Source organism: Rattus norvegicus, chromosome 14, assembly GCF_036323735.1.
Source record: "Rattus norvegicus strain BN/NHsdMcwi chromosome 14, GRCr8, whole genome shotgun sequence".
NCBI classification, from domain to species: Eukaryota; Metazoa; Chordata; class Mammalia; order Rodentia; family Muridae; genus Rattus; species Rattus norvegicus.
Genome location: NC_086032.1, coordinates 78,545,695 through 78,967,569, shown reverse-complemented (window position 1 = coordinate 78,967,569; position 421,875 = coordinate 78,545,695). Strand labels below are relative to the sequence as shown.

General features: G+C 51.0%; 2 protein-coding genes and 3 long non-coding RNA genes across 9 annotated transcripts; 3 read left to right on the top strand and 2 right to left on the bottom strand.

Moving 5' to 3' along the window:
* Positions 1-6,987: 6,987 nt before the first annotated feature.
* On the bottom strand, positions 6,988-375,280 carry Sorcs2 (sortilin-related VPS10 domain containing receptor 2). 5 transcript variants are annotated; one of them, NM_001107225.2, is made up of 27 exons: positions 370,910-371,483; positions 220,061-220,128; positions 145,017-145,116; positions 69,003-69,167; positions 62,387-62,460; positions 59,888-59,952; positions 57,166-57,284; positions 54,007-54,096; positions 47,092-47,271; positions 41,695-41,841; positions 38,874-38,976; positions 37,496-37,572; positions 35,363-35,454; positions 34,331-34,438; positions 31,640-31,760; positions 30,525-30,658; positions 29,810-29,938; positions 27,118-27,289; positions 21,328-21,514; positions 18,990-19,123; positions 17,775-17,898; positions 16,596-16,708; positions 15,757-15,882; positions 14,459-14,558; positions 13,866-13,968; positions 11,129-11,232; positions 6,988-9,192 (listed from the first exon to the last, which is right to left on the bottom strand). In NM_001107225.2, exons 1-27 carry the CDS (start codon positions 371,387-371,389, stop codon positions 9,128-9,130), a joined length of 3,480 nt encoding a protein of 1,159 aa, NP_001100695.2. In that variant the 5' UTR covers positions 371,390-371,483; the 3' UTR covers positions 6,988-9,127. The 5 variants fall into 5 exon arrangements, with proteins under 5 accessions (NP_001100695.2, XP_038947882.1, XP_038947885.1 ...); XM_039091954.2 differs by having other exon boundaries at positions 7,001-9,192; positions 11,129-11,235; positions 370,910-375,275; XM_039091957.2 differs by lacking the exon at positions 370,910-371,483 and adding an exon at positions 369,371-370,880 and having other exon boundaries at positions 7,001-9,192; positions 11,129-11,235.
* Psapl1 (prosaposin-like 1) lies at positions 195,706-198,266 on the top strand. Its single transcript, NM_001144850.1, is given in 1 exon segment — positions 195,706-198,266. A coding segment is annotated over 1 exon segment (1,584 nt). The 5' UTR covers positions 195,706-195,720; the 3' UTR covers positions 197,305-198,266.
* On the top strand, positions 304,422-306,016 carry LOC134481778 (uncharacterized). The gene is made up of 2 exons (XR_010057580.1): positions 304,422-304,928; positions 305,116-306,016. It is a non-coding gene; the product is annotated as an uncharacterized LOC134481778 (long non-coding RNA).
* Positions 375,281-383,016: 7,736 nt separating the features above from the next.
* Positions 383,017-389,559, bottom strand: LOC134481853 (uncharacterized). Its single transcript, XR_010057714.1, has 3 exons — positions 389,394-389,559; positions 383,650-383,724; positions 383,017-383,117 (listed from the first exon to the last, which is right to left on the bottom strand). It is a non-coding gene; the product is annotated as an uncharacterized LOC134481853 (long non-coding RNA).
* On the top strand, positions 389,541-391,424 carry LOC134481854 (uncharacterized). The gene is made up of 2 exons (XR_010057715.1): positions 389,541-390,120; positions 391,009-391,424. It is a non-coding gene; the product is annotated as an uncharacterized LOC134481854 (long non-coding RNA).
* Positions 391,425-421,875: the final 30,451 nt, after the last annotated feature.

Sequence of the window (421,875 nt, the reverse complement as noted above, 5' to 3'; positions counted from 1 at the left end):
CCATTCATGGCTTTGGACAGCAGGCAAAGCCCAGACGTTTATCACAGGTGATGGAGGAGCTTACTGTGTTGAATCTGGAGATGGGACCCAGGCTTCCGGGTGACTGGGAGGCCGCAGAGCTATTCATCAGAGAAATTCCATTTGTGGGGGGCCCTGGAGCTCTTCATGAGAAGGAAGAACCCACCCTCGCTTGCCCAGGGTTGTCCATTGAATCCTAAGCACTGGTTAAGTGTCACTGAGCTTGTTTTTAAGCGATGCCTTTGGTTTTGGAGTCCTGGTGGGCTGTCAGGGAATGAAGGGGTCTCCTCAGTGTCATTTAAAGCAGAGGATGACTGAGTGCTTGGCCACAGAGAGCCCCAGGATGCTCAAGTTGTGGGTTATGGTCTGTAACCCAGTGTCATGGAGCCTATTAGGTGCACAGCAGGAACCTCCATGGGAAATGTCAGATGTCTGTAACTCGGGAAGAGACGGGTTTTATGAAGCTGTTAAAAAAAAATGCCTCTCTCCTCATGAGAAGTTAGCCAAGAGCTCAGGTGGGAAAGACTCCATGGGAGGAGACAGGTATGCATTCCTCCTGAGCTAAAGGTGGGAGCCCAAGCAGTACAGGAGCATGCAAAATGCCCACAAAAGGACCCTTCATAAGTTTTCTTAAGCCCCAGGCCGCACAGAGCTGGCTGCTTCCTTCCTGGGGTGCCAGCCTCCCCTAGGAGTCTAGCTGGCTTGCAGTATGCCTCTCTTCAGGCCCATGTGTCTCTAGAAATGCCAAGTGAATGTTCCTGTGCAGACTGGCCAGTCCAGAGCCTGTGCCCTCTCTCCTGCCTCTAGGGGATGTTTGTCTGAGCATTCTGCCACATGTGATGCCAACTGCTACACACAGGACACACTGCCGGTTGGGTCACCAAGGAGCAAGGTGGGAGGTCTAATAAGACCATGATGTCCAATTCTGGTGCTGTGTCAGAAAAGATTAAAATGGGAGACTAAGGGATCATGGAGCCACCTCAATGGCTGACAGAGCACAGCTCAGGAAACTGCCCCCAAATCTATACATATGAGAGAGGGTCCTCTCCCCTTTGCTATACACCTTAGGCTTGCCTTAGACTGTCTCTGGAACAAGCTCTTATCACACCTTGTAGGGGACCTACGGAAGCGATGTCTAATGCCCTACCCACTATTCTCGTGCCCACCAGCCTTGAGATCAGTATGTCCCTGCTGCGGGCTTACAGAGTGCACAGATAGTTGCAGGGATGTCCTGCTCCTAAGATGGCAGGACAAGAACGCCTGGCACACCAGGAGGGCAAAGAACTTACCCACTCAGCCTGAAAACCCTCAGTTCATTATCCCAGCCCACCGCATCTCTGGTTGTCCCTTGCTAGCTCTTGTCTATGGGTGCTCTGGCTATCCTTGCCCTCTTATTTCTATATTTGGATTCACTTCTCCTGCTTTATAGCTGACAGGAGGTACAGGAGAGACCAAAACAAACCAAAGGGCTTCCTTCTGTGCTGGTCATGTGTTCTGATCAAACCTCTAGACCTCACTGGAGGAAGATGTGGAGTCTGGAGGTATTGCAGCCTTTCAGTAGCTGAGAACAGACAGACAGACAGACAGACAGACAGACAGACAGACACACACACACACACACACACACACCACTACATCCCCTCAGAAGACCATAGCTGGTCTCCACTAGGCTCTGTGGTCCAAATCTGGTGAGGCCCTCCTCCTCTTTGAGGACTTTCTTGCTTGCCCCACCTCTGTGACCATTTTCTCTCTTTCCCAGATAATTTCCCGTCTTCTCTTGCTTCCTCGTATCCCCACCTCACTTCTGACTTTTCATAAGAATACAGCACTCCCAGCACATCTGGCTGTGTTCCCCAGTCTTGGGGGTGGGCACCTCTGCTCCCAGGTTCCACTCCTCTGCCCTGAGCTCCACCACACTTGATCCCTGTGGCCTGGCTGTGGTGTGACTGGATGCTGTCCCATCCCAGCCTCCTCTCCCCAGGAGCAGCACATGGGGCCAGTAGGCATTGGTGGGGTTCTAGCATTTTCTATTCTTCCATACTGTCTGTTCTCTTGAGCTTGACTCTTGCCTATCTCTCACTCAGCTCCCTAGGCAGGCCTGCCATTAGGATGCCAGGCCTCAAACCAGGCACTAAGGGACATCTTTCTTCAGCCAGAAGTGAGTCCCAATGGTTTTCTCTTGCAAAGCACACTCTCACTGCAGCCACAAGGTGGCCAGCCTCCGTTCCTAGCTTCCTAGCTTGACCTGAGGCCTGTGGGACCATGCCCTTTACCTGATCTCATTCTCTCCCAGGGCTCCCTCTCCCTTCTCATCTCTTACAGCTCCTGGCTTCACCAATGTAAGGAACAAATCCGTATGGCCCACTTTAAGAATGAGGTGCATTTAGAGCACAATATGGAGTTACAGTAACAGGAGGTGCTGGGCACAGTCTTCCTTAGTTTGAAGCTGGTGCCTTCTTGCCTGGGTCTGCTCTCAGTTTACCCAAGGTTGGAAAGGTACAGGCAGCTATGGGATGGAACAGAAACAAGGGAATCTTGGGATTCAGGAGGATGGGGAGTTTGGGATAAGGATTATGTTAGATCATTGAAGACTGTACCTCTCTGAAGAACTCAGCTAATGAATTCATAGTGGCAGGGAAATGTGACAAGGAACATAAAAATCTGTGCGCCAGTCGTTCTAGCCTTTCCTCTATGCTGACCCACAACTCTGTAAGGTCATAAAATTAACTGCATCACCTTCACTCCTCGGAACCTCAGGTGCTCTTACTAAGAAGCAAGGACTTGTTTCTCGCGCTGGTCCCTGCTGTGACCATGCCGCATAGGCACTTGCTGTGGTCACGGTGATCTGAGCATTCCCAGATCTGGCTGGCCCTGTGACTCAGGGTCCTCCTCCACTGTGGAGTGGCTTCCACATCTGCTTCAGGGCCGCTGCCAGAATGGCCCTCGGAGCTGGGGGAAGTGCCATGTGCTGGAATCGATGCATGGCCAAGACTGAAGCCGTCATTGTGGCTGGTTTGTCATTGCTGTCCTGCTGGCAGGTGCGGCTCAATACTGCCAAAAGCTGGGTAAGTCATTAACAGAGCTGAACGTGTGACACCGGCTGGAGGCTGCCAATGCTGCCGTTAGCCCAGTGGTAAGCCAGCAAGTCCTGGACTGGGCCAAGTACCACAGGCGTGCTGAGTCTGGGCATGCTAGGCCTGGGATGCCTGTGATAAACAGTCATCCATACTGTGACAAGGAAATATCGCCACCAAGATCCACTGAGCATAAGTATGCTTGGCTGCTGTCCCTGGACCCTGAGGAACCGCCATGGTTAGTGATGCTGATATGAGGCAGAGCAATCATGAACGCCTCTCGGTGGAGATGAGCACCTCACAGCTCTCACAGAAGGAGCTCAGCAGCACAGGTCTCCATGTGCTGCCCTACTGAGTGCCTCCAGATGCCCTCACTCAAAATCTCCCTTCCCTGTGAATCCTGTCCCTCAGCAAGTCACCAGGCCCCATCTAGACCCGGGAGCACAGTTAGAGCTGGGCAGGAGGCCCTGTGTGTGCTTCGTGAGCCCTGGACACCTAGGCTAGAGGTGTGAGGGCCTGGATGAGGGTGGCCATGGGGGAGCTAGAAGAGCTGTGAGAGGCCAAGTGGCCAAGGGGTGTGTGGCCAAGGGAGGTGGTCACCTGCAATAAATCTTCATCTCATACCCAGGAGAAAGGCCAGAAGGTGACAGTAGGTGTCAGGGCTGATAAGTAGCAGGCTCCTACTCTCAGACCGGACTAGGCCATCCAGTGGGTCTGAACACTGATCACGACAGTTGTATTTCGTTTCTGCCTGTCATGCTCACAGTGACTTTGTCCTGTGCTGGTGGCTGTTAACAGCAAGGCTGCATGGTACAGGTGTTTATAGACACTGCTCTCTCATGCTGGAAGAAGGACCATGTGCCTGGCTTTCCACAGTCTTGGAGGCAGGTGCTGGTACCATCTGCCTTATAAGTGTGCCCATACGTGTGCCTTCACACCCCTAGATCTGGCACTAGCATCTTCTGGAGGCCTGGCGGCATGAGGTGTAGAAACAATGGCTCTGGGACCAAGACTAGGTACTTCGTGGGCATCTGACAAACCTTCAAATGGTCTTGAACCCCTTCCAGACAGTCCCTGATGGTCAACTCGCCTTCTGGAAGGAAGCCAGCAGCCCTTGAGTGCAGCCTGTGTTACTACCGGGCAAACTTGCCTGACTTGTTAGTGCCTGGTCCAAGAGCCAAGGACAGGCTTCAGCCCTAGTACAATCTGTCCAGGACACTGCAAGGTTCTGTCTTTCCATTACCTATGTGGTTTTGATACCAAACTGGAGGATCTCACATTCAGGACTTAGTGATGCTTGACGTGCTAATTCAGCAAAAACAAGCAAACGCTCTGTCAACAGATCTGTCCACATGTTGCTGCCTCTTCCGGGAGCTCTGAATGTACCTCAAAAAGACTGTGAGGGAATGACTGAGGCAGTGAAACATCCTGCCACAGCATTGGTTCTCAGGGAGCAATGTCTCCCAGGGGACCATACCTGTGGAATACCTGTAGCATACCCTGAGCCATGGTACACCTTCAGGAAGGACCTTATCTGTTTGTAGCCAGGGGCTGTGACTGTGGTCCAGGAGGGAGAGAATGTGGTGTCACTGTGCTCTCTCCAAAGCATCCACTTTATAGCACCTACACTGTACCCAAGCCTCTCTGGCCTCTGTATGGCCTCTACATAGGTACCCACTGGGGGAACACATTGCCTCAGGGGCCACGATTTTAGAGGGATTTGGGGTGTGTGTGTGTGTGTGTGTGTGTGTGTGTGTGTGTGTTGTACGTGCAGTGTAGTGTGGGGTGGTGTGTAGTGTGCTTGGTGTTATATGTACAGTGTGGAATGTGTCTTATGGTGTGTGTGGTGTGCCTGTTATGTTTGGTGTGATGTGTATGTTGTAGAATGGTGTGGATGTGTTACAGGATGTGTGTGTTGTGTTGTAGCATGAGTGTGTTGTATTTTGATGTGTAGTGTTTGGTGTGATTGTTTGTGTATGCTTGTCCTAGGGCATGACACTATTAGGAGGTGTGATCTTGTTGGAGGAAGTGTGTCACTGTGGGGGTGGGCTTAGAGATCTTCCTCCTAGCAGCCTTCAGATGAAGATGTTGAACCCTCAGCTCTGCCTGCACCATGCCTGCCTGGATGCCGCCATGTTCCTATCTTAATGATAATGAACTGAACCTCTGAACCTGTAATTAAATGAACCCCAATTAAATGTTTTCCTTATAGGAGTTGCCTTAGTCTTGGTGTCTATTCACAGCAATAAAACCCTAAAACAGTATGTATGTTTCAGTATGGTGTGTGTGTGTGTGTGTGTGTGTGTGTGTGTGTGTGTGTGTGTGTATAGTATTTTGGAACGGGGTGTTCGGTGTGGTTGTTTGTGTGGTGTGTGGTGTTTGTGATGGTGTATCTGGTGTGTGCAGTGCGGCTGTGGTGTAATGTGTGGTATGTTATAAGGTGAGGTAAAGAATGGATCAGCCCACTGAAGACAAGGGCTTCCCTGGTCTTCATGCCTCCCTCTCTGAGAGCCCAGAGTCTCCAAGTCTGTTCCCCTCTCCTCTGTCCTCCTTCCTACTTGCTTTGGTTTCTGCCCCAGCATGCACTGGGTGCTTGCCGATGTTTTCACTTTCCAGTTGCTACGACATAAACAGGCTGAGGGAAAAGAGCATTCTGTCTTCTCTAGACTATCAAAATGAATGTGATTGAGTTAGTGACCTCTGGAAATGTCTTCACCATGGGCGACAAGATCAGCTAAGCAGCTGCTTGGTGGGCATGGTAGGTGGAGCTTCTGGGCCCCTAGCTGCTTGGGTGGTTTATGGGAGATCAACAAAATTATACGTCTAATCCAAGCTTATTTAAATGTTAAGTTTTTGCTGAAGTTTTGTCCAAATGTTTCACAGGACCAGACTGGTATGATGACACAGATGTTTGATAACCATCCTGGCTATGGTAATGTTGTGGTCAGAGGAATTAAAGGGGAGAGGACCCCCTAATCTCCACCCAAGGCCAGCTAGGTCTCAGGGGACTGTAAGTCATATCTGTGGGGGGTCAGTGACCTGTTCTCTTGTTCAGGGAGACCATTAATCCTGTGTCCCTTGGACTGACACCCCCCTAGGCTGCCTCCTCTCAGCAGGAAGCAGGTAGAGCAGTCATTGCTCTCCCACCATGCCAACATGTGGTGAGCCTCTCTGGGAGGCAGGGAATGAAAGAGTTAGAGGTCTGTAGGTAAACTAATAAATCAAAAGCAGGCTCTTTGGGATGGCAGTTTCTTGTTCCCAGAAGTCATTGTGAGAAGAAACATCAGGAAGGTGCAGGAGGCAGGTTTCTAGTCGGGATCAATAGGTAAAGGGGAGAACCCAAGGGTCCTAGAAAATTCCCACTCAGTGTTTGTTTAGGAACTGCCGGCCTTAGGCCTTTCCCCTCACAGGGGAATACACTCCCTCGCTCCACAGCGTGCTCTTCTGTCTTTCTGAGGTGTTCAGTTATCTGTGCCAAGGGATGAACCCCGAAATCCCCTAGGCTGACAATATCCCTGGTGCCTGGCGCATGGTGTGTGGTATTGTATGTATGCACTGAGATTGTGGTACATGTGGTACGGAGAAGCACTAAAGACATCTTCACACTGAGGTAGATGTGTGTTCTGTTGTGGTATGTGGGGTGGTATGTATGTGATATCATATGTGAGAGGCTGATGTATGTGTGTGTGTGTGTGTGTGTGTGTGTGTGTGTGTGTGTGTGTGTGGTTTGTGTAACTACAGGACTACAGGTGAGCATGAATCAGATCTTGATGCTAACGTCGAACAGAACCTATTTGTTTGTGCATGTGAGATGTATGTTTTAATGTGTGTGGTGTGAGACACACGTACACGTAAAGCATAAAGCAAATCTTCGCACTAAGGCAGAGACCGACCCTGTCGATTTAACCTTTGTTAAAACCATCACAAATGATTTATTGGTTTTTTTTTTTTTAGAAAGGAAAAAACAAAGAATTTATCACCTCAGCTATGCCCACATGCCAGGTATGCACAGGTCCCAGTGGAGAGTGCTTGTGAGCCCCTGAGCTGGTGGCATCTGGGCTGTCCGTGGGGCTTTTGCCCCTGACTATACAATGCATGGCACCTCGGCTGAGAAGCAGGGAAACTCTGTGCCTGCATAGCTGTCTGCAGTTACAGAGATGAGAACAGGGAGGCTCCTGGGTCTATGCACTCCAAATGTTCTTAATAGAAATAGTAACACAAAACCTGAACATCAAGGGAAAGCCTACCCAAGTGTCCTTGAGGGTAACACAGTGCTCCAGGAAGGCAAAGACCTACAGTTGGTACCCCAGGCACTGGTGGGCTAAAGTGATGGGCTACATCCAGGGGTTCTGTGCTGACCGTGGACCTAGTGGAGACTATGGTGTGTGAGCATCTCCTTCTGTGTGGGACTGGATGATACAGTGTTGTGGGGACATGGATGGGGGAAAGGTCTCTGCTTAGGTTTCTTTTGAGATAGCAAGAAGCCATGTGGGGCAAATGCCTTAGAGTGTCACAGCCTTCCCTGGCACTAGGGTCCCATTGGTAGCCCCTCACAGGGAGGACAGCCTGCAGTTACCTCTGGAGGGACCCCTGAGCCCCAGAGAGTGGCAGAAAGTGAGAGATATTGGGGTACAGTTGAGATCCTCCCACAGACCGGCTTTGTGCCCACATAGCTGCCCTGGTCTGTGACATGAGTGTCTGGAGTGCTGAGCTGTCCTGTGTGAGGGTCTGTCCTAGACCTCTCCTCCTATATAGACCACAGCTCTTCCCCAGGGAGAACTGGTGGGTGCTGGTGGGTGTGCAGCAGCAGCAGCAGCGGGTGGGGAGACACCTAGGCCTGGCACCAGGCCAGCCTGGGCTTTCTGGTGGGGCAGCAAGAGTCTGAGGTGGGAGGAGGGAAGAGGAGGGGAAGGGAAGGGAATACTGACTTCAGTTCAAGGCAAAAGGTGAATTGTGCCAGCTCACAGTGTCAACCTGTGCTGGGTCCCTGACTTGGCAGTGGGAGCAGACAGCAGGTGACTCTAGGGCTACCTCTGCTGCTTTTCTTTCTACGACCTTGAAAGGGCCACAAGTCCCTGGATCCTCTAGTTCATTTCACCAGGAGACGCTGCCCTCCCACACCTCTCCTGGTTGGTTCCACAAGGGTCCCTCAAACCATAGGGCATCAGAGCCTGATGTATTCAGCTAATGTGCCTTTCTGGGGCCTGTAGACATTTCTAGAGCCCAGCCCTGACCAGAAAGCAGTCATCAGCCTAGAAGCTGTGGAAGGGTGCATCCTGCTGGACATAGCTGGAATTGCATGTAAGGGTTCCTCCCTTTCTTGCCTCCAACCCCATAGCCCTGAGGGAAAATCAGAGAGATTATTTGCCCCTCTAGGCCCAGCTCTGGGCATTCTGAAAGAGGGGTTCTGAGAATGGGATTCTGATAGAACGTAGATGGATTCTATTGCCTGGCCTTGAAAACAGAAAGCTAAAAGAAAGAGCCCCCCAAACTCAAATAGCTCTACCCGGGCAGGTATTTACACTGCAGTGAAGAGTGGCTGCCTGGAAGGTGGTGTTAGACAGGTCTGGCCCATAGACTTCCTGGCTCTGGGGTCCCCTGCAGGGACAGGGACTGTGGGGCCAGGGCTGAGCAGGTCTACAAGTCTGGAGTGTGTGGGGTGGGGTGGCTGCAGGCTCACCCCAGAAATAGGCTGGTCCAGCCCCAGGCAGGAGAAGCCAGTCCTGGGCTGCAGTGGCAAGTTGGAGCAGCCAGGGCAGCATGCTCAGGTCTAAGGACTGTGATGCCTCAGAGTCAAGGGTGGGGACTTTGTGTGGCACCACAGGCCCATGTCCAGGTGGGTCATGAGTCGGCTGTCCCAGGATCCCATGGGCCAGCTGGGGCTGACAGGGAGAGGTGTCTGTCCTCTGAGTGGGGACAGCTAGAGGAGTTGGCCTTTCCACAGGTCTCAGAGGGTGTGTCGTTCCAGCTGTACTTGCGGTCCTGCGCCCTCTATGAAGGAAGCAGGAGGAGCGTGTCCTGGCCAGCTGATGCCATCAGCCCACCAGGTAGCTATGCATCTCTCGAGAGTTGATGCTCAGGACCACACCTGAGTGGTTGCCTAGGGAACAGAAAAATGCAGCCCTTTAGCGAGGTTGGTGGGAAACGGACCACACAGGTGACCTCAGCAGCACATGGGGCCATCATGCAGTGAGGTTCCCTGGGCGCGTGCTAGGTGCAGATGGAGACGGGGTCTCCAGGGTCCTACGTGGTGACAGGAGGGAAGTGCCAGGTGCCACCACAAGCAGTGGTCCAGAGGACTGTGTAGTGAGGCACCCACTGACCTGCGTGAGGGCTACCCCTGGCATCGGCAGCAAGGGGGCACAGGAAGGGCTGAGGCTTGGCCCCCTCTTGGTAAAGAACACTGTAAATGGGGGATGAACCAGGAGGCAGGAAGGGAGATAAGGGACATGAGGAGGAGAGAGGGGAACACAATGTTTGTTAATAAATGTCCCTGTGCGAGCTTCATTATGAGACCAAGGAACATTCTCCATAGAGTCTGTCTCACTCACTGTCCTACTGTGTGCACAAAATGGAAGGCACTTGTTGGGGGAGGGGGGCAGTGCTACCCAGGCTGTGGAAGCCTGTAATTGACTACTGGTCCTACCTGACTAGTCATGTGACTCTCTACCAGGGCCTTCACCTCCACCTCACAGGCCCTGGTCAATCTCAGTCACCAGGGCACCATGGAGAAGGACCATCACAAGCAGTGCCTAGTCCATGCCATGGTCCCCATTAACAGTGTCCTGGTACTGTTACTAGGAACTTTACAGCAGGAGGCTGTGGGGTAGCGGGTGCCTGTCTACCTGAGACCTCCACACCCTCCAGGTGGAGGCTATGATTTCCTTGCATGAGAGTAGGGCCCAGCTATCTGGGCAGTGCTCAGGACTGCAAGGCACAGGGCTATGAGCACAGGACTGGCTCCCTTCTGTTCCCTCTTATGAATGGTTCAAAGGTGAGGTTCCAGTCACGTGTCTGCAAGCACAGCGCCAGGTGCTTCCAGGGTCACATGATGACCGAAGTTCTGAGGTCTGGGACCTCCTGCATGCTCAGTAAGTTACTGATGGCATGACAGTCCCAGAGGCTGTAATGTGTCCTTTGAGAAATACTCCTGGGCTGGCAGATGTAGGAGTGGCTGGAAGGGGTGGGTAAAGCTGCCCCTAGCCTGGAGGGTGCAGGCTTTGAGCTCACGCTGACTTGGTTGGGATCCAAGGTCAGCTACTGACATCTAGCTGTGCCACCCTGGGTGACAGAAGACCCTGCTGGGTCACTAATTCTCAAGGTAGGAGCTATCATGGCTCCAGGACCAACCGACTGGGATACATGTGGTATTTAAGGAGGATGCTGTAACATGGCAGCTAACCTTGACAAAGCCTTGCTGTGTGTCACACTCTGCCTAGACACCCCAGCAGAATGCCACTGAAGAGGCCATGGTGTCTACCATCACCAAAGGGGAATGGATAGGGCCTGTGTAGGACAGAGATTCAGGGCAGTAGGGCTCTGATGAGTCCTGGACACTGTTCCAGCTAAGAAGCCATGGCATTGAGGAAATAACAGAGGTGTGCCACAGCCTAGGTGACAGGTCTGGGCTTCTCCTTCCGGGCATGACAGGAACGAAAAGTCACCTTAGGGAAAATCCTGTGTAAACTGTGAAGTGCTGTCCGGAGGGTCCATGAAGAGATGCTTATGAGCTCTGCATGTGCAATAAGCAGTCGTGTGAGGTGTGTGGAGGATGAGGTAGTGTGAGGGAGGATGGGGGTGGGAGGTGTGAGCTTCCTGTCTCTACGGCAGCTGTGTAAGCGGGTCACCCATGGCGAGGAGCAGCAGCCTGCAGCCTCTGGCTACATCCTGTAGAGCCCTGGGGAACTATCTTTCCTGCGCCAGGACGCATGGCCTGGAGAGACTATCTAGCAGGGCTGGACTGGCCTGTGTCCCCTGGGCTCTCATGGAGCTCTCTATGGTGGGAGCACACAGGGTCACCATGCCCCAGTTCTTACCTTGCATGGCGCTCTGGGCGTCCTCACTGTGGCTCACGGGACTTGTCATCTCCTGTTCCTTCTCATTGTGCATCTGGGCGTACACCGTCCTGCCTGGGCGCTTCCTGCTGGCCAGAGGTATAGCTCAGCTCTGAATGAGCTCATGGCCCCAAGCCTCTTGTGGGGACACAGTATAGACAATGCCACACAAGACCATTCCCCTGGGAGCCTACCCTCCAGCACGCTCCCCAAGCCCATGTTCCGGTGCCCACAGCGAGTTGCAACCAACCCGTTCTCTTTTTCTTTTGATTTATTTATTTATTTTATGTACGTGGACGAGTATGATGTAGCTGTCTTCAGACACACAGAAGAGGGCATCAATCCCCTTACAGATGGCTGTGAGCCACCATGTGGGTACTGGGAATTGAACTCAGGACCTCTGGGAGAGCAGTCAGTGCTTTTAACCATTGAGCCATCTCTCCAGACCAGCAACCTACTCATTTTTTATCCAGGCATGCTATAACTGCGGAAGCACTGTCATCATTGTCTCACAGTGTCTAGCAACTAGGACAGTAACACCATGCACGTGCACGCGCACACACACAGGGCTGACCCAGTCCTGAGGGACACTTGTTGGACTCTGTCTACAGGGATTTCCTGAGACTTTGCTTTCTAGTCTCGGGCCCAGGGGAAGGAGAGAGGGTGACAGAGTACACTCTGCTCCACCAGGATGGGGCACATTGCCACAGGCCCTGTATTGAGAATAGCCCCACTAACTTCAGCCAACCAGAAAGGTTTAGGCCTGTTCAGAGACAAGAGCTACAACCAGAAATAGGCCCATTTAGAGACAAGAAGACTGAGGCCCAGGGCGTGGTGGTGGCTGGTGCTTGTGGAGGCATGTGGAGATAGGCACATTCAGCCCCTTGAGGAGGAGAGGGCTACTAGCTCTACCAAGAGTGTGTATGGGCCATGTCCCCTTCAGAAGGGACACTCACATGATGGACTTTTATTGGGGGAGGGTGGCCCTACCTGTCATTATAGATGTGTCAGGGAGAAACAGACCTTTCGTGGCTGTGAGACTGGAGATGGCTGAGTGGCTTAGCATCTCAGGGCTGGGGACAGTGTCAGTTAGAGCACAGTCAGCCCCCCAGAGTCCATGGCTTGGGCAGAACTTAAGCCCAGGTGGATGAAAGGACAGATGAACAGAGAGGAAGAACCCAGCACTTTCCACTGCCCCGCTCTGCCTTTTTCCCCTGGGGGTGTCCCGGAGCTTATGAGAAGGGGTGTTTGGCCCCTGCCTGAGCTCTCTGTTTCTATGACAACATATCCTTCCCCTCCAACCTCAAAGCCTTAGCTGTTTTAGAAAGATAGCCTTGGGCCTGGGGATGTTGGGCTAGCCTCACACTGGCAGTGTTTTGTCATTTGGGCCACAGGAAGCACGCTGAGGGGAAGGTTATAGAAGCAGCACTGGGGAATCTGAAGGACGGGTCTGAAACATCACCCACAAGGACCAGCTTCTTCTACCCCAGGCAAGCATGCTGCCCTCTGAGTGACCACCCATGGTCCTGAATATCCCACAGAGGATGGGACAAAGTCCAGAGGAGCATCCACACTCACCCTGACATCCACACACCCAGATGGATCTGGAAGCATCCCTCTGTCTGTCGTGAGGATCACACCCAGACCCAGGGCTCTGTCCTCCACTTGCCCATCTACCCAGGGCTCATATGCCACCATCCTGGAGCCATGCAAGGCAGGAATACTGCCCAGCCGGCTTCTCCCTCCCCACCCCCCACCTCAGTCTCTTCCATTGCATGTCCTCTGTTGAACAATGTCACTATGGCTCACGGGGGTTGGGGGGGGGGGAAAGCCTTTATCTGAGGCAAGCCTGTGGCAGGGCAGCATGTTGGCGGATCTCTGAGATATACTCAGTGCTAGCTACCTGAAGGGCTGCCTGCTGGTTAGCTAGGTCCTGCCCTGCGGTATGAAGGCTGCTGGGGACAGAGGTGTCTGAGGTCATGTCACATTGCCCTGTAGCAGAGTGCTCCAAGGGTGTGTCTGCCGGAGGGTGAAAAATAGCAGGCCTTGAATCAGATGGGTTGCACAAGGGGGTGTTGCTGGCTGGCTGGCTCTCAGCAGCACCACTGTGTTTAGCGCCAACCACCTTGCACTTGTGTCTGTAGAATGGACTCGTACCTTCCCAATGGTCATCACTCCAGGGCTGCCTCCAAGTGGAGCCCATAGGAGGACTGCCAGCACTCAGCCCCACGCTGCACACTGGCACAGCAGAAGAGGGACATGGCTGGCCTCCATCACCCCTGGAGCTATCCCGTGTTCACTGTGAGGACAGGCCACAGAGGGAAGAGGGCACTGAACTCTAGATAGGAGACACATGGTCTCCCAACATTCCTTGGAGTCAGTTTCAGGTGCCCTCAGGATCACCGGGGGCCCCTGTGGCAGCCATAGTTAAGGTGGGGGAAGCCAGGAGGCAGAAGTTCAGCTGGCAAATCCTGCCCCACTGGCCTTGGACTTGAACTGTGCCTCCTTGGACCTTGCATCCTTATCTGTGGGGCAAACAGTATCCCCTCCATGGAAAGCGATTGAAGGTGAAGATGCCCTGAGCCTGTGCAGAGGACCAGGCTGAGCAGAAGGGAGCCTGAGAGTTTTCCTTGGGAGAACTCACACCACCTTCCTCCATGGCCACTACCCCTGGGGCCAAGAGCTACTTACCATGGGTCAATGCTACAATGGGCCTTACCTTTTGAACTTGTAGAGGATGAATGCTCCTACTGCAAAGAGCCCGATGACAAAGAGGACCACCACAGCCCAGTAGCCACCACTGCCACCCGGCCTCTGAGGACCTACAATGGAGAGGAACGAGAGGAGCAGCTATGGGTTGGTTGTCCCCAGCCTGGGCCTGGATGTGCCTACTTCGTGTTGTCCAGCAGGCCTTGCCCATGCGTCTGAGTGTACGGTAGGTTATGAAGGATAACAACATGACACCAGGCCTTGGAGGACTGGCCTCCCTTTCTGGCACAGTCCTACTATAACCCACTTTGACTGGGTTTCCTTTAGAGGGGAACCCCCCCTACCCACTTCTTCTACACTGGTTTTGAGTGAATCAGCAGGTTCCTGATGGCTATGGTGGCTGTTTCCGTACAGGTCATACCAGATGGCGAGGCCCAGAGCTGGCTGTGTAGGGGTTCGTGCATCTAGCCAGAGATGTCCCAGCCAGAAGGGACACTGGCAGTTAGATAAAAGCCCGTTCGAATCCTACAGTCACACTTAGCATCTGTGGGCCTGGGCCCATGCCCACCCTGCCCTAGGGAGGACCCAAGCCAGGTCTGTCACCTGCATCTGTGTCCCTCAGCTCCACCAGGACACGAAGCCCTCCTCGAAGGATGAAGCTGATCCTGTGGGAGTTCAGTGCCTGCTGCACAGCTGCCAGCCTCTGAAAGCAAAGGAGGTGGGAGAGTTCCAGGGCCTAGAGTACTGGAGTCTCTCGGGGCTGGGAAGGGATGCTGCCTGATGTCAGTGTTCTGGGAATGGCACGAGAGCCCACCAGCCGGGGTCACAGGAAGCCCTGCCGCTGGGGTCACAGGAAGCCCTGCCATCAGCAAGCTCTCATTTCAGTGCAGAACAGAGAGAAGACACGAGTCTCAGTGTGTTGGGCTGGAAGACTTGGAGTGCTCCAGAAGTCTCCACCCTGGTCAAGGAGGTCAGCGAAGCTTCCAGGAAGTGGAATTTTACAAAGATGAGACAGGGCAGGGCATCTTGCCTATGAGGGGACTCAGGAGGGACAGATGGCTTAGGGGATTCTGGGGGAGCACAATGCCCTGTTTAAGACCCCTGTAACATGACCAGTAGGTGAGGCTCATGGCACCCGTCAGAGCTCGCCTAGGTCTCACCATCCTTATGTTACCACCTATTGGGCCCAGTATGGAGACCTAGCTGTGCCCTCTGACACTCATTTCCATGTGGCTATGCCTCTGGGATTCTGACCTTAGGTAAATCCACTGTGGCAGAGCCAGAAGCTATGACAGTCATAGAATCCCAGCTTTTGGAGGAGAGAAAGTTTTGCATCCATCTGAACACTTACTACAGGCTCACACTGAACGTACTCTGGCATACCAACACCAGGCGGTCAGCCTAGCGCCTAGCTAACTACCACTGTGGAGCAAGTTGTCCCAAAGGCTACTTGACACTCAGCATTTGGGGACCTCTCTGATGACAGTTCCCGAGGAGCTCCCTGTCAAAGCACCTCATGGAGGTTGTACTAGGTTTCCTGTGCTGAATTCTGTTTTGCCTGTAGCCTGAGGCCAGAGTCTCCCATAGTGCTTAGCCAAGAGTCTCAGTGTTCCTGGCAGTGAAGCTGAGGTTACTTGGCAGCTCCAGAAAGTGATGCGAGAGACTGGAGACCATCCCCACAATCCCAGTCTAGCCTCTTCCCCCTGAAAGCTACCTATCTCACTGACCTCGGATGCTGTCCAGTGTGGAGCCACAGGCAGAGGGTGGTAACCCAGATCAGAGAGCATTATAGTAAGAACTAAACCTTTACGTGATGCCCCACAGAGATGTGGTTGTCAGGAGTGACCCCAGCCCCCCACCCCAGACCTCAGCCATGAAGCCCTGCCACATCATGGTCATACCTTGTCACTTGTGAGGCTCCTCTTCCTTGTGGGCCTGGGAGGAGGCAGAAGCACATACAGATCCGCTATGGTGGGCAGCCCTGGCTTGACCACAGTCACTAGTAGCTCCTCTGGGATGCTGGTCTCCTGTGAGGATAGGAAGGACACTTGGGTCCTCTTCTGTTCTTCATCTCTTGTCACAAACTAAATTTCCAGCCTGATCTGCTCTCCCTTTCTGGCTTAGATATATCCTGCTCACCTGTCCTGATCCACACTCCTGACCCTCAGCCCCTCATGAGTTCAGGCTGTGGCTCTAATGGTTCCTCCCCTGCCCAGGCAAGCCTTCTCAACCATATTCTCATCCTGAGGCCGGAGCAGGCTAGTGCACCCTGTTCTTGAGATGACAAGAGGCCCAGCTGACTCCTTCTGTCTGCCCCTGTGCCCCAGCCTAACCATGTACCTGTACAGCCCCATGCTTGCCAGATTCAGCTCCTTAGCATCTTCTGGGAGCCCCACTCCACATACCATGGGCTAAACCCTACTCATCCTTTAACCCAGTACAGTTTCACCAGCACTATTCACGGGATGAAGGAAGTTGGGGTCAGGGTGGATCTCTGCCTGTGGTAATCTTAGGTACAGCTAGAGAGCTTTAAGAGTGCTGGCCCACTGGAGGAGAGGAACTTACAGTGTTTTTGCTGTGAATGACAATGTCCCTCCCTTGGAGATGTCTAGCTGCGAGCGGCTGATCCAAGTCACCAACCCATCATTTCCCAGCAGCGCCTCAGCCTTGTCCTACCCTCACTCAGCCCACAAACCACACCGTGGCTCAGGATAGGATTGAAACCCAAGCCACAGGGCACCTTGGAGAGAAGTCGGGTGACCACCAATCCCACGTCCTCCCTCCATTCAGGCGTGTTGGGGTTAAAGGTGTCCAGGTCCCTGGAGAACTGCAGAGGCACCACCTGGAACTGATCTGGAAGAGGACAGAGTGGCACCTGTGAGGTCGGGGCTGGGATCCTACTCAAGGTAGCACATGCCAGAGGGTCCAGATGCCCCACCTCTATCCCTGAGGTCCCTGTTTGTGTTGGAGGACAAGGGCCCTCCTCTTGTGTACCTCAGTGCCTGATGTGTACTGATGATGACACTATCAACCTGTGAGGGGGCATGGTACTGTACACACGTGCTCCATGATATCTGCTCTTCAACTCACGGGGATACATAGCCTCTGATGTCATCTACTTCCTCAAGGACCCATGACTTGTCACCCCAGGTCAAGAGTCCCATGAGATTAGAGGCCCACGTACGTTTCATTTCCCAAGGAGCATAGCTCTGCTCTAGAGTCACAGGAGCCCTAGCCCTGCACTCTCAGCTGCACTGGCTTCCTTCTCCTTTCTCTCTTACAGAGTGGGAAACAGCTCTGCCGGGTGGAGGGCTCAGGGGATAGTGTTTTGTGAACTGTGACCCAACGTCTTATGGTGTGGGAAGTCCCAGGTCCACGTAAAGGGAGAACCAGCCCAGGGCAGCCTCATCCCTCAGCCTGTAGGCCCCTAATGTGACTGATGGCTGCGGTCCATAGCAGAGGACATTTCTAAGACAAATGGGTTTCAAGTGTGTTGAAGGAGTAATGTGTATTGGAAGATCCCGCCGCTAGACACATTATTTTATGAAGGGGCTCACAGCCCCAGGGAGCCCAAATAAATGATCGCCATCCCTAGGTCCTCTTCTGGACCATCCTTAGAGTGGTGGGTGCAAGTGGAGAGGTCCATGGAGGTTCTAACATGAAACTCACTTGTTCTTGCTGTTAAATCACTGTGCAACAGACAGACTCACTAGCCTCAAGAGACACTTTACTTTATAGAGGGGGTTGGAGGTGGGGACCAGAGCCAGAGTCTGGAACTCTTCAATAAGGCCACATAGCCAGTCACGGAACCTGAATCCACCTGGACTCTGCAACCCAGGGCCCTCCAGGAGTGAACAGGCCCTCTTCAGCCATGTACCCACTCACACCGGCCTGTGTAGGGAGTCAGGGGACAGCTCACCGAGCACACGGACGAGCCTGGAGTCCTGGAGCACCGAGTTCCCACAGGCAGCTTGCACTGTCACACGCACATCCCCAGCATCTGTAAACCTTGTTGTCACGGAGTTGTCCAAGGAAAGCAGAGGCTGTAGGCACAAGCAGGGTCAGGCCTGTCTTGCAGGATGCATGACCATGGGGACACTGGCCCTTGGTCTACTGTCAGAGCCACACTGGGACTGGGCTGGACCTGGTTCTCAACAAGGAGGCTTCCACTTTGGCACTGTCTGAGAGGTGTGGGAGGAGGGCCTAGAACACCTGAGCTCTACGCTGGACTAGGAACTTGTCCTGCCTTTATAGCATGGCACATCCTTCTAGACTCTAGACTCTAGAGGCACCTGTGGCCTCCTATAGAGCCTTTGGGTTGTCTGCTAGGCAGTCACAGGTCAGGCTTCAACCCAGTTCCATTCACTGTTTCACCCACTCCTGCCCCAGCTGAAGCCCAGGTCCTGCTCAGTGACCAGAGGCAGCCATCCTGGGTGACATCTCCTGAGTTACAGGTCAGGCTGTGCCCTTATAGAAACAAGGCTATGGGAGGTGAGATGGGGCTTGGGGCACTCAGGTAGCAAGGCTACACAGAGCTTCAAACCCAGAGCCCCTGGTTGTTCTAGAAGCCTCCCACCTGAAGAGGCATGACTGTATTCGAAGCCCCTCCCTTCTTTTAGCCCTCTGTGTCAGGGGCTTCTGTGGGGGTTTAGGACTATTGTATCTTGGGTGAGGAAACAGATCCCCTCCATTGGTCCTAACCCTGAACTTTGGGGGACTCTTCAGCTCCCCTGCATCAGGGGATGGACTGTCCTCTGAATGGACATCACATGCCCTACTACCTTATTGTGTCTCCTGCTCAAGAACTGTCCATGACTCCCTGTGGATCATAGACCTAGAAGGTTTCTCTGACCACTCCACTAAAGAGAGCCTCCCCTGACCCTTCTATAACATATCCAGTCAACTGCTCTATCCCATGTCATTCACAGGACTATCTAGGGGCTTTCCAGGTAGACCCCCAAACAGATGCTTAGGGTGGCCAATCAGTGAAGGAAGGTCAGAGCCCGCTCCTTTCAATGGTCAAACACTGTGTGCCTAGGTGCCAGGATTCAAGAGCAGCACCCTGCCCCCACCTCCGCCCCCGCCCCAGATAGCAATCTATGGGCGGGAGGACTGAGAAGGTCATAGGGTGTACCTGCAAGCTGTGGCCGATCCACCAGTAGAAGACAGTGAGATTGGGGTTCAGCGGTAACAGCACAGCTGTGAGGTTCACCTCTTGGTTGATGCCAATGACAGGGACTACTTCGAGGTAGAGGGCCTGCAGGGGAGCTGAAGAGTCCCCCAAAGTTCAGGGTTAGGAGACAGTGAGGCACAGAACTTTTCAGTGGCTACATGATCTCCACCATCACCACCACCACCACCACCACCACCACCACCACCACCACCACCATCATCATCACCACCACCTCCATCATCATCACCACCATCACCATCATCATCATCATCACTACCACCACCACCATCACCACTCTTGACAACCATCACAGTCATCACTCTTTGCCCTCCCCATCCCCACCATCCCCACCAATGTTAAGGTTGGAATCTAAACTGTCCACAGTTCACATTCCAAATGCTTGATCCCTAGCCTGCGGTCCCATTTGCTCACTAATGGAGACCTCAGCCTCCGCTCCCTTTGTTACTATGGTATGAGCAGCCTCTGGCTGCCACATACTCTTCACTGTGCACTCCATGGTTCCTCCTCACCATGATGGAATGAACCATCTGAGACTGCAACAAGGTAGACCTTCCCTCCCTCCATTCTTTCCCGGTAGGTCACAGAGAAGCAAAAATCACGAATACTGGAAATGGGTAGACGGCATGAGCGGTTGCTGCTTTCACTTAATCTGGCCATGCAGGTTTAAGTCTTAGGTATTGTTTTATGAAAAGAACTTGGGAAAGTGGCACTGGATTTTTCAGGCACACAGGAGGCAAGGGTTACAGGGTCCTAGACACGTGGACTCAGATTTGAAAGGAAAGTTTCTTGAGCTAGGCACTGTGTGCGTTGCAGGAAGACCTGGCTGGGCAGTTCATGAAGCTTCAAGGGTGAGGCTTAAGATTCACTGGAGACCTCGGCGTGGGATGCAGGGACATGGAGGCCTGTAGAGACAACCTGCATGTAGTAAATGGAGCCTGTGCAAGCATGCTCAAATGGGATGGTGTGAGCCCATGCCCACGCTGCCACCGCATGCTGCAGGTGCTACACAGAGGGTGGACGGGACACCATGGGACTCAGTGTTCCCTTGCTGTGCTTCAGGGTTGTTTTGATCAAATCTTTTCTTGCTGTCCCTTTTCTTCTGTGTTCGGAGGTGGGAGCAATGCTCACTGCAGAGAGGAAGTGCAGAATCGCCTTTTACGAGGACTGCTAGGAGATTTCATTGGTTGGATGGAGTCTCTGGGCTTAGACTTTTGAACAGCATTGGAACTGTTAAGACCATGGTGATTCATGAAGTTGCACTAAATACATTTTGCATTAGAGGTGTATACTGCGAGCCTCTAGGGGCAGAGGTAGAATGTTACGGGTTAAACCTAAAACGTCTCCCTCAGGTTCATGTTTTAGTTTGCATTTCCTATCTAGAGACACTCTTGATGGAGGTTGTGGAGCCTTCCGAGGTAGGTCTAGCTAGCGGAAGTAGACCACCAGAAGCAGACCTTTGGGGGTTATAGTCCAGCCTCTCATCCCAGCCCCATTCTCTGCTTCCTGAACCACTGCGATGTGAGAAGGCCCAGAGTCCTACATGCTGCTAGTGCTGTGAATGATGCCATGCCTTCCTTGCTTGGACAGACACAAGCTCTATGAAACTGTGAGCCACAATAAATATTTCTTATGATGTTTCTGTCAGGCATTACAATCAAAGCCGTGCAAAAGCAATCACTACCCCTATCCATCCTATAGTCATCGCCATCACCACAGTCATTACCACTATGATTACATCACACCATCACCATTACATCACCCTCATCCCCACCATCACCATTATACCATCACCACCATCACTATCATGATCATTGGTAATATCACTGTCATCACCACCCTTACCAACACCATCAACACTACCCATCATCATTATCCTACCATCGTCATCAACACCACAATCATCACCAACAACATCACCAATATCATCACCACCGTAACCATTACCATCATCAACACAACTATAGCATCACTACCACCATTATCACCGATATCACCATCACCGCCATTGCCATCACCACTCTCACTATCACCCCACTGTCATCATCATTGGTATCACCATTACCAACATCATCAGCATCCCTTGTGTCACCATGACCACCACCATTACCACTCTCACCATTACTTCATGAAGACCATTGGGACCAGGTCTGAGCCCAGACCTTTCTGTCCTTGACCTCCCTATCATGTAACAACCCTACATGATTCCTTGTGCTTCCCCAAAGCTCTGGCTCTCCGTTTCACAGGGAGCCATGCAGCCTAAAAGGAGCAGTGGACTTACAGTTGACCTGGACAAAGAGCACAGCCTCATCGTGGCCTGCCATGTTCTCAGCCCTGACAGACACACGGTAGATGCCAGGACTCTCGTAGTGGTGCCGAATGGGCTCGCCTGTCAGAGTGAGGTTCACGTACATGGCCTTGAAGCCGTCCCCAAGATCCACCTGATACTTAGTGGTCAGGACATCACCCTGTAGAGAAATACCACAGGGTCACTTATGAGTGACTCTGGAAGAGGGGTTCCGGCATTAGATGCCCAGGCCTCTCTCCTTTTCCTCAGATGTAGGTTCTCTGAGGCTAGAGAGTAGGTCGTCTCTGCTTTCAGGGCTTCAGCCTGCAGCGGGCTGAGCTGGGGGACAGCTCATGGGACCAAGACTTGGCTCTCCTTTAGAACAGACCACCCACGGGTGATCTCGGGGTGGTATGTTGAAGGCTGTGTGGGGCCCAGGAGAAACCCTTGAGCCTGAGCCAGGCACGGGACTGGGAAAGGAAGTGGGAGTGTCACATGAAAGCGGGAGAAGGTTTTGGTAGCTACCATGAGGTCTCCTCAGGGAACCACAACAAAGAAAACACAATTGTCTCTCTACGATAAAATGGCTTCCCGTCTCTCATCTCATCCCACGCCATGTCAGGAATGAGGTTTGCTTGTTTGGAGTAGGCAAGGAGGGCTGCTGTGACCTTGTCTCATAGTGGCACTGAACTCCCCACACAAGCTGCTGACTGACCCAGACTTTTAGAGTCAAGGCAGGATGGAGTTCCTGTGTCCACCTTGGAGCTCCCCTCCCCCTTCTTCCTGCCTCTCTCCTCCTTCCCTCCCTGCTCTCGTCCCCTCCAGCCTGGTCACCTCAGACTTCCCAGTTCACACTCTCCAGCCTTCAGAAGCTGAGGACACTTGTATGTAAATGATGTCTATTTAACTTTGCCCCATTTGCTTGTTTGGTCTGGTTTGCTTGTTTGTCTGGTTTTGAGATGGGGTTTCTCTGTGTAGCCCCAGCTGTCCTGGAACTCACTCTGTAGACCAGGCTGGCTTCGAACTTACAGAGATCTGCTTGCTTCTGCCCCCCTTCCAAGAGCTGGAATTAAAGGTGTGCACCCTCCACCACTGGGTTTGTTTAACTTTCTCTATGAATATGCTACACTGGGTTGGATAGAATCACCCCAAATCCACATCTGTGGGGACCGTCTGAAATGGACATTTAAAATAAGCCTGCAGATGCAGATCATTAAGAGGTCACCATGGGGCATGAGTTCCAGAAACCCAAGGGTACATTAGAAGAGAACACAGTGATTTGGGTATCAGGAATGACTGGGTGGACACAGAGGCAGACCCTGGGAAATCCAGCCATGGGCCAAGGAGTTTCCAAAATGCCCTGTAGCTGGTTAAGTCTTTGATGGGGCATTCCCAGGAACCAACATATATGGTGTTTTACGTGTCCATTTTATAGGTTACAATACTGAGGCTTTTAAACATCTAGGCTGTGGAGGCCGGCTCTTGGCCTATTGCTTTCCTGGCAGGGTTCGGCAAGGAGAATATCTATACCTGTCCTGGCTGGTTTTGTGTGTCAACTTGACACAACCTGGAGTTGTCAGAAAGGATTTGCCTCCCTTGAGGAAATGCCTCCCTGAGATCCAGCTGTAAGGCATTTTCCCAATTAGTGATCAAGGGTGGGGGGAGTGTGGAAGGACTTTGGATCTTTGGGATAGAAGAGCCATTGGGTGTTAAGATCTCTGTGGGGAGCTTGGAAGATAATGTTGAGAACAGTGCAGAAGATGGAGGCCTGGCTTGTGAAATTTCAGAGGGAAGATTACAGACTTTTATCACGGATGTTACTATTTGGTTTGGGAAGATTCTGTGGTTTTGGTTAGCTGGGGCTGAAGAATCAGCTGTGATTAACAAGATACCAGAACTACTAAAGCGAAACCTTTGCATTACTGGGACTATTGATGCTGGTCAGCTGGAACTAAGAAATTAGTGGTGATTAGGAAGAAACCAGCATCACTGAGGTGAAATCTTCTGGGAAGTGTTTTCTGAGAGCACAAAGAGGCTGTGTTCTAGAGATAGCCAAGGTTATACCTCAAGCTACAACTGGACTTGGTGATGTGTAAGAGTCACCCGGGTGGTACTGATTTTGAAGGCACGAAGGGGTCATGAAGAGCAGCTAAGGCTGGGCACTGAGAGGCCATGGAAGGCCATTGGTGAAGGTGCAGCCTCAGGTGCAATCGATGGCCCAGGACTGAAGGGGTCATTGCAAAGGAGTTGAGGCTTGGCACCATGAAGAGAGACTATGAGAGGCTATTGGTGAAGCCTCGTTGCAGTGGAAGACAGCAGTGTTTTGGAGATGCCAGTACCATGGGATGATCACCAAGAACAGCAGCAGCAGTGGAGTACAGGCAGCTGGAACGTAGAAGACAAGGTGTGTGCTACAAAGGGCAGAGCTGGAGAAGTGACCCAAGCCCTTGGACGAGCCCAGAAAATTGTGAGTGGATCTCAGACATCGGATGGTTAGAGTTTGATTTTGCTTTTCATTGTGACTATGCCCTGATATTTTTCCCTCTTGAAGGAATAAGGATTTTAGTGGAGCCCACAGTTGAGAGACTTTGAATTGTAAAAAGACTTTGAATTTCAAAAGAGATTGGATATTTTGAAGGGATTGAAGTTTTAATATGTAAGAATTTGTAAAGACTGTGGGACTTTTAAAGTTATTTAGATCTTGGGGATGAATAAGAAAGTACGGATTGAGGCTTTATAGTGATGTGTTTGTGTGTCAACTTGACACAAGCTGGAGTTATCACAGAGAAAGGAGCCTCCCTTGAGGAAATGCCTCCATGAAATCCAGCTGTAAAACATTTTCTCAATCAGTGAACAAGGGTGGGAGGGCCCATTATGGGTGGTGCCATCCCTGGGCTGGTGGTCCTGCGTTCTATAAGAAAGCAAGCTGAGCAAGCCAGGGGAAGCAATCTAATAAGCAGCCCTTCTTCATAGTCTCTGCATCAGCTCCTGCCTCCAAGTTCCTTCTCTGTGTGAGTTTCAGTCCTGACTTCCTTTGGTGAGGAACAGCAATGTGGAAGTGTAAGCTGAATAAACCCTTTCCTCCCCAGCTTGCTTCTTGGTCATGATGTTTGTGCAGGAATACAAACCTTGACTAAGACAACACTCAATTCTTTGCTATGAGGGGAGGGGTTCTTGGTAGCATTTAAGAAGTGGGTGTCTGGCTGTGGTTTTAGAATCCCCACCCTTCAGAGTGCCTGCCTTTGCTTACTCCTTTCAGCCTGCTGTGCCCACTGTCTCCTCATGTCTCTTGCCCATTTCATGCTGCAGAGCTAGGGAGTCCTTTGTATGGTCCAGCTCTGCTGCCCACTGGGCTGTGCCCACAAATGCCCCCCTGTCTGCAGCTGCCTTTATTTTCTCAACAGTTTCCCTGCAGTTTCAAATCTAGACTTCACTTCATTGTGTGGTCTGGAGCCCCATTCGTGTACAGCCTGTGCTTCTGGGCAGGCTTTGGTGTGGGTCCTAAAAGTTTACTCCTTCCTGCACCCGATGCAGGTGTGTGATCTATTTTAGGTTCATGTCTGAGGTCTGGCTGGGGAAGTGCTGGATGGGGGGATGCTGTTTCAGGGCAGAGAGACGCTACCCTCCCCAGTCTGTTCTGCACCTGTCAGCTATAGACAGGAGGGCTCTATGGGTCTGGTCTCCATCCCCCAACACTGTGAATTCTTAGATACTAAGGATACTCAGGCTCCTGACACCAAGTCCTGTGTTCAAGCTCAGTTGTGTGTAGGAGTAGGGGTTTGTGTAGTGGGAAAGTAGTGGAGGAGAGCACACTATGCCTATAAAGTGTGTATGAGTGTATAAGGGAGTTAGTGTCACAGTGTAATTGTGCATAAGCTTATCCTCAGTCCCATGTTTCTATCCCCTTCCCTCCCAGGCCACAGTGGCCTAGGAACCCCTCTTTCAAGGCATCTTTGTGTTGTTCCCCTCAACTCTGCCCACTCCAATCTGAGCCTGACAAGCAGTCTGGCAAGGGTTCCGAAGATGCTCTGTCCTCTTGTCCTGGGGACCCAGTGGAGGTGCCTAATGCTGTAGTTACTAGCTTCAACCTCTAGGGGGCAGCAGATGGCCATGTTTCCAGGATGTCTGGACAGGAATTTGAGAGCCTCCTCTGGGTCTGTCTGAGGATCCAGGAAATCCTAGGCTGACCAGGGGCTCTGCACTCCTGTGATCCCAACACAAATGGAGATACAAAGCCCTGAGGCAGAGCTGCCTGATGGCTCAAGTGAACCTTAGGACTGTCTCAGTCAGTGAGAGGACCTGGGAGGTGATGTGTGTGTGTGTTGGGATGGGAAGAGGGAGAGTTGTATAGCTTGGGCATGGGGGCTACAGACTTAGCCACTGTCTGCTTGAAGTCCTGAGACCTCCAGAGGACACAATGTCATCTTTTCCTCTTTTTACCTTGAGAGAATGGCTTCACTGTCCACACCTCAGCTTCTTCATCTATAACATACATTTATTGGGTGCACAGTGCAAGATTGTACTTCCGACAGGAAGCGGCTGTCACAGTGCCTGATGCACACACAGGTGCTTAGTGTGGTTGGTCTGTTTTCCATAGGCTCGGTTTCCCTGTTTTCAGGAGACTAGGCCTGTGCTTCCAAAGTCAGACACCTTGTGAAGGATGTTTGTACACAGCATGTGTGATCCTGGATTCATCTACATTAGCCTTGACATCCCTCAGCTGAAGATGTGGAATCCTGTTGACCTGTGAATGGAGACTGTCCAGAACCTAGGGGGAAAGGGGCTCTCTCTCTCTGCCTCTGTGAGTGGGCATTAGTCGAATCTGGAGGCCAAGGGGGACCCCCCCTCTGCCTTTGGGTTTCTAGATGTTCATGCTTTCCTAATGGTCATTTTATAATTTTCTTGCAGGGATCATTAGCTGCTTCTATTAGCCGAGACACAGGGATGGTGTTACACAAACTATTACGTTTTACAGGAGCCAGAAAAGTTAATAGTCCCCTCGGGGAACAGGATTTTGGGTGATATTTATGTCTGTGATGGGTCTTTTTTATATAAATATGTTTCCTAAATATACTACAATGAGCATACATTATTTTTAAAATCAGAAGAAAAAGTAACACTTGTTCTGAGGTAAAAATAGAATGAGTGGGAGACTGGGTGGAGGGAAAAATATGTATATATGTATATATTTGTGTGTGCATATATATAAACTTGTATTTATATCTATCCCCATACATGTACAGAAGGCATTATTTCTGGATTGTGATTATAAGTCATTTTCTTGACAAAAAAAAAACCTTTATGCTTTTGTTGGGATTCCAGATCAACTAAATCAATATAATTAGATGTTTAAAATTGCTTCAGTGCTGGGCGGGGGTGTGGCTCAGTAGAGGAGAACTTCTCTACTTGCAAAGGGTCCTGGGTTCCATCCTCATCACTAGAAGAAAAGAGATCAATAAAATAAATTCTATGCCACCGATGGGGAGGAATCGATTTTGTGTCAATGTTTGATAAACACAAGGTTTCACACACATGCACATATACACATCCATACACTCACGTGTACATACATGTGTGATGCGGAGTCCGTTTCCTGCTGACTGACATATACTTGCTCTTGTATCTGCTTCATCGCAAACACTGGTCTGAACCAAGAGGCCAACTTTGGTTCTGTGGCCTCGGGGTCAGGCTGGCCTCTGTGGCCATGCTCCTAACTGTTCAGAGCCACCCTTGGGTGCCTGGCTGGAACTGCCCTGCCGGTGACAACCCAGGGCGGATGCTCACCTGTTCCTGTCGCACCACAAACAGCACATCTTCTCTAGGTCGCACAGCCACTGCCTCTCCTCGGATGCTCACCTGCAGGCCCCGCGGTGCTTGTAGGGGGCACTGCAGCTGCACTGGGCTCTGCTGCAGGTCCACACCACCTTCGCACACATTGGACACCACCTTCCGGTACCTGGGTGGATGGGGGGGTGTTAGGTCCAGAGCAGACAGTGGTTTGATGGGTAGAGATGGTCTCTTCTCCTGAGGTAAATCATGGCACCAACCTCTCCAGCCCCCTTGCTGCCTGCTCCCCATGGTATCTCATGGCTGCTTCTGTCCACTTTATATCTGAGAGCATCAGGATTGAGGGTGGGCTGTGCTGGTCTGCTTTAGAGAGCTGAAGCACCCACGGCCTGATCATGTTGCTCACAGTAATAATAACTGGGTTTTGTTTATGTTTATTTTTTGTTGTTTGTTTGCTAAGGGTGACAGAAGGAGACAGTACAAACTTAAGGTCTTGCTGGGAACTGGGGAGATCAGAGTGGCTGAAATGGACTGGGCCTTGGCTTCCTGGGTGGCCATAAGCAAGTGTTGCTCTTCTTGGGATGGCTGTACCCATCCACTACCCATATATCTACCCACTCAGCCAGCGGTGGCACAATGGCCTCTTTGGCAGCCACCAGGGCTTGGTAAGCATGATTCTTTATCTGAAGCGTCAGCCAAGACCTATACCAAGAGTAGACGGGTATAGAAAGATGGGTATTTGTGGGGGCATAAGAATATGTAGATTGGGGGTAAGAATATGTAGATTGGTGGGAGGATGGGTGGGAGAGTGGATAACTGGGTAAATTAATGGAATAAACAGATGGATAGATGAAGTGAATGATAAGTAGGTGGTATAAGGATAGATGGGTAGATTGATGGGTGAATGGATGGGTGGGTGAATGGGTGGATGGATGGGTGGATGGGTGGGTGGTGGGTGGTTGGGTGGAGGGTGGATGGATGGATGGGTGGATGGATGGGTGGATGGGTGGATGGGTGGGTGGATGGGTGGGTGGGTGGTGGGTGGTTGGGTGGATGGGTGGGTGGAGGGTGGGTGGGTGGATGGGTGGGTGGATGGGTGGGTGGAGGGTGGGTGGATGGATGGATGGATGGGTGGATGGGTGGGTGGATGGGTGGATAAATGGATGGAGGAGGATTGTTGGGTAGATGGATGATAGATGATGGATGATAGATAGTATTTAGCCAAATACTGCCAAGGCTAAAGCATTTAATTCCTGCTCCTGCCTCTGTTTCTTCCAGCTCTCCATGGTAAGTAATAAAGAATCTCCCACAAAGGATGAGGAAATGGGCCCATCACATGGAGCCTGTGGACCCTGCTGAAACTGGAGGCTCACAGACGTTATGTACTTGGTATTTCTACATGAAGTTGATTCTGTATAAGCAGTTTGTTCATCCCCACCGCTCGGTGGGGTGAAAGGCCTGGCTGCCATTCCCCACTCCTACAGAGCTTTTAGCCAGCACAGCACAGACTGTAGGTCTCATTGTATGTCATGGGCTTAGGCCCATGGTTTCAGCTATAATGGAGGAAAACCTGGTGTGGTGGTTTGAATATGTGTGTCTCAGAAAGTGGCACTATTTGGTGGTGTGGCCTTGTTGGAGTAGGTGTGGCTTTGTAGGAGTAGGTGTGTCACTGTGAGCATGGGCTTCAAGACCCTTGTCTTAGCTGCCTGGAAGCCAGTCCCCTCCTAGCAGCCTTTAGATAAAGATGTTGATTTCAGCTCCTCCTGCGCCATGCCTGCCTAGACACTGCCATGTTCCTGCTTTAATGATAATGGACTGAACCTCTGAACCTGTAAGCCAGCCCCAATTAAACGTTATCCTTAAGAGTTGCCTTGGTCATGGTGTCTGCTCATAGCAGTAAAACCCTAACTAAGTCACCTGGGGATAGAGGTTGAGAAAGTGATATACCTAGGCTTCTCCCTGGAAGTTTGTTTTAAGAAGGGTGCCCCAGGCTTTGGGGGAGTGCCTCTGGTACCATCACAGCACGGGTGTGAAAGGTTCAGGAAGACCAGAAGGGTGAAGCTGCTTTGGGGTCTCAGTCCCATTAGTTGGAGGCCTTGGGGCCTCTTCTGTCTCTCTGTTCTCAATCCTGTGCCAACTCAAGGTAGCTCTCTCATGATACTAGCCCCCAAGAGTTTAAATGGGACCTGTGTCAGTCTGATGACTTGCTGAGCCCTGTACACTCAAGTCAAGCACCAGGACCATGGCCTTTCCTTCTAAGCTGTGTGCTCTGAGTATAGAGCATCCCTGGGCTCTGCTTCTGGAGCTGGTTGGCTGATGGGTGAGGTATGGATGTGTGGGTGGATAGATAGATGGATGGGTGAGTGAGTGAATAGATGTGGAGGTGGGTAGATAGGTAGATGGATGGGTGGGTGGATGGGTGGGTGGATGGGTGGGTGGATGGGTGGGTGGATGGGTGAGAAAGGGGGTGGATGGGTAGATGGGTGGATAGGTGGATAGGTGGATGGGTAGGTGGGTGAATGGATGGGTGGATGGATGGATGGATGGATGGATGGATGGGTGAATGAGTAGATGTGGGGGTGGATGGATGGATGGATGGATGGATGGATGGATGGATGGATGAGAAAGGGGGTGGGTAGATGGGTGAATGGATGGGTGGCTGACTGGCTAGGTGACTAAGTGTACTCACCCAAGGCTACTGGTATAGGTCTGTCCTAGGACACAGTCTTCAGGAGGAGACAGGGGGTTGAACCAGAAGTTGGCAGAGCACTTGTTGACAGTAGACTCTGAGGAAGATGAGCGCTCAAACCCGTAGTCACTGGGAAGGGAAAGCTAGGTTAAAAGGTAAGATTAGAGGTATAGCAGCTGGGGTGGAGAGCCTTAGGCCACAGGTCTAGATGTGTCCATCCGTGGGGATATGGATTAATGCACAAGTTTGTTCCAGAGGAGAACAGATCGAACATACTAACTCCATTCCAGACCAAGGAGGATGAAAATGAATGGGAGCTGGAAGGCTTCCTGGGGCAGGTGAATGACTCTCAAAGGATGACAGGGAGAGAGAGGAAAGCAAGGAATGGCTGTGAAGTCAGGGTCAGCTGCCCGAGAAAGGACACAGAAGACCTGAATGTGGGGTGCTGGGTAGAGAGTGTAAGGCAAGTTGGGGGTGGAGGTTTTGTAAACTACATTGTCACAGGACAGTGGGCCTTTGAATAGACTGAATTCCTAGAGGGAGGAGAGGGGCTAGAAGAGGGTAGCTTGTTCCCATGATGCCCTAAGGTAGAGGTGGCAGTGTGTGTCTGAAGACTAGGCCCTGTAGGACACTGTGACCTGTGCTCTGGTTCTGGGGACAAGGTCATCCTGAAATAAAGGTGCTGGAGCAGTCAGGAGGGAGGGGCAGTGCCCACCAGAGGAAGTCAGAGTCCCGGCACTTGCACACACGGGATGTGAGTGCTGACGTGAAGCTCCTCCCCTTGACACACCAGGACGTGGACTTTCTCTTCCGGTAACTTCTCTGCTGGCCCATGATACAGTGGTCACCCTGTAGCAAGAACACTGGGATGAGGAATCAACAGAGGATGGTGACAGCTGTCACTGGCTTGTCCTGTGGCTCCTACCCTGGTGGCAGCTGGGGTTGGGGGCATTTGCCTCTTGACAAACAGGGAAACTGAGACACGATATGTCAGTCAACTGGCTTTGCTTCCCTTATCTCAAGCATTATGATTGGCCCTTGGTGGTCACAGAACAGCTGGGCCAACAGGGGCCAGGTTTGTGAACAACTGGAGATGACACACAGGAGATTCTTAGGCTATGCTTGGAGCAACACTGCCCTGGTCCCAATAACAGGGCACCCTGGTAATGATGGGGCAGGGCTGGCAGGGACTCTGGAACCTTCTCAAAGCCCATCTGAGCACTTTCTTGTAAACCAGTTTCTGCAGAGATTTGTTGAGTCACTAGCCAGACCATCCTCCATGTGTGAACTCCCGATGCTGGATCTCTACCTACAGAGCTACCAGGCCCCTGGCTGACTTCAGTTATTATCCCAGCTGGCAACTCAGCCAGAGTTCCTGACTCCAAGTATTTCCTCTTAGGAATTTTCCATCTTGGCTACAAGTCTCCACTTGCTATTTTGTTTTTCTGGTCTTTAATAAAGTCCTCCAGTCTGACCACAGCTTCAGCAGGTACCACTAAATCACACCCACTCACAGGCCCCAGGTACCCACTGAAGTGTGAGCTTCTTTCGTACCACCTTCCAGGAGCTGACATGGGGGTCTCATGTTCAAACCAAAATGTGAGGGCTAGACATTGATGATGGATTATGACATAGGACAGTCTCAGACCCTGATGTCATATAGTATTTGTCCATGTCCCCATAAGCAAAAGAGTCCCAAATTGTGTCATGGAGACCTCCTGGCTGAGGGTGGAGCTCAGGCCCTGCAGGTGCTGGGGTCAGAAAGAGCTGCAGATCAGAGCAGCTACAGGGACAAGGAAAGGGCCCTGTGGCTGCAGGTACATGGCCCACCTGGAGGTCAGTGAGGTCCCAGGAGCTATAGTCATCCTCAACACATGGCCTGGGGAAGGAGGGCCGGAAGTCCACCTTGACCAGCTCCCAGTCAGAGCGGAAGCTGATGTGACCAAAGACCCTGAGGGGAGAAAGGAGGAAAGTCACTTTAGACTGACCCTTTCCCGATGACCAGAAACTCAGGTTCCCTGTACCACCACCTGTGATGCCTCTCCTGCTCAGAAGGATTCAAGGATGTGATATGCTGTCCACTGGCCTTGGCCAGATGTTACCACCCTCAGAGCGATTGCTGTCTATGGCATGCTGATTGTTTTAGAGCAGGTTATCCATCCGACCTCTGCAATCCCCTTTCTGCCAGGAGTAGGCTCTCAGGTGAGCAGGTTCCCTGACTTCTTGGCTGCCACAGACTCTTCCATAGCCTACCTACCAGGCTTGCACTTGTTTTGCGTGAGCAGGAGACATGTCCCATAATACCTGGTGTTTCCTTGCCTTTCTGCTGGCCTGCCTCTGCCTACCATGTGGGATTGGCTCCAGGCTGTTTACCCTGGGCTGGCACTCCAAAGAGAGAAGTCATTGTAAGGCTTGGACAGTGGATTTTGGGTCATGGGACAGTGCAATGCATCCCACTGAGCAGAGGGAGGCCAGCCACAGAGGAAGCACCACAATGCATGGAGGCTAAGCGTGCTCAACTTGGTCATCTGGTCAGCATCCCACACTGACTTCGACTCCTCCCATCAACTGCTCTGCAGACCTGCCGTTCCTCTTGTCTGGGCCCCATTGTCACCGTGACAGACAGCTGGAAAGGGGGTTCCCACATTTCTGTCCATCTCTTTAGGACTCACCGCATCCTGTGAGGAATGCCTGCAGATGATCCCAGATTTCAGAAGGGGAGCAGACTAAGGAAGGTCCCCACCCAGGGTGGTCCCTGGGGCTGGCAGCTCACATCTGTGAGGCTTGGTTTGGGACATAACCAATTAGCCTGAGTGTGATAGCCTAGCATCTCCTGGATGGGAACACCCTATACTCTGTGTTCTGAGCTCAAGCAGAGAAGCAGGCTGGTCCAGCTAACCCCCTCTCTGTATGTCAGGTCCCATCTGTAAAGAAAGCCCAGACCTCAGCTCCTACTGTGAGCATCTCTCATCTAGTTCAATGGTCCTAGCAGGAGAGGCCAAAGGGCCACTACTTGGCAGAGAGCAGGAAATGTGGGCCACGCCTTAGAGTGTATTGCTGGCTCCGCCCTAGGGATGGCTTGCAGCCCTGCTAGGCTGAAAGCCCTCATAGTACAGCCCAGGGCTAGGACCCTCTGTCCTGTGCTGTGCTGGGGGAGAGAACTGTGGGCAGCGCTGTGAACAATGTCCTGACAAGGTGACTAGTCAGCTTAGATGTGACCTTTGGGTGGATGAAGACAAAGGTACCGTATGGGTGGGGCTCTGTCCTAGGCTCAGACAGAAAAGTTTTTCATTCTGCCAGCCTCTGTCCCTTCTGAGGCACGTGGCTGATCTCCATGTCCACTGAAATTGGAAGCTGTTTGAAGATGCAGCTTTGTGAAAGGCTCCGTAGGAACCTTGTGGCGCTGTTTAAAAACTTGAAACATGAATGCACGCCTGCCTGTGAACTTTGTAGCTTTCTCTGGATGAAAGGGATGCATTTGGGACCAGACCCGGATCTGAAGACTTTGGCTGCACAAAGCACTGATGTCCCAAAGCAGCTACAAAATGCAGACTACAAGATGAAGTGAGGCGGAGGAGGGGAGGGGACGTGCTCAGGGCAGAAAGAGCCCCCATGGTGGGGCCTGGCTGGGGAACCTGAGGCTTGGGAACCCTGCCAGCTTGCTGGAGCTCTGAGAGCCCTATCAAGGCTGTCACCTTTGTTGCTAGTCCTTGCTTTGCAGGTTCAGCCATGCAAACTGTTCAACCTACTTGCAAAGAGGCCAAGGGACCAGGCTGAGTGTGCCTTAGCTCAGGTTGTAGTCAGACCAGGGGCGCCAGACTTCCTCACCTGCTTCTCTTGACAAGTACCAAGCATCATATCCCTGACCTGCTGTCTCAAAACACAGCCTTCATGCCAACAGTCCACATGCCTCCCCGGGGTCTTGGGAGGTCACAGCATCATTGAAGGACCTGACCAGAGGGAGACTGGGACCAGCTCACTCTTCCATGCTGGAGCTCAGCTCTTCTGGGATACCCATACTACCTATGTCCTGCAATAGGGCTTGCTCTGGCTTTCTGCTAGCCACCGAGGAAGGAGGCTGTGAGCCCAGCACCACCGTGGGCTTTCTCACTACAGCCTGGCTGTGCGGGAAGAACTCCATCTGCTCCTGGGGGATCGTGGGCATTCTGTACAGATTCCAGGGGGCTGTGGATACTCTGTGGGGCACTGAGATGCTCTGTGGGGGCTCTGTACGGGTCATGGATGCTCCATGAGACTCTGAAAGCTCCCTGGGGCCCAAGTGGGGAGAGACATGCAGGCCACATCACCTCCCCAGCTTTCTTCCTGGCAATCACTGGCCAGTGCAGGCAGCAGATGCACCTGCTGGCCAGGGTGAGAGGAGCAGCCACTGGCCTGGTAGCAGGAAGGAGAGGCCCAGTCTGAGCCCACCTCAGAGACCAGGCACAGCCATCCTTGGGGGTGGCTCTAACCTGGGTCTTCCTCACACCTGCCCGTTTCACCCATGTCCCGGCACACACTCACGTCATGACCAGCGTTTCATCCCCTGGTTCGCTCAGCAGCCCATCCACGAACACTGAGGTGCTGGTGAAGTTGTGTGTACTCCAAGTGTGGCCCTCGTCCACGCTGAACCTGGGAAAGGCCACCAGTGTCCACAGAGTGGCATGGTCTTACCCCCAGGCCTGACTCCTATCACCAGAGACCAGCTCTAGGACATCCCAACACCTAGGCCACAGCTGAACCACAGTCTCTCACCTTTCTCTCTCTCCCTCTCCCTCACCCTCTCCCTCACCCTCTCCCTCTCTGTCTCTCTCTGTCTCTCTCTGCCTCTCTCTGTCTCTCTGTCTCTGTCTCTGTCTCTGTCTCTCTCTCTCTCTCTCTCTCTCTCTCTCTCTCTCTCTCTCTCGTGAGACCACAGCAGATACCTACCAACCAGGTGTCATCCCTGACTAGCAATGTGGTGGACTGTTACCCTAGACATACTGTTGTACCACACAGGCACTGTGCCCGATGAATAGCAGGGACAGCCGAGCCTTAGAAATATCCAGTAATAGCATGCAAGGCTTGATCCCAGCTCAGGGTTCCTCTGTCGGTGACACGTTAACATTACAGTGATACCACCTCCCAGGACACACAGCTCTTTTTCAGACTAAAGCAACACCACCTGCCTAGAAGTTTCCTAGCTTTGTCTCCTAAAGACCAGTGTCATCCTGCCCTCGATCTGTCGATGGGTCCTTCAGCTATCTGAAGCTTCAGTTGAGCCATCTCTTATCTGGGCATCCACTGGCTTCCTTGTCTGTACTCCTGGTTCCATCCCTCTACTAACAGCTTCTTGCTGATACTTAGGGTGTCTCTCTGGACTCCTGAGCCCCCAGCCCTCCTCCAAGTTACCCTGACTAGGCTATGTACTCCTTTTTTCATCCTGAGGGCAGCATGGTCCATCTTTGGGCATCTCAGAGGTCTGGGAGGCCACCCCAGTGTTAGGCTCCCAGGGAACTGTCATGGTTTACTGTGTGCCCTGGGCCCCCATGTCCACCCTCTGGCCCATGCTCTCACTTGAGGGTCTTCAGGGGGATGGAGGTGTCCTTGATGGCAGCAATGACACCACCGTGGTCCAGGTACAGGACATGGTGCTCTTCCTCAAAGACCTGTGGGGTGACATACACTCTCAGGCAAGACCCTGACAAGGCTGGGGAGCCTGGTCAGGGAGAGATACTAGCTCTCTAACACCCCCATGTCCACTCCTGACTTAGCACATGAGGAATGAGTGGGGTTTGGCCGAGAGTGGCAATTTCTCCACCCCGAGGGACGAAGGAAATGGTGATGTGTACACGCCCCGAACTGCCATAGAGATCCAGGTCAGCAAATGGTGCAGAGTGGAAGACGTCCTGACTCTAAGAAACTAGGCCCAACAGTAAGCTGGTTGGAGGCAATGTCTGAGAAACTGCCAAGAAAGTCTCTGACTGGGTCCACTTTGTGGTTCTCAGCACCTTAAGCATTCCCTGGGGTGCTGGGCTGAGGGGACACAAACCTATCCCTGGCTCAGCTTTTCTGTTACTTCAGAGTCCTAGCGGGGTTTTAGAATTCTGTTGGTGAGATCCTTGGCCATTCCAGGAAGCCCAGGGTCTTTTGTTATCTAGGTTTTGAGACGGATCTTGAACTTGTATAAGAATCTCCTTTTCCTGCTTCCCAGAAGCTGGTGTTACAGATGAGCATCACCAGGCCTGCCTTAAAGCTTGTGTCACTCACTCTGCAGGAAAATGTATGTCACTCTACACTCTGACCCACCTCCGTCTATCAACGCCTCTTTGGCCAGGTAGGAAACACCACAGCAGCCCCAGAGGCCCCACTGGTCTGGAGCTGTTGATAACTCAGTCCTCCAGCAGCACAGTCTTCCTCCCCCACCATAGCTGCCTACAACCACAATATGCATCTGTTTCTTTCTGATACACACATGCATGTACACACATGCATGTGCATGCACACACATGCACACAGGTGATGCCCTTCAGGCATCTCACCTGTGAGTCTGGCTGTCCCTGGCAGGGAACCTTGCCCTCTAACACTGATCCTGAGGTCTCCAAGGTAAGCCTAAGCAGGCTGCTTCACAAAAGTGGTCCCTTAAATGTCTATAAAATGAGGAAGCCCTTCGGTACTGCCATCAGTGAAGGTGGACAGACGGTGACCTTTAAGAACCTCAGAGAGGCTTCACTGACTTCGGTGAAATAGAAATATTTAATGCAATAAATCTCTTCTGCCCTTTGCAGATGCCTTGCTCGTTGCACCTTATTAAGGGAGCAGCAGCCTTACACCTTGACGCAGGTGAGCTCAGTGTACAGGGATGAGTGTTTGGTGCCTCCCATGACCAGGCATTGCGGAGATGTCCTGGGAACAGGACTGGTCTGCAAGACACCTGGCTCAGGTTATCTTCTCAAGTGTCAGATCACCCCTAGACCAACTGAGCTAGGACCCCACTCCTCCCAGAGAGGTAGTCAGTGTCTGTTTCACAGGGCAGGGCCATCTTGAGCGATGCATGGGGTAGAAGCCTGCAATGTCTATGTGTCATGGGCTCTGTGGGGCCTGCCAGACCTGTCAGTGTCCCCACTCTTCTTGTGCTACAGGCTGATGACAGCCAGCATTCTTCTAACCGGCAGCTCTGACATCCATGTGCAGCTGTGAGTGGGAGTGGCCCAGGGTCCAGCTGTTGAGGGCATGGCTCCCACAGGAAGTCTTTCCTCGATTCCTTTCCCTCCTTTGTCATCTTGGGCCACATTTCTTCCTTGCAGCAACACACGGGATGTCCCCCCAGGATCCTAAACCTGCCCTCTCACATCCTCTTCTTTATTTGTGTGTTCACCATCACTCTCTCTCTTGGCCTGAAGGAGCTCAAAGTCAAGGAGGAAGTAGCCATGTGGCCTTCAGTTCCTTTTCTCAGGTATCCTGAGACACACGTGGCTATGAGGTGCAATGCCCAGCAGAAGGCACAAAGCTTTGGGCAGATGGCTCCACCCCCAACTGGCCCCACCTCCTGGACAGGCTCTAGCCCTCAGCAGAGGCCTGAAGTGATAAGGCTGATTGCCAGGTGCACACATCTGGTTCAGGCATCTAGGGAGCCCCTGTGAAAGAAGGGGTACAGAACAGATGGAGTCCTGGGGGGCTGAAGAACTCCAGGTACCTTTGTCACCTTACCTGTCTCCAGGTGTGCCCGCAGTCAGATGTGATGTACATTTCCTCTTTATACTCCACCAACTGTGAGCCCAGGTTACCTGACCAATAGAAAAGGCTGTGTTGCTCTAAGGCCAGGCAGATCCCCCAACCAAGGGCTGAAAGTTCCCAGAAAAGGAAACTGTGTCGAGGCCTATATTTTTACTATAGTCACCTACAGCAGGCCCCTGTCTGCCTTCCTTTTCAGACAGTGGCCTGGTGTGGCTGTGGGGCTTGAGCTGGTCCCCTCTGGGAAGAAAGAGCTCAACCCAGATGAGCCCAGTGCAGGGCTCCGGCCTCAGCTACAAGGTGGACAGACTCAGGTGCTACTTGAGAGTAAAATATGTGAAGATGAACCAGGTTCAGGACTAAGGCTATGAGCTATCTGGGGCAGCATGGGGTTGTGGTCCCTGAGACATGTGAGGGCTGCATGTATGTTTGGGGACTAAGTGCCCCAGAGGCCAAAGAGCAGGGGAAGGCCAGGGTATATCTGGGCAAAAGGTAAGCACAGAGTGGGTGCACATTCAGTTCCTATGGAGGGCATAGTCACCATGTGAGAAAGGTGAAACAGGTATCAGGGGATAAACCCTAGCCTGGGTCATCTCTAGGCAGACAGTATCCCATCCAAGATGTAGGCCAGTGCAGCCCAGCCCAGAGAAGCTACCCCATGTAAGATCTACAGAAGGGATGGAGACTTCCAGTAAGGAGCATAGCCATGTAGGCTCACAAGATGAGGCACATATGGCTTCGCCAACTGGACCTGGTTTCCCCAGAATCCCACCATGGCCTATAGCACAGAAGCTTCCTGATGAGTCAGCTGGTTGCCATCAGGATGGTTGCATTGGGTTAAACTGTCATCTACCTGCTTGCCTCCTTCTCCATCCATCTATCCTTTCAACTTCCCATCTACCTACAAATCCATCCATCCATCCATCCATCCTCCCACCCACCATTTTACCCATCACCACCTCCATCCATTTATCCACCCCTCCATTTGCCCATTCACCCACCAACTCACCCACCCTCCCACACACTCATCCATCTATTTGCCTATCTACCCACTCATTCTCCCACACATTTATGCATCTACCCACTCACCCTCCCACATACTCATGCATCCACTCACTCATTTATCTACTCACTCATCTGCCCTCCCATCTATCTGCCCATCCATCCATGTACTTATCTACCCACCTATTTAGCCCCTCCCTCCACCAATGTCACTTTCACCCTTAAGATTTCCAAGGGAGTCACACCTCCTTAGAGTAGATGACATTACCTCTAACGGACACAGCATGGCCCCAGTTCCCACCCATGAGATAGTAGATTCCCTCAGGCTGTAAAAGCTACTGTAGCCACCCACCTGCACCCATGATGAGGCCAGGGGCAGTGTCCTTGGTGTGTACCGTGCCTGACACATAGGGGTTGTCTGCCCAGCGCAGGTGCAGGTGCAGGTGGCAGTCCGGCTGGGGAGGAAAGAAGGAAGAATGGTCGGCATGTGAGAGTGACTGAGGAAAACCAGTTCTGTGGCCACACATGTCCCCTAGCCTTTGTCAGTGAAAGCTGGGTAGGAATGACTTGGAAGAATGAACAGACAGTGGGAAGCTGTGTTCAACTGGCTGCTGGATTATGGGGACATAGGGTGAAGATGACTTCAGCAGGAACTCCCTGGGATCTAGGGAACAGAGGAGTGGAGTGTAAACAAGCCAGGTACTGTTTGCTGGAGAACAGAGACCAGAGATCTAAGAGAGGGCTTCGGGGGGGGGGGGGGGGGCTGCATCTTCTTCTACAAGGGAGGGACTTGTGACCTGGATTCTCCTCAGGATGGGCTTACCTACATGGATACCACATGGATAGCTGGGTCAAAGAATGTGTGTGATCCCTGGGGTCTGTGCAACCCCAGCTCTAATTCATTTATCCATCCATTGATTCATTCCCTTATCCAGAATCTTTACTGGGCACTTTGGCTTGAGGCCCCATTTCTTGGCTTCCAATAGTCCTGGCCTGTCAGGCCAGCCTACGCTCTGCATTGGTCAGAGGTACAAGCCCTCTGAAACTGCCCAGAGTGAGATCAGGCCATAGAGGTAAACAGGACCCCAAGGATCTTATACAGCAAGTCCAGGTAAGGTGTCTCGCAGATGAGTTATCCATTTCTGCTCCTCCCATATGTGGGAGCTGGCAGATCCTCTGCAGAACTGTCAAGCAAAATAAATCTTGCATCATTGGGTAGACATCAGGCAGCAGCTGAACCAACCTCAGCTCTGTCTAGAGGTACTACTGACATACTGGTCCTTCTGAATACATATGTTTCTGGGGGCTTTCATTAAGAATCCCAGACACTGGGATTGGGGATTTAGCTCAGTGGTAGAACGCTTGCCTAGCAAGCGCAAGGCCCTGGGTTCAGTCCCCAGCTCCTAAAAAAAGAAAAGAAAAGAAAAAAAAAAAAGAATCCCAGACACTAACATATTTAAATCCATTTCCCATTCATTCTGTTGGAAGAGATCTGATTAGGGCTGAAGAGATGGTGCATTGGGTAAAGTGCTTGGCATGGAGACTGGAGTTCAGTCCCTGGCATATGCATGGAAGGTATGCACGGTTGCATATATCTGAAGCCCTAGGGCTAGGGGTTGGGGGTGGAGGCAGGAAGATCCTAGGGCTTTGCTGGCTAGTCAGCCTAACCAACTGTTGACCCTCCAGGTTTAGTGAAGGGGCCCTGTCTCAAAAATAACGCTGAGAACAATAGAGGGAGACAGCCCATTAGCCTCCGTTTTTGGCATGTGCTCATATAAATGTGCACTCATTTGTTATACAGAGGGAGGGGAGAGGGGAGAGAGAGGAGAGAGAGAGAGAGAGAGAGAGAGAGAGAGAGAGAGAGAGAGAGAGAGAGAGATCCAATTAAATGTTCCATTGTATAAGAGTATCTATGAGTATCTATTTCCCCATGGCTAGAGGGAGACATCCCCAGCCAAGCCAGTCAGAGAACTGAGAGCCAATCATGACAGCAGAGAAGTCCCACCAGTCTGTCCCTGGCTCAGGGACAATGTCAATACATGCATCAAGACCATGACAAAGACCCCAGATGTTCCTGGGTGGCGTGGCTCCAGGCAGACCTTACATCCCTGAATTCCCAGGAACCTTGCCACTACCATCTGAACCCTGAGTCACACATGGTTGAGAGAATTACACTGTAGGCTCTGAGGGCCTAGACTTGGTCACCTGTCAGTCTGTGTTGTTTTACCCTGAATGGAGGCCACAGCTGCTCAGGTGGGAGCCAGGGCTTTGCACTGTTGTTTGTTGCATCAATGGCCTACTGGCTCCCAGGTACTTTGCTTTGGTCTCCAGTGGACTCTCTGCCTGCCTGGGCCACTTGGCAGCTTTCTCATCTTTTGGGTCACGTGGACAGAAATCTCACGGAGGCTGCCTCCTTACTGAGCTGCGTCATTTCAGACAAGAACTTTCTCTTAGCTGAAAGTTGCTTTGGCAGATGAATGTGACTTCACGTCCCCAAAGATGATACAAAAACTAGCCTTTCATAGCAGCTCTGGACCCGAGAGGGTTTCTTTACAAATGGTGAGTGATTCATGCTTCATGCAGGTGGGCAGAGGTTGTGGGCCTTCCATATACAGTGGGGTCTGACGAGGAGGCCTGAGAATGAAGTGAAACAGAGAGCTTGGGACAGACAGACTCCATCCCTGCCCAGGGGAAGCTGTTCCTTGGGGCAGCTCATATTCAGTGGCCACCTAATGACTGTGGAAAATGCTGTCTTTGGTGGCACCTGTCACTCTTCCTCTGTCACTTGGCAGCCCTAAATGGCGTTCATCAATATACTGAAGTAGGCTTGGAAGTCCCTCTGCTCCTGCTACCCCTTGGTTCTCTGCTAGCAGCATGGGGTCACACCAGTACTAGTCTGGTGGTGAACACAGAGTGAAGGACAGATACCAACTTAAGTCAGTGAGTCTCTGGCCTGGGGTCGTCTGGACAAGGGCCGTGGAGCTGAGAGTAAGTGAGGGACTAGGGTTTGGGGTAGTTTCTCACAGTTGTCCATGGACAAGAATGATGTCATGTTTCCCTGTGTATGTATCCCTATGCCTAGCAGAAACTGGCAGCTTGTGTGTCTCAAATGTATCCTGGCAGTGGCATCTGTGCCACTCTCTTGGAGGCATGTGACAGAGTAGATTACTTACTGGCTGGCAGTTGGTAGGTTTCCCATTCATGTCAGTGCTGGGTGGCCTCAGGTAATCCCAGTCACGGCCCTTGTTGTAGGTTATGACTGTTGTCACCTTGCCATCCACTTTCTGGTTTGCCAAGAAGACTCCCTTCACCCCTCTGACCTGAGGAGACACAAGAAAAACTGTAAACTTTGACATAGATCGCCGAGAGCAACAGTGGCCTGGCATTGCCCCCTACTGAGAACATGCATATGGCTCACCCTGGTTGCAGCCTGAAACATGGAGACTGACCCCAGGCTTAAATGGGAAAAGTTCTGTCTACTCCAGGGTATGGGTGATCTGTAGGACACTGAATTGTTTACCCAGGACCTTTGATCCTCAGATGCCAGGGAGGGTCCTGGTCCCCTGACTAGCCAGTGTATTAATGATGGAATTCCCCCTACACCACCCCTACTCTGGAGCCCAGGATCCCCTCAATTGCTGTGACTATTAGACCTTTTCGGGGAGGTCCTTTACCACAGCAAATACTTCTGGATTTTCTTAGGGCCCCATAGCTCAATCCCCCAATTAGACAATTCAAAGGTTCCTGTTTGTCCTGGCATGGATTGACAGGGTTCCTCTGACTTCTTTTCTTTCACAAGGGGTCTTACAAGGTCTCCAGCTGAGGCTGTAGCCTCTAAGGGTACCCACAGAGTTGATTCATAAGAAAATACAAAAGCCAGCCATGTTATCACCTTAAACCCAGTTCCTCCCAGGAACACTCTGTTCTTTGAGCCCTTATTGACAAAGACTTAAAGTCACATTCGTTGAGTGCCTCTAGGGGGGTATGACAGGTACAGAAATGTTCCCTTTCATCCAAGCCCCACAGCAGAGGGACATCTGCTATACACGTCTTGTATAGTATGCTGTTGCTGCCGAGCCTCCAGGGACTGGGGCTCAGACAACTGTGTATTTTACTCAGAACTCTAGAGCCAAGGATTATAATTAGACCGAAACAGTTAATAAGGACATCAGTGCTCTCTACACTGAGCTTAGCATGTACCATCTCATTTGAGTCTGAAAAGTCAGTTCAGTTAATCTCCATGTGCACGACTGCAGTGCAGGTGGACAGCCCACCAGAGATGTGCTGCTATGGATGTAGGGATAGAGCGAGGAATAGGTACGTAGTTGAATGGTGGTCTGGACGAACCATAGATGGAGAGATCTCCGTGGATGAATGAGTGAATGATGGATGGTTGGGTGGGTAGTAGGTTAGATGAACAGTTGGATGTGTGGATGGATGGTGGATGAGTGGATGGATGGTTGGGTGGACAGGTAGATGAATGGGTAGATGGACTAATATGTAGATGGGTGGGTGGATCATGGATGAATGGATGAATAAATTATAGATGGTTGGATAGGTAGATGAGGATGAGTAGATGAATAAGTGGATGGGTGGAGGGTTGAATTGTGAATGAAAGGATGCGTTAAGGGATGAGTGAATAGATAGATGGGTGCCTGGGTAGATGAATGGGATTGATGGGTGGGTTATGGATGAACTGAATGGATAGATGAATGGGTAGATGGCAGGATAAGTAGGTGAATGGTGGACAGATGAATGAGTAGGTAAATGAGTGGATGAGTATATGGGGATAGGTGGTTAGTTGGGTAGATGAGAAGATGGATGATTGGATGGATGGATAGATGGATAGATGGATTAGTAGATAGAGCAATGGTATTTCTACTATCTATACATCACAAACACGGCTTCAAACAACACACTTCTCATCTACCACTGTGGTGTCCAGAGCTCTGACCCAAGTCTCTGACCTGTTGTCAGGAGTGCATCCTTATCTGGAGGCTGTCGGGAGAAATCTGATCCTCCGGTACAGGCTTTGGCTCCTGACTACCACCATAGCTTTCCTTTGTTTGGCTATAACTGCCTCCTGGTTCCACTTTCAAGGACCCTATAACTACCAGGGCTCTGTAGAGATGGTGCAACACTATCTCTGGAGCAGCAGCCTCAAGCCTGCCTGTAGCCTTGACTCCCCTTTACCAGGCAGTGTGACACACAGAGGTGTGGGCTCTGGGGCTCAAGGAGATGATGGCTGGCTGGGTGGGCATATTCTGTTCAGCAAGTGCACCCTCTGACCTCCACAGACACACGTGGGTCTGTCATAAGGAACACATTCGCCTATCTGAAGGTCCCCGAAGTTCTCCTTTTATATACATCAGTATAAGTTAAAGAAAAAAATCTCAATTTCACCAACTCAAAGGCTGCAACTTGTATTAAATAGGTATAAATATAGAAACGGGCCTGTGAACTGAGAGAGTAAGAGCATCCTGAACCAACCTGGGGCCAAGTGTAGGTGTTGTGTAGGGCACTCCAGTAGAAAATGGAGAACAAGAAGGAAAAAAATGGAAGCCCCTCTGCCAAGTGACTTCATCATCCAGCAGAGAGCAGCCCCTGGTACCACAGACTGAAATGGCTGCTTGTGGTCAGGGGTCTGCTCTCTGACTGCCTTTCTCCTTCAGAATGAGTTCTGTAGAACCTGGGTCCACACCCTTCGGCTCTGCTTCCCTCTGTCTCTGCAGTCCACGCTGCTGTGTTTCTGCTGTTAGCACATTTTCAGGGACCTCGGTGAAGACAACAGCATTTGGCACATGACACCTCAGGACCAAGTTCTCAGCACAAAGAAGATTTATTTGCCCCAGAGGGATAAAGGGGAGAGAATAAGAGACAGAGACTGGAGATAGAAGATGAAGGAAGGGGAAGGAAGGAGATGGGGGAAGGGATATTTGTCCCAGAGAACAAAGAACTGCCTGTGGATAGAATGGAGACAGACGTGGCTACAGGAAAATGGCGGTCTGTAAAGGTAAAAGGGGAAGTCCCATGTTAGGATGAGATGTTTAATTTTAATTGGGCATGCTAATTAGGGCAGCCAAAGGGGGCTTTTGATTGCTAGACTTCAATATTCCCATACCTGGACCTTGGTAGTCAACCTCAGGAGGAGGAAGCAGTCAAATAAGGGACCTTGGTGACTAGCTTTAGGAATGTCATCTAACAGTGTCTAGCAAGGCAGAGAGAATGGGGGAGAAGGGCAAGGCTGCCAGAGCCATTTTGCCATGCTTGGGCCTCCTAGAGTCCCTTCATTCGGTGTCTCTCCTACCAACGTCATCAGGATTCGCTGCAATGGACTCTGCTCCCCACAGTTAGCTTGGCAGACACATCTCCACAAGCACTTCACGTGCCTCTTGTGCCACACAGTGTGACCACAGGATCCATGCAGTGAGGTGATCTGGCCTCTGATACCCTGTGACACCCTGAGCCCACTCCCTAACTCTAACAAAGCAACTCAGAAAAGATCTGTCAAAATCTAATAGGCCCGGAGGAAGCAACACAACCAGGGGCCTCACGGACCAAGCGGACCACCCTGCAACTCAACTGCAGAGAATCTGGACCTGCTGCTGGCTTCCCAGTGACCATGTGCAAGGGATTCATGTACCATCTGCCAAGACAAGCCCTTTCCACCCACCATCCCTAGTGCCAGAGGAGGTGGCACTGGATGCTTTGCTGGACTGGGCCTTATTTCCTAGAAAAGACATCTTCGAATCCTAAGAGGGCATTGCTATGGATGCCTCTTCATAGCCCAGAAACCAAGCCCAGAGAGGTTAAGTAACCTCCCAAAGACAACATAGCACAGCACAGCAAAGATACCTGAGCCTAGAGAAGAGCCCAGGTGATGGAGAACCAGAGCTGAGCCTGTTGCTACTTCCCATTTGAGGAACTCAAAGAGGATGAGTCACTTTGGAGGCAATGGATGCTGTCTTTGCACCTGGTTGTGTGAACCTCTTTTGTGCCCTTGAGGCTCTCTCCCTGGTGGTCTCTGTGTGTGCCTGGCTCAGCTCACGGCTTCCTCACCTGGCTGACTCTTGCTCAGCTTCCCCTCAACGCTGCACCCCTCCTCCAGGAAGCCTACCCTGACTCCACCTAGACTTGTCAAAGGCATTGCACTGCGTTCCAGAGACAGTGTGGGGCTTAAGGACATTGCTGAGAATCATCTTCTTCATGGGGGAGCTGAGAGTGGTCAGCATGTGTGCCAGTGTGAAACCCAAAATGTGGCAGGCAGCATGCGTGTGACACATCTGTGGAGAGGGTAGACAGTGCCCCCTCCTGTCAGACCTGTCCATGACACACTCCCATCTATCACTGCTCACCCTAACTTGGAGCGACAGCCCCAGCGCTGAGCACTCTGGCGCTCAGATGTTGCCAGAAATATCTGGAGGGCCAGAGGAGTGCTGCAGGATGGCGCTGTCCCTTGGCAGCCCCAGCGGGGAGGGAACACTGACAAATGGGCTCTCCTCACAAACAAACGATTACATTCATCATTCCGCTGGGGATAATGGCCCCACACTGCCGCTGACAGCTGGAGACACATTGAGGCTCCCCCCACCTGGAAGGTCCCCTCCCTCTCTCAGGGGCGAAGCCCATTGTCTGCCAAGGGCTACCCTCTGAGCCAGACTCACCATCCAACAGAAAGCACCAGTGGGCCTCCTGTGGCTCCCCTCACTGGCCTGAGGGCCCCAAGAGCAGATGTGAGGGAAGATGTTGGGAGATAGTGTGGCTGGCTCTGCTCTGCTCTGCTCTGTCCTGAAAGGTTGGTCGGGGGGAGTGGTTGAGGGTGGTGGTTTTGTTGAGCCTGCAGCCTGAGTTTCCTGACCTGCACATGGGCTAAATATTACTGAGAGGATTGTGAGGAACCTGTCCAGACCAGGCTCTTGTCAGGTGAACTTTGCTGAGGATGAGGGCACTCTCACCAGTGGAGAGCTTGGGTGTGAATTCCAGAAGCTTGGGTCAGTGCTTTAGTGTGAGTGGGACCCCCAAGAAGACTTGTGTGGAGCCAGGTAAGGTCAGGACCCCTGCAGGAGCAGGGCAGGGGCCGTCATCTCAGGCAGGTAGCAGGAGAGGCCATGTCACAGCAGGTAAGGCTGGACAATGTATGTGGAGGGGTGAGGACTGGTAGGAGAGATATATAGAGGCGAGAGATTCCAGTTCCCAGGACAGGGAGAGGAAAGAGAAGTCATGGGACGGGAGGAGAGAAACAGAAGCGAGCCTCTCCCAGCTCCAGGATAGCTCAAACCATATGTGGCTGTGGCTGCCTTTGCACAGGGAAAACCTTGCATGCTAAAGACTGATCTCAGTTCTGCAAGATGTCACCCACCAGGAATCTCCTCCTCATTAGCAAACACTGTTTCAATGAACCTCATTAGGAAACCAGCTTCCCTCTCTGTCTTTAACTCCCTATGCTCACCTCTGGCCCTTAAGCCTGAAACATCTGGTGCTTTGCAGGTACCAGTATTCCCTAGGCAAGGGAGGTGGAAGACAGGTGGGGGTGGGGAGCTCGAGCTGTTCCTACCCTGCCTGGTGCCTACCTCAAGGATGTCGATGACCACATTCTCCTCAGCCTGCCTCGAGCTGCGCACGTTCTCCAGCACCAGCGAATAGCGCACTCCACGCAGGTCCGACTGGTACAGGTTGTAGGTGTCCACCTGGTTCCACTCCTGGACGGCCACGAACACCTGCTGCTCATCTGTGCTGATGATCTGTAGGTCCTGGGGACAGAAGAGCTGTCAGAGAGGGTAGCCCGGGGTACAGTGACATCTCCTGCTGCCCTGGAGAGCAGCTGATCAAGGAGGGTGATCAAGGTTGGGAACCTGATGAGCCACACTCAGCTTTGTGGACAAGTGGCTTCACCTCCATAGACCTCCGTGCCATAGCTTTAAAACTAGATTGAGGGATAGTGTGAGGATGTGTCCTCTTCCTCACCCCCACTGGACTTTGTCCAACTCCCTACAATGAGGAAGGGCTGCCTCAAGTACCCCACATGGTCAGAATGAGTAGCAGGTACCCAGCTGGGCTCCCCCACCCCCATGCTGGGAGTCAATCATCTCTTTGTTTGTCCAGCACACATGTTTAGGAAGCACTTGCATCAGGACCTGTTGCCAGCGCTACCTCTGCCCTGAACTTCAGAAAGGAAGAGCTTGCTTTAACAGTCAGAGCGTGGTATCCACACAGCACCCTGCAAACAAGTTCTACTTGTCCGCCATCCTGTGCACCTGGCCCTGGGCCCCATGGGACAAAAACTGCTGGGAGAACCGCAGTCCAGGCAATGGCTCCAGGACTCAGTTTCCCCTTGTGTGTCAGGTAGCTCTGTGGGAATCAGCTGAACAACTGTACAATTCAGAAAAAGAGCCCTATCCTGTGCAAAGCAAAGCTGGGCTGACCTAGGCTCCTTGTTCTCCCTTTGTGCAGACCTGTGTGGACTGAATGACCAGAGAAGCTGCAGCTGGGACCACTGAACCTGGGTATCAAAACATTCCCATCTCCCAGCTAAACAACTTTGCCCTGTATCCTCCAAGCCTTGTCTTCTGCCCTTTGGAACTCCTCAGTCCTCTGACAGGGGTTGCTAGGCTATGGGAGCTGAAGATGGATGCGGGGGGGGACCCTCACATGAAGACACCCCTTTACCCTCATGCCCTTTGGGGTGTGCTCACTTTGAGGAAGTGATTTTTGTGTCTCTTCAGTGAGGGACTCATTGGACTCTTGAGAGTTGGCACCTGGTCCTTCCCCTCCCTGCCAGACTGTACCCTATGCTATGTGTTCAAAAGGCATTTCTGAGCTGGGCATGGTAGTACATTTCTGGAACCCAGCACCCAGGAGGCTGAGGTAGGAAAATAATGAGACTGAGGCTAGCTTGGGCTATATAACAAGACCCTTAAAAATGAAGTGGTGATAGCCTAGTAAGAGCACCAGTGGAAGGGGAAGCCCTCAGTCCTGCCAAGACTGAACCCCCAGTGAATGTGATTGTTGGGGGGAGGGCGGTAATGGGGGGAGGATGGGGAGGAGAACACCAATATAGAAGGGGAGGGGGAGGGGCTGGGGGATGTTGGCCCGGAAACCAGGAAAGGGAATAATAATTGAAATGTAAATAAGAAATGCCCAAGTTAATAAAGATGAAAAAAAAAAAGTGGATAACAGCTGAAAAAAATGGAGTGGTGGGCTTTGCAAAAAGGGGTTCAATGTGCGAAGCATCTATCATATACCTCCACAGCTGGAGGACCCTACAGGAAAGGATCTGGACCCTGTGTCTACAGACATAAACTTGACACACAGAAAGGATGAACTGGGGCTGGAGAGATGGCTCAGCCGTTAAAGGCTAGGCTCACAACCAAAAATATAAGAAAGGATGAACTAAGAGGGGCGTGACTCAGGAAGAAGTATGTGGTCCCATATATGAGATTAGACAGAAGGGTGATGGAAGGCTCTGGAGTGCCTGTGGGAACATGCTGGCCAACACCCATGTACCCACCCCCAGTCCCTGAGCTGTGGGCAGGAGGCAGGACGTTTTGCTTTTGGCTGGGGGCCATTTTGCTGTCCACCAGGGAGGTCATGCCCATGGGTTTGGTAGATAAGCAGATCCACCAGAACTGGGTGAAAGTAAAGACTTTCCCACAAGAAGGCTTGGCAGGGTCAAGCTTATAGGAGGACGGAGCAAAGGGAACTTGCACGGTGGGGTGCAGTAATTCAGCAACAGCCCTGATCGAACACCACTTACATAAACTGGTTAGAGGCCCTGCACGGCGCTTCCTGTAAGCACTGAAGCAGCTTGGGGCCATCCACAGCGCCCCTCTAGAGAGACCTGGAATTAACACTTCAACATGTTTATGTTCGGGCTCTCTCCAAAGCATGATTCATACACTCTCCACGTCTGCTTTATAGCTTGCTCTGCACACTGTGTGGGTGTCTTCTTCCTCTGCCATGAATGTTATTTATAAACACCACTTTTAATGACTGCATGATACGTATTTGTGGCCCAGCCGTATTTCACTGAGCCACGTATGTCCCTGCTGCAGAGGACAGAGGGGATGTTTCTAGATCCGAGTCCCTCCCTGCCTCTCTGCTTATTTCCTTCCCATGAATTCTAAGAAGGGAGATGGCCACATCAGAGACAGGAAATGTCTCTAGAATGCTTGTTGCATGCTGTTAGCCTGCTATCATGAAGTTCAGATCGGTTCCCTCCCCAACAGGCTGTTCGTGTCCCTTCTTCTGGGCCAGTACTGAGAAAGGTCATGCAGAAGACTTGCTGACCAGTGCAACAAATCCTTTGCACTTTCATAGAAACTCCATTTATTTCCCTCACTTTTTGTTTTTAGAGAAGCAAGCAAAACCACTCCTTAACTCCATTGTTAATAGATGCCCAGAACCTTCACATGTGGTTGGCACATGTGACCCGGAAAGATCTGCAGACAGGAAACATTAGTTTGTTAATATTTCTTATTGGCGGACACAGGAGTCTTTAAGAGACAGCCTCCTGCCTATGAGAAGAGCCCAGTGGTGGGCAGGCTACCGTGGAGGACCAGCAAAGTCACCAGGGGTGGGGCTCCTGCCGGGTCATCATTCTACTGACCCAGGACATGGTGCTTGCCTTCAGGGCCCTAGATGGGTGTTTGGGTAGAGTCCCAGCATCACACTGAATGGAAGGCAGCAGGAATCGGGGGCGTGGGGAGAGGGGCGGACCTCCATATGGTGCTCTCAGAAGCGGCACAAGAAAACTTCATTAATTTCTCACTGGCGGATCGTAAACGCATGACCACATGCAGAGGAAGATGGCTTCCCTGTGCAGCTGAGCAGCAGCTAGACTGTAAGTTTGGCTAAACTAAGATGAAGGGCAGAATGAATCCGGAGAACTGTCCCAGATTTCCTCCAGATCCTTACTTTGAGACAAAGATGAAACATGGAGGAAGGAATGGGCCAGCAGGCAGAAGCGATATATGTGTGAGTCACATCATTTCTATGTTTGTGCATATGCTCATACGCAAACCAAAACTCGTAAGTTATAATCATAAACTGTGTATAAATTATAGCATACTATACATATACAGAAAAGGTTTTAGAACATTTTAATAAGCATGATGACAGAAATTTCTCATGGACCTTCATATGGAACCCCAATGAAATATTCCATAGATATTTTTTCTTTAAAAAAAATTTTTTTATGTGTCTGTGTGTCTGTGTGAATGTCTGTCATGTGCATGGATGCCCACAGAGGTCAGAAGAGGGCGCCAGGTTCCCCAGAGCTAGAGTTACTGGAGGTTGTGAGATGCCCAACAGCTGGGAATCAAACACTGGTCCTCTGCAAAAGCAACAAGGGCTCTTACCTGCTGAGCCATCTCTCTAGCCCCAGCACAGATCTTTTTATGAAATTCACAAAGGATTCCTGCAAGCCAGCACCTTCCTCCTGTTTTGTCAGTGCTTTGGCTACTCGGTCCCCTAGCCTTCTGGTAAGAAATCTGCAGGTCATCTAGGCAGGGAATCCCTCCTCTGTGACAAGTGGCTTCTCTTGTGCTGCTTTCTAGACTCCTCCTTCACCTTTCTGGCTTAATCTCTTGATCAAAATGTACATTTGCACGTGCCTTCGTATATTCCAACCTTTGAGACATTCACATTCATGCATTTCATGATTTTGGGGGGTGAGTAAAAAGTCACTGTTCTTAAATCAATCTCTGTGTCCCTTGCTCTCATGTCCCTTTAGGATTCTCAGTGTATAAGCACTGATTTGATGATGGTGTCAAAAGGTCATAATATTTGGCTTCTTCTACTGTCTTGTCCTCAAGTTTTCGATTCTTCCTCTGCCTGCCCAGATCTACTTCTGAGTCTTTAGGTGGACATTCTTTGCTTATTACTTTTCTCATTTCTTTCTAATTATGGTGTCAGGGTTTCTTTTTATGGCACACTTCACATTTCCTATTTCTTTGCAGACTTTTCTTTTGTGCATAGTGTCCTCTTGCAGTTCTCTGAGCATCTTGAGACAATTCTATTGAAGTCTGCCCAGCAGGTCAACCAGCTGGCTTTTCTGAGGCATTGTTTCAGTTCTGAGGAGAGCATGCTCTCCTGTCTCTCTGTGATTGTTGCCTTGTGTTGTCTGTTGCCTTTTGATCTTTGATGACTTGATGACTAAAACTGGAAAGTGTGTGTGTGTGTGTGTGTGTGTGTGTGTGTGTGTGTGTGTGTGCGCGCGCGCGTGCTCTGAATTTTTTAAGGTCTTACCCTTCAGCTTATGTTAGCCTCAAATTCATGATCCCCCTGCCTCAGCCTCCCAATGGTTAGGATTATAGGCATGTTCCATCCTGTCCACTGAAAACAGGATGTTTGATACAGTAACTTCGAGTTCAACTCTCTGTTCCCTGTGAGGCTGCCTTATTGCTTTTGCCTCTGATCACTAAAGGCTTTGTCTACTCTGAGCACCAGACTGACACGTGTGAGGTATGGTGACATTGGGCCCCTTTCCTATACATTTAGATATGCTGGTCCTTAAAAAACCTGTCCTCCAAAGAAGAAAAGAGGTAAAGAAAAGCAGGTGGATGTGCTCTACCCTTCTTCAGCTGACTTTGACGGTTGATGTCAGAGTACAGGCCTGTGTCTGGAGGGAAAGGTCTAAAGTACCCACCCCTGGCCACATGCTAGCTGCTCCAGGAAAGCACACACATTTGCCCTTGTGAGGCAAGGGCAGGTATGGATACTGTTCCTAGGTCAAAAGCTTAAACTGTCAAAATCTGGCCTATACCAGTTGGCCTGGGCGCTGGAGCCTTATAACAGACCGCAGAGTCCCAGCGGCCATGAGCTATACTCTGCAGTGTGGCTGCTGCCAAGGGGAAGCAGGGAGAAGGCCCTGGAGCTTGAATTCACCCATCCTTTCCAACACCACTCTCCTCTATTCTGTGCGATATGAATTTCATTTTACTTTAAATAAATTTATTACAAACACAGGATGGTTTTTTTTTCTTTCAAGTAAATTTGCCTTTGCCTTATCCCTGTGAGAGCTTTTTATATAATTTGTGGTTCTGTAGATTCTTTGCATGAACATTTTTCTCTGCCAGGGAACTGCAGGACTTTAAAAACAGTCATTACAAGTCAACAATTCAAACCAAGGATGCTGACTTCTCCTAACAGCTGGCTACCCTTCCAAGCATCCAGGAGTGAGTAGACCAAAATGGCAGAAAAGTATTGTTTACCCACCCCCTTAGACATGGAGCAGGGAAGGCATGGCTCAACTTAGAACCAGACCACTGGGCCAAGCCTGATCTAGTTCCACAGGATGACTTCTGTGTGTGTTCAGTCCACTTCCTGAAACTCTCACCAGTGAAGCCCCACAGTGTAGCGGGTGCACTTAGAGGGACACCCACATATCTGGACAATGGCTGGGCTGAGCAGGGTGCTGACTCCCGAGCTTGAAGCTCTGCAGCCAGTCACTTACTGTAGGACCATGCATTCTTTTATAAAAGCTGCCAGGTACACTGTAATGCTAAGCAAGGTGCTGGTGAAGTAACTCCTGAGTTAGCCACACCAAAGTCACTTTGGTATGTGACTAGGGAGGACCAGGACAGGGCGGGAATGGGGGAAGGAACTCTTAGCTGAGGTTCCTTTTAGGCTGAGGCAGCCACTTCCACTTTCTTGACATTATTCACGTAACTTTAAAAAAGCAAAAAATGGACAGCTTGTTGAGAGGAAGCGGGCAAGAGTTGCAAACTCTCCGTAAAGCAACAAAATCTGATTAGGAAATGCAGTTAGCAGACCTATAGGTTGCTGAGGGTATGCTCTTCAGCATTTTGCAGAGCTGGGTGAGCAGGAGGGAGCAGGTCACAGGCCCCGGGTAGAGGGCTCGGGTGCTGGGAGTCCCCAGGGAGTTGGGCTCAAGGTCACAGAAACCATGACTTGTGGACATGTTTGTTAGAATCTTCTTCTCCACACCAGGACCAGGGCTGTAACCCTAACAGGCCCAGCAGAGCCCCTCAGCTCCAAGACATTTGTCTTTGCCGAAAGGAAAAACATGAGCTTTAAATTTGCTTACTCAGCCAGGTCAATAACCTAGTGAGCTTGTTACTTTCTGTCCCTTCTTCTCTGTTTCTGAAGAGATGTTGAAGGAAGGCCTACTTGGCTTTTCCCTTTGGTTCAGGAAAGTCTGAGGTACCTAGCTCCATAGCTCACAAATGAGGACTTTAAGATATATAGCCTTTGGTCATAGAGGTCCTGAGAGGCTGTCTCCCTGCCACTCCACACTACCCTTGGCTGTGCCCCCTGCCCCAGGTCCTTTGCACATGCTCTGCCTTCTAATTCTTTCTTTTTGCTCTTTCCAAAGATACTTTATTACAATGGACAGGCAGGGGCTGAGAAAGTGTGGCCACATCCATTCTTTGTTCCTGCCTCACTTGACCTTGGGATTCCCAAACCCCAGTGAATGAGATCTCACAGTTTCTGCATTTGGCATAGGACATGGAAGGCCACCTCACCTTGGGCAGGGCATACTTGGGCAGCTTCATCAGGACAAAGTCGCTGCGGCGATAAGAGACATAGTATTTGGTTCGGTTTGTTGATGTCGCCTAGGGAAGAAACACAGTGTCAAGTGACAGAACCCCCAGTCAAACTCCACTCTCAGTTTGAAAGCGGACAGTTTGGCCTGTCTGCTCATAGCCGTGGTGGTTCGGAGCTTTGCTAGACTCAGGGTCGTCACCTAGGTGATGGTGACGCCCACCTCACATCGTGTCTATGAGAGCATTTTCAGAAGGGATATCAAAGCGGAGAAGATCTACCCTAAGTTGGAATAGAAGCAGGTAGCAAGGCACAGATGTCTCCCTCTGTATCCCAGCTGCCATGGGGTAAGCTGCTTGGCTTTGCCAGGCCCTCCTCACCAGGGTAAATGGCAATGTCCCAAACTGTGAGCAAAGTAACTCTCCCTTCCTTCCAGTTGTCTCTGGCAGCTTCTCTGTCATAGTCACAAGAAATCTAACATGTCTTGTTCTGCCCAAAATTGCAGGCTCCTCTCTCAAAACCCCTTGTCGAGTGCTGCAACTCTAGGGACTTCCCACATCTTTCCAGCAACCAGAACCTGCCTCTCATCTCATCTCTCAGCATCCCGTCTCCTTGTAGCCTAGTCACGGGACAAGGTGGAGAACGTTCCATTTCCAAACGTTCTCAGAGAGAGCACTTCAGTGAGCCCCTGGGTGGAGGTATAGACGGGCCGAAAATATGTGTGTCTCCAAAAGTGATCATCCAGCCTTCTAGGCAAGGGAACCAAAATAAGTCACATTCTCCAGGGCCCATCTACATGGCCAGCATCCCCCTTGGTACTCCCCTGGGGCAGTGCCTCTGACTGCAAAGCAAACAGCCCCATGAGTTTGGTCATCTGCACCAAACAGATGAGGAAACGGAGGCCCAGAGATTACACAGTTTATTTCCTCCATTGAAGAGGAGACTGGAGAGGAGGCCTTTGCTCCCTTGGGTGGTCAAGGTTAAGCTCATGAGAGATCGAAAGGACTTGGTTGTGGTGGATTCTCTGAGGCAGCTCCCTGTTCTCAGTGTGTGCACATGGGTAGGTGTGGAACCTAATGAATCTCCAGGCGGTGGGTCTCTCTGTATGCACATGCCTGTATGTATGTCTGTATGTGCACTGTGTATGTGAACTATGTGAATATCTGTGTATGAGAGTGTAAATGTGAACATGTACATGCGGGAGTGTGTATGTGTGTATGTGAGCATGTATGTGTATGAATGTTTTGTATGAGCATGTGTTTGTGTGTGAACATACATAAGTGCACTCTGTGTGTGTGTGTGCACACGTGCGTGTGCTCACGAGATGCATTTATAGGGTTTCCATATGGGTGTGAGCATAAGTCAGGTGTGAGTCCCACTGTATGCAGGTTTCCATATGTGGGGCTGTCTAGTGTGGAGCTGGCTCACGGGCACACCACTTCAAATCCCAGCTCTAAGAAGGGCTCAGGGCCTTCTGAGGATACAGTAGCTTCCTAAGCTCAGTTTCTCTGAAAGGGGATGGTACTCTCAGAATCCCAATGGAGCACTCCCAGGGGACTGTCCTTTCACCACTGCAAAGACCCATCTGTGAAGGAAGGGACTCTTTGGTCTGGAGGTGTCCAGGCCTCAGTAGAATGGCTATGACCTGGACACACTGGTTCTAGGAACTTGGAGAAAGGGCCCCAGAGGTGGGAAGGCCTGGTATCCTTCCCAACACAGTAGCAGCTATTCCAGGAGACAGAAGACCTCTAACAGGTGAGGGATGCTGTGACTGACAGTGTCCTGAAGAAGCTGATGCGCCCATTCCCCAAGCCCGTCAGGTAGATGAGCTCAGCGTCAGAAGCAGAGCCAGGCTTCACCTGTTCTCATTCCCTGGGGAAGCCACTTGGTGGAGGTTTAGTGCACAAGGACATGACCACCATGACTGTGAAGGCAGTGGGTCTTCCATGAAGCATGGTAGCTTGGTTTTCTCCCTGGCAACAGAAACCTCTTCAGAGCAGGAATGGGAACCAACTGGTCGCTACCAAAGGAGGTACGTATAAGACCTATAGGTGCAAATGCAGAGGTCTTGAGCATGACCAGTGACACAGTGAGGTCCGTGGGGCCCAGGACTTCCTGCCAGGTTGAGAGAGAGGCCAGCACTGCTGTGATGGCTCATACTCAGGAAGGAGCAGCATGGAGACTGGGCAGGGAAGAAGGACGGAACCTGGAGGACCCTCTGGTGACAGGACTCAGGGCTGCTCTTTGGAGTTCTCTTGCAGGAGGCTCTGAGCTTGTCTCCCAAGGTTCTATAGGGCAGAGCAAGGACCAGCAGTGAAACCCAAGGAAATGGCCTGTCTCTGTAGATGAACTTGGAGATGGTGATGGTCAGTCGTCAACTTGCTGGGATTTAGAGTCACCATGGAAACCAGTCCCTGGACTTGTCTGTGAAAGATTGTCTAGGTTTACTGAGGTGGGAAGTCACCCTAAATGTAGGCAGTGCATTCCATAAGCTGGGGTCAGTGACTGGCTAAGAAGGAGGAAGTGGGCTGAGTACCAGCATCCTCTCTGCTCTCCAACCGTGTGCGACTGAACAGCTGCCTCTCACTCCCTCTACCACACCTTCCCTGACGTATGGGCTGTATTGCTGGAATTATAGAGAAGGAAAAAAAAATCACCCTTAGGGTGCTCTTGTCAGGTACTTTGGCACAACAATGAGAAAAAACAAGCACAAACAATGTGAGGGCTAGCAAGTCTAGCAGGGTCCAGGGTTCCCATTCTAGAAATGGCCAAGACGCTTCCCAGCAGGGTTCACTAGCATTTCCCAGTTGGCCTGAGATATATACTGGGGGCCTGCGGCAGTGTCCTGGTCACACACAGGTCTTCAATAACCAGAGCACCCAGGATAAAACCCAAATCACGGAAGGAACCGAGTGAAATGTATATACTTGGATTTGTGGGTCCCAGATGGTGGGCAGATGCGCGGTGGACAGAGAAAATCAGGACAAACCTTGAACTGAGGTTCTGGTACCTGGGCACCTCTATAAAGACGCAGAGACTCAGTCCTGCTAAGCGGCATTTGGAAATGAAGTGTTGTTCTATTGACTCTTATGATGGCAAAAGGTCATGCATTGTCCTCTCCCAGCACCTGGAACACTCACCTTCAAAAAGATGTACTCATCCTGCACGGTCAGGGACCCTCGGTCAGTGGGGCCAGGGAAGGGTGCTGTGTGTGGCTGGGCTGAGCAGTTGTGGATCAGACACGTGTAGTACCGATAGCCTGCAGGTGACAAGAGCAGCCAGGAGGTACAGACCCTGCTGAGGCTCAGGAGCAGCGAGGACTTCTGGGCTCCCACCACTCGGTAACACCAGCACCTGGCTTGGTCTGAAGTTTCATTTTTCAGAGAGCCTCACACACCATGAGGCCGTCCCAGTAGGGACAGGCACCATTCGGGGCTTCTTTAGCAACAAGCCAGAAATTGCTGGTGTGTGGGAGAACCATCATCCAATGGAAGTGACACTCTAGGCCCCACCCAGCCCAAGCCCCAGCCCCTTACAGACCTGGGCACCTTTCTGGGCAGGAGTAGGTGTCTAGGCACACATTCCCTCTAACTCAGAGCCCAAACTCTCATCTTTCCTCACAAGTTCCAGTGCATCACACTGAACTTGGTTCTGCTGGGAAGCTGCTGTCTCCCACTTGAGAGGCATTTCCAGGGCTGGTTGAAACAGCCAGACTGCAGACATCCACTCATGCAAGCCCTGAACCGGTCACTCACTGGCTCAGTTATCTTCTTACTCAGCCACTCACTCTCTCATTCATTTGCTCACCCACCCACCCATTCATCCACTCACTCAATTCATACAACCGCTTATATGCTCATTCATTCATTCATTCACTCAGCCACTCATTCATTCATTCACTCAGCCACTCACTCATTCATTCACTTATCTACCCACTGACTCATTCATTTATTCATCTACTCACTCACTCAGCTACTCACTCACTCATTCATTAACTCAGTCACTCATGAGCTCACTCATTCATTCATTCACTTATCTACTCACTCACTCATCCACTCACTCATTCATTCAATCACCTACTCACTCACTCATCCACTCACTCATTCTTTCATTCACTCATCTACTCAGTCACTCATCCACTCACTCATTCATTCACTCATCTACTCACTCACTCATCCACTCACTCACTATTTACTTGTTACTCATTCATTCATTCATTCACCCACCCTTACTCATTTGCATACTTGTCATTCATTCATTAAACCACCCTCACTCATTTGCATACTTGTCATTCATTCATTAACCCACTCTCACTCATTCACATACTTGCCATTCATTCATTAACCCACTCTCACTCATTCACATACTTGTCGTTCATTCATTAACCCACTCCCACTCCCATTCCTGCACAATTCATGAGGAAACTGCCCAAGGAAGGTCCTGAGCTGTGGATGACTGCCAGAGAGGACTGGCTCTTGGGAGCAGTGAGAACTGCTGCTGTGGCGAGGGGCAGACAGACAATGAGGCTGCTCTGGTAGGGTGAGGGCAGTGAGTATCATTCTGTCCTGCACGAGGCTGTACACAGGGGGCCTGGCGGATGTAACACCTCTGCTGGGAGACTAAGAACCAGTCAGCATTCAAACTCAAGAAGCCCTCAGGCCAGGGGAATGCACAGAAAGCTGAGTGCTAGGGCACTGTGGAGTCCTAAGAGTGGTTGGCTGAGGTGACCTGGAGGTGATGGGGAAAAGCCCACAATATATAAACAGGGCCAGGCAGTCCCAGCCAGGTAACAGGAGTGTGGTGATCTTGGAACAGTGTCCCCTGGAGGATAACAGGGACAACAGGTTAGGAGATGGGACCTCAGGATTTTAAGTGATCTTCTGCCAATCTCTGAACACTGTTCCAGCAGGGCTCTAGGCTGGGTGCTGGTGAATTAGGATGTGATGTCTTCAGGAGCTAGGCAGGGCCCCATTCACGAGCCAAGTTGGTCCAGCGGCTCTTGATGCAGAGAAGCCTGCTGCACACAAACTCCGCTTCCTCCAAAATGGAGGCTGTGTGAAGGATGTAAACCACCCTGATCCAGGACTCAGCCTATCTTTTCTCCTAGAGCATGGCATGTTCTGAGTCTCAGCCAGACATGCTGTCACATGGAGCCTGCTGGGCGTCACCTCTATACGTCACTGCATGGGACGTGTGTCCTAAGACTTGGCATCCCAACACCCCCCCTCTGAGCTTTGCTCCCTGCTTACCAAGACAGCAGTTGGGGTAACATTTGGCCCCACCCTTTGAGGTATGGAGCCCTGTCTGAGAACTTGGAAATGGCACAGGTCATCACCTGGCGACAGCTGCCTACACAGAGAACTAACCTGTGTGGATCCATTGTTGGCCACGTGCGTCAACCCACTTAAGGAGGACCAAATTTTCCTGCCCAGGACCCCCAGGGCTCCACCTAGCTAGTGCCTGGGGACTGCAGAGGGCTGACAGGACCTCTGTCACTTCCCCAACATGAGACTTGCTCAGTGTGATGGCCCCAAAGTTGCTTGTGGAAGGGGAGCCACAGAGAGACCCAGAGCCATCTCGGTCTTCAGCCAGGCTGGGTGGGGCCATGTAGTAGGAAAGACTCAGTGCTCAGGAGCTGGAACAAATTGCCCTTTTAATAGACTTCCCACAGAGCAAGGTTCCTCCACTTCAATCCATCCCCAGCGGGGAGACAAGTGTGCTTCAAATTACAGCACAGCAGAACACAGTGAGGTCGGTGCACAGGGCTGACCACTGAGGATACACCAGTAAACAAGAGCCAAGCGGAGCAGCACCGCTGGGCAAGGAAGCTCAGGGACCCCGCGGCGCACAGCACCTGCTTACCTCCACTGAGGTCCCGTGCTTCCATGTGGACCAGGTTGGGGTCGTCATCCACCCCAGACACAGCCCTGGAAAAGGAGAGGTTGAAGATGGCATCCGCGAATGGAGAGCTACAACCACCCCCTGGGCTTTCACTGACCACATAGCCTCTTTAGCTCTGGGGTTACTCTCGTGAGTCCAGAAGATATAGCCCTCCCTCCCCCCCCCCCAGACCTTCAAGGTCCAACGGGAGCCTTGACGAAGCTGGATAAATCTGGCTCAAGTTTGAGGAAGCCAGCACCCACTTGTTCATAGCATTGTTTATATGATTCACTTCTTCATCTGGGTCTCACAGCCCAGCTAAGACACACAGGCTGGTACTCCTATGGTCACACACACCTAACAGGATCACTGGGATTCCAACTAGGATCGGGACCTGAGTGACTGCCCTCTCCTTCACCTGGCAGACGACCGGTCAAGTTGCCCACCACAGGTTGCAGGGAAAAATCCCTTCCGAGTTTATCCCAAGCCTCTGTGCTGGCAGAGGTTCTGTGAGAGCAGTTTTCTCCCGTATCACCCTTATAAACATACTAGACTACCTTAAGCCATGGGTAAGCCTTGCATCATTAACAGGCTATGGGCTATGTGACTTGCTCAAGGACACGGTTAGTTGCTGGCCAGGGTGACCTGAAGCTCCCACCAGGTCTGTTTGACCCAGAATTCATACTCCTTTCAGAGTTCCCCTGCAGGCGAGGTTTGTGTCCTGGGACCCTATTAAGAAGCCTGTGCTATGCCTCCAGAGAAGTACTATAGCATCTCTAGGAGCCAGTGGGATAGAGATTGATAAGACAAGGGCTGAGAGCTAAGGGGTCAGGAAACTCAGGCTGGGACCTTCCCCAGCTGGCACACCCCCTCTTCCAAACTCCCAGAGAGATGGGGAAAAGAGCTAAGAATGAAGGGAGTGGGGTAGGGAAGGGGAAGGAGATCGAAGTTGGCAGAGGAATGGGAGACGGGGAGGGGGAAGGGGATGGGAGGATGGAGGGGGAGGGGGAGGGAGAGGGAGATGGGGATGGGAGGAGGATAAGGGAGAGGGGGAGGGAGGAAGATAGAAAGGGAGGGGGAGGAGGAGGGAGGGGGAGGGGGAGAGGAAGAGAGAATGGGAGAGAGAAAATGAGAATATTCAGGGAAGCTCCCTTCTTGGAGCAGAGGCCTGAGCAGCCCAGGTAATAGCTACACACACTGATAGATCCAGGGGGCAGGGACATTCTAGGTGCTCTGGAGGCCCTTTAAAGGCTCATCCACCTGCTTACTCAGTCACTCATTCGTCTGCACCTCATTCACTCACCCACCCATTCACTTGCTCACTCATAACAAGGCATCAGCCAGCGCCTACTTTCCTGGCTTAACTCCAGGGCTGCTGACCGCTGAGGGGAGGTGACAGTCCAGAATTGGCGCTTTGCTCCGCGCCCCTCAGGATCTCCTTAATGAGCCAGTGTGTGGTGTAGCTTCAACACTGCTAATGAGCCAGGCCTGAGATAAAGCAGAGGTCCTGGTGCTTTCTGCTGCAGATCCAAGGACAAAGCTGTCACAACAGCATTATCTATTGCTCACAACAGGGGCCGTCCCTTGTCTGTCACCACATTCCAGAAAGGATCCAACCAGCTGTGCTGCCAAGCATCCTATAACTCTCCCACATAACAGGCACAGCCCCAAGCCACAGGCGAAACTTGTGGGCAGAGCCAGTCTGAATTGTCCAAGATAATAGCAGCCTGAATGTTCGTCCTTCCTTCCCCATATCCCAGGGTTGGCTTCCCTCTAGCTAGAGAGTATCCAAGAGCCAGTCTGGGACTCCCTTAGCCTCGCTTGAGACAGGTGACAATGCTACAGTCTCCCTGAGGCCTTCATGTTGGCAGAACTGGAGAAATCACACTTCTGGCCTTAGTCCCCACTTCCTGGCCTTAGCCCCCACTTCTGGGGAGTGACTCAAAGGACAGTCTGCTTCTCTCAGAGTGCATCAGTGTTGGGCCTGTGACTGACAGCAGCCCTCTGGTTTCAGGAAGGGTACTCCAGTGGGTCACTACAGAGGAGCAATCATCATTTCCTCCCAGGAGCAGAAGGCACAGACATCAGGAGTCAGTGTTCAAAACCAACATGGGAAGTGGACCCTTGCAAGCACAAGCATGGCCTTACGAGGAGGTGGGATGGGAAGGAGGTGTCTGTACTGTATGCACACAGAACACCTCTCAGGAGCAGGTGGGAGGTGAGTTGGCAAGGAGTTGGGAGGAGGGCAGCCAGGTGCATTAAGCTACCCTGAGGTGTATTGTGCTGGGGTCCCTGTGTTTCCCAGTAGATGGACACAGAGGACAAGGTGGGGCCTGAACAACACAAAGTCACATAGCCTGGCCATGAGGGAATAAGGTCTGAGGGATGGTGGGCCCTGGACATTCCAGGAATACACAGAGGACCCTAAAGATCCCCTGGAGTGAGGAGGGGAGTAAAGGCTCCCATGGAAAGAACTCTCACCAGAACACGTGGTCCTTGGTCACCTGTTCCTGCAGCAGTGTCCACTTCTTCCCCAGGTCGGACGACACATACAGCTGCAGGGCAGACAAAAGAGACAGAGCTTTGGCAGAGAGGTCTGAGAGACAGTGAGCTGCTACAGGGCTCCGCCAAGGGAAGCCACTCTTGTCCTACAGGCACACTGGAGCTAACACACAGGGTAACCACCAAGGGCTGAAGCCAAAGAGAGGGCTCCACATGGAGGTCTTCTCACCCAGACAGCCTGGCAGGTAAGTTCTTAGGAATGGACAAACAACCAAATCCAGAGGGTCGCCAGGGGTGAGTTCCCTCTCCCAGTCTAGCCTGGGGTGGTGCATGCAGTCCGGCAGATTCACATGGGACCCTGTATCTTCTTTCCCTCCGCTAGCCCGTCTCAGGACTTCCCCAGTCCAACTCCTTCTGTGGGACATTTTTGCCCAGGACTGGTGACCTCACTGGACAGGGAATTCTACTCTTTGTCCTCAGCTGCAGGTGGCTGACGAAGAGGCTATTTGTTGGGGGTGACAGAGAGTAGCCGATGTGGCTGTGGCTTCATCTCTCAGGCAGGGTCAGAGACACATTTTGAGTAGAGTGGCCTTGGCTTCCTGCTGGGCAGGCCCTCTGTCTGCTTTGATGGGAGTAGGGCAGTGGGAAGACCGATGGAGGCAGACTGACTTCTCCCCAGACGGTCAGTCAGGATTTGCAGCTGGTCAGTCTCAGAGCCCAGTTGTAGAGCAGTTAACCCAGGCATGCATTTGCTACAGGACAGACACAGTAAATCCCAACACCCACCTCCCTCTTTCTCTTATGTCCCTACATTCTCATGGTTCTCATGCCAACAGTAACATACTGAGATAGCAGGCATGGATGTGGTGACTCTGTCACTACTGTCCCAAGGCGTCTTTCACTTGCATTATCTCATGGTGTCACCTCCAGTGCTGGCTTACTATGACAACTATGCCCTTCATCTCTTTCTGGAGACATGTGGGCACTGGAGACCCCTTTGGTCCCACGGGGTTCTGTTCATTGAAGTCTGTCTTCACTGGAACTAGGTTCAGAGCTGTGTGACACTGTCTGTTACTTGTAACTGACTTCAGAGGGTGGACGGGAAAGAAATTCCTGCCTATGGCTCTGCCCCTGTTCTCTTGCCTGTTTGGCATTTAGTTTCCTCACCCACCAAGCATCCATCATCCTTGGCAGTGGCATTCTGAAGGGGCGAGCCTTTGACTCCAGCAGGCATAGCTTCTGCCATAGCCTTTCATCCACAGATGCGTGACCACGCATATGTTCTGGGTTCTTCTAAGCCTCAGTTTCCCATGTTAGGTCTCCACATTCCACCCTTAAGGGAGTGTTGTAGGATATCTCAATCACCACAGAAAATGCCAGGCATCTGGGTAATGTACAGTGGAGCTCCTCAGCTCAGAACAGTGCACAGGGAATTGGCACTGGATGTGGAGCCCCCAGCTTCAGGCTCACTTCCTTCCACCCCATTTCCAATCTCTGTGTACCCTTGACTGCCTGGGGCACTCACCCGCCTTGCTCACCTTCTGCACCATTGCTGAATGGATCCTTGTCTACCAGGTACACCAGTGAGTTTTCTGAATGAATGAACACATTTGGCCGTGGGGCAAGGGCTAGCTAGAAAGGGCAGGAGAGTAAGTATTTCTGGCTTGGTGGACTGAGTGGTCTCTATGGGAACCCTCACCTCTGCCCTATGAGCAGAAGCTGAGAGAGTTGAGAGTCCCAGATAGATATATAAGCATAAGCATGGCTGGATGCCCCCCCCCCACACACCGAAGCCTAACAGGAAGTTGGATATTCTGTGTGGACACCTTCTCTGGATCACATGGATAAGAAAACAGCATCTTCCATTTGTAAAGGAGCTTTAAACAAGGAAGTTTCCCTCTTTTGGATGACTGCCGACAGGCAAGGTTCTCCTGTGCTCTATGAAGTCCATGGACTTATGCCTGGCATGACCCAAAGCTCAATAACTATGAAGGCGCGTGGATCAGCTTGGCTGTGATCTATATCAAATGCTGTCTCATTGAAAACCTGCCCACATAGAAACACACACTCAAACCTACCTAGACACCCACACTCATACACCTACAGACTCTCATGCTCATGCACGTACACTATCATAGACACAAACACTAGAAGGATACTTTTTCTCCTTTGACAAGATGAGGGAACTAAGGTCCAGAAATGTAATACATCACTCATCATAACATAGCATTTGCATATAGCAGCGATTCCCATCTCATAGACCTAAGTTCATAGTACTATGTCAGTGGTAAAACAGCGTTCCCAGGTTGGGGATTTAGCTCAGTGGTAGAGTGCTTGCCTAGCAAGCTCAAGGCCCTGGGTTCGGTCCCCAGCTCCGAAAAAAAAAGAAGAAGAAGAAAAAGAATCGGGAAAAAACAGCGTCCCCAGAAGAATGGCTGACCCTCTCTGGCCCTCTCTCTGGGCCATCTGAATGATGGAGGCGAAGTTCCTTTCCATCTCATGAATCAGTTTTTACATCTGCAAATTGGTAGAGCATTGCTCACACACCCACAGCCAGTCAAGAAGAAAAGCATTTAGGGGTCCAGTGACAACATTCCTGCATTAATGGGGCATTATCACTGTTATCCCCACCAATGTGCTGGTGTTTATGACGCCCATCCCAGAGCTTTATGTTGCCTTTCCCGTTCATGCTCATGGGGGTGGTGAGTTTACTGTCTGTCATCAATTGCTGCAGAAACAGAACACTTCTGCTCCATAAAAGGTAAACATAGAAAACAAACAAGAACCAACATTGGAGGGATACCTAGTAGTTAAAATCTTCATAGAGGTAGCCTGTGGCAGGGTGGTACAGGCTGGAGGGTGTATCCCAGGAGACTGAGGGAGTATACTTTAAGGCATTGCTTCCCTGAGAAAGGGTAAGGTGAGAAAGTGCAGCCAAGTCTAGGAGAAGGTGACAAGAGAAAGTGCACCCTAGGAGTGCACATAAGTGACCCTCATATGGGACCAGAAGACCAGCAGCTTTGCTCTGAGCTCTGGTAGCATCACTACTGAAGGTCCTCAGCTTTCATTATCCCTTGCTCAGAATACCTTGTTGTCTTCATAGGTGGAACATGGATGTCTGCCATTGTGCTGACTCTCTTGCAGCTAGACTATTGGATCAGAGAAGAAATGTGTTCACGGGGTTTGGAAAGCCAAATTGAAATGAAGGGTTTTCCTTCTTGCCTTGGGGTATACTCTCATATCTTAGGGAGCATGCTTAACTTTGGAGTGCAGGGGGAAATATGTATTCTGTTTTTTACATAGGTGCTAGGGATCTGAACTCAGGCCCTTATGCTTGTGCAAAAAGCTCTTTGCAGACCGAGCAATATCCCCAGCCCCTCAGAAGAGTATCTTGACTGGAATAGGAGGGAAGAAGGAAAGAAAGCAAAACAAAGTGAATCTGACCTTATCTTAGAAATCAGTGCCTTAGCCAGAAAGCAGGTCCACAGTTCAACCCCAGGGAGATAAGGCTGTATAGGTAATGAGACAGTATTCCCAAAGGAGCTGAGTAGAAGGGGCAAACCAGTCCTGGGAGCCTTAGGACTTTGCTAAGACATGTGAGGAACACATATGGAGTATCACCCAAGAGGCCTGGCCAGATTACAGTAAGATACCTCAGATTGTGTCCTAAGTCATGACATAGTGAGGAAGGAACAGAGGGAGGTAGGATAATACTCCCAAGTAAGGCAGAGCCTTTGTCAGAGCAAGGGCAGGCATCTGGGAAGAGGAAGGAGAGGTGGGGGAATGGCAGATCAGGGGAAAGGAGTCTGGGTCTTAGTGAACAGCTTAGTCCTGTTCATAGAGTGTTTGTGCCAACCTGGTTGCTTGGGACCCGGTGTATGACTCGGGTCAAAATTGAAGCTGGCCAAGTTTCTGTTTTGTTTCACCCATGTGATGAAACCAGCATACTCCCCAGATGAAAACCACATGGAATCCTGGACCCTAGTAGCCAAGAACCACACCTAGAACATTCCAGAAAAGCCTGGCACAGTCCCAGCTACCTACAGACCCAGGACCAATGCCCAACACACTGCTCTGAACCAGAGTGCTTCGCAGTGTGTGCCTCTCAGCAGTGTCCAGACGCCTGGCTAACAGCAAATTTGTAGATTTGTAAGGTCAAAGCTGGCCTGATCCACTACAGACCCAGCTTCTTGGGCATCTAAACATTGACAGACCACCAAGCACCCACAAAACTCAAGCCGGCCATCACTTACTAATTTCCCCAAATCCCTCAGTCCTTTTATAACAGCAATTAAACCTTTTTTCCCTCTCCTTTCTTCCCTTGTCATCACAGAAAAGAGCCAAGGAAAATAACCAAGGTTTCAGCTCCATTAATTTTTCAGGGCACCATAAATTAAGGAGCAATTGCAACACAGTCAATTTCTTCAGGAAAATAACTCGCCATGGCTGTGCTTTGGTCTAATTACATGGAAGGCTAAGTACTGCTATTAATACCCATAAGGATGTGCAGCCCTGAGGGAAAAAGATAGGAACAGGCAGGCAGCCATAGGCAAGGGACACTAGAACTTGGCAAGAAGGCTGGGCTCTGGGGAAAGCTGGCCTTGGCCATCACCAAGGACTCCACTTAGGGTTCTCTTACCTGGCTGATCCCCATTAATAGGAATTTGTCATTGGTCCATATGTTCATTCATTTAACCAACTTCTATCCATCCACTCATCCATCTACCCATTTATTTACCATCTAACTCCTGCCCACATATCCATCCACCATCCTACTTACCCAGGTATCTCTCCACTACCCCATATTCCTATGTATTCAACCCTGGAACCCATCCATCTATTCATAATACACACACACACACACACACACACACACACACACACACACACACACAATCAGTTTATCCAAATCTATTCATCCATCCATAATCTACCTATGGTGGATTAAATAGGTTTGACCACCAAAGACTCATGCGTTTAAATGCTTGACCATAAATAATGGCATTACTAGGAGGCGTGGCTTTGTTGGAGGAACTGTGCTACCGTGCAGGTAGGCTTTGAGGTTTCCTATGCTCAAACTCTGCACACAGTATGGCACAGTCTCCTTCTGTTGCCTCAGATCAAGATGTAGAACTCTCAGCTCCTCCATCGCCATGTCTGCCTGTACACTGCTATGCTTCCCTCCATGATGATAATAAACTGAACTTCTAAAACTGTAAGCCAGTCCCAATGAAATAGTTTCCTTAATAAGAGTTGCCTTGGTCATGGTGTCTCTTCACAGCAATAAAATCCAAACTAAGACACTATACATCTACGTAAAATCTATTCATCCAGCCATTTTTCCATCATCTGCTCATCTATCTATCCCTATATTCATACATAATCTATCCAGTCGTGCACCTTTCCATCCATCCATCCATCCATCCATCCATCCATCCATCCATCCATCCATTCATCCATCCTTGCCTATGTCCATCTATAATATATCCACCCAGCATATATTTTCAGAGAACACTTGATTTTATAATGGTAAAATATAAATCCAACATGGCTACCTTCCAAGAGCTCAGTCCTAGTGTGTGTGTGTGTGTGTGTGTGTGTGTGTGTGTGTGTGTGTGTGTGCGTGCGCGCGCGCACTACAGATTGTGATCAAACACTAACAGAAACACACAACTGCATGTTAGTACTAGGGAAGGGGCACAGGAGCAGGAAGAACATGGAACATGTGTTCATGTTTATTGCATTTCAGGTACAGAGGTCTGACAGAATGGATACATGCCGGCCGTCACACCTGTCCCTCTCCCAGGGGCTGATGAACAGCAGTTTCCAGTGGTTGCTGCACAGGCCGTCGGGAGGGTTCAGATACAGTCATAGACATAAGTACACCAAGCACGTCCATGTGTGCATGTAGTGGGCTTCCTAAGGATGGGCAGAGACTTAACCATGAAGATAAATCAATGCTACTTTAACCCAAAGCACATAGAGGCCACCAGGTCTGGGAAAGGGGGACCATTTCTCCCCAGAGACCCAAAGACATTCAATTTTAGCCCAGAGACATTAATTTTACACTTCTGGCATCTAGATCTGTGATAAGACACATTTTTGGCATTTAAATCCTTAAATCTGTGGTCCCTGCTCATCATGGCTGCAGGAAATGAAACAGTAGCCCTCCACCTGAGCATGTTCTAGCCTAAGGTAGAGGGAGAGAGGCAGAGGGCAAGGACTCAGTATTACCTAAGACCTCCTGACTCAGCTCATAGGCCTCTGTGTACCAAGGGCAGCTCACTTGATAGACACAGTGTGGCAGGTACTGCATGTCTGTCACCAGGGCTAGAGACCCCTTCTGGGACCTTTCTCTTGCCTTTTATATGGTATGGTGGCACCTCTAGTCATTGTAACACACACCATTGATGTGAGACTCCCCATGCTGATACACGGCCACACGAGTGTCTCAATGAGAGCAACATTGAGGTTCACACCTCCCAGCTCCAGCAAGGCTCTTCCTCATCAGTTGGGGGTTCCTGACAGGAACGCTGCTTCTGTCTTAATGTTCATCTGATTGGGACATAGGACCTCACATCCCATGTCCTCTTACCTTGCTGTCCTTGGTGTAGGCAAGAACCTTGTCCTCCTCCTTTGGGTGAAAGAGGAGAGTCTCCACAAGGAAGGGGACAGGATACTTCTGGAATGTGGTGCCCTCGTCAGTGCTGAGGAAGAGGCTCTGTTCCCTGTCACCGAGGGATGAGCTCACCAGGATGATCTGAAACACAGAATGTGAGACTGAAATCAGGGTCACTATTAGGAGGTGCGTGCCCCATCAATGCCACTCCCCACCTCACCCCCACTCTTGAAGGTCCTCTGCAGGAACTGTGGCAGAGAGCTGAGGCTTGACCTGGAATCCTGAAGTTCAAGGTCTCTACCATAAAGAGTAGGATAAGAGGAGAGCTGAGATGGGTATGAGTATCACTCAGGACGTCTGAATGAGAACTGTGTAATACAGGTGATGTGAGGGACATGGGTGATGGGAGTGGAGGTGCCTGTCTGCAGAAGAGAATGCTGCTAGGTGGGTAGTAGCCTAGATTTCAAAGGGTGATGAGGGGCTGACAGAGATGGAAAGGCTACTGCAAGGTCACTGCAGCCAATGGATTAGTGTCCCCTGAAAACATGTACCCATATACTAAGCCCCTGGGAAGATGAGAGTTGAGAATATATCATGTCCTAAGACCTCCATGTTGTGTTAGCTGTAGGTTTGGGGCTGTTCCTTGCCCTCAAAAAGTTCATTTTAGCAGCAGCATTTGTCTCCATTTTGGGCACAAACTTGGGGGGCAGGGTGACTGTACCATGGTGGGCATGTAAACAAGACCACCTGGCCAGCAAAATGACTTATTTCTAAAGGCAGAAAGAGAGGGGGGGAAAGAGAGTCATTGTAGAGATACACTAAAGTAAACTGGACCCTCTGAGTAAATGATATATTAAACCATAGCAGAAAAAACAGGCCTGTGATTTATCACACACACACCAGACAGAGGAAAGGCAGCAACACCCCTACCTGGATGCTGTAAAGAAGAGGTTGCCTGGTTTGTTTGGGGAGAGACAGGAGATAGGGCAAGAGGACTGAAAGAATGAATAGAAATTGGTAACTGGCAGGGGTGGGGGTGAGGGCATCTCTAAGATGTGCCAGAGACCTGGGATGGGGAAGGCTCCCAGGAGTCTATGGGAGTGACATTAGCAGAGACCCCTAGCAGTGGGGATAACCTGAAGTGGGCACTTCCTGTAGCCAGACAGGACCTCCAGTGGAGGGATATGAACACCAACCCACCCATAAAACGTTCAACCCAAAATTCGTCCGGTCTACAAGAAATACAGGGACAAAGATGGAGGAGCGATTGAGGGAATGGCCCAACAATAACTGGCCCAACTTGAGACCCATCGGAAGGGCAAGTACCAGTCCCTGACACTATTAATGATACTTTGTTATGCTTATAGACAGGAGCCTTGCATAGCTGTCCTCTGAGAGGCTCCACGCAGCTGCTGACAGGAGATGCAAAGACCCACAGCCAAATGTTGGATGGAGCTTGGGAAGTCTTATGGGACCCAAAGGGGATAGAGACTCCTCAAGAAGACCAACAAACAGAGTCAACTAACATGGCCCTTGGAGGCTCTCAGAGACTGAACCACCAATTAAAGAACTGAACCACACACACACACACACACACACACACACACACACACACACACACACACACACACAGAGCAGATGAGCAGAGCTTGGTCTTCATTCACATCCCCCAAAACTAGAGTGGGAGCTGTTGCCTGACTCTGGGAATCCATTCTCCTAACTGGGCTGCCTTGTCTGGCTGTGGAGGTACAGGATGCACCAGCCCTGAAGAGACTTGATGTGCCAGGATTGGGGATACCCAGGGGGGCCTACACCCTCTTAAAGGAGAAGGGGAGGAGGGATAGAGGGAGGGGTTGTGTGATGGGGGAGACTGGGAGGAGCAGGGTAGCAATCAGGTGGTGAATCGAATGAATGAATAAATCAGTGGGGAAAATAAAGAAGACATTACCTCGCCGTGAGAACATGCGCCACAGAATCAACTAAGGGCTCAAGGGGCTCACAGAGACCGAAGTGACAATCACAGACCTCTGTGGATCTGAGCTAGGGCCTCTGCATATACCTTATAGTTGCATAGTTGGTGTACTTATGGGACACCTAACAGTGGGAGTTGTGTGACTCTCTTGCCTATGCTTGGGACCCTTTGCTTTCTAACGGGTCACCTTATGCAGCCTCCATAGGAGGGTTTGTGCCTAGACTTATTCTAACTTGCTATACCTAGAGAAACAGAAGAGGAGTGGATATAGGGGAGAGAGGAGGTAGTAGGGGGATTGAGAGGAGGGAGGAAGGAAAACTGAGTTTGGGATGTAATATATGTAAAGAATTATTAAAACTAAAAAACAAAAAATAAGAAGTCACCTGACACCATGACGGTCATCTGTCAGCTGACACATATTGGCATCAAGGGACAGGAAGCTGAGAACTCCTAACGGCCCCAAGGGCTTAGGCCTAACTCAGTCCCCAGGTTGATATGGTGTCTTAGTCAGGATTTCTGTCGCTGTAATGAGACACTGTGACCAAAAAGCAAGTTGGGAAGGAAAGAGTTTGTTCAGCCTACACTTCCACATTGCTATTCCTCACCAAAGGAAGTCAGGACAGGAACTCAATCAGGGATGGAACCACTGCAATGGTATTTGCTAGAAGATTCCAGAGGGAGGCACTGTCTTTAGGACACTGGCTGGTGGGTGACCCTCAGGCCCCTGTGCTGTGGCTTGCTCTGCTGTCCTCTTTGTAGTGGGATTGTATCCTGCCTCTCCTAGGGTGAAGCAGCTCGGTAGTGATGGAATTCTGCCCTAGAACAGGCCTCTCCTCCCCTGCTATTTACTTAAGCATTCAGTTATATCACTAGGGAGTCATGAATATTTATTTTATACTTTGCATTGTAATTCATAAACTGTTTTGCTCAGAGCATCCAGCTGCAGCTCTCTGGAACTTTTGGCTCCCTTGTTCTTCCTTAGACAGTTCAAACTATGTGTCCATACCTTGACAAGAAGAAAAAAAGACATAACCCACCCAGAAATCCTGTGTTTGGCTCATCAGCCTGCTTAACATCCCTTTCTCCACCCCAGTCCCGAGATGCACAACTGGTTTGGCCAATCTTGTGCCTAGAGCCCACATGCTTCTCATTAAACTCTTTCCCATGGTGCGTTTGACGCGGCAACTGCTTGCCCTGGGCCTCCAGGTTGAACTTCATGCTCTGAGCAACTCCTATGACCGCCGGCATAGGAGTGGGTGGGCTTGGCAATTGGTCCATCCTGGGTGCACGGGGAATAGAATGTATGCATGAATGAGGAGATGGCTGGCCCCAACTCCACCTGCACTCCCATAGGATCCTGTTTGTTTTTCTCTTTGGGAGAACATTCTCATGAATATTCAAGTAGCCTGGAGGCCAACAACCAGAGAGTCTCATTTACTTCCTCCTCGCTGCTCCCAGTAGCAGACAGCACACATTAGTGAAGGCTTGTTCATTCATTCATTCATTCATTCATTCATTCATTCATTCTTCTATGACTGCTCACCCATGAGCAAGAAGGGGGCCTTCTTTGAGGAGGGGCACATAGGTAGCTATGCCTTGAATTGGTAGACTTCATTGGCAAACCAGGGTAGTGACGTGATGAACAGGGTTTCTAAGAGCAGGGTCCCTGGCCCAGCTCCCCTTTCCACCCCAGGCTCCTGTATCAGCCACCTCAACTCTGTGTTTCTGTGGTAGACTGAGGCAGTAGGTACCTTGCGTTTCTGGGTGTGTGCTGCTCCCTACATGGATGCACAGGAGGATGGGGATAGCCCAGCTCAGTCACTGGTGACTTCAAATGTTCTGAGTGCAAACTCCCAGACAACAAAACCCTACCTGCAGGTGGCCCCACACCAGTCAACCTGTGGGTGGGGTCATGGCCTTCCTCCTATATCTGCTTATCAAACAGCGTCCTGTCCACAAAGGCTCCCATTGCATAGGCTGCCTCTTCCAGGATACCCGTCTCCTACCACGCACCCCCATCCTGGTACAGAGTCAGTGCAGCCTCTTTACCCTCACCCAGAGTGGCTTGCACCATGAGCCTTGTGGCTGGTTATGCTCTCTGGGGAAGCCTCCCCACAGCCTGGCAAAGCTGGGTCTGTGTATCTACTGTAGCCATGTCCCAGCCTAGACAACTCCAACTGACCCAGAGTAGGTGCTGTGACTTCATTCCTGATTAAGAGCTCTGGGCTCAGGCCACCATACCCTGAGGTGGGTCCAGGCCTCTGTCTATGTGATCCTGAGGTGAATGCCAAGAACCCAGCAAGCTCGCTGAGGTCTATTTTCAGCCTTAAAACTGGGAGAATGAGGCAGAAAAGAAGAAAGTGCTGACAGGGATGAGAGTCCTGGGGCAAAAAGCAAATCAATTAGCAGCTTGGGGGTGGAGGCGGGCAGATTGCACTTCCAAATTGGGAGGCAGACTCTATTTCTAACAGGGTATTTTTACTACTTACTATTCTGGGGGAGACATATGGTACCTGAGCTAGGTCCTGGGGCCCGTGAGGCTGGGCTTCCTGAAATCAGAGGCAACGTGTTCAAACATGCTGTGGAAATACCTTGACACATTCGTTTGACTGATGGCTGGGCCTGAGCTCTAGGAAAGGCTAGTGAGCTACAGGGCCCAGCACAGGGTCAGACCCATAGGATAGGGAATGGTATACAGAGCACTCACAGCATAGCTACCAAGGAAGTGTGATTGCTTTCATTTCTCCAAGGTTATGCTGAGGCCAGTGAGGCCAAGGTCCTGGTGAATGGCATTCGCTTGGGCTGCACCCACTTCTTTCCCTTCATGTTTCCCTGCACCACCCAACTAAGGCCAATGCCAATGTCAAGGGCACAATTGCATCTGGAAGGCAACTAGCAAGCACCGGGGGTCTTGATACGGCAGAACATTCTACAAAGGCCTTCCTCCCTACCCCAAGGACCAGAAATGGCTCCCAGAAGTCTACAAGCCATCAACACGCTGGGGATGGATTTCTGACTGCATGAAGCTCCCTGGACCTTTCTCCACCCTGGTCACTGTCAGTGCACACACATGTCCAGAGCCCCTATTGCAGCAAGCCCTTCCTCCAAAGTACCTCTGTTCACAAGGCCCACAGGGACAGAGAGAGGACCTCTGTGTTTGGGAGCACAGCCCGTGAATGCTCCAGCTGCCCTACTGCAGCAGACAGATAACTTCTATGGAAGGTCAGTGCAGCCACATATGAAGGGTTTGGGGGCAGCTCCTGGCAGAAGTGGGGCATGCTGGGTGGGACCTGTGCTCTATTCTTGTTCCCTTGGCTGTATCAGGAATCCTGACTGCTTTGAGGTCTTCTTCTGGCCTCCAGATTTAGTCCAGTCTCCTTCCTGTCTGCTGTGGTCCATGGGATACTAGTTAGAGCCTCCTAGTCCGATGTGCCCCTGTGACCCCTTCCCTCCGAGGCTTCGTGTGGCTTTTCTGCTCACCAGGTGCTGGATGTCACTTCCCTGGTCCGAATCCTGCCATAAAGCTTTCAACTCACTTCTTCCAAAAGCTAATGCTAACTCCCAGCCAACCCCAGTGACACACATCAGACTTCAACCACTTACACGGGGCTTACAGAAAACAAAAGAAAGTAAATGTCATCTTTGCTTGCCAGAGCCTTGCTGGGCAGCCCCACGGACCTTCCTTCCTGTCTCTCCATTATGTATGTGTGTGCGATTGTGGGGTGTACTGCCAGCCTAAGCCTCAAGACTAGTATCACCTGTTTGCTTAGCTCCCCACCCCCACATGTTCCCGGCCAGCCAGATAGACCCAGCTGGGAATCCAGGAAGCTTGGTTTTGACTGCTGGAGAGGCAGACAGTGGAGGCAAACACAGAGGCGCCACCCCCAGATCTGAAATTAGAACCTGCCTGAATCTCATCTGGAGGTGAGTCATGAGGAATGAGAATTCTCTAGCCCAGTGCCTCGAGACTTGCAAATGGGGGCTCGGCACCCTCTGGTGAGATCTCTGGAGAGGCAGGAGTGGTCATCTGTTTGGCCATCTCCAGGGCACAGTGATAGGTATACTAGAGGAATGGGAGGCGGGAGCTGAAGGAGCCAGATGGGTTAGTTAAATGAGACCTCAGACAAAGGCAGCACAGACAGGGGGTGGATGGGTGCTAACAGTGCTTGCAGTTGGGGTTCGGTGGCTTGGGTAGGGAATGAGTGACATGGGTCACACATGCTGCTGGCACAGGCAAATATAGACAGAAGGACAGTCATCCTAACATGTGACCATCACCTCAGCCCATCTAGGCCTTCACTCTAGCTGGCCTGTGTACCATGTACAGAACCCTCTGGGTCCCAACGTTAAAGTCCCTTTCCCATGCCTGCTGTAGTTTCTGATGATGAAAAGATCTAGAACTATATTAGCAGCCAAAGGCCAGGATTTAGTCCATTCCCTTTGTGCCTGCTGAACAATGCACACTTCACCCAGACCTTTCCCTGTAGAGCCTCTTTGGCCTTGATGTCTCCGATTTCTCGTCTTTGGCCTACAAGATCTAGGACTTGGCTGCCTCAAGACAATCAGCTCTTTCAGCAGCGTGAGCTTGCTGTGAGCTAGGAACTGCATTCCTGCATCAAGGTGACAAGATGGAAATATGTGTTGGGACAGGATGCAGATGACACCTGTTCACAGCATGATTCCCCAGAGATTTGAGCTCCCATTGTGCAGAATACATCAGAGCGTCCTCATGCCCCAGCTGGGAGCTGCTGTAGTTTCTTAGAAATTTACCAGGAATGCTGTGAGAGGACAGTACACAGAGCATAAAAGCACTTGGCACACAGACCTAATGGCCTGAGTTCTGTCCCTGGAACCACAGTGGAAGGAAAGAACCAACCAAGTTGTCCTGTAACCTCTACATGTGCACCGTGGCATCCGTGTGCCCACCCCGTCACCCTAGTACTAAACAAACAAATTCATCGGGAGCCAGCAGACCACAGCAAGACTGTCTGAATAGACACAGGTGTTCTTGGCAGGGCACCCCAACTCTCCTTATTTGATATAATAGTTCCTTCTCTATTGCTATAATCAAAACTGTCACCAAGGCAACTTGGAGAAGAAAGTTTATGGTTTTCCAGAGTCCATGATGGCAGAGTGCAGGCATGGCTGCAAGAGCAGGCAGTTGAGGGCCCACATTTGGAACCACAAAGCAGAGAAAGTAAACCAGAAACGCCACAAGTCATTGAACCCCGAAGCACACTCCGCTGACACACTTCCTTCCACAAGCTCATACCGCCTAAGCCTTCTCAAACAGTGTCATCCACAGAGAACAAAGTATTCAAATGCCAGAGACTGTGCAGGACAGGGGCTCGGGGGTGGGGGGGTGGGGGGTAGGGGTGGAGTCTCATTGAAGCCATCGAATCTGGAGAGGGGTTACTTCAGAGCTTATGAAGGACTGGAGGGTGAGAACTGGGCCCACAGGTAGTGATTGACAGGATGTATGGTACTGGGGTTGTAGAGACACCATACACAGGATTCCTGTTATTTATCTACACCAATGCCCTGTGGGACCATCACAATGACCAGGAGGGCAACCTCCCACCCCCCTTACCTGTCTCAGTTCTGGGCAGGATGCATTCATAAACACAAGCTTTATTCTTACATAACACCCTGGGTGGGAGAATGCTCTTGTCTCTCTTCCAGACAGAGAAGCAGGAGCCTGGAGGAGGAAATGACTTGCCCAGGGTCATGTAGCCATATGCTCTCCCACAGACACATGGATGGCTCGGCTCGTGTGGCAGCCACCCTGCCTCTGTGCTCACATTTTGGGCTGATGAACACTCAGCGCTGATTTAGTAAAGCAGCCACTCAAACACAATCACAGAATTGATTGTCAGCTAAGGGCTGGTTCAGCTTTAATTACTGACTTGACAATTGCTGAAACGCCAAGAAATGTCCCCCGGGCACACTTGTAAATTGAAAGGAAGAGGCACGCCTTTCCCTTGGCCAGGGGCTGCCTTGAAACGTGGCACCTGATCGATAGTCATCGGAGAAGGAAGGCATATTTTGGGAGACATAAAAACAACTCACCACCCACGTTCTACAACCTTGATTTATGGCTAATCTTGTCAATAACATGGAACTCGAGGCTGGGGTATTGTTGAGACCTCTGTTCTCTGAGGGGCTGTGCGTGGAGGCCCTGGAGGGGATGTGGTTTAATTGCGTTTGTTTGCCTGTCTGAAGGCATTTCGCCGACAATGCAAAGAAACCTACTCGCCTGGGCAGTGTGTGGAGGACGGTGAATTCTCTGGAGTGACTGTGTTGGCAAGATTGTCTTTTATCGGGACCGTTGTGTTAACTACGTAAGATTAGATCAGTGAACAATTTGTTCATTCATCTGCCCTAATTGAACAGCAGGAGGCGAGGGACCGCCTGGCAGCACCCTTAGTGTTCTGGCTTTGCAGGGCTGCCTGCGCCTGGGTAATGGTGGCACTGTGGGAATGACAGGGTTCCCTAAGACGTTCTCATGAAATAGTCACAAGCCAGAGACTAAGGTGTCATTGTCACCACTAGACCAGAAGTAAGGTGGTGCAAAGGTACTTCTCAGCTTGGCCATTCTGGTCATTGTCCCTGGAGAAGGATGATGGAGGCCTCAGAGCCAGTTGGCCTGCATGCCCACTTAGGGACTATTGATAATCTGGTCAGAGAACCCAGTGAGGATAGAGCTGAATGGCCCACACTGAGGCTTCCTGTTTGGCCCTCACTGCAGTTTCCTGTTGCCCCTCACTGCAGCTTCCTGTTGTCCCTCACTGCAGCTTCCTGTTGTCCCTCACTGCAGCTTCCTGTTGCCCCTCACCGCAGCTTCCTGTTGTCCCTCACTGCAGCTTCCTGTTGTCCCTCATTGCAGTTTCCTGATGTCCCTCACTGCAGCTTCCTGTTGTCCCTCACTGCAGCTTCCTGTTGTCCCTCACTGCAGCTTCCTGTTGTCCCTCACTGCAGCTTCCTGTTGTCCCTCACTGCAGCTTCCTGTTGTCCCTCACTGCAGCTTCCTGTTGTCCCTCACTGCAGCTTCCTGTTGTCCCTCATTGCAGTTTCCTGTTGTCCCTCACTGCAGCTTCCTGTTGTCCCTCACTGCAGCTTCCTGTTGTCCCTCACCACAGTTTCCTGTTGCCCCTCACCGCAGCTTCCTGTTGTCCCTCACTGCAGCTTCCTGTTGTCCCTCATTGCAGTTTCCTGTTGTCCCTCACTGCAGCTTCCTGTTGTCCCTCACTGCAGCTTCCTGTTGTCCCTCACTGCAGCTTCCTGTTGTCCCTCACTGCAGCTTCCTGTTGTCCCTCACTGCAGCTTCCTGTTTTGCCCTTTCCTTGGCTTCCTGTTAGGCCCTGACTACAGCTTCCTCATGTCTCTCACTGCAGCTTCCTGTTTTGCCTTTTCCTTGGCTTCCTGTTAGGCCCTGACTACAGCTTCCTGTAGCTCCTTACTACTCTGTTGGCCCTCACCGCACTTTCCTTTCCAACTGGCTGCTACAATTTCTGTTTGGTTCTTACCGCAACTTCCTCAAATACCCCCAGTCCCTGTGGCTTCCTGTTTGGTCCTTACAGCAGCAGTGTTGTGTAGAGCAGAGAAGAACCTTACACAGGAAACCACAGTGTCCAGCCATAGCCAACACCTGAGTGACACGGCAGTGGCACATTGATTACTCAGCATGGACAACATGGGTGACAAGATAACCAGACTTGGATTAACACTGTGTGTTAGGTCCCAAAGAAATCTAGGATCAATGACTAACTGGGGTGACCATTGACATCAAATCTGGCCACCAGTGTCTCTCAGCATAACAAGTTCTTGTTATAGAATCCTAGTTCCTTTCAGCTCCTCACTCCTACCCCCCACCTTAAATCTCTCAGCCCCTGAGCTTCATTTTCCTTCCACAGCTTCTGATTTCTATATAACTCAGCCATTTTGGCCATGTGCTTTCTTTTTTCTGCTCTTGGCTTCTTTCTTGGTCCTCTGCTTGGTCCAGGCTCCGGGTTCCGCCTCTTGACCCTCTCTTGTCTTTTCCTCTCTTGCTCCCTCCCTGATCTCATGGTCATGTTCAATCTGGACTCTACCAGATGCCTCAGGCTGTTCTCTCCCTCATATCTACACTAAATCCCTTCTCATCAACAACACCTAGGACAGCCCTGTCCTCAGGTTCATTCACTGGGTACCAGGACTAGACAGAATGCTTTCTGTGTTTTTTAAATGGCCCTTTGCTGAAGTAAGCCAGGCCTTGCAGGCACTCAGGTGAGTGTCTCTAAGGTCTATGTGATGAAGGCTTGGTCCCTATCCTGTGTAGAAGTGATGGAACCTGAGGGGAGGCCAGTGGAAGCAAGGTCACTTGGGGGTGTGACCTTGAAGGGGACATGACTCAGGCCCCTTCCTTGACATTTTCTCTCTACTTCCTGGCCATCGTGGGGTCAAGAGGTCACCTCTGTCACAAGCCCCTACAATGGTACTCTGAGTCAGGTGCAACAGCAGAGGCAGTGGGGCGTGGACTGTGAGCCACACAAACTTTCCTTAATAAAACAATAATTTCACGTAGTAGCTCAACTTTTGGATACTTTGTGAGTTCTATTTTCTTTCCTTTTCCAACCCTCTTCTTCCACCCTTTCAACCTCCTAACACTAGGTGGGAGAGAAAATAAAAGGACAGAGGAGAAAGGGGTGGCATCATCGTAGACTACTTCCTGCTGACTAGAGGCATCGAGTTCCTTGGGGAAAGTTTGGCCTTCACCATCAGGATATCTAATTTCGTCTTTTGTTCTCTTCACACACGACTACGTGACAAACTACAGCCAACAGCATCTAGCCACCAGCCAGCCTACCAGCCCCTTCCATGGGGGCTCTAGTACTTAACACCTGCTGAAAAGTGCCCAGAATCCCAAACATCACACGATTGCAGGAACTATCTGCATCTGGCAAAACAAAAACACCACACCAAACAACAACAACAACAAAAACACACCTCTGCTTGAGCACGCGGCAAACCACAGTCAGCTGCTGTGGGCAGCCTGAAGCAGCCACACATCCCCCCACCTGGGACTGACTAAAACGAAAACTTATTCCTATAACATTTCTGTGTTTTTAAAAAGAAACCAAAATTCTTACTACATCAAGTCTCTCAAGACAGCAATACCCAGGTCCCAGAGACAGCGGCTCTAATCCCGGCCACACAGTACCTGGTCATGTGGCTCCATGAGGCAGTAGCGCTAACATCCATGCTGCAGAGGGTGACCCTCAGCCCTTTGTGTCCAACCTTACCTGAGCTGGAGAGTACATTCAGCCCAAATCCTTGGCTTCACAAGGCACAGGCTGGCTTATGATAGGCACTGACAAGGCAGGCAGAAACAAGCAACCGTGAACTCAAAGGAGGGCTTAGCCCCACACTGTCAGGCAGTACCTTAGCAAAACCTAAAGAGTGTGGGTGGGCCAGGAGATCCATCCAGCAGGGCGATGGGGAGGACAAGGCCTCACAAGCTACAGAGAGGATGGGAAAGGCAGCCCTGAGTCTAGAGGGGGAACTGTGGGGAGGTTCCAGGATGCAGCTGTGTGACAGAGAAGCACCAAGCCACAGTGGCCTGGTGTTCTCTATGGCAAAGACAGGGAAAGAGGCAGAGAGATGGTGGACAGAGTTGGGACAGGGACAGAAACGGACAATGCTACATACCAGTCAGATCAGAACATGGCAGTACCACAGGAAGCTCAAATATGGTGAGGATGGACTGAGTTTCTGCATGTACCATATGCCCAAGCCTTATCAGTGGTGGGGTGTGGTCTCTCTGAGCTCTGTTGTCAGTGGTGGAGTGTGGTGTCTCTGGGTCTACTGATTATTAATGATAGGCTACTGATGTCTCGAGGCATTAGTCAGTCGTGACAAATTCATGTCTGTAGATTAATACCCAGTGATGGGGTCTTAGTAACATCAATCATGGGGTTGCTGATGTCTCTGATCTCCAGTGGTTATAACTGATGTTCATGGAAAGAGATGGTGAGGCCTCTAATGTTATCCTATAGTCCTTGAATGTGGCCGTGGCAGTGGCCATGAGTTTTATCAGTTCCTTCTAATCCTTCTTATTGGGAGGTGAGTGGTGACATCATTCACATTTTCAAGGAGAGAGACCTGGAGGTGATTTTCCCAGGGCATTCAGCCACTGCAGGGGAGTGCAAGACAGAGCTAACTGAAGAGGTGGCATGTCCCAATAAAAAGGACACTTTTTGTCCTGTACCCAGAGCCCTCCCTGTGGTAGCCTGGTCATGGCTTCTCCCACAGGCAACAAACAGAGGGTGAGGCAGGGTTCGGGTGGGAAACAGGTAAGGTAAGATGGTTCTGGCCTCCCACAAAGCCCAGTGACACCTGAAGCTAGCTCACAGCTGAGTTGCAGAGCTGAAGCCAGCCCAGGACAAGCTGGACCACATATTTTATGATGCTGAAATCATCATCCCTATCCCCGAGCTTTGCTTGAATGCTCCTGGTGATGGGAGGCTTCCTACCTCTTCCTGAAAGTGTTCCCATAGCAGTCTCATTCCAGCAGGGAATAATAAATAATAATAATAATAATAATAATAATAATAATAATAATAATAATTCCAGCTTTGCAGCCAGCAGACCTGAGCTGAACTCTGGCTATGTTTGAACATGTAGCCTGGAACCAGTTCAGTGACCCATGGGAGCCTCAACCTAACCCTTGGAAAGCAAAAAGACACCGGGCGGCCTCTCTTTTGTCTCTTCTACCTCTTGAGCTTCAGGTTTGCAGCCTGGTAAGGAATACACTGCTTCCTTCCTAATTGAGGCTGCTCTGGGCACCTCTCCCTCTGGAGGACCCCAGGCTTCAGGGCAGGGTGTGCTACTCTTGACCAGATGCCATTTGAGTCCATCCCAAACATGCTAATTACAACTCACAGGATTGCTATGACATCGGGAAGATGTTTGTGAATCTCAGATGAACACACTGACGACAGGGTGGCAGGTGTAATTCACGTTACCCGATGCCTGACCACTTCACCACATCCATTCTTGGTTCCTCCCCAAACGCAGCAACTTATGATCCCCATTGTCCAGAAGGGTAGTACTCTTTCCTGGGGGTGTCCAGCTCCACAACAGTGGCTGAGCAGGGGACAGAGATGCCCAGAAAGCAGCATTTCCGGTTCCAAGCCCTGCCACAGCCCTGTTGCTTGCCTTTGATCTGATTTATTGATCATGTGCCTCTGTAAGATTTTGTTCAGCAAAAGATCTTTTTGCAATTTAGGAAAAACATCTTCTGCACATTTGAATTCATCATTACTGCTCTAGTGCATGTACACACACACACACACACACACACACACACACGTGCGCAAGGGCATGGGCACAAACAGGGAAAGAGATAGGGGTACAAATACAGGCAAGAGTGATAGGCACTGGAGGACCTGTGAATGGTGCTTTTAGTCAGTTCCACACATGACCCTTCCCTGGCCAGGCTCTATCTAGTGTTTTGTTGGCATCACACAGGGCCTGGTCACAGCAAAACCTCCATCAACTGCTTAGGAGTCCCCTCCTTACGGATAGCAGTGGATGGTGTCACAGCCGATGGGGACAGATTCATGCCTCTGATTTACCATGTGGGTGCCAGCTCTCACTTATGGTGGCTTCTCACTGAATTCAGGGGCAACAGGAAGGGGAAGGGTACTCAGGGAGGCATGGAATCCCTGACACAGGAGATTGACCTGGCTGTCTGCCCGTTTGGGAGATAGGAACGTTTATGTCATGGACCTGGCTCTTCACTTACTAACTCCGAGCCCTGGCCTCAGCTTAGATTCTGAACGAGGCAAAGAACTCCCATTGCTACCCCACAGGCCTGTAGCAAGAGCCACCGATGTCAGGGTCACTCACAGTGCCAACGTGTATAGCTACACACAGGCCCAGGTGACGACAGATACCTGCCACCCGATGGGGACGATGTGAGCAGAACACAGCACACGTGCGGGGACAGGGATAAGGACAACACCAGCCTTTGAATGAGAGCATGTGGCACAGCTTTCTGCATTGCCTCTGGGAAGTGGTCACAGAAGCAGACAATAATGTCACAAGACGGAGACCCCAAGATGTCAGCAGGCCACCAGATGAAGTGCCATGCATGCGGCAGTTTGGAATCTGAGGGGCACAGGGACTGGGCAGCCCTGGCATGCTATATGGTGTATGAAGTGGTGATGGTGAGATAGAAAAGGAGAGAGGGAAAGTGGGGGATCAGGAGCTCCCCTGTTCACCCTCCAGGAATCCCTGGGGGCGGGGGAAGCAAGAGTGAGAAGGTGAGGCACAGCTGAGGAGGTTGCTGGGTAACATTGAGGAAACCCAGTCTCTGCCTTCACAGCCAAGGAAACTTCTAAAGACATGGAAACCACATGGGAGCTGGAGCCTGAGTTTAGTGGACCTCAGTTTCAGAGCAAATGTCCTCTTCTTTGACACTCTCAGCTCCCATACATCCATCAGTGGCCAATTCAAATGGACCTCCTCCATGGTCCCTTCTCACTCCTGCTTGTGTCCAGTCCCTGTCATGGCTCCTCCAGCAGTTCTCGTTCCTCAACTTCAGAACTCTTTCTTCTTCTGGACATTGGTTTCAGAGGCTCCCTGGTCTGATGGGTCTGGGTCTAGAGAACAGATGGTACTCACTCCACTGCTGCTTGCCTAGAAACTAGGTATAGGAGGAGTTTTCTAAAGGCTGAAGATTGTGGATGAAGGGATGCACATGTACGTGTGAGTGGAGGGATAGATAGATAATAGATAGATAGATGATGGGTATGTGATAGATAGATGATAGATAGATAGATAGATAGATAGATAGACAGACAGACAGACATAAGTGAGTAGATGAATGCATATATGGATGGCACATGGCATGCACATGATAATGGATATACATACATATACACATGCATATATATATACATACATACATACATACATACATACATACATACATACCTATGTATGTGGTGTGCGTTGGGGGATGTGGACAAGTAAATACTCATATGAGTGAATAGGAACACAGATAGATAAGACAGTCAACTGGCTTTGGGAGCTAAGTGATGAGTAGATGGACAGGTAGATGGATGGATGGATGGATGGATGGATGGATGGATGGATGGATGGATGGATGGGTGGAGAGATGGGTGGATGGATGGATGAGTAGATAAATGAACAATGGGTAGATGGGTGGGTGGATTGTGGATAGGTGGAAAGGTAAAAGGCAGGTGGATAGAAGGGTGATGGATGAGTGGATAAATAAGTGTTCAGGTAAAGAGTGGATGGGGAGATGGGTGGGTAGGTGGAGGACAGAGGGTGGTCAGTTGGGTGGACGGATATGAGCATGGACAGCCAGTTGGGAAAGTAACTGGGTGCAAAGGTGGATGGATGGGTGGATGAGTCCATGGGATGGTGAGTGGAAGAATAGATGAGCAGATAAGTCTGTAAGTGAATGTGTGTGTGTGTGTGTGTGAGTGTGAGTGTGTGAGTGCGTGTGTGAGTGTGTGTGTGAGTGTGTGTGAGTGTGTGAGTGTGTGTTTATGTGTGTGAGTGTGTGAGTGTGTGAGTGTGTGTGTGAGTGTGTGAGTGTGTGTGAGTGTGTGTGTGTGAGTGTGTGTGTGTTTATGTGTGTGTGTTTGTGTGTGTGAGTGTGTTTATGTGTGTGTGAGTGTGTGTGTTTATGTGTGTGTGAGTGTGTGTGAGCGTGTGTGTTTATGTGTGTGTGAGTGTGTGTGTGAGTGTGAGTGTGTGTGTGAGTGTGTATGTGTGTGTGTGTAAAATAGAAGGAAGGATGGATAAGTGGATGAATGGGCAGAACATAAGGTTTATCATCAAGTATTCCACGTTTCGTTGTGGCCCCTGCTCCCTAGCTGCCATTCCAAGCACTGCTGGTCCTTGTCACTGGACCCTGGCTCCTCACCTTTGCTGAGAGGTTCATTGGGTCAAACAAGGGCCCCAGGGAAGGCACACGGAGGGTGTTTTGGGGGAGCCTGGAGTGCTGTGAACCACTGTGGAGTACACTTGCCAGAAATCACATCCAAAATGCACATTGAAGAAACATAATTTCCACGTGGCTGGTTTTAAAACCAAGCAATTAAATGGTTTTACAGTCGGTTTTTAAAACAAGCTCATTGAGTTATGAGCATAAAGCATGTCTCCATCATGTCCAAGTTGCTCTGCCTTGAGATTTCCAGCGCGGTGGGTTTTATAATTAGGTTGCACGGCAGCTCCATCATGATTGAGGCCACTTTGCAGAACTCACTTTGTGGCCCGATGTGACATAATTAGACAAAGAAGCTCCCAATGAAGGGTTTACCTGGGGTCGTCTGAGAGGGCAGTTGGAGGGAGGCCAGAGCTGGGGCTGTGAAGGAGGAAAGTGAGGGAGGGCACCTGGGGAGGCATCACTCTCAGCCTGGAAAGGGAAAGCCTAGGATGCTTCTGGATGGAAGCCATTCTCTCCCTGTGTAAGTGGGTAATGTGCCATGACCTCTGCCACTGAGCTTGAAGGCCGCTGGCAGGCTACATCCCCAAAACATGATCTCAGGGGCCGGAGCCTAGGGGAAACTGGGCTGCCAGCCAATAGGATGGCCAGTTGGATAAAAATTTTCAGCAAATGAACAAATGCTTAGTATAAATATATGTATGATATTTGAGACACAGTAAGAATAGTCCATAGCTTTTGTGAAATTCAAATTTAACTCTGAGTTCTATCTAAACTTTTTGTCACGCTGCGCTTGAGTCTCTAAAGTAAGTTTAGAGACTTACTTTAGAGTAAAGTAAAGTAAGTGGGATCAGCCCACTGGTCCCTTGTGGCCAGTCTGAGGCCAACAACCATGGCGCCTCATTACCTATGATAAGTGGCAGGCATTGTAACAGGAGAATTTGGGTCTGAGGGGGCGCCAAGGGGCTTGCCAGTCCCTTGGGAAGAGAAAGGGGGAGCTTCATGCCAGCATCCATGAGCATGGAGAGCCAGTTGGGAAAGTCGCTTTAACAGAGTGTGGAAGAGGAGAGTGTGGACAAAGGAACACCAACATCCTGCAGCCTGTGAAACAGTGGTGACCTGAGCTTGGTCACGGAAGGGGTCTGGCCTGGGCCTCACCTGGCTTCTAGAATGGCTTCTCCCCATGGTCCTCCCGTCCCACTTTTCCAGGCTGAAGCTGGGAACTTTCAGGGGCTTAACATGGGGCCCTCTGGGCCAGCCTTGGCTTGTTCTGTCCCTCTCATCCTGGGCCCTCAAGGCTAGTACAGACTGGTACAGTGAGCGCACAGGACAGAACCTGGAAGCATGGACATGCTGTGGCCGTCAGGTGGATCACACTGCCACACACGCCTATTGGAGTCCTACAGGCTGGACCCCTGGCCAGTTCTGCTGGAAGCTGTAGGTGTGCTGGGGACAGTGACCCTTGGTCCCACATGGGCATCCTCCACTGGGACATTGACAGCTTAGGCAGAGGCCTGCCCTGGAGGCAGCAGCCAGTGCTCACCTGGACATGGAGTGGAGATTTGGGGGAAGGGGTGTTGTCCTCCCCTGCTGTCCCTGTGTCTCCTCTCCATCCTCCCATACCCAAGCATCAGTTCTTCCACTGTGGCCAACCACCCTAAGTCCATCTTGGACTCCTGGCATGGCCTGTCTGGGTGATCTCACCATTTCGTGATCAAGCTCCAGTGCCCATGGCACTCAGCTTGACGTCCAGCCCCTTCCTCCTCCCATGTGCCAAAGGGGTCACCATTATCTCTCAGCCTTCCATGCTACGTCCCACGGCAAAGCCATAAGAGTCACCTTACGTACCCTTACATTAAGCTCCATGCTCCCAAACACATCAAATAATAGGCCGGTGAATAGAGGCCAGAACCAAAGACGCGACCAGAGTCCTTTCCCCTGCCACGGGGTCCCCTGGAGCACGGGTGCCCACTGTGGGCTCAGGAAGGTGCCTCTTCCTGGCACCGTGTTTCAGTCCAGGGGCTACGGGGCTTCCACCCCGATTTCAGTTCCACTACTATGCACATGGCACCCAGAGTCACAAGGGAGGTAGTGCTGGCAGCCATGACACATACAGGTGCCAAGTCAACCTTTGCCTCGCTTCCCTGTGCCATGGACGACTGTGAGACTTTTTTTTTTATTTTCTTCATAAAACCATTCAAACCATTTTTAGCTTGTGGTTACAGGGACTGGACAGTAAACAAAACCGTGTGTGTACCATGCCCAGGTCACATCCAGAGGGGACTCTGCTGATAGGTCCAGTGTTCACAGGACAATTAAAATCATGACGGACTTGAAGGAGAGCACCCCCCCCCAATGTGTGAACTGAGGCTATTCCAAGGGTGTGGGGTCAGCTTGAGGTAGAGGAATGAGACATGCCCCCACCCCATACCCAGATCTCTCAAACAGGCAGAACTGGGACTCTCTATCCCCCAGACCACTTCATCTGCACCTGGAAGACGGAGCAAACTGCACCTCAGTTACATAGGATCCAGGTGATTCACCCTGGTCTGGGTGTCTGTCTTCAGGGGCATTCCTCTGGAATGGTGTCCCATCCCTCAGTGAGCCTTCACCTTTCACAGTCCTGGTAGCTGCCAGCCACCCACCACTTCCGTGTGGATTCTTGGAGGGCAGCTCGCTGTGAAGTTCAGTTCTATTGTGTCTGGTAGATGGCGCTGCTTCTCCTCTGTCTTCCCTGCAAGCATGTGTGGTTGGTTGAGGGCTGGGGGCATCTTTATGAACTTCTGGGAACTCCATGAATGAGGGAAGCCCCAGGTCCCAGTCTTGTGCTTTGATGGGTCACCTGCTGCTACTGCTTCTGGATTCTTCCTTCACCACTCAGTAAGGAGCTATCTTCCCCTATCCCCAACTCCCATGGTTTCAGCTGACAGGATTGGTATCAGGGCTGCCACCCCTTACCTGGCCGTCCCTCAGAATCAATCATTCCTGCTTTCTGGGCTCTGATCCCTCTGAGAGGCTGGCAGAAGAAACAATCTACTACCTGTGGCAACGAGGAGTAGACAGCGCTGTTGCTTTGTCACAGTTTTTGAGGCCCTTGTGTATACCCCACCCATGTACACCCCACCTGTGTACACCCCATCCACAGGTGAAAATATATGGACCAGAGTGAGGACAGGAGGCACAGTCTCCTGAGGTAAAGACCATAGCTTCTGAAGAATATAACCCTGTGCCCTCCTCCTCTGTCCCTTGCTGATGTCCTCATTTAATTGGCTGTACGATGCAATGCACCTTGGGAGGGTATACACAGGGATGGGTGGCATGGTGGGCGTGGCATCTAAAAGTTGTGTCCCCACAATTTCCCAGGCTAGTTCCCAATTGCCTTCTCTGAAAGCATCTGAAAGTCAGTCTCTTGATGCCGGTCAGAGTTCCAAAAATTGCCTCTGACACTGTGAGCTCTACTTAGCATGTCTATAAATTAGCCTGGGCCGGAGGAGCTGGTCCAGAGCAGGTGTTAGCGAGCTAATCACCATCTCACAATTACAAAGCAGCAGCCTGCAGGCCACTGTGGTCAAGGACTCACCAGTGCCCAGACAAACAGCCGAGAAAGGGAGGGAAGGACAGTGCCCATTGCACCAGCACAGTGCCAGATGTGAGGACCTGCGTTTGCTTGTGGCACTGGCTCCGAGGGCTGGAGGGACTCTGTGACAGATTGAGGGTGGGGCGTTGAACTAAGGTACACAGACACAGCCGCTGTGAGGAGAAGCCACTGAGCCCATTCTGAACTCAGCCCCCTCATCTCCCATAGTGCATCATGGGGCTCTTCTGTTCTCTCTCAAAGGCCCTCAATCATCCTTGCTGATCTCTGATGGTTCCAGACCTTGAGCTAAGGGGTAACAACAAAACCAGACAGCCCTAGTCCAGCTGCCTGAGGCCAAGTTCATCTCATAGGCTTCCTGAGGTACTTGCTGAGATAGGGGCCATGAGGGGCACCGGCTGAGACTATCTGCTGTGGGTAGCTTTCTATACGTGGGACCTAGCTATGATGGAGCCCAGCTTCTGGAGCCTTTCTAACCAGTCATCATCATCATCACCACAACCACCACTACCACCTGCTTGTAGAGTACTGGGGCTGTGGCTCAGTTGGTCCAGTGCTTGTCCAGCTTATACCAAGCCCTGGGTTTGTTTTTGTGGTGCATAAACCAGGTATGGTGAAGTGTATCCCCCTAATACACTGGAGGCAGAGACAAGGCGGATCAGAAAGACGTTCACAGATATCCTCTGCTACAGAGAAATTCAAGGCTAGTTTGGGCTACATGAGAACCTGTCTCAAAACAGAGAAACAGAAACTGCTAACAGGATGTGGGCATCAGTGTGTTCTAGCCTCATGAGTTCAGGGCCATTTGGGCTGTGAGGCTGGAGCATGGACCCGATTCCCAGGCTTGAAGGCTGCCTGAGCCAAATACTGTAATTTACAGAAATGTCAGTGTGGGGTCCGTGGTAGGGTGCTGCCTTTTATTTCCAACAAAGAAAATTAAAGTTCCATATCTCTAGCCACAGAATCCTAAGAGAAGGGCTGTGCAAATATTCCCAGAAGCAGAGAGGCTCAGCACAAGGGCGTGGCTTCTGGAAAAGGCACCTGCGGAGAGGCCTCTTGTGGGAGTTACAGGGTGGAGGGGTGGAAGGAGCTAGGGAGGGCAGAGCCAGTGGATTCTGGGCAGGGCGTGTGTGTGTGTGTGTGTGTGTGTGTGTGTGTGTGTGTGTGTGTGTGTGTGAGAGAGAGAGAGAGAGAGAGAGAGAGACAGAGACAGAGACAGAGACACAGAGAGACAGAGAGAGAGAGACAGAGACAGAGACACACAGAGAGAGACAGAGACACAGAGAGAGACAGAGACACACAGAGAGAGAGACAGAGACAGAGACACAGAAAGAGACAGAGAGACAGAGAGACAGAGACAGAGACAGAGACACACAGAGAGAGACAGAGACACAGAGAGAGACAGAGACACAGAGAGAGACAGAGACACACAGAGAGAGAGACAGAGACAGAGACAGAGAGACAGAGAGAGACAGAGAGACAGAGAGAGAGACAGAGACAGAGACAGAGACACACAGAGAGAGACAGAGACACAGAGAGAGACAGAGACACAGAGAGAGACAGAGACACAGAGAGAGACAGAGACACACAGAGAGACAGAGACAGAGAGACAGAGAGACAGAGACAGAGACAGAGACAGAGACAGAGACACACAGAGAGAGACAGAGACACAGAGAGAGACAGAGACACACAGAGAGAGAGAGACAGAGACAGAGATCTGAGCCTGGAGCAGGGCTGTCTTTTAGTGGCTGTGTTACAGGCTGGGACTTTTGTGTGAGGACACAAGGAGCTCCCATCTCTGTGCCTGGTTCCTGTCCTGTCCCTGCCCTCCCAAAAGTGGGTAGGGGAGTCCTACTTCCAAGTCCTGCCAAACCAGATGCTGAGGTTCCCCCATTTCCCCATCTGTCCCCCGGTTTGGACCATAGTCTCCTGAAAGGCAGATCTATAATATCTCACAGAGTTCCCTAGCCCCCTCCCACTAAAAAGGAAGCACACAGCAGGGGTCTCCCCAGGGCTCACATCACATCTCCATGCCTCAGTTTCCACACTGGAAGTGAGTGTGAGAGCCTTTCCATACAGTTAAGGGAGGAACATTAGAGCTTCCTGTTTCTGACAGTCTCAGTGGCTGCTCAGAGCCCATTTGCTGGGCTCCCTCCTCCGTTCCCGGGGATTCCCAGGAGTGTTGTCTCTTACTGTACACTAGCTCTTGACCCCTCAGATGGGGTCATTCAATGACTATGATTTGAGAAAACAAGAAACTGAGATCCACTTACACCCTCACTGCTCATTCCTGCAGCTGAAAACAGCTCCCACAAGGACTCCACAGTGCGTATGTCAGGGGAGCTTGTGTGGCGTTAGAGGGAGAGGAGGCAGTAGGGTGGGGGCAAATGGGTGAGATCAGGGCAGGTAAAGCCTGAAGGCTGGGGCAGGAAGATGGGATTAAAAACACTGGGGCAAGAGAGTTGGTATAGAAGGCCTGGGCAGGCAGGTTAGGGCAGGAAGCTGGGGCAGGTGGGTGGGGACACTGCCTGCCCCACACTGGCTCCTAGGATTTCACAGGAAATTAAGCAAGTCCTTGGACCTCTGTCGACCTCTTTCTCTTGTTTGTTCCATGGTCCTCTCTCATGCCACCCACTGGAGCTAGTCACTTAGTAAAGAGCTGCTTATCCTTAAACCCTCTCTTAGTGCTTCTTCTGCGTCAACCCAGGCCAAGCACAGGGAGCCCATAACAGTCCAAGCCAAGCCCATGATACATCATTGAGGGTAACACTAAGAACCCCTGGAGGGCTAGCCAGCAAGAAGGACTGATCCCTGGGCTGGGGGGGGGGGCAGGCCTGGTTAGCCACTTCTTTACCATGGGATCTGGGAACACGGGCTTCCCCTGGAAACCTGCGCCTAATCCCCAGAGTGAAGGAGGATCTGCCTTGGTAAGACCCCAGCCCCTAAGCCCCGGGTCTAGAATCAGAGCCTTGGCTGGACCTCTGATCCACCACAGCTGGGTGCTGTCCTCTGAACCCCAGTTTGTCTGTGAGTGGGATATTGATTCTGGAGATACAGCTGCTGTGAGGAGGAAGAGACAATGCCTTGGAACATCAGGCACCAGGACACAAGGCAGTTTTTCAAAGACCCTCTGAATACAAGGAGGGACAGAGAGAAAAGCTGTCAGTAATATGTGTGTTATCTAGACCAAACTTCAAATGTAGGTCATGACCGCATATGGGGTTGAATAATTGAACATGCTTTATAAAGACTAGGCAACATTATGAGACTTTTGAACAGGTCATAGCTAAAGACTTCAGAGTCAGATGTGTCACAAGTCCCATATGCTCCTTGCAGAGCTGGCTCCTGTGGTATCATATGTCTTCACTGCAGTCTTGGTTCTGAACACACACACTTTGCACTGCACATGCCAGCATACCACACAATGCCAACAGAGCCTCCTGAAACACCCTGGCTTGCATTCAAGATCACCCTGCATATATAGCTTCTGCCCCTATAAACACATCAGCACTTAATCACAGAAGACAGGGGCTTCTAGCTTTTCCCCACCATTTGATCCCCAGCAGGTATCAAACCAGCATATCTTTGGATCATACCATGCTATCCTGTTAGACAAGCAAGCACAGCTATGTCAGTGTGTAAGCTTGCCTTACTCTTTAATATAGTAAGATGGTGCCTACACACATATAAGAATTGTTCTAAAATTAATTTCTTCATGGCTCGTCATCACTGGGTGCTTATTTAAGAACCTGTGTACTCAGTGTAACACAAACACTTCTCAGCCAAAAGGGGCTCTCTAGCAGAAGATTTGGGCATGACCTGGGAACCAATACCAGTGTTGGGAAATCAAAGTGACTGAAAGAAACAAAACATGACAGAAACCCCAGACCCGGCTGTCTGAACCCAGAGCAGCCGTGAAGGACGAAGTATCACCAATCAGGGAGGCCCTTGCTTTCAGAGAAGCTGAGGACCTGAGTGACTCCAGACTCTCTCCAGCATATGTTCAGACTTTCTGGACCCAGCAGAAAGGTGGAGAGGCAAGGACACAGGTGCCAAGCTTAGCACAGGAGCCAGAAGGTCTCCAGAGGCCCATGTGGAAGGTAGGCCCTCAGTTTGAGTTATGGGGGTGGTATGGAACCTTTAGGGGATGATGCTAGTGGGAGAGGGTTAGGACTTTGGGGGTATCTCCTTGCTGGGTTATCAGGACCTAGCACCTTCTTCTATCTTTGCCTTTCAGCTGCCGAGAGGTAAGTGGCTCTGTGCTCCTGCCCCTCAGAGCATCAGGCTCAGAGGAACTGAGGTAACTAACTGGCCAAGGACTGAAAACTTTCAGACCATAAGTTGCCTATATCAGGTATTTTGTTATAGTGCTAAAATGCTGACCAACAACAGGGAAAGAAACCTGTAAGAAGAAAATGTGGAAATAGAAATAAAAATTAAGGTAGTAACATGAAACCTATACACTATTAGAGGTCACAGCGTGCTTGAAGACTCTAACATCTTGGTGAATTGCAAAGACTGCTAGACTCCTCTTTAAAAATCCTGCTATAATGGGGATGGAGAGATGGCTTAGAGGTTAAGATCACTGGCTGCCCTTCCAGATGACCTCAGGTTCAGTTCTCGGTACTCATATGCCCTTTTACAGCCATCCATAACTACAGTTCCTGAGAATCGGGCACCCTCTTCTGACCTCCACAGACATTGTGTGCATGTGACATACATACATGGATACATACATACATACATACATACATACATACATGCAGGCAGGTGGGCAAAACACCTATACACACAAAATGAAAGTAAATAAATCTTTTTTTAAAAAAAAATCTACAATTAAGAAAAGAGCCTAAATTATAAGGGCAAATGAATTTTGAAAAAGACATTTATATCTGGCACAAATTGAGCTAAGCAAGCCAATGTGTCTATGTAAATGTCAGATTGTAAAGGTGATCTCATTGCCAGGGAGAGAGCTGACCAATAAGGGTAGAAGCTTCAACTGACAAGAAAGCGTAACCCGTGTTTCTGTTCTAATCGCTTTCTTCTTTGTGTATACATGAGTATGAGGGTGTATATGTGTGCATGTGTATGTATATGCATGCGGGGGTGTTATATGCATATGAGGTGTGCAAGCCAGAGGACAACATCAGGTACTGATGTGGAACTTGTCAGTTAGTCTATGTAGGTTGGATAGCAAGCCCCAGGGCCTTGTTTCTGCTTCTCCAGCATGGGGATTATAAGTGGGTGTGATTGCCAGCTTTTTTAAAAATATGATTCTGGGGAGGGGGATGGGTTCAGCCAGTGAATGAATAGGACCATTTCACATTCCTAATATTCAAATGCTACGGTGGTTTCTGTTAATTATCCATTCGAGAGGATCTAGAGTTGACTGGGATTTGGGGCTCTGGGCATGCTAGGGTGGGGGAATACCTTGATTATATTAATAGAAGGATGGAGAGCCTTGCATAGTGGGCGGCACCATTCCCCTGGCTGGGGGCATGGACTGTGTATGTGGAGAAAGGGAGCCGGGCAGCATGGGCAGCATTCCTCTCTATTTCCTGACTGCAGATGTGATATGAGGAGCTGCTCCAAGCTCCTGCTGCCTTGACTTCCCCAACATGATGGGCTGCACCCATGAACTGTGAGCTGGAATAACTACGTTCTCTCTTACGTTGCTTTTATCAGGTTGTTCTGTCATAGTGCCAGGAAAAGGGACTAAGGCAAAGTATCTAAAATATAAGTCAGGCCTGACAGGATGGCTGAGCGGGTAAACTTACTCACATTATGGTACCCACCCATCCATTGCTTGTGGGTACACACACACACACACACACACAGACACACACACAGACACACACACACACACACACACACAGAGAGAGAGAGAGAGAGAGAGAGAGAGAGAGAGAGAGATCGAATATAATTAAAACATTTTAAAGTTGCCAGAACTACCAGTTTACAAAGTTGGCAAGTCTTGGGGCTGGAGAGATGGCTCAGCGGTTAGGAGCACTGTCTGCTCTTCCAGAGGTCCTGAGTTCAATTCCCAGCAACCACATGGTCATTCACAACCATCTGCAATATGATCTAAGGCCCTCTTCTGGCCTGCAGGTGTATATGTAGATATAGCATTCATATACATTAAACAAATAAACATTTTTTTTAAATGCTGGAAACTCTGCGACTGATTATAGAAATTTTATCTCTTCTCTCAGAAATCCTCAGTCAATCAGAAAGAAAATCACTAAGGATGTGAACGATTATCTTCGTTAGCATTCCCAGCACCGTGATAAAAAAAACCATGACCAAAAGCAACTCGGAAAGGAAAGGGTTCATTTCATCTTGCACCCTACCATCCCTCATCCATGGAAGGCGGGTCAGGAACTCAGAGCAGGGACCTGGAGGCAGGGCCCGAAGCAGAAACGATGGCGGAATACAGCTTGCTGGCTTGCTCCTCACAGTTTGCTCGGGCTGTTTTCCTATACTCCCCAGACTACCAGCCCTGGTGGTCATCCACAGTAAACTCAACCCTCCCGCATCTATCGTCAATCAAGAAAATGCCTCACAGGCTCGCCTAGTGGGAGCATTTTGTCAACTCAGGTTCCATTTTCCCAAATGGCTCTAGCTTATGTCAAGTAGACTTAAACCTAGCTTTCAAAATGGTCTCAATCAGCCCCAACCAGCCCCAGTCAGCATCAGTTGGGCATCCTCAGCCAACCAGACCACGTGAGGTCTGTTCAGACACTGGGGAAATATTCTGGACAGAATTCTACACACTGTGGCACAAACTAGCTTTTATTGGATCCAAAGGACACATTCTAGTCGGATCACCCGTGTGGTACTCAGAATAGCGGATTCTAAAGGTATATACTTCCCTCCCGTTATTTGCTGAAACCCTTGTACATGTGACCTCTCATAGTCCAAAGGCCTTCGCTGGTGGGATTGAGCTATGGATCCTGTGATGGGAGGTCACTTTGGATCATCTGGGGAGGCCCAGTGTCACCACGGGTCCTTAGGAGAAGGACATCAGAGGCGGTTAGAGGAAGGGACTCCAGAAACTGCGAAGGGTGGGGAATGGATGTTCCGCTCTGCACTCAGATGGGAATGTGTCGTGTGGACACCTTGACTTTGATCAGCAAACCATTTTGGATACTGTGATAGCTAATCTTGATTGTCAACTTGACTACATCTGGAATTAACTAAAAGGCAAAAATGGAGGACATACCTGTAAGGCATTTTCTTAATTAGTGGTTGATGGGTGGTGCCTATCTCGGACTCCGGGTTCTGAGTTCTATAAGAAAGCAGGCCGGTTGTGGTGGCGCACACCGGTAGGATTTGCTGAAGGAGGCAGAGGCAGGAGGATCACGAGTTCGAGGCCAACCTGGGCTACACATTTTGGGGTTGAAGATTTAGCTCAGTGGTAGAGTGCTTGCCTAGCAAGCGCAAGGCCTTGGGTTCGGTCCCCAGCTCCAAAAAAAAAAAAAAAAAAGAAAGAAAGAAAGAAAGCAAGAAAGAAAGCAGGCTGAGCAAGCTATGGAGAGCAAGCCAGTAGGTAGCGCCCCTCCATGACCTCTGCATCAGTTCCTGCCTCCAGGTTCCTGCCTTGTTTGAGTTCCTGTCCTGACTTCCTTTGATGATAAACAGTGTTGTGGAAGTGTAAGTTCAATAAACCCTTTCCTTTCTAAGTTGCTTTGGTCACAGTGCTTCATCACAGCAACAAACACACAACTTCCAGGGCTGTGTTGTCCCAAGCCCTCAAGTCTGCGGCCAGTGGTTAATGTAGCTGATTAAGTTAGTATAACCCTCAAACAGAGAGAGGAAAAGGCAGGCTGTACCAAATCTTGAACAGCTGGGCACTCAGAAAGCCCATGGCTCATCCCTCAGTCTGGTGAGGAGGCCCCCAATTCCCTGACCTGCCCATGTCTACCTTCACATCACATCTTACAGCCCCTTTGTTCTGGGAACTCTAGCAGGCACCCCTGCCTCAGGCTGTGCCACTCACCAGGAAGATGTCAAAATGGACCTGTCTGTGCAGGAGAAGCACGAAATTTAAAAGGCAGCCCAGGCACAGAGGGCAAGAGCAATAGAGGAGCAGGATGCACAGGCTAAGTTGGCTTCAGAACCCACATCCAGGGCTGGGTGTACCCCGATGCTCTGAAGGCTCTAGCACAAGTCTCTTACCTAGTGACCAATTTTGCTTCCACAAATGTCCATCTCCCAAGACCAGCGTTCAGGGCAGGGTAACTCCTAGGGTATCAGGAGGCATGAGCAGAAGGGTAGAGCCAAGTTGCCCGTAGTCAATCTGTGCCACGTGGACCCTGGGCAAGCCAGGGTTCTCAACCTCTTGGGGATACTATGGGTCCATTGTGGAGAAGTGAGGTTAAGTTTCTTTCTGCCTTGACAGCCTTTGGCCTCCTGAGGAGGGATGCAAACAGGCTTCATTCATGCTCCTCGCTCTGTCCTTCCTGCTGCCTCTCTCATTCCCTCTTACCCCTTCCAGAAGCATAGACACTATGGCTTCAAAACCAGCACAAAAGACAAGGCAAGGAAAGCCCCTCCCCACTCACAGGGGTTCCTAAGTACCATGAGGAGCTCACACTAACACCTCCAGAGGATGTGACACTGTTTTCTACTCCACAGCACACCTCCATATCCCTGTCCTTAGCCTCTGCCCACATGTCCCCTTAGTCGTCGACACTGCCATGTTGTAGGTGGACCTCTTGTGGACTTCCCACTCTACTTGTAGAAGTGTTAGGGTGTCAGACATATGAGGGGTCTGAAATGACTGATTCCGTGAAGAACATGAGAGCTGTGCTGGCAAGGAGGAAGACCTGCGTGCCAGGAACGCAGCAGCGACGGGAGGCACGGTGTCTGTTGGCCCCTCTTCCCACATGCTCCTCTGCTCCCCAACAGCAGCTTCCTTGAGCCTGCACCTAGCCAGCCATCAAGAGCTGCCACACATGGAGCTTAACACATGGCCACAATAGGGAGAAGGGAACTGACTACTTGCTCAGTGGACCACAAAAGATGATAAAGACAGCAGCTTGGAACTCCCCATGGCCACCTTGTTGAATGAGAAGCCATCCTGAGCCATTAGCGGTCCTTCCTATACAGGAGTGCACAGCTCTCCGAGGCAATGGCCAGCGGGGCAGGACAATCCCTGGAGGACACACACGAGTGCTTACTATATGCAATCCCCGAGGGCCACAGCAAAACCCAATGGACAGTGGACTTCAGCAGCAATTACTACAGTTTTCTTTGAATGACAGTGTTGGCCTACTTTGACCTTTGTATGCCTAGAAAAGCAGCAGCTCAGTCCCCCACCACAGTCCAGAACCCCACCATCTCTCCCCTGGAATGCAGTTCATAGTGTACTTTGTCTACCTGGATCACAGCCGGCCCTGCCTCTAAGTCTTACCCTATCCCATAGAGGTTTAGTTGAAGTATTATCTACATTGGGTCCTGTCTGGACTCATGCCCTCCCACCTAACCAAGCCTGGCTTAGGGCCCCATGCTCCACAGGTCAGACGTGCATGGGAACAGGAGGAACACCCTGAAGGCTCTCAGAGGAGGTGGGTAACTCAACAGAACAGCTGAGCACTGCGGCCAGCTCCCCGCCTGCATCTATACATATCTTCTCCCCATAAAGACTCTTTCTGCCTGGTGGCCCAGCCCCTAAGGGAACTAACAGCTCCAACCTGTGGCTCCTTTACATTTTGAGGGCCTCGCCCATGCCTGTCACAGCAGCTCCTCCCCATCTCAACAGCTCTTTCCCAGGCAACAGCTCCTCCCACCACAGCAGCCTGCAATACCCTCCTCCTACTGCAACAGCCCCTCCCCCTCCGCTGAGGAAGCCTCTCTCTCTTGGAATAGCCCATCCCATACTACAGTAGCGTCCATATGCAGCCTCTCAGAAACAAATTTATGGTTTTGTTGGAGGAAGCCAGCAGTCCTCAGACACATCTCACAGTTGACTGTCAGAGCTCCACTTAGCCACTTTCAGATTCAAAGCTCAGAACCTTACATCTTCAGAGTCCCCTGGGCTTCCAGAAAACCCTGCCAACCTGACAGGGTGGCTTTCTGGGTGTTTGAAGTGTCTTCTCAGTGGTGACTTTGTACAGGCCAAGGTATGTCCCCAATCTCTTTTTCTGGCAAAGCTAAGTGGTATAGAGGCAAGAGTTTTCTGCTGAACCTACCTCCTTTCTAAAGGTCAGGACTCCTTGATGTCCCAGGGAAAGACAGCATCCCTGTCCAGCATCCCTGTCCAGCATCCCTGTCCAGCATCCCTGTCCAGCATCCCTGCCCAGCATCCCTGCCCAGCATCCCTGTCCAGCATCCCTGCCCAGCATCCCTGTCCAGCATCCCTGCCCAGCATCCCTGTCCAGCATCCCTGTCCAGCATCCCTGTCCAGCATCCCTGTCCAGCATCCCTGTCCAGCATCCCTGCCCAGCATCCCTGTCCAGCATACCTGTCCAGCATCCCTGTCCAGCATCCCTGTCCAGCATTCCACCCAGCTTCAAGGCATTACTCCCAGAGAATGCAGACTCCTCCTTTACCGACTTTTAAAATATGGTATTAAAAGAAATTAGCAAGCTTGTGCCGGGGGGTGGAAATGGGTATCATCACAATGGAAGAGGAGATTTGAAAGAACAGTTTCTTCCAGCCCAATTTAACTGGTAATTGGGTATCTTTTGGAGCCTGCTAATTAAACAGCATTTTCCCTGAATCAAAGAACCGAGTTCTGGCACCCGAAGGGCACTTTGCAGACACAATCTGACACGCAGGTCTAGCAAGTCCCTATAAAAAGCAACATGAGTCAAAAGAATGCTGTCTGTGTGCCAACTGGGGGTGAAGTTGTCTCTGCCGAGAGGAACTGTGTCCCTCTGTAGACCACCTTGCCTCTGCATCCTGTCAGCAGCCACTCTATGTCTCTCCCAGAATGCTTGACTGATTTCTGAGCCTCTCTTTTGTAGACCTTTACACAAGGCTCACAATGTGCCCGTTCTTTATGTCTTTGGAGAACAGCAGACACCGGATCAAAGATAGGACACACAAGAAGGATGCTGCTTCATGCCAATTAAAACCCTCCTTCACAGGGACACGGACAACTACCTACCACCTTATTGCCACGGGGAGGCAGAAGGGAGAGGTGGAGGCAGACAGCAGACCCAAATTCTGCTTTCTCAGGGGAAGTAGATGTTTGTTGGTCATAAGGGCCACCAAAGACAGAGACCCCGGACATGTTCACTGTGAAACAGCCAGCTGTTGCCAGATGCCCACCTGCTCATGCTCCATAAGTTAGGGGTGCATCCATGGTCAAATAGAACCTATACTCCACCATGTGATAATGACATCATAGAATCATGGCAGTGCATCTGTGCTGGATACAGGAAACAGCCAGGCTGTGCATGGGCTGTGCGTGGCCTCCAGAGATGCACTTTTAATACTGGTCCTGCTCCTGGTTACAGAGCTCTTAGGCCCCTTGGTACCTCTGGTCAGCCAATGGGATGGCTGGGGCTTCAGAGAGCTTTGGATCAGAAACTGGTCCAAAAAGGCCAGGGCAGGTAGGACAGTGAGGACTTTTTAGCTTCATACAATCTCAGAGAGGAGAAGAGAGACTAAACAACACAGCCAGTGGTTTTTACAGCCAGGTTTCCCCTCCCCCAAGGGTCTATGAGAGTGTCATGTTTGAGGAACTCTGGAGGGATGTGGGAGACTCCATAGACTCCTACTTGGCCGTCTGCACGTCTTCGCACAATGTTGCTGGTGAGAATTGTCACCAGCAAGTGTGAGCGGTGTGTTTCCCTGAACCCCTAGTGTCAGGAGCAAGCTCACTATTCTGAGAGTGAACACTCCAGCTCCATCAGCCCTAAGCACAGGTGAGGTCCTGGGTCTGCTCCTGGTCCATAGGTGGGTTGTCCAGTCTCCCCAGCCTGAGCCTTCGGTTGTGCAGTGGGACTCTTAACTGCAAGTCAGCACCAGGACGGAACCGAGCAGCCAGTGCTATCACGGCAAGCATGATGGTGCTGGGTGACATTTTGAATATCAGAGGTGCCATGAGTAAAACCAGCATGTGCCACCTTTGAGTGCCCCTGTGGCCCTCAAGATGCTCAGTGAGGTGGCCATGATGGTCGTGCGGAGTTTTCAGATGAGGGGACAGAAGCACTCAGTGGGATGCTATGGATTGGGAGTTGGCTCGGGCAGGACATACACTCAGATGGCCCCTGTCTGTGGGGCTGAGTGCAGAGGAAAACCCTTTGGCACCGGAGACCAGGCACCTTGGGGACTAGCTCCTAGCATCTACCTCTGCTGCAGGAGCAACCACCCTGGTGCCATCCAGGAGTGGCTGGGCCAGGAAAGTCCTTCATGAGTACCCGACATGATCTGGAGTCTAGACTGAAAGCTATGGAGGCTCCAGAGTTTCCCTGGACTGTGATGGTCCTGAGAAGCTGGGGGGTGCCTCAAACCAGGTGTCTGAGCCCACATGTAACATGGCTTCATGGCTCTGCCCTGGAATTTCTGTGATCAGAGTATACCCCACCCCCATTCTCTTTGGAATCTATGCTTCCCCGCTGAGCAGAATTTTTTTTTCTTTTTAATAGATGCTAAAGAAAGAAAGGGAGAGGACATAGGAGCCACTTGTGGGCTTCAAGACACATCCACCATGCAAAGTTTGTCCTCCCGCAGTCTGGCCAGCGCCTGTGGGCTGATGCGTGCAAACTCTGAGCTCTGGGCAAAGAGGAGTCTCCCGTTGGCCTGAATATGTGCCTCACTTGTTTGCCACCGAAGGCCACATGCAGATGTGGTGAGCAGTGAACTCTGAGGATGGCGGACCCAAACACAGCAAGAAGAATAATGACCCTGCTCATAACAGAGTCGCAGAAGCTTAGAGGCGCGCAGCTGGTGTCTGCACTTTGGTTCTTCACGGTCCATCATCTTCGCCCCCTCGCTCTACTGAACTGGAGGCTGGGGATATTTCAGTGCAGGACTTGGGGGCTTTCATTTCTGAGGCATCAGGCCTAGCCAAGGTCCTAGCAGGCAGGCAATTGGAGAAACACTGAGCAGAATTGGCTTCAGGAGGCCCTAAGCCCAGCGTGCCTACAGCTTCCTGCTTGCCCCCTTGGCCTCTGCTCATCGGAACGCAACACTTATGAGCAGGGGCTTCCCCACAGGCACCTTCGGCAACAGAGCTTCTCTAGAGGGGCAGAAGGATTGCTGGGGTTGACGAGTCAAACCACAATGACAATACGAGTCATTTAAAATCAAGCAATTCCCTGTAAAAGACATTACAGCTGCTCAGCTAATTGGCAAATGGAGTCCTGGCCCCATAACTGCCAACGTCTGCCCCAGCCTCTCATTGCCCACGTGGGGCCAACCCTGCCACACAGGCATGGCCAGCACTTGGTCCACTTGTGGCTGGGCTGTGATCAGCATCCAAGTCACCAGGAGCTGTGTCCTGGTATATCCATGGCAGAACCCCTGCTCAGAGGGGAAGGGTCCCGGAAGATTAGAACATCTGGGTTCTTCTAGCTCTGTCTGGACAGAGCCCATGGGCTGTGACTCCCACAAGTATGCTACATGCAGCCTCCAGGCCCTGCAGCAGACTGTATTTTTCAATGAGGATACGATGTCTCTTACTGTACCTGATCCTCTGAAGTAGATCTCCAATCCTGACTTCCAGGATGATCTAACTAATCCACTTGGAAGCAGAAGGGAGGTCCAGGGTCTCTAGGGCCAGTCATAGTTGGCTTACCTCCCATCTGAGTGCAGGGGTGTGTGCTCAGAAATCTTCCTCCGTGAACCCAGCCGCCATGTTGGGAGACACCTAAGTCTCATGTGGAAGCTGCCAATGGCCTATTGTTGTCCCAAGGGAGCCATGTGGGCCTTTACCAAGGACCAGTATCATTGACAACCACATGAGTTGTCCAGCTTGGAGTGACCATCCCAGATGACATCTGGTCATGGCCACTTGAGAGAGGTCAAACGAGAGCCCAGCCATGGCAGGCACCTCAGTCCATGTGTGGCTTGAAGAATGGCTGCTAGTTGGCAATCTGGCAAAGTGGCAGCAGACAGTGCAAGCAGGCCCATGCTGGCCTTGATCTTCAGCTAGGATGACCAGCAGAATTGACTCCCACCTGGACTAGGTTCTGTTCAGTGGTTTGTGTCATTTGTTCAGCCACAGGCAAATCCTCCCTAAATGGTGACACAAAAATTTTCATATGGGGGGTTGGGGATTTAGCTCAGTGGTAGAGCACTTGCCTAGCATGCGCAAGGCCCTGAGTTCGGTCCCCAGCTCCGAAAAAAAAAAAAAAAACAAAAAAAAAAAACAAAAAAAAAAAACAAAAACCAAAAAAAAAAAAAATTTTCATATGGAAAAAAAAACCCCAAAAAAACCTGTGGGCTGGTTTTGTTGAAAGTTTACCCTGAACCTCTGTCCCCATCCCCATTAGAGAGTTTGTCTTCAGTGGTCAGCAAAAACTAGAACCAGAGTGGCCAGGCCTCTGCTCTTGGTACCCACATGGCCCCTCCATTGTTGGGATGGGAGGGGAAACTGCAGATAAGCTTCTATGCTCCTGGTCTCTATCTCTCCTATTAGCATCCAGAGGGGGATCCCCTGAGGAGGGACAGGACTTCAGGCTACAGCTTTAGGAAGCCTTCTGAACCCATGGGGGCAGTTAGGGAAGGACTTGCTTTCCCTCTGCCCAGATCCCAGGCTCTTGTACCTAAGGTCCTGCAGTCAGGTCCTATGTCCAGGGCTGGCACAGGCCCTACTTGGTCTCTGGCTGCAGATATGCCAAGGCACCCTGGCACAACCCACACCTTCTTTTATTGAAAATTATTTTGAGAGTGGCAGATGAGGGCTAGGTGTGACTGGCTCATGAGACCTTCAGAAATAAGGACCAGGCTGTGAACAACAGGCCCGGGTGAAGGGTAGAGGTGAGATTCTGAAAGAGGCCTGTCTTTCTGTCTTGGTCAGCAGGAGGGGTAAGGATGCAGGCGGAGTTTCCAGCCGAGGCTGGGGGTTTCTTGGCTTCTAGGCTCTTCTGCCAATTGAAAGGGATTTTTTTTTCTTATCTGCTGCCTGCTGGGATGCTGTGTCGGTCGAATGAAACGGCCTAGTATAGTACGGTGCTTTGAGGAGGTCCTGAAATACTGGCCTACATGAGCACACAGGGACTCGTAATCCTGGATAAGCACAGACAGGCTATAGTGTGTCCATGAAAAACCCATCCAGCTGAGCAGAGGCGCCCCTGAGGAGGGGCAGGGCCAATGGGTCAGAGCTCTGAGATGTTGCACAGCTTTTCAAAGTTCTCTGGACTCCACAGCAGGGGGAAGGTGGGGGGAGGGACAGGGATGGGATGACACACTGGGGAGGGACTGGGTTTCCTTCGAAGCTCCCTTGATCATCTTTAATTGTCCTGGCCTGAATTCCAAAGAATGGGAGAGGCTCCCTGGGTGTCTCAAATCGGCAGCCAGCCCACAACAGAACATGAAGTAGAGCCCTTGTCTACCCTTCCAGACCCAGAATTCAGGTTTCCCAGTCAGTGGATAGGTTAGGGTGGCCTGGGAGCCCTGTCTATGAAGCCTGAGTCCACAGGAGAGTATGGTGGGCAGTGGTGGGTGTGTGGAGGAGGAGGAGGAGGAGGAAGAAGAGAAGGAGGAGGAGGAGGAGGAAGAGGAGGAGGGAAGGTGGATGAAGGATGGGAGTGCTGTTTGGACCCAGCCCCAGTCTCCCTCCTGTGCCTCTATAACCTACTTTCTCAGTTGGCTCCTGCACAAGGATCTGAGTATGCACCAAGCCTCCTGGGGGACCCAGTCAGCACCACAATGGTTTCTGCAAAACCACAGCCCCATGGTTTGGTTTAAAGTGTCTGGCACCTGGCTAAGAAAACTGGCCCAGCACAGTGCGTGTTAGTGTTCCATCGCTTCTAGAGGAGACACAGCAAACCTGGTCGTCTCACACACAAGCTCATCACCTCAGGACTCTGGATGCTATGGCCCAACTCAGGAAGAAGCTACGTTCCCTCTGGGGACTCTAGGGAGGATCCCTTATCTCAGAATTTCTATTGCTGTGATAAAATACCATGACGAGAAGCAACTTGGGAGAGAAGAGTTTATTATAACTTATACTTCCACATCATAGTCCAGAACTCAAACAGGGCAGGAACCTGGAGGCAGGAGCTGAAGCAGGCGCCATGGAGAAGAGATGTTTACTGGTTTGTTCTCATGACCTGCTCAACCCTTTTTAAAAAATACAACCCAGGGCCACCCACCCAAGGGTGGCACTGCCCATGGTGGGCTGGAGACTTCCACATTAATCGTCGATTAAGAGAATGTCCCCACATGCCAATCTCGAAGGCTTTTCTCAAATTAGATTCTCTCTAAGATGGGCTGTGACACCATTTCCCTTGTGCCCTGCATTTCGTGAGGATCAGCCTGATCAAGCCTGCAAAGACGCCCACGCCCACCCCAGTTCTGGGGAGACCCCGGGCCACAGTTTGCTCTTCTCCTGGAGGCCTTCCCAGGCCATGTACCTAGGAGAGGACCCTTCCCTCCTAGCTTTCTGTCACACACAGTCCTTTCTTAGCAAATAACAGCCCAGGGATTTGATGGAAGTGGGTCATGAATATGCATGACCCCGCTGGTAATCAAACACTCTCCCTCCCAGAGAATGGAGCCCTGTGCAGCGTCCTGCCTCATATTTAAATTCAAATTAGTCATTATTTAATGTTGGGACAAATCGGAGAAGAAGGTCATGTTTTCTGTGGTACGCTTTCTAATCACCGAGGCCTGAGCGGGGCAGGGTGGATGAACCCAGTCACACTTCATCTGCCTCTTCTAATCTGACCGCGTCCTCACGCAGGCCCTTGGAAATGGCCACAAATAGCCAGGCCACTTTCGTATGTGTGATGCCCCTCCCTCTTCTTTTCCTGTCCCCGCCATCCTCCCATAAGCAGAAGTTTTGGCTTCACACTCAGACCCCTTCACCCCCACCACACATTTCCAGATTTGTGATGCTCTAGATACCTGACAGATGCAGGCACCTGCCACTTCCCAGCTCTGTGACCTTCCACAGGTCCCTCAACCTCTCTGAGCTCTAGTCTCTTCCTTAGTAAAACGGGGAGAATAATAGTTCCCACTGTTTCTGGCATCAGAATGGCACCTTGTAGCAGGCACTGTCCTAACCTCAGGGACTGTAACCACCATCGCTGAAGCAGCTGGCTTCAGCTGCCCCAGCACCCGAAGTCACTCTGCACTAACCTCTACACTCCGCCCTCCATGCCCTTCAGTGACAGTTCTCCCACAGGCCACAGCGATGGCTTACCAGGTACCGTATGCCAGCTTCTGACACAGAGTGCCACTAACCCTGATGGGCCCTCACCTATCGGCTCCATTCCCTGAATCCTTGTTTTATCACAGTCCTCTGCTTGTCAAGCACCCTCAAGGAGTGCTAGATGCCCACATCCTCTGAGGACCCAGCAGGGCTCTGAGCAGAATTGCTATGGACCCCAAAGGGGAATACAACATAAGCAAACAGGCCTAAAGAGCTGTGCCTACTTACACGAGTGCCAAGGATAGTCACTGGGACCCACTGAGCCAATGAGCTAGTGACAGAGGAGCCTCTTCTCTGGTCCCTCTTCTCCCCCACCAGCTCCTTCCTCCTGCTGGGTCACTTCGCTCTGTGATAACCAGCCCTAGTTTTCCACAGAGAGTGTGGGATGCCCTGACACTAATCTGTGACCAGTGGCTCTGTGTGTTCCTCAGGGGTAAAGGTCCATCCAGGTGCCAATGCCTAACTGACCCTCCCAGGGTCAATGCAACCCAGTAACAGGGAGGAACAGCACTGTGCAGTCTGTGGGGACCAGCAGCAGATACCACAGGGCGACCTGAGCTCTATACATCATTCTTCAGATTGCTACCAGTTTCTAGCCCTCAAATCCACCATTCATGTTCTGGAAGATAGTCCTTAGGGTCTTCCTCAAAACATGCAAGGTAGGAGGAGATCTTGGCATGACCTGGCCACCAGGACATGTTAGATTTCCACTGACAAGGAAGCAGCCCCCTGCTAGGGTTCGCAGTAAGACATAGCCTTCCCTCCAATACATGGCAGAACTGGCGGCTGCAGCCTTTCTGATGCTGAAGCCAGGGGACCAGAGATATGTCATCTGGAGGCATTCCAGTGAGACACATGGGGGACAAGGGGCTTTGCTGTGTCCTTACCTCAGAGGCTTTGCCAACAGGCTCTCTCACGCACAGGTGCTGCGATGGCGGTTCTCCCTGTAATACCACTAACCTCTCCCTGGGGAAGCAGGGGTGGAGAACAGTGGCTGTCAGACAGATGGGAAACCCCAGAGGCCTTAAATCCCCCAGGAGCCCTCTTCACAGTTAGAGAAATGGGCCTTAAGGCACAATAAAGTGTGTCCAGCATTAAGGATGGCGATTTATCTTGTGTTGTCTTTGCTGCTTGGATGACAAATTAGCTTCAGAAAACCCTCCCTGAGGGGTGGACCTGGTGTGGGTGCTCTAAAATGATGTTTAGGCCTCAGCTCCTGGGTTGGGTGATCCTCCTGGGTTGGGTGATCCTCCTGGTAGGGTGGTCCTCCTGGGGAGGGTGGTCATCCTGGGTAGGGTGGTCCTCCTGGGGAGGGTGGTCTTCCTGGGTAGGGTAGTCCTCCTGGGGAGGGTGGTCCTCTCTGATGAAGTGACCTGCCTTATGTTTTGCCTCTTCACCTAAGAGTTCCTTCCACCCCACTGTCAACCCTCTGGAGTGGCAGGGCTGGTGAAAACCACTGTCATCTGCAGCATGATGGGAGGGTGGGAGGGAGGATAGCAGCTGGACAGAGCTTCCCAGTGGACTAGCTCATGTTGTCAACATGACAGAAGATGGAGGTGCTCCTGGGAGGCCAGCCTGCAGCTGAGCCCACCCTCTTGAGGGGGAGGGGGCGTGGAAGATGCTATAGGCCTAGGAGGGAAACTAGGCAGTTGGGTCTCCATAGAAACCGTAGGCCATGCTGCTACTGCACCTGGGACTACCTTGGTCCACAGGATGATCCACTTTAAAACCAAGGACCTGCCTGCATCACCTGCTGGTCAGACTATTCCCCAGTCAGGACGGCCATGTCCTGAGGGTCACAAATCCCTCAGAAAAAGGCTCTGGTCTGTGTCATCTCACTGTGTGCCTAGAATGGAGCTGGCAGATGTGTGTGTGGGGGGCTAGTATGCCCTCACACATATCAGAAAAAGAGACCCAGGTCCAGCTTAGGACACAGCATCATTGAGCAGGCAGGCAGTGAGACTATGTCCCAGCACCAGGTCTGGGAAAGCAAGTATCTCCTACAGGCGCCCCCTCTCCTCTCAGGTGAGACAGGAGGCAAGGCTTGAAGCCCTATGCTGTGCTAGGGACAAGTGGGTCTGAATCCAACATGCCAGGGGTTCAACTCCTGGGACAGGCACCCTTGCTGCTTGCACACGGTGGCTTCTCTCTCTGATTCTGCTCATGACAGAAAGCAAGCTCTGTGTCCCTCTAACTTGGACACCAGTTCCACCCATGAAGCCCTGCCTCCAGCTTCATTCACTGTCAATGAGCTTCTTAAAGTCCCAATGCTCAAATATATCACAGGAGAGTTCCACAGTGTGGACACAATTCAGTACATAACAACACCCCAAAGCGTCAACAAGGACACACACACACACACACACACACACACACACACACACACACACACCTGGCAGCATCACTCACAACAGATAGAAACGACCCAAAGAGCCACTGAGAAACTCAAAATAACTCTAAAACATGGCTCTTCCCCACAATGGAATATTAACCAGTTACGAAAAGGAAGGCCATCCTGACACCTACTATGACAGGGTGACTCTCAAAGCATCATCCATAAAATTCACCCCTTCTCTGGCCCCATTTACATGACATGTGCAGAATCAGCTAATCCAAAGGGAATAGCCTAGGGTTGACTTCTAGGGAACAAATCTCTGGGGTGACATAAATGTTCTAGTCTAGCTCAAGATGAACCAGACGCTGAACTGAATACACTGATGCTGAACTGTACGTGGCAGAGTTGGCCCCACATGGACCGGGTATGACTGCTTTCTTTCCACCAAGAGGAGATGCATGATAACTAACGACATTGCAGGAAAGAGGCCAGGAAGGAACAGCTCTGCCCTGGCCATTTTTCTTTGGGTGTGTGTTTTGTTGTAGGGGATTAGGAGATTACATGTGTGCATGCACGTTTTGGTATCAGATCTCTCAGCAAGTCCACTATCCTTAGCATTTGCATGGCTTGGTACAGTAAATGAATGTTTTACCTGCCTCCAAGGATCACCTGCCTGGCGCTGCCAGGGACAAGACCCTTTCCCCTCTAACCTTCTTTTGAGACCTAGTGTTGGGGGGGCTGGAAGGGATAAAGGTAGAGTAGAATGGTAGGAAAAGGAAGCCATAAAGGAGCCAAAAAAAAAATACTGTTATGCTGAACCACTGGAACCAGTCACTATGGTAGCTGTGGGGTCAGAGCTGAGCCTTGCCTTGAGACCCGACAGCCATATTCTCCTGCTAAGTGTCTACAGAGACAAAACACACATCTGGAGCTGGGGTCCCTGGAGCACAGCAGTTATGTCTTGAAACGAAAGGTGTCACCTGGGTTTTTTTTTTTTCCTGTGTTCTTGAAGGCAGTGGGGAGTGCTAGGAGACATGGGACAGCTGCGAACGCTGGTGTGCTCTAAGGGTGAAGAGGTGGACTCCTTGGAGCCAAGGGGGACAAGGTGGGGCTGAGCAAACCGACAACCCTTCTCTTACATGGGAGCTTCTCCCTCTCTGAAGATTGGTCCTTTAGAAACTATGAGAAAGTCTAGAACTTGTCCCAAGAGATAACAGGAAGCCTTCGTGAAGGACAAGAGAAGGCAAGATGACATCACAGGAAAAGGACTGATGGTGGATACCCAGGTGACAAGAGAAAATATGGCTTCAGGGACCAGAACACAGAGACCCTGCCTAAAAACCACAGGCTTCTTAAGAAAGAAGCCAGAAGGGCTGGTGGTCCTCCAAGGCAAAGAGAGACTTCCAGAAAATAGTCATTCAATGCTGCATTAAGCCAAATCCCTGGGAAGAAGGTGTGGGCTTAGCAGCCCCAAGCTTGTAAGAATGAAAATCCAGCAGGACATGCCATGGGCCACACTGCACAGCAAAGCACGGCACCAAGTAGTCTCGAGATACTTAAGAGGGAAGAGAGATAAAACTCTGGCTCCCTGAGATCCAGTCCTTTAGCTGCGATGGAGTCAGTAGGTAGACCATACTAGGATAAAGTCCTTGCCCCACAACAGTGCTTGGCGACCTGCATTAGCCGTGGGGAGAGGAATCAAAGGAAGAACAGGAGAATGGAACCAATGGGCATAAAACAACGGATGCTTCTGTTGTAGTAAACATGGTGATTGAAGCATGATTGTGGAGCAATTAACTCAGAAGCATTCGCGATCCACAATGGAAGCAACAATCTATCCACAATAGTCTGTGACAGCACCTGAAGGGGATGGAGGAACATTATTTTTACCCCTGGTGCTTTGGGGAGGTTTCCTCAGTGCAGGGCACTGAATTGGGAGAAATGGCTGGCCACAGTTCACAGCACAGCCAGCAGCAGCCTTCCAGGAAATCCTCCAGAGCAGTCTAGTCAGAGACCTTCTGACCTCTGCCCTTCTGACCTCTGCCCCTCTGACCTGTCCACCCACCTGAGTCCTGAAGCTGGGAGTGGGGTGAGAATAAGGCACCCCGTCCTCACTCCCATCTGCCCACCCTGCCCCGCACCTTTCTGCTCTGACTGGCGCTACGGTGTTTGGCTTCCCCACCACACCTGCAGCTACTCTTGTGCCAACACTGACCCCTGAGAAGAGAACACAGACTCAACAGGGCTGCTGGGAGTCTGGCCCTTCTCCAGGCTCCATAACTGTCTCCATTTTTGTTTCCCTGGAAATCCCAGAGGACTGTGGCGATCCCAGATTCCCAGCCTCTCAATCTCTCTCTCTCTCTCTCTCTCTCTCTCTCTCTCTCTCTCTCTCTCTCTTTCTCTCTCTCTCTCTAACACGTGTGTGTGTGTGTGTGTGTGTGTGTGTGTGTGTGTGTGTGCGCGTGCGCGCGTGCGCGCACCCTGCAGCCGTGCGGCTCTGCTAAACACCTTACTAGCTAGGCTCTTTAGCACTTAGGGGCCCTCTGACAGCCCCTCCCTGTAGTTCTTTTCCCTCCCTGTAGCTCTTCCTCTCTGGATCTAGCTCTGGATCCATGTGCCCCTCTGCCTCACCACACCTCTTGTCCATACCTCATACACGTGTCCCTGTCACCTTTTCTCACATACACATCTGTGAATACAAAGTCTTCAGGTTTTCTCCCACTCAACTAATGCTCCTTTTATCCTAAGACAGTGCACAGGCTGAACTGACCTTGTTTCAGTCACACAGGGAATGCCTGAAAGGCTTCCGAAGGCTCTCTTCTCTGACTCCCCTCCCATAGCTTCCTCTTGCAAAAAAAGCAGGCAGCACGACACACTTCTTTATATGTTCAAGTGCATTTTACGGGGTGTTCTGTGGCGATAGTTGCAAACACACTCGTGTTTTCTGTATGATGAAGCTGATTGTTTGAGTCCGTTTTGGACTTCCTTGTGGTGTCGACCGCTCCTCCTGGTCATGGGCCAGGAAATGTGGCTTTTATTTGATGGGATGTCATTTGAGCAAGGCCAATGACTCAAGTTGAACGAGGAAACCACAGGTCCTGACCTAGCTCTGGCAACTCACCCCTGCGTTTGACAAGGAGCACTCAGACCCTACAGCACCGTGTCCTCGCCCCTCTTGTGGCTCACACACAGCTGTGCTCAGCCACTTGAATCTTGCTTACTCCCCGAGACGCGACTTCCCCACCCCCAAACACGGGACAGTCAGTCATCAATCCGCAAACCAACAGAGCTTTTCCAAAACACTAATTTCTTAATTATGAACTTGGATCACTCATTTGTCAGATTACTGAAGGGAAACAGACGCTTCCTCGGCTCTCTGTGAACATGTGATAGCCAGACCCAAACCTCCGCCTGAGGACCCTCCAGTTTTCCTTCACTCAGTGTCACTTCTAAAGCCTCTGTATACGACAGGGATTGCCCAGCCTTACACGATCAGAAACATGGGAGTGCAGTCAAGGAGCTCAAACTCTTAATCTAGAAACTAGGGAGATGGCTCTGTGCATAAAAGTGCTTGCCACCAAGCCAGAAGAGCAGGGCCTCAATTCCCGGAAACCATGTAAAAGTCAGCAATGGCGGTGCAGGCCTGTAATCCAGTGCTCTTATGAAGAGGTGGGAGGTGGAGACAGGACAGTCCCCAGAAGGTCACAGGTCAGCTGGGCTTAACAGAATATCAGTACCACAGCAAAGAGGCCCTACCTCAGAGAAGGAAGACAAGGACTCACACCTGAAGTTATCATCTGCCCTCCATGCATCTTTGAAACAATGTGGGCACATGTGCCTACGGAACGTAATAAAAAGATCAAGCAATTTCCAATGAAACGCAGTCTGCTATAGGGACATGCCCACAAATGTAAAACACACAGTGGATTTCAATGGCAGCTTGGGGAAAGAATGAAGACAGATGCAATAGTTTTCACAGCTGTGTGCTGACACACCTGTGCTTTAGCACCACTAGAGCTAGGTAGGATGGGTGGGTGGGTGGGTGAGAGAAGATCTCCCAGAGACTCCCTCAGGGGACGACAGGGCTGGGGCCAGGCTCACACAGCAGGAGCCCCACCCACTTCCAGCCCTTAGACTTCACCGTGCATCTTCACAGCATCATTAATGTCCAGAGACAGGGCCAGGAAGCAGACCTGACCCAGTGCACAGAGACAGCATTTGGCGAAGCTGGTGTTGGAGTGTGTGTGTGTGTGTGTGTGTGTGTGTGTGTGTGTGTGTGTGTCTGTGTGTGTGTGTGTAAGCTGGGATAGAGGGGTCCCAATGGAGATGGGACTTAAGCCTGGGCAGGGCCAGTTCTAACAGGAAATGCTTGCTGTGGTCCATGGAGAACAGGAACCTGTGGGGGAGCTGCAGAGGAACAGTGGGCCGGGGGTGGGTGGTGGGGATGGGGGGTGCTGCTGTTCATCACAGGATCTATCCCGAAGGGGTAGAGCACACGAGACTCAGTCAGTCAGGGGCTCACTGGTCAGAGTCTGAAGACACCAGCGCTGAAGGAGGCTGAGCTGAGCAGCCAGGCTAGGTGGGCTGATATCTGCTTCCCTTCAGTGCCAACATTATCGTCCCTCTGTCTAACTCCTTATAGCTGGTGACAAAGACACCCTTGACCTCTACTTCGGCGCACACTTGATCTGAGTGTAGGGGAGAGATTGACTCTTCTACTGAGTCACTCAGTGGCACTGAACTCACTCTGATTGTCAAGGACATGGAATGGGGGTGGTCACTGTGACCCGTTTACACGTATGAGGCAAGGGACATACCTAGAGAGGTTAACTTGCTAAGGGCCAACAGCTTTCAGTGGCTGGCTCCTGCTGGCTGGGGACACAGCTAGAGAGCTCATGTTCTTGTGAGGTCAGGAGATACCTCAGAAACCAGTGCCGTTGAACCTGAAGATGACGGCTCCCATTGTGGACACAAGATGGCTGCTGTCACTCGCATGCTACTCATACAAGTAGATCAAGAGATACTTTGGAAAGATTAGAACTATCTCTCGGAGGGGCATGGGCTGGGGAGGGAGAGTCTGGAGGTGGCTGCTGGGAGCCATTTCTGATGAACATTGCTCAGATAGGCTCTCCTCTGGGCAGAGCTTCAAATCCCAGAAACAAGAAATTCTTGGCCTCCTTAGAAATCATCCAAACAAAGAGACTCGGTGTGTTTATGGTTCTTCATTGGGAATGTTTAAAGCATGCGAGCTAATCAGTGCAGACTCAGTAAAGCCCCTGGCTGGGGATTGATAACGGAGAGCCAGAATTTAGAAGGTGATGTCAGCCTCCCGCTTCAGCCCCGTGAGGCTTGCCTGTCTGTGTGCAGGACACGTCTCGTCTTCAAGGCCATTATCATTAAACATGCAAAAAACCAACACAGACCCAGACTTGTTCCCGAGGGTGAGAAGACAGAACGGTGAATATCTTCATCCCAAGTAAGTACTATTTACATTAAATTTCCAACTGCAAACACAGAGTTTCACATGAGAACGTTTGGGTTAACATGCCTTACTACGTGTTCAGGGCCCCCTTTCAAACATTTGTCAGGAGCAGCACATGTGACTAGAACACGAGCATTACACAAATGCCGGAACAGAGGCAGGGGTAAGCATTCTGCAACTTTAGTAATGGCTGAGCGACTAAAAGGACTTAGATTCTCAGCTGCAAATGACCTATGCCCCTGTCTTGCCTGTTATTCATGTAATAGAGAGGCTCCTGGCCTACAGGGAGCCAGAACCTTCCAGGCAGGCTGCTCTTTGGTTTTGTGGAACACAGTGTACCTAAGATGAGGAGGTCAAGTGTCTGACATGCTTGGAGGGCAGCCTGAAGACAGGCTTGATTCTCCAGGCCTCTCTGGACACAGGTCTCTGGCCTCCAGGTCACCCATCCAAGGGGTCTCCATAGATCAAGATCATGACCCAGGTAGGGATCCTATATCTCTGCCTTCGCTTACGGTCCTGCCCACTGCCTGTCACAGTCTGAGGACTTCTCCATGAGGTCCTCCTTTTCATCCAAGTCTGGCACGGTCCTGAGTTCTGGCCTCACAGATCTTCCTAGGCACTAACAAATAGTGTCTCAAGCAGCAGGCAGGCCCTGACACATGGCGGGGCCTGGGAGGAAGTGATTTCCCACTGATCATAGCAGAAGACCCAAGTTATATTCTTATTTGTCCCTGCCCACCATAGTCCATCTTGAGGACTCCCAGTAGAGGTGATGTCACCACACCGGGCGTTAGGGAAGAAGAGGACAGGAGACAGAAAGGAAGTCTTCAGTACTAGCTATTTATCCATCTGTTCATCCATCCATTCACCTACCCATTTGTCCATCAATTTATCCATCCATCCATCCATCCATCCATCCATCCATCCATCCATCCATCCAATCATGAAACCCAGTAGTGCTCACTCTTGCTCTGGGAGGACAGCCATCTGATGATGAGGTAGGCAGTATGCATGGACAATGGTGATTGGTGTAGTTTCTGCAGAGGTGATTCCCTATCAGAGAAGTGGCTATGAGGACCCCATCTCCATTGTCTGTGTGAAGCACCTGCCAGTAATCCCTGAGGTCCAAGTTGAGGATCCTAGTATGTGGGACACACCTCCCAGCAGAGAATGGTCAAGGTCTTGGAGCCCTCATTCAAGAAACTTGGGAGAGTCTCCTGGTGCAGATCTGGTATCTGCATTGTGACAGTGAGGAGGGTTATGGTCAGGGTGACTGGCCCTGGGGTGCTTTTCCTCCTGGATCTCAGGTCTGGGCATACTCATGGACACCCTCTATGACCTTTGAAAGGGAACACCTAGAAAGTGGAGCCTCCAGGAGGATGGCTAGTTCCCCCATTTCCCATAATCCACTGTTCAAACATGGCTAGGCTTGTGTCCATAGAGCCCTGTGAAGGGGACACCCTCTGCTATGTGCCCATCAAGCAAGGTGGTAACCTTATCTTTTGAGTTATGTCTCCCACCTTCCCTGTCATGGGTTGGGACTATCTGTCACACCTATATATGCATAGTACATATGCTAGGCTGAGCCCATGTGTGATGACACAGAGCTCCCTGTTCTGTATATCTGTATATCTCAAGGACAAACCAGAATAAGGGACACTGGCCTGAGACTGCAGGTCAGAAGATAGAGATGGTAGCAGGAATCTCATCAAAGCTGTGAGCTGAGATTTCCAGGGAAAGGGGCTATGGACCTGCTCCTGAAGCACCTGCTTGCCTTGGGATAAAAAGGGACAGTGGCTCCTCCCCTCATCCAGCCAGACTACGGTGCAGATAAACTATCTCCCTATGTTCTTGCCTCCAAAATCACCCCACCTGGGTTTTGTTCTAGTATCAAGCCCGCTCCACCCCACCAATTTTAGAGTGGAACAATGGCTTCCTGCTCCAAGAATACTCACCCTTTGTAAGAAAACTACAGGTTTATGCAGCCCACAGGAAGCCGGCCACTTCCCAGTTCACTGTGCCTTTCTGAGAACTTCCCGTTTCCCCAGGTCTGCCTCCCAAGGCTCTGCAGGGCCTCTGGGAAGAACAGATTACCTCTGGGAGTAAATTCACTTCTAAGAAAATGAATGGGCTATGTGTATGTCTGGATCTTCCACTGCTAGGGGATGAATAGTTGGCCTGCACTGGAGGGTGCTGCTGGTGTCGGCTGTTGATAAGTGGACATTGACTTCAGTTCTAGAGGTTCATGGTCAGCTCAGTAGGCACCTGTGATGACGAGACTCACTAGCCGTGGCAGAGCAAGATGTGATCTATCTACCCATGTGCCCTGCCACTGCTCTCTCAGTGCCTGCACTCTCAGGGGCTTTTATGGGCCCACAAGTTAAGACTTCTAGATTCTAAAGAAGGCAGGTGGCTTGCCCCAGGCCTCCTTAACACTCCTTCAGCCACCAGAAATCCAAGAGAATGGAGTTCTTTGATGCTCTATCAATAACACCAAGCAATCAGCCCTAGTATCAGTCTATCTCTGGGGGAGAGGTCCCCATATCATCTTCTGCAGCTGTTGAAGCTGTCGCACTCCTTTAGTAGTGACTTGGAGCTCCCAGACCTGCCTTAAGCAGAGCTGGAGAACCAAATGCCTGCCCTTTTGGCTGGCCACTAAGGAATGAACCATTCTCTCTAAAAGCTGCACCCACAAATGCACAGAAAGGAGGCTCCTAGCTGCTGGCAGGATGATCTGGAATGAGTTTGCAGTGTTTCTCCGGCTTAGCACACTCATCTTCTGTGATCCCATGACACCCAGTCCCCTGCCCCAAGCCACAGATAGAGTAGGGTCTCAAGAAAAAGCAAATATGACCCTTGGAGAGCCATCAACACTGCCCAGAGAGGGGACAGAAGTTCTGTGCGACACACACACACATTTCCATTAGTGGGATGCACATAACTCCCACTGCCATGAGTTCCTGAGGTTAATGCATGCTTGTGTGTATTTGTATAGAGAGCAACTCCACAGATATGTGCACAGACATGTGAGGTGTGAGTATGGCCTGGAGCATGCAGCCCAGGAGTCCTGTGGAGCTGAGCCCTGTAACATTGTGAGGCTCGGAGGAATACCTGAGGAGCTCTGAGGGTGGAGGCTGAGAGTCCTATATCATTCAGTGTCTCTGAGGCTTTCCCCCTGTGGCAGCCATCTGTAGCTACCATCATTGACCTCAGAATCCACTGCCTAGAATGTCACCTCTCCTCCCCAGCAACCCCCACTCCCATGAGTTCCTGAGGTTAATGCATGCTCATGCCTGGATGCCACACTTAAGCTCCCATGTTTCAGTGGGGTACACTGAGGCACAGGGACTGTGTGCTCACACTGACTTGGGCGACACCGGCAAGAAGTACAGACCCTGTGTTGTTCCCTTATTTTGTGGGCACCCCAGCCCAAACGGAAGCACTAGGGGACAGAAGTATGAGGCAGGTCTCGCATTATAATTTCTTCACAGAGGCTTCATGCTATTCTCATCCCTAAGTTCAGTACCTCGCATACCAGAAACCCCCCAGAATGGCAAGCAGACCAGCCTGGGGGAGTGGGGAAGTGGTGCAGCACAATGAACGTCCCCTCCCTGATACCTGGTAACAGCAGGGTGGGCTCAGAGGACATTGAGGAGGAACAGCTCTGTAGCAGGGACAGTGAGCTCAGCACCCATGTGACAGAAGATGGTGGAAGAGACAGAGCTCCTTGGAGAGGAGCAGGAATCTGACAAGCAATGCAGAGCAGGTAAAAAGAGTTTGAGAAAGATGCAGGGTGAGTGGCACTAGAGTGCAGGCAAGAGGGCTCAGGGAGTCAGCTTCTAGACTGACCCCAGCCATGGTTACATTCTCTAGAGCAGTGGTTCTCAACCTGTTGGTTGTGACCTTTTGGGGGGTAAAATGACCCTCTCACAGGGGTCAGAGTCAGATATCCTGCACATCAGATATTTACATTACCGTCATAACTATAGCAAAATTATAGTTATGAAGTAGCAGCAAAAATAACTTTATGGTTGGGATCACCCCAACATGAGGAAATGTATGAAAGGGCTACGGCATTAGGAAGATTGAGAACCACTAATCTAGAGGTTTCTCTACTCCAGGAAGGCTGAAGGGCTGCAGCTCCCAATGCCAAGCTGGTAGTTACCCCTTCTTGAACGGCAGATCCTCTAGGGGGACCATCTGTCATGACGGGGATGTGATGAGGTGGCTCCTTCTTGGCAATTCTTGGACACTGTGTCTCTTTCCTCCAGATGCTGACAGAGCTCAAGAAAGCCAGTTGGAGCCAGCTGGCACCTTGGCTCACATCATGTCATCGCAAGAGGAAAGATAGAGTGAGGAACGCATTCTTCCTGTATCCCAGCCCACTCCCTGCTGGGCTAGGCATTAAAGTACCCGTGAAGAAGAGAAATCAGGGCACACGGACATGCGCACACACACACACACACACACACACACACACACACACACACACACACACACCTGTGTCTTCCGACCTATAACTTCCCTGCAGAAGCATGAGCAGCAAGGTCACTTTGTCCTTGAATATTCTAGAAACCCGAACAGTACCTCAGGATCCTTTGACTCACCGATCACAGCTGTGGATGCTGGGACATCACAGATGTGGGCCTCAACAAGAAACATGAGGTCTGCAGCCCAATGGGGTCTGCCAGATGCATAGTCTGTGAGGCAAGCTCTGAGCCACAGTGGCTTCCTGCTTCTGAGAACTTCATAGCCCTCTACATCGTTCTGCAGGGTCCAGGAATCCTCACAGCCCCTGGAAGGTTTTTGTTTGTTTATTTTCTTACGCATTTATTTGTTGTTGTTGTTGTTGTTTGCTTTGGGTGGCTCAGGCGTACCGAGATACTAAGAGCATGGTGAGAGCACGTTGCCCTGACTCTGACATGGTGTGACACTAAGCACATCATCTCTCAGGTGGATCTCGGGTTCTAACCCTATCCTCTGGTAACAGGAGCTGAAGCACTTTAGAGGAATGTCCAAGGCTGGACTTGGCAGGCAGTTGACACAATGAGCCTAGAGCATGGTGTGGTGCCAGCTAGTGCTGAAGTGCTCAAAGCCAGAATAAGGCTCATAACGACAGGCATCTGTTCACGGGACGTGAAGCCAGCTGACAGAGCTCCCCACAGCAAGCACTAGGATGATTTAAACAATAAAATAAATAAAGCATTATTGGATTACAGCTGAGGAGGAAATAAATATTCATGAGCCCACCGTCATGTAAACAGCTGATTGAAAGGGTAAACAATCAGGGAGGAGAGATGGGTCTGTCTTCCCATGGTCTCCACAGACCCTGCCCCACTGAGGGAGCGCTACCTACACAGGGACTCTGCACCGTGACTTCTTAACAGGGAGTGTGGTACCCAAAGGAGTCACAGGAGAGACATTTACCATGGAGAAACATGGCAGACATCTGTTCAGGCCAGGGACCAAGGTCGGAACCGTCAGAGATATACCCTGAAGACAATGGCATTTAAACCATGACAAGTCCTCAGTGAGGGACCCTGGAAGACACCCCTGACCCACACTCAAGGGTCAGAGTCATCAAGAAGAGAAAGTTAAAACTCTGGCATGCTCTAGTAAAACTTTAGAAGACAGAGAGTGACCACAGTGCAGTGTCCACAAATGAAGACAGGCACTTTAGCAAAGCCAGGGCATCTAACTGAGGCTTGGCCTTCAGTTAATCCCAGGAGACAGGACCAAGTACTATGAGACACTGGTGTAGACACGCGGCCACTTTCTGCACCTCTGTCACTATTTCTCTGTAAATATTACACTGATGTTAAGAGTTAAACCTCTGAAAGAGGCACATGGCAGACTGGGAAGGCGGATCAACGGGGAACAGCACTTGCTGTGCACACAGAAGACCTAGGTCTGACTCCCTAGCGCCCATATAAAACATTGGGAGTGCCCATGCCTGCCATCCCAGTACTGGTTTGGGGTTAGAGAGATGAGTAGGGGCCTGCTGGCCACTACCATAGGGAAAAAATGGTAAACACCAGGTTCAGAGAGAGACATTCTCTCAAGGAAATGATGGAGGAGGACACCCACCCTCCTTCTGGTCCCCTACATACCTATGCACATGTGCGGGCACACAAGGCCATGCCACATGCTGACCAGTGAGCTGAGGACTGAAAAGCCTCCAGGGGGTTGGGCTGTGCATGTCCCACACCACTTCCAAGAGGCACAATGATGTGTGGAAGGACTGAGCCTCAGGAGTCAACTCCAGCTCTGACCTGTCGGCGGTTCAGTTATAGCCATAAAGACCATCACTGTCCTGGTCACATCTCTACTGCCACCAGCTTTATCACAATCCTCCTCATCAGATCCTTCCAATCACTGTCATTATCACATCAGGACCACTGTCTCAGCATCCTTACAGCATGGTGTCTCCTCTCATTCTTCCTTCTCTTCCCTCCCCTCCCCTCCCTCCGCTCTCCTCTCCTCTTTGCTCCTCTCCTATCGTCTCCTCTCCCCATCTCTCCTCTCTCCCCTCCCTTTTCTTTAAGACAGGCTTTTGCTATGTAACACAGGCTTGCCTAGGACCTGTAAACTTCCAGCCTCAGTCTCCTGGGGGCTACCTTCTTCTGATGAGAGTGGCAAAGAAGCCTACGGACTTTGTTCCTCCCCCTCAGTACATCCAGGAAGGCAGGGATTTCAAGTCCCAAGGGTGGACTGGAAAACTGTTTGAAAACAGTTGTTTATTTTTTAAATCGTGTCACATTGATCCTCGATCACAGGAATAATTCAACTTGAGCCAGCATAGTCTCCATTTCATACAAGAAAAACAACAAGAGGCTATTTGCCTCCCTTGATAACTTGTGGGAGGGTGGGTTTATCTCCAAATCCTGCTGCCTCTGTAGGAGGGAGCCAAGGGCTATCCCAGGGTCATGGAGAATAGAAAGACACGAGCTACTAATGCTGGTAACTGGGTCTATTGATTCCCAATAGAAGCAGGCAACAGCCCAGAGGCTGGGTACCTGTTTTACTTCCAGTATAAAAATGAATGCTCATAAGAACCTTTGTTCCAGAGGCCAACATGAAAGTCTTCCCTCTGTGTGGAGGTCCTGAGAACATGCTTGTTACCAGGGAAAGGCATGCAGCTGGATTGGGTTCAAAAGCAGCCAACAGCCCCTTCCTAGGCTATCAGCTCAGACAAGGCCTGAGATACTGAGTCTGGTTTCCCAACAGGCATGTGAGAAGCTGCCACCCAGCTCTACTGGCACCATCAGCAGTGTGTTTAGACCCCTGGAAAATGGCCTTATGTGGATAGAGCTCTACAAAGGTGACTGTAAAAATGAGGTCATGAGCATGAACCCCAAGACAGTGTATAAGAAAGAGATTTAGACATAACACGTAGAAGAGAGCGCCTTGTGTCCATGAAGTCATACAGTGACTAGCACCTGCTAGGAGCAGGGAACAGGAGAAGCTGGGACCTGAGCAGGTCTCTTCCTGAGCACCAGAGGGTCATGGGTCAAGAAGGGTCATGGGTCAAGGAGGAGGAAGGGTAAACTTCACTGCAGAATGACCTCAGCTTGTGACTGGATGGTAGAGAGCTAAAGGCAGGTCTGCGATCTCACAGACCACGGAGGACCCATGCAGTTCTCAGCAAAGCTGCCTTTCCAGGAAGCAGGGAGATGCTGTGGTTGCCTGGGATCCCCAAGCCAGCTACTTCTAGCTTGATTTTCAAACATCCAAGGCAAGAGGCAGAGGAGAAGCTGTCGTCAAATAAATTAATCTGACATTTTCTGTTACAGAGTAATTTCTAGCAAGTACCATTTCCCTGGAATTAGGTTGTTTACATTTTTGCCAAATTGTTCCCACTTAGCTTGCTTAGTGATAGCAGGGCCCTCCCTATCCATAACAGTTAAATAGCGGCTGGACTCGCTTGAATTCTAGGACAGAATGTGCATCAGATAAACAAGCACAATGCTCTTCTTCTATGGTAGGGGGACCAGCTCTGTGCAAATTCCCCTCTGTTCTGTCACAGTCACAGTGGGTCACCCATCAGTGGGGGTTTGTAAGTATTCTCAGCAATTGGGTAGGTGGGACTTCCTGCTCTCTACTCCATAGTTCTTGGGTCTTTTCCTTTCATTCTTTCTTGGTGACCCTTCCCCAACCAAGGGATGGGAGGCATGCTCACACACTCATCTCTAGAGGGGACAATAGGAAATTCTGACCCTATCCATAAATGGAGGGAGAGAGAGAGAGAGAGAGAGAGAGAGAGAGAGAGAGAGAGAGAACGAACCATGAGCCTACACCAACCCAGCACCAATATTCCTCAGGGCAAGTTCTTCCTAAGACTAGGGCCAGGAGATTCCTAGTCCAGGGTGGGATTTTGTGTGGCTGGAAAACTACACTTGTATTTCCAGAGTGTACTGTATATCTAGTAAATAATATCCCACACCTCGGATTTCTGTCTTCCAGAGTTCAAGAACATGATCTCATTTGAGATTGGAATCTTTGCAGCTGTGGTCAAGGAAGATGACATCATCCTGGCACTGTCTGGGGCCTTACCCCAGTCACCGCATCCTCCAGTGGACAGAAGATGTCAGCACAGACACATAGATGTGCACAGAAGATGGGGCAGGCCTCACAGGGTTGTGGCCATAGCCTGGGCAGTCCAGGGGGGGCGGCAGAGGCAGGAGGTTCCTCCCAGAGCTCGAGGGATGTGGCTCGTTCCTCCTCTCAGCCTTTGGGCCTCTTTGAAAGTGGCAGTCAATGGTTGGCTTTCATTCTTGTTTGCCTGGCTTTGCTAGAACAGCCACGGAGCACTAACGTAAGTTAGATGATTAAAACCAATACACAACATGAAATAGCACAAAATACAGTGGAATATGAGGCAGAGAGCAAGCAGCCCATTCAGTCTAGAGTACGCACTATCAGGCCATTCATAGAAAAAGTTTGCCAGTCCCTAACATCACGTGAACCCAAGCCCTATCGGCATCGTGACCTTCAAAGCTGGCTACCCAAGGCTCACCTCAGGTTGTTTCCTTACTTGCTGCCAAGCTCCACAGTCAACTCAAGCCGTATTCTGGATATTTATCTCTCCTGCCACAGGTCCTTCGCACTTCACATTTATAGCTTGTCCCCAACTCTTGGAGGAAACTTCTTTCCTGACCCCTCACATCAGGACCATTGCTAGTCTGTTCAGGGGCCTCTTGACTGTTTCCCCCCAACATTATTCCAGAAGTATTATTTGTAGTTTATTACAGTTACTAGTAAAGACTAATTAAAAGCATTAGTTAACTTTAACTACTAGTAATTCAGATATTCCCAATGCCTCTCCACAGTAAACTTTCAGTTCTATGGGGTAAGGGATCAACCAGTACCCACCATGAGGATCTCATTCAGATCAATATATTCTCCAGAAATACTACTAGATGCATGCATGAATGTATATATGTATACATATATGTATGTATTTATATACATGTTTGTGTATGTATGTGTGGGTGAATGGATGGATAGAGGGTTGAAATGATAAATAGATGGATAGATGGATGAATGGATGGATGAACAGATAAACAAATGGATAATAGACAGATGGTCAGAGAAATAAATGGGTAGATGGATGGATGGATGGATGGATGGATGGATGGATGGACGGGTAGGTAGACAGAGGACAGACAGATGGAGGGACAGAGAATGGATGGACAGATAAGTAGATGGATGAATTCCTAAGATGTCTTAGACTCTAATCCCTACCTCATGTCTGGACTTGCTCCATGGGGGCCTGGATTTCCCATCCACTTGTCCCATGATACAACTGTTCATAGCTTCTCTGTGTGCTAACAAGGTAAACAAAGTCATGAGGTTTTCTGGGCTTGGGATGGGGACATGTGGATGGATGAGAACCAGCTGTTGGCTTCAGTGAGGTTTTGGCCAGGAGTCAATATTTTAAAATGTAGACTTGCAAGGCCTGGGTTCAAGGCTAGCCCACCACTTGAACTACTTGATGCCCATGCAGAGGTCCCTGCCCCGGCTTCTCACAGTCAGCTACCAGAGGACCACATCTTTACCTAGCGCGGTACCCTTCAGCTGTCTAATTCCCAGGGCTTCCGCTCATCTTGACTACACTTAGGGTCTCATTATGCCACCAAAAATAGTGTAAACCCAAGAAAGGGAAATATGACATAAAAATGTGCCTCCTTCCATAGGGACCTACAAATGACCTTGTGAGAGTGTGTCCATTGGCAGCTGAGCTGCCCAGGATTGGCCTTAGTCAAGAGGCAAACAAGGCCTCAGGCACAGAGAACAGCCACCCCTGGGAGAGACACTGTCACCTCTTCCATAGAGGTGGAGTCTGAGGGTCCAACCCCCACCTGCTCTCTTTCCACACAGCACTTGTCTCCAGCAACAGCTACTCCTAAACCCCTTCCAGGTAGAAATCAATTCTTCTCCCCTCCCCCACAGCATGGTGGAGGCTCTGCCACTCTTCAGAGGAACTGAGTAAATAAAGAGCAGCTTTAGGAAGCCTGCCCACAGCCTCCCTGCCTGCTGCCAGGAGGGTGGGGATGGGGATGGGGATGAGTGAGACAGAGCAAATAGATCGATAGAGGTAATTACCAACCGCTTCCCGGGCTCAGCCGCCCACGTTTTTTTCCTGGGCTCCTAAGCCACAGGACTAGAGCATGTATCCTGATTATTGCTTGTCCTGGAATTCTGGCCCTGGCCTCTGCTGCGGCCTCCGGAGCTCACCACTGGAGTATATAAAGGACGGTTTAAGATGGTGGCGAGTGAAGTTCCAGCTCTACACTGTCTGTACGGGGCCCTATGTAGCATGGCTCAGGTGTGACAATACATCCCCACCGGTGTGGGCTGGGCTGACACTGGTGAATGGTCACTGCGCAGGGCTATCTCTCATAGGGAACAGGTGATGCTATTGTTCTCCAAGCTACTGGCAGGAGAAAGGCACGGGGTTGGATAGGGCCTCGGTAGACCTTACAGTGGGGAGAGTGCTCAAAACCAGGCCTCTTCCTACCTACGCCATCTCTGCAACTGGTTTCTTAACCACAGCCCTATTCTATAGCCCTGTTCTCCAAACTTCCCATGTATCCTAATGTGTTCCCATCTGTCCAAGGTAGTCCCCCAATAAGGGCAACCCTAGGGATCCTCCATATCGTTCAGCTGGGAGGGTTGTAGTCTGCCTCTAGGCACATCCTGTCCAGGTCAAACTCAAGAGGTCCATCAGTCCCCTACTGCAGCTTTGAAGGGTTGGGGAAGGGGTGGTCACTGGCCATCTACAGCCTCATCCCTCTTCAGCCCAGCTCCACAGGGTGGGGACAAGCCCTGGTCTACCTGCCTGGTATATAGCTTGGGCATTGGGGAGCCATGAATCTGGTAGGGTTATAGCCTGGACTCCAAGGCCCACATAGAGCTCAGTGGGAGACAATGTGGTGTTGGAGGAGCAGGAACGCTGTGTGAGCAGGGCTGATGCAATTTGTGACCCAGATGCTCGTCTCTCCCATCACTGTGCTGAGGGACCCAGGAGCAGTGGGACATGATTATTGGGAAGAGTGACATATGGCAAGTCAAATGCCAAGATCAATGCAGCACAATGGACAGGGAAAGCCTGCAATGGGCAACCTGGGGGACGGGGTGGTTAGGAAGCTGAGTCATGGGCCGGACTGGCCATCTACAGGGGTAAGCCAAGCCTTGTTTCAGCCCCATAGCAGTCCCAGTGGGCCACATGGGGCAGAAAGATGGAGTATGTGGGCAGGTGTATGAATCTCTTAGGCCACATAGGAAGCCTCCTGAGGAGCCTCCATATCACTATAGACACAGCAGTCATACAATGGATTGCAGGACCTGGGCTCCAAGCTCTGAAGTCAATCAAAATTGAATGGAGGCTCTTCCTTCCAAAAAGACACTAACTCACCTCTCTCCCACTGAAGTTCTCTCCTAGTCAAGTGGGCAGCTGGAGAGAGAGAGAGAGAGAGAGAGAGAGAGAGAGAGAGAGAGAGAGAGAGAGAGAATAGTGGGTCACAGGACCCTGTGGCTCTGGGGATAATCATGAGATCCTTCTTGCCAGACATAGCCCTCTGTCCTGTGTATGGTTCCAATTGGTCTCAGTCCATGTCCTGTTTGTCTTTCTATAGGAAGCCACCCCACTGCTCTGGGCCTGATCATCCTCCTTTGCAATTAGAGCTGGAACATGAAGATTACTCATGGGCTCAGAGCACTCACAGACACGGAACACCCACACACGTGAAGAACTCACAGACGTAGAACATTCACAGAAACAGACTACTCGTATGTACAGTGCAGTCACAGACGTGGGTCATTAACAGGCAAAGAGTTCTTGCAGATACAGAGCACTCATGGGCACAGAAGTCGCAGGGGTGGAGGACTCACGTATGTGGAACACTCACATACACAGAGCATCTGCAAGAATGGAACGCCAATGGCCACAGAGCATTTTTTTTAAAGTGGGAATTTGCACATGGCACTGTGAACAACTCGCAGATTTGTAGCACGCACAGGCTCAGAGCACTCCCAGGGGTGGATCACTTTAGGGACTCAGAGTGTGAAGTGCTCAGTCCATGCTTGTGGGACTCCTCCACATGCTGTGCTCCAATATCCATTCATCAACCACACAGCAGCCCGGGGGTCTCACCCACCCCTGTGTCCAACAACCTGGTATTGCTACTATGGCTTCTTAAAGCAGAAGGCTCAACCATGGCTCATACCCAGGAAGGAGAGCTTTCAAAGGGGCTTGATTATAGAAGGCAGTTGGCCAATATTCATTGGATGAGCACATGATTATCATTATGATAATAGAATCTAGCCCACGGCAGTTAATTCAATTCTCAGTCTCCACGGTCTGTTATTAATCTCTAGCTACTTAATAAGTGTGATAAAGAGAATGAGTCTCTGCGTTGCTAGGACGCGTTGCAGCCTCTAAAGCACATGCCAGTCAGAATGGCCCTTTATCTTTACATCATTTGGATACCACAAGATCCAGACGAGAGCGAGCGTGGGACACCATCTACCGGTTTACAGAGTAAGCAGGGCTCAAGTATAAGGAGTCATTTGACAGCTCACTGCTCAACTGATAGATGTAAGATCTCTGTAAGGGAAAGGCAGAGGTGAGGAGTGGGGTCCTTTTCTAGGACTAACGAACAAATACAAATTTAACTGTGCTTTGCTCTGTGTCCCTGTGGGAAGCCTTGGTAGCACTCCTATAACTGCCCCAAACACTCGTGAGATTTTTGCATATTTGTTCCCCCATTGAACAGGCAGAAGGTCAGTGGTAGCCTGGGGTAGAGTGATTGAGTGGGTGGACCGCTGCAAAGATGGATTGATATGTATGAATGGCTTGATGGATAAACAGATAAATGGATGGATGACAGATACACGGACAGATGAATGGACAGATGGCTGGCTGGCTAGCAGGCTGGACACACAATTGAACGGTTGGGCAGAAAGGCAGTGACCTCTGGAATGGACTGCAGGTCCTATAAGCACATGCCCTTAAGTATGTTCCTCCTTGTGGAAACTGGACTTAGTGCAGATCTCCTGCATCCCATGACTGTTCTTCAGGTTCCCTCACCTTCCCACAGCATCTTGACCATTCCTGACTTTCACATCCATGTCCACTCCCTTACAGAATGCGAGCACGTGCTGGCTTCTCGAGCCTGGACACCTACATGGATGGATAAGAAGGTAAGAGCATCTCCCAGTCGGGTGCTGTGTGGGGAGGTTTAAGGAACACCTGAGCAACTGCCCTGGTGTCTTTCCTGCCCAGAGGGCTGCTGCGGGGTATCCAGGCACTCTCCTCTTGGTCCCTGTAGCTTCCTGTCAGAGCTAAGGCTTGAGTGTTATTGGAAAAGGCCCTTCTAGGAAGTTCTATCTGAATTTTGCCTGCTCTAAGTCATCCACAGGCAATTTCAGAGAGATTGCACCTAACTGCTCCCGGGGAAAGTGGCCATTAAAATGAAGGCAGTTTAACAGTACCACGTGCACAGGGCTGTGGGTTCTCGAATGGTCCGTCTCATGCAATCACCATCACTTTCAAATGCTGAGTGCTTAGCCTGAAGCCAGCTTTCGAGGTCATTCGTATACTTCAGATCTGAACCCACTTTCCGTGATGGACCAGAGCACTGACACCTCTCTGGGACAATGTTGCTCTTCTCCTTTTGGCCTGAGCTGCAGACCCAGACACAGACCCAGTCTGTGCCTGCAAGAATGGTTGCACACACATACCTGAACGGTAGCATCCAGTCCCACCCACAGTTAGCCTTCGCTTCTAGAATATCCAGAGCAATGGCCCTCTGGCCACTCACCTTGAGTCACGGCATTTACTGGTACGGGCTGGCCATGTAACTGCTCTCCACTCTCCTCCCCATAGCTGGCTCTCAGGAACTGGCTCACACAGTGGCTGTGTTGGGGAAATAGCCCAGCTCTGGGCTCCTGCACTCGGAGAGTTTCAAAGCCAGCATTTATGTTATCTTGCAAAAACCTGTACATCTTACCAGGGCCCAGTAGTATCTGGAGCACAAGGATAGCTTTTCATCTTTCTCCCTTCAAATACTCTGAACATCTGACCTCGGCCACTTCAAACACGGCTGCTGCGGGCAGCAAGATGGCTTAAGGGGTAACAGCTGAATAAGCCTGGCAGCCTAAGTCGGATCCTGGAGCTCATGCAAAAGAGGGAGGAGGGAATTCACTTCCAGGGCTAGCCTCTGATCTCTACAAATATGCCATAGCACATGTGGCCAGAAACAACACACACACACACACACACACTCACACACACACACACACACACACACAAACATACACCAGATACATACAGACATACATACACCACATACCACACACACATACACACACACAAACACACATACACACCACACACACATACATACACACACCACACACACCACACACACACCACACACACAAACACACATACACCAGATACACACACATACATACACCACACACCACACACACATACACACCTCACACACACCACACATACCACACACATACACACCACACACACAAACACACCCCATACAGACACCACACACATACACACATACACAAACACACACACATCAAATACCACACATACCACACACATACACACCACATACACACCATACATATACACACACACTCGCCACACACACACCACACACATACACACCACACACACACACACACACACACACACACACACACACATACACACACTTTGAAAATCAGTGCTGGGGACTGAAAAGTTTAACAGTGGATTAGCTAGCACCAGAGTCAGTTCATGGGGAAAATGTTCTTGATTGGGAGAGAAGCTGAGGTAGAGCTAAGGAGGAGGACCATGGAGAGGACACAGTGGGGTCCTAATCATAACCCCTGCACTAAAATTACAAGGTCATTGATCAGTTGACAAACAACTTCCCTACTTTGTAGGTTTATCGAGCCCACAATAGTCAACCTCCAGCCTCCAGAGTGTATACAGTGGGAATGACTGGAAGCAGATGCTGTTTCTCCCCCATCATACATCTTTGCTTGACCCTTGGTTCCCCAGGATGCTGCTCTTTTGAAAAGTCAAGGGCAACATTTGCACCTACTCGGCCACAGTGATCTTCCGTCTCCTGTCACTGAGCTTACACATGCTCTGGTTGTCAGCACTTCCTTTCTGTTTGCGTCCTCTCCCATGTGCTTTTTTCGCCTTTCACACTTGTGTGGGTGCCACACATCCTGACTGTGTACATCAAGGCTCTATAAAGTTGTACAAAACTACTTCTCAAGGAGGGTGGCTCCCAGGCTGGTGCTTGGTCATCTTCCGATCCAGCACCTGCATCCTCACCATCCTCTGGGCCTCACGGGATCCACCTGAGAGCTCCCTCAGCTCATTCTCCACCCCTCACCTGCTTCCCCTGCGTGTCCTGCTTCCCCCACGTGTCCTGCTTCCAAGCATCCACTTTTCCTTGCTGTAGGATTGTCCCTGAGACCCCTGGTTCTTATCCCTGCCTCCTCTCCTCTCCTCAACTGGTTCTCACCTCTATCCCATTCCCTCCCTGCCCCTCTTTATGCCCCTGCTCCTGTCATGCTGCAATTCCTGCCTTTGAGATTGTGTGAGCATGAACTTTGGAGAGAGAGAGAGAGAGAGAGAGAGAGAACTTTCCAGCTGCCCTGGAGCAGGTGCATCACAGGAAGAGGGCACCTCTGGGCGGCACTGTGGAGCCTCTTAGGGGAAGGGGATACCTCAGACTCCCTCTGCACATAGGGAGGGGAGGGAGCAGGATGAAGGGAGCAGAATGGCTCTCTTCTCAGATCTGTCTTAATTTCCTGCAGTTATCTGGTGGGTGCTCTGTCTTCACAGCGTGTGTGTGTGTGTGTGTGTGTGTGTGTGTGTGTGTGTGTGTGTGTGTGTGTCTGTGTATGGTGTGTTTGAGATTGTGTGTCTATGTGTATGCATGTGTGTGTTTATATGTTTGTGTGTATATCTGTGTATGTCTGTATGTGTGTGTTTGTGACTATGTGTGCCTGCCTGCTTACACGTGTGTGTGTGTGTGTGTGTGTGTGTGTGTGTGTGTGTGTGTGTTTAGTGAAGGAGCTGGGGAATAGTGGTTGGTGTAGATATGTAAGGGAAATCAGGTTCCTGCCTGGAAAGAGCCCAATTGTAGCAGGGTCACAGGGCAGGTAGCATATCTCTCTGGCTCTTTAAGTGTGCCAGAGTCTGGAGGACAGAGACACCATCCTATGGTGTTTATCTTCTAGGCCATGGCCAGAAAACTAGCCCACCAGTGCTGAGAGAGAGAGAGAGAGAGAGAGAGAGAGAGAGAGAGAGAGAGAGAGAGAGACTGCTGTCTAGGAGTCTAGGAGCCCCAGGACTCACCCACCCTGTACCCAGTGGGTGTCCCCCTCAGCTCGAGGTATTTACTTTCCTGTCAGTACAGGAGACATGCACCTTATTAAAAGTACAGCAGGACACAGAGGACAGCTAATGGCTAATTTATATGGGACAAATAGCTATTTAATTGCTCTCTAATTACGTGACAATTAGAATTCATGCTGCAGCCGTGTCCTTGAGTTCCTATTTATGACCCATGTGGAGAGCAGTTTTTCTATGCCTGTAGCTATTACAGACACCACAATGTACAGAGCCAGCGGCACAGTGACGAGGCATAATTAGCCGTGTAACTGTTCCCTTATACCCCAGTAATTATACGGTGGTATTATCTGTATATTATAATTTATTCATACACCCAATCCTTCACGGGCCAGTCTCCTTTCATGAACAGGTCTGGCCTGGCAGGTGTCAATCAACTATTTAGAGCAACAGAAAACCATGTGACAGGAAGCTGGGACAACAGGCTGTTGTTACTGGTCATGTGCAAAGGGCCTGAGGTAAGGCAGCTGTGAGCATCGGACACCAAGTTTCTGACAGTTGGACAGACCCAGCTATGCAGCAAGACAGCAGGCAAGTCTAGCATGCACAGAAACATTTCCAGTGCACTGCAGGGGTCAAGGTTCCTATGCACAGCCAGGCTCAGCGTAGCCCTCAATCCGGCACTCAGGCATGAGTCTATGTGAAGTCTGCCTATCTTCTCCATCTTACTTACGGGTTGTGACGTTCTTCAGTATTAGGACCTTTGCCTGGGCCCCAACATGTCCAGGAGCACAGAAGCATGCAAAGGGTCACTGGGCCAAACCAGAAAGTCCCAGAAGGCCCGGGTTGACTAACAAAACAAGATTCCTTGGGACGGTTGGGAGGCAGGTGCACTGTGACACACAGAGGTCATTTTACAGCAAGTCATTTTACTTGACTGTCTTTGTCACATTCTGTCCAGCAGTTCTAGCACCTTCTTTCATGGAGGGCAGCAAACACTCAAGGTACCACACAAAACTTCTAGGAGCACGGAGGTCTTCCCTAGACAAGCTCTGACAAGGAAAGACCAGGGCAAGCCACCAGAGCCCGCCTTAGAAATGAGATGGTCTGACCAGGAAGCAAAGGAGCAGCCCCTTCACAGCCTCTTGACCAGTATAGGGAGAAAGTGCCTCCAGCAGGCAGTAGTCACCACCCCTGCTGGTCCTGGCTCTCAGCTCAGAAGACACACTGGAAACTATGTTCTGCGGATGTGCAGGGCAGTGAACCCACGCTGTAGTAAGACCCCAGGGCCATGGTGATTTGGTAAGGGCAACAGATTCTTTCTCATCAGTGTTGTCTCTTGTTACCCCACCTCTGAGGAGACCCCTGAAGGGCTGAGGCTCAGCCCTACAGAACTGAGAATGCTGGGAAGTATCTCGATCCCACGCACAGTCCTAGTGACTTCCCCCGACCTGCTCAAGGAGATGGCAGTGAATGCAGAGAGTCAGCCTCTGCCTTGCCTTACTTCTAGAGGTACCAGTTCGGCTGCACACACTTCCTCCATCTTCAGATCCACAACACAGCATCTTCAATCTATCTAAACCCCTGCCTCCCTCCATTAAGGGTCCTGTGGGGACAGTGGGGCCCTTGGAAAATCCAGCGGAGGTGGTGTCCTTGTCTCATGATCCTCAGCTGGGTCCCATCCTCAAAGTCCAGCTTAGTACATGAGGTGAGAATCATAGGCCCTGGGGATCAGATGTGTACATCTTTGGGGGAAGGGATATCGCCAGGTTCCACACTGCATAGAAATATCACTGAGATGAGCCTCCTAGCGGCCTGTGTTATCCACCCACAGCATACAGACACCTGGAGGCCCAGGAGGCTCTTAGAGTTAGGCTAAGGGCATTGCTAGAAGACAAGAAAAGTCAGATAGCTTCAACTCTGGGCTTATCTCTTGCATTTATCCTACGGCCCCACCAGACTAATAGACATGAAGATGTGGACAGAGCGTTTCCCTATGTAGTGAAAGATCCATGGTCACTGAGTGCCTGCTCACCACTTTTCTGGTGACACCATCCCATCTCTTAACTAGCGATTCTGATCACAGCTTACCTATATTCCCTATATACCTATATACCTATAGGTATAGAATTCTGTTTGTTTCTGAAAAGAATGTGACCATTGTTATGTTCTGGATGGAGAAGGCAGGGCATGAACCGGTGCCTAGAGCAGAAGGCCAGACACTGGCCTGAGATAAACAGCCACGAGTGGGTGTTGGGCTCTTACACTACAGTTTGTCTACCACACATTGACTTGTTCAAGGCATCTTCTGGGCACAGGGCGGGGCGCCAGAGGAAACAAGAGGTAGCTCTTACTGTGGGTGCTTCCCCTGGGCGCAGAGGACAGTGTCAGAGTGCAATGCAGGTGCACCTTTGGTTTGGAGAACCAAAGAACAGAAGGGTCCATGTTGGGGTCCTGAACTTGTCTGGTGTTAGGGGAGAGGGGTGAACCTGAGAGAGCGGCCCAATGGCTGCCCCACTGGGCTGAAGTGGGAAGGTGAGGAAGCCCAAGCTGGAAAACAGGGCCTCCAAGCCAGACCGAGAGCTCCAAGCATGTGGCTTGAGAGGAGTGGAACTGGTAGAGCTGGGATCTGCAAGTAGAGGGACCTGGAGGAGGCTGCGGAAGTCACAGGGCGGTGGAGGGACAGGACTGGGATGCTGAGAGCCACAGGCCTTTTGCTCCTGTGTGGCTGTGGTGTCATTCACATAACAAAGGCAAGAAGAAGACCAGCCTGGACTAACAGACACCGGTCAGATTTGGTTTAGCAGCCTTGATGGGGAGGGGCTGGGAAAGCACACTGGAGTGATGCAAATAAAGAGCAGAGTTTGGACCCCCCCCCCCCCCCCCGCTATCCAGGGACTCTCACCTGCCTGGGGATTCCCAGGGCAGAGCCCATTTGCAAATCTGCGCTATTTTCACCAAGCAGAAATCCTTTAAGCTTCCTAAGAGGCCTCAGTGCACAAGGGATCAAAACATTATTTGCCACTGTTTTCTATAGACGTGGGGAAGGATGAAATTGGGGCTGTGGCAAACACAGCTTATCAGATGATGTGTCCTCAACCCTTGTTTCTAGTTTAACAGAAGCTGAGCAGAAGTCTCATGGGATTAGGTATCAGCCATGAAAATGAGGATCAGCAGAGGGAACAGGGATCAGATGGGAATGGGGATCAGTATAGGGATCAGTACAGGATTAGGGATCAGTATGGCAATGGGGATCAGCATGGAATGAGGATCAGCATGGGAATGAAGATCACCAGAGGGAGCAGGGATCAGCATGGGGATGAGGGTCAGCAGAGGGAGCAGGGATCAGCATGGGGATGAGGGTCAGCAGAGGGAGCAGGGATCAGATGGGAATGGGGATCAGTATAGGGATCAGTACAGGATTAGGGATCAGTATGGCAATGGGGATCAGCATGGAATGAGGATCAGCATGGGAATGAAGATCACCAGAGGGAGCAGGGATCAGCATGGGGATGAGGGTCAGCAGAGAAAACAGGGATCAGCATGGGGATGAGGGTCAGCAGAGAAAACAGGGATCAGCATGGGGATGAGGGTCAGCAGAGAAAACAGGGATCAGCATGGGGATGAGGGTCAGCAGAGAAAACAGGGATCAGCATGGGGATGAGGGTCAGCAGAAGGAACAGGTGCTTCTGCAGCACCAGGTGGGAAAAATGCCCCAGCCATGGCTATACAACGTAAGGCTGCTGGCCTTCTAGGCTGTGTGTCACCTTGTACACATGGGTCCTCTCAGCTGCCTTTAGGCACAAGGGAGGTAATCCATCAAGTCATCAGGGACTCTCATTATAAAGATGTGACAGATTAAAATGAAGAAGGGCTAGAAGGTAGAGACATCCATCCACTAAGGATCAGGGAACTACCCAGGGCTCAGGCCTCCATCTTTGGGCACCTAGAGTGATACATAGGCCTGGGAGAAATGGCAGAACAAGGAGAGAGGCCAGTACCCTGCTCAAGACTGCTCTGCTTTCTATCAGTCCTGTGGTCAAAGCCAAGTTCTGAGATCTGAGCCACCACTGAAATGGTGACCTCCTATCTCCATCGTGATGAGGGAGTGGGAGTGTGGAGAGGGAGAGGTGGAGAGAGAGAGAGAGAAAGAGAAAGAGAGAGAGAGAGAGAGAGAGAGAGAGAGAGAGAGAGAGAGAGAGAGAGACTTAGGCTGCAGTGCACCCTCCTTCTTAGCCCTGTCACATGCTGGATCCTGGCTCCAAATGATGGCATCTGGAGAGTGAGTCTTTGCGAGGCCACCAGGCCATGGAGTGCAGCCACCATAAAGGGAGCCAGGGCTCTTCCTTATCAGAAAAACCCTAAAGCTGTACATCCCTTTTCCTAAGTGAAGACACAAAAGATGGGGTCTGCAACCCTGAGAGGGCTGTCCCCAGAACCTACCCTTCCTTGCTGGCATGGGATCTGGGACAGGAAGAAATAGGCGTTGCTGTTTAATTCAGTGAGCCTGTGGCACCCAGTAGCTGCTCCAGCTAGCAGAGGTCTGTCCCCAATAATGGAATCACAAGACCTTCAGTATATGCAGGGGTGTAAAAGTGGCCAGGCTCCAAACACAGGGCATCCCAGGCTCACAGGGCCAACTGAATGTCTGAGGCTATGACAGACTATGGAGAAAGAAACACTCGGGTTCCAGACACATGAGTGGAAATCCACTCCGTTCCCTATCCTTGTTGACCTAGAGCAGCCACCAGTCTTCCATGAGTCTGATGGTGCAGCCCTGGTCAGCACCTCAGGATGCTGCTTTACCTGTAGGTGGCTCTCTGACATTCCTATGTCCTCCTCTACTCCCTGCAGCCCTGAGAAAGACACATACAAGTATAGAGCCAAGAGCCACTCTGCTGACCTGAGCGCCTACCTCACAGTAGGGTCTCCTGGCCGTGGAGTGGTACTTGCGAAAGAGGAACTGGGTCTTCTGCAGCACCCGGTGACTTCCCTGAGACCCCGGGCCTTCTCCATTGCATTTTCATTCTGGTCACCCTCACTTTGGGGTATGAGAATGCATCTTCAATGGAATAAAGTCTTATCTGCCTTGGATCGGCTCCAGAGATGAAAGGCCGCTGAGGTATCTCTGAGAAGCATGGGCATCTGGCTTCTTTCCTTCTTCTCCTCTCTCTCTCTCCCTCTCCTCCTCTCCAATGATATCATAATGGCTTTCAGAAGGAATAATTTCCTATGCACTAGGCTGGCGCCACAAAGGGTTTGCTCTATTTCGGAAACAAAGAACTCTGTACATAGACAAGCCCCATTGAGTCAGTGTTCCCCGGGACAGGAGAGGCAACTGGCTACAGTGGGAGACACCGGGCCTTGCCATTTGGCTCAGAAGACTGATGGAACCCTCTAGAGGGCCCTATGCTCTGGCTTTTCTCAACAGCCCCTACCATTCTGGAAGAAAAAGACTCTGCAAGCTTGTGCCTTCTTGTGAAGCAAATCCAGAGAGGCCAGAAGCCAACAGGGATGATCCAGTGGCCCCAGTTTTATTTGAAGAGTTGGGATGCTCAGCTTCATGCTGGCCCTGCTCCCTACAGCAGGGGATTCCACTGGAGCCCCTTCCTCTTTGGTGCTGAGAATGGGCAAATGGGGATCTGGATCAAATGGGGAAACAGGCAGAAGAGGTTTGTCCTAAACTGGAACCCCCCAGGGAGCACATCCAGAAAACAGGCCCAGCAGCAAACACACACAGCTCTTCCATCGGCCAAACACTCTAGGGTGTGGTGTCTCCAAGTCCCATTCTGGGGCCTACAAGCTCCCCAAAGGTACCATATTTCAGGGATTGGTGCCCCCTCTTTGAGAAGATATCATGTGAACAGAGGACCTCTTAACCATGTTCCTGCCCACAAAGGTCAGATGCACAGAGATGGACACTGGCTGAGGGAGTAGACAGCCAGAAGGATAGATGAATAGACAGATCGGTGGATAAATGCTTCTTCCCGACACTCCAGTCCTACATTCTAACTGAAGGGCTTTCATAAAAACCACAGCAAACACAAGATCTCTTCAGTCTCCCATGTAGAAGCTTCCAGAGTCTGTGGTAGTGTCTGTCTTTGAGTTTGACCCCCAAGGCCCTCAAACTCTGACTGTACAAGGCTAAGGCACTGGGGCACCCATTCTCTACATTGTTGCTGACCACATTCCCATAGAGAGGGGTTCAGCCTGTCCATTGTCGGGCAGTTCTGGGCCTATGGGATGAGATGTGAGGTTAGAGTGAGTCTAATGACCTGGCAGTGCCTGCTTCCGTCCGCCCTAGGCTGGAAGAGGGGTGTGGAAGAAAAACATTGCCATCTGAAAGTGTGGGGAGGGGAACCCCAGAACCCAGATGCAACCTTCATTAGCTCACAGAGCTCTGTGAACCCCAGTCTGCTGGCTTCTGATCCGAGCAGCAGCAATATTTACTGACCGTCATTCTGAGGACCAAGATGTCTAGCTTTGTCTGGGGCTGCCATAACCAAGCCCTGGAAGACCATGGGCCTGCCCCTTTAAGGTGCCAGATCTCATATTCTGAAGAAATCAGGCCACACCCTTCCCTGCAGTGCTCTCCCTCTCCCCAATCCCCTAAGGCAAAAATTAAAAAGCCATAGAGCGCTGACGCTTTAGCCGTTATTAATTAATGGTCCGACCTAGTACCTGGCTCCTCCATGTTCTTCTGTCACACAGGCTACCTCCAACTAAATCATTCCCAGTAGCTCCCCGCAAACTTAGAAAAGTCAGACACCCCTATGTTTGGGGGGCTTCTCTACAGACTTTTCTCTGGGCCTCCCACGCCTGTCATGACAGCTCCCCCGTTTACTCTTACAAGCCATCCTTATAAACAAAGCTCTCTGGGTTTTACCTCCCCTGCCTTTTCTGTTCCGTTTCTTTTCTCACTTCTGTCTTGAGCCCTGACAGCAGTTCCCAAGCTGTGTCCCTGCCAAGGCAATTCCTCACTTTCAGCATGGAGGGGCATGGGCATCCACCACAGGAAGAGACAAGTGCAGATATCCAGCACAGGCACGCAGCCCCGAGGATGCCATCCAGGGACCCTGCTCACTGCTGGCATCTCGGGATACTCAAGTTAGGACTCTGGGATCGAAAGGACGCGTCTGCTCTCATATTCCCGGCTACGCTTTTCTGTTGTGCATAGCTGCGGCATATTCTGTTATCATGCCATAATCTACACACTCAGGCACCATGCCAGGATGCCTCATAGAAAAGCCGTCCCTTCCTGCTCCCTTACCCTTGCCACCCTGCCATTCCTCTAGTCCAGGCTCTGTAGAGGAGAGCACGGGGGAGACCTGCAGGTGATGGTGACTCCATGCAGGCTCAGGAACAGAAAGGGTGGTGGAGTGGGTCCCTGCATGGGGGGGACAGGGAGCCTGGGGACAGGGATCTACTCCCCTATGGCATCTTGATGGACAGCATCATGGGGAATACCTTGATTTGCAGATGTGCAGTTACACAAAGGCTAGTCAGTGCTCCCTGGCACCAGGCAGCCATAGCAGAAATGAAAGCCTGCCTACCTACCCCAGAGAATACGTGGGAATGAGGAACGTGAGTGGTCCTCATTCCCAGTTCTCCCCAGTTAATGAAGCACACAACTTGAGGACTGCTCAAGACACCCTCTCTCTCTCTACACACACACACACACACACACACACACACTCTCACACACTCTCACACACACACTCTCACACACACACTCACACACACACACTCTCACACACATACACACAGAGAAAGAGAGAGACAGAGAGACATACACAGATAAACAAACACGGACACACACACACACATGAACACACACACACATACACAGAGATGCATACACACACATACACACACACACACAGAGGGGGGAGACAGAGAGAGAGATACACACACAGAGAGACATACGTACACAAACACAGACATACAGACAGAGACACAGACAGATGAACACACACACAGACACACATAGACACACAGACACATACATAGAGATGCATACACACACACATACACAGAGAGAGATACAGAGATACACAAATGCACAGACAGACACAAACACACAGACACACACAGACATACACACAGATACATAGACACATATACAGAGATGCACACACACACACACACACACACACACACACACACACACACTTTCTCATGCTCCTGAGATATGGTGAGGCATATTGACACAGATACACACACATACACACACAGACACACGCACATATACACACACAGACACACACATATACACAGACATACACAGACACACAGACACACACATACACACCTCTTCTCATGCTCCTTAGATATGACAAGGCATGAATATGAGTTCTGGCTATCGGGCTACATACAAGTATGCTGTGGCAAGGGCTGTCTTCTATAGGGAGAATGGACCTAGGTCTCATGTGCCAGCTCTGTCAACACCCGGTCTAAACATGGACATGAAGTTAAACGTGTCTCGATCATTTCTGGTTCACAGGGAGTCTGTGCCCCAGCTGGCGGGAGATGCCAAAGTTTCAGCCCGGTGTTAGCCAAGGTGAGGACCCTGAAAAAACAGAATGCACAGTAGGGGGCCTGATCTCTTCTGAGTTGACACTGCCTGACTCAGACTCTTAGTGCAACCCTGGGGGCTGGGGGCCCAGGGTATCACCAGCTCCCATCAGTGACCATGGTGCTGAGGACTTTAGCTGCCAGCACCAGGCACCGCTCTATGAAGCGGCACATCGTCATCCTGTATGATACACAGTAGATGCAAGGAGGAGATCGTCTTGAGCTCAGAATGCAACATCCAGTAAGGAGAAGCCAAGGGCCACAAAGCACAAATCCTGGGGTCCAAAGTCCTCACAAAGCTCTTGTTATCTCCATCCCTCAGGCCTTCTTTCGTCCTGGCACATTCTTGATGAGATGTTAGGCCCAGGGCAGAAGGGAAGACCCTCAGGGGTATCGACCTCAGAGCAGCCAACAACACGGCTAGGCATGCACTTCAGTGTGGGAAGGATAAAGGCCAAACCCACTGCGGGGAAATCTCTGCGTTAAGTCTGGACTAAGATCAGATCTGGGCTCCTCAAACCTCCTTCACTGCTAGAGAGAGTCAGCAGGCTTCTGTGCTCTGACTGGATCAGAGTGGCTGAAGAGGCTGGGTGTTCCTTCCAAGCTCAGAAGTGAGTCTGCACTGCAGGAGCCATGGAGGCTGAGCCGATCTTAGATTGCACACTGCTCTGGTGAAGAGAAGAGAGGAGAACCTGGATTTCCACAAGGGCTTCCTCAGAGCTGGGCGGGGTGGAGCTCATGCTGAGGTGGAGTAGGAAGGAGGCCACGGAGGGGCTCAGCACTGTGGACTCGCAGCGTAGGAGAAGATCTGGTGGAGAAGACAGACTGACAAAGAAGAGAGCAGGGTTGGGAGAGCAAGCCCAAGAAAGGCATCCAGGAGGCCCGTGCATGTGGTCCAGCAAGAATCAGCACCAAGAGCAGGATAGCTTGAAAGGTTCCAGAGGAAGTCACAGGCAGGGGCTGAGGACAGTGGCAGAGCTGATGACTAGGAGAGTTGGGGGACTCCCTTGTGACGTAGTCCCAGGAGAACTGGGAACCACAGTAGCTATCAGAAGCTAAGGTGCAGTTCTAGGTCTGAACTTCTGCACAGATCTCCTGCTGTTTGCGTCCTATGGGGTTAAAGTCTGATGGGGGCACCTGGGGCTAAGGCAGTCTTGACTCACTTTGTGGACTCATGGAAGTTTTTTAACCCACCTGTAAATCGTAAGACTGCAGGAACCTTTGCCCTGGGGGTCTACCAGGACATTGTGTGGAAGGCTCCACACGGCAGCCTGGTTATCGATGGAGTCCTATGGGACACGTGCCTTCTCTGCCACCACTGTCTGTTCTGCAAAATACAGGTACAGACTCTGGCCGATACTGGCAGCTTCCCAGATGCTATATTTTGATCCATGTCTCCCCAACCTTGTAAGGCTGGCAAGTGGCTTCTCATGAGCTTTGGGGGAGCAAGGGGAAACTGGAAAAAGACCAATGAACCACAGGGAGGGCCTTAGTGGATGAACAGGAAGACCAGAAACCAGCATTCTCTTATACCATCTACTCAATGGGTGCTTTCTTGGCGACAGCGCCTATGAGAGATCTTAGCATTCAATTCAACACAGATACTTTGTATAAGATGACAATCCACATACATTTTTAATAGAAAACATGAGACTTAAAAGCAGTTTCTCGCTAGGGAACCCCTCCAGACCAGACCTTCCCACCTCCACCATGTTCTAGCACTCTGGGGGCTCATTCAGAGATGAGTTTGTCACCTAAAGCCCATGTGGGAACCACAGCGACTTGGAGGAGAACGTCACGGGCCAGAGTTATGTCTGAGGTGGCAGAAAGCCATGCCCGGGGCCACACTCTGATTACACCGCAGGCGAGACAAAAATCAAAGCGAGCTCATTCTGAAGACAGCTCACAAAGCCGCCTCCTAAGAAGTCATAAAAGAGCCGCTCAGGCCGTAATTGTTATTAAATGATTTCCTAATCAGATCCCCACTTTCCAGCGAAGCTATCCGTTACCCAACAACAGGCAGCGGCTCACACAGGTGTCCTGCAAGAGAGGGTCGAAAATCTCACATCATAGTCACCCTGGGGGAAGGGGACAGATGTGACATTTGCCTTCGCCTCTCTTTTTAATCCTCTCACGAGCATAATGCGGGGCTCCAAGTTAACAGGCCCCATTGGACTCTCAAAGGTTCTAGAAGGGTGCAGTTCTCAGCGCAGCTTTCTAGACCCAGCAAAGGACGGGGTCACAGTAGGCCCTCAGCCTGTATCTGGCTTGGGAAAAGCATTCTGTCCCAGCACCAGGTACAGCCAGACCTTTGCCTGGATCCCAGTGGACACCTGGAGCCTGACTAGGAGAGACGTGAAGACCCAGCTGCCTCCTGCACAGGACAGAGATGGCTGAGGTAGACAAAGCAAAGTTGGGATTGCTTCCCCAGGGAACGTGCTGCCTGTGGGGTTTCTGGGAGAAGGCCAACAGGGGCCGGGATGACAGACCTAAGTGGGGCTTTGTGCAGCCACTTTTACACATGGGGAAAACAAGGCCCAGAGTGGAAACAGGATTTGCACAAGCAGGTGACCAGCAGCCTGAGCCTGGAATATGTTAGGGGTCTGCCATTTTCCTGCCACTGGTAACATGTAGATGAACTGAACTGAACTGGACTGGGCTAAGCTTGCATGGACCCAGGGAGCCCAGGGATCCTGGAAACATTCAAATCACCTCTCCCTAGCAGGGCTGAGTTTGTCCCGTTTTGAAACTGCAAATGTCTCACTATCTCACTCTTATCCTAGGGGTCTGCAGAGGAAGCCAGTATCCTGAATGGGAACCAGCTTGCATAGAAGGTCCTTTCCAGAACTCTCTACTGAGCCCATATCCTGGGTTGCCACCAAGGCTCAGAGGGGTCAAAGCAGTGGCCCCAGTCCATGCCAGAAACATAGGCTTGACCTCACTGCTCCCTATCCAACCTCCCTTTCCTCACAGCATCTGAGGCTCTCCTGGTTCTTACTGCTTCAGCTGCCCCTGCACCCTCCTTCCATATATGGACACAGTCTATGGGCTTCCCTGTTGGTGTACCATACTGGGCACCAACACTGGAATGGCAGGACACACAGGACTTGGGAGATGCTCTAATCAATGGGAACATGGCCTTGTCTGCTGAGTCTGGCCTTCAGCACCTACCTCCAAAGGTCACTTCTGCCATACACACCATCATGGACGGCTGTAGCAGGAAGGACCCAAGGCAGCCATGGAGGCAAAAGGTCTGCCCTGCTCCTTCTATGCGCTCAGGATTCCCAGCAGGCAGAAGCCCCACAGCACCTCTGAGCATGGAAGATGTCCTGTCTCCTTAGCTCAGACTGAGGAGAAGCCAGTTTCAGACCCAGGTCTCCTTCTATGAGGTGTGTGATGGGGCAGCTCTCACCTTTCCTTCCAGTTTTCTGCCTTGGGAAATGGATGGCAATGTCTCACTGCTACAGTTGTAGGTGGAGTGAGATTGCCCGTGTGAGGAGGCATCAGGGAGGGGTTTAGGGAGAGGCATGGAAAACTAAAACCGAACCACCTTCCTCCTCCTTACCTGCCAAGCCCCAAGGCCAGGTGCCCTGGTCCTCTGCTGAACCCTCCCGCCTCTCTTCCCATTCTGTCCAGGAAGAAGCTTTCACAGTAGCAGAAGTCAAGGAGAGGAAAATATAAAACCAGATGACCTGCTTTGGCAGGCAAGATGGGATCCCATGGAAAAGCAGTGGGGACGGGAGTTAAGAGCCCTGGCTGCCCTTGCAGAAGACCTGAGTTCAGTTCTAAGCACTCATGTGGTGGCTCCTAACCACGTGCAACTCCAGTTCCAAGGGTCTGATGCCCTCTGCCGGCCTCCATGAGCACTAGGTAAACACATGGTACACATACATTCACATAGGCAAAAATGTATATCCATAAGAAAATAATAATAATTAAACCTTTAGAAAAGCAAGTGGCTGAGTTAAACCATAGCTCAGCAAGGGCTCTGTAGGTTCCTGCTCTCCGGCCTGGCTACCTGCAGTGGGGCCTGCTCAGTCTGGCTCCACTGTCCCACTGATCCCCTGGACCTTGGCCAGTGCTACAGCCTCCCGAGTGCACGGTGCCCTCAGCAGGAATACCACCCAGCATGTCCACGCCCTCTGTGGTGCGTCCCAGGCTCTACCAGGGCTGCATCCCTGGGGCTGGTGCTCGGCAGAATTGCTGTTTCCCTACTTTGCCCATCATCAAACAAACAAAAGCAAAAGGCACAGCTATGTGATTAACAGGTTACCTTCTAAATGACATTTCTTTAGGTTTTAGAACCTGAAACATCTGGTGACCTGCAGGCAGCAACAAGAGTGATGGCTTCCTCACTCCTCAATTCTGTGCATCAGCTAACACAAAAGCACACAGGCACTATGCTTCACTTGTTGAAGAAGAATGTTTGTGACTGGCCCCAGGAAGTCGGAGTTGATGACAAAGTCTGGTGTGTGTATGTGGGGGCTGAGGGATATGTGTATGTCATTGTGTATGTGTTTTGGTTGTGTGTTAGATGTGTATGTTGTGTGTGTGTGTGTGTGTGACTGTGCATGTGTTGTGTGTGTTAGATGTGTATGGTGTATGTCATTGTGTATGTGTCATGTGTGTTAGGTGTGTATGGTGTGTGTGTGTCTGTGTCTGTGTCTGTGTGTGTTAGGTGTGTGTGGTGTGTGTGTGTGTGTCTGTGTCTGTGTGTGTTAGGTGTGTATGGTGTGTGTGTGTGTGTGTGTGTGACTGTGCATGTGTTGTGTGTGTTAGATGTGTATGGTGTATGTCACTGTGTATGTGTCGTGTGTGTTAGATGTGTATGGTGTGTGTGTGTGTGTGTGTGTGTGTGTGTGTGTGTGTGTGTGTGTGTATTGGGGTTGGGGACTGGAATGTGAAGGCACCACCCAGCATGTATTCTTCATGCCCAGTGTCCCATCCCCCTCCTTCCCTCCTTATAAAAGCTGCCTCACATATGAGAATCCCCCAACATGGAAATCTGAGAGCATCCTGTCTCCTCAAGGCAAGGTCTCCAATTAACTCCATTTCTGTGTCATCTCATCTGTGAGCACCGGCCTTCAAGCTGTAAGCAGTCAAGCCTGTGTCCAGTAACAAGCTGCTAGAATTTCTCTTTTGCCTCTACACTCTGGAGCTCAGGTGCTGGTCTTGTGAGGATCACTATTCAGGGCTCACTAAAGTCTGTGTAAGATGTGGGCTACATCCCATTTTCTTTCTGGGAAACCAAGGCACAGAGAAGTGAACCAGGATTTGAACTCTGCTCTGTCTGAGTCCTGTCCTGTGACCTTGGGACTGCTTCTCTAGACTGAGTCCAACATGCAGGTTGTTCTCCTGACTTCATGCTGGAGTTTCCGTGTAGGCCAGGATATGGCTGCACATCTGCAGGAGGGGTCTCCCATGGTCTTCCCTCTTCTACATCTAGACAGGGAGCAATAATGGGGAAATGCAGACCACGGGACAGCAAGTAATGCTCTGACATAGAGCCAAACCAACCCTAGAGAGATGACACCCTAGAGAAGTCTCTCAGAGCTGCCTTCAGGACTCTGAGCCAGGTGGAACTGACTCAGCCACCAGCTCACTGACTCTCTTCCCTGCCCGACTGCTGGATGTTGCCTCCAGGACAGACGATGGATATGCCCTAGATAATCATGCAGGCCTCCTCCAAGGACCCAACTGTCAGTTTCAAATACACTCATCAAAATTAACCAGAGCAGCAAGAGCTGAAGGACAAATACCTCACATCGGACCACTGTCCCAAAGCAGGAACAGATCAGGTAGCCATGGAACACCAGATCCCAAGGGTTGGCCACCCTGGCCTGGCACATCATACATACCTTTCTTTTGTTAGCAGGGCAGATATAGAAGTTGTCAATGACAGTGGTGACACCAGGTTGGAGAGTAAGCTTGGTGTAGGTTGTCCCAAAATCTGAGGACCTATGGGAACAGAGAGACAACTGTTAGCACATGCCCCTGGGGGTAGGCTTTGCAGCACAGCACCATGGTGTGCCAGCGCAGGCAGGGCTGAGAACTGGGTCACTGTTGTCCTTTCCCTCCTTCTAGGGGGAACATGTCTCTGTCCCAAGTGTAGGTAGGAGCCCTGGTTCCCTTGTGGAGAGCAGGTTTGCTGAGGGTTTATGGTCCAGGCATTTCAGTGAGGACCACAAGTCAGAACTGCTTGTTTGTTTATTGGTTGGTTGGTTAGTTAGTTGGTTAGTTAGTTGGTTGGTTGGTTAGTTGGTTGGTTGGTTAGTTAGTTAGTTGGCTGGTTAGTTGGTTAGTTGGTTGGTTGGTTGGTTGGTTGGAACAGGGTTTCTCTGTGTAGCCTGAATGTCCTGGAACTCACTTTGTAGACCAGGCTAACCTTAAACTTGGAGATCAGCCTGCCTTTGTCTTAAATGCTGGGATTAATGGTGTGTGCCACCACCCTTCTCAGATGTCAGAACCTATTAATCCTCCCGTCTCTACAATGCTTTACAAACCCTGAAGATCTATGCTGTTTTGCCCATCTCGCAGATGAGCAGTAGGCACCTACGGGACAGTGTCCTGCAGGAGAAACCACTCAGCTGACAAGCAGCAGACTAAGGGTTCAAACTCTGGCCCACCTGATGCCAGATCACAGCAGGCTCAGCATGGCTGCCGACTGAGCTGGGGCCCCTCTGCTCTGTTCCGCTCATCCATTGCCTTCTCTGAATACTCAGTTCCTCCAGGAGCATCCAGGCCCAGGCTGACCCCCTACCTCGAGCACAAGACCACAGGATAACAGAGGAGAGAGAGCTTTGTGCCTACGTGGAATCAGATCCCAGGATCCCTGCCACCAGGAGCTGGCCCAGTGAGCTCACTAAGGGAGAACAGGGTAGTAACTCCATGCAACCCCCATTAAGTCCCTCTGCCTCTTTTCCTCATTCTTAACATGAGTTATTGGCAGAAAGTACCAATGACTCTCTGAGCCCAGAAGCCCTCAGGCCACCAAAACCAAGAAGGAGAGACATGCTAAGGTCTACGCTACGCTCCATTGGTACTCGAACCGTGGAACACCCTCTACAATGATGTGTGAGTGACAACGGCTTCCTATAATGGCTCATTAAAACACACGGGAACTTGGGTTGAAAAGAGGATCAGAAGTTAAGAGCACTTGCTGCTCTTCCCGAGGGCCCGAGTTTGGTTCCTGGCCCCCATTTGTGACTCTAGTTCCAGGGGACCCAAAGCCTTGTGTCCTCCTCGGGCACCTGCACTCCTATGCACATACCCATATGCAGATACACACCTACACACAAGTAGAATATAATAAAAATAGGGACTGGAGAGATGACTCCGAGGTTAAGAGCGCTGGCTGCTCATCCAAAGGACCCGGGTTCTATTCTCAGCACCCACACGGCAGTTCATAACTATGTGTAATTCCAGTTCCAAGGGTTCTGACATCCTCACACAGACATGCACAGAAAGAGGACAGCCATGTACGTACGTTTAAAAGTGATAAAAGTATGTCTATAATATGTGGCAACTGCAGACCATGCCAAGTGCACTGGGGGAGTCAGGTTGGGTAGGGGCTCTGGCTGTGGTCAATGTTTCTGCCTAAGATCCCGGCACCATGTGGCACCTGAACACTTGAACCCTGCTGCGATACCGCTTGTCACCTGTTCTTGCCTGGCCTCAGCAGCATCTTCCCTTCTCTGAGCCTACAAAGAGACTGGAGGAGGCCAAGGCTTCTTGTTCTGCACCTGAAATGAGGCCATGACACCTTAGTGTAGACACCCCAGCCCATAGGTCTTCCAACCCTCTTCCTCAGTCCGTGGTGAGTGTTCTGCAGAGCTAGCTCCTCTCTGGATCTCAAGTGAAGCAGTTCCAGGAAGATGTCGGACTTTACTATCTCTAGGCTTGGTGACCACACCCAAGTTCCTTTATAAACCTCAGGGTCACAAGGTCCCTCAGGCCAAGACAAGAGGCAGCCCCCTCCCCATCCTCAGACTCTCAGGATTGCCAGGCAGGGGTACGTTCCCTGGAGACCATCTGGGGTCTGGCTACTTCAGGCCTCTCTGGGAGGACTGGAGCAAGAGAACAAAGATGACACCATGATCCTGCTGTCTAATCAGGGCACATTTGCTCTCCAAACCGCAGAGAATTGATTTTCACTGGTAAGGGGGAAGTGAGAGGCCCCATTAGCAGAAATCGATCCAAGCGCCCCAGAGCCCTGTGAAAACAATGGTTGTTTATAAGCTCAGTGCCCAAAGCCTAATGCAGATGGATCTCTGAATGCACTTTACTGATCCTGATCCCGAGACCTGATCCTGTTCCCCAGCCCCTCACATCCCTTCCCTCCTGCTCCTCTCTGCTTCAGCTCCAGTCAATCTGCCCCAGCTTCTTCCTCATCCTCTGCTGCCCATAGCTAAGAACTCAGCAGCACCCATGGGTGTGGGAAGCCACAGGGAGCAGCACCCAGTGAGTGCCCCTGTGGTCTAGGACACCTATCAAGGGAGGGAGACAGACACTTGCTAAGGAAGGTAACAAAATGCTACTACATCAGATGATAAATAGCAGTGCAGGCACCAGGGAGACCCAGAGGTGGTGGGATCTCTGAGTCACAGACATGCAGGGACAAAGAGACATGGATGGGGACCCGAGGCATATAGTCTGTCTGCTAGGGAAAGATACCTTCCCCTTCCCCTGGTTGACCAGTATCTTTGAAAACACATCGGCAAGAACATGAGTAAACTAAAGCTCTCCAGATGTCATCAGGATAAGGAAAGGGGCCACACAAAGACAGAGGCCACTGCTAGCGGGCTGCAGCCCCAGGGGCTGAAGGGAATGGAAATAGAGTCCCCATCAGCCTCACTAAAGGAAGTAGTCCCCAAGATGCCGCCTTCTGTCAGGGCCAGGACTTCCAAAACAACTGCGAGCTCTTTTTAAGTTCCTTAGAATCATGCGGCTGCCACAGGACACAGATGTGGCATTCCAAAGAGAGAGGGGGGAGCAAAGATGCAAAGACATATAGGGGAGAGAGATACAGATGGACGGACGGACAGACTTACTGACAGACAGACAGAAGGAGGACTATCAGGGAGAGACAGAGACAGAAACAGACTGAGACAGAAAGAGGAGACACTGAGGCACAGACTGGGGAGGGACAGACAGACAGGGCAGAAACAGACAAACTGAGAGAGAGATCTAGGAGGGAGTAAGTCAAATAGAAAAATAAAGAGGCAGGAGGGACGACAAGAAGGTAGCATTGCAGCTGAATGTCCATGGGACCCTGGCAAATGCCGAGGGGATATTAACAAGGATACCCACAGTGCCTGGCTACCTCTCAGACCCCAGTGCCTTGCACCTCACCTTACCAGCCTGACCTGCTGACTCCCAACCCCCACAATCCATCCAGAACCTCCCTGCTGCCACCGGCAGGACCTTCCTATTCCACATGCCTTGAGGTGCTCCTGGGTGGTATAAAGACTTAGAATGGGCGGAGTGGCACAGTGTAACAGGCAGCCTCTCTCCTCCTGAGGGTGTGAGTGTCCTGAGGTTGATGTAACGAACTCTCACATCACAGTGCTTAAAGCTTGGTGGACTCAGAAAGTTCAGAGAAGTCAGAAATGGGAATTCTAGGGACTAAAACTGAGGTGTTGATCTCTTCTGGAAGTTGAGAAACAGCCTATGCCCTTGCCTGCTCCACCCTCCAGAGCAGTGGTTCTCAACCTGTGGGTCATTGACCACTGGAAAATGCAGATGTTTACAGTACAATTCATAACAGTAGTAAAATTACAGTTATGAAATAGCACCAAAATACCTTCATTGGTAGGAGGTCACCACAACAAGGGTCCCAGCATTAGGATAGATGAGAACCACTGATCAAGATTTTCCTCACAATGCTGGGCTTGTGGCTTGCCTCTGTCTCTGAAGTCCATTCCCCAGGCTCTGTGTGCACATGACATCAACCACTTCTGACCAAAATTCCTCCTCTCCTGGGCCCCATGATTACCCAGGACTCAAAAGACAATCCCGAGAGTCACCCTCAGGAGTGCTCCGTCCTACAGGCCAAGTCCCTTCCTCCGAGTGAGGAAACATCCGTGCAGGTTCCAGGGTTAGGATGAACAGCACCGTGCTGTCACAAAGTGGGCATTTGCCTGGTCTGCAGTACACGTAGGTGCATGATGGATTCAGTACACAGCGTCTGGTAGGCTGGAGAGCCTTCAGGGGACAGTCAGGTCCAGGTAGAGAGGGCTGGACCTGCTTTACAGCACAACAGTCACTGGCAACCTGAGTCCACAGCATGTGGAATGTGTGGCCCATCTGGCCAAAAGCAGAATAACTGTTAAACACTGATTTCAAAGGCTCAGGGCCCAGAAAAAAAAATGTAAAAATACCTCATTGTCAGTTTTATGTAGATTACATATTGACATACTAATATTCTGGATATATCGAGTTCATTAAAATCATTACTAAAATTAATTTCACCTGCTCCTAGTTTTAGTTAATAGACTTCGTTTTATTGCAGTTTGCAGATAACTATAAAATGGTGCAGTAAATGCAGTCTACCCACACCCCTGGATCTATACACAGCCCCTCTCTGCCACTAACCTCCCTCCCTCAGAGGATACATTTATCCCAAGGATAAGCCAGCAAACTCACCACCGTCAGAGCCCATGGTTCTGATGAGGGCCCGCTGACCCAACAGACCTAATATGACAGGCAAGTGCCACTATAGCATCAGGCAGAAGGGAGTCTCGTCCTTGCCCTAAACACCCTCTAGGCTCAGCCTGCTACCCACCGGACCTCCAGCCATGGGTAGCACTGATCTTTTCAGTGTTGCCAGCTTTTCATCTTCTGTGGCTAGAGCCCCTCCATGGAAGCCTTCCTTCTTTCCCTCATCCATATGCTTAGGTCTCCTCCACATCACTGTCACAACTATCCTTCCTCTTTGTACTGTGACCAACAGTGTCTTGCGTAAGTCCCACGGCCCCTATTCCCAACATGCTGGGTCTGGACATAGATGAGGTCAGGGGTGCCCCCAAGGAAGTGGCAGGGTCCATGTGGGTGGAATCCTCACCTGGAAAGCTCTGTCCCAGTAGGTCAGCTAAGTGGCCATGTGAAGTCCCCTTAGAGAGTGACTGGTTGTAGCATGCACCACACAGGTTTGCCACCAGGCTGCTCTGTCAGGAGGACTGACTGACTGCTGTGGCTACAGTTGTAGGGGACAGCTAAATGAGACTTGAACTGGACAAATGGAGTATGGAAAGAGCTGGAGGGAACACAGGTGACATGGAGGCCATGTGACACGGTTCAGGAATGTTCTTCTTAAGAAGGCCAAGGTTAAGCTGGCACCCGGGGCAGCCCTTGCTGTGGATAGAGCCTGGGTGGAGATGGGATCGAGTTAGGAGTGACCCCAGGCACCATGCCACCTCCTTCTGGCCTCTCTTACCTTTTCCTCACAAACCCATCCAGGGTAGGAGTCCCTCCTTGGGTTTGGCGTCCACTGCTCTGGGCTGCAGGGGCTCTGGGCTGCCAACCAGGGAATCCGCATCACTGTCCTTTGAGACACTGAGGACTGGCGTCAGCAGCCTCTAAGGTCCCCATCACCGGAAAACTGACCAATGTCCTTTACCTGCAGGTACCCCACACCTTTTGGCAACTGCCATCTGGTCTTAGCCCTAGATTTTTAGCAAAGGAATTGGTTGAATGGGTCCTCATAAAGCAGTTATGGGGGATCAGGGCCTAGCTGTGCTTTCCCACATGGCTACCTGCTCAACATCATCCCCATGGGGACCTGCTTCTCAAGCAGATACCCAACAATGGTGACAGACATACAAGGGACAGTCACTCTGAGGAGCTCAAGGGTCCAGTGAAAATGACTTGGGTGGGGTGTCCTTGACTGTTTTTACTGCCTCAGAAGAAGACAAAACAGGAGCACCTGTTCTTTGGAACACTCTGGTTCCTTCTAAGGACAGGCTGCTGGGGCAGAGGTGGCCTACAAGATGGTGGATCCTGCCCCTCTGCAAGGCAGGAGGCCTCATCCCAGGAAAAGCTGGTCTGGCCCTTACTTGGCCTGGGGAAGACACAAGATACTCAGGAATACTGGAGTGATCTGAGCCACTTGTCAGTCAATCCACAGTGTCGCGAGTTAGAGTAAATGAGACTGGAAGTGAACAGGGATTGTCACATTTCCCCAGCAAGGTAAGGCCAGAGCCTCACCTGGTGTCTTACTGCTGTGCTTTTAACTTCTGGCGTTTTGTTTCAAGGAAGAAAACTAAAACATCTAAACCGAACCACCCACAGAGTCCATGTAGCCCAGGCAGAGACTGGCCTTGAACTCCCGATTCTAACTCTAAACCTGTAATTTCAAAGCTACAAAAACTGTAGGAGTCAGGCAACCCATGCCATTCCAGCTCTGGGAAGTAGAGGAAAAGTGGGTAGGAAAAGAGTTGGGGTCGGCAGGGTGGTAGGTGGATGGGTTAGGTTCTCCTGGCTGCCTCAGAACCACCTCAGACTGGGAGTTTCAACATCATTGATCAAACTTTCCCAGCTCCAGACCCCAAGTCCAGGGCTCAGAGCCTGCAGGAAGAAATGCCCTGTCTCACCCCCAGTGCCTGGGGCTCCAGGTCTCCTTGATTTGTGGCTGTATCACTCTAGTCCCTCCCTTGGTCTTCACATGAGATTTGGACTCTAAGTCTAGAGCTGCATAAACAACCCATGATGGTAAGGCTGTATTATGGGTTTGGAATGTATCTGTTCAACTCACATAGGCAGTTGTAGTTACTGAGCACTGACTGTTGACCCAGGTGATTCCCAATTAGATGCTCATGGTATATGACTCTTGTTCATACCTTCTACATTTCACTAATGACACAGGAACAGGCAGGAAGTAGATAGCAATAGAATGAACAAGTTTGTGGTTTCACCACCCCTCCGGCAGCCATTCATGCTGGAGGGAAATGCACAAATCATAGAAAAGCCCAGGACCCAAGGAGCCCCTTGCTGGGACCACTGAAGGGCCCAGGGAACATGCAGTCATGGGATAATGTTGCTTCTGAAAGGACAACAGCTGAGGAACACTTGGGGACAATTCAGGGGCTGAGTGACTGGAGCTCCTCCAACCCTTTCCTCATGCTGACTGAGGTCTGCTGGAAGCAGCTAGGGGTCAGTGGTGATGTAGAATGTTCCAGCTGCCATCCCAGCAGGGACATAGAGCAAAGGTCACAGCAGGAGTAGCACTGGGCTCAGCCTCTCCCCCAGGCCAGGGTGAGCTGGACAGAGGAAGTGAAGGGATGCCACAGCCTGTCCATTTGGAGCTCAACTTATCTACTTGCTGAAACTGTCTCTTAAGGGACCCTGAATGCAGGCAAGGAAACGGAGTGGAATTTACTGCCTCAGATAAGCCTGAGTATTAGGAGACAACCGCTTCAGTTCCCAGCAAGCAGTCCAGACAGGGAACCCTCCAGCCATCACTGGGCCTAAGACTATCTTTTCCCAAAGGGTTCCAGAACCAGTCACAGTAAGGACACCAAGATTGTCTAAAGGTCTACCAGTCAAGCACCCAGCTGACAACCAATGCTTGTGGTGGTACTCTGGGTGTCAGACCTGAGCTGTGTGACCTTAGGCTAGCAGTTTTCCCTCTCTGAGCAAACTTGTCATGCAAAAGTGAGATTGTACCAGCCTTGACACTAAGGAAGGATTGGAAGGAGGAAGGATGAAGCAGGGAGGGGACAGAAACACTCAAGAAGGATCTCCCACCCCACAACAGGGCACACCCTCAGGCGACTTCTTTGCTTTCAGGATCCAAACTGTTCAACTTTTTTCCTGCAGCACCGAGTGAGACCATTCTAATCTTCATTCATTTAAATTAAAAAATTAAAAACCTAGAGTCTAAAACCGGGCTAGTAGAAGCATAGAAGGCGAGCACGGTTGGAAAATTGCTATTTGCGAATCAACTGCTTAATTGCCGAGTGTTTGCACACATTCTCTTTTAAAAATGATTTCATTAAGCCATTTTCATATTCTTTAATTATTTCACTGGTGGGCCACATTTTCCCCCTCCTCCCACCATGAGGCCCTGCTTTCACATTCAGCTCCCACTGCTAACCTGGAAGGCATGCACAGGTATGAGGAAAGCATGCGTCCCCCAGCCCTCCCATTGAGGCCACCCACAAGTCCTGTCCCATGGCAGGGCCTGCACTTGTGTTGGACATGGAGTTTATGTGTGTGGAAAGGGTCCATAACATATGCTCATGTCCATCCTGAAAACAGAAGATGAATATAGAGGTAGCATCCAAAAGAAGCCTGTGCTGCCTAAGGCCATCTTGTTGCCACTCAGAGGCACTTCTGCCTACAGCACTGTCCCTGTGACCATGTAAACCCTATGCCCTGTGATAATCAGAAGTCTACATCTGACAGTCTACAGGGTACCTCCAGTGGACTCCTTACCACTCTAGAGACAAGCTCCAACAAGTACTTTCTTTATAGGGAAACTGAGGCCAGGTAGGGGAGATATGGGAGACCTTCTACCAAGCGTAGACTTGGACAGAGCCTCTGAGCAGAGGTGATGCATGTTGGAGACATGGAGAAGTCTGTCCTGAAATTTAGTCCTACTCCAGACAACAGGAAGTGTGACAAGACAATAGGAACAGATTTGGTACTGACAGTCACACAGACCACAGGCTGCACAGGGGTCTGCAAGTTCTATAAGACCTGCCAAGAGGGAATTTTGATTCCCATTACCCTGATTTCCTAATCACCCCTCCCAGGATCAATCATAGACAGAGAATCGCCACTATAGGATATATATTAAGGGCATTGGTGTCATTCAGGAAAATTCTGGAATGTGGCCTGAGTGTTGGCCAGTGAGGTAAGCTGTATGAAAGGGTGCAGGAAGAATGGGGCCAGGCAGGTCACCAAACAGATATTTTTTTTCTGCTCGTGATGAACTACGGCCCCCAAAACCCAATCCTAAATTTAAAATATTGTAAGTAAAAAAATTCACACATACTCCAGCCTGCCGAGCACCCCCAGAATATGCGCGCAGAGCCCAGACTACTTCAAGTGTGCTCGGCACACTCTCGCTAACTTTCAATGGCAAAATCATCTCAATGCTGTAAGGAAGTGTTGGCTGTTTTATATAACTCATTGAGCACATAGATTCAGAACACACAGCCCTGCAGCCTGTATGTTTCCCCTTTCTGCTGCCCAGTGTTGTCAGAAAGGCTCTCACATATGGCTAGCCTGGGAAAGATCAAAGATTGCAATGTGGTTTCTGTGCAGTGCCTCTGGCTTTTACAACGCCATGAAATCAAAACAAAACCAAGCCAAAATAGCACCAACAAAAGTAAGCCCATCAGACACTCCTGATGTGAAGGACATCTGTATTCTGAGAAACAGAACAGAAACTCTCTACCCCATCCACCACCACCAGCCACCATAGCCCTGCTGCCATGCTGGCACTGTGCAACAGACTGAAGGTGCAGACGCACCCAACAAAAGTTGGAACATGGTTGTGACTGCCCATGAGCAGATGAGGAAACTGAGGCACAGGGAGCCTAATGGCCCAAGGTAGAGCAACCCCAGGAGCCAGGTACCAGCTTCAGGTTTGTCCTATCTACTTGGGACTGAGACAAGGCATGGCTTCCCCAGACCTTCCCGATGTCACTATAGAAGTGTCTGTAGACCCCTCCTAGTACCTGTTAATGTACCAGTAACTGATCAGTGAACACTGGAGTATGGGAGCAACATGTCATTGCTTGGGAGAGTTACTATGGGTTCAGGGATCTTTCTTACCCAACATTGACCCTCAGGCAGCTCAGCCATGGGCTGGAGAGAGGATACAGGGGACACTGGAAGCTCCAGTTTTCTCAGGCCTGAATGCCCAAAGGGGCAGATTCCATTTTGTGAGTCTGATCCCCTGACCAGAATCTTTACACAATACTACATCTGCAATGGCCCTGAGTGCTGAATGCTGTGAGATTTGCTGGCAGACGGTTCTGGAAGTGTGCTGACCAACCACACACATTCCTCTGAACCCTTGCCTGCAGTCCAACTAGCACCCAGAGATGGAAATGTGGTCACGATCTTGGCCCAGATAATCTGGCTTTTGGCCTTGGCACTCTTTTACTCTGAGAATTCAATCCTTTGCAAGAAGCCCTTCCAGAGACTTCCTGAGCATATCCCATGCTGAAGCCCTGTGCTGGAGTGGTGGGGAAAGAGCTATTCCATGTCTCTGGGCATGACTTCACATTGTGGGAAGATCTCAGTGCCTACAACTACTGCCCAGGCTCCTCCTCCCCTAGGCAGCTCCCAGCCCTCCTCACGGACAGCACTGCACCGAAGGGGTTAAACCTGGGCAGGCAGGAGCCTCAAGAATCCTCTGTAATGACAGCAAAGTCAAGTGCCATTCTGCCAGATAATGTCCCTGCCTACAGGGACACACATGTATACGATGGTACTAGAGAGCAATCCCCAGGATTCCAGTGAGGTGTGGGGGCCATCTGAAGCCTAGGCAAAATGTAGGGGTCTCTCCATAGCCATAGGAAGGAAGTACAGACTTACCAGGACCTGGAGAAAGTATGTGTATTTCCTAGGGCTCAAGGATGGTATTGCCTAAACATATAGAAAAGCCTCAGGTCTATAGGGGACCTTGGACTTGGAGATCAGGCAGAAGAGTTATAAGAGCTGAGAGAAAGGGGATTGGTCAGGAATATGGGTGGACATTTCTCATGAGGCAGGCTAGCTGCTCCAGGAAAGCAGCAAGGAAGGGGCAAAGCAGAAATGTAGGCAGGATACAATCCGCTGAGGTAGGGAGCACCAAGGACAGCTGCAAGTACACTAAAGGACACAGTAGGCAGAGCTTCAAAAACACCCACATGCTGAGACCTTTCGGCGGTGGTCCCCTCCCCAACCCCTCTGTTACTGAAGACTGGCAAAGTGCCCTTCCCATGCAGATCAGGAGGCACACAGAAGGCGGCATCACTTGCTTGGTCATAGTTAGGCTGAAGAGAAAGGGGCCTGAGCTCTCTGTGGTGTCCCACAGGTTTTACATCACATGGTGGGGCTTCTACAAAGACTCTAACCCACCCAGCAGTCTTGAGAACTTTCTTGTAAGCCTCCAGGCCAAATGAGGCCCCTGTCCCTGGGATCACCTGGCTCCCTTCCTGGCACGGACATTGCTGCTGCTGCTCCTCCTCCTCTGGCACACGCCTGCCATCCTGCAGGGGTGGTGCCACTTTCACAGTGGGGCATGCCTCTAGGAACCAAGGCTGTGACCATGCTACCTTCCAGCCTGCAGGAAGGGGCAAAGCTCCCAACGCCAAAGTCACTAGGTGTTGTAGACTCCCAAAGAGGGGGTGTCAGCAACCCTAGTGATGACGTTGGCAGCTCTTGTGGCCAGGTCAGGATGGTCTCCATTGATCCTGACCTGGTAGGATAGAAAATACATAGAGTACTTATCCCTCCAGATTGGGTAGACAGGGCCACTCCACCAGTACCTCCCAGGAATGGCCAGGCATGTCATTTCCTTCAGAGGACAGCAAACATGTTCTTTCTGAAGAGTACCACAACATGAAAGAAGCTAGCGAACATAGGCCATAGGCTCCTATGCCCAAAACCTTAATCCCCACCTCACACAGCCCCTACTCATGACTAAATATTTACTTCCACAGGAGACAGTGTTGGGGATCAGCATCTCCCGGGAGATGAACAGTGAGGACCACTCACAGGGAGTTGGAGCACTGAGGAAAAGCTGTGGCTCTGAGTGCCCGTTTCCCCCTCAAGGTCCAGCTGTGGAGGGGCAGAAGAGCGTGCCCTTGTTCATTTGAGGGGATACTCATTTTCCTACAGAGTACTGTAGGCAGACATTCCTGAATACCTGGGAGGCCCAAGGCCTGTCAGCACCCATGGTCTGAAAGGAGCAGAGTGCTTCCCATAGGACGGCAAGCACCTCAGAGCTATGTCTAACTCCCACAGGGGTTATAATGACCCTGAGTGGCTCACTTAGCTTGCTGGTCCTCAGGGGTCTCTGCTCTGGAATGAGGGGAACCGCACCTTCCCTAGAGTCACCAAGAGGACCAAGCGAGGTGAGCCTCTAGTCCATGACTGCCCGGGGTGCATCCCTGTGCTCTGTGGAGGATTGTCTCCATTGTTAGTTGACACGGAAGGGCTCAGCTCACTGTGGGTGGCACCGATCTGTATGTAGATGCTCCTGGGCTATATAGAAAGCTAACCAAGCATGAGTCTGTGGCAAACCGAAAGGTAAGCCCGCAAGCAGCATTCCCCATGGCTTCTGCTTCGAGTTCCTGTCCTGACTTCTCTCTGTGTTAGATTGCAACCTGTACACGGAAATAACCCCCTTCTCCTCTAAGTTGCTTTGGCCATGGTGTTTATCACGGCAACAGAATAGAACTGGCACAGCTCTTCCCAGGGAAGTAATGTAAAACAGAGTCTGGAATTCGTGGAAGGTTAGTGGGTCCCTGTAGGTACCCAGGCCAGCACCTGTAAAGGCCCCGAGGTGGGACTGTACTCCACAGTTGCCTCTCCCGGGTGGGCTGCTGATAGAGCAGGACACACACCCCTGGCAGCATCACCCTCTGGGGTCTGGGCATCTAGACTACACACACTCCATGTTTTAACCTCAACTGGTCTGCTAGGAATAAGAGGTCCCGTGTCCTCCTAGGAGAGGTCAGCCAGGATGACACTATGCAGCAGGGCCGTGGGCTGCTAGGCAGGGTAGGGTAGGGGTCCTGAGGCTAACAGCAGGACTCTCCTCGGGCAGGGCACTGACTACACAGCAGAGGGAGCTTTGCCTGTTCTCTAGACCCCAAGGGAAGAGGCTGGGTCAGGAGACTGTAAGAGCAACGGAACCGCTGTGGGAACCCACTTTCAGGCTAGCAGCAGACTGTCCTCCAACATGGCACCCACGAAATCTTAGAAAGTAAACAGCCTTCAGAGATCAGAGGCCGCACAGTTGCAGTTCATGACGATAAATCCACCGTCAGGGTGGACAGAGATAAGCAGGATTATGCCGGTCACGGCAATTAAAATTGTAAAAAGGAGCATTTTGAGAGAGATGTAATTCTGTGGTCCCCGAAGCCACGGTGGCGCTGCCTGCCAGGGCTTGTGGCTTGGAAGGGCAGCATTGTGGTTAGGGGCTGCATTCATTCCTCACGAAGGCTGCCCTGAGCTGCTCTCCTGCCAGGGCCTGCCTGAGACCAGAGCCAAAGTGTGTCATCCTGGGATGCCCGTGGATGGGAGGCTCGGTTGTGCCATCTTCACCCTGGAGCCATGTGGACCTCTCCTTCTCTTATCACTGCCCCTGGTGTGCTCACTGTCACTCTGAGGGCTTCATGCTTTCCGATATGGAAATGGCATTTGTGTCCAAGTCCCCTGGGGGTGTGACCAAGAATGGACTTGAAGGCTGGGGTGTGGCTTGAGGGAGAGCGCTGGTCTCCCATTTGCCTGAAGTACAACAAGAGCAACAAAAGAATAAACCCGGAGGTGTTCTATGAACAGCATGGTGACCCTGACTACACAGCCACACTGTTCCTGCTCCTTTCTCTCAGCCCACCTGAACCCCACACACAGCCCATAGGCCATCTCCTCACTTCTGATGGTTGTATCCAGGAAAGCCCACCGTCCTAGCCACTTCACAATGCCTCAGGATTACGGCTCCATTGCTTCCCTACCTGGGCCCGTGTGGTCTTAGAAAGACAGAGCTGAGAGACAGCATGACCTGAGCGGGCCAGGAACTCACTTTGTGTCTGCTGAGGGTAGAAGATTCCCCTACCCACCCCCAGCCACACCGCCCCCTGCAAATGTGCAGCCCCAGCCAGGTTCAGACCAAATGCCATGCTCGCTGCACAGCCCACCCCACTAGGGAGACCAGGGTGACTGTTTCTGCCATGTAATTACAGTGGGAATTAGGAAATCACCAACCCTGCTGTCAGGTGCATAATTAATTTGGGAAATTTAATTGTGCCTTAGTGGGGGAGGATTTCCCCAGTGGAGCAGACTTAGAAAGGGGAGCAGAGATGGTAAAACACCTACACCCGCCTTCAGTCTGGAGATGCACGGAGGCCGAGCACACGGTGCTAGACGGCAGATCCCCACCCTGTCCATGGGGAAACTGAAGTGCAAGGATATCTGCTGCTCTGCCCAGAAGCGAGTTGCCTCAGGCAGGACACAGGAGCATGATTTTCATCCTGGCTGCCAGCAGCAGCCTGCTGTTGTCATCCTGACACGGGTCACCACAGCTCAGAAGTGTCCCTCTTCCAAGAGCTTCATTCCGCTAAGGCTGATGCACAGCCCAAAAATTTGGAGATGCCAGACGGCCCCTGAGGAAGCCGTAGTACACATAAGGGGCACCAGGGTCTTACTGACATTCCCTAAGGGTGCTCCTTTCTCCCAGCTTTGAGGAGCCAGAATCATCTCAAGTTAGAGACAAGCACTGAGCTCAGTGTCTCAGAGGGTTCTTCCAGGATATATGCTGTGGGAGCCAGGTCTCCTCAGTCCAGCCCTCCCCTTCTTCTGTGTGACATCCTTCCCCTGCAACATCCATCTCAAGTTGGGGCCCCAAGACAACTCGCTTGCATCAGTGAATTAGCCAGCAGGACGGATATGTGAAGACAGGGGTCAAGGCTGCTGGGGCCACTGAGAAGAGGTACAGAACACACCCCAGGGTCAAGCATGCCCAGGCTTCTATCACCACTCCCTGCTGCTCTACAGTCCCCAGACTTGAGGTGGCTTGACTGAGGATGGCCCCCAGAGGCTTGTATATCTGAGTGTTTGGGGGAGGGTTTAGGCCTTGTTGAAGGAGGTAAGTCACTCAGGGTGGCCTTTGAGTTTTCAAAAGCCCTTAGCATTCCATTCCCAGAGTCTTTTCTCTTCTCCCCCACCGTCTCTTTCTGTCTCTTACTCTCTCCGCCCCCCATCCCCACCCACCTCCCTCTCTTTCTCTGCCTGGCACTTATGGATCAGGAGGTAAAGTCTGAGGTACTGCTCCAGGGCCATGCCTGTTTGCCTGCGGCCATCTCCCCACCATGACGATTGTGGACTCTAAACTTCTGAAATTAGAAGGCACATTTCCACCTTACTTTGTCACCTCTTCCAGCCTCTGCACCCCTCCTGAGTGCCCTATCCTGGCCTCAACTTGGCTCCTTGTCTCAGCTTCAGGGCCCTCTGGGAGAGCCAGTCACAGAAAGCCAACTGGGTCTGACAGCACAAGGTCTCTGCTTGGTCCTGTCAGCATGTGTTGATCTAGGGCATCACACTATATTGTAAGGAGACACTGCCTGAAGGAGGCCAGGGCTCTACACCATCCCTAGCCCCTGGCAGACCCCACACCAGTAGGTGTCTTGGAGGTTGTATATACTGCTGTGTCTCTGACTCTACACTTCTATGACTCAGAAGCTAAGTGGCTTGGAATAAGTGGGCAGGCAGCCCATGTAAGTAGCCCAGGCACCAGTGGGTGGTGATGTGGTACGTGATGTGCACAGCTTGGAGCTGGGAGCCCGGGAATTCTGTACATTGGTCCCCAGCCTTGTGACAGATTATAGCTACTTCCCAAAAGCCCTTCAAGCCCTGGTCACACCACAGGATGCAGTCAACCCTCAAATTACCCAAGCAGTTTTATTTACCATCTTTATATTCAAGAAATACAGCATTGAGGAGGCTCAAAGTTCTCCATCCATGCTGAGGAGACTGGACCAACGCTCACCCACCCCCTCATACACACACACACACACACACACACACACACACACACACACACACACACACACGTGGGGGGGGCTCTGTATGTCATTGCTGTCCCCAGCTCCAAGGGTTGAAGGATTAGGAAGAAGCCCCTGTGCTCCCTTTGGGGACTCCATTTTGCTTGCTCTCCAACTAGGCCAGGCCCTGTAAGACCAGAACCTGCTGTGTGCTCAGTATCCCCCTCTGTGCACTGGGGATGTGGTAGCACCTGACCTTAGAATTGGAGGAAAGGTTAAAGCTGCTGGTTTGTGTGGCAGTGTGTGACAAGACAGGAGCTTGGCACGTGCCAGGGACAAGGTTTTGAGCTGATAGAGAAATATCTCAGGAAGGACTGAACAACATATCAGACCCCTGTCTCAGTCCCTGACAGTCACTCCATCTCCATTGGTCCATCTGAGGAGCTGAGATGCTCCTGGGAGGAGTCTGGCTTCCACTTGATGTCAGCCCAGGAAGGACCAGGGGAGGAGCCACTTCTCTGGTTACCACTTCCCCACCTTGGCAGCAAGGGGGACAAAACTATCATTGCAGGTTTCTGGGAAACTGAGTAAGGCTGGTGATATCCTGGTTTGAATGGAAACACTATTAGAAGGTGTGGTCTTGTTAGAGGAAGTGTGTCAATGGAGGCGGGCTTTGAGGTTTCAAATGCTCAAGCCAGGCCCAGTGGCTCACTCTTTCTCTCTTCTTGCTGCCCGAGACGTAGAACTCTCAGCTCCTTTTCCAGCATGAGATCTGCCTACAGTGCCACATGCTTTCCAGCATGCTAATAATGGACTAAATCTCTGAGCTGTAAATCAGGCTCTCTTCACAGCAACAGAACATTGCTAACACAGAAGTGTACCCAGGCAAGCGTCATCCTTACCCAAGGTGCAGTTCATCTGGTTAGAAATGTATTACTCTGGGTAAGTCCCCAGTCTCCCAGAGGCTTGGTCACCTCATGAGACAACAGTACTAACTCTCTGGGGCTGTTAGAGGACAGAACAAGACCCTCTTCAAGAGAGGCCAGGCCTCATGGGGACACACAATATGGCTTCTACATTCTCTTGTATCCTTAAATTTTCCAGCAGCCTCAAACATGGAAATGGGCAAATCGGAGGAAGAAAGGGTAGAGGAAGGATGGGTGTGGTGCTGTCTTCATGCCTAAGGCCTTGACTACTGACAATAACCACAGACACTGACCATGTCTCTTCCACACTAACCCTTGGTGTCTTGGTACCCAGATACAGGCCAAGATCATTTGGGAAGGGCAAACTTCAGTCAAGCAAATGTCTCCATTAGATTGGCCTGTAGACGAGTCTGTAGGATATCATCTTGATTAATGTTTGATGTAAAAGGGTCTAGCCCACTGTGCTCTATGCTACCCCTGGTCTGATGATCCTGGGTATAAGAAAGCAGGTTGGGCAAGCCATGGTAAGCAAGCCAGTAAGTAACACTCTGCCACGGCCCGCACTTCAGTTCCTGCCTCCAGGTTCCTGCCTGAATTCCCACGGACTTCCCTCCTTCATGATGGGCTACAACTGTCAGCCGAAACAGAGCCTTTCCTTCCCAGGTTGCTCTTGATCATGGTGTTTACCACAGCAATACAAAAGCAGACAAATCCACTCCGTTTCTTCTGCTGCTGCTGTGCTGTTGCTATTGGAACCCGTATTCCCCTGCTTCCCTATCCCATGCCAGGGAATTGTGCGGATTCTAAGCTGCAGGGAGAACACTGGCTCTGTGCACAAAGCCTTTGGCCATCCTTTGCGAAGCCGCTCTGATGGAGCTGAGCCATCCTGGGAGCCACGTGCCATCTACAGCCTGCAGGTCCTTCTTCCTGTCGTGTCTCCTGCTCCGTGTCCCATGGGGAAAACTCACGGGATCCAGCGTAGACACTCCCTGCTCACCCCAGCTGCTTTCCGGAGCTGTGGCCTTTTCAGGTCCGGCCCATGAATAATGAATCTGTTATAAATTTAGCAAGTGTCCTTTCTCCCTGGGACTCGGCCTTTCTCTTTATTTTTATCATGCTGGGTTTGTACGAAAATGAGCCCCTGGAAACACATATTTCCCTCTCTGATGTCCTGACAACCAAAATTAAGTTGCTAATTTTCTAGCTTCCATGCAGAAAGCCACTGGCCGGGTGCCCTGAGCCAGGGACAGGGATACAGTGGGAGATTCTGGCAGCTTCCCGGAGAGCTCTATTTCTGGAGCTGTGGGTAGTGTGGAGAGAAGGGTTTGGCCTTGGTATAAACGCCACATGTCAGTCCTTGTCTCTCTACAGCTGGACACAGGAGCACCATGCGAGGTTTAAAGGGCATCACCTGCCCTCCAGGTGAATAGTGAAGGACGGGCCGACCCCAGGCAGAAGCCCAGTGGCAAACATCAGATGACCCATTAGGATCTCACTTCCTCAGCCTGCAGGGAGAAATGGGTGCAGGGTTTCTGGGAGGGTAGGAGGGATAAGGATGCACAGACAGGTAGCCACACTGGTCCTCCTTCCTCTTCTCAGGATTCAGTTCAACATCTACCAAGAGAACCCACTGGCAGCAAGAGATGCATGCTCTCAGGACAGCTCCACATTCTTACCCCACCCTGCCCATTCTCCTTTGCAAGACCTCAGAGTTGATAATTTGCCTGGGATTTCTGGGTCTCTCTGACTCTGGCTGTTCGGCATATGGTCAGCCTCACCTCTCCCTCACCTATGGGTCTCACTCTGGCCCTGGCTTCTGCACTGCTGCCCACATGTTGGCTCTGCCAGGGCCATTAGGGTGCTGCATGGTTTTCAGAAAAGCACTGAGTATCCCAGGCATGGAAAGTGCCTTGACTGAACCAGCTCACACTAGCTGCTGTGCCCCATACCCTGACACGTACTTTAGGACTGAATTGTGGTGTTTGATGGCTTAGGAGCCCAAGGTCATCTTAGATGACCACCATGGCCAGCTTGAGGCAGCGGCCTGGAGGCTAGACCATTGCAGGTCATTGAGTCAGACCTAAGTGTGAAGGGCAGTTCTGCCACTTGGCCACCATGAGACCCTTTCTGGGCCTGGTGAGAGTGCTTTGGGGTGATGGAGGAGAGTGTGGTACTCAAAGGCTTGGTACTCACTGATTCTCAGTGAATGGATTTCCTTCTCTATGGGAAAATGGAGGCTAGCCTATCAGTCCCTGCTTTATAGACCCGAGGTTCTAAGATGACTTGTTCCTTGCCTCTACTGCTGGCCTGGGCTGAGCTGAGGTATGGTCTTGAGCAAGAGAGACTTCAAACTCTAGTTAGCTGGGTCAGAGATCACACTCCAATGACCAGGTGGGGGAGGGGGAGAGACAACAGAGTGGGTAATGGCAGGGTCCCTTGAGAGGCAGTGTTGGAGAACCTTGGAGGAAGTAATGGGACCCATCCTGCTATACCTAACAGATCAGGAAGTGGGTCCAGGGAGGACACTAGCCTTCTACCCATCTCTGAGCAGAATATAACCATCCCCACCTGACCACTGGGGACACAACCCCAAAGAAGTAAGAAAGCGTATACAGGGTCACACAGCTACATGGAGGTGGGGTCCATTTGAGGCCAGCCTGCCTGAACCCACACTCCCCTCTCCCTCACCTAGATTCCTGAGGTGGTTCCTCAGAAAAATGGTTAAGACAAAACTCATGATCCACTTCGAAAAAGGTCATGGTGGGACCTGGGGGTCCCAGCTAATGAGCTGGCATGTACAAGAGACAAGTAGAAAATGACTCCACGCTACCTATCGCCGGCACCCCACAGAGCAGGTCAGCTCTCTTCAGCGTGCAGGGCGTACGCTGGCCCGAACCCAGGCTCTGCTGCAGATGTGAGATATCCCGGGCATGCTTTACCCCAAGGATACATGCAGGCTGAGGCAAAAAGTCTGGAAACTGGTGACAACTGTAGTGCAGCCCTTTTGTTTCCATTGAATCCTGTCTCCAGGTATGTGCTGGGGCCTCTTCCTCAGGGTGCCTGTGTTAGGAGGCAGTCCCTGGCAGAGCAATGGTGCACCCAGTTTCTCTTTGCTCTGGGCTGTATGGCTGGCTGAATATTTTCTAAATTCCATAGAACTTGAGTCCCAAGAGTCAGTGGGTCCCTTTTAGCAGCACGCCGTCAGAAATGGCATGTGTGCACAACCTCTGGACCAGACTTCAAGTGCTCCTAGCTGGCACTCTCCACCTTTTCCCTTCTACCTGCCTGCTACAGGTGGTGGTGTCCATGGGGGGGCTATGCTGCAGATGGCAGGGGCCTTGAACCTTGAGTCCCCGTCTACAGACAGGCTCCTAAGTGAGCCTCATTTAGACCATGTAAGTCAAGAGAGAGCACTTGCAGCCTCTGAGCCAATGGAACCTTGGCTTATTGGCCACAACATTATGTCTTCCCAAGGGGCAGAAGAGATGGTGAACAGGCCTCTCTGGGCTCAGGCACCCAGCACACACCCTCTGTTCTCTCCTGTACACCGTCTCCTTTAAGTCTGACTTAGAAGAAACCTTTTAAAACTCTCATAGTAAATAAAATATCCAGGTACATTTTTGAGACAGGGTTCCTTTGGTTCACTTGTCAGGCTATGGTCTCCACAGCTGGGGAGGGAGTTGCTCGTTGATTATTTAGAGCCATTACCATTATGGAAAACAATGTGGAGAGTCCCCAAAACGTTAAACATAGAACCACCTGTGATCTACCATCCATCGAGCATGAGGAAAAAGGATCTGAAAGCTGTGTGCTGAAGAGTCCTCGCGGCTGCTCTGATCACAGGTAACAGGCATGGAACTTATGGAAGTGCCACACCAGGGATGAGTAGGTAAAGACAGGGGGAGATGCTTGTGTAAGAGAGCACCACCCTGCCACAGAAGAGAAGGAAACCCTGTGATTTACTACACCGAGGGCACACCTTGCTGACTTCCCCTGAGGATGCAAACCATGCACAGAGAGAGCCAAGCACCTTGGACTTTCACTGCCGTACAGGATCTTAACAGTCAAGCCCAGAGAGACAGATACAGCGAGGTCACAGGGCTGAGTGTGGGTAGCAGAGGCTGGGATCTATTCCTAGACCCTGGAAGCTGCAACTCAGCAAGCTGCCAGCTACCCTGTTGAAGAACTCAAGAGTCTGAGCCTGCCTTCCATTCCCCCTCTGAGGGGACCATGCCTGCTGGAGATTCCTCTAGAAGCACATACAGGTTTCAGATTGGCTAGGAGAAGGGGGAGAATGAGGCTGTGGTCCCTCCAAAGGATGGAAACCAAACTCCTAGCCCTCCGTGCCCCTGTCTCAGTGCTCCCACTGTGTGGGTATGTCTATGTTCACAAGAGGGCAGAGGTTGGATAGAAATGGCCAGAACTTCACTCCGCATGCCCTGCCCAACTCTGGCACCATGCCTTGCTGCCCCAAGAATCGTACCCTTCAATCCTCCCACAGCAAGGGAGCCCACAGGGCAGGTACTCTTGGTCTATATCCCAGGGAGGTTGAAGAGAAACAGAAGTTTACAGAAGCCCCTAGGAAGAGCATCATGGGGGAGGGGAAGCAGCCAGCCAGGGATGAAGAACAGGCAGCCAGAGCAGAGGGACAGACAGTTGGGGGAGAAGGACAGCCAGCTTGGCCACCCACTCATCCATGATGGGCACTTTCATAGGTTCCAGACAACAGGGAGGTCACTGGACTGAGGGAGGGACTGTGGCCCATGCTTATGAACAGGCGGGAATTAGGGGGAAGCTGGGTGCTGTAGTACCTACAAAGCATCCATCTGCCTGGCTATCCCTCACCTCTGCTAGTCCTCACCACTTCCTCCTTTCAGAAAGGCCTTCTCTGAGATCTGATGCTGTCCTCTCCAGTGTTGATTTGGGGATGCCAGGACCAATCCCAGGGTGATGCTTTTTAAAGAGCAGATCCAAAGACAGGAGCATTCCTGAGGGGAGCTCCATGATCTCAGGGACTCTATCAGCTCTGTCTTCCATGGGGAGGGCTGCCCACAAAGGGGTGCTTTTAAATACACCCATGACCCAGCAGAGAGACATATGTCAGAACCCCCACCACTACCACCACTATCACTGGCCCAAGCAAAATCACAGGGTCTGGTCTTCTCTATTTTTCTGAGAAGTTATTTGATTAGTGATTTCCTCAAGTAAAAGGCCAGGCTCTAGAGCATCCCTAGCCTAGCATGGTGCTAGGCATGGGTAATGCTCACTAAATATATGAATGAAGGAAAGGATGAATGGGTGGGTGGGTAGGTATATGAATGGGTGTTCAATGGGTGTGAATTGGAATATTTATGAGGATGGGAAGATGATGGTGGGTGAATGACGGATGAGTGGATGAATGGATAGGCATATGCACGGTTGAGTAATGGGTGGATATACAGTTGGATGGGTGGATGAGGGTATGCATGGGGGAGGTAAATAACCGATAGGTGGATAGATACATAGGTATGTGGATGGAGAGATGGATGGATGGATGGATGGATGGATGGATGGATGGATGGACAGATAGGTGAGTAGATGGGTGGGTAGGTATACAAATAGATATTGTGTAAATGGATAGGTACATAGGTGGATGATTGGATAGGTCAACAAGTAGGTAGGTGAATGATGGATAGGAGGGTGGGTGGATGGATGAATGAGTGTGTATATGGATGTGAAAAGTAGGTAGGTGGATGAGTGGGTGAATAGATAACTGGGTAGATGGGTGGAGGGATAGTTGGTTGGCGGATAGAAAAGGATGGGTAGAAAAGGTATAGGAGGTATAAAAAAGCATGAATATATGGATGAAGCCAGTGACCATTTACTGGGCAAAACCAAGTGATCAGTGGACTTACACGCATTGGTTCATTTACAGAACAGCTTTATAAGAGGCAAGGATCAGCCCTCAGTGGTTGGAAACACCTCTAATCCCAGAACTCGGGAGGCAGAGGCAGGCTGATCTCTGAGTTCCAGGCCAGCCTGGTCTATGAGTGAGTTCCTAGCCAGGGATACACACACACCCACACATCCACACACCCACATGTCCACACACCCACACGTCCACACACCCTTGAAAAATCAATCAACCAAACAACCAAACAAAGAGGGAGGGATCAGCAGTATAAGGATGTCATTTAATAACTCAGAGATGGCACAGAGACACTGTGTCACTGTGTGGGCAAATGACTGCTGTATGTGCTTGCCTTGCCCCTGCTACTAACTATCCCCACCACCCCACAGGGCCTCAGTCTCTGAAGTACATAAAGCATCCACTCCTTTTCTGAGGAGTTACCAGCAGTTGTGGGCATGGAGGCAGGGGAGACAGGCAAATCTCCTATAGCAGTCCTTGTTCCAGGGAAGCTGGCCCTGGTCCTGTAGGAGGTAGTGATAGTAGGGGTATTGACTATCCAGGGAGAAAGAACATTTACATTGCGTGGGGTGCAGGGCAGGCAAATGAGGGCAATTGATTCTTTTCCCAGCCTAATTTCTCCAGCTCTAAGACTGAGGCTGATACCTAGGATTCTACCCAGCGCCCCAAGGCGGGGTTCTGATTCTTCTTTGCCAGGTGAAACCTGGCTGACAGCCTGCTCAGCTGTGGTACTTCTGAAGTCTCCCTGAACTTGTTTGGGCTGGAAATGAATGATGCCTTAGTGACAAGACTGAAGGACTGGACCGGAGATAGCAAACAGACCCATAAGTCTATCCTGGGGCCATGGCAGGCATCACTAATTGATTACTGTACTCATGGCTACTAAGACTATTTTAATTTTAACAGCTTTCTTACCTTAGAGTCCAGACAGTAGGAAGTCCAAGTTTTCTTGAATACAAAAACCTATCAATCCCTCCAGGCTACCCCACCTGAGGCAGTGACAAGAAAGAAAGCCAGAAGCTCCCGATGAGCCAGCAACTCTGTCTGGAATCCTGTTTCCTTTGTCCCTGCATAGACTAGGGCAAGGCCTGATGTCTACAGAGGGAGGTTTTTAATAGAATCACAGCAAAGGCAGGCTGGGAAATAAGACCATTCACAGTGACCTCTAATTAAAACGCAGAGAGCACACAGCCGGAGCCCCTCGGTTCCTAGCTGCTGGGGCTTAATTGAGAGAAAGGAAATGCAGAGAAGCTTACAGCCTGGCAGCAGAGGCCTGGGGGTAGGAGGGGGGACCACAGAGGGGCTCTGAGCTCCACGGAGCAAGGCTACACCAGCACATTCTGTGGCTGGTAGAAGCTGCTCTGTAGGCCACAGCCCTGCGGGGTGGTGGTCCCCAGACAGAAGTCCATGGAAGCAAGTTGCATCGTTTGGTCTCTACCAAGGAGACAAGTGAGAGAGAAGTCAGCATGAGACTCCACCTTGGATTTTCCCATAAGTAGCCAGCAGAGGGGTGCCTAGCATTATGTAGGAGGTGAGTCACTGGGAGAGGAAGCCTGCTCATGAGCTCTAGGTCATGCCCGCCAGTCCCTAGAGGATTCGTGTATGCCCTAGGCCCATCTAGGCTCTATTCTTTCCTGTGTGTGGTGCAGGAAGCACCCTACCTCCCCCAAACCCTGTGCTTACTGCGGATGTGGACAGAATGAGAGGGATGTGTAAGGGAGGCAGAGACTCACCCTGATCTCTTTGGTGGGCTCCACAGTGAAAGTAGGGAACTTTGGGCCTCAGAAACAGGACATGCAATCCCCTTCTGTGCACACACAGAAGACATCTCAGGGCCACAGACCAAGAGAGGAGGGCAGTCAGTACACAGGCTTTAAGGCTCTGGAGTTGGTCCTCAAGGAAGCAAGAGTTAGGGGTGCTCTAAGGCTAGGCCAGGGGATAAGAGGGACTACAGCATCAGTCCTTCTGAGGCTTGGAATGTGTTAGATACTGACCCCACTCCCAGTATAATCACATCCCAACTCACAACTTCAGCTCAGACTTGTGTTTCCCACTATGTCATGTAACTATGACAACCTTGTAAAAAGGCAACTTAAGGGAGGAAGGATTTACTTTGTCTCACAGTCTTAGAGAGTGAGGCAGACAGAACATGGAGAAAGTTGGGGATCCGAATGGAACGAAGATGCTCAGTTCATGGCAGCCCGGAAGGAGAAAAAAAAGGCAAGACAGGAAGAGGCCAGGTCAAGACATAGCCTTCCAACCCTGTCCCCATTAGTGGTTGGTAGGCTCCTCCAGGCTCCGCTCCTAGGGCCCATTGAGCTATGACCTGGTCAATAGATTAACCTGCTGAGAAAGGCTGCACCCCTAGACCCAATCACCTCTCAACGGTGCCAGCTGGGACCAGGCCTTCAGCACATGAGGATTTGTGGGGATGCTTCATGCATGACTTATGTAGAAAAGGGTCTTCAGACATCATGAAGTCAAGAACTTCAAATGGGAGGCCAGCCTATTATCCGACTGACTACAGGCAACAACCAGTGTCCCTAAAACAGGCAGCAAAGGAGAAGCCACAAAGAGAAGGACATGGGAGACAGAAGAAAGGTAGGAGGGAGGGGACTATATGCCAAAAGGTCCAGAGCCACCTAGGGCCAGAGAGACAGAAACATCTTCCTTCATGACTATCCGAGCGGCCCAGCCCAGCCTACCTTCATTTCCAACTGATTTTCTGTCTTTAGAACTGAGAAAGAACTTGACCGTGGCTAGAAACCCCTGAGTTCATGAACCTTTGTTCCAGTGACCACAGGCAGTGGTGAGTCTGGTTCATGATCAGGTAAGAGGAAAAGTCCTTGGCAGCCATTGGCTCTGCAAGGCAGCCCGCATGCCTGAGTGAGCTCAACCAGTAGCTACTGGCTCCCTTCCTCCCCCTACATCCCTCATATTTTACCATAGCAGCAGAAATAAGACTAAGACAACATGTAAGAGGGTGGGTGTATCAACGCCCTCGAGAATCAGAGAGGCTGTCCCTCCACCACACGTCCAATCATTCAACACATGTCCGTGGATGAGCAGGTGCCGCATTCTGTAGCCTTCAGCTATCTAAGGGCCGGCCTGTCTGTGAGGTGCAGAGCTCCCTACAGCACAGCTTCCAGAAGATGAAGAACTGAAGCAGACAGAGGGCTGGGACCAGGGTGTCATGATGACAGGCAGCTGAGGCAGTGATGCAGATTGCTTTTACAAGTCATAGACAAGAGATGACACAATGTATTGTTCACACGTCAGGGATGGAAACAGCTCGCAAATGAACAAATCTAATACGCTAACAGTCTAGCTCTAAGTGATGCCGCAGACCCCAGGTAAGACTCACTCACTGGCAGTGGAGAGCTGGGGCACCAGCAGGTGAAGTCCGAATGGCACTGCAAGCCGTCATGCTAATGTCCACTGATGGAGAAAGGACAATGGATGCTGGCTCTGCGCGTTTGGTCCGTGGCAGCTACAGAGGCTAACAGGTCACAGACTCAGTTGTGCTTAGCCAGGCCAACCAGGGTGCCAGACACTCAGTGGTCACCAGGTCAGAACAAGGCCTGAGACAGAAGGCCCTGGTCCTTGGTTGCCAGTACATGTGGCTCGTGTGCATTGAGGTATTTGGTGGCCGGTATCGACTTGCCTGGTGCCTGCATTTTTATGGCCTTAGAGGTTCATCTTGTCTTTGAAGACTTTTTGGTCCCTGCTTCCAATTGATGAGGGCTATGAGCTAGGACTTTTCAGGTTATGCTCGCTTCTGACATCAACTCATTCTGAAGTTGGGATGTCGAAAGGAGTGCATCTCCTTTTTTTCTTTCTTAATTTTGTGTTCTAATGCTCATTACAGCACAGCCTTCCAGCTCAGAAGTCTCCCACCACCCCATAAAGATGGTGTCAGGGCAGGCAGGATGGCTCAGTGGGTAGAGGTGTCCCTTACCATATTGAAGACTTGAGTTTGTTCCCTGGATCTCAAATGTTGGAAGCAGAGAAATGACTTCTACAGGTTGTCCTCTGACCTCCACACCAGTGGTGCGGCACACACACAAAACACACAGGCACACATGTGCACGCATGTGCACGCATGCATGTTCATATACGAAATAAATTAAATGTAATAAAAAAATTTAAAGATGGGGTCATTTGGGTTCCTTTGCAATTAGGACCCCAGTGACCAAGGTATGAAGTTCTGGAAAGTGGGTAGGGCTTCATCGGTGTGGAGGGCTGGTAAAACAACAGAAATAGGGATAGACCTCAAAGTCCCCCATCCCTCAGGAACTCTCCTGGCTGCAGATATCACACACTGGGCCCATGGCTGAGGAATTCGTGTTGGTGAAGCGATGGGTTTAAGTGTGCGGAAACTCACACATCCCGTAAAGGCTGCCAGGCTTGTGGCAGAGTGGTCTTCTTGATGTGGCCTTCCCGATGTCCAGTTTGTCGCCATCAGACTTTACAGATCGTGTTTCTAAGGGAGCCAGCAGGCAGCTTGGCTGGATGAGGACATGCAGGGATGCAGGGGACAATACACTGTCACAGAGCAGCCAGGCTTTATGACTATTGGGACACGGAAGGCTGTGGGCAGAAGCTTTAAGAGCTCTACAGAGCTGTGCATGTGAGCCTTCCACACTGGTGAAGCCCCGCCCACTTCACGCCTCTTTATGCCTTTGCCAATGAGCTTTTCCTCACACCGTGTTTTCTAGGGAAAAGCATGAAAACACTTCAGTGCTTGGAAAGGTTTGGAAAACAGCACTCGCAGACATGGGAGAGGATCTCTGAGGTCACATGAGTTTGAATTCTGTATCTGTCACCTCCCTCATGTGAGTATAACTCTTGATTCTTTCAATTCAGTTTCTGGAAAGTTCAGGAACACAGCCCACTGGCATCCAGGGGTATGGCGGTCCCCTAAAGAGAAAGCTGTATGGACAATGTTGCTAGGCTGAGACTCGACACTTGGTATTAGCAAGAAGTATGGTAGGCTGGAGGTTTGGATGTGACAGCACCTACACTCTCCTATGGAAGGGACAGAGGTCACAGACCAGGGCAAGGCTGTGGAAATGTGCCTTCCTGGGTCCCCTGGCAGTTGTCCTTTGGTGGCAGCAGATTGGTATTCCTTATCTTTGTCCCTATAGTCACAGATACTCCATACCTGGAGTCTCTTCTACAGGCACGAGTCATGGGACCTCAGACTACCCTTCTCAGTAAAATGCATTCCAACTACAAAGAACTTGCTTCAGATGAAGCCAGGTCCTGACAGCCTGGTCAGGCGCTTGAAGGAGCTCTCTCAGTCCTGCTATGTAGCAAGCAATGAGGCAAGTTCTCACCAGAAGATACGGCCTGGATGGTAACGACTGGATGAGGGAGAACAAGACAGATCCAGCGAGACACCAGGTTGTGGCCATGAGACACGGGGCACTGAACCCAGAAGCCCAGCTTCCGTCTGCTACCAGGTCCCTGGTGTCCTCAGGCAGAATCTGTCCCTTCCCATCCTGAAGCAGTCCCACTTCCAGTGTTGTTCATACCAGGCACGCTGTCACTGCCCCTAGGTGACATTGCTGTTCAGGGCCCTGGTGATCTGCCTTCTACCTTGGGCTTCCAATGTTTTCCACTGTTATTCCCCAGGATCTCCACACTACAATCCTTGGGCTTCTGTCTGCTAAGTTTCTAGAAGGTTCCATGGACACTCTGCTCCTGAATGTTTGAACCTGCCATTCTATCCCTGTTGGACTCTATGGTCTGGTGTGCCCTGGGCTGAGCCAGGCTCTCCCCCACATGTCCCCTTTACACCCCATCCTGTGTTGGTGCTATCCCTTTAGGGATCATGCTTCCTTCTAGGCAGGGTCTCCGTGGGACACACAGCCTGCCTCCCTGCTCAATTCTTGATCAGCTGCAGACTATTTTCCATGGTACCTGGCTGGGCTCCGACTCCTTAGGCTCCCTTAGCATTTGCTTTTGGCCATTGTGTGCATGTCACTAACAGTAACCTTTCTTTTTATATCTTAATATCATGGAAATTAATTAACTGTTGTCAGATGACAGCTGGCTGACCCCAAGGCTGGAGGAACACGCCTAGCAAGCTGTCTATCAAGCCTAACATGGAAACCATACACAACATATGCCAGAGGTTCAGTACTATGTTTGGTAAGAGAATCAGGGAAATAAACCTACAGCTGACAGCAACACTAGATATCTTCATGAGCACAGGAGCTTCATCACTAGTGGGGGATGGGGGAGTTCCTTTGTGTAATGGAGCTGAGGAGGCTCCATTTGATTTGGCCTGGTCTAGCCAGTTCCCATGAAAGCTGGCTCTGGACTGTGTTAGCCTCACTGTGGGAAGCTAATGAGGACAGTAACGAGGCCCCCACAAAGAACCAATCTCCACACAGCCCTGTTTAATGGTATGGTTTAATGGACTGGGCTACCATCCTGCCACAAAATGGGTTGGGTAGGAAAGAACTCCTTGTCTATCGGGTGGGTCCCCCTCCCTGCCCAGCCCTGCCTGAGGGATTATGTCCAGCATGGGCTTGGTTTCAGCACAAGGCCAAGGTCTCTGGCTTTGGCTTCCTCTCACGAGCTGGAAGGGCTGTAGGTGCTCCAAGGTCCCTCATACCAGAGAAGGACATGCCGCCATCTGCTGTGGCCTCTACTACTCTCTTCCCTTACCAGGTCACTCAGCTGCCACTTCCTTCTGGAAGCCTGCCTTGAATGCTCCCACCCTTCAGGTGGGAAGGTGCTCCTTTTAATCAGCTCAGATCCTTCCCTCTTATCCTGAAATACTCCACAGGCCTGCTGGCCCTGTGTCCTGTGACTTTAACAGTGCTCCCAAGGGGGAACAGGAGTCAGAGAGCCGAGTAACCCTTTGCTGTAGATGCAATATTCAGCCTCATATCACCCAGGGTCCAGGACCTCACTCAGGTCTCTCGCCAAGGCCGGATCTTACTCCCAAGCTTGCAAGGGTTAGGGATGCAAGAGGAAGAGAAAATGACATTTGGTGACCCTGCACAGTGATGACTTCTACCCCCACTACCATGCCCAAAGCAGCATGTGCCAGACCTGAGGAAGAGTATGGCCATGGTGAGCAACCAGGGTTGCTGGAGTGAGGGGAGTGAGGGGATTGAGGTCTCCACTCCCAACACCGGGGCAGGCCTCCTCCCAGTTTACAGAGGATCCTGTCAGTTTCGTATGTGATGCCCTAAGAACTCTAGTTCAAGGCAGAAAATCCTCCTGGGAGGAAAAAAATGGGCTATACTCCACATTCCCTCCTTAGACGTCCCAGCTGCTTGGCCTACTTAAGATCAGCCACAATCGCCATTTAAAGTACATTATGGTAACGGGGACAGGGGCAACCATCGTGAGTTCATCAGTGGAGTTCTGTGAATACTGGGACTTGAGTGGAAAGATGACAACTGGGGAGCGCAGAGACCCTGAACCCTCACTGGGAAACACTATACCCTCATTAATGGGAAAGTTATGAAGGGGCTTTCTGTGACAGGAAGTGTGCTATATGGACCAAGGCCTTGAAGAAGGGGGAAAGTGGGTAGAAGGGCTCTATCTGAGGTGGGGCGGAGCCACCTGCCTCCTGCACCCAGCTCATCATTTGGGACCCCGGGCCCTCTCCTCTGCCTAACTGCTCCCTCTCTGGGATACATCTTCACTTTGGTTCTATGCCTCACTAGCCCCTCTGTCTGAGATGCCTATAGTGTCCCCACCTAGCTGAGGCTCAGGAAGGAGCAGTGAATACTGGGAAAGCACTGTATCCATATGATCTCAAGGCTGTCCCTACAAAGCTCATGAGTGGGTGAGAGAATGGGCAGGTGGATGGGTAGGTAAATGGGTGTGCAGATGAATGGATGATGAACAAGAGGCTTGTGGGTGATTGGGTGGTTGAGAAGATTATAAAGAGTGGGGAGATGGATGGACAGAATGGATGGATGGGCAGAGGGTAGATGGATAGAGAGTAGAGTGAAGATGGATGGGTGGGTAGATAGGTAGTAGATATGTGGATGGTGGAGGATAAGTGGATGAGTAGAAAATAGCATGAATGGTTGGATAGAGTTTGGGTGGGTGGATGGATGGATGGATGGATGGATGGATGGATGGATGGATGGATGGATGAATAGATAGATGGCTGGATGGTTGGATGGATGGATGGGTGGATAGATGGGAAGAAAAAGAGGAAGATGGATGAACAGATGTTCAGTGGACAACTGAATGATTAGAAGGATTAACAGATGGTCATTAGATGGGTTTATGGATGAAAATGGAGGATGACTGGTTTGATAGGTAGATGGATGGATGGATGAATGGATGGATGGATGGGTCTGGGTGGGTGGGTAAAGAATGAACAAGTGAATGCACATGCAGATGGAAACATGGAGAATGGGTGGAGGGTAGATAGATAGACAGCTGAGGTTAGACAAGTGGATGATGTGCATATTAAACTTACTGTGTGACCCTGGTGTGCTGGCTTGCATTAGAATATCCTCTATAGGCTCATGTGCTTGGGATGCCTAGTCACTAGGACGTGGTAATATTTGAAGAGGTGTGGCTTTCTTGGAAGACCTGTGTCACTGAGGGTGGGCTTTGAGGTTTCAAGAGTCCATGCCAGGCCCAGTCTAGTGTTCTCTCTGTGTGTCTCTCTGTCTCTCTTTCTATCTCTGCCTCTCTCTCTCTCTCTCTCTCTCTCTCTCTCTCTCTCTCTCTCTCTCTCTCTCTCTCTCTCTCTCTCCAGTACCATGCCTGTCTGCCTGCCACCATACTCCCTGCCATGAAGATAATGAACTAAACTTCTGAAACTGTAGGCAAGCTCCCAATGAAATGCTTTCTCCTCTGAGGGCTGCCTCCATGATGGTGTCTCTTCACAGCAGTAGAACAGTGACTAAGACACCTAGGAATCCCACTGGGCCTATTTCCTCATTTGGCATAAGAGGAGGAGGCATTCTTCCTCTGGCCACCTGCCTATGGAGATGGGACCTACTATGACCTCACTACATCATGGTGATCTCTGACTTCAAATGGCTGAATATCAAGACCCACCAATAACAGCTGTCCCTCTCTTGTGACAGGTTCCCAGAAGACCACTGGCTGTGCCTGCGATCTTCCCACAGATGCTGGGTAGGGGGAAGGACACATTGCCTGTGGTAAGAAGGAGCTGAGTGCTTTGGGGGAATCACAAGCCCCACTGAGATGGTGACCACCTAGGGTACTTTGCAGACAGATGGGGACCCCACTGCAACCCAACAACATTGTGGGGATCACTGAGTGGGCCCAAGCCTCACTGTATCAGAGATCATTAAGGAGACAGTGTACAGCTAGGACTGGGGGAAGTGGACTTGACCCACCAGTCTTGGGGCTGGAGGAGTGTGATGAAACACAGGCGCTTTGAGAGCGGACAGGTCTGACTTCTTAATGGGACTTGTTTAGTGGGTGTAATGCATGGCTTGCTATTCTCAGGAACTCTCAGCTCCGAATAAGGATATTCCCTGATGATTCTCACAGCAGGCAGCACTGAGAACGGTTGCTGTGAGATTCACTCCTGAGCTTTGGGCCTATCATTCAGACCCTGGGTTTGACTTGTCTCATCACTATCTACACTCCATTATCTTCATCACTAACACCACCACCATCACTTTCATCACCAGCATCCCCTTCACCACCACCCTCATCATCACCATCATCACCACCATTATTGCCACCATCATTGCTCCAGGGAATGCCCACTGTCAGACTCCACCCTTCTTGTTGACAGGCAACACTCAAATATACCTTCACAACTCTTCGAGGGAGCGTTGGTTACTTCCCATCTCATGAATGAGTATATTGTAGTTCAGAGAAGTTGACTGACTTGTCTCACAGTGACTCAGTAGAAGAGCGAGGATTCCAACAGTGATAGGTGGGGCTTAAAATTGGAAACGGGAGGTGCAGTGTCCAGGCTCAAGCCCTGGGTCTCAAGGGCCAGCCTGAATTTTCTGCAATCCAGTCACCACACAACACTGACTTGAGATGCTGTCCAGAGGTGGGAGGCCATGCTCAGGAGGACTGAGAACCTGAGCATATGATAGATACAGATGTGGGGCAGGCAGTGTGGGGAGCACAGCTGTGTGCTCACACTGGGGTGGATCTGCAGGCCTCGGGGCTCAGACCTGGCTTCTGAAGCCACAGGGTTGGAACAGCTCTGGGAAGCTGAATCTTGAAGCTAGTCCTGTCCCACCTGCAGTGCTGGGAACATCTCTGGTGTTCTGCCAGCATGGCAGAAGGCACCAAAGACTCCCGGTGTTCCCAGTACCATGGCAGCAAGGGACTTAAGAGAATTGGGGGTGTGTGTGCTACAATCTGGATGTAAAGTGAATTAATAATAATAATAATAATAATAATAATAATAATAATAATAATAACAGAATTGGGGTCAAGCCTCTACTTTGTCAGTTGAGATCACAAGCTGGTGCTCTGTCCCCAAGGGATAGTGCTGAGCTTGGATCACGAGGACTCTATCCCAGGCCTCCGTGACATTTCTATTATTTCCATTCGGGTAGACAGCCCTAGAAGACTCTCCAAAGAGGGTTCTGACAGCTGGACAGAGCTTTCTGCTCTTCAGAGCTCTCACCTGAGGGTGGGAGGAGCCCCAGTGGCCTTCCTGGGACGTGGCCTGAGGGTACAGCCGGGGACTTAACCAGCTCCAGCAGCTGAGAGCCATGCTTCCATATGACTTGCATTCGCCGGGTCTTCAAAGAGCATGCCAATGTCATTTCAAGTGCATGGCTACTGTAAGGAGCAATTTATATTACCCTCTGCCAGTGGGATTGTGGGTAAGCATTTCCCCCTTCAATATTTCCTGTATGTTCTATAGTGAGCCTGTGTGTTTATAAATGAACAAAATACAAACTTGAGAAGAGCCTGCTGGTCTCGAGCGCAGGGCCCCTGGGATGGCAGCAGCATTAAAATGAGCGGAAATGAGAAAACTCTAGCTCTGAGCTCCCTAAAGACGCTGCCATCCCATCCTCACGATGGCAGAGGGAAGTCTGTGTGCTGGTGCCTGGGGAGATGTCATGCCTTTCCCTGGCATCCTGGGGGAGCCACCAACTTTACACTGTGAAGAGAGGAGAGATTGATATAGTTCTCCTGCATTAAGAGAGAAGTGTTGGGGGAACAGAGACTGAGCTGGGAAGGTAAATACTGACGTCCTGGTGGTGGAAGGACTCCCGGTGGGAGAAAAGCCAACATCTGCCTCCGGCTTTGCTCTGATACACAGACACCCAAGCCTGTGCACCAGACCACAGAGAGAATAGTGGGGGTCACGTGGACCTGACACACAGTGAGGAGCTAATGACGGTCACTCCCAGTACTACAGTCCAGGTCTGTGTGCCCTTTTCACTGTTTCTGTAGAGAGTGAGCAGCATGGTGAGGACCCTGACCTGAAACACTGGTACCTCAGGTACCTGACCCTTAGCCGGAACTGAAGCCGCAGGTGGGGCTACATCAACAGCTGGGCTACTGTCAGCCCCAGCTCCCCCTGCCCACAAATGTGCTTTCCTCTCCTAGGCTAGCCCACTGGCCAGCCTCTTTGTCTCTTTGTCTCTGTCTCATTTTTGCTTAGCTTTTAGCCTCTCACCAACTCCAGAGAACATGGTCAGAGTACAGATTCAGGTACTCCTGTGGAAGTGACACCCCCACAAACCCTCACTCTACAATAAGCAGCTCAACCCCTCACCCTTCTGGATGGTCAGTTTGCCCACATGGCCCTCCACTGCCTCAAGTCGCCCAACAGATCCTGTGCACTAACACCCAAGCCACCTTGTTAGTGAGGCACCAAGGCTCTCTGCCTTGTCACCCCCAACCAATGGGTGTGCCCTCCACTTTCCTAAACAGTCCCAGTCCCTCAGAACACGAGGGTTATGGCTATGCCTTCCCTGACAGGGCACATTCCCCCCCCCCCACACACACACACAGCAAACATCTCGAAATGACTGTCACAAAAAGTTCCCACTTATCCCAGCCCACAGAGCCTTCTCCAAGAGAGCTGTGACAACTCTTCCATGGAGACTGGTCATCTTGTAGAATTCTGGTGTCACTCGACAGTGAAGCCATCTGTGTCCACTTTCCTAATCTAGCCAGGAAAGTTCCAAATTGTACCCTTACCCTTGTACCCTTACCCGGTTCACTGGGGTCCAGCATAAACACTCCTGTGCATCATTGGTGAATGAGTTAGTGTTGGTTTTAAAACACTGAATGAAGACACTAGACACTCAGCCATGGACCAGTTTGGGCTTCCAGGTCTCCTGGGGTGGGATGCCTACTGGAAGTGTCCTCCTAGATGTCGGCAGGCTTCCAGTGCAGCATGGGAGGCAGGTTTCTAGCAGGCTGATGGGCACGAAGAACCCACTGTAAGACTAAGCAGGCCATTTGTATGCACATGGCAGCGGCCCAGGGCAGCAAATGAGACAACATCTCCCCAGACCTGCCAAACTTCCCTTCTCACCGTTTCTAAACTCAGTAAGCACAAATCACTGGCCTTGGCCCCCCAAGCTAAACAACAGGTTGCTTTGCCAGTCCCCAACATGTACAGTTCCAGCTGGGACAAGGCGTAAGCTCAGCCCACTAATCCCTGAAACCCTTGGGTCCAAAGCCACACACACACACACCACACACACACACACACACACACACACACACACACACACACCACACACACACACACACACAAACACACACACACCACACCACACACCACACACCACACACACACACCACACACCACACACACAGACACACACATCACACACACACAGACATACACACACCACACACCACACACACACACAGACACAGACACAGACACACACACACACACACACACACACACACACACACACACCACCGCACCACACCACACCACGCACACACCTCACACATGAAGCACCTACTGTGTGTGGGCATCTCTTCTGTCAATCCCTGCTCAAACATGTAATCTGAGCTCTAGATGCTCTCTCAGAGGCCCCTTACCCCACAGTCAGCCTCAGCCCATATCCCTCACACAAGCCTATTTCCTTTGAATGACCAGGCCATGCAGCCTATCCTAATGACTCGGGGACCATGGTTCTGGAGCCCATGTTTCTACAATCTTTCATTCAGAAAGATGCCCAGCCACGATGTCAAGACTGAATCATGATGCCAGTTTCCTTGGCCAGGTGCCTGGCCTCTGTCTCCCAGTCCCAGGTCATTTGCTACCAGTGATCCAGTTTTCCTGTCTGTTTACTGGGTCACCGTCCCACTGCTATCCTATAAGAGGCACAGACCGGAGGCCAGCACTCTCAGCCCCACAGCATTTGAAACCCCCATCTTTAATGATTCTTGCCTTCTGCCCATTCTATGTAGGAAGAAGCTGAGGTCCTGGAATGTAGGTCACCTGCTCAGGACTTCTCTGAGTGGGCATGAGGATAGTGGGATAGGCGGTTTGACCCAGTGAGCGCCCACTCTAAGCAATTATTACCCATTCCACTCAACAGATGTTCTAGACAGACACGGGCATCAACAGTGACCTTCATCCACTGAGTTCCCCTCAGTAACAGATCTGATGCTGGGTACAGAGTCCCCAAGAAGTCCGGAAGTCTCTGGGAGAGGGGTGGTAAGAGCAGGCATGTGGGCCTCAGGGACCTATATAGTGCACAGGAAGACAAGATGACAGGGGTAATGAGGGTGGCCATGCTGTCTGTTTTCCTATATAGCAGCAGTTGCTACCCCACGTCCATCCAGCAAGAACATAAGGCAAAGCTGTCATTCCTTAGTGCTCCAGTCACCAAAGCCAGACTTTACATTACAGTGGCATTCTGCCCATTCTTATAGAGGAAGAAACTGAGGCCAAAGAATCAAGGCCCAGTTCCTGGGTAGGAAGCTCCCCATTGACTGTTCTGTGGGCTCCCAGTCTGCAATGGCTATTCTGCATTGGCAGCCTGGCTAGCTTTCAAATCACCCAGAAAAGAGGCTTCTAAGGTGTCTGTGAGTGTGTGTCCAGAGGTTTAACTGAGGAGAAAAGACTCACTCTGAATGTGGCTGGCACCATCCCAGGGGCTGGCATCCTATACTGAACAAGAAGGAGAAAATGCATTGAACCCTGGCATTCCTCTCCCTCACTGTCCAGCTGCCTCATACCAACATGCCTTTGGACTGTCCTCTCAGAGTGTAGAGTCAAACAAAACCCTTTCTTCCTCAACTTCTTCTTAGTTGCTTCTTGCCTCTCTGATCACAGCAAAGAGAGAAGTCGGACACCGTCTTCCCATCTCACAGGTACTGATCCCAGAAGGTGCAGAGCACAGAGTCAGATTCAAGTGCTTTCTTGGGGGTGGGGGGATGGCCCTGGCCTCTCTTCCCAAATTTGTGCTCTGCCCTTCCTAGGAAGCTCACTTTTATTCCCCAGAGCCATGTACCAGGACAGGTGATTCTGCTGGGAGCCCATCAGATTCTAGCTGTGTCTAATAGCCACAAGATACAGGGAAACAGAGGCAGGAAGAGCAGCAATCCCAGAGGTCTCCCTATTGTGAGGGAACTAAGCAGATTACATGGGCTGAGGACACAGAACATGGGACTTGGGGCTGAGGCTACTCGAGTGCTCCTGGGCTCCATGGGTGGGTCATGACATGGACTCAGAGGCGCTGGACTTAAGTACCTTGCTTGGGGGTCAGGGCTGTACCCCTGGGGGATGACCACTGGCCATGGAGACAGAGGGCAGGTACCATGCCCTAGGTGTGCTTCACAGCATCCTCACCAGAATCCCATTTCTCATTCCAGCTCTCCCTGTTGCCACCATTCCTACTTTGGTACCACATGGCAATCCTTGTGTTCCTGGAATATTGATCATAGCCATTCAACATTACCCCTGCTAATCATATAGCATTTGTATCATACAGAGAAGGCTCTCTGTCAGCTGTACGTTGGTCACTAAAAGGGAATGGGGGTGAACATTTGGATAAAGGAGCTGATCATGGTGGATGGTCCCTGGCCCCTGGTCCTCCCCTGGGGACTCCTCCCTAGCTCTTTTTACATTCTGATGGGAAGCAAGTCCCCCTCGCCGGGAGGGCAAACTCAAGGCAGTAATTATTTTATTAAGATGGAAATTATGAATAATTCAATTTGGGGAGAGAAGGGTATCACTGATTGAATGTTGCTTCCTTAAGCCTGACATCACCTCTTGCTAATTTCCTTTGACATTTCTGGCAAGGCATCTTGAAGAAGGTCCTGGAATACTTGAGATGCGCCTTCATCTTGGGCATTTCTGATCCCTCCAGGCTGGGGGAGGGAGGGGGAAGATCAAAGCCCTTGATGACAAGGAGATGCCTTCGCTAGCCTGCCACATGAAAAATTCAAACCCCAGGCTTGGTCGTGTGTGTTGAACATGCTGTTGTGGGAGTCAGAAGGCTGCTGTAAGTTCATAGCAGGGTCACAGGGCTTATATGAGAATGCAGCCAGTTGGTTGGGTGACCTTGGAGAACCGATCCCACGTGACCACAGAATTGGGGAAGGCAGTGTGTTACTTCCCAGCTCTGAACTTCCAAGTCCCAGTGCATTCACGTGACCATCCACTGCTTTGCACATGGAAGGCCAACAAGCCCACAACTCCTTCCATGACACTGGCCACCACTAGTAGCCCAGGACTCACAGTAGGAGGCCCCATGTAGAGCTCAGATGCCCTGGGTAGGTCCCTGAGACCTAGCTAGTAGGTCCCTTGCTGGCTCCCATAAATCAGGGCATTCAGCATGGGCTGACCTGACTGCAGCAACAGAAAGCTAGGGTATGAAGCTTGGGGTCCCTCAGAAAGGGAGCTGTGACACCACCTGTGAGCAGGTCCTACAAGCCAGGGCGTCAGGGGGCAGCCTCAACACTCTAGACACCAGCCACAGACGCAGCAGAATACAGACACTTGGGTAGAGAGTGAGCAACAGTGCAAGGGGTTGGGGGTAGACATAGCTGGCTCTGTGATGTTTCTCTTTCCAGGAATCTGCAACGCATATGTGGGACACATACGTCTGCCTAAACCTGGGAGAGGCGGGGCTCTGTTACAGCTCCGTGGTAGTTGAATCTCTTCCTAATTGCAGGATTTTGCTGGCACAGCTACATCTCCCACCTCCAGCTGGGGGCCTACAAGAGCTGACTCCTGTCCCCAGCCCACTTCAGATGGCCCCTGGGTTGGAAGCCCTGATGCTGCAGTGTTCGTGCTTTGAAGGCCATGTTTCCAGTGTGCCAAAGGGCTTTTCCATCTGTAAAATGGGCCAACAGAGGCACTGCCTAGGGCTCATCTAGAGCTAAGTAATCCTGGAGAAAGTGGGTTGAGTTAGCACAAGGTTTATGCTACCTGTAGCTTGACAAAAGGGTAGGTAAAGAAGATGAACCACAGTGAGGTTGGGACACCATGGAGCCTGGTGACATCAAACCTCAAGCAAGGTGCACTGCCCTGCCTGGGACCACTCCTCTGTCGGTCCTTACGAAGGCCTCAGAGGGGGTCCTCAGCTAAAAGTCTCTGTCCTGCCCACTCCCCCAGGGCTGCCCAGCTGTTCCAGATTCCATGCCAGTCTTCCAAAACAAGAAGACCCCCTGGGAAGCATTGGGAGAATGGAATGTTCCTGGCCTTCCTAAAAGTTTCTGTAGTCCCCAGGTGGAGGGAACAGCAGAGCTTATCCGAGTCCTCCACACACTCCTCTGACTGCGATCACTGATCTCCAGCCAGGAAAGTCTCCACCCAGGTCCCACAGATGCAGTGGTGGCCCAGTGGGCCAGGGCTATGGCTCTGTCCCACAACAGCTGCAGGGAAGGGCTTTTGGAGGCTGCCTGTTAATAAACTCCTGCCAGCAGACCCCGAGCAGACATCACATCATGGCCTCTCTGAGTACATCATCCTGCGACCCCAAGCCATGGCTACGGGGGTAGAACTGGGATGCCTAGCACACAGAGAGTCAGGGCCTGAAAGCAGACTAGCTGGCTTCAGAGTCTGGGTCCCTTCTGCCCTGACACAGGTACCTCAGCCATGACTACCGCTGTGCCTCAAAATCAGGCTCTTAGCTTGTCAGGGGAAACTGGAGCTGCGGTAGACACCTCTGCCCTTTGCCAGTGACAAACAGGACTTGGGGTGTGGGAACAACTCCTCCTCCCTCAGGTGGAGCGCCCACACTGTCTCCCAGGTTCCACGAGGTGACTGAGCTCCTCCTACAGTGATGACTGTCACACTGTGTTTGGGACATCTCCTCAGAGGGTTTGCTTTGTGCTTCCAAACTCAGCATCTTGCCTTAGGGTTTTTGGGGGACTCCTTAGATGAGGGGCACATGCGAGCAGAGTGTCCAATAGGATCTTCTCAGGGACAGAGACGGCACCCAACCACCTCCAGCCAACGAGGAAAGCTCCTTCCTCTCTGTGCCCATGGTATGTCCTTCCCACCCTGGTTCTACCTCACAGCTAAGCCATGTTAGCACACCTGTACCAGTCTGGGTGGCTCCCTAGAACCCTTGGAGAAAGTCCTTGCTCTTCCGGGTCCTGCTGGATGAAGGAAGGAGTGTGGTTGGGGCCCTGCGGATTAGGACTTGTCTCCTTGGGCCTGGGTATGTAGTCATTTGATTACTCATCGGTGCCCTCAGAACAGAACTAGATTCTGCCCCTGTTCCCTAGACCGCCATAGAGACCTAAGGCAAGTGGCATACAGAGGGCCCCAAAGAGATCCTGGCATCTCTGGAGTAGAGTCTTCCTGGGTCTCAACTCTCCCTTTATCCATCTGCCACCAGCTCTGTCCACAGTGTTCTATCGTCATCCCAGGCTTCGACATGTACCTGCCTCCCAGCCTGCACAAGCCACCTTGAGGTGTCCCTTGGTGGAGTCAGTGGGTGCCTGCTTCAGGTAGACCCTCCCAGGCCTGTGGGCAGGAGGATGGGCTGGGGTTTTTAATGTCTGCTGTGGCAGCCAGAGGAGGATCTTGAAGAGAAGGCTGAAGGTGAGGCTGCAGCCGCTCTGTACACTGAGGCCCATTGCTCAGCACAGCCGGCTCACTGCGATTCTTCCTATACCACCTGAAAGGGTGGGGCCACAGGCAGCTGCACACCTCACTATGGGCCACATGCAGGGGAGTTCGGATGCAGCGGCCCAGCAGGGACACCCCAGAAAGGTGTTAGCAAAGCTCTGAATGAATTCAGTATCCATGGCAAGCATCAGGGTTGCTCCCAGAGCCCAGACAGATACACCCTCACGATCCCAGCAGCCCACAAGGTCACCTTGGTCAGGGACACCCAGTCCCTGAGACTAGCCAACTCTTGCTGGGGGAGCTGTGCATGAACTTTGTCACAGCTGACTTCAGAGAAAGCACATGCTCAAAGGAAGGAAGGTCATTCACTTGGGGACAGGGGACTAGCGGCAGGCTAGGATCAGTGTTCTCCATGGTGGGCCTCCCTTGCTCAACAGTTTGGATGCTCAGGGGCCTCTCAGCTGTCCGTTGCCTGCCTCTCTCTGCCTCTGTCCTCTGTCCTCCACTCCTCAACAAGCCACTCTCACACCGCCTGTAAGGAAAACATAACCAAGCACCAAAAACACAGGGAAGGAAGAAGAGGAGAGGGATAGAAAAAAGAAGAGGGAGGGGAAAAGGGAGGGGCAGGCAGAGGGCAAAAGAGAAAGACAGGGAAGGAAGAAGCTGGGAGGCAGCCTTTGGCTCTTGGCCTAAGACTGCACTCCCAGTGCTCTTTCAGTACCTAGCAAGTCAGCCTCGCCCATCCTGCCCCAGGCCAGGGTGGACATTTAAATGGTCCATCTGGCCCACCCAGAGTGCTGTGCTTCTCAGGGAATGAAAATCTCAGCATTTCATGGTGTGATCCTGATCGTGAAGGGCACGAGAGAAGAGGGAGGCACACGTGAGGGACTGGCCGAGGTCATGACATGCCAGCTGAGAGAAAGGCTCCCTTGCCCCTGCCCACCATGCCCTCCCTTATTTCTGCCTCCCAGCTGGCTTCTACAGCAAGGCCAGGGTGCCCAGTCATGGCTGTTCACCGACCTCTACCTGACTGAGGTCTCACACCTTCCTAGGCCAAACCATGCATTCTACCCCCTAACCCCTCTTCATATTTCTCCAGGGCTCCCAGACATCTGACTCCCCTCATCTGGCTCCTCTCTGCCGCCATTCATGGGTACCCCTCACCTCAGACCTCAACTGCATCCAAAGACTGGGATCTCACACTTGGTCCTGGGCCCAGTTCCTTGCTGAGGCCTAACTCCCGGGAGGGAGGTCTGGGCTCCTGAGTTGATGCCCGACTGGCTGCTCTCTGTATCATGTGAGTCCCATTTCCCACTCTTGCCCTCACCCAGTGCACTCCTTCTGTGGGGAGGGACAGCTAGCCCATGGTGCAAGCCTGTATTTACACACCCTTCCTTCCCACTGCCCACAGTGTGGCCCCATTCTGTGTTCCTCCATCCTCCTCCACACCACACCCTGAGCAGGCACCTGCTCTCCCTTGGGTGGTGCAAGGACACCCAGGACAGGTGAGCCTGGCTAGGCTCCTCCTCCGGACGGTTTTCTCCATAGCTCAGGTCAAATGCTTAGTGCTGTCTCTCGAATGCTTTCTCTCCTGTCCCCAATTTAAACCACCAACCAGCAGGTTTGGAATTCAAAGTCACCACCCAAGTCTACCCCACCCCTGGAGCCCTACTGCCTCTAATTCCTGCTTGCTGGCCCTCCCAGCTGTGTCGCCCTTGCCTGAGGACATTTGTCCCCACAAATGTATTCTCAGGTCATGTCATTGCTCTGCTCAGATCCCTGCAGTGGCCCCCTACTTCCCTCAGGGTCCAGCCATGGTTCTTAGTGTGTGGTTCTTCTAATCCTGCTTCCTCCTGCTTCTTTCCCCCACTTACTTGGTCCTAGCCTTCTGCTTCCTTGCTGGCTTGGATCACCTGCCTCAGGACCTTTGCACATGCTAGCCTCCCTGCTTAGTACATAATCAGACTCCCTCCCGGGTTTCTCCCACACCTTCTCCAGGATCCCACTCAAATACTGTCAAGTCACCAAGACCATGTCTGACCACACACTGAATTCTCCCAGTCCCCTTGCAACTTGTAGGGTTCCTTTTAGCCCCCTCCCCCGACTCTCCACTATGATGCTTACTGTGTTTGTTGCTTAATTTCCACTCCTTCCCCCGAGTGTAAGTCCCAGGAGCTTGGACTGCCATCTATCTAGTTAACTCGAGTATCTACAGCACCCAGAATAGCACTCAGTGCAGAATCGATGCCCAGTAAATAACAGCTGAACGAATACAGGAGAAGAACTAAACTTCAAGAGGCCCAGCAGCAGCTCTCAGACCTGCTGCTTACCCTCCTCCTCTGACACGGGAGGGAAGAGGGGCCCTGCCCACTGACCCAGCTCCTCCCTCAACCTGGGACGTGCTGACCTACTTATCCTGAGTGAGGTCTTTCAGTCCTCTCCTCCACCCCAGGGCTCAGGGACAAGGTGGGCCAGGAGGCTCCTCAGATCTGAGATCTGGACTGCACAGAGGTGGCCCTGGGAACACTGCCGGAGTCCTGGACATGCTGGGAGGACTAGGGCTCCGAGGAAGAATGTGTGCTGCTCCTGAGCTAGTACACAATGATAATCAGTCTTGAGGACCAGGGCGTCCCAGCCACACGGAAGTGGGGGGGAGAGGGGAGGGGAGGGAGGGGAGGGGAGTGAGACAGGCAGAGAGAGGGGAGAGAGAGAGAGAGAGAGAGAGAGAGAGAGAGAGAGAGAGAGAGTGTGTGTGTGTGCTTGGGCTCCAGCTACCATGAGGCCACGAGATCCCCAGATCCTAAACCTCAGGGGCTGCAATGATGACTACACCTAACAGTCATGATGGGCATCATGGGTCTGGGTCTGGCTTACAGCATTGCCAGTAGCAGAAGCTCAGGCTTGGGGTTTCCTCTGTCTGAGTCCTGGCTTTTAGTGTCTGTGCAGCCTAGGGAACCATGGTATCAAGTGCTCAGGATGTACTGCAGGCAGAGGAGAGGTCCAGAAATACCCAGGCACTGTGATCCCAGGGGATCAGTAACCCCGAGGTCTCTGAACAAGCTTTCTACCGCAGTGCTTCACCCCTAGGCTTCCAAGAACCAGGAGTGATCTAAACCATAGTGCAAGAATGGGAGCAAGGACACTAAAGCCAAGAACACACCTGCCATGGGTTGATGTTTGTGTGTGTGCGTGTGTGTGTGCGTGTGTGTGTGTGTGTGCGTGTGTGTGTGCGTGCGTGCGTGTGTGTGTGCGTGTGTGTGCGTGCGTGCATGCGTGTGTGCGTGCGTGCGTGTGTGTGTGTGTGTGTGTGTCTCCTGATGTATGCTGACGTAGAACCCCTGCCATCTTTGACTTGATCCATCTGGACCTCACTCAGGTCCTCATGGAACATAGCTGAGGTTTTTCTCTAATGGGGCTCTAAACCTATGACTGGATCTTTGTAAGGAGGGGGAAACAAACAAAAGGAATGAAGAAGAAAGCCAGTTGTTGAGAGGTGCAAAGATGACAACACCCACGGAGGTCCCAAGAGCCTAGACAGCTCCAAGTCTGCTCTTGGAACTGGGAGGACAAAACATTCTTTTTTTTTTTTTTTACCCAAGTCACACTTGGCCTCAGGGTGCAGTAACCAGTCAGGCAGTTGCAGGAACCCCTGCACCTTCCACCCCTGCTCCTGGCTCAGCAGCCCCTGATGGAGCCAGGTGTACAAGGCTTTGGCTCGTGGGCTCCAGCCTTCGCTCTGTGGTTGGGAAGCCAGGAGGGGCCACAATCCAGGACCTCACATCTGAGCTCTTCGCCGAGTGGTTCCAGAGGAGGGGTCAGAAGCAGGCGACGGAGCAAACTCCAGAAACAGAGAACCTGTTCTCCACTGTACTCAGCAGTGACCTAGCCAGACCCCACTTGATCCCCTAGCTTGCTTTCCTCATCCTCTATCCCTCAAGAGCCAAAGGAGCTGTGGGGGAGGGACAAAGACCCTATATGTTGACCACCTTTGAGTTGGTAGGTGGTAAGTAGGGCTCTATGGATACACGGGTCCCGCTTTGTCTGGGCTGGGGCTGTAATGAGATTTCAATTGACTTGCTTACTAGAGGCACTCGCAGGCCCGGGTCCCTCTGCTTCAGCCTGCCTTCTACTCACCCAGCCCCCAACCCAGGCTCCTTATCCACATCGCCCTGCCCTATAGGCTAGTTTATGGGTGAGCACGCCCAAAGGAAATCAGACTGTGGTCTCAGCCTCCCCTCACTCCTGCCTGGTGTTCTCTTCACAGATGCCTCGTCGCCCAGAGACATGCTGGGGGAATCTCACCTCTACATCTGACTCCTCAGCGGCTTCCCGTGAGCCAGCCCCGGTGTCCCCTCCTTGCTGTTTCATAAGAACAGCATGTGGCCCTCACCCCTGACCCAGGTCCTATGTCCTTACCATAGAGTATATAGTGCCTCTCCTGAAGGCTTTCTCCAGGGGACCCTATTCTACCATTGTCGTCACATGGCCCCACTTAGCAGGGAGGGCCCTGTTGTGCTTTCTCTTCATCAACGCTCTGTGTCCAAGCCTGGTGTCCATGATTCCTCCATCCTCCTCCCTCTTGAGGTCCAGCTCACAGGGGCTTGCGGAATACACGTGAAACAAGTCTCTGGTGAATCCTCATGTCCACACAGTCCACACTTGGCTAGATATCCCTGGAAAGGGGACAGGATTATCTCCCAGAAGACCCAGGAAAGACAGAGTGAGAAGAAATGGAACAGGGTATCACCGTGAGTAACAGAGGTAGAGGGGTGACGCGGAGGGACAATGGGTCTGTGACCCACATTGCAGAAGAAGATAGGCTGCAGCTGGACAGAGAGCATCATCATCTGTCCCCAGAGGAGGGCAGGAACGGCAGCTGAGCAGGCTGCACGGACCTTCTCCCTCCTTGCCCTCCTGCTGGAGACAATGTCAATGATGCCAGGCAGGCGAGAGGCTAGGCAGAGCTCAGGGAGCAGAGCATGAGAGTTGGAGTTTCTGTACTCGAGTGACAAGAAAGATCCCCAACTCTTCCCACAGAGGTGAGGCAGTTGAACTCCCTTCTGCTTCCTGCCTGGTCCAGCTTCCAAGTCAGGGAGTCATCACAACATGGTCCCCAGCCACCACCTACCCGCCACCACAACCAAACCAGACCAGTCTTTATTTGGGAATAAGAACAAATGTGTTCGGATAGCTTTGGGAACAAGTGGGATTTCTTAAAAAACCTCACCGACAGCCACAGAGCGTTAACCTTCACGGGGTAAGTGAGCATTTGTTCATCATCTCTGAAGGGCTGAAACAAGAGACACGAGGAATGACAGGCACCAGTGGTGCAGTGTGGCGGCAGCAGGTGCAGCCATTTCAGAACACCTCAGGAGGGTTGGCACTTAGGAGAGAGGAACCTTGGCACACACCCTATAGAAACCTGCACGGCCCACATCAAGCTACCAAGAATGCTCTGAGTGCCAGGATTCTCACACCAGAATCCAGCAATGTCAGTCCACAGTGAATACACAACCCTGCAAGGGAACTGACTGCAGACAGCTGTGAAGGCAGTGCAGAAAGCTGTGGAGGGAGAGCATAGTGGTATGTCTGAACGCACATTCATAGCACTGGAAATGAGTCTATGGTACCAAAAAATGAGGAAAGCTGAGCAACTGGAAAGGGCCACAGGCAAGGGCTGTGTGTCCTGATTGGGGTGTGATTTAAAGAAGCCTGTGTGTTGGCTGACACTCACTGACCTGCCCACTTAAGACGTGTGTGCTTTGCTGTGTATAAATTCCTCTTCAGAAGAATAAAGCCCAGTGTCAATAGATACAGAATTCTAGTTAGTAGATTTTGCTTTTCACAGTGGAGTGGGCTAGCGCTTCTGAAACTAATTTTTAAAATGCATTTGGATTCAGAAATGAGAGTGAATAGATACATTAAAGATAATAAGAGCGAGGCTTTTCACTGTTAGGCAAGGGAGCTTTAAACATTGAAAAGAGGGCAGCTGGATTGCACTTCGCTGCACAGGAGCATGCACAGGAACAAATGGGCTCACAAAAATGGGAGCAACATGCAGATGGGTGGGTGGCTGGCCGGATGGATGGATAGATGGCTGGATGATGGATGGATGGATGGATGGATGGATGGATGGATGGATGGATGGATGATGTATGTATGTATGTGTGTATATATATATATATATGCATGGGTGATGTATGTATGTATGTATGTATGTATGTATGTGTGGGGGAGGTGGATGGATGGATGGATTGGTGATATATATATATATGTGTGTGTGTGTGTATATATATGGGTGGATGGATGAATGATGTATGTATGTATGTATGGATGGATGGATGGATGGATGGACGGGTGATGTATGTATGGATGTATGGATTGGTTATGTATGTATGTATGTGTGGGGTAGGTGGATGGATGGATGGGTGGGTGGGTGGATGGATGGGTGGGTGGATGGATAGGTGATGTATTATGTATGCATGTATGTATGTATGGATGGATGGGTGATGTATGGATGGATGGAGGGATGGATGGATGGATGGGTGGATGGAGGATGGATGGATGGGTGGATGGGTGGATGATGGATGGATGGGAAGGAGGGTGTGTAGGTGAGTAGACACATGAGTGTTTAAGTGAGTGGGTGGGTTGATGCATGGAGAGTTGGGTGGGTGTACAGGTGGATGGAGGGGTGGGTAGATGGATGGATATGTCACATGCATTTATGTGCACACAGGTAAACACTTACTGCTTTATAAACATGTGCCTATGATTCCACAAGCACACATCTTTCCCTACACCCTCATCCATTCTCCTACCAATAAGAAGTAGAATGCCCTTGTTTTGTGTCAGTGAAGGCCTGGAAATGACGGTGACATATCAGGCTCACCTGGCTTCCAGATATGACTTCTAAATACTTCCCTTGGAGGGAAAGCTGAATTCAGAGCTGGCTGATGAAAGAACAGACAGCCTGGAGTGGTGCTATGACTGGATAAGAGAGGCTCAAGGAAGGATGGGGACAAGGAAGAGACACAGAACAGCTCCATGTGCTCCACAGGTCAAAACTGGAGCCAATTGGGCATCAAACTAACCAGAAATGCCAATGGATTGATGCATGGTTCAAAATCACCATAAATCAGATTTAAGTACAGTAAAAATAAAGTCAAAAGCCGTAAGTCTAGCTTGGAAGGAAAGAAAAAATGGAGAAAGCAGAAAGGAATGGAAAAAGAGGAGAAAGCTTTTCCTATACAGAAAAAGATTAACCAGTTCCAAGTGTCTCTGGGTCCGATGCCCTAAGACTACCCAGGGTAGTGCAGAAGGAGGCCATTATAAGACCCAGCTGGACCAGTTAAGAAGCATCACCAGTGAGGAGCTTGGGAAAGGTTACCAGCCTATGCCCCAGTGTGACAGAAGAAAAGGCCAGGCTAGCAGGGCGGCAGGCAGACGTGAGCAAGGCAACGTGGGCTTGGGAGATAAGCTGCTAGGACACAGCACCTCTGATACCTGGACAGTCTGGACTTGGGTGTAGGGCGGACAACAGTGCTGTGTCAACACTGCGGCTCTCAGTTTTGATAAATGCACTGTGGCTATGGGAGAGAATGCCCTCATTCTTAGGAACGGCACACGGAAGAAATGGGCAAAGGAGCACAATGGCTTCGCCCACAGCCGCCCACAGCAGTTGTGACACATGAAATGCAAATATTTATGCATATGTACAGACATATAGCTAGTAGACAAATGATAGATGGGGTGGATGGATGGAAGGATGGATGGATGGATGGCAAGATGGACAGGTGAGTAGAAAGATACATGGAAAATTGGATAGGCAGATGGATAGACAGACAGTGGTGAATGGATGGATAACTGGATGAATAAATGAATGAACAAGTAGATAGACAGGCAGACAGAAAATTGGATAGATGGATGGATAGATGGATGGATGGATAGGTGGTTGGACAAGTGAATGGACAGACATAACAGGATGGATGGATGGATGGATGGATGGATGGATGGATGGATGGATGGATGGACAGGTGTGTGTGTGTGTGTGTGTGTGTGTGTGTGTGTGTGTGTAAAATGGATATGTGGGTGGATGTCAGATGAACAGACAGATAACTGGGTAGATGGATAGATAGATGTACAGAAGGATGGATGAACATGAATAGATGAGTGGGCGGACAGATGGATGGGCAGATGAATAGTTGGATAAGAAGAAAATAGGTATAGAGAGAGTAAATAAATATTATCAGTATGCCTGGGAAGGCATGGCATTCTCTGAACTATTTCCACCACTGTCCTCTACGTTAGAAACTATCAAAACACAACAGAGGCCCTAAGCCTGGAGTATTTCCTGAACCTGTAGTTACTAAACTAGTCAGATGATTTGGGCTGGTGTCCTTGACATCACCGAGCCTAACGTACTGGGACTTTCAGCCATCCCTCACCCACGACTCTGGGGAAAAGGCATGTGCTCAAGATGAAATTCTTAAATGAGATTTGTTGAATCTTGGCTGTAGGCACAGAGGTCCCATGTCCTGTCCATCTCTTATTGTTGGCACCTTCCCCAGGTGGGCCCTAAGTTGAGTCCTAGGGGATACACTGGCCAACACAACTATGGAGCCTTCCCAGGTTCTGTAAGCCTGCCTAACAGCAACTCATCTTAGAGACGGCCATAGGAACCCCGATATGGAGAGTCAGGTGGAGAAGACTGCGCCAGTGTGTAGTCCGAAGCCCTAACTGCAGGGTCTGAATGGACTCTGGGGAGTTGTCATCAAAACTGAGTCAAATGGCAGGTCACACATTTGGCAAACAGAGTTGATTGTAGGGTTGAAAAAAAATGCCTGCGCCCCAGAAACAAAGTGAGTTGTGAGTGGGTGTTCCACAAACAGCAACTGGGTAAGGTGCTGGGGTGAGTCAGCTGGGCCTGCCCAGGCAGGTCTAGATAAGAGTACCTTGTTTCAGTTCCACCTCTGTACAGCTCACCAAGCTGGCCCTGGTGGCCCTTCAGCTAAGAGAACCCAACCTCCCCACTTCACCAAGCCTGTTTCCTCCCCTGGCCCAAAGGAGGCAGAGACCTTGGCAGTCAGTCATTTAAAGGGCTCAGCGAACCTCATTCCATATTCTCTCTGTAGCTGGGCCTCTTAGAAGGAGGGCAAGAGAAGGCACCATCTGCATTCTTTGCAAACACTGTTGCAAAGGCAGCTGGGATACCTGCCCCACATAACTGGGAAATGGATTCCTCTGGGTACCTAGAGCCCCAGGATCTGAGCCACAGATACCCATGTGCCGGACTCACACTACTCAGGCATGCAGGGCTTCCATAGAGCCCCCGCGGTCCCTGATCTGCCCACTCCTGTGGGAGCGGTGAGCTGCCTGTCAATCAGGACAGGTGAGTCTGGCTTCAGAATCCTCCACAGAATCAACAGGATAAGGCTCTGGCCACCTGTGTGTTTGTCTGGTGCCAATGCTCTTGCCTAACACTTATTTCCAAAAGACAGCAGATGACCTAACCATGAAACAAAAAGCCCTTTTGTATATGTGAGCCTCGGCAAACATCATGCGCATCTGCTAGGAACCAGCCCACACATGGCCTCCCATAGAAGTCTCCAGAATGAAAGACTCTGCAAGCCAGCAGCCTTTACACAGGCATTGTGGGATCAACAGTTCAGTCAGCCTCTGAATAGTGAGTCTTAGGACCAGAGCCTGTGGCAGTCATGTGGCCATGAGGCCCAGTTAGAAATAAGTCACTCTAGGAATTCAATTCTTCCAGGCCTGGTGTGACGCAGAATAGAACCTTCATTCCCAAAGAACCTAGACTTTGAAAATAGTGATTATTTGGGGGGAGAGAAGGAGGTAGAAAGGCCAAGAGGTAGAAACCAGAGAGGATGGTGCTAGCATCCAGGGAGGTGGGGCTCTGACTCAGGCTGGGGAGGAGCAGAAGGCAGGTACCTTGCTGGGCAGGCTAGACAGGAGAGCTAGTTTTATAGCAAGAGCCAAGCAGAGGGAGCAGCCAGTGGAACCATGAACATTATGCTGTGTGTTCTGATTCTCTGGTCCGGTCTCCTGGGGGCCACCAAGGCCAGCCCCATCTCGGTCCCCCACGAGTGTGCCAAGGGTTCGGAGGTATGGTGTCAGGACCTGCAGGCAGCTGCAAGGTGTCGGGCCGTGAGGCACTGCCAGAGTGCTGTCTGGAGCAAGCCTACAGTCAAGTCCCTGCCCTGCAGTGTGTGCCAGGATGTAGCCGCCGCTGCTAGTAATGGGGTGAACCCGGATGCTAAAGAGTCGGACATTTTGGCATCGGTAATGAAGACCTGTGAGTGGCTTCCAAGCCAGGAGTCTTCAGCTAAGTGCAAGTGGATGGTGGACAACCACAGTGCAGCTGTCCTGGTCATGCTCCGTGGAGCTCCGGGCACTGCCCTGGCTTCGGTATGCACTGCGCTCACACTCTGTGAACCGCTACAGAGGCACCTAGCTGTGGCCACCTCGGAGAGACCGCTCACCCAGGAGGATGCAAATGAGGTGATGGCCCCCTTCTTATCCAATGGGGCCCTGACCTTCCACCCATCACAGATGCCTGTGGGTGCTGTGTGTCATGACTGCGTCCAGCTGATCTCCCGGCTGCAGAGTGCTCTAGAGTCAAACTTGACCTTGGCAGAGGTAACTGTCCAGAATCAGTGTCAGTCCATGGGGCCTGGCCTAGCTGCCCTCTGCGAGAACTATGTCCACTGGCAATTTGTCCCTGCTAAACAAGCACTGCAGACTCTCCCCCCACAGGAGGTCTGCAGGAAGGGGGGCTTCTGCGAGGAGCAGAGAGAGTCTGCCCACTGGCTGGCTCAAGTGGCCGCTGTGGACGGAGTCCCCTCCCTAGAGATGGAGCTGCCGAAGAAGAACGAGTTGCAGATGCAGTTGGGCCTGACATGCGATGTGTGCTTGAACGTGGTCCAGGAGCTGGACAAGTGGCTTGAGACCAACAGCACAGAAGCCCTCATCAGCCACGCCCTGGAGCGTGTGTGCTCCATAATGCCAGAGTCTCTAGTCCAACAGTGCATCACCCTGGTGGACACCTATGGCCCCAACTTGGTGCAGCTCGTGTCCAAAGTCACCCCAGAGAAAGTGTGTGAGACCATCAGGCTGTGTGGAAGCAAAAGGCAGGCCAGGTCCATCTCCAGGGTTGCGACAACCACACCACCCCTGCTGATGGATGAGGAAAACCAGGGCAGCTTCTGCCAAGGGTGCAAAAGGCTTCTGGGCGTGTCTTCCCAGAATCTAGACCGCAAGAGCACCAAGCGGGACATCCTGAATGCCTTCAAAGGTGGCTGCCGGATCTTGCCGTTGCCTTACGTGCTGCAGTGCAACCGTTTTGTAGCTGAGTATGAGCCTGTGCTCATAGAGAGCCTCAGGTTCATGATGAACCCCACGGACCTATGCAAGAAGATGGGGGCCTGCCACGGCCCCAAGGTTCCACTTCTAGGCACAGACCAGTGCGTCATGGGCCCCCGCTTCTGGTGCAAGAGCCCAGAGGCCGCCGAGATGTGTGATGCCCTGGAGCACTGCCAGCGCCTTGTGTGGAAAAAGCCCATCTCCAGAACCAATGAGCAGCCATGAATGTGGCCACCAGAACTCAAAGCCTGCCAGGGCCAAGCTCACCTGCAGGCTTCTGCCTCCCATGGGGACCCTATGAAGTGGGGGTTATCCCCATGTCATAGATTTAAAAAAAAAACTGAGGCTCTGAGCAGGGCATTGGGGCAAAGTGGAGCTGATATTCAAAGCCACGATTTCCTGATGCTGGGCGAAGTCATCTTTCTGTCTCTGCCCTTACCACTGTCTCGAACAAACAGAAGGCCCCTCCTCACCCTTGCCCCAGTAAGCCACCCTCTTCTGCCGTGCTGTGATGCTGATGGCCTGGGGAATGCAGGGTGAGAGCCCAGCTGTGAACCGAAGCAGTTGCAGGAGGGTCAGGCAGGTAAGGGTAAGTAGGTAGAGGGGACTGTCACTAGTCAGGCTAATGGCTCTTACCAATAGCTTGGTGTGGGAGTTGGGTAATCTCAGACTGGGATCTCTCAGGCTGGCTCCCAGGGGTGCAGTTGGGATACGAGTGGCTCTGGACTTCTCTGAGGGAGGGTCCTGGGTCATTGGCTATCATTCACAAGGGACATTTGGACTTTATACAACTCTTGCCCATGTCTTGTCCCACCAAGAGGAATCTGCCCACTCACCCAGACTCCAGCCACCAAGGTGCTAAGCAATCTGGGGTGTACTTGAATCTGGGTGAGCCCTGGGGAAAGCCCTGAAGGGTGTGAAAGGGCTATAGCATAGGCAGTAGCAGGAGGTCCACCCTAGTCAGCAGTCTGCTGAGCCTCAGTTTTCTAATCTGTAGACTGGGAGGATCATGCCTGCCTCAGGGATGTTGAAACAGTTTTAGGAAATGTCTTCAAGTTCTTTCACTTAGAGACGGGCACCCAGTGACCTACCAGGATCATCAAAACCTATCTTGGGAATTGATAGGGAATTGATAAGGTCTCTGGGAAGTCTGACTAAATAGGTTGATATAAACTAGAAGTTTTCTCCAAACAATGTTTGCTGTTGTTATTCTAATAGAAGAGCGTGGTCCCTGGGGCTTCACAATCCCTCATAGCCTCTCGTGGGTGTTCCTCCACTAGAAAGGCTTGCTTAGCTCAGGTGCCCACTGCCTGCCTTTCATTCGAAGTCTTCAATGTCTCATGAGCCCCTCACTGACAGCCCCTGCATTGGTGTCTTTCTGCACAGGCACCAAGTCCAGCACAAGACCGGTACACAGTCAATGCTCAAACATCTGTGGCAGGTGCACACGAGTTCCTGTGGAGCTTACCATTGCCTGGGTGGGGATGAGACTTGCTTGTCTTGGCTGGCCTGTAGTATGAGTGGGTGCTCTCCAGAGGGACACACCTGGGTTCTTAGGCAACTGTTTAGATCTGGGTCACCATGCAGGGCCATGGGTATAACTAGCCAGGATTTCTTGAGTCCTGTGCGTTGGTGTTACTAGTTGGTCAGCCCTAATCAGGAAGAGAAAAGCGGGAGGCACTTTTCTGCCTGCTGCAACCCATCCAAGATGTGGCCTTGTCGATCAGATCCGAAAGCACAGATTGAGGTCACCTGTCACCATCTGAAGCCCACTCATCTCCCCAGGAGCCTTGAGCAGACCCTCCTCTGTTCTGACAGTGAGCCAGAGGGACACTTGCTAACCATTTATGTGACATGTCACAGCTCCCTTGACCTGACATTTCCATAGAGACATCATCAGTCACATAGGCCCGTTCTGCCAGAGACCTTGAGGTTATGAGTGCCAAGTTCTCTTTGTCTCCGAGCCCAATTCACTGACTCCAACCCAGATCTACAGTGAAGGACTGGCAAGGTGGGGCCTCACCTCATCCCATCTCTCTACTCCCCTCAGCTCAGGGCCTTGAGACAGCTGCTTTAAATGTGCCCTGCATACACATGGGCCACAGGAGCCTACCACGGAACGCAACTGACAAGAACTCCACAGGGCCACTGCACACCGTGGCTGGCAAGGCTTAGGTTCCCTCTGCCCAGTCACAAGGACTCCAACTGATCCACACTCTTGATCTTTAGTCATCCTGTACCTGTGGCTAGTGACAAAGGGACAAGGGGGGGGTGGGCACTAGGGGTGACAACAGCAACTTCCACAAATTTACCTAGTGGCCAGGAATGGCAGCTCAGCAAAGGGACAAGGACCAACCAGACAGCTTAGTATGTTGCTTGCTTCAGACGGAACCTGGGGCAGAACGGCCATCCTCACCACATCCACCAGGGGGACAGATCCTGCCTGTGAGGATGGGATGTAGGACATGAAGTACGCAGTGACTAGAGGTGGGGACCACAGATCCCTGATTAAGACGGATGCATGGGCTCTGTCAGGCTGCCCAGGTGGAAGATGCCAGAAACTTCTATTATACAGGCCATGGGTGTCCATCAGATGCTGCCACCAGACAGAGATCTAGACAGGTAGGAACTCTACGGAGGTCCACGGCTTCTGAATTCCTTGAATCAGGATTTAAAAGGTTTGGGGTTAAGGGTTTGGCACCTGGGCCATTTTCTAAAAACATCCTTAAAAATGGTAGGTCAGTGGCAAATATGGACTTGATGGAGCTAGGCCCCATGCTACAACCCAAGAGGGATGTCCTTGTGAGAACATTGAACCACTGTTGACTCCTTCAGTGTCCCCCAGTGGAGTTGATACCTCAGCCTGCACCTGTGAGAGCTTCACATGCAGTCTAACATCCTTTCCTTTTCTTTACAAATAATTTACACAAGCTCTAGGCACTTCTGAAAAATTGGATCTGTCCGTGAGGTAGCCATCAGTAAATCCAGAGCTGATGCCCACAAGAGACCAGGGAAGACCCCACTGCTGTCCCCTTCCTCCACTGCCTGCTTCACCTCCTTTTCTCCAATGACACTGTTCATATTTTCCTGCCAAGGAGTGGCACCTACACACTTTGAAGACATAGAGCCCAAGGAGGGTAACGTGAAGGTTACCCTCAGGGAAGCTATCTGTGCTGGATGGTCCCTTCCAGATCTGCGTGGGTGGCCCCCTGGAAAGCAAGGCCCCAGAGTCACTGCAGGCTCTAATCTATCTGCTCACTTGTTTCCAGTGCTAGCGAGCTCCCAGATTCCAGAGTCTGTACCCTGAGTGTGGGAGAGAACGGCAGGCCCTTACCCAGGGGACCCCCTCAAGGATTTCATGGCCTGAAAGAAGCAGTTAGTTCTACAGCCAGCACTGAACAGCAGCTAAACACCACAGTAGAGGGGAGCAGGAGGGCAATGAGATCGTCTGTCCTTTCTGGAAGCCACGGCACAGCCCATTTCTCCTGTGTCCTGGGGAAGGACCCCTTCTGCCCCTCCAGAACCATGGTTTGAGGATTTCTGTTTCTTATCTATAACTGGAAAAGGTCAGAGCAAGTGGAGGCATGTGTTCAAATATCCCTAAAACTCCCAAGTGTGCGCTGTGTAAAACTTGGTTCTCTCCAAGTTCTCTTGGTTCTCTTCAGCCGAAGAAGGATGTCCTTATGAGGACACTGAGCCACTACTGATCCTTCCAATGTCACCAGTGGAGCTGGAACCTCAGGCCGCACCCATGAGAGCTTCGTGTGCCTCTATGCTGAAGGCTCTGTAAAGCCAGTCTAAAGTCCTCTGGGGGGGGGGGGAGGAAACTGCCTATAGGTCAAGCTGGGCCCCTCTACTGGTTATGAGGGAAGGGAGCATGGCCTCGGCATCCCAGCACCCAGGTGCATTTGGAAAGCCTGGCTGAGACCTATGCACTCTCCACCGAACTGGGAGAGGCTGGACATGACTGAGTTCCAACCTGGGAGGGTGACACACAACTTAAGCAATTTACCTAGGACAAGGGAAAGTCACACCACTTCCAAACCAGCTTCTCAGGGTGGCGATCCCTAGGCCACAGAAGAAAGGCCCGAGAAGAGCAGAAAGAGAGAATGATCTTTTGGTAAGCAGGATTCTTTGGGACCTGGGTCCAGCGATCCCATCTCAAGAAAGAAATCACTTGGGACACTGTCCAAGACCTCCTGGGCCAGCCCCCTGGGATTCTGGAAGCTGCTATCATTTTACAGTGATCTGGGATCAGGGATTTGGGGGACACAGCAAGCCGGAATACTTGCTGGTCGCTAAGTTGGCCAAATGTAATACTGAAGGGATAAAGCAAGCCCAGGGAGGGCCCTGCAGCCCTGGAATCCAGAAGCCACACCTAAACCAGAACATCTGGGTTCCCTAGTTCCCCTAGTAGGGCCCATGGGTGTTCACCCAGGACAGCACCCATACTAGATTCCCAGAAGCTTCTACAGAGACCTCGTGGCCTTGATTCCCTCAAACCCAGATTATTGCACCTATCAGAGGGGTGCCCCTGCACAGGTAACTCAGAGGCAGGTAACTCAGGAGGGCTTACAGGGTCTTGAAAGAAGACCATCTCTCCTGGTGCCTGTGTATGAGACATCGATGTCCCGGGCCCTGGTGACCTCTGTTGAGACTCTGTTAGGGAAAGCCAGGCCAGCACAGGGGTCCTGTGTGACAGGTGCTGAGGGTTGGATGTCAGCACAGCCAGCCACTCTGTCACCAGGAGCGATGTAATCACCACGATTGGAGACTTTAAGCAAGCTGCCAGATTTTTCCTCACGGCCCCTTCCTCCCTCAGCACAGAGGACTGTGTACATCCAGTTTCCACAGCTCTGAGATCAGGAGAAGCATCCAAGAAGGGCAGGCAAAGGTGTGAAGTCAACGGAGATCAGAGGACATGTCTAGGGACAATGGGATCCCAGGCCCAGATGAGTGAGGCAGAACACCTCCCCGTAAGCCTTCCTGCCCACAGACACCCCACTTGGTGGGGCTTTCTGCAAAGGGTGGGGAACCAGAGACTCAAAACTAACAGAACGCTCCAGAACCAGGCACCCAGAAACAGCAGTTGCCATTCACAGCCCAGCACCTCGGTGTCCATCACCACTCACACATGGCCGAGGAACATAAAAGGGTTAGGGAGGGTGACAAGCCCAAGGACCAAAGCTCTGGGAAAAGCTGGAATTGTCCCAATTGCTCTGTCGGGCCAGCCATGCCCTCCCAGGCCACTGCCCATAGACCCAGACGCTTCTCTACAATTTCAGGACTCCAGAGCCCTAAACAGCAGGGAGCCAGTGTGCTCAGGTGACTGTGGAGGGAAGATGAAGGCAACGCCCCTAAGCCACGCTGTAGCTAAGCCATGCTGTATCCAGGAACATGCCTCGTCAGCCTGAAGATGGCCGTGATAGGGGAATCCGCAGTGTGTTAGGGAGATTGACCCTGGCCTTACCACACAGCAGGTGGAGGACTGTCCTACTTCTCTAGGCTGCTGGCTGTCACACACTCAGAAACACCCTACTGCTCCCAAGGCATGTCCTGAAACATGAGGAGGCACAGGAAGCACCACGCCCTGAGGAAGCCATAGGACGCCCAGGCTTCCTGAAAGTTGTCCCAAGTCAGGTGTGGAGCAAGCATGAAGGCTGGGCCATCCAAACAGAATAGACCAGGTTAGCATCTCAGGTTGAAGATGAAGGAAAAGCTCCATTTGCTCGACTCTCTGTCAGCGGGAGGTGTGGGGGTTAGGGGGTGGGGGCTGGGAAAGGCTGGTACTGTTCCATAGGCTATACTGGCCCAGCAGCTCTCAAAGCACAGGGGGTGGGGGTGGGGATGATGGGAGTTGGGGATGGGAGGTTGGGGGGTACAGGACTGTCATGGGGGAGTTGCTGTTCACTCAAGCCTGCCACTTAACATGCAAGGCAGATGAGCTGCATGCAAGAAAATAATGCCAACAATGACATTTGAAAGGAAAATGACATTAATATAATGTCAAAATAATACGAAAATCTTAAGGATTGTGCATCTATCCCAGGAGACTTCGAGAAAGGCAGTGGAAGGAAAACAACAGGGTGAGAGCACCTCAGGAGAGAGAGGCTGCAGGCAGAGTCTGCAGGAAGCTCTGGGGAGGCCGCTCTGCTGGAAGCTGATGTGTTAGGCAGGTTAGAGGGCTCAGGACAGAGCTGGACTGAGGCGAAGATGGGGAGTGGAGGGGGAGGGGAGATGGGCTGGCTAGATTGAGAGAGGACAGGAGGTTGAGGGTCCTAGTGGGTATGTCCCAGGGTCACATGGAAGCCAGGGGTCAGTTCCAAGCTGGGCAGGAGAAATGGTTCTCCTGTTCTTTAGAAGTTAGCCTTAGGGGCAAGATCGGAGTATAGGGACCTCGTCATGACAAGGCAGGTGTTGGGTGGGAGTTTTAGGGGCTGGCCAGGCTGAGACGTAAGAGAGACAGGAGTCTGAGCACAGCACAGGAAATGTGACCCAGTCCCAGTTGTGACGCACGGGCCTCTGCAGAAATGCAGATGTTGCTGTGAGCCCCAATGCAGGTGAGAATTCTGAGCAAGATGGATGAAGACTTCCACAGGTGCCACAGCTGGCCCACCAGGCACCTGCTTTGCACGTGGGTGAACATACAGGAGTGCCAGAGGTGATTTTCTTCTTCAGTTCTGTGCTGGCCGCAGAGCCGCAGCATGTGTGCAAACTTCAGTCCGCACAGGCTAGCCGGGTTCCCATGCCCCTCCCCCTGGGAATCATCGCTGGACCCAGGACTGACAAAGGCAGACAGAGAGGGACTTACCAGACTAAGGCAGGATTCACAGCATGTGCTTCTCTCTACAGCCCAGCAAGGCACATTGGAAGGAAAAGGCTTAGGACACTAGGTCTTCCTAAGGGCATGAGGGGGGTGTCAGTCCTGAGGTAAGGAGGAGATGGGGCAGAGCAGAGATAGAGGACAATGGAGGATTGGTTACACTAGCCTGACACAGAACACCACCCTGAGTGGTGTACCATGCACACAACGTGGGGCAACTAGCAGAAGGTGGCATGGCTTGGCTGGAGCTATCGGCCATGTTGTGCTGTGTCCTCTAAAATGCATGTGTTGGGGCCATGATGGAGGCCTCCAAGGTGGCATTGCTAGTTTTATAACAAAAACAGAGATTCATCCATGCATCTCTTCTTGTTGGCATGGAAGGCTGGTATCAAGGACAATGTAGTGCGTGGCCCTCATTGGAGGAGCATGTGTTGGACCTAAAGTGGGACCCTTCAGTCTCCAGAACTCTGAGCTAAATAAACCTCAGTGTTTTGTAACTTAGATAGCCTCAGGTATTTTGTTACAGCAACAGTAAACATGCTGGGACATCACAGGTCAGTCCCAACCTGCCCTCTACTTCACCAAAAAGGAGACAGCAGTCAGAAGGACAGCAGAGGTCAAGCTGTCTTCCTCTGCCTTCCTCTCCAAGCAACCCTGTGGATCCTGCTCTCTGGATACAGGAAACACTATGATTTCCCCAGGTTAGAGAAGACAGAGGACAGGAAGGATAGAATTTAGCAGCTGTCTCCACAGAGGTGGTGGGAACATGGTGACAGGAAATGGTGGTAGAAGTTCTAGATCCCTTAGGGGCCAAGATTGTGGCCCAGTCTCCATGTAGTAGAGAGTAGTGTTGGGTCTGTGGAGGTACACGCTACCATACACAGGGATCCACAAGAATTGAAAACCTGGTCCCTCTGGTAAGGAACAGGAGTTTCTCAGAGGATGATAAGGAATGGTGTCAGAAGTATTGAAGCCAGGCACTGGCCTATCCATTCTACATCCACTAATTGGACCCCCAAACCAAGGCCATACAGCCATCCTCGTTGCATAGACTTGGGCTCAGAGACAACTAGCAGTTTTCCTAAGGCCACACAGCTTATAAGAAGTAGAGTAAAGATTTGAACTCAAATCTTCACTTTGAAAGCCTGGACTCTGGCTGCCCAGAAGAGATGGAGAAGTCATAGATGGACTCCCTGAAACATGTATGACAGTTTGGGGTTACTGTCCCCTCTGCTCTCACAAGCCTACTGCGTTCCACAGGCCCTAGCCAGCAGTCCTGATGGGATCCCAAGTAGAAGTTTAAATCACATGCAGCATGGGAGAGGAAGGCTCTGTGCAGCGGAGCCTGCCTGAGTGAGAGAGAACCAGGCACCGGGCCAGAGAAGACTCCTACACAGAGGGAAACAAAGCCAAATAGAGACGATGGCGGCCATCTGCTGGCGAAACATTTCAAAGTGCAGGTAGCCCCCTGCTGTCCTCGGGATGGTGGGCGCAGAGGCAGCAGGTGGCTCAGTGCCAAGCCTGTGAACTACTTAAGCTCAATGTGGCATCACACATACCACACAGGCCTGGCAGGTGGCGAGTTCTACATTCTGACACACTCCCTGGGGTGCACTGCTGTGGGCTCAGCTGGTGAACAGGTTCTACGCTAAGGCAATGGCTTGGCAGAGGTAGGAAAGGGTGTGGGGATGGGTGTGCAAAGGACCAGAGTTACCTTCCAAGGTCATGCTTGAGCTCCTGCCTTTTTGGTCCCATGACACCTGCCTCTGGTTGGACAAGAGACAACTTCTCAAATTTCACCAGGTCCTCCAATGCCCGCTGACCTTCATCAAGACCTGGGCCTAGGACACTTTTTCTAAATTGGTCCTGGGCAGGGGTCTGTGCTTAGTTAGGCCTTGTACATCTGAGGTCATGGGACCCTGTACAAGGAGACCGTTGCTGTGACACGAGCAGATGAGAATGTTGGGCACTGAGGAAGACGTTTCCCAGTGTTCTACAGTCATTCCATGGAGCAGCCAACTTTGCACATGGGTCTGCTACACGTAATGTGCACAGTGCCACTATGGCCAGTGGCCATGGCAAGTCCATCCCCAGGTGCACAGTGCACTATCTTTCTTAGCCTTGCCCTGTAGTACACATACGGCCCAGGTTGTAGTAAGAAGCAGGGCCTCCCATGAGCTGTCTGTCTTGTATTCTGACCTCCTCTTCCTGAGGCAGGCACGGACTGGATGCCTAGACTTAGGGGTCGGGAATATGTAGAGCCACAATATGGAAGGAACCTGGGTCCTTGTCATGTTTAAAGGAGAGCTGTCAGAGGACATGGCTGGTAAGCCCTCTAGTAGTCTTAAGCCCTCATAAGCCTCTGGGCTGCTGGGCTACAGTTACCTGTACTGGTGCAGCATGCCATTTCTGAGTCTAGCTTCCATTCTGCCCACCTCTACCCTACCCTTCTGTCTTGGTCCAGCACCAGGGGTGGACTAGATAACCTCTCACTGGGGAAGAGCTTACCACTTTCAGTTCCAGCAAGTCCTTCACCATAAGTCCAAAGACCAAGGTTTGTGGAGAACAGCTAATATGGGAGAGATCAGCCCCTGCATTCAAAGAACAAGAGCTGCAGAGAGTCACCCACCCTCCGACCCCAGGAGAATGATGTGCTAGAGGCTGAGAGAGCAGTGAGAGCAACTCAATAGACTCTGAGTCAGGAAGGCCCCAGCTATCCCTGGCCCAGACTCAACACAGGGGTAGTGGGGTCACTAATGTGGGTCTCAAATGCCTTAGCACCTCTGCTCCCCAGGATTGCTCAGAGTTGGCCCTGATACCTTCAATGTCTGTGGCCAGCTCCTCCCCATGAAGAAACCCTCCTTAGGAGAAAAGCCACTTCAATATTGTATCCCACTCCTTTCTCTGCCATTTGGGCTCCACTGTACTATCCCTGGACCCCAGGATAGTCTCAGAAGCCTGGAAACAGATTTTTCATAGACCTCCATAGACCTCTCCTTCAACACCCTAGCCCTACTGGAAGTAATGACTTCAAATCCTTCCTGGTGTTAAATTCATTTGCAATGGTTCTCTATCTGTCTACAAACCCTTGCTCTGAACCCAGGCTTTTCTTCTCTGTGAGTTGCTTTACCTACGAAACATGCAGAAATGATGTTCTGCAAATACAAGTTCTGAGCCTGCATGCTTCCACCTTCCTGATCCCTGATCTGGGGTTGTGTATGAGCCCAGGTTAACACGATGGGGGGCGAGGGTCACCTCTATCATGCCATACAGCAGCAAGCTCAGAGCTGAAGGCAACAGGCTTGCTTGTACAGAGCCAAGGTGTGATGTCTAACATCCGTTTTCAGCTCAACGGGATCTAGAAACACCAGGAGACACAATTACATGCATGTCTGTGAGGTAGTTTCCAGAAAGATTTAGCAAAAAGGGAAGACTCATCTTGACCATGGGTAACACCATTCTTTGGACTGGAACCTGGGATAGAGTGAAAAGAAGAAAGTGAGCTGAGCACCAGCATTTCTCACTCTCCTTCTCTACCCCCTTCCCCCTCCCTCACTGCCTCTCTCCCTCTTTGCCCCCTTCCCCGTCCCCAATTACTGACTGTGGATGCAATGGGACCAGCTGGCTCATGCACATGCCGTTCCACCACGAGGGACTGTGGACCCTCAAACTACGAGCCAACACCAGACCCTTCCTTTGGTTGCTTTGTCAGGTAATACAGTGAGAAAAGTCACCCGTGAAGGTGCTCGGAGTCAGAGGCCACTGTCCACAAGCTGGGTTTACAGAACCGTGAATATGATTGCTTTTCACCCTGCCAAGCAAGCCTTGCTTCAGCCAGGAGACAGACACTCTAGGAAGAGTTATCCTCTTATCGAAATGGTTCCCCAGTAGCATCAACGCCAGTCTCAACAAACCTGCCACATGCTCAGATACATCAGAATCCCAGCACCCCGAACCCCAACACGCAGGAGAGAATTCCATGCCCAGGCACATATCCTAAGCAGACGCTGAGATGCAGGGTGACGTACGCACAGGGACGGTGCTGCAGCCCCGCACATTTCACGTCTTCTTCACCTCAGTGATAATTGAAAGTGGCTCAGACGTCTAAAACCAAGGACCTTGGTTAAATAAGTGATACCTTCCTTAGATCAGGGTATATTATACAGCCATTAAAAGTAGAGACTGTGAAAACATGCCAGAGCATAAGAAAATGTTTAATACATAATTCCTTTGGGATTCAACATTTATAAAACATGTATATATTTGCATCTTAAAAAGTCTGGAGAGAATATTCATCTCGGATATTAATAGTTTTAATCTTGTGGGGTGGGACTAACACAAGGATTGCTTTTATGCCTCATCTATTTTACAGTTTTTAAAAGCTCTGTGGTAATCATAAGGTATATTTAGCAGGGATTTTCTTGGTGGAGAATTTTCTACAGGGAAATCAGTCAATACCCATCCCAATGCCCTCCTAAATGGTCACAGCCTTACCTGTTATCCTGTGTAAAGCAGAGAGAGGTCTGAGTGTTGAAAGCCAGGGTGACACCTTGTGTGTGTTGTTGTAAAGCAAGACCCCAGACTCACATCTGGTCTGAGATTCTGCTGAAACAGGAAATAAAGGAAGACCAGATCCTAGGAGGAGGGGACCACAACACAGAGAACATGTCACCCTAGTCCTCGGAGATCTGGCGGAGGCCAGTCATAGTAGGATATGGGACTGAGAAGGGCTTCTGGGGAAGAAACAGAGGCTGCAAGGAGGCCCCAGGCAAGGGTAGGTGATAACAGTGGTAGGCAACTCCAGTGTAGAGGTCCAAGAAAGTTTGAACTCAACACAGGCCTGAGACTCAGACCACCAGGAACCTGTCCACCAGTACTGTCTTCTACTCTCAAAAGACAGTCATTGTCATGTGGACCTAGAAAGTGGGCTCATCTGCCCAGGCCAATTGCCATCATAGTAAGAGAGAAGCCATGGCCCCTACAAACAACCAAGAAGGCCACTTCAGGCAAACACTACCAATGGCATGCTTTTAACTTGCAGGCCTGCTTTCTCCCAGAGGCTCTTTAGTACATGGAATGACCACTTCTCAGTACAAAAATTGCTGTAGGATGGCCATTCTAACCCACAGGACCTGGGTCAAATATTGAGAAGGTTGAAGAGGGATGAATGAAAGGCAGGCAGCCCCAAGGCCAGGGTGAAGCCCATGAGAATGAGTGTCAGATCAAGTCTAACTAAGAGGCTACATTAGAGGCCTGGCTAGAATAGGACAGCAGAATACTGCCATTGCCCTCAAGAGCCAACCTCGTACTCAGTATTTCTCTGTGATGTAGTTTGGGGTACCTGAAGGATTGGTGGCTACATACACATGATAGAAGGTTTCAGAAGAGCCATGGGTGGAGATGAGGAGGAACTGAGCTGGGTACTGCACAGGCAGAGAAAACAATCTTCTTCCAGGATGTCCTTCTTGACGGCCACCCTCTCCAGTAAAATGACATGTTTAGAGCTCCTCTTTTTTTCTAAGTCTCATGTCAGTGTCAGTGAGGACAATACCACACTGTGATGGGTGGTTTTCCTTATCCATGTCCCTCTACACTTAGAGTCTTGGGTGCCACTTATGGTCTACTCTAACTACTCTAACTTAAAGTCTAGATAAATGGATGACAGATGGCAGATGACCGGATGGATAATGAATACATGGGTGGATGGGTGGATGGGTGGGGGATGGATTCCTGCATAGTTTTATGTATGTGTGCATGATGAATGAAAAATTATGAATAGATTAACAACAATGGGATGGGTGGATGGATGATGGAAGATGAAGGATGAATGAGTGATGAATTGAACGGAGGATGAGGGGATGGACGGTGGATGGATTGGTAGGTACAGGATGATGAATGGATAAGTGGGTAGACGGATAAGCGGAGTAAGCACGTATAGGTAGATGGATGGTTGGATGGATGATGAATGGATAGTGATAGATTAATGATGGGTGGGCATGTGGAGAATTCATAAATGAAAGATGAATGGATAAGGGAATTGGTAGACGGTGATGCAGGGAGAGACGGATATTTGATGATAACAGATGGATGAATGGATAGATGAATAGATGGGTGACAAATGAGTGAATGGATAGGTGAGTTGATAGAGGGTAAATGATGAATTGATATTGTCTTAGTTACTTCTCTGTTGCTGTAATGAAATACACTTACAAAAGCAACTTAAGGCAGGAAGGGCTTATTTTGGCTTACAGTTCCAGGGGAGCACAGTCCATAATGGTGGGGATGACATTGCAACAGGCACGGTAGGTAGAAGTAGCAGAGGCTGCCTGGTCACACTGAATTAACACACAGGAAACAGAATTAACAGCAAGTAGGCTCAAGTACTGAGTCAGGCTAGCCTGGGAAGGGTGGGCATTTCACATTCAAACTATGGTAGTGGATGATTGGATGAATGGAGAATGGTGGATGAACCCATAGTTTGGTAGATGAATACATAGAGAGGGAAGGTTATACAAGCAGATAGGTTAATTGATATGGAAGGGTGGGTGAGGAAACAGATGGTGAATGGATGATAAACAGATAAAGAGGGCAGAGATGAACGGAAAGGTAAGAGGGATGGAGAACCAAAGGTAAAGGAAGAGGAAGGGGGAGGCGGGGAGGAAGATTGGATGGATGGATGGATGGATGGATGGATGGATGGATGGATGGATGGATGGATGGATGGATAGATGGATTAGATTGGATTGGATGAGTAAGGGGCTACAGGGTACTGAGGTTACAAAAGGATGTCTTTGAATTTTCACAAATCTCATCCCTGGTTGGTCTGTCCCTCAAGGTACAACCAAGTCTGGACTCCAACTGGGCCTCCAAAGTGTTGGGATTACAGGTGTGTACCAGGCCCACAAGCTACTGCTTCATGTCAAATGCTTGTTTATTGACTGGACTCAAAAGCTTCCAAGTCAGGGGCCCTCTTGAGATCCCTACCTTCCCTGAGGTTTGTTTAAGTTCCACTCAGCTCTCTATAGGCACAGAGCTGAAGGGAAGCCATGTGCTGAGACATGGGGGAGACAAGGGATCTCTGAGCCCTGAACAATTCACAAACATTCTCAGGGATAAAAGCCGTCTTTGTAATCGCTGTGGGAAGTGGGTCTGGGTTGAACCACTGGGATCCTCAGACAGGAAGTCCCTGAGATCACCAGGAAGGACAGGGACTGAGCGAAGACCAAAACCAACTTCTCTGTGCATACACACAGGCCATGCCAAAGCAAGGCGCTGAAACATTTAAAAACCAGCCCAAGAGCGCAAGACCGATGCCTTCCAGATGCCACCAGGACATACAGCACACTACCTTTCAGTGCTCCTCTCTGGGAGTTGTGGCTGTGCTTGCCCTGCTGACGAGGAACCATCGGCACCCCATGCTGTGCCAGTCCCAGCATCTAGGCCACTGACAAATACACCATATCCCCTGGGAGTCACCGCTGCCTCATGGGCAGGTCAAACACCCTGCCTCCAGCTCTGTCCACCTCTCCATTGGGAAAAGCAAGCCAGAATATACACAACATGGCTTCTGCCTCCACAGAGGACACGCTCTTCTTAATAGTGAGAAGTGTTGGGAACAGTGGGCCCAGCTGTAGAGTTTCAAAGTCCTGATCTCTCCCACTTGGCATTCACAGACCATGACATCGTGGCACAGTCTATGAAAATACACATCGGGTGCCGTTCGGGGGCAGAGTGTGTGCTGTGTATGTTAGGCCTGGGTTCTGACTGTGAAAACAAGGTACGGGGGAGATATTATGGAGAGATGGAATTAAATCTGATTTTAAACAGGACATTATGCCGCTGCAGTGATGTCACAGGGAAACAGACACGATCCGAAAGTCTCAAACCCCACCTCTCTTGGAACATGAGAGCAGACAACAGAACAGATTCCCAAAGTGTGCTCTGTGGAACACTATCCCAAGAATTCATCAACAGAACAAAAGACACAATAAAACAAAACTTGAGTATTTGCATTTAGATGTAAAATATTAAATAGAAATGAAAATTAAACAAATCAAAGCCAATTAAAAATTTTAAATGAAATGAATTTAAAAATGAAAGATTATGAAGGAAGATGGAAAGTTGCCCGAGACCTTTGCATGGGAGCAGGCTGTGTTCAGAGAGATCCAGAACAGTCCCCTCGGGTTCTACCCTTCCTTCCCGCTGAGTGTCCTTGCTCCAGAACTGCCCCTGCCACCTGTGATACCTGACCCCATGTCTCTCTCTCACACTGCTGCAGATGACATTGTGGCCTGCTCTGGCCCAGGAAATTTTAGCAAGTGCCACCGAGCAGAACCCTGGAGCTTCAGTGTCACTCATGTGGCAAATGCATCATGGTGGTCTCTGCCCTGTCCCTGTCATTGTGACATATACCTGGAGAAGGCCCAAGCCAGCAGCTTGAAGGGTTTCCAGCCTTGAGTGGACTCCCCGCTCCATGCCCTCCCTGAAACAAGCAACCAACAGCCAGCCCAGGGCTTTGAGATGTCCAAGTTAGCCTCTGGCACACTCCTGAGATACACACTAACCACTGCATTGCTATCAGAACATTGGCGCTTTAAGACTTAACTATGGCAAGATAGAACATGCTTGGGAGTCTTTGTGGGTCTTGAAAAGAGCAAAAGACCCCAGGCTAGAGATGAAGGGACATTTAGAGATGCATCTTGACATTTGGGGTCCTGGCAGTGGCTTGGTCCCCTTTCAAGGAGAGGAAGGGATTAGAAAAGGCTTGAGCAACTTGACAGAAGCAGGGGGATCGAGCAGTGCCTACATAAGAAATTCAGAGGAGCCCTGTGACCATGAGAAAGTATAGACCATCTCAGGAGGGCACCAAGTAGCAGTCCTACAGCCCCTGAATACAAATGGGTGAAATCTGATGATGTCAGAGATATGCAAGTGCGAGCCACCGCACGGACAAGCTGGCAAGATAGAGAGGCGACACCAGGCAGCCCTGCCCCCTGCCCTTATCTGCCTGGAGAGGAGCCCCGGGTTTCACTACGTCTCCCAAGCTCGCTGCTACCCTGACTGGAATACCAAACTCCCTCTCCATGATGGAGAATGCACACATCTGAGAGGATCCACGTGCAGCGTGAGGAAATGACCAGAACGAAGTTGAGAACATCAATCAAATGCCCAGAGCACGATGACGCCATTCATATCAATTTTTAAAACAAGCTCAATGTTTGGTTGTCTGATTACAGAGAGTCGCGCGTTGTCCTGAACCAATATAAATTGTGATTTATATGTTGTTGTAGGTGTTTAGATTTCTGCTTTATAGGTAAGCTATAAAGCAAATTGGAAATGGCTCACCCCAAGCTTAAGATGGAGATTATTTCCAGGTAGACACTGGGGAGGGGGGCGTAGCAGAAGGGTAAAGGGTGAGCATTATCTGAATCTATTGCTGTCTTTACAAACTGTGAGCTCGCCTGCGGAGAGGGAAACATTTAACATCTATGAGCCGAGCTGCGTGAGGCTATGCTGTGATCAATAATGACGCCCTGAATTCCACTGCTTACCTGTGATATACCTGCTCCCCATCCGCTGACCCCAGGAACCCCAGACACTCAGACTCAGAACAATGGAGACCGTTTGGGAGGAACTGACAGAGATTTTAATGTGCACTAGCCCGCCGCTGCCACTGGTCCCCAGGCTGGTGTTTTATGGCATCCTGCACTTTTCTCTATATGTCAAAGATTCCATAATTAAAGAGAAGGCAGGAGAAAGGGATGCTCTCCACCCCTGACAAAGAGGACAGGTTCCAGCCACGCCATTCTGAGGGGAAGCCTGGATCATCCCACTCCAGTGCCACTGAGGCTGCTCCTGGCTGCCTGTGTGGCAGGCACCTCGGCCTCTGGGTCATGGAAGTGTGGCCCTAAGTCAAAACCACCTCCTTCAATAGCCACCATCAGTGTACAGTGTAACACTGTCAGTATACTGGAGGCTAGAACCTAGGAAGGGGGGCGGGTGGCAGGAGTAAGAAGGTAGGCCTCTTTCTCTGGCTCAGAATATGCTATGCCTCCTTTCCCTGCTTGACAGCATCAGAACTGACTGTGTTCTCAGGCTTCTCCTATAAAGACCCCATAAGCCTAATGAATCTTCAAGGTCCCAGAGTGTTTTCCGAAAACCACTCTATCCCCAAGACTCATCCACACATCCAGGCATCTACCCATCTGTCTGTCCATCTACCTATCAACCCACCTATCCAGGTGTTGCTCCACCTATCTAGCTAGCCACACACAGACACACATATGCATACATACACACATCTACACATCATCTATCCATCACCACCATTCATTAGTTCACCCATCTGTCCACTGACCCATGCATTCAAGGCCAACATGCATCCTTAGTGCCAGTCAGTGCTTGGTTATGGTATCCTGTGATTAACCGTGTGGCCTTGACAGGTCTCAGTGCTCATGACTTGTGTTCTAGTAATGGCAGAAGCAATATAAGCAAGAACACGGAAACTTCAATGAGAGAGGTGACAAAGAACCTTGTCGGGGATGTGGGGGAAGGGCCGAGCTCTATACACTGAGTGGCGGGGCAGCTTAGGGGAAATTGTGCTGGACTGAACAAAGGTAAAGTCAGAACTGAGGGGCAATGCTAAGTACATGCCAGGCAGGAGACAGCACACACACCGACACCCACAGACACCCTAATGGGTAAAGTCCAGCTTGATCAGATACTACCAGTAGGCCGCTTAGCTTTTCTAAGACTCCCAGCAGGCATGCCGTCCTATGGACAGGTGGCATCAGCATTTCCTAGCACTTGTTTAGAATGCAGCCTAAGGTTCCACCTCAGATCTGATCTGCATTTCATCTAGATTCTGAGTCCTGGACCGAGAAGCAAGGCTGAGCTAATTTCTCTACACCAGGCACATTCACTGGGGTAAAACAGCGCCCCCAAGCGGCCAACAACTGGTTCTTGAAGGACCTGGAAGATGTGAATCCCACATGTAAAAAAAACACATGCAGGGCGCTTCAGTGAAACTGCAGATATGTGGGAGGCCATTAGGAAAGCAAGGTTTAAAGGGCTGGGGACAATAGTGGGGACAAAAGGCTGAGAAGATGAAACCCAGGCACTGAGTACTATGCAGGGCCTCCTGAGAGGCTGATCTTCCGTGTGTCCATAGGGCTGGCCCAGTTTTAACACTCTGAACCCAGAGTACTGGGCCCCCACTCCATTCCAACAGTCACACTACCCTGACTGCCTCTGTGCCAAGCTTGCCTGGGGGTAGGGGTGGGGAGCTCCAGAAGCATGGATGGGCCTAGCAATACTCTCCCAGAGAGAAGGGAGGATGGTAGGCACAGGGTGGTAGGCACAGTGGCCAGCTAAGGATGGCAGCCAGGATCTAGCTGTGGATGATGAGGGACAAAAGAGTGTGGCTGGGGACAGAGAACAGGGCAAGAGCCAGTGGCCATTCAGGGGGGGGCCATTAAGCATCCCCAATGCTTAATGATGGAGTATGGCACGGGCTGAGCGGTAGCTCCCTCAAAGAGGTGTTCATGTCCTGAACCCCATGAATTATAAGGGGGTCTTCACAGAGGTAGCTCAGTTAAGAGTCTCGAGATGAGACGCCCCAAATCGTCTGACCAGACCCTAAATCCAGCAGCCATAGTCTTTAGAAGGAACACACAGTGAGACAGTCATGTGGAGGCGGAGGCAGGGGGCTGGTAAAGTGCCCGCTATGCAAAAGGGAGAACCTGAGTTCAATGCCCAGAACCTGCACAAAAAGTGCAGACAGTGGGGTACACACTTCTAATTCTAGATCTGGGAAGGTGGAGATAGGAGGATCCCGGGGTTTACTAGTCAGCCAGCTTAGCCCACTGGGCCAGCTCCAGGCCACTGAAAGATTCTACCTTAAAAACAAGATGACAGCAAAAGCGAATGTCTCCCAAGGAACGGCACGGAGGATTGACCTCTGGCTTCCACAGGCACGTGTGCACAGTGTGCCCACATGTGCATACATGCATCTGTGCAGTGCAGCCACATACATATGTACCTGTACACATGTGCACCCACATACATATCAACACACAGTGGCAAGGACTCAGTGACCACCAGGGACTAAGCAGGGGCGTGATAGGCCTCCTTCCCGGTCTTCAGGAGAAATTCTGCCCTGTAACACCGTGATTTGAACCTTTGACCTCTAGGACTGTGAGAGTCCCCAGCTGTTGTTTTAAGTGCCCCAGTTGTGGTCATTTGTTCCAGTAGCACAGTAGCCACTGTACCCAGAGTTTTAAGGATGGACACAGTGTATAGACTCTGAGGAATGAAAAAGTCTTGGCCAGGCCCTGTGAGCCCAGGGAAAAGGGAGACAAGAGACTGTAATTCCCTGGTGCCAGCCAGCACATCCTAAGGTGGGGATGTCTCTCCCAGCCCACTGTATCATTCACAGGACCCAAGTCTGGCAGAGGATGCAGAGAGAAGGTGCTGATGGTGGGTCAAGGAAGCCGATAGGGAGAGGCTGCTGACGTGAGGCCCATTAAACACAGAACAATTAAAAATGCATTCAGCCTCCACTTCCCAGAGCCATTTCCAGAATGTAAATACCAGACCTGTCATTAAAAATGTATTTATTGTGCTTACACAGGAGAATTCTTGGGAGGATCAGTGTGCATTCAATAAGTGTGTATTTAATAACCCCACTTAATATGTGTTCCCCAGACACTGGCACCTGAACCACACATTCCATGGGCCTCAAGTGCAGACAGCACGTAGGCAGCACCCACGAAACAAACGGCATGCCCTCAGCCTCTCAGTACGCCTTGCCCTGTCCCAGTGTGGAGAGCAAGACAAGAGCAGATGACACTCCAAAGAGAAATATAATAGGGACAGCATGGAAACCGTTCCTCACCAGGAACTGAAAGGATACTGGGACACTGACAAATTGGTAAAACTTAGATAAAATGTCATAGTGCCGTGAGCACTGGACCCTCCCCACTCTCCCCAGGTGGGAGCTGTGAGCACTGGACCCTCCCCACCCTCCCCAGGTGGGAGCTGTGAGCACTGGACCCTCCCCAGGTGGGAGCTGTGAGCACTGGACCCTCCCCAGGTGGGAGCTGTAAGCACTGGACCCTCCCCACCCTCCCCAGGCGGGAGCTGTGAGCACTGGACCCTCCCTGTACAGGCGCTCCATCAGCTCCTATGTCACTCCATTCTCTTTAAGGCCACCAGAGCCATCCCAAGGAAAGAGTGAGAATGGGAAAGACAGGCCCTGCTTTTTTATAGCACCATCACATGGGTATGGCCAAGACCTGGAAGAATCATCTCAAAGGTCCATAAGCAGCCAGGAAAGTAATGGCTGTGCAGGCCTCAGAACAAGGGTGCAGGATCAGAGCCAGATTTATGAGCAAAAGAGAAAGGCATGCACAACTTCAGCTTGAGTCTTCTCAGACTTAAGTCTGTGCAAGCACATCATCAGCACAGAACAGGCAGAACAGAAACACAGAGAGTCACTGCACCAGCAGAGGAGATGGGGGAAGTTTCTGGAAATGACTAATGCTTCTGAATGCATTTTTAATCGAGCCGAGGAAACGTCTGGGTGGAGAGACAGTGACGAGATGAGAAAAATTAAGATCTGTTGCTTCGCTTTGGGGAAAATCCAAATTTAGACACACTGTGCTCGGGATGTTTTGCGAGCCGCCCTATTCCATCCCGCCACCTCCCTCTCCTCCATTTGACCTTCCTTGGACAGATGAGGAAACTGGAGGCTCTGTGAAGAAAGTCTACCTGGCCCAGGGCTCTAATGAGGTGGTTTAGCCTCTGAGGCTCCCTATCTGCTTCTGAAGAATTCAGAGCCTGTCACTCAGGAGTCCTGACCCCAGGTAGCCTTTTCTGTATCCCTAGAGTTCCCAGTTAGGTCTCAAACCCAGGGCCAATGGCTGTGGTGCCTACTTAACACATCAAAGTAGAAACTGGCCTCTAGGTTCTTCCCATAACCCCTCAGTCCCTTTATCCCTTTGGGCCTCCTAGCTGCTACACCTAGCTCCCCTTTCTTGCCTCTCCTTTTCCTTCCCTCCTCCCCCTGCATGGTACTGCTCAGTTTGGCCACACCCACTCTGGACTCTCCCAGACGCCCTTGCCTCTAACTCTTCCCTTTTATCTGCAATAAACTTGCTCCTCCGCCATACCTCGGAGAACTCATGTTTCCTTTTCATTTCTTTTTTTGTTCATTTCTTTTTTTCATTTAGTCCCAAAGTAAGCAGGGTCTACATCTAAGAAACACCTTGCAAGAGCCCGACTACCTCAGGGAAGCGGCTCCACTACCCAAACACCAGACACCTTTCCAGATCGTCCCACGTCCTGCTCCTCTAGCCGGACTGAGAAGCCACTGTGAGTGGAGGAGGCTAGCGTTTGGGAAATCTCTAGGGAAGGTATCTGAGGGGGTGGGTAACAGAGAGACCCGATTGCTGGTGTCTGAAGTCTGGAGTAGCTGAGGATTTTTTGTTTACTGGACAAGAAGAATGACAGCTAACTCCATCCATGTGGCGGCATAAGGAGACGGTCAACACAGCAGGAAGGTGATCATGTCTCTGTGCACTTGCTGTCCCCAGGTGATGCCCCTAAGCCAAACTTCTAGGGAAGCTAAGCGCTGCTGGGATTTTATGTTTTATTCCTCTGTGACTTTTACATGTGTATCCACGAGATACGTGTGCAGCAGTGCATTCGTGGAGGTCAGAAGACAATGCAGGAGTCATTTCTCTCCTTCTACTATGTAGGTTCCAGGGATTGAACTCGAGTTGTCAGGCTTGATGGCAAACGTCTTTACCCACTGAGCCACCACACTGGCTCACCCCTGGAACTAAATGCCTGCCTTCATTCTGCAGCCGTGTTCCCCCTCCTCAAGGGCCAGAGCGGCGAGATACAATGAGAGCATCAGAGTCACATCCGGAAGCAGATCCTCCACATAGGAACACAGCCCATCTCTGACTGCTTCTCTCAGTATTGTCAGGAGATGAGTTCCGGCTGAGGGAGCTGGCCCAGAAAGGCTGGGGAGGCAGTGACAAAAACCCAAGGGGTTTAAGTACCACAGTGGCCCGGGCACAGTGGACAGGGTTCCCCAAGGAACACTGTCATCGTGAAAAATCCAAGTCCGGGCTCCATCCAAACACTTTCCTAACAATGCCACAGAGGAAAGAAAGGCAGGATGTCGAATCCCACTGCTAGGAGCAAAGCCAGAATTAAAGAGCATCCCCACAGCAGGCAGGTGCAAGGGGCTCATCCTGCAAGTCATTCTGATGAGCCAGGCACAGGGATGCAGGCCTGGTCCAGCACTCTGGAGACAGAGGCAGGAAACTGCACGATAGATTCCCAGGCCAGCCTGGGATACAGAATGGGACCCTATCTCAAACAAACAAACGGTCCCGACTGGCAGGTGTTTTTCAAGCCCAAACTGAAGTGAATTAATCACTACTGGAAAAACACACAGAGAAGACAAAATGATCCCACACCAAGAATGACTGGAGGGGCGAAATTCCCTCGGGAGGAAAGGCGCCCCCCCCCCCAAGCCGAAGAGGCCCTCGTGCTCCGAGCAGAACTGAGGATGATAATGGCCAAGATGGGCTCTGCAGTCTCCTCCTCCTCCCTCCTCTCAGACATCAAAGACGGTCTGATGTCCTTGGGTCCAATTCATGTTTCACATATAAAGAGATATCCCGCCTGGGTGGGTTATTTATTTACAGTTCTTTGGCTAAGCCGGAAAGAAAGCAAAATACCCCAACAATGAGGCCAGTCTGAGCTTCGGGGGGCTTGGGAGCCGCCTATAGAGCCCAGCTCAGAGCCAGGGATATTGTGCAGTGACCTGGATTCACGCTGCCAGCCTCCTCCTCCGGGGAGGAGGCAGAAAGAGCCGGGAGAAAACAACAGGCAGAAAAGAAGCAGGAGGAGAGAAGCTTGCCAAACAGTTGTCCATCTGCCAGCGCCCTTTGTCCCCGTGACGAAACTCCTAATCCGCTCTCAACATCTCCATTATGCCTTTCTAGCCGCTGAGAATTGGTGGGCCCCACCAGTGAGTGGGCAGGAGCCTCTGTCCTGGGTAGGACTGCAGCCTCGGCCAGGAAACTGGGAGATGACGGCACACAGGTATAGGAAGAAAAAAAGCCCAGCAGGCTGACTTACCTCCAGAGAGAACTTTCCAGAACCTTCCCCATGTCTGCATGGTAGTACTTCGTCAGGATCAGGATGACCTGTGGTGGCAACAGAATGGAAAATGTGGACATCAGCTGGTTTCAGGGTTCTGAGAGAGAAAGACTGTGACACTTCCTAGGGCTTGGGGGTCTCTCAAACCCCACTGCTGAGTAGCCCAGTATCATAACACTTCGACTTGGGCCTTGCTTCTTCTTTGGAAACTCCCTTCTCTTTAGAATGGCTCAGGAGACATCCCAACCCATGAGAGCCACCAAGTAAGTACCATTCTGTGGGAATCGTTAAACCCAGCCTCAGACCATCCTAAACTATGGTCAAATACTCAGCAAGGCTCTGATCCCAGTATGCACACCTTGAGAGTCAACACTGATTGATATAGGGTCCACAATTGCCTAGGACACAAGCCTCTGGGCTTGCCTATGGGAGCTTGTCTAGATTGGGCTAACCAAAGTGGGAAGACCTTGAGGTCAGTGGTACCATACCATGGGCTGGGCCCTGGGCTCAATGCAAAGGAGAAAGTGATCGACATCGGCAACACCTCCAGGCTGCCTAAGACTCCTGCCTCCATGCCTGCCGCCATGCTTTCCCTGCGGAGATGGACTATACCCTCAAACGGTGAGCTAAAGCAAACCCTTCATCTCATGTTTCTTCTGCCAGGCATTTTGCCATTGCAATGAAGAAAGTAAACAAAACAAGAACCAAGTGTATTTGGCAAGCTTCTGAGGACAGGGCTGTACATCAATGCATCAACACATCCCCTGCAACTCATGGAAGTTGCCCCTGAGGCTGTGCTGTCATTCCTTGTCCTGGACTCCAGAGTGATGACAGGGGTTGGGAGGTGAGGGTGACAGCCAGAGGGGTCTATAAATCACCAGCTGACACTTTTATTTGTTAAACTACTCAACACAGGTGGGGAGGCATGAAAAAGTAGCAGGAAAGAAAATACAACTGCTCAGAAAATGGAAATTAATGTGTTTCAAAGCACTCAAATGTTCTTCAAAACCCATGCTGGGGGGTGGGAGAGAGAGAGAGAGAGAGAGAGAGAGAGAGAGAGAGAGAGAGAGAGAGAGAGAGAGATGGTCAGGCAGCCCAGGGGGAGACAGAGATTGATCTGCAATTATTCTGCTAGCGGCTGGATTCTCATGTATATCAAATTCCATTTCATTTACTGCCAGTCCATATTACCAACACCTAACAGCCCCGTTGTCATGGGAACCCTGGGAGGCGAACCTGGACACACTTGGTTCTGGTAGAAGCCCTTAGCCTCCTTAATTTGGGTTACCACACTGGCCACATTCACCATTCGGCTCCTCCCTCATCAAGAGCAGAACTTTCCAGGCACCAGGTCCCAAGAGGCTGACTGATCAAGTATCTGTTTTTCCCTGATGATTAGAGCGGTGAGATAGGAGGAGGGGGTGTCAGTGAGCTGGGACAGCACATAGCCGAGAGGCAGGGATGATTAAAGAGAAAAGCGGAGCCTTGTCAATGGAGGCAAGATTGGCTCTACCTCTTTCTGAACAAAGCGATTTTCTCCCATCAGCCCACGGTCTGCCCAAGTCAGAGATGATCCTCCAAACACAGAGGAGGCAGGCAGAGTGACAGGGCCGTGCTGGACGGGAGACAAGTGTGGTCTTAACCTATTGATTTATATTTCATATAGTCTGCTGTCCCAGGGGGCTTCCGAGGAACTGGAGTGTGACAGCTGGAAGGGACCTCAAAGTCAGTTCTACCTACTTGTTCAGAATGAAATCATCACCCTCTCCTGGTCCATAGCCCAGGCCACCAGGTGGGGCTCACCCTCCAACCTGAGATCAAGTCCCTTGAGGCTGAGAAGCTGAAAGGTGGGCAGTCTCCCGGAACTCCAGCCTACCCACTTAGATTCTATTGCTGTATACAGTGCCACCTCTCCCTGCTGAGGACTGTCGGCACTCTGGATCATGTATCTTGCCATACTTAGGCCAGCCAGACCTTCGCAATTGTTGTGCCCTGCCTGGCACCCTCTGCTCTTCCATTACCTGCGGTGGTTTGAATGAGAATGGCTCCCATAGGTTCGTAGTTTTGAATGTTTGGTTTCCAGTTGATAGACTATTTAGGAAGAAGGGTTAGGAGATGTGGCCCTGTTGGAGGAGGTGTGTCACTGGGGTTGGGCTTTGAGATTCCAAAAGCCCAGAGCAGGTCCAGACTTGTGCTCATACCCATATATTCTCTCTGTTTCTGCATCTGGCCTGCAGATCAGGATGCACGCTCTTAACTCTTGCTCCAGAACCATGCCTGCCTGCCGGCTTGTTACATTCCTTACCATGATGATCATGGACTCACCCTCTGAAACTGTAAGCAAACCCCCCAATTAAATGCTTCCTTTTGCCTTGGATATGGTGTCTCTCCTAGCAATAGAACTATACCCCATTTAATACACTATACCCCATTTCTTGGCTATTCCATTAGTCTTCAAATCTCTGTCTACACCATACTGCCTCCAAAAAGGTTTCCAGACGCCTGCACTTGGTTCTGCTCCCCATGTTCCCCCAATACCACAAAACCCATAGTTCGGTCCTTGTCAGCATAACTGTGAGAACTGGACAGCCCTGGCATGTGCATACCGTGTAACAAACATGCTGCCAGGGCCTAAGTAATAAACCAATACAGCGAGGCCAGACAGGGTCTTCTTGACTCTGACTGCCTACAAGTCAACCCTACTTTCATGAAGAGGACACACCATCCTGCCCTTGTTTAGGGGGACAGAGTCCCTGTGACACCTTCCTCTTAACTCTCAGTGAACTTTGGGCCTCCAAGTCAGAGGCCTGGGGTTATCTTGCTAGGGACTCCAACCAGGAGACCACTGAGACAATGTGGGGTTGGGGAAGCCACACAGCAAGGAAGTCACCACCTAAGATCCCACCTGTCTTAGTTTTACTGCTGTGAACAGATGCCATGACTGTTAGCCTTTTATCTAAGCCCCGCCCCACAGCTACCTAGCAACAACTCCTCACTCTTGCTCTTGCCTTCTTGCTCCCATTCTCTCCCCGTTCTCTTATCTTCCCCCCCCCGCCCCGCTTCAACTCCCCTCCCCATGCCTGGAATAAACTTTATTTTATACTATACCATGTGGCTGGTCCCTCAGGGGGAAGGGATGCCTTAGCATTGACCCTCAGAGGCACTCCCTTCTCCCACACCTCATCACACATCCACCAAAACATATCTCCTCCTCTCTCTTTATCTTTTTATAAACACATCAATGACCAAGGCCACTTTTATAAGGACAACATTTAATTGGGATTGGCTTACAGGTTCAGAGGTTCAGTCTATTAGCATCAAGGTGGGAACATGGCAGCATCCAGGCAGGCATGGTGCAGGAGGAGCTGAGAGTTCTACATCTTCATCTGAAGGCTGCTAGCACAATACTGACTTCCAGGCAGCTAGGATGAGGGTCTTAAAGTGACACCCACAGTGATACACCTACTCCAACAAGGCAACACCTTCTAATAGTGCCACTCCCTGGGCCAAGCATATACAAATCATCACACTACCCAATCCCATGTCCCCTGTCTCCTGATCTGTGGTAACAATGCACTGAAGAGAACCCAGAGCCATAGCCACAGGCATGGCTAAACTACACCCTGACAGCGGTGAACCACACATACTATGGGCCAAACCCAGGACCCATTCTGGGTCCTCTCAAGCTAGCAGGCTCCTTCCTGTCGTGCCAAAAGCATTTCACCAGCTTTTTATCAGAAGTGGTTTCAAGGAGCTCAGAACTGCAGCATTCTCTTCAGGAGACCTGATTAAAACGGGAGCCTCCCCAGAGCCGTCCACAGCATGGGTGCAGTCCCCACAGCTTTGGGCACTTTGAACTGAGCAGGAAGGAGATAGGGATGAGAGACTTTTCTTGCTTGAGGCTCTCCACACCCCTAGCCCACAGGAGCCCTGCCCAGAGTGCAGGAACCACCAGGCAGGATATAAAAACTCCCTGAGGCAGTGGCGATGGACACTAGTCACTCTTTCCTGCCACCCTGTATCTCCTCACTTCTGGTCTTCTTGGTTTTAGGGACTGGTCCCCATTTTGTGATTATCTCAAGGGTGCTGGGTGCCTATTCTGCCAACTGCATGGCACGAAAAGCCCATGTGACCTTCAATGACACCTCACAGGAAAAGATCATGACAACTGCTCCCTCTTAATCCTGAGGAGACTGAGGTACCAATCTAAGAGGCCCACCTGGCGTCGTACACAACAGCACACATCTCATGCCCAAGCCCAGGCTTTCCCCGGTCATCCTCATCCCCAACTCTGGTGACCTCACTTTCCCAACACAGGACATAAAGATTCTGATGGTCCTCCAAGGCACTGTCACTCTGGAAGTCAACCATGACATCCAGTTATGGAGGCTCTGAGGTCATGGGACTGGATTGTAAACCCCATAAAAAACAGGGCCTGGCCAACATTATGGTGGAGGGGGTAATAAACCTAGCTAGCAATATAAGCCCTTTGAGCCTGTCTCCTCTCCTTCTGTAGGACTCCTTCATGAATAACCTGACACTGGGGCTCTGGGGTTGGCCAAGCATGACTGTCAAGCAAGTGCACTGAGACCTTCCTCATACTCCACCAGCAGCTGCTTACCCGGCCAGCTGTTCCCAGGATGCTGCTGGAGGGCACACCAGACCATCACTGCTCAGGGAAGAGTCTTAGTGTCTTGCTCTACCCAAAGGTTTTATTTTAACACAGTGTGGTGAGTCAAGAAACCAGCACTTTGCAGAGAAGCCCTGAGACATTAAGAGCGGCTCTAAGTCTGGTCTTCACCCCTCTGCTCATCAAAGCACATGCAGCTTCCTCAGTGGCATTAGGTCTAGAAGCCAGGAAACTCCCACAGAGGTCCACGCTTTCAAAATATCCAGCAGAGAGAGGTTCAGAAGCAGTTTGCCTTCCCGGAGCCAAGAATAATCAGAAAGAAAAACAAAAACCAACAAACTCGCAGGCCCAGTTCACTGTCAAGCAACAGAGACCACAAGGCAGCAGGACAGCAGAAGGGAGAGGGAAGAGGAAGGAAATGGGCCTCCTGACTCCGGCAGTCAAAATCATCCAAGGAAAGTAAGGGGCCAGAGTCAATGGCCCATTTACCACAGGGGCATTATCAAATCTTCCTACCCAAGCAGGACAGCCCACCCTTGATGTGGCCTAGCCTGAGGTCTCATTCCCCTTAGTCTGGCACCTGTCACCTGGCTTTCCAGATCTAATTGTCTATGTAGGTGAATGCCTCACCTCTGACACTCATATTCAGAAGGAAGCTGGCTTGTTGCTCTGTCTCCCTGAAGGCCTGGTCCTCCCTATCCTCATCATTACTGCTCCATCCCTGGTGGGCTAGCCTCTAACAGGCAGCCCCTCTCCCAAGACCTCATTACAATAGCTGTCACTTGGGCCTTTGCGAATATGATTCACATGCCTGTGTCTTAGGGTTTACCATGACACCAAGGCAAATCTTATAAAGGACAACATTTAATTGCGGTTGGCTTACAGGTTCAGAGGTTCAGTCCATTATCATCAAGGTGGGAACGTGGCAGCATCCAGGCAGGCATGGTGCAGGAGGAGCTGAGAGTTCTACATCTTCATCTGAAGGCTGTTAGCAGAATACTGACTTCCAGGCAACTAGGATGAGGGTCTTAAAGCCCATGCCCTCAGTGACACACCTACTCCAATGAAGCCACACCTACTCCAACAGGGCCACACCTTCTAATGGTGCCACTCCCTGGACCAAGCATATACACACCATAACATCCTGGACCCTCCCTCCTATCCTGTATCACCTTCTCCTCAGCTCTCTTCCTCCAGGAAGCCTTCCCATAGGCTGAGTGCTCCAAGAGTGAGGACCTACATCTGCCTCTGCACCCCACCATCTCCAGAGCCTAGCCAGGTGCCAGCATATCAGTAATTGCTGAGCAGATTAATCAACCGAAGACCAGCTCAGATGAGGCAGACCAGCTTCTGGTGAGGCATTCCCCCACTAACTTACTTGTAACCTGCCCATCCTGCCACCCCTTCAGAACCCACACGCTTGGGTGGCTCAGCCCAAGGTCACTGATGGATCTGCACTCTCAGGTCCCCGTTCTGTGATGTACTGGCCCTCAGAAGAGGTGCCAGAGAGGAAAGACGCTGGTGTGGAGAGCAAGCCATGAGAAAACCTTTTCAACAGCAGCAAGTCAATCCCTGAAGTCTCCACCCCACGCATGATATGCACCCCCACACAGCCCCATGGGTAGGCAGAGTAACCACTCTCACAGATAAACTAAGTGGGGGAATAGAGACAAAACCATGCCCCTGAGGTCACGCAGGAAGCACAATGCTGGAATTTGATTGAGTAGATGAGTGCAAAGTGGGCTGATGTTGACAACAAAGGGGGGACGGGGAGATACTGCAAAAGGTCTTAACACACTAGGCACAGGCCCCCCGATGGGAAGGCAGCCAGAGTCCACATCTGTGGTGCCTGCATTCCCAGACGCCAGCAATGACAACTCTGCTTTTGGCTTAAAGATTCTAAGCAGGGCGGTGGCCAGAATGTAGCTGCTACAACATGGGGAACAGTGGCTACACTCACAGGTCTCCATGCATGATATTCTGGAGAGGCTGTGGAACCCTCCCGAAAGGGTGCTTCCCACAGCAAGTCACAAGCCCCTAGCTGCTGGGAAGGCAAGTGCTTCTGCAAGGAAGTCTCCACCCCTTCCGTCTGGTTCTAGAAAGGCCTGGCTCTCTTGACCTTCAGCAGGAGGGGTTCCCAGGGCTCTATGAAGCTAATGCTTACTTCTGTCCCACAGATGTTCAGGCTAGACCAGTCTCTAAAATTAAACAGGAGTTCCTGCTCCATTGTGACTTCATCAAAAGGTCGCAGCCCTTCAGAGAATGGTTGTGCAAATGTGTGACACTCATGAACTGCTGTCCCTGGGGAAGGGGACAGAGACGGACACACTAGAGGAGACTGGAGAGCATTTGGATGGTACTAACCAGAAAGCGTACTCGCTCCAAATTCCTAGCAAATCAGAAGCTCTGGGCCTACTAGGCTCTCCTGAGGCCTGGCTGGGCCAGAGGGAATTAGACATGGCCTAGTTAAGCAAAGAGAGGCCCACAACCATGTTCTGCAGATGGCAGCCTGCCTAAGGTACAAATGGCTACAGCCTCCCAGGTAGGTAGCCACATCTGGGGCAGGGAAGCATGAGTTCTAGCTTCCCAAAATGACCCCTTCCCTCCAGCATGAAGCAGGCTACCCCTTACTCTGGAGGCCCCAGGGTTGAAGGCCTTGGTGCGGGACACATCAGTGAAGCAGTGTCCCACTGACTCAGGTATCTATGGGGCCATGGGCAGTGCCTTGCCCTGAGTTAAAGATGCCCATCCCTGGTGCAGGTCACACACTTAGCCTGCCTGAGCCTCAGTGTCCCCATCTACCCAGGTGGGGCAGGAGTTGGCCAGATCCAAGAGCTCTCACCAAGAACGCCATAGCCAATCACAGAGTCTATTCTTACAGGTACCCAATGGGCCTCCCTTGGGAAGCCTCACCTGCCACCCAGATGCAGAGGGAAACGGTGGACGACTGTTTACCAGTCAGGCTCTTTCAAGGACCTCCCCACTACGCGCTGTAGTGGGGACATTAGCAGCCCCGTTCTCATGCAGGGAACAATCAGAACAGCCAAAGTAAATCACAAACCCATTTGTCTTCTGACTCGGCAACTCCACAGAAGTCCCTCCCCTTGAGACACAGATGTCAGAAGCTCCAGATGAAGACTGTGTGGGGCCTTCTCCCCGGGCTGGGAGAAAGCATTCTCCCCCTGGAAAACTAGGCGGTGCCATCAGGGAGACTCACAGGCTGTGTGAAGAGACACAGGAAAGCCCCTGAAAACCACAGCATGCCACTTCCACATGGGAACATGGGACAAGGAAGGACCCGTGGGAGGGCTGGTGAGACCTTTCCACACAGCCCCCTAGGGGTGTGTGTGGATTCTAGCCAGACATTTCCAGTATTCATCTTATTCTGAACAAGGGCTTCCCCGTGTTCCAAAGAAAAATTTTAAATAAAACCACCAGGCTGCCTCCTTCCAAGACCCCCTATTTCTCCATCTTCGAAGCAAGCAAGCCTTGGATACTCAGGTATTCTTTGCCTGACCTACGGCATGGGGTAGACATACCCTCTTTTTTTTCCTCTTGTATATTATATCCTGACTGCAGTTTCCCCTTTCCTCCCCTCCCCCCAGTTTGCCCCTTCCCTGCCTCCTCTGCTGCCCCTAGATCCACCCCCTCTCCATCTCCTCTCTTGAAAAAGAGCGGGCCTCCCAGGGATACCAACCGAACAGGGCATAACAAGCTACACTAAGACCAAGCACATAACGTCACATCAAGGCTGGGTGAGGCCACCCAATAGGAGGAAAAGGGTCCCACAAGTAGGCAAAAGAGTCATGGATCTGTCTGGACCCCATCCTTCTCTCTGGAGAACCAAGAATCTGGAGTGGATCCTCCCCTAGCTGGCAGGACAGGAGATAAGAGAAGGGGAGAAGCAGGAACATGAATGACCCACGTGACCCCATATTCTGGTGCTCACAGTCTTTCCTCAGTGAGAGAAGCCAGGAGTTGGCAAGAAACAAGAGCTTCCATTCCCTGGGCAGGGCAGGGTCTTATGGTATACACAACTGGGCCAGGATCTGTCTGGCTCAGAATGGACATTGGTATTTGTCATAACCTGCCCTGTAAACACTTGGCATTTAGAGGAGTCTAAGGAGAGATGTTAAAGAGGCCCCTGCACCCTCTGCATAGCTTAGCTGGGCCTTCCCAGAAATGGTTTAGCTGGGACACCAGGTTGTAGCTCTGCTCACTAACTGGACAGAACATCAAGAATGAATCTCCTTGTCACAAAGCCATGCAAGTCCTCTCCTGCCACCTGCTCACTGAGGTCCCACTGAGGCCCCTGCATGAGTCATCGTCTCTCTTAAACCCCTACAACTCTCATCCCTGTGAGACATGTTGCTCAGGCTTCCCAGGGGAACGTGACTTTATTTGGCCAAAGTCAAACTACTCAGAGGCGGAGGTCTGGGCTTCTAGTAGCCACTTTTGACTGTCATAAGCATTGCTGGGGCACGGGGAGGAGTGCCCTTTGTCATATTAGAACATTGGTATAGGCCAGAGTCTCTGCTGTGACCAGATTCATATCCTGCAGTTTCTACAGAGCCACCTCCTCACGCACACTGAGCCGTGGGCCCCAGCACTAGACAGCAGCTATGGGCAGGTAGCACTGGAGGCCCCAGTCCTGCAAGGCCTTTACCTGGAAGCCAGGCATCAGGGCCACACACTCTGTGATAATGAACAACCCCAGAAGAGGACCCAAAGAGGTCTCCTTTCATCATCTTTGCAGAGATGAATGCGAGCTGTGGCTTAGGAACTATATTTACATAGTTCCCCTGACTTCCCTATCTTGTCAAACTCAATACAATTGAGTTTCAAGACCTCAGAACCATTGCCAACTTGGTTCATGGCAGCAGCCCAGTGTGTCGGAAGGACCATCTCCCACACAGGTAAGGGTCACCCTGTCCAGCTCCTCAGGGTATTAAAGCCTCTTACTAGCTCTTTTGGGTCTCTCATCCCTTCACTTGCTACAAGTACTCTAAAGGTTTGGAGGCTGGGCAGTTGAATGCACACAGGCATAGCCCCCGAGCACAGTCACACGTACAAGCCATGGACAGATACCCAGCTCACCTGAACATGCCCACCCTTCCAAGCCTGAGACTCTTTCCTATCAAGTCTTAAGCTTCTGCCCTCTGCCCCAACTGCCCAACACCTGTCTATAGGACTCACCTCAGGGTATCCTGGGATGACTGGGGATCTGCTCTCTAGTCTGGCTGGGCCAAGGCAATGCAATATCTGGAGTCCTACCAGATAGATAGAGTAGTGCCCCAAACTGCTTATCTGCCCAGGACCTGAGTGTGCCCTAGAGACTTTCTATGTGTTACTTAAGATCTCAAGGTGAGCTGGCCCTAAACTCCAGACATCTTTATCTAAGACAAAACAGTAGGTACACATCCTAAGACAGGCAGAGGGAGTGATGGGAACAGCCGAGGGATGTTGGAATCGTTGTGTTCTCCAGCTTCCAGCCCCAAGCAGTGAAGAGAGACCTGGTGCCCTCCTGCTGCTGTGCCACATCCGGGCACTTGGTTATATCAGCCAACGAGCTGATATAGACTCCCGCCTCCCACAGATGGGAAAACCAAGGCTCGGCTTGCCAAGCTGATGCACCTAGAAACTCCCCACTGGTGACTGGTAACCCCAAATCTGGGTCCCCTTCCCACTGCCCCCAACTGCCACTCACAAAGACTGTCCCCAGATGAAAGAGGAAGTGACAGACGCTACTTGTCCCTTCCACAGGCTCTTGGGGGAAATGGTGGTGTCTAGCGGAGGCCATGGAGCTCAGATAACTCAGAGCCTGGCCTTCCATCAGTCACCCGCCTTTCACAGGCACCAAACCAGCACTTAAAAAAAAAAACTCAGAACAAGCTGGGAAAGGACCCCATAAATCAAAATCAGCCAGCAGAAAATAAATGTATGAGCGTTACTGATCTGTAGAAAATTGCATTTCTACATTGACTCTGTTTAAGGGATAATGTGTGTTTTAATGGGCGGGTCTCTGTAGACTTTTCCATCCAGCCATCCTTCGCAAATATTATTTACTCTTCATTTTTCAAAACCTGATTGAATTTTAATTCACCCATTGCTCTTTCTTAATAGACACTGTAAGTAAAATTATTAATGAAATTACACGGTTCTTTTTTTTCTTCTTCTTTTTTCTCTGCTACTGCTGTTCAACCTGACGCTCATGGGCTCCTACCTGAAAGAGCTGGTGTTTCTCAGATCTATTTCTGGCAATGAGAGGTAATTGGACAAGCCGTGGTGCCGTTTCTGCTCAGACGCTTCAACGCTAGAAGCGCCTGGGGTATCTCCTGCAGGTGGATGAGAGTTGCTGAGCCCACTTTGAAACTAGAAAATTCCTTAACTGGCTCTCAGGCCCTCCCCATCCTCCCAGATCCCACCAGATGGCCATATGTTCACTGCCTTTGATAGTTTCTATTGGAAACAAGCTGTCATGTCAGAACTGAGGGGCCTGGCACTGGGCAGGGGCAGGCTGCGCATGCTGGAAGAGAAAGTGGTAAACAGTGTCAGCTGGGAGCTGTGGCCTTTGGTTTGCTCAGGAAGATGAGCTTTGGATTCCAACTGAAGCAGACTCCCTATTTATTTATCTGTCCCCCTCCCCTGCATGGGTGGGAAAAGGAGGATTGCCATCCCATTCTTTGAAAGTTCTACATCTTCATCCAAATGCAGACAGAAGACTGGCTCCCTCACAGTTAGGAGGGGGGTCTCATTGCCCACCCCCACAGTGACACACTTCTTCCAACAAAGCCATACCTCCAAATAGTGCCACTCCCTAGGCCAAGCATATGCAAGCCACCACGGAGCGTGGTGTGTGTGTGTGTGTGTGTGTGTGTGTGTGTGTGTGTGTGTGTGTGTGTGTGTGTGTAACATTTCAGCTGTCTTATAGAAGAGGCCTGACTTCCTGGAAAGGCTGCCCTGGGATGCCTGCAGCCTCAGGCACAAAATGCTTCTCTTGGACCTCCTCCCCCCACTCTGTGTCCTGTGTCTGACTAGCTGCCCCAGCATGGGGATAGGCACATAGATGGACCACAGGTCAAAGTGACCGTCTGAAATTCCTGCAGCAGAAGTGCCCACTAGGGGTATCTTGTGGGACTTTTACTGCAGTCTGCGTCTTGAACACCTTCTCAAGCCCTACATAGTAAAGACTTTGTCCCCAGGGAGGGCCTGTGGGAAGTAAAGCAGCTCTTAGGTAGTGGGGCCTGGCAGGAGGTCCTTGGGATATTGGAGTGCACTCCTGAAGGGAATTATGGGAGCTTCGCTCTTTGCTCTTTGTCTTTTGATTCCTCCCTTGAGGTGAGCACTTTGGCTCTTCTCTGTGCTCGTCTCCCACCAGGATGCCTCCCCGGGCTAAAGCAACAGTCCACTGACCATGGACCACCACTGCCAAAATCATGCTTTCCCATTAGAGGCTGGCACTCCTGGGTCTATTACAGCAGTGAAAAGCTGACTGTCCAGTTTTCTTCCTGATTAAGCTGCTTCTTTCCCTTAAATAAGAAAAATTCACATCAAAGAAAGGAAAAAGAGGGTAACCAGCCAACCCCCCCCCAACGAGAGACTCAACATTCACAGCTTAAGCGTCTGAAGAAAGCCCGACACCCCAAAAGCCTAGTCACGGGGTATGGTACTTAATCCTATCAAGTTGAGGGATGTAGAACTGACTGGGAGACAAACCTCTAGGTGTCTCTGTGAAGAGGATTCCAAAGAAGTGTGATCGAGGAGGAAGGACCCTACCAATATGGGCAGCTACCACCCCATGGGATGGGAACCCAGGCCAAATAAGAAGGAGAAATCAAACTGGGCACCAGCATTCATCTCTTTGCTTCCTGGCTGTGGAAGCTATATGACCAGCTATCTCAGTTCCTGTCACTGCGCCTCCCCAGACATGAGGGACTGTACCCTCAAGCCATGAGCCCAAATAAACCCTTCTTTCCCTAAGCTGTCAGATATTTTGTTACAGCAACGACACCTAAAAAGAGAATACACTGGGGAATGTCATAGCTTAAACTAAACACCTCTGGAGGCAGAGGCAGGGCCCACAAACTCAGACAGCTGCTCTCAGAGAACCCAGGCCTGTGCAAAGGCTCACCTTGAGCACTTAGGCCCTGCCTAGTACAAGTATGTGGGGACAGACACCTGGTCCCATGCACAGCTGTGATCTTCACAATCTCTTGACAGGTCACTGCCACTTTGAGGGTGGTCAGTCCTTGTCACTTCTGGAAGTCACTGTTGCTGAGAATCTTGTAGACCTAAGAATCTTCCAGTGTGTCCCCAGTTGGGGCCCAGGGCAGCCGGTTAGACAGATGGAGCCAACATATTAGGCAGTGGAAGAAGATTCATCACATTTGTGCTCTGAAGGCCTAAGACTTGATATTTTAAGGCGTTTTTAAAACAACATTTGGTGATTTCTAGAACAGGTCTCTGCAGCTGTTGGCATGTGTTTTCTAAGCATAGTATGGCCTAGAAGAATGTAGCACTTGAGAGGGTTTTGGTGTAAATCCAACATATTTCTAGTGAGTCCCTCGCCTCTGCTTAGAAAAGGAATCCAGAGGCTTGGAAGGTTCTGCTTCCCCTGGCTACACATGGCCCTGGGCACAGGGCCAATATCCTAGAGCCTTGAGAAATCTGTGTATGAAGTAAGCAGCCCAAACACCCTCCCACTCATGGTAGGAGGAGTTGAAAGGGTAGCTGTAGCACTTACGGCTCTCCTATGGATGGGGACACTTCTACTACACTTCACAGCATGCCAACCAAGCAGCCTTTCGGTTTGCATATCTTGGATGACAGTTTAGCTGGACCTGTACATTTCTACCCATTAGCCTCTGTTGGACCACACAAGCTGATCTGCATCTTCGTGCACACTGTACAAACCATACAATATCCCCTGACCTCCCTCTAGGCTGCTCCAGCTCTTGATGAACATGTCATAAACCAGTAAGCCAGAAAGTAAACGAGACACGTCTCAAGACTCTTACGTTTGGTTTTGCAATATTGGGGATAGGACCAGGGCTAAGCATCTATCTGCTCTACCACTGAGCCACAAAGCCCAGAAGCAGTAGTGCAGGAGGCTCCACTCCCAGCAAGCCTGAATCCTCGGCCACTGTTCCCAGCACAGGATCCAGGAGGCAGCAGGACTTCATGACAACCACATATTTTGGTTTGCGACACATGCACTGCATACACCACAGACACGACACGAACGAAGGGGCACAAGTACAGAACAGAAGGGGCTCTGACTCAGGCCTTCCTTGGTGACTGCCTCAAGCAGATTCACATAGAATCGTTGGGGCCATTCATGGTGGCTGCACAGGGGTTGGGCATGAGCTCTCCCCCGACAGCCATAGAATGGGCAAGACAGACTGAATCTGGCTTCCAGTTGCCTGAGCGACCAGAAGGAGATGAGGAGAGTGGACTTGGGGAATCACTAAGATTGGTGGGGATGCTCTGAAAGAGGTCATGAGAAGCCTGTACCTGAAGCAGGGAGGCAGGAACACCCAGAAAGGCATATTCAATTCCCCAGAGGGACCCATTGACGTGGGCATCATCCAGGGAGCAGAAGTCACGGGTACAAGGGGTAGCTTTCAATGGCCACATCCATTTCCTTTGTGTGGCCATGGAGAGCCACTTCCTCTGTGTTTGTATTAGGCGAATGCATATCTGTGATGACCCCTGATAACCCTGACTCCGAGAGGCATTCATATCAGTCTGGTTATAGCTAAAGCCAGGAGAAGACATGCCCTTACGTTCTCACTGAACACTGGGCGTGTGGCAAGGATGGAAGTTTCTGGATGCAAAACATTTTGCTTTCTGAAACCCACTTTATAAGATCTCCACAGGGTGTTCACAGTGCCTCTTTCTCCCAAAGAAGATCTGATGATGGTTCTATAGGGGCCAAGCATGAGGCCGAACTGCCTCTTAAGTTTAGCAACCCGAAGGCTCCCTGGATGGAGCAAGCTGCTACACATCACATCAAAATCCCTGGCAAGCTTCTAGCCGATGAACTCCATTACCAGCTGTGGCAGAGAGCCCTCTTCCATGGGGGCGAGGGAGGGCCCCATCACCATCCCCTGGGGCTAGAAACAGAGCCCTCTCCATCACTGTGACAGCGACAAAAAACCTGGAATTAAGAACCTCGTCTAAAATTGACCGTGATTGAAAGTTAATGATGGTGCAAATGTGGCAAAATTATTTCCACGTGCGTCATGATGCAGTCCCGGCAAGCATCCAGGAACCAGTGATGGGCATCTCCTGAGATCCTGTGGTGCACGGGGGCCATGTGGCTTTCTGATGTGCCCCTTCCTTAGCATCAGAACCCTTGGTGGAGATTCGAGCTGTCACCGCCATCACATCGCAGCTATGGGGCTGGGAAGACACATCTGCTTGTCAGCGTCCCAGGCTGGAGTCTGCTCATTACAGTTTATAATATCACGCCAGAGACCAGCCCAGCTGAAGAGCATTCCAAAAACTGTAGCAGAAACGTTTAACCAACACACAGTGTGTCAGGAGGTGTACATGGACACGCTCCCTTTTTCCACACGTACTCTAAAATGTCTGTTTACTTGTCTACTTCCTGATCTCTGCAGACACAGGCCATGTTCACTCCCAGCCCTAGTACAGAGCCAGCGTCCAGCGGACAGCTGTAAGTACTTACTGAAATGGAATGTGCCACATGATCTCTTTATGGTAACTTTAAAAAAAAAATGTGTACTTGCATGGCTCCCCAGGGACCATATGCACATACACAGCCAACCCCACAGAACCCCGGACAGAAATGTGTGTGCACACCTCCACAGGAAACCACAGAGGTGTGTGTGCACACACCTTCACAGGAACTCATGGACACAAGTGCGTGAACACATCCGGAAGAGCCCGGAAGAGTCCAAAGAAGTGTTTCTGTGTACCCACAGACTAGACCCATCATGCTTCTAGAGTATGATGGACAAGAAATCAGCAACAGAGAGAGAGAGAGAGAGAGAGAGAGAGAGAGAGAGAGAGAGAGAGAATAGACTAGATCTACCACTACTGAAAATTTAGGTATTTGTCCTGAGTTTCTTTGGGACCTGGCAACTGACTCTTAAGATATGGAAGGGCTGGGTATGACTTAGTGTGAAACCTGAGAGGCCTAGGTTCCAACCCTGGCACCTCAAAAAGAAGAGGGAAAAAGAGAGAGAAGAGGAGGGGAGGGGAGGGAGGTACTTTAGTTCGCTTCTCCTTTGTTGTGATAAAATGTGGACCAAAAGCAACTGGGGGAGGAAAGTTTTACGTGGTTACAGGTTATAGACCACTGCCCCATCCTCAGGGGGAGTCAAGGCAGGATCTGAATGAAGCAGAGGCCGCTGAGGGTCACTACTTACCCGCTTGTTCTCTCCAGCTTGATGGGCTAGCTTTCCTATACACCTCAGAGCTACCTGTCCAGCTGTGCTATTGTCCAGGGAGAGGGCTGGACCCTCCCTCACCAACTGTCAATCAAGAAAAGTCTCCCGTGCATATGCCTAGGAGCCGGTCTAATGGGGGAGACTAACAAGGCAATATAAAGGCCCCATATCTGAACACTCCCATTGCCAAAGAAAAGCTACAGATGGCAATTGAGCCCAAGAAGATGTGCTCAGTGCCATCAGTTACTGCAGGAATGTAAATTGAACCACATACAAACCATACACTTACAAGAATTCCCGAAATTTAAAAGTTGACAATATGAGGGGTGGAGGGCTGGTAGGGATGGGGTAGCTAGAGTTCTCCTGACCCAGGGTTAGAACTGAATGATCCCACAATCAAAATGGCATTCTTTTATGAATGACATTAAATACATCCTTTTTCATCAATTAATTAATTTACTTTACATCCCAATTGTTGTCCCCTTCCTGTCGCCCCCCCACAGTTCTTCGCCCCACCCCTCCCCTTCTCCTCTGAGAAGGGGGAGCCCCCCACCCCTGTTATCAACCCACCCTAGCACATTAAGTTCCTGCAGGACTAGGGGTATCCTCTCCCACTGATGCCAGACAAGGGGCCCAGTTAGGGGAAGAGGATCTACAGGCAGGCAACGGAGTCAGGGACAGCCCCCACTCTAGACGTTGGGGGAACCACATGAACCAAGCTGCACATCTGCTACATAGGTTCAGGACACCTAGGTGCAGACCCTGTTTGGTTGGCGGTTTGGTCTCTGGGAGTCCCCAAGGATACAAGTAGTTGACTCTTTTGGTCTTCTTGTGAACCCCCTATCCCTTCAACTCTTCCCCCAACTCTTTCATAAGTCTCCCAAGCTCCATCTAATGTTTGGTTGTGGGTCTCTGCATCTCTTTCCATCAGCTTCTGGATGGAGCCTCTCACAAGACAGGTATGCTAGGCTCCTGTCTGCAAGCCTAACAGTATCAGTAATCGTGTCAGAAATTGGTTCTTGTCCAGGGGATGAGTCTTAAGTTGGGCCAGTCATTGGTTGGCCATTCCCTCAGCATCTGCTCCATTTTGTCCCGGCCCATCTTGTAGGCAGGATAGTATTCTGAGTTGAAGGTTTTGTGGGTGGGTTGTGGTCCCTATCCTTCCACTGGGAGTCCTGCCTGGCTACAGGAGGTGCCACTTTAGGCTCTGTATCTCCTACTGCTGGGTGGGGTCGCTCATGTTTGAAGGGATTACTTACTTCGCTATAGTAAGTTTACTTCATTATAGTAAATACATTCTTTCAAACATGAGCGACACCACCCAGGCATTTATCCAGGACAGAAACCACAGCATATGTCTACACAAAGACCAGTGCAGTGTTCATGGCACACAGCTTGCACATGACAGGAAGCGACACAGAAACTTGCAAGCTCTCCTTCAGTCAGTGTCAGAAAGGATGGCGAAACTTCTCACCTGCGTGTCAGAAGATCAGAAGTACCACAAAGGAGCCAACTCCTGCCACTTACCATACAATGTGGTTCTCAACCTGTGGTCTTGACCCTTTTGAGGGATCCAAAGACCCTTCCACTGGGGCTGTATATCAGATACCCTGTATATCAGATGTTTACATTACAATTCATAATAGCAAAATTAAAGTTACGAAGTAGCAACAAAGATTTTGCTTTGGGGGGGTCACCACAGTATGAGTAACTGTATTAAAGGGTCACAGCATTAGGAAGTTTGAGAACCACTGCTCTATGATATTGAAAGTTGAATATAAAGTGTCCAACAGATTCCAATATCAAAGGTTTGGTCCCATCTTGTGAAGCTATTTGGGGAGGAAGCCTTAAGAGTTGAGACCTAGTTGGAAGAAGTGAAGTCATTGAGGGGTCTTAAACCAGATTCTAGAACCCCCTAACCTTTTCCTTGTTTTTCTACTGCCTTGCTGTAGTATGTGCTCCCACCATAATGCACATACCCTCCCGCCATGATGCATGCCCCCCTACCATGATGCATGCATGATGGGAAAGGCAGCCTGTCTGGGTGAGCGACAGAGCCACAGGCACCAGGATATTGAGTTCAAAGAACAAGGTCCTGGAGCTGCTATGGCTGTTTTGGGGGACCATCATGCTGGTTCTCATAGTTCATGGTCAAAACTTAGCAAGAAATGCACTTTAAAAGGCATGCCCTAGCATATGCCAATCATACCTCAGCAAACCTAAGTCAGTTACACCAATCACTGACTTACAAACTCCAGGTCCACACCTCCTCAAATCTGACTTCTGGAGCATGCAGAACAGACACAAACTGGCATATCACACCACCAAGGTCTCCCACAGCCAGCGTCCATGTGGCTTTCATATCAGACTACAGTTCCCTGCTGTCTCCTCTGGTGTCCTCTTAGCACAGGTTGCCTAGACTGCCCTCCTCCTACCCCTTGTCCTGTGCCACGTGTCAGCACTAGGCAGCTCGGTTCCCTACCAGTTCCACAGCCTCCAGCCAGAGCTGACTCTGCCCTTCCAGGCTTCTCCAGCATGCAGGTGCCCTATTTCTGTCATTTCTCACAACCGTCATAATAGCTAAGCAAGGAGCTGTCATGAGCGCCAACACACACGGAAACTGAGGCTTGATGAGGTGAAGTCAACACAGCATCCTCCGCAGGGCACAGGGGCCCGGCATGATGGAACTCCATGTTGCATGCTCCTGTGTAGGCGGCAACACAGCGGCTCAGTTCAGCCGAGAATCATTAAAACCTGCAGCTCCAGAGCCCTAGGCCTGCCATGGGGAATCCACACCACCAACCATCTGTGGGCCCACACACAAAAGAGAAAGGACAACCTGGGCTCAGATCAACCTGTGCTTTTTCTTCCTCTGATGATAAACGTATAAAGTGCTCACCAAGACATTGAAATCTAAAGCAGAAGGAGGCGGAGTGCAAGACCTACGTGTGAAATAATGAATTTATAATCCCTCCAAAGACAGTTGGCATGGGGAACTGACATCACCATGGAAACCAGGCAAGCATGGCAAGTCCCCAGGAGGGCAAGGCAGAGCCACCTTAGTCTGTAGCTCTGTGCTACAGAGACTGATGGGGCTCCATGCTGGGTAGGGCAGCCCTGGGAGAGCCCTAATTTCCCTAACATGCTGTTGGATGCAAAGGGACAGAAGGGACATTACCTGCCCAATTGACAAACCAATCTGGGAAGAGCCTTGGCTTGCACCTGCAGTTCTCAGTGTGTGGGCATGGGGGGAAGAAGAGGAGTTGTTCTGGGTTGTAGGGCCCAAAGAGGGCAGCTTCCCAGATGAGCTGCCCTGAGGTTGGGGGGGGGTGTGAGATTAGCCATGGGTGCCTGGAAGTCAAGAAGACATCTAATTGGAGAGCCAAGGAAGAAGATGGCCAAGGACACCATAGAGGCTGGAAGGTCTGGGATGTGTAAAGGAGGAGCTAGTGGAGAAAAAAGGGGAGAAATGGCAGTGTCAAGTCAGAAGATCCCTGGTCAAAGGAAACAGTGCCCCCACCTGAGAAACAGTTCAGGACTGAGGGGTGGGGCTAGGGCTAGAGCATGGCACAGTAACAAAATGAAGGGTGCATTCTTTCTCTCTCTCTCTCTCTCTCTCTCTCTCTCTCTCTCTCTCTCTCTCTCTCTCAGCTCAGGCAACATCTGCGTATTGTTTTTCAATAAGAATTTGGCAGCTGACGACCCTAATTGTAAATAAGTCTTCTGGAGTTAATTCTGCTCTCACCTTCTCTCCAGCTCATTATTGGGAATTGTAATGACGAGGTTCCCAAGCAACCCAGCTGTCCCCTGAATACACTTCTCCCCTCCTCCTCCTTCCCAAGCACAGCCATCTTGGCTCAAAGCAGGTCCCTGGGCCTGGCACTGCAGGCCCCTGCTTGGGCTCGCACATTGGAGCCCAGTGGATTTTACAGAATGGAGCTGAGACTGGAGGTGAGACTGCAGACCAGAGAGGTGAAGAATCTGGCCCAGATGCTGACAGAGCTGGTGGCCTCTGAGGCTTGTTTGCTTTGCACATGGCCCTGGGAAGAGCCCAGTGGCTGGGCCCCTCAGTCAGGATGGAGGGCCCGACTAGGACATCTGGAAGGCTGGCAAGAGGTGGGATGTGGCAGGCCTGCCATGGAAGCACAGCTAGAAGTGCTGGTCCTGAGGGTACTCAGCTCTCTAAACTGCCCTCCTGCAGTTTACTGGAAGTTGTTCCTCCAACTTTACTTGTGAGCTCACAGGGCTCCCGCATTTCCCAACTGCTGGCAGACATGGACAGAGAATGGCAGAAAGAGGGGCTGTGTCCTGGTTAGAGCCAATGTGGGGTGGTGGGGCCGCTTTTCAGAGAGCATGAGGGACAGCAAACGAGGCAACGGAGCAGTCACTCTTCAAGGTAATGCAGAGAGGTGGATCTGGGAAATGGGGCTGACCAAGGAAGACATCCCAAGCCTTCCACAGGGTAAGGCTAGAGTCAGTGTACTCCCACCCACCTCTCCTATCCCAGAAATTGTTAATGTGACCTCTGAAGCAGACACAGTCCCAGGGGAGGCTCCTGAGCAGTGTCCTGTGGTCTAGCTAGCCAATACCATTTCCAATACTCTGGTTTCCCTGTCCATGCAAACAGGCAGATGTCAGGGGCAGGCTCACGTAATATTCCTGACTACACATTTGGGCCTTTCAGACACAGTAGCTGCTCCCAGAGCCAACGTGGTCTTCAGGTGCAGCCTTCCTGGAGCCTGTATGCTGGTTCTATGACCAGAGTCAGGGCCATGTGCCCACCCCATTACCATCATGATGAGGAATCGGGACACAGAAGGTGCTGGAATGAAGGCCACAAACCCTGAGGGAAGAAAGAATCCACGCCTTCCGTGCAGGAAGCCTCCTGGAGCCAGAGCCTAAGCCCCGGGGCCGGAAACTTCCACACACCGAAAATCTACTGGTGCTGAGCACAAGGCAGAGCCCGAGGGCCTGTTACGGGATGGAGCTGCTGAGCTGAGACTTGGGGGTCAGGGTTTGGGACCCTGCCAGCGTCTCCATTATGCCTGGAGGTCTTTCTTTGGAAACCATCTTTTTGTTTTCCCACTCCCCCAAATTTATTTAAAAATAAACTGTGAATCTGATGCACACTTGCGCCACTGCTGTAATGAGCAATTTCCTAGTGAGACTCAGTCAACAGCAGCTCCAGAGGGGACTGGCAGTGTTCCCTGTGCCAGGAGACTCCATCACTGCAAGTGATCAGCCTGAGCAATCAACGGGGCTGGAGGGAGGAGCCCTCTGAGGACACACCCAGCACCACCCTGCTCTGCTGCACCCATGCGCTGGGACTGTGGGCGTCCCTTGGGATAGTTGCCATGTAAGGCTTTCAGCAATGCTGTAGCCTAAATAAGGTTCACATTGGCAGCTTGAAGCCCAATGAGGTGAAGCACCTTGTCCAAGGCTGAGCCCTGGGAGCTCACACCCAGACGGTCAGATCTGATGGTCTGCGTGTCACTGTCACTGGGTTTGCTGATTCTCTCATGTCCAAACACATGTAAGCTGTGGTGTCCCTTTAATGGTGGCTTGTCTCAACAGTCAGGTCAATGTCAAATACAATGGGATTAACCCTCCCTTACCAAAAACAAACAAACAAACAAAAAAAAAAACAAAAAATAAAGAATCCCTGTACTTCCATTAACACAGTGAGATGGCATCATTGCCATCACCTGACTCCCCCTGGGACCTGTCCTCTGAGAAAACACTGGGAAGGGCCTACTGCTTCTGGGGTCCTGGTTAGGAACCTCAATACACCATGACTACTCCTGTCTCTAAAGACACATCTGTGACTCTGGCCGGGACAGGCTCCCATCAACTGGCCCATGGACCCCCATGAAATTCCCCACTCCTTCTCTTGTCAGAGGCTTGGCTGAGGGGCTTCTCAATAGGATGCTGAGAAGAGACATGGCGGGATAATAGAGGAAAGGAACTCTGTCATATGACCAACTCCTGAGCCCTCACAGTGCACCCAGAAACACAGGAAAGGACAAACAGACAGGCCTCTACCCCCAAGAGGCTGTCTGACTCTTTTGAGGACAGACAACAAACACATGAAAACACACACACACACACACACACACACACACACACACACACTATGGTCCACTGCTTGGTGAGGCATATGGTTGGTACCAGGTAAGGGATCCTGGCTCTGCATGGGCTGCAGGTCCTGTTTGCTTTAGGTCATCAGGAACAAGGGCAGGAAGGATGGAAGCCTTGACCAAATCATGCTTAAGGAGACAAGGCCATCTTGTCCTCACGGGGTCTGACTAGACCATAATCACCTGGTGTAGCCTAGAGTAGGTTAGTGCTGTCCACACGGGAAAAATGAGGGACAAAAGAGATAGGGTGCCAGGAAAGTGAGGTAGGAGAGAAAGTGCCAGAAGGTTCCTGGCCTTCCCTTGCTCATCTACAGATGACTGAAACTCAAGGAGGAGGAGGAGGTGGCAGGAGTCCTGGGCACCGGCCCACCCTGCCTTACCAGCTTCCGTGGCTCTCTAACATAGAACTGTGCAGTGCTGCTGCTGCTGCTGCTGCTGCTGCTGCTGCTGCTGCTGCTGCTGCTGCTGCTGCTGCCAGAATAAGTACAGCGAACCCACATCCCATACCTGGAGACGCGAAGCCACACTAAAACACTTCTGGATATATTATTTTGATGTTCAGTAGGTCTCTGAGGTCAGCCAGTGTTGGGAACTGTGGTTTCCCAGTTCTCTTGGACCCTATATCCAGGTTACGGCATAGGCGTGGCTGCTAAAGGTGCCCAGAAATTGGTCAATGGCTGGAGGTGTTGAGTTCAGTAAATCCTATCAACGGCTCTGCATTTCTGACCAAAAAAATCAAATTTGTCAGAGAAGGCTGGGGGGTGGCTTTTCCAAGTCCTGAAGTTAGAAGGCCAGCTCTACCTCTAGGACAGTGAAATCTTGTTACAGAGAAACAGGCATGGTTACTGAGGGTGTTAGCCCGGGCACGGTCTCCTCACGAGCATCCCAGCTCACCCGTCCGATGCCACATTCTTAGCTTCCAGACTAAGGTGGGAAATCGGAGGTGCTGTAGCTGCAGATGGACGTTAGAGATACAGGTGACTTTGTCATGGCCCTGCCTTTGCCAACATGGCTCCCTCTGTCCCTCCATATCCGTCCTCCTCACTGAATCTATGTTACTTCTCTTTTCACTGTGACTAAATATCTGACAAGAAACTGAAGGGAAAGGGGTGGAATCTGTCTCCTGGTCCAGGATTTATACTCCCCCACAGTGAGGAAGGCATCGGTATGGGACCAACTTTTGTCTCTGGCAACATGAGGCTGCTTGCTCCCATCTGGGCAGATGTAGAAGCTGAAAATGTTGTGTGTGTGTAAGGGGGGGGGGATGTACTAGCATTCAGCTGTCTTCCTCCCTTTTTTTTTTTATTCCTTCTGGGTTCCAAGCCCATGAGTTTGGGCCATGCATATTATAATCCTCTCTGGACATGTGCTTACAAGCATACCCAAAGGGTATGCCTCACTAATATCCAAGATGAGTCTTAACCTATTCAAGTTGACAAGAGAAATTAACCATGAAACTCAACAGGAGGACAGGAATGAGTAACACAGGTACCTGGCTGCAGGTCCAAGATCCTTTAGGTAGACACTCACATTAGATAAATGAGAATGGGCCCTGGCTCTCCCCAAACTACCTCAGCACCATGAAGAGAGGCTACTTCTAGCCAATGATGCAGGCCCTGCTCTCCGATAGAAACTGTGTGCCAGCATCCACTTTGGTCCAGCACAGAAGCTAGCACTGTGGCACCAGCCTCCATTTATGCAGCTCTCTGTACTCTCTGGTCCCTCGGCCACTGCAGGAAGGACAGGCTGATTGGAGCCTTATAGCCGTTGACTGCCAAGAGCATGTCTCTGTGATGCTAGAATCAAGCAAGCCGGCTGGCGGTTTGCACTTCATAAACAAATGTTATTCGTATAACTGGTTCCTGGGGATTATAATGACTGAAGCGGGAGCCACCACCCTTCCAGCCCGAGTCAGGCCGTGGGACAGGAGGCATGTACCTTCCCTCAGCATGGCAGCAGGCCTGTCTGCCATGCGTGCTCCGGAAGAGGCACTGCTAATTTGGGTAACAGCTGTAGGCGTTCACTTTGTAACGAGAGCACCTCTCTCCTTCTTGACAAGGGGTGACATTAATGGGGGCAGCAGTCACCGGAGACACGGACGCATTTTCAAAGCCATTATGTTGATGATATTTCCATGAGGAAACTCATAATCGATCATCGTTTTTAAAATCCACTTGGCATCCATGTAGCACAATTAAGCCTAATGAAGTTACCTCCAAATTATGTATTTTGCTCACTAAATTACGAAGCCGCTGATGGGGAATATGTGGGGAGGGCTGGGGGGAGAGGCTGTGGTAAGAGTTGGATTAAAAACACTCAGGGGGGAAGAGAGACAGAAGGCCTGCTAACTGGTGTGCTACCTGGGAGATGGCATTGCAGACAGATCTAGAATCTGGGCATGGGAATTATGGACATGGGGCAGATCAGAAACAGAACTGGCCAGGAGTTGTCCTCTCATCTTCAAGAGTCAAAAAGACTCAAGGAAGGTATCAGAGACAAACCAAAGGAGCCAGGAGGCACTGGAGAATCAGCACCCAGCCCTGTCAGTACCTATTGGTCAGGTGCTCAAGTATTCAGGCAAGAAGTAGAAGAGGAAGCCAGAAGCTTGACAACTGAGTTGTTCAGGACACATAACCTCATGGGCAGGAGTGAACTCTACCCAGGAACACAATGGGACACTAAGCACACACACACAACCATTGACCTCTGACCTCTACTAACACACCCATGAAGTCACGGGAAGGTCAAAGCTGAGCGTCTGAAGCAGGCAAGCTCTCAGCTCTCAGACCAGGCAGTCACCCAAGAGTCCTGCCAAGACGAGCTGACTCTGAGTTCCTGGGTAGAGTAGGAGCTGCCAGAGGCCAGGAGAGGGTCACATGCCCCATTATCAGAGAACAAAAGTAAAAACATCATATCCAGACAGAAGGCATAAATCCCCAGCAGACCTGATCCGTAAAATAAAGGTCCAAGGTTTCAAGGCTGATGAGATGTCACCAGGGGGAAGGGGTCCTAAGAGTATCCATGCCCCATGCAAGCGCAGACCTTCCCCGCTGCGCTGGTATACCACCAGACTCCTGGACTCCATAAACCTTGTCGTTCACCTGCTGTCACACACTAATGTCCACCAGCATCTATAGGATCGGATGGAATGCAGTGAACCACGAACAACCCAGGCCCATCCCCTACTAAACACAGATCTAGCTACACACCCCTTCCATCCAGCACTGGCTCCACACCATGCATTACGGAATGCTCACATGAGTGCCACCTTCAAGGACAAAAGCAGAATAGGCCAACGAAGAGGACTCTCATCATGGGGTTCTTGCTACTTCCTGTTCATGAGCCCGCAAACCCCTCGGCTCTAGAGCATTTAGCACTCAAGGATTCTGAGGCCAAACCCAGAGGATCTCAGATCTCAGATTCATGACCCCAGGTACCCACGTACACATCCACTCACTGCTTGGCTACTGCCTGGGCTACTGTGATACCCTGAATGGACAACTCCGAGCCTCAGATCTTAGCAAGAAGAAGACAGCATCTCCTAGGAGGAACCCGACATCTCAAAGCCTCTCAACAGCTTTTAATAGCATTTGTCGTCCTACTGTCTCAGAACCCACTAACAATTCACCCGGGAGGAAACAGTGTGGTGGTGTAAGGGTGGCCTGTCCTGGGCAGGGACGGGGGTGTAGGACCTCAGCCTAAGGGAGTAAACCCTGGGCATCCTGGGCCAAGATTCTCTGCAATACAGGGTGTGATAAAATGCCAGCCAGTGCCCACTGTAGGTACCATTTTCTTCTTGTTGCATAGTAGGACTCCCCCAGATTGCTGCAAATCACTTACTAAACTACAGAGCAGCCGCCCTGTGGATTCTGCACTGTGGCTTGGTCCTGCAGGGGTTACAGGGCCACAAAGGACATGGGACATGAGGCTATCCATCGGGACTGGGGAGAGTGCACATGTTTGTCGTCTTACAGAGCTGGGAGCAATTACAGCTGGGGACCCAGGTAAAAGCCCTGACATCCATTCAGAGTAGTCACAGTCCTACTCGGTGAGTCCCTGAGAGCACTGTTACTGAGGCCTCTCTGACATCAGAGAGTCTCGTGGTCCACTCACTATGGCCTCTAGGAGCCTGACACTGGACAAGAACGTGTCATTCTGCTCTTTTGGACTGGGGCATGGAGGAGGTATTCAGAGGAAGATGAAGGAGGGGAGGAAGAGGAAGGAAAGGGCTGACCACAGTTTAGGATGTTGCTATTGTCCTGAAGACAACAATGCCAGCTTTGCAGGAGGACACAAAGCCCACTTGGAACTTGGGGATCATGAAGGTGACCCAGGATGATAGGGGCCCCACCAGGATCTGGAGATAAGACCCACCAGTGTGCCGTTTAGGGCCAGAGGGATGTCGTGTCAGGAAACATCAGACTGGCTCCCCAGTGCTGGCCCTCTGGGATTCCTGGAGCACGGCTCACCCTTTGGAGTCACCTGTGAGAGCTACAGGATGGCATGACAGGTCCGTGAAGAAAGCCTGAACTGATACTGCCGGGGTGGTCTTTTCTCCTGCCGGGCTCACGGCAGGCAGATCAGCGACATTTAATAGTCAATTAATAGTGAGAATATTAAAAAGATAATTACATACCTCACGAGTGTAGGTTGAAATAAAACACTGTGAGGAGTCATTAAAATGGTGTGCCCACTGGAGCGGTGCCACAGCCATCATCACAGGGGGTGCTCTTGCCACCATTCTACACCACGGCCGCTGATGTTAGTGCTGCCTGGCCCCCATCTGACAGAAGCAGGCGTCTGTCTGCCCTAGATGGTTCCATCGTACCTGGCACACAACAAGCCCCTAGGGACGCCATCTTTATGTGAGAGGAGTGGTCTCTCAGTAGAAGCTCCCCATTGGGGCCCATCTGTCTCCCTCAGGTTAAAGGCCTATTTATTTTTCATTCCATCGACCTGATTTCTACCCCAGTTACATTAATGTTTGCAACTATAAATGGGGTGTGTTCATCAGGAGAGTAAATCCATTCCCGCGGAATGAGGCTCCCACAGCGGCTGGCAGAGGTCAAAGCCAGAGGTGTTTCTGCCAGCCAGAAGAATCCTCTGGCTCAGGCCTTCAGAAACACCACAGACCCTTCCAGCATGGGAACACAGACAAGGAAGTGGACTGAGTATTTTTAGACCCTGTGACAGCCTCTGCTTCCACAAAGGCAATTAAACAAGCCAAGCAGGCTGAGCCCACGTCCTCAGTGGCTTGTCCTAAACGTAAATTCCCATCTGTAGAGTGGAGTGTGGGTGCTAGAGACCTATAGACACACCTCACCGGACACACATCAAGAGACCCTTCTGTAGGGTACCTGGAAGCTGAGCGCTCTTGACCTTCACTCCACCCTAGGGCCTGAACACGCTGTCACTGTTAATAATGGTGGCCTGTTGGGTGCTCATTAGGTGCCAGGCTGTGGTCTAGTTCAGCCAGTATCAGCTCAGGGGAGGCTGCCATAACTTTAGGGGAACAGGAGCATTGGTGATACCACAGTGCAGCCTCACAGAGCCCTGTAACTTGTGGACTGCCTCCCACCAAGTCATAGGGCATCCTGACTGAACCCATAGCCACCAGGGAGGGTGGTTCCTCCACTCTCCCTTCGTAGGGAAGAACCTACTTTCTACCAGGGACTCAGAAGCTAGCAGCCAATCTAATCAGAGCTTATGTTAATGGGTTTCAAGAGAACTGTTAGGTCTGCCTCAGGTCACAGATAGAGGAGACACACTGGGCCCCGTGACCCTCCCTAAGGCCACTTCTCTTCTCTGGTTCCTCATCTGCCCCCACAAAGTTCTGAACGCTGTTCAGCTCATTGGGAAGATGAGAAGGGTTGGTCATAAAATGTGTGGCAAGGTGCTTGGCACATGCTGTACAGAGAGCAAGTGGCCAGCAGTCCAGCAGTTGAGCAGGATGAGCCCAGGACAAGGACAGCTGGGTCTCAATATCACCAAGGCAGGAGGCCCCACCCACCAGGCCCTGGTTGGAGCGAAGATAAAGTAATTAACATTCAGACTCAAGCTTGGTCCTTAACAGGGGCCTTTCAGTGAGCAGCCTCCTCTAGCAAATGTGAAATATGTCAGAACTGTTTGTCTCAAAGGGTTCTAAGATGGCCTCAAGCTAGTGGAATGTGTTCTGAGGCCGGGGAGAGCTAAGGACACTGTGTACCAGAACCTGCAAATCATATAGGGTGGAAAGGCCGCTGCGGAGGGGGTGGGGATGGTGGTGTCAGTGTGGGGGGGACCTAGCTTAAGCTCCTCCCCTGAGTCTAAAATGCTTTCCAAATCCAGAATTATACTAACAGACAGAAACTCTGTTCTGGGGACCTGTGTGTGGATTGGATCCAGTATTGTCAACAAAACGTAGACTTTTTAAACCTGTAGGTGTTTTCCTATCACTTTTTATTGTTTGGAAACAAACAATGAGACTGAGATCCAGAATGCATTGCTGAAAGCTGCGTCATTATGAAATATAAGAGGTGCCGGGCAACACCCCCTAGCACACAGGAAAAAGAATCAGCCGCTTGGCAATGGATGAGCGAGTCTGGGCTGCGCTCACTGTAGAGTTGGGATGTCAGCCCGCAGCCCCAGCTGCTGCCCACAGGATTTCTCCTCCTCCCTCTCTCCCCCTGCTGCTTTCTCAGCTGGTACTGGACAAACTCTCTCCTTTAATCCGTGCATGTTCCTTCCTGCTCCAGTGTGTGACGCTCCTGGATGCCCTCTGACATCTTTATAGAGGTCACGGAACAGAGTCAGGTCTCTCTGACTGTAATGGGTTGACACGCACAGGTGCGTGCCCAGATCAAGGGCAGGAGTGTTTCGCTGCCACTGGGGCTTCCGCTGCTTCCCGTCCACATGCAGAGTCAGGGCAGGGCAGCATCTGTCCTCTGCTCATATGGGACTGTGAGGCTCCTCCCGAGAGTACCTAATGCTTCAGGGCACGAGGCGAGGAGATCCAGGTTGAGGATAAAATGTAAGAGGGCTTCAAATTAATGTTAGTGATAAGGCCCAAAACTGATCCCGGTCCTGGCTCTATTGAGAACATGGGGCCTGTAAATCATGGATGCTAGGAGTAAAATGAGCGTGCTGGGTGGTATGGAGTGGGGCTGCATAAAGAGGGCAGAGTTGACTCAAGCTGCAAGTGGCTGACGAGAGAGAGGTCGGGCGGGTAGGGAGGACCCTTCCAGAACAGGCTCACTGCCAATGGGATACTCCCCGCTCAACATCCTGACAGACATTTTGACTTGTATCAGCCTCCCCAGAGCCCCGGCAAGGCTGTCCTGCTGCACTCCACCTCTTCTTCCCCTGCCAGTCCCCAGAGGTTCTGCTCATCTGAGGTCCTCCTGCAGCCCCTTTCAGTGGCTCTGGGTAGGCCTGGAGGGATACGGCTATGTCTCACTGCCCTTGAGAGCTCTGATCCTTGTGCTGGACTAGAGGCTAACACCCAAAGCCACTCTAAGTATCCCTCCAGGTGTTCACACTGGTGGAGCTGAGATAGACATGATCCTCAGAGCCAACCAGGGTCCTGCTTCAGCCCTGCCAGGTCCCCAAGTTCATACTGTGGCTGCCAGGTAAGGTACCACAGTAACAACCTAGGCCTGTACAATTATACCTGCGGGACACCCTGTTCTGAAGGTCAGGCCTTAGCCCGTCTTCAGCTGTATCCTTAGGTCTCTTGCTATTAGCCAATGCCGCCTTCACCCACCTCTCAACAGGACTACTACAGCAAGCACCATTCTTCCGTGTCGGCACTGAATGATGGGCTCTGGGATGCAGGAGACTGACCACAGACTCAATGGACAGACCGAGAGGCTGACTATCACTTCCTAAAACAGAAAAGGAGGCCATGTGGTGACTCCCATGACTGTTTTAGCCCACAAAGAATCCAAGGAGCCACAATCCGGAAGCTGAGTACCCACAGACCCTCAGTGTCCTGCATATTGAGAAGATACGGGCTCTAACTGTGCCCTCGTTTTGTCTGTGAAATGAAATATGCCAGGCCCTGGACTGAAGATGCTTACCTTGCTGTTTCCATCCACAGCTCCCTAAGACATCTCCTGCCATTCATGCTGGGGCAGCTGAGAGTCTCTGAAATGGCCTAAGGAATGCAGTGTACTCATCTGCCCCTGCCTTGCCAGTAGACGATGAGCCAATGCCAATGCAGAGGCAGCAAAGACTTTCAGGGCCACACACACGTACCGTAAGACCCACCCCTCAATACAAGCTCAGGAAGAGCCCCTAAAACTCATGCCAAGCCTTAGCTCACACCTGAAAACAAACAGTAGATTGCACAGGTTAATATCGGAAGAGGAACCAAGAGACTGAGAGGGCCCCAGCATCATTATGGATTCATGCTATAGACAGGGCTACAGCTCCCATGTTGCATACACACTGAATGTTTAAAGAAACCATGGCTGAGAATCTAGAAGGAGCAATGACCTCACCCCCACCCCAGATAAGAACCCACAGCACCTTGCTCATAGGCAATGCTGGGTGGATGGAAAATTGTGTAGATATGTAGAGGTAGATGGGGGAATGGCTGAGGTGATGTGGGGTGAATGGGTGAGCAGAACAGTGATTGAATATGGCAGATGTGGGGAGGGAGGGAGGGAGGGGCTAGTAATTATGGGTGGCAGATGAATAAGTAGGTATGTGAGTGAGCAAGTAGATGAATGGACTGGTGGATGGATGGATGGATGGATGGATGGATGGATGGATGGATGGGTGTGTGGATGGGTAGTTGGGTGGACGGATGGATGAGCAGGTGGATGAATGGATGGATGGATGGATGGATGGATGGATGGATGGATGGATGGTAGATGGGTGGATGGATGGATGGATGGATGGGTGGATGGGTGGTAGATGGGTGGGTGGATGGATGGATGGATGGATGGATGAATGGTAGATGGGTGGATGGATGGGTAGATGGGTGGATGGGTGGATGGATGGATAGATGGGTAGATGGGTGGATGGATGGGTAGATGGGTGGATGGATGGGTAGATGGATGGATGGATGGATGGATGGATGGTAGATGGGTGGATGGATGGGTAGATGGGTGGGTGGATGGGTAGATGGATGGATGGATGGATGGATGGATGGATGGATGGATGGTAGATGGGTGGATGGATGGGTAGATGGGTGGATGGGTGGATGGATGGGTGGATGGATGGATGGTTGAATAGATAGATGGGTGGTTGGGTTGTGGATAGAGGGGTGGGTGGGTGGGTGGTGGAAGGGTGGGTGGGCAGGTGGGTGGATGGGCAGATGGATGGGTGGATGGATGGGCAGATGAATGGGTGGATGGATGGATGAATGGATGGATGGATGGATGGATGGTAGATGGGTGGATGGATGGGTAGATGGGTGGATGGATGGATGGGTGGATGGGTGGATGGATGGATGGTTGAATAGATAGGTGGGTGGTTGGGTTGTGGATAGAGGGGTGGGTGGGTGGGTGGTGGAAGGGTGGGTGGGCAGGTGGGTGGATGGGCAGATGGATGGGTGGTGCAGGAGTGGGTGGATGGGTGGGTGGTTGGAGGGGTGGATGGGCGATGCATGAGTGGATAAGCATGTGGGTAAATAAGCAATGAGTGGCAAAATGATTAAGAAAGTTGATGATGGGTGGGCAGATAAGGAATAGGTTGAATGGATAAGTAGAAAGGTGAGCAGGTAAGTAGGTAGGGAAGGGTAAACGGGCTTCATTGACCAACTTTCTTGTCTGGTACTGTGGTAAAAATACCCTGACTAAAACCATCTTAGGGGAGAAAGGGACTTATTTCAGCTTATACTTCCAGGTCACGGACCATCCTTATGGGAGGACGGGGCAGGAACTGAAGCAGAAACTTGAAGGCAGAAACCATGGAAGAACACTGCCTGCTTTCCTGACCTACTCATGGCTTCATGCTTGGCCAGCTCTCTTACACAGCTGGGGACTGCCAGCCCAGGCAATGGTACTTCCCACAGTGGCTAAACCCTTCTACATTAATTAACAAGGCAAAAGCCCCACAGAGAGTCTGATCTGGGAAATTCCTCAGCTGAGACTCCCTTCTCAGGTGACTCTAGGTGGGCCAAGTCGACTGGTTAAAACTAACCAGGACATTGACTCTGCAGCAGAACATGGACTGTACCTCTCTGTGTGTCGCACAGATACTCTCCCAGCAAGTCCTGGTGAGAATACTGTGACCAGAACGTATTCAACAAGAGAGTCGGGTAGGCAGAAAGGAAGGGAAAGGGACAAGTACGTCAGTCCAAAAGAAATGAGAGGGAAGAGAAGGGAAGCAGGTGGGAACAGGAGACAAAGCAGAGGAAGCAAAGCTGGGGTAGAGGGGGAAAGAGAGCAGAGAGAGGGTGGGGCCGCTCTCAGGGTCACAGTCAGGTGACAGATGATGGTCACCCTGAATGCTGGTATAGTACAGACTCCATTTTGAGACTGTCTCTGAAGTGCTACATCGGAGAATGTTCTGCGCTCACAACTGCACTGGGCATGGGAGAGAGGGGAGGGCAGGGTGACTGTGATATCAGCAGAGCACTGGGGCCTTGGCTAGCCAATGGGGTCAGACACACACACACAGGTACCACAGAGTTCCAACAGGCCAGGGGTCTGGATGCAAGTGTGTTAGAGTCACCTGCTCTAGGTGGAGGCATGAGAGTGGTCTGAGTGCGGTGACATAGAACCCCGATTTGTAAATATCAGCCAGGACACACAGATGCATGCATGCATGCACGCGCACACACAAACACACACACACACACACACACACACACACACACACACACGAGTGCACGAGCCCTAGGAGGCCACTCTAGCACTTCCCTAGCCATGGTACCAAAGACAGCATATCATGGGTAGACATGTGCAGGGCACATGTTTGGAGTTTGCAGAGAACATGCAAAGTGAGCATGGTTGAAGGAGTCGCGCCTGGGGTGTGCTCCAAAGTGAGGCTGACTCTGCCAGAAAGCTCAGCCATTACAGCAGCAATTAATAGTCGGGAGTTATTCATAGCTGATTTAAAAGAGCAATTATGACTGGTGGTATTTTATTAGAAAGGCTGCCAAGGGGCCTTAGTGAAAGTCCTTCAATGCCTGCTCCTTGCAGTCCCTGCCACTGCCATGCAGAATCCCTTCACCCCACACCCGTGCTGCTTCTGCATCGCAGCCTGCAGAGTTGCACCTGAGCAGCCCTCCCTGAAACCCCACCCAGCAGTCTCTGTGCCTGGCTCTGCGCTGGGCAATGGGAATCGCATACCCGGTCGTGCTGTCTGGCCCTGAGAGTGGCACATCTGTTGGGACTCAGGCACAGAACCCAATACAAAGGGTCAGATTTGAGTGTGACACCTGATACTCCCTTCTACTCAGCCCAAGAGTAGAGATAGGTGTCCATCCATAGCTATGTAGTCTTTGTGGCAGTATTAAAATGGCGACCTTGAGTCCATTATGGTGTATGCATATAGTTCCCGTAACTAAGGATCATGCTAAATCATGCTGCAAAGTTCTCTCCAGGTGCGGTCTTTATCAGCAGAACAGCAGGCTTTCCCAGAACCCTCTCAACGAGCCATGTGGGCTTAGTATTTACACCTGTTTCCCCATCCATGAAGTAGGAGTGACACATGGTCATACTATAGGGAAGTCAGAACAACTGAACACACAAAGAAGGTCACCTGTAAACAGCACAAGGCATCTTGTGAGGACACAGTAAACAGAGAGTAACCATCCTTATCCTTCAGGTTTGCAGACCAGTTGCCTCTCGAGATCTGAGCTTTGCCTGAACTTCCCCTTCCTAATTCTTGCTAGAAAGCCAGCAGGGACAGAAGACTGAAGTGTTGGCAGAATGAGAAACAGGAGTCTGTGGAGAGCCATTTTCCCAGGAATCTCAGGAACTCCAACAGGCAAGCGGGTGACCCACCGCATCCACTTCTCCACTCCCTGACTCCATCAAGGGACCATTCTTAATTAACTCCCTTTTCACTACTAATCTTGGAAAATCATTATATGTTACAAGAACCAGTCCCACCACGAGTCACAGGTACGGCTGGTGTCGCTGCTCACTCGGAGCGACTCACAGGAAGCTGTCCTTTTGAACCAGCCGGGTTTGAGGGTGTTAATCGCAAATCTATTAGCACAGACACTGTAATCATGAATTGAAATTTACATCATGTGTAATCTTGTTAATTGTGCAATCATACTGGGTTTGACAGTTTTAATGCGCTACTAAGGGAAATAGTCTAATACATGACACTGAAGATCTTATCAAGGTTAATTTGCCTCAAAACATAGTTACTACAGAGTTTCTCCTCATTTTAGATACCATGGTTTAAAACCAGGCAGCTCTAACCTGAAAGGCAGCTCGCACAAACATTCTCGCATGCACACACACACACACACACACACACACACACACACACACACACACACATAGTGGGAGTAGTACCCTCAGTCCTCAAGGGAGTAAAGGGGACTTTAGAACAGTTTCTATAACTTTTTAGTCTAGAAATCTAGGAACTTCTCAGGTCTGTTTCATGAGTGCTAGAAAGTGCATTGTATGGCATTGGGCAAACATTCCATACTTGATGAACCTCAAGTCCCTCATTAGCAAAAGGGTATGAAAATCTCACCAGATAGTGAAAGACTGACATGGGTTTAAAGAAGGTCTAACAGAGTGCCTAGCACATAGTAGGTGGTATTTTATTTAAGTTATTCAGTTATAGTCACAACAGTTGGTGCAAATAGAACTTAGGGAGTCCATCACAAACAGATCTAAGTGGCCATATGGGAAAGCAAAGTGGACCATGTCGCCAAATCAAATCCAAACAAAAAGCAGAACTGGGACAGGCACAGGTGCCTTTTTCACAGGTGACCCACCTCCTACAGGTGTTCTACCTCAGACAGGTGCCCAACTCACACAGGTGACCCATCTCCTACAGGTGCTCTACCTCAGGCAGGTGACCCACCTCCTACAGGTGCCCAACTCAGACAGGTGACCCACCTCCTACAGGAGCCCAACTCAGACAAGTGACTCACCTCAAACAGGTGATGCATCTCAGAGAGGCGCTATCTCCTACAGATTCCCCACCTCAGACAGATGATACTGAGGTTCCAAGCATGGAAACTTGGAGAAGCCGTTTTGATGACATCCCTGGAGAAAAGCCCATGCCGATTCAATAACATTAAAGTACATGCACAGGACACACCAGGGATCTGTACTTAGCTTTACTGGGCTTGTGCAGTGTCTCAGCAGATAAAGGTGTGTGCTTCCAAGCCTGATAATCCAACCCTAGGAACCACATGGTGAATTGAACTGACTTCAGAATGTTGTCTTCTGACTTCCATATGTGAGCAAAGTACAATAAACACAAATAAAAATGTAATAAAATAACCACTGTTAACATTCTGTCCCTTGGGACTGTGGTAGTACATTTGATCAGCAAGATTCACTACATGGGAGAGAGGAGCACTGTGTTAGGTGCTGGCCAGGAAAATCTGAGTGGGTTTGACATGACCTCGTGACAAAGAAGGGTGAGAATGCTGAGAAAGTCATAGCTGGAGGTCTGAGAAATCCAGCCTGGAGAAGGTATGCTCAGGATGGGCTGAAAGAACAGAAAGACACAGTAAGAGCAAATACATATGTACCTAATAACACGATCCTCAAACACAAAAGGCAAAGTGGACAGAATCAAAGGGGGAAAGGACTTACCTCACCAACTAATAGTTCCCAATAATAATTAGAACAGTAGACAGAAGACCAGTAAGGATATAAAACTGAGTGAGATTATCAATCAACTGGGCCTAACGGAGAGTCACGGAGTATTCTGTGACGGCAGAACATTCCAAGTGCACCTGGAGTATTCGGGCCACTGCATGGTCTGTCAAGCTAAGAGTTAAACCACACAACCGGTGCTCTTAAACCACATGTGTAGAAACACATTAGGAACTACCAATAGAAAAGAATTGGGGAAGCCCTCCGGCATTTGAAAACAAGATCTCTGAGTAACCCAGATATCAAAGAAGGAAACCAGAGAGAGAGCCAAAAACTATCTGAAGCTGAAGGAGAGCCGCAGCCCAGGGTTGTTTGGGATGCAGCCCTGAGTGGGAGACGTGCGACTTCAAAGTGTATGAGAGACAAGAGGGTTAAACTTTAGCCACCAAGGCCTCCCTCAGGAAGCCACAGAAAAGGGGGTGAGATAAATATCAAAGATCAGAACGGAATGAACAGAGACAAATCAATGACATATCAGTATCAATAGACTTGATGACCGTCTGTCCAGAGCTGAGGGGGAAGAGAGCGTCACAAGTGGAGGGAGCAAGAGGGAAGCCCAGAGGTAAGAGGATGAACTGGTAGGGAGATGATCTAAACTGTAGTGTGGGTGGTTGAATGCCAGAGGGCAGGCTGGGTCTGTTGAATGAGGCCTGGAGATCTTACAGCTTTGCTGGCATTCCTGGAGTGCGCTAAGCCAACATTCTAAGGGGGGGGGGGGGAAATCATGATCACCCATTTTCAAGCTCACTGGAAGTCATGGATGGGAAACTGAGGACTGGAGACATCTTGGACTGACCTCAGATAAGCCTGCTAGCCAACAGCATACACAGGGCTCTGCAGAGCCCTGGAAGGAATGCTGAGAGACCCTAAGTGCCCCTTACTGAGTGCTGTCATCCCCTGCCAACTGATGCACTTCCTGCAAAGCTCCGACAGGCTCTCCCAACAGCACACATAATTCTGTATAAGGAGGCAGGCCCGTGCTTTCCCATTGCTCTGAAATCATGTCCAATCCATGTTTTTACGCCATATATGGGTCTGTGAGCTCCGTGCCGTTCAATCTTCCTGTGCCACAACATTGTGAAGCTTTAAGTTTTCACATCCGGCACCAAGAAGAAATATCTACAGTGCTGTCGGCCCTCAGGAGCAAGCTTCCACAGCCCCAGGGCCTTGCTTTGAAAGTCAGTCCCCAGTGCATCGTGGTGACTTTTTTTTTTTTTTTTTTTTTAGTACAGTGTAAAATTCCCACCTCTCTCTCTCTCTCATCCATTCAAGTCCCTGGAAGGAAATCCTCTGCAAACAGCTAGCAACAGGGGAGGAAAAGGCCAGGCTCTCTCCACCTCCAACCTCACTGGGGAGCTGAGAGCCGCTTCAAGGGGCTTAGAGAACTAGGCTCAGAGCTATCGTGACCTCCGCCTTCCATGATATCAATGAGCCGTGGGTCTGGCCGGGCCCCAACACAGATTTCCAAATTCTCCTCTGCTCCTGCCTGCTCCCTGAGCACATTATATGTTAGCTGTGAGAGTAAGCAAGGAGTCTGTCTGTGGTGGGAGGTGGAGACAGACTCAGGGAGTTTCTATTAGTTTTGCCAACTAGGCTTCATCTCCAAAAATGAACCTGCTCCCCACCCCCAATCCTGACCTCCCCTGCTGACCCCCTGCCCCAGTTTGGAATGGGCTCAGTGGGTCAAAGTCACACACAGCTCCACCCACATACATTCTTCCCCACTCTAACCTACTGGGCTTTTCCCTGGTGTACGGAATGGTCAGGCCCCTTACCTGCTGTTTATAACTCAGCCGCCAAAGAAAGGTCACCTGGTAACTCTGTTCTGAGGACCCGGGTGACTAAGGCGCAGGCCTGCTACTGTAACAACCCATGGTCCCTAACTCTCTGTCTAGTCTCCCTTCTATCAGTAGCTAGCAGCAGCAAAGGCCTGGGAAGGTTGGCTTGTTTTCTTTCATTTCTGGAAGGTTCCGTGGGGCACCTGAGCTGGCCTGTTGGGAAGCGATGGCCCTCCATGTTTGAATGACTGCTTGGTGTCTTAATGACTTGTGGCCAGACTCTGCAGGTGGAGTGCTCACATGGAATTAAGTCCCAGCCTTGTTCTGGGGGAGTAAGGAGGGAGCAAAGTCCCGGATATAAATTTAATCAAAATGATTAGGGACAAGTGGCCCTGCCTTCATGTAGGTGAGCCAAGGAGGGAACGCCAGGACCTACAACCAAGCCTCATTCTTGTCCTGTGTGCACATCCACATGTGAGCCTGGGGGTGGAATGCTGGGTGCCCATGCCAAGCATCAGGCTGCAGAGAATTGCCTCATTTTCTTAGCCACAATCCCGAGACAGACCAGCAAGGATCCAAAGGCAGGTGCCTGTCACATACACAGGACCTGGCAGCTGCACTCAGGGATCTCAGAATCCCAGTGAGGCTGGCCTGTCCTCCACAAAGGTAACTTCATGAGTTGGGAAGCCAGCATTATGACTGCTTACTATATGCTTCGTGTTAGCTCCATCCTTCCAACAATCCAGTAAGGTGTCACCTCCTCATTCAGCATAGACGTCAAGATAGACGTCCTCTTGACATCGTAAAGAACCTGGTTTCCTGATAGGGAAGGTGAGGCAGGCTGGTTAAGCACTACATGAACATGGTCACCCAGGTGGAAAGCAAGTACCACACTACTGCATTCTGAAGTCTGGCACTTGCCCCACACAGTCTCAGCCCCCAGTGTCTGTCCTGTGCAGGCAGAAGAGCTACACCACCTAGAGGCCCAGGTACACACTCGCTAGCTCCATATGGGGGACTACACACCCCACCCCAGCTTAACACAGAGAAAGCTGAGGTTCAGATGTGTCACTTGCTTTGACTCTTACCCAACAATGTGGGTCTCAAGCCGGAAGTGATCCCTCAGAAGGCCTGTTCCAAAGGCCTGAGTGCCTCCTCCAGCACCACAGGCCAACGCTACAGCACACAGCTACATTCCCACCCATCACGGTCCAAAAACAACAGAGCACCCTCTACACAAAGGCACAGCCCCTAGATTGAGCATCTCACCTCTCCTTCTCAAGGGCACTATGAGCACTACGAGGACATAGTAACAGTGCAGTTCCCTTCCCCCCACCGCCCCCTCTGGAGTCCCTTGATCTGTGTACACTGTGAGCTGCTCAGCAAACGCAGAAACTTCACAGGCACCAGGGAAACAGGCGTCACCACCTTCAAGGCACCCGCTTCTTCCTTCAACCTTGGCAACTGTGATTTACAATGGGAGACATCCAATTAGCATGTCTCCTGCCCACAGCTGGTTATAATTGCTATTCACGTGAGCAGCCAGTTAGCCACTTGGACACTCTTGAAGGCAGACTGCTGTATACAACACTTTATAGGGGAAACCTCATTAGCGGGGCTGCAGAAACCCTGTGAGTAGAGAAGGCTGGAGAACCTCACAGCTTTCTTCTTGGGCTTAGCTCCAGGAGCACACCACAGGCTGGGCCCTGGAGTTCCTGCCAGGAGCACTCCCACTTCCCTTTCATATCCCCAAAGGCCTCAGGATAGATCCTGGCCTGCCAGAGAGCTCCTGGGCTCGCTCCATCAAAGAGGGCAGCTTTTTACTGGGCTGACCTAGGACCGACTGCAGAATGTGTAAGGCCTAGTGGGAAACGGAACTCCAGTGATTCCAAATGCAGAGGCAAGAGCAGTGCCGGCAGATTCACGTGGTCCCTGGGGCAGCAGGAGTCCACTCTCTCTTGTGGTCAGGAAGCAGCTCCTAGAGGTTGGAACCCCAGGCTCTGAGCACAAGACACTATTAGGGGTTGTGGGAGATGGCTCAGTCTAGAAAGTACTTGCCTCACAAGCATAAAGACCTGAGTTCAATCCCCAAACCCAGACTAAAAGCCCTGGCACAAGGGCACAGGCTTATAAACCCAGAGATGGAGAAAGGAGGACCCTAGGGCCTCCTGACCAACCAGATTAGCCTAACCGGTGAGCTCTGAGCCAGTAAGAGACCTTTCTCTAAAACCAAAGTGGATGGCACCTGAGGAATAATACACATGCATGCATATACGCACACACACCACACACACGTAACCACTTGGCCCTGCCCAGCTCCAGTCCCTGAGCTCCAACTTAGTTTCTAGAGAGTCTTCAGACCTACCAAGCCAGGCTCGCACCCCTTCCCAAGATGACACAAAGAAAGGCCCCATCTCCACAACCTCCCATCAGCCCCTAAAAGCTGAGTTTCCTCATTCCTAGGCCTGGGTTTGATGTGAGGAAGTCACTCTGTCCATAAAGGGGTAGAGGCACTGTGCCTTGCTTAACTGTAGAACCCCACTGTGCCTCACCAGGAGAAGGGAAGGGTTTGGTCAATGGGGTATAGGTCCCACGAAGGTCAAACATGGCCATTCACTCAGAGATTCCTGTAACAAGAAGTAGGTACTTCCCAGACTCTCCCTCTATGTTTTTTAAAGGACGTAGACATAGCATCACAGGTCAGGTGTAAAGCCACTTCCTCTCGCCTATGCCCTGAATGGCTGGATGTGGTACTTGTTCTTCTGAAGGCTTAAGCCATCTATGGACTTGGGCCAGGAAGTCCCCCAGAAGCACTCAGTGTCAGGCCCACCTGGTACTAGGTTCCAAGTGAGCTTGCAACACATGCTACCTGAACCAGTGACTGCCGGGTGTCTAGGATGATCTTTACAGCAGCCAACAGTTATCAGATATGCCCCCTGCCTAGGCCCTTGAACTTGACACCGCTGTGTAATCCTTACTCTATCCTGCAAGACAATCCTGCATCTAGACCCTTCCTGCAGGGAAGGGAAGAAGCTCTGGGAGGAGCTATTGGCTTGTGAATGACAGTCCCCAGAATCCACACACTCAGTGGTATACCAAGACCCTGTCAGGGTGACAGCCAGGTCTCACAACACCCAGCACAGGAGGTGCCCAAAGCTGAAGAAACCCCAAACTCACCATTGTCAAGTCCCATGAGCCCTCTGAGGTCACCACCACGTGTGGCCCTACACACCAGGTCACTATCCTGTGATTCTGGCCACTGACCTTGGACAAGTCCCTGGACCTCTCTGAGCTTTGTTTTTTTTCCAGAAGTTGTATTACAACAGGCTGGGGCCACCCCCGTGCCCATGTAGAATCCCCTATCCCTCTGTCCCAAGCCTTCTGACTTCGAGACAGGCCCACAAGAGAGCTTGAAGTGCTGCCACCAGGGAGGTATGGGGAGCAACACACACATCCCAGGACAAAGCTGGCTTAGTCATGGCTACCAAGGAGGGTGCTCAGAAGAGCCTACAACAGTCAGCCAGTCTACCGAAGCCTCTCCCACATCTGGTGCCTCAAACTTAGAGCTCCACATAATCCCAGAGGTTGCCAAGGCCTTGCTCAAGCAGGAGAGACTAGCCATGCCCAGAGCCTGGGACTGTTTCAGTTTCAGCAATCAGCATCTGCATCCTGAGACCCATCCAGCCCCTGGCTGCAACACACCCTCCCAACATGACACTGATGCCAGGAGATAAAGCTTGGTGTGGTCAGAGGTGTGAAGGTTGTACAGGCCCAGCAATACAGGCCTCAGGCATTATGGCCTGTTTCTTCCTGACTCAGTTTCCAAATACACAGGATACAGAAAAGGACACTGAAGACTGGGGTCTTGCAGGTGGAGCCTGGCAGATTTAACAGAGTGAGAAAGAGCCCAAGGGCCTACATGGTGCACGTCAGACACTTGGTACGCTGGTTTGGGGCTGCCTGTCTGATTTTACTATAGCCTTTAGCAGACCCGCTCCAAGATGTCAACTAGCCCTAGAATAGTAAATATGTAAAGGTCTCAGCTGGTTCGTAACTCTCTTAAGTGTTGAACGATGGTTTGAATGAAAATGCCTCCCATAGACTCATAGGGACTAGCACTATTAGGGGGTGTGGTCTTGTAGGAGGAAGTGTGTCACTAGGGGTGGGCTTAAAGGTTTCAGAAGCTCAAGCCAGGCCCAGTTGCGCACTCTCTTCCTGCTGCCTGAGGATCCATTTGCACATCTCTTAGCTCCTCTCCAGGACCACGCCTTGGCTGCATGGATGCTTCCCACCACGATCATAATGGACACCAAACCTCTGAGCTGAGGAAATGTAAGCTGGCCCCAGTGAAGTGAGTTTATAAGAGTTGCCATGGTCATGGTGTCTCTTTGCAGCAATAAAACCCTAAGACAGTCCCCAAACCATGTGCTGAGTAAGGCCCTCACCCCAGCATCTCAGAACATGGCTGTGCTTGGGGACAGGTGCTACAGAAGTCCACAGGTCACAGAGAGTCATTAAAATAGACCCCATTTTGCAGGGAACATGGGAGCATGAGGGAGAATGCCAGTGATGTGTCCACAAGACAAGAACACCAAGATGGCAGCAATCGCAGCACAAGCGGGGAGGTGGGGACAGCCTCCCTAGGGCCTCAGGAAGAGTAGCTGTGCCACACCTCCATTTGATACGGCTGGCTTGGGAAGTGTTAGAGAACAAACCCCATACCTGGTGCTGTCACACAGCCCTGGATAACTGTCACAGTCTCATTTGAGGACACATTTGGATCAGGAGTCTATGTTCCTGCTTACATGCTTGGATATATGCAATGGCTAGGCTAACCACTCTATGCCTCCCTCTCCCAGAGGGTACCTGCCAATTACACCTTAGCTCTCTCCAATCCACAGTACCTGCCAATTACTCCATGCCTCCTCCCTCCCCTGGAGGACACCTGCCAATCATCCGGGCCTCCCTCCCCCGAAGGATACCTGCAAGGCACACTTCAGCTCCCTCCCTTGCAGGGCCTCTTCTACTTCATCCTCATGAGGCTCACAGCTCAGATTGGGCCCCAACAAATGTCAGGTGATACCAGGTTGCCAACCCACAGGGTCACACTTGAGGACTGGATGCTGCAGAGGATGCTGTAAGTCCTGGAGCAGCAGAGGGAAGCCCAGGAGGCAGACAGAGAAGCGAACCGGTGGAAGGGGACAGGTGCCCCAAACTCTTGCAGAAATACCTTTCAAGCTGGGAACTGCCGCTTCAAAATAGGCCATGTAGGCCAGAGGAATTGTAACAAATTAAGGCGGCTGTCTGCTGTCCCACCACTTGGGATTAATTAAATGGTTCCCAACTGTGATCGAGACGCTGCATAATATATTTTTAGATTAATTTTTAAAGAATAAATGAGAACATTACCATTTTATGTGCTGGCTGGGGGAGGGGGAACTGGTTCTAGCAGAGGGAGCCCAAAGTACACTGAGGGAGCACTGGACGGGCAGTTAGAGTCTCTTTTCTCACCTCACCATGACCCTAGTTTCCCACCAGTGCAGAGGGACTTGGACCAGAGGTTTTGATCTGGGAACTTTGTTCATCATGGGGTATCTATCCCAGGATGCCATTCATTTGTTTATTCATTCATTCATTCATTCATTCATTCACTCACTCATCCATCCATTCACCAACGTCTTCCAGGTGATGAACCCTGGCTATAACAGTTCACTCTACAGCTTCAGGGAGGGTCCTGAGGTCACAGGTCAGGAAAGGTCCTAGCTAGGCAAAGATACAAGTGCCTCCAGGGAGATGTGAGGAAAGCCCAGGGAGGCTGTCCACAGTGGCTGTGTGACCCCATGAGGGAGTGGCGTCTTCCCTACACATGTTGGCTGAGAGTAGCTAGGCCTCCTGGGGTTCCTGGGGCCTTAGACTCTTACACCCTATGGCTTGCCCACCTCACCAGCACTTGGTCTCCCACAGACCTTCCAACGAAGCAGGTTTCCTGTGCCCCAGGGCCTTTGCACAACAATCCTTGCAGTGACCACTCCCAGAAGCACCCAAGCTCTGCCAGCAAAAGTCTAAAAGGTCACTGTCTCAGGAACAACTGCCCTGCCTTCCCTACATGTCCCTTACAGCACTGACCATTATAGCCACCTGAAAATGCCCTGCCGTCTCCCTGTGCCACTGAACTGGGCTTCTCAGACTCACTGAGGACCCATGCTTCTTCCCAGTGCGGCTGCTAGCTCTTGCCACTCAGCCCAGCACAGAGCAGGCATGCTCAGGAGTAAAGGAGCACAGGGGCCCGCTGGTTAACCAGAAAGTCCCTGGTTGGGCGTAAGAGGGTGGGTGCCTCTGGGAGTTTTTTTCTCCAAGGCCTTCAGGCTGGAGGAGGCAAGGAAGAACTCTGAGGCAGAGGGCAGCGTTGTCTCTCTGCTGAGTCAGGAATCCTTACTAAACACTCAGTGTTCCCAGACCTCAGAGCCCAGCTACCAAGACTGTTCTTGCCTTTCCGCAAAGATCCCACATTCTGTGAGGAAGTGTCCTGTCCTGGAAGGGAACAACCTTCATTTGCCTGTGTCTGGTGCCAGGGAAATGCCTGGATAAAGATGGGACCTTGGGGAAGAAGGACAGACTCTTAGCTTCCATGGAAGTTATAGCGCCATGTTCTGTCACCTCCCAACAATAAAGACACCATTCCCTGGATCCACGGCAGGGATTGTCAGGGAGCTGGGGAGTTGGAGGTAGCAGCCTGGGTACATAGGTCAGGAAAGAGCCAGCCTAGGGGTAAACGGCTTTAGCTACCCAGTTGTAATTACGCTGTTTTCATCTGGTTCCCTAAGATGACGACACAACTCGAAGTGGAACTAGCCAATTGTCACTTGCCTAGGGCCCCAGGTGAGGAAGCAAGCCTTGGCCACACACTGTAAAGTTGCCCTACAGATCAGAGAGCAAGTGTGTGGGCCAAGCCCCACCAGCAGGGGGCAGAGCTGAGGCATGAGCTGTTATATCCAAGTGCCCAGGCCTGCCCAAATAACCAAGGTGGGGCAGATGCTCCTCCTGCTGGGTGAAGCTTTCATCCCCGCCCCCCGCTAGCCAGCCCCCACTTCCCTCAGGGATGCCCTAGGTGACAAGGCCTCAAGCAGGCTTCTCAGGAAGTCAGAAACACTTGGGGCCTGGGACTAAGGGTGGGAACCACTCAGCTCTCTGATGCAAGACTAGGCTGTCCCCCCTGAAAGGCTAGGGGGCGACCAGGAAGAGCAGAAAAATCCAAGGCATGAGAAAAGCATGAGGCCAGCCACAGGAACAGAATAGGCAGCCCTTGAAGGCAGAGCTCTACATGTCAGTCTGAAGGAACCTGAGGCAGTCCTCGGGCATGTCTGTGTTCTCTGCAAGGTTTCAAAGCTCCTCTCCCCCAGGATTCCCGAGTCCCAAAGCAGGGTCTCGAACAAAACCACTTTCTCGTTCTCCCACACTGCGGGGCTGCAAAGACCTGCAGGGCTGACAACTAGAGGGACAAAAAGATGGCAAGGGTGGGGTGTGCCTGGACCAGGCAGAGATCAGTGGGGTGTGCCTGGACCAAGGTACACAGAACGTCACGCAGTGTAAGCATGCATCTGACCACGGCCGGCTGGGTGCTGTCGAAGCATTGCTGGAAGGGAGAGCTGCATGCTTCCTGTGTGACTCTATAGCTCACCACTGCCACCAAGACCAAGGTGAAAACTTGGCCTAGCCAATCCACTTCCTGAGTTTCTTTCCTCCTCCATCTCATCTCAGAGGCCCACATGACCCAGGGTGCAGACACACTGCTCTCTGCTGCCATCAAATCCCCAACACTCACTGCTCTTCCTGCCAAGAACGTCCATGGCTGACTCTTCATCCTGCAAGGCCTGTCCAAACGTCTAATGTTGCCTCCTCCACAAAGCTTCCCCAGGTCAGTCATAGAAAAAGTCCCTTTTTCCTCTCTCGTCCTGGGCACTTTCACCAGCATCACCTGCATCACCTAGTCAGTATTCTGCTGAGGCCAGAGCTCTGTCCTCCTCCTCCCCATGCCCCCAGGGGCTACCTCCACTTCCCCATGTCCCCCAGGACCTGTCTATTTCCTCTCTGTGGACCTACCTGAACCAAGCACATTCAGATGTCCTACCCAAGTGTTCTATGAATCTGAGAGCTGACCCTAGGCCTCAAATAAAGGCTTAGCAGTGATACCCAGTCACAAACCCCAGACCATGGAGCATACTAAGTACGAGACCTGGGAACGTGGTGATAAACAGTCAAGGCCTGGTCCTCAGAGTTCAGAGCCACAAGGGTTGGGCAGACTCTGGATGTGGAGTATGAGAGGTGACAGGGAGGATAGAATGTGTTGGAACCTGGGCAAGCAGTAGTTAGGACTGGCTAGGGCCAAGGGCAGAAGACAGGGCCGTAAGATGCTTAGGGGGCTGCAGCAAGCTGGGAAAACGGACCTGAAACAGGGGAGCACAAAGATCAAGGAGACCCTCACTCAGACCCACTTCTAGGGATTACCCAGAAATCCTCTCGAGGCTGCAACAGGTCCTAAGTTGAGAGGAGTCCCAGGAGGCTTGAGAGCCAGCCCAAGCTCAGCAGCTCTGGTCTGAGAAAGGCACCCAGCTATGCATGGAGTCTGGCCAAAGCGGCAAAGGTGGAGGAGGGAGGTCAGGGGACACTCTTGCGAGCTGCCTGCCCTCAGAGGTTCCAGCTGGCTGCTCCCTGTGAGGTCCTGGCAGGGACACACGGCTTCCTTGGCCCTTCCCGCAGCAGCTCCACATCGAGATGTGTTCTTCTGACCAAAAGAAACACAAACCACAAGATAAAACTTCATGTTAAAGGTATTTCATCCCTCGATTCAGCCTTATTACTTTCAGATGGTTGGAAACAGTCGGTGTGGAGCCTTCTGTGGGAGACCTGTGTGTCGGGCTCCAACTGAGTCACAATGCACCTAGATCCAGGCCCCAGCCACTCCCGAGGGTCCGGTGGGGGTCCTCTCTAGATGCTAATCTCATCTCGAAACAGGTGGAAGCAAGTCCCCAAGCAAGTGCCCCTCACCCAAACACCACCAGGAAAGGAATGTAAGCCCCAGGTCCAGGAGTGCCAACCAGAGCTACTCAGCAAATCTGCGCCTACCTTAAAGGCCACTTTACACCTTTACCAAAGTAACTATAACCTCGGCAGCTCTTCAGACCACGAGGCTGGGCGGGCACGGCCAGTGTCTCTTGGCTTCAGATTAAAGAAAAGCCACAGAGTAGGAAGAACACAGCTACTGAATTAATGCCATCCCTGAGGGCAGAGGGCACCGATCCCCATTCCAGAGACAAGTGTGGGCTCGCAGGTTTTGACTCAGAGTCTCCTCCAGACCCCAAAGAAAAAGCCAACTAGAGACAGACCTCTATTGGGCATGGGATGTGGGCACAGCTGGACAGCTGTCCTCCTGCCTGCCAGCTTCATCCTCTTCCAGCTATACATCTGTCCTGCCCTGATGGCACTGCCCACCCTATGCTAACACCCTCTTCCAAGCGTCTGCCCCTTGACAGCAGTTACATGTTCCATCAGCAAGTAGTCATTTCAGGAGCACATTCCCATTGTACAGATGGGAAAAGAGAATCTGGTCCAAGCACCAATGTTAAAAGGCAGAGCTGTGGCTTGAGTGTGAAGCCTATCCCTCCTACCTCTCCAGCAGCTCTGTCCCTGTAGGTGACGGTCCGCAAGCCCTAACACAGGGTAGATGACATCATCTGTATGCGACCTTTGGGGGTGGGGACTATATTTGTACAAGTTGGTACGTTTCTTCTTTCTTTATCAACCTCTGTCTAGTTGAGACTGGTGTGGTGCATTTTACAGGGCTCTAGATGGGCTCTGTGGGGCTTGTATCTGTCCTTGGCATACCAACCCCCAAGCTTGTCCCCAGGGATCTCCAAGGCTTGGCCTGACTCTTCCACCACTCAGAGCCTGGCAGAAGTAGGGTGGGCATAGGAATTGCCCCCACCATGGGCAATACTACTATCTAACTCCAGAAAAGCACACTGGTCAGGGGGATCCATGGGTGTCTCTCTGGTGTTGCTTCTCAGGAAGCAGAAGCCTCAGAGCAAAGACATGGATGAAGATGCAGACGGAGTCCTCAGGGCTTCTATACGCAGCAGTGTCCCTGACCAGCAGTTAGGTATCCAGAGTCCTCCTGGCCTGGCTAAAAGTCACAGTATCAGAGATTCCCGGAGCTTCTGGCACTGAAGAAGCAAGGAAAGGGCGCCAGCCTCCAGTAAGGGCATGGGTCGTGTCTGGCCCACAGGAAGTGCTCAATAGACCCAGGGATCTCTTCCTTCCCAAGCATGGGGTGCTGATGCTTTAAGAGGCTGTACCCAAGCTCATCCTCAGGACAGCCAGATAGAGCACCAGCCACGCCCATTCCCACGCTGCTCACTTCTCTCCTGCTCCAGGTTCCCCATCTGTCACACGGTGTGTAAGCCTTGCACCACTGCCTCCCCCACACTCTATAGACCAGCCTCCTCAGTCGCCGGGGACCTCGTTAGAAATGCTCTCTGGCTTCATCCTGGCCCACCACATCCAAGCCAGCATTTTAACAAGGTCCCCAGAGGCCGTGGGTGGACTATCATGAGGAAGAGCTACTGTGAGGACTCCGGAGCCCCCATCTGCTCAACGCCTGGGCTAACTCTCGCTTCTTCTCTTCTCTGCCTCCATCTGGGTTCAGCTGTCCCCTCATCCAGGGTCTCCAAGGAACACCACCTTACCTTTGAGTCACATAAGTCTCTACCAATGCAAAGATACACACTGTGCATTCAAACGAGCACCAAGGGCCAGACATCTGCAGACACCTCCGCCTGTCTGAGCTATCCTGGACCCAGATCGCTGGAGTCCAGGCCTCACTGAACCCTACCTAAAGAGTCATCTCTAGTCATGGCCAGGGACAGGACAGGCTAGGTCACTTTCCTGTATCTGTCTTAAGCCCAAAGAAAATGAAGCTGAGACTCCCCCAGCATGGGCTCTGGTCTCCTTCCCATGTTATTTCCGTACTCCACTCCCTACAACCTATACAGGTTTCCCCTGCAAGATGCCTGGGTTTGTGTCCATTACTCTCCCCACCTGGAGCCAACCTCTGAGTCTCCTTGTCCTCTGGGACTTGACCCCAACCTCACTTCACTTCAGTCTGTCTCCCTCCCAGGAGCCTGAGCCCTAGGGACAGAGACAGACCATTCATGGTCATCTCCCCGCACCAAGAATAGCCCAGTGAAATAAACATGGTGGGACACACCTGGGGGCTCCATAGTTTGCTATAGACTTCTGGGAAGCCTCTAAAGCATTCTTTCCCTCTGTGTATCTGTTCCCTGGGCCAAAAGAAACCTCTACAAAGTTCTGAGGCAAGCAGGGTTACTCATGATAGCATTCATCTGTGCTTCCAATTATGGTTTTGCTGTTAAATTCTGATGTCATTTCTAGACTTTAGGCCAAGTAGGAGGAGTGAGAGAGCTGGGGGCGAGTCCTGGCTATGCCTGCCATGATATTCCCATGAGCAGAGGATGGCTCTGCTGCTCCCTGGGTCAGGGCATGTGTGTTATGCACAACTCAGCCACATACCCTGCCTCTGGGAAAATGCAGAGTCTCCAGGCTTGAAATGCACTCAGACTGCATACTGGACCACAGAGACAGATATCCTAACCCAGGGACACTGTGTAGTCATTTCACCTAGCAAACTAGCTGTGAAGAACTGTTCTTGTTAAAGGTCTGAGCTGGGTAGATGATTCCAAACTATCCACCCAGGATGAAACGCCATCATCAGAGGGAAAGGAAAGTGAGTGGAGAGGGGTGAGGACATATGGCCTCTGAAGCCAGAGGCTACAGTGAGGTGTGGAACAGGGCTAGAGTGAAGGTGGCGCACGGATGATGGAAAGGCAAGTGACTGTGCTATCTCCTAAAGCTGAAGAAGTCACAGCCTTGTTTTGTATACTAACACACGTGTTCCAAGTTACTGGGTCTGGGGTTGCTTGTTACAGCAGCCAGACAGCACTCATACCTTCAGTCTGCCATCAAATGGAGACGGCAGGAGTTCTGACCTGGAAGTCTTTACAAGAGAAAACCCAACATCAGCTAGGCCTCTGGGAAGGCTATAATTCCAGGGGCTATGGTATGGCTGGCCAGGATGTATGGTCCTTTGTGGGTAAGAAGTTTTCTTTCCCCCTTTGACTCTGCCTGAAGCCCCTTGCAACTCCACACCTTTGGCCTTGGTGGGTCTTCCAGGTGGGCTAACTGCTTCATTGCCTGTGTAGGCAGCCTGACTGCTTGGCTTCTGAGCTCCAGACTACCTGCAAAGGAGCTTAGCACCCCGGCTCCTTCTGGAATCCCTGTGGAGAAGCTTAACCCATGCCCAAGCTTAGACCAGGAGAGGACCCTGGATTTACACACAAGGAGTGACAGCCTATACTTTCTGTATGCAGTGACCCTGTCTACCTGAGACTGGGAGAACCACACCTTACTGACCAGCTACAACCCCCCAAGGATAGTCTGTCTAGGGCCTCTCAGGCTCAGCCAGCTAATAAGCCAAGGCCAGGGTGAGCCAAGCACCTGCAACTGCTAGTGGTGACTGCTATGTGTGACAACCAAGGAGCACCTGTCAAAGGGACCTGCAGAGATCTGAGCTCCAACTACATCAGAACCTTGGGTGAGTGGTTTTAGCTTTCAGAGCCTATGCCCTCCTCTGTAAGATCAAAATGATGACAGTGTTGCCTCACAGAGTGGCCAAGGGGATACAGTGGTGACATCTGGCACATGGCATTTCACACCCTCTGCTTTAGGGAAGAAAACTGGTTGAGACACAGGACAGAGAGTCCCCAACCTTGAAGGGAACAAGAGGAGCTACCAAATGTCCACCACAACTCCAGAAAAGCCACAGTGGGGACTCCACTAGCCAGGGCCCTCTTGGAAGGATTCTAGAAAGAAGGCATGGGAGAGTAGGCCTGGGAGCAGCAGACAGATTGGGAGGACGGCAGAGGTGAGAGGAGATCTGAGGGACTGGAACCTCCAGGGCACAGGCCTGGAAAGACGTCAGATGGTTCCAGAACAAGGAAGCCAGCACGGGGGAAGGGTTGCTCAGGAGAAGCAAAGGGAAGAGGCCAAGTGGGACCCGGCCAGGATGTCAGTCCTGTAGCTGCATGAGGAATGTCCCCTACATAGATACCCCCAGGGCCCCAGAGTGCAAATTCGCTTGGAAATAGAGTGTGGAGATAGAGTGAGAACATTCTCAACTGAATAGGCTTTATCCAGTGACTGTCTACACAAGAGAGCAGCCTGGCGGGGATAGACCTGCAATCAAGAGGCCGCGTGAAGACAATGACAGATGGGAGGGGACATAGATGTACAGTGGGGAGGTCACATCCCCTGGGAGCTGAGGTGGGGAGGAGTTGCCCCCAAACCTAATGGGAGCTGAACTGCCCATACTTTGATCCCACGATTCTTTAGGGACCACTGTGCGGCCACTGTGTCCCGGTGATGTAGAACCCCATCAATAGGCCCTTCACAAGCAAGCAAGGGTGTGCTGGCCTCATGCCAGACCCACCCACACCAGCTACCCTGCCCTTCGACCTCCAGTAGACAGCACTTCCTGCCCAACACTGGGTTCACAGAAGCTAGGCTGGCCATTGGCCAGGGCTCGAGTCCAGTCCCTCCAGCCCCTCTGCTGTTTCAGCTTTGGAGGGTCATGCAAAGGTGACGGGGACATCAGCCAAGCTGAGGAGGCTAACTCCATCGTAGGTCCTAGACCTCAGGAGGTTCCTGTACTGCCTGGTACTGATGGGGGCAGAGCACCTGCCAGAGAACATAAAGGTAGGTGGATATGGTTTAGTACAAAGAAAGCATGCTAGATGAGGGTCCAACAGTGAGGGCCTGGATGGCACCTCACTGTTCTGTGCACTAGGAAGATGTCCTTCCTTGGCTATTTTCTTAATAGGAAGAGATAGAGGGCAGTCCAGTGGCCAGTTGTCTCTGCTACACTGAAGCCTCGGCTTCCATTAGGCATAACCTGAGCAGAGGGGCCAGAGTAACAATGGTCTCTGTTTGATTTTGGTTCCAGAGATCCAGATTCTGGCTCCAGAGAGTCCCCAGCACTGACCCGGAAGCCAGTGCCCCATCTAACAGCAATGACTTCTAGTGAGGACAATCTGGAAACATGGTGAACAGGGACTGAATTGTCCATCATGAAGCCTAGGTCATGTAGAACACATAGTCACTAACTTGGGGCCAGGCTTTGTATCCCCCAGAAACCTGATGCTCCTCTCCCTGAAGAGAATGCCACGGTGACCAGAGGGACAGGCAGGGCATGAACAGCTCCAGGTCTGGAGACAATTTTGAGGCTTGAAGCAGAGGTGGAGTGGCACACCATTCCCTGTCGCCCTCACTCAGTCCTAGGGAGACCCAGTGGCATGACTGTCCTGTCAGCAAACTCAGGGCACTGTCTGTGTCCCCTCAGTACAGGCTGCAGGCTCCTACTGAGTGTCAGTGTCACTCAGGTGTCTGATGGTGACTCCACCAGACTGGGATAGAATAATTCCTGTTGTTCTGCTCCAGTGACAGGTGTCCCTAAGAAAGACTAACCATGGGGTTGGGGATTTAGCTCAGTGGTAGAGCGCTTGCCTAGGAAGCGCAAGGCCCTGGGTTCGGTCCCCAGCTCCAAAAAAAAGAACAAAAAAAAAAAAAAAAAAAAGACTAACCATGGACAGAGTCACATATGTGCACCTAGGATATGTCCAGATCAGGCATAAGGGAGGGGAAGAGAAGTGACAGCCACAGGCAGGTAGATCTGGGCTCTGGGCTCACGATTACATTATTAAAGGATCACATTGAGGGGGAGGCTGAAGTGTGGCATGGGAGTGGGAGGGGATACATCCTCACTGAACCGACACTGTGGACCAGAGCCTGACACCCTGCTAGACCCCACCCCCACGACCACATTCCCTGGCTCACAGCCTGCTAACCTGCCCCGTTGTGCTGAACCTCTCAGCTCACCATGTTTGATTTGAAGAGATAACTGTTCTACAAGCTCCCAGAATACACTGCCCCCTCATCTGCCTCTGAGCCACTGCCACCTTGACCTCTCCAGCTGAAACCACCCTTCCTGCTTCTCTGTCCCAGGAAATTCACTTGCACATCAAAATCACCTCCTCTCGGAAGGCTGCTCATCTCCACTCTCCCTCAGGGGTGCTGGGGTCCCCACTCTCTGCCACTCCTCCGGGGAGCCCACTCAGCAGCATTGAGCACAGCGGGTTACCGGAGAGTGGTAGTGTAGGAAGTCTGTGTCTGAGCAAGGACAGCTTCAGGGAGGTCCCAGCATCCAGGCTGAAGGAGACTGAAGAGCTTGATTTAACCAGAGTGTACCCAAGCAAGCCCTGCCTGCGGCCTTCCAGTGCTGCCCGCATGTGTCCGTGGTGATGAGCCCGCTGTTATTGAGAAAGCCCACATGTATCCAGATTGAACCCATGGAAGACATCTTCAAGAAGCAGCAGCTCAGGGTGCCCAAGAACCTGCAGAGAGTGTCTTCTTTCAGAGAGACTGCTTCTCTCAGTGGCTCCTTACTGTCACTTTGCATTTATCCATCCATCCATCCATCCATCCATCCATCCGTCTGTCTATCTGTTCATCCTTCCGTCCATATATCCACCTACATATCATCCATCCATCTGTCCATAAATCAATCTACCCATTCATCCATCCATCCATCCATCCATCCATCCATCCATCATTCCACTCATCCATCCATCCTTCTGTCCATCAATCCACCCATCTGTTCATCCATTTATTTCCTCGGCCTATTGTATGCAGGGCACCAAGCTTTCTCTTCCTTGTTGTCCTATTTAAATCTCACTGCAAGAAGCCCATTTTACATGTGGGGACACTGAGGCACAGGGAGGTGGGGTATGCAGTTCAGCCAACAGGGGTCAAATCCACCCACACCTAAAGGGCCACTGACTGAGGGGGAAGCCAAACAAGACCCCTCCCCCATCTCCATTCCTCTTCCTCCTGTATCTGTTCATCTTAAATAGACCCAACACCTGTGTCCACCCCAGAATGGCTGAGAGGACTCAAGGGGAGGTGCATACCATCGTGGACTTGCAGCTGAGTGACAATGCAGCCCACAGGTCTCACTTTCTCTCGGGGACAGGAGCGTGGCTCTCCCTTTTCCTAACCGCTCCTCCAAAGTCAGCAGCTCAGCAGAGCCAGCATCAAGCCTGTGGGAGGGTGCCAGCCTCCGAGGGCTCGGCCACTGCACTGCCACCCATGGGGGAGCTGGTAGGGCCTAAGAAAGTGGCAAGCGTGCCCTTGCTTGATGACCAGGCGCTCCTAGTGCACATCCTCACACAACACTCTGCGTTCTTTACTTTGGTCTTGTTCCCCTTGCTTTGCACCTCCTCTAAATCAAACAGAACTAGATATTAGAGCTAAATGCTCACCTGGTCTGATGACCTAGGCATACTGTCCAGCCAGCCATACCAGATGGACCCCAAGGACAGCCCGGGCCCCGAGGACCCACTCCTCTCTTTCCACTGTAATTAAAGCACACAGGAGACTGTCAGGAGGCGAATCTAGTCCTCCTTGACAAGAGCTCCAGGCACAGTGACTCAGAGCAACCATCCATCCTGACAGCTGGGCTGGTGGGGGGGTGGAGAGCAGTGGACAGTCCCTCCTCCTCTGCTAGCCTCGTCTGAGCCACCAGAGAACCCGCTGAGAAGGGAGCTTTGGTGATGCTCTGCATCTGCCCTCGAGGTTCAGCGCTTCTAACACGGCCCCACTAGGCACCCTGCATCCACCTGGCCGGCTGGCACCGAAGACGCGGGTTAGGAGAAGAACAGAGCCCGGCACCAACACCGGGGACTACACCGAGGCAGCCTGGCTTAGTGGAAAAGGAACAGGCTTTAGAGCCAGACTGCCTGGGTTTGAATCCCAGCCTGTCACCTGCGCTCTGGGCTTCCAGGACCTGCAACAACGAGGCAGTCCTACCGGATATCCACATACAAACATGATGGCATTGGCAGCAGAGCCAGGTAGCCCAAGCGGTACCCATGGGAGCCCCAGTGATATTCCCTGCCTCCCACCACAGACCATGCTGTATATACCTACAACAAAAGGACAGTCCTAACCGCCTTGATCTCGAAGCCCACAGCCCCAGTGATCCTGGGAGGTAAGGCTCCTCCTTCCAAGTCAGAAAGACAGACTCAGGAAGGGAATTAACATGGAGGTGACCAACACACTCTTGACACCAGGAGCTGGTGAGCAATGTGGAGACCCACCCGTGGCAGTGTGCCAGCTTGAATAGCTCCGTCTCTCCTGCTCTGGACCACACTCCCTCAAAACCCCAATACCTGCCTCCTCACAGACAGACAAACAGGGATCCTCCCAAGGACCACCTTTAGCCCTGAACATGAGTAGCCTCCCATGAAGCCCAGGGGTTTGCTTCACCCCGCACATGGATCTAAAGGAAACTGTGACTCAGCCACCTTCCTGCTTGACCTAGGGGTCTATGGACAGTTGCACCACAGGGCGATGCCACAACCACTGGGCTGCCGCCCACCCTGGGCTGCTGTGCCTTCGCTGGTCCTCATATTCTATGTGCTTTAGTTGTCTGGTTTGAGGTTTTTATATTTTTATTATTATTGTTTTCCTGAGACAGCATCACCATGAGCCTAATCTTCGTTGTCAGCTAGACTAGATAGATTTAGAATCACAAGACAATTGGGCTCATCTGTGAGGTAGTTTCTAGACTGGGTTAGGTCAAAGGGGGCAACACCATCCCACAAGTTAGGGTCCTGGACAGAGTGAACGGAAGAAAAGCAGCTAAATGCCAGTGATCGTCTCTCTGTTCCCCCCCCCCACCACTGATAAACTAGGACCTCTCAAGCTCCTGACAGTGCTACCATTCCAAGCCACACCTCCTAACCCTGATGGACCATACCCTCAGATGGTGAGCCAGAATCCTTCCTTCCTTCCTTAAGTAATGAGAAAAGTAACTAACACAGTCTTACGCTGTAGCCCAGGCTAGCCTCACACTTGTGACAATCCTCCTCCCTCAGCCTCTTGAGTGCTGGGATTGTTGGCGTGCACTGCCACACCTGGTGGCCTTTTTCTCTCTTTCTGCTGAGATGTGATGTGATGCGATGTGTTGTGGTATGGTGTGTTGGTGTGTGTTGTGTGTGGTGTGTATGTGTGTGTTTGTGTGTGTGTGTATCAACTCCCTTACAACTCATATATATATATATATATATATCCAATCATCTAAAGCCATTTATGAAGTAATCAGCTGTGAATGCATAAGGGATAGTCCATTCACCACTAAGTAATGTCTACAGTCACACAGTTGATAAAGGCCTTCCGTATTATAATATCAGCAGAAGTCTGGAACAATGTCTTCTGGGGCCTTTGGGAGAGGCTGCAGGAGGCTGGCTGTGCTGATGGCCCTGTCTTGTCTGTGCACCCTGTGATCCTGGACTTCTCTGCTCAAGGCTCACTCTCAGCCCTTCCTCTCAGCACACCCTGTGAACGTCTCAACAGCTCCTGCTCACTGGGACCCAGGGCACCAGGTTTCCCCACTTAAAAAATCATTAGCGGAGGCTGGGCTTAGAGGAGGATGTGCAGACAGGGCGGAGAATGTGGACAAAAGGGAATGGCGGGTCACTATCCCTCCATGGGTCCCTGCCCCTGTTCTTGCCACTCCAGAATCCTTTCTGTAAGTCAATCAGCAACATTTACGCAGTGGTCCCTGAAGAGCACTGGTGGAAATGAGAGGTATCCAACTCAAACAGCTAAGACAGGGGCAGGGAAGCGGGTTTACATCACAGACAGCATCTCAATGAGCTCCAGAGAAAGGGAATGATCACAGGAAGAAATGGGACATGCTCCCTGGAAGGGAGGGCAGGGTTAAGGCTAGGGCTAGGGCTAGGGCTAGGGCTAGAGCTAGGGCTAGGGCTAGGGCTAGGGCTAGGGCTAGGGCTAGGGTTACGATTAGGGTTAGGGTTAAGGGATAAGTGTTGAAGGGAGGGAGGGAGGAAGGGAGGGAGGGAGGGAGGGAGGAAGGGAGGGAGGGAATGAGTTAAAGACTCATTCCAAGATTGTTGCCAGTTCCTCTGTCCCTTCACCATCATCATCCCATTCTCAGACCTAGGTGTCCTTGTCTGTCTGTCTGACTTTACCCCTGACAACAGTTTTGGATTTCCAAGGCCTGTGCTTCTGGCTGTAACTCACTACTTTAGAGTCCTGGGCCTGATTTAGGTGGAGTCAAATCAAACTGGTGAGCCTAACCTCTTTATCTTTCCCAACAAATCGTGAGTACGGCCATAACATTGAGTCATATGTTAGACCAGGCCACCAACGCTAAAGCCCCATTGTTGAGAATCCAACAGTTCTTGCTGGCCCTGGCTTCAGATTTGTTTGCTGATATCACTCATGCTAGACTTTCCAGGGCATGTAAATTTCCTCACATTGGCCTTTGCTGAGCACACACACACACACACACACACACACACACACACACACACTTCCACTAAGCTCTTGCTTGGCCTCCTGATCTTAATGTATCTGCCCATCGGAAGGTACCCACAAAACTGAGTGACCCCGGTGAGCTAAATAGCCTATGGCTTGGCCCACCAATCATAATCCCTTCTACCCTGGCCCCTTCCAGTTTCCACAGACACCTGACTGTGATCCAGGGCCCAGCTCTCAGCAAAGCTCTGACCAACTCAGTCAGTCATGGCGGCTCACCCTCCCATGTGGCAGCAGCAGTGTGTCCAAATGTGTGGATGTTTGTATTTCTCAATCCCTGAGCAGCCGTCTGCTGAACATCAGCTGTTGCTCCAGCCATCTGGCCACAGACTCAGAGAACTTCAGCCTCAAAATAAAATGTCAAGTGTGAATCTTCCCAGCAGGTAATAACACAGGTCTCTTGGCCACCCTTCCTACACAGTGGTAAAACGCCTTCTCTCCCAGGAGATCCAGAGTCCATCCTTAAAACCACATTTCTGCCTGGCAGCAGGCACACCCACCTTCTGCATTGAAACATGGTCCAATGAGAACAAGAAAAGCCACCCCTTGTCAGAGCCACCGCTACATGGGGGAAAGGTGCTCCCTGACGCTGAGTTTCACAAAAACCTCCAGCAAAACTCTTATTGGCTTAATTCTCATGGCCATGGCAGCAACCTGTTCTTAACAAATGTATACATTTCCCCCCATGATGAGTGAGTAGTCAGATGGCCACAACCCAGCCATCTGAAGGAACAGAAAGAAATTCAAGGGCTTAGCAAACCCTGAGGCACAGTAGGGATCGAGACCAAGAGTAGACACGCAGACCACCACACCAGCTGACCACTGGCTTCTCTGGCAAAGCCAGACCACCGTAACTGTCCACACTTCTATCTTCAAGAGAAGCTCAACTTGGGGCTGGGAAGATGTCTCAGTAAATGAAAGCACTTGAGGCACAAGCCTGATGACCTGAGTCCAGATCCCAGCATCCATGTTCAAAAAAAATCTGTATGTAGCTGCCATGCCTGAAATCCCAACCCTGGACAGGGCCACAGAAGCAGGAACATCCCTGGGGTTTACTGGCTATCAGTGTAGATAAAAGCGAAGCAGGCACTGGGTTCAGTTAGATACTGCTCATGGGAATAGATAGAGATTGATGGAGACCACCACTCACCACCTTCCTCCGTACATCCACATGGGTGTGAGCATGGGTCCATGGCACATGCAGAGCATCAGAGTTGATTTGTAACCTCTAGAAAATACCACGTAAGTCTGATGACACAAATCAGAGGGTCCAACCTGATCCTTAGGCCACAAACCCCCAAGAGAGCTCTACTTAGAAGGGACGTTACCAGCGAAGCAAGCATGGAGGTGTACCATCATTCCCTAGTGTGGAACCACCAATATGTCTCCTGCACACAGCCAACAGATCCAGCAGAAGCTAAACACCAAACACATTTCTAACCAACTGCCCCCAGCGGGAACAACCAGGTGACAGTGTCAGAAGCAACCTGTGTGTTTTTTACACATGACCAGGGAACAGTTGAAGGAGGCACAGACTATAGCAAAGATGAATATCAAGTGCACAGTTGGAGAAGTCTGCAGGCGCGTGCACACTGTGCCACATAGTCAACATGGACAGGCCCAAGTCACTAGTTGTCCAGGTCACATAGAGATACTAATCCGTGTTCCACTATAGCAATGGCTATACACACTTCCTTATACACTTCCAGGGCACTGTCCCCCTAAAATTGCACTCCATCCAGGAGGTGATGTGTTCAGTAGACCTGGTGGGAAGGAAGAATGGTCCAGCCCTGAGAAGAGGCTTCACTAGGAACAGCTTAGAGCCATGGTCCTCAACCTTCTTAATGCTGTGACCCTTTAACACTGACCCTTCACCCAACCATAAAATTATCTTCATTGCAATTTCAGAACTGTAATTTTGCTACTGCTATGACTCATAGCAGTAATGTCATATTGTACATAATGTCGTAATGTAAATATCTGATATACAAGATGGTCTTAAGTGACCTCTGGGAAAGTCATTCAACACCCAACCAAGCGGGGAGGCGGGCTTGTCTCGATCCACAGATTGAGAACACTGGCTGAGAATTTCCTATCTCTGAGGGAGGGAGGACTTGTTATATGCCAGTTACTGGATCCAGGATCGGTTCCCTTAACCCTCCTCACAACCCAAGGAGTCGATTCTAGTGGCAGGGGTACCCTGACAAAGCAGGCACCGGAGAGGGACAGTATATTCCCGAATTCACCCACAATGAGCAGAAAGCCCGACATGACTGCATGCATGCACTCAGTGGACTATCGAGCCTGAGGCACCTTGGGAAACAGCCCCATACCCTGTCCTGCAACCCACTAAGGTGGGGTACCAGAACCATCCAGTCCAGTGACCAGAGAGAATCCTGCAGAGTCACAGCCGCTATCCCAGCCTCTCCTTTCCTGAGCTTTTGTCTCATAGACAGCTGTGTAGTTAGCAGCACCTGTGCCCCTATTCCAGAGGGGAGGGGCTGCTCCCTCTGTGTCTCTACAGCTAACCAGCATCCAGCACAATGTAGGTAGGTACTCCAAGGACTTGGATAATGAAGCACCAGCACCCAGTAGTGGACCTGGAGTCCTTGGTGGTTTAGGTTAACCTGGGCTCCAGGGCTCCATGCAAGCTGCAGCTCAGCATTGGGAAACGTTAAAAATGGAGACAGAAAGGTTAATTTCCTGTAAGCACTGAACCATGAGCAGAGTCATGGCAGGAAGCCGGGATGTTTTGTCTCTGGATAGCAGGGATCATCCCAGACAGCCATGACCTTTCTTCAGCAACAACACTGACTTAAATTCCCGCTGGGACGGGCAAGCATGTGCAGCCACGTGTGTTTGCAAAGGTAGAAATAAAGGCCATGTGAGGCAGAGGAACCTCCCGGAGTGCCAGTGCCCAAGACAGACTGTGGAGAGCCAGCTCAGGTCCCTGCACCCACCTCTCCTGGGCTGCTCTTAGACTGGCTGTGGGGCAGAGAAATTCCCTATCACCCAAGTCGCTTCTCCATCTCTTAGACGTCCATGTAGAAGGGACTTCCAGCCAGCCATTCACCTATCACAGCTCACTTAAGGATTAAGAGTCAGGTCCTCTCGTTGCACAACTTCCCACAGAAGCCCTCAGCCTGCCCACACATTGTCAGTGGCCTGAGCAACTCAGTCACCACTCGATGCTCCACACCAAATGAGGTTGCCATCCAACCAATAGCCTGGGGAGTCTGGGACCATAAGTAGGAGTAGGGCAGGGAAAAGTTTGCAATAGTGAACTTGGCTATCTGCTTTGATCGAGAAACAGTAGTGTGCTCGGGTCTTTACTGCAAGTTCAGAGAATCATGACTTTCCCCTCATTTAGGGGGCTGTGAAGAACAGAAATATTAACCTTGGAAAACTTCTGGAGGAAGTAGTATGCAGGCAGGGTATCTAACAGCTGCTGTAAATCAAGTCTCACTCATCAATCCCTACCCCTCACAACTGTGCCTCAGATTCTGGTGCGACAGCATGCAGTGCTGTGTAACAAAGCACTTCGGTGGGTGAGTCACACCACACACGTCTACAGCGCCACAGCTAGAAAGCCTCACGTTGGAGCCCTGGGTGTGCCAGGGTTGCTTTCTCCTGAGGCCTCTCTCCTTGGCTTGCAGATGACATCATTTCCGGTTCTTCTCACATGGCCCTCCCTCTGTATGTGTCTGTAGCCTACCTCTTCTGTTTATAAGATCACTTGGATTGGGGATCACTCTGGTGACATTATTTGAGTTAATTGACTCTGTGAAGATTTCATCTCCAAGCATTGTATGCTGAAGTCCTGGAGTCAGACTTGGAGATTTGTGGGGGGCACCCATTTATGTCCATAATTGCTGGGTTCACAGTAAGTCGGCAGGTGTGCAGATGTCTAGTTGCTGTCTGGTAGCCCACCTAGCCTTCAGAGTGTGCTTCCAGGAAGCTGCAGATGGCACAGGTGACATTTACATGTCATGGTTCCACAGACAAAAGGGAAACCTGACTCCGGGGCCTGGGAATGAGGACTGAAGAAGACATAGAGTGAGAGGCAGATAAAACAAGTCAAAGATAAGCCACAGGTCACAGGGAAACAAGAGACAAATTTGAAGAGGTTTCCAGGCCTGAGTGGGAGGTGGCTGACTGGAGGTGACGAGGTCTCTAGGGCAGAAGGCACAGGGTTCTGGGAGCCTCTGCTGTGAACAGGCCTAGAACGTCACTCAGCAGCCACCAGTCCATCCTCGCCAAACAAGACTCAAGTCTGCACTAGAAATCTTGTCATATTGGTATGACCACACACACCCAGCTTTCTGTGTGCCTTTCTTATCCCCAAGTCTTTGTTTAGAGGTCCTTCCATCCCTCTTTCCCCTAGACAGGACACTGTGCACCTGACACTCAGTATTATCACCATTGCCAAGGCAACTCCATCATGGCTGGGCCACCAGCCCCTTCTATCCCAGACAGATACTGCCAGATAATAACTTTCTAATTTGTGTTTGAGGGAAGAACATGCCACAGTGCATATACAAAGGTCAGAGGACAACTTGCAAAAGTCAGTTCTCTCCTTCCACCATGCATGTGAGCTCCTGGAATCAAACTGAGGTCCGTCAGGTTTAGTAGCAAATGCCTTTACCCTCCGTGATCATGATGGATGGACATATCTTGAATAAGCAACTTATGAGCTATGGAGAGTCACCTCAGGGCAGTGGAGACTCTCCAGCTCTCCTCTGGTATCTTGAAAACCTTGGGGGAGAGTAACAGCCCCCCTAACCTCCTGACCCTGAGGGCTAGGCGTGGTACCTGTATGTAAAATGGTGAAGAGCTGGGCCAGAACTCACCCTCTGGGCTGCATTTCTGCCTTCTGTGAGAGGATATCCCAGCACTTAGACTTCATTGTCAGCCCTCGTAGCTAACAATGGGAGTTGACATTTGCTAAGACGAGTACTTCATATCCCTCCTCTCATCCAGTCTACACAAAGGCACTGGAGCATTAGCTGCCTTCCTCAGGGCCACATTGCCAGTACTCGTGACGGACTCAAGAGCCAGCTCTCCAGAGCACATACCAAGAATGCTCCAAGCCCCTGGCTTATATTTGTGGGAGTGTCCTTTCCACACTGGCACTCGGGTACTCAGCAAAAGTGACTCAAGCTTCTTGTGCCTTCCTGTAGCACAGTGATGGGGATACTGGACAAGAATGTGCTATCTGGATGGATGGATGGATGGATGGATGGATGGATGGATGGATGGATGGATGAATAGGGGATTAAAAGAAAGGAGAGGGGGTTGGGGATTTAGCTCAGTGGTAGAGCACTTGCCTAGCAAGCGCAAGGCCCTGGGTTCGGTCCCCAGCTCCGAAAAAAAAAAAAAAGAAAGAAAAAAAAGAAAGGAGAAAGGAGGGAAAAGAGAAGGAAGAAGGGAAAGGGGAAGAAAGGAAAGAAAGAGAAGGAAGGTGGATAGAAGGAAGGGACAAAATGATGCATGGAACGATGGATAGGAAGAAGAACTGATAGATGGATGGACAGGTAGGATGGAGGGATGGACAGGTGGATGGTGGTGGTGGAGGAATGGTGAGAGGTGCTATAGGATGGTGGTGGTGCTATAGGATGGTGAGAGGCATCAGCTGTCCCCCTTCCACACTGAGGGGAACAGGCGAACTCCGAGCCTGCAGCAGGTCCCTGATGAAAGACACTATGGTCGTTAGTAACCACAAAGGTAGAGCAGTGTAAAGGCATGGCTACCAAGAGAAAGGAAGGCTTCTCCACAAAGACGGGCTGCAGGAGATATGGGGAGTCCCTAGGGAGGAAGAAAAGCTTGAGAATGGAGAGAGCCCAACACTTCCTTGGTTGCCCTATCATCTCATCAGACTCCTGCCCAACCCTGAGCTCCGCTGCATGAAGAACCCTGGTGCTTCTGTCTGACAGATGGAAAGACAGGCAAAGTGCTAGCTGTCCTTAGGAGAGTCACCTGGAGCCCAGAATGGGAGCGCGAGAAAAGAACTAGAATAAACAGGCAGGTGATCTGCTGTACCCAGTACCCTCAGAGCACCCTCACTGGTCTTACCACAGTCAGGCCTGGTGCTCTCAGTTGGTGACCTCCTGTCATCATACAAACTGGGTTTGCAGAGGCTAAATTGATCCCTCAGCATCCTCCTCAAATCCCTGGGCCTCTCACAGTGGGGAGGAGGGCAAAGAATTAGAACTTCAGGGACAGCCAACCCTCCAATCCCACCCCTAGCTCTGCCTGTTGGAGCTCATGCTAGTCAAGGTGGGACCCCCAGCCTGGCTGATCAACAAGGTCCCGGGCCCTGCACTCTCTATGTAATGTCTTTTCTTGTTCTTGTTTGTGAGTCATGGGTCTCCCTCTGTAGCCCATGCTGGTGTCAAACTCATGGCAATCCTCCTGCTTCCATCTCCCTAGTGCTAGGATTATAGATCCCTGCCGTTATATGTGTGTGCAGCCATGCAAGGTCTTAACATCAGTCAAAACTCACTAAACACTCACTCCTGAGTCTCACAGACTTTTAGCTTGTTCTCTACCTGCCCGATGGTTACATATACAGAGGTTATGTTCTCCTCTTCCCACCAAGCCCGATAGAACAAGGCTAGGGAGTTTATCAGGACTCCCATTGCTAATGACAACGTAAAATTCTAAGTCTGGTTGTTTTTTAGAAACACGAAATGAATTCCCCACATGATTGGTCCATCTCTCCTGGGCATTTACCCAAAGAAATGAAGTTCCATGACCCCACAAGACATGCAGGAAGGCTCATGGTGGCTGTAACAGCCCAGGCCTGGCAATTGTGCAAGTGGGAAAACCCAGTTTTCCAAATGGAAAAATAAAGGGGACACACATGTATGGGTCCATGTGGTAACATACATGAATGTCAGGAGAGTGAGTCTTGGTGGCATAATCCAGACAAGGCGAGGCCAACAGGAACCTCTGGGAAGATGAGGGGGTGGGGGGACAGGACAAGAGGGGTCATGGGTGTCACATAGGCTCTATCCCAGTGACAGCTGCAAGGCCTGTGCTTAAGCCAAAACTCAGCCCACCGTATGCTGTGAGTGTGTGTGACCTGTTGTATTTCCCAGCACCTCAAAACAAACAAACAAACAAAAGCTCTTTTTCAAAGCTGCTTAAAGCCAGTACACTGCCCTGGAAGATGGGAGCGTGACCCCGAAACGAAAGAGCGCACACTGTTCACAGCAAGAAGCAGTTGCCATCTTCCTCTGGGGTGACTGGACAAGATTTCTTGATAAAAAAATCTCTTTGTGGCTTAATATCTCTCAAAACTACAGCTGGCTAACCCAGATACAAGGTCAAGGCTCTGGAAAAAGCTTCTGGCTCAGCTCCAGCTCTGCCTTGGGGTCTGACCTGGAGGGATTGCACAGCAAGCTAAACTGCCATGGGGTTGGGAGGCAAGGGTTAGTACTGGACAGGGACTCCCAAGCCAGGCTCACAGTAGAATCTCTTGCAAAAGTCAACTTTATATATATATATATATATATATATATATATATATATATATATATATATATCCTGCTTCCCCATGTGTAGTAATTTAATGCCAATTTCTATGAGTGAGGGTATGTGATCCCAAAGCTTCATGCATGCTAGGTATGTCCTCCACCATTCGATCCACCCCCCAAGTCCCCTCCCACTGTGCAGACCGGCAGTCCACTGCCAAAGCCAAGGCTGTGTAGACAGGAGGAACACGCATCTTCAGCCCGAGGCAGCATCCCTGCACCTGAGGTTCCGCCTTCTGCTCCCCCAATTCTAACTTCCTTTCAAAGTAGAAAACCACAGGCTCGGGAGTTGAATCCTCCCCACCCCCATCGTTTCCTAGAGCCATGATCTTCAGTAAGTCAGAACAGCTGTAGACCCCCAGGTAACAGTTCCTGGTGCCAGTGATTAGGAGAAACAGGGCGCTGCTTGTGTTTGGCAGGACCACGGCCTCCCTTGCTCTGTAGACATTTTCTCTCTTTTGTGGTCCTTGATTCTTAAAAAAAAAAAAAAAGGTAACCTCCCTCCATGATGACCTACTGCTCATATAGTCCAAGATGAACCAGGCCAGCATGGGGAATTTGGGCTGCCTCTGCCAGTCCTGGCTGGGTGCTGCATAAGAACGCAGACAGGGCAAATCCGCTTTCCTGCAGCCAGAGAAAGGGGGGTAGTGCAGCCACTGAGGGTCCCAGCTCCCTTCCCAATGCCTAGAGGGACCTTAGCCACAGGCGAGGGACAAACTTAGCCACGTTCCCAGTCAAAGCACTGGACAAGGAGCCTTTGCCTCAACTGTCCTGTGACACTAGGTCTTCCACCGATGTCCACATTAGCTTCCTACCAGGTCACAAGAGGAGGGGACCATGAGTCATTGGCTCCCATGAAGACATACTCTGCTATAGGGAGGATCACAGCTCCTGTGTGGTTAGCAGGTCCCCCCAAAGCACTCAGAGGCCCAAGTTGTGTATTGCTAAGAAACAAGACCAAAGCTAGGAGTCCAATAGTCCACCGTCATCACCCACATGATGTGGTGACCTGGATGAATCACTTCACCTCTCTGGGCTCATCCGCACTCACACACAAGAGACGAAAAAAATCTGCAGAACGGAGGAGACCATGATGCTGCCAAACATCACCCAGTCTAGCAAGCACTGACACCAGCACAGGTCTGGGTTAGACGTGGAAGCTCTGGGCTGCTAAAGGGGCTGGTGCAGGAGCTCTGAAGAGAAGGCCTGGGAGGGATCCCACCACCATGAGGTCTGCAAACACTGGCCTTTCCTTGTGGGGTACAGACACATCAGGGACACTGGCAGGGACTCAGCCTGGGTCAGAACCAAGGAAGACCCTGAGGACACAGATAAAAGGGCCTGGGAAAGGCCACAATCCTGAACAGACCAGGCCCCATGCTCTGGCTGCACTAACAGCACGCAGAGCACCTCAGGAAGGCAAAGTCTCCAAGCAAAGCCACCCCTACTCACAACCACACACACGTGTGCATACACACACACACACACACCCATGTACATACACACATGTTCTCATCCACACCGACAGACATACATATACTCCCTTGAACACGCATGCAAGAGACACATACACTCTCATATGCCCATGCTCGCTCGCTCTCTCTCTCTCTCTCTCTCTCTCTCTCTCTCTCACACACACACACACACACACACACACACACACACACACATCCACACAGACAGTCATGGATACTCACGCCAACATGCTCCCACATTCCCTCATACACAGTCAGGCTGACACGCACACACAAACACACTCTCCTGCTCTCAGTTTCTCAGCTGCCCCATCAAGCTGTCCTCCCTGGCCGCTTACAGAACAGTTTGTCAGCGCCCACCCTCAGCTGCTCCCCTCAGGTGGAAAATGCCAGGAGAGGCCAGAGAGCTGAGTCTGGGAAGGAATCCTGCCTGCAAAGCCCAGACAGCAAGGGACTGAGCCCTGGTCCCTCATGACCAGGGCAGGCCCTTTGGCCCCTGGGCCTCAGTCTCCCAGTGCTCTCAAGGAGGAGACACACTCCTGAGCATGGATTCACAGGGAACAGCATGAGAGTCAGGCCAGAAACAGCACAGCTACAGGCTCCCTCTCCTTTTCTGGACGAATTTGTTACGGAAGGAACTTCCAGACTGCTCGGAAGTGAGAGAGGAGGGTCAAGCATTGGGTCTTCCGGAATGCACCCTGGGGACCATGAGCCGGCCTTCCCAGGCACAGCACTGCCTTTGTCTAGCTCTGAAAGCCTTGGAGAGGGGGAGGGGAAGAGAATGTGGGGGCTGTATGACTGATGTCATCTTCAGAGCAGTCCAGCCCCTGCATCTTACCCAGACCTGGAGAGCGCTTAGTCCTCCTCATCAGCCTCAGTTTCCCCACAACACAGAGAAAGCTCCAAGAACCAGATGTCTCAAGAAACAGAACCAAGCAGAGCCTTTTCGGGTCCACACATTGGAATACAGATCCTGTCTTGTCAAAGCGCTGATCCAGCTGTCCCACACCAAAAGCTTGCCCCTAGGTACAGCCCGCCTAGAAGTCCCTCCAGTCCCTCCTGCCATGTTTCCTGAGCCCACAGTCTTACCACCTCCAGGGATGGTGCTTTATGGTGGTCTGCCAGAAGCTCTACAGGTGTCAATCAGGGAGACATCCCTTAGGAGAGCACATGGTACACCTCAGCCCCACAGTGGTTACCCTTTGTGAATCCAGAGCCACAGAGCTCCAGTGTTGACTTGGACGTGTCCCATCCACCTCTCAGGTACCCTGTCCTGAGCCTCTCTGTCTGAGTTTCATCAACCTCAAAACAACACTGAGGCCACTCCACCCATCTTTGTACACCGTGCCAGCCAGTGCATGCCAGGCAGCATGTAGGGTCCACTCTGCTCCAACCCAAGATGGCAGCTGTTAGAGCAGACAAACATGTCCTACCCCTGCCCACTGCGCCTCCAGGGTGGAGAAGGCGGCGACAGATTCCACAGGTAGCAGAGCTCCATGAAAAACTACCCCGCATCCAGTTTCAGAACTGGCCGAGTACCCCTCCCGACAGGATGGGTTCTAGAAGAAGAAAGCTCTGAAGGAAACAAGGTAGAAACAAGACAAGAATCTGGGGTGTGATGGTGCACAGGTGCCATCCCAACGCTCAGGAGGCTGAGGCAGGAGGATGGGGGATTCTGGGCCAGCCTGAGCTACAAGGCAAGACTCTGTTATCAATAAAAATAAAATAAAATTAAATTAAATTAAAAATAAAAATGAATTGCCTAGGAAGCCCAAGGCCCTGGGTTCGGTCCCCAGCTCCGAAAAAAAGAACCAAAATAAATAAATAAATAAATAAATAAATAAATAAATAAATAAATAAGAAATAAAATTAATGAAATATGACAAAGAAGGTCACTTCATGATCTTGGTCAGCCTGATTCCTAGCTGACAGGCAGGTATGCCAGACATGTGCCCCAACCAGGTTCCCATCAGTCAGAATCAGGTCTAACGCAAAGCCTCCATATTTCCCCAGCAGGCTAGCTCAGCTGTACCACTGTAGCCTTCCCTCTGACCTATGCAGATTCGTCTTCGAGACCTGAGATTTGAGGACCGTAAACAATGGGGCAGACTGCATGTAATGCCACAGACGACTTTATTTCGGTTTCAGCGTACTTTCAGACACGGATGTAACAAAGAAAGCAACGATCCAAGGAAGGTTGAGTTCAGAAAAACATGATGAGATACAAAAGCCAGTGAGCACGGACTAAATGTTAACAGAGCAGCCCTTTCCCAGAACTTTCGCAAGACAGACCAATTTAAACACAATTGCCTGGCACGTACTGCAGATTCTATCGGGGAAAGCATGAAAGCCGGGGAGAACGCCGTACCCAAATTCGGGGTGCACCGAGGACAGCACTCAGCAAATGTTTTCAGCAGACTGGTTTCTATAGTTATGTTCTGACGTCCAACAAAAATAAAAATGTCTTACAAATTGAATGCAAATATTTGTCACAGGAGGCACAAAATAACATCCAAGAACAAGCCAGGGAACAAAATGCACCTGAGGTAAAGGCCTTCTGCCTTTTTTTTTTTTTTCCTAGCGCCTCTCTCACAGTTCCCCAAGACATTGGTCACCATGCGTCATTCTTTAGACCGTGTCCCGACACACCATCACAAATGCTATTTGACTTCAGGTTGAGGACAAAAGGGTCCAATGAGCAGTGACTCATTCTGGCTTTTGTATGTGTGGTGCTAACAATGTAAACTTCGTGCATTCCCTAAACCACACCCCACCCAGCTCAGACTTACACTGAAGTCTGGAGTGACAGTCCCTGACCTCTTGACCTCTACTTAGGAAAGGCCGCTGACAGCCTTCAGGATCTTCTTGCCTGGTCTGCGCCTCCTGACAGGCTTTCCAGCCCCACTTTCCTACAGGCCTCACCCTCTCCTCTCAGCCGGAGGTACATCTATCTGAGGAAGAAGAAATGCTCTGAGGGAACTGCTGTCCGCTGAACACACAGGATGTGTCCCATTCGCATTCCCAGGTCAGGAATGAGGCCTGGGTTATGTCCAGGACCCAAAGAGTATCTAGTCTCTGACTACTGGCTCAATGGACAGCCTGCACTACTGGCTGGCTGAGAGAAAGGAAGGTTCTCTACCCTGCAGCCTCCCTACAGCACAGTGCCTGAGGGAAAAAAAAGGAAAGAGACACAAACAGAAGGGCAGAGGGAACCAGGAAAGATCTCTCTCTCTACACACCCACAACAACCCGACCATCTCTGTCACAAGAGGACTGGAGGGTCTCCCAGGTGCTTCTCAAGTTGCCGCTTGTGCTTTATTTCAGTTTGGTTTGGTGTGTGTGTGTGTGTGTGTGTGTGCGTGTGTGTGTGTGTGTGTGTACACAAATGAGTGAGTGCATGTGTACATATGTGGTGCGTGTGTGTGTCTATGTTATGAGTGTCTCTATGTGTGTGACATGTGTGCACACACGTGTTCACAGGTGCATTCACCCACGAGCGCATTTGCAGAGGTCAAAAGAGTTCAGGGGCACTGGTCTGTCACTTTTTCCTTATTCTCTTGAGATAAGGGTCTCTCTAAACCTGGGATTTGCCTTTTGTCAGCTAGGCTGGCAGCCAGCAAGTCACGGCAATCCTCCTGTCTCCACACCAACAAAGCAATGCAGTTACAGCTTTCTACACAGTCGTACCTGGCATTTTAAAAATTCGTGTGCTGGACATTTAACCTCGGGTTATCATACAAGGCCAGCAAACACTCTGACCCCGAGCCATCTCCCCAGCCCTGATGCCACTTGGTTTCTAACCATCCCCTTCTGACCCAGATGAGAACATGAGGTCAAAGAGAGAAACAAGAAGCCGAGATTTGCTTTGGCTACTAGTCTCCAGCACTGAGACCTCCCGGGTGTCTCTGGAACAAGTAAGGCAATGAATGAGAATAAATGAGTGCATTATAGGGTGCCATCCTGGCACCAAGTTCTCTTTGTGTCTGAACGGAGGCTGAGAAGAGCCCAGAGCACACACGTCTTGGAAGGACTGCACTCATGTGTGTAGGGCTGGCTTTGGGGGTACCCCACTGCAGAGACTTTCCCCTTCTGCCATCCGCGTCTCAGACAACTCTCAGAAAAGGTCTATAGTGGATTCTACCAACATCACCTAAACAGGGAGCTCTGGTGCAGCCTGAGCTCTGTCTGTTTTGAGAGGTATTTTCTGTCCCAGGTTCAACATGCCACAAGTGAGCATCGACTATATGCTGCTGCTCTAGGCCCTGACCACTAACAGAGCTCCCAAAAGGTGGTACTTTGAGCGTGCATTTCCCAAGGGGGCTTGAAGGGTCCTGAGGTCAATGTCAGAAATTAACTCCCTTTCAAAAGTCACATTGAAAGGGAGGTGGAGGCAGGGTGACATTAACGGCTAGCTTGACTACTTCCTGCTTCAAAAATATAAATAAATAAATAAATAAATAAATAAATAAATAAATAAATAAATAAATAAAATGTTTTTGTTTTGTTTTTAAACCAAGCTGCACTGAGCTTAGCGGGGCACTGGGTCACAGACTGTAGACAAAACAGAACAGGGAAGAGAGGGCGAGCACTGGCCGAGGGAACCAGGAGCATCCAGGGCCATGTCTATGCACTACCTGTAGGTCAGGAAGCAGCAGAGGGTGTATGGCCATGAGGAGGCAACAGATTCGAAGGGTTGCTTCCTTTCTGGAAAAGTTAGGGTGGGGGAGATGCTCAAACCATATAGTGTGTGTTCAAGCACACTTACCTGAGTCCGATCCCAAGAACCCATGGCAAGAAAATGTTCAGCAGCAGTGTGTACCTGCAGTCCTAGTGTCAGGGGCACAGGCAGGACGGTCCCTGGGGCTTGCTGGCCAATCAGTAAGGTTCAGATTCAGTGAGGGACATCCACAAAAATCCAAAGGGCAGAGTGATTAAGGAAGATACCCGATGTCAACCCCCAGCCTCTGTGTGCACAATGCTTACCCACACACACAAAGAAGAAAAAGAGGAAGAGGAGAAAGGGGGATGAAAAGGAAAAGACGAAGGGCCTGCAAATAGGAGGACCTAAATTTGGGTCCTGCAACCCACATAAAGCTAGACACAGTAACCTTCATTCGTGTATAATCCCAGCACATCCACAAAAAGGTAGGAGGCAGACAGAAGAATCTGGAAGGTCTCTTGAGTACTCAGGAGCAAGCAACAAGAAACCCTGCCTCAAACAAAGTAGAAGACAAAGATTGGTGCTGAGGGCTGTCCTCTGACCTACACACACACACACACACACACACACACACACACACACACAAACACACACACACAGCACGTGGAACCAGAGAGCCAGAGAAACCTTGGCCCTCACCATCCCATTCCTCACCACTGTCACCATCAGGGGACAACCATGAGTCAAGCCAAGATGCCCTGGTTCTTTGCAAGGTTAAGAAGTCACCATTTCTCACTTAATGAAGCTAGGACTGCCTCGTTGAGTGGAAGATTGGATTTCCCTCTGGAACCGACGATCCCTGCAGTGGCTGCCTTTCCCTGACCCTATGCCAGCTCCATTTTTAAAAGTCCTCTGGGGACACTCATTTTGGAAAATCAAATTAGCTTTGCTGTTTATTACCCTGTCTGAGCTCTCATGTGTGCATGTGGTGGAGCACCCCACGACGGCACCACATAGCAATACACCACAGTAGCCCAGGGGCGTGGAGACACTCCACAACCACGGATAAGGCCCAGAGATGATGTCTATGCTAGGATGGGGCCCTAGGCTGCAGGAGGCACATGCAGAGATTAGTCATGGCTAATCAGGGAGTTAGGAAGTGCCAGTCAGATGGAATTGTTGTGTTTCCTGACACTATGAACTACTGTACAATATTCCTTTATAACCCATCAAAGAAAACAGGGACTTCACACACACACACACACACACACACACACACACACACACACACACACACACACACACCGGGGTGAGGCATGTACACTTGCACATTCACAGAAGACATATTTATTGATCGTCCACTATGTGCTGACACGGTTCCAGAAGATGCATATACAACAGAGAACAAAACAGGCAGCCTGAGCTTACATTGCTGGAGAAGGAAGACAAAAAAAATCAATCAGTGAAAGACAGAGCCTGGTCCAACTGTGAACATCACGTAGAAAACCAGAAGGGAGCTGGGCCACAGAGCAGCCAGGGTTGGCCCTGGGTTGCCATTTTAAAAAGGAAACTGATGGGATAGGGAAAAAGCCAGGCAGACACTGGTGAAATGACAGATACCAAGGTCTGTGGCAGAAATGCACTCGGCAAGTCCATGCCAGGGAGCCTTGGTAATGACCCTGACGTTTCTTGAGAGATACGTTACCACACACAGATTGGCTGCCTTTTCTTGGTGTCTACACCTGGAATTCTTGCAGGTGATAACTTATAAATAGAGTTACAAGACGGTGCCTGAGGGACACAGCCAGACACCCAGACACGAGAACCAGTGATTGGAACTCTATCTCACTCAGAAAGGAGTTGAGGTTTGGTCTTACTGTCTACTGAGATACTCAATGGGGATCCCTAAGACCTGGAATCTGCCCGTAGACCCAAGTGACTCTATGTGACCCTGCCGCCCAGTTATATCTGATTGGTAAATAAAGATGCCAACAGCCAATAGCTGAGTAGAAGAGACGTGGGTGGGGTTTAGAATTCCCAGGCTTGGGGTCAAAGGAGAACCATGAGGAAGAGGGGGTGAAAGAGGAAGGAGAAGCCGCCGTGGGTTAGGTGAGCCATAAAAACGTGGCCTTGAAGGCTGGCCAATTGGAGGTAAGAGCAGCCCAGGTGAAACACAGTAAGAATTAACTCGGGGTTATCGATAGGAAAGTGGATTCTAACAGCATAGAGGGTAGGTATCTGGCCAACTCTTGTGCTGTTTAAGGCAAATAAAAAAATTGTGTGTTTTATCTGGGAATTGGATGGTTAAGGGTAAGCTAGGGACCCCAGATTGGGATTAAATAAATGTCAACAACAACAGAAATGCCATAGCTCTCCTCTCTCCCTGAGACACACACTCCACGGGGACAGGGCCTCCTGTGAGAGCTGCTATGTTTCTGGTGCCTGACATAGTTACCATTAAGCAGACACTGGTGGTGTGAACAAGTACCCTGAGTAACGGGCTATCTCTGGGCTGTGTGATAGAATGAGGAGAAGGTCCAGAGAACCCTGATTCCGAGAGAGACGGGCTTGGTCCCTCAGGCCAACTGACCCTTTAGACAAGGGAGAGGCTAACTTAAGAGGGGAGCTGGCATGAAGGAGAAGTCGCCAAGGCTGCAGGAAGGGCATGAGGAAGAAGCCCCACCTCGCCTGGCGATCTTGCAGAGGACTCAGCTGAAGTTGGCAACCTGCTTACTGCAAAGGGACTAGCCTGGTAACAGGCTGGCTAAGGTATGAGATGCCCCACTGACCACAGTGATATTAATATTGACAGTGTCAGGGACTGGACATCCAGGGCCTGGTACAATATACTTATAGCCTGTGCCTGTTGTTTCATCTGCAAAGCAGACGTAGTACATCAATGTCAATACACGTTCTGTCAGAATCTGCACTGTGCACGGATGGAGCTTTGATGGTGCTGATGGTCCTCGGAGCTCTTCCAGGGCAGGGCCACTCCCAGCAATCCAGAGGCTTAGCTGGGCTTTGGGAAAACACTGAGACGCTAAAACAAAGATCTCCCATAGCATAGGGCAACGGCCTCAGCTTCCTAGCCCCAGCTTCTGAGGGAAGCCTGCTACCACCTATCTCTCCTCAGACAACACCGTCCTAGTCCCTCTACCCCCTGTAGTAACATGGCCCTTGGTGGTTCCAGGACCCACTTAGTGCCCACTAACGGCAATCTTCCCCTTTGCCTCCTAGTCATTCATTGACCAGTGGAGGGCAGCCCATCCCCTCTGTCTTGACTTACCAGCCCCAACAAGAAAAACCTGTCTTACCAGGTCAGTCTCCAAAGTAGAGGCCTGGAGCAGGCCCTATCTCCCCTCAAACCCCCCACCGCGTACACACACACACACACACACACACACACACACACACACACACACACGTGTGAGCGCAGGTGAGGGAGAGGATTCTGCCTGGGGCTGGGTCCAATGGGTTCTGGAAGGACAACCACAGGTCAGACTGGATGGAGATGGAGGTGCCAGGCCTGGAGTATGAGGACCATAAATGCCTATAGGTAACTTCCAAGTCCATGAACCCATGTGGGGAGCGTGGCAAGGGCACAAGCTGCCTGCCAGACCCCATCCACCAGAGTCCCACGGCACTGGGATGGAGACAGCACCAGGATGAATGCAATTTTCAGACCCAAGACCCGAGCAGCTTCCACACAAGGCTTTGAGAAGGAGAAACAGCAGAAGCCGGCATAGGCAGATGCCCAAAACTCAAGGTGCTTTGCCCTTGGACTGGGCACTGAGATAGAACTGGCTACTGTCCTTGGATTTAGAAGGAAAAGAAATAAGGTCCCAGGCTGAAAGTCTCTTGGGTCAGTTTATGCTGCTCTGTCTCTGAGACAGGAAGCTCTGGAGGTGAACTCTGTCGGGGAATGCAGGCAGGAGCAGATAGGGGTCCAGCACGTGATCACTGCTCACCTGATGGGCAACCCAGCTCTCTCAGAGGACCCGCTGAGACCACTTGGAGACACTGCTCAGAACTCTAGTAGTGGCTCTTCCCATCTGCACACTACCAAGAACAACAGCCAGCAAGAACATCTGTAAAGGCCTGACTCAGCCCACTGCTTTGTGGATTCCTACACACCCTCCCCTTCATCCCAGCCACTCTGGGCTTTCTGTACCCAGGACCACACACAGTGGCTTCTAGCTGGGCTCAGGCCTGAACTAATACAGCCTGAGCCAGGTTGTGAAATGCAGTGGATTCAAGACCTTCTCTTCCCCTAGGATGGGGCCAGCTTGAGGCTAGAGTCAGGGCAGCCAATGCTCTCCCCTCACCCTTGTCTTCCCTCATTCCTGTCCTCATGGCATCTGGCTTCAACCCTGTACATGTGTCCTGGCTTCTGGGTCTAGCCCAAATCCAAGCTGCTAATCTGGCAGAGGGTAACAAAAAGCTCCCAACATCTTCCAGAAACATCTGCCCTGGCCTTCGATTTCAAATCATCCCGACCTCTGAAATCATCCCAGAGTCTAGAATAAGATCCCAGGAAGGATGAGGCAAACCCTGCCAGCATCCGGCTCTCTTGCCACTGGCCCTGTCCTCCTCATTCACTGGCTGGACACAGTGGGAGCACTCACACTGCCCATCTCAACACCACAGTCCCATCCTGACTTCCAGGGCCTTGCATGCTTACATGTGGGTGCCAGCCAGAACAAGCAAGATCCATCTCTCGTGTCCTCTCCTGTGATGCTGCTGGGCACATTCAGGTCATACAACCTAAGAAGATGTACTTTGGCCCTAGAAGGGAACGTAGGCCACAGGACCCAGAATTCCAGAATTCTGAGACTTTAGAAGGGCTATGTCAGCACCCAGTGGCTTAGCTGCTTGGCCCCACAGACTTTCTGACCTTCCACTGGCCATGGCTGAGCTGGGCTTCTGACATGGGGGAAGGGCAGAGTCTGACAGAAGGAACACAAAGTAGCATTCAGACTAGGGTCAAGGCTGTGTCCTGATGACAGACTGGCAGAGACTGCATGGTTTCCCTTACAGTTAGGCTTGGTGGTGAAGGGGTATTTGATCATTCCTCCTGGGACCAGTGTGCCCTTTGAGGGATGGTGGCTCACTGCACATAGATTCCCTGCCATCACCACCCACCACAGAGCAGGGCTTGGAAAAAGAAGTGATTATCCCAGGGAGGTAGAATGACCCCCAGGCATCCAAAGAGGCATGATTTCAGCTAGTCTTGGGACAGAACAGTGAGTATTGGTGTCTCAAGAATTTAAGGATTTGAACAGATCCCTGGAGGGAAGAAGATATTGGTTTCTGGATGGGGAGGGTCATGAGGCCTGTTCCTATGAGTCAGAAGCCAGACCAGGCAGGTGGACTCTAGCAGGGGGGCAATGGGAAATAGAGACACCCAGACCCTTCATGCCCTCAACAGTCAGTGACAATAAAGTTATGGAGAATAAGGAGGATGCTCCTGCCTATTGCAGGGGGTCCCCAGCTTCCTGGGAAAATCTCTGTGCATTCCCTTGGTGACAAGGACTGGGGGTTGATCAGTGTCTACAATTCTTATCCTGTGATTCTTAGGGGCTCCAGCAACTGTGATTCCCATTTGATGGGAGGTTAACACTGAAGCTTAGGGATCCTTGATTACTGCCCAAAGTCTATGCCTATGGCTATCCACTGGTCCTCCAGTGGCCTCAGCCACCACTGAGCCAGGTATCCTTGATGAGGAAAGGCAATGGGAAGAGAAGTGGGGGGTCTTACAAAGTTCCAGTGTTCCCCCAAGTCTACCACATCCCACCCAAGGGCCTTTGAAAGAAGAGGCAGAGCTTGTCCACAGCTGCCCACAACTGGCTCACGGTCTCAGTTAACAATCGGAGTGTGCAGGCCAAATGCAAGGCTCATCGCTGACATGCCATTAGAGAGAAAGCCATTATTCATACTACAGCTCATCTCTGATACACTATCAGAGAGAGAAACCATTGTCCAGATGAGGCTCACAAGCCATTAGAGAGAAAACATTATCCGTTCAAGGGGCGGGAAACTCTGGCTCCTGAGAGATGCTGGGTTGGGGAGCTAAGCAGATATTCTCCTGGAGTTAGGAGGCAGGACCTGGGAGAGCCACCTGGGAGCCATAGGATTAGGACCAGCCTGGCCACCAGCAGGTGTCGCTACAGCCGGGAAGAAGCAGCAGATCCCACAGAGCTGACACTGAGTCTCAATACCAGTGCTGGACAGGGCTGTTCTGGAGGAGATCCGCTCAGACCTGCAGAGGGCAGGGTCACACCAACCCCAGAGAAGCTCCTGGACAGTCTCATCAGCAACTGGCCTGTCATTTTTACTCAAGCTCACTGCCGTGTGTTGGGTACCTTGTGTCCCCACCCTGACCAACTTGCACTACAACCAGGCAGAGCAGGGCTGAGATGTCCACCAGTGCCAGAAAATGAGCCCTCTGGGTGGTGGAGATGCTGTCTCTAAGGCTTGCCATGCTCCCCCATGCTGACACTGGGTTCACAGTGGTTCCAGCCTCCCGTCCAGCAATGTGGGAATCCGGTATCCTCCTGTAGGAATGTTGTGAGTGGTACGTACATACGTACGTACGTAGTAGGCCTTTTCTCCAGAATCTTACATGAGGCCAGCCACACCCTTCTTACCCATAGATTCTGACCAGAGTCCCAGCCCCTGGGCCGCTTTGCAGAGTGGCTCATAGCTCTGGGACCCAGCTGACCCAGCTTGTCCTACAGGCCCCAACAGCCATCCCCGTCCCTCCTCCCCAATACCAAGGCAACATGGCTGCTGGCCAGGGCCTCTTCATTCCCAGACAAAGCCCTGAAGCAAACCACCCAGCTGGCCGCCCGAGCTCAGGTTGCTGCCTGCAGTGGGCCGGGCCGGGCATCGAATCATTCATGAAAATCAGGCCTCCACCATGTTCCTGGCCTTCAGTGGGACTCCAGCTCACAATCACCTCATTGTGTGGTGACCACGAGGATTTCTCTGTGGAAGAGAGGAGGAGGGGGAGGAGAGGGAAGATGGAGGAAGGTGGGAGGAGCTGAAGTTAGAGGCAAAGAGAAGAGAGAGAAGGGAGGGAGGAAGAAGGGAAGAGGGGGCAGGATGGATGGTAGATGCACAGGGAACAGCTCCAAGAGCAGGAAGACAGTCCACAGCAGGTACTGATGTGCTCCCGAGACTAGGGAGGGTCCCTGACTAAGATGCTCCCTGTCCAGTGCTAAGGCCACAGTGATGATCTGAAACTTCCATAGATCCATCTCCCCAAAGGCTAGCTATAGAGATCACCCTCTCCACAGGAGAACCAAGTTCACAGCACAGAGACTGGACAGCCTGGGTCCAGCCTCTATCTCCCCAGTGGACACTGTCTGTCCTCCTTAGAGAGCTCGCCTGGGCAAGAAAACAGTGGCTCAGGCCAATTATCTTCAGATCCTGGCCACAGTTTTCACTCACTCATGCCTCAGTTTCCCCACCTGAAAGTCAGAGGTGACACCCATTCTCTCCTTCGTGGCGGAGCAGGTGAGATGTGGCTGACACAGCAGGCTTTCACTTCATCTCCCTTATTTCTGACCCAAGGCAGCCATGTCTACCCAAGCCTAACCTAGAGCCGGGCGGGCTGAGTGCCAGCCATGGCATCCGGCTGCTGTGGCAGATACCGATGTTTGCGCTCCTCAGCAGCAGGCAGTGCGTCGACTCCTTCCCTGTCACACCCAGAAATGAACAACCCGACCAACCACCAACAAAGGAAGTAGACCCAGGGACAGAAAGTGGGGTGAGTGGGGGTCATGATAGAAGCATGGAGATCAAGACACTATGATGCCCAAACCAGCAGCCAATGCAAAGAGCCTGGCACACCAGAAGCCATGGTCAGAAGCGCCAAGAGCCCAAGGGCTCCATGGCACATTAGGGCTATGGCCCACTTCATGGTACACATGGACAGATAGGTTTAGGCTATGTAACCAAGCGCCCCTTTCTGGGGTCTTCATCTAGGGGGCTGCAGTTGGTACAAGACAATGGGAGATGGGGCAAGCATCTCAGGATGGCTGGATGTCGCCTATCAGTACCCCTCTTGACCCATCCAAACTCTAAACCACCAGGTAATGCCAAGGACCAGGTCAGCAGGAGAACATAAGTAACCAAGAAATGGAGCAAACGTTGCTGCTTTGTGTATCACTTTGCGGAGAAGGGAGATGAATCAGACCAAATTCCACGCAGCAATTTCTTAGACATCAGAAGTACACAGCTATGCATCTACTGACAAACCCCTTATCTTTGGCCCTTGTTGTATCATTTCAGCTATCTCTTGGAACATGCTTCCTTCTCCCCTCCAGCTCCTGGCCACTGTCCTATTACCCAAGAGGACACTTGGTCCCCCCCCATCTGTCCCTCAACAGTTCTTTGCTCCAGACTTCCTGTATAAGAGCCCACCCCCTGCCAAGAAGAACCCCCCTGCCCTCAGGTACCTCTCCTACCACAGCACAATATCATCCTTGGCCTGATTCGGCCTCACATATTAGAGGTGTGTGCATGCGCACTTGCATGTGCTTGTGTGTATGTGCGCATTCACAGGTATTCCACAGCCTCTCGGTCACCAGCGGTGAGGGAAGACAAGGAACTGCACCATGGCTTGAAGCCTCTAGGCAACATAAGTAGAAAGGAAAGCCAGGCCACAGAAACTGGGCCGTGCTGATGCCCCTTTAGTAAATAGAAAAATCCCAGTGAGGCCATATTCCAAGTGTGACCTAGTGGATGGGGAGTCAGCACTGTACAAGAAGCTAACGCCATAAGCGTTGGCAATGAGCCCATGTGAGGGAGCCCTGATGCCTGCAAAGCCAGCTGTGCACCACCATGTGCTGTGCACGGTTCACAGCCTCCTGCCAAGAGGATGCCTGATCCAGATCCAAAATGCTGGCCTGTGTCCAGCATCATGGGGGACATGTCTGTTGTCCTAGCCAGGGCAGCTGCCCATCAACCCTACAGAAAGCAAGCAGTGAGTCTCACCTAGATCCCCAAGTGTTCATCCCTGTGTCCAGGGCTGTTAGGGACCACCTAATGAGGAAACACCATCTCAACTCACTGAATACCGAAAACAACTGCAGCAATCCTGACATATCTTAGAATAGCCACTCACTGGGAGTCTGGATCACAGAGACTGTGGAAAGGGGGGTGTCTGTGACATCAGGCCAAGGAAGGAATCAGTAGAGAAACAAAAGCGTGTGTGGTCAGAAAAACCTTCATCACCACACAGGTCCCAGACTCTGGAACAGGAAAAGCCAGAGAAGAAACTGAGCAGAGAACCCAGCATGGCTCTCTGGGTAGACCCATTTCCTGCTTCCTGCTTCCTGCTTCCTGCTTCCTGCTTCTTCCTCCTCCTTCTTCCTCGTTCCTCCTTCCTCCCTCCTCTTTCCTCCCTCCTCCTTCCTCCTTCTCTTCCTTCTTCCCTCTTTCTTCCTCCTTCTCTTCCTCCTTCCTCCTCCTCCTCCCTCTCCTCCTTCCTCCTTCTCTTCCTTCTTTCCTCTTCCTTCCTCTTCCCCTTCCTCTTTCCTCTTCCCCCTTCCTCTTCCTCCTTCTTCCTTCTCTTCCTCCTTCCTCCTCCCCCTTCCTCCTTCTCTTCCTCCTTCCTCCTCCCCCTTCCTCTTCCTCCATCCTCCACACAGTTTTCCATTTTTAATTAATGAGTGCCTCTGAAAAGCCATGCAGCATGCTGCCAGAGTTCATAGCAGGGCACGGGCTAGTGCCAGAGTCATCTCCATCACCTTCTGAAGGAAGGAAGTCGCAGTTCCTACCTGCCACCGTCACAGGACCTCATCCAACCCTCCCAGCTCCAGCAAGGCAAGCTGCATGTGACCAGGCAATAGGCAGATGTCAACAAAGACCCCAACCCTGGTTCTTATTATTCCCAATGCAGCCTAGCCCTCCTCTCCCTCCATGATGAACACATATTTGAGATCCAACAGCCAGGGAGCTATAAATCACCTAAACCAAATCACCTTCTCCTCCATGTGTCCTGCTGGTGGGAGGTGGATGTTCCCTCCCAGGCCAGCCAGACCCATGGGAGCACATTGACTATGGGCAATCTTGTCACTTCTCTTTGGTTAGCAAGTCTGGAGGGCACCCCTGTCTCAGGTCCTTAGATCTCCACAAGGCTCAGGCAGTGCCCTGACAGCAGCCTTGGGAGGGAAGGTGGATTCAAGCATGAGAGGGGAGGGGCATCAGCTCACTTCTCTCCCCAGGGATTGGAATGATCCCAGCACACACTTCAATTCCAAGAACCAGGATCGGGCCTCACTTCACCCCAACAAGACGGAACTGCTTCCCAAGTTCTCCCCCTGAGAAGTGTCTTCTGTCCCCAACCTCCTAACCCCCATCTCAGCCAGCCCGTACACCTGAGGGCTGTCTTCCCCACCCACCCTGTGCAGGCAGTCAAGGTGACTGGCATGAGTCACTGGAGTGGGAACAAGCTGTGATGTTCCTATGTTGTGACCTTGAGCAACCCATGGGACTCTCCTCTGCACCTTCCTCTGGGCTTTCTCTCCTCCAAGACAGAATTCATCGCTGGGCTCTGGTGAAAGTCACACAAAAACAGGGGCTGGTCATGCAAAAGACACGTCAACGGTCCTTGGCTGCCCTGCTCCACCTCACTCATTAAGATACTCCACAGGCTGGCCTCGGGACGCAGGTCTTAGCCAGCCCGCATGCCTCAAAAACATTCTTCCACCACTGGATAATCACAGGCCTAGATCTCCATACTGGAATTGGGTCCTGAAGCGCAGAGGCAAGATGGGCCACCGTCACAGACATACCAGGCAGAAACCAGGGATTTTTAAGTGGGGACAGACACCTGGCTTCACCTCTAGTTGTCAGTAGTCCCAGAAACCTGTCCTCACTCCTGAATCAGGCTTCAGTATCAGCTCATGGCTGGCCTCACAGCAGATTCTTCCACCACAGGGCTCCTACAGGTTCTCTAACCTGGTCCCCATCCTGCTGGATTTTGGTAAAATCCTCTCGCTGGCTGCACAGGCTTCGCACCCCATCTCCCTCACTTTCACTCGGCTCTAGCCTTCTTGTGTCCCGTCTGTCTCCACATTGAACCACCAAGGTCTCTCCCCTCAAGACCTCTGCACACACTGCATGCCCCCCACAAGGTGGGGTACTCCTTCAAATACCTCACTTCCTTAGTCCTCTCTGATTGGTCCCTTGGATCTCTTTTTCCCCTCCTCAGAGAGGCCTCCTTCAATCAAGTCAGAGTTCTCCTCCTGTCAAATCTTTAATTGCCTATAGGAATAGTTAAATAGCCATTTCTTAGTTCTCCTCTGACCATGCTGCTAGGGGCTTCTTCCTAGACCCTCACAGTCTCTCCGGTCCTGCTTGGAGTCCAGTCAGGCCCTGCCCGTATCTGTGCAATGACTGTGGGAACAAATATGCAATCAGTATGACAACGTCAAGGGCAGTCCTGCCATCCACATACAACATACACACACGTGCTACACATGTACAGACACCTCTGCAAACAGAGAGAGAGAGAGAGAGAGAGAGAGAGAGAGAGAGAGAGAGAGAGAGAGAATGCATCCCAGCAGACATAGCAGAAGCGAGTGCAGGGGGATGGCCTAAAGTGGCACTGGTCACAACAGGGATGAGAGCTAGTGCCTACAAAGCCACCAGCTTCCAGGTACCCATGGTATCTCTTCGCCCACCCCTGCTGTCCCATAACATGGTCCTAATTCCTCACTTCCTAGGTGTCAATGCTCAGAAAGTTGCACCTTCTTCCCGTCCCCCAATCTCCGCCACCATGATTGCCTTGTGTGCTTCTCTTCTGTGTGTCCTAATGGGGAAGTGAAGGCTGCAGGACGCAGAGGTCTCCAACAAAGGGGAGCCATCCGGCAGGTGGCATTACTACTCAAAAAAGCGTGGTCATGTGAGAACAAAGGGATTCATTGTTCTATGCTGCAAAGGTTTGCCCTGGCAGTGGACACTGCTGTCCTAATATACAATAGATCCCCAGTGACCCACACTCCCAGGGATGCCTTGCTCCTCTAAGCCTACCATGCAACAGCCATCACCAACTCCAGCTCTAACAACAGTGAGATACAGTGAAGACAAATGGAGAAACCGAGGCGCAAAGCAGGGGAGTGTCTCCCCGAGTTTCACATACCTTTTGTGTGCCATTCTCCTGAGCCCAGTCCCTCCACAGCCTGGATACTCTGCAAGACCATGTTCACAACATCAAATCAAGCATTGTATGATGGTTGGTTTTGTGTCAGTTTGACACAAGCTGGAGTCATAGGAGAGAAGGAAGCCTTGCTAGCCTCCATAAAATTGGGCTGTAGGCAAGCCGGTAAGCCATTTTCTTAGTTAGTGATTGATGTGGGAGAGCCCAGCCCACTGTGGGTGGGACCACTCCCAGGCTGGTGGTCTTGGCTTTTTGAAAAAGCAGGCTGAGGGGTTGGGGATTTAGCTCAGTGGTAGAGCGCTTGACTAGGAAGCGCAAGGCCCTGGGTTCGGTCCCCAGCTCCAAAAAAAAAAAAAAAAAGAACCAGAAAAAGCAGGCTGAGCAAGCCATGTGAGCAGCACCCCTCCATGGCCTCTACATCAGCTCCTGCCTCTAGGCTCCTGCCCTGCTCAAGTTCCCCAATGATGGGCTACAATGAGGAAGTGTAAACCAAATAAACCCTTTTCTCCCCAACTTGCCTTTGGTCTCGGACACAGGACTATTTCATAGATCAGAGGTTCAGGCTCTCACAAGAACATTACGGTTCAAAAGAAACCTGAAGATGACATCGACTTTCTTGCTGTCCCCCAGCTAGTGTGGGTGGCCCAGGTTCTTAAGGTTTCACCCATAGTCTTTCAAAGCAGCCATGAAAATACCACTAGCTTCCAGTTACCAAGCATGTACCCGCTGTACCCAAGACCACTCACATGCCACCAAGGCCTACGAAGTAGGTACAGGGATAGCTGTGAGCACAGCCAGGCTCCAAGATCCCCTGACAGCCCGATAGACCAGGCCAAGTGTGAGCTCAAAGCTCATTTGACTTCAAACTGTGTTCTAAGTGTTCCCTCTCAGCATGGGGCTGGAACTACCAGGATGAACCCTCTGCACAGTGGGATTAGAAGGTGCTGTTTGCCTCTTTCTGCACACCTCCCATCCTGCAGGGAAACACAGGATTGTACCTACAGAAGGACATCAGGCATTATAAATAATATCAGTGAGGGGCTAGGAGATGGTTTAATGGTTAAATACACTTATGCTGGACAAGCATAAAGACCTGAGTTAGACTCTCCAGTACCCATGTTAAAAAAAAAAAAAAAAAAAAAAAAAAAAGGCCTAGTCATGCCACCTGAAGCCACCCCCCAGCACTGTGGGGGACATAGAAAGGGGGACTTACACACACACACACACACACACACACACACACACACACACACACACACAGTCCCAGCCCTTAGAAGAGCCCATCCTCCTTCTAAGCAGCCGTGTTGCCTAGGTGAGGCAGGTAAAGACCCAGCCCCATTGCCCTCTCTATTTGGGATGTGCAAATAGCTCTTGTTTGTTCTCCCACGCTGCCTTCTGCAGCTCCGGCTTTTATCCTTGAAGTGCCGCTGATAAGAGAGTCTGGAAAATGCTAATACCGGAGGACCGTCCCTGCAGAGTTATAATGAAGAGCTTTACATAAATTGTGATATTTCACTCCTGTCCCGGGTCTGTGAGGGCTTTATTAACTGCAGCCCTGTCTCCTCGGCAGTGCCTGCCGATCCACACTGCTGACTTCAACGCATCCAATTCATCAGGCATTTATCACGTGCCTACTTGGTGTCCGGCACCGTTCCAGGCAGCGGGAGGCTTCATTCTGTCAATGAATATTTACTGAGCTTCCACTCGGTGCCAAGGAGACTGGCAGGTACATGAAACAGTGTGGTGAGCTCAGAGAGGTACACACTGGACAGGCTTGCAAAGGAGGAAGCCTCAAGCTCCTTCCTAGAGGGGAGGAGCAGGGTGTGCTGGTAAGGGGCCTATACCTGTGAAGACCCAGGGAGAGGGGACTTTACGGAGTCCCCAGGGTCCCTAATTATAACTGTTTTCCTTAGGAGAGAGACCTCTACATGTCATCTGTACATGAACAGACGGAACATTTTACTGTCAGTTCTACCCCATTGTCTCCCAATCTAACCTCGATGGCACCTCCAGACAGGAGGAATGAGTTGGTCAGTGAACTTTTGGATGTTACAGCAACATAGAAGACTAGAGGAAGGAAGATTCCAGAAGGAGGGAAGGCACCTATCTAAGCAACAGGATCGCAAGAAGAGCTCATGTGAGGCCCCTGTGATGAACAGAAACCCACCCTGCCCCTCTAACTCCCATGAGACAGTCAAGATGGGGGCTGGGAAAAGGCTGTGGGGTTTTTAATGAAGCTGTGACAGGAGGGACCATTCTGAAAGGACCGTGATCTCAGAAGAAGGGGAGAAGCACAGGCAGGCTGAGGCAGGTCCCCAGACTATAACTCTGCCACCATTGGTCTTTGACCACCAGCCTCGGGAAAGTGGGAACCACCTTGTCATTGATGAAGCCCCATCTGTGGCACTGTGCACATCAGCTGGGCACATGCGTGCAGCCCGCAGCCCTCACTCCCCTCTGTCCCACTGTGAGACCCCAGCATGCCGGAGTGCACAGAAGGCTCAAACGCTCATGGCCCAGCTGGCCTGTCTTTGGAGCTCATCTTGAGGCCTCGGCAGATGACAGGCCAATTCCCAGGGGTTTCCACAGATTAGCCATTCATTAGTCCCACGCCTTTGAGTCTTTCAGCACTGTAGAGCCCCCAAGATAATCTCTGAAACCATCAGATGAGGCCCACAGCAGGGACTGTTTGCCATAAAGACCCCACTGTCACGGTCCAGCTTAGTGTCCCCAACAACTAGCCTCCTCCCCACCAGATCCACAGAGGTGACTACAGGGACTGCTTCCGCTCATTAAAATATTTTTTCCTCCAAACAAGGAAGCATTTTTTAAATATTCTTTTAAGAAATTATTTAGTTTTATTATATGTGCCTTGGTGTTTTGGCTACGATGTATGTCTCTGGGAAGGTGCTGGATCCCCTGGAGCTGGCAATTCAGACAGTTGTGAGCTGCCAGGTAGGTGCTGGGAACAGAACTCAGGACCTCTGGAAGAGCAGCCAGTGCTCTTAACCACTGAGCCATCTCTCTAGCCCAAAAAATATTTTTAAGGTAGCAGAAACAGCAGCCTTTCCTTCCAAGAGCAAATTTGTTATGCCCTCTGCTCTTTTAATCATTCGGCAAGACCACAAATCCAAGCCACCTCCAATGCTGGCTCCTCACCCCCAAATTACCAGCAAGCTACCATCTTCCCTCTTGGTGTCAACATCAGTACCATCTTGGGGGGGGGGGGCTGCACACGTGTGTGCAAGTGTGGGTGCATGAATAGGGAGGTCAAAGGTCCACCATGGGCTTTCATGCCTCACAAGCTGTCTACCTTGTTTTTTGAGGCAGGGTCTCTCATTGGTTTGAAACTCACTAATAAGGCTAGGCTGGCTGACCAGTGAGCCCCAGGGATCCCCCTGCCTCTGTTTCTCCACATGCACTGGCATACCCTGGGTCAAGCTCAGGTCAGGCCTTACACTTGCAAAACAATGTCGTTACCTACTGAACACATTCACTGTAGTATCTTTTTAAAAGGTTTTTTTTTAAGACAAAGTATTATCTTTAAACTTATAAATTTGTAATACTGGGATCTCTCCAGAGGAGTGTGGGACATAACCACCTACCCACGACTGAATGACAAGGGTATGACCGAGAGTTCTGTATCTGCCATCCTTCCCCTGTCTGCTGGAAACCAGATGGAGCAAAGGTCACTCACTGTCTCTGGCCTTCTCCTGGAGTACACAGCTCCAAGTTTCAGAGCCTGTCACTCAGACAGCCTCACCCAGACAGTAACTGGTCCCTGCTGCAGTCTGAGCAGCCACTGTGCACTCAACTCCAGCAAGCCTCAGACCCACTTGGATGCCTGTCAGTCATCAAGATCTCATGGTCTGGGCCTCAGATCTACAACCAGAGCCATTGCCTCTGCCCAACACACCCTGTTTCTCCTCACCTGAATAAAGGTTCTCCTCTTCTATCTGCTTACTCCAAGGGGAGCCCGAGTCCACTACCAAGCAAGGAATGAGACACACACACACACACACACACACACACACACACACACACACGGAAGCCCAAGTACTGCACTTCATCGGCATGGGCAAAAAAGCCAGCAGAGGACACCGCCCCATCTAGCACAGGACCTAGAGAGGAGCGGCTCTTGAGCCCAGCCCCAGACTTCCAGTGCTCCAGCAGGTGCAGTCAAGGTCCCCCTCATTCGTGTCATTTTCCTGTGGAGCGCAGTCAGTCCACCCCATCTCATGAATGAGGACCCTGAGGCTCTCCTGGAGACCCACTGGGGAGTCTGGGACACGACTTAAAATCACACTGAGTGCTCCTGGCTGCAAGTGAGACCTTATTGCTGAAGACACGTGCTCACACTTTGACCATAGGGCATGAGAAATCAGGGTGGTTCTGACCAGAAAACTTTCTCCCTGCTGGCTAGCTTTCATTGTGTGGGAGGGTGGTCGTGTGAGCACTGTATGGGTAGGTGGTAGGCATATCCCAAAAAGACAGGCAAGAGGGCAGAAGAAGGAAAGGCAAGACGCAGGGACTCTAGAACCCTGAGACCCACCCCTGGCTTCCATCAAGGTGGAGCCAGTCTCTCACTCCCTTACTAGCCTCTCAGTGTAGGTGTGAAAATGGTCTAGGTCTGTGGCCAGGAAACAAACTTGCCTGGTGGCCTGGCATGACTGGCAGAGGCAGGAAGGACCTGCTGAGAGAAAGTGAACTCAGAGCTTGTGAAGTCAACTGCTGGATGAAGCAGACACCCAACTCTCAAAGGCAGGGTATCGGGGCCTCCCAAAGAGTTGCCCGCTTGCCGCAGCGCACTCAGAGAGACTGGGAATGTTTGCCAAAAGATAATGAGTTGCCTTGGCAACAGTGGCCAGATGGCGGGAATGGGGTGTGCTATGGAGAGTGACCCAGAGCTCTGATTCCACAGAGAGGCTGACGGGGGAAAGCCGAGGCCCTCTTGTGCTGAAGATTTTATCAACGTGTTGTCTTTTATGTGGCTGGGCTTCAAAAATGCGGGGCTTCTGAATGGTTTGCATTCTGCCCAGCGACCTGTGCGGCAGGGCCGCCATGCACATCACTAATGAAGCTCTCAGAACAGCCTCCCGGGAGATGGAGGAAGAGCTTTAATTATTGCTTCCTCCTTGACTCTTACCTAAGGCCCTGGTCAGACACCCGTGAGGCAGTTAGGGCCCAAGAGCCCGGGCAGGATCATGCTGGGCTGCAGAGCAAGCACAGTCACAGAAACTGGGCGCAGTTCATCTGGGAAAGAAAGGCAGGGAGTCTGAAGTTCAGTTTCAGTTTTTGGGGGTGGGGGGTCTAGCTGGAATGGTCTCCCATCAGAGATTACACATTCAGCCGAAGGGTCTGCTCTACAGCATGGTGAATTAACAGGCTGGGCTGAGCAGACCAGACATTTCTTCCCAATTCTGTTTTCATCTTGTCCTATTAACTAACTGTAGATACAAATGTCACTCACAGGTTTCGAGTATTCAAAATGCTTCCTGCTCTAGGAATAAGCCAGCTCTGTGGGTGGTCTCTTTCAGCATCCACGCCCTCCCATATGCCTCCCTGGCTGCTAAGACTTTGCAGAGACTGGGCCCTCTGGAGCGGAGAAAACCATGACCTTGAACTGGGGACTTGGTTTCTGCAGACACCTACGAAGTAGGTTCTGGACTAAGCCCTCAAACTGCTATGAAGCAGGCTCCAGGACTAAGCCCTCAAACTGCATTGGCAACACTGTAACAGCTGAGTGAATCAGACCATGCTCATCCCAGGGATCTATGGGTGGCCCTGCAGCCTTCAATTACCACTGGAGTCCGGGCGCTACTGAGCGACTGCTCACTTTTATCTATGCATAATTCCCTTTTTGCTTTGGCTGCTAGGAAGCTCTCAGATCAGTGGCTGGACTTCAACATGTCATGCACTGGGCCTGTCCCCACCAGTGTGGTCTGGTTCTTCATTCCCATGTTTGCTTTATCGATACTGTCTCACAGGCTTTGTAAAGTTTTCTTGAGGGTTGGGGATTTAGCTCAGTGGTAGAGCGCTTGCCTAGCAAGGGCAAGGCCCTGGGTTCGGTCCCCAGCTCTGAAGGGGAAAAAAAAAAAGTAAAGTTTTCTTGATTCTTTTTTAATGTGATGGGGGAAAGATTCGTTCACACAACAGCCAGTCTACACTGTCAGGGCCCCTGTTGCCAGGATCAGAACCAAAGCTGAGAGTTCAAATCTGCCTGAAGATGTGAGCATCAATGGAGAAGGGAGAGGGAGGAAGGAGAGAGGTAGACACTGAGTGAGAAGGAGAAGCCAGGTGTAGGCTTCAGGGGAGTGAAGGTCTGGTGAGGAAGCTATGGCTGGGGTGGGAAGAACCTGTAGAGATTATAAAACTGGACCTCGAGAATGACAAGATAGTCACCCCCAGCTGGAGCTGGGGTGACAGCTCACCCTGTCTGCGGATGAGGAGGCATCAAGGGATGAGGGCCCGGCGCTCCCCACAAAATCAAAGGATGCTGTCGTAACTCTTCCCAGCTCAGGACCCCAGCAGCACTCCAGATGTGAGTCCTGCACCCTATTAAACAGTGAGACTCCCATGCACAGTTCCCTAACAGTTGAGACTCTAGCGGGGGGTCCCAGGATGGAAGGAGTCAAACAGGAGTGTGCTTGGCTCACACAGAGAGCTAAGTGCCTTCCAATAACAGGCAAGACCCTCCTTGTATGGGGAGCTCCTCCTCCCAGAACCAGGGTATTGCCTGGCACTCCATGTGCTCCAAACCTAGTGGGCAGAAAACTACCTGGAGAGGCAAGATCAAGCATGGGTTACAGGAACCCAGACTTTTGGTGTAAAGTGTTTGCTCTGCTGAAGAGAAGGGAGGGAAAGAGGGAGGGATGGAAGGAAGGAAGGAGGAAGGGAAGGAGGGAGGGAGGGAGGGAGGGAAGGAGGGAAGGAGGGAAGGAGGGAGGGAGGAAGGGAAAGGACAAAGGGAGGAACTAAAGGAGAGAGGGAGAACAGATATAGGTGTCAGTTCCTGGCCAGAAGCACAGTAAACGTCACAGTGTCCCACCCCAAAATTCCCTAGCTTCACCGCTTGAAAGTGTCCGCCACTGTTATCTCAGAGAGCACGATGCCTTACTTTGCTTACAATGCTGATCACTTAGCCCTGTAGGTTTCTAGGCTATGGGAGACCAGAAGAAACTTAAAGCAGCAAGCAAGCAGCAGCAGGAAGTGACACCAAGAAGTATGGCAACATCACTGTACACAGAAAGAGGTCAGTAAATAGCACCAGAGGTGACTCCAGGCGGTATGAGACCCCTGGCACTGTCTAAGTAGCCCCTGACATGGTCCTGTTGCCCCTGACAACCAGATAATTCCAGCAACTGGCCAGAGCCCAGCGCGTGCCTGGCATGTGATGGGCACTGGGTGACTGAGCAAACAGTTGACTGCTAGGTTTTGTTTGCATGCATTTGGTAGGGAAGCTCGCCAGGATCAAACCCATCTGCAGCATCCCTTATCCTTATGGCTGTTCTCACGCATCGAATGATGACTTCAAGTTAGGGAGAAATTAACGATCATATCTGCTGCTATTCGTTTCTAGGACACCGGCTGGATTCCAGGGACATTGTCCACCAAATGCTTACAAACTGCTGGTCTCCCTCTCTTTTCCGGAAGAACAAACAAGCTCTTGAGATCAACTCTCTAGATTCTAGACTCCAGAACACACTTGGCCATGACGAACCTGTCCCCTTGTCCCCCAGAAAATTGCACCATTCGTTTTGCGAAGGCTCTCATCAAAAATGAGAATTTAACGTAATGTGCCTGCACTTGTAGATATCAGAGGGCCAGGCCTAGCAGTGCACACCTGAAATCCCAAGAGTTAGGAGGGCAAGAGACAAGAGGATGGTTGTAAGTTTGTGCCTGTGTTACAGAGCAAGACCTGGCTTAAAAAAAATAAGTCTTCAGACAGCAGAGACAGTGTATCAGGAAGGCAGGAGAGGGTGACAGTCCACGAGAGGGAATGGAATTGAGTTAAGGAAATCTAGGTCAATGGGGAAGCCACTCCTAGTCAGAAATCAAGTGAGTGATGCCAAGCACGGCCTGCTCTACCCAGAGCAGATGTGCAGAGGGCACTGTCAGATCTTGGCTCCATGTCAGATGCCCAACACCATCCCCTCGCTGACCTCCATTACCATAATAAGCTCACTCCCAACACAAGTGCTCAGAACACTATCGTGTCTCATTTTTCTGAGTAGCTGGAGAACGAAGGCCCACTCCTGAGCTCTGTGAGCAGAAGGATGTGTAGGGTTCTGAAGACCAGGGTCCTGCCAGCGGTATAGTTTTCAAAGGAAGGAGTCAGTTTCACTGAGTAACTTCAAATCCACAAGCCCTTTGATAAACTGCCACCTGGCCCTGCCTGGCCCCGGCAGAAAAGTGTCCTAGGAACACTGGGATCAGCTGGTATGAAGGAGCGGTTTCCTCGGAGAATGGTCTATACCCCCACTCCAACATCATCTCCATTGTTGGCTTCTGAGATTCCTGGGGACACTGCTTTGCTTCCCAACTTGGCACAGATTTCTGGTTCTGCCATGGGCGCTGTAGCTCATGATCAGGAAAAGGGGAGGGAAGCTTTGTTGGAAGCCCCCTTCTTCATGTACGTAAACCCCATTCACTAGGACCCATCCTAATAAGTGTGTCACCAGAATGTGATATTCATGAAGGACAACCCATTGCTCAGTCTCAGGCCATCGGCTCATAGATATGGCGGGGAATCTTGTCAGGCTGTAGGTGGCACTCCCAGAGGAAGGTTGGGGCTGTGGAAGGTGATAAACAGGGGACCTCATAATTCAGACCTCCCACTGGGGCTCTCAGACTCCGACTTCTTTGACAAAGAAGCTGCATTAATTATCCCATAGCAGCAGCTGATAGAAATGGAGGTAGAAACGAGATGAACGAGACTGGGTCCTACAACAAAACTGTGCCATCTCCTCTCCACCCAGGACAACCTCTGCTCTTCTGCTCTTCGGTGCTTTCCCTAGGCACTGATGCACCGTGAACAAAATCACAACCAGACAGAACGTGTGGGTCCTCTCCGCCCTTGTTAAAGGTAACACTTACTGCGAAGAGTGCAAGAATGGGCCTGTCGTCTCCACACTAGGAAGATGGAGGCAAGACGATCGTTAGTTCAGGGGCAACCTGGGAAGGGAGGGCATTCATCGTTAATGTCCCCTCGTGTGCTCTTCTCTCACACTGGAATGACAAGGAGCAGGTTCCCACGAGGCCCCTGGCACAGGAAGGCTCACTCCAGCACTAGGTCCCATCTTTATACCCCTTTCCCTTGCCCAACAACTCCTTCCTTGCCGGTTTGATCCCTGTGTAGTTTAGAGACTTTCAGATGAGAGATACCCACACGCCCCTCTTTGTCACTGGTGTGATTCCACACACTTTGAATTCCTCTTGTTCCCTCACATCTGCCAATGTGTGCGTGGATGGTCTCTGCAACCTCCCACTGCTACTCTCCTGTCAGGGCCACAGAGTCTTGAACCCTTGATGGAGACTCTTAAAGCTGCCTCAACCAAGGTCACCATCCCCCTTCCTCATCCTCTGGCTCCCAGCACTACTGCCCTGCTTTGTGTTGCAGCAGCATCAAAGGTGCCATGTTGGATCCCCTCCCTTCTTCCTCTCTTTAGTGGAGCGACATCTACATGGGCTCACGTGTGTGACATTCAAAAAAACATCCAGCTCTCCTCACCACCTATTCCCAGAGGCTCAGAAGGTAGCCACCCACACAGACATGCATCCTTTAGGATAGAGGCAGCAGCAGCAGCCAGCACACCTAGTTCTCTGACCCCAGAGTTTAAAAGAGATTGTTAAAGTCACAGTCTGGGGCCAAGACCCCAGTTATGCCCACTCTGTTCTGGAAGCTTCTGGCTCGAGACTCACCCCACATGTTGGCCTTGAGTCTCCATGTCTGGGTCTCCCCTCTCCCATTCCCAGAATCAGCCCTCCTGTGCCACAGGGGAAGCAGTCCTCCAGCAGTAATGCTGAGGGGGAAGATGGGTAAGCAACCTGACTCTTCAGGTAAAACAGCACCAGTGATTGGTCCCCATTGTCTCCCTGAGTCTCTACGTCTCTACAGGCCCTGAACTCCAGCTACCTGCTGGCTGGACACTGGACACTGGGCTAGATGGCCATCTACTTCACTCATGCCGTCAGCCAAATCCATGCCTCACCTGGGGTCTGCTCTGGTGACAAGACCACCATAGGACCACAGAAAGGACTATTTTGTGAGGGGTCCTGAGGCTGACAGAAGGCTGAGTGGAGGAAGAAGCCTCCGATGTGGTGCTCCCCTCCTACCTCCCTCAACTGTTCACTGAGAGTCCTCCCCGAGTTCACATTATACATTTACATCTGCTTTGCATCCTCCTAAATATTCATAAGGGATGCCGGGAATCTCATCAGAAGCTGGCAGCCAGATGTGATTTAAAAGGCAAAGCCCCCTCCACGCCCTGAAAATACACCTCCTAGCAGCCAGTAAAGGCAGAGTAGGGGTGCCGATCACCTCAACCCTGGGAAGGCTCCATCTAGGGCTCTCCACTGAACCCCAATCCTGCTGCATTAGCTCAGGGCTCACTGGGTGGAGATTTCCAGCTCTCAGGGTGGGTAGAAATGGTTAGAGAGAAGGGTCTTGGAGAGCCCTGGCCACAGTAGAAACTGGAGCGGAAGCGCTCTGGAATACTCTGGAAACTTTTGCAGGCTTCTACTCGAGGGTACATTCCTCCCCGCCTCAGCGGGAGTTCAGCTTTTGCCTGAAGCATAGAATCTGATTGCCATTATCCCAGGCTGGGGGCCCCAGATGGCATGACTTCTCGAAGCGTCTATCAGCTGGAAGTCCTAAGCTCCATCTCAGGGCCAGCTCTCCGCAAACACACAGAGGTTTGGCCTCCACGGTGGCCTCTGCGAACAGGAGCCGAGCTCCCCCCACCCCCAGGCTCTCCATAATGTAAACTACAAACTGTGCACATTTACAAAGAAGCCGCCTGCCTGGCGGTGTCTGCATGGCCCATTATTCTCATAGACAATTGATTCTTGGACCTGCGTTGTTTTCCCGTTTTATCATCTCTGAAGTGAGAACATGCTTTTTAATCAATGCCAGTTCTCAATGGCAGACACATAAAGGTGGTTTTGGGGGTACATCTGGGGGTCGGATGAAATCCAGTCTTTGGAAGTCAAAAGCTGCAAGGCAAGACCATACCTCTTTTATTGCTGGCCTCCGTCCTCGCCTACCCATGACACACTTGTCACTGTAGCTGGTAATGAGAGCAGAGGCCTTTTAAACGGGCATCAGTGGCTAGGATGAAGGACCTATCCAAGTTTCCTAGGATAACAGGGCCCATCCAAAGTTACCTAGAATTACTTCCATGCTCCTCAAAGGCTCCCCTAGCCTGTGCACATGTATTCACACACACACACACACACACACACACACACACACACACACACACACACACACTGCCACTTCCATCCCTAGAAGCACCAAAGTAGAAGAAGATACTCTCTCTGATCTACACACACATTAATTAACCAATTAATTAATTAATTAATTAAAATATAAGTTTATAAGTTGAAAGAACACCAGAGATCTCCCTGCTGCCTCTATGCTGAGCTGGACCAGGTTTAAACACCCAGAGTCCGCCCCCACCCCTGGGCCCATGCTGCAACCTTGGCCTAGCTAGGATCTACCACTCCCTTGTCCCACAACTCCTATCCCCTTCCCCATCCCTGCACACTGTACTTTCTTAGCTCCTCCCACCCAGGACACTTCCAAGACCGGAGGCCACTCACTTGTGTACTTGTCATCTGTTCAGATCCTATCACTTGCCAAAGCCTGAGCCCAATCCAGGGGAGACCACAGCAAACAAGGCCTCGCCCTTTGAGGCATGAACTCGGAGAGGAGCCATGGACAGAGGCTGGACTAGGTACCTAGTGTCCCACTGGGAATAACTATCTTGAGCAAACACTATCAGGAAGATGTATGTGAAGAGGCCTGGCTGTCAACACTAGAGAGTTGCCAGAGGACGTCCTTGAGGAGACGACATCATAGACATGAAGGAGATAAGGAGAGAAGGCATTGAGACTGTTTAAGAAAGGACATTGCCTGGCCCAAGAAACAGCAAGTGACCAGGCCAAGGCCAGATGGTGCCCCATTGGCTTATGAAGAGTAGAGGCCAATGAGGGTAGGAGAGAAACAGGAAAAGAGATCAAAAGATACAGGAACTCAATCCTTAGAGCCTTAAGACTCCCTGACTTTTCTCTGAGAGGATGGCAAAGTGGTAGATGTGCTCAGAGCAGAGAAGCAATGTCCCCAAAGCAGAGCAGGGGCAGTGCTGGGTGGAAATATATCCATAAGACACCAACTGGAGTCATGGAGATGTCCCAACCCTTCAGAAAGATCTGTCCTTCACTTCTCTATGGATGAGCCAACCACCTAGCAAGGATGGATGCACGGATGCATGGAAGGATACATGAATTGATGCATGGATGGATGGATGGATGGATGGATGGATGCATGGATGCATGGATGCATGGATGCATGGATGCATGGATGGATGCATGGATGCATGGATGGGTGGATGCATGGATGCATGGATGATGCCAGAGAACACAGAAGTTACCACTATCCCTTTGGTCCACCCCTATGTCTAGAAGGGAGACTGCTGAGTCCTTGAGCTTCTCCTCTAGGTACTCAGGGCTAAAACCCAGAAACAGAACCTCCTTCCTTGACGTCCTCCCAGTTGTGAGGCCCCTCTGCTCATGTTACATCTGGTAGGCGCTAGCTGAAGCAAAAGGGAACTATTTTGGTCCTCACCTCCTTGACAGTGGCTTCAAGGGAACTGAGGCTTTGGGAAGATTCCTTTGCCAGTGAAACGGCACATTTTAATTTTAGGTTACGTGTTCTAAGCCACAATTTTCTCAGCAACTATTAGTTTCCATACGTGTCTTTAAAAATACCCAACTCCAGGAGATGGAGGTGGAACCCTAGCTGAGGGGGTGGGCTGCCCCCATTTGGAACAGGGCAGAGTCATGCCCACACTTGAGAGGACCACAGGCCACACTGTGGTCACATGTGTTTCTGGCATGCACACACATGTTCAAAGCTTCTATGGCCTGCACTTAAGTCCTGCTGGTAGGTGGAGTCCCTGAGAATGGCAAAAATCTGGGTGTGATTTAAAAGCACACTAGTCTCTAGGGCTGAGAACAGGGCCGTACACACAGGGCCTGAGAACCATGAACACATTTTTTCCTCACAACTCTGGAGTCCAGAGTCTCAACTCAGGATCACTGGTAGAAGCCATGGTAGAACAAACTGTAATCATAGCACTCAGGAGGAGGAGGCAGGGGGATTATGACTTGGGCTTCGTGAGATTATTCCTCAAAGAAAAGGAGGAGAGAGTAGAGGGGAGAAGGAGGAAGAAGGGAAGAAGGAAAAGGAAGAGGAGGAAGAGGTAGAGAGAATCAAGGGACACACATGACTGTCTGTAGAACAAAGGCCTCAGGCCTTCACGGCTTCAACCATTTCCTCAGCCTTTGGTTCACTTGGGATTGGAGACCTGTGCTCTGGTCTCCAGCCTAGCCCGCCTTTCCCACCCCCCCACAGCACCTCTCAGCCCCACCCTCCTCTACCATTGGCCATTTTCCTGTCTCACCCACTCAAGATCTTGCTAATTCAGAGCCCCAGACACCCCAGTCTTGCCATGACACTGGGAGGTCAGCTCCACTAGGTAACAGTCCTCAGAGCTCTTCCAAGTCAAGACTAGGACCCAGGAGAAGAAGACACCAGTGACATCGACTTTGAATCTGCTGCCATAGCCCTCTCCATCTCCTCCCTCAGCCCCTCCTCCAGCTTTAGACACCTCCTCCCTTCCCCCACTTTGCCTCACCCTAGTCTTGAGTCATTGCCCCTTACCAGCCTATCTTTGAACATCTTTGAACAGCAACACCATTACAAGAGCCTTGAGATACACTTTTAGCTACCTCCTCCTGGAAGCCTTCCCTGATTCTTCCCCACTTGTGGTGGTTTGAATATGCTTGACACAGAAGTGGCACTAATAGGAGGTGTGGCCTTGTTGGAGTAGGTGTGGCCTTGTTGGACTAGGTGTGGCCTTGTTGGAGGAAGTGTGTCACCATGTGGGTGGGCGTTGAGACCCTCCTCCTAGCTACCTGAGAGACAGTCCTCCTCTAGATGCTGTTGGATCAAGATGTAGAACTCACAGCTCTCTCTCCAGCACCATGTCTGCCTAGATGCTGCTATATTTCCTGCCTTGTTGCTAACAGACTGAACCTCTGAACCTGTAAGCCAGCCTCAATTAAGTGTTGCCCTTTATAAGAGTTGCTTTGGTCATGATGTATCTTCACAGTAATGGAAACCCTAACTAAGACACCATCCCACCGCCAGAATGAGTTGGCACCTCCATTATGTTCCCTCTAAGCTTCCTCACTCACAGGAGCACTCTGTCTCAACAGGTCACTGCCACCTCTAACCAAGATGACACCTAGCACTGGCAGATCCTCACACAGATAAGCAGAAGTCTATCTGTCTTCTTCCTGTCCAGACACTCCGCCTCAATCAACTCACCTGTGACTTACAACTAAGTTCAGGTCATCAAAGATAAGGATGAATTTCAGCCCACTGTAGGCATCACCATTCCCTAAGCACAGAGAGCTGAGTTGTTTAAGAATGAAGAAGTCAAGTTGAGAGCAAGCAAACAAGCATCCGTGCATTTGTCCCTCACTGCTATTTACTGGGTATGTAATGTGACTAGCTGTTTGCCTTGACTTCCCACAAAGACGGGCTATAATCTGAAATGATGAAATAAATTCAATGTTCCACTATACATAAAAAAGAAAAGACAAAGATGAATGGACGTCATTGGCATAAGAATGGATAACAAAAACTGTGATATATACACAATAGAATTTTTTGGTCAGCCATAGCAAGGTAAGATGATATGTCATTTACAGAAAAATGCATTATCCCAGTTGTTGGGATGAGAAATCACCAAGCTAAGTGTAATTAGGCAGACCCAGACAGAAAGCATTACACATGGAGAGCCTAGGTACTATATACACATGTGTGTGCATGTACACGAGGCATGGAAAGAGACCTGTAGAAGGGGGATGGGGAGGATGGTGGGGCTGTGGTCAAACTGCACCATGCATGATCAGAATGACATGAGGAAACCTGTCACTCCGTGAATGAACACACACTAACAAAGTTATGCTTTAAAAAAGAAGATAAAGTTCTTCAAACTGCGAGCCAGGGCCCACAGAGGGTTTGCAAGGGCTTAACCCTGCATCTATTTTCTCCTGTATTCTTCCCCCACCGGTGCTTCAACTCCAGTGAGATGGACTAACCAACCCCAGTCCTCTGGGCTCTGGGCTACACCTGAGAGGAGAAGAGCAATAGGAGGCATCTCGTCCCAGCTTCAGGGGTACCAGTTGTATGAGCCTCTTGTCTGCCAGTCTTAAGTAGGTAGGAGAGGGGGGACTCCGGATGAAGCTGGCCCTGAAGATAGATAGATAGATAGATAGATAGATAGATAGATAGATAGATAGATAGATAGATAGATAGATATCTTCACGCATTTATGAATTTTAACACTCTGCTTCTAGGAATAAGGGAAGGGGTACCAAAGGATCCAGCAGTCCAATAACAGCAATGGCTTTTTAAGGCATCAAGAAAGGAAAATCCAAAACCTCCCTGTTTCTCACAGACCCCCGCCTTGCAGCCTGGACAGACATTTCCCGGCTGAAGTGAGGCACACAAAAGCAGCTTCTGTGGATATTTGTTGAAAGCCCTTCAGCTGCTGTGTGGGACATCAGAGACCATCAGGCCCTAGGGTGTCACGGAACAGGACCCTGCTCCATCATCACAAACCTGCCTGCTGGGCCTCCTTCCCTCAGATCTCTGGAACTCCCTTCAGCCGGCCAAGGTGCACAGGTCCTGGGACTGTCCCATTCTTTCTCTGCAGCAAGGGATGCCCCTGCTTACTAGTACTAGGAAACAACTTGGAAGACCCCAGATGGCTTCTCCAGGGAAGAGTCTGCTAGCCCCATCCCTGAACCCCACAGCTTCCCTGGCTTCCTGTAATCTTAGCATGTGATTCATATAGTTATCTTTTTCTGTTTGTCTGCCCCCAACTACCTGGGAGCTTCTGAGAGACAGGGACATGGCGACCTTAGGACCCTGCTAGGCCTGGTATATACTAATTCTTAAGGATGTGGGAGAATTAGTGAGTAAGTGAAGGAAGGAAAGAAGGAAGGAGTGAGTAAGTAAGGGAGAAAAGGGAAGGAAGGAAGGAAGGAAGGAAGGAAGGAAGGAAGGAAGGAAGGAAGGAAGGAAGGGTGAGTGACTGAATTGGTACAAGAGGCACTCCACCAGGTTGTTGACACCATGGCCAACAGCAGGAAGGGCACAGGCCCAGGCAGCCCCAGCAGGCTCCAGGACAGCCTGACATGAGCACCTAGTGAGGCCTTGAGCACCGGCCCTCACCTCAGGGACCCACAGAGTACACTGTGGAGTCTTACCAGCCCCACAACTACAGTACAGAAGAGACCTTGACCCTCATAGGAGTCATAGGTACCTAGAAGCCAGGTTGGCAGAAACTATGGGTTTAGGGGAAAGCAGAGGCCAGGAGAGGCTCCATGGTCAAAGACAGGAGCTCAAGCCAGGAAGGCGACAGTGAACTGGAAAAATTGTTAGCCCTGTGCCGTTGTCACACACAGGAGCTGACCAGACCAGACAATGGCTTCTTCATGTAGACAAGTAATCCCCACACTGATGGCATACCAGGGCCTGGCACCAGAACCCCAGGAGCTCTGGGACAAGATCCTTCCTTTGTCCAGGTGAGGACACAGGAACAAGCAGCAGAAGTTCTGTCCTACCCCGTCACGACGCTTCCTTTCTCTAGTAACCACACTGCAGGACTCCCAGCCATCACCAGTAATCTCTAATGTAGTAGGTGGGTCCCTATGCAGTCACAGACCCCTCCTGCTCCCCCACTTCCTTCCCTCTCTCAAACTGGGTTATTTTGCCCAATTTCCCAAATGAATAAATCATGGTTTGGTGAGTGCCACATGACATCCCAGGTGTCTGGTTCCAGACGCCTGTATGGCACGATGTGGTCTCCTGGGAGCAGTAGAAAAATGCCAAGCTTTGGGAGGAATGCCTGAGAACAAGCCAGGGAAAGACGTCATTAGAAGCTAGAACTCACCAGACATGAGTAAGTCTCATGCTGGCTACCCACCACAGCAGGGAGCTCCCAGGAAGTTCCTACTGTGGCCTAAGGCCACAAGACCAATTTCTTCAGGCATAGTTGGGCAAGGACAAGCAATACCCCAAATTCTGGCTGGCTGGCTCGTAAGACTCAGAACACATAGCCAGGAAGCCCTCACTGAGGAGGGTCATAGAAGTCACTTCCACAGTGGATGAAGGAGCCACTGGTTTGGTGATGGGTGGGTAGATAAATGATGGATGGATAGATAGATGGATAGAAGGACACATGGATGGTTAGATGATGGATAGGTGAATGGATGAGTGGTGAATAGGTAGTCAAAGGAATGAAATGGTGGATATGGGTGTATGGTAAACACATGGATGAATGGGTGGATGGTGATGAATAGGTGGGTAGATTAAGGATAGATGAACGATAAAAGGTAGGTGAGTGGGTGAATGGACAGGTGCACATTCTTACACCTAGAACCAATCAGAAGAGAGATGTGGTAGTGACATCCTTACCCAACTATGTCTGGAGATGGTGAAGGGGTGGGGGTTTTGGCCTTAGGACACAGCAGATAGGTAGGTAGATAAATGATAGATAGATAGATAGATAGATAGATAGATAGATAGATAGATAGATAGATAGATAGATAGATTATAGATGCATGCAAACATATGTACATACATACAAATACATAGACATGGATACATAGATAAGTGATTGATAGATGACTGATAGGTGAGTAAGTAGATAGATGACAGATGATACATAGCAGATAGAAAGATGATGATCTATACATAGATACATAGATGACAGATGATAGATTGACAGATAAATTGATGGGTGATTGGTAGATAGATAGATAGATAGATAGATAGATAGATAGATAGATAGATAGATAAATGAATAGAATGGAGATGAATAGACTGAGAGATGATTGGCAGATGGATAGATGAGTGTATGACAAGCAGGAAGAGGGAGGGAGGGCAGACAACACCACAGCTTCCATTGCTACTGTTTGTCCAGGAAGCTGCATGGATTCAAAAGCAAGATGAGAATCCAGAGGGCCTCTTGGAGGAGGCAGCCTGTGAGATGCTCCCAGAAGGCTGTGCACAGGCTGGCTTGGTGGAGCAGATGGAGATGTCTGGCCCTGGATTTGTACTGATTCTCTTAGAGTTTGCATCACCTATTACTGCTTTGCTAACGCCATTTCTATGAAGCTAATTTTCTTATATGCACCTCCTTTCCAAGAACCCCCATATCTTGCCCAAATCTATTTTGTATACACGTAAAATGTATTTATCAATGTTGTTCTTTTTGCTGGAATGAAATGCAAATTACATTTCATACATAATGCAAATCCCCCAAATCCGCACAAATCAGACAGAAGCATCTTCGGTCTGTGCTCACAGACAGCTTTTCAAAGCCAGAAGACAGAGATGGGTGCCCAAAGACCCTGAGAGAACCTTGGGACCTCGTGTGTGTCTTCTGACACCTTCTCTGCCTCCAGGGAATACACTAATGCCAAGGCCGGTTCAAGGGTGTTTTCCTTCCTTTATTAATGCTCTGCCCTAGGTCTCCAGCAGTGTTCGGCCGAGTGTTCAGCCAAGCCTCACTCCTTATCCGCTGTAATTGAATAAGCAATTGCCTCTTCTTTAATAACTGAGTTTATTAAATGCAGAATATATACTGCTGATCACTCAAGGAACTAATTTGCAAGTCTGAGCTTTTGAGAGATTGTTTAAAGAAAGATCCATATGTTTCATAAACCCAGGGTGAGGCGGGGCACAAGGAGAGGAAATAAATTTCCATGGCGTGATTTGCGCTGCATGAGCGCAACCTCAGTGTCTCAGTCCTGCAGGGTATCCTTGGCAAAAACAAACATTTACTCAAGAAGCCACACAGTCTGCCTGTCCCAATAGCTAAGTATGGCACACTTATGACCATCATGGTGTCCCCTAGGGGCTGCCTGGGAAACCCACCTCCCCCTAAGCTCACCACAGGGGTGTCACTAGCTCCCCTGTACCCCCTCCATTGGAATGTAAGGCCTGCCCATAAAAATTAGCCTTCAAAAACAGAGTAGACACCAGCCAGCTACATAAAGGGACAGAATGCTGCGGCTCAACCTAGTGCAGCCCATCATAGCACCAGCACTGGTAGATGGATCCAGGCAGGCATAGTAAGACAGTGTCCCATATGTGACTGCAGATAGATGCTCAGGGAGCCTGTGAGCAGGTGACTTGGGGAATGCTGTGTTAATGTTAGTAAGTGTGTTCAATTGCAGGACTCATCGGAGCCTTTGAAGGCTGCTGTGCAAACTGACGCGCTCCCTAGCTGTGTGCATCTCCTTCTCCCCAGATCCATCAAGAGGCTGAAGATTCGCCTCCAGAGAGATCCGGGCAGGCTTCTGGGCGGCTGGAAGGCTTATCTCACCAGCCTGGAGGGAACAGAAGCTAAGCCGGGTTGGGGGTTTAGGGGGGTGAGCTCTAGAGCTTGACGGAAGGATCTAGAAACTGACTCTGGACTTTGGATTCTTTGCAAGTGGGATGGCTCCACAGACTACCTATTGGGGCTGAATCCAGTCAGGGAGTCCATATCCCCACAGCAGTTGGCATACCCTGAGTCACCCTGAATGAGTAAAGGTGATGTGAATAACTCTGCCACCAGGCTTCTCTAACGGAGGACACTGGACGCACTGCGCCACCCCCAACACTACAAGAGGGCCACCTCCACACCCTCCTGGGGTCATAGCACTCGGGATAATAAGCTCAGGGCTGAACATCATAGAGCCCTTGTCAGAGCTGAGTGTGGGAGAGGGAGAAGGAGAGGGAGAAAAAGCTATGGAGTTCAGAGGCTGCTCAATCCTGGGGCCTTCCAGGGGCTGCACCCAGAGAAAGCAGGCCTGGGAGGTCTTGGCCACTGGGTTCTCACTGCCCCCTTAGGGGCACATGACAGGAGAATATCTGTCTTGAGAAGTCTAGGCTGCTGTCCTTTAAGATGTTGGCCAGACAAGTGACCTTGCTGCTACCCAGGGCATGTGGCTTCTGAGGCTGGGTGTTTGTGTCCCCAGGCAGAGACTCTCAGACCTCAGTGGGTTTAGCTTCTCTGTGTATGTATAGGTGGCAACACACCGCCCTGATTAATTTAGAGTCCCATGTTGGTGGCAGAAGGACCCAAATAGATATAGAATAGGGATAGAATTCATCGACTCTCCCATCCACTCAGTCATCCGTCTCTCCACCCACCTATGCATTCTTCAGTCATTCCCTCACAAACACCTGCTCAAACCCGCTGGGTGGGGCCGAGGAGGAAGCTATGAGGTCATGGTGTGATCCCACAGCTCTTTCCCCTCACATCCTCTTCTGAGCTCCCTTGGCCACCAGGAATTTGCACCCGTGATGCAAATCACTCCCAACACTGCTCGTTGAGTGGCAGCCCAAGTCTTGTCACCATGGCTCTACTGATACCCACATCACACAAAAATGCTGGAAAGAAGTAGCTGGGGCCAGCACCCTCGCTTGGCCAGTGAGAGCCAAGGCCCATGTGGAGCCCGAGCTGCAAGTTGCCAATGCTGATCAGAGGGCAAGCCCACCAGGTGAGCCACAGCTGGGACTGTGCCAGCATGGGGACCATCTGCAAGGCTGTTCCAAGGGAGGCCTTGCCAGTTCACCTATCTCCCTGTGGTTACTCATTCCAAGGCCTTGTCTGCTTGCTGGAGAGGTGCACAACACACATCGATGGCTACTATGAATTCCCTGGACTCAAAACTTGGCTCAGACATCTCTAGAAGGGATTGGCAACTAACACTGGATCAGTACTTGAGTAGAACCCACCCAGACGACACTCAGAGTTGGCCTTAGCCTCCCTTCAGAACTGCTCTTCAAGGTCACCACAGTGACCTTGGGACCCAGCTGTGGTGCAAGCTTCAGCAATGTGCCTAGGCTCAACCTAAGCTGTGATACCAAGAACTGTCTTGCCTGAGCCCTGACCTAGGTAAGGGCGTTCTGGCTATGTCTAGGGAGGAAGGGGGCTGGAGACGGTATAAATGTCCTTCAGTGGGGGAGGCTGTGATGTCCCTCCCCATCAAGCTGGGACATACAGGGAAGACACCAGGGATCCCTCAGCAGCAAGCACAATCCTAACTCTGTCACGTCAGGACCTGCTTTGATGATGGGCTAAGATCATCCCTTTCTCAGCCAGCCCTCCTCACATGACAGGAAATTAGGGACACAGACCACACTTAAGGAACAGAGTTCCATCCCATCCCTGAGGACAGGGCTCCACATCGGTATGGGGGCTTATCCTGAACCTTACTCCCAGGATACCAGGCCCCATGAGCATCTATTCACTGTACACTACTGAAGGACGAGTTACCCACCATGGCTTCTGATGACAGGTATAGTTCTGACTGGAGAAGGTCAGCCTGCAGGAAGCCAGGTCCTCAACAGAAGAATCACTTGAACCCCAAGAGGAAGACCCCAACCTCTCTTCCTGGCTTCCCACAGTCCTTTGCTATGGCCAGCCTCAACCTTATTCTTCTCAGAAATGGACCCTGATACCCACCCCCTATTTGTCCTGAGGCTTCCAACTCTTGCACCCTTTCAGACACCTCTGTATCATCATTCCCTGGGATGTGAGGTGTACAGTAAGGGAGCCTCCCACAACCACATCCTTGGTAAAGGGGCCTCTCTCCCCACATCCCCGAAGGCTGCCTCTTCCTGGTCCTCACTGCCCATGAGTATCCCCACTATGTCTGAAGCAGAAGCTTTAGGAACTTAACCTACCTCACCCCCAATTTCAAGCTAGAGGCCATATTCCACATCCAGTTCAGCTTGAACCCCTGTCTTAGAGACGCAGAACCAAAAAAGGGCAGAATAGTGAAGGAAGGGCAAATATATCCCATGGTTTCCAGCTCCATCCAGCTGAATGCACACAGATGGATTTGACGCCATTAGTTCTGTTGGGGGTGTTAGGAACTTGATTGCATTGTCAATATCCACACCAAAAGAGCCCCCCAAATGCTTTCCAGACTCTCGCTATCCCAGGTCCATGGTCCTCTGGAGAAGCCCTAGCTGAAGCCTGAGACCAGCACTTCCTTTGCCAGGCTTGCATACATCACATGCCAACACACATCACACGCCACTCAACAGGCACTCAGACTCCACGTCTGTCCTCCTGGGGCTGGTCCTCAGGACACACATGCACACGTCTGCCTGTCCTCACTGCACCTCTGAGCTGCCTGGATCCCAGATGAGCAAGTCTGCAGCCTGTGGTCTGTTTCTCACGGCTCCCAGCTCAGCCTCTACTGTCTCCATGGATGGGAGCCCTGTGTCTCTACAACGCCATTGCTTAGATTACCAGTGGCCAGGGGTCAGGAGACAGGACCGCTGCCTGACTGCCTCAGGATGGAGCACTGGCAGGGAGCACAGATGGCCCACTCTTGGGGATATGGCTGGCCTGTGGCCTTGATGTTAGGGAAGGCCATGTGTCATAGCCTACACCACTCACAGGCAGGACGGTGTACATCTCCTCAGTCCTCCAGAGGCCTGAAGGACTGGGAAACCTGCAAGGTCTTAGCCCAGAGGGGTGACTCCAGGCAGAAACCTCTAGGGTCTGTGTCCAAAATGCTGAGAATGTCAGTACCCATCGATAGTGATGCCGAAACCCAGTGCTGCCATGGGGATTTTCTGTACACCTGTTCTAAAATCTTCTGGCAGAATGCTACCTGTAAGCCATGGGCCAGCTGTGGACTTCCGCATCTGAATTACAAAGCCTCCTCTATGCAGGGCACAGGTGAGGACGACACGGCTTGACTGCTGTGGCCCCGGCTTGCACCTGACATGTCACCAACCATACCCATTTCCCCTCACGTATCCCAACAAATAAATGGCTTGGTCACTTGGCATGTCACGAACACAAGGGGACTGCCTAGTACTTGGCCATTTGGAAAAACATTTATTGTCAAAAGTAAAATTGTTCCATTCCTTCCTTCTCATTATAAAAAAAAAAGTATATTCCATGAAAAACCCCATCTGTGTGGATATTCAGGACCAGGACAGAGGAGTAGCCCAGCAGGTACTTGCCACATAAGAATGGAGACCTTGAGTCCCTAGAAACTGGGTAAAAAGGCAGGCATGATAATGATATGTGATCCCAGTTCTGCAGGGCAGACACAGATGGGTCCCTGGGCTCACTCACTGGCCAGCCAACCTAACCTAACACAGGAGCTCCAGGCCAGTGGGAGACCCTGTCTCAACAAGGTGGACAGCTCCTGAGGAACAACCCCTGAGACTGACCTCCGTCCTCTACACACACGTGTCCCTATGTACACATGCACACACATTTCAAAACTGAGCAGGGGTGAAAAGCCATCTCCTGTCATGGACCCTTGGATCACACAGGTTGCTCTGAGCATATATATACACTTGCAGCCCCTGGACCCTGCCCTGCTCCATCAGGGCCTATCACCCCACCTCTGTCTCCATGACTACCTATTTTCTGCCCACACAGCTCCTCCCAGGGTTTCCTGCTCAGGACCTTTGTTAGCCAGGAAGGTGGGCCTCTGCCTCAGCTGGCCAGCTCCCTTACCTCCACGAGGCCTGGGCCTCCAATGCTTGGGGTGTCTCAGGACGGGGAGGACAGGCTTCCTGCAGAGGATGGTTCTACAAGGAAGAAGATGGTACCCCAAAGTGTTATTGGTCCCCTCTACTTTGCAAGCAAAATAACTAGCAAGCCGTCAATACTGTGAGCCTCCAGTCAGAGTGTGGCTGCTTCATTCTTCAAACCTAATCAGACTCTGCCCAAAAGGCAATTCACTGACTGAATGGCATACCTTCTGCAACACTGCTCTAGGATGGCTATGTAACTGTTTCTGACCAATGAGACATAAGCAGCCACTGGGTGGGAAAGTTGTCTCAAAGGCCTAGGCTCTCTGAAAGAGTTTACCCCTCCTCCTATTCTCCCCTGCTTTCGGGATCGGAATGTAGGCATGAGGCCAGGAGGCGTGGCAGCCATCTTGTAGACATAAGGATGTGAGCCACATATTGGGAGAAGTAAAACAGGAAGGCAGGAGGTGTGCAGGACAGAAGCCACCATGCTGTCACAATGGAGCTGATCCCAGATAACCTCCAGTTCAAGGCAAATACACTCCTTATACTTTTGCCCTGTTCACCACCAAGGGTTGGTTATCATCCAGAAAAAGGGGCTGAACCAAATCCAGCCAGGTAGACAAGAGGCAGCTGGAAACCAACAGGAACCACAGGACTGAGAAACACACGTTGACCAAGAAGCAATGGAGAGAGTGACAGGTTGCTCACCACATCCAAGGACTGTTTTCTCCAACGTTACCAGCTGCCAGTTGGCATCAGTGGGCAGCCAAGGTTAGTAGGGGTCTCTCTCCCAGAACCACCATCAGTCCTGGTCCTCAACCCAAACTCTCTTCCCAAGTGCATTGGTACAACCTTTAGCTCACAAGAAGCCTCTACATTCTGTGAAGCAGGACTCCCTAACAGCTGCACAGGGCAACATACACAGAGAGACAGAGATGCTCGTGTTCACTCACACACACACACACACACACACACACACAACACCATGTGTGCGTATATGTGTGTGTTTAAATTCCTATCTGTTTAATTTCCAACAAGACGGAATGAGGACTCCTTACTACTCTCGGGATAAACGTTCTTCACATAGCAGAGCCCAAAGACTGAGCAAGCAAAAGACACAGAGCTCTAAAGACACCGCTGAGGCCCCTGGATCAAGCCACACCTGAAGCCACACAGCACACTCTTGGTTTAACGCTAGTGTGAGCCTGCAATGGGTGTCTATCACATTAATGGACACGGTTTTTTTTTCTCTTTTCTTTTATTTTAAATTCAGTACTTGTTTACACTTGCAGATGAGATGATTATTTCAAGTAACAAATACCCACGGTAATAGAAAGCAATTGAATGTATAATGATACTTATTCATCTCCATTCACAGAAAGGTTTATCTCTCGGATTTTCATTCTTCAGGAACTTGCCCTGTGTCTTGGTCATACACTTCTAACACTGCAGTTTTTTTGGTCTGCTGCTTGCCCGTGTAAGGGTTTAATCCCACCCCCACTCCCCCACCCCACCACCCCTCCTACCCCAACCCCTCCCACCCCGAACCCCTCCCACTCTCCACCCCCCTGTGACCCCCCTGCAACATACACACTTCCTACCAGTGGCCACCATTGTTCTTGCTGATCCTGTTGGGAGGAGCAAGCTGTGCCTAAGGTGTTAATAGCCTTCGCTTGGTGAGGTTGGCTCCAGTGTTTTTGTTAGTTTGTTTCCATTTGTTTTGTTTTGTTTTTGCTGTTCTCCCCTGGCTTCTGCCCACAGATTGATTCTGAACATTCACGATCACTAATTTACAAGTGGCCTGTGGTTGGCATTAAATGGCCTGTGGTCCCTTAGCCATCCTTCCACACCTGCCCCAGCTAGCACTCAGAAGCAGAATCCCTTGTTTGAATTTCAAATTTTGATTTACATGATGCCTCCCCTTTAGAATCTCTGTTTATCTTTCCTACACTGTCCTATCGAGGGTTTATCTACTCCTTGTTTCCCTTCCTGTCTGGTTAGAGCCACCTTTCCGAGTGATCATCATCAAAACGATATTCCCACCTCAGCCCACCTTGAGACTTCTTCGTACATATTTAAAATGCCCATAAGCTTCGCTGGGTTGGCCATTTGGCTATTCCCCATGCATTAGGTTGAAAACTGCTCTTCCTAAGAATCATCCCCTTTCTCTTCTGGAACCCAGGGCTGTTGACAAGAGGATTCCTGTCTCGCTTTTACCTCTGGTCTTTTCCTTTTCAGTATTTTATTCCTAGTTTTCCAGAATTTTACCTCCCTTTGCAGATGAAGAAACAGGGGTCCAGTGAACCCTTTTCCAACCACTTAGCCTTTAGCTTTAGGGTCGAGAACGCTGTGGTTGCTCCTACCCCAGCACGCCCTGGCCTTCCCATTGGCTAAGCTAATCTGGTCCTGGTTTGTCTATCCTGGGCGGAAGCCTGAGATCCCACCATTCCCCAGCAAAGCAGAGAGAACCCGTTGTTCCCTCTGTCGATGGCTCTGGCCTCTGTGCAGCACCTGGCCTCACACACCATGAGCATCCTGGTACCCGCTAAGCCCATCCTTTCGTCCACGGATACAAACATGCACCACAGCTGCCTTTCAGCCTAGGAGACCTGCAGACTATCAGGAAGAAGCCATTCCACAAGGTCCAAGACACATCTCTGGGACATAAACCCTGGAAGGTCTCTATAGAAACAGGCAAATGTACAGAATGTTTTTATGAAGACTTTCTATGCACTGGCTAGAGTAGGGGACTCTTGAAACCCCACCAGGAGTGCTGAGAATCCCCACGGTAAAGGACTAAGGACCCATAAGAACTTGGATCAGGAACGCCACAGCCTACTGACCAGACTGATGTATAGACATGAGACCCAGGGGACCAAATGCTTGCAGTCCCTCCCTTGTAGAAGATATATTCTACCTCACCCGCTGAGAACAGAGGCCTGGGCACCCATCACAGGATGTACTTCTTAAAAAGCTGCTCTCACTAGAGAGGAACAATCAGCAGCCCTCTCACGTGAGACACATGCATCCCTACTGCAGCAGAGGAAACAGCTGTCCATCTGAGTCTGACCTTATCGCACACTCCTCTGCTCCTTCATTTCCACAACTGTAAAATGGGACCATATAAGACCCATTTCCCAGCATATGTGTGAGGCTTCAAGGTGATGACGTAGCCAGTTCACAGCAATGCTTAGCCCTATGAGAGGTCACATGCAACAGTTTGGCAGCAGGTCCAGGCAGCTCTGTGACCTGCTGTAAGGTGGCATGGCAGCATGGCAGCTGTGGCTCCCAGTAGTACACCAAGATGTGAGAAGGGCTGAGCTCCATGAAAAGGGTGCATAGAAAGAGTGGACCCTAACAGCTCCAAGCTATGGAAGCCTGTAGAGGACTCAGCCATAGCCACTGACCCAACCAAACCAAAGCCGTGAAGGCAGGAGGGCCAACCCACAGTTTCATGAGTCATATTAGTAAATAGCACTTTATGTCATTGAAAGTGTGGAATGTTTGTTACCGCAGCTGCTCTGGTCGATGCATACTACACACCCCCGCACACTGTGGCCCAGACGGATCGCAGTATACATGAAGGGCCCTTGATGCTTCTGGAGACAACCAAGGGGCACCCACCATGCCATGACTACTCCAGCCCCAAGTACCACAGGCTCTACTTGTGAACTGCCATCATGCTTGGCCTCAGAGAAGCTGCCTCACTCCCACGGCCGTGAGATGGAAAGCTTCTCCTCTCCCACGGCTGCCTCTCAAGGCTGCATGTTGTCCTACCAGAGCACACAATTTGTAACATTACAACATTACAAGTCTTACCTAAATGTGTGCCTAGGGGAAGAAAATCACGGATGAGAAATGAGAGAGAGAGAGAGAGAGAGAGAGAGAGAGAGAGAGAGAGAGAGAGAGAGAGAGGCAGAGAGAGATGCAGAGAGAGACAGAGACAGACAGACAGAGACAGAGATAGAAAAACAGAAACAGAGACAGAAAAAGACAGAGAGAGACAGAGACAGAGAGAGACAGAGAGACAGAGAGAGATAGAGAGAGACAGAGACAAAGACAGACAGAGATAGACAGAGACAGAGACAGAGAGATAGAGAGACAGAGAAAGACAGAAACAGAGACAAAGAAAGACAGAGACAGAGACAGAGAAAGACAGAGACAGAGAGAGAGAGAGAGTCGGAGACTAGCCAGAGGCCAGCCCAGAGAGGGCATCTAGTCAGTGGGAAACTACTTTTCCCATGCCAGACTCTTTGAACATGGCTTCCAATCCTTGTGAGGAGCATCAGGGAGAGGTCACCACCCCATTTCTACAGATACAGAATTCAGGGCCCAGAGATGTTAAGGACCTTGCACAGACAGTGTTGTGTGCAAGGTGAACAGTTGGTGTTGATGTTTCTGAATCTGTATCTCCCTGCTTTGTCACATCACCCTGGATGTCACCAGAAGGGGAACCTGGCCTGTCACTTGTAGAGCACTCTCCTGCTGGTCAGGGTCTACCCCCAAACTATCTCCTTATATAGCTCCTCCAAGAATTTGAACAATCACAGAACTGCCCCAGTTTATAGATGGTACCCGGCTTGGGGAAGCTCCTTGGTCGATGGCCACAGAGGGCTGCTGAACTGGCCCCAGGCAAACCTTGAGAACTTTCCTTGGTGCCTAGGCCTCCTGTGAGGGACAGAGCTCAGTTGTCAGGTAGGTGAGCAATCCTGGTCTCCTTCCCAGGGAGCCCTTTCTCTGGAAGAGCTAGCTTTCCGAACATTTCAGGTGGGCTTCAAACTGGGCAGAGTCACACCATCCTCACCCTCAGGTAACAGGCATCAGCCATGGTTGCTCGGCCTCAGGCTCAGAAAGTCCTGCCACACCACCATCTAGTGCTCCCACAATGCTTCTCCAGGGTCAAACTCCATGACCTGGCCAGGTCCTCCAGAGTAGCCAAGCCCAGCTGCCCGGGCCTCCAAACCATGGTCCCTCTCCATCCTCAGTCACACTTATAACAAAATGGGGCACCAAACCCCATCGAAAGTGCACCAAGAAAAGCACCCACAGGAAGTGCCTGCGGAAGGCTCACAGGTCTGTGTCTTAGCTTTGTCTCATAGGCCACGCACATCCCCCAGATTCACAGAGCAAGTGTAGAGGAAACGGGTTTTGTGACATTCTAAAGGAATGTTTGGGACCCCGTGTGAGTTCGTGTATTCATTCTGACAATCTGCTCAAGGGTTGCGCTGAAGACCTGTAATAATTTCATTCCTCAGGAACATCAGAGCCTCCAGTAAGCGTGTCTGCCTAAGGAGTGTACACTTGGTAACCCTTAGCAGCCACAGCAGGCTCTACCAGATAAAATCCAAACAGGGAGGCCATGCCACCTCCGCTCTAACACAACATGGCCTCTGCGCGCTCCTACTATGGCACGAATGCTACGGCTGGCAGGAACTTCGAGAGCAACCAGGTCCCCCCAACACCTTCTCAGGGTCATACCTACACTGCCACAGCCTGACATCAGCCTAGCTTTGTAGATGGCTCTCCCCTAAGTGGGTCCGCTGATCCCCCTGAGCATCCACGGGGGCAGGACAGGTACTAGGCTTCTGGGGTGCTGGGGCAAGAGACATCTCCACAGGGACAGACCCTAGAGGGAGTGGCTGTGGGGTGAGCAGGACGGGGGCAAAGAATCCTGACCTGCAACAGGACATCCTGCCCTCTGAGTGCTCAGTGCCCCAGCCTCAGGGGACACACATGAGGGACCCATCCATTAAGGTCAGGGGAGGCATTTCTAGGTTATCAGAGTGCAGGCTGTCTCTGCCCTGCCCAGAGCCCAGAGGCACCTCCATTTCCACCAGCCCTCTAGAGGAGTACATCAAGGCCTGACTCTCAGACACAGAGCCTTGGTTTGGAGTCACTGGGAAGACGGGCTGCCGTCCAAGCTGCCGGTGAAATGGTTTTTCTAGAAACACTTGGAAAAAGCAGGGACATCTTCTCTGAGTACCAAGGAGAAAGAAGAGAGAGCCCAATACTGTCACACGACGGCAGCCACTGGACACTGGCATCTCTGCGTAGAGGCGGGAATGCTGTCCACCGAGAGAAGAAATGGTGGTAGAGAAGAGTCCTGACTGGTGTGACTGGCTGCTCCGAAGTCAGACCTGAGAAGCCTGTGCTGGGTAAGCGTGTCTGGCCACTGAAGGAGCTAGCACTTCCTCCTGATTATCTATGCCCAGCTGTAGCTTCTGTCAGTATTTACCAAATTCACCAAGGACGGCAACCATATGGTGTGACGTTACCAGAGAGCTAGCTGCAAGGCCTTCAAAATGTACTCTCAGAGGTCGACCCCCAGCCAGTTTGGAACCAAACACCTTCCCACCACCTCTTCCCACCACCAGAGTCACCGCTGTGATTCTGTTCACTTCTCAGAAGAGAGACCCCGTTGGGGAATTCTAGAGGCAAGGGGCAAATGGCAAACTGGAAGGGAGCTGCCTACAGGCTCCCATAGGATTTTTAAGTGAGATAAAAAGAGGCTCAGCCTCCATGCCCTCTTCACAGTAGATAGATCTCATCCGCTGTCCAGGGGACAGAACCCAGACCACTGAGGCCATCAGCACCTGTCTACAGCTGCTGAGTTCACAGGGTCCAAGCAAGCAGCCCACGGCTGCTTCCCATGGTTGTTTCCTTTCCTCCCCTGGCTTCCCACCCATTTGGCCAAGGAGGGGCAGAAGACCAACTGGGCAGCCTGGCTCTGCCTTGCATATTAAAGTGCCCAGCTCCCTTACCAACACTGCCAGCCCCCACACCACCACCAAGAATGAAGCCTGCTGGGGCAGCCTGTGTTGGCTCCACACTTCCCTAATTGCTCCAAAGGATTTCCTTGAGTGTTTAACAAGAGTGTGAGTAGCGGGTAGGCAGAGGAGGGAGGTGCTCCCAGCAACAGTTCAGAGGGGCTCGAAGAGCTTGCAGCTCCCCACTGGCTCAATGGGGCTCTGGGGCTCAGAGCCAGTGATGTGGGGCCAGGCCCAACACCCACAGTGCCTTCTCCCTACTCACCCCTGGGAATGCAAGCCCCTGAAAGGGCCTGGCAGGCCTCCTGCTCCACCATTAATTAACATGCAGTATGGTGGCCAGGAGCAAGGAGGGGGCTGAGGCCTCTATGGAGGGAGGATGGACAGTTAGCTGTGGAAGAGCATACCACCACAGAAAGGGCAGGCTGTCCTTGGGGAGTACAGGGCATCTCTATTTCAGGGAGAGTCAGAAGCATTCACTCCAATTCCCCAAGCATAGGGGCCTCCACAGTCGTGGGAGGGGGAGTTTCAGGAGACAAGCTGGAATGCCACAAGTTCCAAGGCTGGGAAAAGGCCCACTCTGTATGCCAAGAAGAGGGCCTGGCTCTCACAAGGCCCCCATCCATGTGTTTTGAACATCCAAGGTCTGATTCCTGCTACCGGGATTCAAGTGGGAACAGAGGCAGAGGCAGGCAGCTCAGCAGAGTGGGCAGGGTCAATTCCACACTGCAAGGGGGAGTGCTTTCCTCGTGACTGTGGGACTCAGCACACATCCAGTTGCCTCTAGAATCCCCCTGTCAGCCAGCCCTGCCTCAGTTCCAAAAAGGAGCATGGATCTGACAGTGGGTGAGCAGGCTTCATGGGTGGGCTCTGAGGCCTTGCAGCAGACACAGCAAGTGTCCTCCCTCCTCAGGAAGCCCCGCTGCTTAGCAGGCAACAAGAACCTGGACTGCGGACAGTGTCTGCCCAGCAGGTAGGAGGGGCTCCTGGACACAGCATCTTCCCTATGTCCCCGGCTGTGGGACTAAATGACTATGTATACTCCCCTCTGGGGAGATCTTAGAGACTGGTGCCTGGTTTCCTGAGCTTTACCCATGGGCAATCCCTGTCTGCTGGTTCTGGTGTCTTCACTGGGATTGTCCTTAGCTCTGAGTGTAATCATACACCTCCTCTGTGTGCCTCCTGGGGGCAAGCCACACCTCTTTCACCTCCCAGCATGCACCAAGTCCAGTTGCTGCCATTTCCACCCCAGACGGAAGCTAGCTCCACTTTGGCAAAATGGAAACTTTCCATGTAGTGGTGGAACAAGACCCCAAAGTGCACACCAAGAGGGGACCTCGGACTTCACACAGCAGACACTGAGAGACCTAAACTCAAAAGGCAAACTGTTGCCAGCGTTGCTCAAAGAATCCTGGGATGTCGTCTTAAGGATCTCACAGTGGCTGCTGCTTGGCTTCCTGTGCTACCGTGGGCTTCTTGGTATCTCCTGTCCTACCACGTTGTCAGGTGCCAGCTCAAGTCCCTAAGGTGGTTTGGGACTGATGGGACATGGGCCTGCCTTCTGAGGCGATAAGCAAGGGTGCAGACATATTTACAGCTAACTATGATACAAGACCAACAAAGCATCCGCTGGGGCCCTGGGAGAAATAAAAATAGGAGAGGGGAGCAGTCTGTTAGGACATTGGGGGAGGCTTTACCCACATGCTGACAGGGTCAGAACTGGGTCTCAAGAATGGGCAGGCTGCAGAAACAGAACAGAGGACAGAATAAAGGAAGGAAAGCCACAGTTGGCTAGTACAGGGTGAGGCAGGGAAGGGGTGCTCAAGACAAAGGGCAGGTCCGGCCAAAGATTCAGGGTTGATTCAAGGTTTCAGAGAGGAGCACCTTGTCAACCTCCCTCCAAGGCCCTGCCCACAGAACCAACACAGCAATGTTCAGGGTGGCAGCACTCCGTGATGGAACAACCAAAAGGAACCACCAGTCCCAACCAACCAACGTGCTTGCCAACTAGAACGACACTCCTGGGGCCCCGGACAGTCCAGCTGCACCTACTGGAGCCAGAGGCACCATGAGCTCCGATTTGTTCCACTGTGTCTGGGGATTCGGTACCGAGTAGACCTTCTACTCCGCTGACCCACAGCACAGTGAGGAAGCATCTCTGAACTTGCTGATGAGCCAAACCTGAGCTCGCCATTGCTCTCCCAACCACTCCTCATCTTGAAGAGGTATTTGGAGTAAGAGCGTGGCACGCAGTGCCCAGGAAACCCTGAAGCTCATGGTAGAAGAGGTGGCACCTTTTATGGCACCAACCAGAACCCACAGGAGACATAGAGGACATCAGAGCCAGAGCAAAAGGGGAAGCTGGGACTTTACAACACTGAGCATGCTCCACTCACCAAACCCAGGGCCCCTCCAGCCTGAGGCAAGCTATCCACCTACAGGAGACAGGGGACAGTAAGAAAGAGCCCTGGGGTGGTTTGATTTCAGAGGCGGAGGAGAGCAGGGTGGGTGTGTGGACTGAGGTAGCCTCCCCAGCTAGTGCAGCAAATAGAGCCTCCACATAATGTCTGTTTCCAGCTACCCTGGGACGTAAGTTCAGCAGAGCATCCAGACTGAGGGACCCACACCACCCAGGAAGGATGAAGTCCAGGGGCAGCAGCAGAGGAAGCCATGGGCTCAGACAGCTAAGTACCAGGCTTCGGATATAACAAACAAAACCTAGAGGGACAGGTAAACCTGGCTTTCAAACAAACAACAGATCCTTAAGAGCCGTTTTTAGGTAAGTACGTCCCATGCGATATTTGAATTTGAATTTCAAACAGGGAATCGTTTTTAACATCTAACCCATGTGATATTTGAATTTTAAGTTCAAGTAGGCTGAATAATTTCTTAGTTCAAGCCTGTCCCCAGGTGTTCTTATTCCAAAACTTGCCCATTGTTTATCTGAAACTGAAGTCAGCCAAGGATCCTGCACAGTGTCTGGTAACGCTAGATCAAGGCAGGTGTAAAACACACAACACACCTTCTCTGGCAGCTACCCACAGAGGCGCTCTGCAAACAGCAGCCCGGCCCATGAGCCCTGAGGTTCATGTGTGAACTCACACATCGCAGCTGCCCCTCCGGGGAGACATTTACAAGTCACGGCTTCAAAGTTCTCAATGAGCCACTCCAGAGAGGTGAAGGCCACATTAGAAGGTGGCCCCTCAGTCTGCAGAGTCAATGGGGACCAGAGAATACCACTTGGACTGGCCAGACCTGCAGGCGGCACCCTGAGATCCAGCCATCCCTGGTTCCAGACCTCCACAATGAGGGGGAGGGGGGATGTCACACATCAGAAGAGGAAAATCGCTCTAATTACCCTCACTCCAGCGGCACTGAGCTCCCAGCAAATTAGAGTTTATCTTTCATTCCGACTGACACTGCGTTACGTATCAAACAAATTATGAGTCCCCAGGAAAGACTCGTCAAGGTAATTTGCGGGTGAAACATTTCTCAGAGAAGTGAAGCCTGATTAGAGGGGATTCGGTGGGCTTCCCTCTCTCCTTTTTCCAGAGTAGGTGAAATGGGCGTGGACAGGGACCAGGCCTGGGGCCACACCTGCTGCTCACAGAATGCAGATACCAGAGATACACAGAAGCTTGACCCTTACTCCCTGCTTGTTTGCTTCCTGTTGATTTGTCTTCTTTTCAAACGAGATTTCATACAGCCCAGGCTGGCCTCAAACTAGCAATGTAGCTAAGAGTGGCTGAATTTCTGGTCCTCCTGTGTCCCCTTCCCACCTGCAGGCATTATGGGCAAGCTCCATCAGACCTGGTTTTAGGCAGTACTGGAGACTGAACCCAGAACCTTGCTGATGCTAGGCAAGTGCTCTACTAAATTAACTACACTCCACACTTTCACACTCTACCTTTGGGGTAAGTACCTCACTCTGGGAGGGAATAGAACCATTACCACAACCCAGAACACACGGTGTTCCCAGTTTGAAGGCCAGAGCTGAAAGTGGAGCTCACACCCATCAGGACACTGGGTCCCTTCTTATGGCACTAACCCACCCACCCCACCCCCATCCTGCCCACAGGGGCCAGGTAGAAAGCAGGCCCCACAATGCCCACCTTCACCCAGTCAGTTTCAGTGAGTAGGGACAGGTAAGGGAGCTGCCTCGCCCTCTTTGATGAATCCCTGAGCTTTTCACTTCAAAAGACAAAGACATCAAAGGGTATTCTCCTTCTTCCTTTGTTTCTCTCCGAACACGGCAAAGGGCAAATGTTCTTTTCAGAGCTTCTCAGCTGAGCCTCTGCTTTCTATTTCACTAGCTTCCAGGGCCACATGCAGGTCCTGCCCCGACACCACTCTCGAGGACCGTTTTACCCCTTACTATCTTCATTAAGTCCCTTCAGGATCTCAGGGTCTGCAGTCTGAGGATAGACCTTGGGGAGGTTGAGGGGTGGGGGGACACAAGGTCAGAAAGATTGAGAGAAAACAGAACTCCTCCCAGAAGACAAAGAAAATCAGAAGGAAAAGCACAGGTCTCTAGGGCAGCCATTGTCCAGGATCCTGGAGGTTTCCTCAGCTTCATAGGCAAGGGGCCTTGCCACCACTGTCCTGTCATGGGCCCTTTGTGGCTGAGCTCTGGCCTTTCTCTAGAGCCCAGAGCTACTACTGTCTTGGGTGCAAAGCCCCTGAGAGGGAGGTCAAGCCACTGTGTGAGCATTCATCTTCACTGTCAAGTTGGCAGGATTTCGCGTCACCTAGGAGACAGGCTCCTGAGGTGACCGTGTACGTGTGTGTCCGAGCAGGGAATGTAGGAGACACCGTCCAGTGAATAGGCGTTCTGGACTGAATAAAGCAGAGAGAGTGGGCTGAGCCCCAGCACTCTTCTTGATCTGCTTCCTAGAGAGGGGAAGAGTTCAGGGCTCAAGGACAAGAGGGAAGGAGGCAGGGAGGGGAGAAGGCAAGTTGGCTGGCACAATAATACAGACTCTTGGTGAGCAAGAGAAGAACCCTAAAGTGGCAAGATGGTAATGGCTCCAAGGACGGCCAGAGCCTCCAAACAGTCTGCCAGAAAGGAGTCCCTTGGTCTCTGGTCAAGTCATATGGAGTATGGCCACAGGGCCAGAGCAGACCTTAGAGAGAAGCTGAGAGTGCGGTTAGCACTGAGAGTGGGGTGGCCACTTCCTGAAGCGAAGCGCTAAACAGAGGGAGAAGGGATCCAATCTAGTCAGTCCTCACCCCTGGTTTAGCTATTTAATGATGCAGGCAGGGTTGGGGATTTAGCTCAGTGGTAGAGCGCTTGCCTAGCAAGCGCAAGGCCCTGGGTTCAGTCCTCAGCTTGGGGGGGGGGGGTGATGCAGGCAAGCCCAACTTCTGCTTCAGCCACCCTGCTCGCTCGCGCGCTCTCTCTCTCTCTCTCTCTCTCTCTCTCTCTCTCTCTCTCTCTCTCTCTCTCTGTGTGTGTGTGTGTGTGTGTGTGTGTGTGTGCGTGCGTGCATGCATGCGTGCGTGCGTGTGTGCGTGCGTGTGTACACTCACCCTAGATTACATCCCAAGTACAACCCAGCGGCTCTGTGCCAACAGCACCCCTCAGTGGCCACTGAGAGGAATGGCCTGCCTGTGGCTCTTCCCTAACTAGCTCCTTCACCAGGGCCTTGGCTTCCTGGCTTCCTGAGAGGATCATGAAGGACATACCTGTGACTCTACTCAGAAGCACTGGGATCTAGAATGGCAGCAGCTGATACCCAAGGCCTCCACAACAACACCCCTCTGGACAGCCTCTTCTAATTACATCTAATTGAGCCCTCTCAAGTCCCAGCACCCAAAATTTAATAAAATCAGTTTATTCTTCTTAGGTCATCTTGCTTATGGAAGAACATGATGATAATTTCCCGCCAACACGGTCCACATGTCATTCCTTGTCTTTGCCTGCGGAGCCTGAGAAACTATTCTGAGTCTGAGGACTCCGACCAGGATTTTAGTCTTGAACCCACTGCTTTCACTATTTAGGTCTCTAGTAATGACAAAAACATAAAAGAGCACTGCTGATATGGATGTGTTGCCCGTGCCTCCAATCCCAACATAGGAAGGAGGAGTGGGTTAGAGCGGGATGGGGCAAGAAACCAAGGCCAGCCTGGGCTACAGAGCAAAGTTAGATATTATGAAAAGATCATTCCAGCCTTGAAGAAATTCCCCTACAAGAAGATATGAGTGACCGGGCTCTCCAGGTGCATGCATCCTCCTGTGGCCCTGTGAGGCATTCCACACAGGAGCTCAGCATACCTAGGTCATTCCCACTGTACAGATGGGAAAACAGAGGTTCACAGTAAGCCAAGAAATCACACCCTCTCTCCTCACCTGTGGCTTCCCCTGGGGACAGTGGTGAACACAGGGTTTGCTCATGCAGCTCAGGAGCGGCCCTGGAGCACACACCTGCCCGTGGCAGGTGTTCCTGAAACCTGGCTAGATTGACCAAGCAATAACAACCCTATTGCTGAGATTGGAACCAGGCCTGGAGGAGGGGGCTCAGGCCAGTTCCTGTCACAACTGTAAAGGCAGAAATGGATGGGGTTCACCTGGATAGACAGCTGTGGTGAGCAGAGGCCAGCAGCCACGGGTATCTCTTCTAGAGAGGTCTGCTCTTAGCCCACAGAGCTGCTGGAAGAAAAAGCCCCTTTCGCAATCACAAAGGAAAACTGTTTGAAGCAGGAATCCCTTTGGACTGCAGGCTTTCTCCGGCATCATGAAAGGCCATCTATTTTTATTGCAATCAATTCTGTTAAAGTTGGATTTACTAAAGAGAACGGTGGAAATCATCTTGTTATCTTGTAGCTCAGCAGAAACTTCAATTTCTATTTCTGTTCCTGGCTGGACTCGAGGCCCTGGACTCCTCGTTGCCTCTGCCAGGAACTAAATATAGCCATCTGCAACTGTGTATCCCAGAGGCAAGCACCGTGAGCTAACTGAACCAGGCACCGCCTTCTTGCCCTTCACAGATGAGTCTGGCCCCCAGCCGAACCTTGCAAGTTCCCCAAGGCTAGGTCTCCATCTAAAACATACTAGAAGCATATTATCTCTGAGGGAAGCCAGCCTGGATTGGAGTCTAAACCACAATGACCGTTGGGCAGCAATAGAAGCCAGGGTGCTGGTATGCTCACACCAATACCCCTCACGTGGGCCATCTGCCCTGCTGCCAACAGACACACCATTGGCAATCACACCCTTCAATGCAATGATACCTCAGAGTCTCTTAACCCGCTGCTCTGCTGTCTGCAATGCTGGGCCCCACACTCCCCCAGCCCCTCCTCTGTTCCCTCACAGAATTCCCTGCTCCCTTTATAATAAGACCTCCTCTGGCCTCCTTATTGAAAAAGCCAACTTGGTCCATGTCCACAAACTCCCTCCCTGGTTCATCTCCATTGCACACACATGCGTGCACACTGACATGTGACTATGCAAGTGTACACATGTGACTGCACACATATAGCAATGCACAGGCACATGTGAACCAGTGTGTGTTTACCGCCGCCTCTTGTTTGGATCCGGTTTAGAGCAGGACCTTACCGGTTTTGCTTGCTGCCCTACTCTCAGCCCCTGGGTGGATGCCTCACACAGACAGGAGCCCAGGAGAGAATTCTGGATGTGCGATCCATCCTGTGGGCCCAGCAGTGCCTACGCCTGTCTGTAAACTCAGTTATGGCAGTGACAACACAGCCTGCCACAAACTGTGGCTGTGGCATTCAGCCAGGTACCTCTCGGCTCTACAAGTCTCTGCTTCAGGCATAGCAGTCCCATCTGAGCCTCCCATGCCAGCCCCTGAGGGCTCCTCACCGCAGGTGCCCACAGACCCTGCACAATTTGCACAACCCACCCAATTTGCAACAGGTGCCAGGCCCTGAGGGCTGCCCACCTACCCCATATTCATTCATCTCATCCAGAGATGTCTTTGCAGACACAGACAGTTTGGGGCTGAAAAGGACCAGGCCTGACCTTTGAGTGACCTTAGCAAGAGCTATGTTTCTAGGAGTATTTGCTGCCTATTCTAGAAACAAGGTCTTCACAGCTCCAGACTTGAGGTCTTTTCTGCAGGTTCTAACAGAGCCTGGCCTCCCACCAGATCCATTTCTGCCCACTCACTGATTACACACTTGAGCACTGACAGAGCGTGGTGTGGGCTACATCAAGAGCAATGACCATGGAGGTGAGTATACGAGGCACCTCCCAGAGGCCAGCACAAGGCCACCATCCACTGAGTGAGTGCCTCCCCCTCACTCTGAATCTAGATCCCCAAGTAGCACTGAGGTACAGAGAAGTCACTGGAGGCCAGGAGGAGACCAACAGGACCCATGTCTGTCCCACCACAGAGCCCAGCTCTCAGTCCTCAAAATTCACTTCCTGCTTCCCAGTCCAACACCTCCTGCCAAGTCCCTCCCACCAGCCTGGCTCAGAGCAGCCACTTCCTCCCTGAGTGCAGCCTGGGACCTAAGAGATCCCAGGGAGCCCTCATCCAATGTCTTCCCACAAAGAGGCTGAAGGAACAGAGTTCAGCCAGCACTGCAGACACCAAGTGACTGTGTACACACCAGCAAGGAGCCTGCCCGGACTCAGGGCTTTGTGGAGCTGCCCCTCCCCCAGCAGGTTCACCTAGCCATGACTCTGCCAGACCATTCCTACTGCCCAAGTGCTGCGACTCCTATAGGAACTTGGAGACATCTCTCTCTCTCTGCCTGAGGAAAGAGGGCCATACCTTTCCTAGCTGGGACAACAATCATATCAGGGAGACTATGATTGCACAGACAGGCACTAAAGCTTCCTGGCCTCAGCTAACACGCACCAGAGGAAGCAGAGTGGATCAGGCACAGGGTGGTTTTCGTGTTGGCCCCATAAGCAGAAGTCACCAGGACTCTGCCCATCCTGGGATCTTGGCCCTGGCTCTGCTAATGCCTCTCTGTTTCCTGTGTGGACATAGACTGAGCCCCTGGGGCACCCACAACACTGCGGCTCACAGATGGAGTTCAGGGTAGCCCAGGGTGGCTCAGAGAAGGATGAGGAAGAGCAGGCAGTCAGCTCACAGCAGGGCACTCTCCTGCAGAGGCAAGGCAGCTGGTGCTGGCTGGGGGGTGAGGGTGGGGGTGGGGGTTCCACATTATGCAAAGCCCCAGCACAGACCCAGATCTGAGCAAGCAGCTAAGACTAAAGGTCATGGACCGTGAGGGTTGGCAGAGAAGCAAATTAAGAGCTTGGATGGGAACCCTGGGGGCTGTAGAGATGATAAAAAGAATGAATGGGCATCCTGGACTGCCCAGGCTATAGCATAATGAGGCCACCTGCCACTCACTAACTAGGGCACCAGGGCTTGGACCCCTGGAACCAGTAGCACCCAGAGAGGAGCCCAGAGGGACAGCCTGCACTGTCTCAGACTACTACAGCCTCCCCTGCTACTGTGGCAGTGTCACCAGGGCACGCCCACCCTCCTCTCACCCAGCAGATGGGGCTCTCCCTGCCCCTCCTCACAACCCTCCATGGACCATCCCAAATGTATGGTCCCAAGACCCACCGACTCAGACCCTCCAGCCCTGCTCCATGCTGAGCCTCGGGACATGTGGCTTTGTCATGGCTACCATTGCACCCTCAGCACCCGTCTCACTTAGGGTTCCTATTGCTGTCTGATGGGACTCCATAACCAAAATCAACTAGGGGAGGAAAGATTCCTTTCTGTTTACAACTCTCAGACTGTAGTCCATCATCGGAGGAAGTCAGGGGAGGAACTCAAGGCAAGAATGGAGAGAGGCCATGGAGGGACGCGGCTTACTGGCTTTGACTTCCTGGCTTGCTCAGTCTTTATTATACACCCCAGAACCACCTGTTCAGGGATGACACCCCCACCCAATGGGCTGAGCCCTCCCACATCAACCGCTGATTAAGAAAACGCACTTCAGACTTGCCTTCAGGCAGGTCATGTGGGGGCATTCTGTCAACCAGAAGTACCTCTTCCCAAATGACTCTAGCTTGTGTCAAGTTGACATTAAAAACTAACCAGTACAGCATCTAAACTCGGCTTCGCAACCCTGAACATCCCTTGCACCTGAGGCCCTTGTTGGAGTGCAGAGGAGACCAGAGCAGTGGCATCTCTAACAGCACTTGGGCAGTGGTGATGTCACAGGTCCACATAGGCCCTGTGAACCCGGCCATAGAAAAGCAAACACGGGGCTGGGTAAGTGGGTCAGTTGCTTAGCCTTGCACGTTATTGTGAGGCCCTGAGTTCCATCCCCAGAACGGAAATACAAAGGAGGGTCTCTGGGGCCTTGTTATACACCCCAGGACCTTCTGCCCAAAGATGACACTACCCACATAAGTATTCTATACACAAATATAAAAATACGGGTGTTGGGGCTAAGAAAGATGGCTCAGCAGCTAAGAGCACTGGCTGCTCTTCCAGAGGACCAGGACTTGATTCCCAGTACCCATGTGGTGGCTCTCAACCACTGTGACTCCAGTTCCAGGGGATCTCACACTCTCTCAGGCCTCTGCAGGCAATGTACTCACTGTGTACATGCAGGCCAAATACCCACAGACGTAACGTTTAAATTAATGTAGGTGTCATCTATCTAGATACCCATCTCTCTCCCAGTAGTCTCAATTCACTGGAGATCCTGCCTAAGATGCTGGGAGCTGTTTCCCTCATCTATGGGCATAGTGACACTGTTCCCACTTCAGTGACACAGATATGACCCTGAGACAGCATTCCTCACTCACCACACCACAGCCAACCTTGTCAGTTACTCTTACATCTGCCTGAATGACCTGCCATCCTCTGTCCCCTTAGAGTAAGCAAAGAGATCCAGCCAGGAGGATGCCAGGCTCCAAGAGGAACATCACAGTCTCCAACACCTGGAGGACCAATCCCCTCCAGCAGTGCTTTCTGGGCTTGAAGACAATCTCCCCACACAGGGAAGTTCCTTCTAGAAATGCTCCCAGTTCCAACATGGAGGAAGAGGCTCCTTCTTCCCATGGGGCTAAGGGGAGATTAGCACTTTGAACTTTCCAGGTAAGGGATTCCTATCAGTGCGGGCAGCCATTTGTGGCTATATCCTAGGGGGAACAAATAGGGAAAGAAGAAGCAATGGGGCCACCCACGGAGAAGAGGTTCCCAGTCTCCTGAGTACATGAGCAGAAGGGAAATTCCCTCAAGCAGACCTGACCTATGACCCAGGAAAGACACAAGAGACAAAGCCAAAGACACAGAGCACCAGGACCTCAGAGGCAGAGAAACGTGTGAGGCAGAGTGAGCCTGGTATTTGACTCTGACTGAGTTAGCAGGCACATGTCTAGCCAGCTTCGGGGTGTTGGGCCCTTGGGAGACACATCCATGGGCCTTTTGACTGGATGATTGGCCTGGGTCCTACAGGCAGAGTCCCTTGGCCCCAGCCTAGCGAATATGTAACCATCACAGAAATAGTATAGCTAAAGTGTAGCTAGCCCAAAGCCCTGACCACAGACAGAACTTCTGCCCCGGATGGCAAACAGGCTCAAGGCCATCTTCCTGCTTTCCCTGTGACCCCCTTACTGCCAACTTGTGTGGGCAGAATTGCCACCCTGCTGCTTGGTGAGAAGCTTGACACGGAGAGGGCACAGAATCAGCATGTGGAGGTGATAAGGGAAGTCTGAGGCTTCAACCTCACCTCAGCTCCCAGCCCCAGCCCACACATAGGTGTGGTGGCTTAAATGAGAATAGCCCCACGGGCTCACATCTTTGAATGATAGGTCAAACAATCATTGATAGAACTGTCTTGGGAAGGGTTAGGAAGTGTGGCCTTTTGAGGGAGATGTGTCACTAGAGTGGGCTTTGAGGTTTCAAAAGCCCACAATCAACCCAAGTTCTCTCTATATATACCTTCAACTTGTGAATAAGATGTAAACTCTCAACTACTGCTCCAACACCATGCCTGCCTGCCTGCCTGCCTGCCTGCCTGCCTGCCTGCCTGCCTGCCTGCCTGCCTGCTGCCATGCTCCCCACCCTGGATTCTACCTCTGAAACTATAAGCAAGCCCCCAATTAAATGCTTCCTGGGTTGCCTTGGTGACGATGTCTCTTCACGGCAATAGAAAAGTAACTAAGACAACAAGAAGAAACTGTTGAGAAAGACTCGGCTTTCTCCCCCATATCCACAGGCCGAAGCTAACTCCGGGACTCCAGCACTAGACAGAGGCTTTACAGAGAGCTCCTGAGTTGCAGATCACTAAGTAGGTCAATGTGCAGTGACCGGCATCTTCTTAAGAGTTTAGGACACTAAGCCACACAGGAACGATGCTGTGAAGACCCAGGGAGATGATGCTACTGGGAGCCAAGAAAGGCCATGGGAGGAGCTGGGCCTGTGTCACCTTTATCTTGGAATTCAGTCCCAGTCTATGAACACAGAGAGGTGACAGTGAGGAAGGAGAGGACACATGAGGTTTGTCCCCAGGCCCACAGAGTCCCAGGCTTCTCCTCCCTGACTATGTAAAAAAAAAAATCCCAAGTGTCCCTGCCACCACCTTAATTGGCCCGTCTCTCACCTCGTGCCTTCTCACCATGTGGGGTAGTGGATACTTCTAGAAAATCTGAGAAAAAAACTTGACATGCTCGCCTCCATTCCCACGGGGGTGCATAGCCAAGGAGCATACAGGCACCAGGCCTTGGACGTACATGGAGGGTCTTGGGGACACCTTCAGTTGAAAAGGGGGTAGATTCAGGGTCAAGGTCACTCTTGTCTAGTCTGAAGGATCAAACGTACAGCTAAGGTCTGGTTGTCTCCAGGTGCTAAATAGGCATGCTTGATTTCCCGGTCTCAGCAAGTGTGGGGTGTGTACAAAGTGAAGGTGACACCCTTCACCCCAACCCCAGTCCATGAATCAACCCCTAGTGAAGCCTGTCAATCACTCAGACCTCTACAACACAATGACAGGACCAGCTGGAGGTGCAGAAAGATCCACACCCAGAAGTTCCTGGATCTCCTCCAAGCCATAGCCTGGTGAGGAATCCTGAACTTGGGGGCAGTCTCTTGCTATCCCTGTGTGCTGTGGCCAATGGCAGCTCCACCCTGCAACCTGCGGTCTTTCTGCATCTTAACCAGAGCCATGACTCAAGGGGACAGATGGCCCCTGGATTAGTGGGTCTCAGGGGAAGGGGCCTCTGCCTTTTGTTATCTGCAAGGCATCTAGCAGGCCGTCTCTGGGTCTCCAGAAATGCCTGCGCCCTCCACCTGTTAGTAATAAATCCCCTTCATAAATTTCCACACAAGGCAACCCTCAACGAGACTTAACCCTTGAGCAAACAGGGCTGTTCTAGCTGGCGCCTGGGGAATGCTGCATGACCCCACTACTGCCTGCTCTGGTTCCAAGTCCTGGAAGGATATTTGGAAGCGGCAGGGTCAGGCCTGGGGCAGACTCTGGCTGTGGCCTCAGGCTGGCCACAGGGCTCTAGGTCACACAGAGGTCAGAGATGCTGTCATCTCAGAGGCCTTGAGCTAAGGATGCTGTCTGTGGTTCAGATTTGCCACAGGTGAGGCCCCAAATTCTGTGCTATTACTCCACAGGAGAAGGAGCGGCACCATCCCCCTTGAGCCTGGCCAAGTATCTGATAATGGAGGTGACTCCTACTGATTTCTAAGGCTGGGGCCTAGAAGGCTCCTGACACACTGAAGGACGGAAGGAAGGCATGTGGGCCAAGGCAGAGAGCCGTGATAGAGGGGCCACAGCAGAAAGTCCATGGCAGAGAGACCCAGCAGTGGGCCATGAAGAGATCTTATAATGAAGAACCACAGCAGAGACCCAGGGCTCTCACAGCAGAGCGCCACAGCCGAGGTGGGACAGAGCGAGAATGATCTTTGCCATTGCAGCTCCTCTGTAGGGCCCCTCCCACTGACCCAGAAGCCCTGGGCGCCCTGCCACTGTGCCACTGTTGCTGTGCCAGCTCTGATCTCCACCCACTCTCCTTTGCCCGTGTGTCCCTCAGCAGGTGGCCCCTTCCCACCACCCTTTGCTCTCACCTCATTACCTCTCTTTGGAAACTTCACACAGACTTCACTACTAAACTCCTCTCACCTTGGGTACAGCCCAAGGGTTTGGGGACAGCTGCAGACCCCCCCCCAACAATGACGACGTCTGAGCACTCCACTGCCTCAGTCTTAGTTACTGATTCCCCAACCACCACCTTCTTCAGGCCAAAGCAACCACACCAGTCTACTTCCTGTCTCCTTCAATTTCCCCCACTGTAGTCATTTCATAAGGAGGAAATCAAACAGTCTGTGGCCTGCTGCGACTCACTTAGCATAAGGCTCTTGGGGTACAGCCATGTTTTACTACTTGCTTCTCCTTTGTTCCAAATAATAGTCCATTGTATGGATAAACCACCCTTCGTTTACCCAGCAGGTCTGCAGCTGGACGGTAGGGTGCTGCCAGCTCTGGGCTACTAAGATATGACAGAGAATTTATATGCAAGTTACAGTGCAGACATGAGCTTCCCAGTCTGTTTCAGAGGGAGCCATGTTTTGTCTCCCCAGTGGGACATACTCATCCCTACGACTGGCTCCGAAACACCCCCCAACCCCAGCCATCCCAACTGTTCAAGATCCCTCAGATTCTCTTGATTTATTTTTTACATAGCAGTGACTGGGTTTGGGTCTGTGGTAGTACTACCCAGTAAGATCCAAGATCTCCACTGAGGCAGGATAGGCTCTGAGTGGCTACCTCGGACATGAGAGTCTCCCCTTCCAGGAAGCTGCTGGCCCTTTTCTGGATAAAACTGTCCTTGGTGCACCAGCTTTTCCAACTTCAACTGTGCTATGTCTTCCTAGTGTCACGAACGCCCACACCAACCCGGCACAACCCCTGGCATGTTCTAGCTGCATGCTCTATCATTCATATTGCTGGCAGTGCTCACTGGCCAGTGGCTAGTGGTCACCCTCCCACCACCCTAACTAAAAATATCTTTTCAAGACAGGGTTTCTCTGTGTAGCCCCGGCTGTCCTGAAACTCCCTCTGTAGACCAGGCTGGCCTCAGAGTTCCCCTTGCCTCTGCCTTCCAAGTGCTGGGATTAAAAGTATGCCCCACTACCACCTGGCAACCCCAGCTATACTTGATCATCACAGACCTGGGATAGGAAGGCACCAAGGAAGGGCTAGGCACAAAGAATGATGCTGTAGAGTCCTTATGCCTCTGGCCATGCTGCCAGAGGTGGAGCCTGCACCCCCTCCCGCCCCCACCTTGTGAAAACTAAGGTGGCTCCCACATGTGAAGCCAACGGAAGGTGGCTGCACAGGTCAGGAGCAACTCCTCTGTAGTACTGGTTCTGTTACAGGAAACAAGGCAAGAAGAGGTGGTAGGGCTTGTTCACAGTATCTCTGGGCAATATGGCCGCCCCCGGGGGCGTGGCCAGCTCAGTCAACACAATTAGATGCTTAATCAGGCGCCTCCTCAGCCTGACGCATCTGCCCACGTGAGTAACTGTGATTTATTAAGACCATTAAAGCTTTCTCTCCCAACCCCATCTCTGACAAGCCAGCGAAGCGCTGCTTTGTTTTAAAAAAAGAAAAAAAAAAAAAAAAACATTCTTGGGAGGAAAAAAAAATCTGTGTGGGCGCCACTTAATTAATCATTTAGTTTCTCCAGCAGTTTGGAAACAAGAAGAGAAACACGGGTGTGCAGGAAGTGTCACTGGATCTGGCCCTCGGTCTCTCAGTGTTGCTCAGAGCCCAACCTCATGGTGGGAGGGAACACTCTTCCCAATCCACAGCGGCCACACTGCCCATGAGAACAGTACCTGACCCAAAGCTCTGCACACTGAACTTCCCAGAACTGTGGAGATCTCCATGACCCTGCTGCCCTTAAGCCAGAAAGTGGCCCATCCATTTGCCTGGACCAACCTATTAGGTGAATGATGGGTAGATATTTTCAGAAAACTGGGTTTGAAAAATCTACCATACCTGTGGCACCACGACCCGGCTCAGGCCTCTCCCTCTGTGGGTCCACCCACACTGACTTCCTAACTTCAGTCTATCCCTAAGGCCCTTCTGGGTATAACCAGAAGGCACCAGGGTACAGAGCAGAATAGCATGGTGGTCTATGTCATGTAATTAGCATGTTCCCCACACAGGAGGACATGTCACCTGCTGTCCCTAAGCTTCTGTTTCTGCTTCAGGACAGCTCCTGTCACTGAGCTTGTGACCTCATCACAGTAGAGCTCCCTCCATCAACCAGCACGTGATAGCAGCAGGCCTCCAACCCGAGGCCTCGAATCGGTTCAGCGAGTTCAGACTCTGCTTCCGGGATTGGGGGGGGGGGGGGACTGTGGTTGTTCTCTAAATATTGCTGGTGAGTTTGTTCTGAAGCCATCAGATCACAACCATGTGGTCTCATCTCTCCAGTGTCCGTGCGTCTGTCAGCTCCTAAGGGCATGGACAAGAGCAGTGCAGAAGGCTTCAAGGCAGGGATGGAGGAATTGGGGACAGGCCTACCATGCCTTTAAACAATCCCTCCATTCCTCAGGCGCACCCCTCTGAGGCTGAGAGCTGCACAGATTCAACAGGGAACTGTCGTTAGATGCCTTCAGTCTCTGCAGAGAGGAATTATTTTTGCTGGGCTGGAATCAATATCTATAACTGATGCCTCCGAAAAGTTAAGCGGAGAAAAGAAAGCCTTCTCGGCTTACCAATCCTCGGGAGATTTCGTTGTGACAGAAACAGCTGAACATGTGTGTCCTTCCACAATTTTAGAATGTATTGAATAACGATAAATTCACAGTTAGGCAACATGGAATAACAGGGTAGGGCGTGGCCTGCTCAACAGCTTTCTAGGCAAATAGTTTGATGTCCTAACAGTGAAAGCAGGCTTGCATCTGACACAAACTTCCTTTTTTGGCTCGGAGGCCGAGGCAAGGAGAACCATTAAGGTCCACCCTCAGCACACAGATGGGGAACACCTGGCAGGGCGGTTAGCCAGGAGCACAGACACCCCTCACCGGGTTCCTCCAGCTGTCTAAAACAACGCCCAGCTTAGTCAAGTCCTCAGAAATAGAACATTCAGGGCAAGATCTTGACTTTGGAGGCCCTTGGGTGGTTCACACATAGCCAGGGGCCCAATTTACACTCAGGGAAGCCAGGTCTTGGACACTACCACCTGCCTAAATTCGCCCTGTTAACTGTGGCTAAGGAAGGCTTGACCCCTTATCCCTGTAATGCCAGTCAGATGTCCCTTCTCTCAGGCTCTCAACTGCACACCCCAAAGCACATGCATCAGTGGGAAAACCACCACTGTCTTTGGTGTCCTCCTGGACCTCTGGACCACAAACTCCTGTACCATGTGGGTTCTCTTCTGACGCATACTTAACTGGGTGCTCTCTTGGCCTTCTGTTTCTATGTTTGTCCGACCACTGAGTAACCCAACTACACTGACAACAGACTCTGGACTGTTGGTGGCAGGTGCAGAAGGCCACTCCCCTCCCCAGCACAGGAGCCACCTGCCACTCTAGATGCCACCGCAGCCCAAAGGAGACGACACCAAGCCTCCAGCTGTACTATGTGTTCTGTGAAGCCAAAGCTGGACAGAGAGGATTCAAGGTAGCCTAGTCAATGGTTTTACCTTTGACCTGAGTCTGGACAGAAGGCTCAGCATTAGAGTGCTTCGTGCTCTTCTACAGGACTTGAGTGAGGCAGCTCACAACTGCCTGCAACTGTAGCTTTGGAGAGTCTCACACCCTCTTCTGGTCTCCATGGGGAAGCATACACATGTACACATACATGCACACAGGCACAGGCACCTAGAGTGACAGGTAGCTCCTGTGCTGGGGAGGGGAGTGACCTCTGCACCAGCCACCAACAGTCCAGAGTCTGTTGCACACACATATGTGCACGCCACACACACACACACACACACACACACACACACACACACACACACGCCAATCATTTTAAGCCTTTTTCCTCTGGTTCACCTGCAGCTTCTCCTCTACTGCTCACACACAGCCCCCTCTCCAACAACATGGCCATGGTAGAGACTGGTCCTAGCTAAAAGAATTAGCTAGCAGAGCAAGGGCTTACCAGAAGTAGTGAGTAGGAGGCTTGAGAGGGGAGAAGGTGGCATGGCCCCAGTGTGAAGGGTCGGCCCACTCCTGAGTTGGGCAGAAAGCCTCTGGAAGATCTTGGTTTAATATGTGACATCAGAGCCAAGGCCTCAGAGGACAGCTACGGTGTTGATGGTGGATCTCCTGAACTCTATGAGGAGCCCAGAGATCATGGTCACTACCCCTTTTGCCTTTGTACAGGAGGAGGCTGACCCAACTCCAAAACACCCACAGTCAAGTCCCAGAGCCAGGCAAAGGTTCTCTACTGAGGGACCCTGCGGATGACCCTCAGGAGCTGGGAGTGGGAGGCAGGATTATCCACTGTCATCGCAGGTCTCCTCAAGGGATCTGAAGGTTACTGTCAGTAAGAGACCTGTGATGTTAGGAGCAGAGAAGAAACAAGCGAGAGGAGAGTTCTCAGGATCAGAAAGAAACTGGGGGGACCTGCAGCAGCTGAACAGGTCTTACACACACACACACACACACACACACACACACACACAACCAGACAACCATACACATACACAAACACACGCACACACATATACAAATACACACAACCATACAAACACACACACACACAAACAACCAGACAACCATACACATACACACACATACACAAACACACGCACACACATATACAAATACACACAACCATACAAACACACATACACACACACACACACACACACACACACACACACACACACACACAGGTGCGCGTGCGCCTCTGGAAGAGCCAGGCTCAATGTGGCTAACTTCTGGTGTCCAAGACTAGACAAAACCAAAGTCGAACTGTTTGAACAGTCATTTTTGTGTGGCCCACTGTAGCAGCTTCAAACCACACAGTTCACATCTGAGCTTCAGGTGGACCCACCATGGCCTGGGTGTTCGTTCTATGAGGCGGGAAGTCCCCCCTTCCAAGGCCGAGGAAACCAATCTCTCTTTAACAACTCTGTCTTCCATCTGCCAGGAGCTCAGGCCGCTTGGCAGACTCAGCATAAAGCTCAGCAGTGCACTGAGCCCACGCCACCTTCCTAAGCTCCCTATGTAGAAATGCCCACAGGCATGGTGTCTGCCAGTGCTGGGTATCCTCAAGTTTCCTGCACAAGCAGCCCGGCTTCAGCCTCCTCACCCAGCATAAGCCCAGCCCCATGCTGACCTCACCTTCTCTCAGCAAAGACCAGACACACTGGAATGTGCTGACTCGGCAAAGGGTGAGCCGCCCATGTCTGGGGGTATCCCAGCAGGCACCCTAGAAACTCTAAAGGCCTGTGTGGGCCTTGGCACTCCATGGAGACCACCACAGGCATGGCAAGTGCCCACATGGCATTTGCTGAATGAATCTGCCTTCCAGCTGTCTCTGGCAGGCGGAGCCGTAGGCAGAGGCTGGTTTCCTTCTTGGCTTTTCGTAAGGATCTCCATCTGGGGTTCACCTCCAACTTCCTACAAACACTTCAGCAATCACTAATGCCAGGCTGGAGGCTGACGGCGCCCAAACAAAACCTCCCAGACAGCTTCCTGGCATGGGAACCAACCCCACCTCCAGGTATAGTGAGGCTCATTCTTCACTGAAGAAACCTCCCAGCTTTGCTGGGGAACCAGGAAGAAAATCCACCGCCCAGAGGAGGGAAACCAGAGACAGTCCTGTCTCCTGAGACCCTGAACCACTGTTCCCAGGGGTAGCCTAGCCTCTCTAGGTTCCTCTGGAGAGGTGCTGGCCTGGGAAAACCAGAGCTGGCTCAGAGCATGTTCTGTCTCAGAGGCGGAACCCTCCTGAGCCCCCACCTCCCAGCAGGTCTTTCTCGGCTCTACAATGGAAGCCCTGGCCAGGCTCCAGGACACCTTTCAGCCAGTTCCCTAATGCTACACAAGGTCTCAACTTCTTTGGGTTCTGATTTTTTAGGGGGTATACTCAAAGCTGCTGAAATACATCATCAATGTTAAGTAGAGGTGACCTTAAGGTCCCTGTCCCCAGAGACATGATAGCTATACCACACTCAGTGCCTGTCCCCTTTCCCCCAACACCTTCTAATAAGGCTGCTTTGCATGATCAGGAAACTCTTTCCCCATGGGCACACATGTCATCTCACATGCATGGCACTCCGGCGGAACCTGTCACCACAGTGAATCCACAGAGTGTGCCAATCCAAACAACAGATATACCAGGCAGGACAACCACTGAGACACACACAGGTTCCACGCGAGTGGCCTCTACGTGGGCCAAGTGATGCCAGGACACCAGATTTAGTAACCACCAGGCACACATCGTAAAATGCAGGCATAAAGGGAGCTGTGAGCACCTCAGGGACCACCGCTCTCAGTAGCAGCCACGGCCCAAGGCTGACACCCATTGGCCCAGGTGGTTGGGGTGGGATGGCATTCTCCTACAGCAGCGATAACCCTCAGTGAAGAGGCCAGAAGGGGTGGGAGATGGATGCTGAGACCGTTCTGATCCCTCCCTTTTCCCACAATGCATTCTGCGCAGAGCACCCTCCTGCTCCATTAGGGGTACTTGGTCTATGCATGAAGACAAAACTCCACCCCGAGAATCCATGCTTGTGGTTTCAGGGTGGGCCTGTGAGTCCAGACTGCTCATCCAGTATTTCAGCCTCTGGCCAACAAGAGGGATTCAACAGAGTCCAGACTCCTTAGCAACCTTGGGAGATACAGCCATCTTTAACCTAACTCTCACAGAGTGACCTAGGAGACCTTTGAGAGGAAAGCAAAACAGAGAGACGGGGTCCAGCTTGAGGGACACAGACTAGGGCCTACATCAGAGTCCCTGGAGCCAGACATACCCGAAGCCAGTACTGAGTGATTCAATTCTGAGTGGCTTCCAGTCGCTCCCTTCAGCTAGCCCATGCGGGGCTTCTGTGGCCCATGACCAAGAGTCCTGGTTTTGTGGACAACATTACAGGGCACACAAGCAGAGAAGGAAGTGAGAGCATGCACCCAACCCTTACATAAATTGAAACCTAACTGGGAAGAGTTGTCAGCCAGAACACAGACAATCAGAGCCAAGAGTATGGTGTGCAGATGCTGGGAGAAAAGGAGCACAGTGCAGCCTCCTGGAGAGGAAACCTTAAGTGACACTCCCAGGAGAGGCCCTGCACCGTGCTGCACCCATCTTCAGTTTCCATATGAATCACACACGCATGCGCGCGCGCACACACACAGGCACACACACCATACACACACACATACACATACCATACACACCCACCACACAAACATACACACAGGCCCCCACACACACCACACATACATACGCACATATCACACACACCATACACACCACATACAACACACACACGAACACACAGCACATGCATACACCACACACATTCATACACACACATAACATACACACACCACACACATACACACATACCACACACACATACACATACCACACACACATACCACACACCACACACATGCACATATAGATACACACAACACACACATACATGCATAGGCACAGAAACATGCACACACACACACGTACCACACACCACACGCACACACATGCACACATACACCACACACACACATATACTACATACACATATACACATACTACACACACATACACACACCACACGCACACACATACACACATACACCACACACACATATACTACATACACATATACACATACTACACACACATACACACACCACATGCACACACATACACACATATCACACACATGCACATACAGACACACACATGCATAGGCATATAAACATGCACACATGGGCACACACCACACCCACACTGCCACCATCATGTGGACAGGAAGCTACAGGGAACTCGGGTCACAGGAGAGGGCTACCCACCCAGATAACAAGACACTCTTGATAGAATTATGCAGATCAACAGTTGAGCAGTCATTATCTACTTCCACTACCATAAAAAATTCCCTTTTCAATTTCTTCCAGAGGAGAGAGAATAAAAGGGATTAAGGATTAGAGGATTAGAGATGGCGTCTTAGCCACACATGGCCCCTTCTGGAAGTGGCCCCACCTCAGCTTGCCTGCTTCCCTCCTAATGGCCCTTGGGATGTGTCTGTGCTTGGTGGAATTCCACAAGAATAAACCTCGTCCTTTAAAAAGCTACCTCAGCGAGTGTCAGGGGATGACCACATGCCACATGTCACTGCCTGCCCTGAGGATGCGCCCTAGTTTCCTCTCTCTTTGCCCCCACCATCTTTAGAAGCTTTCCCACTCCTCCAGGCAGAAGGTTTGGGACTTTCCTGCAGTGGAATTAGGGCTCAGTGTCAGAGCCCTCATTTATTGCTTGAGAAAAATATGCAGACATGTGAGGTTTCTTGAATACGGTCTGTGGCCATGACTCAACTCCTCTGTTAGCCAGCCGGGTTCTGAGAAGTGCAGCTGACCCCTGTCCACTCAGGGTCCTGTGGTCACCACAGTGTTTGGCCTCACTAGACTTCACTATAAGGCTCATGGCCGTGGGCTCCTGGATAGAACCAGGTAAAGGGGTAGTGAGCCCCAACAACCTTCCAAGGGACACACCTCATATGCCTGTTTTATAGGGGAGCTTGTTCAGGGATCCCGGGCATCATATGCCTGATGCGAACAGACAGGATGGTCACAGTGGTCACCTGGGAGCCAGCATCAAGTCAGCAAGCGAGACACAGACCCCAGCAGACAGAAGGTAGGTGGGTAAGTAGGGTGAGCGGGGTCCATCCTGACACTGCTCCTGAATGTCCTCGTCCTCCCACAATTCTATGCTGTCATCCTCTTCCTATGCCAGAGAGAGAGAGAGAGAGAGAGAGAGAGAGAGAGAGAGAGAGAGAGAGAGAGGACTCCTTACACCCTCACTGGGCTTCTGCCTCAGAGCCTCCTCCCCACCTGTGCCCAGGTCACCATGGGTCCCTCCCACTGAGCTGTAACCTTAGGCAAGGAGATACCAATCTAGCCACGTCAACCTCTTGGATCCTGTGAAGGAGCTGGCTGGGACATCCCTTACGGCTTCGAGGATGAATCAACTGCTCCAGACACATCACTAACTCTGAAACACTGTCTAGATCAAAGTCAGATCAGCCCATGCCCGGGCATAGCAAAGGCTGTTGGACTGGCAGCTCAGAGGGCTCACTTGGCACTCCCCTCCTTCCCTGGCCATGCCCAGCCCTGACCCCATAGGTCAAAGGTGAGCTCAAGAGACAAGAAGAACCAGATCGGGGTGGTCTCAGAACTTACAGACCAGCTCCAGAGAGGTGAGGCGGCCACCACATCTGGAGTCAGCCTTCCCTGGCACCAACATGGAGGTCCCATTCCGCCACAGGAGCTCTTTCAGCACGATACAGCAGGTGGGCTGGCTGGCATCCCTCTGATAGGAGCAGAGATTCCAGGTTGGAACCCGGAGGTTCCAAAGAGAGTCCTCCTTCCTTCATGACCACAGGAGTCTAAGGATCCCAGAATGGGACACTTAGACATTGGGACGGTCAGAACTTTGGAGAAAGCCTAGGGAAGCAGGTGACAGACACAAAACCAAGTCCTCACAGACTGGAGGCTGGGATGACAGGCTGGGTGAGAAGACAGCCTGTGAGTGGTTCATGGTCGCTCAGCAGAGTCCACCAGCCCTGGTCAGTCACATTGCCTGAGGAACAGGACAAAGGTCGTGAGGTCAACAGTTTACAGAGACTGCACAGCCACAAGGACAGAGTGTGGTCTCAGGCAAGGGTGGCAGCAGAGCCACTGAGGTAGGCAGGGTAGGCTGTTCTTGAGGGGGTAGATGTCCCTGCACGTCACCCTTCCCCTTCCCACAGACTATGTATCTTGCTCCTGGCCAGTCTCAGAACCTTCTCCTATTGCTGAGAAGCCAGCAGGAGAGAAGGCAGCTCTCCACAGGCTGCATGGCAAGACCAAACAGAGAGGCTCTCAGTCGGGGGAGACAGAAGCAAGTCCTGCCAATGCCAGAGTGAAGGGGAATTCAGGGGGAGGGTGGGGAGCCAGGTTCCCAGGAGAAAGGCAGAGCACAAAGTCATCCGCTTCAGGGCAGCAACACACATACAAGACTGTCATGCTTAGCGGTGTCCTGGGCACAGTGCCACTCAGGAACTGTCTCACCCTACCCCATTATCAGTGCTGACTGGGCATGGGACTGGTGCCTCAGGGCCCTCTTAGAGGAAGAACTCGAGTCATGGAGAGAGAGAGCATGGGTGACAGGGCTGAGGTGGGGACCAAGTGACCGGAGTTGAGGTTCACACAGTAGGAACTAAGCCACATCCAAGTGGGATCCTCCGACTTCATGCATGCACGGGGTCCACTGCAAAGTCCTTGGCCAACCTTCCATGTTCTGTGTGTGGCGTCCCAGCCTGACTCACACACACCCGTAAGACTGAAGCAAGCAAGCCAGGGTCTTTGCATCTCTGAGCTCAGAAAGCCCTTGAATCAAGTCTGACACACAGTGTATCTACATGAGAGGAAAGAGTAGATTAGCCTCGGCACTGTCCTTCCATCTGGCCATGCTCAAAGTCTCTAGCAAACAGTAGTTCACCAGCAGCCTCTGGAAACACAGTCAGATGCAGGGCTTTCCCTTGTCCTGGAAAAGAGGGACAGTAGGTCTCCCTGGCATGCCACATAGATGACATCACGTCCCCACCAACATCAGCTCACACATCCAGTTAGCCAGAACCAAAAGCCAAGCTGGATCAGCCAAGTCAGAAAAAGGTCACCTCAATGCCACAGCTTCTTCTATACCAGTGGCTGCCACCCGGAGGCTCGCCCAAGGAAGGAGCAAAGCCAGCACTAAGCTAGAAGTCCTGTCTTTATACTAGTCCCAACCCCAACCCCCAAGTGTAGGGTTTCAGGTTTCCTGGTCACTGCCAGACCTCTTCTCTGCCTCCAGCGACAGGGAAAGAGATTCTGACTTGCTCTTAAGAGGTAGCATTCCAGCCATAACTCTGATCAGGAAACTTGTGAAAACCCAGATGTCAACGGGAAAAGCACTCTTCAGAGACAGCCTCTAGAGATGAGTGTTTCGTGAGGGCCCCAGGGTCTTTGTTTCAGTTAAGTGGGTAACTCCGGAAATAGGAAGAAAGTGGAACCACGTGGAAGCCTGTTTTAAGAGCAAGAAAATCATAATTTCTGGCAACTGTGTAACCGGCCCTTTCCCTCAAGGTCCAGGGACAACAGTACCTTAGTGGATGGGGAAACTGAGGCTCAGTAATGCAGGGGAGAGAGCCTTCCTCAGAATGGGTACACAGCAACCCAAGCCACCCTCATTAAGGAGGCCACCAGAGCTCAGCACATCAGAGCATACATGGAGAGGCCCCCTAACCCAGGCTGCATGGTGGGGTGTACAGGAGGAGGCAGGAGGGGACTGCAAGCAGGAGGGACCCAGTCACTACTTCCAAAAAGGGTGAACCTTCAGTCTTTTTAGAAGTAGCATATCAATTCCTAGACACAGAATGAAGCCAAGGCCCCAGATACATCAGAGAAGGCTCCTCCCCAAAGGGTCCCCAGGATTACAAAGCTGGTATCCCCTAGAGGCTGACCCCAAGGCAGTGCTGGAGGGACTGAGGGGAACTGAGTACGTAGGCAGTGGAATAGATGTGTGTTCTGTGTGGAAGGTTCCCTCCCACCGCCCCCCCCCACCTCCCGCCATAACCCTGAGCCCCTGATCCTCCCTCCTGCTCTTTCCAGAACGTTCTCCAGTGACTCCACCTTCCCACTGTCCCCAGTCTCTGTTAACCCTCTTTGTCAAAGGCTAGGCAGACGTGTCCCCTGGGTTTTCTGCTTGGCTCTGCCTTTTGTAAGTGAGATGGGACCGAGAACAAGAATACTATTTAAATGTCTCAACTTCCTTTGGGAGCCAGTGTCTTCTCCCCACTGAGCACCCTGGCTCCTGGCTGACCCAGTCAGGTGGGAGAGCTGAGGCTGGTCTAGCAATGGGCACAGCCTGTGCTGTTGTCTGGCTACACAGCTTCCAACGGGAGTCAGGAAGCTGACTCCCTTTCAGCATGGCGCCTCTTGGCAGGGCGTACATCTCTCTTGCTTAGTTGCTCCCTTGCAGAGGTGAGCTCCCTTGCAGCACAAGATGGGAATTCCTTTATGCTTACAGGAGCTCAGTAGCTGGGCCTCTGAGTTGAGTCCCTTGTCATAGCGAATCATAAGACACCAGACACTAACTGAACATCTACCCTGCACTGGAGGTCACCCTCAATGAAGGCTCAGTTCTCCGTGACTCCCTTTCTTGGCCCAGCACCACATTTCTCGGCATGCGTCTCTCTGATGGATCTTCCAGAGCTGTGATCCTTGCCCAAGATACAACCTCTTCATTTTCACAGACTGCAAAATGAGACAGCTTCTTCCATTAGAAACAGGGTGCAGGTCACAGCAGCATCAGGAGGACCAGGGCCTCCATCCCCAGTGCGGACCATAAGGGTTCCTCGGGCAGCTCATAATTACCCTCTGTCTCAAAACAGCATTCACACTGCTCAGACCTTCAAAACTCTCGCGTCTCTTCTCAGATGCCTTCAGACAGATTAGTTGTGTTTTGATAACTTCACAGAGTTGGCTTCCTTTATTCCTATCCATTTTACAGTAATTATAACATTCCGAGAGAGTGCCCCTCCCCCACTTCTCCAGAGGTGAGGTGGGCGGAGTCTGTGGCACAGAGAGGTAGGAACCCCCCCTCCCCTGTGCCAGGATGAGGGGTTCCTCAAGCCAGGAAATTCCACACTGTGTGCGCTGCGGTGCCCCTCAAAGCCTGACTCTGAGGAGGGTGGCGACCCAGCAGCTGACTCAATTCACAGAGAGGAGTATTTGGGTTGCAGGACTCAAAAACACCCAGAAGCCCTGCTCGGCCATCAAATGATAAATCAGACAACAAACTCCAACAGGGTTAAGCAGTATTGATGGGAATAAATTGAGAAAAACATAGGGATTTTTATTGAGTGCTTTATTTTTACGGAGTGAAAATTGAATTACTTAGCTGGTCAATGAGGAAGTCAATAGGGAAAAATGCCCAAAAGCATGAACTTGAAACGTAGCCTGCAGCTTCCACAGTACAAGTAGGACACCTCCGCCTCAGGACGGTGACTCCCACCCTTAGCCCAGCACCACACCAGCCCAGTTCTCTGTCACACAAGTTACAGATGTGGATGTGTTGGGCTTGCCAGCAGCCTCTGTCTTGAGTCACAAAAGCACACGAGTTCCAGCCACAGCTATGCCATCCCCTTCCTGGGCACAGGCAGGGCATGGCATTCTTGGGGTTCTCTGGGGATTGTACCCATACACCAGCCTGGCAGGTGTCAAAATTCAAGGCAGCATAAAAGAGACTTTGCTAGTTCAAGTTCATGCTCGATCCAGAAGTTAAGCAGACTCACCCTGTTACCCAGTCAGTCTATTCCCAAGCAAATACTCCAAGGATCAGAAGCCAGGAGTAAGCAGGTTCCTGTGGGGTCTGCACTCAAAGTTTCGTTCACTACAGCCAAAGGCGGAAAGAATTTAAACACCCACCATCAGATGAATGGCACAAAATGTGGTCCATCCCTACAATGGAGTATTATACAGCCCCCAAAAGAGAACATGCTTCCACATGTCACAACATGGGAAGGATATGGAGGACATGAGGCTAACACAGAACAGAGACTGTAGCTCCCACTCACATGAGGTCCAGAGCTGTCAGATCCAGGGAGTGATAACTACTGAGCCTGGGGAATTAGCTCTTAGTAGAGACAAAGTTTCAGCTGGAGAACATTCTGGAAATGAATGTGGGGATGGTTGCACAGCAACACAAGTGTCCTAATGCTGCTGAGCTGTGCATCTAAAAATAGGTACAACTGGGAAATGTTATATAACCACGATTCAGATCATGATAAAGGAAAACAAAAATATTTTAAAAACTGTGAACGCTTTTTATTTATGACATATATATGTGTGTGCACATGTGCGTGTGTGGAGGTCAGAGGACAACTTGCAGGAATCAGTTCTCTCCTTCCACCATGGAGGTTTTAAGGATCCCACTTAGATCCTGAGGGTTGGCGGCAAGCACCTCTACCTGCTGAGCCATCTCAAGGATCCCAAAATATTTCTTATATTTTTACAAAGGAGAGAAACTTGTGTTCAAAACTAATGAACTTCAAATCATGCCTGGGGCCCTTAATGGCTGTGCCCTGCAGGCCTCGAGGACAACCGCGTGCATGTTGGCCCATAACTGTAAATGGTTTGGAAGTAGCATCTATACAATGAGAGGTGCAGGCTGCCTGGCGTGGCAGGTGCTAAGGGACTGCAGTTGTTCCACTTTATTGTCCCTAGTCCAGAGCTCTAGGAAACAGAGAGCACTATGAGAAGGCCAAACTGCATCAGCGGCAAAGGCAGGAGGTGACCCTGACTGGCAGAGGCCACTTCCCCGTGAGCCTGGTGGGGTACCCGCTGTGACACTTCACAAAATACCCAAGGGCAAAACAAACAAACAACAAACAAACACACTCAGATTTAAGACGGGTCCACACGGCAACCTACACTTGGCCCATCTCTTTCCTTGCTTTCGTTTGAACTCAGCTTATCCACGAGCATCAAGAAATGGCCAGAGCCAGGCTGCGCTCAAGTTGAGGCCAGCTCAACATCGGAGCAAATCATCTGCTTCCTCGAGAAAATTAGTAAGGACGGAGGGTGTTGTTATTTTAAGATCTCCGAGCCGGTGTGAGGAGAAACTAATTAAATGATTGTAATTTTCTGTGCGAATAAGCAACCAAGCACTACACAAGCACAAACTAGGAAGGGGCTTCTCCACCTTCAAAGAATGGTGGGCTTTTTATTTCTCACTCCTACCTTCCCAGGGTCTACTCTCCATCCTCAATATTCAAATGATGAAAGGAGCTTGATTGGATTCAGGTTGATGAACCCTTAAGTGTCAGCGATCCTAGGGTGTCTGCCATCACCATCGCCCAGCGCCTATTCAGGCTGGGACCGCAGGTGGACCTGCCATGTGGGGCGTGCCCATCCCCACTATGTCGTGGCTTCTTTCACTCTCAAAATCCAGATCACACACATACAAGACCCTGGGAGGGTTTCCCATACCCAGCACAGCCAGGAAATGATCTGATAGAAGCGTGCACTCTGCTGATGCCCGTGATGTAGAGACCAAAACCAACCTAACACATAGAGATTCGTATCCGCATTCGGCAAACCACAAATTCCGCAGGGTCAGACACAGCCCTGTTCCCTACGCCCTGAGAAAACGACCCTGAGCAGCAGTCAGTCCTAGTGACATCACTACCTTCAGGCCTCAGCCTCCCTTGGAAACCCACAGAACTTCCAAAGAGAGCCATCAAGATGGTGAGCAGAAGTGGACTCTTAAAGTATGGGTCCCCAGAGGGCCCCAACCAGAAGGCAGCCTGTACGCCCAGGACCCATGAAGGCACCCAGTTGCTTTTCCAGAAGCTCCAACTCTGCTCATTCTCATCACCCCTGGCAAGTCCTAACCTGACTGGAAAACCATCACCGTGGAGTAAGTAAGAGCAACTGTGGAGAGGCCTGAGCAAGCGCACACTGCACTCTGACCCTGCTGGTGTGCACAGACGAGCTAATGTACGACCTCCTTAGAATGCGCTCTGGAACCCTCTGCAGCTATGGACTGAAGAGCCCCTTCACTAAAGCAGAAGTAGGTATGTGAAGTGTGTCAGGAACTTTGCTGAAGGGCTGTCCTGGCACCTCTGAGCCAGGCTTCCTGATGACAGCCGTCTCCCTCGTCTGCCTGGGAACATTCCAGACCTCTCAGCTCCTCATCTCCCTTTTGGCCTCAATATCCTTTCTTTTCTTTCCCAGTCTCCACCTCAGACTGGGTGAGGCTCTTCTCCTTGTCCTTCAGACTGACTTCATCTGCACCTCCTCCAGGAAGTCTCTGCAGATCCCCACCTACATGTTCACACAGCCCTGAGGACACTCTAGGTAGAATTCTGTTTCCACTCAGCATCTCACCAGGCAAGGTCTTTGCTTCATTGGACTCCACGCTGCAGCCCCAGCAGTTAACCCTGCCAGGTACACAAGAAACGCTCAGCAAATATTAGCTGAGTCCACAGCTACTGGGGGCTGGGACCTGCACTGTTGCTAGAAAAGAAAGAACAAGGAAGTGATGTCCAACTGCTTGGAAAACCACAGAGTGGAAGACAGCATTAGCAGCATACTGGCCAGACCCCACCCATGCTGGCCAGGCTCCACCCATGCTGGCCAGGCTCCGCCCATGCTGCCAGGCTCCACCCATGCTGCCAGGTTCCGCCTATGCTGCCAGGCTCCGCCCATGCTGGACAACTAGCCTGACACAGAATTGTTATCCTTGATTTACCAACTAAAAGGAAGCTCAGAGAGGCTCTATCCTCAACCAACTAGAACAGCAGAAGCAGAGGAGTCTGGCTGCACCTGATGCTGGAGTCCACATTGGAGCCTTGAGGCATTAAGGCCTGCACCTCCAGCATCATTAAGAAGAGGAAGCTGTGCATACCAGCACTGGAACTTTCAAGCCCTTCCCAATGCTGCTCGCTATGTCTATAAATAAAGTATGAATAAATTAAATGTATGCACAAAGTCCACAGCAGTCGGTAGTGATTTGGAAAGCACCTGATACTTCTGCTCATGTTACAGATGAGAAAACTGAGACTCAAGAAACTATGGGTACACGGGTACAGCGCCGGTGGAGGGGTGGGCTTCTGATTGAGAGTGGAGTGGTGTGAGACCCATCCGGGGATTAATGGGGAGACAGGTGGGCAGGCATTCTGGTAGACAGAGTAAGGTCCCGGGGCCAGAGGCTGAGAGGGCAGCATGAGTCTCACACACACAGGGGCTCACACTAATGACTCTGGACCTCGGCCTCTCGCCCATGCGGACACTTACCAGGGGTCGCGCCACACAGGGACTCACACCAGCCCCTCTGCCCGCCCAGCCTCCTCCTAACCAATGCTGATAGTCCTCAGCAGGGCCTGTAGCAGACATCTCTCATCCCTTCCCAAACAAACCAAACTCTCAGAGTTCAGTGTCTCCACAAATGCACGGAAGCCTCCCAAGCATGGCTCCTGTGGCTCTACTAGCCACACACACAGAGAGGCTGAACAAAAGAGCCTTCCATTCAGCCTAGTTTGTGCATGTGCTCATGCGTGTGCAATCACACATGCACACACACACACACACACACACACACACACACACACGAGAGCATGGGGTTGGGGGCAGGTTTTCTGGACTCTGAGTTGCCCACTAGAGCAAGACAGGACCTTAGCGTCTACTGGAGGGCCTGGGAGAGTGGAGCTGGGACCCATCGAGGATCAAACCTCAGGTGCCCCAAAAAAGATGACATGAAGTGCAGGGGTCCTCAATCCACAATGACGTCACACCTGCCAAAGGAGATATCCAACAGGGAAGGCAGAAGTGGGCTGTGCCTCCAGAGCCAAGAGTCTTCCTCAGATCCCAGCTAGGAAACCCTTGAGAGCGGTGGCATGCATGCACTATGGCGGAAGAAGACCTATAGTCCTTTCGGCCCCTCCCATCCGGGCCTCCACTGCTCCCCACGCCTAGCTCACCGACCTAGTCAATTGACTTAATTTTCCTCGGTCTTCCCAGTTGAAATGAGCTGCCCGGTCCCCTTCCCAACCCCACGTGTGCTTCTTCACCTTCCCCAGGCGAGTCTCTGGGAACCGGCAGCGGGGTTCTTTGGGATACCCCCCACTAGACTTCCAATGTTTGCATGGGAGGATGGCATCCCACAGGCTGCAAAGTCTTCTCACTGACCTCAGTGTCAGCCTGGGCCCAAGTGAAAATGCAGCATGTCTTCCCTGCCCTCAAGAATGGCCCTCAGGGGGCTGGGGATTTAGCTCAGTGGTAGAGCGCTTGCCTAGCAAGCACAAGGCCCTGGGTTCCGTCCCCAGCTCTGAAAAAAAGAAAAGAAAAGAAAAAAAAAGAACGGCCCTCAGTGTCACCCTAACCGCCTCCCCGAAAATAAATCTATACAGGAGAAAAATAATCACCCTTACACGCAGATTCTAACCTGGGATCCCTCCATATGTTCCTACTCTACACAGCGCAAGACCCTGGGGCACTCCCGGCACAGAACAGGAGACCACTAGAGTACGCGCCCGGGGTTTGCCTCCGTAGACCCTGCGCTACGGTTCACTGCTCTTTGACTGCCACCTGTCCACAACACAGGCATCTGTCTTCCTCCTCATTCTTCACTCAGACACTAGACTTGAGGTCCTGACAGACTTGCACCCCAGTGGGGAGCACCTGACAGCCCCTGTGACAGACACTCAGCATGAGTCACAGCATCCTTGGTCTCTGTCTCACTTGGGTGGCCACTGGATGCTTTGGTAGTGGCTGCAAGGACAAGTGCTCAGTGCCTACAAGCTGCCCGTCCCAGCTCCCACGGGAAGCCAGACCTCTGCTCCAGCCATAAAACCAAGGGAGACTGGAGCTTAGGAGCCCTGAACTCAGGAACTCACAGTGCCCAGGAGCCACTGAGATACTTCTAAAACAAAACCAGAAAACCACAGACACCCAAAAACCCACAACTACAGGAAACAGGGCTAGACGTGAGCTCTGGGCCAGGTGAGGACCCATTCACTGCGGATCTCAGAGGATCTCAGTAGGCGGAGACTCACTTGGAGCCTCAGAGCCCAGCACTGAAGAAAGCAAGAGGCTGGCACAGCAGGGGACCCCTCCCTCAGAGCCCCCCTCCCCAACACAGCCAAGGCACAGCACAGACGGGAAGCCTCTTCCCAAAGCAGTACAGAGTCCTGCTAGCCTCAACCCTGAACTTCTCCTGTGGCCTTTCAGGCCACACCCGAGCCAGATGCCAAGTTCCAACTACACACCATGCTGTGATCTGTGCATTTCACGTGGAAAATCTGGCCCTTGTACAACCGACCTACGGGTGCCCACAAGTCCCCTCCCATGGCGAGGACAGAGGCCCAGAGCATCTCCTCCATTTGTCCTAGGATCCAAGGCCAGAGGGGTGATCCTGAGACAAACCCAGGCTGGCAGGCTTAGAAGCCAAAATGTTCACCACCCCGACACTCCGCAGCCACACCTTAGGGGACTGTGGGTGCCCTTTTTCCCTCCCAGCTTCTTGCTTGGGCTTCTGCTCCCACACAAGGTATTTGGTATCTCTGTGTGGCACCTGTGACCTTCAAAGTCCTACCTAGCAGACCTTGCTTAAACTGTTCCTCCAGCTTAAACACCCTCCTTCTCTCCTCTCCTCCCTACTTTTGAGTCAGCCCCGATGTCGCCTCCTCTGTGCTGTCCTCCCTGATGACACCCTGCCCATAGCTGCCTGTTTGTGTCTGACCCTCCCATCAGGTGACTCTGAGCTCCAGGTGCATGCTCAGAAGATGACAAGTGAGACCTGCTCCCTGCTCTTGGGGGCAGAAGTGTGTCAGCCCCTCCCCCAAGGTCCAAAATTAAAGCCCAGGACCTCCAAACAAGTGGATCGGGAGTAGAACTTCTAACAGTGATTCCATTATACTGAGCTTGTTGAGATGGCCTTAACCAGGTGGTACTGGTGTCCCAATAGGAAAGAGAGATCACGTTCCAGGTACAAAGGGTCAAAAGGACACTGCTGTCCAGGACCCACACTGTCATGGTCCTTTGCCACAAAGCCAGAGCAAACTAATGCACCTGCCCTCAAGGAACCTGGCCTGCAGCAATTCTCATACAACTCAGGCAGAGGCCATGATCCTCTATACAAGAAACCAAGGCCAACAGCCTGCCCTTGACTTCCCACCACAGAGAACCCACCTTTGGCTCTCTGCATTTATATAACGTGACACAGGATAAGGAGTCCAGCCAGATGCCTGGAGTGGAGTACGCTTAATCTGCTCAGAATTATCTGTGAGCAACCACCTCCACTTCCGGAGACACGGCACAGGCCAGAGGGAAGTAACCGGTCAGCCTGAGGAACAGAGATGGGACCTGGCTATTGGAAAGTTCGCACCCAAGCTAAACCATGGGTCGTATTCAAGTTTATAGGGGAAGGAGACCAGGTGAGCCATACTTAAAATAAGCTCCGCCAGCAAGCAATTTCTCCCAAAACAGTACGTCACAAACCTACCAGACTAACAAGAAAACGCCACCCCTCAGTTGGAGCCCAGAACAGTGGTCTACTTCCCACCTTGGTATAACCTCTCTGCCTCCAAGGGCAGTGTGGAGACGCAGAGGCCAGTGTGCACAAGCCCAACCCAGGCCCATGAAAAGGCAACCCTGGTCGGTTTCCACGAAGGACTCATCTCACTTGTAACAATGTGTTGCCACAGCTAAACGGCAGCTGGAGAGGCCCTGTTTGAACTTCCAAGTGAGTTCCCTTCCCTATCTCCATGGGAGCAGGAAGAATCGAGGCTTTGCAGGGAAAACTCACATATGTTCCCAGAGCTGGAGTGACAGAGACTGTCTGGGAACCAGCTTGAGTCCCGCCATCCCTCAGCCCATCCCTTAGCTGGATGCTGGCTAATGCCATTTCGGAGAGTTTGCCCCTCCCCTCCCACCCCCCCTACCCCCAGCCCCACCCCCAGCCACCCCCGCGCTCTTATTTTGAAAAGCACCTGACATGATAAAGCAAACACTCCGCTGTGGACCACATCTGCAGAGGGCAGGGGCAAGCAGCAGAAAGGCAACTCCATAAAGACAGCACTCAGAGTCTCGGTCTGCTCTGTCTCATCCAAGCTTGCTGAGGTGGTGCTTGAAGCAAGAGGTACAGCCAACTGCCAAGTGCTGGCTCTCATCTTTGTCCCTGTGGCTGCACATTGAACACAGAGGCGGGGTGGGGGGGGGCAGCGCACTTCCAAGACACTTCATGTGCCAAGAATGTGCTGTGCACAACCAGATCCGAGAGAATCATGTTTAAAGGAACCGGTTTCCTGAGGCAGCTCTCGGTGGCAGCCCTCACCCAACTTTTTCCGTTCCTGGGTTTTTCTCTGGCAAGGTAAACCTATGAGCGTATCCCCAGCCGTGGGCGGTCGGTCAAGATTTCTGGAGGGAATCCCATCTTCCGTATGGCCCAGGGCTGAGTGCAGTGAGTAGGGAGAAGGGAGGAGACTGAAGTCAGATAGATGCTTGGGCAGTGTTTCCATGCTACTCCACATAGTCTAAGTGCCAGCTAAGTGCCAGGCTGGGGCCTGGTATCCTCATCTCACACCGGCCCCCATGCCACAATGGCTGCAGAAGAGGGTCCCTCAAAGCTTGGCCAGTCCTTCTCCATTCTCAACTCTCCAAGAAGCCTAATCAAGGGCCAGGCTCTGAACTCATAACGGGTTCAGCTGTATACCAGTCCATCCTAGAGGCAGTCGGTCCCCTTTCCTGTGGACACGTCAGACACACACGCATACCCCAACCTGGTGTCTCACTCCCTTCTTTCATACCATGAAGCTAAGTGACAAAGTGACAAGCTAGTTAGATTAACAACCTCAGCACTCCAGATCCATGGTACTTACTCTCAGTGTGCTTCTGTCCCTTTCTCTTGTGTTCCAGCCTACCGTTATTCAGTCCTCAAGAATGGCCAATGACCCAGGGGTCCTGGTTTATCTTTAGGTACTAGCCAGCACTAAAAGGCCCAGAGCAACAGCACACCTAGAGTTGGAGGGCTCTCTCAAGGTGCAGTTAAGAAAGGCAGCAGGGCACCTCCACGCCCTTCTTGGGAGGAGCACCCAAGTACTCTGCTCAGCACCCTGACTGCCCCCTGCTGGCCAAATGCATCCACAGCACCAGCTCTGCCCTCTGAAGGCTGCTAGTCTTCCTGGAGATGTCATTAATTTAGGGACCAGTGAAGGCACCTGCATCCTGGATGCAGCCAGCCAGTAGGGAAGGGGCTGGCAGGACTGGAGTTCAGGCCAGTCAAGACCACTTGGTTGTCCCTTCTCGAGCACAAATGGAAGCCTCCTAGCAGTTAATAAGAGTGTGAAGAGAGGAGACAGGGGAAAAAGTGTCTGTGATAACCCAAAAAGGAGACGCACTCACTTCACTTCCCAGTGCATGCTGGGACTCTGGTCTTATTAGTCTCCTCAAAACTTGGAAGACAAGGAGAAGAGATGGAGTCACCTACTGGGGGATGGGGAAGGAGTGGAAAGTATGAGCGGACTGTATGCAGGCAGTGAGGAGGGATTCCTAGCTCTCTCCACGAAAACACACTTCCCTGGATAGCACAGTCTTGCAAACCGGGAGTGCACATACCTGGGACTCCCCGGAGGGGACAGAGTGACTCTGGCTTTTAACAAGGAAGAACAAACCCCTTGGGGTGTGCTACCACAAAAGGAAGGAAGTGGATCCTAGATCTGGGAGTGCAGGAGGGTAAAGGATTCTGGAGATCTGGGCAGAGGGAGAGGTATGGGAGAAAAGCAGGGAGGGAGTCAGCACCCGGCACTAGAGACCACAGAATGGTAAATAACATTAAAGACCCCGTGGTCCAGGCGGTCTAAAGACAGCCGTGGGACACAAGAAGAGGAGCAATCCTAGAATTGCTAGAGTCTTCGAACAGGACACGGAACTGACAGCGATACCGTGGTCCCCGAGATCAGAGTAGATGAGGTAGTAAGGACTCCAGAGCTGGCAATTCCAGAGGTGCACTCTGGAGCTGCTGGGTGCAGTGCAGTGTGTAGGCGACCCACCCACCAGGCACGCGGCACAGAGCTGAGTAGCCCTTAAGGACCTGGAGTTGTCCCATGCTGCCCAGATCCTGAAGACTCTAGGGACCTTCCCCACTGCCCATATCTAGAGGCCAGGGATGCTTGTGGTCTCCAGATCTTCGGAAATGCCTTCTGAGCGAATCCGAATCTCACAAATTCGAGGACCCTTCCAAAAGTAACCCATAGCCAGAAGCCAGTAGGGGCGCCGCCGAGGTGACCCGCGTCCCCCAAGTAGCCAAGAATGCCCAGCAGGAGTGACCGCGGGTGGTCCGGAAGTAGGGGGGCTGTGGTAGTCTCCCTGGGTATCCCGAGGTGTCCGGGCAAGGCCGGGGGCGTGCGGAGGTCACTTACGCTGCTGTTCTCTCCTGTCCAGTGTACCATCGCCTGGTTGTGCGTCGCGTCTCCCTTGAGCACGAACGACGTGCTGATGAGCGAGACCTGTGCGCGCGAAGCCGAAGCTGCACCGGCCACCGGCGCCGCCCGAACCCTGCGCCCCTTGCCCAGAGCTGGGGCGCCATCAGTGCTGGGACCCGAAGCAGAACCCGGACGGAGACCCGGGACGCCAGGCTCCGATTCTCGTGTCTGCGGATCCTGGCGATTGCTGGACTCCGTGCGTCCCGCGGGCAGCAGCCTGGTGACCTGCACACTGGGACCCCAGCGCCCGGGCTGGGGGGAGCGCCCCATCGCTCCGCAGGCAGCCACCAGCACCAGCAGCAGCAGCAGCAGCGGCCACGAACGTGGCCAGCACGGCGGCAGCAGAACCTGGGAGCTCCGATCCGGCGCAGTAAGGCCAGGACGCTTCGGGGCGCTCGGGGTTCCCCGGTGCGCCATGGTCGCCGGTAGGTAGCGGCGGGGCGGTACGGGCGACACCGCGGCCGCGAGAGCGGGAGGGCGCTGGAAGCTTGAGCAAGAGCGCAGAGAAAGGAGCCGGGAGGGAGGGAGCGCGGGAGGAGGGGACTCAACGCCGCCACGCAGCCAAGGGAGCACCGCCACCTGCCGGCCGCGGGCGAACCTCCGCAGCTCTGGGCCGGGCCAGGCCGGGCCAGGATGTCCTGAGCGCAGTCACACCTCCAAGACCCCTTCCTTCCTTCACAGTGACTCCCAACCTTATCCTCGATCCTCCTCTCTCACCCTCTTTCCATCCTCCCTGATTTCTCGAGGCGTTTACGAAGCAGCTGCACTTGACCAGACAGAGTTCCAGGCACTTGGGGCACAACGGGGTGCAACAAAGGGAAACGGGCCACACCCAACTAGTCCGCTTAGAGGCCAAACAACTCCAGAGCAGCCGGTCTGCAGAGGTGGGGAGAGCGCCTCCTCTGGGCGCTGCTGGAGAGAGTCAAGGGGATGCCCGCGAGTCATGAAAACCGGAGAGATGTTCCAGGCAGCTGAGGACAGTGCAGGAACCTTGGGGTGTCAACTAAAACCAACTCAGTACCTCAGACTTTGGCTTTATCTCCCACCTCCCGGGGAACCCCTGAACAGAATATTACACCTGTGTAGAGGTAGCAAGGAGAGAAGAACAGAGAGGTGGGGTCCCAGCCAGACGGGGTAGGCCAGCACAGAACATGTGGAAACTAGACCCAGAGCTCACCACGTCTTTAATTCAATGCCAATAAAAGCCGCCATCACTGCCAGCCCCTCTGCCATCCAGGACACAAAGCAGGAGGCTGCCCAACTAAGGCCAAGAGTGCAATTGAGCTTTGTCCCCTCGGTCAGGCCAAGGCTCATCCTCTCAGGCTCAGGGTCCGGGAGTCAGGGAGTCTTAGAGATAGACACTGAAAGGCCCCGCTGTCTACTGGGTCTCTTCACTCCAGAAAACCTAATAGAGCAAAGAACCAAGTATCCAGCAAAGTCTGAATTTGCTATCAAGGTTGAACTCCAGTGCCCTCTCCAGGAGTTCCTGTTCAGCACAGGCGGGCGTTGCTAGGGCTCCAATGTGCGGAGCACTGAACAGGACTGGAGTTCCTGCCGGGCCTCCTCCTGTGGAATGTGCCCAGGGTGCACCCTGATATAAACTTCCAACCCGAAAAATTCAGGAGCTGAAGTCCAAAGCCAGGCAAGAAGAGAGGGTGCACAGCTGTGGCAACATTTGGTCTAGCAAAGAAAGGCTAGCAGAGACAGACAGTATGGGGCTGGAGGGGGTGGGGAAGGACAGGAAACTAGATGATGTGCCTTTCCTAGATCTGAGGTGGCGGTGAAGGGGGTTCCAAGTCACAACTGTATACCATCAGAGTATAAGGTGCTTTGTTGTGCTTTAATTTTTCAAAAAGCTTCTAAGTAATAAGAGAAAGCCTCAGGACATGACAGAATACTGAACACCTACCATGTGTCCGGGAATTCCCTAGGGGCCTCTGTGCCTGGCAGGTCATGACTAGGACAGGTAGTGGGTAGAACTGTCCCCATTTACAAATGAGGAAACATTCAAAAGTTCAGTCACAGCCTGAAGTCACCCAGACTCTGACCCAGGTGCTGTGATCAGAGATGGTGCCTTTTATACCACCTATACCTCTTATCATCTGGAGAAGGGGCTCTGGGACACTACACCATGCAGGCACTTGCCACCCGGTCAGAGGGAGATGGGAGCCACCACTGGCCATCCCAGCCTATCTGAGACTCAGGTCACAGAGACTTGGTCAAGGTCCCCCATGAATAGAAGAGTCCAGGCCTGGCACAGAGGTGTGATGCCCTGCTGGGGCTCTTTCCAAAACAATCTACTGCCTCTGCTCCAGAGAGGACACAGGGACTTAGAAGAGGACGTCTGGCTCATCTCTTCCATGATGAGCCCAAAGCTGTTAGGATCACTCCGTTTACAGCCATGGCTGGATCCAGGGACCCTGATGAAGGAGAGGAGGCTCAGGTCTGGCAGAATGGACAGATGCTTTATTAAAAGGCCTACCTCAGCGATTGGCTAGCACCCAGGAGAAAGGAAAGGTACTGTGTAATGAAGGGTGAATCTGAGGAGGAGGGGAAGCCCCACTTTATTGTGAGGTAACATGGAACTGTCAACCAAAGAAGCAAGTGTCAAGAGGGAGCCAGCCACAGCCACCACGGGTGCTGTCCTGGCTGAGGGAAGAGCCCTTGAGTGCTGATCTTACTGCTGTGCCCAGGAGTGGCTCAATTGATATTCAGAGGCTGACCGAGTGTAGCTGGAGTGTTTGAAGCAGGGGAGTGAGATTATTAGCTTTTTTATAGCTGCTTTCCTGGCCTTGAGGACGGGCATAGAGACCACTTAGGAGGCAACTCCTCCAAAGGGCTAGAGATGTGGGGGCTGGAACAGAGGGAAGGAAAACTCTGCAGAGATCTTTCACTCCACTTCCGATCACTGTGCATTAACCTTCCTCAGACATCCACGGCAAAGGCTTGCACATAGATGCAAGAGAGAGATGGAGGGATGTGTAGACAGCAGAGGAAGCTGACCGGCCACCTCTGGGCGTCACATCTGATGTCTCCAGCTAGAGTAAAGAGGGCATGCACTGTCAGCAATGTATGCCAGGGTGGCCAGAGGCGCAGCAGACATAGGACGTGAAGGGTTGATAGCCATGCTGTACATGAAGCCCTGAAGGAGTCTGTGGATCCAAGCACATGCAGATGGTATGATTCAGCATTGCCCGTGCTTGGGAATCAGAAATGCAATCCTCTTCAAAGCTACAAAGCTCCTGGTCTTCAAAATACAGAGATACTGAGATACTGTCTACCCCAGATATCCTCTGGCTCTGCTCCCTGCTTCATACCCTACAAGGAATCAAAGGTTGATCCTGCTCCTGGGACTTCACGGCCTCACAGTGACACTAAGTATATGCTCCAAGGGGAGAGTTTGAAACTCAGTCCAGTGATGACCTCAGTCTCTGCTCCTGAATGTCCACAGCAAGCCAGTGTGACTCCAGGCGGACTTACCTCACATATCGTAGATAGTAGAGAATGTGTCCCCACCAGAAGCTCACATGGGACACAGTAAGGGACCCTGACTAGTCAGTGTCCTACTTCCCCAGGTGTTACACCTCCACCTGCCCCTCAGATGCCTCACCTGTCAAATAGGCCCAGCCTGCCTTGACCTTGTGCTTCTCAAAGCTCGGTGCCTGGGCCAGCATGTGCAATGTTTTCAGGAAACTAGACCTAGAAAGCCAAGATCCCCCAGGTATGACCCAGGGCTTAGGTTTTAGCACATCGTCTGGTAGAGCTCGCACATCCCAAACTTGAAGTGCAGCTCTGTTCCAGTGTCTCGGGCAGCATTTTAGACTTGCCTGTAGGGGGAGGGGGGCTGGAGAGATGGCTCAGTGGTTAAGAGCACTGACTGCTCCCACGGAGGTCCTGAGTTCAATTCCCAGCAACCACATGTGGCTCACGACCATCTGTAATGGGATCTGATGCCCTCTTCTGGTGTGTCTGAAGACAGCTACAGTGTGCTCACATACATAAAAATAAATAATAACTAACTAACTCGACTTGCCTGGGAAAGAAGAAAAACTCCTGGTCTCAAGTTTTCTGAGATGGAGACCAACTATAGCATTCGGCCATCTGAAGTTTCCAGGGTGGTTTGACTGTACATCCAGTAAAGACCACTGTCCCTATCATTCCTCCCAATGCTGGAAATGGAACCCAGGGCTTTGCACATGACAGACAAGTGTCCAACCAACCCTGACCATCTTCTCCTTCTCCTCTCCTTTTTCTTCTTCCTCTCCTCCTTCCTCCTCCTCTTCTTCCTTCCCTTCCTCCTCCTCTTCCTCTTCCTTCTCTTCCTCCTCCTCTTCCTCTTCCTTCTCTTCCTCCTCCTCTTCCTCTTCCTCCTTTTCTTCCTCCTCTTCCTCTTCCTCCTTTTCTTCCTCCTCTTCCTCTTCCTCCTTTCCCCTCCTCTCTTCCTCTTCCTCCTCTTCCTCCTCTTCCTCCTCTTCCTCCTCCTCTTCCCCTTCTCCTCTTCCTCCTCTTCTTCCTCCTCCTCTCCCTCCTCTCTTCCTCCTCCTCTTCCCCTTCTCCTCTTCCTCCTCTTCTTCCTCCTCCTCTCCCTCCTCCTCCTCCTCCTCTTCCTCCTCTTCCTCCTTCTCTTCTTCTTTCTCCTCTCTTCCTCCTCTTCCCCTTCTCCTCTTCCTCCTCTTCCTTTTCCTCCTCTTCTTCCTCCTCTTCCTCTCCCTCCTCTCTTCCTCCTCCTCCTCCCTTTGGGACAAAGTCTCACTCTGCAGCTCTATCTGCCTGGAACTTACTATGTAAGACCGCCTCGAACTCACAGGGATCCACCCTGCTCTGAGTCCAGAGCGCTGGAGCCGGAAACGTGTACCTGGTCCCAGTGATGGATTTTTACGAGAAGTCAGGGAAGGTGGGAGTGACAGTGGTAGGCCTGGAACCTCAGCCCTAAGGAATCTAGAAAGCAGGTCCAAGGTCAACCTGGGCTACACACACAGTCACCCACCCACCGAAAAGTAAAAGGGGATAGAAAGAATATGAACAGGGATAAACTTGGAGAGAGAGGAGAAAACAAATATAACAAAAGTTTAAGGTAGAATAAGAAATAACTTAGTAAGGATAATTGGATTAAAGGTCAAGCACACAGTAGGACCCCAACTGAGAGGTCAGTGGAGCCCAGCTGTGCTCTGACTTTGCCAGTCCCGTGACTGCACTGTGTCCCAGAAAGAGGAGGGTATTGTCTTCTGTATAGTGAACTGTTGCACTTGCTCACTGAAAGTCACAGCTTCCTTACGTGGCTCTGGCGGTGATGTGTTAGTCTTCATACATGTGACAAAGCTAAACCTGTGGACTGCCCCAAGTGGGGTCTATCTCAGACAAGTGGGGTCTATCTCAGAGACAGGTAAGGAACCCAGGAGTGAGTACCACCAGAAACAAGGGACTCAACCAAGCAGAGGCCCCTAGGGCATGCCCCACATCTTCCAGCTGTCTCTAGAGCTGGTGAGTGGCAGAGTCTCCTAAGGACTGCTAAGGATAAAAGGCAATAGCTCTGAGCCAGGAAGATCAAGTGCGACTTCTCCTTGTCAGGTTGTCAGGGGCAACAGAGAAAGGCAGCAGGGATGGTGGGTCAGATCCTCAACTGGGACCTGGAGCTGGAGTCTGATGCCTAACAGCTGCCTCTGTGAGCCAATGGAGAGAGTAGAGAGGGGAAGAGAGGTGGAGAGGTGGTGTCTGCAGTCCTGTGGTGTGGTGCATTTTAAAGGGCTTGCTTTGTGGTGGAACCAGGGGCTCCTTGACCCTTGGAATACATCTCTGTGGACCAGCCAGCCCCAGGGTGCTAACGAGAGGTGTGGTTAAAGCACTGCATAAAGGGCAGGTTCATTTCTTCCGTTCATCAGGGTTTACTGAGCACCTGTTGGGTGCCAATCCCTGCCTTCCAGGGCTGACATGCTAGTAGCCACGGTCAGACCAGGAAGAATGAAAAGTGACAGTCACATCACACTTCAAGCCCGGAAGCAGAGAGAGGTGAGGGCATGTACACACACACACACACACACACACACACACACACACACACGTGTACACACACACACACACACACACACACACACACACACACACATCCCAGGACACACCCCAGTAGCCTAAGGAATGCCTACTAAGCCTGCCTCTTAAAGGGGCCCAGCCTCCAATCCAAATTGTGTCTCATTTATCATGCAGATAACTGGACCTCTGCACCAAGCCCCAAAGGCCATTTAGAAAAAAAAATGGTAACTGCCAGGGTGGTGCTGAGATGGCCTCTTTATGACAATAGTGGCTTAGCCCTAGGGGTCCCACTGGCATCCTATGATGTGGAGTCTTTGACAGTCCATTAGGATACCTGCCCTGCAGTCAGAGTACACAGTCATTTAAAAGTCGAGCATGTCTTTGCACCATGTTCTGCATAAGAATAGCCATTCCCCACATCCACTGCTGTTGCTGTGCTGACCCCGCCCCCATCCTACCACCCCTCCCCCATCATCCCCATAAGCATGCTTCGCCCCTCCAACATCTCCTCCAGTTCTCTGTCTCCCCATCTGTCAGAGCAGAAGATGGGTTCCCTTAGGACTCCAGAGAACCTTAGCCCCTGGGCCACTCTCCAGACTGAAATCGCTGCTGACTGTCTGCTCCTCTAGAGAAGTCGCGTGACTTTGCACACTAAGGACTGCAAGGTGCTGCAACTGAAAGCCGTATTTGACTTTGCTTAACTCCATTGTTTCCCCAACTTTTTGACCCTGTAGCTCTTTATTTCTGCTTAAGAGCTACAAACACCCTGGAGAGCACCACCATTATGGAAAAATGTGCTGAATGTGGCTGAAGGAAAAGTAAGAATTTATTTCTACCTGAGGTGCTGGCGCCCAAGAAAATACAAGTGTAGAGGTCCTGAGTGATGGACCCAGTGGAAGTAAAGCACACACATACACACAGAGAGACACACACACACACGCACACACACACAGAGAGAGACACACACACACACCACACCACACACCAAACACACTACACATATCCCACACAGACCATATACACACACATACTACACACCAAACACAGACCATACGCACATACACATACACACTACACACCAAATACAACACACACACACTACACACCAAACACAGATCATACACACAAACACACAACAAAGATACCACATAATACACACAATACACATCACACACATACCACACACATATCACACACACACTATACACACCACACACACACACACCATACATACCACACACACTACACACCAAACACATCACACATATACACACACCAAACACACACCACACACACCACATACCCCCACATACCACACACATACACTATACACACACACCACACTCACCACACACACACACACACACACACACACACACACACACACTCACGACTGGGTAGAGAGGCACCAGGCTACCCAGGAAACAAAGCAGGTCCCATAGTAGAGGGCAGCCTCTGGGAAGATAGGTCCAGAGGCTTCCCATCTTCATTCTAAAGTGCCTATGCTTTATTCTGAAGTGCAAGAGAACCTTTCAGTGTTTTTAAGAATAGCAATCGTGTGGTCAGATCTATGAGTCAGAAAGTGAGTTCTGGCAGCTTCTAAAGGCTGGAGGGAAAGAGCAGAGCAAACACAGTGATGGTTCAGGTTAGGGACAAAGGAATGTGAGCAGAGGGAGAGACAAGTAGAGGAGGGGAGACAGAAGCCCCAGGACCCAAACCATACAGGGTGGGAATGAGAGAGCAGTTGGGACCCTGTAGTGTTTGGGGGCCTGATGATGCCCTTCCATGCAGAGGGGAACTGTGTGAAGAAAGTGTATCTCTGTCTGTGTAGCTGTGGATGCCTGGGAGTTGTCCTGGAGGGATGAGCTAGGAACATGCAGGTTCCTACCATGCCCAAGTATCCTCACGTATCAGTGCGTACCCCCAAGAAAGGCTCATTTTGTCCCTTCCCAAACTCTGGCTTCAATGAAAAAAATACCAGGGGTTCCACCTCTGTCTTTAGCTTTACCTTCTAGAACCTGTGGCTGTGAGATTGTAAATGAGAGAAAAGAGAGAGCCAACAAACTTCAAGATGTTCCAGAAGCTCAGGACCTGGGTGTCCCTCCATCCATCCCATCACAGATGCTGGGATCAGCAGGGGAGGCACAGAAGCATGGGATGACACACAGGCACTGATATCACTATGACCTAAGGAGAGCTCAGGAGCCCTTCAGGAACAGCCGCAGGAGACCCACGACTGCTAGAAGTCAATGGGAGAACTAAGCAGGCAGTACTCTAAGTACCTCTGAGGCTATGTCTAGGAACGTATGACTGCTGGAGGTTAATGAGAGGACTAAGCAGGCAGTACTCTCAGTTCCTCTGAGTCTGTATCTAGGGACTCATGACTGCTGGAGGTCAATGGGAGGATTAAGTCGGGAGCACTCAGAGTCTGTGTAGGTGCCTTGAGAGATGATTCAGCAGTTAGTGCAAAGCTCCGGTTTCCAGACATCCAATTTCTAGTCATTTAGAGAGAGCACCCCCACCCTCCTCTGAGCTTCTTGGTTTCCACACTGGTAGCCAGGAGCAGTTGGCAAGGTCTGAGCACACTGCAGCCCTAGAGTTCACCACAAGCCTCCCTATTCTAGATTTCTCTAGAGGATTCTTCCAGAGCCTTCCATTTTCACAGGCATTTGGAAAGCTGCCTCACGGTGCTCTTGTTTATAAGATTTATTACAGAAATCACAAGGGCTTTTTGGTGTTTGTTTGTTTGTTTGTTTTACCAGTTTACTCAATGTGAAACTGATGTCGACTTAAACTATCTTCAGGTTTAAGAGTTCTTATCATAAAATTTTGGTGGAAAATCATGGCTTGAACAGTTTCAGCTTGGGGTTGATTAAAACTCACTTTTCCTCAGAACAACTTTTTTAATGAAAACTAGTGGGCATGCACAAGCTATGTCCTCACCTGTGAGGCTAGGTAAAAACACCCCCATTCTGGAACTGTAGGAGTCCTGGGACCTCAAGTTCTTCTTGCATTTTGAGGTGGGTAGATGGATGGGAAGATAGGTGGGTAGACTGATGGATTGGAAGATAGGTGGGTAGATGGCTGGATAAGTAGGTGGAGGATGGATGGATAGATGGATGGATGGATGGATGGATAGATAGATAGATAGATAGATAGATAGATAGATAGATAGATAAAGTGAGAGAGTGGGTAGATGGATGGATGAGTGGGTAGGGAATGAATGGATGGATGGATAGATAAGGTGGGTGGGTAAACTGACAGATGCATGGTGGATGGATAGATAAGTAGGGGTAAATGATAAGGTGGTGGGTGGGTGGATGGAGAAGTGGGGGTAAGTGGAAAGGGGGTGGCTAGAAGTATAAATGAGGGGGTGGGTGGACATACATATGGATGGGGGAGTGGGCAAGTGTGTAAATAGATGCATAGAATGAGTGTGCAAGTGGGTGGATAGAAAGATGTGGAGTAGGGAGATGGATGGCTAGGTAACCAGATAGGTATGTGGGCAGGTGTATGGGTGCATGAGTTGTGAGTGAGTGGGTGAATGGGTGGACAGATAGATAGATAAGGTGTATGGAAGGATGGATAATAGGAAGGTGGGTGGATGGACGGATCAGCAATGGGTCAGGGTATAAGGATAGTGGGGGAAGGAACACGTAGGTGGATGTGCCTGTCACTGAGGTTTTCCCGATCTTAACTTCCTAGTTACAGCTAGTGCTGTAGCCAGCAACGAGTTCTAAGGGAAGAGTCCCAGGTTGGGAGTTCAAAACATGCTGACTCCTCTCACTACCATGGTCCTTCTCTACTAAAGGACATTTTACCCAGCCTCAGGCGGGACAAACTCTTAACCTCCTATCCAGCCACTGCTTCCTGCTTCATCCTTCTTAGGTCTCTCCTCTCTGCTCAGAAACACAGCTCTGGGCTACAGCACTCATACTTAAGATCAACTGTGAGGGGTTGGGGATTTAGCTCAGTGGTAGAGCGCTTGCCTAGCAAGCGCAAGGCCCTGGGTTCGGTCCCCAGCTCCGAAAAAAAAAGAAAAGAAAAAAAAAAAAAAAAGATCAACTGTGAAAGCTGGCGAATTCTCCCCAAAGCTGCATAGCATTGCTGGAGACACTGTCTCCGTGCTCTGGAATCAATCACGCGCCTGTACTCCAGGCTGAGGAGGTTTATACCTGAGAGCTTCAAACCTTCGGGGAGGAAGAATGGAGGGCACATGACTCCAGCCCAAGCCTTTCCCATGTTCCCTTCCTTGCTGGGTAGACATAGAGATTCTTTCCAGTGAAGCAGGCGACAGGAGTCTCCTCTGCAGCACTGAGGATGAATCCCAAAATTCTAGAGCTGAGAGCAGCATGTCTGGCGGCAACTCATGCTGGAAGTAACGGTCTGAGAGGTGACAGAGCTTGGCTCTGCACTGGTGTGGTGGGACCTGAAGAGGACCAGGTTAGCTCCCTGTTCTAGCTGACCCTAAGGCCGAGTAAGACGTGCAACAAGCATAAAAGTTCCAGCAACAGGAAGCAGCCGGGCAGATTGGACACATCTACGTTCCAAATGTGCCCTTTCCACACAAAACCCTTGCAACATATACAAGGCTGACAAGGCTCAAGTGTCTGAGGCTAGCCTGGTCTCAGAGTCGTGAAGACATATGGTATAAGGGCAAGCTTTAAAAATTAGAAAAGAAAAGAAATAAATCAAAAAACAAGCACCAACATAAACAAAAAACAGGAATGCCAGTTAGCACAAAACCCATGAAGGAAGTCACCATGCATTGATGCCCTGTGTTAACAAAACATGAGAAAAGCAAAGAAACGGGAAAACACTATCTGTTCTCCACAGATAGTAGGTCACCAGGGGTGGGACCTGACAAGAAACAAACCAACAAAAATACACATTGTCATTCGCAGCCATAAATCAAATGCATTGAGTCTCAATAAGGACAGGAAAAACATAAAAGAAACACAAATTTCTGAAATTGAAGAATACAGCAACATGGAAAGTTCACTTCCAAGTGCACCTCAATTGCAGATCTGAGAGAGCAGAAAATCAGTGCGACTGAAGCAAGAAAGGCATCCATGGCCAAGAACACAGAGAGGAAAGCCAACCATGCTGTGCTGGCCATGAGGCAGCCTCCACACACAAACACATAAGCAAGAAGAATTCCAGTCAAGTGGAAAGAAAGGCGCTAACAGAATATTTAAGGGAAATGCAGCAAAATTTTTCTAAGGCTGATGTAAACTTTTAAATATCTAATATGTCTTACTACCCCCATACAGGTTAGAGAAATGAGCACTTAGGTGCACCATAGTCGAGCAAGTGAAAGACACAGAAAACCATGAAAGAGGCAAGAGAAAAACAATTCATCATATAAGGAGGAACAATAATGTAATTAACAGCCTTTCATGGGATGGGCGGGGGGGGGGGGCAGAGTGATGGAAGGATGTAGAATGGCTTTTAAAAAAACTGTCAACTAAGACTTCGATACCCAGAAAAACTGTCATCAAAAAAAGCAACAGGAAAAAAAAAGTTCTTAAAGACAATGAAAAAAATATTAATAGAATTCCTTGTTGGTAGAAATGCCTTGTTATAGATAGGTGATAGATGAATGGGTAGATGGATGGATAGATAGATAGATAGATAGATAGATAGATAGATAGATAGATAGATAGATGCTAAAAACCACCAGTCACAAAGACTGAGAAAGACTGGGCAGGAGTTAAGTGCAGTCCACAGGAACAGATAGGAAGCCTCAGATGTGGTAAATGTGAAAGTTGATATGAAATATTTTCTCAAGGGCATACTTCTCTGTAATTATTTTAAACATATAGACAACAAGGCTAGCACAGAGGCGGGGAAGAAGAGAGCCATACTGAAACAAATCTTTAAAAGTTAGCATTGATCTGACAAGTTAAAGTTCTCTTAGTCCACAGATTATTTAAGAAAAATAACTCAGATACATAGTACCCTAGTTAGGGTTACTATTGCTACAATGAAACACCATGACTTGGTGAGGAAACTTGGGGAGGAGAGGGTTTATTTGGTTTATGCTTCCACATCTCTGTTCATCATGGAAGGAAGTCTGGACAGGAACTCAAACAGGACAGGAACCTGGAGACAGGAGCTGATGCAGAAGCAACGGAGGAGTGCTGACTACTGGCTTACTCCCATGACTTTGTTCCAACTGCTTTCTTTTTCATTATTGTTAATTATCTTATTAGTTTACATTTCAAAATGTTATCCCCCTTCCCGGTTTCCCCTCCACAAACTCCCCATCCCATCCCCCTTCCCTTTGCTTCTATGAGGGTGCTCCTCTACCCACTCATCCACTCATGTGTCCTGGCATCAAGCCTCCACAGGACCAAGGGCCTTCCATCCCATTGATGCCAGATCAGGCAATCCTCTGCTACATATGTATCTGGAACCTTGGGTCCCTCCATGGGTACTCTTTGGTAGGTGGTTTAGTCCCTGGGAGCTCTGGGTGGTCCAGTTAGTTGGTATTGTTCTTCCTATGGGGTTTGCAATCCCCTTCAGCACCATCATTCCTTCCCCTAGCTCTTCCATTGAGATCCCTGGGCTCGGTCTGATGGTTGACCGTGAGTATCTGCATCTGTATTGGTCAGGTGCTGGCAGAACCTCTCAGGGGACAGCCATACCAGATCCTTGTCAGGAAGAGTTTCTTGGCATCAGCAATAGTTTCAGGGTTTGGTGTCTGTAGATGTGATGGGTCCCTGGGTGGTGTAAAGACAGGGACAAAAAATGGAGCAGAGACTGAAGGAAAGGCCATGCAGAGACCACACCACTGCTTTCTTATAGAGCACAGAGCCACCAGCCTATGGACACCACCTACAATAGACTGGGCCCTCCCCATCCATCATTAGGTAGGAAAATAATCTACATACTTGCGTACAGCCCAATCCTATGAACACATTTCCTCAATTGAGGTTGTTCCTCTCAAATGACTATAACTGTATTCAGTTCGCATAAAACTATCCAGCACACATAGCTTTTAAAAAGCAGAGAATAAAATGGAATATTAAAATATTTAAAATAAAAGAAAGCAGTAAAAAAGGATAGAAAAGGAAAAATTAAGAGATATATACAAGGACAAAAAATGTACAGTGTGGACAACCACACTGTAAATATTAGTGTGATGCAAATTGAACACTAAATGTGAATGGTCTAAACCCCCAACAAAGGCAGAAAAATAAATAAGATATAACTAGGAACTATTACAAAACAAAGCCATGCCTTGTGTCCAAAGACACTAGTCTGTCAGAGGCAGCAGGGTAGAACTATAATATATCATGAATGCACTGACCCCAATAATTCTAACATTTGACAAAGTAAACTTTAAGACAAGAATATGACTAGCCACAAAGTGATGGTTTCTAGTGATCCATGGGTCAAAACATTAAGAAGGTATAAAAATTATAAACATATTCACCCCTAATACAATAGCCTCAAAATATGCAAAGCAAAAACTAATAGAATTGGGGAAGACCCGAATAGTTTTATAGAAATAGACCAGACGATCCCTTCAATAATTTATGAGGCAATTAAGTAAGAAGAGAGCATGAAGAAAAGAAAGGATTGAAGTGACTTATCACTCAGCCCATGCTGACACACAGCTACAGGCACATTCTCCTCAACACACATGGGTCATCCCCTAGGTGTGAAGGTGTGAATGAGCTTCTATGAATATAACGACTGAACTCATGAAATTGTGGCCTCTGACAGTGCTTCAGCAAGAATAGACATGAACTGCGAAAGTCCACAATTCCAAAGTCAAATGCCACACTTTGGAACAACTCTCAAGTCAAAAAAGAAACCATGAGAGGAATTAGAAGAAATTTTAAATGGATCTAAAATACTCACTATATATGAAATTTTACGGAGTGCTTAGGAAGAAACCCATACCTTTAAACACTTGGGTCAGAAATAGAAAGCAGAAAAATAAAGGGAAATCAATAAAACAAAAGGGAATGTTTTAAAATATCATAAAACTGATAAACTTTTTGCCAGAGGGGAGACAAAGAAACACAAACAAATTCTACAACAGAAATAGAAAAGGAGACATTACTACCAGCCAAATGGAAATTAGTTGGATCATAAGTTCTGTAAAGAGAGCCAAGGGCAGTAGGGCAGGCTAGCAATCACACAACCCAGAGTCTGAGACAGAGAGCTTGAGACTAACCTGAACTGCATAGCAAGACTTTGGAAAGAAAGTGGGGAGAAGAAAGAAAGGGTGTTCTATAAATAATTTACTGTTTATGAACTAAACAACCTAAGACAGGCGGATTTCTGGAAATACTCAAGGTGTTCAAGTTGACTCAAGGCGACAATTAAGAAAGAAATTGACAATTCAGAATCTTTCCACAATGACAAGCCAGACTCACATGGCTTCCCTGGTGGGTTTGGTAAATATCTAATTTACCTAATGTCACCTGCAGCGACTCGGGAAATGATGACGGGAACATCCCCAATCACAGTCTGATGACCAAAGCCAAATAAACACGTGGCAGGAACTCAGAGAAGAAAAACGTTCACTAAACGAATGCAAAAGTCCTTGAAAAAGCACTGCAAGCTCAGTCAGTGTTTCAGCAGGAGGACTCTGCTCGGTGAGTCTAGGGATAAGACTGTTTAGCACCGGGGCATCAACTAACGTAATATCACACAAAGCAGAACCATCTATCTCAAAGAAAAGGTGTTTGGAAAATTCAGTACCATGGATGACAAAAATCTTTTAATTTAATCTATAGAGGGAACTTCCAAAGCCTGGTATAGGGCAGCTATAAAAAGCTGGGTGCTGGAGAGATGGCTCAGAGGTTAAGAGCACAGACTGCTCTGCCAGAGGTCCTGAGTTCAATTCCCAGCAACCACATGGTGGCTCACAACCATCTGTAATGAGATCTGGTGCCCTCTTCTGGTGTGTCTGAAGACAGTGACAGTGTACTCATATATATAAAATAAATCTTACACACACACACACACACACACACACACACACACACACACACACACAGCTGGCATTATATTCAATATTGAAAAGAAAAATTATTGTTTAGCCCCTTGGATTGGAAACAGATGTGTGCTGTGTTCACAGACTAATCTTTAAACTCAATCTTCTTCAAAGTTTCGTTAGGCTTTTTAATAGAACTCAGTTAGCTGGTCTTGAATTTTAAATGGAAAAACCCAAAACCTAGAGTTGTCAAGTAATCTTGAAAAAAAAAACTGGAAGGTCAGTCCAGCCTGGCTTCTAAGCTAATGCCCACTCTCTATGGTCAGAATAGCAGGTTTTCTGGAAGGAGGGTTTTGAAAAAACTAATTTCTGATAAAACAACTCATTGAAGAAGGGACCAAATTTATATCTGACTCTAAAGAAAAATCCTAAAATTTAATCCTAAGATTAAAAGGAAATAAGGAGGAGGAAGAATCAGGGAGATACAGAAGATAGAAAGAAAGAAAGAAAGAAAGAAAGAAAGAAAGAAAGAAAGAAAGAAAGAAAGAAAGAAAGAAAGAGAGAGAGAAAGAGAGAGAGAGAAAGAAAGAAAGAAAGAAAGAAAGAAAGAAAGAAAGAAAGAAAGAAAGAAAGAAAGAGAAGAGAGAGAAAAAGAGAAAGAAGAAAGAAAGGAAGGAAAGAAAGAAAGAAAGAAAGAGGAAAGAAAGGAAGGAAGGAAGGAAGGAAGAGGAAAGAGGAAGGTATTTTAGTTAAAGTTCCATTGCTGTGAAGAGACACCATGACCATAGCAAATCTTATAAAGGACAACATTTAATTGGGGCTGGCTTACAGGTTCAGAGGTTCAGTCCATTATCATCAAGGTGGGAACATGGCAGCATCCAGACAGGCATGGTGCAGGCAGAGCTGAGAGTTCTACATCTTCATCTGAAGGCTGCTAGGAGAAGACTGGATTCCAGGCAGCTAAGACAAGGGTCTTAAAGCCCACACCCACAATGACACACCTACTCCAACAAGGCCACACCTCCAAATAATGCCACCCCCTGGGCCAAGCATATACAAACCCTATTTAACTGTCTGCAAAATGAGCTGACATTCAAAGTGCCCTGTGAAAGGGGTATGATACACTAGCCATGCACAGTTGAACCATAGGTGAGGGTCCTTGCAGTTGTTCCCGACCGCTCTGAAAGACAGAGTGCCGTCAAGCAGCACCTGAGGATGGTACAGCCCAGCCCGACATGGTAACATACCGGTTATCACCTAAAACTGACTGACAGAGCAGGAATGCACCTCACAAATATCTTTATCCAAGTAAAAGCAAAGCAGACAGGAAATCCCCACACTGTATGTATGACGCCATTTATTTGAAATTTATAGGACACAGCAAACAATGCAGTAGTGCCCAGGGCTAGGGTGGGAATAGCGGCTGCTTGTCAATGAGATAGGGGTAGGATGCCAGATTCTCTGAAGCTGGACCGCAGGGTGGCTGGACACAGTTATAACTGGCCAAAAAAATCACCGAAGGGCAGGCTTTAAGTGGATGGGTTTTATGGTGTGGTGAGTTATGCCTCAATAAAGCTTTCTTTTATAAAGGCAAAAATGTGCTTCCACAGCAGCTGCCATTCCTCGTGGGTCTACCCCATGTTGAACAGAGTACCTATAGCTGCTGGTGGCTGAAACGCCAGCATGTCCCAGCCTTCCTGCAGCCCCCACCTCTGTTAGTAGCATCCCCTTCTACAGATGAGAAGAGTGAGTCTCTGAGACATCCTCTATGTACCGGCCTCCAAATCTAAGGGCCTCAGCTTCTCCAGATCTGAGCCAGCTTGCCACTGAAGACTAATCTGGGACTGCTCTGTCAGACCCTTGTCCTACTCCTTGGATCCCTGGCTGGTCCTCAGTCCCCTCACCCCAGGATACCCCAGGATACCTCTTCTCCGATTTCAGCTTCCCTAGCTCCCAGAAAGCCTGGTCCCTTGCTCAGAGGTGCCTACCCTCTGAGGCTCGTCTTGATCATTAGCTATTGACACACCTGTCTTACACATCCACTTAGAACCACTCTGAGAAGCCGTGAATATAACATTATCTGGAAGCAGGGTCCTTGTGAGTAGCATATGCTAGGGATCTCAAGATTAAATTCAAGCAGTCTGGTTCAGGGTGGATCCTAAACCCCCGACATGACATGGCCCTATAAAACATAGGAAAGAGAGCTAGAGAGATGGCTCAGTGGGTTATAGCACCTGCCTCACACACCTGAGGACCTAAGTTCAAATCCCCAGAACCTCTCAATGTGAAGCTCAATGTGGAAGCACGTGCCTGAAATCCTAATGCTCTTAGTCATGGTTCTACTGCTGTGAAGAGACATCACGACCACAACTTATATAAAGGGGATGGCAGACATGGTGCTGGAGGACCTGAGAGTTCTACACCCAGATCCATAGGCAGCAGAAAGAAACAGCAAGCCGTTGGGCCTGGAATACCATGCCTCCTGGTTATCCTCAAGTAGCATCACACCCTAATGACTAAACATATGAGGGGCCATTCTTATTTAAACCACCTCATGTTCCTACAGCAAGATGGGCATGACCCCTGAACTTGCAGATGCAAACGGCAAAGAGATGAGAGCCCTGGACCAATATTTGGGTTGTCCTCAAACCTTTGCATGCGTGCTTTCACAAGCAAATGCATACATGCATGTATATCACACATCATATATGCAGAGACAGAGACAGAGAGAGAGAGAGAGAGAGAGAGAGAGAGAGAGAGAGAGAAAGAGCGAGCCTTGGATGGAAGGCCAAGTGGAGCAGGAGGGAAAGGTTGGAGTAGCACGCCTACGGTCTGGGGAGCTTAGGCCTCAGCAGCATGCCAGCAGAAGCCAGACAACAGCGTCTTCAGACACCCTCACAGAAGCAGAAGGAGCTGGCCTGCCCACACTTTGGCCTTGTACTGGTAGCCTTCTCTCCTGTGACAGAACACTGTGGTCATTTGTGAAGGCAGCCACAGGAAGGTAGGGCTCCACCCCCAGCAATGACTCAGCCTCAGCTGGTTCTATTCAGAGGAAGCAGATTAGTTTGGACCCAAGCCTCAGCAAGTCTTTAAGTTGTCAGCTAGAGCAGCCTCCCTGAGGCCAGCAGGCGTACATGGCAAGTGATTTTATCCTTTCTGAAGACTCAGATGGGGCACAGTGGCCCGAGGGCCACACCTGCCAGGTCTTTGCCACCGTTTCCTTGTGGTAAGCTCTCTGCTGCTTTTCTCAAGAGGCTCCTGTCACCAGAGCCAGCAGAGGTCTCCTGCAAGAACTGACTACAGCAATCAGAATGACAGGAAACGGGGGTGGCATGCTCCCACGCAAAGTGACTCAGGGTGGATGGGAGCTGCCAGTCAATCCCTGCTCCCCATGGTGTGCAGAGTCTCCACACAGGACCCATGGAGGCAACTTCTTACCTGAGTTCTGAGAACTGTGGGCCTAAACTGGCTTCCCTCTGTGTCTAAGAAGTTCACACACAGCTAGGAGGAAGCACATTTTCAGGGCCAGCCACATAGAAGACCAGGTTCAGGGCAGCGTATCTCCTGGTGGGATTTCCTAACAGAGTTCCATGATGACATAGCAGCCTCCCCTGTGACTTCATCACAGCACCATTGTGATTTGTGTCCGTGTGGCAGTGAAATTCATGCAGCTGGTTCAGCATGGCTCCTGAGGTGTCTGTGGTAGCATTTCTGAGTGAGAATTGCATGTGGTTACAGCCACACGCACGCACTCCAGGGTGAGGGTGGCATCCCAGGAACTGGGGTCTGGATAGAGTGGGTGGTGCAGGAAGGGAAGATCAGCCCCGCCACCTGTTTGGCTAGGGTGTGACTGTGTCTCCTGCTCTTGGCACTCGCCCCCACCACTCAGTCCTTGAGACCCAGACTGGGGTCTTCATCAGCCACTCCCTGTTCTCGGGATGTCACACATACCACGGCCTCTTCCAGCACTCCAGCTTGCAGACGGCACGTCATGGAGCTACACAGCCTCTGTGATTGCATGAGTGCATTACTGTAATGAATATCATTCTTGAATTGAGAAGTAGGAAGATGATAGATGATTAATTGATAATCAAGTTAGGTGATAGATAAATGATACATAGATGATAGGTAGATACATTGATAGACAAAAGATGGTGATGAACAGGTGAGTGATGGCTCAGCCGGGAAATTGATGGATGGAAGGATGGATGGACAGACAAACAGATACTAACTGTTGCCTCTCACAGCTATGACTGCCGAGCTCCCCACTTGGGTTATTCTTAGGGAAGTGGGCTCATGCCACAGGAGCCTCTGGAGTTGCAGCACCAAGCAGGCCTGAAGCAGGTGTCCCTGCCCTCCATTGCTCAGTGACATCAAACTCCACTGTCCTTACTGCTCACACTGTTATAACACCTTATGCGAATGCAACATGAAGGGCTTTGTAGGGGACAAAGAACCAGGAGTCATAGAGCAACCAAGTGCCTGCCAACAGGCAAATGTGGACCAAAATTCCACATTCCCAGACCCACTGTGGACCTCACTTGGGGCCCTTCCTCTCTCAGGCATAAGCCATTCATCGGAGGATAACTTTTCTAAGATTCCCCTCGCAGGAAACAAAATCAGAAAAGAGAATGGTGGCTGCCAGGGGCTGGGGAGGGGCTGGGAGCTGCTGTCATGCTGACCTTAGGAGTCCCAGAGACAGATGGTGGTGATGGTCCCACAGTCATGTGACTGCCTGGTGACACTGGGACACCTGCTGGAAAATGGCTGGAGGAAAGTTTTGTGATGTGTATATTTTAATCTTCTTTTTCGTTTGTTTGTTCTCACTATGTAGTTCCAGGCTGGCTTGAACTCCCATTCCTCCTAGTTCAGCTCAGTCACTCACCCAGCCTTCCTTCCCATGACTTTTAAAGCATGCATATTCTTCTTACAGACTTTACAACTCTTCCTTGCCAGCTCCATGTTTCAAGGCTGGGAGAGTGTGTCAGGCAGAATCTTCCCTGAGCAACAACTAAAGAGGGGTTGATTTTGTTCCACCTCTTGGTTTTTTGAGGTCTCAGATGTCGGCCCCATCTCTTGGGCCTGTGATGAAAAGGACATCACAGCTGAAGAAACACAAGAGCAGAGCAGCTTGCCTTGTAGCATCGGGAGACTGGGGAAGAGCAGAAGGGAGCCAGAGCAAGCTACACCCACAGAGACACGCTCCTAGGCAAAGACGTACTTCCTTCAACCGGGCTTCACCTTTCACAGCTCTGCCTCCTTCAGTAGCCAACTTAGATGTTGAAGTCATCAATGGACATTGGAAACGTTTTTTCCCCCAACCCCCTTTGGCTTTTATTAAGATAGGGCATCATTATGTCTCTTTCACCGTCCTGGAACTCACTCTGTAGACAAGGCTGGCCTCGAACTCACAGAGATCTGCCTGCTTCTGCCTCCTGAGTGTTGAGATTAAAGACATGTTTCTGCCTGGCTCGGAAAACATCTTTACAGAAACACCCAGAAACGTACTTTACCACACTCCAAAGTGTCTCACAACTACAATCCAATCAAGTTGATAACCAATATCAATGATCCCAAAGGTTGATTCATCGGGGGCGGGGGCATCTGCCAGGAGCTCCCAGTTAAGAGATCAAGGCTTAGAGGGAAATTGAGCAATCTCTATCATAGTGTTGGGGCCATCAACAGCCATGTGGCATGGCTGTCCACCATGACTTAAGGTACTTAGCCTTCCGCGGACACTTGACTTTAACACAAGGCTAGAGCAGGATGTGCTGGATGCTGGAACTTTCATGGAGTCCCCAACTGATAATACCAGGAGAATTTCCAACACTGGGTTAAGGTCAGGTCTACCACAGTGCCCTCTGCCACTCGCAGAACACCTGGTTTGCCGTAAACCAGCAATTTCCCTTCCTCCTCTTTCAGATCAATGAAATCAAATCTGGTGTGAAGAGAGGGAAGGATTGTAGAACTCCGCAGCCAGCCAGTTTCTCTTCCCGGGAGCCTCTGTTCAGTAACCGTGCTAAGAGGTGACTGACCGGGTGATTGAAATACATTGGTACTAAAAATATTTTAAAAGCCCTTCTCTTGATTTATACCCAAAGAAAATATCACCAAGGAGAATGAGTTTTCAACTCAAGTAGCTCTTATTCCTGATCTAACTAAATTAGCCCCTTTGAACCAGTGGTTTTACTCTGATGCCTGTAATAAAAATAACAATAATGTGCATTTAGAGGGCGGTTTATCCTCTCCAAAGCACAGGCCTCTCGTGCCATACAATTCCCCTCATCCATGCTGGTGATCACTGTAACAGGGCCAGGGGAGGGGGAGCTGGGGTCTTGGGTTTCCCAGAGGCTGCTTGCAGCCAGCAAAATCAGCACATCTTTCAAATATGAAAGAAGGCTTATTTCATACGCTTCAGAGGCGGAGAGACAAGCAGGCAGGAAGGGTCTTCTTCTGCTGCAGACTGAATAGATGTCTCCTCACTCACACCCAGAAGCCCTAACCTACAAGATGATGACATTTGGGGGTAGGGCTGTTAGGAAGTGAACAGAGTTAGGTGAGCTCATGGGGGCAGAGCGCCCATCAGGGGATTAGCTCCCTTATAAGGAGAGACACCAGGATGGAGATACGGGCTCAGCAGTTAAGAGCACACTCTGCCCATCCAGAAGTTCAGAGTTCAATTCCTAGAGAGTTCAATTCCCAATATGTACACTGGGCTGCTCACAACTTCCTGTAACTCTAGCTCCACCTCTTACCTCTGTGGGCATCTGCACTCACAAGCACACGCACGCACGTACACACACGCGTGCATGCACACACACACACACACACACACGATTACAAATAGAGTAAAAAAATGTTTTAAAGAAACACTAAATAACATCCCCCTCTTTCTCAACCCTCCCTTTCTTCCCTCCCCTTTCTTCCTTCCCCCTTCTTCCTCCTCCTCCCTTTCTCCCTTTCTCTTCATCTCTCCCTGAAGGCAGCTACCTGTAAGCCCAAGAGAGAGCTTTCACCAGCACCCACCCACATTGGTACCCTGGTCTCAGCCTTCAGCTTCCAGGGTGCGGAGAAATAGAGGCTGCTGCCTCAGCCTCATTGGTAGTAATAAATTACATAGCCCAGTTGTGCAGATGCAACATCCAGGCTCAGTTCTGCCCTAGCCATCTGCTTTGGGAATCCTTTGATCAACAGGAGAACACTGGCCTTTCCCTGGACTGTGGGACAAAAGAAGGGACCAAACTGGCTCTCAGACCCACCATCTCTCTCAGACCATCATGCATCCCACCTTGGTTTGGGGGCAATGCTCATATCCATGTTTCCTTGGCACTAATATGTCCTTAAAGCTCGTCTCTTAAAACTGATGTTCATTCTTCCAGGAAGTCCTCCCTGATATCTACTCTATGGTAGGTGGTGTTCCCCAGTCCCCTTGTAGCTTCACACAGGTCCTGTCATTCCACAGTTCCTGCATGTGTGTTTGTCCATCTTTGCAAACTGCTGCTCCCCAACAGAGCCTGAATACTGCCCCCTCGTTGTGGCCACACAGACAGGATAGCAGGTACTTATAGAAATAAGTTCAGAGTGGTGTGGCTGGTCCTCACTTGCAAGCTCAGTATCATTGCAGACTCATCACAAATGGGAACAGACCATCTCCAGAAGGCCTTTTTAGGGGGTTGGTATTTAGGAAGCCTATACCTCGCATCAGTTCCTAGCTTCCACTACCCCATAACCTGCCCAAAGACAGAACTGCCCCTGAATACTGTCCTACATACTCAAGGGAGTTTACTGGTCATATGTGTGGGGGATTATATTAATGATATTAATTGATGTAGGAAGACCCAGTCCACTGTGGGTGGCACTATTCCCTAGGCAGAAGATGGTAAACTATATGAGAGTTCATATAAGGTGACCTGAGCACTGCATGCATTCATTCTCTGTTCTTTTTTTTTTTTTTTTTTTCGGAGCTGGGGACCGAACCCAGGGCCTAGGGCTTGCTAGGCAAGCGCTCTAGCACTGAGCTAAATCCCCAACCCTCATTCTCTGTTCTTGATTAGGAATTTGACCTAATATTTTCACAGTCTTGCAGCCTTGACTTCCCTCTAATAATGGACTGTAATCCAGGAATGTAAGCCAAATGAGCCCCTTCTCTCCTGAATTGCTTTTGGATCCCTAATAATGCATCAGACCTGAGACTGAACTTTGCCTATGCAACTCTGCATAACATTTACATGAGGTCCAGACATATAGGCAAATTGGTGAGAGAGTGAGAATGTGTTAGTTTAGGTTTCAATTGCTGTGAAGAGACAACGTGACCACAGTGACTCTTCTAAAGGAACACATTTAACGAGGCTGGCTTAGAGTTCAGAGGTTTAGTCCATTGTTGTCATGGTGGAAGCATGGCAGCATGCAGGCAGGCAGTGCTGGAGAGGAGCTGAGAGTTCTACATCTGGATCATCAGGCTGCAGGAAGAGAGTGACTCTGGGCCTGGCCTGAGCTTCTGAGACTTCAAAACCCACCCCTAGTGACACACTTCCTCCAACAAGACCACGCCTACTTCACCGAGACCACATCTCCTAATTGTACCACTCTGGGCCCATGGAGACTATTTTCATTCAAACCACCATGGAGGGCTTTCAGATCCAACTCAGTGGGACCCCAAAGGTGAAGGAGGAAATAAGGGAAGGAGAGACACTGACAGGACTTGCTGTAAGCAGCAAACTGCTTCACTCTCCCTAGGCCAAACCCTCTTGCACTGCCAGCATGGTACATCAGGTCATCCATGCTCTCCAGCAGCTACACTACAACCTCCAGCCAATCCCACATGTTTGATTCATGAGTTACAAGGCTACAGGTGATGCCTGGGAGGCAGCCTGATCATACAGCAGCACTGCATGAGCCACAGGAGACACCTCTGGTACCCCCTGGCAAGAGTGTTTCAGGACCCACTGTCCCCAGAGGAATGTGCTCTTGGGTAGAATCTAAACCTTCCTGCCCTGCCTGGCTACTGTTTCCTAGGTCAGACAGGCAGAGCCAGCACTATTAAAGGGAAAGAAGACACCCTAGGACCACATTTCATCTCCAGTCCCCACCCCGGGTAAAACCATGAACTTCAACCTAGCTAGCTTTGTGCCTTGGACTCCCCTTGCCCCTGACTTGGCTCTCCCCAAAGTTCCAGTAGCTTGCAGTCCAGAAGCAAGCCTCTCTGCAGATGAGGGGTTCAAGCAGCCTGTTCCAGCTTTTTGATTAAAGTTAGACCTTTTGATTCTTAGGATGAAGCACTGTGGTGAGACGGCTTATCCCACAAAGATCCAGCATCCTTGCCCGAGTGGCAGGACAATGGCAGGCTGAAGGACCCACAATACTGTTTCTTACCTCCTCTTCTCTGTGTGTGATGGATTGAATGAGAATGGTGCCCATAGGCCCCGTAGGGAATGGCACTATTAAGAACTGAAGTAGAGGGGCTGGAGAGATGGCTCAGCGGTTAAGAGCACCCGACTACTCTTCCAGAGGTCCTGAGTTCAATTCCCAGCAACACATGGTGGCTCACAACCATCTGTAAGAGATCTGATGCCCTCTTCTGGTGTGTCTGAAGACAGCTACAGTGTACTTATATATAATAAATGAATAAATCTTTAAAAAAAAAAAAGAACTGAAGTAGATATAGCCTTCTTGGAGGAAGTGTGTCGCTGGGGGTGGGCTCTGAGGTCTCAGAAGCTCAAGCCACACCCATGGTCACTCTCTCTCCCTGCTGCCTACAGATCCAGATATAGAACTCTCAGCTATCTCTTCAGCACTGTGTCTGAAGAGCACCATGTCAGCCTGCGTGCCACCATGACTGTAGTGGACTAAATCTTTGAACTCTAAGCCAGCCCCAATGAGATGTTGTCCTTTATACGAGTTGCTGTGGTCATGGTGTCCCTTCGTGGCAGCAGAACACTGACTAGACACTACAAGCAGCTGCCCACACTGCCAGGTCTATCTGTGTTAGGCACCTCTGCCTCAGCACCTGCCCACAGTCTGCCATGTCTTACCCACTCCTGGACCTATGCATCCACTTCTTGATGCATCTTGGGTCTTCCTTTCCTTCTAAGAACTCCCATGCCCCGCAGAACATTTGGTCCCCAGTTGGTGGCACTGCTTGGGGAGGTTTCGGTGATGCAGCCTTTCTGGAGGAAGTACATCAGTAGGAGCGAGCTTTGAGACTAAAACCTCAGGCTGCTTCTGGTTTGCTCTCTCTGCTTCTTGCTGATAGTTCAAACTGGAAGCTCAGATCTTGCTTTAGACACCATGCCAGCCCTATTCCCACGCCTCTCTACTATGAGGGACTCTGAGACCAAATAAACTCTGTCTTCTTAGCGCCCTCAGCCGCGCTTTTCCTCTCTTCTGTTACCTTCTGGGCTCTGCTTACCCACCCCTCCCCTCCCATCGCCTTCATCCTCCTTTCAAAGCACCTATAAATCAAAAGCAAGTCGGTTCTAGCTGGAGGCTTGCTGTTTCAAAAGTCACTATGTGATAAAGTCTGTCCTCGGGGTTGGCTCTACTCTGCCCACCTCTTCTGCAGCCCGGATCCCAGAGATGTAAAGGTCAAGCTGTGGTTTCAATGTGTCCTAAAGGTGCACATTCTAGAAACATCCCAAGACCCCAGTGCCAAAAGGGAGGACCTTGAAGAGATATGAAAGCTGTGAGTTCTGCTGCAAGATAGGTTTACTACAGAAAGGTTGTGTCCTGCTGTCCTGCATGAACATTTTGCCATGCCGCTCTCTACCACGGGTGAAGCTACATTCAGATGTCTGCCTCTCCTCGCCAAATGTCATCAGATCCTTGACCTCAGCCTGCCTGGGCTCCAGAACATTAAGAAATGAAGTTGTTCTTCATAACTCATCCTGCCTCAGGCATTATGGCACAGCAGTTCCATACAGACCCAGGAATGACATGCTCAGTCTATATTCAGGGCACAGCCTCCAACAGCCCTGAGGTCTAGCTCTGTTCCTACAGGCCTAGATGACCTCAGTCATCTAGACTCTAGTCAGGCCTAGAGACCTACTGAGTCTCAGGAGGCATGTGACAGCCCCACCCCACCCCCACTAGGCCACACTTTCCCCCCACCGGTGAATCTACAGCAAGTAAAGGCATTTGCTCTGTAGACTGACAACCTGAGTTTGATCCCTGGCACCTGTGTGTTGGAAGGAAAGAACCAACTCCCACAAGTTTTCCCGACTCCACAACTTACTCTGGCATGTCTCCTAGGAAGCCCTACCTTCTAGGAAACGGAAGTCCCCCGCCCCTCGCTCCGTGCAGGGTGAGGTCAATCCTAAGGAGGCTGGTTGGACCTTTCTGTGGTAACCGTGGCAAAGCTGAGAGAGAGAGAGCCCCGCCCCACTTCTGATAGCTACCACCAATGGTTCCAGTGACCACGCACTTGGGATTTTGTTATTCTGTGTGGCGAAGCCCACAGTCACTGTCGATTAGCCACAAAGCACGTGGCAGATTCTGGCCAGCTCTTTCCTATTCATAGCTTAACTCGTACTAAGCCTGAGGGCCGGGACAGGTACTATCACCAGGAAACCAGGCCCCAGAACCTCCAAGTGGCTTCCTCACCCAGAGTGACACAGCTAGTTATCGGAAAAGGAATGCTGGGATGCTGGGCCCTAACCCTCCTGCTACCTGGGAACTCATACCCAGCAACACACAAGCAAGGGTATGCAGCCCCTAACCAGCCCTCAGGTTTCTTCCCCAGGTGAATCAACTGGCTTCCTGGAATTTGGAAACAAGGCCAGATGACCCCTGCCTCCCCTATAAAGAAGCTCGTTCCTTCCGCAAGCATTCAGTAGAAGATGGTGGTTTGGCTCAGGCATGCCCCCCTCTCTCAGTGAATGATGAAGCATATCCCTTGACCCACCTGAGGGACAGAGAAGCAAGGTAGGACTACAAGGCCTGGGAGTTCTAGAAGTCTCGAGATCCAGTTAGAGGCCCAGGCCTGGGGAAAGCTGTAACCTAGCCAGAAATAGTGTCAGCTCGATGTGTTCCAAGAGAGAGTGTGTTAGAATGTCCTCTCCACCTGCATGGGGTACAGGGAGCACCTGCATTTAGAAAGGAACACCCTGGAGAGGCCAGTTCTGGGGTCTCAGCTGCCGGGGGCTAGTGCTGGCCTTAACACAATTAGAAAACCGGGTTCCTGAGCAAGGAGGGGTCTCCATAGCAGACTTGTCTGCTCCTTCAGCTCTGTCCACTGCAGGTGTAGGCTCATACCTCCATTCCTGTGCAAGTCAGCGCCTTTTAATAAGTCTCATGTCTATACATACAAGGCTCTCTCTATCTGGAGATTGCTGCCTGATATGCCTGGACATCAATCCTGAGGAATTGCAGCAAAGCACTGAGGAGGGAGCCATTATGATGCCTTTACCTAACTTAAAGAAGCAAGCAAGACTCTGTTGCTCTCTCTCTCTCTCTCTCTCTCTCTCTCTCTCTCTCTGTGTGTGTGTGTGTGTGTGTGTGTGTGTGTGTGTGTGTGACTGCCATGTGTACCTATAGATACACCACATATGGTGTTCTATTTGTGTCACAGGGATCTCTACCCCCAGGTTTGATTTTTGCTGTTTCAGTTACCCATAGTCAATTGGCTTTGAAAATATTGAGTGGAAAATTCCAAAAATAAACACAGTATTTTCAAATACACCACAACCATTATTGTAATATGATACAATTATAATGAGTTATTATTTTCCTACTCTGCCTAACACATAAACTAAACTTCATCGCAAGAGCATATGCATAGGAAAACAGCGTGTGAAGTGTATGCAATGTTCACGTATGCCGTCCTCACGTGAGACTGCAAGCAATAATTCCACATGTCCCTGAGAGTCTTAAGCATGAACCTGTAATGAGAGGCCTCTGTGTGTCTGGGTGTGTGAGCTCTGCATCCTCTACAGCTGTATGTGGGCACGTGTGCATAGCATATATGCTAACAACTTCCAGAGCAATAGTGATACACGGGTTTATGCTGGTCTTCTGGGTGTGTGTGTGTGTGTGTGTGTGTGTGTGTGTGTGAGAGAGAGAGAGAGAGAGACAGAGAGAGAGACAGAGAGACAGAGAGAGACAGAGAGAGAGACAGAGACAGAGACAGAGACAGAGAGAGAGACAGAGAGAGACAGAGACAGAGAGAGAGACAGAGAGAGACAGAGACAGAGACAGAGAGACAGAGAGAGAGAGACACAGAGAGAGACACAGAGAGAGAGACAGAGACAGAGACAGAGACAGAGACAGAGACAGAGACAGAGACAGAGACAGAGAGACAGAGAGAGACAGAGAGAGAGACAGAGACAGAGAGAGAGAGACAGAGAGAGACAGAGAGAGACAGAGACAGAGAGAGAGACAGAGAGAGAGAGACAGAGAGAGACAGAGACAGAGAGACAGAGAGAGAGAGACAGAGAGAGAGACAGAGAGAGAGAGAGAGAAGTTAGAGGCCAGCTTCATGGACTCAGTTCTATCCTTCCAGCTCTGCAGGGATGGACCTGAACTCATGCCATTGGACCTGCGCAGTAAATGCTTTTCCCGCTGAGCCATCTTACCAGCACACTGTTCTAGCCTTTCAACCTGTCTGTAGGGTTTTTTGATCTTTTACCGTAAAAATGCAGGCTTTGGCGGGCAGGGGTTTTTTTGTTCATTTTGCTTGCATTTTTGGTTCGTTTGCTTTGAGACAGGGTCTCACTGTGTAGCTCCAGTTAGCCCCAAACTCACTATGTAAGACCAGGCTGGCCTTGAACTCATGGCGATCCACCTGTCTCAGCCTGTGCCACGTTAGGATTAAAGACATACACCACCACACTTGGCTGGGGATGCTTTTTGATACTCGCTTTCTATGACCTTCATGATCACGTCCAGACTCAGAGCCTGTTCTGGGGGCTACTGGGGACTGAGGGACCATTAAGCAGAACCCTACGTTCCCACCCCGATTCTGGACCAGTGAGAACTGAGATGAGGAGCTGGTATCCTCTGGTGTGTGATCAGTGGGTGAAGAGATGGCCCCAAATGACGACCATGGCACATGCTCCCTAGGTAAAGAGATGGCCCTGAATCCCTGAATGGCAGCTGTCGGTACTTGGTCACTGGGTAGAGAGATAGCCCCATGTAATAGTGTCTAGGGGAAGCCTGAGTCAGCCAACTCTATTGTCCTCCTTGTCACTCATCCAGAGAGCGGGAAGAAGAATGACCCAGGCTACCCCAAACCCAACCTTGGTATCCGGATACAAGGAGCAAAGGGACTCATGCAGCCATCAGGTTAGTCTCTGCAGGTGAGTAGGGGACAGAGGACCAGGGCCAGAGCAAGAGCTTCAAGGACAGTCCCAGTTCCTCTAAACCACATCAGCAAATCCTCCTGAGGTCTGCCCTTGGGCTCTCAGGACCTCGGAAGCTGTAGGACCTGAACCTTTTTGGCTACCCCCAAACTTCTTGGGGACCAGAGAGCCTCATCTAAACTTTAGCCTCAGAGACCCACCTTTTAGTGTTCTCTGCTCCTCTAGCCCACCGGGAACTGAGAGCCAAGGAGAGCCATGCTACGGAGGCCTCTCCAGGTGTCACAGCCAAGGGAGTCCCTACACCAGCTGGGAGTTTAAAGGTTGCTAATACTCAGTACTGGCCAAGTGGAGACATAAGAAGTTCTACAGCTTGTTCCTAACTGGCATGTGGAATTTTTAGCAATCTCTGTGGAAGCTTTAAAGACGTGACTTTGCCAACCTAGCAAAACCACAGCCAGAAACATACTGAAGGCTGGCAGACACATACTAGCATCCGCATGGACAGGGAGAGGATGCCAGGTTAGCTGGAGACTGGGAAACAGGAAATGTCCTCAACAGCATAGGCAGATGGCAGGAAGGAGGCTGCCTGTGACACTGGGGAATGAGTGAGCCCAGAAAAGCAAAGGCCTCTCATACAAAAAGAGAAAAGAAGCGGTGAAAAAAAATCCCAGGTCATGCTCATTCTGTACAGGAGGCATGGGATGACACATAATGTAGCCCTCCCCCACTCAAAAAAAAACCCTCCAGACCCCAAGGTCCAGGGGAAGACCCTGCTGGGTGGAGCTGGGTACACTGAGCTCTCTCCACCATCTCTTTAGAAAGGCATGTACACGCCACTTAACTTTTAACTCCCTGGCTAACACAGGAGCCTTTGGCGGATGCCCCATAGGCTGGCTCAGGTAAATGAGTTCCTTATCACAACAGGTGACACAGGAGAGGCTCTCCCTGGCCCTGCTAAGCCTATGTGCAGAGGGACTGCAGCACATCTGGATATGGCTGCCCTCTCCACCCTATTTCCACAGACCAGCCCCCTCATTCATGCATGGCCCATGGTTGTGCCTGCAGGATCCACGGTCTTCACACCCACCCCAAATAAGGCAAACATTGCTGGGCTCTGACGTTAAGTGTGGGAACTTAGAGACCTCACAGGATAGCATTTGGTAAGTGTGAACGGCAGGCATGACAGAGGAAAAGGGAAAAGAAGACAGTTAGCCCCCCACACACACACATATACTAGGCAAGAAGACTGGACTCCATCTAGGACATTACAAGCCTGGCTTAAATCCCAGTTCTAGGGCAGGAATGGTAGCCTGTAATCCCAGTATGTGGCAGGATCGTGAGTTCAAATCCAGCCTCAGCTTCATAATGAGACACCACATCCAACAGACAAGCAAGCACACCTGAGCTCCCACTGATACCAGCTGTAAGACCTCAGCTCAGTCACAGACCCTCTGCACCTCTATGTTCCCATCTAAACGGGGAGGCCAAAAGCCACAAAGATCCTCGGAGGTTATAGAGAGGGTTAGCAAGATGGTGACTGACAGGCGTGTACTTAACTCAGTACCAGGCTGACAGGAGGAAGCAAAGAAGCAGCAACCAGCTGCCATCATCATCGTTGCTGACATTTATTTTAGGCTGAACTGAGATGGGAAAAAGAGCATGAGTAGCCCTCAAGGCAAGGGTAGGTCAATATATGGAGCCATAGGCTAGACCAGACTGGAGCAAGGGCATAAACAAAGGAGGCCAGGAAGTTCCTCAGAGTCAGGCTGAGCATTTGGGCCCTCCCTCCTCCAGCGCTTTCACATGGATTAGGCAAGTCAGATCTGGTGCCTATTGTGCTGGTAAGGACTGACTGAAAGCCACTCCAGACAGTAACCCCGTCCTACACAGGGCTGTGAGTGGCTCAGGGTTGTGCAAGGAAGAGAATTCCTGCCCTGTACTAGGTGAGCACAGGACATGGCCACTCTACCCACAACCACGGGCAGAGAATCTATATCTATTTGGGGGCAAGAAGGGCAAATCTACGTTGTTGCCCACAGGAGGAAGTGGGGAGTTTGCTCTGAAAGACAACATGATTAATGGCTAGGCTGTGATTTATGAACAGAGATTAGGAAAAAAAGATCTGAGCAGCCAGAGGAGAGCAGTGTCAGCTGAAGGAAACAGGCAGAAGTGCCCGCTTGCAGGGAGAAGGGGCGGGGCAACATGGGGTCAAAAAGCTTGAGAAGACTAGTCCCCGCCAGAGGAGCCCCAGCAGAAGTGCGGGGGGGGGGGGGGGGGGACCCAGGAGGGAGAGATCAGAGAAATTGTGGGACTGGTCTGAACTACAGGGCAAAGCCGGAGAAACACTCATAAACAAACCGTGGCTGGAATTTAAGAGGCAGCTTTCCAATTTCCAACTCCAGGATGGGATTTCCTGCAAGAGCAGAGTTTTTCAGGGCCGCTAACAAATGGATGCCCATGTGACAGGGAGAAGGGGAAACCGGGCCCTTGAATCCAGGGGGAACTTGGACAGCCGAGAGATTCACGTTTCAGGGTGGCAGTGCCTCTCTAGCTGTCACGGGCAGCTTTGATCAGGTATCTCCAGAGGGGTGTGTGTGCTGAAGTCTCTTCTTACCACAGCTTTGGGTTCCACAGTTTCCACCCCCCTCTGTCAGCCTCTGTCCAAGTATCACACAGAAATTTCTGGAACTAAACATCCATAATGTTATTTTATGCCCTTCTCTGAGTAGAGGGATGAGAATTCAAGCGGTCCTGTTCTGTCCTACCGTGACAGGATTCATCATTTATCCAGAGTGCCTACCCTGTAGATGCCATCCACCTGCTAGTCCCTTTGCAACGATCTCCGTCATCATGTGGTGTATATTGTGCATGTGTGTGTCTTTATGAGTGTGTATCTTTGTGTATGTGTGTGTGTATGTATGTATGTATGTATGTATGTATGTATGTGTAGTGTGTGTATGTATTCAGTTGACCCTTCTGCATTCAATAAGTCCAAATCCATTGGTTTCAACCAAAGATCTAAAGTGATAAGGGAAAAAAATGGCTCACAGGCTAATGAGATAGCTCAGCCTGTAAAGATCTAGTTGCCAAGCCTTACAACCTGAGTTTAAGTCTTGAAATCTATGTGCTAGAAGGACAGAACTAAAGAACCGAGTCCCACAAGTTGTCATCTGACCGCCACATGCATGTTCTGACTCATGTGTGCACACACGCACATCCACACACCAAATAAACACATGTTGAGAAGTCATCTGTGCCTTTCTGGTCATGATTCCCATTACAAAGTGTAGAAAATAAGTGTACAGAACTTACGTCGCTGCAGGGTTTATGTCCTCTAGAGATGACTTCGCATCTGGGAGGGGTGCAAAGCCTTGTGTAAATATCACACAACCTGTCATAAAGGACCTGAGCACCCACACTGTCCTGGTGTCCTCAGGTCCTGGGGTTCTCCATAGACACCCTGAAGGATGGCACACAGATATTGTGGTAAGAGACAGGGAGGTAAACTACAAGCTTCCCTGTAAGGAGCTGGTGACCCACATGCCCTGAAGGCTGCACCCCTGAAATGAACAGGTTGGTTGTAATCCAGGGAGGAGCTGTGCCTGGCTCAGATCCCAAGGCCCCAGCTAACAGAACTCCCTCATGGAGCAATCAGCTTCTCCTCTCTTTAGACTGTTGACTGAGCTCCACTCAGGGTAGAAGTGCTTCTACTCAAATGGAGGCTCCAGAGTCAGGGCAGGATGTGGGAAGGAGCTGTCTAGAGTTGAACCCTGCAGGAAACCTTCTCCCTGAGTGACATCAGGGATGGCTGCCAAGACCTGCCCTACCTCCTACAGAACATGGTTAAAAGAATGTTCTCTGTCTGCTTCTGTCTGTCTCTGACTCTGTCTCGTCTCTGCCTTTCTCTGTCTCTGTCTCTGCCTTTCTCTGTCTCTATCTCTGCCTTTCTCTGTCTCTATCTCTGCCTTTCTCTGTCTCCGTCTCTGTCTCTGCCTTTCTCCGTCTCTGTCTCTGCCTTTCTCTGTCTCTGTCTCTGCCTTTCTCTGTCTCTGTCTCTGTCTCTGCCTTTCTCCGTCTCTGTCTCTGGCAGAACAGACTCTAAAGCTCCATAGCAAGGCGACACTGCCTGCCAAAACCTTGCAGCACTCTGTGAGTCCCCTCAGTCACTCAAAGCCCATTTTACAGATTGGTAAACCAAAGCAGAGAGATGAAGTAAGGTCCCTGGTGTCACAGTGAGCAGATACAGGTGTTAAGGCTTACCCTGGTCCTCGGTTGGCCTTTCACAGAGAAAGATAGCCCCTCCCCCTGAGAATGACACTCCCTTTTTCCAGATCCACTACCTGGGACTCGCATCTGCACAGCAGGGATCTGAAGAGGATCCTCAATGGAATGAGACACAAATATTAGCTATGGAAACATGTCGGCTGTTCCTGCCACCAGCTGAGACCCGATAACAGTTTTGCCAACTGTTTCCGTAGGCTTTTTATTTAAATTTTTGCACCTGTATCATACAACGTGTACACGTCTCCCTTTTGTGTTTTTACCATAATTATCTCCCTAAATTAGAGTTTTCATCACCGCCACTTTTTATGAAAACAAAGCCTCTTTTTAGCATGTAGCTATGAGAATACACCCGCCACGCCCGCCCCAGTAAACACCCATCCAGTTCTTTCTTTACCCAACTCCCAACACCCTAGAGTCGCAGCAGCAGTTCCTTCTGAAAGCTCTCGAATACAGCTGAAGGGACTCTGGCCAGCACCATCCTGGTGAGCACGGCCCGGCAGCCCTTGCTCTTCTCCCCCATTCCCTCTGCCTTTCTAAAACCCAGGAGATCACATTCCTAAAGCTAGGCCCCCAAAGTCTGTTCCCTTATTTGGCTGCTTCTTCCTCCTGAGGCTGACAACCAAGGCCCAGCTATCAAAGTATTGAAGTCCAGCAATCAAAAGCCCCCTTTGGGGGGTTGGGGATTTGGCTCAGTGGTAGAGCACTTGCATAGCAAGTGCAAGGGCCTGGGTTCAGTCCCCAGCTCCGGAGGAAAAAAAAAGATTAAAAAGCCCCCTTTGGCTCACCTAATTAACATGTCCAATTAAAATTAAACACCTCCTCCTAACACAAGGCTACCCCATTTTATCTTTATAAACTTCCAGTTGCCTATGGGCCATGTCTGTCCCCTCTCTATCCAGAGGCAGTCCTTTGTCCTCTGGGACATATAACCTTTCCCCTTTCCTTTGTTCCCTTCCCATTTCTCTCTCATCATCTACCTCTTGTGTTTGTCTATCCTGTGCCCTTTCTCCCTCTGGAGCAAATAAATCTTCTCTGTGCCAAGAACTTGGTCTTGAGGGTCCTGAGTGGATACTTTTCCTTTCAATGGCTGCTTAAAGGCTGCTGGTGGGCTCTGTAGCTCTTGGTACCCAAGAGTGGTATTTCATAGTTCTTCCCAGTCTTACCTTTAATGTCTGGTTTTTTCCCCCTTGACCCTGATTCCCAAAGGCTGACCCAGACAGAGCTGGGCACTCGACATGTGCATTAGAGCAAGCTCATGGCAGGTGCGTGTTGCCTGTGTGCACATGCGAGCACCACATACAGACACCAGAGGTCTCTTCCTCCATCATTCTCCACCATGTGTATGGCTGCTTTGCCAATGAACTCTGGGTGTCATGTGCCTACAATGACTGTGGAAACCAGAAGAGGGCATCGAATCCCCCAGGGAACTAGAACTTCAGACAGTTGTGAGCCAATGTGTGGATGTAGGGAACTGAACCCAGGTCCTCAGGAAGAGTAGCTAAACGTGTGAGCCATCTCTCCAGCTCGTACTCTATGTTTTTTTGAAACAAGGTCTCTCACTGAGCCTGAAGCTCACTGATTGAGCTCCCCTGATTGGCCAGCAACCTTCAGGGATCCTCAGGTCTCACCTTCTCAGGCTTGAGATTACAGCAGTGGGCTGCTAGGCCCAGCCTTCAGAGGGTGCTGGCTATGGGTCTTGGCCTGATGAGTGGCAGACACCTTACCCAGTGAGCCGACCTCTGGCCGTAGCTTTTCCTTCCCTTTTGTTTGATGGACAGCAGCTCAGGCTCCACCCTCCCCAGCCATCAGTGCACTGCTCAGCTCCTCCGTGACCTCACTTTCCCTACTGAAGACTCCATAAGGAGGGCAGGGAATGATTTTGAGTTTTCAAAGTGCATGTGAACATATGAAATGGAGCTCTACCATACGCTCCTTTCCCTACGTTTGCATTAATTTAAACTAAAGTAACAAAGGGAAAGAAAACGAAAGACTCCTACCCTTCTCTGAGGCCTCTAAATGGCCTTTCCAGGAGCGTGATGTGCCTGCTGGCACTTCTCCTGTTTCTCTTCCAGAAAACAAAGTTCAACATGGATCAGAGAAAGCTTATATATTTTAAAACTTTTTTTTTCTTTTTTTTTTTTTTTCGGAGCTGGGGACCGAACCCAGGGCCTTGCACTCGCTAGGCAAGCGCTCTACCGCTGAGCTAAATCCCCAACCCCGCTATTTTAAAACTTTTTATTGGTTCTTTGTGAATTTCACATCATGGGCCCCAATCCCATTCATCCCCCTATCCCTACAAATCCACCTGTCCCCTTGCAACCTTCCCCCAAAATAAAATATAAGAGTGATGATGATAAAGTAATAATAATAAAAGGAAGAAATAAACAACTCATTGTGGAAGCTATAGTGTGTCATACAGAGCATCCTTTTGCCCAAATAGCTTTACTTGCAAAATGTTCATTGCAATGAGTCATTGGTCTGGTTCCAGGCCTCTGGCTTCTGCTACACTATCAATGCTGGGTCCTCACTGGGACTCCTCTTGGATATCCTGTTGCTGCCTTGTGTCATGGCAATCCCACCTTCCATTCTGCAGAGCCTGCCTCTTCACACATTCCAGCAGTTCACAGATGAGGTAGACATCGGGGTGGCCAGCTCCAAGCCCTGGATCTGGGGTTCGTCAGCCTGCCAGCTCTCCTGTGTTTGTACCCTCAGGATTGGCTCTCCTGTGCCCACAGCACCAGGGCCAGCTCCACGGTGCTATAGCCAGTGAGGGGTGGGGCGGGAAAAGCATACTCTATAAGCACATAGAATCTCAGGTTAATGAAAATGCAAACTATTTCCCACTCTAGAACACTGGTATAACTTTGGATCCATCTGTTTTCTGTCGCCATAACAAAACACCTCTGGCTAAATTAGGCCTAAGCAAAGAAGGTTTGTTCAGGACAGCTCAAGGTTAAGTGGCTTTGACCTCTGATGGCAACCTCATAGTAAATGGCACATGGCAGAAGCTTGTGCAGGGAAGAGAGCATTCATAGTGGGACAGGAAACCAGAGAACAGAGAGGGGCTGGCCTTGTCTACAAGAACTATATTCATTGTACACCCCCAGTAAACATCCTACCATGGATCCTCTTTTTTTTTTTTTTTTTTTTTTTTTTTTTTGGTTCTTTTTTTTGGAGCTGGGGACCGAACCCAGGGCCTTGCGCTTCCTAGGTAAGCGCTCTACCACTGAGCTAAATCCCCAGCCCCGCCATGGATCCTCTTAAAGGTCCTACTTGATATCCCCACGCTGAGGAGCGAGTTCCCATTAAGTAAATTAAATTACTGGGGGAGAAATTGCAACCCCATCCCAGCTAACGTTAGAGTGGCAAAGCATAACCCATCGCACACATGGACAGAGGCTCCAGCAGGCAGAACTCAGCTTCGTACGAGTGCCTGAGGTCTAAGCGTCCTTAGAATGCAAGGATGGTTCACATCCAAAGTGAGCAGGGATACAAATGCTAGCACTGACCCCCACGATCACTTGGTGGGAACGTTAGAAGCATTCCATCTATCGAGGACCAAGGCAGGAAGTCCACAAACAAGCTGGATCTTCTTTATCACTGGTCTAGAAGCCCTGGCAACCGTGATAGCTCTGCTCATGCCCAGACACTATACAACCCCATCCTGTCCCCTACAGGTAAATGTCAGTAAGAGGGGATTCTAACAGACATTGCTGACCTGACATCTACTCAGAGTCTGACAATGAACATGAACTTTGCCCAGCCTAGTCCTCAAGGAGCCTACACCAGTGCGGGACAAACAAGTGCCAGTTTGGGACATGTCCTTCCCCAGGACAAGAACTCTGGAAGCCTAGCACAGGAGAGCTAGATAGAACAGAGGAGTGCCGGGGTTGGATCCTTGCTTCTGTCTTGGGTACAAGGAGGTGGCCAGGTCCCAGGTCAGGGACAAATGCTGGAGAAGCAGAGTGTGTCACATAGAGTGTCTCCAGTGCCTCCCATATACTGCCACATCTGACCCCCAAACGGTGCCACAAGGTGAGGGCTCCAATTCCCACTTCACTGATAAGGAAATGAGTTCAAAGCGGCTGTGACACTCACCCAGGGTGACTGCTAATGAAGTGGCTGAGTCAAGATTTGAGGCCACAGCTTATGCTCACCATTACAATGACTTCTCCCTGCTCTGGAGACAGAGAGCCACTGAGGGTTACTGAATATGGGGTCAGTGTGTGTGTGTGCATGTGTGCGTGTGTGCATGTGTGTGAGTGTGTGTGTGTGTGTTACTTGGATGATCTGAAAAGGGCTGAGTGGAGAGGAGATTGGAGATTAGACCCATGGGCATAAGGAGAGGTGAGAGATAGCAGGACATGCCCCAATGAGGCATGTGAGTTTATGGCAGAAAGGAGGTTCTTGCCTTTTGCAAGGGTCCAGTGGATGCCGCAGCTCTGCTCTCAGGCCTGACCAAGACCTCCCAGCCTCCCCTCTGTCCTCAGAGCTCAGCAGCTCCAGGGCTCTATCCCAGGCTGTTCTAAATCCCAGACATCTTGCCAAGCAACTCAGGGGTCTGTTGCCCATTTTCTGTACCTTCTCTAGGTGAGTCGTCTGGGTTGGGCATCTGACCTCTTAACTACAGAATGAGAATACAGAGGGAAGGCCTTTCCTCCTCACTTAGAGGGAAGTGTGAGGGGGGACAGGCTGTGCTGGGGACAACAGGACTGCATGCGGCTGCCATGCTGGCTGGCAGAGGCACAGCTGGGCCTACGAAAAGAAAACATGAGATTCATATTAATTTTCTGTTTAGCAGAATTTGAAATTCAAATTAGGTCCTGTGTTGGTTCAGACTGACTGCAGCCTGTCTCCTAGGGCTGTCAATCAATGCCAGCTGCATTGGCCCCCAGGGGACTGTCTGCAAAAGCCAGTGTATAAGGGTGGCTGTGGGCTTTGTGCTGAGTCGGGAAGGCAGGTGCACCCCAGGTCCTGTGTTTGGGGTTGGGAGGTCTCAAACCCCATCCCCGTGTTCCTGTACCAGCCATCTCCCAAAATATCTGCCTGGGAAGCCCCTCTGGTTGAGAAGTTCCCATTCATTTTGCTCAACTCCGTAGCCAGCTCTTTGTCATGTGAAAACTAAGGTAAGACTGTACTCCTGGCTTTACATGACGACCCAGAGTCAGCCTTGGGCCCCTCAGCTTGGCATTGAACTCACTGACATTACCTGCGATGCCAGTCCTCGAGTGCTGCAGTGCCAAGGAGGTAATGCGGGGCTCTCCAAGGAGCCCAGGGTGCATTCTCCATGCCAGCCTAGTGGGCCAACCCATGCCTGGAAGGCGCTGCTTTTGCAGGTGCCTGCAGAGAAGAGTCCCAAGCTCATCGGGAGGCCTCGGAGTGAGGCATTAGTGAGTAAGTCCTGCTCTGAGCATTAGACAGCTGGCAAAGCGACACCCAGGAGCACTGGCCTTGCTCCGACCCCTGCAGCTAGCAATCTCGACTTGGACCCAAACCCTGGCTATCCAGTTCTTCTCCAAGCCACAAGCTTCCCTCACCAAGGAGACAGGGAGAAGAGCTGTCGTGACTGGGCTGGCTCTTGAGCCACAGAGGAAGGGCAGGACCCATGTTTCACAACCAGCCAGAGCAGCAACAAGGATCTATCTTGAGTCCCTCAGCCACCATATTTTAGAACATCGTCCACAAGCCCTGTCTGAAGCACTCCATAAATGCTTTTTGTGTGTGTGTGTGTGTGTGTGGAAAAAAAAATGAAAGAAATTCTGGCCAGGACATGGAGGGTGTTCAGGGTGCAGACTATTCTGCATGAAGGACAGTGGAGAGACAGGGTCAGAAGGGTTGGCAGGCAGTAGATAGATGACCTTAAGGTCAATTAATAACAATCCTGTGTCACTGTAGGGCACCTATAACAAGGAGGCCATGCTGAGGGAATGAGGATGTTGGGAAGGGTAAGGGTGTGTGTGTGTGTGCGTGTGTGTGTGCGCCTGGGTGCCTGTCTATGTGTGTGCATGTGTGTGCGTGTGTGTGTCTGTGTGTGCGCGCGCGCGCGTGTGTGCGCGAGTGTGTGTGTGGCATAGGCACAGCTGCTGTTTAGTGTAGCACTTTGGTCACACTGAGGCAGGAGGATGACTGCGAGTCTGAGGCCAGCCTGAGCTAGACTGTGAGATGTGCTAACTGAGAACAATGGAAGGAAGTGCTGCAGATGCAGTTTCTGGAGAACAGCTCAGTCTCTGAACCACGGCTCCCCAGCGAAGCCGAGGAAGGCCGCAGCTGACTGACTCCCTCGGAAACACTCCCAAGCTTTTAGAACTCTTTTTTTTTTTTTTTTTTTTTTGGTTCTTTTTTTTGGAGCTGGGGACCGAACCCAGGGCCTTGCGCTTCCTAGGTAAGCGCTCTACCACTGAGCTAAATCCCCAGCCCGGGGATGACATTCTTGAGGAAAAGCAGAGCAAGGAAAGCACTGAGGAGAGGGGCCAAGGCAGAGGGCGATGCTACAGGCCAAGAAGTACCACTGAGCAAGCCCCACCTGAGCACTTCTGGCTTGGTAGCTCATACTTACCACTCCTTGGAAAGGATAATGCTTCAAATCCCAGCTTCCTCCTTTAGCCATTCACCAATATAAAGCTCCCACTGTGTGCTGGTCCTGTATACATGCTTCCATGCAGGCCCACATTATCAAGAGATGGGTGCTTCGAATGACAACGTCTGCTTTCAGCTGGCCAACACCACTAAAGCTCCTACTTCGTGCCAACACCACCCAAGTACTTTTGCACATGCCTATTTGGTAGCCTGCTCAAACTAATTATGCAGAATAGTTGTGTGACAATGTGATAAAAGCGAAAGTCATCTGAGAGGAGGAGAAATGCCTCCATAAGATCTGGGCTGTAGGCAAGCCTGTAGGGCATTTTCTTAATTAGTGGTTGATGAGGAAGGGCCCAACCCATTGTGGGTGGTGCTATCCCTGGGCTGGTGGTTCTGTGTTCTGTTAAAAAAAAAAAAAAAAAACAGAGCTGAGCAAGCCATGAGGAACAAGCATCCCTCCATGGCCTCTGCATCAGCTCCTGCCTCCAGATTCTTGCTCTGTTTGAGTTCCTGCCTTGAATTCCTCAGTGATGGAGGTGGAAGCTAAAACAAACCCTTTCCTCCTCAAGTTGGTCATAGTGTTTCATCACAGCAACGGAAACTCTGTCTAATTGACTTCAAATCCCTGGAGGCTCCGAGGGCTCGGAAGAGGGCATCTCAGCAGTTAGGAGCAAAGGACCTGCGTCAGTTCCCAGCACCCACATGGAGCTCACAAACATCTGTAACTCCCGTTTCAGGGGATCTGAGGCCCTCTTCTGGCTTCCGTGGGCTCCTCTGAACATGCAATACACATATATTAATGCAGGCATCACGCATGCACACACGTAAATAAAAGTGTACAAGTGAAAGGTATTTAAATCCTTGCTCTGCCTTGCAACCAGCCAGCCATGATAAGGTGAAGCGGTGCCTACTATGTGCAGAGCGCCTCTGTGCATCCCAAAATAAATGTCCACTTCTGTGACTTGCTTCCCCATCGAGAGAGGTGGTTTGCTTCTTACGTTGAATAAGAGTCCTTCTGAGGGACTAATGCTGACCAATAAGAACAGCTGCTGAGAGGAAACATGACTTAACTAAAGGCATCTCTGATGAAGGAGGCCCTGTGTGGGCGGGGCTAACTGCTGGGAAGGCAGTAGCAGGCAAGCAGGTGGCCTTGAGGGGAAGGGGTGTGAAATGCTTCACAGACCCAAGCTCCACTCTTTCCACGGCAGCAGGGCTCCACAAGAAACTTGGACACCAGCCAAGAGAAGCTGCAGAGGGGAGGCATGGGTCCTTGTTTGTTTGCTCTGAGCCTGCTTTCTTCCTTCTTATGGTTTAAGGACCGGTCCCTGAAACGTGGCCGCTCGCGTTCACCATGGGCCTTCCCACCTCTGTAGAGGCATCAAGACAATCCCACAGACTTCCCACGGGCCAACCTGACACAGGAGGTCCCTCAGTCCAGGCCTCCCTCCCACAGCCTTGTAGGCTCTGGCAGGTCGACACTTCAGTGGTCACAGTCCCATGTGTGTGATGGCTCAAACGCCCTGTCTCCACGATGGTGTAGAAGTGATGCATACTGGGTAGGAACTGCACTTGGAACTTGGACCCAAGACAGTAACATAGGGTGCTATGCTCCTGAGGCACTGCAGACCCCAGGAGCCATGAGGGGAAATGATCAATGCTGTACAGCCCTGAGCTTCAAAGCCAGAGCACTCCGTACGTAGGCTGTGGTAAATGTCCTTCCAGCTTACATTTTGACCTAATGCTACTCAGCCTTGGGTGGCTGCCTCTCAGAGGTTGACGACATGCACAGGTTTGGTCCCCCAGGGTGGAGGCATTGGAGATATTGAAGACCTTCAGGAAGAGGGATGCAATGGGGGTCCCCAGGTCATCAGAGAACCCGGGATACCTTGCCTCTCATTCTCTTATTTCCCTGGCTTGGCATGTGAGTGTTCACTCTACACATACTGTGCTGGCTCTCTACATGCTCGAACTAATGGGGCCACAGAGACTTGAGCCTCTGGAAACATGAGCCAAAAGGAACGCTTCGCTTTATATGCTGGCCATGCAGACATGTTCACCAGGACCTGGTCTCATCGGGTCAGGGAACACCTCCACTGAAGGGTAGGAGATGCTGTGGGGCTCAGCTCTGCCTAATGAGCCACAGGCCATATGGAAACCTTCCCAGCTAAGACAAGATGATTACATGAGGCTGTACGCTAGCCACAGATGTCTGCGGGGATAAGGTCCTGATGGCCAGGGACAGGCTAAGGAGGAGACTGGTTGCTCAGAGTTCTCCTCTGCTTGCTTCAAACTCTGTTATGCGCTGGCATTACCTATTCAATCCTTAAGTAACTCTTCTAAAACAGAGGCACAAGCTCGAAAGCATTAGGGGAAGCCGGGGCTCAGCTCGTCTAAAGTGGCTCAGCTCGTCTAAAGCGTCGAAGTCATAGCTTCCCAACCCACTAGCATGCCAGGTCTTCCCTTTCCTTTGTGACCCCATAACCCCACCCACTATGCCTTCCATCTCATGTGCCTCCTGGCCACAGCCTCAGAAGTACTAGGATGATAGACACAAGCCAGTCAGAGGAAGCACTGAAGCTCTAACCCCTGTGGACTGACCCTGCAAACATGATGTTCAGGGGAGGCAGCCACAAAAGAACTCACTGTAGGAGAAGACCACGCTCTATGATGAGCCCAGAGGCAAAGAGGCAGTTTCTTCTCAAAGTAACGGAGGTATGACTGCGACCGTCCTGCCATCCCCGCGAGCCACACACCCCCAGTGGGTGAAGCACACTGAACGAGAAATACGCATCAGTAAAAAAAGACTAATATTAAAAATCCATAAGCCATTATGGCCTGCCTTGTTCCTTAAAGGGGCAGGCCTCTCGGAGCCCTGTAAGTCCAATGCCATCCCGTGTCTGCCCAGCCCTGCCTGCCCCCAGGCACTGCCTTGCCTGGCACTCTGCTAAGGCAGCCATGTTCTCTCCTCTGCACTGGGTCCCCTATTTTCACTCACCTCAGCACAAGAGGTGCAGGAGCTCAAGAGGTCCCTGTGTGATACCAGCATGTCCTTGACTCAGACATGAGAGCTACATAGTCCTGAGAGCCATCTCTAAATGAGCTGCCCTCTGATATGGCTGCTACCACCCAATTTGCCTGGTCCACTGGGTCCCACCCGGTTCACCTGGTCTTGGGTATCCCATGGGCTCAGAACTTTACAGAAGACAGAGAAAGCCCTGAGAGCCTATGGAGAAGTGACAGGGTCCTGACATCCCAGGAAAAGTAAGAGGAGATGAAAGGTGAGGGGAACACCCCCTACCCCCACCCCTATCCCCATCCCCACCCTGGCCCCCCAAATCCAACCTGTAACATGTTCTACAGAAACTCGGGTCCTTGTGCAACAAAAGCCACCACCACTACAACTATTACTATTAGTTTTGGGGTTTGCTTTGCCTTTTCCACACGGGGTTTCTCTGTAGCCCTGGCTGTCCTGGAACTTGAGCTATAGACTAGGCTGGCCTTGAACTCAGAGATCCTCCTGCCTCTGCCTCTAAAGTGCTAGGATTAAAGGTGTGTGCCACTACTGCCTGGCAACAGTGAATTATTTATAATACTCCCATGCACATCCCCAGCTGTGGAGGCCGCTTAAGAACCACGAGTCAGCAGGCTGACACAGAACGAAACCGCAGCCAGGCCTCTGGCTTAGGGCCATGTACACACCCCAGACCCTGCAACAGACGTAGCTCTCAGTCTATGGGAGAGAGAGTTAAGGCCTGGGAAGCCCTCTGTGCTGAGGAGCGGGAGGAAGGCTGTCTGCGTGTGCTGTGAAACCCAGGATACACTACCTTACTGCAGACACCAGAGGCCTCCCTGCAGGAAAGCCCTTCAGTGACAGACTTCACAGTGTTCTCTAAAGAGGAGCTGTTTTTACTTCAGTCAGTTAGCAGATGAAACATGTTTCGGGTTCCAGCCATCTTCAGCCTCTCCACACCCTCTTCCAAGCCTCTGCCCTTCCCCTTCCCTTCCCTCCCCAGTTTGCTTCTCTGCCCTCATGTGAGTCCGCTTGGCCTCCAGTCCCTAATATAACCAGCCCTCCTCTGGCTGTACGGCTCTTGGCACCACACCACCTCCCCACTTCTGTGCACGGAACAAGAGGGTTGGGGATGCCTGCTGGCTCTACGATCTGAGTTCCAGGAACCTCTGAGCCTGGCCTGCCAGGAAAAATTGCCACACGCAGCTGAGCTGAGAAGCTGACCACACTGGTCTACAGGAGAGACAGAACCAAGGCCAGCTTAGCAGAGTCCAGTGCCAACCCTGCATCTCCCTATGATGGACGTGAGCATGCCAGCAATTGGGGCACTGAGAGTATGTGCCCCCTTCCTGGTACCTGTGTAGGAAGTCACTGCCAAGGCAGTTGCCAAGAGCAGAGAAGTAACCAGGCCTGACTTCCGAGCTAATTCCATGATGACTAGTGTGACCTCCCATGACTCAGTTTGCCCATCTAGAAAGACCGGCCAGTATTCACAGTTGTTCCTTAGGATCTAGAGCAATCTGCTCACACTTGAAGCACACATGTGGATCAGAGCCACATTTCAGTGGGATGTTGGGTGCCAAGACCACAGAAGGTAATAGATGGGAAACCCCATAGTCTCCCTTAGCCTTCTAGCTTGTCCTACAGGAGTCAGTGAGGTGAATGACTCTGGAGAACCAGACACGCAAGAGAATCAGAGGTTCGAGGCCACTCTTAGCTGCATACTGTATCTGAAACCAGATCATGCTCTATGAGACCTTGTCTCAAAAGAAAAGAGACTTTAGAAAAGGGACAAAGAAAAAATAATAAAGAATTCTGGAGACACAGTAATGGTCACACTGCAATATGGATATAATTAATGTCACTGAACTGACATTAAAAAATATTGTGGATATTTTTATGCTATGTGTGTATTTTATTACAGTTTTTAAAAGTCTCTGGACAGATGACTTGAAAGACACAGAATGGATTGTATTAGATGCCTTCAGCAAACCAAGCAGGGGAGCCCAAAGTATATGGCTTATTTCCTGTGAAAACTGCCCCTGGAATCCTGACAGGAACCTCTCTGCCTTTGTAAAAACCTACCTATGCCCAAGGCTAGCACCGCCTCTCCCTCAGCTATGAAACCTTACTGAGGCAGCCTGGGGTTACCCTGCCCATTAGTGGAAAGAGGAGAGAGAGGGCAGTCCAGCATGGGGAGGGAGAGCCCAGCCATGAACAAGCAGAACCAAGCTCCTAGGACTGCAGGACTTGCCCAGAACACACAGCTGTGGCCATGCAGAGCCAGGAACAGCCACCTTCCCTGGCCTGAGACTCCCCTCTTCTTGTCTCTGCCTCTATAGCAGATTTAATGCAAGCGTCAGTAGCAGCTCTTAAGACTCAGCCAGGGGCTTTGTGTTTTATAGATTTGTACGTGTTTCAACTTTTCTCAGTGGGTGAGTTTTAGTTTGGTGGGTCTTTATTTTTTAATGTTTAAACGGGAACATTTGGTTTCCAGGAGAAGCATTCAATAAAGCAGAAATCCAAAGAGGTCTGTGCTGTTTCCAAAGATCTCAGGCAGCCACAACTGCATTTGGCCTTGGACAGTGCTGTGAAGAGCATGTGAGCCCAGTTTAGAGGGAGCAGGTGTGGGCGAGATGACACCAGGATCCAGCTAGGAAATGGGGAGCTGATGGTGCTCAGGGCTTCTTCCTGACTCCCCCTGTCAGGCCACACACACACACACACACACACACACACACACACACACACACACACACACACATACACACACTGCTCCCTCCACATGTCTCTTGGGCTAAATCCCTTCGAAAGACCACAAGATCGCAGTAGGGACAGGAATAAATGGATCTCACACCAGGGGCTTGGATGGATGTGGGAGGCGGGGCAAGGAAAGAGTTGCAGGGACAAAGGAGAAGGAATCACAGGGTGACTGTCATTCAACAGTGGCCAGGCCCTGAGTCCCTGGGGAAATCTCTCTTGGTATAATGATAACCGACTAAAAGCTCCCTGGCTCTCAGCAGCCCCGGGCACCAAGCTGAGGAGTGACCCTCATTCAACAGTGCAGGAGCTAGGATGCTGCATGCTGTCACTTACTCAAGATGTCCATCCTAAGCCCTGGCTCCAGCCCAGGCCATGGGCACAGTGAGAGGTGACAAGGGCCAGGCTTCTGGGTCACTCCCTTAGGACAAACTACAAGGCTGAGGGAGACTATGAGGGCCTTAATGGACAGCTCAGCTTAAGCTCTGCTTACACAGAGGGGATCCCATGGACTCATCGCTCAGACACTGAGCCACTCTCCTCTGTACATCACTGTCTTACTCCACCCCATAGGCTTTCTACTGGGCCACAGAGGGGAAGGGGATCCCTTTCTATAGAAGCAGAAGCTAGGAACAGAGGCACTCTGAATTTTCATGGCTTTCAGAGGCAAAGCTTGAACTAGGCATCCCAGGTCCCAAGCCTCCTGTGCCCTAGCCCTGTACCCTGCAGTCATGTACACAGAGGACCAACCATGCTGCAACCTGGGCAGAGCTTTAGTTGCTTCCCCCCCCCCCGTTGCTGTGACAACACTCTGACAACAAAGCAACCCAAGGGAAAGGGGGCTCATTTCAGCTCACAGTTTAAGGTACAATCTGTCATGGCATCTTGTACCATCAAGCTTCAAATCAAGGCAGCAGGAACTTGAAGCACCTGCTCACATCACATCTGCAGTCAGGAAGCTGAGAGTGATGTTGCTGCTGCTAGCCAGCTCCCTTTCTCCACATATACAGTCCAGAACCCCAGCCAGGGGGATGGTGCCGCCCACTATGGGAGAATCTTCCCACCTCCATTACTGTAATCAAGAAATCCCTCACAGACATGCCCAGAGACCTATCTCCCCGGTGATTCTGGAGTCTGTCAATTTGACCATTAATGCTAACGCCAACTGCCACGACTTTACTCCTTGTCAGCTTGACTCTCAAACACATTATTTTTAAGCCATAAGCTTCCACCCTTCACGACCACATATACAGGACACATACATATGTGACCTCATACATATGTATACATGTGAGTGCCTTCCTACATGATGTGCTTGCATAGAACATACAGACTTCTTCACGCATGTGTCCAGAGCACATGCATGGATGCTCTTGCACATGTGCACACAGAAAACATACATGTGCACTTGTATGTATGCATACAGGCACAGGCATACAGAGGGTACCTGCACACTCAAACAGCAAGTGTGGGCACCATCTCACTCAGCACAGGGCATTGCCTAAGGCTCAGAAGGTTAAGATAGCCTTATCCAGTGCCCCAGAAGAAGCCCAGTTAAGGTGGCTCAGAGGAAGACTAGAGGGGTACCATAGGAGGAGTGGGGACAACTAGAGGAGGGTGTTCAGTGGCTGGGAATATCTAATCCTCACCCTGACTCCCAGCTCCCTTGGCTGCTCAGCCTTGTGGGGTCTGCAGGCCACACATGGTCCTGATCAACCCCCTCAACAGCCTTGGGCTTCCAGTGGTTTTCCATCAGCTGGCCCCATGTGGGCTGAATATCTAACAGCTCAGCTCAGTGAAAGCCCCAGGGAGGCCACATTGAGCCTTGTAAGTCACTCAGAATACTCATGAGCCAAGGACACCAGACTTCCCCCAGTGACACAAAGCAGCATGGTACAAGGTTGCTCATCCTGAGCCCTAAGAGACCACACCCCATGCTATGATCACCTCAAGGTAGGTATTTGTCTTCTGGGAGGAATACAAATTGAGGGACCAAAGGAGTCTCATCTTTCCGGTCAAAGGGTATATTGAACAGGACTTGTAGCATTGATTTCTCAAAACATAAATAGTGTGCAAAGAGAGCTCCAAGAACAAAGAAAAATCCAGGCCGGGGAGGTGGGGGGGGGGTTGTATTTTAAATGCTTTCTTGGCTGAAGTCTGCAGTAAGAGCAGAGGCAGGCAGGCTGTACCATTCACACCCACTGGCTCCAAGCTGAGCCCCACTGTGCCCCGTTTATCACCTCAAGGCAAACCACTTGTTTCCAGACAGGGCCAGACACCTGGCAAATAGGCCCAGTAAGACCAGTAAATCAGGCTGGCTTGGAAGAACTGAAGGCAGGGGGTGCAGAAGGAGGCTGGACTCAAACGGGCATCAGGCTCTGCCAGGTCTCTGCAGCTCAGCAATTATCCCAGCATGGGGGAATCAGCGAAGCGATGGGGGTGAATGCTCCCAGCAAAGAAGCAGGGATGAGGGAGGACAGAAGGGAAAACAGCTCAGTCAGAGCCCGGGGGGGGGGGGGGGGGGAGCCGCCTGCAGCCCAGGGGAAAGCAAAGATCTCCCAGTGTGCCCATGCCCCGGGAGGGGGCATGGAGGGGATGTGGAGAAACTGGAGTGGACAATCCTAGAATGTGGCTCAAGGAGGTGACAGCAGAATTAAGACCTGGACAGAAAGGTGGCTATTGCTCAGGCAAAGGGAACAAGGAGCAGGAGTGGTCCAGGAGACTCGGTGCCCACAGATGCCCAAGGCTGGGCAGAGGTTCTTCGAATTTTTGGTTATAATCTGACAACCAGAAATCCTCCCCAACCTACACGAACTCTTCCGTGTGTGGAGGTGGAGGTGGGAGTAGGCTAGGTGGGGGAGGGGAGCTGGTTCTGACTCCTAGCCTCTGTAAGGCAGAAAGCCTTCCTCTTTAAGACCTTCCCCGCCTATTCCCACCCTATTGCAACCCCCTAAGCGGGCACCAGTGGCTGGTCTTTCAGCTGCCCTTTGAAGCTTCCAGATTGTTGAAATTGACCTAGGCTCTGCCTCTCTGATTACCCCCCAACACTGATCCTAGAGCCCCCCTCTCCCAACACTGACAGCTCTGCAAGTTGCAGTAGGATGGACCCTCTCTGTGTTCCAGGTGGAACTGCTGGGTTTCCTCACAGGGGATCAGATGGCTGCCTGGAGGAGCACAGGCTACCCCACCCTTAGCAGACATAGGGTGGGAGCTGGGAAAATACTCAGTAAAGTGCTTGCTGTATATGCAGGGGGACCTGAGTTTGATCCCTAGAACCCTTGTGGGAAAAGTCAGGCATGGTGACATATGTCTAAGACCTTAGCACCCAAGAGGCAGCGACAGGAAGATCCCTGGAGCTTGCTGGCTAGTCAGCCAGGCTGATCTGGCAAGCTTGGGACCAGTGATGAGCACACACGCAGTGAGAAGACACGGGGCTACCTCGTCACAATCAACACAGAAACAAAAACATGAGCAGCAACAGTAACAACTGCAAAAATGACGGGCACAGGAGATCCATCAAACCCAAAACATTGCTCATCAAAGGACACGCTCTGGGAGCAGGAAGACTCTGAGAAAACACTTTAAACCACACATCTGCTAAGAGATTGTATCAGAATGCATAAAGCACTCCTGCAATGGTAACAAAGAGGCAGTGACCTCGGCAGGTGTCCCGCAGAGGCCTGTGAAGAGATGCTGGGCTCGTTAGCCAGCAGAAAACTGCAGATCAAAACCAAAAGGATATAACGACATGAATCCACGCAGACAGGGAGAATACGAATGTGGAGGTTGCTCCAACTGCTCTGGAGGCCAGTCTGCTCCTTTCTCCCATAGAATTCCATGATGCCCAGCATGCCAATTCTGGGTGCACACCTATAGTGGCAAATCTCCCCTGTCAGCCTGACTGGATTCAAATTCACTTAGGAGATGCCCTAGGGCCTGTCTGAGACTAGTACCATTTTATGGGCTGTAGTCACAGACTCAATCAAAAGCAGAAAGCAGCTATGCTTCCTGACTTCCTGACTAGGAAACACAATGTAACAAGCTGCCGCCTGCTAACAGTAGACACAATGTAACCCCTGCTTCCTGGTGCCTTGCTTTCCCACCAGGATGAACTGTACCCTCCTCTAAGTTGCCTCTGTCCAGCATTTGTTGTAGCCGTAAGCGATTAATAGAATATCTAAAAGAAATGAAAGCCAAGGTCCACACAAAGGTGCTCACACAGATGTTTAGAGAAGCCAAAAGGTCGGGATGGCCCAATCGCCCATCAAATGTCAAGTGAACAAAACGTAGTTTGGCCATAAGGTGAGACCATGAGGAATATTATTTAACCACAGAAAGGAGTGACATTCTGAAACAGGACACAGCCCAGGTGTACCTTTAAAAACTGCCGTCAAGCAAAAGAAGCCATTTACAAGAGGCCAGGGATTGTAAGATCCCATTTACATGGAGCTCCCGGAGTGGGGATGAAAGACCCACCCTCGGCACCTCCATCTGACTCTTTGTTTTGGGTTTTACGTCGAAGCCACGCAGCGCATCTGTCTGTTATTTGTCTGATCGTTGGATTTGTCTGTCTTAATTTGTGCCCTAATTTTCTTTGAAGCTACCATGGGACAATCGCTAACAACCCCCTTGAGTCTCACTCTAGACCATTGGAAGGACGTCCGAGACCGAGCACATGATCAGTCGGTCGAGATCAAGAAAGGAAAATGACAGACCCTCTGCACGTCCGAGTGGCCCACTTACGATGTGGGATGGCCGGTGAACGGCACTTTTAACAAGACCACTATTTTGCAGGTTAAGGACCTGATTTTCCGCCAGAAGCCGTACGGACACCCTGACCAGGTGCCCTACATTGTCACCTGGGAGAGCTTGGCATTTAGCCCTCCTCCTTGGGCAGAACCCTTTGTGGACCCGAATTGGCTTCCTGTTTCCCCTAAACCTGTTTCCCCGAGCCCACCTGACCCTTTGGTTGCTTCTTCCTCTCTCTATCCTG

Bases quoted from the DNA above. Each gene is read 5' to 3' on its own strand.
- Sorcs2 (XM_039091954.2), bottom strand. From the start codon at position 371,389: ATGGCGCACCGGGGAACCCCGAGCGCCCCGAAGCGTCCTGGCCTTACT. The intron at 47,272-54,006 runs GTGAGGTGGCCT...TTCTGTCCCCAG, and splicing joins CCAAGTATGCCCTGCCCAAG to GACCTACAGATCATCAGCAC. The intron at 19,124-21,327 runs GTAAGTCCACTG...GGGACTCTTCAG, and splicing joins GCTCTTTGTCCAGGTCAACT to CTCCCCTGCAGGCCCTCTAC.